The sequence below is a fragment of the Hordeum vulgare genome, chromosome 3H (genome assembly GCF_904849725.1).
Source record: "Hordeum vulgare subsp. vulgare chromosome 3H, MorexV3_pseudomolecules_assembly, whole genome shotgun sequence".
Classification (NCBI taxonomy): Eukaryota; Viridiplantae; Streptophyta; class Magnoliopsida; order Poales; family Poaceae; genus Hordeum; species Hordeum vulgare.
This window is the reverse complement of record NC_058520.1, coordinates 241,993,628-242,570,343: the sequence shown is the minus strand read 5'-3', so window position 1 is coordinate 242,570,343 and position 576,716 is coordinate 241,993,628.

Sequence of the window (576,716 nt, the reverse complement as noted above, 5' to 3'; positions counted from 1 at the left end):
TCATAGGGTTTGGCAATTTCTTATTTACAAAGGTCTTCGGAAACCTTGGTATATCTTCTCTCTTCTCATAAGGGCAGTCATTGGAGAAGTGGTTGGTTTCCTCACAGTTATAGCATTTTCTCACTTTCTTCTTTGGGAATCTTCCCTTGAATTTTCCTGCACTGAACTTCTTTACAAAGAGAGCAATGTCCTCATAAGATGGGCTTTCATCAGAGTCAGCATCATCGCCATCTTCGCAGTCTTCATCACCCTCTTCTTCTTCACTTTCTTCTTCGTCACATTCATGCTTGGCTTTCAAAGCAAGATTGATCTTTGATGTTGAAGTACCATGCATGGCAAGGTGCTTTGTTGCATTTGCCTTTGACTCTTCAAATAATTGGAAAGTGGATATGATGTCATCTGGGGTCATTTCTTTGAACCCATGGTGCTGCCTTATGTCCCATACCATTTGATGGTGGTACGGAGCAAGGGCATGAAGTAACTTGTCCACGAGAAATCTCTTGGTCAGGTTGAAACCATCTTGCGTCTTGTCACAGTCACATGACTCAATGTCTGCGGTGAGAGTCATGAGCCGTTCTAGCAGTTGCTTGGGAGATTCACCCTTTTCCATACAGAAGTTCTGCAATTGCCCCTTGGAAATTTCATATTGAGCAAGCCGACGAGTGGAGGTACCGGTCTTGGTCCTTATAATGCTATCCCACAGTTCCTTGGCGCTTGTGATGTGTATGTAAGGTCTCCGTTGCTTGTCATTCATTCCTTTTCTTATGCACATGATCACAGTGTCGTTGAGATGCTTGTCATAAGTTTCTCTGGGAGTGAGGCACCTTGGATCTACAGGGTAGTAGCCATGCTCGAGGATGTCCAACATCTCATCATTGGCGTACCTAAGATGATCCTGCATACCAACTCTCCATAAAGCAAAATCGGAATTGTCATCAAGCAAAGGAGGTTTTCCTCCAGGATTGTACTTAGGTTTCTCAACTTGAGATCTAGCATAAAGCCATGGAACACTGGTTTGGTTATTGCCTGGAGGTTGTTGGCAAAATTAAGAACCGGGCACATTTTGCCCTGAGGCCCTCGAAGACGTGGCTGTCCCCGTGGTTAATGAGGCCGGTCTCATTTGGACCAAGGCCTCAAGAGAAGCATCATGCTCCTCTTTTTGCTTGGCAAGGGCCCGTTCCAGGTCCTCAGAGATGAAGGACCTGACTTCCGTGGAAGTCCCGTCCTTCTCCACTGGAGCTACAGTAATGGGAGTCCCGTCCATCTTGCTCTAGGGCGGTTAAGCCACAAGAATAGATCACGAGGCTCTGATACCAATTGAAAAGGATCGAGATGGACCTAGAGGGGGGGGGTGAATAGGTACAGTTCCAAATTTTAATAGTTACTTAGCAATTTTAGGCAATGGTGCGGAATATGAGAGTGAGCCTAATAATTGCAAAGACAAAGAGTAAGCTATTTAGAGTAAAGTAAGGCAACCGGTAAACTATAATCAAATGCAAGTACGTAATAAGAATTAACACAAGTAGAGAGTTAGGGTTAGGGATAACCAAAACTCCAAGAGAGACGAGGATGTATCCCGGTGTTCACTTCCTTGGAGGGAAGCTACGTCACCGTTAGAGGGGCGGATGTTACCACGAAGGCACACCAATGCCACAAAGGCTCACCCTATTCTCCCTTTGAGACAACACCACGAAGGCGTTTCTCAACCACTAGTGGTAAGCCTTGAGGTGGCTTCCAAACCCTCACAAAATTTTCGGGGGGGGGGGGGGGGTAATCACAAAGGTTTGATTCCTCTCCGAAGACTCCTACCGCCTAGGAGTCTCCAACCTCCAAGAGTAACAAGATCACGGGGATTGCTCAAAACTTTCTCAAATCACAAATCGCTTTGGTGGAGAGGAGGAGAAGGGGACGATCTATCTTTTGATTGGAACAACACTCAAAGGGGCTCACAAATGCTCTTGGGATCTAAGATTGGGTGTAGGCAAGAGTGAGTGAGGAAGAAGGTGTTCTTGTAAGTGTTCTTGCTGTTTTGAACACCCTCTCACGAAGTGGGAGGGGGTATATATAATGGGGAGACTAAACTAACCGTTGGGGTCACTTAAGTTTGACAGTGGTCGGACGTCCGACGGTTTCCGGACGTCCGACGGTTTCCGGACGTCCGACAAGCGTCGAACGACCGAAGGAGTGTTCATATCAGTTTGCCACTGTGTAGTCAAACAGGGACCGGACGTCCGGAGAGAAGGCCGGATGTCCGAGAGTTCATCTCTGTTCAAGGGCACCGAATTTTTGAAAGTGGTCGGACGTCCGGCCCTCAGACGACAGGGGAAGGCCGGAAGTCTGAGGTATTTGACTCTGGTGCAAGGTTCCGGTTTTCCTAAGTGGTTGGGCGTACGGTCCTCGGACGTCCGGAGGGAGCCGGATGTCCGAGACTTTGGCTCTGGTATAGGGTTCCAGATTTCCGAAGTGCTCGGGCGTCCGGCCCTGGGACGTTCGGGGGAAGCTGGATGTCCGAGGCATTGGTTCTGTTTTGATATCAAAGCAGAGCAGTGGAGATGTGGTATGAGGAGAAAAGTAGAGATGTAGTTTGAGCAAGTTCATCGCAAAACCCGTGATCCCCTCTTAATAGTGCGGGATCCCTATACTCAAGAATAGTAGATTAAAGGATAGGCTACATCATCTTTTCTCCATCCCGAGCCTTCTTGACATATAAGTCCCGATCTTCTCAAGCCACCTTGGCACATAATTCTTGATCTACTAAGAGTACTTTGAAAGCCATCCTGAGATACACTCAACAAATAAGATTAGTTTCCTATGTATGTGTTGTCATTAACACCAAAACTCGATTAAGGGCATGGCTGCACTTTCACACAGAACCCTAGCCATTTCCACCAAATCGGTGCAACCAAAAGTGCATCGGTGCTACCGAGTTCAGTGTGACCAACATTCTGTCACCAAGATACACAAGATCAGAATTTTCGAGTTTGAGTATCGGTGCCATCGAGTTTTGTAATCTGACCGTTAGTCACCTTTTCGGTGCCACCGAGTTCTATATATCGGTCTCACCAAGATTCAAAAGTTCACACCTTTATTACTAGTTGTACCACCGAGTTGTCCACTTCGGTGTCACCGAGTTTGCAGTTTTGTGTGTAACGGTTGGATTTTGGCTGCTACCTATATATACCCCCTCACCCACCTATCATTCATGGGAGAAGCACTCAGAACACACACTTAATTTCCAGATCCATTTTCAGAGAGAGAACCGCCTACTCATGTGTTTAGACCAAGATATTCCAATCCAATCATTTGAAACTTGATCTCTAGACTTGATCTATGGCCTCCCCAAACAGCTTTCCACCAAATCAACCTCTCCTACCCATTGATATTCTGTGAGAGAGTGATTTGTGTTGAGGAGACTATCTTTAGAAGCACAAGAGAAAGGAGTTCATTGATCTACCCCATCTATTACCTTTTGGAGGGTGGTGCCTCCTAGATTGGTTATGTGTCGCTTGGGAGCCTCCTACTTCGTGTTGTGGAGTTGAACCAGGATGTTTGTAAGGGGAAGGAGATCGCCTACTTCGTGAAGATCTACCATGAGTAAGGTTAGTCCCGTGTGGACGCAAGCCGTGGTGGAATAGACAAGGCCACTTCTTTGTGGACCCCTTGTGGGTGGAGCCCTCCATGGACTCTCGCAGCCGTTATCCTGTCTGGGTTGAAGTCTCCACTAACATGGATGTACGATAGTGCCACCTATCGGAACCATGCGAAAAATCATTGTGTCAACCTTATGCGTTTGATCTCCCTACCTTACTCCTATATTTACGCTTGCATGTTTACTTTCTGCTTCTATACTATTAGAACCGCATGTGTAGGGTGTACTTGACTTGTTATAACTGTCGTAGTTGCCTCTCTAGTAAAATTGGGAAAAGGCAAAAAATTGATCTTGTCAAGTAGTCTAATCACCCCCTCTAGACATACTTTCGATCCTACATGGTGCCTCCTAGATTGGTTAGGTGTTGCTTGGGAGCCTCCTACTTTGTGTTGTGGAGTTGAACCAAGAAGTTTGTAAGGGCAAGGAGATCGCCTACTTCATGAAGATCTACCCCGAGTGAGGCTAGTCCTTCGTGGACGTAAGCCATTATGGAATAGACAATGTTGCTTCTCCGTGGACCCTTCGTGCGTTGAGCCCCATGGTCTCGCACGGCTGTTACCCTCTGTGGTTTGAAGTCTCCATCAACGTGGACGTACGATAGCACCACTTATCGGAAGCACGCCAAAAATCATCGTGTCAACCTTTGTGTTTGATCTTCCTTTCCCTACCCTTTATTTACATGTGCATGTCATTACTTTCCCCTGCTATACTCTTAGACCTGCATGTGTAGGGTGTGCTTGACTTACAACAATCGCTAAAACTTGCCCACAACTAAAATTGGGAAAAGGCTAAGTTTTTTATTTTGTCATGTAGTCTAATCACCCCCCTAGACATACTTCGGATCCTACAATTGGTATCAGAGCTTTGGTATCCATGGCATTGGCTTCACAACCTAGGATAGTATGGCGTCTAGTGAAGGAAATTACCACCCTAGAGGTCCATATTTGATGGTACAAACTTTGCTAGTTGGAAGCATAAGATAAAAATGTATATTCTTGGTCATAACCACGTCGTTTGCGCTATTGTTTTGTTGGTTTGCAAGGTGAATTATTTGGTGATGGAAAGGAACCGGATCGTGAAGTCACATCAAAAGAATTGAAGATGTTGCAATACAACACTCAAGCATGCGACATTCTATTCAACTGCATATGCCCTGAAGAGTTAAACAAGATTAGCCATCTTGAGAATGCCAAGGAAATTTGGGACACTTTGCTTGATATGCACGAAGGTATCAAATCCTTCAGGGAACCTAAGTTGGATGTGCTACAAAATCAGCTTGACAAGTTCAAGATGAATGATGGTTAAGGAGTCGCTAAGATGTACTCTTGGCTTGCTCTCATCACAAATGGGATCGCCGGCTTAGGAAGCAAAGAGATGACCAACAAATTCATCATCAAGAAGATACTTAGAGCCTTGGATAGAAATTACAACACCGCGTGCACATTGATCCAAATGATGCCAAACTAGAAGGATCTCAAGCCAACGGAAGTCACTGGAAGGATTGTCACTCATGAACTGTCACTCAAGGACAAAGAAGAGCTGCACAACAAGTCAAGCGGTGCTTACAAAGCTTCAAGTGATGCTCCTGCTACTTGAAATGACAACCTTGTCACCAATGAAGAGATAAGCCTCATGGTCAAGAAATTCAACAAGTTCTATAAGAGTAAAGGCAAAGAGAGAAGCTCCAACTCAAGATATGAAGAGAAGCGTTCATCTAGTCGTGACCGAAACTGCTACAATTGTGGAAGGCCGGGACACTACTCCAGTGAGTGCTAGATCCCCCACAAAAGAAGATAAGAGTCAACTAGAAGATGAAGCTCAAGAGAAGAGTCACCTCAAAGAGAGAGAATGAGTAGAGAAGACCATTATGAACGAAGACACTCCCAAGGAAGTAAGGAATCAGAGAAGAAGGACAAGTACACCAAGAGCCACTCAATAAGAAGATATCAAGCGCATGTTGGTGAATGGGTATCCGGCTCCGGGTCCGACAACCAATCTGAGAGAAGCTACCACTCCCACTCCGACCACAGTCAAGATGAAGGTGTTGCCGGTCTTGCACTTGTATCCTCCAACTCCTATGGCATATTTGATTCACCAAATGCAGGTATTGGAAATTGCTTCATGGCTAAAGTCCCCAAGGTATCACACCGCGAGTACCCTGACTTTAATAGTGATGAGGATGACATACTAGGATGTTAGAATAAAACGCTAATGCAAGATCATAGACGACACACCGAGTTACGATATTTGTTAACGAGGTTCACCGATATGGCTACATCTCCGGGGCATGACTGCGGCGCTCCTCCCCAAGATACCGCAACATCGGCCGCCCGGGCGCCGACACAAGTCGCCGGCTCCCCCACGTACCTATTGTTATCCGATCGTCATGGGTTACAACGTGTGGTGCCGCTCGATATATAAGAGGCCTAGGATACAACGTGTCCGACTCCTACATGACTCATGCCTATCAACACCAATTACAACTTCAAGTCCACGTAACCCCTTGCGTACATAATATTCGACACAAAATATAACAAACTCCACCTTGGCGAATATTCGCCACCACCTAGAAGTCGTCCATGCGTCGAGCCTCCATGTACTCCGGACTTGAGTTGTCTTCTTTGTAGCTTACTTAGAGCTACCCGACAGGTCTAACCCGCCGCCACCCTCAGAGTTCACTGCTACTCCTGCAGCTCCACTCTTCATGACTCCACCTGCAATAGTGCTCCCTTGCAACTTGTAAAGATGCGAAGCCGTCCTCTCTCCTATCATCACGGTCATCCCATCTTCTATGATTTCTATTGTCTTCTTATCCCGATCACAACGGAATTCCATACCACCATCATGAAGAACACCAAGCAAAACTAGATTCCTCCTTAGCCCTAGCACATACCTGACTCCCCGAAGCATCCGCTCAACTCCGTCAAACATCTTGATTTTGATGTCACCTATTCCAGCAACATGATAACCAGTGTTATCTCCCACATAGGCAAAGCCAAACTCACCAGACTTTTACGAAGATAACCACTCCCTGTTGGGCGTCGCATGAAAAGAGCAAGTTGAATCCAACATCCACGCTTCAGTTTTAGTTGACCGTCTGTTTGATACTATGAGAGCATCACTACTGCTGTCTGAGTCGCCACCATTAGTAGACAGGTTAGCACTAGCCTCATTCTTCAGTTCTGGCACATTCCCTCTTTATATGTCCCCATTCCTTGCACTTGTAGCACTGCACCTTTTTCTTCTTTTTCTTCTCCGCCTCTTGTCCCTTCCTGAGCTGATAAATTTTAACTGCCAACCCCAAACCTTGAGTACTATCCCTTTCAGCAACATTCTTTTGCTTCCTCAACTCATGTCCAAGCAATGCTGCCGTGATTTCCTCATTATTGACGGGTGTCTTTCCATGTGTCAACGTAATGACCAAATGCTCATAGGACGGCGACAACGAAACAAGAAGAAGTAGTGCCTTGTCCTCGTCCTCAATCTTCACATCCAGCCGTGCTAGATCCGTGACCAACTGATTAAAGGCATTCACATGCTCCACAAGATCCGACCCCTCCTGCATCTTTAGCCCATAGAATTTTTTGCTTCAAATAAAACTTATTGGTCGCTGACTTGGACATATAACGACTTGCCAACTTGTCCCAAATTCCCTTAGTATAATCTTTGTCCATGACATGATACATGACCTGGTCCGCAAGACACAACCGTATGTTGGCGGCTGCCCACACCTGCATATCCTCCCACGTATCATCGTCAACCTTAGCCGGCTTCGTCTCCTGCAAACCCTTCAAGATTCCCTGCTGCGCCAGAAGATCCTTGACTCTTGTCTGCCATAGACCGAAGTTACCCGTGCCATCGAATTTATCCACCTCAAATTTGGTGAACCCCGGCGCCATGCCGAGCCGCGATCTAACCGGCCTGTTGCCGCCCGTTTGACCGCCCTTACTTGCCTCTACGACTTCCTCACGAAAAAGATCTCCGATCCCAAATTCTTCATCTGAAGCCACACCGCAATACGCGATCTACCAAGAACCTTGACTCGCACCGTATCCTGTCCGCCCTTCAGGAATTGCCATGAAGCCTCTTGCTGCAACGTGCAGAATAAAATGCTAATTCTGGTCACAGCAACTCGTCCGCTCCACCTTTTTTCCGAATCTGCAAACTATGTTTGGTGCCTTCGCTGTCTCCGTCGCCAACCTTTTATTATCGCTGGGTCGATCACGACCTAGCCTTTTCCTTCTCCCACACAGAAACCGAGTCCAAGTATTCCACAACTTGCGAGTCCCTGATCGGGGTCCAACTTTTTCACGGATCGAACATGCACGCACATAGGATCTCCTGAACCGTACATGCATCCAGCAATGCACCTACCATGTCCAGACTAGACACTAGTCCACACACGTGCAGGATTCCTTGTAAATCCAAACCGCCATGCATGAGTGTTAATCTTCTGGACTCTTACCCGCGTGTGCCTGTCTTGCATATCCTGCACGGAGACCAACTGCCGCACGCTACCGAGCGGCTGTCCCACGTATGACCCCAACACGACTTTCCTTCTTGCGCGATGTGTGTTCCTCGAAAAAAACACCGTTACTAATTTCGACGATAGCTCGCCTTCTGTTCTTGATTCTTCGTGGGCGATCTATAACAACCTAGTCGCACGTACTCACCGCACATCAACCCTGCCACAACAGTCGCCACCTCGCGCAACATCTGTGCACGAGCCGTGTCGTACCCTGGCCACCTGCGTCGCCGACACAATTCGTCAGCAGTGCCGCGCCGCCGCCTTTGTACAACACCGAGCGCATTATCTCGATGCTCTCACACTCCTATCTATCCGACCATCCCCACATTTGGTCGCCGGTCTGATCGCAAGCCGAATCCGTCGCCTCCGCAACGTCTTCAACAGCCACTACGCCGGTCCGATCGCCATGTCTAGCCGATCCTTACCGACCGCAACCCATCGAACGGTCGAGGCCTACTGCCCGAAGTGTCCGACACCACCGTCCACATCCACGACCGCCACCATGCTCCACGTTGCGCCAATCGGACATTCCCTGGCACCCGTCGAGCATGATCCTCGTATCTCCAAATGATCTTCTGCATAGCCTTTTCGTAACCTTGCTCATGATACCACTTGTTACGCAATCCCGGGTCCGCTAACACTAGCGTTTCTGACCCACATGCGTCAACAGGCCCAACCGGAGAGCAACACCGACTTATGACAGGCCTTGGGCCCTCTCCCCCCAAAAGCTAGCCTGTTAGGAGGGGACACCCTCACCCTTATAAGTCATGTTAGTTCTCCTCCCACAACCGATGTGGGACTAAACCCAACAATCTCCCCCTCACACATCGGTCACCATGGGCCCGCTAATACCAGCGTCTCCAGCCCACCAACCATGACCGATCACGTGTGAGTCCACCGAGATTTATTCCAGGAACCTGGGCTCTGATACCACTTGTTAGAATGAAACGCTAATGCAAGATCATTGACGTCACACCGAGGCACGATATTTGTTAACGAGGTTCACTGATATGGCTACATCCCCGGGGCATGACTATGGGCGCTCCTCCCCAAGATACCGCAACACCGGCCGCCCGGGCGCCGGCACAAGTTGCCGGCTCCCCCGCGCACCTATTGTTATCCGATCGTCATGGGTTACAACGTGTGGTGCCCCTCAATATATAAGAGGCCTAGGATACAACGTGTCCGACTCCTACACGAATCGTACCTATCCACACCATACAACTTCAAGTCCACGTAACCCCTTGCGTACATAATATTCGACACAAAATATAACAAAGATGATGACTTGTTCTTTGATAAAACTAGTGATAGCAATGAAAATGAACTTGATGATAGCCATGCTAGTCAAGATAAGTCATGTGATCATGATAAGAAGGAGATTGAGCATCTAACTAAACAATTAAACACTCTTAAGTTAGCCCATGAATCTACTCGAGAAGATCATAGAGAGCTTGCAAGAACTCATGAGAAGCTACGCTTCGAGAAGCTAAATTTAGAGCAAGAGCATGAGTTTCTAAAAGCAATCAATGATGATCTTGAAAATAAGAGTTCTTATTATGTGGCCAAATGGTTACACTTGTCTACTTTTGTTCCACAAGTTAAACCTAAGTATACTAGTAACAAAGGCAAGAAAGTTTCTTCATCTAGTAACAACATCACTAATGCTAAATCAAATGATGTTGTTACTGGCAGCTCCCTTGATTCCACTAATGGTTCTCTTAGCCAAGCTACACTTGAGCAAGAAAACGATTTATTGAAAGGAATTATAGGGAGAGGTGTCTTCAAGAGTCTTGCCAAAAGTAAGCAATTCGAGGAATTTGTACGCAAGCAAGGTGGGCATCAGAAGCAACAAGGCATTGGCTGCTTCAATGCCAATGGAGTTGAATGGGAAGAAGGTCAATACCCCAACCCGAAGTTTGTTCCCCAAAAGGAGAAGTATGATCCTACTCTCCCCAAGGGAACAAATTCTCAAGATGACCTTCCACCACAAGACCACAAGGGCAATGACAAGCTTCAAGAGGACATTGACTCATTTGAGGAAGAATCCCAAGCCATAGTCAAGTGGATTCCCAAGGCCACCACTAGCTCTACTTCATCAAGCGCTACCTCAACTCCAAGGATCCCCATCAAGTTGACGTGGGTCCCTAAGAAGAAGAACTAGAGAAGTTCGTGAGGGGTGATTCCGCCAATGAAATTCACTCTTATTCATTTTGGCAAGAACTATTTGCAATCAACTCCAACCTTATGCATTAGTTCAAGGAGTCACACATTCCCTCAAAGGTAAGCAAGGGACAAGGTGATTAATGTATCAATGGACATCATGTCATATGTAATTCATTCCATGTCCATAGATATCCTTATAGTTGTTCCTTGTGTATGGGAATAATCCATGTAGGTGAGAAGAGTAAGAAACAACAAGGATTTCTCCCAACTCAATATGATCTTCATCAACAATGAGCATTCACCAGTACTACACCTACATGAAGTCTTCTACGACAAAACCCAAGGTTAGTTTATCCCTCTTAGGGTGGATGTCACATAAAGGGGGAGCTTTACTCTAAGACTTGAGTTAAAGCATCTCTTAAGGTGTGGACACATTGAAAGCTTTATGTAAAAGTGGCAAGCCCACTTGTGCTTGAACGATGAGTATGACCTATGATCAAGTATTGTTGCTTGGCTCCTAAGTCAATATACTCATATATAGATGTCTTCCTCATCGCCAAAGTGCTTGGTAGATACTAGAGTGGTTGTGCATGCTTGCCATGTTTTATTTGACATCTTATTGTGTGAGCATGTCGGTATGCATATTCTTGCTCATTCGAGGATGTCCAATTGTTGTTATTTGGATTTTCATTTTATTTGACCAATTGGATATACAAGAATGCCCAAGTACCTCTATCTAGCTATCTATGCTTTTTCATCTCAAACTCTATTCATGCTACATCACAAAATTGGAGCAAGCACTTTAGGGACACTCTGTGTGAGGAGCACTCATAGTTCCATCTCAACAAGAGAAAACTTCCAAAACCTCCCATGTGCCACTCGGTGTGACCAACTCAACAAACTCAGTCTAACTGAAGCACTATGGTTGATCTGGTTTTTGAACCTTGGTACCGCCGATTCGTAAATCTCGGCCTCACCGAGTTTCTTCGTCACCTAACAGTTATGAAAGTCGGTGGCACCAATATTTTTGAACTGGTGTCACCGACATCATGGGGATATATATACCCAGCAGACCTGACCTTTGAAATTTCCCTTCAATCCTTGCCTCTCACAAACCTATATTTTCATGCTCATGTCTCCATGACATCGCCCTTCATATCCCATGCGCCCTCGCCACAGGAGTCCTCACCGTTGACCACAATCTCACCTGCCATCGCCGTTGTAGGATATGTTCACTGAGTTAGGGTAAAGATCTCACCCCTCTTGCCCTCCCTTATCCGCTTCCTGCACATTAGGTTTTGTTCTTCATTGTGACATAGTTTGAGATTGATAAAACCACAAAACAAATCCAGTAGCATAGTCGAACAATGAATTTTAGGGTTAGGTCTGCGCTTTTTGTGTCTTGGAGTCACCGAGTAAACTGGATCGGTGCCACCGATTCATGAACTTGGGTTTCTAAGAACCATCTCGGTGAGACCGAGTCTCACTTTTTGGTGCTAACGAAAAGTGTGGCCAAGTCTTTGTTCAGCAGATGGTCAGTCTCAGAGGCTCCGAGTTTTTCATCTCGGTGGAACCAAAACACACAAAGCTGATACTTAAGACTAAAATTTTGAGTTCAAAATTTTGAAAATGTCTGTGTTTTGTGATGCTCATCTATTCCTACTCTTCTATAACTATTCGTAGGGTCAGCTTGTTTGCTTGTCAGCTTGTCAACATGTCAGGTTATGAAGATAGCTAGAATGATTTGAGAGAGCAAAGCATGGATGTGGACTCAGGCACTAGTCCTGAGAAGACTGCTTCTGATCCAGTAACTCCAAGCTCTCATGATATGCCCAAGGCAGCTATCGAGTCCACGAAGAAACTGAACTCAGATGAGGTGGATGTTGATTTCAATCCTGAAGAATGCATTTCTCACAAGAAGAAGGAGAGAGTAACAGTCAAAAAATATCCCAGAGTTTGTTGCATCCAAGAGAGGGGTGTCTTAATTTTCTGAGCAACCTAGTGAGACTGGAAGGACAAAGACTATAGACAAGAATCTAGGCCAGAAAAGAGCGAGAAAGATAGTTGTACATGTTGTTGGAAGGCCAACATCTATGTATGAAGATCCAGCAGAAGCTACTGATGAAGAAAAGGAAGAGGTACCTGCAAATCCACCTCCTTCCAAGAAGAAAAAGCTAATGGCAGATGCTATGCCCAGCAAGTCTACAGCAAAGACAAAGTCTTCATCTCCTAAGGCCAAAAATCCTATAGCTCCTAGGCCCAAGAGGACTACAAGGGATATTCCTGCAATAGATAAGGAGAAAGGTTGTGCATCCAGAGATGTTGCTGAAGAAGAAGAAGAAGAACATGCTACTTTGAGAAAGATGAGAGCTCACCTGCCAGAGCATAATGATGTTCATCCTGTTGTAGAGGACATGAAGAAGAGGAGAGATCAAGGACTGAGATTGTGGACAGCAGCAGATCCATATGCTGTCAAGAGGAGGATAGCTGTCGATGGTCGCTTTCACACCAAGGAACATCAATACTTTTATGAGACTGTGCTATTGGACAAGAGTCCAGCTGTGAGCGACATGAGATATGTAGATTGGGACTACATCAAGAAACATGAGGACTACTTCCCTCATGTGAGAGAAAACTTTAGGGCCATTGACATGGAGGATTTTGTTGGGAGAGAGATGATTGCTTGGAATGATGAGATGATCATCCAGTTCTACTCCACTGCACATTTCTATCCTGATGGTAGAATTGTGTGGATGGCTGAAGGTCACATGTATGAATCAACTATTGAGGAGTGGGCAACCATCATAGGTGCTCCAAGGGGACTTGAGAGTGACTTGGATGTTTACTCTAAGCCAAAAATGAATCACAACTTTATGGCTCAAATGTACAATCCAGTGCCCCATAATGATTGCTTGGATAGTTGATATGATCAACATGGAGATGTTCACCACTTAAACTATACTCAACTCACGTGATGATCGGACTTGAGTTAGTGAATTTGGATCATGCGACACTTGAATGACTAGAGGGATGTCTATTTGAGTGGGAGTTTATTAGTAATGTGATTAGCTAAACTCAATTGTCTTGAACATAGTCTAAGTAATCTTTGCAAAATTTTATGTTGTAGATCAATGGCTCGCGCAATAGCAACCCTGAATTTTAATACGTTCCTAGAGAAAGCTAAGCTGAAATATGATGGAAGCAACTTTATTGTCTGGGCTCGAAATCTGAGGCTTATCCTCCAAGCTGGCCAAAAGAAATATGTGCTTGATGCTTCGCTTGTCAATGCACCACCCGCTACAACAAACCAAGATATTTTGAACGCTTGGCAAGCACATAAGGGTGACTACTCACTAGTTCAATGTGCAGTTTTGTATGGCTTAGAACTGGGACTTCAAAGACGCTTTAAACGTCATGGAGCATATGAGATGTTCCAGGAGTTGAAATTTATCTTTGAGAAGAATGCCCGTATAGAGAGGTATGAGACCTCCGATAAGTTCTATGCTTCAAAATGGAGGAGAATTCGTCTGTTAGTGAACACTTGCTCAGAATGTCTGGATACTCTAACTGTCTAGCTGAGCTAGGGATTGAACTCCCGCAAGAAGCTATCACTGACATAATTCTTCAGTCACTGCCACCTAGCTATAAGAGTTTCGTGTTGAACTATAACATGCAAGGTATGAATAAGTCACGCGGCGAGTTATTTGCAATGCTGAAAGTCATTGAGTCAGAAATCCAAAAAGAACATAAAATGTTGTTGGTCAATAAGACCAGTAGTTTCAGGAAAAACGGCATAGCCAAGAAGGGTAACTCCAATAAGAGTGGCAAAGTTGTTTCCCTTCCGACGAAGAAATCCAAGGCTGGACCTAAGACGAAAACTGAGTGCTATTATTGCAAGGGGACTGGTCATTGGAAACGCAACTGCCCCAAGTTTTTGGCCGATAAGAAGGCGGCCAATGCCAAACAAGGTATATATGATATACATGTTATTTATGTGTACCCCACGAGCTCTCGTAGTAGTGCCTGGGTATTTGATATCGGTTATGTTGCTCACATTTGCAACTCGAAACAGAAACTGCGGAATAAACGAAGGATGGCGAAGGATGAAGGGACGATGCGCATGGGAAATGGTTCTAAGGTTGATGCGATCGCCGTCGGCATGGTCTCACTTCAGTTACCATTGGGTTTGTGATGAACTTAAATAATTGTTATTTAGTGCCTGCGTTGAGCATGAACATTATATCTGGATCTTGTTTATTGCAAGATGGTTACTCATTTAAGTCAGAGAATAATGGTTGTTCCATTTATATGAGTAATATCTTTTATGGTCATGCACCCAATGTGAGGGGTTTGTTCATATTGAATCTCGATTGTGATGACACTCATATCCATAACATTGAGACCAAAAGATGTAGAGTTAACAATGATAGTGCCACTTTCTTGTGGCACTACCGCTTACGTCATATTGGTGTTAAGTGCATGAAGAAACTCCATGCTGATGGACTTTTGGAGTCACTTGATTTTGAATCACTTGGCACATGAGAACCCTGTCTCATGGGCAAGATGACTAAGTCTCCGTTCTCTGGAACAATGGAGCGTGCAGGTGACTTGTTGGAGATCATACATACTGATGTGTTCGGACCAATGAGCATAGAGGCGCGTGGCGGATATCGTTATTTTCCCACCTTCACTCACGATTTGAGTAGGTTTGGCTATATCTACTTGATGAAGCACAAGTCTGAAACGTTTGAAAAGTTCAAACAATTTCAGAGTGAAGTTGGAAATCATCGTAGCAAGAAGATCAAGTTCCTACGATCTGATCGAGGAGGTGAATATCTGAGTTACGAGTTTGGTGCTCACTTAAGACAATGTGGAATTGTTTCTCAGTTGACACCGCCTGGAACATCACAACGTCGTGGTGTGTTCGAACGTCGTAATCATACTTTATTAGATATGGTGCCTTCTGTGATGTCTCTTACCGATTTGGTATTATCATTTTGGGCTATGCATTGGAGACAACTGCATTCACTTTAAATAGGGCACCATCAAAGTCCGTTGAGACGACACCATATGTGCTACGGTATGGCAAGAAGCCAAAGTTGTTGTTTCTTAAAGTTTGGGGATGTGATGCTTATGTCAAAAAGCTTCAGCCTAAAAAGCTGGAACCCAAATTGGAAAAGTGCGTCTTCATAGGTTACCCAAAAGAGACAGTTGGGCATACCTTCTATCTCAGATCTGAGGGCAAAGTGTTTGTTTCTAAGAACGAAGCTTTTTTGGAGAAAGAGTTTCTCTCGAAAAAATTGAGTGGGAGGAAGATAGAACTTGACGAGGTTGCAGAACCTGTGCTTCAACAAGATGGTGGCGCAGGGCAGAAAGAAATTTATGTCGAGGCAACACAAGTTGAAGAGGAAGCTAATGATGATGATCATGAAGCTTCAGATCAAGTCACCATCAGACCTCGCAGGTCGACAAGAGCACGTACTGCTCCTGAGTGGTACGGGAATCATGTCTTGTCAATCATGTTGTTGGACAACAATGAGCATGGGAGTTATGGAGAAGCAATGGTGGGCCCAAATTCCAACAGATGGTTAGAAGCCATGAAATTCGAGATAGGATCTATGTATGAAAACAAAGTATGGACTTTGGAAGTATTACCTGAAGGTCGCAAGGCTATTCAGAACAAATGGATCTTTAAGAAGAAGATGAATGTCGACGGTAATGTGACCGTTTATAAAGCTCGACTTGTGGCAAAGGGTTTTTCACAAGTTCAAGGAGTTGACTACGATGAGACATTCTCACCCGTAGCGATGCTTAAGTCCGTCCGAATCATGTTGGCAATAGCTGCATTTTTCGATTATGAAATCTGGCACATGGAAGTCAAAAACGGCGTTCCTTAACGGGTTTCTTAAGGAAGAGTTGTATATGATGCAACCCGAAGGTTTTGTTGATCCAGAGAATGCTGACAAAGTGTGCAAGCTCCGGCGATCCATTTATGGACTCGTGCAATCATCTCGGAGTTGGAATCAACGCTTTGATTAGGTGATCAAGGTGTTTGGGTTTATACATGTTTTTGGAGAAGCTCGTATTTACATGAAAGTGGGTGGGAGCTCTATAGCATTTCCAATATTATATGTGGATGACATATTGCTGATTGGAAACAATGTAGAGTTTTTGGAAAGCGAAAAGGATTACTTGAATAAAAGTTTTTCAATGAAGGACCTAGGAGAAGGTGCTTACATATTGGGCATAAATATCTATAGAGATAGGTCAAGGCGCCTAATAGCTCTTTCACAAAGCACATACCTTGATAAAGTTTTGAAGAAGTTCAAAATGGAACAATCCAAGAAGGGGTTCTTGCCTGTGTTACAAGGTATAAAGTTGAGTAAGACTCAATGTCCACTAACTGCAGAAGATAGAGAAAAGATGAGTGTCGTCCCCTATGCTTCAGCCATAAGGTCTATCATGTATGCAATTGTGATAGCGTGGCTTATTAAGGATGATAGATTACTCATATCAATAAGGAATTCCTTCTTTTCCTAGAGCCCATTCGAACAGAACTCCAAGGTTAAGCATGCTCGGCTTGGAGTAGTTCTAGGATGGGTGACCGACCGAGAAGTTGTTCCCGGGTGCGCATGAGTGAGGACAAAGTGCGCAGAAAAGACTAGTATTGATATGTGGGGCCAGTCTAGATCCCGCCAGGAGTAACAACTGCCGGCGGGTGTGTCCGGGGCGTTACAAGTTGGTATTAGAGCCGACCCTCGCGGTTACACGGATGTTTGCGGACAGGTGTGCTGTCATGTTGTTCCTGACGTTTGTGACCCGTCGTGGCACACGGCATGGTGCATGTACTGGGCTGGATGCATAAACGTTTGTGCCAAGAGGGAACACTCCTGTGGCCCTACGAGGACGTCGGTTCCTCTGAGTGGTGGTGTATGTGATATCCTGTCTTATTAAGGATGATAGACTACTCATATCAATAAGGAACTCCTTCTTTCCCGGGAGCCCATTCGAACAGAACTCCTAGATTAAGCGTGCTCGGCTTGGAGTAGTTCTAGGATGGGTGACCGACCGGAAAGTTGTTCCCGGGTGTGCATTAGTGAGGACAAAGTGCGCAAAAAAGACTAGTATTGATATGTGGGGCCAGTCTAGATCCCTCCAGGAGTAACGACTGCCAGCGGGTGTGTCCGAGGCGTTACAACAATGATGTGCACAATATCAGATGTCAGCCTGGCCATAGTATGGCAGGCAGGTTGCAAAGTGATCCAGGAGAGGAATACTGGGCGGCGGTCAAGAATTTTCTAATGTACCTGAAAAGGACTAAGGAAATGTTTCTCGTTTATGGAGGTGACGAAGAGCTCGTCGTAAAGGGTTACGTCGATGCAAGCTTTGACACTCGTCCGGATGACTCTAAGTCACAAACTGGATACATATTTATTCTTAATGGGGGTGCAGTAAGCTGGTGCAGTTCCAAGCAAAGCGTCGTAGCTGATTCTACATGCGAAGCGGAGTACATAGCTGGCTCACAGGCAGCTAAGGAGGATGTATGGATGAAGCAGTTCATGTCAGATCTTGGAGTAGTGCCAAGTGCACTGGATGCAATCAATCTGTTCTGTGACAACACTGGTGCCATTGCTCTAGCCAAGGAACCAAAGTTTCACAAGAGGACCAGACACATAAAGTGACGCTTCAATGCCATCCGCGATTACATCAAGGAGGAATACATAAATATTTGCAAAGTGCACACAGATCTGAATGTTGCAGATCTGCTGACTAAACTCTTCCATGAGCAAAGCATGATCAACACCAGAACTGTATGGGTGTTAGATTCATTACATTGTAAATCACATAGAGATGTGAAGCTAGATTATTGACTCTAGTGCAAGCGGGAGACAGTTGGAAATATGCCCTAGAGGCAATAATAAAATAGTTATTATTATATTTCCTGTTCCAAGATAATCGTTTATTATCCATGCTATAATTATATTGAATGGAAACATAAATGCATGTGTGGATATATAGAAAAAACAATGTCCCTAGTGAGCCTCTAGTTGACTAGCCTATTGGTCAAGGATGGTTAAGGTTTCCTAGCCATAGACAAGTGTTGTCACTTGATGACGGGATCACATCATTAGGAGAATGATGTGATGGACAAGACCCAAACTATGAACGTAGCATATGATCGTGTCATTTTGTTGCTATTGTTTTTTGCATGTCAAGTATACATTCCTATGACCATGAGATCATGTAACTCACTGACACCGGAGGAATGCCTTGTGTGTGTCAAACGTCGCAACGTTACTGGGTGACTATAAAGGTACTCTACATGCATCTCCGAGGGTGTCCGTTGAGTTAGCATGGATCAAGACTGGAATTTGTCACTCCGTGTGACGGAGAGGTATCCCGGGCCCACTTGGTAATACTGTTGGGGAACGTCGCATGGGAAACAAAAATTTTCCTACGCGCACGAAGACCTATCATGGTGATGTCCATCTACGAGAGGGGATGTTCGATCTACGTACCCTTGTAGACCGCACAGCAGAAGCGTTAGTGAACGCGGTTGATGTAGTGGAACGTCCTCACGTCCCTCGATCCTCCCCGCGAACCGTCCCGCGATCAGTCCCACGATCTAGTGCCGAACGGACGGCACCTCCGCGTTCAGCACACGTACAGCTCGACGATGATCTCGGCCTTCTTGATCCAGCAAGAGAGACGGAGAGGTAGATGAGTTCTCCGGTAGCGTGACAGCGCTCCGGAGGTTGGTGGTGATCTTATCTCAGCAGGGCTCCGCCCGAGCTCCGCAGAAACATGATCTAGAGGTGAAACCGTGGAGATATGTGGTCGGGCTGCCGTGGCAAAGTTGTCTCAAATCAGCCCTAAAACATCCGTATATATAGGGGGAAGAGGGGGAGCCTTGCCTTGGGGCTCAAGAGGCCCCAAGGGGGTCGGCCGAGCCAAGGGGGGAAGGTCTCCCCTTCCAAACCGAATCCAACTTGGTTTGGAAGGTGGAGTCCTTCTTCCCTTTCCCACCTCCTCCTTTTTTTTTCTCTCTGATTTTCTTCCTATGGCACATAGGGCCTTCTTGTGCTGTCCCACCAGCCCACTAAGGGCTGGTGCGCCACCCCCAAGGCCTATGGGCTTCCCCGGGGTGGGTTGCCCCCCCGGTGAACACCCGGAACCCATTCGTCATTCCCGGTAACTCGGAAAACCTTCCGGTAATCAAATGAGGTCATCCTATATATCAATCTTTGTTTCCGGACCATTTCGGAAACCCTCCTGACGTCCGTGATCTCATGCGGGACTCCGAACAACATTCGGTAACCAACCATATAACTCAAATACGCATAAAACAACGCCGAACCTTAAGTGTGCAGGCCCTGCGGGTTCGAGAACTATGTAGACATGACCCGGGAGACTCCTCGGTCAATATCCAATAGCGGGACCTAGATGCCCATATTGGATCCTACATATTCTATGAAGATCTTGTCGTTTGAGCCTCAGTGCCAAGGATTCATATAATCCCGTATGTCATTCCCTTTGTCCTTCGGTATGTTACTTGCCCGAGATTCGATCGTCAGTATCCGCATACCTATTTCAATCTCGTTTACCGGCAAGTCTCTTTACTCGTTCCGTAATACAAGATCCCGCAACTTACACTAAGTTACATTGCTTGCAAGGCTTGTGTGTGATGTTGTATTACCGAGTGGGCCCCGAGATACCTCTCCGTCACACGGAGTGACAAATCCCAGTCTCGATCCATACTAACTCAACTAACACCTTCGGAGATACCTGTAGAGCATCTTTATAGTCACCCAGTTACGTTGCGACGTTTGATACACACAAAGCATTCCTCCGGTGTCAGTGAGTTATATGATCTCATGGTCATAGGAACAAATACTTGACACGCAGAAAACAGTAGCAACAAAATGACACGATCAACATGCTACGTCTATTAGTTTGGGTCTTAGTCCATCACATGATTCTCCTAATGATGTGATCCCGTTATCAAGTGACAACACTTGCCCATGGTCAGGAAACCTTGACCATCTTTGATCAACGAGCTAGTCAACTAGAGGCTTACTAGGGACAGTGTTTTGTCTATGTATCCACACATGCACTGTGTTTCCAATCAATACAATTATAGCATGGATAATAAACAATTATCATGAACAAAGAAATATAATAATAACTAATTTATTATTGCCTCTAGGGCATATTTCCATCAGTCTCCCACTTGCACTAGAGTCAATAATCTAGTTCACATCACCATGTGATTCCAACGAATCCAACACCCATATAGTTATGGGGTCTGATCATGTCTTGCTCATGAGAGAGGTTTTAGTCAACGGTTCTGAAATTTTCAGATCCATGTGTTCTTTACAAATCTTTATGTCATCTTATAGATGCTGCTACTATGTGCTATTCGGAAATACTCCAAATATCTACTCTACTATATGAATCCGTTTCACTACTCATAGTTATTCGGATTAGTGTCAAAGCTTACATCGACGTAACCCTTTACGACGAACTCTTTAACCACCTCCATAATCGAGAAAAATTCCTTAGTCCATCATTTACTAAGGATAAATTTTGACCGCTGCTAGTGATTCAATCATGGATCACTCTCTGTACCTCTCAACAGACTTGCTGCAAGGCACACATCAGGTGCGGTACTCAGCATGGCATACTTCAGAGTCTACGGCTAAGGCATAGAAGATGACCTTCGTCTATTCTCTTTATTCTGCCGTGGTCGGGTTTTGAGTCTTACTCAAATTCACACCTTACAACGCAACCAAGAACTCCTTCTTTGCTAATCTATTTTGAACTCCTTCAAAACTTGTCAAGGCATGCATCTTGTTGAAACTTCCATTAAGCGCTTTCGATCTATCTCCATAGATCTTTGATGCTCAACGTTCAAGTAGCTCAATCCAGGTATTCCTTTGAAAACTCCTTTCAAACAACCTTGTATGCTTTACAGAAATTCTACATTACTTCTGATCCACAATATGTCAATCACATATACTTATCAGAAATTCTATAGTGCTCCCACTCACTTCTTTGGAAATACAAGTTTCTCATAAACCTTGTACAAACCCAAAATCCTTGATCATCTCATCAAAGTGTATATTCCAACTCCGAGATGCTTGCACCAGTCCATTTAAGGATCGCTGGAGCTTGCATACTTGCTAGTATCTTTAGGATCGAAAAAACCTCATGGTTGTATCTCATACAATGTTTGCTCAAGGAAACCGTCGAGGAAAAAATGTTTTGACATCCTACATGCAATATTTCATAAATAATGCAGCAACTACTAACATAATTCTAACAGACTTTTAGCATCGCTATGAGTGAGAAAGTCTCATCATAGTCAACTGTTTGATCTTGTGGGAAACATCTTTGCGACAAGTCGAGCTTTTCTTAATAGTGACTTATCACTATCATCGCCTATCTTCCTTTTAAAGATCCATCTTTACTCAATAGTCCTATGACCATCAAGTAGTTCTTCCAAAGTCTACACTTTGTTTTCATACATGGATCCTCTCTCGGATTTCATGGCTTCCAGCCATTTGTCGGAATCTGGGCCCACCATTGCTTTCTCCATAACTCGTAGGTTCACTGTTGCTCAACAACATGACCTCGAAGACAGGGTTACCGTACCACTCTGTAGTAGTACGCGACCTTGTCAACCTACGAGGCTTGTAGTAACTTGATCCGATGCTCGATGATCACCATCATCAGCTTTCACTACAATTGGTGTAGGCGCCACAGGAACAACTTCCTGCGCCCTGCTACACACTGGTCGAAGTGATGGTTCAATAACCTCATCAAGTTCTACCACCCTCCCACTCAATTCTTTCGAGAGAAACCTTTCCTCGAGAAAGGATTCGTTTCTAGAAACAAACACTTTGTTTTCAGATCTGAGGTAGGAGATGTACCCAACTGTTTTGGATATCCTATGAAGATGCATTTATCCGCTTTGGGTTCGATCTTATCAGACTGAAACTTTTTCACATAAGTGTTGAAACCCCAAACTTTCAAGAAACGACAGTTTAGATTTCTCTAAACCTCAATCTATACTGTGTCATCTCAACGGAAATACGTGGTGCCCTATTTAAAGTGAATGCGGTTGTCTCTAATGCTTAACCCATAAACGATAGTGGTAATTCGATAAGAGACATCATAGCATGCACCGTACCAAATAGTGTGTGGCTATGACGTTCAGACACATCATCACACTATGATGTTCTAGGTGGCATGAACCGCGAAACAATTTCCATATTGTCTTAACTGCGTACCAAAACTCGTTACTCAGATATTCATTTCTATGATCATATCGTAGATAGTTTATCCTCTTGTTACGACGAACTTCACTCCAAAACAGAATTGAACTTTTCAATATTTCAGACTTGTGATTCATTAAGCAAATACTCTAGTATCTACTCAAATCGTCATTGAAGTAAGAACATAATGATATCCACTGCGTGCCTCAGCACCCATTGGACTGCATACATCAAAATGTATCACTTCCAACAAGTTACTATCTTATTTCATCTCAATGAAAACAAGCCCTTGCTCATGTGGTATGATTTGCATGTCACTAGTGATTCAAAATCAAGTGAGTATAAAGATCCATCAACATGGAGCCTCTTCATGCAATTTATACCAACATGACTCAAGCGGCAGTGCCACAAGTAAGTGGTACTATCATCATTACCTCGTATCTTTTGGCACCAATATCATGAACATGTGTAACACTACAATCGAGATTCAATAAACCATTGAAGGTGATTATTCAAGAAAATAGAGTAACCACTATTCTCTTTAAATGAATAATCGTACTGCAATAAACACGATCCAATCATGTTCATGCTTAACGCAAGCACCAAATAACAATTATTTAGGTTTAACACCAATCCCGATGGTAGAGGGAGCGTGCGACGTTTGATCATATCAACCTTGGAAACATTTCCAACACGTATCGTCACCTCGCCTTTAGCTAGTCTCCGTTTATGCCGTAGCTTTCATTTCGTGTTACTAATCACTTAGCAACCGAACCGGTATCCAATACCCTCATGCTACTAGGAGTACTAGTAAAGTATACATCAACATCATGTATATCAAATATACCTCTTTCGACTTTTGCCAGCCTTCTTATCTACCAAGTATCTAGAGTTGCTCCGCCTCAGTGACTGTTCCCCTCATTACAGAAACACTCAGTCTCGGGTTTGGGTTTAATCTTGGGTTTCTTCATTAGTGCAACAACTGTTTTGCCGTTTCACGAAGTATCCCTTCTAGCCCTTGCCTTTCTTGAAACTTAGTGGTTTTACAAACCATCAACTATAGATGCTCCTTCTTGATTTCTACTTTCGCAGTGTCAAACATCGCGAATCGCTCAAGGATCATTGTATCTATCCTTGATATGTTATAGTTCATCACGAAGCTCTCACAGCTTGGTGGCAGTGACTTTGGAGAACCATCACTATCTCATCTGGAAGATTAACTCCCACTTGATTCAAGTGATTGTCGTACTCAGACAATCTGAGCACACGCTCAACGATTGAGCTTTTCTCCTTTACTTTGTGGACAAAGAATCTTGTCGGAGGTCTCATACCTCTCAACAAGGGCATGAGCATGAAATCACAATTTCATCTCTTTAGAACATCACTTATGTTCCGTGACGTTTCAAAACGTCTTCGGTGCCTTGCTTCTAAGCCATTAAGTATTTTGCACTGAACTATTTGTAGTCATCAGAAACGTGTATGTCGGATGTTCACAGCATCCACAGACGACGCTCGAGGTGCAGCACACCGAGTGGTGCATTAAGGACATAAGCCTTCTGCGCAGCAACGAGGATAATCCTATTCAAAGTTTGCTACTATCAACTTTCAACTAAATTTTCTCTAGGAACATATAAAAACAGTAGAGCTATAACGCAAGCTACATCGTAATTCGCAAAGACCATTAGACTATGTTCATGACAATTAGTTCAATTAATCATATTACTTAAGAACTCCCACTCAAAAAGTACATCTCTCTAGTCATTTGAGTGGTACATGATCCATATCCACTATCTCAAGTCCGATCATCACGTGAGTCGAGAATAGTTTCAGTGGTAAGCATCTCTATGCTAATCATATCAACTATATGATTCATGCTCGACCTTTCGGTCTCATGTGTTTCGAGGCCATGTCTGCACATGCTAGGCTCGTCAAGCTTAACCCGAGTGTTCCGCGTGTGCAACTGTTTTGCACCCGTTGTATGTGAACGTTGAGTCTATCACACGCGATCATCACGTGGTGTCTCGAAACGAAGAACTGTAGCAACGGTGCACAGTCGGGGAGAACACAATTTCGTCTTGAAATTTTAGTGAGAGATCACCTCATAATGCTACCGTCGTTCTAAGCAAGATAAGGTGCATAAAAGGATTAACATCACATGCAATTCAAAAGTGACATGATATGGCCATCATCACGTGCTCCTTGATCTCCATCACCAAAGCACCGGCACGATCTTCTTGTCACCGGCGTCACACCATGATCTCCATCATCATGATTTCCATCAACGTGTCGCCATCGGGGTTGTCGTGCTACTCATGCCATTACTACTAAAGCTACTTCCTAGCAATATAGTAAACGCATCTGCAAGCACAAACATTAGTTTAAAGACAACCCTATGGCTCCTGCCAGTTGCCGTACCATCGACGTGCAAGTCGATATTAACTATTACAACATGATCATCTCATACATCCAATATATCACATCACATCGTTGGCCATATCACATCATAAGCATACCCTGCAAAAACAAGTTAGACGTCCTCTAATTTTGTTGTTGCATGTTTTACGTGGTGACCATGGGTATCTAGTAGGATCGCATCTTACTTACGCAAACACCACAACGGAGATATATGAATTGCTATTTAACCTCATCCAAGGACCTCCTCGGTCAAATCCGACTCAACTAAAGTTGGAGAAACTGACACTTGCCAGTCATCTTTGAGCAACGGGGTTACTCGTAGCGATGAAACCAGTCTCTCGTAAGCGTACGAGTAATGTCGGTCCAAGCCGCTTCAATCCAACAATACCGCGGAATCAAGAAAAGAATAAGGAGGATAGCAAAAGGCACATCACCGCCCACAAAAACTTTTGTGTTCTACTCGATAAGACATCTACGCATGAACCTAGCTCTGATCCCACTGTTGGGGAACGTCGCATGGGAAACAAAAATTTTCCTACGCGCACGAAGACCTATCATGGTGATGTCCATCTACGAGAGGGGATGTTCGATCTACGTACCCTTGTAGACCGCACAGCAGAAGCGTTAGTGAACGCGGTTGATGTAGTGGAACGTCCTCACGTCCCTCGATCCTCCCCGCGAACCGTCCCGCGATCAGTCCCACGATCTAGTGCCGAACGGACGGCACCTCCGCGTTCAGCACACGTACAGCTCGACGATGATCTCGGCCATCTTGATCCAGCAAGAGAGACGGAGAGGTAGATGAGTTCTCCGGTAGCGTGACAGCGCTCCGGAGGTTGGTGGTGATCTTATCTCAGCAGGGCTCCGCCCGAGCTCCGCAGAAACATGATCTAGAGGTGAAACCGTGGAGATATGTGGTCGGGCTGCCGTGGCAAAGTTGTCTCAAATCAGCCCTAAAACATCCGTATATATAGGGGGAAGAGGGGGAGCCTTGCCTTGGGGCTCAAGAGGCCCCAAGGGGGTCGGCCGAGCCAAGGGGGGAAGGTCTCCCCTTCCAAACCGAATCCAACTTGGTTTGGAAGGTGGAGTCCTTCTTCCCTTTCCCACCTCCTCCTTTTTTTTCTTTTCTCTTTGATTTTCTTCCTATGGCGCATAGGGCCTTCTTGGGCTGTCCCACCAGCCCACTAAGGGCTGGTGCGCCACCCCCAAGGCCTATGGCCTTCCCCGGGGTGGGTTGCCCCCCGGTGAACACCCGGAACCCATTCGTCATTCCCGGTACATTCCCGGTAACTCGGAAAACCTTCCGGTAATCAAATGAGGTCATCCTATATATCAATCTTTGTTTCCGCACCATTCCGGAAACCCTCGTGACGTCCGTGATCTCATCCGGGACTCCGAACAACATTCGGTAAGCAACCATATAACTCAAATACGCATAAAACAACGCCGAACTGTAAGTGTGCAGACCCTGCGGGTTCGAGAACTATGTAGACATGACCCGAGAGACTCCTCGGTCAATATCCAATAGCGGGACCTGGATGCCTATATTGGATCCTACATATTCTACGAAGATCTTATCGTTTGAGCCTCAGTGCCAAGGATTCATATAATCCCGTATGTCATTCCCTTTGTCCTTCGGTTTGTTACTTGCCCGAGATTCGATCGTCAGTATCCGCATACCTATTTCAATCTCGTTTATCGGCAAGTCTCTTTACTCATTCCGTAATACAAGATCCCGCAACTTACACTAAGTTACATTGCTTGCAAGGCTTGTGTGTGATGTTGTATTACCGAGTGGGCCCCGAGATACCTCTCCGTCACACGGAGTGACAAATCCCAGTCTCGATCCATACTAACTCAACTAACACCTTCGGAGATACCTGTAGAGCATCTTTATAGTCACCCAGTTACGTTGCGACGTTTGATACACACAAAGCATTCCTCCGGTGTCAGTGAGTTATATGATCTCATGGTCATAGGAACAAATACTTGACACGCAGAAAACAGTAGCAACAAAATGACACGATCAACATGCTACGTCTATTAGTTTGGGTCTTAGTCCATCACATGATTCTCCTAATGATGTGATCCCGTTATCAAGTGACAACACTTGCCCATGGTCAGGAAACCTTGACCATCTTTGATCAACGAGCTAGTCAACTAGAGGCTTACTAGGGACAGTGTTTTGTCTATGTATCCACACATGCACTGTGTTTCCAATCAATACAATTATAGCATGGATAATAAACAATTATCATGAACAAAGAAATATAATAATAACTAATTTATTATTGCCTCTAGGGCATATTTCCAACAAATACAACATCACAAACAAGCCTTGCAAGCAATGTGACTAAAGAGTTAGCCACATGATCTTGTATTACGGAATGAGTTTATAGACTTGCCGGTAACGAGGTTGAAATAGGTATGGTGATACCGACGATCGAATCTCGAGAAGTAACATACTGAAGGAGAAAGGGAATGATATACGGGATTGTGTGAATCCTTGACATAGAGGTTCAACCGATAAGATCTTCGTAGAATATGTAGGATCCAATATGGACGTCCAGGTCCCGCTATTGGATATCGGCTGGAGAGTGTCTCGGTCATGTCTGAATAGTTCACACACTTAAGGTTCGGTGACGTTTTCGATATAGTTGAATTATTGATGTTGGTAACCGAATGTTGTTCGAAGTCCCGGATGAGATCATGGATGTCACGAGTGTCTCTAGAATGGTCCGGAAACAAAGATTGATATATAGGATCGTTGCATTTGGCTTCCGGAAAGATTTCGGGCATTACCGATAAAGTACTGGGAGTGACGACTCGGTTCCGGGGTTTTACCGGGAGGGGCCACCCACCCGGGAGAGGACCTAATAGGCCCATGGGTGGCGCACCAGCCCTTAGTGGGCTGGTAAGGCCAACCCAATAATCCTATTTCGGCAATGGCAAAAAAGGAAAAATAAAGAAAAAAGGGAAGGATGTGGACAAGAAGAAAAGGACTCCTCCACCAAACCGAATTGGAGGAGGAGACCTTCCTCCTTGGCTCGGCTGAACCCTCCTACTTGGAGTAGGAGGCAATGCAGCCTCGATCTTGTTCCTCCTATATATAGTGGAGATTTGAGAGGGTTTTTGCACCTCAAGCCTTTGTGCAAACCTCTCTCCCTCCACTACTTCGTGACACCTCGTAGCTAGATCGATACGGCACGTCGTAGCCCTGCTGGAGTAGCTCCACCACCATCACCGCCACACCGTCGTGCTACCGGAGAATTCAGCTACCTCTTCGTCTCTCTTGTTGTATCAAGAAGGCGGAGATCGTCATCGAGCTGTACGCATGCTGAACGCGGAGGTGCCATCCGTTCGGTGCTAGATCGATACGGATCGTGGGACGGCGGCGATTTGGATCGCGAAGACGTTCCACTACATCAACTGCGTTTCTTAACGCTTCCCGTTTAGGGATCTACAAGGGTATGTGGATCGGATCTCCCTCTCATAGATGATCATCACCATGATAGGTCTTCGTGTGCATAGGAATTTTTGTTTCCCATGCAACGTTCTCCAAGAGAAGCGAGTGGAGGATTCTGTCAATGACCATGTCATCCGGAAGTTCAACTCCCAGCTGAGTCAATCGGTTGTGCAACCCAGACATTCTGAGTATGTGCTCACTGACAGAACTATTCTCCTCCATCTTACAACTAAAGAACTTGTCGGAGACTTCATATCTCTTGACCCGGGCATGAGCTTGAAAAACTAGTTTCAGCTCATCGAACATCTCATATGCTCCATGTTGCTCAAGACACCTTTGGAAGACCCGGTTCTAAACTGTAAAGCATGTCGCACTCAACCAGAGAGTAGTCATTACTCTGCGACTGCCAGGCGTTCCGAACGTCCTGGGTTGCCGTGGGAATGGGAGGGTCACCTAGTGGTGCATCAAGGACACACGCCTTCTTGGAAGCCATGAGGATGAGATTTAAATTACGAGCCGAGTCCGCATAGTTGCTCCCATCGTCTTTCAGCTTGGTTTTCTCTAGGAATGCGTTGAAGTTGAATGGGACATTTGCGTTGGCCATTGGATCTACAATATTTGTAAAGTCAATTTTAGACTAAGTTCATGATAATTAACTTCATCTAGTCAAATTATTTAATGAACTCTCACTTAGATCCACATCCATCCAGTTATCTAAGTGACATATGATCCATGTCGACTAGCCCGTGTCCGATCATCACGTGAGACAAACTAGTCATCAATGGTGAGCATCTCCATGCTGATTGTATCATCCATACGACTCATGTTCGACTTTTCGGTCTCCCATATTCCGAGGCCATGTCTGTACATGCTAGGCTCGTCGAGTCAACCTAAGTGTTTTGCATGTGTAAATCTGGCTTACACCCGTCGTATGCGAACGTTAGAATCTATCACACCCGATCATCACGTGGTGCTTTGAGACAACGATCCTTCACAACAGTGCACACTTAGGGGAATACCTATCTCGAAATTTGATGAGGGATCATCTTATCTTTGCTACCGTCATTCTAAGCAATAAGATGAAAAACATGATAAACATCACATGCAATCATATAGTGACATGATATGGCCAATATCATCTTGCTCCTTTGATCTCCATCTTCAAGGAACCATGCCCATCATTGTCACCGGCATGACACCATGATCTCCATCATCATGATCTCCATCATTGTGTCTTTGCGAAGTTGTCTTGCCAACTATTACTTCTACTACTATAGCTAACAGTTTAGCAATAAAGTAAAGTAATCACATGGCGTTGCATCTCATACAATAAATTAAGACAACTCCTATGGATCCTGCCGGTTGTCATACTCATCGACATGCAAGTCGTGAATCCTATTACAAGAACATGATCAATCTCATACATCACATCCTTTTGGCCATATCACATCACATAGCATACCCTGCAAAAACAAGTTAGATGTCCTCTAATTGTTGTTGCAAGTTTTACATGGCTGATTTGGGTTTCTAGCAAGAACGTTTCTTACCTACGTGACAGCCACAACGTTGATATGCCAATGCTATTTACCCTTCATAAGGACCCTCTTCATCGAATCCGATCTGACTAAAGTGGGAGAGATAGACACCCGCTAGCCACCTTATGCAACAAGTGCATGTCGGTCGGTGGAACCAGTCTCACGTAAGAGTATGTGTAAATTCGGTACGGGCTGCTTCATCTCATGATGCCATCGAATCAAGACAAGACTAGTAACGACAAGCGATTGACCAAATCATCACCCACAACTTTTGTGTTCTACTCGTGCATAGAATCTACGCATAAAACCTCGCTCGGATGCAACTATTGGGGAACGTAGTAGTAATTCAAAAAAATTCTTACGTCATCCAAGGACCTATCTAGGAGAAACCAGCAACGAGCAAAGGGGTAGAGCATCTTCATACCTTTGAAGATCGCTAAGGGGAAGCTTTACTAGAACGCGGTTGATGGAGTCGTACTCGCAGCGATTCAGATCTCGGTGGATTCCGATCTAAGCGCCGAACAACGGTGCCTCCGCGTTCAACACAAGTGCAACCCGGTGATGTTTCCTACGCCTTGATCCAGCAAGGAGAGAGGAGAGGTTGAAGGAGAGCTTCGCTAGCACGACGACGTGGTGACGGTGGACCTACGTGGTACTCCTATAGAGCTTGACCAAGCACTACGGAGGATGAGCAGGAGGAGAGGTAGGGCTGCGCCGAGGGAGGAAGAACTTGTGTGTTTGCAGCCCCAAACTCCTTGGGTTTATATAGGAGGAGAGGGAGGAGGGTGTGTCTGTTGGAAATATGCCCTAGAGGCAATTATAAAGTGATTATTATTATATTTCCTAGTTGATGATAATTGTCTATTATTCATGCTATAATTGTATTAACCGGAAACAATAATACACGTGTGAATATATAGGTCACAATGTGTCCCTAGTGAGCCTCTAGTTGGCTAGCTCGTTGATCAATAGATGGTCATGGTTTGTTGATCATGGACATTGGATGTCATTGATAACAGGATCACATCATTGGGGAATGATGTGATTGACAAGACCCAATCCTAAGCATAGCACTAGATCGTGTTGTTTGTCTGCTAAAGCTTTTCTAATGTCAAGTATCATTTCGTTAGACCATGAGATTGTGAAACTCCCGAATACCCTAGGAGTGCTTTGGGTGTATCAAACGTCACAACGTAACTGGGTGATTATAAAGGTGCACTACGGGTATCTTCGAAAGTGTCGTTTGGGATGCATGAATCAAGACTGGGATTTGTCACTTCGTGTGACGGAGAGGTATTTCTGGGCTCACTCGGTAATCCATCATCATATTGAGCTCAGTGTGACTAAGGAGTTAGCCACGGGATGATGTGTTATGGAACGAGTAAAGAGGCTTACCGGTAACGAGATTGAACAAGGTATGAGGATACTGACGATTGAATCTCGGGCAAGTATCATACTGATAGACAAAGGGAATTGCATACGAGATTGATTGAATCCTTGACATCGTGGTTCATCCGATGAGATCATAGTGGAACATGTGGGAACCAACATGGATATCTAGACCCCGTTGTTGGTTATTTGCCAGAGAGATGTCTCTGTCATGTCTGCATGTCTCCCGAACCCGTAGGGTCTACACACTTAAGGTTCGATGACGCTAGAGTTGTAAAGGGAATAGTATGTGTTTACCGAAGGTTGTCCAGAGACCCGGATGAGACCCCATATGTTACGAGGAGCTCCGGAATGGTCCGGAGGTAAAGATTGATATATAGGAAGTCCTATTTTGGTCACCGGAAAAGTTTCGGGCTCATCAGTAGTGTACCGGGAGTGCCGGGAGGGTGCCGAAGGAACCCCGGGAGGGGTGTGACGACCAAAGGAGCTCATGGGCTGTTAGAGGAGGTGGACCTGCCCTTATTGGGCTGTCCAAGGCCTTCCCTAAAGGCCCATGCGCATAGGGATAAAGGGATAAGGCAAAAAGGCTTAAAAGGAAAGGGAAAAGAGTCCTTCCAAGGGAGTCCACCTCCCTTGTGGGAGGAGGACTCCTCCCTAGCTTCGGCTGAACCCCTCCTCCTCGGAGGAGGGGCCAAGGCAGCCCTTCCTCTCCCTCGTCCTATATATACTTGATGTTTTGGCCTTTTTGGTACACACAATTAATCTCTCCCAAGGCGCAACCCTCTCTCCCTCTTCTTCCTCCTCCGCAGCGCTTGGCGAAGCCCTGCCGGAGAACCACATAGCTCCACTGCCACCACACCGCCGTGCTACCAGAGTTCTCCCTCAACTTATTGTCTCCCCCTGCTGGATCAATAAGGAGGAGACGTCACCGGGTTGTACGTGTGTTAAACGCCGAGGTGTCGTGATTCGGCACATTGATCGGAATCCACCGCTATCTGAATCGCTGCGAGTATGACTTCACCAACCGCGTTCATAGTAACGCTTCCGCTTAGTGATCTTCAAAGGTATGAAGATGCTATACAACCTCTCTTGTTGCTGGTTTCTCCGTAGATTGATCCTTGTATGGCATAGGTAATTTTTTGAAATTACTACGATACACAACAGTGGCGTCCGAGCCAAGGTTCTATGCGTAGATTCTATGCACGAGTAGAACACAAAAGTTGTGGGCATTGATTTGTCAGTTTGCTTGCCGTTACTAGTCTTATCTTGATTCGGCGGCATCGTGGGATGAAGCGGTCTGGACCGACTTTACACGTAGTCTTACGTGAGACTGGTTCCACTGACCGACATGCACTAGTTTCATAAGGTGGCTAGCGGGTGTCTGTCTCTCCCACTTTAGTCAGATCGGATTTGATGAAAAGGGTCCTTATGAGTGGTAAATAGCATTGGCATATCAACGTTGTGGTTGTCACGTAGGTAAGAAATGTTCTTGCTAGAAACCCTAACCAGCCACGTAAAACTTGCAACAACAATTAGAGGACGTCTAACTTGTTTTTGCAGGGTATGATATGTGATGTGATATGGCCAAAAGGATGTGATGTATGAGATTGATCATGTTCTTGTAATAGGATTCATGACTTGCATGTCGATGAGTATGACAACCTATAGGAGCCATAGGCGTTGTCTTAATTTATTGTATGAGATGCTACACCATGTTGATTACTTTAATTTATCCCTAACGATTAGCTATAGTAGTAGAAGTAATAGTTGGCGTGACGACTCCAGGCAGACACAATGATGGATATCATGATGATAGAGATCATGGTGTCATGCGGGTGACGATGATGATCATGTTGCCCCGAAGATGGTGATGAAAGGAGCAAGATGATATTGGCCATGCCATGTCACTATATGATTGCATGTGATGTTTATCATGTTTTACATCTTATTGCTTAGAACGAGGTAGCAAAGATAAGATGATCCCTCATTAAAATTTTGAGATATGTATTCCCCTAAGTGCGCACCGTCGTGAAGGTTCGTTGTTTCGAAGCACCACGTGTTGATCGGGTGTGATAGATTCCGACGTTCGCATACAACGGGTGTAGGCCAGTTTACACACGCAGAACACTTAGGTTGACTCGACGAGCCTAGCATGTATAGACATGGCCTCGAATAGAGGAGATCGAAAGGTCGAACATGAGTCCTATGGTTGATACGATCAGCATAGAGATGCTCAGCATTGATGACTAGTTTGTCTCACGTGATGATCGGACACGGGCTAGTCAACGTGGATCATGTGTCACTTGGATGACTAGAGGGATGTCGGTCTAAGTGGGAGTTCATTAGTAATTTGATTAGACGAACTTAATTATCATAAACTTAGTCTAAATTTTATTTACAAATATTGTAGATCCAATGGCCAGCGCAAATGTCCCATTCAACTTCAACGCGTTTTTAGAGAAAACCAAGCTCAAAGACGATGGGAGCAACTATGCATACTGGGCTCGTAACTTAAAGCTCATCGTCATGGCTTCCAAGAAGGCATATGTGCTTACTTCACCGCTAGGTGATCCTCCTGTTCCCGCGGCAGACTAGGACACTGATGACCCACAAGTATAGGGGATCAATCATAGTCCTTTTGATAAGTAAGAGTGTCGAACCCAACGAGGAGCAGAAGGATCTGACAAGTGGTTTTCAGCAAGGTAAAATCAGCACACACTAAAATTGTCGGTAACAAGTGATTTTGTGGTGAGATGATTCATAGCAAGCAATAAGTAACAAAAGTAGCAATGGTGCAGCAAAGTGGCCCAATCCCTTTTGTAGCAAGGGACAAGCCTGGACAAAGTCTTATAGGAGGAAAAACGCTCCCGAGGACACACGGGAATTTCTGTCATGCTAGTTTCATCATGTTCATATGATTCACGTTCGTTACTTTGATAGTTTGATATGTGGGTGGACCAGCGCTTGGGTACTTCCCTTACTTGGACAAGCATCACACTTATGATTAACCCCTCTCGCAAGCATCCGCAACTACGAAAGAAGAATTAAGACAAAGTCTAACCATACATTAAACTAGAGGATCCAAATCAGCCCCTTTCGAAGTAAGGCATAAACTAGGGTTTAAGCTTCTGTCACTCTAGCAACCCATCATCTACTTAATACTTCCCAATGCCTTCCTATAGGCCCAAATAATTGTGAAGTGTTATGTAGTCGACGTTCACATAACACCACTAGAGGAAAAACAACATGCAACACATCAAAATATCGAACAAATACCAAATTCACATGACTACTATTAGCATGAGTTACCCCATGTCCTCAGGAACAAAAGTAACTACTCACAAAGAATAATCATATTCATGACCAGAGAGGTAATGAGTAGCATCAAGGGTCTGAACATAAGCTCTTCCACCAAGTAACAACTAGCATAAACTACAAAGAGTAATCAACACTACTAGCAACCTTACAAGTACCAATCGGAGTCGCGAGATGGAGATTGGTTACAAGTGATGAACTAGGGTTTGGAGATGAGATGGTGCTGATGAAGATGTTGATGGTGATGAGTCCCCTCTGATGAGAGGAGTGTTGGTGATGACGATGACGATGATTTCCCCCTCCGGGAGGGATGTTTCCCCGGCAGGATCGTCCTACCGGAGCTCTAGATTGGTTCTGCTCAAGTTCCGCCTCGTGGCGGCGGCGAATTCACAAAAAAGCTCCTCCTTGATTTTTTTCCAGACGAAACCCTTCATATAGCAGAAGAGGGGGGGGGGCAGTGGTCTAGCAGGCTGCCCACAAGCCCTCATGGCGAGGCCTGGGGGGGTGGCCGCGCCGTACAGGCTTGTGGCCACCTGCACGGCCCCTCTGGCACTTCTTCGGCCCAGTATTTTTTATAAATCCAGAAAAAAAATCCTTGTTGATTTTTACGACATATGGAGTTGCGCAGAATAGGTATCTCAACTTTGCTCCACTTTGAGGCCAGAATTCCAGTTGCCGACATTCTCCCTCTTCATGTAAACCTTCCAAAATAAGAGAGAAAGGCATAAGAATTGTACTTTGAAGTGAAATAACAGCCAAAGAAGCGATAAATATCAACATGAAAACATGATGCAAAATGGTCGTATCAACTCCCCCAAGCTTAGACCTCGCTTGTTCTCAAGCGAAAGCCTAGCTCAATAAATATGTCCACATGTTTAGGGAGAGAGGTGTCGACAAAACAAGATACGAACATACATGCATCATGATCAAGATCAGAACAACAATACCAACATATAATCTCTCATGCTAAAGTGATAATTCATTCACAAAGTAAAGCATGGATCAAGAAGCTTATCGAGAAGTAACAACCGATAGCCTTTAGTCATTGAAGCAATTGCAATTTATCACAACATCAGAAAGAGTCAAATAAGAGCTTGTAAAGCAAATCCACATACTCAATCATTCTTTCGTTCTCTACAATTGCTACAACTCACGTGGTACTCATGAGATCAAAATTTCAGCTGGACACAGAGAAAGATAGGGGCTTACAATTTTGCCTCCCAACTGCTCGCCTCAAGGCAATGTCAACAATAATAATTCATGAATGCCTACCTCCAAGTTGACATATGAATATAGATCTTTCCCAAGCATATGACGTTAGCCAAGATAAAGGCGAAATAAGGAATTGGTGAAGATCACCATGACTCTTTCAAGGGCAAAAAGTAAAGGTACAAGATAGGCCCTTCGCAGAGGGAAGAAGAGGTTGTCATGCGCTTTTGAGGTTTGGATGCGTGTCCTCTTAGTGCGGAGGAACGTCACTTTATATTGCCTCCTGTGATAAAGAACTTTATTATGCAGTCTGTCGCTTTTATGTCTTCCTCATCATAGGTTCGTATAAAGCTTATTTTCCACACACTAATATATCATACATATTAGAGAGCAATTTTTATTGCTTGCACCGATGACAACTTACTTGAGGGATCTTATTCAATCCATAGGTAGGTATGGTGGACACTCATGGCAAAACTAGGTTGAAGGTTTATGGATGCACAAGTAGTATCTCTACTTGGTGCGGGAGTTTTGGCTAATATGAGGTGGAAGCAATCATCACATGCTAAGGGATCTCTAATCATTTAACATTGTTCAAAGCCAAGCAAACACAATTCATTACGTTGTCTTCCTTGTCCATCATCTACTTCTAGGCATGCAATAGTTTAGTGAGTGTTCACAATCATAGATGGTGTCAGATATGATATATTTATATGTGAACCTCTCCTTCTTTATCACTTCCTATTAATTGCAACCATGACCAAGGTCTACGTTTGTCTACCCTCAAAAAGTTTCAATCATCATCCCTTTTATATGTGAAGGCATCACTTCCCATAAGATCATTACATGATCTTTCATGCTTTTGTTCTTTTCTCACTCTATTGATCATGGCAAGAGGCAAAGCCCTTCAACTAAGACACTCTTTATTATATGGCTCACGAGCTCGAATACATCGGGGGTGAAACAAAGCAAAACTCAAGACTAAAACACTAAGACTTTTAAACTACTAGAGAAAAAGAAAGTTGAAAAGGAAAACTAAAACAAAGGTAAAGGCAAAAGATGTGATGGAGTTGATCAATCCTGTCATAGAGCCTGGAGAGATGCTTCCCAATGTCATTGGCATCAATCCTGTGCTTGTTGGTGAACTCCGTGATCATCATGTGGTTGGCGTTGAGTCCATGCTCCACCATTCCTTGGCACTTGAAGACTTGTTGCTCCATTGCTTCGAGCCTCGTCCCCACGCTTCCGGTCTTCTTAGGCCCCTCAACATCTCAGATGTGCAACATCCCCTCACGCACCTCGATAGATTGAGGGTGAGGTAGGGATTGATGACCTTCTCGAAGATCTTGTCCTTCGGAGCTTTTGGGGAAGTCATAGCGATCTAGATCTGCAACAGAAACAGGCTCGAAACGAAAAACAGAGGAAATCTGCGTGATGGAGGGGTCAGACCAAACGGGAGTATATATAATGATTTTTTCAGACCAGAAGGAGTACCCTAGACGAAAACGGAGTACGGGAGGCGCACGAGGTGGCCACAAGCCCTCACGGTGCGGCCAGGGGGTGGGCCCGCGCCATGCAGGCTTGTCGCCTCCTCGTGCACTTTCCGGACTACTTCCAATTTTTGTATTTTTTTTCAAATATTCCAAAATGGAGAAAATTTCCTACTGGAAAAGTTTTGGACTCTGTTTTCTTACCGAATCACATACCTCTTTGTTTTTGGAGTCTGAAATAGGCTGATAAATATCCCTTAGGTATTCTTCCGGAGTTATGGTATTGATAATATTGCTTCCAACATTTATGGGAGTACCTGAGATATAATGCTTGATTCTCTACCCATTAACCACTCTCGGACAATTACCTTCCGTGTTGTTGATCTTGATAGCACCGGAACAATATACTTCCTCAACAACATAGGGACCTTCCCATATAGAGAGAAGCTTGCCTGCAAAGAATCTTAGACGAGAGTTATATAGAAGACATAATCACCTACATTGAACTCATGCTTTTGTATCCTTTTATCATGCCACCTCTTAACCTTCTCTTTGAATAGCTTGGCATTCTCATATGCCTGAGTTCTTGATACATCTCCATCGTATCTACTTTTCCAAACTCTTTTGCCCTTGTTTTGGACTCTAATTTGCATGATTTGAATGGAACTAACCCGGACTGACGTTGTTTTCAGCAGAATTGCTATGGTGTTGTTTTTGTGCAGAAATGAAAGTTCTCGGAACATCCTGAAAATTTACGGAGAATATTTCTGGAAAATATGAAAAATACCTGCGCAAAGATCCACCGGAGGGGGTGAGCCAGTGGGCACAAGCCGTGTGGCCACGGCCACCCCCACGTCGCGACGTTAGGGCTTGTGGGGCCCACGTGGCTCTGCCGCCGCCAAACTCAGCGCTATTTATTCCCTTTCGTCCCGGAAAAAATCAAGAGAGAAGATTTCATCGCGTTTTCGATCCAGAGGCGCCGCCACATCCCATTCTTCATGTGGAGGGCAGATCTGGAGTCCGTTTTGGGCTCCGGATCAAGGAGATCGTCGCCATCGTCATCATCAACCTTCTTCCCTCTCCAATTCCATGAAGCTCTTCATCGTTCGTGAGTAATCTATTCGTAGGCTCGGTGGGAGGTGATGAGTAGGATGAGATCTATCATGTAATCGAGTTAGTTTTGACGGGGATTGATCCCTAGTATCCACTATGTTCTGAGATTGATGTTGCTACTACTTTGCCATGCTTAATGCTTGTCACTAGGGCCCGAGTGCCATGATTTCACATCTGAAATTATTATGTCGTCACCAATATATGTGTGTTTTAGATCCGATCTTGCAAGTTGGAGTTACCTACTATGTGTTATGATCCGGCAACCCCGGAGTGACAATAACCGAAACCACTCCCGGTGATGACCATAGTTTGAGGAGTTCATGTGTTCACCAAGTGCTAATGCATTGGTCCGGTTCTTTATTAAAAGGAGAACCTTAATATCCCGTAGTATCCATTTGGACCCCGCTGCCACGGGAGGGATGGACAATAGATGTCATGCAAGTTCTTTTCCCTAAGCACGTATGACAACACACGGAATGCATGCCTACATCACATTGACGAACGGGAGCTAGCCACATATCTCTCCGTGTTATAACTGTTGCATGATGAATGTCATCTGACAAATCTCCGATCCATTGCCTACGAGTTTGTCCCACTACTGCTGTTACTTGTTTTGCTGTGCTGCTGTTACTACTGTTGCTGCTACTATTACTTGCTGCTACTGTTACTTGCTTTGTCCTGCTGCTGTTACTACTGTTGCTGCTACTGTTACTTGCTTTGTCCTCCTGCTGTTGCCACTACTGTTGCTATTTCTGTTACTTGCTGCTGCTGTTACTCGCTACTGCTGGTATCTGCTACAATACTTTTTCTGGCACCGTTGCCGGGAAAGCATATTTCCCGTCCGCGGGCAACTTACTGGCGCCATTGATACAACCGTTAGGAATAGTCTGCCTTGTCACCGGATTGTTTCTGGAACCGTTGCTATCATACTACTTTGCTACTGATACCTTGCTTGCAGACACTAATCTTTCAGGTGTGGTTGAGTCTGACACATTCAGCTGCTAATACTTGAGAATATTCTTTCACTTCCCGTCATGCGAACCAACAAATTTGGGTTTAATACTCTACCCTCGAAAACTGCCGCGATCCCACGCGCTGGTGGGCTATTGCAAGACTATTTCTAATTCTTGAGCAACTAGAAGCAACTCTTTTCTGGCTCCGTTGCCGTGGAGGCATCAAGTCAGGAATAGTTGCACGTCAACAACATTTTTCTGGCACTATTGCCGGGGAAGGGATAGCTATATTCTCTGAGTCACTTGGGATTTATATCTACTGATCACTATGAAGAATCTGAAAGATCCAAAAACCAAAGTCTTGCCCTCAACTACGAGGGGAGGTAAGGAATTGCCATCTAGCTATTCACTTGATTCACCTTCAGTTATGAGTAAGTTTGCGACACCACCTCCTGCTAGAAATCTTGATATGTCGCCCGTGCTTAATGATTCTTATGATGCTACTATGCCTGATACTGCTAGAGATGCTATGCCTGATACTACTAGAGATGCTATTCCTCATACTACTAGAGATGCTATGCCTGATACTGCTAGAGATGCTATGTTTGATACTGCTTTGCCTGATGATGCTAGAGATGCTATTTTGCCTGATGATGCTATGCTTGATACTGCTAGAGATACTACTTTGCCTGATATGCCACTAGGGGTATTCCTTGATGCTCATATTGCTAGAGTTACTGCCAATGCTCGTGATGCTTCTGAAACTGCCGATACTATTGAGATAGAACCTGCTTTTGCTCCTGCTAGATCTAGCTCTCCTAGATATGAATTGCCTGATATACTTGAGTGTTATGTTATGGAGGGAGAGATAGCTGAGGATTTTCTTGCGTGTAAGGATGCCTATGACGCTGAGAAATTACTTCTCAAGTGGAAGGAAAAATCTCTGAAAGCTAGGACGAAATACGACCCGAAGTTTGCCACTTCACCTACCTTTATCACCGATGAGGATTATGAATTCTCTATCGACCCTGAGATAATCTCTCTAGTCGAATCTGATCCTTTCCATGGTTATGAGTCTGAGACGGTCGTAGACCATCTTACCAAACTACACGATATAGCCACCCTTTTCACTAGTGAGGAGAAGGTTCACTACTACTATAGCCTTAAGTTGTTTCCTTTCTCTCTAAAGGATGACGCTAAAGCCTGGTTCACTTCTCTTGCTCCTGGATGTGCGAGTAGTCCCCAGGATATGGTCTATTACTTCTGTGAGAAATATTTCCCTGCGCATAAGAAGCAAGCTGCCTTGCAGGAAATATACAACTTTGCTCAACACAAAGAAGAGAGTCTCCCACAAGCTTGGGGGAGGCTCATCCAGCTACAGAATGCTTTGTTTGATCACCCTCTTAAGAAGAACGAGATACTTGATATCTTCTATAACGGACTTACCGATGCTTCTAGAGACCACCTAGATAGTTGTGTCGGTTGTGTTTTTAGGGAACGAACTGTAGAACAAGCTCAGATTCTACTGAATAATATCTTGATCAACGATAATGCTTGGACTATTCCCGAACCACCTCCTGAGCCAAGTCCTAAGAAAAGAGGTATTCTATTCCTCAGTCCCGAAGATATGCAAGAAGCTAAGAAATCTATGCAAGAGAAAGGCATTAGATCTGAAGATGTCAAAAATCTACCACCTATCGAAGAGATCCATGGTCTCGATAACGTGATACAAGTAGTAGAGGTGAATTCTCTACGTAGGTTTGATGAGAGTGATATTCTTTTTGACAAACCTGCTAGCCCATGCTTTGATGAATTTGACAACTTTATTGCCAAACAACAGAGTTTCAATGATTATGTTAGCAGACAATTGGAACAAAGTACTTGTATGCTTAGTCATTTAAGTGCTTGTGTAGACAGAAATGTCAATGATCTGAAGCTTCTGAGTAAACATGCCTCTATGATTACTACTCAGGTAGAACAAGTACTTAAAGCTCATAATGACTTGCTCAATGAATTAAATGACAACTCTGTTAGAGTCATTACTAGAGGAGGCAAAATGACTCAGGAACCTTTGTATCCTGAAGGCCATCCTAAGAGAATTGATCAAGATTCTCAAGGAATTAATGCTGATACACCCAGTCATCCTAAGAAGAAGAAGAAGGATGATAGAAACCTACATGTCAGTTCACCAAATACCGTCACACCTGAAGAACCAAATGATATTCCCGCGTCTGATGCAGAAACACAATCTGGTGATGAACATGAACGTGGTGACAATATGGACAGTGATGTTCATAATGATGCTCAACCTAGCAATGATAAGGATGTGGAGATTGAACCTACGGTTAATCCTGATAACCCACACCCTAAGAGATACGGTAAGAATGACTCCACTGCTAGGAAGCATGGTAAAGAAAGGGAGCCATGGGTTCAGAGACCTATGCCCTTTCCTCCTAAGCCATCCAAGAAAAAGGATGATGATGATTTTGAGCGCTTTACTGAAATGATAAGACCCGTCTTTCTGCAGATGCGGTTAATTGATATGCTCAAAATGTCTCCATATGCCAAGTACATGAAAGATATCGTGACTAATAAACGGAAGATACCAGATCTTGAGATCTCCACCATGCTTGCCCATTACACTTCCAAAGGTGGAACTCCTAAGAAACTTGGTGATCCTGGAGTGCCCACTATACCTTGCTCCAGTAAAGGAAACTATGTAAGAACTGCCTTATGCGACCTTGGAGCCGGTGTTAGTGTTATGCCTCTCTCTCTTTATCGTAGACTTGAACTCGATAAGTTGACACCCACTGAAATTTCTGTGCAAATGGCCGACAAATCAACTGCTTTCCCTATCGGCATTTGCGAGGATGTGCCTGTTGTGGTTGCTAACACCACTATCTTAACAGACTTTGTTATCTTGGATATTCCCGAGGACGATGCCATGGCTGTCATCCTCGGAAGACCCTTTTTAAACACTGCAGGGGCTGTTATAGATTGCAACAAAGGCAATGTCACTTTCCATGTCAACGGTAATGAGCATACAGTGCACTTTTCGAAGAAACGATATCAAGTACATTGCATCAATGCTATCAAAAAAACTTCATTGATTCTTATTGGGAGCTTTGAATGCCCTATTCCTCGTGTCAAGATGAAGTATAATTTGCTTGCTGGGGAGATTAATATCCCCATTGAGGTGACTTAGTGGCTATTCGATAATTCTCCGTTTCCTTTTGCGATTTGAAAAGGTTTTGTCCTGAGGATTTGATCAACCCCATTGACGGATTTCTTTCGATGACCATGAAATGGATGAATCAAAGTGTCACATACCTCTGTTTTAAGCTTTCACTTTCTGTTGCTTAGAAGAAAAATGATAGGTTTAGTTTAGTTTTCCTTGTTTCCTGTTTTAGCATCCCGGAGAAAAGTACCCCGAAAATAAAATTTCTCCGATGGTCGTGAAAATCAAATATGATTTTTTTGGATTTTTTGAAAAATACTGGGACTGAGAGCTGGCCTGGGGGCCACACCAGTGGGCCACAAGCCCTGACGCCGCGGGCTCCCCCTGGCCGCGGCCACCAAGCTTGTGGGGCCCACAGGGACCCCCTCCACTCATTCCAGCTCCCATCCTCTTCTTCTACCTCCAAGAAAAATCGTTTCGCAGCTCAAACTCGTGTTCTTGCTTATTTGGCTGTGATTTTCGATCTCCTTACTCAAAGCACCATTCTCCGAACCGTTTTGGGGAAATTACTCCTTGGTAAGTGACTCCTCCATTGGTCCAATTAGTTTCTACTCTAGTGCTTTATCCTTCGCGTATTCTTGCTACCTTGGTGACCCTGTTCTTGAGCTTGAAATGTTGATTTTAGCTGGTCCCAAGTAGTTTTAGCGTGTGATACAGTCTCTAGGCACTAGTAGGAGTAGTTGCTACAAGGTGTGGTTGGTCTTTATTCACTTTTCTCTTGAACTTCGAAAATTTCAACAAAAAGAAATTATGTTCAGGAGGAAGTTTCATGGTGGTTCCTCAAGTAAGAAGGGTCCCCATCTTTCTATTCGGGAGCCCGATCCTTATTAACTAAGGGACGCACCTGTACAACCATGTGAATGGCCTTCCGATGAGTTCATGATCGAAGCAGGCTTCAAGGATGAGTTTGATACACTGGTCCACAATGCCGGGTTAGAAGAATTCCTATCAGATAAATGTGAACAGTATGCTATGCTCACTACCTCTTTCATGCGTAGATTTAAATTTTCAGTTGGCCGTGACTCGTCCATACTGTTTGATCTGGATGATAAATCCTACACCATGGATTTGGAGGATTTCAGTAGGATTTGCAAGATACCTGATGGGGGTAGTCTTAATGATCATGCTAAGTCTTCGGTTAGAGATTTTGTCTCTAGTATAACTGTTGGAGAAACTCGAGACATCAAGCAAGCTACCATAGGAAGCATTCATTTCCCTGCCTTGCACTACTTTGCCCTCTTCATAGGTAGATGCATTAACGGCAAGGTTGAACATTATCACCTATGCGCATCCGACCTTAGTATCCTTAAGAGCGCAGTGACGGGTGAGAAAAGCTTCAACATGGAGGATATTATAGCAAGGAGGCTGAATAAGAATGCCATTGATGGGGATTTCTTTGGCGGGATCTATGCCACCCGCATAGCAAATTTTCTCGGAGTACCCATCCGCGCAGGAGATCCCCCTCTCCATACAGTTTTCCTTGGCCGCGTCACTATGACACGCTACCAGTTCCTTGAGAGGGATGATGAATCCCTCCTATACCCGTTGATATTTAACCGGCAATGTGTTTTCCATATTACCCTTCCTGCTCCTGCTTTCTTTGACTTTGAGGTAAAACGGAGATACTACATAACCAGAGGAGAGGCAGAGGAGTATGAGAGGGAGCCGAAGGCTACTCGTCTCGGTGAGGCAGCTATTCAGGCAGTGGCTGCAACGCTCCCATATAACCCCGATTATGATTTTGGGTTTCGCGAGGACCATCCTTGGGAGTAGACCAAGCTAGGCCAATATCCTAAGCTTGGGGGAGTACATGTTTGCATCAACTTTACATTCATGCTTATGCTTTCACTTTGTTAGCCGGTGTTTACAGTTTGCCACTGTATTATCCATGCTAGTTTATTTTTGTTTTCTTGTTTTCTTGTTTTGTGTCCTTTTGAGTAAACCCAAAAAGATTTTCCTTTCTTCTTTTGCTTGTTGGGAGCTTTCCCGTGTAAATAGTTTTCTTTTTCTTTGGGTCAAGGTAGAAGATATTGGTTACAATGTTTAGTGGCTCTTGCATGCATACCTGTTTAGCTTTCAAAGAGCCATATTACTTTGTCTTCTCCTTTGTGTTTGCCTGCAGATTCCAGCTTTTGTCCAATGCACGAGCACTCTTATTATTGTTCACATCGTTCGATCGTGCAAGTGAAAGGCAATAATGACGATATATGATGAAGTGACTGAGACTGGAAAAGCTGGTATGAACTCTATCTATTTTGTTTTTGTAAATATGACTAGCTTGTCGTCCCAGATTCAGCTTTGTTGAGAGAGAACCATGTTTGCAATGACAACTTAGAGATCATAGTTTCTGATGCCATGCTTAATTAGCTAGGAGCTTATAATGGTTTTTCTTAAATACCAACATAGATTTTGAGATGACTATGATGTAGTATGATAGGATGGTATTCTCCTTTGAATGATTCAAGTGGCTTGACTTGGCGCATGTTCATGCATGTAGTTGAAACAAAATCAACATAGCCTCTATGATGTTCGTGTTCATGGTGATTTATATCCTGCTCATGCTTGCACTCAATGTTAGTCAAACTCATTGCATCTTGATGACTGTTGTCGCTCTCTAGTTGGTCGCTTCCCAGTCTTTTGCTAGCCTTCACTTGTACTAAGCGGAATACTGCTTGTGCATCCACTTCCATAAACCCAAAAGTTTTTCCATGAGAGTCCACCATACCTACCTATTTGCGGTATCTACCTGCCGTTCCAAGTAAATTTGCATGTGCCATTCTCTAAACTTTCAAGAAATAATCTGTTTTGCATGCCCGAACCGCTCATGTGGTGACAGGGGGCTATTGGTATCTTCCATGTTAGGCGTGTTATCCTCGACATGTGTTTATTGACTGTCATTCACGAGAAAGGGGCCGGTAATTGGAATGCCCAGTTCCACTCTTAAATCGAAAACATAACTGTAAAACAACCCCGGATTGATGTTAGTATGGACGGTACCCGAGGATTCGGCTAGCCGTGGAGTGTGATTGATTGGTGGTGGGGGAGTTAAAACTTTACTTTTCTGTTTGGGAACTGCCTATAGCATGAATAGCATGGTAGATATTGAGAACTCTTGGTCATTGCGTTGACAATAAAGCATGCCATCCAAAATTATTATCTCTGTTTTCAAAGCTTGAGCTCTGGCACCTCTGGAAATCAATGCTTCCCTCTGCGAAGGGCCTGTCTATTTATTTTCCTGTTGAGTCAGCCTCTTCTTATATAAGCACCAATTAGAGAGAACCTCTGTCATTTTTATGCTTTGCTTTTGATTGATATTGAGTATGACTATGACTGGATCTTCGTTGCTATGAATTACAATGTTTAATCAGCCCTTGATCTTTGAAAGTGCTCTGCATTTATCTCAGAAAGAGCTAGCGAGATACCACCTATTCATATTGCTTCATGCTTGTTTTGATTGAATTGTTGGTATCTTAAACTCATTATTATTTGCTCACTAGCTGATTATGCCATAGATATTAGTTTACCGTGAGACCTTTGTGTCACTTGCTTATGTGGTTAACTTGTGATCTTGCTGAAATTCTGGTTATGAGTTAGACATAGTTGCAACAACAAGATCAAACAGAGTTTGTCAAAGTTTTTCTTTCTCTTTCAGTTTGTCAACTGAGTTGCTTGAGGACAAGCAAGGTTTTAAGCTTGGGGGAGTTTGATATGTCTCCATCGTATCTACTTTTCGAAACTCTTTTGCCCTTGTTTTGGACTCTAATTTGCATGATTTGAATGGAACTAACCCGGAGTGACGCTGTTTTCAGCAGAATTGCCATGGTGCTGTTTTTGTGCGGAAATGAAAGTTCTCGGAACGTCCTGAAAATTTACGGAGAATATTTCTGGAAAATATGAAAAATACCTGCGCAAAGATCCACCAGAGGGGGTGAGCCAGTGGGCCACAAGCCCTGTGGCCGCGGCCACCCCCAGGCCGCGGCGTCAGGGCTTGTGGGGCCCACGTGGCTCTGCCGCCCCAAACTCAGCGCTATTTATTGCCTTTCGTCCCGAAAAAAAATCAAGAGAGAAGATTTCATCACGTTTTCGATCCAGAGGTGCCGACATATCCCGTTCTTCATCTGGAGGGCAGATCTGGAGTCCATTTTGGGCTCCGGATCAAGGAGATCGTCTCCATCGTCCTCATCAACCTTCTTCCCTCTACAATTCCATGAAGCTCTTCATCGTTCGTGAGTAATCTATTCGTAGGCTCGCTGGGCGGTGATGAGTAGGATGAGATCTATCATGTAATCGAGTTAGTTTTGACGGGGATTGATCCCTAGTATCCACTATGTTCTGAGATTGATGTTGCTACTACTTTGCCATGCTTAATGCATGTCACTAGGGCCCGAGTGTCATGATTTCAGACCTGAAATTATTATGTTGTCACCAATATATGTGTGTTTTAGATCCGATCTTGAAAGTTGTAGTTACCTACTATGTGTTATGATCCGGCAACCCTGGAGTGACAATAACCGGAACCACTCCCGGTGATGACCATAGTTTGAGGAGTTCATGTGTTCACCAAGTGCTAATGCGTTTGTCCGGTTCTTTATTAAAAGTAGAACCTTAATATCCCGTAGTATCCATTTGGACCCTGTTGCCACAGGAGGGATGGACAATAGATGTCATGCAAGTTCTTTTCCCTAAGCACGTATGACGACACACAGAATGCATGCCTACATCACATTGACGAACGGGAGCTAGCCACATATCTCTCTGTGTTATAACCATTGCATGATGAATGTCATCCGACAAATCACCGATCCATTGCCTATGAGTTTCTCCCACTGCTGCTGTTACTTGTTTTGCTCTTCTACTGTTACTACTGTTGCTGCTACCGTTACTTGCTGCTACTGTTACTTGCTTTGTCCTGCTGCTGCTGTTACTACTGTTGCTGCTACTGTTACTTGCTGCTACTATTACTTGCTTTGTCCTCCTGCTGCTGCCACTACTGTTGCTATTACTGTTACTTGCTGCTGCTGTTACTCGCTACTGCTGCTACCTGCTACAATATTTTTTCTGGCATCGTTGCCGGGAAAGCATATTTCCCGTCCACGGGCAACTTACTGGCGCCATTGATACAACCGTTAGGAATAGTCTGCCTTGTCACCATATCATTTCTAGCACCGTTGCTATCATACTACTTTGCTACTGATACCTTGCTTGCAAACACTAATCTTTCAGGTGTGGTTGAATCTGACACATTCAGCTCCTAATACTTGAGAATATTCTTTCACTTCCCATCGTGCGAACCAACAAATTTGGGTTGAATACTCTACCCTCGAAAACTGCCGCGATCCCACGCGTTGGTGGGCTATTGCAAGACAATTTCTAATTGTTGAGCAACTGGAAGCAACTCTTTTCTGGCTCTGTTGCCATGGAAGCATCAAGTCAGGAATTGTTGCACGTCAACAATTCTCCACTCATCAAGCGAGCTAATATCAAATAACCTCTTCTCACCGGCAAGTTTGAAATCAAAGTTGAGCTCTTTGATTGCCCAATAAGCTTTATGCTCTAGCTCAAGAGGTAAATGACATGCTTTACCGTACACCATTTTGTACGGAGACATGCCCATGGGATTCTTATAGGCAGTTCTATAAGCCCACAGTGCATCATCGAGCTTCTTAGACCAATTCTTTCTAGAACTGTTGACAGTCTTTTGTAGAATCAGTTTAATCTCTCTATTACTGAGCTCTACTTGACCACTAGACTAAGGGTGATAGGGAGACGCAATTCTATGGTTGACATTGTACTTAGCAAGCGTTTTACGGAAAGCACCATGAATGAAGCGTGAACCACCGTCGGTCATTAGATATCTAGGGACTCCAAATCTAGGGAAGATAACTTCTTTCAGCATCCTGATAGAGGTGTTGTGATCAACACTACTAGTGGGGATAGCTTCTACCCACTTAGTGACATAATCAACAGCAACTAGGATATGAGTATACCCGTTGGATTTTGGAAAAGGTCCCATATAATCAAAGTCCCAGACATCAAATGGTTCAATGACAAGTGAATAATTCATAGGGATTTCCTGACGTTTACTGATATTACCTATTCTTTGACATTCGTCACAAGACAAGACAAACTTACGGGCATCCTTGAAGAGAGTGGGCCAATAGAATCCTGATTGCAATACCTTGTGTGCAGTTCTATCTCCTGCATGGTGTCCTCCGTAGGCCTCAGAGTGACACTTCTGTAGGATCTGTCCCTGTTCATGTTCAGGTACACAATGTCTAATAACACCATCTACTCCTTCCTTATAAAGGTGAGGATCCTCCCAGAAGTAATGTATCAAGTCAAAGAAGAATTTCTTCTTTTGCTGGTACGTGAAACTAGGTGGTATATATTTGGCAACGATATAGTTTGCATAATCAGCATACCACGATGCACTACGTGAAGCATTGATGACATTCAGTTTCTCATTGGGAAAGCTATCATCAATAGGTTGCAGGTCATCAAGAACATTCTCCAACCTACACAAGTTATCTGCTACCGGGTTATCAACACCCTTTCTGTCGACAACATGCAAATCAAACTCTTGTAGCAAGAGAACCCATCTGATAAGTCTAGGTTTTGCGTATTTCTTCTCTATGAGGTACTTAATAGCAGCATGACCAGTGTGAATAGTGACTTTGGAATCAACTATGTAAGACCTGAACTTTTCACATGCAAACACGACTGCTAAAAATTCCTTCTCCGTAGTAGCATAGTTTCTCTGGGCACTGTCTAGAGTTTTACTAGCATAGTGAATAACATTCAACTTCTTATCAACTCTTTTCCCTAGGACAGCACCAACAGCATAATCACTAGCATCACACATGATCTCAAAAGGCAAGTTCCAATCAGGTGGTTGAACAATAGGTGTAGTTACCAAAGCCCTCTTAAGTATTTCGAAGGCTTCCTCACAATCATCGTCAAAGACAAAAGGAATATCCTTTTGCAAGAGATTGGTAAGAGGCCTAGAAATCTTAGAGAAGTCTTTAATGAACCTTCTATAGAAACCAGCATGACCAAGGAGAATTCTTATACCTTTGATATCTGTGGGGGTATGGCATTTTCTCGATTGCATCAACCTTAGCCTTATCAACTTCAATACCTCTTTCAGAAATTTTATGTCCTAAGACGATGCCTTCATTAACCATAAAGTGGCACTTCTCCCAATTCAAGACAAGATTGGTATCTTTCCATCTCTGCAAGACTCGATCAAGGTTGCTGAGGCAATCGTCAAAGGAAGACCCGTAAACTGAGAAGTCATCCATGAAAACCTCAACAATATTTTCACAGAAGTCAGAGAATATAGCCATCATGCATATTTGAAAGGTGGCAGGTGCATTACATAAGCCAAAAGGCATACGTCTATAAGCAAAGGTACCGAAAGGACAAGTGAAAGTGGTTTTCTCCTGATCAGATTGTGCAACTGGTATTTGGGAGAAACCAGAATAACCGTCTAGAAAGCAGAAGTGTGTGTGTTTGGACAGCCTTTCTAGCATTTGGTCGATAAAAGGCAAAGAGTAATGATCTTTCCTAGTGGCTTTATTGAGTTTCCTAAAATTGATCACCATCCTATAGCCAGTAATAATCCTCTGTGGGATCAATTCATCCTTATCATTAGGGACAACGGTAATGCCTCCCTTCTTAGGGATGCAATGCACCGGACTCACCCAATCGATGTGAGCAACAGGATAAATGATACCTGCTTCCAGGAGCTTTAGTATTTCTTTTCTTACTACTTCTTTCATCTTAGGATTCAATCTCCTTTGATGATCACCAACTGGTTTGAAGTCAGGATCAGTTTTAATCTTTTGCTGGCATAGAGTGGGACTAATGCCCTTAAGATCATCAAGAGTATATCCAATAGCAGCACGGTGCTTCCTCAAAGTTTTTAGTAACTTCTTTTCTTCATGCTCTGAGAGGCTAGCACTAATTATAATAGGATATATCTCTTTTTCATCAAGATAGGCATACTTAAGAGCATCAGGCAACTATTTCAGCTTGAACATAGGATCACCCTTTGGTGGGGGTGGATCCCCCAGCAGTTCAACATGCAAGTTATTCTTAAGGATAGGATATTGTTCTAAGACAACTCTATCTATCTCATCCCTTTCATCCATATGCATATCATTTTCATGCTCAAGCAAGTATTGCTCTAAGGGATCAGTAGGAGGCACAACAATAGAAGCTAAGGAAATAGTTTCATCCCTACTAGGCAACTCCTTTTCATGAGGTTGTCTACCAAACTTAGAGAAATTGAACTCATGTGACACACCTTCAAAGCCAACAGTGACAGTTTGCTTCTCACAATCAATATGAGCATTGACGATATTGAGAAAAGGTTTGCCAAATATGATGGGACAAAAGCTATCTTGTGCGGTAGCAAGAACAAGGAAATCAGCATGATACTTTGTTTTATCACACAAGACTTCAACATCCCTAACAATTCCCACATGGCAGATAGTATCTCTATTGGCAAGCTGAATAGTGACATCAATAGGCTCTATCTCAACAGGTGCAATCTCATCTTTGATTTCATCGTATAAGGATTGAGGTATTGCACTAACACTAGCACCCACGTCACATAAACCATGATAACAATGATATCCTATCTTAACAGAAAGCACAGGCATGCCAACAACAGGCCTATGTTTGTCTCTAACGTGAGGTTTAGCAAATCTAGCAGCATCTTCACAGAAGTGAATATTATATCCCTCAACATCGTCGGACAGAAGATCTTTGATAATAGCAATGCTAGGTTAAACTCTAATTTGCTCAGGGGGTGCAAGTGTTCTAATATAGCCTCTACGTATCACAGTTGAAGCTTTAGAATGATCCTTTATCCTAACAGGGAAAGGTGGTTTCTCAATGTAAGCACTGGGAACAACAGGATCATTATAGGCAATGACTTTCTCTTCAACTGGAGTGGGTTTAACTACATTGACTTCTAATGGAGGATGATATTTAAACCACTTCTCTTTGGGGAGATCAATATGAGCAGCAAAAGATTCACGCAATGAAGCTACTATCTCAGAGTCAAGTCCATACGTAGCGCTAAAATCACTAAAGGTATTTGTCTCAACAAAGGATTTAACGCAATCAAACATGAAATTCATACCTGACTCCTTACCTTCTTCAAGCTCCCAATCTTCAGAGTTGCGTTTAATTCTCTCCAATAAATTCTATTTGAAGTCAATATCTCTCTTCATAAAAGAACCGGTACAAGAAGTGTCAAGCATGGTGCGATCATCATGAGAAAGCCGAGCATATAAGTTCTGAATGATAATTTCTCTCGAGTGCTCATGATTGGGGCATGAATATAACATTGATTTAAGCCTCCCCCAAGCTTGAGTGATGCTTTATCTCTCACGAGGCAAAAAATTGTAAATATAATTCCGATCACGATGTACTAAAATGCATAGTATAAAACTTTTGATGAAATTCCAATTTCAACCGATTGTAGTCCCATGATCCAGTGTCATCACATAGCCTATACCATGTCAACGCCTTAACCTTCAAAGATAAAGGAAATACCCTCTTCTTGACCTCATCCTCGGGCAAACCTGCAAGCTTAAATAAACCACAAACTTCATCTACATAGATTAGATACAAGTCTCGATGTGATGTTCCATCTCCTATAAAAGGATCAGCCAGCAGTTTCTCAAGCATACCCGAAGGAAATTCAAAGAAAATATTTTCAGTAGGTGCATCAGGTTGAGGAGCAACTATTTGTGCTTCCGTTCGAGGTGAAGATACCCCGAACAAGCCCCTCAAAGGATTAGTATCCATATTGACAAGTGACAATAAATTTCAGCACACTATATGAATGTTTCCTTACCAAGTTCCACTTACCAAAGGCGCTTCACTCCCCGGCAACGGTGCCAGAAAAGAGTCTTGATGACCCACAAGTATAGGGGATCAATCTTAGTACTTTCTATAAGTAAGAGTGTCGAACCCAACGAGGAGCAGAAGGATGTGACAAGTGGTTTTCAGTAAGGTAAAATCTGTAGGCACTGAAATTGTCGGTAACAAGTGATTGTGTCGTGAGATGATTCGTAGCAAGCAACAAGTAACAAAAGTAGCAACGGTGCAGCAAAGTGGCCCAATCCCTTTTGTAGCAAGGGACAAGCCTGGACAAAGTCTTATAGGAGGAAAAACGCTCCCGAGGACACACGGGAATTTCTGTCATGCTAGTTTCATCATGTTCATATGATTCGCGTTTGTTACTTTCATAGTTTGATACGTGGGTGGACCAGCGCTTGGGTACTTCCCTTACTTGGACAAGCATCCCACTTATGATTAACCCCTCTCGCAATCATCCGCAACTACGAAAGGAGAATTAAGACAAAGTCTAACCATAGCATTAAACTAGTGGATCCAAATCAGCCCCTTATGAAGTAACACACAAACTAGGGTTTAAGCTTCTGTCACTCTAGCAACCCATCATCTACTTACTACTTCCGAATGCCTTCCTCTAGGCCCAAATAATGGTGAAGTGTTATGTAGTCGACGTTCACATAACACCACTAGAGGAAAAACAACATACAATACATCAAAATATCGAACGAATACCAAATTCACATGACTACTATTAGCATGATTTATCCCATGTCCTCAGGAACAAAAGTAACTACTCACAAAGCATAATCATATTCATGACCAGAGAGGTAATGAGTAGCATCAAGGATCTGAACATAAACTCTTCCACCAAGTAATCCAACTAGCATCAACTAGAAAGAGTAATCAACACTACTAGCAACCTTACAAGTACCAATCCGAGTCGCGAGACGGAGATTGGTTACAAGTGATGAACTAGGGTTTGGAGATAAGATGGTGCTGATGGAGATGTTGATGGTGATGAGTCCCCTCTGATGAGAGGAGTGTTGGTGATGACGATGACGACGATTTCCCCCTCTGGGAGGGAAGTTTCCCCGGCAGGATCATCTTGCGGGAGCTCTAGATTGGTTCTGCTCAAGTTCCGCCTCGTGGCAGCGACGAATCCACGAAAAAGCTCCCCCTTGATTTCTTTCCAGACGAAACCCTTCATATAGTAGAAGAGGGGGGCCAGTGGGCCAGCAGGCTGCCCACAAGCCCTCATGGCGCGACCTGGGGGGGGGGGTGGCCGTGCCGTGCAGGCTTGTGGCCACCTGCACGTGCCCCTCTGGCACTTCTTCGGCCCAGTATTTTTTATAAATCCGGAAAAAAATCCTCATTGATTTTTACGGCGTTTGGAGTTGTGCAGAATAGATATCTCAACTTTGCTCCACTTTCGGGCCAGAATTCTAGTTGCCGGCATTCTCCCTCTTCATGTAAACCTTGCAAAATAAGAGAGAAAAGGCATAAGAATTGTACCGTGAAGTGAAATAACAGCCAAAGAAGCAATAAATATCAACATGAAAACATGATGCAAAATGGACGTATCAGACGCTAGGAACGCCTGACAGTCACAGAGTGATGACTACTCTTTGGTTCAGTGCAGCATGCTTTACAGTTTAGAACCGGGGCTGCAAAGGCGTTTTGAGCAACACAGAGCATATGAGATGTTCGAGGGGCTGAAACTTGTTTTTCAAGATCCTGCCCGGGTTGAGAGATATGAAGTCTCCGACAAGTTCTTTAGCTGTAAGATGGAGGAGAACAATTCTGTCAGTGAGCACATACTCAGAATGTCTGGGTTGCACAACCGCTTGACTCAACTGGGAGTTAAACTTCCGGATGATGCGGTCATTGACAGAATCCTCCAGTCGCTTCCACCTAGCTATAAAGGCTTTGTGATGAATTACAACATGCAAGGGATGGAAAAGACTATTCCCGAGTTCTATTCAATGCTGAAATCTGCGGAGGTAGAAATCAAGAAAGACAATCAAGTGTTAATGGACAATAAGGCCACCAGTTTCAAGAAGGACAAGGGTAAGAAAAGCTTCAATAAAGACGACAAAGCAGTTGCCGCGCCCGGTAATCCAGTTGCCGGGAGGAAGTAAAAGAAAGGACCCAAGCCTGAGACTCAGTTCTATTACTGCAAGGGAACCGATCACTGGAAGCGGAATTGCCCCAAGTACTTAGCGGACAAGAAGGCTGACAACGTCAAAGGTATATGTGATATACTTGTTATTGATGTGTACCTTACCAGCGCTCGTAGTAGCTCCTGGGTATTTGATACCGATGCTATTTCTCACATTTGCAACTCTAAGTAGGAACTGCAGAACAAGCATAGGCTTGCTAAGGACAAGGTGACGATGCGCATCGGGAATGGTTCCAAGGTCGATGTGATTGCCGTCGGCATGATACCTCTACATCTACCTTCGGGATTAGTTATAAACCTTGATAATTGTTATTTAGTACCAGCTTTAAGCATGAATACTGTATCCGGATCTCGCTTGATGCAAGATGGCTACTCATTTAAATATGAGAATAATGGTTGTTCTATTTATATGAGTGGTATGTGTTACGGAACGATAAAGAGGCTTGACGGTAACGAGATTGAACAAGGTATGGGGATACCGACGATCGAATCACGGGCAAGTATCATACCGATAGACAAAGGGAATTGCATACGGGATTGATTGAATCCTTGACATCGTGGTTCATCCGATGAGATCATCGTGGAACATGTGGTAACCAACATGGATATCCAGACCCCGCTATTGGTTATTGGCCGGAGAGATGTCTCGGTCATGTCTGCATGTCTCCCGAACCCGTAGGGTCTACACACTTAAGGTTCGATGACGCTAGATTGTAAAGGGAATAGTATGTGTTTATCGAAGGTTGTTCGGAGTCCCATATGAGATCTCGGACGTCACGAGGAGCTACGGAATGGTCCGTAGGTAAAGATTGATATATAGGAAGTCATGTTTTGGTCATCGGGAAAGTTTTGGGCTCATAGGTAGTGTACCGGGAGTGCCGGGAGGGTGCCGGAGGACCCCCGGGAGGGGTGTGACGACCAAAGGAGCTCATGGGATGTTAGAGGAGGTGGACCAGCCCTTATTGGGCTGTCCAAGGCCTTCCTTAAAGGCCCATGCGCATAGAGATAAAGGGATAAGGCAAAAAGGCTTAAAAGGAAAGGGAAAAGAGTCCTTCCAAGGGAGTCCACCTCCCTTGTGGGAGGAGGACTCCTTCCTAGCTTCGGCCGAACCCCTCCTCCTTGGAGGAGGGGACAAGGTAGACCTCCCTCTCCCTCCTCCTATATATACTTGAGGTTTTGGCCTTATGGGAACACACAATTAATCTCTCCCAAGGCACAACCCTCTCTCCCTCTTCTTCCTCCTCCGCAGCGCTTGGCAAAGCCCTGCCGGAGAACCACATAGCTCCACCGCCACCACACCGTCGTGCTGTCGGAGCTCTCCCTCAACTTCTCCTCTCTCCTTGCTGGATCAAGAAGGAGGAGACGTCGTCGGACTGTACGTGTGTTGAATCCGGAGGTGCCATGATTCGGCACATAGATCGGAATCCACCACGATCTGAATCGCTGCGAGTACGACTCCATCAACCGCGTTCGTACTAACGCTTCTGCTTAGTGATCTTCAAAGGTATGAAGATGCTCTACAACCTCTCTCGTTGCTGGTTTCTCCATAGTTAGATCCTTGCATGGTGTAGGAATTTTTTTGAAATTACTACGATACCCAACAATGGCATCCCTAGGGTTTCCCCTAGGTGGTGCGGCAGCCCTAGATGGGAGAGGGGCGGTGGCCAAGTGGAGGAGGAGGTGACGCCCTAGGGTGGCTTGCCACCCAAGGCAGCCCCATGCCTAGGGTTTGCCCTCCCTATCCTCTTGTGCGCCTTGGGCCCAAGGTGGGTGGCGCACCAGCCCACCTAGGGGTTGGTCCCCATCCACTCTTCACCCATGTGGCTCTTTGGGGCTGGTGGCCCTTCCCGATGGACCCCGGGAACCCTTTCGGTGGTCCCGGCATATTACCGGTGATTCCCGAAACACTTCCAACGATCAAATCCTCACTTCGTATAAATGAATCTTTACCTCCATACCATTTCGGAGCTCCTCGTGACGTTCGAGATCTCATCCGGTTCTCCGAATTACCTTCGGCAACCACATACTATTCCCATTACAACCCTAGCATCATCGAACCTTAAGTGTGTAGACCCTACGGGTTCGGGAACCATGCAGACATGACCGAGACACCTCTCCGATGAATAACCAACAATGGGATCTGGATATCCATGTTGGCTCCCACATGTTCCACGATGGGAGGCCGGAGGAGCAGGCCCACGCGGGATGATGGCAGGCCGGATCGAGGCGTCGTCCTCCCGTGCTCTCCAAGAGCACGAGGTCATGGCGCTGACGGGGTTTTGCCAGCGATGGACAGAGGCAAGGAGGCACCGGCAAGGTCTGGTGTGGTCGGGAACGGGAGGATCTGCGCAGCTCCTCCGCGGATCTAGTTTGAGATGGGATCGGGCGAGGCAGACGCAAGCAACCCCGCGGGACGACGACTATCAACAGTTGGCCCGGTGGAGCTCGGCTGCGGCAGCAGCTCCGTCCGGTGAGGCTACAACGTCCCTTGGTGGCCGGTCGACGAGCTAGAGGCTATGGGTGTGGGCGCTCGGGGCGAGCTGCTTGGGCACCGGGGCACGAGCGGAGGCACGGGGTGCGCGGGTTGGCTGCGGGCGAGCGGCAGCCGCTCGGGCCCGAGAGAGCCCGATCTTGGGCCTTGCGGCGGGCTAGATCGGAGAGAGGTGGGAGGTGGAGGTTGTAGAGAGTGGCGGCTAGGGTTAGGGTTTGGTGCACGGATCCCGAGGAGAGGAGGTTGCGTGTCTATTTATAGAAAAAAGGCTAGGGTTTGCATATTTCATCCGAATTTGGACCACAAGATCACGATCAAACGACTCCAGCGATGGGTAGGGGCTAGGTTAGATTATTGGGCTGTGTAGAGTGGTGGTGGGCTAAGAATAGAGGGAAGTTTGCGGCCCGACACAATATTTTAAAACACCAAAAAACGTTTGAGGATAAACCGAAGATGGTGCCGCTACGGTAAACCGTTCGGGTATCAAACTGACTCCGATTGCGACGAAATTTGGCAGGCGGCCTACCTACACTATATTAAGACCGCACACAAAATTTCGACCCAGTTCGAGAATATTTTTCATGCACTTTTAAAAACAAGATTTAATGATGCGGCGTGCACGTGCGAGTGTGGTTGGTCCCAAAATGGTCAACGTCGAAACATAGAGAACCGACAACTACTAACGGATGCAAGTTCTGAAAACTGGCGGCAACGGAGTGCCGATGCAATGCAGATGATGAGTGTGAAAAACAAACTAATCACACGGCGGAAACTGAATAAAAGGGGAATCTTCTAGAGCGTCAGTCTCGGGCTGTCACAGGATGCCTTGGGCATCCGCAAGCTTAGGCTTTTCCTGCTCCTCGTTCCTTTGTCTATCGGGATAATACCCAAAACTTGAAGACTCCAATCACCTAAAACTCAACAAAACTTTGTGAGATTCGTTAGTATAAGCAACTTATCACATACTTTCAAGTATTGTTGTAAGTTGATTCTTCTTTTATTTTAGCATAAGTTACTATATTCTAACTTCTCCCTGGCTTATACCCCCGATAAATCCATAGCATCATCAAAACAAGCAAACTATGCAAGCAAAAATAGAATCTGATTAAAATAGAACGGTCTATAGTAACCTGTAATGAACATATACTTCTGTAACTCCAAAAATTATAAAACATTAGGATGACCTAAGGAATTTGTATAGAAATAGTGTGTAAAATTTCAGCTTGAAAAGACATTCTAATAAAATTAGAGAAATTCTGCAATGGACGTGAAAGTTTTTGTTTTTGCACCGTATCAATTCTAATCATCATACAAATCATCCCAATGGCTTTACTTGGCACAAACACTAACTCAAACATAAAAACACAATAATTACAAAGAAAATAATCATGTTATCACAAATAAATATAAAGTAAAATACAAAAATAAAGATAACTATTGGGTTGCCTCCTAACAAGCACTATCGTTTTACGCCCCTAGCTAGGCATATTGCATAGTTTCAAGTCTTGTAATCTTTGACGTCAACCTCCTTAATAACACAACCATGGAGGAACAATAGGAGGCTTGAGAATATGATCTTTTATCAGGTTTATAAAGCTGGGGTGAACACTAATTATTTTGAGATTTTCATTTCTTTTGGTAGAAGGTGTAATAATGCTCTTAGGAATGTATATGAACCTGTGACTTTTGTTTCGGGAAGTACTAGCATTACTTTTAGATGTTGTGAAGGCGGAACCCACTTTGTCAATCACCTCCTCCATTTTATCAATTCTACTCAAACCTTGTTCTACCCTCTCATCAATAATAGTATCCTTTTCCTTTTAGGTTTTCAAAGGCATTCCTACACGTGACCCAATTTGAGTGATATGGTTATTTGGTTTTTCTCTAACTCCTCAATTGGTTTATTAGTAATCATCTTCCTTTCAATAGCATCAAGCCTATGCATAACATGTTCCAATGTTAAATTTGTTTCATTAATGATAATGGGTGGCGTTCCAACAAGATTTTCAATGGCATTATAGGCATCCAAAGTGTGACACATTAAGAAGTTCCTACCGGTTATGGTGTCAATGACGAACCTATACAAAGTTGTCACACCAACATAAAATATACGAAGCAAGATAATGGTGGATAGATTATTATTTGCTTTATTTTGAGCATAGAAAATCCTTTACCATGCATCTTTCAAACTTTCTCCTTCCCTTTGTTTAAAATTGACAACATCATTATTGGGAGTAACGCGAAAAATGGAAGAACTAGCCATGACTTCATACAAGAAAACTAGTAACAAGCAAAGATAAATATTTTTGCACTTTTTTAATGAAAAAAACTAAATATACTAGCAAATAAAAAGGAGCACAAGTGAATGAAAATTTGTGCGGAGTTACTTGGTAGTTGGTGACGATATTCCCCGGTAACGGCGCGAGAAATCCTTCCTCATACTTGTGATCTACGTTGGATTTTCTGTGAAGAGGAACGGGTTATCGCATCATGATGTGGGTAAGTATTTCCCCCAGTTATGAAACCAAGGTTTATCGAACTAATAGGAATATCAACCACACCCATCTTCAGCGGCTGCACACAAAAGAACAAACAACTTGCACGCAACACAGGGCAAGAGGGTTGTCAATCCCCTTGAACTTGTTATTTGCAAGCGAGCGAAATGTGTAGATAATTTCAAATTGAAAAATAAAATAAAAAGAAGTAAATGACAGCAAGGTATTGATGGTTTTGTAAATATATTGTGAATAGACCCAGGGTCCATAATTTTCCCTAATGGCATCTCACATGAAAAATAACATACGATGGGTAACCAAATTACCGTTGGGCAATTGACAGAAAAGCGGATAGTTATGCGATAGTCACAACAATGATCATGTGTATATAGAGATCATGTCCATAAACAAATAGGTCGACTCCTACCTTCATGTGTTACTATTACCCCACTCATCGACCGCTATCCAACATGCATCTAGAGTATTAAGTAAAACAAAGTAATGCATGGAGAACAATGACATGATGTAGACAAAGTAAACTCAAGAAATATGAATAAATCCCATCATGTTACCTTAGTAGCAACAACACAAAGTTGCATCTTGTCCCCTTATATCACTGGGATACATAAATTTGCCACGTTGAACCTACCACACATCTCTCTCACTGAAAAAATATCAATCTAGCTGGCCAAACTATTTCAGTACATTGGAGAGAATTACGAAGCTATCGTAATCATGCACGTAAGAATCATATTAATATTCATAGAAGACTCAAATATTTATCATGAATAATATGAACATAAACCCACAATTCATGGGATCCCAACAAACGAACGCACAAAAGGATTACATCATATGGATCAAAGGGAAGATGCGATGATCATTGAATTGAAGATCAAGAGAGAGAGATATTGCCATCTAGGTACTAGCTATGGACCCATAGGTCTATGGTGAACTACTCACACATCATCATGAGGGAAACAAGGTTGATGAAGAGGCCCTCCGTGATCGATCGCCGCCGAGAGGGTGCCGAAACGAAGCTCTAGATGGCCTCCCATCGAAACAGAGACTTGTAGCAGTGTAAAAAGTGTTTCAGGACTGACTCTGGGGTTTTTAGGTTATTTGAGAATTCATAAGCCAGAGAATAGAGTTGGGAGGGCCTCAAGGGGCCCACAAGAAAACAGGGCGCCCCAAGTCGCATCAGGTTGGCTTGTGGGGCCCTCGTGTGGCCTCCAGCCTTCTTCCGATGCTCGTTGGTGCTCTTTTGGTCTAAATAAAATCTCTAAAAAGTTTCAGGTCATTTGGACTTTTTTTGGTATGGTAAACCTAAAAAGTGAAAACATGCAAAAAATAACAAGTGGCACTGGGCACTCGGTCAATAGGTTAGTGCTAAAAAATAATGTAAATTGGTAAATAAATACCTAAAAGTATTCTAGAAGGATAATATATCAGCATGGAACAATCAAAAATTATATATACATTGGAGACTTATCAATGCCAAAGTTAGGTGATGACAAGATGATCACAGGGTATTCCATCGACATGCTGCACCACATTGACACTCACACCAGGATTAGAGTGATGGATGTGATTGTTGAGACAACGAGGAGGTTAGCTGCTGATGAAAAGAGATCTTGTGGATATGCTTCGTACATTAAAATGTTTATCAATTCCAAGATTGGGAAGAATGCATATCTACTTGACCGTCCACACCTGCCACTACAACTAGAGTTTGAAGACGATGATGTAGTGATGGACCCCAGCCATCCTAGTTCAGCTACACCTCATGTTCAGGTAGAGGCAACAAGAGAGGCAGAGACACACAGAGCAGCTCCAGCTCCGTAGTTCAGGACAAGAGAGGAACAAATGACTTATCTTATCAACACCATCCAAGGTATGGAGAAGAATATCACTGACATCTTACTGAACCAAAATAGTCTTGAGAGGACCATGGAGACAAAATTCCATGGCGTGGATATCAAGGTGACAGAGATTACAATTGTTGATCAACTGAAGCATGAAGTTGATGCAGTGCACACACCTTGCTCCAGCAGTGATGATGAGGATGATAAGTCTCTTCCTACTACCACTCAGTTCAGGACTCATGCCAGATCTGCAACTGTGTCAGTTCTGGAAGCCACACCATCTTCATCAGCCCACGCGTCATCTCAATCAGCTCCCGCACCTCCATTGTCTACACCTTCACCTCAGAAGACATATGCCGAAGCCTTCTCAGATGCTCTCCTAGCGACTCCATCAACTGCCACTCGAGGAGATCCAACCCCAAACGAAGCTTAGTTCTAGACCTTTGAACTTTTTGGCAACTTGTTGCCAAAGGGGGAGAGATGTATAGATCAATAGGGCTTCGAGAGAGAGAGAGTGTGTTCCTTTTTATTAATCTCTTTGTTTTTTCAAAACATTTGCTCTTTTGTATGTCTTAAACTTCATTTTGTTTGATCATACGGTTTGATTGTTGATGCTACTATGTCATACCTTTTGAGCTATCTACATGTTGATCATTCACTCATTTGTTTGGTGTAATGTGCATTACTATTCATTCATATCATTTATGTGCACCTCCAAGATGTATGTGACATGGAAGAGTAACCCATGATCATAATCGATTGTGCATTTGAATTCAAATGCAAATTTGAAATAATGCACAAATTTAGGGGGAGCTCTTGCTTTTCAGATACTTCTCAAAGCGAAGATTCTAATCATTGATTATATCTTCTGTCGAAGCTTTGATATATATGTTGTCATTAATTACCAAAATGGGGAGATTGAAAGCACAACTTCTTCCTAAAGTGGTTTTGGTAATTAATAACAATATATGTGTCATTGAACTAATGATTTTATCTAAGTATATTTCGAAAAAGTTCAAAGATGCATTGGCTAAGGATTGTGAGGAGAACCCCTTGTTACAAGGAAAGGAATAGGATTGGCCAACCTTCAAGCTACAAGACTCTACACTTTATATTTTTGAGAAATAACATTTGAGTCCATAGGAAAGCCAATACTATTAAAAGGGGGTGAGGTATCTATGATGAATTGCTTGCTCAAGTTCTTAGAGATAGCCACCAAAAATACTCATCCATTCTCCCACAAAAATATATGTCTAAATCCTAAACATCAAAATCGGTGCCACCACATATTTCCATTCGGCCGTACCGATTTTCCACCTGATAGAACCTTTGCCAAATCCTAGAGTCTCGGTACCACCAACATTCCTTTCAGTGCCACCGAAAACAGTGACCAAGTTTCTGGTATATCGTCTTCAAGAATTGGAAATTCCAAGTTTTGGAATCGGTCCAACCAAGATTTGGAAACTACCCTAGGTCACCCATACCGATACCGCCGAGATTACTATATCACCGAGAATACAAAAGTTGCCACATTTTGTGCAAGTCAGTGCCATCGAGTTTTACTTTGGTTTCACCGAGTTGGCCAATAATGTTGTAACAGTTGGATTTTCAAAGATGCCTATATATACCCATCCACCACCTCTCGTCCGCAGAGGAAGCACTCAGAAACAACATACACTTCCTATATCCATTTTTCTGAGAGAGAGCCTCCTACTCATGTGTTGAGATCAAGATATTCCAATCCATCCATTTGAAACTTGATATCTAGCCTCCCCAAGTTGCTTTCCACCCAATAAATCTCTTCTAACCATGCCAAATTTGTTAGAGAGTGACTAAGAGTTGAGGATACTATCTTTTGAAGCACGAGAGCAAGGAGTTCATCGTACTACTGCATCTATTACCTTTTGGAGGGTGGTACCTCCTAGATTGGTTAGGTGTCACTTGGGAGCCTCCTACTTCATGTTGTGGAGTTGAACCAAGAAGTTTGTAAGGGCAAGGAGATCGCCAACTTCATGAAGATCTACCCCGAGTCAGGCTAGTCCTTCGTGGACGTAATCCATGATGGAATAGACAAGGTTGCTTCTCCGTGGACCCTTCGGGGTTGAGCCCTCCGTGGACTCACGCGTCCGTTACCCTCCGTGGGTTGAAGTCTCCATTAATGTCGACGTACAATAGCACCACCTATAGGAACCACACCAAAAATCGCCATGTCAACCTTTGCGTTTGATCTTCCTTTCCCTACCCCATATTTACATGTGCATGTCATTACTTTCCGCTGATAAACTCTTTGACTTGCATGTGTAGGGTGTGCTTGACTTACAACAATTGCCAAAACTTGCCCACAACTAAAATTGGGAAAAGGCTAATTTTTATTTGGTCAAGTAGTCTAATAACCCCTAGACATACTTTGAATCCTAGAGAAGGTTATGAATGCGGTGGTTTGTTCCACCTTCCCCGCATAGATTTTTGTAATAAAGTAGTAAACAGTATGTATTCGATTGTTAATGTCTCTGAAGTTTGGCATTCACGTCTTTGTCAAATTAGTTTTGGTTTGATGACGCGACTAGTAAAACTCTATATAATTTCAAGTTTCACTTTAGTCAAAGGTTCTATGTGTCATTGTGTCTGCAATCTAAGCAACTTTGCAAGCCACATAAGGATGTGGAGGAGATACAATTGACTCCATTAGAACGCATACATTCCGATGTGTGTGAGATGAATGGTGTGTTGAATAAAGGTGAAAAGAAATACTTCATGGCATTGATAGATGATTCCGCTCGATATTTATATGTGTATATATGTTAAATACCAAAGATGAGTGATGACCCACAAGTATATGGGATCTATCGTAGTCCTTTCGATAAGTAAGAGTGTCGTACCCAACAAGGAGCGGAAGGAGATGACAAGTGGTTTTCAGCAAGGTAGTTTCTGCAAGCATTGAAACAAGCGGTAACAGATAGTTTGGTAGCAAGATAATTTGTAGCGAGTAACTGGGGAGAAATGTAAATAAAGTGCAGCAAGATAGCCCAATCCTTTTGAGTGCAAAGGACAGACCGAAACAAGTAATTATAGCGATGAAAACGTTCTTGAGGACACACGGGAATTTCATCTAGTCACTTTCACCATGTTCATTTGATCCGCATTCGCTACTTTGATGATTTGATATGTGGGTGGGCCGGTGCTTGGGTGTGGTTCTTACTTGAACAAGCGTCCCACTTATGATTACCCCCTCTCTCAAGCATCCGCAACTAGGAAAAGAGAATTAATACAAAGTCTAACCATAACAATAAACGTTTGGATCCAAATCAGCCCCTTACGGAAGAGCGCATAAACTAGGGTTTAAGCTTCTGTCACTCTAGCAACCCATCATCTAACTACTGCTCCACAATGAGTTCCCTTAGGCCCATGAATCATGAAGTGTCATGTAGTCGATGTTCACATGATACCACTAAGAGAATCACAACATACATATCATCAAAATATTGAACGAATACAAAATTCACATGATTACTTATGACAAGACTTTTCCCATGTCCTCAAGAACAAAAGTGACTACTCACTCATCATCATGGTGTGCAAGATCATAGGGGTATTGAATAACATATAGGATCTGAACATTTAATAGCTCAAGAGGCAAACCAGCTAGCATCAACTACAATAAGTAATCAACACTACAAGCCAATAACAGGTACCAATCTGACACAAAGATTGAATATAAGAAATGAACAAGGGTTTGAGATGAGATGGTGCTGTTGATGGTGATGATGAAGATTGGTCCTCCGATGATGATAGGGTTGTTGGTGATGACAAATGCTTCGATTTCCCCCTCCCGGAGGGAAGTGTCCCCGACGGAATCTGCCTGTAGGAGAGCAAAAGTGCTCCTGCTCTAGTTCCACCTCGTGGAAGCGGCGCCTCATCCCGAAAGTCTCCTCCTAAAAGTTTTAGGGTAAAATGACTTATATATCATAAGGAGGAGGCCAGACGTGGGCCAGGGGCTCCACACAACATGAGGGCACACCCTAGGGGGGGCGCCCTCATGCCGTGTGGGCACCTGGCTTGCCTCCTCAAGTGGATCTTTGTCCCAGTATTTTTTATATATTCCAAAATAATTCTCCGTGAAATTTCAACCCATTTGGAGATGTGCAGAATAGGTATCTCTGCTGTAGCTTTTTCAGGCCCTGAAATCCAGTTGTCGGCATTCTCCCTCCTTGTGTAAATCTTGCATATTAAGAGAGAAAAGGTATTAGAAATACTCCATGAAATGTTATATTGATCAAAAAATTTATAAATAGCAAAAATAAAAAATGATTCAAAATGGACGTATCAACTCCCCCAAGCTTAGATCTCGCTTGTCCTCAAGCGAAAGCCAAAAGTGAAAAACATGCCCACATGCTTAGAGAGAGAGAGAGGTGTCAATAAAAATAAAATACAAACATGGAAGCATCATGAACAATAACATAACAACAATAAATATCATCATATACTTCTCATGTGAAAGTAACAATTCACCACAATATTGAAGTATGAAGCATAAAATTTCTTGAAAACTAACAAACTATGTTCTTAGTGAACAATTCAATTGCAATTCATTGTACTTTCAGTAAGGGTCACATGTAGGAGCTTTTTGGCAAGTCCACATACTCAACTATCAGCTAGTCTTTCATGATTGCTAGCACTCACCCCGTACATACAGAGCATCAAGTTTAAGCCGGACAGAGAGGAAGATAGGAATCCCAACTTATTCACCTCAAGGGTGATGTGAACAATAATAACTCATGCTCACCCATATTTAGCTGGATATATGTGCCTAGATCTTTCCCCACCACAAGATGCTTGCCAAAGGATAAAATAAAAAGGAATAGAGGGAAAACTTTGACTCTTTGCATAAAATAAATGATAGGCCTTTCGCACAGGGAAGCAGAGTCGTCATGCGCTTTTAATTTTGGATGCACTCACTCTTAGTGCCAAGGAACATCACGTGATATTCCCCTTATTATAGTAACCTTTATTATGTAGTCTGTCGCTTTTATTCTTTGCCATCACAAGTTTGTACCATGCTTATTTTCCCTTACAATAAAATACCGTACATATTTAGGAGCAATTTTTATTGCTTTATTGCACCGATGACAACTTACTTGAAGGATCTTGCTCAATCCATAGGTTGGTATGGTGGACTCTTATGGCATGTCTTTGGTTAAAGGGTTTTGGATGCACAAGTAGTATTTCTACTTAGTGCGGAGCTTTGGGCTAGCAAAGGTATTGGCCAAACACCCCATGTTGGAGGATCCATGACAATACAACTTCTATGTGAATATGAACAAACACAACTCAATACGCTGTCTACCTTGTCCAACGCCAACCGTTTGGCATATAATATTTAATGGGTGCTCTCAATCGTACAAGATGTCCAAGATAGTATATTCGCATGTGAATCTTATCTTCCTTATTAACGTTTTCATGAATTGCATCATTGACCAATTCTATGTTGGTCAACCTTCAATAAATTTTACCACTTATACTCTTCCTTATGTGCTGTCATTACTCACCATAAGATTAGCATATGATCTTTTTCTTTACATTATTTCATTGCTTTTGATTAGATCACAAGAGTAAAGAGGCAAAACTCTAACTACTCTTTATTATATAACTCACACACGAGGCCCCTGAGGCTCCCCTGCCTTGGCTCTCAAGCTTCCCGATCTTCTTCCGTTCCGGAAAAAATCTTTTCGGGGATTTTCTTCCGTCTGGACTCTGTTTCAAAATCTCCTCTGAAAGGGGTCAAAAACATGGAAAAAACAGGAACTGACACTTGGCACTGAGTTAATAAGTTATTCCCAAAAAATATATAAAAGGCATGCAAAACATCCAAAGTTTGACAAGATAATAGCATGAAACCATAAAAAATTATAGATACGTTGGAGACATATCAAGCGTCCCCAAGCTTAACTCCTGCTCGTCCTCGAGCAGGGAAGTGATAAAGAACGAATTTTTGATGTGGAATGCTACCTAGCATAGTTGTCCTTTGCAACTTTTTTCATGTGACATGAATGTTCAGATCCGTAAGATTCGAAACAATAGTTTGCTATTGACATGAAAATAGTAATACTTCAAGTAAACTAGCAAAGTAATCATGAAGTTTCAAAATAACAAGGCCAAAGAAAGTTATCCCTACAAAATCATATAGTCTGGCTATGCTCCATCATCCTCACACAACTAATGTAAATCATGCACAACCCCGGTATTGGCCAAGTAATTGTTTTCACACTCTTACTTTCTCAAACTTTTTATAACTATCACGCAATACACGAGCACGAGCCATGGATATAGCACTATGGGTGGAATAGAGTATGGTGGTGGTTGTGAGACAAAAAGGGAGGAGATAGTCACATTGACTCGGCGTATCAATAGGCTATGGAGATGCCCATTAATAGATATTAATGTGAATGAGTAGGGATTGCCATACAAGAGATGGACTAGAGCTATAAGTATGTGAAAGCTCAAAAGGAGAACTAGTGGGTGTGCATCCAACTTGCTTGCTCACGATAACCGAGGGCAATTTTGAGGAAGCCCATCATTGGAATATACAAGCCAAGTTATATAATGAATATTCCCACTAGCATATGGTAGTGACAAAGCAAGAACATGGTGCTATCATGAAGCACAAGTGTGGAAAAAGATAGTAGCATTGTCCCTTATCTCTTTTTTTTTTTCATTTCGGCTCTTAGGCCTCTTTTTTTGGGATCTTTGGCCTCTTTTTTTTTATTTCCTCACATGGTACAATGCTCTAATAATGATGATCATCACACTTTTATTTACTCACAGCTCAAAGATCACAAGGATGAGGACTCCATAGGAAATGCCTCCGGCAGTGTACCGAGATGTGCAACGATCTAGCATGTCGTATGACGTTGAAACATCTCGCTAGCTATCTTACGATCATGCAATGGCAATATGAGAGTGACGGAACAATTCATGAGACGGAACGGTGGGAGTTGCATGGCAATATATCTCGAAATGGCTATGAAAATGCCATAGCAGGTAGATATGGTGGCTGTTTTGAGGAAGGAATTTGGTGGGTTTGTGCACCGACGAGAATTGCGCGGCACTAGAGAGGCTAGCAATGGTGGAAGGTGAAAGTGCTTCTATACCATGGGCTCACATTAGTCATGAAGAACTCACATACTTGTTGCGAAAGTTTTTATTAGTAATCGAAACAAAGTGCTAGACGCATACTCCGAGGGGAAGGGTTGGTAGGTGTAAACAATCGCGCGATCCCGACCTCAACACAAAGGATGACAATCAATATATCAATTATGCTCCGACTTCCTAACATAGCGGTTCACCATACGTGCATGCTACGGGAATCACTAACTTCAACACAAGTATTTCTAGATTCACAACACCCTACTAACATAACTCTTAATATTACCAAATCCATGTCTCAAAACTATTTGAGAGGAATCAAAACTTCTCTTTCTACTCAATGCACATGAAGATGGAGGTTTTTGCATGCTATTTGGGTATCTATCACTTTTGGGACTACTTTCATAGCATAAACCAACTACCAAATCATGCACCGCCGTGCTCTAAAAGATATAAGTGAAGCACAATGAGCATTCATAACAAAATCACGATGAGTGCATGTCTCCCTCTCTCAAAAAAGGTGTGCAACAAGGATGATTGTGACACAACAAAAGGAAAAGCTTCCAAAGATACAAGACGCTCCAAGCAAAAACACATATCATGTGGTGAATAAAAATATAGCTCCAAGTAATGTTACCGATGGATTGAAGACGAAAGAGGGGATGCCTTCCCGGGGCATCCCCAAGCTTAGGATTTTTGGTGTCCTTGAATTTGGCTTGGGATTCCTTGGGCATCCCCAAGCTTGAGCTCTTTCCACTCCTTATCTCTTTGTCCATGAGAACATCACCCAAAACTTGAAAACTTCACAACACAAAACTTAAACAGAAACTCGTGATAACATTAGCACAAGAAAACAAACTACCACTTATTTTGGTACTGTAGCAAACTTGAATTCTATCTATATTGATGATGGGCTACTATATTCTCACTTTTCCATGGCTAGTACCCCCCGATACTAACCATAGTTTCATCAAAACAAGCAACCAACTCAACAAAAAACAGAATCTGTCAAAAACAGACCAGTCTATAGCAATTTGTATACTTCGTATACTTGTGGTACCTCAAAAAATCTGAAACATTACTACGGCCTGGGAAAAAAGCATATCAACCGGCAGCAAAAATAATCAACTCAAACCTCACTCTGGATAAAAATTAAAAACCATATCGTGAGTGAAAAGTTTCTGTCTTTTTCCAGCAGGATCAAACAACCATTAGCAAGACTAGTCATAAAGGCTTTGCTTGGCTCAAACACAAAAAACACAATCACAACAGAATTATTAAAGTGTGGACGCAACAAAACATAAAGAAAAATATAAATTCATTGGGTTGCCTCCCAACAAGCGCTATTGTTTAACGCCCTTAGCTAGGCATAAAAGCGATACAATCACGTATCGTCGTCTTTGGTGCTCAAACCATAAGTAGTGTGTGTTGGGGAACGTCGCATGGGAAACAAAAAATTTCCTACGCGCACGAAGACCTATCATGGTGATGTCCATCTACGAGAGGGGATGAGTGATCTACGTACCCTTGTAGATCGTACAGCAGAAGCGTTAGTGAACGCGGTTGATGTAGTGGAACGTCCTCACGTCCCTCGATCCGCCCCGCGAACAATCCCGCGATCAGTCCCACGATCTAGTACCGAACGAACGACACCTCCGCGTTCAGCACACGTACAACTCGACGATGATCTCGGCCTTCTTGATCCAGCAAGAGAGACGGAGAGGTAGAAGAGTTCTCCGGCAGCGTGACGGCGCTCCGGAGGTTGGTGATGACCTTGTCTCAGCAGGGCTCCGCCCGAGCTCTGCAGAAACGCGATCTAGAGGAAAAACCGTGGAGGTATGTGGTCGGGCTGCCCAGGAAAAGTCATCTCAAATCAGCCCCAATACCTCCGTATATATAGGTGGGAGGGAGGGGACCTTGCCTTGGGGCTCAAGGGGGTCGGCCGAGTCCAAGGGGGGAAGGCTCCCCCCCAAACCGAGTTGGACTTGGTTTGGTGGGTGGGAGTCCTTCCCTTCCTTCCCACCTCCCTTTTTTTTTTCTTTCTCTTTGATTTTTCTTTGTATGGCGCATAGGGCCCTTTTGGGCTGTCCCACCAGCCCACTAAGGGCTGGTGCGCCACCCTTATGGCCTATGGGCTTCCCCGGGGTGGGTTGCCCCCCCGGCGAACTCCCGGAACCCATTCGTCATTCCCGGTAACTCCGAAAACCTTCCGGTAATCAAATGAGGTCATCCTATATATCAATCTTCGTTTCCGGACCATTCCGGAAACCCTCGTGACGTTCGTGATCTCATCCGGGACTCCGAACAACATTCGGGAACCAACCATATAAGTCAAATACGCATAAAACAACGTCGAACCTTAAGTGTGCAGACCCTGCGGGTTCGAGAACTATGTAGACATGACCCGAGAGACTCCTCGGTCAATATCCAATAGCGGGACCTGGATGCCCATATTGGATCCTACATATTCTATGAAGATCTTATCGTTTGAACCTCAGTGCCAAGGATTCATATAATCCCGTATGTCATTCCCTTTGTCCTTCGGTATGTTACTTGCCCGAGATTCGATCGTCAGTATCTGCATACCTATTTCAATCTCGTTTACCGGCAAGTCTCTTTACTCGTTCCGTAATACAAGATCCCACAACTTACACTAAGTCACATTGCTTGCAAGGCTTGTGTGTGATGTTGTATTACCGAGTGGGCCCCGAGATACCTCTCCGTCACACGGAGTGACAAATCCCAGTCTCGATCCATACTAACTCAACGAACACCTTCGGAGATACCTGTAGAGCATCTTTATAGTCACCCAGTTACGTTGCGACGTTTGATACACACAAAGCATTCCTCCGGTGTCCGTGAGTTATATGATCTCATGGTCATAGGAACAAATACTTGACACGCAGAAAACAGTAGCAACAAAATGACACGATCAACATGCTACGTCTATTAGTTTGGGTCTAGTCCATCACATGATTCTCCTAATGATGTGATCCCGTTATCAAGTGACAACACTTGCCTATGGCCAGGAAACCTTGACCATCTTTGATCAACGAGCTAGTCAACTAGAGGCTTACTAGGGACAATGTTTTGTCTATGTATCCACACAAGTATTGTGTTTCCAATCAATACAATTATAGCATGGATAATAAACGATTATCATGAACTAAGAAATATAATTATAACTAATTTATTATTGCCTATAGGGCATATTTCCAACAGTCTCCCACTTGCACTAGAGTCAATAATCTAGTTCACATTACCATGTGATTCCATGGAATCCAACACCCATATAGTTATGGGGTCTGATCACATCTTGCTCGTGAGAGAGGTTTTAGTCAACGGTTCTGAAACTTTCAGATCCGTGCGTTCTTTACAAATATTTATGTCATCTTATAGATGCTGCTACTACGTGCTATTCGGAAATGCTCCAAATATCTACTCTACTATACGAATCCGTTTCACTACTCATAGTTATTCGGATTAGTGTCAAAGCTTGCATCGACGTAACCCTTTACGACGAATTCTTTAACCACCTCCATAATTGAGAAAAATTCCTTAGTCCATTAGTTACTAAGGATAAATTTTGACCGTTGCTAGTGATTCAATCATGGATCACTCTCTGTACCTCTCAACATACTTTGAGTCAAGGCACACATCAGGTGCGGTACACAGCATGGCATACTTTAGATTCTACGGCTAAGGCATAGAAGACGACCTTCGTCTATTCTATTTATTCTGCCGTGGTCGGGTTTTGAGTCTTACTCAAATTCACACCTTACAACGCAACCAAGAACTCCTTCTTTACTGATCTATTTTGAACTCCTTCAAAAACTTTGTCAAGGCATGCATCTTGTTGAAACTTCTATTAAGAGCTTTCGATCTATCTCCATAGATCTTTGATGCTCAACGTTCAAGTAGCGCAATCTAGGTATTCCTTTGAAAAACTCCTTTCAAACAACCTTGTATGATTTACAGAAATTCTACATTACTTCTGATCCACAATATGTCAAGCACATATACTTATCAGAAATTCTATAGTGCTCCCACTCACTTCTTTGGAAATACAAGTTTCTTATAAACCTTGTACACACCCAAAATCTTTGATCATCTTATCAAAGTGTATATTCCAACTCCAAGATGCTTGCACCAGTCCATTGAAGGATCACTGGAGCTTGTATACTTGCTAGTATCTTTAGGATCGACAAAACCTTCTGGTTGTATCACATACAATGTTTGCTCAAGAAAACCGTCGAGAAAACAATGTTTTGACATCCTACGTGCAATATTTCATAAATAATGCATCAACAACTAACATAATTCTAACAGACCTTTAGCATCGCTACGAGTGAGAAAGTCTCATCATAGTCAACTGTTTGATCTTGTCGAAAACATCTTCGCGACAAGTCGAGCTTTTCTTAATAGTGACTTATCACCATCATCGTCTGTCTTTTTTTTAAAGATCCATCTTTACTCAATAGTCTTATGACCATCAAGTAGTTCTTTCAAAGTCTACACTTTGTTTTCATACATGGATCCTCTCTTGGATTTCATGGCTTCCAGCCATTTGTCGGAATCTGGGCCCACCATCGCTTTCTCCATAACTCGTAGGTTCACTATTGCTCAACAACATGACCTCCAAGACAGGGTTACCGTACCACTCTGTAGTAGTATGCGACCTTGTCAACCTACGAGGCTTGTAGTAACTTGATCCGATGCTTGATGATCACCATCATCAGCTTCCATTTCAATTGGTGTAGGCGCCACAGGAACAACTTCCTGCGCCCTGCTACACACTGGTCGAAGTGATGGTTCAATAACCTCATCAAGTTCTACTACCCTCCCACTCAATTCTTTCGAGAGAAACCTTTCCTCGAGAAAGGATCCGTTTCTAGAAACAAACACTTTGCTTTCGGATCTGAGATAGGAGATGTACCCAACTGTTTTGGATATCCTATGAAGATGCATTTATCCGCTTTGGGTTCGAGCTTATCAGACTGAAACTTTTTCACATAAGTGTCGAAGCCCCAAACTTTCAAGAAACGACAGTTTAGATTTCTCTAAAGCTCAGTCTATACTGTGTCATCTCAACGGAAATACACGGTGCCCTATTTAAAGTGAGTGCGGTTGTCTCTAATGCATAACCCATAAACGATAGTGGTAATTCAATAAGAGATATCATAGTATGCACCATACCAAATAGTGCGTGGCTATGACGTTCAGACACATCATCACACTATGATGTTCCAGGTGGCATGAACTGCGAAACAATTTCCACATTGTCTTAACTGCGTACCAAAACTCGTAACTCAGATATTCATTTCCATGATCATATCGTAGACAGTTTATCCTCTTGTTACGACGAACTTCACTCTGAAATGGAATTGAACTTTTCAACATTTCAGTCTTGTGATTCATTAAGTAAATACTCCTGTATCTACTCAAATCGTCAGTGAAGTAAGAACATAATGATATCCACTACGTGCCTCAGCACCCATTGGACTGCATACATCAAAATGTATCACTTCCAACAAGTTACTATCTTATTTCATCTCAATGAAAACAAGGCCTTGCTCATGTGGTATGATTTGCATGTCACTAGTGATTCGAAATCAGGTGAGTACAAAGATCCATCAGCATGGAGCCTCTTCATGCAATTTATACTAACATGACTCAAGTGGCAGTGCCACAAGTAAGTGGTACTATCATCATTAACTCGTATCTTTTGGCACCAATATCATGAACATGTGTAACACTACGATCGAGATTCAATAAACCATTGAAGGTGAGTATTCAAGAAAATAGAGTAACCATTATTCTCCTTAAATGAATAATCGTATTGCAATAAACATGATCCAATCATGTTCATGCTTAACGCAAGCACCAAATAACAATTATTTAGGTTTAACACCAATCCCGATGGTAGAGGGAGCGTGCGACGTTTGATCATATCAACCTTGGAAACACTTCCAACACGTATCGTCACCTCTCCTTTAGCTAGTCTCCGTTTATGCCGTAGCTTTCATTTCGTGTTATTAATCACTTAGCAACCGAATCGGTATCCAATACCCTCATGCTACTAGGAGTACTAGTAAAGTACACATCAACATCATGTATATCAAATACACTTCTTTCGACTTTCGCCAGCCTTCTTATCTACCAAGTATCTAGAGTTGCTCCGCCTCAGTGACTGTTCCCCTCATTACAGAAGCACTTAGTCTCGGGTTTGGGTTTAATCTTGGGTCTCTTCATTAGTGCAACAACTGTTTTGCCGTTTCACGAAGTATCCCTTCTAGCCCTTGCCTTTCTTGAAACTTAGTGGTTTTACAAACCATCAACTATTGACGCTCCTTCTTGATTTCTACTTTCGCAGTGTCAAACATCGCGAATCGCTCAAGGATCATTGTATCTATCCTTGATATGTTATAGTTCATCACGAAGCTCTCACAGCTTGGTGGCAGTGACTTTGGAGAACCATCACTATCTCATCTGGAAGATTAACTCCCACTTGATTCAAGTGATTGTCGTACTCAGACAATCTGAGCACACGCTCAACGGTTGAGCTTTTCTCCTTTACTTTGTGGACAAAGAATCTTGTTGGAGGTCTCGTACCTCTTAACAAGGGCACAAGCATGAAATCACAATTTCATCTCTTTAGAACATCACTTATGTTCCGTGACGTTTTACAACGTTTTCGGCGCCTTGCTTCTAAGCCATTAAGTATTTTGCACTGAACTATCGTGTAGTCATCAGAAACGTGTATGTCGGATGTTCATAGCATCCACAGACGACGCTCGAGGTGCAGCACACCGAGTGGTGTATTAAGGACATAAGCCTTCTGCGTAGCAACGGGGACAATCCTCGGTTTTACAGACTCAGTCTGCAAAGTTTGCTACTATCAATTTTCAACTAAATTTTCTCTAGGAACATATAAAAACAGTAGAGCTATAGCGCAAGCTACATCGTAATTTGCAAAGACCATTAGACTATGTTCATGACAATTAGTTCAATTAATCATATTACTTAAGAACTCCCACTCAAAAAAGTACATCTCTCTAGTCATTTGAGTGGTACATGATCCAAATCCACTATCTCAAGTCCGATCATCACGTGAGTCGAGAATAGTTTCAGTGGTAAGCATCTCTATGCTAATCATATCAACTATACGATTCATGCTCGACCTTTCGGTCTCATGTGTTCCGAGGCCATGTCTGCACATGCTAGGCTCGTCAAGCTTAACCCGAGTGTTCTGCGTGCGCAACTGTTTTGCACCCGTTGTATGTGAACGTTGAGTCTATCACACGCGATCATCACGTGGTGTCTCGAAACGACGAACTGTAGCAACAGTGCACAGTCGGGGAGAACACAATTTTGTCTTGAAATTTTAGTGAGAGATCACCTCATAATGCTACCGTCGTTCTAAGCAAAATAAGGTGCATAAAAGGATTAACATCACATGCAATTCATAAGTGACATGATATGGCCATCATCACGTGCTTCTTGATCTCCATCACCAAAGCACCAGCACGATCTTCTTGTCACCGGCGTGACACCATGATCTCCATCAACGTGTCGCCATCGGGGTTGTCGTGCTACTCATGCTATTACTACTAAAGCTACATCCTAGCAAAATAGTAAACGCATCTGCAAGCACAAACGTTAGTTATAAAAACAACCCTATGGCTCCTGCCGGTTGCCGTACCATCGACGTGCAAGTCGATATTAACTATTACAACATGATCATCTCATACATCCAATATATCACATCACATCGTTGGCCATATCACATCACAAGCATACCCTGCAAAAACAAGTTAGACGTCCTCTAATTTTGTTGTTGCAAGTTTTACGTGGTGACCATGGGTATCTAGTAGGATCGCATCTTACTTACGCAAACACCACAACGGAGATATATGAGTTGCTATTTAACCTCATCCAAGGACCTCCTCGGTCAATTTCGATGTAAAGTTGGAGAAACTGACACCCGCCAGTCATCTTTGAGCAACTGAGTTACTCGTAGCGATGAAACCAGTCTCTCGTAAGCGTACGAGTAATGTCGGTCCGAGCCGCTTCGATTCAACAATACCGCGGAATCAAGAAAAGACTAAGGAGGGCAGAAAAACGCACATCACCGCCCACAAAAACTTTTGTGTTCTACTCGAGAAGACATCTACGCATGAACCTAGCTCATGATGCCACTGTTGGGGAACGTCACATGGGAAACAAAAATTTTCCTACGCGCACGAAGACCTATCATGGTGATGTCCATCTACGAGAGGGGATGAGTGATATACGTACCCTTGTAGATCGTACAGCAGAAGCGTTAGTGAACGCGGTTGATGTAGTGGAACATCCTCACGTCCCTTGATCCGCCCCGCGAACAATCCCGCGATCAGTCCCACGATCTAGTACCGAACGGACGGCACCTCCGCGTTCAGCACACGTACAGCTCGACGATGATCTCGGCCTTCTTGATCCAGCAAGAGAGACGGAGAGGTAGAAGAGTTCTCCGGCAGCGTGACGACGCTCCGGAGGTTGGTGATGACCTTGTCTCAGCAGGGCTCCGCCCGAGCTCTGCAGAAGCGCGATCTAGAGGAAAAACCGTGGAGGTATGTGGTCGGGCTGCCGTGGAAAAGTCGTCCCAAATCAGCCCCAATACCTCCGTATATATAGGTGGGAGGGAGGGGACCTTGCCTTGGGGCTCAAGGAGCCCCAAGGGGGTCGGCCGAGTCCAAGGGGGGAAGGCTCCCCCCCCAAACCGAGTTGGACTTGGTTTGGTGGGTGGGAGTCCTTCCCTTCCTTCCCACCTCCCCCTTTTTTTTCTTTCTCTTTGATTTTTCTTTGTATGGCGCATAGGGCCCTTTTGGGCTGTCCCACCAGCCCACTAAGGGCTGGTGCGCCACCCTTATGGCCTATGGGCTTCCCCGGGGTGGGTTGCCCCCCCGGCGAACTCCCGGAACCCATTCGTCATTCCCGGTACATTCCCGGTAACTCCGAAAACCTTCCGGTAATCAAATGAGGTCATCCTATATATCAATCTTCGTTTCCGGACCATTCCGAAAACCCTCGTGACGTCCGTGATCTCATCCGGGACTCCGAACAACATTCGGTAACCAACCATATAACTCAAATACGCATAAAACAACGTCGAACCTTAAGTGTGCAGACCTTGTGGGTTCGAGAACTATGTAGACATGACCCGAGAGACTCCTCGGTCAATATCCAATAGCGGGACCTAGATGCCCATATTGGATCCTACATATTCTACGAAGATCTTATCGTTTGAACCTCAGTGCCAAGGATTCATATAATCCCGTATGTCATTCCCTTTGTCCTTCGGTATGTTACTTGCCCGAGATTCGATCGTCAGTATCCGCATACCTATTTCAATCTCGTTTACCGGCAAGTCTCTTTACTCGTTCCGTAATACAAGATCCCATAACTTACACTAAGTCACATTGCTTGCAAGGCTTGTGTGTGATGTTGTATTACCGAGTGGGCCCCGAGATACCTCTCCGTCACACGGAGTGACAAATCCCAGTCTCGATCCATACTAACTCAACGAACACCTTCGGAGATACCTGTAGAGCATCTTTATAGTCACCCAGTTACGTTGCGACGTTTGATACACACAAAGCATTCCTCCGGTGTCCGTGAGTTATATGATCTCATGGTCATAGGAACAAATACTTGACACGCAGAAAACAGTAGCAACAAAATGACACGATCAACATGCTACGTCTATTAGTTTGGGTCTAGTCCATCACATGATTCTCCTAATGATGTGATCCCGTTATCAAGTGACAACACTTGCCTATGGCCAGGAAACCTTGACCATCTTTGATCAACGAGCTAGTCAACTAGAGGCTTACTAGGGACAATGTTTTGTCTATGTATCCACACAAGTATTGTGTTTCCAATCAATACAATTATAGCATGGATAATAAACGATTATCATGAACTAAGAAATATAATAATAACTAATTTATTATTGCCTCTAGGGCATATTTCCAACAGTGTGATCACTTATCATCTTAAGGTTTTCATCTTTCTTGCTAGAAGATTCACCACTACTTTGAGGAACAAAAATAGACTTGGTGATTTTATTGTGGGCAAAATTTGGAGTATTCTGTACTACGGCAAAAGCGGAACCCAAGTTGGTTATAACATCCTCTAGTTTGCCAATCCTAGCAGAATCATGACCTAGCTTTTCATTAACTATGGGTTCCTTCTTCTTTAAAATTTTCAAAACCATTCCCACCTTGGATCCTACTGAGTGATTTGATTGTGGATCTTTTTATCCAAACTCTCAGTGAGTTCAATCGTAGCAACTTTATTTTCAATAACGTCCAGCCTACGCATCACATGTTCTAGAGTTAAGGTAGTTCCATTAACCATGAGTGGGGGTGAGCCTACCAAATTTATCACAGCTCCGTAAGAATTAACGGTATGGCTACCCAAGAAATTTCCACCTACGATGGTGTCAAGAATATACCTATTCCGAGGAGAAACACCCACATAAAAACTGCGAAGCAAGACGGTGGTGGATTGCTTATGAGTAGATCTACTCTGAGCATTGCAAATCCTATACCAAGCGTCCTTTAAGTTTTCTTCCTCAATTTGTTTGAAATTGAGAACTTATCTCTTGGGAGTATCGTTTGAAGTGGTGGATCTAGACATGAAAACAGGTAAACTATCCCACACAGACGAACATAGAATAAGCGAGAGAAAAGGGCGAACGAAAAGGCGAACGAAAAAGGCAAACGAAAAAAAGGAAAATTGGTGAAGTGGGGGAGAGGAAAACGAGAGGCAACTGGCAAACAAAGTAAATGCAAGAGATGAGTTTGGGACACCTACTTGTATGATTCCTTGACTTGATGTTCTTCCCCGGCAACGGTGCCAGAAATTCTTCTGCTGTGGCAACAAAAGTCCTTCCTTGGCGCTAGATATTCTTCTTGTTACTTCTCTGGTTTGCGTTGGTTTTTACCTTGAAGAGGAAAGGGTGATGCAGCACAGGAGCAGTAAGTATTTCCCTCAGTTTGAGAACCAAGGTATCGATCCAGAAGGAGGGCCTCATCAAGTCCAGAGTACGTGCGCAAACAAAAACAAGCTTGCACCCAACATTTCAAAGGGGTTGTCAATCCCTTCAAGATTGTTTGCAAAGTGAGATCTGAAGGCGGAAAGTGCAACGAAGTGAAAACTATAAGGCTGAAAATATGGTGTGGGTAGACCCTGGGGGCCATAGTGTTCACCAGAGGCTTCTCTCATAATAGCAAATATCACGGTGGGTGAACAAATTACCGTCGAGCAATTGATAGAACCGCACAAAGTCATGACGATATCTAAGGCAATGATCATACATATAGGCATCCTGTCCGAGACAAGTAGACCGATACTTTCTGCATCTACTACTATTACTCCACACATCGACCGCTATCCAGCATGCATCTAGTGTATTGAGTTCATGACGAACAGACTAATGCCTTAAGCAAGATGACATGATGTAGAGGGATAATCTCAAACCAATGATGAAAACCCCATCTTTTTACCCTTGATGGCAACAACACGATGCGTGCCTCGCTACCCCTTATGTCACTATGCGAGGTCACCACACGGTATGAACCCAAAACCAAGCACTTCTCCCATTGCAAGAATCATAGATCTAGTTGGCCAGACAAAACCCACAACTTGAAGAGAATTACAAGGATATGAAATCATGCATAATAGAGATAAGAAGAAACTCAAATAAGATTCATAGATAATTTGATCATAAATCCACAATTCATTGGATCTCGACAAACACACCGCAAAAGAAGATTACATCGGATAGATCTCCATGAAGATCATGGAGAACTTTGTATTGAAGATCCAAGAGAGAGAAGAAGCCATCTAGCTACTTGCTATGGACCCGTAGGTCTATGGTGAACTACTCACGCATCATCGAAGAGGTCATGGTGTTGATGAAGAAGCCCTCCGTGTCCGAATCCCCCCTCCGGCAGGGCACCAGAACGTGCCTCAGATGGGATCTTGCGGAGACAGAAGCTTGCGGCGGCGAAAAAGTAATTTCGATGATCTGCTGATTTTTTTGGGATTTTTACGGAATTTATAGGCACAACCCCTAGGTTAGGGGGCGCTCAGGGGGCCCACAAGCCTGTGGGCCGCGGCCTACCCCCCTGGCCGCGGGGTGGGGGCTTGTGGGGCCCGTGAGGCTCCCCTGCCTTGCCTCTCAAGCTTCACAATCTTCTTCCGTTCCAAAAAAAATCTTTTTTGGGATTTTCTTCCGTTTGGACTCCGTTTCAAAATCTCCTCTGAAAGGGGTCAAAAACATGGAAAAACAAGAATTGGCACTTGGCACCAAGTTAATAAGTTAGTCCCAAAAAATATATAAAAGGCATGCAAAACATCCAAAGTTTGACAAGATAATAGCATGAAACCATAAAAAATTATAGATACGTTGGAGACGTATCAGTGGTCGCAACACGTACCCACGTGAATCGACACCTGGGTCTTGTGCTGGCACATGAGGGATGTGCTGGAGCGGTCAGATTGTGGTAGAAACGGGGGAGGTCACCTGGCGAGCGAAAGGGGCTTGCTGGCTTGGAGCCTCTGTCAGACGACTTGGTCACCTTCCCGGCAAGGAGGGCTTGCCGGGGGGGGGGGGCTTGAACACTTTCTCGAAAAGGAGGGTTTGTCGGGGGCTCACCAGTCTGTGCGAGCCTTCCCGGGAAGGGAGGCTTGTCGTGGTCTTGCTAATCTTTGGGAGTCTTCCCGGTGAAGTGGGCTTGTCGGGGCCTTGGGAATCTTCCCGGCAAGGAGGGCTTGCTAGGGCCTTGCATCTGGAGCCCTTGTACTCCACGCCCCACAAAGAGAGGGAAGGGCGTGGCCTTGGTGGGTCTTGGATTGCCTTTCTACTATACTTCCCGGCGCACTACCGCCAGGGGCGTCGCCGATGCCCGTGCACAAATCTGGGGCACAAGGGACCCGAGTCTCTAGTGCACCAACCGGAGCCCCCGGGCCTAGGCCAAGCACGCGCGCGGGGCATTGCTGGGCTAGGCTCAAAGTAGTGCATGGGTTTCCTTGGAAGGGGACCCTGTAGCTTTGTAGCCTTTGCAGACGGCCCTTCCCCACGTCGCGCATTGAACGTAGGAAGTGAGGACCGTGCACACAGTGGCCAAGGTGGCCACACACGCGCTTAGCCGTTGGTTGGGTACGCAAGGGTCGGTTGGTACGCCCACCTTTCTCCTCATAAGAAAGGAAAACACAGCCGCACAAGCCCTTCGTTCCTTCCCAGTTCTTCTCAATCTCGAAAAAGCCGCTGCCTCCCTCCTCCAGCTGAAGTTCCCTCCCCACCTTCACCTTTTCCCCCGAGGCCGCGCTCCGGATGGCTGCAGCTTCCGCCGTTGCCATGGCGCCTAAGGGAACAAAAGGCAAGAAGGGGAAGCCTCTCATCACGGAGAAGGAGTTGGTGAAGGTACAGAAGGAGCTCGCCTATTTCCCCCTGGGGCTCGACGCGTTCTTCTTGAAGGAGCGTTATTAGCAGATGTGGGCGGCCGAGACGAAGGCGCATCCGGCCACCCAAGTGACCCCGAGAGAAGCTGGTGGTGCTCTAGAAAAGTATCCCTTCTTCGTCGATTACTTTTATTGTGGGCTCTGTCCGCCTTCCTCCGAGTTCTTCATCGACACCATGCACACCTACGGCTTCCACCTTCTGGATTTCATGCCGAATGCGGTGACATGCATGTCCATATTCGCGCATCTCTACGAGAATTTTGTTGGGATCACCCCCAACACCGCCCTCTTCCGCCACTACTTAATTCCCCGTATCCAGGGAGGGGATGCCCTTTCAGGCTCCATCACTTGGATTTCGAGGACCGGATGCAAGGAGATGTATCTGGACAAGGCCCTTCGGGAGAAGTGAGAAGAATGGTGCGGGAGGTGGTGCTGGATCCGCGAGGAGAAGTATCTGCCCTTGTGTGAGCCTAGGACCGCCAAGATCGACTCCCGCAACAAGCATTGGAGTGACCTCGACCCTGATGATAAGAAACTAACTGTCGCCGTCAACAGGACCCTGCGTCTCAGGGCCGCAGGGCTCAAGATAGAGATGGTGGGAGCCGACTTTATCCGCAGGCGCATCACCCCCCTCCAGAATAGGAGAGGAGGGCTAGCCTCAACCTTTGTGAACGCCGCAGACATCATGCGACTGCACACTGGTTACAACAACAATTTGATGGTGATGGGGCATGCCTTTATTTGCCAGAAGCTGTTCAAGTCGGACATGAGGCCTCGGCTGCCGCATGGCGTTGTACCCTTGTGCAACAGTTGTGCCTTGAGTTCACTCGTGGCAATGATGCGAGAGTGTAATGCTCATGGCATGGTTGCGACTTGGATCGAGCCTAGGGAGGAGGATGTCTTGTCCTTCTTTGACTGCTTGTCGGAGAAGCTCATCACAGAGGAGACCGACCTCGTCCGCGAGACCACCGACGAGGAGGTGGCGTACATCGCCAGCCGGGCCGAGGAGCGAGCCCTTTCCAAGGCGGTGATGATCATTGGCTTTTAGGGCGAGGGAGCGCCAGATGAGGAGGCACTGTAGGGGGGGGGAGCTCGCCGGAGAGCCCATCAGCTTGGCGACTGGGGGCCCTCCGAAGGAACGGGAGCCCGACGCAGAGGAGGAGGAGGAGGAGGAAGAGGAGGACCCTCTAGCTCGCCGGATGCCCAGGCGAGTGCTTCGACACGCCGACTCCAACATCCCGTTCCGACAAACTTCGCCTTCCGCGCCCGCCAAGCGTCCCAGATCCACATCTCCCCCATCAGATGTCGAGGAGGACATTGACTTTTATTTCTTGGCCTTTTGCTCGGGGGAGGAGGAGGAGTAAGTGTTTGACTTTTACCCCCGTCGAACCCCTCGCCTTGTGATCTTATTCATCAGGTGCCGGTTCTTCTTCTCAGGGACACGGAGACGTTGGCCCAGAGGATGGAGAAGAAGGCCAAGGTGTCGACAGGCGCTGGTCCTTCGACGAGCGCGTTAGAGGTGCCACCGGCAGCCTCCATCGCTCCGTGTCTAGCCCCCGATAGAGCACTCAACATGAGTCGCCGAGGCATGCGATGCCCGAGGATGAGCCCCAGGCAACTGATGTTGTCAGAGAGGGGACAACTGCCCCTCACCAGCTTGACGAGGGTGAGTGTCCTGGCAAAGGATGTCCGAAAGTTCCTCCACCCGTTTTCTCGAATGTTTGCCTCGTTCTAATCGTCTTTTTCTTTATCTTGTACCCCAGGATTTTCCTTGGCGAAGGAGATGAATGTCGACTTCGTCATCGAGGAGACCACTCGGGATGCGGCTACTGAGGCCGATGAGGTTGCCGCGAGCGAGTCTGCTGCGGAGGCACGGGATCGGGCCACCTAGGAACCAATAGAGGAGGTGATCCTCGTGCCGTTGAAGGTTTGGGGGCTGTGATGGATGAGGATCCCCCTCTTGCCGGCGAGGATGTTGGTGGCGACCAGCCTCCCGCGCCAGGGCCTCCGCCAGCTAGTGAGGATGCTGGTGGCGACCAACCTCGTACGTTTGGGCCCCCGCCAGCCAGCGAGTATGTTCGCGCCGGCGAGGGTCGGTACATCAATCCGCCAGGGGTGTGCTGTAACAGGATAGCCATGGAGGGGAAGAGTTTTGACGCCGAAGTCTCCACCAGTGCCGGGCTTGAGATTGTGGACGGATCTGGGGCCCGTGGTGGGAAGCTCAGCGAAGAGTACCTCTTCCAGTCCATGAGGGACAACGTCAGTCAGCTCCAGGCCCTTTATCAGGCCTGGAAGGAGAAACTAGACTCCCGGATGGCGTTCGTTGAGGCAGTAGAGGAGGCCTTCGAGAAGCGCTTCGAGGAGACGCGGGCCCACTTCACCGAGGCTCACCAGAAGCTGAAGGTGGATCACGAGAAGCTAAGGGCCGAGCAGGACGAGCTCCTCCTGAAGTCGTCTGACATCTGGAAGGAGGAGGAAGAGGCTCGGTGCTGTTTATGTGATGAAGACACTCGCCTTAACATGCTCGGGATCAGCGTCGAGTCCCATGAGGTCGAACTTGCTGATCGCAAGAAGGCGCTCAACGGCAGGCTCCGCGTCAAGGACGAGGAAGTTGAGAAGCTCGTGGCGCGACGTACCCAAGAGCTTGTGGATCAGCATAAGGGCGCCCTTGCTGCCCAGGCCTTGGAGCACGCCGGCAAGTTGCAGGAGGTCGTCGACAAGGCTCCCAGTGCTGAGGCTGCCAGGGAGGAGCTTGCCGCCAAATTGAAGAAGCTGGAAGAGGATCTTGAAGGCCTCAGCAAGAATATCTCCGCCCTCGGAGTAGAGAGAGAACATGCTCTCTCTAACTTGAAAGAGACCCAAGCTGCCGTTTTCGAAAAGAGTGCTCAACTCCGCTCCGCCAACGCCTCCCTTGCCGCCTTGCAGGATAAACTGGCTCCTCTAGAGCGGGCTGTCGAAGAAAGCAGGGCCCGCGAGGCGGTCTTGGCTCAAAAGCTCCTTGGCGTGATGAAGCAGCTCAAGGCCGCCTCTGTCGCCCGCGAGGATTATACGCGTGGTGTGGAGTTGTGGACTGAGTGTCTTGTCAACGCCGTGGAAGGGATCATTGTGCAGCTGTCTTCTATGGATCTCCAGGGTTTCGGTTACTCCCCGGACCTGGAGGTGTCTTCAAGAGCCAAGCTGACCCTGTTCTTCGAAAGCGTGATCGACGCTTTGAGGCATATTCAGGCCAGCTAGGCGGTGCGCCTGGCGAACGAGTCCCGGAGGTTATGCCGGGGATCCCTCCTCAAGGTCCTCACCCTGGGGCATCTGCCAAAAGAGGCGATCCTCAAGGAACTCGAGAATCTGGTCCTGCATAATGTCGACAAGGTGGACCAGATCAGGAGGGTGCAGGGCCCATGCCGTGATTAGTTCTCCTGCTGCTGCGATTCTCAATCGAGAGCTGCTATACCTTGTTTAATACTGTTAGTATTGTAATATACATTTTTCAGTGAGTACTACTTTCCTCCCTTACTCTTTGTCAATGGTTCGTTCTTGTGTTGTGCCGAGGGGGTCGCTAGCTCAATTGGCTTTGCCACAAGCGCTCTTCAGGGGTGGCCTTTGCCAGAGTTGCCACTGCCGGCAAGGTGCCCTGCTTCCCTCTGGATTTACTTATAGGTTGTCGAGCATGCTTCCTAAGCGGAAAGGGCACGCGAGGTGGGCCGCTTAAGCTGTCGGGCGCGCTATGAGACAACGTTTAGGAGGCTTGCGGTGGAGTTCCCTCGCACACAAGTTTTCCATACAAAAATGTGTTGGTGACATGTAAAGGGGAGGGCCGTGTCTGCCCGAAGACTTACTTGAAGTTTTCGCGAATTATCTTTAGGCCACGGTTATTCTTTCTGCCTTGGGTAGACCATCCTTGTTCTTTCTATTGCCATGGGTGTCCCCACTATCTCCCCGTGGCAAATTTGTGCGCGGGATTGCATCTGTATTTTAAGAAAAAGAAAGAAGAGAAAATATGTGTCGGGACCTCGACAGTCCATTAGCTCAGACGTTTCACAAAATCTTAGATTATGCATGTATATGATCTAACATGGAAATCTAAATGACGTTGCGAAACGCTATGTTTTATTCAACTGCGCACAGGGTCTTCGCCTGGCTTTGTACAAAGGATCACATGCAACTTCGGCAAGACTTGTACAAAAAGGTGGTCGCCGGGAGGCCCGACAACCTTTCCCTATAGGTAGAAATTTCGAAGATACTCAATGTTCCATGAGTTGCTCACCGGTGTGCCATCTTCGGTCTCCAAGCGGACAGCTCCGAGCCTGGTGACTCGTACTACCCGATATGGGCCTTCCCACTTTGGCGTCAAATTGTTTGAATTCTTGGCCGACTAAACGTGTCGAAGAACATGGTCGCCTTCGTCAAGACTTCTAGCTTGGACCTTGGGGCTATGATAGCGATGCAAGGCTTGCTGATAGCGAGTAGCTCGAACATCTGCCTGAATCTGGGTCTCCTCGAGGAGCACTGCTTCGTCTTGGCACAATTTCTCTTGCTCAAGCTCATCATAAGTGAAAGTGCGTTATATCGACTAGAGGGGGGGGGGGGGGTGAATAGGCGATTTTTAGAATTTCATCACTGAGGAAATTCCTTTTGAGGAAATTCCTCACTGATGAATAACTTGCAGCGGAAACAGCAAAGGATCAGAAGTGCAAAGACGACAACAACAGTTTTCTCGATGAGGATTATGAAAAACAGTTTGCACAGTACGCAGGCACAGAGTAAACTGGTGAGGATTAACTGGTGTGAAGAATTTGGGTTGAGGAAGTTTAGAGAAAATCTTCAGCACATTCTTCAAATAGAAACAATGAAAGTCTTCAACATACAATATTGAGGAATTGAAAGAGTTGAAGAAATAGAACCCATATCACAGTGAAGACAGTTGTTGATGACCCAGTTCCAACTGATGTGATAGTCGTACGTCTGGTTTGGAGCGGCTTGGTATTGAAACCAAAGGACACACAGTCCCGGAACACACATTCCCTACTGTATTCTCCTTGAGCTAAGGACACACAGTCCTCGCCCAACACTCGTGGTAAGTCTTCATGGCAGACTTCCAAACCCTCACAAACTCGGTCACCTCGCGATCCACAATTGACTGCAGGATTGATCTAGACCATGACGCCTAACTGTCTGGAGGATGCACAGTCCTCAAAGGTAAAAGGCTTCAGTTCCACACAGGAACAAATTCTTCATTAATGCTCAATCACTTGGTTTTTGGTTTGTGGTTTGGTGTTTGGGGGTATTTCCTCACTGATGATTTACTCTCGAAGACTCTGAGGAATTTGGGTTGCTCTAAACGACAAGTGTCAGTTTCTCGTGGAGCAGCCAACTAGCTAATGGTTGTGGGGGCTGCTATTTATAGCCTGGGAGCATCCCGACATGATTTTACATAAATGCCCTTAAATATTATGACCGTTGGTGTGGATAAGATCGGTGAGGTGGCGTGAATCGCGGCAACGGTCGGGACCCTCAACTCTGAGAGTCCTCATGTCTCTCATATTCCTCACTTGAGGCTTTTGTAGGATTAGGCTTGGGTTGAGCATCATGAGGAAATTCATTCCATAGTATTACCTCGACCGCCTTTAACAGTACGGTGTTCCTATGACTCAAGAGTGAAGAAAATGAAACAAAAAGAATAAATCTTCACGCTTCAAAGTCTTCAGATTGTTTTTCTTCAGGACTCATCGAATTCCTCATCTTCAATATCTTCATGAGGAATATCAATTTCATCGCAATTTCTTTGCAATCAAAGTCTTCAGCAGAAGACCAATTTCTTCAGCCGAAGATATTCATTTTTAGGGTCGATATTCATCATATAACTCAAACTCCTCAAGGAATTAGATCCTGTGTACACTTATAAACACATTAGATACTTAACCTATAAGTCCTCAAACCACCAAAATCACTAAGGGCACTAGATGCACTTACAATCTCCCCCTTTTTGGTGGTTGATGACAATTAGGTTAAGTTTTCAACGGGGATAAAAATATGAAGTGTAAATACTCAGCTTGAGGAATATGAAATCAAGATACTGAGAGACTCCCCTTAAAGATGTGCACATTTTGAGGAAATTGCTTTTCACAAGAGATGCACATTGATGATTTATATCATGGTGATCTCCCCCTGTATCTTGCAAATCATGCATACATTTGACATATAAAATGAGGAATTTGAGAATGTATGATGAGAAATGGTATCTGACGAATTTCAGCATGCGTGCATTAATATTTTGAGGAATAAGCATGCGAAGAAAAACGTTCAAAAGCGTCAGAGTACCATCGGGCTTAAGTTACAATTCATTACATAAAATACTTCAAAAGAACCAAGAGTTTGTAACTTAATAAAGTTTATAAGCCCCAAAATATATCTCGCGTGAAGACTTAACTCAGATTCCTACCCCTTTGTCATCTAGTGACGAAAAAGGACACAACTGAGGACTAACGCCTGATACGTCTCAAACGTATCTATAATTTTTGATGGTTTCATGCTGTTATCTTGTCATATTTGGATGTTTTATGTACCTTTTATATCTTTTTTGGGACTAACTTATTAATTCAGTGCCAAGTGTCAGTTCCTGTTTTTTGTATGTTTTTGGCTCTTTTCTGATCTGATGTTGGAACGGAGTCCAAACGGAATAAAATCCCCGAAATGATATTTTCCCGAACGGAAGAAGATCAGGGGGCCTGTGGGCCAAGCCAGGAGGGCTACAGTGAGACCACAAGCCCCCACTCCGCCACCAGGGGGGAGGCGGCGGTGGGCAGGCTTGTGGCCTCCCTCGCGCACCCCTAACCTAGATCCTTGGCCTATATATTCCCTAAAATACAACAAAAAATCAGGGGATCCACGAAAATACTTTTCCGCCGCCGCAAGCTTCCGTTTCCGCGAGATCTCATTTGGAGACCCTTCCTGGTGCCCTGCCGGAGGGGACTTTGGAGTTGGAGGGCTTCTTCATCATCATCATCGCCCCTCCAACGACTCGTGAGTAGTTCACTTCAGACCTACGAGTCCGTAGTTAGTAGCTAGATGGCTTCTTCTCTCTCTTGGATCTTCAATACAAAGTTCTCCATGATCTTCATGGAGATCTATCCGATGTAATCTTCTTTGGCGGTGTGTTTGTCGAGATCCGATGAATTGTGGATTTGTGATCAGATTATCTATGATATATATTTGATTCTTTGCTGATTTCTTATATGCATGATTTGATATCCTTGTAAGTCTCTCCGAGTCTTGGGTTTTGTTTGGCCAACTAGATCTATGATTCTTGCAATGGGAGAAGTGCTTGGTTTTGGGTTCTCACCGTGTGGTGACCTTTCCCAGTGACAGTAGGGGCAGCAAGGCACACATTAAGTAGTTGCCATCAAGGGTAACAAGGTGGGTCTGTCGTTGATATGAGATTGTCCATCTACATCATGTCATCTTGCTTAAGGCGTTACTCTGTTCTTTTGGACTTAATACACTAGATGCATGCTGGATAGCGGTCGACGCGTGGAGTAATAGTAGTAGATGCAGAAAGTATCGGTCTATTTGTTTTGGACGTGATGCCTATAGATATAATCATTGCCATAGATGACGACACGACTTTGCGCGCTTCTATCAATTGCTCGACAGTAATTTGTTCACCCACCTTCTACTTGCTTTCATGAGAGAAGCCACTAGTCAACACTACGGCCCCCGGGTCTATTCACATCTATCGTTTCCACTTTTTCTTTTACTTTGCTTTGTTACTTTGTTGCTTTCAGTTCTCACTTGGCAAACAATCTATAAGGGATTGACAACCCCGTTATAGCGTTGGGAGCAAGTTTTTGTGTTTGTGCAGGCACTTGTGATACTCCTTCACTGGATCGATACCTTGGTTCTCAAACTGAGGGAAATACTTACCACCGCTGTGCTACATCACCCTTTCCGCTTTGAGGGAACACCAACGCAAGTCTCCAAGGCCACGGGGGAAATCCTTTGCATATTTTCCTAGGAAGTCCCTTAAGGCGTAGCCGTTGCAGAAGGATTCCTGGTGCCGTTGCTGAGGAGTATCAAGCAACACTCCTATTTCTGGCACCGTTGGAAGGTCTTTTGCTGTAGTAGCAACACCCCATGAAGACTTTCACTTCTTGGTTGATGAAGAGGCGTGAGGATTTTGGCGACGGGATTCTTCCTTGGGCCAGTAGTAGTGTCTTCTGGTTCTTCATCAGATTCTGCAGTGCGGAATGAAGAAAAAGAACTGTCCTCAAGGTCAGGAACTGGAATTGGCTTGAATTTCTTCTTGGGAGGCCACGACCTGTCAAAGTCCTGAGTGAAATCCAATTCATCAAGTTCCTCTTGAGTCTTCAGATGAGCCAAGGTGGCCCAGGTATGATTAAACACCTCATGAAGATAATAGTGATTTTTCTTCACTGCATTCTGAGTCTCGTTGAGGGTTTTCACAATGGCACTGAATTGAGGTTTTTCCCATTTGTGATTGCCATCGACCTTCGGATGAAGACTGAGGAGTAGCTCTCTGTTATTCATCACTCTTGGGGCAACAAGGCTTGGTGGATCTTGGGTAGCAGTGTCATCATATGAAGAATATGACTCTGCTTCACGAAACCGGCCAACTAGGGGCCTTTTTCCTTCATCAATGACATATTTTCCTTTGCCTTTAACTGGATCAAATGTCTTCTTGATGACTCTGACAGGCGACAGATACCCAATGTGGTTAGGAAAATCAGCAAGGTAGTTGATGCCTGACCTGCTTCTGATGAATCTCATGATCGAAGGAGCATAAATCTTCATGTCGTAGGGCGACAGAGCATTATGAGCGAGAGTCCTCAGGAAGAAGTCGTGAAGGTTTATTGGTATGCCATGGATGATGTTGAAGAGGATATTCTTCATGATGCCTACGACATCTTCTTCATCATCATGGCCTTTGATTGGAGCGATGACATTGCACAGGATCCTGTAGACAGTTCGTGGTTCATACTTCAAGTCTTGAACCAGAAAGGTAGTTCTTGGAGGTTGATCCTTGGCCAAAGGCTTCATGAGGACTTCCATCAGTCTGTTGGGCAAGTCCCGTTCATCATACATCAGCACGACATTTTCCGAGGGAATTGAGACAGGAAGCGCACGAAGCAATTCAGTGGTTGGTGCTTTGTAAAGCGTGTGTTGAGTCATCTAGTCCAACACCCAAGTGTTTACATCCTTCAGGTCTCCAGAGATATGCAAAGTAGCGTAAAACTGAAGAATTATGTCACTGATCCAGTCACCTATGTAAATGCAGAGAGACAGCAGTCCAACTTCATGAAGAACATTGAGGATTGGAATGAAGCAAGGCATTTATTCCATGTAAACATGAGAATGTGCTTGTGCTGAAATATTTGGTTACTCCCAAGAGCACATAGGCATAATAGTTGAGCTGAGTCCTCGACCAGAATTTTCTGTGCCTGATGCGAAGCTTATCATATGGATTTTCACCAGTGAAGTACATCCATTCTTCATAGAGTGCTTCCTTTTGAAACTTTGGCCTCCTTGACAAAGGCTGATTTTGCTGCGGTTGAAGATTATGTTGCTGTTCTTGAAGAGGAGCTACTATCATTGTTGTTTCTGTGTTGACCACAACAATAACAGTTTCGGTGTTAGGTGCAGGAGCATTTTCTTCATTTTGACCTTTTTCCTCAGGTTGAGCATTTTCCTCAGCTTGAGGAATTTGCTTGGTGGAGTAGGCAAAATCTTCAGTTGATGCAGCTGATCCTTGAGCAGATTCATCACAGACGGTCTTCCCTTCAGATCCTGTGAGGATTTCTGTTGCAGCACGAGTAGGAGGGACTTGGGTTGTATCTTCCCAGAAGTCATCACGGAAAACAGGAGTGGTGCAATCAATATCATCAGATCTCTTTTGAGGAATGGAGGACTGAGGAATATCATCAATTTGTATTTGCTCATCCATGATTTCTTCAGATTCATCATCTTTCATTTCCTCATCTTCTTCAGGAATGACATTGTAAATTCCGAAGGGAACAAGTGCAGAGGATGGAGCTACATTCAGAGGCGTAGCATCCACTGGGGCAGTTGAAGACTTTGTCTGAGTAACCTTTGGGCACTTGGCCTCTCATGATTCTGAGGTCATTGAAGCTTTTCGTTTCTTTGCTTCTTTCTAAGCAGCCTTGGTCTTCTTCACGTCTGATGCACACGGAACCATCTTCTTCACTTTTTAGGGTTGAGGTGAAGGAATTCTTTCTTCATGAGCTGGTGTAGGCTCAGTCCTGGCAGTTTCCTCAGCTGAAGCATTTTCTTCAGTTGGAGCATTTTCATCAGCTCGAGCAGATTCATCAGCTGGAGTATCTCGAGGCATTTCCTCGACAACAGGTTCATCAGCTTCATCTTCTTCGGTCAGCTGAACCGAATAGGTGGACTCATGTACCTTTTGCTTCACAGGAGGAGCAGCCTTCTTATTGTATTCATCTACTGCATCAGTTGCAAACTTGATGAAATTTACCTTGAGACGTTGACGATCAGATAGATTCGTGTACTTGTCAGTCAAAGTCTTCAGTTCAGCCTGGGTGGACACACGAGCTTCACGCGTCAGATTGAGGAGATTCTGCCTGAGGAATTTCTCCTTCTTCAGTTTCGCAGCCTTTGCTTGCTTGGCTTGCTGCTCTTTCCATTTTGCCTCATTGATGAATGTGGCAACCATGTGGCTGAGACCAGGGGGAAGCTTCAAATCATCAATGGTAGTGTTTGGCTCTTCATACCAGACATCGATGAAATCCAGCAGAACCTTGGGGTCCATGACAAGAGGAATAGAGCTGCCTGAGGCTTGTGCAACTTGTTGCTGCTTGTTTCTGATGATTGCTTGAAGAGTTTCATCATCGAATTCCTCACTCCCTTCTAATGCACACGGGATGTTGATGACTTTGCTTGGGCTGGGCCTGATGCCTCTTCCAGCAGTCATTTTAGTCTTCAGAAGTGTTGGTGAAGGCTTTGTCGCAGAGCTCGTGGCAGATGGCACAAAAGAGCTAGAATGAGTAGGCTGATGCTTGACAATCTGCTTTTATTCAGGCTTTGAGGCCTGTGTTGCTGTTGAAGGTTTTGGCGCTTGTGCAGCCTTCTGAGGCAATTGCCCTTTAGGCACTGAAGCCTTTGGTTTCTTTGGCACAGTCTTCATTTGAGCAATGGCTGTACCAGATGCTTCAGCAGCAGAAGAGGTGGCTGCAGTGGCAACAACAAATTCCTCATTGAATTTCTTCACTCCAGCTTCTGCTTTCCTCTGAAGTTTAGACAAGTGTTTGTCTTTCTCCTCAGGGTAATCCTCAACTGTTTTGACCCTTGAGGGATGTGCAACCTGTTGATTACCAAGAGGAGGCCTCTTGCAAGGTGGCTGGAGGGCGAATTTCTTCGCATACTTTGAAGTGACATAGCGATATTCCTTCCACTCCTTAGTCCACCTGCGTTCTATTTTCTGAAGCCTTATTTTCCGCTTCGGCATGGGTTATTTTCCATGTATTCCCTCATCTGGCGTGCAGTAATCAACGTATATGTCCTCAGGAATATCAATTGCAGTGTTCTATTCAAGTTTCTTTCCACCCTTTTGCTTTCTGTCGTCTTCCATTTTATTCAACCGATGCTTTTGCTGAGGAATTTGCACTCTTGAAGATTCTGACGACCCTGGCAAAGTTTCTTCAAGGAATGCTGCAAATGAGTTAAGTTGATGAGAACCTAGAGATTCATCAACTGGCATTTTGTACCTGTGAACAGATTATGGGTGCGAGGAATTTGGAGAGGTCATATGCGTTCTCAGATTTGAAGAAATTGGAATTTTTAGAAGTTGAGGAATTTGAACAGTGGGTAGAGGAATTTGACTAAGCATTCTGATATCGGGTTCGAGAGTTGTGTAGATTCGAGAATTTACACAATTGACGAATCTCATGAAGAATTTTAGTGGCTTAGTGAAATTCATCAAGTGCTTGAGGAATTGAGTGTGCGAAGCTGACAGACACTTAGGAAAACATATTTTTCGAATCTAAGGTGAAATAGTAGATCAACAGGGGCAGTAAAATAAAATTTTAATTACCATGAGCGACGAACACGAAGAACAGAAGCAGTAACAGTGAGAAGCTCTTCGGTTCAGGTCTGCTGCGCCCTAACTTGGCGGTAGAAGACAGCTACGGTGGCGGCGGATGAAGATATTCCGCTTCCGGCGTGAGTTTGGCGACGACGAGGTCGAGGCAGTGAAGCTATTCCTCACCGGCGACGAGATTGCTAGCGATGGCGCTAGGTTTGAGCTCGAGCGGAGAGATGAAGAGAGGTGGAAGGGTTTTAACTGAGGGTCTAAGGACCTATTTATAGCTCAGGTGGAAAACAGTTCGAGCGAATCTTTAGGACCGAACTGCCCTTGCTTGTTTATCTCCGCACGACACATGTAGCCCACGATAGAAGTGGTGGAGATCGTGCTTATCCTAGCGTGGGAAGTGGGTTCAGTTACTGTGTAACGTCATAAAATTCATTTTTGAAGATTTGAGGATTTCATTGCAAAATCCTCAGCTGACAAGGACACAATGAGGATTTTGAACAAAGTTTCAAGTAGAACTCATATGAAGAATTGAATAGACTGGGTTGAGTATAGCATAGAGGGGAGTAGGGTCCGATCACATTCACTTATATGAAATATCAAATTGAAGAAATAACTATAAGTGAATGTTGTTGAGGACTTTGAAATCACAGTCTCTCTCTCTCCCTCTCTCTCTCTCTCTATATATATATATATATATATATATATAGGCAAATGAAAATCATCAAGTGTTTTTGAATATTTTGAAAAACTTGAGGATTTTGTGATAAAGTGTCAGGTTGATGAATTTCAACTTTGAAGAAAAACAACTTGAAGGTTTTCAAAGTTGGGTGGTGGCGTGACCCACCGTATAAGAATGATGATTTCAGGCGCATCGTACAATTGTCGTAGGGCCCTGAGAACCAAATTCTTTATTAATTTCCTCACACTAAGAGTGATATTCTTCATTGATTGAAGAAAATTGATTCTTCGTGTGTTGCACATCTAAGTCATCAATTTTGCATAAGTGTTAGGATGTGTGCATGTTTTGACAAAACATTTGAAGACTCTAAGCTATATAGGCAAATGAAAATCATCAAGTGTTTTTGAATATTTTGAAAAACTTGAGGATTTTGTGATAAAGTGCCAGGTTGATGAATTTCAACTTTGAAGAAAAACAACTTGAAGGTTTTCAAAGTTGGGTGGTGGCGTGACCCACCGTATAAGAATGATGATTTCAGGCGCATCGTACAAATGTCGTAGGGCCCTGAGAACCAAATTCTTTATTAATTTCCTCACACTAAGAGTGATATTCTTCATTGATTGAAGAAAATTGATTCTTCGTGTGTTGCACATCTAAGTCATCAATTTCGCATAAGTGTTAGGATGTGTGCATGTTTTCACAAAACATTTGAAGACTCTAAGATATTTAGCTCACACCTCAACTTGCAAAACCTTTTCTCATGTAAGGGCTTAGTGAAAATATCTGCTAGTTGATCATCAGTCTTCACATGGTCGATGATGATATTGCCCTTGAGGACATGGTCCCGAAGAAAATGATGACGAATCTGGATGTGCTTAGTCTTCGAGTGTTGTACTGGGTTATATGCAATCTTGATTGCACTCTCATTGTCGCAGTCGACACACACATTCTTCATGTTGATGCCGTAGTCCTTGAGGGTTTGCTTCATCCATAACAATTGAGCACAACAGGATCCAGCAACAATGTACTCAGCTTCGACAGTGGAGAGAGAAACACAATTCTGCTTCTTTGAGGACCAGCAGACTAATGATCTTCTGAGGAAATGACAAGTGCCATAAGTTGACTTGCAATCCACACGGTCACCAGCATAGTCAGAATCAGAATATCCCACGAGATGAAGATTTGAGCCCTTGGGGTACCATAATCCTAGTGTTGGTGTGTGAGCTAAGTATCGAAGAATATGCTTCACAACCTTATGGTGTGATTCCTTTGGTTTTGCTTGAAAACGAGCACACATACAAACACTAAGCATTATATCTGGCCTAGATTCACACAGATACAATAAAGAGCCAATCATTGAGCGATATACCTGCTGATCGAAATCTTTACCATTTTCGTGAGTGCAGATGTGGCCGTTGGTAGGCATGGGAGTCTTGGCGCCTTTGCATTCATGCATGTCGAATTTCCTCAGAACATCCTTGAGGTATTTCTCCTGTGATATGAATATGCCACTGCGTTGTTGACGAATTTGAAGACCTAAGAAGAATTTCAGCTCCCCCATCATAGACATATGATATTCTTCACTCATCATGTAAGCAAATTCATCACTGTAACGTTTGTCTGTACAACCAAATATGATGTCATCGATATATATTTGGCACACAAATAGTTCATTGTCATAGGATTTTGTGAAAAGAGTTGGATCGAGTGAACCAGGTTTGAAGCCTTTCTTGATGAGGAATTCCTTCAATGTATCATACCACGCCCGAGGGGCTTGCTTGAGGCCATAGAGTGCCTTTTTGAGTCTGAAGACTTTGTCTAGATTCTTTGGATCCTCAAAACCTGGGGGCTGAGCAACATATACTTCTTCCTCAAGCTTACCATTGAGGAATGCACTTTTCACATCCATTTGATATAACGTAATGTTATGGTGATTAGCATAAGCAAGTAGAATTCGAATAGCTTCAAGTCTAGCAACAAGTGCAAAAGTTTCATCGATATCAATTCCTTCAACCTGTGTGTAGCCTTGGGCTACAAGTCGTGCCTTATTCCTCACCACTTGACATCCTCATCTTGCTTGTTTCAGAAAATCCACTTGGTGCCGATGATATTGTTCTTGCGAGGATCTGGTCGTTTGACGAGCTCCCACACGTCATTCAGCTTGAATTGAAGAAGTTCATCTTGCATGGCTTGAATCCACTCAGGTTCCATGAAAGCCTGAGCAACTTTTGAAGGTTCTGTAATAGACACAAAGGAAGAATGCCCACAAAAGTTAACTAAGTGTGAAGCTTTTGAGCGAGTGAGATGACCTGACGCATTGATGTCATCGAGCATTTTGTCAAGTTCTACTTCATTTGCAATCCTCGGATGAGCTGGTTGAGGATTTCGTTTGGGCTGAGGAATTTGTTCTCGAGCAATATACTTAGGAGCATCTTCTTGATTTTCATCAGTGCTGGGAATGTTTTCTTCAGCAATTTCCTCAGTAGGAACAATGTCTTCAGTAGCTTTGAACTTGATTGCTTCCTCACGAGACACTTTATCTGGTTCACGAGGCAATTGCTCTCTTTGCGAGCCATTATTTTGATCAAACCGCACATCTACAGTTTCAACAACCTTGTTGTGATAGTTGTTGAAGACTCTGTAGGTGTGCGAGTACTTTCCATAACCGAGCATAAAACCTTCATGTGCTTTAGCTGCAAATTTTGAGCTATGGTGAGGATCTCTAATCCAACATTTTGCACCGAAGACTTTGAAATAACTTACATTGGGTTTCTTGTCACTGAGGAGTTCATATGATGTTTTCTTGAGGAATTTGTGAAGATATACCCTGTTGATGATATGGAAAGCAGTGTTGATTGCTTCAGGCCAAAAACGACGAGGAGTCTGATATTCTTCAAGCATGATCCATGCCATCTCAACCAGAGTCCTGTTCTTTCTTTTGACGATGCCATTCCGTTGAGGAGTATAAGGAGCAGACAATTCATGAGTAATACCAAGTTCATCAATATAATCATCAAGACCAGTGTTTTTGAATTCTGTCCCATTATCACTCCTGATGTGTTTGATCTTGACGCCGAAGTTCGTCGAGGCCCTTGAGGAAAATCGTGTGAAGACTTCCTGCACTTCAGTTTTATATAGAATAATATGTACCCAAGTATATCTAGAATAATCATAAACTATGACAAAGCCATATAAACATGCTGCATTTGTTAGAGTGGCATAATGAGTAGGTGCAAATAGATCCAAGTGAAGCAGTTCAAATGGTCGAGTAGTAGTCATGATGGTCTTTGAGGGGTGTTTGGATCTGGTCATTTTTCCAGACTCACAAGCACCGCAAAGGTGGTCCTTGATGAATTTGACAGATTCGATGCCAATGACATGCTTCTTCTTCGCGAGCGTGTGCAAATTCCTCATGCCTGCATGACCAAGTCTTCGATGCCATAGCCAGCCTTCTGAGGTTTTTGCTAGTAGGCATGTGGCTGGTTGAGGACTGATACGTCCATTTTGCATCATGATTTCATGTTGATATTTATTGCTTCTTGGGCTGTTATATTACTTGTGGTACCATATTTATGCCTTTTCTCTCTTATTTTGCAAGGATTATTTGAAGAGGGAGAATTCAGGCAGCTGGAATTCTAGACTGGAAAAGGAGCAAATCCTAGTCCACTATTCTGCACATCTCCAAATGCCCTGAAAATTTACGTGGATTTTTTCTGGAATATATTAAAAATACCGGGCGAAAGAACTACCGGAGGGGGGCCACCAGGGCCCCACAAGCTTGCCCACCGCCACCACCCCCTGGTGGCGCAGGACAGGCCTGTGGACAGCCCACTGGCCCACTAGCCCCCCTCTTTTTCTATATGATGCGTCCTGACCTGGAAAAAATCACACGGGAGCTTTTTCGTGGTTTCGCCGCCGCCACGGGGAGGAACTTGAGCAGATCCAATCTAGAGCTCCGGCAGGACGATCCTGCCGGGGAAATTTCCCTCCCGGAGGGGGGAATCATCGCCATCGTCATCACCAACACTCCTCTCGTCGGAGGGGAGGCATCTTCATCAACATCTTCATCAGCACCATCTCCTCTCCAATCCCTAGTTCATCTCTTGTAACCAATCTTCGTCTCGCAACTCAGATTGGTACTTGTAAGGTTCTAGTAGTGTTGATTACTCTTTGTAGTTGATGCTTGTTGGATTACTTGGTGGAAGAGTTTATGTTCAGATCCTTGATGCTATTCATTACACCTATGGTCATGATTATGATTATGTCTTGTGAGTAGTTACTTTTGTTCCTGAGGACATGGGATAAGTCATGCTGATAATAGTCATGTGAATTTGATATTCGTTCGGTATTTTGATATGATGTATGTTGTTTTTCCTCTAGTGGTGTTATGTGAACGTCGACTACATAACACTTCACCATATTTGGGCACAGAGGAAGGCATTGGGAAGTAGTAAGTAGATGATGGGTTGCTGGAGTGACAGAAGCTTAAACCCCAGTTTATGCGCTGCTTCGTGAGGGGCTGATTTGGATCCACTAGCTTAATGCTATGGTTAGACTTTGTCTTAATTCTTCTTTTGTAGTTGCGGATGCTTGCAAGAGAGGTTAATCATAAGTGGGATGCTTGTCCAATTAAGGGCAGTACCCAAGCGCCGGTCCACCCACATATCAAACTATCAAAGTAACTCACGCGAATCATATGAACATGATGAAACTAGCATGACAGAAATTCCCGTGTGTCCTCGGGAGCGTTTTTCCTCCTATAAGACTTTGTTCAGGCTTGTCCCTTGCTACAAAAGGGATTGGGCCACTTGTTGCACCATTGCTACTACTTTTTACTTGTTACTCTTTGCTTGCTACGTTTCACCTCGCTACACAATCACTTGTTACCACTACTTTCAGTGCTTGCATTTATTACCTTGCTGAAATCCGTTTATCAGAGCCTTCTGCTCCTCGTTGGGTTCGATACTCTTACTTATCGAAAGGACTACGATTGATCCCCTATACTTGTGGGTCATCAAGACTCTTTTCTGGCGCCGTTGCCGGGGAGTGAAGCGCCTTTGGTAAGTGGAAATTGGTAAGAAAACACTTTTGTACTGTGCTGAAATTTATTGTCACTTGTCACTATGGAAACTCTTTCTGTGAGGAGTTTATTCGGGGTATCTTCACCACGAACGGAAGCACGAGGAGTTGCTCCTCAACCTGAGGTACCTACTGAAAATATCTTTTATGAAATTCCTTTTGGTATGCTTGAGAAACTGCTGGCTAATCCTTTTACAGGAGATGGATCTTCACATCCAGACTTTCATCTAATCGATGTAGATGAAGTTTGTGGTTTATTTAAGCTTGCAGGTTTGCCCGAGGATGAGGTAAATAAGAAATTCTTTCCTTTATCTTTGAAGGATAAGGCGTTGACATGGTATAGGCTATGTGATGATACTGGATCATGGAGCTACAATCGGTTGAAATTGGAATTTCATCAAAAGTTCTATCCCATGCATTTAGTACATCGTGATCGGAACTTTATTTATAACTTTTGGCCTCGTGACAGGGAAAGCATAGCTAAATCTTGGGGGAGGCTTAAATCAATTCTATATTCATGCCCCAATCATGAGCTCTCGAGAGAAATCATCACTCAAAACTTTTATGCTCGGCTTTCTCATGAAGATCGTACCATGCTTGACACTTCTTGTGCCGGTTCTTTTATGAAGAAGGATATTGATCACAAGTGGAATTTATTGGAGAGAATCAAATGCAACTCTGAAGATTGGGAGCTGGACGAAGGTAAGGACTCATGTATGAATTTCCAGTTTGATTGCGTTAAATCTTTTGTTGAGACAAACACTTCTAGAGATTTTAGCGCTAAGTATGGACTTGACTCTGAGATAGTAGGTTCTCTATGTGAATCTTTTGCTGCTCATGCTGATCTTCCCAAAGAGAAGTGGTTTAAATATCATCCTCCTGTAGAAAGCAACATAGCCAAAACCAATCTAGTTGAGGAGAAAATCATAGCTTTTAGTGATCCTGTTGTTCCTTGTGCTTACACTGAGAAACCACCATACCCTGCTAGAATGAAGGATTATTCTAAAGCTCCAACTGTGATACGTAGGGGTTACATTAGACCACTTGCACCCCCTGAGGAGATTAGAGTTGAACCTAGTGTTGCTATTATCAAAGATCTCTTAGCCGAAGACATAGATGGGGATGTTATCAAATTCCGTGAGGACTCTGCTAGAATTGCTAAACCTCACGCGAAAGACAAGCACGGACCTGTAGTTGGCCTGTCCGTTGTTTCTGTTAAGATAGGAGATCACTGTTACCATGGTTTATGTCATATGGGAGCTAGTTTTAGTGCAATACCCCGTTCTCTATATGATGAAATCAAAGATGAGATTGCACCTACTGAGATAGAACCCATTGATGTCACTATCACGCTAGCTAATAGAGACACTATCTGCCCTTTGGGAATTGTGAGAGACGTAGAAGTCCTGTGTGGTAAGACGAAGTATCCTACTAATTTCCTCGTCCTTGGTACTGCACAAGAAAGCTTTTGTCCCATCATATTCGGTAGACCCTTTCTCAACAGTGTCAATGCTCACATTGATTGCATTAAGCAGACTGTCACAGTAAGTTTCGAGGGTGTGTCTCATGAATTTAACTTCTCCAAGTTTGGAAGACAACCCCATGAAAGAGAGTCGTCTGGTAGAGATGAAATCATTGCTCTTGCCTCTATTGCCGTACCTCCTACGGATCCTTTAGAGCAATATCTGCTTGAGCATGAAAATGATATGCATATGGACGAGAGAGATGAGATAGATAGAATTGTCTTAGAACAATGTCCTATTCTCAAGAATAATCTGCGTGTTGAACTGCTTGGGGATCCTCCCCACCAAAGGGTGATCCTGTGTTCGAGCTTAAACAGTTGCCTGATACTCTTAAGTATGCCTATCTTGATGAGAAGGAGATATATCCTGTCATTATTAGTGCTCTCCTCTGAGAGCGTGAAGAGAAGAAGTTACTAAAAACTCTGAGGAAGGACCGCACTGCTATTGGATATACTCTTGATGATCTTAAGGGTATTAGTCCTACTCTATGTCAGCACAAGATTAAAACCGATCCTGACTTCAAACCATTTGCTGATCATGAAAGGAGATTAAATCCTAAGATGAAAGATGTCGTTAGAAAAGAAATATTAAAGCTTCTGGAAGAAGGAATCATTTATCCCGTTGCTCATAGTGATTGGGTAAGTCCAGTACATTGCGTACCTAAGAAGGGAGGTATCACCGTCGTTCCTAATGATAAGGATGAACTAATCCCACAAAAGATTATTACCGGCTATAGAATGGTGATAGACTTCCAGAAACTGAACAAGGCAACCAGGAAAGATCATTATCCTTTGCCGTTCATCGACCAAATGCTAGAAAGGCTATCAAAGCACACACACTTTTTCTTTCTAGACGGTTATTCAGGTTTCTCGCAAATACCCGTTGCACAATCTGATCAAGAGAAAACCACCTTCACCTGCCCTTTCGGTACCTTTTCCTATAGACGTATGCCTTTTGGCTTATGTAATGTACCTGCCACCTTCCAAAGATGTATGATGGCTATATTCTCTGACTTTTGTGAAAAGATTGTCGATGTTTTCATGGATGACTTCTCTGTTTACGGGTCTTCCTTTGATGATTGCCTCAACAACCTTGGTCGAGTCTTACAGAGATGCGAAGAAACCAACCTCGTCTTGAATTGGGAGAAGTGCCACTTTATGGTTAATGAAGGTATCGTCTTAGGACACAAAATCTCTAAGAGAGGCATTGAAGTTGATAAGGCTAAGGTTGATGCAATTGAGAAAATGCCTTGCCCCACAGATATCAGAGGTATACGAAGTTTCCTAGGTCATGCTGGTTTCTATAGAAGGTTCATTAAAGACTTCTCTAAGATTTCTAGGCCTCTTACCAACCTCTTGCGGAAGGATGTTCCTTTTGTTTTTGTTGAGGATTGTGCGGAAGCCTTTGAAATACTTAAGAAGGCTTTGATAACCGCACCTATTGTTCAACCACCTGACTGGAACTTGCCCTTTGAAATCATGTGACGCTAGTGATTATGCTGTTGGTGCTGTTCTAGGACAAAGAGTTGACAAGAAGTTGAATGTCATTCACTACGCTAGTAAAACTCTAGACAGTGCCCAAAGAAACTATGCCACTATGGAGAATGAATTTTTAGCAGTCGTGTTTGCATGTGAAAAGTTCAGATCTTACATAGTTGACTCCAAAGTCACTATTCACTCTGATCATGCTGCTATTAAGTACCTCTTGGAGAAGAATGACGCTAAGCCTAGGCTGATCAGATGGGTTCTCCTGCTACAGGAATTTGATTTGCACGTCGTTGACCGAAAGGGTGCTGATAACCCTGTAGCAGATAACTTGTCTAGGCTAGAGAATGTCCTTGGTGACCCACTACCAATTGATGACAACTTTCCTGGTAAGTAATTAAATGTCATCCGCACTTCACTTAGTGCACCGTGGTATGCTGATTATGCAAACTATATCGTAGCCAAATACATACCACCCAGTTTCACCTATCAACAAAAGAAGAAATTCTTCTTTGATTTGAGACACTACTTTTGGGATGATCCTCACCTTTATAAGGAAGGAGTAGATGGTGTTATTAGACGTTGTGTGCCTGAACATGAACTGGGACAGATCCTGCAGAAGTGTCATTCCGAAGCCTATGGAGGACACCACGCTGGAGATAGAACTGCCCATAAGGTATTGCAATCAGGTTTCTATTGGCCCACTCTCTTCAAGGGTGCTAGTAAGTTTGTCTTGTCTTGTGACGAATGCCAAAGGATAGGGAACATCAGTAAGCGTCAAGAGATACCTATGAACTATTCACTTGTCATTGAACCATTTGATGTCTGGGGCTTTGATTATATGGGACCCTTCCCGAGTTCCAATGGGTACACTCACATCTTAGTTGTTGTGGATTACGTTACTAAGTGGGTAGAAGCTATCCCCACTAAAAATGTTGATCACCACACCTCTATTAAGATGCTTAAAGAAGTCATATTCCCAAGATTTGGAGTCCCTAGATACTTGATGACTGATGGCGGTTCACACTTCATTCATGGTGTTTTCCGCAAGATGCTAGCTAAGTATGATGTCAAACATAGAGTTGCATCTCCTTATCATCCTCACTCTAGTGGTCAAGTTGAGTTGAGTAATAGGGAGATCAAGTTGATCCTACAAAAGACCGTCAATAGATCTTGAAAGAACTGGTCTAGCAAACTTGACGATGCACTATGGGCTTATAGGACTGCTTATAAGAATCCCATGGGCATGTCACCGTATAAAATGGTTTACGGTAAGGCCTGTCATTTACCTCTTGAGCTGGAACACAAAGCTTATTGGGCAATCAAAGAGCTCAACTTTGATTTCAAACTTGCCGGTGAGAAGCGGTTGTTTGATATCAACTCGTTAGATGAATGGAGAGCCCAGGCATATGAGAATGCCAGGTTGTTCAAGGAAAAGGTTAAGAGATGGCACGACAAACGAATACAGAAACGGGAGTTCAATGTAGGTGATTTTGTCTTGCTATACAATTCTCCTTTGAGATTCTTTGCAGGCAAGCTTCTCTCTAAATGGGAAGGTCCCTATGTTGTCGAGGAAGTATATCGTTCCGGTGCCATCAAAATCAATAACACAGAAAGAAAATTTCCTAGAGTGGTAAATGGGCAAAGAATCAAGCATTACATCTTTGGTACTCCCATAAATGTTGAGACCAATATCATCAATGTCATAACTCCAGAGGAGTACATAAGGGATGTTTATCAGCCTGTTTCAGACCTTGAAAACGAAGATGTATCTGTTTCGGCAAGAAATTGGACTCCGATACTTTTCCAACAGGAAATTTCCTCAGTTTTGGAATTTTTGGAAAATTAGAAAAATAAAAAGTAGTCCAGAGAGCAAACGAGGAAGCCACAAGGCCCACACCGCCACCACCCCCTGGTGGCGGCGGGCAAGCTTGTGGGCACCTTGTGTGCCTCCCGGACTCCGTTTTCTTGTGGAGGACTCCTTCTGGCCTAGAAAAAATCAGTATATAGTCGTCCGAAGGTTTTGACCTCCGTATCGCGCAGTTTTCCTCTGTTTTCGTTTCGAGCTTGTTTCTGCTACAGATCTAGACCGTCATGATTTCCCCAAACGCTCCTAAGGACAAGATCTTCGAGAAGGTCATCAATCCCTACCTCACGGAAGTGCTGAAACACCCTCAATCTATCAAGATGAGCGAGGGGATGTTGCACATCGTGATGTTGAGGGGCCTAAGAAGACCGGAAGCATGGAGACGAGGCTCGAAGCAATGGAGCAACAAGTCTTCAAGTGCCAAGGGATGGTTGAGCATGGACTCAACGCCAACCACACGATGATCACGGAGTTCACTAGCAATCACAAGATGGATTCCATTGATATTGGGAAACACCTCTCCAGGCTTTACGATAGGGTTGACCAACTTTAGGGCCAGATCTATGACCTGCAGAATTGAAACTGTGAGTATGAGTACATATTTAAATTAATAAGGTTGGCTGCAGATTTGAGGATTCCGACGACTCGTTCATCCTGCCATGATGGAGCACCTATGCCTTGGAAGACGGAGGATCAGACTACGACAACAACACCACCATCACCACCAAAGGAAGACAACTAAGCATTGGTGTGGGCAATCCCCTTGGCTTCTGCCAAGCTTGGGGGAGTTGCCCTGGTATCGTATCACCTTTATATCTTTTGCTTTTACCTTTGTTTTAGTTCTTTCCTTTTCAGTTTTTATTTCTTCTTTTAGAGGAATAAGTGTTTAGTTTTTAGTTTGAGTCTTTTGTTTTTGTCTCTCCCCCGATGTATTCGAGTTTACGAGCTACATAATAAAGAGTGTCTTAGTCAAGGGCTCTGCTTTGTGACATGATCAAAAGTATGAAAAGAATGATAGCATGAAAGATCGTGAGACGATCTTATGGGAAGTGATAACTTCACATATGACAAGTATGATGATTGAAACTTGTTGAGAATAAATTAACATAGACCTCAATCATTGTTGCAATTCATAAGAAGTAATAAGGAAAGAGAGGTTCACATATAGATATATCATCTTAGACACTTTTTGCAATTGTGAGCACTCACCAAACTATTACATGCCTAGGATAAGATGTTCGACAAGGAAGACAACATAATGAATTGTGTTTGCTTGGTTCCAAACAATGTTATATGATTAGAGATCCCTTAGCATGTGACGATTGCTTCCACCTCATATTAGCCAAAACTCCCGCACCAAGTAGAGATACTACTCGTGCATCCATAAACCTCCAAACCAGTTTTGCCATGAGAGTCCACCATCCCTACCTATGGATTGAATAAGATCCTTCAAGTAAGTTGTCATCGGTGCAAGCAATAAAAATTGCTCTCTAATATGTATGATCTATTAGTGTGTGGAAAATAAGCTTTGTACGAACCTATGATGAGGAAGACAATAAAAGCGACAGACTGCATAAAAATTTCTTTGTCACAGGGGGCAATATAAACTGACGTTCATCCGCACTAAGAGGACACGCATTCAAACCTCAAAAGCGCATGACAACCTCTGCTTCCCTCAGCGAAGAGCCTATCTTGTACCTTTACTTTTTACCCTTGTAAGAGTCATGGTGATCATCACCAATTCCCTTTTTGCCTTTGTCTTGGCTACCGTCAGATGCTTGGGAAAGATCTATATTCATATATCAACTTGGAGTTGAGTACTCATGCTTTATTGTTGTTGACTTTACCCTTGAGGTAAACCGTTGGGAGGCAAAACTATAAGCCCCTATCTTCCTCTGTGTTCAGCTGAAACTTTGACACCATGAGTACCACGTGAGTTGTAACAATTGTGGAAAACAAAAGAGATGATTGAGTATGTGAGTTTGCCTTACAAGCTCTTATTTGACTCTTTCTGATGTTGTGATAAATTGCAATTGCTTCAATGACTATGGACTATTGTTGGTTACTTCTCGGTAAGGTTTTTGCTTCATGCTTTGCTTTGTGAAGGAATTGTTACTTTCCCATAAGAATCTTTATGATGTATTGCTGTCCTATGTGTGATCATGATGCCCTCATGTCCGTATTATGTTTTATCGACACCTTCGTCCCCAAACATGTGGACATGTTTATGGAACTTGGTTTTCCCTTGAGGACAAGCGAGGTCTAAGCTTGGGGGAGTTGATACGTCCATTTTGCATCATGCTTTCATGTTGATATTTATTGCTTCTTGGGCTGTTATATTACTTGTGGTCCCATATTTATGCCTTTTCTCTCTTATTTTGCAAGGATTATTTGAGGAGGGAGAATTCAGACAGCTGGAATTCTGGACTAGAAAAGGAGCAAATCCTAGTCCACTATTCTGCACATCTCCAAATGCCCTGAAAATTTACATGGATTTTTTCTGGAATATATTAAAAATACTGGGCGAGAGAGGTTAATCATAAGTGGGATGCTTGTCCGAGTAAGGGCAGTACCCAAGCACCGGTCCACCCACATATCAAACTATCAAAGTAACGAACGTGAATCATATGAACATGATGAAACTAGCATGACAGAAATTCCCGTGTGTCCTCGGGAGCGTTTTTCCTCCTATAAGACTTTGTTCAGGCTTGTCCCTTGCTACAAAAGGGATTGGGCCACTTGCTGCACCGTTGCTACTACTTGTTACTTTTTACTCTTTGCTTGCTACGTTTCACCTCGCTACTATATCACTTGTTACCGCTACTTTCAGTGCATGCAATTATTACCTTGCTGAAATCCGTTTATCAGAGCCTTCTACTCCTCGTTGGGTTTGACACTCTTACTTATCGAAAGGACTACGATTGATCCCCTATACTTGTGGGTCATCATGGACCTGTGAAAAAAATCATCAATGTACAAATTTTCTCTCCTAAGACCTTCAAAGACTTTGGATCTGTCAGATTCCATGATGACAACACATCTATATTTTCCAAAGATAACAACCATATCAAGATCACAAAGCATTGAGACTGACATGAGGTTAAACCCAAGGGATTCAACAAGCATCACTTTGTCCATGTGCCTGTCCTTGGAGATAGCCACTTTGCCAAGTCCCAATACCTTGCTTTTACCTTTGTCAGCATAAGTGATTTGCTTCAGTGGTGATGGAGTAAGTGGCATATTCATCAGCAAGCTTTTCTCACCAGTCATGTGGTGTGTGCAGCCACTATCAAGAACCCACTTAGTACTCTTGGGTTTATCATCCTGTAGATGAATTAGTACAACTTACCATCTCATATGCTTCAGACTTGAAGAATATGATATCAATTTCATCAGATAGGAATTTCACCATAAATAGTAAATTTTAGGACGTGTGAAATGTTATCATTTCATCAGTGTTAGCTTGCCTCCAATCAAGCATTTTCCTCAAGTCTCCAGCATATTCTTGAGATGATGATTTTCATCTGAAGACCTAACCTGCAGAAGTGATTAGTTCAATTTATTCACCACCCACATCTGAAGGAGTGGCAAAGAGTTCATCATCCTACGAGCACCATATGAGAAAGGGGGCATTGAAGCTAATGCACTTCTCTTCACAGTAGGGGGGTTAGAGTACTCAAATGAATAGGCAAAGAAGTTCTTTGAGGATTTATGAACATAATGATTTGAGGAGTAATTGGAAGTGCGTTATATCGACTAGAGGGGGGGGGGTGAATAGGAGATTTTTAGAATTTCATCACTGAGGAAATTCCTTTTGGGGAAATTCCTCACTGATGACTAACTTACAGCGGAAACAGAAAAGGATCAGACGTGCAAACATTCACACCAGCAGTATTTCAGAGTGAAGAATGTGAAAACAGATTGTACAATAAGCAGGCACACAGAATACAGATGATGATTAACTATTGTGAAGAATTTGGGGTTGAGGAAATTCAGAGAAAGTCTTCAGCAAATTCTTCAAACAGTCACAGTGAAAGTCATCAACACAGAATACAGAGAAAGTAAAGAGTTGAGGAATTAGAACCCGTTTCTCAGTGAAGACAGTTGTTGATGACCCAGTTCCAACTGCTGTGACAGTTGTACATCTGGTTTGGAGCGGCTTGGTATTGAAACCAAAGGACACCCAGTCCCGGGACACACAGTCCCTACCGTATTCTCCTTGAGCTAAGGACACACAGTCCTCGCCCAACACTCGTGGTAAGTCTTCAGGGCAGACTTCCAAACCCTCACAAACTTGGTCACTCGACGATCCACAATTAACTGCTGGAACGTTCTAGATCATGACGCCTAACCGTCTGGAGGATGCACAGTCCTCAAAGGTAAAAGGGTTCAGTCCCACACAGGAACAACTTCTTCAGTGATGCTCAATAACTAGGTTTGGTTTGCTGTTTCGGTGGGTGGTGTATTTCCTCACTGATGAATTACTCTCGAAGACTCTGAGGAATTTGGGTTGCTCTTATGACAAGTGTCAGTTTCTAACGGAGCAGCCAACCAACTAGTGGTTGTGGGGGGTGGCTATTTATAGCCTGGGAGCATCCCTACATGATTTGACACTAATGCCCTTAAATAATATGACCGTTGGAGTGGATAAGACCAGTGACTTGGCGTGGTTATCGAAACGGTCAGAACCCTCAACTGTGAGAGTCCTCATGTCACTCATATTCCTCACTTGAGGCTTTTGGTAGGATTAGGCTTGGGTTGAGCATCATGAGGAAATCCATTCCATAGTGTAACTTCGACCCCCTTTAACAGTACGGTGTTCCTATTACTCAAATGCGAAGAAAGTAAAACAGAAAGTGTAAATCTTCACGCTTTAAATTCTCCAGAATGAATTTCTTCAGGAACCACCGGACTTCTCAATATTAGTATCTTCATGAGGAATATCAATTTCATCGCAGATTCCTCGCGATTCATTTCTTCAGCTTCAGACCAATTTCTTCAACTGAAGACATACATTTTTAGGGGTCGATATTCTTCAAATATCTCAAACTCCTCAATGACTTATAGATCCCGTGTACACTTATAAACACATTAGATACTTAACCTATAAGTCTTCAAACCACCAAAATCACTAAGAGGCACTAGATGCACTTACAATCTCCCCCTTTTTGGTGGTTGATGACAATTAGGTTAAGTCTTCAATAGGGATAAAAGATATGAAGTGTAAATACTCATTTGAGGAATTTGAAAACAAGATTCAGAGAGACTCCCCCTGAAGATGTGCATACCTTGAGGATTTTGCTTTTATAGCAGATGCACATTGATGATTTATATCATGGAGATCTCCCCCCGAGTCTTGTAAATCATGCATACATATAACATATCATATGAAGAAAATGAAGATGCATGATGGCAAATGGTATCTGACGAATTCCAGCATGCATGCATTAAAACTTGAGGAATAAGCATGCGAAGAAAAACGTTCAAAAGCGTCAGAGTACATAAAAACTTAAGTTACAACTCATTACATAAAAACTTCAGAAGAGCCAAGAGTTTGTAACTTAAATATAGTTTATAAGCCCAAAAAATATCCCGCTTGAAGACTAACTCTCAAGTTTCTCCCCCTTTGTCATCAAGTGACAAAAAGGGACAAACTGAGGACTAACGCCCGTGAAGACTTCATTTCTTGGCGGTTGAGGAAGAGTCGCGATGCTTCTTGGGAGTAGTCTTCTTCCTTGGGCCGGTTGCTGTGTCGAGTTGTTCGTCATCAGATTCAGCAGTGCGGAATGAAGAAAAGGAGCTGTCTTGAAGGTCTGGCACTGGAATGGGCCTGAACTTCCTCTTGGGAGGCCACGACCAGTCAAAGTCTCGCTCAAAGTCCATTTCTTCAAGCTCAGTCTGAGTCTTCAAATGTGCAAGTGTAGCCCAGGTGCGATCGAAAACCTCGTGCAGATAGTGATGGTTAATCTTCATAGAGTTCTGTGTTTCAGTGAGGGTTTTCACAATGGCACCAAACTGGCGTTTGACCCATTTGTGGTTGCGATCCACCTTCTGGTGAAGACTGAGGAGGAGCTCTATGGTGTTCAGCACGCGAGGAGGAACTGGGCTTGCTGGACGAGTCTCAGTATCGTCCCATGAAGAATATGCTTCTGGCTCTCTGAACTAGCCATCAAGGGGCCTGCTGCCTTCTTCAATCACAGATTTTGCTTTTCCTTCAATGGGTTCAAAAGTCTTCTTGTTGACCCGAATAGGAGGCATATAACCAACATGGTTTTGACAATCTGCGTGAAAGTTGATGCGTGTCCTTGTCCTGATGAATCTCATGATCCACGGGGCATATATCTTGTGATCATAGGGGCACATGGCATTGTCGGCCAAAGTCCTCAAGAAGAAATCATGGATATTGATAGGAATACCGTGAATGATGTTGAAGAGGATATTCTTCATGAGGCCTACAACATCTTCTTCATCGTCATGGCCTTTGATTGGCGCGAGCACACTGCAGAGGATTCTATAGACAGACCGGGGTGTGTACTTGAGCTCATGGACGAGGAAGGTTGTTCTTGAGGGTTTGCCAGCAACCAAAGGCTTCATGAGAACTTCCATCATACCATTGGGCAGCTCACGCTCACCATAAAGCTTCACAGCCCCATCTGAGGGAATTGGTACGGGCACTTCTCTGAGGAGTTCAGAAGCAGGAGCCTTGTAGTGAGTGTTTTGTGACATCCAGTCAAACACCCAAGTGCTGATGTCGTCAGGGTTGCCCGATATATGAAGAGTGGCATAGAACTGAAGAATAAGCTCGCTGTTCCAGTCTGATATGTCCGAGCACATTGGGAGCAAACCTGCATCGTGGAGTACACTAAGGACTGGCTCCAGGCAAGGTATTGCTTCAAGCTCAACATGAGGAATGTGCCTGTGCTGGAATATCTTGTTGCGTCCACAAAGCACAGAGGAATAGTAGTTCATCTGAGTCCTTGTCCAAAACTTCAGATGCCTCATTTGAGGCTTGTCATAAGGGTTCTCTCCGATGAAGTACATGCGTTCTTCAAAGAAATTTTCTTTTTGAAACTTTGGACGCTTGGAGAAGGGCTGACGCTGAACTGGCTGAAGATTTTGCTAAGGAATAGGGGAGGAGACAACAATAGCAGTCTCTGGGTTGAGCACAATGAAGTCATTGTCTTGGGCGGGTACATTTTCTTCAGCATTTTCCTCAAGGTGAGGAATTTCATCAGCTGGTACTTCATGCTGAGGAGATGATGCTTGCTCTGGCTGAGCTTTAGGCTGAGGAATTTCTGCTTCTTTCTCATTTGGAGGAGTTGGGTCAGCCTGTTCCTCATCTTGAGGAGTCTTCTCAGAATGTACAATTTCATCAGCATGAGGATTTTCAGCTTGTTTTTCCTCAGCTGGCTTTGTGGCAGAAGCAGTTTCATCAGCTGGTGCAGCTGATGCTTGAGCAGTCTCTGTCTGAGGAATAAGAGGTTGAGGACTGTCGTCAATCTGAATTTCCTCATCAGTGTGTTCTTCAGAGGCGACATCCTTCATTTCCTCATCTGCCCTTGTAGCTGGGTCATCAATGACGACCATCTCATAGGAAGGGGCGACATTGAGAGGCACCGGGTCCAGAGGAGCAGTTTCTTCAATTTCTTTGAGGCGCTTTGCTTCTGTCTCTTCTACTGCTGAGGAGGCTTTTCTCTTCTTGGCTTCCTTTTCAGCAGCCCTTGTTTTCTTCACGTTTGATGCAGACGGAATTATCTTCCTCACCTTTGAAGCTTTTGGTGAAGGTGTTCTTTCTTCAGATTCTTCAGCTGGTAGTGAGGAACCAGCTGGAACAGAGTCATCAGCCTGCTTTGATAAAGCAGCTGGATCAGGAGCAGTCTCCTCAGTGGCAGCAATTTCATCAGTTGCAGTTTCCGTGATGATTTCTTCAATGGCCGGTTCATCAACACAGCTCTCTTGGTGTTCTTCCTCGGCTTGAGGAGTTTCCTCCTCATGAGGAGATGCATCTGCTGGCTGCTCAACCAAGGGCTGAGGAGTTGGTGCTCGGGTGCGGTTCTCTTGTTGTAGTCATCAACAGCACTAGTGGCTAGCTTGATGAAATTGCTCTTTATGCTTTTGCGATCTGACAGCTTGGTGTACTTGTCAGTCAATATTTGCAGCTCTGCCTGGGTTGACACCAGTGCATCAGGAGTCAGTTTAAGGAGATTCTGCCTGAGAAATTTCTCCTTTTTGATCTTTGCAACTTTAGCCTGCCTGGCGTGCTGTTCTTTCCACTTGGCTTCATTTATGAAGGTGGCCACCATGTGGCTGATGCCAGGAGGAAGTTTCAAATCATCAATGGGAGTGTTTGGGTCCTCATACCAGATATTGATGTAGTCAAGGAGGACCTTGGGGTCCATGGCCAGAGGAATAGCACTGCCTGATGCTTGAGCTACCCTTTCTTGCTTGTTTCTGATGATGGCTTGCAGGGTTTCATCATCATATTCATCACTTCCCTCTGATGCAGATGGGACTGCGATGATTTTGCTGGGGCTGGGCAGAGGTGCACGTTCAGCAGTTGCCAAAGTCTTCACAAGAGGTGTTGAAGACTTTGTCTCCGAGCTAGTTGCAGCTGGGAGTGAGGAGCTGGAGCTGGCGGTCGTAGGTTTCACTACATGCTTTTGTACTGGTTTTTCTTGAGGCTTTGGAGGTGGAGCTGAGGATTTTGGTGCTGAGGAGATTGGTACTGAGGGTTTTGGCGCTCATGGTTTTGGAGTTGAAGGTTTTGGTAATGAGGGTTTTGGTGCTGAGGGTTTTGTGATAGAAGCCTCAGCAGACTTCTCTTGAGACTTTGGAGCCCTTTGCTTTGATGGCACAGACTGCATGTGAGGAATTTCTGAGCCTGAGGTTTCTGCAGCTGAGGAATTAGCAGCACCGGAGGCAGCAGGTGAGGATTCATTAAATTTCCTCACTGCAGCTTCTGCTTGCTTCTTGAGCTTGGCCAGATGTTTTTCTTTCTCATCTGGGTAGTCATCAATTGTCATGAGACTTGAGGGATGTGCTACTTGATGATCCTCAAGTGGGGCCCTTCTGCCGGGAGGCTTCAAAGCGAATTTCTTCGCATATTTGGCAGTCAGAAACCTGTACTCCTTCCATTCCTTTGCCCATCGGCGTTCAATCTTCTGCAGCCGTATCTTTCTCTTGGCCATTGTCTCATGTTCATCAGGCGTACAATAGTCCAAGTAAATGTCCTCAGGGATATCAGCAGCTGTGTTTTGCTCAAGTTTCTTTCCTCCCTTCTGTTTTCTCTCTTCCTCCATTTTCTTCAGTTGAGGACTTTGCTGATGATTTTGAACTCTTGAGGATTCTGATGAGCCTTGAAGAGTTTCTTCCAGAAACACTGCAAATGAGTTAATGTGATGAGAACCGAGAGATTCATCAGCTGACATGTGTGTACCTGTGAACAGAGTATAGTTGCGAAGAATTTGGAGAGGTCATATGCGTTCTCAAATTTGAATAAAATGAAAAAGTTTGACAGTTTGAGGAATATAACCAGTGGTTGAGGAATTTGCCTAAGCATACTGTTCTTGGGTTCCAGAGTTGTACAGATCCGAAAATTCGCACAATTGAGGAATCTCGTGAAAATCTTAGATGCTTAGCATAGTTCATCAATGATTGCGGTGATATGTAGTGTTTGAGGAATCATGTGCGCATCGTATCTTGAGGAAAAACAGATTTCACATAGAAGATGTAAAATTTCAGATCTAATCTGCTGTAAAAATGGGATATATTTACCCTGGAAGGTGCGTATGAAGAACACAGAAAGTAGTGTTGGAGAGGCTCTTCGTTCGAGTGTCCAATGCACCCTAACTCGGCGATAGAGGACGACTACGGCGGCGGCGGACGAAGATGGTCCGACTCCGGCGTGGTTCTGGCGACGGAGAAGCCGAGGCAGTGAAACTCTTCCTCACAGGCGACAAGACTACCAGCGGTGGCGCTAGGGTTCGGTGGAGTGTGCTGTGGAGGAGAGCGATGAGGCGAAGAAGAGGATACCGAGGGGGATAAGGACATATTTATAGCCAAAAGTTAATGTTGGTGCGAAAATGTCGGACCAAATAGCCCCTGCCTCTACGTCTCCGCAGGACACGTGTAGCTCCCGTACGATGCGGTGGAGATAGTGGAGATCGTCGCTATCCGATCGTGGGAAGTGGGGTTCAGTTACTGTGTCTTTAAGGAAACAATTTTTGAAGATTTGAGGATTTTCGTTACAAAATCATCAGCTGACAAGGATGCAGTGAGGATTTTGAACAAAGTTTCAATTAGAACGCATATGAAGAATTGAATAGACTGGATAAGTATAGCATAGAGGGAAAGTGGGGTCCGATCACATTCACTTAGCAGAAACATCAACTTGAAGAAATAGCAATAAGTGAATGCTGTTGAGGATTAGAAATCACAGTCTATCTAGTCAAATGAAAGTCATCAAGTGTTTTTGAAGATTTTGTAATAAATCATCACAATGAAGAACAACTGTTTTGAAGAAAAATGCATTGTGAGAAAATTGATCATTTGAAGAAAAACAGCTTGAAGAATTTCACATTGGGCGGTGGCGTTACCCACCATATAAGAATGTTGATTACAGACTCTGCGTACAATTGTCGTAGGGCCCTGAGAATCAATTTCTTCGTTAATTTCTTCACATTCAGAGTGACATTCTTCATCAGTTGAAGAAAATCGTTTCATCATGTGTTGCACATCTAAGTCATCAACTTTGCATAAGTGTTAGGATGTGTGCATGTGTTTACAAAACATTTGAAGACTCTAAGATATTTAGCTCACACCGCAACTTGCAAAACCTTTTCTCATCCAAGGGCTTAGTGAAGATATCTGCCAGTTGATCATCAGTCTTCACATGGTCGATGATGATATTCCTCTTGAGGACATAGTCCCGAAGAAAATGATGATGAATTTGGATGTGCTTGGTCTTCAAGTGCTGTACTGGGTTGTATGCAATCTTGATAGCACTCTCATTCTCACAGTAGAGAGGTACATTCTTCATGTTGATGCCGTAGTCCTTGAGGGTTTTCTTTATCCACAGCAATTGAGCACAGCAAGAACCAGCAGCAATGTACTCAGCTTCGGCAGTGGAGAGTGATACGCAGTTCTGCTTCTTTGAGGACCAGCAAACTAGTGATCTTCCGAGGAAATGGCATGTTCCAGAAGTTGACTTGCGATCCACACGGTCACCAGCATAGTCTGAATCAGAATACCCTACCAGATGAAGATTGGAGCCCTTGGGATACCATAATCCTAGTGTTGGTGTGTGAGCTAAGTATCGAAGAATATGTTTCACAGCCTTATGGTGTGATTCCTTAGGTTTTGCTTGAAAACATGCACACATGCAAACACTAAGCATTATATCTGGCCTAGATGCACATAGATACAATAAAGAGCCAATCATAGAACGGTATGCCTGCTGATCGAAATCTTTACCATTTTCATCAGTGCCGAGGTGGCTGTTGGTAGGCATCGGAGTCTTGGCACCTTTGCATTCATGCATGTCGAATTTCCTCAGAACATCCTTGAGGTATTTCTCCTGTGATATGAAGATTCCATTGCTTTGTTGATGAATTTGAATACCTAAGAAGAATTTCAGCTCCCCCATCATGGACATCTGATATTCTTCACTCATCATGTAGGCAAATTCATCATTGTATCTTTTGTCAATACAGCCAAATATGATATCATCAACATATATTTGACATACAAACAGCTCATTATCATAGGATTTTGTGAAAAAAGTTGGATCGAGTGAACCAAGTTTGAAACCTTTCTTCATGAGGAATTCCTTCAATGTATCATACCATGCCTGAGGGGCTTGCTTGAGGCCATACAGAGCCTTTTTGAGTCTGAAGACTTTGTCTGGATTCTTTGGATCCTCAAAACCTGGAGGCTGAGCAACATATACTTCTTCCTCAATCTTACCATTGAGGAATGCACTTTTCACATCCATTTGATATAAGGTGATGTTATGATGATTAGCATAAGCAAGTAGTATTCGAATAGCTTCAAGTCTAGCAACAGGTGCAAAAGTTTCATCGAAATCTATTCCTTCAACCTGGGTGTAGCCTTGGGCTACAAGTCGTGCCTTGTTCCTCACCACTTGACCGTCCTCATCTTGCTTGTTTCGGAAAATCCACTTGGTGCCGATGATGTTGTGCTTGCGAGGATCTGGTCGTTTGACGAGCTCCCATACGTCATTCAGCTTGAATTGAAGAAGTTCGTCTTGCATAGCTTGGATCCACTCCGGTTCCAGAAATGCCTCAGCAACTTTTGAGGGTTCTGTGATGGATACAAAGGAAAAGTGCCCACAAAAGTTAACTAAATGTGAAGCTTTTGAGCGAGTGAGAGGACCTGGCGCGTTGATGTCGTTGAGGATTTTGTCAAGTTCTACTTCGTTTGCAATCCTCGGATGAGCTGGTTGAGGATTTTGTCTGGGCTGAGGAAGTGGTGCTGTTGCAATTTCCTCAGGAGCATCTTCTTGTTTTTTATCAGCGATGGGGATCGTTTCTTCACCAATTTCCTCAGTGGGAACAATGCCTTCAGTAGGCTTAAGCTTTATTGCTTCCTCAGGAGACAACTTATCTGGATCAGAAGGCAATTGCTCTCTTTGCGAGCCATTCGTTTCATCGGACCGCACATCTATAGTCTCAACAACTTTGTTGTGATAGTTGTTGAAGACTCTGTAAGTGTGCGAGTCCTTTCCATAACCGAGCATAAAACCTTCATGTGCCTTAGGTGCAAATTTTGAGCTATGGTGAGGATCTCTAATCCAGCATTTTGCACCGAAGACTTTGAAATAACTTACATTGGGTTTCTTGTCAGTGAGGAGTTCATATGAGGTTTTCTTGAGGAATTTGTGAAGATATACCCTGTTGATGATATGACATGCAGTGTTGATTGCTTCAGGCCAAAAGCGACGAGGAGTCTGATATTCTTCAAGCATAGTTCTAGCCATTTCAACCAGAGTCCCGTTCTTCCTTTCGACGCCACCATTCTGCTGAGGAGTATAAGGAGCAGACAATTCGTGAGTAATACCAAGTTCATCAAGATAATCATCAAGACCAGTGTTTTTGAACTCGGTTCCATTATCACTCCTGATGTGTTTGATATTGATGCCAAAGTTCGTCGAGGCCCTTGAATAAAATCGTTTGAAGATTTCCTGCACTTCAGTTTTATACACTATGATATGCACCCAAGTATATCTGGAATAATCATCAACTATGACGAAGCCATATAAAGATGCTGCATTGGTTAGTGTGGCATAGTGAGTAGGTCCAAATAAATCCATATGGAGCAATTCGAATGGACGTGTGGTAGTCATGATGGTTTTAGAGGGATGCTTGGATCTGGTCATTTTCCCAGATTCACAAGCACCGCAGAGATGATCCTTGAGGAATTTGACTGATTCGATGCCGATGACATGCTTCTTCTTTGCAAGCGTGTGCAAATTCCTCATGCCTGCATGACCTAGTCTTCAGTGCCACAGCCATCCTTCTGAGGTTTTGGCTAGTACGCAAGTGGCTGGTTGAGGACCTGTAGAGAAATCAACAATGTACAGATCCCCTCTTCTTACACCTTCGAAGACTTTGGATCTGTCAGATTCCATGATGACTACACATCTATATCTACCAAAGATAACAATCATATCAAGATCACAAAGCATCGAGACTGACATGAGGTTAAAACCAAGGGATTCAACAAGCATCACATTGTCCATATGCCTATCCTTGGAAATAGCTACTTTGCCAAGTCCCAATAACTTGCTTTTACCTTTGTCAGCATATGTGATTTCTTCAGAGGTGATGGAGTTAGTGGCATATTCATTAGTAAGCTTTTATCACCAGTCATGTGATGTGTGCAGCCACTATCGAGAACCCACTCAGTATTTTTGGGTTTGTCATCCTGCAGATGAATTAGTACAGCTTACCATCTCATATGCTTCAGATTTGAAGAATATGATACTAATTTCATCAGTTCAGTAATTTCATCATAACAGAAATGTAAGGACGTGTGAAATATTTCTATTTCATCAATCATTAGCTTGTGTCCTATCAAGCATTTCCTCAGGTCTCCAGCAAATTCTTCAGATGATGATTTTCATCTGGAGACCTGACCTGCAGAAGTGATTAGTTTGATTTCTTCACCACCCACATCTGAAGGGGTGGCAAAGCGTTCATCATCCTGCGAGCACCATATGAGAAAGGTGGCATTGAAGCTAATGCACTTCTCTTAACAGTAGGGGGATTAAAGTACTCATATGAATATGCAGAGAACTGGTTTGAGGATTTATGAACATAATGATTTGAGGAGTAACGCTCATATTCATATTCCTTGTAGTTTCCCTGCATGTTAGACGCATAAGCACGGGTACGAGCATAGTTTTGACCAGTTGAGGATTTTGAGCCTCTTGAAGACTTTGGTCCTCCCGAGGAATTTGATCTGGGGTTCAGATTCTTCAGTGGTGGTGTCATGAGGACATTCACCTGAAGATTTTCAAGACAACTTTTGGGAACCCAGATTTTCCTCAGAGGAGGGCCATTCCTGCAGTTAGTTCCAACATATCGAGCAAATACTTCACCAGATTGATTTTTGAACACTTTATAGTTGGAATCAAATGACTCATCCGAGGAATAGGATAATACACATGAAAAGCCAGTTAGATTAGATGGATCAAAAGGAGGCCCAGTAGCAGCAACCCATGAGGTTTTGGGATACTGCTCAAGTTTCCAGTAAGATCCATCACCATTTAATTTCCTCTGAAATGCAATTCCTTCTTTCCTCGGGTTCCTGTTCAAGATCTGCTTTTCAAGCACATCACAAAGGGTTTGATGTACTTTGAGGCTTTTGTACATGCCTGTCACGTACAATTCCTTCAACCCTGCATTTTCATCAGTAACATTTTTGTTTTCCTCAAGTGAGGAAATAGACACAACAGGTGCAGTTGAAGAATTTCTAGAAATGGTGGCATTTGATGATTCTGGTGAGGAATTATCAGTTTCACGTTCAATGCATTTAAGACATGGAGGAATAAATTCAACTTGACTAGCGCTGATCTGTTGAGCTAGTAATGAATCATTTTCCATACGAAGATCATCATGAGACATCCTCAGCTTTTCAAGATCAAGCTTCCATTGAAGAAATTCATAGGAAAGCTTCTCATGATCAGTGAGGAGTGTATCATAAAGATCCTGAAGATTATCAAATCTAGACTGAAGACTTTTCATGTCATCAGTGAGGATTTGGGTAAGGTTCATTTCATCATTCAACAGATCATCACTTTTGTCTAGCAGTTTCTGAAGCTTTTCCAGAGAAGTTTGTTGTTTAGTGGCAATGATAGCAAGTTTACTGTAACTGGGTTTCTTATAATCATTAGGTTCACAATCACTTGAATCAGAGGAGGAGGCATTATTTGATACCTTTGAACCTTTTGCCATGAAGCAATAGGTTGGAGCGAAGTCATCAGCATAGTCATCAGTCTGGATGGTGCAATCATTTTCTTCAAGATCGAAGATTGACTTGCTGACGAAAGTGGTTGCTAGTGCAAGACTAGCCTGTCCAGATTCCGAGTCTTCTCCAGAACCCTCTTCTTCATCACATTCCTTTGATTCTGCCTCGGAGTCCATTTCCTTGCCAATAAGTTCCCGAGACTTTCTGAAACTAGTCTTCTTGTGTGATGAGGGCTTTGAAGACGAGGATTTTGAAGATTTCTTCTTCTTCTTCGAGTCATCAGAACTGTCATCCTTGTATTTCTTCTTCTTTGATTCCTTTCCCCAACGGGGACAATCAGCAATGTAATGACCTGATTTCTTGCACTTGTGACAGGTTCGTTTCTTGTAGTCCTCAGATGCAGATTCTGATTTCCTCATGTCTCTTCTTGAAGATTTACCGAATTGACCACGTCGTGTAAATCTCTGGAATTTACTCACAAGCATTGCAAGCTCCTATCCAAATTCTTCAGGGTCACAAATGCTGTCATCTCTGTCTTCTTCTTCAGATGAGGAAATTGCTCTATCCTTCAGTGCACGTGGTCTGGAATAGCTTTGTCCATATAGATCTCTCTTTTATTCTAGCTGGAATGCATGAGTATTTAACCTTTCAAGTATATCAGCTGGATCCAGCATCTTGTAGTCTGGTCTTTCTTGAATCATCAGAACTAAAGTATCAAATGAAGAATCCAAAGATCTCAGCAGTTTCTTCACAACTTCGTGATCAGTGATGTCTCGAGCTCCCAGTGCTTGCAGTTCATTTGATATGTCAGTGAGGCGATCAAAGGTGTCTTGGCAGCTTTCATTGTCATGTCTCTTGAAGCGATTGAAGAGATTGCGAAGAATATCAACACGAGAGTCATGTTGGGTTGATACTCCTTCATTTACCTTGCACAGTCTCTCCCAGATCAGTGTTGCAGAGCCCAAAGCACTTACTCTTCCAAACTGGCCAGGGTTTCAGATGGCCAAAGATGATGTTCTTCGCTTGAGAATCAAGTTGCTTGAATTTCTTCACATCAGCCGCAGTGACACTGGCAGAAATGATGAGGACGCCATTTTCCACAATATACCAGAGATCATTATCAATAGCTTGTAGATGCATTTGCATTTTGTTCTTCCAGAAGGGAAAGTTCTTCCCTTCGTAGGTAGGACATGCTGCAGTCACCTTAAACATGCCTGCAGTCGACATAACTAAAACTCCAGGTGGTTAAACCAAAATCACACAGAACAAGGGAGTACCTTGCTCTGATACCAATTGAAAGTGTGTTATATCGACTAGAGGGGGGTGAATAGGAGATTTTTCGAATTTCATCACTGAGGAAATTCCTTTTGAGGAAATTCCTCACTAATGACTAACTTACAGCGGAAACAGAAAAGGATCAGACGTGAAAACGTTCACACGAGCAGTATTTCAGAGTGAAGAATGTGAAAACAGATTGCACAGTAAGCAGGCACGCAGAATACAGATGATGATTAACTATTGTGAAGAATTTGGGATTGAGGAAATTCAGAGAAAGTCTTCAGCAAATTCTTCAAACAGTCACAGTGAAAATCATCAACACATAATACAGATAAAGTAAAGAGTTGAGGAATTAGAACCCATTTCTCGGTGAAGACAGTCGTTGATGACCCAGTTCCAACTGCTGTGACAGTTGTACATCTGGTTTGGAGCGGCTTGGTATTGAAACTAAAGGACACCCAGTCCCGGGACACACAGTCCCTACCGTATTCTCCTTGAGCTAAGGACACACAGTCCTCGCCCAACACTCGTGGTAAGTCTTCAGGGCAGACTTCCAAACCCTCACAAACTTGGTCACTCGACGATCCACAATTAACTGCTGGAACGTTCTAGACCATGACGCCTAACCGTCTGGAGGATGCACAGTCCTCAAAGGTAAAAGGCTTCAGTCCCACACAGGAACAACTTCTTCAGTGATGCTCAATCACTAGGTTTGGTATGTGGTTTCGGTGGGTGGTGTATTTCCTCAGTGATGAATTACTCTCGAAGATTCTGAGGAATTTGGGTTGCTCTTATGACAAGTGTCCGTTTCTAACGGAGCAGCCAACCAGCTAGTGGTTGTGGGGGGTGGCTATTTATAGCCTGGGAGCATCCCGACATGATTTGACACTAATGCCCTTAAATAATATGACCGTTGGAGTGGATAAGACCAGTGACTTGGCGTGGTTATCGAAACGGTCGGAACCCTCAACTTTGAGAGTCCTCATGTCACTCATATTCCTCACTTGAGGCTTTTGGTAGGATTAGGCTTGGGTTGAGCATCATGAGGAAATCCATTCCATAGTGTAACTTCGACCCACTTTAACAGTACTGTGTTCCTATTACTCAAATGCGAAGAAAGTAAAACACAAAGTGTAAATCTTCACGCTTCAAATTCTTCAGAATGAATTTCTTCAGGAACCACCGGACTTCTCAATATTAGTATCTTCATGAGGAATATCAATTTCATCGCAGATTCCTCGCGATTCATTTCTTCAGCTTCAGACCAATTTCTTCAACTGAAGACATACATTTTTAGGGGTCGATATTCTTCAAATATCTCAAACTCCTCAATGACTTATAGATCCTGTGTACACTTATAAACACATTAGATACTTAACATATAAGTCTTCAAACTACCAAAATCACTAAGGGGCACTAGATGCACTTATAGTAATGCTCATATTCATATCCCTTGTAATCTCCCTGCATATCAGAAGCATTAGCACGACTACGAGCATAGTTTTGACCAGTTGAGGATTTTGATCCTCTTGAAGACTTTGGTCCACCTGAGGAATTTGATCTGGGTTTCAGATTCTTCACGGGTGGTGTCATGAGGACATTCACCTGAAGATTTTCGAAGCAACTTTTGGGGAACCAGTTTTTCCTGAGGGGTGGTCCATTCGTGTAGTTAGTTCCAACATATCGAGCAAATACTTCACCAGGTTGATTTTTGAACAGTGTATAGTTGGAGTCAAATGACTCATGTGAGGAATAGGATAATTCACATGCAAAGCCTATTAGATTGGATGGATCAACATGAGGTCGTTTAGCAGCAACCCATGAGGTTTTGGGATACTTCTCAGGTTTCCAGTATGATCCATCAACATTCAATTTCCTCTCAAAGGCAATTCCTTCTCTCCTCGGGTTCCTGTTCAATATCTGTTTTTTTAGCACATCACAAAGGGTTTGATGCCCTTTGAGACTTTTGTAAATGCATGTCACATACAATTCCTTCAATCCTGCATTTTCGTCAGTAACATTTGTGGTTTCCTCAAGTGAGGAATTTGATACCACATGAGCAGTTGAAGAATTTGTAGCAATAGAAGCAATTGATGATTCTGGTGAAGAATTGGCAGTTTCATGTTCGATGCATTTGAGACATGGTGGAATGAATTCAACCTGAGCGGCACTGATCTGTTGAGCAAGTAATGAATCATTTTCCATTCGAAGATCATCATGAGACATCCTTAACTTCTCAAGATCAAGTTTCCTTTAAAGAAATTCATAGGAACGTTTCTAATGATCAGCCAAGAGCGTGCCATGAAGATCTTGAAGATTATCAAATCTGGACTGAAGACTTTTCATATCTTCAGTGAGGATTTGGGTAAGATTCATTTCATCATTCAACACGTCATCGCTTCTGTCTAGCAGTTTTTGAAGCTTTTCAAGGGCAGTTTGTTATTTAGTTGCAATGTTGGCAAGTTTACTGTTACTGGGTTTTTTGTAATCATCAGTTTCACACTCACTTGAATCAGAGGAGGAAGTGTCATTCGATACCTTTGAACCTTTTGCCATGAAGCAATAGGTTGGAGCGAAGTCATCAGCATAGTCATCAGTGTAGGTGGCTTTGTCGTTTTCTTCAAGGTTGAAGATTGACTTGCTGAGGAATGTGGTAGCCAGTTGAAGACATGCCACATCAGACTCCGAGTCTTCTTCAGAACCTTCCTCTTCATCACATTCCTCGGATTCTTCCTCTGAATGCATTTCCTTGCCAATGAGTGCCCGAGCCTTTCTGAAACTAGTCTTCTTGTGCGATGAGGACTTTGAGGATGAGGATTTTGAAGATTTCTTCTTTTTCTTCGAGTCATCAGAACTTTCATCCTTGTATTTCTTCTTCTTTGATTCCTTCACCTAGCAAGGACAATCAGCAATATAGTGACCTGATTTCTTGCATTTGTAGCACGTTCTTTTCTTGTAGTCCTCAGATGAAGATTCTGATTTCCTCATATCTCTTCTTGAAGATTTACCAAACTGCCCACGTCTTGTAAACTTCTGGAATTGCCTCACGAGCATTGCAAGCTCCTGTCCAAGTTCTTCAGGATCACCAATGCTGCAATCTGAGTCTTCTTCTTCAGATGAGGAAATTGCTTTGGCCTTCGGTGCACGAGGTCTAGAGAAGCTTGGTCCATACATATCTCTCTTTTCTTCCTGTTGGAATTCGTGAGTATTGAGTCTTTCGAGTATATCAGCCGGATCAAGCATCTTGTAGTCTGATCTTTCTTGAATCATCAGAACCAGTGTATCAAATGATGAATCCAAAGATCTTAGCAGTTTCTTCACAACTTCATGGTCAGTATTGTATCGAGCTCCTAGTGCTTGCAGTTCATTTGAGATGTCAGTGAGGCGATCAAAGGTATCTTGGCATCATTCATTGTCAAGCCTCTTGAAGCAATTGAAGAGATTGCGAAGAACATCAACACGAGAGTCACGCTGAGTTGATATTCCTTCATTGACTTTGGACAACCTATCCTAGATTTGTTTTGCTGAGCCCAAAGCACTCACTCTGCCATATTGACCTTTGCTCAGATGACCATAGATGATATTCTTCGCTTGAGAATCAAGTTGCTTGAATTTCTTCACATTAGCGGCACATACAGTAGCAGCGATGGAGGGAATGCCATGTTCCACAATATACCAGAGATCATTGTCAATAGCTTGAAGATGCATCTGCATCTTGGTCTTCCAGTAGGGAAAGTCCTTTCCTTCGACGGTAGGACATCCTGCAGTAACCTTGATCATGCCTGCAGTCGACATAACTAAAACTAAAGGTGGTTAAACCAAAATCACACAGAACAAGGTAGTACCTTTCTCTCATACCAATTGAAAGTGCGTTATATCGAATACAGGGGGGGTGAACAGGCGATTTTTAGAATTTCATCGCCGAGGAAATTTCTTTTGAGGAAATTCCTCACTGATGAGTAACTGGCTGCGGAAACAACAAAGCATCAAAAGTGCAAAGACGACAACAACAGTTTTCTTGATGAGGATTATGAAAAACAGTTTGCACAGTACTCAGGCACAGAGTAAACATGTGAGGATTCACTGGTGTGAAGAATCTGGGTTGAGGAAGTTCGGAGAAAATCTTCAGCAAACTCTTCAAATAGAGACAATGAAAGTCTTCAACATAGAATATTGAGGAATTGATAGAGTTGAAGAAATAGAACCCGTATCATAGTGAAGACAGTTGTTGATGACCCAGTTCCAACTGCTGTGACAGTCGTACGTCTGGTTTGGAGCGGCTTGGTATTGAAACCAAAGGACACACAGTCCCGGGACACACAGGCCCTACCGTATTCTTCTTGAGCTAAGGACACATAGTCCTCACCCAACAATCATGGTAAGTCTTCATGAGAGACTTCCAAACCCTCACAAACTCGGTCACCTGGCGATCCACAATTGACTGCTCGATTGCTCTAGACCATGATGCCTAACCGTCTGGAGGATGCACAGTCCTCAAAGGTAAAAGGCTTCAGTTCCACACAGGAACAAATTCTTAAGTGATGCTCAATCACTTGGTTTTTGGTTTTTGGTTTGGTGTTTGGGGTATTTCCTCACTGATGATTTACTCTCGAAGACTGTGAGGAATTTGGGTTGCTCTAAATGACAAGTGTCAGTTTCTCACGGAGCAGCCAACCAGCTAATGGTTGTGGGGGGCGGCTATTTATAGCCTGGGAGCATCCCGACATGATTTGACATAAATGCCCTCAAATATTATGACCGTTGGTGTGGATAAGATCGGTGAGGTGGCGTGAATCGCGGCAATGGTCGGGACCCTCAACTGTGAGAGTCCTCATGTCTCTCATATTTATCACTTGAGGCTTTTGTAGGATTAGGCTTGGGTTGAGCATCATGAGGAAATTAATTTTGTAATATTACTTTGACCCCCTTTAATAGTACGGTGTTCCTATGACTCAAGAGTGAAGAAATTGAAACAGAAAGAATGAATCTTCACGCTTCAAAGTCTTTGAATTGTTTTTCTTCAGGACACACGGAATTCCTCATCTTCAATATCTTCATGAGGAATATCAATTTTGTTGCAATTTCTTCGCGATCAAAGTCTTCAACAGAAGACCAATTTCTTCAGCCGAAGATATACATTTTTAGGGTTCGATATGCATCGTATAACTCAAAGTCCTCAGCGACTTATAGATCCCATGTACACTTACAAACACATTAGATACTTAACCTATAAGTTCTCAAACCACCAAAATCACTAAGGGCACTAGATGCACTTACAATAAGCGAGCACTCGGGGTGACCCAAAAATGAGTTCTGTGGGAAGAACTACCTCCGCCCCGTAGATCAGGGAGAAGGGTGTGTGGCCGGTGGCTCGATTTGGCGTCGTTCTTATTGACCAAAGAACCGCAGGCAGTTCATCAATCCATTGCTTTCCATGCCACCTCAGCTTGTCAAATGTTCTATTCTTGAGCCCCCGGAGTACCTCGGCATTTGCTCTTTCAGCTTGGCCATTGCTCTTTGGATGGGCAACAAAAGCGAAGCATATTTTGCTGCCGAGGTCTTGGGCATAGTGCATGAAGGCGTGGCTCGTGAACTGGGTGCTATTGTCCGTGATGACCCTGTTCGGGACCCCGAAACGGCATACAATTCCTTTGAAGAACTTGACAGCTGACTAGTCGGTCACCTTTCTCACCGGCTCCACCTTGGGCCACTTTGTGAACTTGTCGATTGCGACATACATGTACTCAAAGCCCCCGACAATGCGGGGAAGGGGGTCAAGAATATCGAGCCCCATACCGAGAATGGCCAGGAGAGAGGGATCATCTAGAGAGCTTGAGCTGGCTGATGAAGCTTCCTTGAGTGAAACTGGCACACTTCACACTTGGTTACTAGTGCAGTCGCGTCCTGGAGGGCCGTGGGCCAGAAGAAGCCTTGCCGGAATGCCTTGCCGACAAGGGCTTTTGACCCTATGTGGGAGCCACATATCTCTCCATGTATCTCGGCCAACAGGTTCATCCCTTTCTCTTGGGGAATGCACTTTAGTTACACATCGTTCTGTCGCCTTCTATATACTGCATCATCCACGAATTGGTACATGCTGGACTGACGGGCTACTCTTTCTGCTTCTTCCTGTCCTTCGGGCAGGTCCCCAGTCTGGAGGTACTGGACTATGTGCTGCGCCCATACCGAAGCCTGAGGTTCGACGACAAGGACTAAAGGCATCTCCTGTGTCGGGATTGTGTCTTTCCCGGCAGGCTCTATATCTCCCCTGACAACTTCCTCTCCGGCAAGGTCCTTGCCGGGGTCCCTTGGCAGGTCCGCCGGAAAGTACTTGCCAGAGTTTAGCCTTCTCCTCTTTTCTCGCTTGGTGGATGGTGATACGGAAGGTTGAGTTAGTTGTAGCATGAAAGTTCCTGGTTTCACTTAAGGGTTGCGCACTTTGACAGGTTGTCGGCGATGGTGTTTTTGGCACGGGGGACGTGCTCCGCGTGTAGACCATCAAACCGCTCTTCCAACTTCCTCACTTCCTTGACGTAAGCTTCCATCAACGGGCTTTGGTATTCCTTGTTGACCTGTCGGGCTACTAGTTGAGAGTCTCCCCTGATGATGAGCTTCCTGATCCCCAGATCTGCCGTGATCCTGAGGCTGGCAAGCTACCCTTCATACTCACGGGTGTTGTTGGTGGACTTCTCCCGGGGAAAGTACATCTGGATTACATACTTGAGGTGTTCTCAAGTAGGTGCAACTAGTAGCACGCCGACTCCACCACCTTGCAGTGAAAATTCTCCATCAAAGTACATGATCCATTCTTGGTTGGATTCGTTGCCCGGGAGGGTTGATTCTGGTATTTCCCCGTCTGACATTGGGGTCTATTCGGCAATGAACTCTGCCAAAGCCCTGCATTGGATGGTTGACGTGATTTCAAATTTGAGGCCGAAACTGGACAATTCCAAAGCCCACTCCACGATCCTGCCTGTTGCGTCAGGGTTCTGCAAAACCCTTTGCAGCGGAAAGCGGTAGACGACAGTGATCTCATGTGCTTGGAAGTAGTGGCGCAACTTCATCGAGTCCTTGAGAAGGCTGAAACGCAGTTTTTGCACCCCAGAGTATCTCGATCTGGTGCCGTGGAGCTGGGAACTGACGAAATAGACCGGGCACTGCACCATCTTCTTGTTCTGCACTAGATCGCCTATTGGCGGGGGTTCCTTCTGAGTACCCCTGGATTCTGTCCGGGCTCCTTCGTTGCCGGTGTGCGCTTCCTCATCCGGTGGTGTCGCCTTAGCTGGAGTACCTTTATCGTCTTCCCTCTGCGCCACGTGGGCGACGCTAACCACCTGGTTGGTTGCCGCTAGGTACAGGAGCAGCGGTTCTTTTGGTTTGGGTGCTACCAGGATTGGGGCAGAGGAAAGGTATCACTTCAGGTCTTGTAGCGCTGTTTCCGCCTCGGCGGTCCACTCCATTGGTCCTGCCTTCTTCAAGATTTTGAAGAAAGGCATGACGTGTTCGGCGGACTTGGTGATGAACCTGCTTAGGGTGGCTACACAGCCGACAAGGCGTCGCACATCCTTGAAGCGCTTCGGTGCCTCGATTTGTTCAATGGCCTTGGTCTTGTCGGGGTTAGCTTCGATCCCGTGTTGAGACACGAAGAACTCGAGAAGCTTCCCGGGTGGAACACCGAACACACACTTTTTAGGGTTGAGCTTGAGGTTAATCTTGCGCAGGTTGGCAAATGTCTCCTCGAGATCTTGCAGGAGCGTTGACCTCTCTTTGGTTTTGACCACTATATCATCCATGTAGGCTTCCAGGGTCCTGTGGAGTTGGGGCTCAAAACCAATCTGGATCACTCTTGCAAAGGTGGAGCCGACATTCTTCAGCCCGAAGGGCATGCATACAAAGCAGTACGTGCCACACGAGGTGATGAAAGCGGTTTTATCTTCATCTTCCCCGACCATGTAAATTTGGTGATACCCTGAATTGGCATTGAGGAAGGACAGCAGGTCACATCTATCGATGGAGTCGACAATCTTGTCGATGCGTGGCAAGGGAAAAGGGTCTTTTGGGCAAGCTTTATTGACATCGGTGAAATCGATACAGAACCGCCACTTCCCGTTTGCCTTGCGCACTACAATCGGACTGGCCAAGCAGGTGGGATGGATGACTCCCGTGACGAGTCCTGCTGCTTCTAACTTCTCGATTTCCTCGGCGGTGAACTCCTACCGCTCCAAGGCTTACTTCCTCACTTTCTACTTGACCGGCCACGCGTGGGGGCAGACAGCGAGGTGGTTCTCAATCACCTTCCAGGGAACACCGGGGATATTTGATGGTTGCCATGCAAAAACATCGAGATTTGCCCGCAGGAAGGCGATGAGCGCGCTTTCCTATTTGCTGTCACGGGCGGAACTTATGGTGAAAGTTCCACCCGTGCCATCCTCTTGGGCGGGTACCTTCTTGGTTTCTGGTGGCGCAACCTTGGACTTCTTGTTCCAGACAATAGACCTTTTCGGGGCGTCTTCAGCGGCAGCAAGGTACTCCGGAGAAACGTGCTTGCGGGAATCAATGCGGGAAGCCCTCTTGCCGGGATTCTTCTCTCCGAGGGACAGTGTCTTGGCGGCAGGCGCTGCCACTACCTCCGGGTAGAGGCAGTTGGTGCACATGAGCACGTCTTTCTTGTCGGTGTTGATGACGATGACGCCGACCGGCCCGGGCATCTTCATGGTGTTGTAGGCGTAGTGGGAAGCCGCCATGAACTTAGCCAGTGCAGGGCGCCTGAGGATCCCATTGTATGCGAATGGATTGTCAACAACATCGAAGACGATCTTCTCCGTTCGCTAGTTCTGGTCGCTGCCGAAAGTCATCGACAACATGATCTTACCCTTCGGTTGAATCTTCCCTGGCTTGATCCCTTGGAACGCTCCCGTTTCCTCGAGATCTTCGTTGGAGATCTGTAACCTCCGGATCACATCAGGGGAGATGAGGTTTATAGCCGACCCGCCATCTACTAACATCTTCGTCACCTTGAGGTTGCGGATCGTTGGGAGACCAACAACGGCAAACATCCGACCGCTGTAATGCGGTCTGGGTGATTCTCTGAATCGAAGATGGTCGGTGTGTGTGACCACTTCAAGGGCCTATGAGTGCAGATGGAGGGCTCCGCTGCGCTCACCTCATGCGCCCACTTCTTCAGTTAGCGATGGGAAGAGTGAAGCGATGCCCCTCCATCGAGGCACATCATGTCTGTGGCCTTCTAGAACTCGTGGTCACTGGGGTCGCCGTCTGGGCAGTCTTCATCCTCATTTGCCTCTTTATTTTTACCGTGCTGGCGCGGGCTTCACCTTCATGTTCTTGAACTTGCCGGGGGGACCCCCTTGGCCTCCCTTCTTCATGCATGATACTTCGTCACCATCTCAGGCCTTTTATTTGTCGCGTCTCTAGTTCTCCGCCCTCTGCTTCTCGGCAACTTGTTCGACTTGCCGACAGTGTTGGAGGTTGTGACCCTTGGTGCGGTGGATCTTGCAATACTGGGCGTCGGAGCCCTCCGGCTTGTCAACGGCCGCCATGGCTTTGCAAGAGCCGCATCAATCAGCACATTTTCCGGAAGCCTCGGCCTTCGTCTTCTTGGAGGCGTCGTCGCTGTCGGATGTTTCGACGCCGAACACGGCTTTCCCCTTCCGTTTCTTGTTGTGCCGCTTCCCCCTCTTTGTGGGGGCGTCGACGTCTTCATCTTTGGAGTCGGCCTCTGCACCGGCGTCTTCGTTGGGAAGCCTTCTCCCCTCTTCTGCTCGAGCACACTTGTCCACCAAGGCATAAAGATCGGCGACACTGCGGACCTTGTTCATCGCTAGCTCCTCACGCATCTTCCGGTTCCGCATGTTCTGATGGAACGCGCTGATGACCGCGGCTGGGTGAACATCCGGGATGTTGTTCTGTATGCGGCTGAATCTCTGGATGTACTTGCGCAGAGTCTCACCCTCCTTCTGGGGGATGATGTGCAAGTCGCTCTCCTTGCTAGGGGACCGATGACTGCCTGTGAAGGTGCCAACGAAGTCCTGACACAACTCCTTCCACGAGGAAATGGAGTTCTTGGGTAGGTGCATCAACCACGACCTTACGTTGGGCTTGAGCACCAACGGGAAGTAGTTGGCCAGTATCTTGTCATCTCGACCACCAGCAACATGCACCGCAATGGTGTATATGCTTAGGAACTCGGACGGGTGGGTCTTGCCATCGTACTTCTCCGGGATTTCTGGCTTGAAGGTACGGGAGCTAGGCCACTGGACCTGCCGCAACTCGCGGGTGAATGCTGGGCAACCCACCTCGTAAGGTAGGTCGCCAGGATACCCTGTTGCGAGAGTGTCTGCAGCAGCTCTTGCTTGTCCGTCTGACTGACGTCGCGTCTCTCGCAGTCGCTCGATGAGAGTACGCACATCCTCCTTGCGCCGCTCGTGACAGACATAACGTTGATCGCGGTGGTCCGCGGGTCGGAAGACCCGGTCGAATCATCACAGACGATAACCCTTTGCTGCCGCCGTGGGGGAGAGTGCACCGTGGCGGTGGCAGCTCTAGTCTTCTCGGTGCGGTCGTGGGTGCGTTTTCTGGAGGACCATTTTGACGTCCCCGCCTGCTGGGGCCTGTCCCCATCGGCGAGGGCGACGAGACTCTGGATGGTAGCCCTCCACTCCTCGAGCCTGTCCGCTGTCGCTGATAAGTCCAAGAGTAGTTGAGCTCGCTTCTAGGGTTACGCCAGCATGGGTGGCGGCGATATGTGCGAAGACCGCGAGGGGCTCTTACTTCTAACTACGTGAAAAGGAGCACCCCTTGGTCCCGTAGTAGCACGCCGCCCTGGCCGGTCGTGGAGTGTGAGTGTCGGCCCTGTGAATCTTAGGAGCGAGGTCCCGGAGTCCTTCGCGGGGCGGCGACCCGCTGCCACTCCCACGTGGTCTGCCGTGTGCGCCTTGGGAAGGCCGTGGCGGGTCCGTCCGCGTCATTGTCCTTGAGGATGTCCTCACATCCTTTGGGGTAGCGGCGCCACCAGTGGGCTGCGCAGCTGCGTCTTTCGACGTCATGGCGCGCGGATGGTCGCCATGGTCGCAGACGATACCACTCGCCCGGGTCTGCTCTCCAGAATGTTGTGGAAGTTCGGGACCTCCGCCTCCTTGTCCTGTGCCCACACCCTCGCCTGTCCGTGCCGGGGCAGGAGCGTTGGGCGCGGGTGTGTCTATCGCCGGTGCACCCCTCCTCTTGGGGGGCCATGGCGGTGAAGAAAAACTAGTGTGCTGACGGCTAGGTCGGATCAACGCAGCCTTGCCCCCTACCTGGCGTGCCAAAGATGTCAGGGGAAACCGACACCTATGGGAAACTGGAGGAGTCCCTTGATCGTTCAGCGGGGAGAGAGAGGTACGACATCGAGAGCAGAGCTAGCGATCAACACCAGCAAGGTTTTTTTACCCAGGTTCGGGCTGCTTGGCGCGTAAAACCCTACTCCTGCTTACTTTGTATTATGTGCTTACTGTAGGGTGATATGGTACAGTAACTTAGTAGGTGATTAGGGAGTCTCCGATCCCCAAAAGTCCAACCCTTAAGAATGAGCCTTTGACCTCATTTTATAGGCAAAGCGGTCACCTACAGTGTTCCCACGAGGTGAATAGTGGATAGTATTCACCGCTCTTCTTCTTCGGTGGTGTAAGGGGCAGTAAATGCCTTGTCTGGCTCCTGACCTGCCGCAAGGTGGTCGCGACACGTACCCAGGTGAATCGACACCTGGGTCTTGTGCTGGCACATGAGGGATGTGCTGGAGCAGTCGGATTATGGTAGAAACTCGGGAGGACACCTAGAGAGCGAAAGGGTCTTGCTGGCCTGGAGCCTCTCTCGGACGACTTGGTCACCTTCCCGGCAAGGAGGGCTTGCCGGGGAGGGGGGGGGCTTGAACACTTTCCCGGCAAGGAGGGTTTGCCGGGGGCCTCGCCAGTCTGTGTAAGCCTTCCCGGCAAGGGAGGCTTGCCGTGGTCTTGCTAATCTTCGGGAGTCTTCCCGGTGAAGTGGGCTTGCCGGGGCCTTGGGAATCTTCCAAGCAAGGAGGGCTTCCGGGGCCTTGCATCTGGAGCCCTTGGACTCCACGCCCCAAGAAGAGAGGGAAGGGCATGGCCTTGGTGGGTCTTGGATTGCCTTTCTGTTGTTCTTCCCGGTGCACTGCCGTTAGGGGCATCGCCGGTGCCTGTGCACAAGTCTGGGGCACAAGGGACCCCAGTCACTAGTGCACCGACACTAGGCAACTCTATATCATGTGGTTGTCTATGAAACTTAGAGAAATTAAATTCATGAGACACACCACCAAAGTTGACATTAACAATCACCTTGGCATAATCAATTTGAGCATTAACAATATTCAATAAAGGTCTACCAAATATGATTGGACAAAAGCTATCTTGTGGAGAACCAAGAACAAGAAAATCAGTAGGGTATTTGATCTTACCACATAAGACTTCAACATCTCTGACAATACCAAGTGGTGAAATTGTACTTCTGTCAGCAAGCTTAATAGTGACATCAATATCCTCAATCTCAGCAGGTGCAATATCATTCATGACTTCTTGATATAAAGTAAAAGTAATAACACTTATGCTAGCACCCACATCACATAAACCATAATAGCAATGATCTCCAATTTTAACAGAAATAACAGGCAGGCCAACTACGAGTCTATTTTTATTCTTAAGATCAGGACTAGCAATTCTAGAAGCATTATCACAGAAGGAAATATCATGTTCATCCAATTCATCAACTAAAAGATCTTTAACTAAAGCAATGCTAGGTTCAACCTTAATTTTCTTAGAGGGTGTAGGTATTCTAACATAACTTTTCCTAACTATAGAAGAAACATTAGAGTGCTCTTTAATTCTAACAGGAAAAGGTGGTTTCTCAAAATAAGTAGTAGGAACAACTAGATCAACATTGTAGACAATAGTTTTCTCTTCTTTAATCTTAGGATATTTTTCCTTAATTGCTATAGGAGTATGGTATCTAAACCACTTCTCCTTAGGAAGATCAACATGAGTAGCAAAAGATTCACAAAAATAGGCTACTATTTTAGAGTCAAGTCCATACTTGGTGCTGAATTTGTGAAAGAATCTGTTTCCATAAAAGACTTAACACAATCAAACTCAAGATTTATACCTGACACATTACCTTTGTAGATCTCCCAATCCTCATGGTTGCGCTTAATATTTTCAAGAAGATCCCATTTAAATTCGATAGTCTTCTTCATGAAAGAACTAGTTGAAAAAGAATCAAGCATATTTCGATCATTATGAGAAAGTCGAGCATACAATTTTTGAAGAATTATTTCTCCCGAGAGCTCATGATTGGGGAATGTATGAAGCATACACTTGAGCCTCCCCAAAGCTTGAGAAATACTTTCTCCTTCACGAGGCCAGAAGTTATAAATATAATTCCGATCATGATGGACCAAATGCATAGGATAAAATTTCTGGTGGAACTCTAGTTTCAAATGATTCCAATCCCATGTGTCAGTATTATCACATAGCGTATACCATGTCAATGCCTTTCCCTCCAAATATAAAGGGAACACTTTATTCTTAGCCCTGTCTACAGATAAACCTGCAAGCTTAAACAATCCACAAATTTCATCCACATAAATTAAGTGCATATGAGGATGTTTAGTTTCATCACCTGCATAAGGATTAGCTAAAAGTCTCAATAAGACCGGCATGAGTTTCATAAGCAATATGTTAAGTAGCTCCAGTAGGTGGTGGAGACGAAACTCTTGTGGTTTCTGGTCGAGGTGAAGATACCCCGAACAAGCCTGTCAAAGGATTACTTTCCGTAGTGACAAGTAGCAATAAATTTCAGCACGTAACAAAAATATTTCCTTACCAATTTCCGCTCACCAAAGGCGTATCCCTCCCTGTCAATGATGCCAGAAAAGAGTCTTGATGACCCACAAGTATAGGGGATCAATTTTAGTCCTTTCGATAAGTAAGAGTGTCGAACCCAACGAGGAGCAGAAGGAAATGACAAGTGGTTCTCAACAAGGTAGTTTCTGCAAGCACTGAAACAAGCGGTAACAGATAGTTTGGTAGCAAGATAATTTGTAGCGAGTAACTAGGGAGATAAGTAAATAAAGTGCAGCAAGATAGCCCAATCCTTTTGAGTGCAAAGGACAGGCCAAAACAAGTACTTATAGTGATGCAAACGTTCTTGAGGACACATGCGAATTTCATCTAGTCACTTTCACCATGTTCATTTGATCCGCGTTCCCTACTTTGATGATTTGTGATGTGGGTGGACCGGTGCTTGGGTGTTGTTATTACTTGAACAAGCCTCCCACTTATGATTACCCCCTCTCTCAAGTATCCGCAACTATTAGAAGAGAATTAAGACAAAGTCTAACCATAGCAATAAACGTTTGGACCCAAATCAGCCCCTTACGTAAATAGCGCATAAACTGGGGTTTAAGCTTCTGTCACTCTAGCAACCCATCATCTAATTACTACTCCACAATGAGTTTCCTTAGGACCATGAATGGTGAAGTGTCATGTAGTCGATGTTAACATGACACAACATACATATCATCAAAATATCGAACAAATACCAAATTCACACGATTACTTATGACAAGACTTCTCCCATGTCCTCAAGAACAAAAGTAACTACTCACTCATAATCATGGTGTTTAAGATCAGAGGGTATTGAATAACATAAAGGATCTGAACATTCAAAACCTCAAGAGGCAAACAAACTAGCATAAAATACGGTGAGGAATCAACACTACAAGCCAATCACATGTACCAATCTGAAGTTCTGACACAAAGATTGTATACAAGAGATGAACAAGGGTTTGAGATGAGATGGTGCTGTTGATGGTGATGATGAAGATTGGTCCTCCCACGATGAGAGGGTTGTTGGTGATGACGAAGGCTTCGATTTCCCCCTCCTAGAGGGAAGTGTCCCCAGCGGAATCTGCCCGCCAGAGAGAAAAAGTGCTCCTGCTCTAGTTTTGCCTCGTGGCAGTGCCGCCTCACCTCGGAATTCTCCACCTAAAAGTTTTAGGGTAAAATGACTTATATAACAGAAGGAGGAGGCCAGACGTTGGCCAGGGGCTCCACGCAACATCAGGGCGTGCCCTAAGGGGGGCCCTGGTGTTGTGTTGGTACGTGGCTTGCCTCCTCCAGTTGATATTTGACCTAGTATTTTTTTATATTTCCAAATAATTCTTCATGAAATTTCAGCCCATTTGGAGATGTCAGAATAGGTATCTCTGTTGTAGTTTTTTCAGGCCGTGAAATCCAGCTGTCGGCATTCTCCCTCCTTGTGTAAATCTTGCATCTTAAGAGAGGGAAGGCATTAGAAATACTCCATGAAGTGTTATATTGATCAAAAACTTTATAAATAGAAGCAATAAAACATGATGCAAAATGGACGTATAAATGAGGCTCTACACTACTTTAAAATCTATAACGCAGAAGTTGAGAGTCAACTTGAAAAGAAGATTAAACGTGTCTGGTGAGATCGTGGTGGAGCTTACTTCTTGAATAAGTTTGATTCCTTTCGTGCGGAAGATATTATTATTCATGAGAGGATGTCTCGCGATTCACGGAGTCAAACAGGGTTACCAAATGCCATGTTAGATACATCGGGTTTATCCGAGGCATGGTGGGGGATGCTATATTGATGTCATGTCATGTAGTGGGTAAAGTTCTGACGAAGGACAATGAGGACACTCCCTATTAGCAATGGGAGAACAGAAGGACGACACTCTCGTACTTGCATACTTGGTGTTGTGTCGTGGTTTTGTCGCGGCAGATGTCCTCACAAAAGAACTATGTTGTCATCCCATTGCTGCTAGGTGAAGGCTTGGACTGTGTTGACCGTAAGCGAGAAATGCGTGTTTACCCACGTTCGGCCCCTCATGATGGAGGTAAAAGCCTACTCCTTCTAGATTGCTATTGATGATGATCGTCTTGATTACAAGGGTTCTCTTTTGCTAACTAGCTCTCGAGAGGTTCTAACCTAATCTATTTGGATAACCCAGGACACCCCCTTATATAATAGGTTGGATCCCTAGTTTATGAAATAATTCGGGTTCTACCCATAATAGGAATTGTGTGTTAGCTCCTCCAGGCTTCCCAAATCAAAGAAACACTGGCTCACACCCGACCACCATGAGTCGGGACTAGTCGCAGCTATCCGGGTCTCGCCTGTTCATGATAGTCACGACAGACTGGCCCATTAGTTATTCATCTTGACCATGTCCTAGGACTAGAATAAAGGGAAAAAGAACAGAGACAACTTCCAAGCAAAGCAGGCTTGATAACTAGGCAAAGTCCACAATGTCAAAACTCCGTCTTGTGGAACTTGTAAAAACTAGCTTAATACTCCCTAAGGCAGAAATTGGATGGCGTGCTCCCGAGGAGGAGACCCGACCTCACCAAGATCAGGGCAAGGACATTGTTTTTGGTGACCATCTCATCAAAGGATTTAGGCCGTAGGGTTCGAGATTTTCCTGCAGTGTGCTTCAACAAACTGAGTATGATAACGAGGTGGCTTTAGAATGCGGTGGGGTGACGATCCAAAAGCAATAGAACTTCATATTTCCTAATATGAAATTGGTGAGTCACTCCAAAGGATGGAAAAAGACTTTCTTCTATTGCAAGGGCACTTCTCTAGAGGGTGAGATCCCCTTGTCAGGTTACCGTGTAAGCCGACTTGAGTATAACAACCAAATAAACTCTTATGAGCCACCATAAGAGCAAGAGAAGGTGATACCCGTTTATCAAAAGATCAATGTTTTGATAGCTCATGGACTCAAGGCTACATACCTAATCTGGTGCTGGCTTGTGTCGGTGCACTAAAGACTAGGGTCTCCAGTGCCCCACACTAGTGCGCGGACACCGGCAGCCCCTCTGCAGCGGCATGGTGCGTCGCTGGAGCTTAGGGTGGAAGCAAGACACAGAAGCCGCCAAGTGCAGATTGCAAGCCCCCGACAAGCATTCGCTTGTCGGGAAAGAAGAAGAGACCCCGGCAGGAGCTCCCTGCCGGGGAGATAGACAATGCCACGGCAAGACCCTCCCTCCAAGGAAGAAGGACTGAGCCCAGGCAAGCCATCCTTGCCGGGAAGATTGAAAAGGCCTCGACAGGGCATCACCTCCCTGCCGAGAGGAACAAGAAGAGCCCCCGGCAAGGTAACCCTGGCGGGAATGAAGAGAAGGCACGAGTAGAGGCGCGAGCCCAGGGCACCTTCACGACATGTGAACGCCTCCACCGACGAACACGCCATCGCCGATGCATGGACCACGCGTCCACCCGCACGCCAACGCAACACCCCGAAGTTGCCTCGTGTGGATACGTGTCCAAACCCCCCTAACGAGGTCACAGAAGTCTGTCGAAGCATTTAATGCACTGCAGTAACACTGTAACTGCCGGTCGGCAATGTTCCACTCATGAACCCACCGTTCACCCGCTGAGCCACTCTGGTGACCCCTTCTCCTATAAAAGGAGGCTCGAGGCTCAGTAGTAAGGACTTTTTGGATTTTTCACCAATCCAAAGGCTGTAAAAGGGACAAATCTATAGTAACCCAAAATGAATAATTAAACACATGCATGAGTAGGGTTTTACGCACCACGCGGCCCGAACCTGGCTAAAAAAGATCTTGCCGGGGCCTGACTATTGGTTCTGCTCTTGCTGCGACCCCTCTCCCCGCTAAACTAGCAAAAAGGCACCCTTGAGGACCCCATAGGTGTCGATCCTTTACCGATATCTTTGGCGCGCCAGGTACGGGGATCGCCGGAAGCAGGGCGGTGTGAGTGCCACCCCGATCCGATGAGCTGTTCGACGACTCCACGGATCTCAGTCCGCCACAACATCTTCCCTGAGTGGGAGGAGGCAGTGGCTTCTCTGCCCGCGCGAGAGCTCATAGCGCATCCATAGGTGCTATGCGAGCGCGGGTGGATGGAGCGAAAGCCCCGAGCTCTACATCGCCCCGTCGACACATCTCCTTGGAACGCTCGCTCTGCTGTCGAGGGCGTGATAGGGGGCTTCGGCAGGTCTCCGACGTTTACTTCGGCCATCGCACATCTCCGGAGTGTTGCATAGTCGTAGAGGACGCGTCCGAGGCCCTGAACCGCCCCTTTACACGCCCTGTGGCTCACATTTCTCATTGGAGCGCTGTGACGCCAGAAAGATGCGCTCGGGGGCTCCACCAGCAAATCTCTTGCAAAAGAGATTAGAAAGCGATACGCCCCGGTGTGCCTGTTTCCTTCAGAGTGATCAAAGGCCACCGGCGAGAACCTCGTTGGCAAGGAGGCCACTGGAGGCAACATCAGCTTGTCGGGGCACGAACATTCCTCCCCGGCAGCACCTTCAGACGCCGCGGCAAGGAATGTCGCGACGCGCGGGATAAGTAGAGAGGCCAACTTCTTGCCAGACTCTTGGTAGAATAGTTGTATCCTTTTGAAGCATCGACTTTTGTATGAGAATCCCACGCGCAGATGGACCTTGCTAGGATCAGTGCACTCGGACTTCGTTTCAAGCCTGTTCAATGACTTGAGCGTCCAAAGAGCGCCCTCATCCCGTTTCAAACTTGTTCAACATTTCGTACGGCTACGTAGCACCTTATTTCGCCTCGAGCCACGCTCGATGATTTACATGGTTGCACTGAGTGCGGCAAGGAGTCTTTCCAATGAAGACCTCCTCTGCCGAGTTTTCTGAGGATCCGCTCCTCTAAGTACTCGCGGCAGGATAAGTCAAGCCGACAAGCATCCTGAAAGTGCAAGAGAATAATCATACAAAATGAGAGTCGAATAAAGGATGCATCTATTCATTTATTTGTCTGGATACATTTGATACAACTTACAAAGCTTTGTTGTCCTAAATTAAAGACTCTGTCTTTTGACGAGGAACGACCTATGCGGAGGAGTGAAGTTCAAGAAGACGAAAAGAGTGGCAGGGCCCGCTGCGCAACCCAGACTGGTTCCTCCTGGACCAGCATTGCGCAGAGGAGAACGGGGCGAGGGGAAGACGGAGCCGAACTCTAGAAGCTGCTGAGAAGACGAGGCAGCGTTGGTTCTTTCGGCGCGCAGGTCTCGGCTCACGCTAAGGTGGGCCGCGTGTTGACGGTGATGGTGCAACCGGCGGTCAGTCCGAGGTCAGATCCTCATACGCAGGCTTAACCCAGTCCGCGTGTTGAGGATCTGACCCGTCCCCGCTGTCACTGCCGTCCGACCCTTCCTCGTCACCCCCAGACGAGGAAGTACTGTCAGTCCCGCTCGAGATCTCTTCGCAAGAGCCGAGACGCGCACCTGAGCTCCCATATAGTTTGACGGAGAGCAGGTTGTCCGCCGTCATCTTGAAGCAGAGAACATGCCCATCCTAGATATTGTGGGCACGAGCGAAGCTGTTCCACCCATGACCAAGGAACAGGAGCCGGGGCCCTGGATGCTCTACGACCACTGGTACGACACCATTGCTGCAGCCGTGTACCTGTAGCCATAGCATCGGGGGCTTCTCCTCCTCCATCGCCTTGGCAAAGGCGTAGGGGAGCTGTAGCCGGGTCCTGATGCGTCCTCGCAATTGGACAAGGAACTCCAATGGGGTCCTTTCGACATGCGTCCCCGCCGGAACAAGTCGAGGAGAAGGCGGAGATGCTGGAGTAGCACTCTGCCTCCCTCGGCAACGTCCCCGGCGTCCTCGGCCCCTCGAGCCTCTCCTGCCATGGTCGACGGGGCTGCGGCTGGCTGCGGCCCCTGAAGCCGTGGTATGATCCAAGCGGGATCCCCTTGCCTCCCTGGCAACTGATGGAGCCCGGCCCCGTCCCTAACCATGGTTAGGGGTGGGCGCCACCGGCAAAGCTGAAAGAAACAAGAGAAGACAAGGCGATAGACGTGAAAGGCTTAGAGAGTGAGATGGGTGGGCAAAACCTCCGCGCAAACACCCTAATTTATAGGACAAAACTCGGAGGCCACCCTCCTCGCTCCAGATGCCACTGCCCCTCTCGCCCAATTGCCCTCAAGTCATGGGTGGAACATGGAACCGCCCTGATGCACCAATGCATGCAGGGGCGGGTCCATCCGCGCCCGTGGCTTTTGAGGCCACGATCGCCACTTGCCCGATTGCCGCTGCGCATGTCCTACACGTGACAGAGGCGTTTTCAGGGAATAAAGAGGCCATCATGCGCACGCTGCGCACCCTCCCACTTCGCGCATTCAATGCGCAACGTGGGGAAAGAGAGCCTGTAACGGCTCGATTCCAATGAGCCCGGCGCCTTTGAGTCCACGCACCACTTTGGGCCAGGCCCAAGAACTCCTCGCATGCGTGTGTGGCCCAAGCCCGGGGGCTCCTGTAGGTGTGCGAAAGACTGGGGTCTCAAGTGCCCTAGACTAGTGCGTTTACACCGACAGCCCCTCTGCAGCGGTAAGGTGTGTCACTGGAGCTTAGGGCGGAAGCAAGACTCAGAAGCCGCCAAGTCCAGATTGCAAGCTCCCGACAAGCACTCGCTTGTCGGGAAAGAAGAAGGGACCCCGAAAGGAGCTCCCTGCCAGGGAGATAGACAATGCCACGACAAGACCCTCCCGCCAAGGAAGAAGGACTGAGCCCCGGCAAGCCATCCTTGCGAGGAAGATTGACAAGGCCTCGGCAGGCCATCACTTTCCCACCGAGAGGAACAAGAAGAGCCCCCGGCAAGGTAACCTTACCGGGAAGGAAGAGAAGACCCAAGGAGAGGCGCGGGCCCAGGGCGCCTTCGCGACCTGTGAACGCCTCCACTGACGAACACGCCACCGCCGATGCATGGACCATGCGTCCACCCGCACGCCAGCGCAACACCCCGAAGTTGCCATGTGTGGGTACGTGTCCAAACCCCGCTGACGAGGTCAGGGAAGTCTGTCGAAGCATTTAATGCACCGCAGTAACACTATAACTGCCGATCGGCGCTGTTCCACTCGTGAACCCACCGTTCACCCGCTGAGCCACTATGGTGACCCCTTCGCCTATAAAAGGAGGCCCGAGGCTCAGTAGTAAGGACTTTTTGGCTTTTTCACCAATCGAAAGGCTGTAAAAGGGAAGATCTATAGTAACCCAAAACGAATAATTAAACACATGCAGGAGTAGGGTTTTACGCACCACGCGGCCCGAACCTGGGTAAAATAGACCTTGTCGGGCCCTGGCTATTGGTTCTGCTCTTGCTGCGACCCCTCTCCCCGTCAAACCAGCAAAAGGGGACCCTTGAGGCCCCATAGGTGTCGATCCTTTACCGATAGATTGGTTGGCATATCCAACCCATGAGTGTACGAACTCGGTTAGTTTGCCAATACTCAAGTCGGGGAAATGATGATATGTGTTATTCTCGCAAGGAATTGGACAAGGCGAAGCTTACCCGAGTTGTCAAAAATATCATGGGAGACACCCCTGAAGAGATATCAATCGTGGGTTTGGCTCACTTTGAGGTCAATAATCCGGCTCTCGTGGTATGTATATTTCAACTTGCTTTATCATTTTCGTATATATTTCTTCCTTTACTTGTTTATAGAAATTTTGGGTTTTACTCTTTCAGCATGAAGTCGATTGGTGGAAAACTAACTATCAGGCTCCTACTACTTGTAAAGAAGAAACGACAAAAAATGAAGAGGAAGAAGAATAGGAGGAGGCTGATGAGGTACATGAAGTTGACTCTGTTGGCCAATCCATAATCAAATTGTTGATGCCAACTCTTAGGAGGATAATAATGTTCGAAATATGCCCTATAGGCAATAATAAATTGGTTATTATCATATTTCCTTGTTCATGATAATCGTTTATTATCCGTGCTATAATTTGACTTGAAACTCAGATACATATGTGGATACATAAACAACACCATCTCCCTAGTAAGTCTCTACTAGACTAGCATGTTGATCAAATATTGTTAAGGTTTCCTAACAATATACATGAGTTATCATTTCATAAGGGGATCACATCATTAGGAGAATGATGTGATGGACAAGACCCAACCCTAAGCATAGCATTTGATCATATCACTTAGTTTATTGCTATTGCTTTCTTCATGTCAAGTATCTGTTCCTAAGACCATGAGATCATGCAACTTCCTGACACTGTAGGAATGCCTTGTGTTCTATCAAACGTCACTTCATAACTCGGTGATTATAAAGCTACTCTATAGGTATCTCCAAGGGTGTTTGTTGGGTTGGCATGGATCGAGACAAGAATTTGTCATTCCATATGACGGAGATGTATCTATGGTCCCTCTCGATAATACAAGAAGCTTACAAGCAATGTGAATAAGGAGTTAGTCACAGGATCTTGTATTATAGAACGAGTAAAGAGACTTGTTGGTAACGAGATTGAACTAGGTATGGAGATACAGACGTTTGAATTCCAGGCAAGTAACATACATATCTTGGTTTTTTCATGGTAGATATCCTCGTGAATGGACTTAGGTGTGAGGCCGTCGCAACTAGGTGACGACCTGCACACGGTTGATCGAAATTGAGAGATGCGAGTTTACCCTAGTTTGGTGATGTCTACTACACAAATTTATTCTTGTAGACTATGTTGGATCTCCAAGCGCAGAGTTCTATAGGAGAGTAGAAATTTTCCCTCAAGTGGATGACCTAAGGTTTATCAATCCGTGAGAGGTGTAGGATGAATATGGTCTCTCTCAAACAACCGTGCAATCAAATACAAAAAATTTCTTGTGTCCACAACACACCCAATATAATGGAAAATTGTATAGGTGCACTAGTTCGGGGAAGAGATGGTGATACAAGTGTAGTATGGATCGTAGATATAGGTTTTTGAATCTTAAAATATAAAAATAACAAGGTAGCAAGTGTAAAAAAGCGAGCAATACATTGTATAAATGCTTGGTAATAAGGCTTAGGGTCCGTACTTTTGCTAGTGCAATCTCTCAACAATGCTAATATAATTGGGTAACATAACAATCCCTCAACATGCGATAAAGAATCACTCCAAAGTCCTTTTCTAGCAGAGAACATCAGAAGAAATTGTTTGTAGTGTATGAAACCACCTCAAATTTATTCTTTCCGATCAATCTTTCCAATAGTTCATACTAAAAAGACAAGTTATCCTTTCCGATCGATCTATCCAAGAGTTTATACTAAAATAATACCAAAAAAAATTCATATTCATAATACTCAATCCAACACAAATAATCTCAAAGACTGCCCCAAGATTTCTATGAGAGAAACAAAGACGAGAACATGCATCAACCCCTATGTATAGATTACCCCAATTTCACCTCGTGAATCAGTGAGTTGAGTGCCAAAACAACTATAATAATTTTCAAACATTAGGTACTATATACTATCATTTTCACAATTTATATCTACAAATATAATCTATGGAAACTATAGGATAAGTAGATAACAAAACTATGGCAGCAATTTGTCCAAACAGAACAATTTGTAGAAATCTATGTAAAAAGTGTACTTTTGTATGTCCAATTTTTTTTTAAATATAGGACATGATAAATAATTTGTATGGAAGTATTGTGTAAATATTTCAGAGATTTTCCACATTCCAGTAAAATATGATAATTCAAATACTACAACACAAGTTTTATTTTTGTACAACACACATCGCATATGCAATTCAAGCATCCTAAAGGCAATTGTTGGAACTTTTTATTGAAAAAAAAGATGATGGATGACATTTAACAGAGAGAAATAAATAAAATGACGCTCCAAGCGAAACACTTGTGTGATGAATAAAGATATAGCTTCAAGTAAGATATACTAATAATGTTGGAGATGAAAGAGGGGATGCCTGCCGGGGCATCCCCAAGCTTACACGCTTGAGTCTTCCTTGGATATTACCTTGGGGGTGACTTGGTCATCCCCATCTTTAGGTTCTTGCTGCTCCTTATGCACCTCATATCGATATCTCACCCAACACTTGAAAACTTCAATCACACAAAACTTAGTGGAACTTCGTGGGACGGGTTAGTGTGATAAATATAGATCATTCACTTAGGTACTATCATGACAAGATTCATAATTGTTCTCACATAATACATACTGTATTCTATTTTTCCCACAATTTATATCACACAATATAAGCTCTGGAAACACTAAAACGAACAAACTATGCATGCAAAACAGAATCTTTCAAAAACAAAACAGTTTGCGAAGATCTGAATGAAAACGATACTTTCTTAACTCAAAATTCTGAAAAATTAGGACAACGCAGAAAATTTGCATAGAAAAACTATGTACAAATTTCAGAAGTTTTTGATGCTCTAGTAAAATAAGAGAAATTCTGCACTAAATGTAAAAGTTTCTTCTTTTGCACAGAATCAAACAAGCAAGTGTCCACACTATCCCAAAGGCTTTACTTGGTACTTTATTGAAATAAAAGCTATAAAACATGATTAATAAATTAGATTAATCATGTTAACACTCAAAAACAGTAAGTATAATTATTGGGTTGTCTCCGAACAATCGCTTTTCTTTAATGCCTTTTAGCTAGGCATGATGATTTCAATGATGCTCGTATAGGAATAATAGTTGAAACATGCAAGAGAGCATCATGAATAACATGGCAAGCACATTTAAGTCAAACCCACTTCCTATGCATAGGGATTTTGCAAGAAAACAATTTATTGTAGCAAGGATCAACTTGCATAGGAAGGCTAAACAAGCATAACTTCAAAACCTTGAACACATAGTGAGGAAACTTGATATTATTGCAATTCCAACAAGCATATGTTCCCCCTTCATAATAATTTTCAGTAGCATAATGAAGGAATTCAACAATATAAATATCACATAAAGCATTCTTTTCATGATGCACAAGCATATAATTTTTATTACCCTCCACATAAGCAAAATTATCATTCATAGAAGTGGGAGCAAACTCAACAAAATAACTATCATGTGATACTTGAGTGGAATAATCCAATTAAAAATTAAAATCATGATGATAAGTTTCATGGTTTTCATTACTGTTTAAAACATACATTTCATCACCATAATCATCATAGATAGCCACTTTGTTGTCATAGACAATTGAAGCCTCTTCCAAAATAGTGGGTTCATCACTAAATAAAGGCATGACCTCTCCAAATCCACTTTTATCATAATGACAATAAGATTTAACACCCTCCAAATTAGTGGGATCATTAATAGCTAGAGTCCACACTCTTCCAAACCCACTTTCATGAATATAATTATCATAAATAGGAGGCATGCTTTCAACATAATAAATTTGCTCATCAAAACTTGGGGGCTAAAAATATCATCTTCATCCAACATAGCATCCCCAAGCTTGTGGATTTGCATATCTGATGGCGTAATGGCCCCTCGGTATGCCAAAGAGGAGCTAACCCATCTCCAAGACATTTGGGGCCGGCTGGCGGCAACCAGCCTGTCTGGTCGTCATACTTCCGGCCAACTAGCTGCATTCGTCTCGGCCGGCTGGCCCGATGGCATCCGTTCGGTCAGCCCCCATCCCATCCTTCCGTACCAACATACGACGACAAGACCCAACGCATGATGGAGAGGTGCTTGTGGCCACAGTGCACGCTGACAAGCTTGGTGTGTCCACGGGCATAATTATGTAAGGGCACTAAGGCTACAGGGCCCCCATCACCTCCGGGGCTGACCGGGCAAGATGACCCTATAGCCATGCTTACAACTACCTACTCACCGACGGCTAGTGAGCCGATTATTGTCCCATTCGGCCGGCGGGTCCCACGACGGACAAGACTCGACAGCTGACGGACCTTCGGCCAGCCAGAGAGGTTGCTAGCCGGGTTCTGCCCCCTCTTTTCCCCTACTATTGTACATCCCCAGCTAGACTATAAAGCCACCTCTCAGCCCCCATATAGGGGGCAGGCAACACTCGATCCATAGTACCCCTAGATTGAACACGAAAGAGGCAGTAAGGCCGGCAGCGAGAGCTCCGTCTTGTCCCGCACGAACAGCTCAAGGAGCACCATTGTACTTTTATTACATATAGTCACACAGGTAGGACTAGGGGTTTTACCTCACCGGAGGGCCCTGAACCTGGGTAGATCGGCGTCATGTGTCTTGCGCCTACACCCATTCGTAGATGCCGATGGTGCCCGTCGGCCCCAAACCACGATCTGAGCCACCCCGTGGCATCTACTGCGGAAATACCACGACAGCTGGCGCCCACGATGGGGCCAGCAGCGACACCGACCAAAGGAACGTTCTGGGAGGGACCCTTCACCCCTTCTAGCAAGCGCGTGGAACACGGCTTTTTCATGCGCTACGTCGTGCTCGATTGTGTCAACGACAACACACGTTGTCTCGAAGACGCATAATTCCCCATCAACGGCTCCAATGTCTCCTTTGGCTCGCACCACATCTACATCACGGTCGTCGCCGACAAGTACCCCACCAAGGTGCTCAGCTGGGACGAGCTGTCACTGACCGTCTACAACGACCTCTCCGGCGTCCTCGACAACCTATGCAACCGCGTGGAGGTGCAGACTGACATCTCGCTGGGTGGTGCGCCAGGTACCGGACCCTGCTTCATGCCGCGATGGACACGCTGCGCTCGCCCATCCGTGTTGTGGCCGACGGCATGGTCGCGAGCGAGAAGCTTGATAGCCATCGCGAGCAGCTGCTCCATGAGGTGGAAGCACTGGAGGCTACCCAACGGGAGGTAAAGGCCACTCAGCGCGAGTTCAATGCGGCCCATGACCTCACACCGGCTACCCCAGGCCTAGCCGGCTGGCTGACATGCGGTGTCGTGGCGGCGCCATCGGCCAGGAGCTGACCGATGGTCGTCCCGTCTACGACACCCCCGTCAAGAACATGCGAGTTGCATAGGCCGCCCTCAGCGAGCTGGCAGGGCTCGAGGGGTAGGCCCGCGAGGCACAATAAGAGCGCATCCACATCCTCGTGGAGGCCTGCTACCTCTTGAGCTTGTGTTGGTTTTTCCCTTGAAGAGGAAAGGGTGATGCAACACAGTAGCAGTAAGTATTTCCCTTAGTTTGAGAACCAAGGTATCAATCCAGTAGGAGTATCAAGGCAAGTCTCCAAAGTACCTACGCAAAAACAGCAAACTTGCACCCAACGCTACAAAGGGGTTGTCAATCCCTTCACGATTGATTGCAAGGTGAGATCTGAAGGCGGAAAGTGCAACAAAGTAAAAGTGTAGGGATGAAAATATGATGTGAAGTAGACCCGGGGGCTATAGTGTTCACTAGAGGCTTCTCTCATGATAGCAAATATTACGGTGGGTGAACGAATTACCGTCGAGCAATTGATAGAACCACGCAAAGTCATGAAGATATCTAAGGCAATGATCATGCATATAGGCATCATGTCCGAGACAAGTAGACCGATACTTTCTGCATCTACTACTATTACTCCACACATCGACCGCTATCCAGCATGCATCTAGTGTATTGAGTTCATAACAAACAGAGTAACGCCTTAAGCAAGATAACGTAATGTAGAGGGATAAATTCATGCAATAGATACAAAGCCCATCTTTTTACCCTTGATGGCAACAACATGATGCATGCCTCGCTACCCCTTCTGTCACTGGGTGAGGACACAACACAGTATGAACCCAAAACCAAGCACTTTTCCCATTGCAAGAATTATAGATCAAGTTGTCCAAACGAAACCCACAACTCGAAGAGAATTACAAGGATATGAAATCATGCATATAAGAGATCAGAGGAAACTCAAATAAGATTCATAGATAATCTGATCATAAATCCACAATTCATCAGATCTCGACCAACACACCGCAAAAGAGGATTACATCGGATAGATCTCCATGAAGATCATGGAGAACTTTGTATTGAAGATACAAGAGAGAGAATAAGCCATCTAGCTACTAGCTATGGACCCGAAGGTTTGTGGTGAACTACTCACGCATCATCGGAGAGGCAATGGTGTTGATGAAGAAGCCCTCCGTGTCCGAATCCCCCCTCCGTCAGGGCACCAGAACGTGCCCCAGATGGGATCTTGCGGAGACAGAAGCTTACCGCAGCGGAAAAGTATTTTTGTGTCACTCTCCCATGGTTTCAGATTTTTCGGGGATTTATAGGGAGAAGAAGTAGGGTAAAGGACCCACGGGGGCCCACAAGCCTGCCAGGCACCCCCCAGGCCACGGCTACGGTGCTTGTGGCCTCCCTCGGGACCCTTTGCCTTGGTTCTGAAGCTCCCTGCGTATCTTCTGTTCCGGAAAAAATCTTTTCAGAGATTTTATTCCGTTTGGACTCCGTTTGATATTCTCCTCTGAAAAAGGTCAAAAACACAAAAAAAAACAGGAACTAGCACTTGGCACTGAGTTAGTAAGTTAGTCCCAAAAAAGATATAAAATGCATACGAAACATCCAAAGTTAGACAAGATAATATCATGGAACCATCAGAAAGCAAAAAGCAAAGATAAATTCATTGGGTTGCCTCCCAACAAGCGCTATTGTTTAACGCCCTTAGCTAGGCATAAGGCGATAGAATCACGTATCGTCGTCTTTGGTACTCAAACCATAAGTAGCCCTCATCATGGATTCATAAGGCAATCTTATTTTATCTCTAGTAAAATGTTCCATGCCCTTCTTTAATGGAAATTGAAATCTAATATTCCCTTCCTTCATATCGATGACAGCACCAATAGTTCTTAGGAAAGGTCTACCAAGAATGATAGGACATGTTGGATTGCAATCAATATCAAGCACAATGAAATCTACGGGTACATAGTTCCTATTTGCAATAATAAGAGCATCATTGATCCTTCCCATAGGTTTCTTAACAGTAGAATCCGCAAGATTTAAATTAAGAGAGCACTCATCAATCTCATTGAAGCCTAGAACATCACATAAAGACTTTGGAATCGCGGAAACACTAGCACCCAAATCACACAAAGCATTCCATTCATAGTTTTTGATCTTGATTTTGATAGTAGGTTCCACTCATCATGAAGTTTTCTAGGAATAGAAACTTCCAATTCAAGTTTCTCTTCAACAGATTTCATCATAGCATCGACGATATGATCGGTAAAGGCCTTGTTTTGGCTATAAGTGTGTGGAGAGTTTAGCATGGATTGCATCAAGGAAATACATTCAATCAAAGAGCAACTATCATAATTGAATTCCTTGAAATCCAAAGTATTAGTTTCATTACTACTCAAAGTTTTGATATTCTCTACTCCACTTTCAATGATTTTAGCATGAAGATAGATAGACTCCGAATCATTGGGGCGTTTTTCAACTAAAGTGGATTCATATCCAGCCCCATTATCATTAGGTTTGACATTAGAAAACAAGGATTCAATGGGAGTCACACCAATCACTTTAAGATCTTCGTGATTCTCATCACGAGAACACGCCTTTTTAAGCCATTCATGTCCAGCACGAATTTGGGCGGTTCTTTCTTTACTCTCACTCATGGAAACACGCATAGCTTTCAAAGTTTCATCCATATTGATCTTGGGAGGAGCACATCTCAATTTCAAAGCATCGATATCAAGAGACATTCTATCAACGCTCCTAGCCAAATCATCAACTTTAAGCAGTTTTTCTTCTATGGACGCATTGAAAATATTTTGCGAGTTGATAAACTCTTTAATATTACTCTCTAGATCAGAGGGTAATTTATTGTAATTTCCATGAGCATTGTTGTAGGAATTGCCAAAGTTATGAGAGGGATTACTAGGAAAAGGCCTAGGAATATAGTTCCCTCTAAAAGCATTGTTGTTGCCAAAATTATTCCTACCAACAAAATTAACATCCAAGCTCTTATTGCTACTCTCAATCAAGTAAGACAAGGGCATATCATTTGGATATAAAGGAGCACCTTTACTAGCAAACAATTTCATGAACTCATACATCTTAGCACTCAAAGAGTTAATTTCTTTTATAACGTGCACTTTTTTACTAGTAGGTGACCTTTCAGTGTGCCATTGAGAATAGTTTGTCATGATATTGTCTAGGAGTTTGGTGGCTTCTCCTAATGTGATTTCCATGAAAGTTCCACCGGAGGCGGAGTCCAAGATATTTCTAGAAGCAAAATTCAAACCAGGATAGAAGATTTGTATAATCATCCAAAGACTCAAGCCATGAGCGGGACAATTTCTAATCATCAATTTCATTCCCTCCCAAGATTGTGCAACATGTTCATGTTCTAGTTGCTTAAATTTCATGATATCATTACGGAGAGAGATAACCTTAGCCGGTGGAAAATACTTGGATATATAAGCATCTTTGCACTTGTTCCAAGAATCAATACTATTTTTGGGCAAAGATGAAAACCAAGTTTTTGCTCGATCTCGCAATGAGAACAGAAATAGCTTCAATTTAATCACATCATTATCCACATCTTTCTTCTTTTGCATATCACATAAATCAATGAAGGTATTAAGATGGGATGTGGCATCTTCATTAGGAAGGCCGGAGAATTGCTCTTTCACAACAAGATTCAGCAAAGCAGCATTGATTTCATATGATTCCGCACTAGTGGAGGGACCAATCAGAGTACTAATAAAATCATTATTATTAATATTCGAGAAGTCACAAAGTTTGGTGTTTTCAGTCATGGTGACTTCAGCAAGCAGACAAGCACACAAGCGAACATAAAGCAATCGAAAGAAAAGGGCAAACGAAAAAGCAAATATTTTTTTTTGTAATTTTTGTTTTTCAGAAGTGGGGGAGAGGAAAAAGAGAGGAAAAAAAGTAAATGCAAGAGATGAGTTTGCGATAGTTACTTTGATAAGCTTCACTTAGAATAATCCCCAGTGCCAGATATTGACACGTTGGATGAAGACTATTCTTGACTTGATGCTCCCCGGAAACGGCGCCAGAAATTCCTCTTGCCACCTCTTGAGCTTGCGTTGGTTTTTCCCTTGAAGAGGAAAGGGTGATGTAGCACGGTAGCAGTAAATATTTCCCTCAGTTTTAGAACCAAGGTATCAATCCAGTAGGAGTATCAAGGCAACTCTCCAAACTACCTGCGCAAAAACAGCAAACTTGCACCCAACGCTACAAAGGGGTTGTCAATCCCTTCACGATTGATTGCAAGGTGAGATCTGAAGGCGGAAAGTGCAACAAAGTAAAAGTGTAGGGCTGAAAATGTGATGTGAAGTAGACCCCGGGGCCATAGTGTTCACTAGAGGCTTCTCTCATGATAGCAAATATTACAGTGGGTGAACGAATTACTGTCGAGCAATTGATAGAACCGCGCAAAGTCATGACGATATCTAAGGCAATGATCATGCATATAGGCATCACATCTGAGACAAGTAGACCGATACTTTCTGCATCTACTACTTTTACTCCACACATCAACCGCTATCCAGCATGCATCTAGTGTATTGAGTTCATAACAATCAGAGTAACGCCTTAAGCAAGATGACATGATGTAGAGGGATAAATTCATGCAATAGATATAAATCCCATTTTTTATCCTTGATGGCAACAACACGATGCGTGCCTCGCTACCCCTTCTGTCACTGGGTGAGGACACTGCACGGTATGAACCCAAAACCAAGCACTTTTCCCATTGCAAGAATTATAGATCAAGTTGTCCAAACGAAACCCACAACTCAAGGAGAATTACAAGGATATGAAATCATGCATATAAGAGATCAGAGGAAACTCAAATAAGATTCATAGATAATCTGATCATAAATCCACAATTCATCAGATCTCGACCAACACACCGCAAAAGAGGATTACATCGGATAGATCTCCATGAAGATCATGGAGAACTTTGTATTGAAGATACAAGAGAGAGAATAAGCCATCTAGCTACTAGCTATGGACCCGAAGGTCTGTGGTGAACTACTCACGCATCATCGGAGAGGCAATGGTGTTGATGAAGAAGCCCTCCGTGTCCGAATCCCCCCTCCGTCAGGGCACCAGAACGTGCCCCAGATGGGATCTTGCGATGACAGAAGCTTACCGCAGCGAAAAAGTATTTTTGTGTCTCTCTCCCATGGTTTCAGATTTTTCGGGGATTTATAGGCAGAAGAAGTAGGGTAAAGGACCCACGGGGGGCCCACAAGCCTGCTAGGCGCCCCCCAGGCCACGGCTACGGTGCTTGTGGCCTCCCCCGGGACCCTTTGCCTTGGTTCTGAAGCTCCCTGCGTATCTTCTGTTCTGAAAAAAAAATCTTTTCAGATGTTTTATTCCGTTTGGAGTCCGTTTGATATTCTCCTCTGAAAAAGGTCAAAAACACGGAAAAAACAGGAACTAGCACTTGGCACTGAGTTAGTAAGTTAGTCCCCAAAAGATATAAAATGCATACAAAACTTCCAAAGTTTGACAAGATAATAGCATGGAACCATCAAAAATTATAGATACGTTGGAGACATATCAGGCTCCTTGCCGCGTTCGCTGCAACCATGGAAATCGCCAAGCGCAACTTGAGACGAAATCGGGTGGTACGTAGCCGCTTGCTCTGTTGATCAGGTTCGCAACTGTTTGAAGGCGCTCTGTGGCCATTCAGGTCGTTTAAACGAGTTTGAAATAAAGACAAGGTACACCGAGCTTTGGGAAGGTCCCAGTATGTGCAAACTCCTCACACAAAGATTGGAAACTTTCGAAGGGAAAAACAAAGGATCTATCTACTTTAAATCTGAATCTCAAACTTAAAAACTTATCTGTCCGCGCCGTGGTTGCGAGGCGCTTGAATCTTTCACCGGGGCGTAGGAGCCCTCAGCGAGCAGGAAATTACCACTCATGGCAGTCTGTTCTCCGGCAAGGAAGGGCATGGAATACTTTCCTAGAAATAAAATAAGATTGCCTTATGAATCCATTATGAGGGCCACTTATGGTTTGAGCACCAAAGACGACGATACGTGATTCCATCGTTTTTATGCCTAGCTAAGGGCGTTAAACAATAGCTCTTGTTGGGAGTCAACCCAATGAATTTATCCTTTTCTTTTTGTTTTGTTGTGTCCACACCATCATAATTCTGTTGTGATTGTGTTTTTGTGTTTCTTTTTGTGTTTGGGCCAAGCAAAACCTTTATGACTAGTCTGGGTGATGGTTGTTTGATCCTGCTGGAAAAAGACAAAAACTTTTCGCTCACGATATGATTTTTCATTTTTATTCAGAAAGAGCTTTTGAGTTGATTCTTTTTGCTGCTGGTTGATATGCCTTTTTCCCAGGCAGTTGTAATTTGTCAGATTTGTTGAGGTAACAGAAGTATACGAAGTATACATATTTCTACAGACTGGTCTGTTTTTGACAGATTCTGTTTTTGTTGAGTCGGTTTCTTGTTTTGATGAAACTATGGTTAGTATCGGGCGGTACTAGCCATGGAAAAGTGAGAATACAGTATCCCAACACCAATATAGATAGAATTCAAGTTTGCTACAGTACCAAAAGAAGTGGTAGTTTGTTTTCTTGTGCTAATGTTATCACGAGTTTCTGTTTAAGTTTTGTGTTGTGAAGTTTTCAAGTTTTGGGTGATGTTCTCATGGACAAAGAGATACGTAGTGGAAAGTGCTCAAGCTTGGGGATGCCCAAGGCATCCCAAGCCAAATTCAAGGACACCAAAAAGCCTAAGCTTGGGGATGCCCCGGGAAGGCATCCCCTCTTTCGTCATCAATCCATCGATAACATTATTGGAGCTATATTTTTATTCACCACATGATATGTGTTTTCGTTGGAGCGTCTTGTATCTTAGGAGTCTTTTATTTTTGTTGTGTCACAATCATCCTTGCTGCTCACCTTTTTGAGAGAGAGAGACATGCACTCATCGTGATTTCGATAGATACTTTTGCTCTATGTGCTTCACTTATATCTTTTAGAGCACGACGGTGCGTGACTTGGTAGTTGGCTTATGCTATGAAAGTAGTCCCAAAGGTGATAGGTACCCAAAGAGGATGCAAAAACCTCCATATTCATGTGCATTGAGTAGAAAGAGAAGTCTTGATTCCTCTCAATTAGTTTTGAGACGTGGATTTGGTAATATTAAGAGCTATGTTAGTAGGGTGTTGTGAATCTAGAAATACTTGTGTTGCAGTTAGTGATTCCCGTAGCATGCACGTATGGTGAACCGCTATGTTAGGAAGTCGGAGCATAATTGATCTATTGATTGTCATCCTTTGTGTTGAGGTCGGGATCGCGTGATGGTTAACACCTACCAACCCTTCCCCTAGGAGTATGCGTTTAGCACTTTGTTTCGATTACTAATAAAAACTTTCGCAACAAGTATGTGAGTTCTTCATGACTAATGTGAGTCCATGGTATAGATGCACTTTCACCTTCCACCATTGCTAGCCTCTCTAGTGCCGTGCAATTCTCGCCGGTGCACAAACCCACCATATGCCTTCCTCAAAACAGCCAGCATACCTACCTACTATGGCATTTTCATAGCCATTCCGAGATATATTGCCATGCAACTCCCACCGTTCTGTCTCATGACTTGTGCCGTCACTCTCATATTGCCATTGCATGATCATAAGATAGCTAGCGAGATGTTTCAACATCATACGCCATGCTATATCATTGCACATCCCGGTACACTGTCGGAGGCATTTCCTATAGAGTCATCATCATTTTGAGCTTTGAGCTGTGAGTAAATAAAAGTGTAATGATCATCATTATTAGAGCATTGTCCCATGTGAGGAAATAAAAAAAGGGAGGCCAGAGAGCCCAAAAATAAAAAAGAAAAAAAGAGGCCCAAGAGCCCCAAAAAGAGAGAGAGATAAAAAAGAGAGAAGGGACAATGCTACTATCCTTTTCCACACTTGTGCTTCATAATAGCACCATGTTCTTCATGACTGAGAGCTTCTTGCTTTGTCACTACCATATGCTAGTGGGAATCTTCATTATATAACTTGTCTTGTAAATTCCAATGATGGGTCCTCAAAATTTCCCTAGGTCTTCGTGAGCAAGCAAGTTGGATGCACACCCACTAGTTCTCCTTTTGATATTTCACATACTTATAGCTCTAGTGCATATCTTGTATGGCAATCCCTACTCATTCACATTGATATCTATTAATGGGCATCTCCATAGCCCTTTGATTCGCCGAGTCAATGTGACCATCTCCTCCTTTTTGTGTCACAACCACCACCACACTCTATTCCACTTATAGTGCAATATCCATGGCTCACGCTAATGTATTGCGTCATCGTTGCAAAAAGTTTGAGAAAGTAAGAGTGCGAAAACAATTACTTGGCCAATACCGGGGTTGTGCATGATTTACATTAGTTGTGTGAGGATGATGGAGCATAGCCAGGCTATATGATTTTGTAGGGATAAATTTCCTTGGCCTTGTTATTTTGAAAGTTCATGATTACCTTGCTAGTTTGCTTGAAGTATTATTGTTTTCATGTCAATAGCAAACTATTGTTTCGAATCTTACGGATCTGAACATTCATGTCACGTGAAAGAAGTTGCAAAGGACAACTATTCTAGGTAGCATTCCACATCCAAAATTCATTCTTTATCACTTCCCTACTCGAGGACGAGCAGGAGTTAAGCTTGGGGATGCTTGATATGTCTCCAATGTATCTATAATTTTTGATGGTTTCATGCTATTATCTTGTCAAACTTTGGATGTTTTGCATGCCTTTTATATATTTTTTGGGACTAACTTATTAACTCAGTGCCAAGTGCCAGTTCCTGTTTTTTCCATGTTTTTGACCCCTTTCAGAGGAGGATTTTGAACGGAGTCCAAACGGAATAAAACTTCCGAAAAGATTTTTTACGGAACGGAAGAAGATCGGGATACTTGAGAACCAAGGCAGGGGGTCCTTAGGGACCCCACAAGCCCTCATGGCGCGGCCAGGGGGGCCCTCGCCGTCCAGGATTGTCGGCTCCCTGGGCACCTCTGCCTTAGGTTTTGCGCCTATATATTCCCAAAAATTCCACAAAAAATCAGGAGATCATCGAAAGTACTTTTCCGCAGCCGCAAGCTTGTGTCTCCGCAAGATCCCATCTGGGGCACGTTCTGGTGCCCTGCCGGAGCGGGGATTCGGATACGGAGGGCTTCTTCATCAACATAATGACCTCTCCGATGATGCGTGAGTAGTTCACCATAGACCTATGGGTCCATATCTACTAACTAGATGGCTTCTTCTCTCTCTTGGATCTTCAATACAAAGTTCTCCATGATCTTCTCGGAGATCTATCCGATGTAATCTTCTTTTGCGGTGTGTTTGTCGAGATCCGATGAATTGTGGATTTATGATCAGATTATCTATGAATATTATTTGAGTTTCTTCTGATCTCTCTTATGCATGATTTCATATCCTTGTAATTCTCTTCGAGTTGTGGCTTTTGCCTTGCCAACTAGATCTATGATTCTTGCAATGGGAGAAGTGCTTGGTTTTGGGTTCATACCATGCGGTGACCTCACCCAGTGATAGAAGGGGTAGCAAGGCATGCATCGTGTTGTTGCCATCAAGGGTTAAAAGATGGGGTTTTCATCGTTGGTTTGAGATTATCTCTCTACATCATGTCATCTTGCTTAAGGCGTTACTCTGTTCGTCATGAACTCAATACACTAGATGCATGCTAGATAGCGGTCGATGTGTGGAGTAATAGTAGTAGATGCAGAAAGTATCGGTCTACTTGTCTCGGATGTGATGCCTATATGTCTGATCATTGCCGTAGATATTGTCATGACTTTGCGCGGTTCTATCAATCGCTCGACAGTAATTTGTTCACCCACCGTGATATTTGCTATTTTGAGAGAAGCCTCTAGTGAACACTATGGCCCCGGGGTCTACTCCACACCATATTTTCAGCCTTACGCTTTTTACTTCGTTGCACTTTCTGCCTTCAGATTTCACTTTGCAAACAATCTTGAAGGGATTGACAACCCCTTTGAAGCGTTGGGTGCAAGCTCGTTTGTGTTTGCGCAGGTACTCTGGACATGACGAGACCCTCCTACTGGATCGATACCTTGGTTCTCAGACTAAGGGAAATATTTACTGCTCCTTTGCTGCATCACCCTTTCCTCTTCAAGGGAAAAACCAACGCAAGCAAGTCTTCGTCAATGTGTCAATCTCTGGCGCTGTTGTTTGAGAAGTAGTAGAGCCTTGCCGGTAGTCTCCGGCAAGCTCCCAGATATGCAAGAACAAATCCTACAAAGAACGGAATCGAAAAAGGGAAAAACAGTCTTTTTCATTCTTATGAATAGATACATTCAGCTTCACTTATAAAGCATGGTGGTCCTAACCTAAAGACCGTGTCTTTTGACGAGGGCCGACCCGCGCGGAGGAGTGAAGTTCAAAAAGACAAAAAGGAGGAGCCCGCGGCACGGTCAGGACCGTCCCCCGAGGGTCGGCATAGAGCCAGCAAGAACGAGACCGCCCCCAACGGGCGTCGTCTCGCCCCCTCCAGCCGAGGTGGGGAGGGTGGGGCACAGGAAGGGGCGAAGGATCCGGAGCCGGTGGACGTGCCTCATCCTAGAGCCGGGGGACCAATACCCGCTCCGATGAGGTGGCCCAAGCAGAGGACATGGAGATGTCAAAGCTGGTGGAGGTGCCTCCTCCTCGAACACGAGGCACCGACGCCAGCTCCGGCAAGGTGCCCCCGCCGGGCGGGGGCGAGCCGTGGGCTAGCCACGACGGTGCGGTCTATGTCCCGTCGGGGCCCGGGGAGTCAACGCCCAGTTTGACACCCCATGGCCCTAGCCCAACACAGACCTCGCCGCCAGCACTGTCTTCCTCGTCGCTACCGCTCGAGGCAGGACAGTCGGCATCGCTTGGGCTCCCTTCGCAGCAGTCGAGAAGCACACGTGGGGCCCCCAAAAGCAACATGGAGGGCCAGCATAGGAGCAAGCCCCGGGGAAGGCGAAGGTGTTGGAGTAGCGCTCCGACTCCCCGGCCTCGATCTCCGTGGCAACCTCGGCCCCTCGCCCTTCCTCGACCACGGGCGTTCGGGCCGCCTTCCGCCATGGCACCCTCAGAAGCTGTGGCATGATCCGAACGGGATCCCCCGCTGCCCTCACGGAAGACGGTGGCCGACCCCGTCCCCTAACCATGATTAAGGGCAAGCGCCACCGGCAGACAGAAGAATATTCAGAAGGCGAGGATCGGGGAGTTGGTGGATTCAAAGGGAGTTGAGTGAGCAAAACCCCTCGCAAACCCTCCGAATTTATAGGATGGGGTGCGAGGGCTACCCTCCCTTACCCCAGAAGCCATGACCCTCTACGACCAATCGCTCGAGCTCACGGGCGAACAGAGAACCGCCCTCATGCACCAACGCATGCACGGGCGGGCCCAGCCACTACTGCGCCTTTCAAGGCCTCGACTGCCACCTGTCCATCAATGACTGTGCATGCCACGTGCGTGGCAGAGGCGTTTCAGGAGGCGGAGAGGCCACTCTACGCAGGACCTCCCACTTTGCGCATCCGATGCCCGGTGTGGGGAAAGGCAACCGCCAGCAGATCCAGCCGCGAAGGCCCGTACACCTCTTTGGGCGTGGCCCAACAACGCTCGACGTGCGTGTGTGGCCCAGGCCTGGGGGCTCCTGTCAGTGCACTAAATATTGGGTCTCTAGTGCCCTAGACTTGTGCACGGGCGGAAAGAACCCCTGACGTCATGGCGTGGCAGGGTCCAGACGAGACGCACCCCCAAGATATCCAAGGCCCCCGCAAGCCCGCCTTGCCGGGAAGACACCCAAGGCCACGTTCATTTAATGGACGTGATGAACACACCAAGCACAAGACCCCGACGAGCCTCCCTCGTCGGGAACACAGCCAAAGCCCCCGACAAGCTTCCTTGTTGGGATGAAGCACCAAGGCTCCGACAAACACGCTTGCCGGGATGACGTGGCAAGGAACTAGAGGGTGACCGCCCTTACCACACTGCCACCGCCCCTCGAGTTCCAACGCATTCCGCATGCACGAGCGGGGCGTCCAGGTGTCGAAACACCTGGACACATGTCTTCACCAGCACATAGCTGACATGGACAAAACGTGCATTTAATGCACCTGATAGCGGTAGATGGATAAGTGCCACTCTAGGTTCACTCTAACATCTCGTGAACCTACCATCGAGAACTGTAGGTGACCCCTTTGCCCATAAAAGGAGGCCCTTAGCTCATTCACAAGGGGTTATAATTTTCGGAGATTGACCAAGAAGACGGTTATGATCACTGTAAACGAACAACAAAAGAACGCTTACTACGATCAAACGAGCAGGACATAGGGTTTTACGCGTAAGCAGCCCGCACCTGGGTAAAAAGGCTTGCCGGGTGTTGATCGTTAGGCCTGGTCTTGACGTTGTTTTCCCCGCCCTACAATCACAAGGTTATCACATGGATCCCCATAGGTGTCGACCTAGCATCGCCGACACTGACCAAGGAGCTGCTGCGTCGGGGCTGTGTCGATCTCGGGACATAAGCCCGCTCTAGCCTCTATTCCACCTCCTTCGTGACCGTAGAAGGCTCTAGCTTCACCTCTGCCACTTTTACACTTATTTCCCATCGCCGAGCATCCGCACCAACCACCTCCCTCCGCCTACCGTCGCGGCCTCCTCATCACCGGTGACTCCAGCCACTTCAGCCACTCCCTCAACCCTCAACCAAAGGGTGGGAGTGCCATGAGTCCATTCCTCTGCTCATCTCCCCTCACCATTGACGGAGCTGACATCGGTGAGATAATCCTCCTTCTGTCATGAGGTTGAACCCCTGACAGGGTGGCCCCACCTGTTAGTGTCAGTTTTTCTTGCTCTCTCCCTCTCTTAGTCACTAGCCATTGGGCCCCGCGGGTGAGGTTCAAACACGACGGTCCGCGTGCGCCTCTGCTGGCTAGGCCGTCCCAGCTCCAAGCCGCGTTTGGCCCAGGGTGTTAGGCCTTTTTCTTTTCCATTTTTCTGGATTTTGCCAGAAATTCCACACGGAAAAAGAGTCCCCCAGATTTAATTGCTTTTCCACCATAAATCTTGTAAAAATACGTAGAATTTAATAAAAATACTTGTGTAATTTTTACAAAAAACTTTTATAGATAGTTTTACTTTAAAACCTAGTTTTAAATGTATTTGGCCTTTGTTAAAATAGATTAAAAAACCTTTTTCACTCCAAAACCAGGAATAAACATTTTTAGATGAAAAGTTGGTATTTCACGAAATAACTTCACATTTTAGGAGATTGTTTTGTGCTCTGTTTTTGTTGTGGTTCTTATTATTGTTATTACTATTGCGGCTATAGATCACATGGTTGATGAAGGAGTTGGACCCGAAGACTTTGAAGACCCTGGAACTTTCCTGACCAAGGAAAGCAACCCTTTGACCATGCCTAGGAAACTTTTACTTGCATGACATATGATGCCTTACTTATGCATATATTCCAGTTGGATCGTAAACCCCCCTTGTTGGGTTGTCCCCGAAGAACACTTTGTTTAAACCTGCATTTGGGCATGACCCTACCACCTATGAGAGTTGTGCATGTGGGATGTAGTTAGTTGCTAGTAGATGCTATGCAAGAATGGATGGGTATATGCATGATGACGATGAAGGGTGTGTTACGATGGCTTTTCAGAAACCCCGTTGGGTGCCACTAATACCCGAGGGTAATGGTGTTGAGATGGATGACCACTTGATAAAGAAGTGGTGTACCAAGAAAGGTTTGTGTGTGTGGTTTCGGAAATGGGATTAGATTTAAGATGTGTCGACCGTCCCAACCATACATGTGCGACCATGATACCCCTTACGGGACGGGGCTTTGTTGATTACTTTGGTAGATGCTAGCAGAGAGCCCACATTGTCAGTGACGGGAGTGACATGGTCACTCTCAGGACGGGGTCATGCCAGGAAGGACGACTATGCTATTTTTACAGGTTCCGGGCACACCGTTGGTCCCTGCATGGATGATACGATCTAGAGCGAGGCTCGTAGGATGTACATCACGTGGGTTGTGTACCAAACGATTGGACTCTTTGTTTAGTGTTTCCATGGGAAAGGCATTGTTCGGATGCTTACCTCAGGTATGTTATATACCGCGAGTCGTGGATGATAGGGAAGTTTCCCGGGCCTTGTGGGTATAACGCACAACCTCTGCAGAGTGTAGAACTATTCGAATAGCCATGTCCACGGTCAAGGATAGTTTGGTAATCCTGCTTAAACTACGTACAGTTGTTTCCGCATAAACCAAGTTTGTGTGTGTGGAGTATGAGGAAAACATGGAGACATGGGAAACATGATGCTCGAGCTAAGTCATGTGACTTGCCATGATGGGTGGACAAGGCATGTCCAACCCGCAGTTGATATTGATATCTATAACCTGTTAACTGGGTTACCCTATGCCTTGTGATGCATGTCACACGAGAATTTGATCATGTTGTTGCACTAGGGAAAAACCAGCTTTCCGAAAAAAACCAGTATACTAGTATTATGTCATACTTCGTATTGCCTTGTTCCATATCATGGATTGTTTGTGACTACATTCAAAGTTCTCATTGGCTTGCCACTGGTTATTTAATTGGCCAAGCACGGAAGAACCGGAGTTCGGAGAAGAGTTCGTTGGGGACGAACATGCGATCTAGGATACTTCCTAGTCAAAATGCATGTAGGTTAAGGCAGATGGCATGGGTTCACGTTGTCAACCAAGTTATCCACTTCTAGTAGTATGAGTTGATGTGTCGGCTTTCGAAGCCGTATTTATGTAATGACTTGTCCATAATGGCCCTATTTCTATTTATTTGTCATGTATGGATGTAAGACTCTTGTTATTCAACGTCTGTGTGTTCAATGAGCATTGATCTGTAGGATCACTGTACACGTGCATTCGGTGATATCGACTTACAAGTCGGGGTCCCCACATCGCTAGTATCAGAGCCATACTAACTGTAGGAAGCCTTAGGTAGCATGGATGTCAGATGAGACGAAGCCTCTCTCAAAAACCACACCAAGATTTTATACTTAGGGTTTTATACATCCCTCACCTCTTCCCTATACCATTCAAATCCCTTTTTACTAACACCTCTCCCTAAACCTTGTAGATGGTCGTCGTACCCGAGAACCTCCTAGAGTCTGGCTTTCCCCTACTCCTGGAGGGCAGCCTGGAGAAGTGTCGAGTACGCCGATCACCAGTCTTTCTCTACCACAAGGACTGTTTCAATGCCACCACGAAGGAGTACCACGTTGCTGTGGTCATGAAGGCAAATGACACTCCGACTAGTTAGTTCTTTGAAGGACCACAGATGGAGACTCTGGTATTAGTAGTTGAGACAACGGCGCGGAAGGCATTCATCCACCTTTGCGACATCCTTCCTGAGATGGCCAACAAACTGGCTACCCATCATTTGCATTTTGTTAAGGATGAGGTTGGCGGGAGTTGTACGTTGACCCCATCCCGAGAAGAAGGAACACCACTTAGGTTCCATACCTAATTCAACCTCTCCGCCGACAGTCTGGCTCACAACCTGATCAAGGAGTGAGTGAAGCTTCACCAGGAACTTCACCACGTCCGCGAGCTACTCTGTCAAGCGAAGTTGAAGTCAGGCAAGATCAAGAAGGATGTATCACCATAGGGACAACCTACCGTCGCATACAGAGGAGGAATGCCACCGCTTAAGGTCACCCCAATTCGGAGTCGTCGCATGAGTGCCAAGGAGTATCGAGACCTCTTCGTAGCTCCCTCGATGAAGCGCCGTCGGGATGGACCTCCTCGTCCCCCGACACCCTCGACAGAAGATGATGCCCCACGGATGAGGACCAGGAGGAAGACCCACAGGAGCGTGAGTACGAGACCGGGCACTCCACTACTTGAGTCCAAGAACCCCTAGGGTAGGGCAAGCTAGGAACCCCTCATGCGATGTCAAGTCCGTGTAATAGTTCAAATGATACCATGTGTGCTTGTTATTGCTTTTCTGTTTGTGTCTTGATGCAAGCTCCACTTCCGCCTTAGGAAGCATGTAAACGGCTGTACCACGTGTCTCACTTAATGATTATTGTTGGGTCTTTCGGCCCCTTTGTTTGACACACTTGCACCATACCAACCCCTCTCCCTTATTTAGGCATGTTTCCCTCTTGTGTTGTTCGTTCGTCTATTCCAGTTGTTGACTTGGGTGCTTCAAATAGGATGGTGACTGCTACCACGCTAGTACCTTTGACCACCCCAATAGCAGCGACTAGCTAGCAGTCAGGAGCCGGTGGGTCTGCTCAAGCTAGAGCTCACCAAGAGCAGCCACAAGGCGACATTCCCCCGCCACCGCCCCCTCCGGAGAACCTAACCATGGCTCAGTTTCCTCAAGCCCTCTGAGAGGAATGCCAAGACAACATTGCCTCCATCTAGCAGATGGCTCAGGTCCTGGTGAACAACCCGCAATAGGGCTAGAATGACAATGGTCGCTCTACTCTATTGGAATTAATGAGGACTTCACCCCGACCTTCACTGATACAGCCGAGCCTTTGGATGCCTATGACTGGATCCGCACCGTCACGACTGCACTGACTATCGTGAGAAGGTTCTGTGTGACTCACTATCTCAAAGGTACCGCCAGGGCTTGGTGGGACGAATTCAAGGTCATGCAAGGCAAGCATGTTGTCACCTGGGCTAAGTTTAAGGTAGGAATCCGTACTACCCACACTCCCTCTGGTATGATGGCTATCAAGAAGCGGGAGCTTCGTGCGCTGAAGCAAGGAAGCAGTTTATTTAAGGAGTACGTGCAAAAATTCAACCTCTTATCAAGGTACGTACCAAATGATGCCAGCGCTGAGTCCGCCAAGATAGAACTCTTCATGGAAGGGCTTCAGCAGTCGCTGCAGTACCAACTAGTTTTCTGTGACTGCCGAACCTTCTGCGATCTGGTTAATAAGGACCTCAGGTCTGGGTACTACCAACTAAAGATCCGACCCGAAGATATTCTGAAGACGACATTCGTAACTAGATATGGCATGTACGAGTGCACGGTCATGTCGTTTGGGTTAACCAATGCCCCAACCTACTTCATGTACCTCATGAACAAAGTCTTCATGGAGTATCTAGAAAATTTTGTCGTCGTCTTCATCGACGGCATACTCATCTTTCCCAAGTCTAAAGAAGAGCATGAGAAGCACTTGAGGATGGCGTTAGAAAAACTTCGGGAGCACCTACTATATGCCAAGTTCAGCAAATGCGAGTTTTGGCTGCATGAAGTTGGATTCTTGGGTCATGTAATGACGACAGATGTTTTGGCAGTCGATCCCACCAAGATTAGGTCGGTAACAAAGAGGAGATCACCGATAAATGTGAAGGAAGTCAGAGGCTTCCTCAGACTCGCGGGATACTACCGCAAGTTCGTTGAAGGATTCTCTAGCATTGCCCGACCTATGACTCAACTCTCGAAGAAGGGGAAAAGTTTGAGTGGACTCCAAAGTGCAAAGAAAGCCTCGAGGAGCTCAAGAAAAGATTGACGACAGCCCCAATTCTGTCCACTCCTAATATTCACAAGGAGTTTGTGATATACTGCGATGTATCAAGGACCGGGCTCGGTGGTGTCTTCATGCAAGAAGGCAGACTCGTGGCATATCTGTCTCGACAGGCGCGTCCCCATGAGGAGAACTATGCCACTCACGATCTTGAGTCCGCAGCAGTGGTTCATGCCTTGAAAACATGGCGTTATTGTTGGAATTATGCCCTAGAAGCAATAATAAATGTATAGTTATTATTATAATTCCTGTATCAAGATAATGGTTTATTATCCATGCTATAATTGTATTGAATGAAGACTCTTTTACATGTGTGGATACATAGACAAAACACCGTCCCTAGCATGCCTCTAGTTGGCTAGCCAGTTGATCGATGATAGTCAGTGTCTTCTGATTATGAACAAAGTGTTGTTGCTTGATAACTGGATCACGTCATTAGGAGAATCACGTGATGGACTAGACCCAAACTAATAGACGTAGCATGTTGATCGTGTCATTTTGTTGCTACTGTTTTCTGCGTGTCAAGTATTTATTCCTATGACCATGAGATCATATAACTCACTGACACCGGAGGAATACTTTATGTGTATCAAACGTCCCAACGTAACTGGGTGACTATAAAGATGCTCTACAGGTATCTCCGAAGGTGTTAGTTGACTTAGTATGGATCAAGACTGGGATTTGTCACTCCGTGTGACGGATAGGTATCTCGGGGCCCACTCGGTAATACAACATCACACACAAGCCTTGCAAGCAATGTGACTTAGTGTAAGTTACGGGATCTTGTATTACGGAACGAGTAAAGAGACTTGCCGGTAAACGAGATTGAAATAGGTATGCGGATACCGACGATCGAATCTCGGGCAAGTAACATACCGAAGGACAAAGGGAATGACATACGGGATTATACGAATCCTTGGCACTGAGGTTCAAACGATAAGGATCTTCGTAGAATATGTAGGATCCAATATGGGCATCCAGGTCCCGCTGTTGGATATTGACCGAGGAGTCTCTCGGGTCATGTCTACATAGTTCTCGAACCCGCAGGGTCTGCACACTTAAGGTTTGACGTTGTTTTATGCGTATTTGAGTTATATGGTTGGTTACCGAATGTTGTTCGGAGTCCCGGATGAGATCACGGACGTCACGAGGGTTTCCGGAATGGTCCGGAAACGAAGATTGATATATAGGATGACCTCATTTGATTACCGGAAGGTTTTCGGAGTTACCGGGAATGTACCGGGAATGACGAATGGGTTCCGGGAGTTCACCGGAGGGGGGCAACCCACTCCGGGGAAGCCCATAGGCTTTTGGGGGACACACCAGCCCTTAGTGGGCTGGTGAGACAGCCCCAAGGAGGCCTATGCGCCAAGATAAGAAAATCAAAGGAAAAGAAAAAAAAAGAGGGAAGAAGTGGGAAGGGAGGGGGACTCCTCCCACCAAACCAAGTCCAACTCGGTTTGGGGGGGAGTCCTCCCCCCCTTGGCTCGGCCGACCCCTTGGGAGTCCCTTGGACCCCAAGGCAAGGTCCCCCTCCCTCCTCCTATATATATGGGGCTTTTAGGGCAGATTTGAGACGACTTTCTCACGGCTGCCCGACCACATACCTCCATAGTTTTTCCTCTAGATCGTGTTTCTGCGGAGCTCGGGCGGAGCCCTGCTGAGACAAGATCATCACCAACCTCCGGAGCGCCGTCACGCTGCCGGAGAACTCTTCTACCTCTCCATCTCTCTTGCTGGATCAAGAAGGCCGAGATCATCGTCGAGCTATACGTGTGCTGAACGCGGAGGTGCCGTCCGTTCGGTACTAGATCGTGGGACTGATCGCGGGATTGTTCGCGGGGCGGATCGAGGGACGTGAGGACGTTCCACTACATCAACCACGTTCTCTAACGCTTCTGCTGTACGATCTACAAGGGTACGTAGATCACTCATCCCCTCTCGTAGATGGACATCACCATGATAGGTCTTCGTGCGCGTAGGAAATTTTTTGTTTCCCATGCGACGTTCCCCAACAGTGGCATCATGAGCTAGGTTCATGCGTAGATGTCTTCTCGAGTAGAACACAAAAGGTTTTGTGGGCGGTGATGTGCGTTTTGCTGCCCTCCTTAGTCTTTTCTTGATTCCGCGGTATTGTTGGATTGAAGCGGCTTGGACCGACATTACTCGTACGCTTATGAGAGACTGGTTTCATCGTTACGAGTAACCCCCTTTGCTCAAAGATGACTGGCAAGTGACGGTTTCTCCAACTTTAGTTGAATCGGATTTGACCGAGGAGGTCCTTGGATGAGGTTAAATAGCAACTCATATATCTCTGTTGTGGTGTTTGCGTAAGTAAGATGCGATCCTACTAGATACCCTTGGTCACCACGTAAAACTTGCAACAACAAAATTAGAGGACGTCTAACTTGTTTTTGCAGGGTATGATTGTGATGTGATATGGCCAATGATGTGATGTGATATATTGGATGTATGAGATGATCATGTTGTAATAGAAATATCGACTTGCACGTCGATGGTACGGCAACCGGCAGGAGCCATAGGGTTGTCTTTATACTAACATATTTGTGCTTGCAGATGCGTTTACTATTTTGCTAGGATGTAGCTTTAGTAGTAATAGCATAGGTAGCACGACAACCCCGATGGCAACACGTTGATGGATGATCATGGTGTGGCCCCGGTGACAAGAAGATCGTGCCGGTGCTTTGGTGATGGAGATCAAGAAGCACGTGATGATGGCCATATCATGTCACTTATGAATTGCATGTGATGTTAATCCTTTTATGCACCTTATTTTTCTTAGAACGACGGTAGCATTATGAGGTGATCTCTCACTAAAATTTCAAGACGAAATTGTGTTCTCCCCGACTGTGCACCATTGCTACAGTTCGTCATTTCGAGACACCACGTGATGATCGGGTGTGATAGACTCAACGTTCACATACAACGGGTGCAAAACAGTTGCGCACGCGGAACACTCGGGTTAAGCTTGACGAGCCTAGCATGTGCAGACATGGCCTCGGAACACATGAGACCGAAAGGTCGATCATGAATCATATAGTTGATATGATTAGCATAGGGATGCTTACCACTGAAACTACTCTCGACTCATGTGATGATCGGACTTGGGATAGTGTAAGTGGATCATGAACCACTCAAATGACTAGAGAGATGTACTTTTTGAGTGGGAGTTTAGCATATAATCTGATTAAGTTGAACTCTAATTATCTTGAACATAGTCTAAGTCCACTTTGAATATATTTGTGTTGTAGATCATGGCTCACGCAAGTGTCATCCTGAATTTTAATACGTTCCTAGAGAAAGCTAAGTTGAAAGATGATGGAAGCAACTTTGTAGACTGGGCTCGTAATCTTAAGCTAATCTTACAAGCTAGAAAGAAGGATTATGTCCTGAATGCTGCGCTAGGAGATGAACCACCCGCTACGGCTGATCAGGATGTTAAGAACGCTTGGTTAGCACGTAAGGAGGACTACTCAATAGTTCAATGTGCAGTCTTGTATGGCTTAGAGCCGGGACTTCAACGTCGCTTTGAGCGTCATGGAGCATTTGAGATGTTCCAGGAGTTGAAGTTTATCTTTCAGAAGAACGCCCGGATCGAGAGGTATGAGACCTCCGATAAATTCTATGCTTGCAAGATGGAGGAAAACTCGTCTGTCAGTGAACATGTGCTCAAAATGTCTCGGTACTCAAACCGTCTAGCTGAACTGGGGATTGAACTCCCGCAAGAAGCTATCACTGACAGAATCCTCCAATCACTGCCACCAAGCTATAAAGGCTTTGTGTTGAACTACAACATGCAAGGGATGAACAAGTCTCCCGGCGAGTTGTTTGCGATGCTGAAAGTCGCAGAGTCTGAACTCCGTAAAGAGCATCAAGTGTTGATGGTGAGCAAGACCACTAGTTTCAAGAGAAACGGCAAAGGAAAGAAGGGCAATTCGAAGAAGAGCGGCAAGCCTGTTGCTAATCCACCGAAGAAACCCAAGGCTGGACCTAAGCCTGAAACAGAGTGCTTCTATTGCAAGGGTATGGGTCACTGGAAGCGCAATTGCCCCAAGTATCTCGCAGATAAGAAGGCGGGCAAAGAAAAATCAGGTATATTTGATATACATGTTATTGATGTGTACTTAACCGGCTCTCGTAGTAGTGCCTGGGTATTCGATACCGGCTCTGTTGCTCACATTTGCAACTCGAAGCAGGAACTGCGGAATAGACGAAGGCTGGCGAAAGACGAAGTGACGATGCGCGTAGGAAACGGTTCCAAGGTTGATGCAATCGCCGTCGGCACCGTGTCACTTCAACTACCATCGGGATTAGTGATGAACTTAAATCATTGTTATTTAGTGCCTGCGTTGAGCATGAACATTATATCTGGATCTTGTTTATTGCGAGACGGTTACTCTTTTAAGTCTGAGAATAATGGTTGTTCTATTTCTATGAGTAATATCTTTTATGGTCATGCACCGAATGTGAGAGGATTGTTCATATTGAATCTCGATAGCGATACGCATATACATAACATTGAGACCAAAAGAGTTAGAGTAGACAATGATAGCGCCATGTTTTTGTGGCACTGCCGCTTGGGTCATATTGGTGTAAAGCGCATGAAGAAACTCCATGCTGATGGACTTTTGGAGTCACTTGACTTTGATTCACTTGACACGTGCGAACCATGCCTCATGGGCAAGATGACTAAAACTCCGTTCTCCGGAACAATGGAGCGTGCAAGTGACTTGTTGGAAATCATACATACCGATGTGTGTGGTCCGATGAGCGTGGAGGCACGCGACAGATATCGTTATTTTCTCACCTTCACTGACGATTTAAGTAGATATGGTTATGTCTACTTGATGAAGCACAAGTCTGAAACATTTGAAAAGTTCAAGCAATTTCAGAGTGAAGTAGAAAATCATCGTAACAAGAAGATCAAGTTCCTACGGTCTGATCGTGGGGGTGAATATCTGAGTTTCGAGTTTGGTGCTCACTTAAGACAATGTGGAATTGTTTCGCAGTTAACACCGCCTGGAACACCACAGCGTAATGGTGTGTCCGAACGTCGTAATCATACTTTGTTAGAGATGGTGCGATCTATGATGTCTCTTACTGATTTGCCGTTATCATTTTGGGGTTATGCATTAGAAACAGCTGCATTCACTTTAAATAGGGCACCATCAAAATCCGTTGAGATGACACCATACGAACTGTGGTATGGCAAAAGACCAAAGTTGTCGTTTCTTAAAGTTTGGGGATGTGATGCTTATGTCAAAAAGCTTCAGCCTGAAAAGCTGGAATCCAAAGCGGAAAAGTGCGTCTTCATAGGTTACCCAAAGGAGACAGTTGGGTACACCTTCTATCTCAAATCCGAGGGCAAAGTGTTTGTGGCTAAAAACGGAACTTTTCTCGAGAAGGAGTTTCTCCCGAGAGAATTGAGTGGGAGGAAGATAGTACTTGACGAGGTTGTCGAACCTCTCATCCCTCTGGATGGTGGTGCAGGGCAAGGGGAAACCTCTGTCGTTGCGACGCCGGTTGAGGAGGAAGTTAATGATGATGATCATGAAACTCCAGTTCAAGTTTCTGTTGAACCACGCAGGTCGACGAGATCACGCGCTGCTCCAGAGTGGTACGGTAATCCCGTCTTGTCAATCATGTTGTTAGACAACAATGAACCTGCAAATTATGAAGAAGCAATGGTGGGCCCAGATTCCAACAAATGGCTAGAAGCCATGAAATCCGAGATCGGATCCATGTATGAGAACAAAGTGTGGACTTTGGAGATACTACCTGAAGGCCGCAAGGCTATTCAGAACAAATGGATCTTTAAGAAGAAGACGGACGCTGACGGTAATGTGACCGTTTACAAAGCTCGACTTGTGGCAAAGGGTTTTTCACAAGTTCCAGGAGTTGACTACGATGAGACCTTCTCACCCGTAGCGATGCTTAAGTCCGTCAGAATCATGTTAGCAATAGCTGCATTTTTCGATTATGAAATCTGGCAGATGGATGTCAAAACGGCGTTCCTTAACGGTTTCCTTAAGGAAGAGTTGTATATGATGCAACCCGAAGGTTTTGTCGATCCTAAAAATGCTGACAAGGTGTGCAAGCTCTAGTGATCCATTTATGGACTGGTGCAAGCATCTCGGAGTTGGAACAAGCGCTTTGATGAGGTGATCAAAGCATTTGGGTTTATACAAGTGGTTGGAGAATCTTGTATTTACAAGAAAGTGAGTGGGAGCTCTGTGGCGTTTCTAATATTATATGTGGATGACATATTACTGATTGGGAACAACGTAGAGCTTTTGGAGAGCATAAAAGGTTACTTGAATAAAAGTTTCTCTATGAAGGACCTAGGAGAAGCTGCTTACATTCTAGGCATTAAGATCTATAGGGATAGATCAAAACGCCTGATAGGACTTTCACAAAGCACATACCTTGATAAAGTTTTGAAGAGGTTCAAAATGGAACAGTCCAAGAAAGGGTTCTTGCCAGTGTTACAAGGTACGAGATTGAGTAAGACTCAGTGCCCAGCAACTGATGAAGATAGAGAGCATATGCGCTCCGTCCCCTATGCTTCAGCCATAGGCTCTATCATGTATGCGATGCTGTGCACTAGACCGGATGTTAGCCTGGCCATAAGTAAGGCAGGTAGGTTCCAGAGTAATCCAGGAGTGGATCACTGGACGGCGGTCAAGAATATCCTGAAGTACCTGAAAAGGACTAAGGAGATGTTTCTCATGTATGGAGGTGACGAAGAGCTCGCCGTAAAAGGTTACGTCGATGCAAGCTTTAACACAGATCCGGACGACTCTAAGTCGCAAACCGGATACGTATTTATTCTTAATGGGGGTGCAGTAAGCTGGTGCAGTTCCAAGCAAAGCGTCGTAGCAGATTCTACATGTGAAGCGGAGTACATGGCTGCCTCGGAGGCGGCTAAGGAGGGTGTCTGGATGAAGCAGTTCATGACGGATCTTGGAGTAGTGCCAAGTGCACTGGATCCAATAACCTTGTTCTGTGACAACACTGGTGCCATTGCCTTAGCAAAGGAACCAAGGTTTCACAAGAAGACCAGACACATCAAACGACGCTTCAACCTCATCCGCGACTACGTCGAGGAGGAGGACGTAAATATATGCAAAGTGCACACGGATCTGAATGTAGCAGACCCGCTGACTAAACCTCTTCCACGGCCAAAACATGATCGACACCAGAACTGTATGGGTGTTAGATTTATTACAATGTAATTCACATGGTGATGTGAGGGCTAGATTATTGACTCTAGTGCAAGTGGGAGACTGTTGGAATTATGCCCTAGAGGCAATAATAAATGTATAGTTATTATTATAATTCCTGTATCAAGATAATGGTTTATTATCCATGCTATAATTGTATTGAATGAATACTCTTTTACATGTGTGGATACATAGACAAAACACCGTCCCTAGCATGCCTCTAGTTGGCTAGCCAGTTGATCGATGATAGTCAGTGTCTTCTGATTATGAACAAAGTGTTGTTGCTTGATAACTGGATCACGTCATTAGGAGAATCACGTGATGGACTAGACCCAAACTAATAGACGTAGCATGTTGATCGTGTCATTTTGTTGCTACTCTTTTCTGGGTGTCAAGTATTTATTCCTATGACCATGAGATCATATAACTCACTGACACCGGAGGAATACTTTGTGTGTATCAAACGTCGCAACGTAACTGGGTGACTATAAAGATGCTCTACAGGTATCTCCGAAGGTGTTAGTTGAGTTAGTATGGATCAAGACTGGGATTTGTCACTCCGTGTGACGGAGAGGTATCTCGGGGCCCACTCGGTAATACAACATCACACACAAGCCTTGCAAGCAATGTGACTTAGTGTAAGTTACGGGATCTTGTATTACGGAACGAGTAAAGAGACTTGCCGGTAAACGAGATTGAAATAGGTATGCGGATACCGACGATCGAATCTCGGGCAAGTAACATACCGAAGGACAAAGGGAATGACATACGGGATTATACGAATCCTTGGCACTGAGGTTCAAACGATAAGGATCTTCGTAGAATATGTAGGATCCAATATGGGCATCCAGGTCCCGCTGTTGGATATTGACCGAGGAGTCTCTCGGGTCATGTCTACATAGTTCTCGAACCCGCAGGGTCTGCACACTTAAGGTTTGACGTTGTTTTATGCGTATTTGAGTTATATGGTTGGTTACCGAATGTTGTTCGGAGTCCCGGATGAGATCACGGACGTCACGAGGGTTTCCGGAATGGTCCGGAAACGAAGATTGATATATAGGATGACCTCATTTGATTACCGGAAGGTTTTCGGAGTTACCGGGAATGTACCGGGAATGACGAATGGGTTTCGGGAGTTCACCGGAGGGGGGCAACCCACTCCGGGGAAGCCCATAGGCTTTTGGGGGACACACCAGCCCTTAGTGGGCTGGTGAGACAGCCCCAAGGAGGCCTATGCGCCAAGATAAGAAAATCAAAGGAAAAGAAAAAAAAAAGAGGGAAGAAGTGGGAAGGGAGGGGGACTCCTCCCACCAAACCAAGTCCAACTCGGTTTGGGGGGGGGGGAGTCCTCCCCCCCTTGGCTCGGCCGACCCCTTGGGAGTCCCTTGGACCCCAAGGCAAGGTCCCCCTCCCTCCTCCTATATATATGGGGCTTTTAGGGCAGATTTGAGACGACTTTCTCACGGCTGCCCGACCACATACCTCCATAGTTTTTCCTCTAGATCGTGTTTCTGCGGAGCTCAGGCGGAGCCCTGCTGAGACAAGATCATCACCAACCTCCGGAGCGCTGTCACGCTGCCGGAGAACTCTTCTACCTCTCCGTCTCTCTTGCTGGATCAAGAAGGCCGAGATCATCGTCGAGCTGTACGTGTGCTGAACGCGGAGGTGCCGTCCGCTCGGTACTAGATCGTGGGACTGATCGCGGGATTGTTCGCAGGGCGGATCGAGGGACGTGAGGACGTTCCACTACATCAACCGCGTTCTCTAACGCTTCTGCTGTACGATCTACAAGGGTACGTAGATCACTCATCCCCTCTCGTAGATGGACATCACCATGATAGGTCTTCGTGCGCGTAGGAAATTTTTTGTTTCCCATGCGACGTTCCCCAACAGTTATTACCTTCTGGGGAAGTGATGTGAGATATACACTGATCACAAGAGTTTGAAGTATATTTTTACTCAAAAGGAATTGAATATGAGGCAACAAAGATGGTTTGAATTAATTAAAGATTGTGACCTCAGTATTCAATACCACCCCGGAAAGGCGAACATAGTAGCGGATGCCTTGATCCGAAAGGCTTGCACCTTGAATGCTGTAATCAAGGAAACGCTACCCACCCTATATGAACAGCTTGAGAGCTTTGGGTTGGATCTAGTTGCACCAGGGTACCTGGCCAACCTTGAGGCAAAGCCTATGTTGATGGAGGATATTAAGGATGCCGAGAAGGGACATGAGAGCATCGAAGGTATCAAGAAGAAGATCAAGGAAGGCAAGGCCCCATGATTCTCCATAGATGAGCAAGGCGTCGTGTGGTTTGGGAGCCGCATTTGCGTACCCAACAAAGCTGACGTCAAGAACTTGATCTTGCAAGAAGCACACGACGCCCATATTCCATTCACCCTGGAGGAACCAAGATGTACCAAGACCTCAAGGCAAGGTTCTAGTGTCATGTCACGAAGAGGGAAATAGTTACGTATGTCGCTAAGTGCGACGTATGCGAGAGGGTCAAAACTGAGCACCAACGAGCCACTGGACTACTCCAACATCTCAAGGTGCCAAAATGGAAGTGGGACAAAGTCGAGATGGACTTATTCACCGGTCTTCCCCGATCAAGCAAGAAACATGACTCCATTTGGGTCATTGTCGATCACCTGACCAAGGTTGCCCAGCTCATCCCCGTCCACATCTACTATGATGGGCACAAGTTAGCCAGTCTCTATATCGAATGTATCGTGAGTGTGCGCGGAGTTTCGAAGGGGATCGTGTCCGACCGGGGCACACATTTCACCTCAAGATTCTGGAAGAAGTTTCAAGAAGTCATGGGAACCAAACTCTCCATCAGCACTGCCTTCCACCCTCAGACAGGCGGACAAAGAGAATGAGTAAATCAGATACTCGAGGATATGCTCCGCGCTTGCGTTTTGGCATATGGAGCCAAGTGGGAGGACTATTTGCCCTTCGCTGAATTCTCCTACAACAACAATTATCAGTCCAGCCTCTAGATGGCACCATTTGAGGTGTTGTATGGATGCAAGTAGCGCACACCCCTCAACTGGTTTGAGACTCGAGAGGGACTGATCTTTGGGCCAGACATACTCCAGGAGGCCGAAGAACAAGTCCAACTTGTTAAGGAACGTCTGGAAACCTCCAAGTCATGACAAAAGAGCTACTCCAACTCACACCGTCGTGAAGTTGAACTCAACACCGAGGACTACATGTACCTCCGCATCACACCTCTCAAGGGAACAAAGTGTTTCCACGTCAAGGGGAAGCTCGTAGCAAGATACATTGGCCCCTTCAAGATCACCGCAAGGCGAGGAGAAGTTGCTTACCAGATGGAGCTACCTTCCGAGCTTTCGGGTGTGCACAACATTTTCCACATGTCACAACTCGGAAAGTGCCACCAGGTTCCCAATCGTATGGACCTCTACAAGGACATCACTCATCACTCCATCAATCTTTAGCTAGACCTTACGTATCACGAGAGACCGACCTGCATCCTAGATGAAGCCGAATGTCGCACTCAAAGCCGCACCATCAAGTACTTCAAGGTCCAGTGGAGCGACCTCATCGACAAAGAAGCAACATGGGAGCGTGAAGACCACCTCATATCCGAGTTCTCTTATCTTTTTAGCGCTTAGCCTAGGAATCTCGGGGACGAGATTCTTGTAAGGGGGGTAGGTCTGTCACATCCTGTGTTTGTATCACTTTATCACTTTTTTAAAAAAAAAATTGGTACCAATTAAAACTTTTTGAGTGATTGAGATGGCTGATTTTATTGCAACTTGCTTGTGTGCTTGATTGTATTTTAGTTCACCAAAACAACTTTCTTTCTAAAAGCTTCCATCCTTGACCCGAAACCCTTGCACAGTGATCATGCCATATATATAGGACCAGGAACTATTTTAATAAAATATTATTTCATCAAAAATCCTTTTATTTATTTAAAAGCTTCAAAACCCCTCAATTGGGATTTGCACTACAAGTCCCCAATTTAGGAGAGATGTTTTACGCCAAAGTTTTTTCCTGGATTCTATTATTAAAATGACTTCCCCAAATCACAAAATAATTATTTTAAAACTTAATTTCCTATTTTATTTAAATACTCTTTTCAGAGGCTAGAAATGGTATTTCATAGGGAAAAATATTTTCCTACCTTAAAAATATTTGAGAAAATTCAGGGAAACTCACAGGACATATATTTTCCATATATGTGAGTTTCAGCACATGTTCATGTACAAAGTAATGGGGAAAACCCCTTAAAACTCTTTGTTCCTATTCTAAGCTTTTGAAATATTTCCAATGGAAATAATCTCCATAAATCCCAGGAAAATTCTAGCAAGTCCCACTTGTTATATGAAATGACTGTGCAATGTTTCATCCTCACCCAAGTTGACTTGGTTCACCCAATAAACCCAAAACCCTACCTGTTGAGAACCAAGTAGGAACAACTCTACATTGCCAAGTTTCCCCAATTGCTCTCAAACTTTACGTGAGTCATCCAACCCCAAATAAGGATGCCACACCAATTTGTGCATTTGTAGGAGCTGGTTTACTCACCTTGGTTCACAAAAATGTGATTCTGACAATATCTAGGGTTTTCCATGTCTACATTGCCAAACTTGCTCAAATGAGCTCAAACTTGGTAAATCCTACGATTTTTACCCCTTATTCAATCATGTTACTTTTCACTGCATTTGGTGGAGTTTGTCTTGCTCAAAATTGCATCAAACACCTTCTGGTGATTTACCAAAAGAGCTAATTTCATCCCTTCTACTTCTTTCACTCCAAACTTTAATCACAGGTTTGTGGGTTAGCCACGCATGTGCAGTTGAAAGCCCCATCTCTAATTCATTGTGGAGAAAGAAAAAATCCCCAATTTCCTTTCTGGTTCATCACTGGCAGAGACTGCCTCTCACTTTTGCTTTGACCTCCACATCCCCCATCGGCCCCAAAGTATCCTAGGACCTCTCCAAAGCAACCAGGCACTACTAGACATGGTGGGGGCGCACCAAAGCGCTCCAGCATGCCATGGCATGCCAAAACTGCACTCCGGACGCGGCATAGTGCATGCCCGAGCCACAGGAGGCCAGCCCCGGCTAGGCCTCGTGCCCATAGGCTGTCTCGCTTTGATTGCCTCGACGATCGGAGCTAGCGCCGTGTCGGGCCCATCCTCGCTCCCTTTCTCCTGCCTTTGGTGACGCGTGCCCATGCACGCCCGAATCGGTCAGGTGATGCTTGCCACCGTGATGCACTTCAGAGCTGGACCCGCTCCTCCCGAGTCCATCATTCGGGCGTAGACCTCACCCATGATGGCCATGGGCTCATTCGCGAGCCTTCTCCCCTCCTCTAGCCGTTGCCACGACCTCACTGGTGCACCAACCTTTAGTGGTTTGTGCACCACCTATATAAAGACCACCCCGGCCTCTCTCCCCCTCTGGAACGTCGCTCCCACCTTCAACCGACGACCCATTGACCCCACTTGAGCTCCCCGAGCACCAGTGCTCGAGATCAACCGAGGCACCGCCGCATCGGGGTTCCATCAATCTCGGGACACAGGCCCGCTCCAGCCTCCGTTCCACCTCCTTCGTGACCGTAGCAATCTCTAGCATCACCTCCGCCACTTTTCCACTCATTTCCCATTGTTGAGCATCGGTACCAACCACCTCCCGACGCCCTCCGCCGCGACCTTCTCGTCACCAGCGACTCGAGCCACTTTAGACACTCCCTCAACCCTCATCCGAATGGCAGGAGTGCGAGGAGTCCAATCTGTGCTCATTTCCTCTCGCCAACGACGGAGCTGACGCCGGTGACCTCCTCCTTCTGTTGTGAGGTTTAATACGACCCTGGCGGGGTGGGACCACCTGTTGGCATTAGTCTCTCTCAGTCTCTCCCTCTCTTAGTCACTGCCACTTGGCCTCGCGCGTCAGGTTCAAACCTGACGGCGCCGCGTGCGCCTGGGCTTGCTAGCTGGCTAGCTGGACCGGCCCAACTACTAGCCGCGTCTGGACGAGGGTGTTAAGCCCTTTTCCTTTTGCATTTTTCTGGCTTTTGCCAAAAACTCCCAAGGAGAAAAATTTCCCCAATTTTAATTATTTTTCCACGATAAATCTTGTAAAAAATGTAGAATTTAATAAAACTACTTGTATATTTTTTACAAAAACTTTAATACATAGTTTTATTTTAAACCTAGTTTTGAATATATTTAGCCTTTGTTAAAATAGATTTAAAACCCTTTTCACTCCAAAACCAGGAATAAACATTTTCACATGAAAAGTTAGTATTTTACAGAATAAGTTAACATTTTAGGAGTGAGATCACATGGTTGACGAAGGAGTTGGATCCGAAGACTTCGAACACTCCAGAGACTTTGCTAACCAAGGCAAGCAACCCTTGGACCATTCCTAAGAAAATTTTACTTGCATGACATATGATGCCTTACTTATGCATATATTCCAGTTGGATCAGAGGCCCCCCTTGTTGGGTTGTCCCCCAAGAACACTTCGTTGAAACCTGCATTTGGGCATGACCCTACCACCTATGAGGGTTGTGCATGTGGGATGTAGTTGGTTGCTAGTAGATGCTACGCAAGAAGGGATGGGTATATGCATGATAATGATGAAGGGTGTGTTACAATGGATTTTGAGAAACCCCGTCGGGTGCCACTAATGCCAAAGGGTGATGGTGTTGAGATGGATGACCACTTGAGAAAGAACTGGTGTACTAAGAAAGGTTTGTGTGTGTGGATTAGGAAATGGAATTGGATTGAAGATGTGTCGACCGTCCCAATTATACATGTGCGACCATGACTCCCCCTATGAGATGGGGCTCTGGTGATTACATTGGTCGATGCTAGCAGAGAGCCCGCATTACTAGTGATGGGAGTGACATGGTCACTCTCTAGACGGAGTCGTGCCCGGAAGGACGACTATGATGTTTTTACAGGTTTCGATCACACCGTTGGTCCCTGCATGGATGATACGACCTAGAGTGAGGGTCGTAGGATGCATATCATGTGGATTGTGTGCCAAATGAGTGGACTCTTTGTTTAGTGTCACCATGGGAAAGGCATTGTTCGGATGCTTACCTCAGGTATGTTGTATACCACGAGTCGTGGATGATAGGGAAGTTTCCCGAGCCTTGTGGGTATAACGCACAACCTCTGCAGAGTGTAGAACTATTCGAATAGCCATGTCCACGGTCAAGGAGAGTTTGGTAATCCTGCTTAAACTACGTCCAGTTGTTTCCGCATAAACCAAGTGTGTGTGTATGTGTGTGTGGAGTATGAGGAAATCATGGTGACATGGGAAACATGATGCTCGAGCTAAGTCAGGTGACTTGGCATGATGGGTGGACAAGGCATGTCCAACCCATAGTTGAAATTGATGTTTGTAACCTGTTCACTGGGTTACCCTATGCCTTGTGATGCATGTCTCACAAGAATTTGATCATGTTGTTGCACTAGGGAAAAACTAGCTTTCCGCAAAAAACCAGTATACTTGTATTATGTCATACTTCGTATTGCCTTGTTCCATATCATGGATTGCTTGTGAGTATAATCAAAGTACTCATCGGCTTGCCACTTGTTATTTAATTGGCCAGGCATGGAAGAAACGGAGTTCGGAGAAGAGTTCGTCAGGGACGAACATGCAATGTAAGATGCTTCCCAGTCAGAATGCCTGTAGGGTAAGGCAGATGGCTTCGGTTCACATTATTAACCAAGTTATCTGCTTCTAGTAGTATGGGTTCGTTATTTATGTAATGATTTGGCCATAATGGTCTTATTTTTATTCAGACATTATGTATGGATGTAAGACTCTTGTTATTCAGTATCTATGTGTTCAGTGAGCATTGATCTCTATGATCAATGTACACGTGCATTCGGCGATCTCGACTTACAAGTCGGGGTCCCCACAGAACCAGGCATCTTTGCCAGCCGGCGCCAATCGTCGCCGTGACAGCCGGCACGCGGGCAGACGCGGCCTGCAAGACTGTAGCCCGTAGGTTGTCAACAACCGAGTGAAGGAGCCAGCTGGACAAGGCAATCACCAGCTGGCACGGACCAGCCAACGCGTCGAGCGCGACTGGACGACTGCACAACCGTCGCCTTGTCTACCAGTGTCCGAGCGCGTCGGCCTGCATGAGCTGGTCGACCAGGACACACTTTTCTGTATGGAGAACCTCGCGGAATCCCAAGAGTCCAAGGAGGAGAGCACTTCAGGCCCGCCATGCTTCGGGCCACGCATCCTCAAGCAGCCATTCCCCAAGGGCTTCACCTTGGAACGCGACACCCCCAAATACAATGGCTCGACCAAACCCAAGGATTGGTTGACCGACTACAACAGCGCCATCGGCATCACCGGCGGCAACCATTGCGTAGCAGTACTCTACGCGCCCCTCATGCTGCTCGGCTCGTCGTGGACATGGCTTAACAGCCTATCGGGTGGCATCGTCTGTGGATGGATGGACTTCCAGGAGGCGTTCGTGCGCAACTTCACCGACATGTACAAGCGCCCTGGCCGGCCCCGCAAGCTTGCCCTGTGTGTACATGGCCCGACCAAGCTACTCCGCGACTACCTCACGCGGTGGACCGAGCTCCACAACTCATGCCAGGGCGTCCATGAAATGCAGGCAATCTAGTACTTCACCGACGGCTGCCTAGACGGCACTCTCCTCAAGCACAAGCTCATGCGCCGGGAACCAGCAACCCTGGTGTAGCTGATGGCTGTCGTCGACGAGTATGCCATCGGCTAGTCTTCCATGAAGCTCCCAGTGCTCGTCGACCTGGCCGACAAGCCAACCGTGGCCAAGCCGGCTGCAGCCCCGGCGGTTGGTCGTTCCCAGCCGGATCAGGGCAAGTGTAAGACCGACTAGCGGGACACGTGCTAGAGCACCCTGCAGGTCACGACCGTCGAGGACGACCGGATGGCCGACAACGAAGGCTCCAGCCGACGCCAACGCACCAATGAAGGCAAGCAGCCGTGGTAGGCAAAGTACACCTTCGAGGCCATGCTCAATGGACCCTGCAAGTTCCACAACGGGGCCAAGCCGGCGACCCACACGACCCGCCAATGTAGCTAGGTCACCAAGGATCGCGTGGGACGACGCTCTCTCACCCGCGCCACAGCCGCCGCCGCCGCCTCCCATGCTGGGAGCCGAAGGTGCCCGCGACGACTACCCCCAACAGGACGCAACCTACGACATCTTCACCACCGAGGACGATCACAAGCATAGCCAGCACAACCGTGCGCTGGAGGTCAACGTCGTCGTCCCGCTGGTCCCCCATTACATGCACTGGTCATGGGGGCGCAAGGATCACCCGGTCGTGATGCTGACAGCAGGTGGCTACGCGCTGGTTCTTGACCCCACCTTTGTCTCCCGACATCCTATACCGCGACACCATGGAGAAGCTTGGCATCTTGGAGTCCGAGCTCCAGCTGACTTGGACATTGTTCCACGATATTGTTCCCAACCACTCTTGCTCCCTGATCGGCAAGGTACGGCTGGACGTGTTGTTCGGCTTGCCGAAAAACTTCCACCGCGAGCCAATTTGGTTCGAGGACGTCAACCTCTGCAGCACCTACCAGGCCATCTTGGACCGACTCGCCCTGGCCAAGTCCACACATACCTAAAAATGAAGCTGTCGGGCCGGCAAAGAATCATCACCGTCGCTGGCGACTACAAGAAATTGACCGAGTGCGCTCTGGCCGGCTCCAAGTTGGCCGAGTCCCTCGTCATCGCCGAGGAGCAATGACAGATCGCCCGGCTAGTGTCCCTCGCCCACGAGCCGGTGAGTGTGACCGAGCCGAAACTGAAGCAACCAGCTAGGGAGTCCCAGTTCCAGCCGGCCACCGGCAAGGACACTAAGAGGGTCCCCGTGGACTCGGCTGACCCCACCGGCAGTCACGTCATAGTGGGGGCCAACCTCAGCGACAAATAGGAAAGCGAGCTCGTTGTCCGTGAGAATCAGGATATCTTCGCATGGACCACAAAGGACATGCGAGGAGTCCCGAGGAAGTTCGCCGAGCACTTCCTACACGTCTGACCGGATGCAAAGCCAGTCAAGCAACTGCTGTGCCACTTCTCTGAGGAGAAGCGGAAGACCATCGGCGAAGAAATCGCCCGGCTGCTAGCAGCCATCTTCATCAAGGAAGTCTTCCACGCGGACTGGTTGGCGAACCCGGTCCTGGTGCTGAAGAAGAATAAGACTTGGCGCATGTGTATCAAATACACGAGCCTAAACATGGCATGCCCCATGGATCCATGTGCTCTGCCCCCGTATCAATCAAGTGAATGACTCGACGACTGGTCGTGAGCTATTGTCCTTCTTCGACGCCTATTTAGGCTATCACCAAATCAAGTTTAATCCGGCCGATCGGATCAAAACAGATTTCATAACACCCTTCGGGGCGTTTTACTATATCACGATGGTGTTCGGGTTGTAAAACACCGGCGCCACATTCCAGCGCTGCATGCAGCGATGCCTCTACAAGCAGCTTGGCCGCAACGTACACGTCTACATGGACGACGTGGTGGCCAAGAGCTAAGAAAGCCTCACCCTCGTGGACGATATCAAAGTGACGTTCGCGAGCCTGTGCGAGTTCGAGATCTAGCTGAACCCGGAGAAGTGCGTGTTCGGCGTCCCAGCCAGCCAACTCATGAGTTTAGTCATTTTGAGTGAGGAATCGAGGCCAATCCGGAGAAGATTCGGACCATCGAGCGGATGGCTTGACTAAGCAACCTGGCCAACATCCAGAAAATCACCGGCTGCCTGGCCTCGCTCAACTGCTTCATCAGCTAGTTGCGAGAAAAGGCCCTTCCCCTCTACCGGTTGCTCAAGAAGGCAAACTAATTTGTCTGGAGCGACCAGGCGGACGAGGCCCTGCGTGACCTCAAGTGCGCGCTGACAACCGTGCCCGTGCTGGCTGTGCCGTTGGATAAAGATCTAATGTTGCTCTACATCAACGACCAGCCGCGTGGTCAACATCGTCATCGCCGTTGAGCGCTAGAGCCAAGCCGAGCCTAGCCGGTACAATGACCGGTCTACTATCTGAGCGAGGCATTGTCCTCCTCCAAGAAAAAACAACCCGCACTACCAGAAGATGTGGTACGGTGTGTTCCCAGCGGCTCGGAAGCTCAAGCCCTGCTTCCAGGAGCACCCGATCACGGCTCCCCTCAGAGAGATCATGGGCTAAAGGGACGCGGCCGGCCGGATCGCCAAGTTGGCCATCCGGGTGGCCGACCACCACATCGCCTACGAGTCGTGCAAAGCCATCAAGTCCCAGGCCTGGGCGGATTTCCTCGTCGACTTGGCGGAGACGAAGTACTTGCCACCGCCTCCCGACTCCACCCATTGGTGCATGCACTTCGATGCATCAAAGATGCGCACCGGCATCGGAGCCGGCATCGTCCTCTGCTCACCAAAGGGCTGCAATACGTCCCGCATATTCACACTGCCGCGTTGAACAACATGGCGAAGTATGAAGCGCTCACCCATGGCCTCCGGCTAGCCAGGGAGATCTGCGTGCGACACATCCTTTGCTTTGATGACTCCGACCTGGTGGTGCATCAAGTCACTGGCGAGTGGGATGCCACGGATGCAAACCTAGCCAACTACCGCTTCCTAGTCCAACAGCTGACCAGTGGTTTCGAAAGCTGCGAGTTCCAGCACATCCTTTGAGCCGACAATGAGGCAGCCAACACACTCGCAAAGATCGGCTCCATCCGATAGTCGATCCCAGCCAGCGTCTGCCTGGAGCATCTGCGCAAGCCCTCCATCATGCCATCACCAGAGTCCGAGTCCATCTTCCGACGGACCGGGGGGCTGCCTCGCCGGCGCCGAGGGCTGCTGTCATTGACTCGGGGGCTGCACCACCAGCCCCGTGGACCGCCATCGTCGAGTCATGGACTGTCCCATCCGACTCAGGGGCTGCCCCAGCCGGACCCCCTGCTTTGACCCTCGCCAAACCGCCGACCACTCCAGCTGGCCCGGGAACTACTTTCATCGGCCCGAGGGCTGCGTGCCCTCCAACACGGCCACTCCCGCCCGACCCCCGAACCACGGTCACCGGCCAGCCGACCGCCGTCCCCGTCCCAACAAGCCTAGTCTCGGTGCCCGTGCTAACAGTGGTCATGGCCCCGTCCTAGGTATAACCCTTCCTCGACTACATAAAAAATAACAAGCTGCGTGCCGACGAAGTTGAGGCCCTCACAAATCCTACGACGTTCGACGACCTACACCATCATAAAAAACGAGCTCGTCAAGCGCAGCGTGTCTGAAGTATTCCAGCGTCGCGTCGAGGCCGACAAGGGACATGAGATCCTCCTCGACATCCGCCATGGCGAGGGTGGACACCACTCCGCGTCGCGCTCCATGGTCTCCACGGCATTCCTCCATGGTTTCTACTGGCCATCTACCCTGAAAGATGCCAAAGAGTTGTTCGACAAGTGGAACGGCTGCCAGCACTTCAAACCACGCAGCCACCAGCCAGTTGCAGCCCTGCAAACCATTCCGCTCACATGGCCTTTTGCCGTCAGTGGCCTGGACATGGTGGGCCCATTCAAAACCACCCGAGGCGGCATAACACACCTCTTGGTCGCCGTTGACAAATTCACAAAGTGGATCGAGGTCAGTCCGATCAAGAAACTTGACGGCCCGACGACCGTCACGTTCATCAAGGACATTAATGTCACCTATGGCCTCCCCAACAGCATCATCACCAACAACGGCACCAACTTCGCCAAGGGCGCACTCGCTCACTACTGCAACGAGCAAGGAATCCGCTTGCGTTCATGGCCCACCTGCAGTCAAATGGCCAGGCAAAGCGGGCGAACGGCCTCATCCTGGACGTCCTCAAGCCCAGGCTGGTCAATCCACTCGAGCACTCGGATGGCACCTGGATAGAAAAACTGCTGGCTGTGCTATGGAGCCTGCGAACCACACCCAATCCATCGACTGGTTTCACCCACTTCTTCCTCGTTTATGGTGCCGAAGCAATCATCCCCACCGACGTCGAGTTTGACTCATCGCGAGTCACCCTCTACATAGTGGCTGACACCAAAGAATCCAGAGAAGACGTCGTCGACCTCCTCGAGGAGGCACGCGAGCTGGTGCTGTCAAGAACAACAATCTACCAGCACAGCCTGCACCGCTATCACAGCCGTCGCGTCAAGCCCCTCTCATTTCGAGAGGGCAATTTGGTGTCGTGGCTAATCCAATGGACAACCGACCAGCACACGCTCACCGCCCCATGGGAGGGCCACTTCATCATCAGCAAAGCATTATGCAACAACACTTACTACCTGATCGATGCCCAAAAACCAAGAAAGAACAAGAAGGACGCCTCCAGCTCCGAGACGGAGCGCCCGTGGAACGCAAAGCTCCTCCACCTGTTTTACAGTTGAAGTGTATGTATGTATCTTCCCGTCAAATCAATGAATAACCGAGACCCTCTAGCACGACTCGGGGACTGCTTTTTCATTCCTATTTATGGCCGAGTTACTTTTCTCTCGTCGTCCGCCCCCGAACCGGCTCAGCCGACACGGGGACTCTCGGTCCACCCAATCCCTCCCCGGCTCGGCAGAGTATTATACCTCCTCCCCGGCGGCCTAACCCTAGCCGGCTAAAGACCACAACCTGGTTGTCCGGCCGAAGGGCGCACAAGCAAAGGGGCAAAGTGCATAGGAAAAAAATGAATGGGCGGGCCGGGTCTGACCAAGCTACTCGGAGAGGTTGAAAACCCAACTTGCAAATTCAAAATACCAACAGCCCGCCTCCGCCAGTCCACTCCTCGCCCGGTCACAGTCCGCAAGCCGACTGGCTGGTAGGAAAAAAGGCAAAGGAGCGGGGCACATGGGAAAAACGACTAAGGAAAGAGAAAGTATCGAACGAACAAGCAGAAGGCAACCAAGTTGAAATAAACTACAAGTGCATAAATATGATAGCGGGACCAGGCAGAGAGTGCATAACATCAACACTACACCCCTAGTGGGTGGACTTGTCATTACCAAACTACATGATCAAAGAAAAACAGGAAGATAAAAAACTAGGTTGCAGGTGCCTACGACGCCATCTCGACATCCCAAGTCGGCGGGGTCTTTCGTCTCTCCTCAGCATCGTTGGCCGGCGGAACCTGCCGGCTGGCCTCCGCGCCACCAGTCAGCGGAGTCTCGCGCTCGGGCATCTCCACGTCCCTAGCCGGCGAGGTCTTCTAGCTTGCCTCAGCTGCGACTGCAGGCTCCTCCGCCCCTTCAGCCTCCACCTCGCCGACTTCGTCGATGGCGGCACGCTCATTCGAGCTGGACCCGACCTCCTCCTCGCTCACGACGATCGGGTTGCCGAACTCATCCTCCAGGACGGGCGCGCCATCCTCACCCAGCTCGGGGTAGTATGTGTCCAACAAGTCATAACTCGCGAGCTTGTTGGACTTATGGCTGATGACTGTGTCATGCTGCATCAGATCCACGTGCGACTCTGCCCAGATGGTGGCCAAGCGGTCCAGGTTGATACCTGAGTACCAGGAGAGGACAAAGGTCTGCGCCATCCTGGCGCCGCCCCTCGCCGCCGACACCCTCCACACATTGAAGCGGTCCACGGCATGCTCAAGCCACCCTGCTACCCGGCTGACAGGAATCCCCACCGCCAGATCGGGCCAAAGGTACCCGGCAACGTTCCCGCCAGCCGGTTGGAGCCGGTCATAGAGAACCCGCAAGAAGTCCAACCGGGTTTCACAGACATGGACCACCTCCTCCATCGCCCAACCGACATCAGCATCCGGCCCGCTCCCCTCCTGACGCAGCTCCTCCAGGTGAGCCTCCACGGCCCGCTTCGCCCACGCTTGGGTCTCCCGAAAGCGGGCTGGCTCGAAGAAAAATGATAAGAGAACAAGCCGGCGAAACGCAACAAAAGAAGGCTAGGCACTCACCAGAAAAGAGCTCATCCACTTCATGGAAAAGCTGGAGTGCAACAGACCCCTCGTGTTTCGCATTTAACTTGGCCGATGGCGCCAGGCGAGCTTCCTCCCTGAGCCGAGCCACCTCGGCGTAGATAGCCACCACGTCCTCCCTGCTGGCAATCACCGCCTGAGACGACACCTCCTTGGCCGCTGTATCCTGCTGGAGCACCTTGCCGAGCCACTCCATCTCCGCCCTCAGCTCCCCGGCAGCCGCCCGTGCGGCGTCCAGATCCCCACAGTAGGTCGCGGATGCCGGTGACCTCGTCACGCTTGCCAGAGACACCAGTAAGGGAGCGATGCAGGTCCACCACCTTGTCCTCAGAAGCAGCCGCCTCTGCGAGAAAGGTTCATGGTCAGTAGCCGGCTCCATGCGAGACATCAGAAGATAAAGATTTGGCCCGACTGCCGCGCAGCCGCGCAGCCGACTGAAATCGCGGGGACTACACCGAGTGGGTGCGTTCGCGCGCACCCACGAGTTCAAGTTCGTACCTCGGAGCTTCTAGACCTTGGCCTCCTGCAGCTTGAGCTCCTCCCGTACCTTGAAGTACGAGTTCTTACTGAAGTAGTACATCACAGTTGCCTCCTTAAAGAGGGCGTCATGCTTCGCCATGTCAGTGTGAGGAAGAACACTAGGAAAAGATCACAAGACAAAACTTTGGCCCGGTTGCCGCGCAGCCGGCCCGAATCTCGGGGACTACACCAAGTGGGTGCGCTCGCGCGCCCCCACTAGGAAACAAGCAAAAAGAACAATCTCACGTGGCTTACCTGAACCGCCTTCTCCACTAGTGCGAGGTTGTTCACCTCCGACTGGGCAAAGTTAGTTATGCCATGCAGGTACCACAAGATCACGTTGCTTGCATCTATCGATGCCAGAACCTGCGTGACGGCACAAGAACTAGCCCTGGCCGACCCCGGGGCATGGATCAGCTTGGCCCACGCCACCGTGATGGAGAACATTGACCTCAATCGACCAACCCCACCAGTCACGGCCACCGCCGGCGCCCGTGGATTCGGCTGCACTGACGAGACTACGAGGGCCCTACCGTCACTGCTCCTGGCCTTGGACTCGGCCCAACGCCCCTAGTCGGATGATGGGCTCATCACCACCTCGCCAGTTGGATTCACAGGCTGTGCCACCACCACCTCCGGGGTCAGTTCCTGGTGCGTACTGACGCGCGCCGGCGAGGCCTCCTGGGCACGAGCTTCGGTTGTCGTCGGTGTCGTCGCGCCGCTCATCTGCATAGCTGAAGGGCCACCCGAGCCGGCCGCCTTGGCCGCGCGAAGCTGCTGGGCGTGCTCCCACTCGAGCCACAGCATCTCCACGTGATCCACGGCCAGCAACGCAATGCCATCGGCCCCAAGGACTAACAAGGCCGGCTGTGAAAGCTCAATGACCTTGCTACCAAAAAGAAAAGGGCACAAGCTCAGCGCCGCGTAGCGAAGGCAAACATAAAGAAAGGGGCACGAGCTCCAAAAAAGAGAACTTACCCCGAAGCAAGGGGAATTTGGCGGCCACCACACCTCGGCGGCCTTCGCAATTGTGGACTAGCACCCAACTGAAGAACAACCGACCAAACCTTCTTCACGGTAGGGGTGACGATCGGGCCCTCGACCAGCTGCTTCTCCCTGCACCGTTCGTCAGCCGTTTGACGGCAGGCTGACTGGTTCCTAGCCGGCTGGACCACGGCCGGCAGCCCCCCAGCCGGGAGCTCCGCACTCCCACCTCGCCGGCGGTGTCGGGGCGGCACCATCGTTTCAGGCCGTGCCTCCACTATGCGAAAATCATCATCATCGTCATTGGTCTAGTCCCGCACGGACACCACGGGGTTTGGACCGTTCGACATCTCAACCCCGCCGGCTGCCACATCAGTCGGTGCCTCCTCGTCGTCGTCATCATCCTCTTCCACCTCCCACGTGTCGGGGTCCTCGTGGCCGGCTAGATCGCCCCCGTCCGACTCATAGTCCTCGGCGTTGGAATCCTCGCAATCCGGCGCAAAGTGTTGCGAGTTCGGACCGTCAATCGTTATCTGCCGAGAGAAAAGATGAAGAAAAAGCGTGACCATGCGTCAGTGGATGCAAGGATGGCTCTAGCTAGACGAAGCTTACCTGCGGTGCGCGGTTCCAGTGATAGAAAGGCTCCATACCATGTCTGCACGTCCAGCCAGAAGCGAGTGCTAGCATTCACCTTGGCCGCAGTCTTGTTCGCCGGAAGCTGCACGGTCAACAACTGGCAGGGGTCCTTGCGCACATTCATGTGGCAAATCCAATGCGGTCGCTCTTGGAGTGGCAGCACCCGACACGAGATGAAGGCCGCCACCAGGTCCGAAGGTACCAGGTTGTGGGAAGCCTGGAGCTCGATCAGCCAGCCTGCGATCGCCGTCATCTCGTTGTTGCACACCTCGAGGTTCCAGTTCGCATTTGTCGACGACATGTAGGTGAACAACAAGGGGTTCACCAGTCACGCCCTCCCCAATGCTACGAACATAGAAGAAGGAGCGCTGCGAGTTTTTGATGGAATCAATCATCCTTATCTTCAGAAAGAACCCGCCACACCGTGCGTATATCACCACGCCACCACAGGAGTACGAAACATTGTCGTTCTTCTCTCCGCAGAAGTGGAAGAAGAGATCAAAGAGGGCAAGGAAAGGCCAGAACCCCAGGTTCCCCCCGCACAGGGTGGCGAGGCATGCAGTGTACATCACGAAGTTCGGGCCAAGACGGTGCATCTGGAGCCTGAAGAAGTCCACGAACTGCCGCATGAAGCGGCTTGCCGGCAGGCCGAAGCGAACGACGAAGTGCATACCGAAGACCATGCGCTTGCCATCACAGGGCTCCAGCACGAGATCATGACCAGGCGCACGCGCCTCGACATGCTCCGCGGATGGGAGTTTCCTCGTCTTCCTAAAGTACGCGATGTGGGCATCCATCACGATGGACCCCTCCCACGACCCAGGAGGCAGCACCGCCATCTCGGTGCTCGTCGACACCGAAGCGGAAGAGAAGAGGTGCGAGAAGCGACTCCCCAGCGTATCGGCCACGGGATGGCGCTGCGCATGCAAGGAGGGAGGAGCGGCGGCGGTGAGCGCTGCGGGCACGAGGAGGAATGGCGGTGGCGGTGAGCTCCGAGGCACTCGCAAGGAAGAACATGGGGAGTGAAGAAGTATTGGCTGCTTCGGCCTCCCCCTCCTCCTTTTAAAGGCACGAGGAGATGTGGGGGCGTGGGATACGTTACACCCTTGTCCCCCCACCTCCCCATGACTCCACGCGCATTAACCACGTCGGGAGGCCAACCGGCGGGCGGCGGTCGCAGTAAATCCCACGCACGGGCCGAGGCTTGCCAAGCCAGTCATTTGGTAATGTCCCGTTCCGTGGGTATTGGCGGGCCCTCCACACGCCAATGGGCCACACGTGGAACTCCCCGATTGACCCTGTGACTGGAGCATCGACACAGGACCCGAGGCGCCACGGCGTACAAGTGGGCTGCACCAGGCGGTCGCCCTGCGCGCCACGACACGCGGCAAACTGCGAGCCGGCTGCCGCCCCAACCGATCGGCCGGCAATCGGTCACCTCGCCTGCCCGCTTCGGAGGCGCCCCTACTTCAACAAGTCTTGCCCTCCGGGTACGGGGGAAATCGCTGCCCCCCCCGCCCCCGCGCTTGGAGGCCTCCAGAACCCAATGATTTTGGGGGCTACTGATGGGTTAATGGTCCCTGGGTATGCCAAAACGGAGGGAACCCATCTCCAAGACATTTGGGGCTGAATGGCGGAACCCGACCCGTCTAATCGTCGTACTTCAGGCCGACTTGCGGCATTCGACTCGGCCGGCTGGCCCGATGACAGCCGCCGGTCAACCCCCATCCCATCCTTCCGTATCGGCGTACGACAACAAGACCCGACGCATGATGGAGATGTGCTCGTGACCATAGTGCATGATTACAAGCTCGGCGTGGCCACAGGCGTAATGATGTAAGGGCCAGCAAGGGTACACGGCCCCCGTTGTCCCCGAGGCTGATCGGGTGAGATGACCGTGTAGCCATGCTTACCCCTACCTACTCACCAATGGCCCATGATCCGACCGTTATCCCATTCGACCGGCGGGCCCCACGAAGGACAAGGTTCGACAGCCGGCGGGCCCCTCGGCCAACCGGAGAGGCTGGCAACCGGGCCCGCCACCTCTTTTCCCCTACAATTGTACATCCCCGACTAGACTATAAAGCCACATCTCAGCCCTCATAGAGGGGGCAAGTAACACTCGATCCACAGAGCCCCCAACATAGAACACGAAAGAGGCAGTAAAGCGGGCAACGAGAGCTCTGTTTTATCCCTCACGAACACCTCAAGGAGCACCATTGTAATGTCATTACATATAGTCACATAGGCATGACTAGGGGTTTTACCTCACTGGAGGGCCCTTAACATGGGTAGATCAGCGTCATGTGTGTTGCGCCTACACCAATTCACAGATCCTAACAGCGCCCGTCGTCCCCAAGCTATGATCTAAGCCACCCCTAGCATCTGCCGCCGAAATACCACGACAATATCATTAGCATCATGGATATTCAGAGAATTCATACTAACAATATTACTATCATGCTCATCATTCATGGAATTCACATTAAGCATTTTTATAAATTCTTCCTCTAACAATTGGGCACAATTTTCTTTTCCATCATTTTCAAGAAAGACATTATAAAGATGAACAATATGAGACCACCTCAAGTCCTTTTTTTGTAACTTTATTTTTATAAACCAAACTAGTGATAATACAAGAAACTAAAAGATTCAATTGCAAGATCTAAAGATATACCTTCAAGCACTCACCTCCATGGCAACGAGACAAAGAGCTTGATGTCTACTAGCAAACTTTAGTCTTGTAGACTATGTTGGGCCTCCAAGCGCACAGCTTTGTAGGATAGTAGAAATTTTCCCTCAAGTAGATGACCTAAGGTTTATCAATCTGTGAGAGGTGTAGGAGGAAGATGTGATCTCTCAGCAACCCTCCAATCAAATACAAAAAATATTTTGTGTCCCCAACACACCTAATACAATGGAAAATTGTATAGGTGCACTAGTTCGGCAAAGAAATGGTGATCTATGTGTAGTATGGATAGTATATATAGGTTTTGTAATCTAAAAATATAAAATCAGCAAGGTAGCAAGTGTAAAACAACGTGCGAAACATTGTCTAAATGCTTGGTAATAAGACTTAGGGTCCGTACTTTCACTAGTGCAATCTCTCAACAATGCTAATATTATTGGATTACATAACAATCCCTCATCGTGTGATAAAGAATCACTCCAAAGTTCGTATCTAGCGTAGAACATAAGAAGAAATTGTTTGTAGGGTATGAAACCACCTCAAAGTTATTCTTTTTTGGATCAATCTTTCCAAGAGTTCGTACTAAAATAACAAGTTATCCTTTGTGATTGATCTATCCAAGAGTTTGTATTAAAATAACACCACAAGCAAATTCAGATTCATAATACTCAATCCAACACAAAGAACCTCAAAGAGTACCCCAAGATTTCGACCGAATAAACAATGACGAGAACGTGCTCTCATCATTAATATGTTACCCCATTATCACCACGAGTATTCATAGCAAGACATAAATCAAGTGTTCTCAAATCCATAAAAGTATTCAATCCGATAAAACGAAATTTCAAAGGGAATACTCAATTCATCACAACAAGATAGAGAGGGAGAAACACCATATGATCTAACTATATTAACAAAGCCCATGATACATCAAGATCGTGCTATCTCAAGAACACGAGGGAGAGAGAGATTAAACATGTAGCTACTGGTACAAACACTCAGCCCCGAGGGTGGACTACTCCCTCCTCATCATGGTGGCCATAGGGATGATGAAGATGGCCACAAGAGATGATCTCCCTTCTCCGGCAGGGTACTGGAACATCTCCAGACTGATTTTTCATCGATACAGAGATTTGCGGCGGTGAAACTTCTCATCAAGGCTTATTTCTAGGGGTTTCTGTATTTATCAGAATTTTTGGCACCGGTCTTACGTCAAGATGGGCCTCGAAGGGCCCACTAGGTAGCAGGGTGTGGCTTGGGGGGGGGGGGGGAGGGCTCGTGCGCCCTAGTGCAAGGGCCCACCTCTGGTGATACTTTGCTCTAGTATTTCTCTTTTCTTCCAAAAAAGTCGTCAAAAAGTTTCGTCCAATTCCGAGAACTTTTATTTCTGCACAAAAAACGACACCACAGTTGTTCTGCTGAAAACAACGTCAGTCTAGGTTAGTTCCATGCAAATCATACCAAAACCATATAAAATTGTTGTAAACATGGCATGAATACTTCATAAATTATAGATACGTTAGAGACATATCAACAAACCCAAGCTTAATTCCTAGTCGTCCTTGAGTAGGTAAATGATAAAAGAAATAATGTATGAAGTGTGAATGCTAGCATAGTGCATAAGTTTGATTAATGATAGTTTCAGTCAATTTTCCTTGCATCATAACAACAACTATTTCTTATAAAACTCATCATGATAAAGTAGAAATTAAAAATGGAATATTTGATGTGGAATGCTACCTATCATATTCATCATATACTCTTTTCTTTTGTTGCATGGACATTTGGATTTGAATGATTCAAAGCAATAGTCTATAATTTGACATGAAAACTTTAATACTCAAGCATATCAACTAGAAACAATGTCTTTCAAAATATCAATGCTAAAGAACGCTATCCCTAGCACATCATGCTCAATCATTGATCCATTCTTGCAACACAGCCAAATATTAGCTACATCCAATGCTCAAGTATGATAAAAGTGTCCATAGTTGGTGATTTATAAGAGAAGATGGAGACTCAAATAAAAATAAAATTTGCACAAAAGTAAATAGATAGGCCCTTCCCACAGGGGAGCACAAATTTGTAGAGGTGCTAGAGCTCAACGCGAAAAAATTGAGAGATAAAATATTTTGGGTGGCATGCTTTTCGTGTCAATGAAAACGACTAAGAGTTCCCAATACCTTCGATGCTAAAGAAATCATAGGCGGTTCACAAACTAAAAATAAAGTTTATTCCTTTTCCACCATTCTTTCACACTCGAGGCTAGCCGCATCCACAGGTACCGTCCATACCAACACTTTCCAAGGAATTTATTATTTGACAACATAAAATAAATTTTCTTTGTATTTCGGAACTGCGCATCCCTATTACCGCCACACTCTCGTGCAATGACAAGTAAATAAACACTCATCTTGAGAATAACCTATTTAACATTGAAGATAATGGCCACCCCTTGCTGCTTCATGAGCGGTACGGGCACACAAAATAGAAGTTTCTTTTGAATATTAGAGTTGGCACACACAAATTTACTTGGAATGACAATTAAATGACACATATATGTAGGTATGGTGGACTCATTTGACACAACTTTGGGTTTAGGATTTGGATGCACAAGTAGGATTACCGCTTAGTACAAGTGAAGGCTAGCAAATAGATTGAGAAGCGCCCAACCATGGAACAAAAACCATCATAAACGAACATTAAACATAACTAACACTGAATAATGCAACATAAGTAGGATGTAATTTCATAGCATAACTATTGACTTCGTGTGCATGCATAGGTAATCACAAACCTTAACACCGATATTCTTACTACATCATAGTTACTCGTCAACACAACTCACATATCTCGATCTTCATATCGCAAAACTATTGCATAGAATCAAGTTTAACATCCAATGATCTATAGGAAAGTATTTATTATATCCTTTTTGGATATTCATCATACTAGGTTCAATTTATTTTAAAGCAAATTGCCATTGCTAATAACAATCTCTCAATTAAATATAAGTGAAGAATGAGAGCACAAGTTTCTTTCAAATTCTCAACTCTCAAAAAATAAAAGAGAGGATTTCTTCAAAGTTTGTACTAACTCTAAAAATAATCTAAGTGAAGCATGAGAGCATATTTCTTCAAAATAATAGCACCACTGTGCTCAAGAAGATATAAGTGAATTACTAGAGCAATTCAATCAAACTACTCTCAAAAGGATAAGTGAAGATCAATGAGTAGTGAAACAATTAAGTAGCTATGTGAGGACTATCTCTTAATAAAGATTTTTAGATCTTATATTTTATTTCAAAAAGAAAATAAAACAAAAGACACTCCAAGAATAGCACATATCATGTGGACAAATAAAAATTTAGGCTCAACATAGGCTAACCGATAGTTGTTAATGAAGAAAGGTGGGACGCGTAGCATCCCCAAGCTTAGATACTTGAGACTTCTTCAAATATTTACTTGGGGTGCCTTGGGCATCCCCAAGCTTGATATTTTGTATCTCGTTAAATACTCTCATATCCCGGTTTCACCTAAGTCTCGAAAACTTCATCAACACAATACTTGAAAAGAACTCGCGAGATAGTTTAGTGCACATAAGCATAAATCAACTCTTTATGTACTTCCAAGACAGGTTTAATAATAATATTCAAATATTAGGTACTATATACTATCATCTCAACAATTTATATCTACCAATATAAGCTAAGGAAACTATAGGATAAATAGATAACAAAACTATGGCAACGATCTGTCCAAACAGAACAGTTTGAAGGAATCTATGTAAAAAGTGTACTTATGTATAACCGAAAATTCTGAACATTTAGGAAATGATAAATAATTTGTATGAAATTACTGTGTAAACTTTAAGAAACTTTCCATGTTCCAGTAAAATATGATAATGCAAATACCACAACATAAGTTTTTGTTTTTGTACAACACACATCGCACATGCAATTCAAGCATCCTTAAGGAAACTCTTGGAACTTTTTATTGAAAAAAAGATTATAGATGACATATAACAGAGAAAAAAATGATGCTCCAAGAAAAACACATATCACGTGATGAATAAAAATATAGCTCCAAGTAAGATATATCTATAATGTTGGAGATGAAAGAGGAGATGCCTTGTGGGGCATCCCCAAGCTTAGCTGCTTGAGTATTCCTTGGAAATTACCTTGGGGATGCCTTGGGCATCCCCAATATTAGGTTATTTCTTATCCTTATTCACCTCACATTGATATCTCACACAAAACTTCAAAACTTCAATCACACAAAACTTAGCGGAACTTCGTGAGACGAGTTAGTGTGATAGATATAGATCATTCACTTAGGTACTATCATGACTAGATTAAAAATTCTTCTCACATAATACCTACTTTATTCTATCATTCCCATAATTTGTATCACTCAATATAAGCGATGGAAACACTAAAACAAGCAAACTATTCACGTAAAACAGAATCTTACAAAAAACAGAACTGTCTGTGAAGATCTGAATGAAAAACATAATTCCCTAACTCAAAAAAGTCTGAAACATTAGGATAACACATAAATTTTTCATACAAAAACTATGTTAAAAGTTCAGATTTTTTTATTCTCCATTGAAATCAAAGAAATTCTGCACTGGATGTAAAAGTTTATGTTTTTGCACAGAATCAAACAAGCAAGTAGCCACACTATCACAAAGGCTTTACTTGGCACTTTATTGAAATAAAAGCTATAAAACATGATTAATAAAGTATATTAATCATGGTAACACTCAAAAACAGTAAGGATAATTATTGGGTTGTCTCCCAACAAGCGCTTTTCTGTAATGCCTTTTAGTTAGGCATGATGATTTCAATGATGCTCGTATAGGAATAATACTTGAAACATGCAAGAGAGCATCATGAATCACATGGAAAGAACATTTAAGTCTAACCCACTTCTTATTCATAGGGATTTTGCAAGCATACAATTTATTGTAGCAAGGATCAACTTGCACAATAAGGGTAAACAAGCATAAGTTCAAAACCTTGAACACATTGGGAGGAAACTTGATATTATTGTAATTCCTACAAGCATATGCCACCCTCATAATAATTTTCAGTAGAATAATGAAGGAATTGAACAATATATCTATCACATAATGCATTATTTTCATGACGCACAAGCATAATTGTTTTATTATTCCCCACATAAGCAAAATTATTCTCATTCATAGTAGAGGGAGCAAACTCAACAAAATAACTATCATGTGATACTTGAGTGGAATAATCCAATTGAAAATTAAAATCATGACGACAAGTTTCATGGTTTTTATTACAATTTATAACATACATGTCATCACCATAACCATCATAGATAGCAACTTTGTTGTTATAGTCAATTGAAGCCTCTTCCAAAATAGTGGGTTCATCACTAAAAGAAGTCACGACCTCTCCAAATCCACTTTTATCATTATGAAAATAAGATTTAACACCCTCCAAATTAGTGGGGTCATTAGTAACTAGATTCGAAACTCTTCCAAACCCACTTATATCAATATAATTATCATAAATAGGAGGCATGCTTTAATCATAATAAATTTGCTCATCAAAACTTGGGGGCTAAAAATATCATCTTCATCACACATAGCATCCCCAAGCTTCTGGCTTTGCATATCATTAGCATCATGGATATTCAGAGAATTCATACTAACAATATTACTATCATGCTCATCATTCAAGGAATTCACATTAAGCATTTTCATAAATTCTTCCTCTAACAATTGAGCACAATTTTCCTTTCCATCATTTTCAAGAAAGACATTATAAAAATGAACAATATGAGACCACCCCAATTCCATTTTGTTGTAACTTTATTTTTATAAAACAAACTAGCGGTAAAACAAGAAACTAAAAGATTAAATTGCAAGAGCTAAAGATATACCTTCAAGCACTCACCTCCACGGCAATGGCGCGAGAAAAGAGCTTGATGTCTACTACACAACTTTATTCTTGTAGACTATGTTGGGCCTCCAAGCACAGAGTTTTGTCGGACAGTAGCAATTTTCCCTCAAGTGGATGACCTAAAGTTTGTCAATCCATGAGAGGTGTAGGATGAATATGTGCTCTCTCCAACAACCCTGTAATCAAATACAAAAAATCTCTTTTGTCCCCAACACACCCAATACAATGGTGAATTGTATAGGCGCACTAGTTCTTCAAAGAGATGGTGATACAAGTGTAGTATGGATAGTAGATATAGGTTTTTGTAATATGAAAATATAAAAACAACAAGGTATAAAGTGTAAAATAGGGAGCAAAAATTGTATAAATGCTTGGTAATAAGGTTCAGGGTCCGTACTTTCGCTAGTGCAATCTCTCAACAATACTAATATAATTGGATCACATAACAATCCCTCAACATGCGATAAAGAATCACTCCATAGTCCTTATCTAGTATAGAACATAAGAAGAAATTGTTTGTAGGGTACAAAAGCATCTCAAAGTTATTCTTTCCAATCAATCTCTCCAAGAGTTCATACGAAAATAAAAAGTTATCATTTCCGATCGACCTATACAAGATTTCATACTAAAATAACACCATAACAAATTCAGATTCATAATACTCAATCCAACACAAAGAACCTCAAAGAGTGCCCCAAGATTTCTACCAGAGAAACAAAGACGAGAACATGCATCAACCCATATGCATAGATTACCCTAATGTCACCTCGGGAATCTGCAAGTTGAGTGCCAAAACATATATCAAGTGAATCAATATGATACCCCATTACCACCACGAGTATTCATAACAAGACATAAATTAAGTGCTCTCGAATACATAAAAGCATTCATCCAATAAAATGAAATCTCAAAGGGAAAACTCAATTCATCACAACAAGGTAGAGAGGGAGAAATGCCATATGATGGGACTATATTAACAAAGCCCGCGATACATCAAGATCCTTCCATCTCAAGAACACGAGAGAGAGAGAGAGGTTAAACACATTGCTATTGGTACAAACCCTCAGCCCCGAGGGTGGACTACTCCCTCCTCATCATGGTGGCCATAGGGATGATGAAGATGGCCACCAAAGATGATTTCCCCTCTCCATTAGTGTACTGGAACGTCTCCAGATTAATTTTTCATTGATACAAAGAGTTGCGATGGCGGAGCTTCTGATCTAGTGTTATTTCTGGTGGGTTATGTATCTATAGGAATTTGTGCCGTCGGTCTGATGTCAAGATGGGCCTCGAGGGGCCCACTAGGTACGAGGGCATTCTTGGGGGGGGGGGGCTCGCACACCTTGGTGCCTAGTGGGGACTAGGCCCCCCTGTGGTGGTTCTTTGCTTCAGTATTTATCTTTTCTTCCAACAAAATCATCAAAAAGCTTCGTCCGATTATAATAACTTTTATTTCTGCACAAAAGAACACCACAGTAGTTCTGCTGAAAATAGCGTCACTCCGGGTAGTTCCATGCAAATCATACGAAAACCATATAAATTCTTGTAAACATGGCATGAATAATTCATAATTTTAGATACGTTGGGGACATTGTCAGCGTTCTCGGAATGAGGGTACCCAGACCTTCCTGCCTACGGCCCAGGGCTGGCCCACTTCATCAAGCAAACTAACAGACCCGACATCACTCAAGGCAAGGCCCTCATGAGGGGCCAAGCCTCACGAGGAGGAACGACATCAAGACCCACAGGGGGCCTCCTCAGGAACCCTCTAGAGCGGCGGATATTCCGAGGCGAGGCCCGGCCTCTGGAGTCAACGATGATGCAAGGGAAGGATAGGCGAGTAGTAGACAGCGGGGCGGAGCAGTTTCCCCTTTAGTGCAAAGAAGGCAAGGACGTACCAGAGGTTCCCAAGGCATCTCCAAAAGAATTCCATTATGGTGCAACAAGACCATGGCCACCCTCCTACAGGACGGATGCATCCCTGAACCCGCCCCTACAGCGATGGCAGCCACTTTGCAGGCGAAGACCACTTTTGGACAGGGGAAGTATGTTCCCGTGTCTCCATTCGAAATTGGTCGTTGTGGGATCCCTTCCCGCCGAAATGATAAGGGAAGAGGATCGGGGCCGCCACTATATATATAGAGGGTAGGTTACTTCGTAGAGGGGGCCCGACTCATTCATCCTCCCACGGGCACAACACCAAGCCTCCGAAGGACCCTCAGGAACACTGTACTAGTTCATCCACCCACCTCCAAGAGAGGCAATCCACCAAAGCAGGAGTAGGGTATTACGCTTCTCAGCGGCCCGGACCTGGGTAAATTGCCATGTTCTATGTCTTCCTCGCCATCGAGTGAGTTCCTCGCCCCGTCCATCGAGTAGCAAGCTAGGATAATTTAGGTCGTGAGAGATCTTCATACACGCCCCTGAGTTCGAATCTTTAGGGTTTTGCGGAGCCAGAAATTTGACAGACGTATCATTCAGCCCCTCACATGGTGGTAAAAGCCTACGTCCTGATTTTGGTGTTATTGATGACGATCTTGATTACAATGGTGCACAGTCGCTTACCTAGCTCTCGAGAGTTTTTCTAACTTGTCCTCTCTACGTGAGGGGCTCCCCTTTATATATAGGTTGAGAACCTGAGGTTATAACAGAGTCCGGGTCATATTACAACCCATGACTTATTCCCCTTCTATCTTAGGCACGGGAGAGTTTTTCCACGTCTTCCTTCCTGGGCCGGCACACCAGGTGGTGGGCTATGAGCTGACCTCCTCATCGTGGATCCGCCTCCTTGGCCTTTGTGTCTAAGGGCCTCCAACCCTAGTGATAGTCCAGCCGGGTTGTTCCCTGGGCAGGTCAACCCATGGGGTATATCCCCGACATAAGCCCCGAGTATAATTTGGATTCGTCCATGTTAAACTCCATCCTGAAAAATAAAGAAAGCACCTAAATGTGAAGGTTAAATCCAACTTTGCCCTTGAACCATCATTTCTCTTCTCAAGAGAGCTTCGCCCGGGTCAATATTTTGCCGGATTATCTTCCTTGTCTAGGACTTGATGTTTTATCAACCACTTTTATCACAACGTCACCTTGCTGACCACTGATGTCCTTGAGTCATCATTACAAATCTTTTTGAATAGTAGTTAAATCCAGTCATGCGTGAAAATCGAGGCGACGCGTCCATTGCTAATCACAATAATTCCACCTTTTTTGTCGCGCCCCTTCGGATTGACCACTTGCCTTATAGATGGACCGCCTTGAGTCATTCTCTTACTTTCCTCGTCTTCTTCCTCTCGCCAGCTCTGTCCGCTCGAGCATCACCGGAGTTAAAGGACAAGGGGTCATCAGTCATGCCGCCACCGTAGACCGTGGTCATCTACATCATCTGCGGCCTCCTCCTAAGTTGAGATTTTTCAAAACTTCTTCCTCTTCAGATCCGGTAAGTACTTGTTCTTCCCACTAGATTTCTTTCAGTTGTTCTTCATAGTTCTTCATAGTGATTGTCAATCATAGTAGGGTAGATTCGAAAATCTCTAGTGTTTCTAGCCCATTGTAGTTTTGACCTAGTGTCCTTTGTTTTGCCATAAGGTAGATCCCAAATGCACTATAGAATCTTCAGTTTCTATTGCCTTTGAAATCTCCATTGTCGTAGAAACATTTTTGTTTCTTTTTCTACAATTTATTAGATCCATCCATCTTGTCATCTTGGTAGAAAGTTGTTTTTTCTTATGAACTGCGCTAAGTCCCGTGGAGATCATGCTTCACTCATTTAGCTGGCTTTAGCTGATAGCTTGTCATATGACCGGCTCAACTCACATTTCACCCTTCTGACTGGCTTGACTTATAATTGTTTCTACCGGTTTATCTGGTCGTAAACCATTCTCTTGTATGCCAACTTACCTTACTTTACCGGCTCATTGTGCCTTTCCGACTTGTTTTTCTATTTCCTCGTAGTACTGCTATAAGAGTTGCAATTGCTCCCAAGACCATTAGAACTGTCGCTTGGGTCAGATCCAGGGTATCATCGCTCACTCTAGAGGAACTCGTGGTCCAAGGGATTCTGCCAGCTTAGTCCGAGATTGAATGGCCAGTTCCTAAAGAAGAAGCTTCTCATCAACCCAGACATGGAGAAGTACTCATCTTTGGTGATCATTTGCTTAGGGGTTTTCGGCCACCCGATTCGAAATTCTTTAGAGGTTTACTCCATATCTTCCAGCTCAAGCCCCAAGACATTGGTCCGAACTCCATGACCAATATGCGTGAGTTCCAAGTACTTTGCATGGTCTATCTCCACAATGAGGCCACTCTCACTATCTTTAGGCAGTTTATCTACATCAACCATCAGACTGAGGTGAAGAATGGCCCAAGTGTGGAGCTTGGCGGGATCACAATCCAGAAAACAAATAATAATGTTTTTCCTAAAATGAACTTGGCGAGTCATCCTAATTGTTGGAATGCCACTTGGTTTTACTGCAAGGACACTTCTCCAACTGGTTATCATCCTTTGTCGGGTTATAGACCTGGCTAGCATAACACCTTGAGGGAATTTTTGGGTTGGCCAAGCGATGAAGAGCAAAAACTGATGGCACCCACAATCTTAAGTCCAAAAGCTTTAACAACTCACACTCTTACCACAATTAATCCGGTCCAGTGTTCCTCCTTCAAGTGTCCTTTGAAAGCTCGTCTACATTCTTTACCACAACTTTTTCAACATTTGCACTTATTTAGCCAGCTTATGCTTTTTTACACGCAAATTATGATTTTTGGAGAGCTAGGGCGAGAACCCCTATTCCTCCCCCTCCTGGTGAAGTGGATGACCCGTCAAGTGAAGCAGCCTCGGAGGGAGAATCTCAGGTAGAATGATGACCCACAAGTATAGGGATCAATCGTAGTCCTCTCAATAAGTAAGAGTGTCGAACCGAATGAGGAGCAGAAGGAAATGATAAGCAATTTTCAGCAAGGTATTCTCTCCAAGTGCTATAAGTAACAGTGATAGATTGTTTTGTAGCAAGATAATTCATAAGAAGTGGCAAGTAACAAAGGTGCAACACGGTAGCTGAATCATTTCTATAGCAAAGGACATGCCTGAATTTCTCTTACATAAAGCAAGCGCTCCCGAGGACACATGGTAATTTTTGTCTAGTCATGTTCATCATATTGATTTGATTCATGTTCGTTACTTTGATAATTTGATATGTGGGTGGACCAATGCTAAGGTGTCGTTCTTACTTGAACTAACAACCTTCTAATGATTACCCCCTCTCGCAAGCATCCACAACTATGAAAGAAGAATTAAGATAAATCTAACCATAACATGAAACATGTGGATCCAAATCATCCCCTTATTGTTACTCTAGAATGACTTTCCTTAGGCCCATATAATGGTGAAGTGTCATCTAGTCGACGTTTACATGACACCTCTAAGAGAAGTAACAACATCCATATCATCAAAATATCGAACAAATACCAACTTTATATGATTACTTATAACAAGAATTCTCCCATGTACTTAGGAACAATAGTTACTACTCACACATCATCAACATATTCAAGATCAGAGGGGTAATAGTAATAATTAAGGATCTGAACATAATATCTTCTACCAAGTAATCCAACAAGCATCAACTACAAGATGTAATCAACACAACTAGTAACCCACATGTACCAATCTGAGGTTTTGAGACAAATATTGAATACACGAGATGAACTAGTGTTCGAGATAAGATGGCGCTGGTGAATATTTTGATGAAGATTGGTGCACTCACGAAGGAGAAAGTATTGGTGATGCGATGGCTTCGATTTTCCTCCTCCCGGAGGGAAGTTTCCGAGCAGAATCTCTCTACGGGAGAGCAAAAGGGCCTCTGCCCATGTTTCTGCCTCGATACGGCGTCGCTTCTTCTCGAAAGATAACTTATGATTTTTTCTAGGGTAAAACACACCATATGGGAGAATATGGTCGCCAGAGGGCCAGCAGGGGCCCCACAAGCCATCAGGGCGCTACTTGGGGGAGGGGGGGGGGGTTGCCCTGTTTTCTTTTGGCCAACAGGTGGCCCCTCTCTGGTATATTTTTAGCCCAGAAATTCTTAAATATTCCACAAAAATTATCCATAAATTTTTAGGTCATTTGGAGAAACTTGATTTTTCTGCTCTTTTCTTGGTTTCTCGGTCTAGAATTGAGTTTCCAGATATTTCCCTCTTAGTGATGTACCTTTCATATTCAGAGTGAAAGAACATGAGAATTGTATAATAATAAGAGATAATGGGCAAGATTAACCCAAATATCAATATTAATTTATGATGCAAAATGGAAGTCTCAACTCCCCCAAGCTTAGACCTCGCTTGTCCTCACGTGAAAGCCGAGCTCGAAAATAATGACTGCATGATTTGCGAGAGAGGTGTCGATAAAAACAGATTACGAGCATGAGAGAATCATGAATATTAGCATAAAAACAAGTATTTTATCATATAACTTCTCATAAACAAGTAACAATCCATTCACAACTATTGGAGTATGAAGCATAAACCTTATTGACAATCAACAAACTATGTTCTCAGTCATTGGGACAATCATAATTCATCATAATTCAGAGGAGAGTCTATGTAAGAGCTTTATATTTGGCAAGTTCACATACTCAACAATCATTTAATCTTCTATGATTGCTCATGCTCAAGGCATATTTTTGGAGCTCATGTTTCCATAGGACACATAGGAAGATAGGGGCTTAAATGAATTGCCACCCAACTTATTTATCTCAAGGATAATGTCAACAAGAATAAATAATGATCGTCTACATCCACTAGGATATATAAATCTGAATCTTTCCTCAACTCGTGGTGCTTGCCACTATAGAATTAATAGGTAGGGAGAGGAATGCACTTTATTGACTCAAGCACATGGTTGAAGTCATGAAGATAAAAGATAGCCCCTTCCCAGAGGGAAGCATAGGTTGTCATGCACTTTTAAGTTTTTGGATGTGCGAAATCTTAATGCAAAGGAACATCACTTTATATTGCCCCTTATGATAGCAATCTTTATTATGCACTCTGTCGCTTTTATTTCTTTGCCATCACAAGATCATACAAAGCTTATTTTCCCTTGCAATAAAATATCATACAGATTTAGGAGAAATTTTTATTGCTTTATGCACTGATGACAACTTACTTGAAGGATCTTACTCAATCCATAGGTAGGTATGGTGGACTCGCATGGCAAGAAACTAGGTTTTAGGGTTATGGATGCACAAGTAGTATCTCTACTTAGAGCGGAATTTTTGGGCTAGCAACGGATCTAAAGCAAACATCACACGTTGAACGATCCAAGACCATATAACTTATGTGTGAATATAAACTACCATGATCATTACGTTGTCTTCCATCTCCAACATCAACAATTGATCATTATATAATATTTAATGAAGGCTCACAATCATAAAAGATGTCCAAGATAGTGTATTTATATGTGAGTCTCCTATCCTCTATCTTAATCTTTCTTAGATTGCGAGAATGACTAAATACTATGTTTGTTTACTATCAACAACTTTTATTACTTATACCCTTTTTGTGTGAAGTCATTACTTCTCATTATATGAGCATCTGATCTTTAATTTTTATATTGCCATGCTATGATGATAGGTGCATACAAGTAAATCACGAATACTCAACCAATCTTTATTATATAACTCACATACTCGATTACAAGGATAGAAACTCAAAGAAAATCAAATCTGAAATTTATTTCTATAAATCACGAAACAACTAAGGATCAAACTAAGATAGATAGTAATGATGGAAGCGATGGTGATACTTTACCGGGGCACCTCCCACAAGCTTGGGACAAGACAAGGGTGGTCCCCATACCCCTGTACTCAGGCGTCCTCCTCAGGTGATGATGGTGGTGTAGTAGTGGTGTCCTCTGACTCCAGGGCATGGACTCATCATCATAGTAAGAAAATTTTGTCTCGGGAGTCCTGAAACCGGCAGCGAAGCTCATCCTTTGAAACCTAGACTCATACTCACAGTTTTGGCCTTCAAGTTCGTAGATTTTATCTTTGAGGTGATCGGTCCGATCTTGGAGCTTAGAAAGAATCTCCCTCACATTCTTTGTGTCCAGCTTGCTTTCCGAGATGAAATCCGTGATCATAGAGTGGTTGGCACTCAGGCCATGCTCAAGCATCTCTTGGCACTTGAAGATCTCCTTCTCCACCACTACAAGCCTGGCCTTCTCACATCCCTCCTTCTTGGGACCTTGAACATCCGGGATGTGAAGTGCCCCCTCATGCATATCAATGGCTTGAGGGTGCTTCATCACCTCCGACAGGTAGGGGTTGATGACCTTCTGAAAGAACTTGTCTTTGGATGGGCTTGGTGAATCATGCAATCTAAATCTATCAGAAAAATAGCTCGAAACAAGAACACAGGAAAATCTCGCGATGCGGTGGTCAAAACACACAAGAGTACATATAATGTTTTTTAGGTCAGAATACATGCTCGACAAGAATTTGGAGTCCGGTAGGCACACGAGGGGCCCACAATCCATTAGGGCACGACCTAAGGGGAATCCCGTGGAATCCTTTTTATTTTTATAAGTTTTCTAAAACACCAAAACCTGTAGAAATTATTATTTTTCGAATTTTTGGGGTTGGTTTACTTACCGTACCACGTACCTCCCCTTTTTCAGGTTTCTCGAGTGTTGTGGAAGGCTTCCTTTATGTGTTCCTCTTGTATTATGACTTGGATGACATTAGTTTCCTCATTAATGGGTGTACCTAAAATATAATTCTTGATTCTTTGCCCATTCACCACTCTTGGGTTGTTGCCTTCGAAGTTTTTAGTTTTTATATGACCGGAGTGATAGACCTCCTCGACAACATATGGTAATTCCCATTTGGAGAGGAGTTTCCCTATAAAAAAAATCTAAAATGAGAATTGTACAAAAGCACTAGGTCTCCTACATTGAATTCTCATTTTTAATTCGTTTGTCATGCCATATTTTAACCTTTTCTTTAAAAAGCTTAGCATTTTCATAAGCTTGTGTCCTCCATTCATCAAGTGAGCTAATATCAAATAACAACTTTTCATGTGCGAGTTTAACATCATAATTAAGTTCTTTAATTGCGCAATAAGCTTTATGTTCTAACTCAAGAGGTAAATGACAAGTTTTTTCTGGGACCATTTTAATGGGGACATCCCCATTGGATTCTTACAAGCAGTTCTATAAGCCCATAAAGCATCATTAAGTTTCTTAGACCAATTCTGTATGGACCTATTGACAATCTTGTGAAAGATTAATTTTATTTCGTGATTGTTCAATTCAACTTGATCACTAGATTGATGATGATAAGGTGATGCAATTCCATGATTAACATCATATTTAGCTAAAGGTTTACAAAAAGAACCATGCATAAAATGTGAACCACTATCACTCATTATATATCTAGGGACTCCGAACCTCAGAAAAATAATGTCCTTAAGCATTTTAATAGTAGTGTTATGATCAATGCTACTAGTTGGAATAGCTTCTACCCACATAGTAACGTAATCAACATCAACTAAAATATGAGTATATCCATTAGAGGAAGGAAAAGGTCCCATAAAGTCAAAGCCCCAAACATCAAATGGTTCAATAGCAAGTGAATACTTCATAGGCATTTTCGGACGTTTACCAATATTACCAACTTTTTGGCATTCATCATAAGAAAGGACATACTTACGAGCATCTTTAAGAAGAGTAGGCCAATAGAAAACGGATTGTAATACCTTGTGTGCAGTTCTGTCACCGACATGGCGTCCTCCGTAGGCCTCATGATGACACTTCCTTTGATTTTCTTCCTGCTCATGCTCAGGTATACAACGTCTAAACACCATCTACTCCTTCTTTATAAAGATGTGGGTTATCATACGTGAAGTTAGCATAATCCGCATACCAAGGAGTACTATGTGAAGTGTTTATTACATCAAGTTGCTCATCAGAAAAATTATCATCAATAGGCAGTGGGTCATCAATAACATTTTCCATCCTAGACAAGTTATCTGCTATAGGGTTGTTACCTCCCTTTCTATCAATGATATGTAGATCAAATTCTTGGAGAAATAACACCCATCTAATGAGTCTAGGTTTAGCATCTTTCTTTTCCATAAGGTATTTAATTACAACATGATCAGTGTGAATATTTACTTTAGAATCAACAATATAAAGTCTAAACTTATCACATGTGGAAACAACTACTAAAAATTCCTTTTCACTAGTAGCATAATTTCTTTGAGCCGTGTCTAAGGTCTTACTAACATAATGAGTAACATTCAATTTCTTGTCAACTATCTGCCCTAGAACAGTTCCAACAGCATAATCATTAGCATCACACATAATTTCAAATGCGAGGTTACATTCAGGTGGTTGGACAATAGGTGCAAAAATTAAGGCTTTCTTCAGTATTTCAAAGGCTTCTACACAATCATCATCAAAAACAAGAGGAACATCTTTCTGGACAAGATTAGTTAATGTCCTAGAGATCTTTGAGAAATATTCAATGAAACGCCTATAGAAACCAGCATGACCAAGGAAACTTCTTATACCTTTGATATCTTTTGGGCAAGGCATTTTCTCTATTGCATCAAATTTGGCCTTATCCACCTCAATACCTCGTTCAAATTTTTTATTCCCAAGCACTATACCTTCGTTCACCATAAAGTGACAATTCTCCCAGTTCAAGACGAGATTAGTTTCTCCACATCTTTGGAAAAACTCGATCAAGGTTGCTCAAGAAATCATCAAAGGAAGTCCCGTTAATGGAAAAACCATCCATGAAAACCTCAACTATCTTTTCACAAAAGTTAGAGAATATAACAGTCATACATCTTCGAAAGGTAGTAGGAGCATTGCATAGACCAAATAGCATACACCTATAAGCATAAGTTCTAAAAGGGCAAGTAAAGGTAGTTTTATCTTGGTCCTCTTTTGACACATGTATTGGAGACAATCCATAATATCCATCAAGGAAGCAAAAGTGTGTCTGCTTAGATAATCTTTCTAACATTTTATCAATAAAAGGCAAGCGGTAGTGATCTTGTCTAGTAGACTTATTCAATTTCCTGAAATCAATTACCATCCTATAAGCAGTCAATAACCTTTGTGGAATAAGTTCAATTTTACATCGGGAACAACAATTATACCACCTTTCTTAGGAACACAATGAACATGACTTACCCATCTACTATGAGCAATAGGATAAATTATACCTGCTTCCAGAAGTTTTAGTATTTCAGTTTTTACCACTTCTTTCATCTTAGGGTTGAGATGATATTGATGATCAATGACTGGTTTAGCATCCGGTTGCATATTAATCTTGTGCTGACAGGGAGTGGGTCTTATGTCATTAAGATCACCAAGAGTGTATACAATAGCACCCGTGTGCTTCTTTAAAGTTTTGAGTAATCTATTTTCTTCATCCTCTGAAAGGTTAGCACTGATAATAACAAGATATATCTTCTTGTCATCAAGATAAGCGTATTTCAAAGTATGAGAAAAAACCTTAAGCTCAAATACGAGATCTCCCTTGGGTGAAGGAGGATCACCTAAAATTTCAACTCGTAAGTTGTGCTTAAGGATAGGTTAGTATCCTATCTATTTCATTCCTTTCATTAAAATGCATATCATTCTCATGGTCCAGCAAATATTGTTCTAGTGGATCAGTAGGAGTTATAGTAATAGAAGCAAGACCAATTATTTCATCCTTATTAGGCAACTCTTTTTTATGTGGCTGTTTTTTAAACATGGAGAAAATAAAATCAAGAGAAATATCAGCAAAGCTCACTTTGAGGTTCTTAGTAGCACAATTGATTTCAGCATTAACCGTATTCAAAAAAGGCCTATCGAATATGATGGGACAAAAGTTATCTTGTTCCGAACCAAGTACTAGGAAATGAGTGAGGTACTTGAATTTTCCGCACAAGACTTCAACATCACGGCTTGCAAGATTAATAGTGATATCAATATCTTCAATTTCAAAGTGTGATATATCATGCATAATTTCTTGATATAATGTAAAAGGTATATCACTAATACTAGCACCAATATCACACATGCCATGATAGCAATGATCTCCAATTTTAACTGAGATAACAGGCGTGCCTAGCACTAATTTACTCTGATCTAGTTCATCTTGTTTGTTTCTAACAGGTTTTGCAATTCTAGCAGCTTCATCATAGAGATAAATAACCTGCCCATCAATATTATCAACTAGTAGATCTTTAACTATAGCAACATTAGGCTCAACATTTATTTGTTCATAAAGTGTAGGTGTCCTAACATAACTCTTATTAACCGCTCTTGTAGCCTTAGCACGTTCTGTAATCCTAACAGGATAAGGAGGTTTCTCAATGTAAGAAGTAGGAACAATTGGATCAACATGGTTAACAATTATTTCTTCCTTCTTAATTTTAACAGGTTCCTTCGGTAATTTTTCAATGGGAGGATGATATTAAACCACTTATCCTTTGGAAGATCAACATAGGTAGCAAAAGATTCGTAGAAGGTAGCTACTATCTCAGAGTTAAGGCCATATTTATTGCTAAACTCATGAAAGGGAGAAGTTTCCATGAAAGATTTAATGCAATCAAAATCAAGCTTTATACCTGACTCTTTACCTTCATAAAGTTCCCAATCTTCACAGTTGCATTTAATACTTTCCAAAAGATCCCATCATAATTCAATAGTCTTCTTCATATATGAACCAAGAGCACAAGAATCAAGTAACGTTCGATCATCATGAGAAAGCCGATCATAAATATTTTGTATAATCAATTCTCTTGGGAGCTCATTGTTGGGTCAAGTGTGCATCATATATTTAAGCCTCCCCCAAGATCGAGCAACACTTTATCCTTCACGAGGCCAACAATTATAAACAAAGTTCTGATCATAATGGATTAGATGCATAGGATAAAACTTTTGATGAAATTCCAGCTTCAAGCAAGTCTAGTTCCATGATCCAATATCATCCAATAGCCTCTAACCCATTAATGCTTTTCCCTCCAAATATAAAGGGAAAACTTTGTTCTTAACTTTTTCTCCGGGTAGACGTAAAATCTTAAACAATCCACAAATCTCATCGACAAATATCAAATGGTAATTAGGATGAGTCGTACCATCATATGGATTAGATAACAATTTTTCAAGCATATCCGAAGGAATTCCGTAATAAATATTTTTGGTATGTTAAGTGGGGTGAGGAAAAATTTCCTCATCTTAAGTTCGAGGGGAAGATGCCCAGGAAAAACCACTCAATGGGTGGTCATTCATAGTGACAAACATCAATAAATTCCAACACGTGTAGAAAATGTGTCCTTACCAACTCCCACTTACCACAGGCACTTCACTCCATGTAAACGACGCTAGAAAAGAGTCATGATGACCCACAAGTATAGGGGATCAATCATAGTCCTTTCAATAAGTAAGAGTCTCGAACCCAACGAGGAGCGGAAGGAAATGATAAGCAGTTTTCAACAAGTTATTCTCTGCAAGTGCTATAAGTAACAGCGGTAGATTGATTTATAGCAAGATAATTCGTAACAAGTGGCAAGTAACAATATTAACAAAGGTGCAGTAAGGTAGCCCAATCCTTTTTATAGCAAAGGACATGCCTGAAAGTTCTCTTATATAAAGCAAGCACCCCCGAGGACTCATGGGAATTTCTGTCTAGCCATGTTCATCATATTGAGTTTATTCACGTTTGCTACTTTGATAATTTGATATGTGTGTGGACCGATGCTAAGGTGACATTCTTTCTTGAACTAACAACCTACTTCGATTACCCCCCTCTCGCAAGCATCTGCAACTACGAAAGAACAATTAAGATAAATATAACCATAGCATGAAACATGTGGATCCAAATGAGGCCCTTATGAAGCAACACATAAACTATGGTTTAAGCTTGTGTAACTCCCGCAACCCATCATCTACTTGTTACTACATAATGAGGTCCCTTAGGCCCATAACATGGTGAAGTGTCATGTACTCAACATTCACATGACACCATATTAATAGTAATTCATGATGCAAAATGAACATATCTTAGAACTTGACTCGCTTGGCCATCTCTTTGTTGAACTTGCTAATGCTTCTTTTCCCCAGGACGATACTAAAAATAGTCAAGGCGGCGATGTTGAGGTGATTTCAATCTCTTCGAGTTCTTCTGAATCATATGTTATGAAGAGGACGAGATGAGCCGTCGGAAAGGTTAGGTTTTCACACCCAACCGCTTACGTAGATCCAAACTTTCTTTTGAAGCGAGATCTGTATGCCGCCTAGTTGAAACGCAAGACCTGGAGTATCTTTGGGGAATTATGTGTTAGCTTATCCCTTGAGCTGCAATACAGTCCAACCATTTCTCATCCTCAAGCAGGTCTCTTTAAACAACCTATTAGTCCATCTGTTTCACTTTATTATCAGAAGTCACCACCTTCATCTGGCGACTCAACCACAACACAACTTCCGGCTTTCACTGTCAACCGTGGGTAAGCTTTTATTTAAGTTGTTTTTAATTGGCCATGCCATCACCTGTGATTCCTTTGATTTGATAAACTATTTTTATGACTTGCAGAGCCAAAGCTTTTGTCAGGAAGAAGGCGGGCGAGTCTTCTTCTGCCGTTGGGGATTATAGCGTTCTAGATCCTCCTTCACCTGAAGTGGTGACTCAAATTGAACCGTCTGTTCAGGTTGAGCCATATTTGGATAGTGAGCTGGCTCATGGTATGGAAATGACCCATGCCGAGGAGCCAGCTGTTATAGGGACAACTGCTGATAATCAAGGTGCATCTAATGAGTTGGATGCTCATCCTCCAAGTCCTGTCGCTCCTTCAAGCCATCTACCCCATATGGATAACGTTACTCCGCCAGCCGCCATGGATGAAACAGAAGTGGTTGTTGTTGGAGGGTCTTTCCAAGCTCCTGGCCCTTCAACCATTTTGACAAAGGTTGTATCCAAAGATGAGTCCGCTCATTTGAAGAAAGGAAATGCCAATCTGGAGCTTCCAGGACTTGCCAATCTTGATATCCAAGGATTATATCCGCAATACATGACCCGTCTGTGTGAGAGATGGGATTTTAAGATGAATTTGGTCAACACCATGAGGACCAAATATGACATAAAAAAATCCTTAGTCCTTCTTGTGTATACCATTGTAGCCCACAAGAGCCAACTTAATACAATAGGTAGTGAACTGGGTCTTGTAAATATCCGAAGAACCATCTTTAGCCCTCAAGGACCAAGTCATTGTAATAACAATGGGACGATACTTTTTTGATTCCTTAAGGTGAAAAAGCTGCTAACCATAGCCCTCAAGGGACGACTTATCTCTTTGAGATAGGCAGGTCTTTTCATGAAAAATGCTAACTATAGCCCCCAAGGGTCGGCTCATCTTGTTGAGATAGCCCGGTCTTTCTTCTATACGTCCTTGTTTCCAAAGAGATAAAAAGAACAAACCTAGTAGCCCCCAAGGGCCGACTCATCTCATTGAAATAAGCGGGTCTTGTTCAGGGTTTAGAAAGAAGCGACTTCCATTAGCCCCCAAGTGCCATGTAAAATGCTTGCATCTTCTTGGGACTTTAGATGAATTTTGTGTGATGTAGCCCCCAAGGGCCAGGTCGTCTGCTTGCAATGGATCGGGGATTTATAAACCGTATCCTCATACTGATGCTTTTTGCAGGTGTTGTTGAATGAGGTTGAGTCTGTGCCAGCCGACTTGAGCACTCATCTCAAGAAAGAGAAAAATTAAGAACTAATGGAGAGCTTGTGTCGGCTCGTCTCCAGGATGCTCTAATCAAGTTTACACTCAACTAGAGCAAGATAAAGCCAAGTTCAAGGAAGAAAAGGCTGGCTTAATAACACGAACATAAGAGGCCGAAGAGAAACTCGGCGTAGTCACCACTGAGTTCTCCAAGTTAAGAAGCATATTGGTGAAATGACTACCAATCTTTGGTATGATTGTTGATTTAATTTTTTTGCTGGGTCATTAAATATTTGGCAACTCATTTCCATATTTGCTTGCTATGTAGGGCGAAGGAGCCACATTCTTATGCAAGGGCTGATAGAAAAACTGTTGGGGATATTATCCCGTGATGAGACCCGCCCTGAGAGGCCAGGTCAGGATGATGGCGGGTCAAACATTTCTTGTTCAAGATGGGCCATGAAAAATAGAGCAGAAGGCGTAAGGTGAAGTCAGAAGAGCCGGCCATGGCCCAAGACATAAAGATGGCGACTTGTGGCCCATATAGGAGAGGGGCTTCGAGAAGTTCCTTGCGATAAAGGTAAGGCAAGTTTGAGATATGTCAGGTCACGAATAATATGTGACCCGGACTCTTGTAACCCTAGGGCCTCGACCTGTATGTAAAGGAGATTCTCTAGGGCTAATAGACTTAAGTTACCACTAATCGAGAGGTAGGTCAGGCGAATCCGCACCCCTGTAATCGATTTCCATATCAATATACACAGAGGAGGACGTAGCCTTTTACCTCGATCCGAGGGGCCGAACCTGGGTAAAATCGCCTCTTGCTCCCTGCTAACCCCTTTGAGTCGCCACATGGTTGTGATGCCCTCATCTCTAAGTCCTCTCAAGTGGACATATGCCGTCCCAAAACCACGACAGTTGGTGCCCACTATGGGGCCTATGCACGATGGAGTTGAGTTCTCAAAGGGAGCCCTTCCAGGGTTCGGGAGCTTCAAAGTGGGACTCATGACTAAGAGCCACCGCGGAAGGTACTACATCGACAATTCAAGCTGGGATTCCGAGGCCAGTCGATCGAATCAGGATACCGAGGCCCCTTCGGTAAGATTCATGTCTTCATCGGCAAGATCGGAACATCGGTCCCTAAGCTGGACATCTGGACCGTCAAGACGGCTCGGCTCGCTCAACCCGCCCAGCCTCGGATCGGGCAGCATCACGTTTTCATCGGCTTCACACAGGGGGTTAGCCTTCTGGATGAGCCGGAAGCTGGTGCAGATACCCCAGTCGACTCTGACGGCAAGTCATCAATTGTAGATACTTATTCAATCTGCCCCCTCTACGAGGGAAGGCTTGGGTTTTTTCCTAAGGCGGCAATCTCTGAAGGGCCACAGGAACCGCCACACCAAATCGCCATCTACATGGTGGGGGCAACGGCTCAAGACCAACGGAACGAAGCGATCGCTAACGGGGCCAAAGGATCTGGAAAGACGGTGGCCCAGGTCATGACAGATCTGATGGCTGGGATGTCAAAACTCATGGCAGTAGTCGTGATGGATGATAACCCAGAGGAAGTCAATGCAGAACTGGCCAAGCTTCGGGAGGAGATGGCGCAGATACAATATGAAATCGATGCTGAAAAGACCCGGATGGCGGATCAACGAGCTCAGATTGATGAAGAGGTAGAGCGCTTGAAGTTGGAAGCATGGCGACTTGAGCGGCAGCGAGTTGCATCGGATGCCGTTCATCAGCACAGGCATCAGAGTCATGTCCCGGCCAACCTTAACCCTACCCGTCTATTTAGCAGCCCACATACGCCTGGCACGGAGCATAACCCGCCTCATCGGAATGATCCACAGGTCGAGATCGTCCAGCAGCCAATGCAACCCCACCGACCCCGCACACAGTTCAACACTTCCAAACACCTCAAGTTCACTTATCCAATCCGGTGGACAACGTGTTTGCTGCGACCTGCCACTTGGAGTCTCTCCCTATTCGTGGGAACACCGTGCTTGAGGTGGAAGCTAGGAACACCATCGAGAAGTTAAAAACAGCGGTGGTCCAGCAGGCGCAGTTTTCATATAGTCATGATCGACTACACTCCATGCCACAGGCAAGCCATACTAAGAGTCGCGCATATGATTCCCCAGCGGTTTCTAGTGGAGGCCATTGACAGCAACCTCAAATCAACCTGCCCGAGTCACCAACATTAAATGTTCAGGCGCTTGTCAATCCCGCACGAGCCGCCCAACAGGCAGAAGCAGAGGAGGCGACGACATTGGCGGGCCATGGAGTTCCACCATATGCCCAGTGGCCCCTGGGTAAAGTGGACCGGGAGGAAGGAATGTAGGGGTCCCCCGTCTATCATTTTCTATGCGCAACGAGCGCATGCCGAGAGACTTCAAGGGCCCTCGTAAGGTGCCCAATTATACACCTGATCTTGAGCCGGGGGCATAGGTTGAGAGCTACGAGGTGGCTATGGATATGCTTGAAGCTACTGACGCGATCTACGCCAAGTATTTCACCATGATGTTAGAAGGGCCGGCTCGCACGTGGTTGAAAAAGTGACCACCCACTTCCAGTAACACATGGGAAGAACTCAAGGAGCATTTCGTAAAGAACTTTTGAGGGACTTGCAAGTGTCCAATGATTATCGTAGACCTTCAACATTGTGTTCAGCGGGCGGATGAGTGAGCTCATCACTGGACGAGGAGAGTCATGGAGATTATCCATTCTTCGGACGACATCACGGCGGCTCAGGCCATGCTGATCTTGGAAAAGAACTGTCATTTTCAGCCTTTGGTATTGAAGCTCGGCCGTCTTAAGCGAAAGGTGCAGGATATGGGCGAGTTGATGGACACCCTCACCAGGTACGCCGAGTCAGAAGGGACAAAGGATGCCAGCTCTGATGATGAGAAGGCCAGTGAAGTTAAAAGGGGAGATGGGGCTAAGGTTCACTTCCAGACTCACGGGCGCAACAATAACACAGAGGTCAAGGAAAAAAGAGGCAGCAAGATGGCGCATCTGATTTTGTTGCTAACACTAGTGCCGGGCCCAAAAACCTGCGCCGGAACCTCGGTCAGGATCGGGGTTTCAGTGGAAGAAAATCGCGCAATTATGAAGAGCTTCTTAAGGGATCTTGCTGTAAACATAGTACCCCAGGTGCCCCATCTGCTCACTCTTGGGAAAACTGTTTTGTAATGCAGGAATTCCGTCTTCAAGCGTCCACAGAGCACCAAGGGGGTAATGAAGGCGCCGAGCAGAGTTAATTTGGACCGGGCGGGTCACGAGGTGGCTCGTTTGGCGATTTTCCTAACACGGGTCCACACGTGCAAGGCGGCTCACATAACAATGGCGGACAATCGTCTCGCCAAGGTAGTCAACAATATAATGACCAAGGTGGGTTAAAACATCCAAACAACCAGGGTGGTTTCCAGAGCAATCCTAAGTAGTTGAACGGCGGTCAATATCATGTCTTCACCACTGGCACATGTAAAAGGGATAAGAAAGAAAAGTAGAGGGCAATCACCATGGCTGAGCCGGCGGTTCCCAGATACCTAAACTGGTCTGAACAACCTGTCACGTGGAGTAGAGATGATCACCCTCCCTAGATTGACAATCCTGGCGACTTGGCGTTAGTGGTGGCGCCTTAGGTTGGGGATACACACTTTCTAAGGTCCTTATGGATGGAGGTAGCAGTATCAACATCCTGTACTATGACACCTTCCGGCGAATGAACTTTGCTGAGAAGGACTTGATGCCTTCAACCGCAGTTTTGCATGGCATTGTGCCGGGCAAGTCGGCATATCCTTTTGGGCGGATCAAGTTGAATGTGGGGTTTGGCGATGAGTCCAATTACAGGAGTGTAGCGTTGATGTTTGAGGTGGTCAAAATTAAGTGTCTTTACCATGCTCTTTTCGGGCGACCGGGTTATGCTCGTTTCATGGCCCGACCTTGCTATGTATACCTTAAGCTTAAGATGCCTGGCCATAAGAGCACCTTCACAGTCAATGGAGATCGAAAGATAACACAAGAGTGCGAAGAAGGAGACACCACATAAGCTGACTCGGCTGCGCTGCTGAAGAGTTGAAGTTCCACAAGGCCAACGTGGACCCAGCTAACATGAGACCGCTTAAAAAACCAACAGTTGATTCTAGACCGACCCTTAAGTTCAAGCCAGCAGATGATACCAAACAAGTTTATTTGACACCAGGCGGTTCTTCTTAGCAGTTTACTATTGGGACCAGTCTGGATCCAAAATAGGAAAGCTCACTAATCAAATTCATCCGTGAGAATCGAGACACATGGAAACCTTCTAACATGCCAGGAGTACCGAGAGAATTTGTTGAGCACCATCCCAATGTAGATCCCAAGATGAAGTCGGTTCATCAGTACCTCCGTCATTTCAATGAGGTGAGGCGTAAAGCAATTGGGGGGAAGAAGTCGCCCGGCTCCTGTCTGCCGGGTTCATCGTCGAGGTTTTTCATCCTGAGTAGTTGGCTAACCCGATCTTAGTTCTCAAGAAGAACGACACTTTTCGCATGTGCATCGACTATACAAACCTCAACAAAGCGTGTCCGAAGGATCCTTTCGCCCTCCCCTGTATTGATCGAATCATTGACTCTACAGCGGGTTGTGAGCGTTTGTGCTTTCGGGATGCGTACTCTGGTTATCACCAGATCAAGATGGCTAAGGAGGACCAAGAGAAAACGGCCTTTATTACTCCTTTTGGTGCTTTTTTCCATGTCTCAATGCCTTTTGGACTCAAGAGCGCGGGGGCGACTTATCAATGTTGCATTGAGAATTGTTTGCATAGTCAGATTGGACGTAACGTTCATGCATACGTCGATGATATCGTGGTGAAGTCCTAGAAGAAGGATACACTTCTAGGCGATCTCAAGGAGACATTTGACAACATCCGGGTGTATCGGATGAAGCTTAACCCGACCAAGTGCGTGTTTGGGGTTCTTGCAGAAAAATTATTGGGATTTGTAGTTTACGAGCGTGGCATTGAAGCTAACCCGGACAAGATCAAGGTGATAACTTCGCTTGGTAAGCTGGCTAACATTAATCAGGTCCAACGTATGGCGGTTCGTATTGCGGCACCGAGTCATTTCATAAGTCGCCTTGGTGAGAAGGCCATCCCTCTTTATCAGTTGCTCAGAAAAACGGATCAATTCATTTGGACTCATGCGGCTAATGAGGCTTTCGACGCCCTTAAGAAGAAACTTGTTGAGCCGCCCGTGTTGGCAGCCCCAGCCGACAAGGGACCAATGCTCTTGTACATTGCTGCTAACTCTGAAGGAGTGAGTGTTCCGTTGGTTGTTGAACACAAGGAAGAAGGCAAGGATTATCCGGTTCAGCGGCCAGTATATTTTGTTGGTGAGGTATTGACTCTGTCCAAACAACGATTTCCACATTGGCAGAAGCTGGTCTTTGGGATTTTTATGGCAAGCCGGGAATTGAAACACTACTTCCTGGAGCATCCGATCACCGTGGTCCCTTCTGTGCCATTTGGGAACATTATACAGAACCGTGAAGCCACTAGGTGGATTTCTAAATAGGCAATAGAGCTTGGTCCTCACCATGTGAAGTATATGCCTAGCACAACTATCAAGTCTCAAGTTCTAGTGGACTTTATCAACGATTGGACCGAGTTGCAGATTCCAGAAGATAGGCCTAATAGCACATACTGGACTATTCATTTTGATGGTTCTAGGCAATTGGAAGGCCCAGGAGCCGGAGTGATGGTGTCTTCCCCACGAGGCGACAAGTTTTGCTATGTTTTGCAACTTATGTTTACTTGTATGAACAATGCGGCTGAGTATGAATCTTTGCTCCATGGGCTCAGGATAGCTAAGGAGATGAACCTTAGCCAGGTCAGATGCTTAGGCGACTTAGATTTGGTGGCTCGGCAAGTATCAGGAACATGGGATTCGAAAGACCCATTGATGGCGGCTTATCGGCGTGCAGTAACCGAAGGGGCGGGTCACTTTCACGGCTACGATGTTGATCATATTGGTCATCAACAGAACGAGGCGGCTGATGCTTTATCGTGACTTGGATGACAACATAAGCCCGTCCCCCCCCAATGTGTTCTTGGATGTCTTACATAGGCCTTCTGTGAAGTTGCTTTGTGAAGAAGACATAGCAATTCCTGACCCGGAATCACATTTGGTGACGGCTCTCCGGGAAATTCTAGACTGGATAGTACCTTACATGGCTTATCTAGCCCGAGGCGAGTTGACGACTGGTGAATTTTTTTTTAGAAAAATTGTGCGGCGGTGCAAGTCCATGGTTATACATAAAGGCAAGTTACATAAACAGAGCACCTATGGGGTTTTTCAGCGTTGTGTGTCGCCAGAAGAAGGGCGAGATATTCTCAATGAGATACATGCGCGCGACTATGGACGTCATGCCGGTTCATGATCTTTGATGTGAAAAGCTTTTCTCCATGGTTTCTACTGGCTGACGGCTCACGCCGATGCAGAGGATATAGTGCGCTGGTGTGATGGGTGTCAGAAGTTTGGACGTCAGGTACATGTGCCGGCTCAGGAGTTGCGCATGATCCCAATCACATGGCCTTTTGCAGTTTGGGGGCTTAATATGGTTGGCCAGTTTAAATGTCTTCCAACAAAAAGACCCATCTATTGGTGGCGGTTGATAAATTTACCAAGTGGGTTGAAGCAAATCTGGTCAACAATTGTGAGGCAGAGACGACAGTCAAGTTCCTCAAGAAGCTGATTTTCCATTTTGGTTATCCCCACGACATCATTACTGATAATGGTACTGATTTGTTTAAGGGGGCAATGAAGGAGTTTTGTCAACGATAGCACATCTCACTTGATGTATCCGTAGTGGGTCATCCACAATGCAATGGTCAAGCCGAGCGGGCTAATTAGGAAATCTTGCATGGAATCAAGCCACGGCTCATGGTTCCTTTGCAGCGCACTCTGAGTTGTTGGGTCGAAGAGATTCCTTTTGTACTTTGGAGCATCAGAACAACACCAAACAGAACCACTGATTAGACTCATTTTTTCCTCGTCTATGGGGCTGAGGCGGTTCTTCTAAGCGATATAAGGCATGATTCTCCCAGAGTCGCCGCATACGTAGAAGCAGATAATGATCAAGCACGTAAGTATTCCTTGGATGCTCTGGAGGAGGAGAGTGATTTAGCTGCAGCATGATCGGCTATCTACCAACAAGATCTGCGTCGTTATCACGGTCGACGGGTCCAGAGTCGGGTCTTCCAGGAGGGCAACTTAGTGCTTCGACCGATTCAAGATCACAAGGGCATGCACAAGCTCTCACCTCCATGGGAAAGACCTTTCGCCATCAGCAATAGCCTTTGCATGGGCTCTTATTACTTGATTGATCTTTGCCGTGACAAGCCAACCTCGCAGGAAGAGACGACCAGCCCGTGGAACATTGCTCATCCGCAGCCTTACTACATTTAGAGCCATTGGCTCCTTATCCATGTACATAGTTCAATATTTGTGTACTCTTCATATCATATAAATAAAGCCGGGGCCCACGAAATTCGGGGTCTCTGCCGTTTCGGCCTATCTGTTGAGCATGACTCTTCATTGATTAAATAAGCCGCCCAAGAGGATGAGTCGCCTCCAAGGAGGCCATTCAAACATGGACGCTATTAGTATCAAAGAGATCGAGTCGCCCTGTTGAGATCGTTCAAACATAGATACTAGTAATCCAAAGAAGACCAAGTGCCAAGATGCACGGTTCAAACATTGGCGCCAATGTATGGTCATGAACGATAAAAACCGGCTTACTTGGGGCCACTAGTCCCCGGGTTGTTTAGTAGTAATAGCATTGTCTTCTGCAATCCTATGCCCATTTTTCGTTGATCATAGGTCAGTTGGGCGCTTCTCACTCATTTTAGTCCCGTCTTAATACCCTCTTGGCTAGAGAAAAATTAACGCATTACAATGGTTATACTGGAATGTATGTTTTGCGACTCGCCCCATAAGCCGTGTGTACTCTTGTTGAGTCAATCCAATCTTGGACCCTGAACTTCCAAAGTTAAAACATTGAGGTGCTTGTGAGAGCCAGCATATGGAAAATAGATAAACCATGGGTTCACAGAACCTGCTTCACTGAAGCTTGACTTGAGCCTGATCCGCTAGTCTAAAAACATAAACGTTTTTGCAAAAAGCTCTTAGGGTATGATTAGAGCCTTGCAAGCCCGTCTACCCGCGTGACTCACTAAGCCGACTTATTTTTTACATTATGTGGTGTTATATTTTCAGGCACAAATCCAACAGCTCTGCTGACTCATCCTAATTGGGTGATTCTAAGGGTTTTCCCTTCCAAAGAGGGGAAGAAAACATACTTCATAACCGATGACCGCTCAAATAGGCGACTTATATTACAAGGTAGCGCCAGAAAGGTTTTGGCATCCATACTCATGCAAATATATAGCAGTTTAAGTATACTTAAAAACAAATTACATGGCTCACGAAGGCCAAAGGTTTTCCCATATTAACCCGGTGGCACGTTTCCTCTGGGTTCAGTTTTTTCTTCAGGTTGAAGCTTCAAGAGTCACCTTGTTTAAGCAGCCTCCGGGTCACCCTATGCCGAGCTTTCGGGGTCTTGGATCTGGAAGTTGTCCACATCCCAGGTGCAATTGATTAAAGCATGAAATTCAACTTCCTCTGTCAAGATGGTTGACGAGTCAGCATGAGGGGCAAAAAGATGCTTACGGCAATGAGGAGTCAAATCCATTGGTGCAAAACTGGGAGGCGCCACACGTTTACGGTTATCATCATAAGCCGACTTATACTTGGACAGGTCAAGACTATCGGCAAGCCGGCTTGCTGCAAGACGGACATCCCTTACGCACTTGGCATAGTCTTCTTGCTTAAATTTTGAGCCGTCATCCTTATACTCAGGGAACCCGCCACTACTGGAATCTGCTGGTTTGCCTACAGCCAGAGCTGACGGCAATGGCCTGTTTAACAGACGGCAAAGGCTTTGCTGTCAGGGTGCGGTCGGCAAAGGAGCCGGCCACGATTTTATCGGCAATCACCTTCTTTTTTGTCAGCTGAAAATTGACCGACGGCAAAGCCTTTGCCATCAGCTTTGTGGCACGGGCTGACGGCACAGAGCAATGACGGCAACGGCGCAAGCCGAGCCCCGTTAGAGGGTTAACGGCAGGCTTTGCCGTCAGCTGGACGGTGGCAGACGGCAAAGTGTACTTCTGGTGGGCCATACGTGTTAGGGATGCTAGCAGCACTGACACGTGGGTCTCCTCTTTGCCCACAGCCGGAGCACAGCTGACGGCAAAGCTAAAAACCTGGGTCCCCTCTTTGCCCACACCCGGAGCACAGCTGATGGCAAAGCCGAAAATCTGGGAAAATTTGGTGTTCTCACAGTTGCCAGGTTACACAGGCTGTCGCCACATGTCCTCCTTTGCCGTCAGCCCACCGGCGGCATAGGCTTTGCCGTCAGTAAGATGTAGGCAAAGACCCTCTCTGCTTTTTTTATATTTGTTTTCTGTTAATTCCCTGCATTTGCAAAACATAAATACAAACAACAATATATATATATTTGCCCAGGCCCTAAACAACACCACAAGTGCATCACAAAGTGCAAACAACACCAATATATGTAATTAAAGTGCAAACAAGATCACAAAGTATTACAAAGCATCACAAGTGCATCCGCAAATACAAGTGCATTACAAAGTTCATCTAAGACTACATGAGTACAGTCCCTGGAGCAGCCATCCATATGCCATGCTGCTTTATCAAAATCTGCATAATGAGAAAGAAGTTAGAAGAAGAATACAATAAGAAAGAATTTATCTAAATTAAGCTAAGTAATTAGAAGAAGAAGTGGAAGAAGAAGAAGAAGAAGAAGAAGATGGAGAAAAAGAAAGAAGAGAAAAAGGAAGAATTAGAAGATTTGTTCTTCTTATTCTATCTTTTTCTCCTCTTTCTTCTTCTCTTATTTCTTGATCTCTTCTTTGTTCTTCTCTTCTGGTTTCTTTTTGAACTTTCTAAACTAATTATGGCATTTCTGAGCTCTAATATCAACTAATTATGCTATTTTTTGTGTTATCAAGTAATTATGTCATTTTTAGGTAAGTAAGCTAAATATGTAATATTTTTAGGTAAGTAAGGTAATTATCAACTAGAATTTACTAAGCTAAATAAAGCATGGCTAATATCAACTAGAATTTACTAAGCTATCTAAAGCATGGCATAATCTAAGTTGATCTAAACAATAAGAAGAATAAGAAGGAGAGGAATAACTTACCGAATGCCAAGTCACGGAGGAGAAGCACCATCTCGGTTGGTCGCTGGGTTGCTAGGGCTCTCACCAGGAGAAGTAACGGGATCGTGGGATTCAACTCTGGAATGATGCTGCAACAAGGCAAGAGTTAAAGTATGTGGTTAGCACGGCGACAAAAAATGGTATAAGACCGTGCAAGGTTGGTCATTGAATGGGAACTCACCGTTCCCACCGGAGAAGGCATCGGCGGAGGGGGCGGCAAACCTTGCTTGTCACACATAGCCTGCAAAATAGTTTTCGAGGAGTCCAAGAAATAGCCTTGTTGCTTCTCACACATAGCCTTGCTTATCACACAACTGACTTACCGCAACGAAAGTCGTGCATGGCCTTCGCATGGGAATTATTGCGTGCCCTCTCCTCCTCAAGCAATCTCTGCGTATTTCGGTCCCTCTCCTCCAACAAGAGCCTGGTGACCTCCCTCTCCTTCTCAAGTGCGGCCTGCAACCACCCCTCAAAAGGAATTTTCATCATCCATCCAGGGACAAAGGAACGAAAGAAGTAATGAAGAAAACTAACCTCGATGGCAAGATCAACTGGCCTCGCGCGTTGCCGTATTACAGGAGCGGAGCTCGTTTGCCTCGCCTTGATCTGAGATAGAGTCTCAGTGATAGGGACGAAGCTATCACACATGGCCAGCGTGCCATGACTCTTACCGCCATTAGAGATCATCAACGCCTCCGGATCGATAGGATTCTGGCTCGGGTCAAAGTCAGGCCCGGGCAGCTGTTTGACCACCTCAGAATAAGACGTCATCTTGCTGTAGGCGGACATGCTTGTGTACGCCGACGGCCCGTCCCCCTCAGAATATGCCTTCGCCGTCTTGTACGAGCAATTATGGGCCAAGCTAAACGCGACGTATCCCTGAGACTCGGGCTGGTTATTGTGTTTGGCCTACAAGAAAAGACAAAGAATTAGTACAACAAAAATCATGAACAAATGAATTATTGATGAAACAAAACAAGGCACACATACCCATTTTTTGGCATATTGCTTGATGCTGGCATTGCCATGGCGGTGTGGTACACCAACCAATTGGGCACGACGGTCCTTGGCCACAGTGTGGGTGCTCAACCAAGCCTCTGTGCACCACCTGTCCACTATCATCTCCCAACAATCCATCTTAGCGACAACCATCTCAGGGGCACCTATGAATGTAAGTTAATGAAGAATGAAACTAAGTATTATAACTAAATAGACCTAACTAGCCCTAGCAAAACTAATAAAGAATTGATCTTTGGAATGTACATACCTCCATGTATTCGGTCTTATCAAGGTAAATCTTTCGACATTCAGCCTTTGTCTTTGGCTCCCCTAGCTTGGCGTACCAATCTCGAACAGCCTGAACACGCAGCTCGTGCCTCGTGTTATTCAATAAACTCTTGCACTCTTTCACGAGGTTCTTCTTGGCCACCTCCTCCATCCACTCCTCGACCCTAAAGTAACTCTGCAATTATGCCATATAGATGCATAGATGAATAGTGAAATGATTTGGAAGGAAATAACAATATATAACATTGTATACTTTTTATTGGGTAAAATAATAGTTACCCAAAAATCAGCCAACACTTTGCCGGCCATGCTCAGGCAAACAACACCATTCACATGTGTGTTTTCCGGGAGCAGAGAGGCTTGGTAGTGCTCCCACTTGAGTCCTCGCTCGGGAACCATACCCTCATCGGGCAAATGCACTATCCCGGGGAAGTGCTCCCTAAGTAAAGCACCAAGGAGGCAGTTTGGATTCCGGGTATTCTCCGGGTAATTCCACCCCCTATATAATGATAAGGCAAAGACATAAGCTACTTGGTGAAATATAATTATATAAGGTACACAATATATATCAACTTACTTCTCGCCATCTGGCTCAATGAACGACTATGCTGCATGTCGGGACCCCGATCCTAAGCCATAGGAATCCACCCTATAACACATCGCATCCCTTTGCGGTCTCACGCACGGTTAACTCCACGGGTGCATCCTTACCTTAGCCGGGACCGTTTGCGTCTTTTGACTCACGTACGCAATAGTGTCGCTAGCATTCCAATGTCAAAGAACCCGGATCGACATGTCTAGTCATAAACCAAAGTGGTAGTACCGCACAAGGACAGGCATACATGACCCAGCAAAGCAGGTGTCGGTCACCAGCGAGTGTAGACGAGTCGTAGCAAGCTACAAGGACGCCATTACATCGCGTGACATTTCCCCAAAGGGGACAGACACAGCAGCTAAGAAGGACACATGCCGGTCAACCAATGTGTCCGGAGCAGTAGCGAACTACCAAGGCTCGTTGGATCACAAAGGGGCATTTCCTTGTAAGGAGTGCTACTAAAGTTCACGACTAGGTAATCGAACCCCATACATATCAAGTACGACACACGTACGCATGGCATACCGATATGTATAGATACATCGATGGCATCACAACATAACCATAAACATACAAGCTTTATTTAAGAGGCTCGGAAGAGCCACGCACATAATATTACACATTAAGGGTCTCACGACCCATAATAGCAGTCATTCAGTTACAAGCTAGCGGAAGAGTTTAAAAATGTCTGAGTACAGACACGTGCAACTAGAAGGCACATGGCCTGACTATACTACAGATCCAACGTAGGGCCAGATCGTAGCTGGGACACCAGCTACTCGTCGTCGTCGATGTCTACGAAGAACTCTCCATTAGGGTCATTAGGAACCTCTGCAACAATTATTAAGCAAACATGAGTACGAAGGTACTCAGCAAGATTTTAGGATAACTAACTACTCATGCAAGGTATCAATAAGGTATTGTGGGGTTTCATGCGGAAAGCCAGCATTTGACTCGTGGCTAGACAACTTGCATTTTTAAATAATTTTGACAACTTGACTTCTCGCACACGAGTCCATTAACACTACAACAATACACCATCGTGGAATCATTCCGTCTCCATACGGAATTGCCGTCCATGACACTCACGCTTATCTTGACAATTTTATGAGTAGCCGTTGAAGTTATCTATGAACAACATATGTCTCCAAGGAGTCCATATCCGCGGACGCGGCTATTCGAATAGTTCATAACCCTGCAGGGGGTACTTCGTCACACACGCTCTCGCCACTTATCGCCATGTGCACGTTATGCACCTCGGCAACCTTCAAGCGGAAGCCCAGCGAGGGAGTCGGCCACGACCGTTAACCACACCAGTACCTAGTCCAAGTTTATCGCCTATCTGAGGGTAACCCGCACGGAAGTCCGGCCGAGGTTTCCGCCACGGCCCCAAACGATGTGCGCAGGGTTCCCAAGCCCACCATCCGGGTGCCACTTGGTACACCGTGCCACTCCTACCGCATCACAGCCCACCTCTCAGGTCAGCACCATGCACGGCCTCCAGCATGACTATAAACACCGGAAACTACTTGAAACTCCTGGACCGAGTACTAAGCGATTAATAAGTCGAGAGGGTGAATTAAGTATCCCAACGTGTGGTAGTATCTAGTCTTGGATTACATACACGGAACTCAGTTCCTAAGGACGGTTCCAATGAAACAACCCGCCATGTACTCTTACACAGCCTTTCACCGGTACCTTTACCAAATCAGATTCAACACACAACCTTTGCTTACCGAACACATTCTCACAATTCTGTTCATCTCCCAGATGACAGACCATACACAACTCTAAGCATAGCATGCATAGCAGGATAAGACACATCATGGCTCAAGCAACTACCAGGTATGCTAGGTTGCAAGGTTCGGCTATTTACTGTGACAAGGATAGGTCATGCAAAGGAAGTGGGTTCAACTAACGTGGCAAAAGCAATTGAAGCATTTGATCCTAATGCAATAAATAAGTGCAGGAGAAAGAACATGGGATTTATCGGGATGATCAAAAATGGTTGCTTTACTTGTTGCTCAGAGGAGTGACAATATCCATCAGACGGATATTCGGTGGAATCCGGGGGTGCGGAGCCTACCGAAAGAAATGACAACAATCAATATCAAGCATATGCAATCAAGATGATGCATGAGCATGGCATGAGAATGCAAAGTGATATACTATTATAATCAACATGTATTAGGTTTGAAGTTGATTTGAATTAAATTCAATATCAATTCAAACGAGGTATTCTCGGATACCGATTTAATTGATTCGACCTGATGCTCAGATCAACTTGATGTTAGCATGCATGAGATGTCATGTTAAGGTACTGGTTTGTTATTAGAACAATGTTTGATCATGTCAAACAAAAAGAAATTTAAATACTTATCATATTCCATTTATAAAGTATTTATAAGAATTGACTTATTCATTAATCTATATGTTTGGATTCTGTAACATTTTCAAACATGTTTGAAAAGAGCATATTCAGATTCCTTGAATTTTTTTGGTACTTTTTCATATATAAATTATTTTCATTGGAGTTACAGATTAATTTCTATGAATTTTTGAAGTTTTAAACATTTCTGGAATTATTTTTATACTGGAAAATACTTTTACAGCATCAGCATGACATCAGCAGGTCCAACTGGCCGTTGAAAGTCAAACCTGACTAGTGGGACCCACTGGTCAGTGTCTCTGGTCAATTTTAGATTAGGATTAATCTTATTTAGTTAATTAAACTCACTGGACCCACATGTCAGTGTCTTATTAATTTATCTGATTTGGTTTTATTATTTCTAAACTAACCAGAGGCTGGCCCCACTCGTCAGTGGCTCAGGCCAGCTGAGATCCACCGGCGGCGAGGTCGTCCTCGCCGGCGGGGAGCCTCCGGAGACCACCAGCACGGTGGAGGGCATCGGAAACTCACCTCCGACGGCCAAACTCGCGGCAGAGACCACGGGAGGAACGACCACTCGAGGGCGCGCACGATGGGACAAGCCTCAGGGGCTGGGGTGGCCGGAATCAACGCCGGCGACGAGCTTGGCGGCGACCAAGTTCGGCCATCGTCGAAGCCATCGAATACGGGGTCAAAACGCTCGGGGTTGGGCACCTAACGCATCTACATGACGTCCTGAGGCTGTTGGTAGCCTCAGACGGACCAACACTTCACCGGAGGGCCGCCGGCGACGAGCTGCAGCGGCGGTCCTCGTCGGGCTCCGATGGAACTAAGCCTAGAGGAGGGGATCGACGGGGAGAGCTTAGGGGAAATTACCGCATGCGCACGGGGAGTGCAGAGCAGGGCTTAGACGGCTCGAGGAAGGGCTGAGGGCGACGAATCGAGCAGAGCTCGCCGGCGGCCGAAGGTTGAAGATGACGGTGCCGTGGGCGTTGCAGGGCTCGAGGAAGCTTCGGCTTCTGCACAGAGGATAGATCGACGAGGCGGAGCTAACGGCATGCTCAGCAAGAGGATCCTATGGCTAGGGGCACGGGCAGCTCGAGCTCGAGCTCCTGTCCATGGCGGCAGAGAGAGGGACGAGAGATCCGAGAGGAGGGGGAAACTGGCGCTGGGATGGGATAGGGTCGGCCACGGGGAGCTTATCCCGTGCTTGCCAGCGCGAGACGGCGGCCAGGTAGGCGCACAGGTGCGTGGCTGCGCCGGAGTACGCGGCGGCCACCTCCTGCTCCTACTGGCGAATTGGGAGACGACTCGAGGAGAATGGGCTGGGCCGGCTAGGCGACAGGTAACTTATTTTCTCTTTTTTTCTGTTTTTGTTTCTGTTTTAGCTATTTCAATAACTTGCTATTTATTTCAGCTCCCAAATAGTTTGTAAAAATTATTTTAAGCACCCTAGAATATTTGTTGGAATATTTCCCACCATTTCCAGAGTTTTCAACATTTTTGAGAATTTAAAGTTTCTGATTTCAAATTTAAAACTTGAAACCAGTAGCTTTTTGCATTTATTTAAAATGCTTAAAGTGTCAATAAAATGGTTTTCTTCATTTCTCATTTACTTTCATGATTTATCAGAAAGTTTGAACTTTTCTTGAGGCCATTTTGGGTTCATTGATTTTAACTAGTTTTGAGATTTCCTTTATTTGAAGAAGTGGCTAGGGTTTGAGTTTTTCCTTCACCTCTTTCTTTGTTATTGTTGAAAATTTCTAAGATGCAATGCAAAGAAGACATGAGCACAAGACTAACTTGCTTAAGGTGTCAGGGATGTGACACTGCAACTCCAATCGGTCTGGAACTCGTGTCATACCACGTTGGTAGACCAACTTGCTGGCTGACGGGCTCCGTCTCTCTCCCTCCGCCTCCGCCTCAGCCCCCTCAGCCTCCGCCTCAGCCTCCTCCTCAGCCTCCACCTCAGCCCCCTGTATCGGTGTCTGCTCCTGGACGGGAGGATCCCGCACCGGTGACACCCTCGTCTGCAAGGGTGAAGTGGCTGAGACAGAAGTAGCCGAGGGTGGTGGCGACTAGCTCCTATCAGGCAGCCTCCCTCTCCCACGACCACGTCCTCTGCCTCTCTACTTTCCTCCGCCTCTCCCACGGGGCTCCTCGGCAAAGCTTTGCAACAATGTTCTCCGTAGCTGCCCAGGTGCTATCCTCAACTTATCCCCGCCTGCCATATCTCACCACCTGGAACGATAAATAGTTAAACAATTAGTACAAATTCAAGGACAATAATTAAATGAACAATAATAAATACATGAATAATTCAACTAATAATTGAATAATTAAACAACAATGTTTGGATGCATACAAAGTACTAATAGTCGGGATCATCTGTCTCTTCTCCATGGCCAATTGAAGCAAAATCATCATGAGTATCACACGTGTCATCATGAGTAATATCGTCATCAGGTTCAGGGACATCATGTGGAAGGCCTTTTTGTAACCGATCAAGCATTGATAGCTCATCCTCATTGGTAACCTCTTCTACTTCCACTTCTTCCTCATCATCACGTGATTCTTGTTCCTCTGTGTTCAGGGTGGACGTGGAGCAGTTTCGGGTATGACATCTCACACCAAGTGATTCTTGGAAGAATTCTCCATCATATGTTATTGGGTCAATTTGAGGTTCATAATCGTCTTCATTTGGGGGAGGTGGTATAAGATGTGGCGGCACATCGAACACGACATACCAACCTTCTAGGTTCTTAACACTTTGACGACAGTATGGCAGATAGAAAACTTGGGTGGCCTGTTGAGCCACAATATAGACATCGGCACCGCTTAACAGCCTGTCTTGTTGAATTTCGACTAGCCCAAGATGTTCATGAGTCTGTCTTGTCTTAGTAGGATCGAACCAATGACATTTGAACACAACAACGTTCGGAGGATTTTCACCATAATAATGAAGTTCGTAGACTTCTTCGAGTCTTCCATAATACTCGACACCTCCCTCGCCTATAGCAGAGACACCGGAATTGGTTGTTTTTTCACCGGCCATTGAAAGCTCTTGGCTAGCAGTACGAAAGCAATACCCGTTGATGTCGTACTTCTGAAATGTACGGACCTTAAAGTCAAAACCATTAGCTATTTGTCTCAATTCATCGTCGACTTGCTCATGTGAATTAGCCTAGAAGTTAAGAAAAGATAGAATTTGGTGTGTTACTCATGAGTAATAGCAACAAAGGAAATCACCTATTATATATAAGGGAGGTACCGTTTTTTTGAACAAAGAGATGAAACCGGGATAGCCGCCACCTGTCTTTTCAAGAAGTTCATACTCGAGAATGAATTCTTTTTCGATTGCAACACCATTTGAGAATTTTTCGACGTATCGACTGTATCAATTAATAATAGTTGTTCTACACAAAACTTGTTAAAAGTTGCGAAACAATGTACAGAGCACTTACTCGATGTATGGCCGAACATCTATTAAGTTGTTCAATATATACATTATTAGTGCGCGACACTCCTCGACGCACAGAAACTTTGGTTTTCCCACACCAGAAGGTGCGAGCTTCCCTTTGAAGAGGCTGAGATTGGATTCACGTCGTTTGGGGTCGCCCACCTTGTACCGAGGCTTTGGATTATGCAAGTTGTGCATAGTGGCATCATAGTGTGCTGTTACGAAGTTTGCCGCCTCCTCGGTAATGAACGCCTCGGCCATCGATGCTTCAATTCTACGTTTATTTTTACATTTTCCTCGAAGTGTCTTCTGCATTCTTTCAGTTGCGTAGCACCAACGATTTTGCACAAGGCCACCCAATCTTGCCTCGGTTGGGAGATGCAAAATCATGTGTTGCATCGAATTAAAGAAGCCCGGTGGAAAAATCTTCTCTAACTTGCAGAACAACTCAGGCGCCCACTCTTCCATGTCATCTATCACGGCACGCGACAACTCTTTAGCACAAAGAACATGGAAGAAATAGCTCAACTCGGCCAATACTAGCCATTAAGCCTCGGGGATATAGCCGCGCAACATCACATGCATTATCCGCTCAAGCCATATGTGCCAATCATTACTCTTGAGCCCAAAAATTTTGATTTTTTCAATGCTCGCTCCCCTCGCTAGATTCGCAGCATACCCATCGGGGAACAACAACTTTTTTTCACCCACAAGAGAATTTCCCTTATTGCTCCCTTCTCATGATTGTACCAGGCAGGTGGTTTGGACCAATTTTTTCTTCCTTTCGGTTCTCGCATGTTTAGTGATGGCCTATCACACAGAGTCTCCTGGTCAACTCTAGCCTTTGTATTATCTTTGCCCTTATCAGTGCCGAAAAATGTGCCAAGAAGGGCCTCGGCGATATTCTTTTCAGTGTGCATCATGTCAATGTTGTGTGGAAGTAAGAGGTCTTCGAAGTAGGGGAGATCCCACATGCATGGCTTGTGGGTCTAGGCGTGTTCCTCATTATAACCCAAGAAATACCCTGGACGGTTTGGATCAGGCTTCATAGATTTTAACTGTTCATTAATTTGTGCCCTCGTCAACGCAGGTGGTGCCGAGTGTATGACAACTTTACCTTTCATGAAATTCTTCTTGTCTTTTCTGAATGGATGGTCCATAGGCAAGAACTGGCTATGCAAGTCAAAGCAGGAATACTTCCCACCCGACGGCAGCCAATGAAACTTAAGAGCTGCCTTGCATTGTGGGCATGGGAACCTTCCATGCCCACACTAGGCAACGAAAAGCGCAAATGGCGGCAGATCATGCAACGAGTATTGGTACCAAACATACATTTGAAAGTTCTCTTTCTTAGCTGCGTCGTATGTGTTGACCCCATTCACCCAAGCTTCTTTCAAGTCATCCATCGGCGGTTGCATGTACACACTCATATTCTTCCCCGGGTAGTTTGGCCCTGGAACTATCAACGTCAGAAATATGTGCTTTCTTTGCATAATGCATGATGGTGGAAGATTGAGGGGAATGAAAAATACAGGCCAGCAACTATATTGGGTAGCCGTCATACCAAAAGGATTGAACCCATCGAGGCTGACGGCGATTCGACAATTCCTTGGTTCTTCAGCTTTTTCCTTATGTATACTATCGAATGACTTCCATGCGTCACCATCTGAAGGGTGTACCAACATCGGAACTCCGTGTTCATCTAATTCTTTCCTAATTCCATGTTTGTGCCATGTCATCTGTTTTGCTGTTTCTTCGAGCATGTAAAGTCATTGAAGTCTTGGTAGGATCGGCACATATCGTAGGACACTCACGGGGATTTTTCTCTACTTCTTCTCACCTTCACCATTTTGTACCTCAACATATCTGGAGGACTTCCAAAATGGACAATATGTTTCGTCCGCATACTCTTTCCTAAATAAGGCACATCCTTTCTCACAAGCATGTATCTGCTCATACGACATCTTGAGTGCACTAAGGATTTTGTCTGACTCATATAGGTTTGAAGGCATAATATGACCTTCGGGTAGAAAGCACCCAAATAGGGTCATCATTGAGTCAAACAGGTCTCTTCCAATGTTGAATTGGGCTTTCAGAGCCATTACTTGTGCGATGGCATCTAGCTGAGAAATCATAGTGTGCTTGTGAAGAGGACGTTTTGAAGACTCCAACATGGCATAGAAGGCTTTTGCGGATTCCTCCATCTCTTCGTCCTTGTTTCGAGCATCATCAAAATCATTCACCATGTCTTCAATCCATGTACCATAATCATCAGTGCACCGACGCAACACCTCGTCTCTGTTACGTTGGGCCGACTAACCATGAAATGTCCACAAGGTATAGCTGGGAGTAAAACCACGCATCTGCAAGTGTTTACCCATTACATCCTTTGTCTATCGCGAATAATTCTTGCACTTAGTGCAGGGGCACCATGTTTCTGGCTGGCCTTTAGAAAATGCCGTTTGCACGAATTCATAGGTTTTGCTCAACCATTCATCGGTTATCTCTCTCTGACTATGGTGATCGGTGTACATCCATTCACGATCAGTCATTCTGGCAAGCTAGCTATAGAGTATCCACATATAAACAATATAAATTATCAGTTCATCAAGTATGTTAAATTAACTATGGCCATTTTTTAATCATGGTTAATACATTGGGATGCACGGCATGCACACCTACCAGCTACTAGGTAAAGATGGGTCCTAATCCCACCCGAGTATGTGTAGATTCGGTCATTTTCCCATGCTATGCTCTCGATCCAACGCAAAATTTCGGCAGAACTTCCCCGCTGTTCTCCTGATACACGTCTCGGCAACTAACTGAGAGGATGTGTACCCGGAGAACAACAAGGAGGCGCTGTCGAAACTCTGCATGGGATCCAGAGAAAAACATGGGAAACGACCCAATCTACACATACCCGGGCTGTCCATGGATAACGTTGGACAATTCGAAAGAATCACCGTTATAAATATGCAAATGCATGCATATTTATAACAGGAACCCTTTCGAACGGGTGACGCATATTGGTTAAACAACAACTTTGCATTTTAATACTAAAAATACCTAGCTAGATAGTGTCATCAGCACAAAGGCCGGAACAGAGAAAAATAAAGGGGGTGGAGGAGGAGTTAACAAATGTGCTCACTTTCGAATGCAGGGGAGGTCATCGAAAACCAAACCCTCGCGGAGAAGCTACAACACATTTAAATGCACTCAATCAACACAAATACGCACTCGCGGTAATTAAGCTAACTAATACTAACATCTATTATTAATAATTTATTATTCAAGTGTTGTTACTCTTCACTTCTTCTATTTCTTTCTTCTTATTCTTTTCTTTTCTTCATTTTTCGCTCCTTCTCCCCCTTCTTCTTCCTCTTTTTCCTTTTCTTCTTCTTCTTCTTCTTCTCTTAATCTCCTTCTCCTCCTTCCGTTTCCTTTTCTTCTTCTTCTCTTCATCTCCTTCTCCTCCTTCTTCTATTATTGTTAGTATTTTCATCTCCTTATCTTCTAAGTATTAAAAATCTACCACTAAAAATTCCTATTGTCTAAATACTAACAACTAAGTAATTGCTAAATAAATTTAACTAAAAATCTACCACTAAAAATCTAGCACTACTAATTGCTAACTAAATTTAACTACTAATTGCTAACTAAATCTATTATCTACTACTAACATATCTAACTAAGATAGAAAAATAAACTAAAAATAATGAAAAAAAGGGGAGGAGGAGCTCACCGGCGAGTCGGGGTGGGGCTGACGCGGGGCTGCGGCGGGTGGTCGGGGTGGGCCTGGTGCGGGGCCGGCGCAGGACTAGCGCAGGACGGAGGCAGGGCTAGCGCGGGGCGGCACAGGGCGGGGCTGGCGCGGGGCGGGGCAGGGCAGGTGCGGGGCGGCGCCGGCGAGTCGGGGCGGGGCTGGCGCGGGGCGACGACGACGGCGGGTCGGGAGCATGCAGATCGGATCGAGGTGATGAGAGAGGCGGCGGGTCGGGAGAGGGTCCTGCGACTGAGGGATAAGGCACGTTAGGATTTGCCCTCAGCTGGCTGTCAGCAAAGACAAAGCTAAAAGCTAAAAGCTGTCGGCAAATTATGTTTTTCTAGTAGTGCGCTTGCTATTTCGTCTGGCTTGAGTTCTGGAGCATAGGCTAAAGACCGGCTCATAGCTTTGATTAGTCCTGTCCGTGCAGATGATTTCTTTGTTTCCTCTATATGCTGGGGTATGGTTGAGAGCCGCCTTAGCATGTCCCTGAGGTATTTTACCGGGTGTTTGTCACCCCACAGAGCCTTGATGGTGAGTAAGCCCCCATCGTAGAGTTGTTCTGTCAGGGTATATAGCGCGTTTAGCTTCAGCGCACAGTCATCCTGAAGATTGGCAGATCGAGGGCATGTAAGGAAAAAATGAAACATAAGTGACCTGGCAACTTGTGTCCTTTACAATGGTGACAATGGACACTATCTCAAAATCTTACCAAAGACAACACTGGTCATCTTGGAGATGTGTTGCCAAAGACCAGTCAATTCTTCTGTGACTACTTTCAGCTGACCCTCGGCGTTTTCAGCATGTTTCAACAAGGCGGCTTTGTTAGCTTCAGCTAACTCTTTGTATCGTATGTACTCACCCTAGACTTTTTCAAGTTCTACCAAAGAGACTCGAAGTTTTTCTTTAGTTGCAGCCCTGGCGTCTTGTAGACGTCCCAAACTTTTTTTCATACCACTCAAGGATGAGTCAGCCTGACTTATAGTTTCCTACATAAGCAAGCAGAATGTATAAGTTACCTCGGTACTGCCTGGTCGGATTGATCATTTGACGTCAAGTCTCAAGCAGATTGCAAGCAATACACTTGTCACTTGGGCGCTAACGCACTAGATTTTTCAAGATTTCTAAACAAGACCCAACTCATCTTCAAGAAGATGACCCGGCTCTTGGGGGCTACAGGTTAAAGTTTTCAAGATTATTAAACAAGACCCGACTCATCTTCAAGAAGATGACCCAACCCTTGGGAGCTACATGTTGAAGTTTTCAAGATTATTAAACAAGACCCTTCTCATCTTCAAGAAGATGACCCGTCCCTTGGGGGCTACAAGTTGAAGTTTTCCAAGATTATTAAACAAGACCCAACTCATCTTCAAGAAGATAAGCAGGCCCTTGGGGGCTACATGTTGAAGTTTTCAAGATTATTAAACAAGACCGGAATCATCTTCACGAAATTGACCCGGCCCTTGGGGGCTACAGAGGGATATATGGGGTAATTAATTACACCACACCATACCTCGTATCTTTTCTTCATCATATTTACCAAGCCAGCTTCCAGGTCCCGACTCATGGAGAGGCGGTTTAGATACCCCGCATGCAATTCTTCAAAGTTCAGCTTCTCAATATTGCGTAGCTCAAGTTTAGCTTTCCATTTCTCTATTTCGGTTGAGACATTGATACGTCCATTTTGCATCATGCTTTCATGTTGATATTTATTGCTTCTTGGGATGTTATTTCACTTCACTGTACAATACTTATGCCTTTTCTCTCTTATTTTGCAAGGTTTACATGAAGAGGGAGAATGCTGGCAGCTGGAATTCTGGCCTGGAAAAGGAGCAAGTTTGAGATGCCTATTCTGCGCAACTCCAAAAGCCGTGAAAATCAACGTGGATTTTTTTGGGAATATATAAAAAATAATTGGCCTAAGAAGTGCCAGAGGGGCGCGAGCAGGTGGTCACAAGCCTGCTAGGCGCAGCCACCCCCTAGTCGCGCCTAGGGGGCTTGTGGGCTCCCTGTTGGCCCACTGGCTCCCGTCTTCTTCTATATGAAGGGTTTCATTCCGAAAAAATTCAGGAGGAAGCTTTTTGGATGATTCGCCACTGCCACGAGGCGGAACTTGAGCAGAACCAATCTAGAGCTCCGGCAGGACAATCCTACCGGGGAAACGTCCCTCCCGGACGGGTAAATCGTCACCATCGTCATCACCAACACTCCTCTCACCGGAGGGGACTCGTCACCATCAACATCTTCATCAACACCATCTCATCTCCAAATCCTAGTTCATCTCTTGTAACCAATCTCCATCTCGCGACTCCATTGGTACTTGTAAGGTTGCTAGTAGTGTTAATTACTCTTTGTAGTTGATGCTAGTTGGATTACTTGGTGGAAGAGTTTATGTTCAGATCCTTGATGCTATTCATTACCTCTCTGGTCATGAATATGATTATGCTTTGTGATTAGTTACTTTTGTTCCTGAGGACATGGGATAAGTCTTGCTATAAGTAGTCATGTGAATTTGGTATTCGTTCGATATTTTGATGTGTTGTATGTTGCTTTTCCTCTAGTGGTGTTATGTGAATGTTGACTACATAAAACTTCACCATTATTTGGGCCTAGAGGAAGGCATTGGGAAGTAGTAAGTAGATGATGGGTTGCTACAGTGACAGAAGCTTAAACCCTAGTTTATGCGTTGCTTCGTAAGGGGCTGATTTGGATCCACTAGTTTGATGCTATGGTTAGACTTTGTCTTAATTCTTCTTTCGTAGTTGCGGATGCTTGCGAGAGGGGTTAATCATAAGTGGGATGCTTGTCCAAGTAAGGGCAGTACCCAAGCGCCGGTCCATCCACTTGTCAAACTATCAAAGTAACGAACGCGAATCATATGAACATGATGAAAACTAGCATGACAGAAATTCCGTGTGTCCTCGGGAGCGTTTTTCCTCCTATAAGACTTTGTCCAGGCTTTTCCCTTCCTACAAAAGGGATTGGGCCAATTTTCTGCACCGTTGCTACTTTTGATACTTGCTACTTGCTACGAATCATCTTGCCACACAACTACTTGTTACCGATAATTTTAGTGCCTGCAGATATTACCTTGCTGAAAACCACTTGTCAGATCCTTCTGCTCCTCGTTGGGTTCGACACTCTTACTTATCAGAAAGACTACGATAGATCCACTATACTTGTGGGTCATCAAGACTCTTTTCTGGTGCCGTTGCCGGGGAGTGAAGCGCCTTTGGTATGTGGAACTTGGTAAGGAAACATTCATATAGTGTGCTGAAATTTATTGTCACTTGTCACTATGGAAACTAATCCTTTGAGGGGCTTGTTCAGGGTATCTTCACCTCGAATGGAAGCACAAATAGTTTCTCCTCAACCTTCTGCAGCTACTGAAAATATTTTCTTTGAATTTCCTTCTGGTATGCTTGAGAAACTGCTGGCTAATCCTTTTACAGGAGATGGAACATCACATCCAGACTTGCATCTAATCTATGTAGATGAAGTTTGTGGTTTATTCAAGCTTGCAGGTTTGCCCGAGGATGAGGTCAAGAAGAAGGTCTTTCCCTTATCTTTGGGGGATAAGGCGTTGACGTGGTGTAGGCTATGTAATGATACTGGATCATGGAACAACAATCGGTTGAAATTGGAATTTCATCAAAAGTTTTATCCTATGCATCTAGTACATCGTGATCAGAATTATATTTATAATTTTTGGCCTAGTGACAGAGAAAGCATCGATCAAGCTTGGGGAGGCTTAAATCAATGTTATATTCATGCCCCAACCATGAGCTCTCGAGAGAAATTATCATTCAGAACTTCTATCCTCGGCTTTCTCATGATGATCGCACCATGCTTGACACTTCTTGTACCGGTTCTTTTATGAAGAGAGATATTGACTTCAAATGGAATTTATTGGAGAGAATTAAACGCAACTCTGAAGGTTGGGAGCTTGATGAAGGTAAGGAGTCATGTATGAATTTCAAGTTTGATTGCATTAAATCCTTTGTCGAAACAAATATTTTTTGTGATTTTAGCGCTAAGTATGGACTTGACTCTGAGATAGTAGCTTCATTGTGTGAATCATTTGCTACTCATATTGATCTCCCAAAGAGAAGTGTTTTAAATATCATCCTCCTTTAGAAGTCAATGTAGTTAAACGCAATCCAGTTGAAGAGAAAGTCATTGCCTATAATGCTCCTATTGATCCCAGTGCTTACATTGAGAAACCACCTTTCCCTGTTAGGATAAAGGATCATTCTAAAGCTTCAACTGTGATACGTAGAGGCTACATTAGAGCACCTACACCCCCTGAGCAAATTAGAGTTGAACCTAGCATTTCTATTATCAAAGATCTCCTGTCTGATGATGTTGAGGGACACAATATTCACTTCTGTGAAGATGTTGCTAGAATTGCTAAACATCACACTAGAGATAAACATAGGTCTGTTGTTGGCACGCCTGTTGTTTCTGTTAAGATAGGAGATCATTGCTATCATGGTTTATGTGATGTGGGTGCTACTGTTAGTGCAATACCTCAATTCTTATATGATGAAATTAAAGACGAGATTGCACCTGTTGAGATAGAACCTATTGATGTCACTATTCAGGTTGCCAATAGAGATACTATCTGCCTTGTGGGAATTGTTAGGGATGCTGAAGTCTTGTGTGGTAAAATGAAGTATCCCGCTGACTTCCTCGTTCCTTCTACCACTCAAGCTAGCTTTTGTCCCATCACATTTGGCAGACCTCTTCTCAATACTATCAATGCTCAAATTGACTATGAGAAGCAAACTGTCACTGTTGGCTTTGAAGGTGTGTCACATGAGTTCAATTTCTCCAAGTTTGGTAGACAATCTCATGAAAAAGATTTGCCCAGTAAGGATGAAACTATTGCCTTGGATTCTATTGCCGTGCCTCCTACTGATCCCTTAGAGCAATACTTGCTTGAGCATGAAAATGATATGCATATGGAAGAAAGGGATGAGATAGATAGAGTTGTCTTATAACAATATCATATCCTTAAGAATAACTTGCCTGTTGAACTGCTTGGAGATCCACCCCCACCAAAGGGTGATCCCATGTTCGAGCTTAAACAGTTGTCTGATACTCTTAAGTATGCTTAACTTGATGAAAAAGAGATATATCCTGTTATTATTAGTGCTAGCCTCTCAGAGCATGAAGAAAAGAAGTTACTAAAAACTCTGAGAAAGCACAGTGCTGCTATCGGATATACTCTTGATGATCTTAAGGGCATTAGTCCCACTCTATGCCAGCACACGATTAAAACTGATCCTGATTCCAAACCAGCTGCTGATCATGAAAGGAGATTAAATCCTAAGATGAAAGAACTAGTGAGAAAAGAAATATTAAAGCTCCTCAAAGCGGGTATCATCTATCATGTTGCTCATAGTGATTGGGTGAGTCCGGTGCATTGCGTCCCTAAGAAGGGAGGCATTACCGTTGTCCCTAATGATAAGGATGAATTGATCCCACAGAGGATTATTACTCGCTATAGGATGGTGATCGATTTTAGGAAATTGAATAAATCCACTAGGAAAGATCATTACCCTTTGCCTTTTATCGACCAAATGCTAGAAAGACTGTCTAAACACACACACTTCTGCTTTCTAGACGGTTATTCTGGTTTCTCCCAAATACCAGTTGCACAATCTGATTAGGAGAAAACCACTTCCACCTGCCCTTTCGGTACCTTTGCTTATAGATGTATGCCTTTTGGCTTATGTAACGCACCTTCCACCTTTCAAAGATGTATGATGGCTAATTCTATGACTTTTGTGAAAAGATTGTTGAGGTTTTCATGGATGACTTCTCCGTTTACGGGTCTTCCTTTGATGATTGCCTCAGCAACCTTGATCGAGTCTTGCAGAGATGTAAAGACACCAATCTTGTCTTGAATTGGGAGAAGTGCCACTTTATGGTAAATGAAGGCATCGTCTTAGGACATCAAATTTCTGAAAGAGGTATTGAAGTCGATAAGGCTAAAGTTGATGCGATCGAGAATATGCCATACCCCATAGATGTCAAAGGTATAAGAAGTTTCCTTGGTCATGCTGGTTTCTATAGAAGGTTCATTAAAGACTTCTCTAAGATTTCTAGGCCTATTACCAATCTCTTGCAAAAGGATATTCTTTTTATTTTTGACGATGATTGTGAGGAAGCCTTCGAAATACTTAAGAAGGCCTTGATAACGGCACCTATTGTTCAACCACCTGATTGGAACTTACCTTTTGAAATCATGTGAGATGCTAGTGATTATGCTATTGGTGCTGTCCTAGGGCAAAGAGTTGATAAGAAGTTGAATGTTATTCACTATGCTAGTAAAACTCTAGACAGTGTCCAAAGAAACTATGCTACTACGGAAAAGGTGTTTTCAGCAGTCGTGTTTGCATGTGAAACGTTCAGGTCTTACATAGTTGATTCCAAAGTCACTATTCACACTGATCACGCTTCTATTAAGTACCTCATGGAGAAGAAGGATGCTAAACCTAGACTTATCAGATGGGTTCTCTTGCTACAAGAATTTGATTTGCACGTTGTTGACACGAAGGGTGCTGATAACCCAGTAGCAGATAACTTGTCTAGGTTGGAGAATGTTCTTGATGACCCACAACCTATTGTTCCCGATGAGCAATTGAGTGTCATCAATACTTCACGTAGTGCACCGTGGTATGCTGATTATGCAAACTATATCGTTGCCAAATATATACCACCTAGTTTCACATACCAGCAAAAGAAGAAATTCTTCTTTGACTTGAGACATTACTTTTGGGATGATCCTCACCTTTACAAGGAAGGAGTAGATGGTGGTATTAGACGTTGTGTACCTGAACATGAACAGGGATAGATCCTACAGAAGTGTCACTCCGAGGCCTACGGAGGACACCATGCGGGAGCTAGAACTACACATAAGGTATTGCAATCAGGTTTCTATTGGCCCACTCTCTTCAAGGATGCCCGTAAGTTTGTCTTGTCTTGTGACGAATGTCAAAGAATAGGTAATATCAGTAAACATCAGGAAATGCATATGAACTATTCACTTGTCATTGAACCATTTGATGTTTGTGGCTTTGATTATATGGGACCTTTTCCAAAATCCAACGGGTATACTCATATCCTAGTTGCTATTGATTACGTCACTAAGTGGGTAGAAGCTATCCCCACTAGTAGTGTTGATCACAACACTTCTATCATGCTTTCATGTTGATATTTATTCCTTTTTGGGCTGTTATTTCACTTCACGGTACAATACTTATGCCTTTTCTCTCTTATTTTGCAAGGTTTACATGAAGAGGGAGAATGCCGGCAGTTCGAATTCTGGCCTGAAAAAGGAGCAAGTTTGAGATGCCTATTCTGGGCAACTCCAAAAGCCGTGAAAATCAACATGGATTTTTTTGGGAATATATAAAAATACTTGGCCGAAGAAGTGCCACAGGGGTGCCAGCAGGTGGCCACAATCCTGCTAGGCGCGACCACCCTCCCTGGCCGCGCCTAGGGGGCTGGTGGGGTCCCTGTTGGCCCACTGGATCCCCTCTTCTACTATATGAAGGGTTTTGTTCCGAAAAAATTCAGGAGGAGGCTTTTCGGAGGATTCGCCACAGCCACGAGGCGGAACTTGTGCAGAACCAATCTAGAGCTCCGGCAGAACGATCCTGCTCGGGGAACTTCCCTCTCGGAGGGGGAAATCATCGCCATCATCATCACCAACACTCCTCTCATCGGAGGGGACTCATCACCATCATCTTCATCAACACCATCTCATCTCCAAATCCTAGTTCATCTCTTGTAACCAATCTCCGTCTCGCAACTCCGATTGGTACTTGTAAGGTTGCTAGTAGTGTTAATTACTCTTTGTAGTTGATGCTAGTTGGATTACTTGGTGGAAGAGTTTATGTTCAGATCCTTGATTCTATTCATTACCTCTCCGGTGAATATGATTATGCTTTGTGAGTAGTTACTTTTGTTCGTGAGGACATGGGATAAGTCTTGCTATAAGTAGTCATGTGAATTTGGTATTCGTTCGATATTTTGATGTGTTGTATGTTGTTTTTCCTCTAGTGGTGTTATGTGAGCGTCGACTACATAACACTTCACCATTATTTGGGCCTATAGGAAAGCATTGGTAAGTAGTAAGTAGGTGATGGGTTGCTAGAGTGACAGAAGCTTAAATCCTAGTTTTTGCGTTGCTTCGTAAGGGGCTGATTTGGATCCACTAGTTTAATGCTATGGTTAGACTTTTTCTTAATTCTTCTTTCGTAGTTGCGGATGCTTTCGAGAGGGAGTAATCATAAGTGGGATGATTGTCCAAGTAAGGGCAGTACCCAAGTGCCGGTCCACCCACATATCAAACTATCAAAGTAACGAACGCGAATCATATGAACATGATGAAAACTAGCATGACAGAAATTCCCGTGTGTCCTCGAGAGCGTTTTTCCTCCTATAAGATTTTGTCCAGGCTTGTCCCTTGCTACAAAAGGGATTGGGCTACTTTGCTGCACCGTTTCTACTTTTGTTACTTGCTACTTCCTACAAATCATCTTGCCACACAACTACTTGTTACCGATAATTTCAGTGCCTGCAGATATTACCTTGCTGAAAACCACTTGTGAGATCCTTCTGCTCCTCGTTTGGTTCGACACTCTTACTTATCAAAAGGACTACGATAGACCCCCTATACTTGTGGGTCATCAGACATCCTTGACAGTATGCTTAGCCAACACATTAAGGACAGACGTCGTGTGACCCTCCCAGTAATGATGACATCCTGTTCTTCAAGCATGGCCTCTTTGGATGACTTCAGCGGGCTTGGTGGGTTGAGATTTTATTTCTGACTCGGGTCCATGGTCGTATTATCAGTTTCTGCTGGGTCGACTTGAGTGTCAGGGATATTATCCATAGCATTACTCTTAGGAGGTTCATCATAAGGTTCAGCTAGTTCAACAGGGGCATCACGGATAGAGGTGTCTATTTCCTCCACTTCAGGTGTTTCACTATTTGGGATGGACCTGCCGATTTTCCTTTTCTTTGCTTGAGCCCTAAAAATGAAAGGTTAATGTATGTATAATGACATGTAAAGTATTGAAGCAAGCACTGATAAAACAAGAGGTGATGTACCCTGGGAGACGAACAAGGAGTGGCAATTTTGAAGATGCTAAGTCGCCAGATGAAGGAGGAGACACCTATTACAGTGGAAAATCTTGTGAGCTTGAGAAAATTGACAAACAGGGTACATATGGTAAAGAAAGAGAGCGCACCTCAGTACGGCATTTATGACCGGATGTTTTTTCATGCAGACCCGCCATAAGATCACCTGAGGAGCTGCAGGAGTGGCGTTTTGGAGTATACAAAGCCTTCTTCAAAAGGAATTTAGGATCCAAATGAGCATCTGGATGAATCATAGGAACTTCCCTACAAACCCGCCTTCGAGTTCTTTCCAAGGAAATATTTGAGTCAGAAGATATTGAAATTACCTCAGCATCTTCAGCGACACTTTCAACGTCATCCCCCTGAGAATAACTTGAGTGATTAGAACAGCATGTGGCACAATAATGGGCCAGTCTAGACATTTAGCTCAGATAGTTCTTCAATGTTCTGTGACTCGCTGTAACACCCAAGATGCGATCCTATCCTCAATTTGGCACGTGGGCCTCGTCAGGGATAGAAGCGCATCTCGTCGTTTCGTAAGAATGGATATCATTACAAGTACATGTACTGAAAAGATGAGATATATGGAATTGGCTTACACCCGCCACAAGCTACATTAGAGTCACATCAATACAATGCATAAACATCATGGAGAAGACCAGGGTCCGACTACGGACGAAAACAAACAAGAAAAGAGAAACGACGTCCATCCTTGCCATCCCAGGCTGCCGGCCTGGAACCCATCCTAGATCGATGATGAAGAAGAAGAAGCAACTCCAAATGAAGAATCAACGCGCTCGCATCAAGTAACCTTTACCTGTACCTGCAACTGGTGTTGTAGTAACCTGTGAGCCACAGGGGACTCAGCAATCTCATTTCCAAAGGTATCAAGACTAGCAAAGCTTAATAGGTGAGATATGGTTAAGTGGTGAGGTTCCAGCAGCGGCTAAGCATATATTTGGTGGCTAAACTTACGAGTACAAGAATAAAGAGGGGGATGATCTACGCATAACGAACGTGAACTACTAATGATCAAATGAATGATCCTGAACACCTACCTACGTCAGACATAACCCCACCGTGTCCTCGATTGCAGAAGGAACTCACGAAAGAGACAGTCACGGTTACGCACTCAGTTGGCAAGTTTTAATTAAGTTAACTTCAAGTTATCTATAACCAGTGTTAAACAAAGTTGCCACGTTGCCACATAACCGCGGGCACGACTTTCGAAAGATTTAACCCTGCAGGGGTGCTCCAACTAATCCATCACAAATTACCACAATCCGCATAGAAATCCTCGATCACGAAACTCGCGATCTCGTCGGACTCCTTAGTGGAAAAAACCTCAACTCTGAGATTACCCAAAGCAACACCGGAATCCCGATGCACAAGACATTTGTCAAAGGTAAAACTAATCCAGCAAGGCCGCCTGACGTGTCGACGAACCCGATAGGAGCCGTGTATCTCGGTCTCAGGACACGACGGATGGAACTAGCTACAAGTGCCAAACCTCGAGTTTCCTCGCGGTGGCCCCGCAGGCAGACCGTTTGGGACCAAGACCATCAGCACTGCCCCCCTGTTTTATGTAGAATTACTCCTCGGGTTCATGACGCCCTGTGCATTTCAGTATTGACAGAATTATTATGTTGGGCAAATGTAGAACCAATGTTGGGCCTTGTTAGACCAGCTTTAATGTAAAATGAATTATCAAGGGGGTCCCAATAACAACCCCGATCGTGTTAGGAGCGCTCAATTATGGAACATAACACCGATAGACGAAACTAAGGGGCAAAGGTGGAACAAAACACCAGGCTAGAAAGGCCAAGCCTTCCACCTTTTACCAAGTATATAGGTGCATTAATTTAAATAGCATTTGATAGGGTGATATGACAAGGGACCCATGTTATCACATGGAAGCAACTGCACCTGCAACTAGCAATGCTAACTCGTGGTTAAGCAAGCAGTAACATAGCCAATCAGTGGTTTGCTAGGTTGTGAATAGGTTGAAGGTTTTCATGGCAATGTTGGGAGGCTAATAATTAACAAGAGGTAGGCAATGAGACATAAGGATAGAAACGGTAAAACTAGCATGGCAATGATAGTAATGGTATCTCGGGAAATGATCGTCTTGCCTGAGATCCCGCTTGGAAGAAGAATAACTCCGTGAAGCAGACGAACCGATGTAGTCGAACGGGTCCTCACAATTTGACACGCTTGCGGAACTCTATCGAGACGAAGCAAACGAGAAACAAGCATTAACACACGATATTCACCACACGATGCACAACACATATGATGCATGAGCGGTAACATATATGCAAGACATAGCATGACAATTCGCAACAACCAAAGAGTACACATTAAGTGAAGTTCAATATGCAACGAGTTGCATGTTGACGAAACCCCACATACGAATTATTTAGTTCTATCCCGATTATTTACTTGACAATATTAAATGTGATTAAACATGGCAAGAGGTGAAGCGTAATTATTCTACCTATCTAGGTATTTTAAATGAGGTCGGTAATGACATATAGCATCTCCGGGATGACCTCACATGTTAATTTACAATTCTGTCCAGATCTGAACTAACATATTTAAATGGTTGTTAAACAGAAAAATAAATAGGTTCACGTGATTCTATGCATCGTTACAATCAATCTACACATAGAGAACATCTCCAACGGAGCTGCGGTTCAAAAGATACGGACACCGCAATATATGATGGCATGAATGCAAAATGTGTGCAACGACAGTGAAAAGCACTTCAAAACATACAACCAACACGATAATATGAATCTACACGAGATTCTAAGCAAGTTTCATATAGGACACGATCAAAACGGAGCAACGGTTCAACAACTACGAGCTATACAAGAAATCACTACAATCTGCCAAATTCAGCCACATAGCATTTTCTACGTCCCACAACTACGAGCTACACAAATCCAATATGCTCAGCCAAGGCATGAGGCGGTAGAGGGAAAGATGCACTACCAAATACAACTAATAACACCTAGCATGGAAGCATGGATCACAAGGAAAAGAAGTCACAAAATGGCACCTCACACACTGTTTCAGACTTAGTGAAAAACACAGTTTATGACACTGCAGTTTTCGATCTAGGCATATTGACAGCAGCAAAACCATAAGCTACATGACTCCAAATGGCATGAAAATTCACAGCATTCTAGAGAATCCTAAATTCTACAACTAACTCCATTGCACCAACCTCAAAACAGCTACAGATCACCGGATAAACTCATGCAAAGAGAGCAACAAAATATAACAGATCTCAGACTTAGAAATATTTCAGCAACTCCAAATCAGCACTATTTCCTAGCAAGTTGAGGACAAGCAAACCACACCTAAACATGGATTTCTATTGCAACCAAAATTACCAGGGTCTAGTCTACCCATCCAAGGGCATATCTCTAGTTGACAACTCCTTCAAATCACGCACGGATTAAATCCCCCAAAATAAACAAAAGGGCATCATCGCAACATATCAAGCGAACTAACTTCATCAAAAGATAAAACTAAATGCACAGTCAAACCCTATGGACTTTTCTACCCTGAAAACATATATAACATGAGGGGTTGCAAAATAAAAACAACGCCACCCGTATATGCTGGAATATGTCCTAAACACGGTATAACAAACTAGCGATGGAATCCTACATGCTAAAATACCAACAACTACTCTAAAATACATGGCAAGAGGTCCCTAAAAACATGAACATTTATCTACGGGGTTTGAGCAATCCGGACATGAACGGAAAATAAATACGGGATAATCCCCTATTGGGACAACACGCAAAACTAGGCATTCGGCAGATCAAACTACTCCAAACATGCATGCAAGTTGCAAATTACGGATCTATGCGCAAAACTACACAAGTTCCATATATAGATCATCTCGATCCGACGCTCGGTTAATAAACTACGGGCGTTTGAAATATAGCCTATTTTTCTGAAAAAGAATTAAATCACAGGAATTATAAAAACCCTACACGGGCCGACTTCGCATTGGGGCCCAAACAAAGCATGAGCGCACAATAGAAAAATAGCACTGGTGCGGGGGATACAGGCTCGGGGGAGGCTCAGCATGGGCTTCGGCCAACGCCTCAGCTGGGCCTTGGCGCTGAGAGAGGCCGGTCGGGGCGCTGCTGCTGCTTGGCCTCGGGGCCTGGCGCGCTGCGGTGGGCGCGGCCCAAGCGAGGGACAACGGGGACGGGATCGGGGCTGGCTCGCCCTCCCGATCCGATCTGATCGGCGGTGGCGGCTAGATCGAGTCCGCCGAAGGCGTCGCCGTAGGTGGCCGGGGACGGGCGCGAGGACGGCGCGGGGCGAAGCTGGGATCTAGCGAGGGCGATTGGATCTAGCAGCTCGCCGGCGATGACGACCGGCACCGGTGGGAGGCGGCGGCGAGAAAGGTGCTCGGGGTGGTGGCTCGAGCTTGGAAGCTCTCGGGAAGGAGCTGCTCGAGGCTCAGCGGGGCGATGACCAGCGGGGTTGGGGCACCGGGGGTCCGGCCAGCTACAGCTCTGGCAGGGAGGGCGCGCTGCTTGCCGTCGACGGCCGAAGATGTTGTCATGGCGAGGCGAAAAGGGAGCTCGAGAGGTGCTGCGGCGGCGGCGGGGCGATCCGGGCTCGGGCGGGCCTGATCTAGGCTCGCGGGCCCACAGTGGCTGCGTTGAGGAGAGAGGAGAGAGAGAGCGGTGGCTGGTGGTAGGTGGCGTGGATTTTGAGGCAGGGGCTAGGATTTATGTTAGGGGCAGGTTAGGGGAACTTAAATAGGGAAAGGGGGGCTAGGTTTAGTAGTTTTTCGCGCCGGTTTTAACCGCGCGATCTAAATCAGATGGTTTCGCATGCGGGGACGGGGAAGTGGCCGTGTAGAGTAGGTTAGCCGGGGAAGAGAGGGAAAACGGGAGACCCGGCAACGAAATTTAAAATACCTAAAGACGCCCGACGATAGACCTAATACGGTGCCGCTAGGGTCGACAGTTCGGGTACCAGACGGACTCCGATTGCGACGAAATTTGGTAGTCGGTCTACCTATAATATATTAAGACCGCACGCCAAGTTTCAAATCAATCAGACAAAATTTTATACACGCCTTTACAGCAGGGTTTAATCGATGCCGCAGGCGCGTACGCGCGCGGTCGGGCTCAGAGCGGACAACGACGAGAACCGGCAACTAACAACGGATGCAAGTTTCGAAAACTGGCGGCAACGGGACGTCGATGCAATGCGGATGATGCGAATGATGCGACGATGATGCGACAAATAAAAATAATCACACGACAGAAACGTAATAGATGGGAGTCTTCTGGAACGTTGGTCTCGGGCTATCACACTCGCCCAGAACAGATGACTCACCTGCACCTGTTTTGGTTTTCTTCTTGTTCTTTGCGATAGTCTTGACCCTTTTAACATGCAGATTTACTGGTCTACGTTTCCAGAAGGGCGCGTTTTTCTATAGCAGGGGAAGTTAGGTCTAGAAAGAACAAAGGGAATACCAAATAAGGCGGGTGATGGTTGGATATATTTACCTCGGGAGCCGGATTCAATGTGCAGAATTGTTTCAAACCAATTTTGCAACATGCTTCTTTGGGCTCACCACATAATTTCTCACAAGGCTATTAACTTCTCTAGAGTCGAGGATTACATTGGTGAAGCATTGAGCATTGTTTAAGTCGCCATTATAATGTCACATCAGTCCATCCTGGAGGCTTAAGGGCATAATGCGTGATTCCACCCAGTATCGGATCAAGTCAACTCCGGTCAAGCCTGGCATTCAAAGCTCTTAGTTTTGCCGAGACAAAGGTGTGGGAGGTTTGTTCTTCTGGGGTTAGTGTACCGGGATGCTGGAAATCCATTGGAAGACGCTGTGCTGTGAAACCCGGCAGAGGATTTTCCTGAGCCGGGGCGGTATTCTTGCAATAAAACCAAGTTTTTCCCCAGCCCTTGGGGTGACTGTGTAAGGTGACAACAGGAAAACCGCACTCACGCCACCTCTCAATTGTGACTCTGCCAAGTTCTAAGCTAGGGCCATCAGCCCATTCTATTTGGCGGTTTAAGTAGAAGAACTCCCTAAATAAGGGAACGGTGGGTTCTATACCTAGGTACGCCTCACAGAAGACTTGAAACTGACATAAAGTACTGATTGATTTGGGACCTAGATCTTGGGGGTGAAGGTTGTAGAAGCTAAGAGCGTCCCGAAAGAATTTTGAACCAGGGGAGAGAAACCTCGTTCTAAATAATCAATGAGAACCACAAGCTCTCCTTCGGTGGGTTGAGGCCGCACTTCTCTAGCAGCGGCTCTCCATCAAATTATACCCTTAGAAGACAGAGTCCTTAATGACTCACATCACTGCAGGGCGGCGTCACCAATTTCAGAGGGCAACCAGTCACATTTTGTTGTTTTCGACATGTCGATACGCCCATGAAGGAAATATGTTGCATAAGTATGATTGGCGGGTTATTCTAACGAACAAAAATTGTTTGGAGAAACAAGCAATGAGGAAGTTCATAATATTTGAGTCGCCTTAATAAAAAAGGAGTTTCACGGAGATAGCGAGTTGCAAGATGTCTAACAAATCGGCGTGAGAATGACAATGACTTACAGGGGAACTATAATATCAGATTTCGCAAGTACTGGACAAACAATTTTCTACCAAAGTATATAGACAGACGGATCTACCAATGGTGTGGAAAAAAGGAATTTAATAGTCCTAGGCAGCGGCAAAACGTGGGGCAGCAACATCCAGTGTTCATGAGTTTCTTGCATCATGTCCAAGATGTTTATGCGAGATTCAGATTGATACTCTTTCGCGACCTATCGTTGGGGAAGATTTTCATCAAGAAGTCAAATGGATCTCTAATGGCCATAGCTACAGATGAACTCTATGAACTCCGTTAAACTATGGTGAGCGACCTAGGAAGATCCATTACAAGAAACGAAGACATACCTGATGGCGTTGACGGAGGTGGAAGACGCTCGCGTTTCGGTGCAGGAAACGCGTGGCGGCGGAGCCCTCGTACCGAAGTTCTCAATGATGCGAGGAGAAGCGGCGGCGCGATGTAGGCTTGATCCCGAGGTAGAATACAGAGAAGAGGAGCAGGGTAAAGGTGAAAGAGACACCCTTGTCGCTATTTAAAGGGCGGAGCGGAAATGGAGATGAGACGCACGAGAATCTAGGAGGCGCAGTAAATTACAGAGTTGATGGCGCCTCGATTGTCGGGCCAAACAGATAAGCCAAAGGAGCCGTTTGAGTGACGTCATAAAGATCCCTGGAATCACGGGATAGCCGATATCATTAATAAATGGAACAGAAAACCAGAGGAATATTACAAGCCGATATTTTTTCCATTGAGAGACAAGTTGGGGTTATGTGTGAGACGCCAAGAGTGTGAGGAAGGTTTATTGACGTGAATGAGTTCAAGTCAATCTGGGGCCTAATGTTGGGTATATTATCCCACCATGAGACCCGCCCTGAGAGGCCGGATCAAGATGATGGCGGCTCAAACATTTCCTATTCAAGATGGGCCATGACTTATAGAGCAGACGGCGTAAGGTGAAGTTAGAAGATCTGGTCGTGGCCCAATACATAAAGATGACGACTTGTGGCCCATATAGGAGATGGGCTTCGAGAAGTTTCCTTGCGATAAAGGTCAGGCGAATTAGAGATATGTCAGGTCATGAATAATATGTGACCCAGACTCTTGTAACCCTAGGGCCTCAACCAGTATATAAAGGCGAGTCTCTAGGGCTGATAGACTTAAGTTACTACCAATCGAGAGCTAGGTCAGGCGAATCCGCACCCGTGTAATCGATGTCCACAACAATATACACAGAGAAGGACATAGGCTTTTACCTCGATCCGAGGGTCCGAACCTGGGTAAAATCGCCTCTTGCTCCCTGCTAACTCCTTTGAGTCACCACATGGTTGCGATGCCCTCATCTCTAAGTCCTCTCAGGAGGACATCTGCCGTGACAAAACCATGACACAAACCGCATGCGATATTCACCTATGTGGATCAGTTATTCAGAAGCTCTGTCTATGCCATCATGGAAGTGAAAAATCTCAAAGAGTCGTTGAAAAGAGTCTAGGATATGTTGAACAAACTATCAACAATACCACAATGGGTGGAAGAATTCAGAAAATCGGCGACTCGTCTTGGAGCTATTATGGTGCTTGCTCGCACGAAGGCATATTTTCCTAAATTGGATTTGGCGGCTGTATAAGGTGGGTTCCTTGAGTACAAGATTGATGGCTCAGAGTTTTCTGATGCAGATTTCGCCCATGTTGTGAAGGAGACCCGTCCAGTATATGATACCCTACAAGTGTAGGGATCGTTTGTAGCCGTCCTCGATAAGTAAGAGTGTTGACCCCAACAAGGAGCTAAAGGTTGAATTAATATTCTCTCTAGTTCTATCGACCACCGATACAACTCTATGCACGCTAACACTTACTTTACCTAGAACAAGTATGAAACTACTTTGTGGCAAGTAAACTAGAAGTACTTAGTAGGTGTAATAGATACTTTTTCAAGGTAATAAACAACACGAAAATAAAAGTTAGGTACTGTTTTAGATAAATATTAATTTAGTTAGTTGTTTATTAGAAAGCTTTTTGTGTAATGCATGACAAAGATTGTCCATAGGAAATTGAATATAACATGATAGATACTTGTTATATGCTATGAGGGAGAGGCATGCGCTAACACACGTTCCTTACCTGGATCATATGCACTAATGATCGGAACTCTAGCAAGCATCCACAACTATTAAAGATCATTAAGGTAAACCCATCCATAACATTAAATATCAAGTCATCTTTACTTCCATACACAAACAACTCCCTTACTCGAGTGTAAACTTATGTCACTCTAGCCACCCACTATAAGCGAATCATGAACATATTGCAAAACCTTCACCGGTATTACCTCACGTGTGCGCCTCATGGAGGGAACCTTAGGACAACACCATATCAACATACAACTCATATCAATAAAATCATACCACAATTAACCCATAGGACAAAAGAAATCTACTCAAACATCATAGGATAGCGACACGTCATTGGGTAATAATATATAGCATTAAGTACCATGTTTAAGTAGAGATTACAATATGGAGAAGATGGTTTACACCGTTGCAGAGAGGGGGGGAGTTGGTGGTGACAGCGGCAAATTTGTTGGTGAAGATTGTCGTCATGATGGTTGCCCCGACGGCGCTCCGGCTCCACCAGGAGAGAGGGGGAGAGATCCCCCTGCTCCTTCTTCTTCCCTGGCATCCTCCCTAGATGGGAGGAGGGTTTCCTCTCTGATCCTTGCCCTCCTCCCTAGGTGTATTGGATATCTCTCTCTCTCTCTCTCTCTCTCTCTGTTTCGCTTCTGTTTTTGCTCCTATTTTCTTCCCTTCACCATTTCTTAAATATGCAGAGATCCATAACTCCGATCGGGCTGAAATTTTGAGGGGATTTTTAATATGTTTGTTGCACCTATACTAGAGATCCATCCGACTTAAAGGGTGGCCACAAGGCATCAGGGCGTGGCCACCCCCAAACCGTGCCCTGTTGCCTTGTGGGAACCTCGGGCGTCGTGTGACGTTGATTCTCCTTCCCAAGGTTCACATATATTCCAGAAAAAATCCCCATAAATTTTTATCGCATTTGGACTCCATTTGATATAGAATTTGTGGGAAATAGAAAACACACAAAAACAGGAACTCACAGTGGGCACTAAATAAGTAAGTTTGTCCCAAAACAAATATAAAATGTTGCCAAAAATGTATGAAATTTGTAGAACATTGGCATGAAACAATCAAAATTATAGATACAACGGAGACGTATCAGCAACCCCAAGCTTAATTCCTACTCGTCCTCGAGTAGGTAAATAATAAAAAGATAACTTTTGATGTGGAATGCTACCTAACATAGTCTTGAAAAAATGTCTAATGGTGGCATGAATATTAAGATACAAGTGATTCAAGGCAATGGTCTATAATTTGACAAAAAGACATCCATACTCAGGTTTACTAGCAAATAATTATGTCATTTCAAAATAACTATGCTACAGAATGTTGTTCCTACAAAATCATATAGCCTGTCATGCTTGGTCTTCCTAGCATAAAGTATAAATCATGGGCACCCTGGTGTCAAATCAGGCAATTGGATCATACTTTTTAACGCACTTCAACTTTTTATTACTCACTCAATACACACTAGTACATCGAACTGATATACAAACGGTATTTAACCCCTTTGGCGATGACATTTTATACCATTATCTAGTGAGTGTGGGTGATAGGGGGGTCCTTCCCACACGACCCAGAAACCGTCAGCGATAGGCCCTCCGGTCACACACGCTGTGCAAAATGCGCTCATGTGCGATCGGGCTAGCCATCACATATAATTATACAGGCCCAATCGTTTCCATTCGTAAGTATATCCCACATAGTGAAATGCAGAGTGACGTTTCCCTTTGTATGTACACCTCACACAGTCAATCGACATAATATGTTTTCATTTGTGTGTACATACAACACGGTCAATCCAAGTAGAATGTATCCGTTCATATGTATATCCCACACGATGAATCCCAGACAAATGTTTCTGTTCGCACGTACATCACACACAATTTTCCCTCTCAAATCATGTGTGACAGCGTTCCCATTGCAGATGATATTAACAATTTTATCGTTTGCATTCTTGAATGCATCACGCATGGTGCCTAGAAGAAACCGTGTGGCATAGGCTATCTATCACACACACTTTTTATGTGTAAAATATTTGTGTAGGGTGGCCTAACACAAATATTTTTCAAGAGCAAGTCATGTGTTATTGTTCATTGATCCAACACGTTTTCTTCCTGCAAACTGTCTGCATTGTCTTAGGTCATCACCCAATGTGTTATCTCAATAACTATTTGCAATAGAAAACCCCAATTAGCAGGCTAATTGGTCGATTATTAATAATCCATTTATTAATCAAATTGACATTTCATATTAAGCGCACAATATATTTCATCGTATTATGGAACCAGGATAAAATAATTCAAATACATCAGAGTACATCATCATATAGCTTCAACACTTAGTTATACCATATAGGCATATAGCTCGCTACCCCATTACACAACTCCAGCAACACCACGTTCCACATGCAACATCTATAACATTTGGAAATTAGCATCATAGACGGTCGATAGACATATGAATCTCATGTAGAGAAGCATTGAAGCGGAAGGCGAATATTGAGCCTTCATTGATGTTGAAGGTCTTTGCAACTTTATGCCAGCGGCTGTGGATGATTGACCATCCGTACTTCATCCACTTCGCGGAGACTTCAGTATTGTATCATGGGTGTTGTATGAATACCTTCCTCACCTCCTAGCCATATAGGTGGTTTGAGAGGTAATCATCAGTGAACTGCTTTGGAAAGTCTTGAAAACAAGGATATGCATAAATATCTTCTCTTGATTTGGAATGGCGCAAAGGAATAAAAAAGCCAAGGTATAATAGTTAGTACCATCCTGTCGTGCCCTGATGTCTTATTCATTGTGCCGACAAAGATCTTGTTGTTTTTTGTCGCTAATTTCTTTATCCTAAAAATCTTTTTGAGTTTCTTGACTTGAACGATATTCATGGATAACTCATTTCCCAATATGCAAAAAGGGCCGAACAGTGGGTCAAAACCTCTCATAGCAGGACCTATATGTGCAAGACCAAATTATTAAGAACCTAAATATTAGAATGGTTCCTGGAATTGCACAATAATGTGCTACTCCATCCGTTCCTAAATATAAGTCTTTTTAGGGATTCCACTACAAACTACATACGGATGTATATAGACATACTTTATACTGTTGATTCGCTCATTCTACTCAGTATGTAGTCCATAGTGAAATCTCTAGACATACTTATATTTAGGAACAAAGGGAGTGTTAGACAAAGGACCTTGCATGTGCAAACCTTGATTGTAAACCTAAGTGCTTCCCATTGTTTCCTTGCAACCCATATAAGGTAGTTATTGATCAGGTTAAGTGAGGGTTGACATGCTATCAGTAAAATATGTTTATGAAAAATAAACAGATTGCAGATTCAACAGATTAGTTCGAGCCACATGGAAAAGCCATTTATCCAAACCAAGCATCTTTAATAACTAGGAAATATAGCAACTGTATGTGTTTCTTATGTAGTAAGTGCAGCCAAATTTGATTTATTCCTCACATGCATAACAATAAAAATTTGTACCCAAAACAATTGGACATCGCATTGTCGAATTGAACCAAGCAGTTAACGAAGCACCACAACAAATGAACCAAACATTAATTGAGCACCACATTGCACAATATAAGATACTCCTAATAGAAGATCAGACAGTTAACCAAACCAATCATGCTTAACAACTTGTAAATATATCAATTGTTTTTGTTTTCCATGTATTTAGTACAACCAAATTTGATTTATTTCTCACATGGTAGAAAATAAAAAAAATGCACCCACAATAATTGAACATCACATTGTAGAATTGAACCAAATAGTTAACTAAACACCGCAACAAATGAACCAAACATTAACTGAGCACCACATTGCACAATAGATAACATACTAGAATACCAAATAGTGAACTGAACAAATCATGCTTCTCATGTATTTTGTACAACCAAATTCGATTTATTTATCACGTGGAAGACAATACAAAATTGCACCGAGAAGAATTGAAGATCACATTGTAGAATTCAACCAAACAATTAATTAAAGACAACAACAAATTAACTAAACAGTTTATAAGTGAGCACCACATTGCACGTCATATAGAACATATACACTAGAGGATCATATTTCATGGTAAAAATACATAGGACAATTCACTAAAATTTGTTAAGGAAATGCAGGAGAAGAACATGCAATGGGTAAACCGAACATGCTTAACCAGCATAGCTATCTAACCGAACATAGGTCCCTATAGTGAGGTAATAAGACAAGCTACTCCTCATCGTCGGAGATATCAATGATGGTTGGCTCCTTGGACATGGAAGAGGATGAGGCCTCCACATCCTTGGTACCCTCCTCATAGTGATGAGTTGAGTAAGCCGGTCCAGGCACTAACCTGCTGGCTCTCGAGTTGAGGTAAGCACGGGCACGCCGAGAAAACACCTTGTAGTCTTCATCGAAGGCACCGATGATGGCCTCGAGAAAACGCCATGAGCTATAGTTTAAAGCAACCAACCTCGTCAAGGCGTCGGCGTGTGAGGCAACGATGGTGGCCTCGATGACGAGGTGCTCCTCCAAGATCTTGGGGTCGACACGAATGGCAGCCATTGCAACCTCATCTGTGCGTGCAGTCGCTACTTACTTCTCTGCTGCCAAATGCTCCTTGAGCTTCTGGCTATACTGCATGCACCATTGCTTAGGACGCCGCTTATTTGGAGTAGGGCTTGGTGATTTGGGTGGAAGCCGTCACGCCGGCGGTCGGGGCATGTGGATGTAGAAGGAGTAGGATGATGGGGGGTCGGGTGTGGATTACCTGCGTGTATCAACAAGACCGAGCAACGTGAAGGAGTGTTGCTGCAAAGTAGGTAGCGCTGCAAGCAACGAGTGAAAGTTTGAACATGGAAATGAAGGCGAAAATAGGGGAAATGTGGCTTTGGTAAGGGGGAAGGTGCGGGAAGATAGATATTTTCGCGGAAGCTGGAAATTTTGGCTTGGTGCAGTGAAATACTAGCGCTCAAAGTGTCATGAGACACGGTCCCTTATTCAGCAGTATGTACAATATGTGAACATCACAAACGATTCATATATCTGACCCCGTGAGTTTGAATGTGCAAATTTCGGTCCGAATTTCCGTGCTTACAATGGTCATCCACGTCATTGCATAATTTGGGTGCACAAAAGAGCCTACAACACACCCAAACTTCATGTCCTAAAAAATACTCTAAAAAAAAGACTGACGCTCTAAATTAAACAAATAGTACTACTCCGGTTGGCGCTCATCAATCTCCGCCGCCACCTCCATGTCCAGCTCGCGCGTGACGATCTCCTAGGGAAGGGGCTCCATGGCATCCACCACACCATACTCAGCAAGCATCTCGCCATCCACATCCGCCATATCTTTGGAAAAGGCCGCCATGATTTGGGCATAGGCGGCCGCAATCTAGGCTTGGATGGGCTCCGTCGTGGCAAGGTATGTCGTAAAGGAACGAACAGTTGCTCGAACGCTCCCGGCGATTTCCAACTCTTCGGCCGTGGGATGTCGACCGTTGTTGGAGCAGCTTTGTTTGATTTGTGCGGTGACCGCCAAGAGCTGGGTGTGGGCAGCCTTGACATGGTGGTGGGTCACGTCCAGCATGGCTAAGGCCGCCACTGTGGAACGAACAGCTGTTGTGCAGTTCTCTCTAGTTGTTATCCCGGTCGCAAATGTTGCTACCGTTTGGGATGCCTTGGCCGCGTGGTCTCATATTGCGGCCGCACTCACACAACTTGTTTGCACGTGCATGGTGGCTACCGTTGCTGTCTTGCCGGAGTGGGCCACCAAAATTTCCCTCATGACGCGGGTCCACGTCCCCATCTTTCATCGGTTAGGATTTAATAGTGAAATGATATTTGGGGAGCGAGCTAGTGTGCTTGATGTGCCGGCTCTGGACTATAGCAGACGCACCTTCTTGCGTAAGCCATATACATAATACTCCGACAGTACGGTGCTCCAAGATATTTTGTACTCCATCTCACACGGTTGGTGATAATAAATTGTGTGCGATCTACTTGATTTTTCGTCTTGATTTGAAATACATAATGGGGTCACAGTGGAAAAGGATGGTGTTTGAATTACTAGAACTATTATCTGCAGTGAACATTCAACTATAGGTGTGCCGTAAAAAAAATTGGAATTATTCACGGTTTGTTTGGACATTTTTATACATTAACTTGGTTTTCTAGGCATTTCAGGTGCACAATTCAAAATTAAACTACATGGACATGCTCCGGTGCACCAAAATGGGTTGTAAAATCATATATGTGTCCATGGGTTAATGCTTATGTCCCATGCAAGAAATGGGGATGAATTTCAAACACCTCGACACCATGGTTGGCCGGCAAACATTGAGATACTTGGTTTTGAAATTCCAGTAAATCCAAAACTCCTCTGAAATTCCTGAACATTGGCATGCCATCATGACCATGTCGTGGTAAAAAAATTGTCCCATTTGGGGCAGGTTTTGGTATAAACTTCTCAGAAACCAAAGCTTCTCATAAGAAGACTAATGGTTCGAGTAAGGAATTTGTCACCTTTGCGGACGAAATGATATTCGTGGCCTCTTCTTGCTTTCAATTTTTTTTTTGGTGTCGACATAGAACAACATGACTGTCGTGTTAAATTTTGGAATTTTTCAGGGTTCATTTTTACATTTTTGTAGTATAACTGAGTTTTCTAGTCATGTATGTGCATAATTCAAATTTGAACAACATGCACATGCTCCAATGCATAAAAATGGGTTGAAAAATCAAATGTGTGTCCTCGGTTGCATGCTTAGGTCCCATAAAAGAAATGGGAATGAATTTCAAACACCTAGGCACCGTCGCATGGCCAGAAACATTGAGATACATGGTTTTAAAATTCGAGTAAATGCAAAACTTTCTGAAATTGAGAAAGCTTGGCAGGCTATCATGGAATGGCATCAACATGTCATGGTAAAAAATTATCCCATTTGGGGCAGGTTTGGGTATAAGCTTCTCACGAACTAGAGCTTGTCACAAAAAACCTCATTGCTTTGGTAGGGAACATTTCACTTTTGTGGATGAAACGATATTCGTTGCCTCTTCTAGCTTTCAATTTTTTTCTACTATCAACATAGAACAATAGGAGTGTTGTGTTAAATTTTGGATTTTTTCGGGCTTCATTTTGACATTTTTATACATTAACTGAGTTTTTATGCATTTATGTGCATAGTTCAAACTTGAACTACACGCGCATGCTCCAGTGCATATAAATGGGTTGAAAAACCATATGTGTGTCCTTGGTTGGATGCTTATTAGGTCCCATGCAAGAAATGGGAATGAATGTCAAACACCTCGGCACCGTCGCTTGGCTGCAAACATTGAGATACATGGTTTTAAAATTCAAGTAAATACAAAACTTGTCTGAAATTCATGAAACTTGGCATGCTATCATGGAACAACATCAACATGTTGTGGTAATAAAATTGTCCCATTTGAGGGAAGTTTGGGTGTAAGCTTCTCAGAAACCCGAGCTTCTCACAACAAGCCTCATGGTTCATGTAAGGAACATGTCACCTTTGTGGCCGAAAAGATATTCGTTGCCTCTTCTTGCTTTCAAATTTTTTCTAGTGTTAACAAAGAACAACATGAGTGTTGTGTTTTGGAATTTTTTGGGGCTTGTTTGGTCACTTTTATACATTAACTAAGTTATCTATGCATTTATATGCATAATTCAAATATGAACTACAGACACATGCTCCAGTGCATATAAATGGGTTAAAAAATCAAATGTGTGTCCTTGGTTGGATGCTTATTAGGTCCCATGCAAGAAATGGAAATGACTGCCAAACAACTCAACACCGTCGCTTGGCCGCAAACATTGAGATACATGGTTTTAAACTTCAAGTAAATACAAAACATATTTGGGGCAGGTTTCGGTATAAGCTATCATGGAACGACATGAACATGGTGTGGTAAAAAATTGTCCTATTTGGTGCTGGTTTCGGTATAAGCTTCTCACAAACCAGTGCTTCACACAACAAGCCTCATGGTTCCGGTAGGGAACGTGTAACCTTCGTGGTCGAAACAATATTTGTTGCCTCTTATTTCTAGTGTCAACATAGAACAACATGAGTGTTGTGTTAAATTTTGGAAATTTTCTGGGTTCGTTTGGACATTTTTATAAATTAACTGAATTTTCTATGAATTTATGTGCATAATTCAAATTTGAACTAGAAGACATGCTCTAATGCATACAAATGGGTTAAAAATTCAAATGTGTGTCCTTGGGTGCATGCTTAGGTCCCATGCAAGAAATGGGAATGAACTTCAAACACCTCGGCATCGTGCCTCAGCCGCAAACATTGAGATACTTGTTTTTAAAATTCTAGTAAATCCAAAACTCGTGTGAAATTCATGAAAAGTGGCATGCTATCACGGAATGGCATCCGACATGTTGTGGTATTTTCCGTGTGCAATTTGAGGGAAGATGCACTCGAATCAACAACCAACAAAAGCATTTTGAAACAAATAGATGCCACCTTATCATCTCAAACGTTTGTATAATTTTAATCGTGGGTGTTCTGTTAACCATTAACGTGACACCACACGTCACTCTTTTAGTGGTTATGAGGTGTCGTGCGGGCAACTGCTTGAGTAGACGGGAGGTGTGCGAGGGAAAATTTGCCACACAGGATTTGTGCAGCTCTTCATCACAAACATTTTAGATAGAACACCCGTATGCAAAGCGAGAGCTATGGTCCTTCCCGACTAAGACAAGGGAAAATTTGCCACGTAGGATTGGTGCATATCTTCATCGTAAATAGTTTAGATTGAAGACAGTATGCAAAGCAAGAGCTATGGTTCCTTCGCCACTAAGCCAAGAGAAAATCTGGCATGCTGGATTTGTATATCCCTTGAAGGCTTGAACGCAAATGATTTGTTCGGATGATCCGTGTGCAACCACGTACAGACAATTTGGTAAGATCTGCATCTGTCATATTGGGTATATTGCCATTTGTGAAACTGGAAAGATTGACATTTATCGATCTAGTAATGTTGCCCTTTGTCAACCTTGTAACACTGCTATTTGTGAAAATTTGCAGCTAAAAATCAGTAGCACTATCTAATTTTTGCAACTAAAATTTTGTAAGCATAGATTTCATTCATAGATTAAGCAATCGTGCTATATACAAACAACTCAACTCGACCCCTGAACCGACCAAACTTTCCCCAATTGTTACCAACCACGTACCGAAATAGCTAGTTCAACTATATATACTAGCTAATTTTAAGTACATTTTACAGTTCAACCACATCTATAGTCAGATGAACTGAACAAAATAGCCCCTAAATACTACTACTACACATGGGATTTGTACTACTTCCAGCAGCCTCTCCTCTCTCGAGAGTGCTCAGTAAGAGGCAGAGGAGGAGGAGGAGCCTACCGACGAGCTGGACTAGAATACGGTGCCTGCCATTGCTGCACCTTTAGCGGCGTTCATCTCGAATGGCCTCTACCACTCTAGACAACCCATATCGAACTGGCAAGACTCCTCGTAGATCTCCACATTCCAAGCTTCTGCGGCGGCGGGTGCTGCATCCACGACGGCAATAATACTCTTTGCAAGCCCAACCAGACGCTCCTTCTCCTCCCATAGGAACTCAATGTAGCACGCAAGGTCGTTGATACACAGGCCGGGCTCTACCTCGACCTTCCTCCTTTGGGCGGTGGTGGTGGAGCGCGTGATGACCCCGATGGTCGACGGTGGGCTAGCTCCACGACAACCAATGGTGGGGTCGTGGCCACGACCTCCACCTCCCACTTTTGGGACGCGATGGCAGAGCGGGTGATGGCCATGGGTGGCCGACAATGGTGTGCCGTCCACGAGGGCAACCTCCCGTCTTCGGGCCGTGGTGGCGGAGCGAGTGATGGCCCTGGCTATCTATGGTGGTGTCTAGGGAAACGACCAATGACGATCTATGGGACCTAGCAGGCCCCTTTATGGTTCTGCAAGGGGGCTCCGGCATATGAAGAGCATCAATCGGCAAGATCGCACGCAAGGGTTTATACAGGTTCGGTCCGTGCGGGAGCGTAAAACCCTATGTCCTGTTTGTGGTGGTAGTTAATTAGGTGGGTTCAAGTATAGCAGCGCAACCGCTTGACAAAGATGCTCGAGAAGTGTAGCTATGCATGCAATTGAATAGAGTGTTGACCCTTCTTTGGGTAGCCATGGACCTCCTTTTATAGGGTAAAGGGGTTAGCGCAGTGGCTATAACGGTCTTTTTACAGGGTGTATACTGCGTACTGCAGTGACGGGACTACTTGCCAGAATAGGTAGTGGGAAATGCCTAACTCTGATCAAATGGAAAATGCACATTGAATGCGCCACGAGGTGGCATGCGGGCGGCGTCTCCTGGCAAGGATTGCCCCTCTCTTTGTGTCGTCCGCCCAACAACCTCTTATTTTGCCGCCACGCTGCAGGACGGGTGTTATAGCGGTTGGAACACGCCTGCTGCCACGACCACATGCCCCTACCAGCTCTGCCTTCACGTGTGCCCACTCGACACCTCGGCTAATCTAGACAATCAGCCCCTTAGGGAGGTGGAGCGGCAGCTTGGCGGGCTGGGATCTTGCTGGGCGCTGCGAGCGAAAGTCTCCGTAGGCCTGTGGGAGTCTTGCCACCCTATCGTGGTCTTGGTCTTGGTTTGCCTCCGGGCTTCTGAGTGAGCCCGTCAAGGAGTTGCCACCCTAGGGGTCGTAGCTGCCCGTGCCTAAGTAAGGGGAACTAAGGACCCCGTTTCGTAGGACACCGACAATAACCCCCGGACCTGGGCCATACAGGCATGAGCATAGCGTTTTTGGGTTAGGCTCAAAACACTGCACGGACATGCATGGCCATGCTTCTGTAATAATGATTTTCCTGGCCGTTCCCATGGAGCGTAATCGTGCAAGGACGACATTGGTGGAGCGGCGCGGTCGCCCAAGCAGCACGCTCCGCAGCGATCGATCACGTCGGTACATGGGTGACCAGCTCATGGCCTTCCTCGGGGTGTGTAACGGGGACACGACATGGCGTCTGCCCGTGTTCCAATATTAAATGGTGTTGTTGCCCCTCCTTCCTTGACTACACCTTGGGTGACGTGCAGTTTGACATTGGTCGAAGAGGCCGGGCGCTGGGGTCGCGTGCGCGTGCGGATGTACGTCCGCCCTAGATCACGGGGAACCAGCCCCCTCCCCCCTCATCCATTTCTCCTTGTCCTCGGCCCTATAAATAGGGGGAGGACCGGAGGGAGGGAGAAGCTCACTCCAGGTCTCTTATTGCTCTCCACTGGCGAGCGTCTTCATCTTCTTCCTCCGTCGTATCCCCAGCATGCCCCTCCGTGATGGTGAGGGGTCACGGACGAGCCCGAAGCTCCAGGGGTGCTGGAAGGGGTAGCTCCTAGAGTCTGATGCACATCATGGTGACGGCGGCGGGGGCCGGCTTCAGCTCCTATGGACTGGTGGTATACAAGGGTCGTGCGAGGGCGGCCGCCTCGATCCGCGGTGGCCACGGTGGCGTTCCTCCCCTGCAGCCTCATGCAGGGATTCATGCGGGGGAAGAGGCGCATGAGTTCTTTGTGGTGAACCCCCCGGGGCACCGGAGCTTGCTATGATTCCCAGACCTTTTTTCGAGGGCCATGGAGGGCAGTCGACCCCGCGGCTTGTGGCTCTGGGCGGGCAATTGCTGCAATGGACCCGTGTGGGCGGCGGTCGACCTCACCCCCAGAAGCGCCATTTTATTGACGCGGGGGTGGAAGTCATTCACCCTTTCCCGAGGGATTGGCCCCGGGCATGTCCTCCACTTCGGTTCGATGGCTCCGCCACCCTCTTCGTGAAGTTCTTCGGAGGGAGTGGCGTCCGCCTAGAGTGTTTTACCGAAAGTTCAAGCGATAGCAACTCGACACCTCCAGCAAGAGTTGAGACGACAACAACGTCTTCGATGTCAAGCCGGAGGGTGACGACTCCGAGTAGCATGGCCGATGCCATGGAGGGATCTAGAAAATGAGGCCCTGCCCATGGGGCCGTTTCGAATTGATCGGCACATCGTAGTGGCAGATCTCCTCCTAGGGGCCGGTGGCAGCATTATAGGAAGTCGTACTCTGACTTATCCTCGTCACCACCGCCGCTGACCCCGGAGTAGATCCTTTTAACTTTAAATAGCACCCAATGTTATCCTAAAATAAAATCGAAGAAAAACATTGCATACTACTACTGTGTCAATGACCTGGCTTGCTTCTCTCTTCTTTTTTGTCTATGGATGTTAAGTTCCTTCCGAACGCAAAGGTTGCGCCAGGTGCCCTTCTCACTTTGACACGCAACGGGAACGCTGTCCGGTGAGTTTTATCTTGCCACGGGGCGCTTCTAAGATTAGATCATGAGCACCCCCTTGGCGCCACCATGCCCGTCAAGTCTGACTTGTCATCCTCGCCACGGTCACCCGGGGGCTGGGTATGCTCCTAGCCTCCCCGGCACACAAATATTCTGGCAAGGGCCCAACCACGCGCAAGTCTTCTCATACAGGCGGTGATTTAAATAGAAGGGAAGGGTTTACCTATATTTTCCTTCCTCTATTGACTTTCTAGCCGTGAGGTGGTCGCCTTGGACGCATCCGCTCACCCCACTCTTTCTTCCTCTCGGATGACTTGTGTGCGGGGAGCACTTTTTCGAGAGACCCCTGCTTTCTTTTGAGAAAAATAAATAAGAGAAAATAGGAAGAATTTGCGGTCCTTAGAGGTTCGGCAGCGTCTCTGTGTCGGCTTATAATCTACCGCAATGATCTACATGATGGGCATAATGTAAGTATGCAATTAGGCAGAAAAGACTTACAGGATTTCTAGTATTATTAACTGCGCACAAGGTCATCACGTGGCTTTGTACAAAGGATTACACACATTGCTGCGAGACTGGCACAAAAATGGTCTCCGGGGGGACTGAGAACTTCCGCAGATGCTCTATATTCCATGAGTTTTTCACCGGATTGCCATCCTCGGTCTCCGGGCAGACTGCACCAGGCCTGGTGACTTGTACCACCCGGTAAAGGCCTTCCAACTTTGGCGTCAACTTGTTTGATCCCTTCGGGAAGTGAATCCATCGGAGGACACGGTCACCTTCGTCAACAATCCTGACACACACTTTGCGGCTATGGTAGCACTACATGCCCCGCGGATACCTAGCAGCGCGCAACACGGTCTGGAGACGATCTTCCTCGAGGAGAGTGGCATCATCGCGTCGTAACCGCTCTTGCTGGTCCTCGTCAAAGGCCTGCAATCTCGGTGACCCGCATGTGAGTTCCGAGGGGAGAATTTCCTCCGACCCATAGAACAGGGCGAAGGGTGTCTCACCACTGGCTCAATTTGGTGTCGTTCTGATCGACCAAAGAACCACCGGGAGTTCATCAATCCAACACCTTTTGTTCTTGCATAGCTTGTCTAAAGTCCTTGTCTTGAGGCCCCGCAACACTTCAACATTTGCCCTCTCTCTTTCTAGTTTCTCCTGGAGTGAGAAAAAGAGGCAAAGCAGACCTTGGTGCCAATATCTTGATAGTATTGCATGATAGTGCTGCTGGTAAATTCCGTACCGATATTGGTGATGATCCTATTTGGGACCCCGAAATGACAAACAATCCCCCTAAGGAACTTGACTACCGCCAGCGCAGTCACCTTTCTCACCGGCTCCACCTTGGTTCCCGGTGTGAACTTGTCGATGGGAATGAACAAGAACTCAAAGCCCCCATAGCATGGGGGAGGGGCCCTACAATGTCGATCCCCCAGACCGAGAATGGCAAGGAGAGTGGTACATCCTGAAGGGCTTGTGCTGGTTGGTGTATCTACTTGGCATGATATTGGCATGCCTCACACGTTGTCACCACCGCCAAGGCGTCTTGAAAGGCCGTGAGCCAATAGAAGCCTTATTGAAACGCCTTCCCAACAAGGGCTCGTGATCATACATGGGAGCCACAAATCCCTTTGTGTATCTCCACCAACAGCCGATGTCTTTCCTCCCAAGCGATGCACCTCAATTTCACCCCGTTGGGTCTCCGCCTGTACAGATTGTCGGTGATGCTAGGTCGACACCTATGGGGATCAACGTGATACCCTTGTAATCGTAGGGAAGGTAAAAGCAACGTCAAGAGAAGACCTAACGATCAACACCCGAGAAGCCTTTTTACCCAGGTTCGGGCCTCTTACGCATAAAACCCTACGACCTGCTCGTCTGATCGTGTTAAGCATTCTTTCGTTGTTCGTTACAGTGATGATAACATTCTTCTGGGCCAATCTCCTGAGAGTCTAACCCCTTGTGAATGAGCTAAGGGCCTCCTTTTATAGGCAAAGGAGTCACCTATAGTGCTCGATGGTAGGTTCACCAGATGTTACACTGAACCTAGAGTGGCGCTTATCTATCTACCGCTGTCAGGTGCATTAAATGCACGTCTTGTCCATGTCAGCTAAGTGCTGGTGTCGACTATGATGTGGTGCGCTTAGAAGTAGTAACACAACTTGAGTTAGGCCGTTAGGAGGCCAAAGAGCAGTTTCCGGATCCTAGAATATCTCGTCTGAGCCCCGTGCAGCAGGGAGCTGACAATATACACTAGCTGCTACACCACCTTCTTCTTCTGTGGTGCCCGCTGTTCCGCTTCTCCTATTGCTTATGTGTCGGTCTCTTGTCCCATTGGGGTTGACTTGGGGCTCCCGGCTGCTGGGCCAGAGGTCACCGTTTTGGTGTCTTGGCCTCCCTTTCTGCAACTAGTGCGGTGTTGACCACCTGATTTGTTGCTGCCAAATACAAAAACAACGGTTCCTCAGGCCTGGGCGCGACTAGGACCGGGGCTGAGGATAGGTACTTCTTCAAGTCTTGCAACACTGCTTCTGCTTCTAGAGTCCATGCCATTGGTCCTGCTTTCTGCAAGATCTTGAAAAATGGCAGGGCCCGCTCTACATATTTTGAAATGAACCTGCTAAGAGGAGCGACACAATCCGCCAGTCGACGGATGTCCTTGACCCGCTTTGGTGCCTCCAGTTGCTCGATCGCTTCAACCTTGACGGGTTGGCCTATATCCCACACTAAGATATGAAGAAACTGACGAGCTTACCAGATAGGACCCTGAATACACACTTCTCAGGGTTGAGCTTCAAGTTGATATTGTGCAAGTACGCAAAGGTCTCCTCCAGTTCTTGGACCAACGTCACCTTATCATTTTTCTTGACTATGATGTCATCCACGTAGGCTTCCACATTTCTGTGCAGCTGCGGTCCAAGGCGAATCTGGACGGCACTCGCGAACATGGAGCCTCCACTCTTCAAGCCAAATGGCATGCGCCTGAAATAGTACGTGCCACAACGGGTGATGAAGGTTGTTTTCTCTTCATCCTCCTTGGCCATGAAGATCTAATCATAACCAGAGTAGTTGTCGAGGAAGGACAACAAGTTGCAGCCGGAAGTTGAATCCATGATCTAGTCATTGTGCGGCAAGGGGAAGGGGTCCTTCGGGCAAGCTTTGTTGATATCTGTGAAGTCGCTGCAAAGCCCCCACTACTCTCTTTCCTTGTGCACCACCACGAAATTCACCAACCATGTTGGGTGTAGTACACCCCCCACTAGCCCTACCGCTTCCAATATCTTGATTTATTCGGCAATAAATTCTTGCCGCTCCAGTGCTTCTTTTCGGAAACTCTGCTTAACGGGGCATGCGTGAGGACACACGGAAAGGTGGTGCTCGATCACCTCCCTAGAAACACCGGGGATGCCGGACGGTTGCCAGGCAAACACGTCGACATTCGCCCACATAAAGGAGACAAAGTGCGCTTTCCTATTTGCTATCATGGGTGGCACTTCTAGTGAAAGTACCTCCTTCACCATCCTCCCATGCCGCCACTTGCTTCGTCTTGGTGATGATCACTCTGTTTCTCTTGCCCTCGGTGGCGGAAGTCTCGGGCGAGTCATCAACGGGAGCGCTTTGCTTAGCGGTGCACTACTCGGAGTCATCACGAGACTTGCTGGAGGTCTTGGGCTTGCTTTTGGCAAGAGCGGGTGCCTTGTCGATGGACGATGTGATTGCCTTGAAGTAGATCATGTCAATGCAAAGGACTATGTATTTCTTGTCTGTATGGATAGTGGTGATGCTCATCGACCGTGGAATCTTGAGTGTGTTGTAGGCGTGGTGGGATGGCGCCATGAACTTTGCCAGTGCAGGATGACACAAGATTCAGTTGTACGACAACGACATCTTGGGGACGTCGAAGTTGACCCTCTGTGTCTTGAAATTGAGCTCGCTAGCAAATTTGATCAGAAGGGTTATCTTGCCCTTCGGACGAAATCCCCCCCGGCCCCGTCCACTGCTTGGAAGGATCCCGTGGGTTTGAGATCTGAACTAGGGATTTGCAGCTGCTTGATCATGTCGAGCGGTATCAAGTTCAGCCCGATCCCACTATCGACCAACATCTTCGTGACCCAGAGGTTGCGGAACATTGCCAAAACAAACAACGGCACGCACCCAACCACGATGATGCGATCAGGGTGGTCCTCAGCGTCGTAAATGATGGGAGTGTTGGACTACTTGAGAGGTTTCCTTTCTTCTACCACTGGCTCCACCATGTTGACTTCGCGGACCCATTTCTTAACTTGCCTATGGCAGGGATGCAAGGATGCGCCTCCGTCGACACACATAGCATACATAGCATTTTTGAATTCCTACATGTCGGATTCCTCTCCATCCTTGTCATCCTCAGTGTCAAATCGATCGTCTCGCCCTCTGGTAGGCTTCTTCTTCTGCTGCTTGGCCTTGCCATGGTGAACACCTCGGCCGTCGTAGTCTTTCTTGTCAGACCCACCAACACCATCTTGGCCCTTCTCCTTGTCGCAACTTTCGTACTCTTGACTCGGCTTGTCAGCAAGCTGTTCTACCGGGCCGCACTTGTTGAAGTCGTGGCCTTTGGTGAGGTGGATCTTGCAGTATGGCTTGCCGGTCTTCTCGCCTGCCATGGCCCTATCATCTCTAGAGCACACCGAAATATCCTTGTCGGGCTCCTCTAGTTTGGCCTTCTTGTCGGTGTTAGGCTTGCCGGAGCTCTCGACAACCATCATTGCTTTTCCCTTGCCCTTCTTGTTATGTTTGCACCACTTGTTGGAGGAAGCACGCACATTCTCATTGTCATTGGAGTCAACTTCTGCACCAGCGTCCTCCCACGGGATCCTTCGTCCCTCTTCATCCCGTAGACACTTGTTGGCCAGAGCGTAAAGCTCGGCGACATCCCACACCTTGTTGATGCTTATCTTTTCACGCATGTAGCTATTGCGTACGTTCGTGTGGAATGCAGCAATGACCGTAGTAGGGTGGATTTCTGGGATGTTGTGTTGCACGCGGCTAGATCTCTGGATATACTTGCGGAGGGTCTCGCCGTCTCGCTAGGGGAGGACGTGGAGATCGGTGGGCTGCCACAGGAGCTTGTGGTCGACATGGTAGGTCCAACGAACTGGTAGCACAGATACGCCCATGAGGAGATGGACCCTTCCTACAAGTTCACCAGCCAACTCCTCTTATTGGGCTTAAGCACCAACGGGAAGTAGTTGGTGCGCACCTTCTCGTCTCGTCCCCCGACATCCTACACCTCAATGGTGTAGATTCCTAGGAACTCCGATAGACTAATGTTGTCGCTGTAGTTGTCCAACAACTCTGGCTTGAAGGCCCTGCTGAAGGCTAGCGGACTTGCCGCAACTCACGGGTGAACGTCGAGCAACTTACCTTGTAAGGTAGACTACCGGGCACCCCGGGCGTGGGCTCATCTACGACCGGATCTGCACGACTATCGGACTGGCGGCATGGCTCATGATGCCTCTCGATTGTGGTATGTGTGTCCTCCTCATGCCGTGTCACATCCCTGGTATTCCCTGTTAGGGTTTAGTAACTTGTGCTCATTTATTATTTCATTGCATCCAAGAAATGGAAATGAACCCAAAGGAAGTGATGAAAACCAAAGCAAAAACCCTAGCCACCTTTTTTTCAAAAGATTTCCAACAAGTGCCAAATCAATTAACCCAAAACGGCCATTAGAAAAGTTCATCTGTTCTAATAAATATAGAAAACAAGATATGAGAAATGAAACTTATTTTCAAACAACTTTTGGAATTTTAAATTTAAGTTAAAAGCTACTGAAATCAAATGTATATTTGATTTCAAATAATTTAAAGTTTCCAAAAATGTTGAAAACTTTACGAGTGGTCGGAAGTATTCCAACTAACACTCTAGTATTTTTTAAACTATTTTAGGAATAGTTTGGAGCCAAAAATAAAACAAAACAAATAACAGAAAGAATAAACAGAAAACAAAAAAGAAGAAAAATGGAAAACGCTTACGTGTCGCTCACCTGGCCTGGCCCAGCTGCTCCTCGTCGTCTTCCTTGCCAGCGAGCAGCAGGAGGTGGCCGCCGCTCTTTCCGGTGCGGCCACGCACTTGTGCATCTGCCTGGCCGCCACGTCGCGCTGACGCAATGGGGATAAGCTTCCCGAACGCCTCCCCGAGCTCATCCCCTCCCCATTCGCCCTCTTCTCTCCACCTCCGGGCCGCCATGACCGCAAGCTCAAGCTTGAGCTCGCCGTCGCTCCTGCCCCTCTTCCTCTCTCCCAAGCCGCGCAATAGCTTCGCCGTGATCCCCTGAAGCTCTCCAGCTAGTCGCGTGATGCCGGGATGCTCTGAAACGTCGTGAAGCCATCGTCTTCTTCCTCGGGTCACGAAGCTCGCCGCCGTTGTTCTCCCTCCTCAGGACGTCCCCGCATTCACTCTCGACGCCTCTGCACTCCCCGTGAGCTCAGGGTCCTTTCCCCTAAGTTTCCCCCCTCGATCCCTTCCTCTAGGCCTCGATTCCACTAGAGCCCGACGGGATCCGTCGCAGGACCTCGTCGCCGGTAGCTCTCCGGTGATCGGCTGGTCCATCTAAGGCCACCAATGGCTCCAGTGTGGCGCGTAGATGTTGTAGGAGCCCAGCCCCGTGCGTGATGCCCTCTGTTTCGATGACCCCAATGATGTCCCAGCTTCGGCCGCCGCCAAGCTCGTCGCCGGCGTCATCTCCGGGTCTTTGCAGAAATGGAATCGCGGTTGTGCGCTAGTTCGTTTGGTGCCCTCCGCCGTGCATTTCGTCGTCGGAGAAACACTCCTGAGCCCCTCCGTTGTTCTGGTGGTCGCCGGTGTATCTGACCCCCGTGAGCCAATGACAGATGAGGCCAGCCCCTGGCTAATTAAGTTTAGTAATAATTAAAAATAACTTATTTAATTAACTTAAACAAACACTGACAGGTGGGTCCTCCTTTGTTAATTAACTAATTAAGTTAAATCTAAATTAAAACTTACCAAAGACCCACTCGTCAGGTTTGACTTTCAACGGCCAGTTGGACCTGCTGATGTCATGCTGATGCAATAAAGCTTTTCTGTTTAAAAATAATTCCAGAGTAATTTCAAAACTTTGGAAATTCATAGAAAATTGAATATAACTCCGAATTTGAGAAATAATATATGTAAATGGATCAGAAAAATCCAAGGAATCCAATGGTGCTATTCTCATGCATGAAAAGCAGAATTATGAAACAACATCAGGTCAAATCAATTAAAAGAATGTAATAAATTATAATTCAAATGATATACGAATTATGATTTCAAATCAAGATCACCCCAAAGGGTTCTGCTACTCTTCTCAAACCATGCTACATTGCATTTCATGCATCATTTTGTTGCATATGTTTGATATTGGTTGATTGTTGTTATTCCGGTAGGCTCCGCCCCTCCGGATACGTCTGATTATCCGACTGACGGATATGACCCCTCTGCTGAGCAACAAGGCAAGCAACCATTTTGATCATCCCGATAAATCCCATGTTCTCGTTCCTGCTCTTATTTATTGCATTAGGTCAAAATGCTTTCAATGCTTTTACCACGTTAGTTGAACCCACTTCCTTTGCATGACCAGTGCTTGTCACAGTAAATAGCTGAACCTTGCAACCTAGCATAACTGGTAGATGCTTGAGCCATGATGTGCCGTATCGTTCTATGCGTACCATGCTTAGAGTTGTGTATGGTCTGTCATCTCGGTGATGAACATGATCGTGAGAATGTGTTCAGTTTATAAAGGTCATGTGTTGGACCTGATTTGGTAAAGGTACCTGTCAAAGGCTATGTAGGAGTACATGGCAGGTTGTTTCATTGGAACCGTCCTTAGGAACTGAGTTCCGTGTATGTAATCCAAGACCAGATACTACCACATGTTGGGCCCTGAAATATGACCCCGCTCGACTTATTAATCGCTTAGTACTCGTTTCAGGAGTTGCAAGTAGTTTCTGGTGTTTATAGTCATGCAAGAGGCCGTGCGTAGCGCTGACCTTAGAGGTGAGCTATGATGCGGTAGGAAGTGGCACGGTGTACCAAGTGGCACCCGGATGGTGGGCTTGGGAACCCTGCGCACATCATTTGGGGCCATGGTGAAAACCTTAGACGGACTTCCGTGCGGGTTACCCTCAGATAGGCGATAGACCTGGACTAAGTATTAGCATGGGTAACGGTCGTGGCCGACGCCCTCAATGAGCTTCCGCTTGAAGGTTGCCGAGGTGCATGACGTGCACATGGCGATAAGTGGCGAGAGCGTGTGTGAAGAAGTACACCCCTGTAGGGTTATGATCTATTCGAATAGCCGCGTGCGCGGATATGGACTACTTGGAAGCATATGTTGTTCATACATAACTATAATGGCTACTCATAAAATTGTCAAGATAAGCGTGAGTGTCATGGACGGCATTTCCATAGGCAGACCGAATGATTCCACGATGGAGTATTGTTGTGGTGTTAGTGGACTCGTGTGCGAGAAATCAAAGTTGTCTAAACTATTTAAAAATGCCAATTGTCTAGTCAAGACTCACATGCTGGCTTTCTGCATGAAACCCCACAACTCCTTCATGATACATTGCATGAGTAGATAGATTTCCTAAAGTCTTGCTGAGTACTTTTGTACTCACGTTTGCTTCATAATTGTTGCAGAGGTTGTTAATGACCCTAATGGAGGGTTCTACCTAGACATCGACGATGACGAGTAGCTGGTATCCCAGGTACGATCTGTCCCTAGGATGGGTCTGTAGATAGTGAGGCCATGTGCCTTTATCTTTCCATCTGTCTGTAATTAGATAGTTTTAATTCTTCCACTGGCTTGTAAGAATTGTGTGTATGACTTGTCATGATGGGTCGTGAGACCCCTACCTTGTAATATTATGTGTGAGGCTCTTCCGAGCCTTCTAAATAAAAGTTGTATGTTTATGGTTATGTTGTGATGCCATAGATGTATCCCGTCGTGATTTGCGCCTCCATGAATGTACAAGCTTTCAATCTCTTGTCAACAAGGCGATCAGTGCCGAGACTGGTCATACCGACTATGAAGCCACAAAGAAGTATTCCCGTGACTCTGGCTCGTCATCTGGTTCTGCGTTCCCAAAACGCAGGCTGTGGGTTCCAAATAGTTCTCTGCCGCCAAGATATACTCCGAGGCCATCCTATGGAGCGCCTCAGACGAATCAGACCAACCCTCGAGCAAAAACCTATGGTGGTCCAGCTAGCAATGCTACACCACGTGCCAATCAGGTGATCTGTTACAAGTGTGGAGAACCATGGCACTATTCCCGAGAGTGTCCTCCGAATATGGGTGCCAAGCAACCCGGAAACTCGGTTGGGCAAGGCAAGGCGGGCAAAGCTTACTATGTGAAGCCAACTCCTGCACGTGGCTGTGTGAACTATGTTTCAGCAGAAGAAGCTGCAGAGGATCCCGACGTCATTTTGGGTACGCTCCTTGTTAATCATCACACAGCGTCTCTTCTTTTTGACACTGGGTCATCTCATTCCTTCATTTCAGAAATTTATGCACAGTTGCATAACATGTCTTTCTGTGATATGCCAATCCCATTGGTTGTCCAAACCCCTGGTAGTAAATGGCAAACCTCCAGGATAACCTATGACAATGAAATTCTAGTAGACAGGCTAGTTTTTCTAGCATCCTTGATAGCCCTGAAATCTTCGGATATCAATATCATCTTGGGTATGGACTGGATGTCAGCACTTTATACCAAGATTGATATTCATTCTAGAAATGTTCATCTTACCCATCCCTCGGGTGAGATAGTCAATGTCTCTACTCAAGTTGCCAAATGCCAACTCTATTCCCTCAATGCCAACCCTCTTCCAGAACTTGAAGACATTCCGGTAGTCCTTGACTTCCCGGATGTTTTTCCAGAGGAACTGCCAGGAATTCCACCTGACGGAGATGTAGAGTTTGTGATAGACCTTGTTCCGGGAACCGTTCTAATAGCCACAAGACCTTATAAGATGGCACCCCTGGAGCTAGCCGAACCTAAGAAGCAACTAGATGAGGCCTGGAATAAATGTTCCATTCGTCCTAGCTCTTCTCATTGGGCTTGTCCCGTGCTCTTCATCAATAAGAAAGACGAAACGGATCGGATGGTTGTAGATTATCGACCAGTTAATCTGGTCACCATAAAGAACAAGTATCCGCTCCCCAGGATCATCGACCTGTATGATCAGCTTGCTGGATCCTCACTCTTCTCAAAAATGGATTTGAGGTTGGGATACCATCAAATCAGGATCAAGATCAGGGACATTCCAAAAACGGCCTTTGTTACTCGTTATGGCCAATACAAGTACACCGTCATGTCCTTCGGTTTAACCAATGCCCCAACCACTTTTTCTCGCTTGATGAATTCAATCTTCATGGAGTATTTGGATAAATTCCTCGTAGTATACCTCGATGATATTCTCATCTACTCGAAGAACGAACAAGAACATGCCGAGCATTTAAGGCTGGTATTGATGAAACTTCGAGAGCATCGCCTTTATTCCAAGTTTTCAAAATGTAAATTTTGGTTACCAGAAGTGACCTATCTAGGCCACGTAATCTCTGGTAAGGGTATTGCTGTCAATCCCGAGAGAGTTCAAGCTATCCTTGATTGGACTCAACCTGAATCGGTTAAGCAAGTTAGGAGTTTTCTTGGTCTAGCGAGCTATTGTCGCTGCTTTGTCGAGAATTTCTCCATGGTTGCAAAGCCTCTAACTGAACTCCTCAAGAAAGATAAAAAGTTCGAGTGGACACCACAGTGTGAGCATAGTTTTCAGGAACTGAAAAGACGCGTGACTTCCGCACCTGTGTTGCTACCACCAGATTTTTCTAAGGACTTTGTTATCTACTGCGACGCATCGCGACAAGGATTAGGTTGCATTCTCATGCAGGATCGTCATGTGATTGCATACGCATCTCGACAGTTGCGTCCACATAAGGGTATATCCTAGATCAAGGGGAATATTATTAGCGGAAACGCTAAGGAATTCTCCATGAATGATCAAGATGTTGTGTTCTTTAAGAATCGTCTAGTGGTTCCTAAGAATCCACATATAAGGCAGTTAATCCTTAAGGAGGCTCATGATTCTCCTCTGACCATTCATCCTAGTAGTACTAAGATGTATCAGGACCTACGCCAGAGGTTTTGGTGGACTAGGATGAAGAGAGAAACTGCTGAGTTCGTTGCTAACTGTGACGTTTGTCGTCGAGTTAAGGCAGAACATCAAAGGCCTGGTGGCACCCTTCAACCTTTAGCTATTCCTCAATGGAAATGGGATAAAGTCAGTATCGATTTCATCACCGGATTTCCCAAGACCAAGAAAGGAAATAATGCTATCTTTGTGGTCATTGACCGTCTTTACAAAGTAGCTCATTTTCTTCCAGTTCACGAGAGTATAACAGCTAGCCAGCTAGCAGAGTTATATATCTCTCGAATAGTGTCTCTTCATGGTGTTCCTCTGGAGATTAACTCAGACCGTGGGAGTATCTTTACTTCTCGCTTCTGGGAAAGTTTTCAGAATGCCATGGGGACTCACTTATCTTTTAGCACTGCTTTCCATCCTCAATCAAGTGGTCAAGTAGAAAGAGTGAATCAAGTTCTAGAAGATATGCTCCGAGATTGTGTTATATCGTTCGGTATGAATTGGGAGAAGTGCCTTCCATTCGCCGAGTTCGCTTATAACAATAGTTATCAATCAAGCTTGGGAAAAGCTCCTTTTCAAGTTCTCTATGGACAAAGATGTCAAACACCTCTTAATTGGTCAGAAACCGGAGAGAGGCAACTCTTTGGTCCGTACATGATCCAGGAAGCAGAAGAGCAAGTTCGCATTATTCATGAAAAGTTGAAAACAGCCCAATCTCGTCAAAAGAGCCAATATGATTGTCATCATAAGGCTGTGACCTTTGAAATTGACGAGAAGGCTTACCTTCGGGTTACACCTTTGAAGGGAACCCATCGATTCGGTATCAAGGGCATGGCTCCTCGTTATATTGGTCCTTTTCGCATTCTTCCCAAACGACGATAAGTTGCCTACCAATTGGAACTTCCTCCGCATCTTTCCAAGGTTCATGATGTATTCCACGTCTAGCAACTCAGGCATTGCTTTTCGGATCCTATCCGTGAAGTGGACCACGAAACGCTTGATCTCCAAGATAACCTTTCATACCGAGAATACCCTGTGCGTATTCTTGATCAAGCTGAGCGTACCACTCGACGTCGAAACCTCAAGTTTCTTAAAGTTTAATGGTCAAATCATTCTGAAAAGGAGGCAACATGGGAAAGAGAGGATCGTCTCCGACTTGAGTATCCCGCGCTATTCCCGACGACTTCCAAATCTCGGGACGAGATTCTTTTGAGTGGGGGTGAGTTGTCACATCCCTGGTATTCCCTGTTAGGTTTTAGTAACTTGTCCTCATATCTTCTTTCATTGCATCCAAGAAATGGAAATGAACCCAGAGGAAGTGATGAAAACCAAAGCAAAAACCCAAGCCACCTTTTATTCAAAAGATTTCCAACAAGTGCCAAATCAATGAACCCAAAATGGCCATTAGAAAAGTTCATCTTTTGTGATAAATATAGAAAACAAGATATTAGAGATGAAACTTATTTTCAAACTACTTTTGGCATTTTAAATTTAAGTTAAAAGGTACTCAAATCAACTATATAATTAATTTCAAATAATGTAAAGTTTCCAAAAATGTTGAAAACTTTATGAGTGGTTGGAAATATTCCAACTAACACTCTAGTATTTTTCAAACTATTTTAGGAATAGTTTGGAGCCAAAAATAAAACAAAACAAATAACACAAAGAATAAACAGAAAACAGAAAAGAAGAAAAATGGAAAACCCTTACCTGTCGCTCACCTGGCCCAGGCCCAGCTGCTCCCCGTCGTCTTCCTTGTCAGCTAGCAGCAGGAGGTGGCCACGAACCTGTGTGTTTGCCTGGCCGCCGCGTCGCGCTGGCGCAACGGGGATAAGCTCCCCGAAGGCCTCCCCGAGCTCATCCCCTCCCCATTCGCCCTGTGCTCTCTCCCCCTCTCGGCCGCCATGACCGCAAGCTCAAGCTTGAGCTCACCATCGCTCCTGCTCCTCTTCCTCTCTCCTGAGCCACGCAACAGCTTCGTCGTGATCCCCCAAAGCTCTCCAGCTAGTCGCGCGACGCCGAGAAGCTCTGAAACACCGTGAAGCCATCGTCTTCTTCCTCGGGTTACCAGAGCTCGCCACCGTCGTTCAACCTCCTCGGGCCATCCCCGCGCCCACTCTCGGCGCCTCTGCACTCCCCGTGAGCTCAGGGTCCTTTCCCCTAAGTTTCCCCCTCGATCCCTTCCTCTAGGCCTCGATTCCACCAGAGTCCGACGAGATCCGCCGCAGGACCTCGTCACCGGTAGCTCTCCGGTGATCGGCTGGTCCATCTGAGGCCACCAATGGCTCCAGTGCGTCGCGTAGATGCTGTAGGAGCCCAGCCCCGCGCGTGATGCCCTCTGTTTCAATGACCCCGATGATGCCCGAGCTTCGGCCGCCGCCAAGCTCGTCGCCGACGTCATCTCCGACCATCTTAGCTTCGGGTCTTTGCAAAAATGGAATTGCGGCTGTGCGCTGGTTCGTTTGGTGCCCTCCGCCGTGCATTTTGTCGTCGGAGATGCATTAGCGAGCCCCTCCGTCGTTCTGGTGGTCGCCGGTGGCTCACCGCCGGCGAGATCGACCTCGCCGCCGGTGGATCTGACCCCCCTAAGCCTATGACCGGTGGGACCAGCCGCTGGCTAATTAAGTTTAGTAATAATTAAAAATAACTTATTTAATTAACTTAAACATACACTTACAGGTGGGTCCTTCTCTGTTAATTAACTAATTAATTTAAATCTAAATTAAAACTCACCAGAGACACTGACCAGTGGGTCCCACTGCTCAGGTTTGACTTTCAACGGCCAGTTGGACCTGCTCATGTCATGGTGATGCAATAAAGCTTTTCTATTTAAAAATAATTCCAGAATAAGTTCAGAACTTTGGAAATTCATAGAAAATTGAATATAACTCCAAGTTTGACAAATAATATATGTAAATGGATTTGAAAAACCCAAGGAATCCAATGGTGCTATTCTCATGCATGAAAAAAAAAATTATGAAACAGCATCCGGTCAAATCAATTAAAAGAATGTAATAAATTATAATTCAAATGATATTTGAATTATGATTTCAAATCAAGATCACCCCAAAGGGTTCTCCTAGTCATCTCAAACCATGCTACATTGCATTTCATGCATCATTTTGTTGCATATGTTTGATATTGATTGATTGTTGTTATTCCTGTAAGCTCCGCCCCTCCGGATATGTCTGATTATCCGACTGACGGATATCACCCCTCTACTAAGAAACAAGGCAAGCAACCATTTTGATCATCCCGATAAATCCCATGTTCTCGCTCCTACTCTTATTTATTGCATTAGGTCAAAATGCTTTCAATGCTTTTACCACATTAGTTGAACCCACTTCCTTTGCATGACCTGTCCTTGTCATAGTAAATAGCTGAACCTTGCAACCTAGCATACCTGGTAGATGCTTGAGCCATGATGTGCCTTATCCTGCTATGCATGCTATGCTTAGAGTTGTGTATGGTCTGTCATCTGGGTGATGAACATGATCGTGAGAATGTGTTCAGTTGATAAAGGTCGTGTGTTGAACTTGATTTGGTAAAGGTACCGGTGAAAGGCTATATAGGAGTACATGGAGGGTTGTTCCATTGGAACCGTCCTTAGGAACTAAGTTCCATGTATGTAATCCAAGACGAGATACTACCACATGCTGGGCCCTGAAAGATGACCCCGCTCGACTTATTAATCGCTTAGTACTCGGTCCAGGAGTTGCAAGTAGTTTCTGGTGTTTATAGTCATGCTGGAGGCCGTGCGTAGCGCTGACCTTAGAGGTGGGCTATGATGCGGTAGGCAGTGGCACGGTGTACCAAGTGGCACCCGGATGGTGGGCTTGAGAACCCTGCGCACATCGTTTGGGGCCGTGGCGGAAACCTCGGCCGGACTTCCGTGCGGGTTACCCTCAGATAGACGATAGACCTGGACTAAGTATTAGCGTGGTTAAATGTCGTGGCCGACTCCCTCGCTGGGCTTCCGCTTGAAGGTTGTCGAGGTGCATGACGCGCACATGGCGATAAGTGGGGAGAGCGTGTGTGAAGAAGTACACCCCTGTAGGGTTATGATCTATTCAAATAGCCGCGTCCGCGGATATGGACTACTTGGAAGCATATGTTGTTCATAGATAACTATAATGGCTACTCATAAAATTGTCAAGATAAGCGTGAGCGTCATGGACGGTATTTCCGTAGGGAGACAGAATGATTCCACGATGGAGTATTATTGTGGTGTTAGTGGACTCGTGTGCAAGAAATCCAAGTTGTCGAAACTATTTAAAAATGCCAATTGTCTAGCCAAGAGTCAAATGCTGGCTTTCCGCATGAAACCCCACAACTCATTGATGATACATTACATGAGTATTGCTGAGTACTTTTGTACTCACATTTGCTTAATAATTGTTGCAGAGGTTGTTAATGACCCTAATGGAGGGTTCTACCTAGACATCGACGACGACGAGTAGCTGGTATCCCAGCTATGATCTGGCCCTTGGATGGGTCTGTAGATAGTCAGGCCATGTGCAATTATCTTTCCATCTGTCTGTACTGAGACCGTTTTAATTCTTCCGCTGGCTTGTAAGAATTGTGTGTATGACTTGTGATGATGGGTCGTGAGACCCCTACCTTGTAATATTATGTGTGAGGCTCTTCCGAGCCTTCTAAATAAAAGTTGTATGTTTATGGTTATGTTGTGATGCCATCGATGTATCTATACATATCGGTATGCCATGCGTACGTGTGTTGTACTTGATATGTATGGGGTTCGAATACCTATTCGTATGACTTAGTAGCACTCCTTACGGGGAAATGCCCCTTTGTGATTCCATCGAGCCATGGCAGTTCGCTACTGCTCCGGACACATCGGTTGACCGGTATGTGTCCTTCTTAGGTGTTGTGTCTGTCCCTTTGGGAAATGTCACACGTATGTAATGGAGTTCTTGTAGCTTGCTACGACTCGCCTACATTCGTTGATGACCGACACCTGCTTTGCTGGGTCATGTATGCCTGTCCCTGTACGGAACTGTCGCTTTAGCTTATGACTAGACATGTCGATCCGGGTTCTTTGACATTGGATTGCTAGTGACACAATTGCATATGCGAGTCAAAAGGCACAAACAGTCGCGGCTAAGGTAAGGATGCAGCCGTGGGGATAACCGTGCGTGAGACCGCAAAGAGATGCGATGTGTTACAGGCTAGATTCCTATGGCTTAGGATCGGGGTCCCGACATGCTGGTCCTTGAAGACTTGATATTGATCTTGTTTGAAGCGCGGGTCCGTCGAGGCTTGAGGCACTTCATCTTGCACGTCGATCCGGAGGGTAACTTGCTGCTATCGTGGAGGAGACTGCATTGTGTGTGCTCCACCGGTGTCGAGCCCTACGGTGCGCCCCGCAGGTGCTGCACGCCACACACGCAAGGAGCGTATCGCGTCTGGCTTGCCCTTATTGGAAAATCTCAACATGCTCTGTATGGTCGCCCTTCACTCCTCCATAATCTCCGGTGCATGCGGAAAGTTCAGTAGCAGTTGAGCCTGCGATAAAGCTTCCCCCGCCATTTTAGGGACCGTACAGGGCGATGTGTGGGTAGTTATCTTACTCCTTGAAATGCCAGAAGGAGCACTCTCCCGCGCCGTCGCCGCCGTTGGTCTCCACCAGAGAAAGGTTGTTGAGCCTCGCCTTGCATCTCCCATGCAACGTATCCGCAAGCCGCCTTGCATCATCATCCCGCGGGCACGATGGAAGTCTGGCTGCAGCTGCCCCTTCCGCAACCGCGGCTGTGGTAGCGACGTCACCTCTGGCCGCCGCCGGCGCGTACTGCTCTAGCACAACGACAGCGTTCAGTCTGTGATTCGTGGAGCTTCACACAGTGTGGTGGCTATGTTAGCCGATGGCATGGGTGTGCTGCCCGCCATCGTCTTCGTCGCCTGTAGCGGTCGACATGGGCAGCTTGGACGACGAAGGCCTTAGTCTTCTTGGGCTCCATGGGCATCGAGGAAGGCACACAAAAATTCTAGTGAATATACGTGCATAGAAGATCCCCCTACCTGACGCGCCAAAGATGTTGGGGGAAAGGACCAACGACGATCTATGGGACCTAGGAGGCCCCTTTAAGGTTTTGCACGGGGGCTCCGGCGAATCAAGAGCATCAATCGGCCAGATCAGACGTGAGGGTTTATGCAGGTTCAGGCCGCTCGGGAGCGTAAAGGAAAGCACATATGCTCCCTTGGTGGTTTTGATAATTCATGACAACATACATTGTCTCTTGGACTAACACTTTTACCTAGTATAATTCTGGTATAGTCCATATAGAGCATTGGCTATAGGATTGTGAGGAGAAGCTATTGGAAATATGCCCTAGAGGCAATAATAAATTGGTCATTATTATATTTCCTTGTTCATGATAATCGTTTATTATCCATGCTAGAATTGCATTGATTGGAAACTCAAATACATGTGTCGATACATAGACAACACACTATCCCTAGCGAGCCTCCAGTTGACTAGCTCGTTGATCAAAGATGGTCAAGGTTTCCTAGCCATAGACAAGTGTTGTCACTTGATAAAGGGATCACATCATTAGGAGAATAATGTGATGGATAAGACCCAAACTATGAACGCAGCTTATGATCATGTCAGTTTATTGCTACTCTTTTCTGCATGTCAATCTATCTGTTCCTATGACCATGAGATCATGCAACTCCCGGACACTGGAGGAATACCTTGTGTGTATCAAACATCTCAACATAACTGGGTGACTGTAAAGGTGCTCTACAGGTATCTCCGAAGGTGTCTGTTGGGTTGGCATTGATCAAGACTGGGATTTGTCACTCCGTGTGAGGGAGAGGTATCTCGGGGCCAACTCGGTAATACAACATCACAAACAAGCCTTGCAAGCAATGTGACTAAAGAGTTAGCCACGGGATCTTGTATTATGGAATGAGTAAAGAGACCTGTCGGTAATGAGATTGAACTTGGTATGGAAATACCGACGATATAATCTCGGGCAAATAGCATACCGAAGGACAAAGGGGACAACATACGAGATTAACTGAATCCTTGACATAGTGGTTCAACCGATAGAGATCTTCGTAGAATATGTGGGAGACAATATGGGCATCCAGGGCCCACTATTGGTTATTGACCGGGGAGTGTCTCAGGTCATGTCTACATAGTTCTTGAACCCGCAGGGTGTGCACACTTAAGGTTTGGTGACGTTTCGGTATAGTTGAGTTATAGGTGTTGGTGACCGAAGCTTGTTCGGAGTCCCGGATGAGATCTTGGATGTCACAAGGAGCTCCAGAATGTTCCGGAGGTAAATAAAGATATATAGAAGTACTGTTTCGGTCATCGGAAAAATTCCAGGCTTATCGGTAGTGTACCGGGAGTGTCGGGAGGGTACCGAGGGACCACTGGGAGGGGTGTCATGATGCAAAGGCTTCATGGCGTGTGAGAGGAGGTACACCAGCCCCTAGTGGTGTGGCCAAAGCCTCCCCTAAGGGCCCATGCGGCTAGGAGAAGAGATAAAAGGCAAAAGCCCTTTAAAAGGAAGGGAAGGAGGAGTCCTCCAAAAGTAGTCCACCTTCCCACAAGGGAAGGTGGACTCTTCCTTAGGGTTCGTCCGGACCTCTCCTTGGAGGAGGGGCCAAGGCATCCTCCTCTCCTCTCCTCCTATATATACTAGAGGTTTTGAGGGTTTTGGATAGAACAATTGCCATGTGCTCCCTCTACTTCTCTCTAGATCTGTTTCTCCTCTAGTCTAGTTCGGAGGTGCTTAGGCGAAGCCCTGCTGGATTAGTTCACCACCACCACCACCACACCTCCATGTTGGAGAACACATCTAGCTCTCCGCCCCGTCTTGCTGGTTCAAGAAGGCGGTGATCGTCATCGAGTTGTACGTGTGCTGAACGCTGAGGTGACGTCCGTTAGGCACTAGATCGAGATGGATTGTTATAGGATCGTGGGACAGGCTGCAATTTGGATCGCGAAGATGTTCCACTACATCAACCACATTATATACGCTCCAGCCTAGCGATCTACAAGGGTATGTTGATCCGATCTCCCTCTCGTAGATGATCATTACTATGATAGGTCTTCGTGCTCGTAGGAATTTTTTTTGTTTCCCATGCAACTTTCCCCAACAGAAGCCCCTTGGTGCAAGGAAAGGAATAGGATGGGCTCAAGCATCAAGCAAGAAGATTTTACATTTTGCATTTGTGAGAAATCACTTTGAGTCCATAGGAAAGCCAATACTATTAAAAGGGGGTGAGGTGTTATGATGAATTGGTTACTCAAGTGCTTAGAGGTAGCCACCAGAACTACTCAGCCATTCTCCCACAAAATATCTCTTTCCAAAGCCAAACCAGCAAAATCGGTGCTAGCAACTATTTCCATTCGGCCATACACATTTTACACTTGAAAGATCCTATACCAGTCCCTACCATCTCGGTACCACCAACTTCCACATCGGTGCCATTGATATTCAGTGACCAACTTTCGGTTGACAAGATTTCAAGAATCAGAATTTTCGAGTTTGAAATCGGTCTCACCGAGATTTGGAAACTGGTCTAGGTCATCATATCAGTACCACTGAGATTCCTATACCAGTCTCACTAAGAATTCAAAAGTAGCCACATTTAGTGCAACTCGGTACAACCGAGGTTCATTTCGGCGTCACCGAGTTGGGCAATAATGTTGTAACGGTCGAATTTTGCGAGATGCCTATGTATACCCTGGTACGTCCATTTTGCATCATGCTTTCATGTTGATATTTATTGCTTCTTGGGCTGTTATTTCACTTCACGGTACAATACTTATGCCTTTTCTCTCTTATTTTGCAAGGTTTACTTCAAGAGGGAGAATGCCGGCAGCTGGAATTTTGGCCTCAAATTGGACCAAGTTTGAGATACCTATTCTGCGCAACTCCAAACGCCGTAAAAATCAATGAGGATTTTTTTCGGGACTCATAAAAAAAACTGGGACGAAGAAGTGCGAGAGGGGCGCCCGCAGGTGGCCACAAGCCTGCTAGGCGCGGCCACCCCTCCTGACCGCGCCTAGGGGGCTTGTGGGCACCCAGCTGGACCTCTAGCTCCGCCCCTTTTGCTATATGAAGGGTTTCGTCCGAAAAAAATCAAGACGAGGCTTTTTCGAGGATTCGCCGCCGCCACGAGGTGGAACTTGAGCAGAACCAATCTAGAGCTCCGGCAGGACGATCTTGCCGGGGAAACTTCCCTCCCAGAGGGGGAATTCGTCGCCGTCGTCATCATCAACACTCCTCTCATCGGAGGGGACTCATCACCATCAACATCTTCATCATCACCATCTCATCTCCAAACCCTAGTTCATCTCTTGTAACCAATCTCCGTCTCGCGACTCCGATTGGTACTTGTAAGGTTGCTAGTAGTGTTAATTACTCTTTGTAGTTGATGCTAGTTGGATTACTTGGTGGAAGAGTTTATGTTCAGATCCTTGATGCTACTCATTACCTCTCTGTTCATGAATACGATCATGCTTTGTGAGTAGTTACTTTTGTTCCTGAGGACATGGGATAAGTCATGCTAATAGTAGTCATGTGAATTTGGTATTCGTTCGATATTTTGATGTGTTGTATGTTGTTTTTCCTCTAGTGGTGTTATGTGAACGTCGACTACATAACACTTCACCATTATTTGGGCCTAGAGGAAGGCATTGGGAAGTAGTAAGTAGATGATGGCTTGCTAGAGTGACAGAAGCTTAAACCCGAGTTTATGCGTTGCTTCGTAAGGGGCTGATTTGGATCCACTAGTTTAATGCTATGGTTAGACTTTGTCTTAATTCTTCTTTCGTAGTTGTGGATGCTTGCGAGAGGGGTTAATCATAAGTGGGATGCTTGTCCAATTAAGGGCAGTACCCAAGCGCTGGTCCACCCACATATCAAACTATCAAAGTAATGAACGTGAATCATATGAACATGATGAAAACTAGCATGACAGAAATTCCCGTGTGTCCTCGGGAGCGTTTTTTTGCCTACAAGACTTTGTGCAGGCTTGTCCCTTGCTACAAAAGGGATTGGGCCACTTTGCTGCATCGTTCCTACTTTTGTTACTTGTTGCTTGCTATGAATCTTCTCACCACACAATCAGTTGTTACCGATAATTTCAGTGCTTGCAGATATTTCCTTGCTGAAAACCACTTGTCAGATCCTTCTGCTCCTCGTTGGGTTCAACACTCTTACTTATCGAAAGGACTATGATAGATACCCTATACTTGTGGGTCATCATACCCCTCCACCTACCTCTCATTCGTAGATGAATCACTCACAATACACTTGCAAGATTCATTTTTCTGAGAGAGAGCCACCTACTCATTTGTTGATATCAAGAGATTCCGTTCAAACCATTTGAACCTTGATTTGTAGCCTCCCCAAGTTGCTTTCCACAATATCAATCACTCCTACCCATTCCAAATTTGTGAGAGAGTGATTGAGTGTTGAGGAGACTATCTTTTGAAGAACAAGAGCAAGAAGTTCATCGTTCTACCGCATCTATTACCTTTTGGAGGGTGGTCACTCCTATATTGGTTAGGTGTGGCTTGGAAGCCACCTACTTCCTATTGTGGAGTCTAACCAAGTATTTTGTACGGGCAAGGAGAACGCCTACTTCGTGAAGATCTATAGTGAGTGAGGCTAGTCCTGTGTGGACGGAAGCCGTGGTGGAATAGACAAGGTCGCTCCTTCGTGGACCCCTTGTGGGTGGAGCCCTCATGGAATCTTGCAGCCGTTACCCTCCATGGGTTGAAGTCTCCACTAACATGGACGTACAATAGCACCACCTATCGGAACCATGCCAAAAATTGTCGTGTCAACTTCTTTGCGTTTGATCTTCCTAAACTCTACTCCTTACTACATGTGCAAAGTCTTTACTTTCCGTTGCCATATTTGTTGACTAGCATGTGTAGGTTGCACTAGACATGTTAGATTCGCTAAAATTTACCAACCATTAAAATTGGGAAAAGGCTAGGATTTTAATTTATAGTCCATTCATGCCCCTCTAGACACCTCTTCTATCGATCCTCAATTGATATTAGAGCTTGGTCTCCATAACCTTGGTTTAATCACCATTGGAGGAAGATGGATGTGCCTAGTTTGGGGAAAAATAGTTGTAGAGTGACTGTTCTTGATGGGGAATATTATAGACAATGGAAAGATGAAATGCTTGATATATTTGATAAATTCCATTTGCGCAAGTATGTTGAATGTCTGTATGAGCCTCCCATTGATACCTTGCATCCTTATCACGATGAAGAACTTGATATGCTAGGTAATCTTATAACTCTAAATCTAATCATTAGAGGACTGCCAAGAAATGTGCTTAATCAATTGCAAAATTTCGAGTGTGCTCACACTTTGTGGAAAAACTTAGAGAAAAGATATCCCGACTATTCCCTGAAAAATCTTGAGATCATTTTCCATAAGTGCATTGCCTTTCGCAAAATGAATTCAACTGATCCTAATTTTGATAAATGTCTATTTGAGATTTATGACCTCATGCATGCTGAAGGAGATGTCATTACCATTAACAATGTAATTGTTGAAGCCATTCACATGCATAAACATGAACATTGTCATAGTCAAAATTCTGATGAAATTCGTGTTTCTTATGGTGAAGAAATTTCGTCCAACAAGGACAATATGGAGCATGGATACTACGATGAAGATGAAGTGTTTGACATCGACTATGAGAAGACCATGAGGAACCATAGTCTTATGGTGATCCTTAGAGGCTACATGGACGGAGGAAATGAGTGGATACTTCAAAGTGGAAGCACTGATCACATGACTAGAGATAAAGACATGTTCCATGAGATCACACCAACCATGGACCTCGAATGTATGTGACCTTTGGAAACAACTCCAAGGGTAAGGTACTTGGTCTTGGTAAGGAGTCCATATCTCAAGATAGTTCCATTCAAAATTTCAAACTTGTTGAATCCCTTGGCTATAATCTTCTTTCCGTATCTAGACTAGCAGACTTCAGTTTCAATGTGCTATTTACGGAGGTTGATTACTAAGTGAAAGGATCGATATGGTTGACTAGAGGGGGAGGTGAATAGGAAACACCCAAATATTAAGATTTTATTTAAATACTAAGGATTAGCAACAAATAGGTTGACTAGATATGCAACTAGATGATCAACCTATATGATGCTAGTAACAATAATAACAACAAATAACTGTGCACAAAGTAAAGGTTAGAAATAACCACTAGTGGAACCGTTGGAGACGAGGATGTGTTACCAAAGTTCCTTCCCTTTGAGGTAAAGTACGTCTCCGTTGGAGCGATGTGGAGCCACAATGCTCCCCGAGATGCCACTAAGTCCACCGTGTTCTCCTCATGCCCTCACACGATGCTAGGTCCCATGATTCCACTATTGGTGCCCTTGAAGGCGGCAACCGAACCTTTACACACAAGGTTGGGGCAACCTCCACAACTTAATTGGAGGATCCTAATGACAAGGTTGTCAGAATCGCGATTCTGAATCGGATCGGAGCTCCGTTGGTAGGATCGTGAATCGTAGAATCATAACTACTATGGTCGTAGAAACTTAGATTCTATTTACAAAATCGTAGAATCGGAGGGGCTAGATTGGATCGTAAAGTCGTAAGATTCTAAGACTTGAATCACGATTATGACAAATTTCCAACGAGACAACGAAGCCTCACCATAATGGAATATTGCTTCGAGGTGACATATTCCGTCTAGGGTGCTCAAATACCCAAGACTAACAAGATCTGCCAGAGATTAGTGGGGGGACTCAAATATCTCTTGGTGGAAGTTTAGATTGAGGCATTCTCCTCCAAAGCCTAGAAAATCAACAAGAATAATTGGCTAGGGAAGGAGATCGGGAAAAAATGAGCTTAGGGGCAACAATGGAGCTTTTGGAGCACAAGAGGTAAGTCTCCACGGGGAAGAATCCCCACTTATATAGTGGTGGAGAAATCTGACCGTTTTCTGCCTACAAACTGTGCATAAGAGGTAGTACCTCTCGAGGGAGCGGTACTTCCGCTTCCACGGAAGTACCAGGTAGTACAGTCATTATGACACGCGTCAGGGGGGCGGTTGTTCCAACGGAGCGGTACTACCTCTCCTGCAAGAGGTACTTATGCTTAGAGATGACCGACAGCGGAGACGAATAAGATAGACGGGAGGAGTCCAGTAGTCCCGCCCAGTGCGGTACAGCCGCTAAGTACTGCCGCCCAAAAATCTATTCGAATCAGAATCAAAAAAATGAAAACCTAAGCGAAAGTTGGGCAGGTAGTAGACAGCGGCAATACCGCGCAAGCGGTACTTCCGCTTACTAGGAGGCAAAGGCCCGAAGAAACCGGATGCACAACCACAAGAGGTACATGTCCCGGTACTGCAGGGTGGCACTACCGCCCATGGTAGCGGTACTACCGCTTATGAAGGTGCACCTGATCCTAAGGATAGAAAAACAGCTCCAAAGTGCCGGGGAGGAAAGAGGGAGAAGAATGTGTACGTGAGAGATTGTCCCAACAATTCCAATTGCGGAACCTCTTGATAGTACGGATTATCTTATGACTCAAGTCCACCAACACTAAATCATATGAAGTACTCCGTCTTCTCGTTTAACACGTGAGAGGTAGAATAACCATCTCGTGCCACATGATAACCTGTGAATGCTCAAAGCACACGATTAGTCCGCAAAGTTATTGTCATCAACCTGGAAAACTACTTAGGTAAGATTATGTTCTTACAATGTCCCCCTTTCTTGTGGTTTGATGACAACACCAGATTTGCCACTAGGATATAACAGTAAGATTGGGCAAACCCAATACCTACAAAATGTATATGCCCCCCTAGATGTGTGCTCTATTTGAATATGTTTTTGGAATGCAAAGAGCACACACTATGGTCAACATTCCCCCTATATTTTATAGACACATCCATATACTTGCCTGAACAGAAGATGGGTAAAGAAAGTAAGCAAGCATATGAGACATGGGATCTCACAACATAAAGATAGTAGACATAATAGGATAGACGGGGTAGCATATGTATTACACCATACATAAGTTGACATGAGTCTTGGACAAACATAAACCAAAGCAAGCAATAAACAAGTTCATAAGAGAGAGGAAACACATGAAGATAAAAACACTCGTGACTCAGCAAGCATATGAAGGAAAATCCCTAACTCTCTACCCCTTTGGCATCGAGACACCAAAAGGGGCAAAGAGAACTAAAAACGAGACAAGGTGATGTTAAGCTGAGAGAGATCCGTCCTCCTCATCATCATCCTCTTCACAAGTGGCAGCAGGAACATCCTCATCCGACTCAGCCCATTGACAATTCTTTTTGACCCATTCCTCCTCACACCCTCTATCAACAGGCACACCCAGCTTCCTCATGATGATCTTGTCATGGCTGCGAGGTTTCTGGGACTCCACATTGGCCTTGTACTGCCCTTTGACCTAAAAGCATAGAAGGTTCTACAACTTTATGTTGAGATTGGCTGCCCAAGATGGAGCATGCTTAGAAGTAGGAACATAAGTCTCATTAGTGTAGTGTGGCTCATGCTCATCGTTAGAGTCGTGGCAGCAATTTCTGGACCCGAAGGTGCAATACCATGAGACACCATATGATTAGGTACCATGTGCTCACCAGGAAACGTAGCAACCCAGGTATCCTCAATGAGTTTGAATAGACATGTCCCATGGATGGGTACCTTCTTCTCATGAACCGCAAACCGAAGCTCTTTCCACATGACGTGTGAAACATCCAAAGTAGACTCATTGCTTTTATCCTTGATGCACAGAAGCAGAATATTCACAAGATAGGAGTGAACCTGATCCTTTTTTCCAAGCCGAGGAAATAGGGTGTTATGAAATATGTGATGCATAATGTCCAGAAAAGGAACAAGCTTAGTGCGAGTACCCTTGGCATTTTGGACAACCTTGGAGTAGCGAATAAGCTTTTTCTTGTGAATAGGCCTCAACTCAGTGTGTGGCCTCAGTCCAATAGACTCATTCAGTCCACGATCTTCATAGCCCAAAGTGTTCATGAAAGTTTTCCAGTCGGAGTGCAAAACTTTGTCACCGGTCATCCAAGTCAAGCGGCTCTGATCATCCACGTGAAAGTGAACTATGGCATAAAATTGAGACACAACCTCGCAATTGAAATCCTTGTTGAAATTGATGATGGGAACCAGTCCCCACTGAACACAAAGAGCAAGGGCTTCAACAAAGTAGGCAGTGTGGGGGATTGCTGTCCATGTGCCCCGTGTCGATGGACTTGGCATCAAGCACAAACAAATTGGTTTTGTTCTTCAAGATTCCTGTAAGAATGATAGATTGGTCCTTCGTCCAGAAGGGGCGACCAACCATATACTCGTCCTAAGGTTGACGATAAGGGTTATGCTTGTATAACTCCACAATCTCAGCATTGCTCATCTCATCACGTCCTTTGCGAGCCTTCTTCTTGCGAACAACCTGCTTCCCCCATTGCCGAGGTTGCTTGGAATTTGCATTGGCTTCGACAACTTCAGACGTGCAGAACCGCTTAGAACCACCAGCGCTGTCAGGATTCATGCGACGAGGACGGGCAGAGGCACCATCCCCTGGAACTAAACAAAATGGCAGAAAAAGGGACAAGACACAAGTGAATACCAAGCAACAAACAAGACTGCAAGAAACAGAACGACCTCCGAAAAATAAAAACACGAAAGTGAGGTTCTGGAGTACCAACTATAGTACAGTGCTTTGGGAGCTGTACTTCCGCTTGCGCGGTAGTACCGGTCACTTAGCAGTGGTACTACCACCCGGGCGGCGAAACTGCTTCCGCGGCATGGGAACGGAAGAACCGGTGCAAAAATTCTCACAAAAATGAAGACAAATGAGAGAATACTTACACAAGGAGACAAAAGCCAACCTACTTACGCCTAGAATCCGCTAACAAATCAGGAAAGCAGCTCGTGCAACAGCGTAGAACAAGATGGGAAAAACAGAAAAGCGAAGGGAAAACAAGATGGGCAATATCGGAGTCCATGGCGCAAGGAGGAGAGGGGGGAGGAGCCCCTCTGGTCGAAAGAGCAAGAACGACCTAGAGGAGGAGATTTGGAGCCTTCCTCCGGGGGCGTTGCGGCCGCCTATGAGAAGGAGAATGAGAGGCATGAGAAGAGAATGGGTATGGGGGAAGTTAGAACCCCTGCCCATCTCATAACCCCCACGCATTTCCCGAAGCGGTAGTACGGCGGATATGAGCGGTAGTACCGCTTGCACGGTAGTACCGGACATGCCCGAGCTGTAGTACCGCTTGTGTCATAGGAACAACCCAGCCCCAAACATCGAAAACAAAATGGCAAAAATCCAGATAATTGAACAAAGACAAAAGAAGAGAATATACTCCAAGGGAGTAAGGGTACACACAAGGAAGAGAGAACAAGACTGAGAATCACCCCTCAAACGGGAAAGCTCTTAAAAAGTAAATGTCTCGTGAAGAAGGAGTAGTGGCCAAGGCCACCTATGTTTGAGTCAATTGGTATGGCACCGCGAAGATTTGAACCTTGGGCCCATGACCAAAACTCGTCTTTGAAGCACTAGTACCATTTAACATGGTCAAACTGAAAGATTTGATCAATTTATGCATAATAGGGGGAGGGAGAGTTCATTGAGATAACAACACTGCCCCTAAATCCATGCCTACACCTAAACAAGATGGTATGATGAGAGTGGAGGGATGTGCCTAGTTTCAATCCACATTCCTCAAATCAATGATTTTTAGCTCATGCCTTCACTCGCGAAATCTTGCTTCGTTCAATGGCTTCGTGAAGATATCTGCAAGCTCATCATTAGTGCTGAGGTAAATGAGGTCAATTTACCCATGCTTGTTATGATCCTAGATTAAGTGGTGACGAATACTAATGTGGTTCGTCCTGCAGTGTTGAACCGGGTTATTGGAGATCGAGATAGCACTTATATTATAACAATAAAGAGGCACTTTGTCACATGTGACACCGTAATCCTTTAAAGTTTGCCTCATCCAAAGCAACTAAGCACAAGAACTTGTAGAAGTGACATACTTAGCCTCGGTGGACGAGAGAAACACCGTTTTACTTTTTGGAAGACGAACTTACTAGAGAGCGACCAATAAATTGGCAAGCTCCGAAAGTTGACTTCCTCTCCACACAATCTCCCACCAAATCCGAATCTGAGTAACCTATAAGATCAAATTAAGCACCTTTGGGATACCATAGGCCAAAGTTTGGGGTTGGAGCCAAATATCGGAAGATTCGCTTGCCAGCTACATAGTGACTTTCCTCATGTGCAGATTGAAATCATGCACAAATTCCCACACTCAACATAATATCTGGTCTAGATGCACAAAGGTAAAGCAAGGAGACAATCATCGAGCGATATACCTTTTGATCCACAGTTTTACCATTGGGATCGAGGTCAAGATGGAAGTTAAGAGGCATAGGAGTGTTTTCCTTGGCTGACATGAAGTCATCCATATTGATAATTTTGAGCATGGCTTGAGCATATTTTTCTTGATTGATGAAGGTTCCTTGACTTCGAATCCAAGGAAAAACTTCAACTCTCCCATCATAGACATCTCAAACTCTTTGGTCATTAGCGGGGCAAACTCTTCATTAAAAGCTTTGTTGGGAGAACCAACGATAATATCATCAACATATAGTTGGCATATGAACAAACTCTCTTTAACCTTCTTAGTAAAAAGAGTGGGGTCAATTTTCCCAACATCAAACACACGATCATGTAATATCTCGGTAAGGCGCTCATACCATGCACGCGAGGCTTGTTTAAGGCCACATAGTGCCTTATCGAGAACATATACATGATTTGGGAATTTGGGATCCTCGAACCTCGGGGTCTTCTTGAAATAAACCAACTATTTAAGGGGACCGTTGAGAAATGCAATCTTCACATCCATTTCATATAATTTAAAGTTGTGATGCGAAGAAAATGCAAGCGACATGCGAATAGATTCAAGACGTGAAATAATAGCTAAGGTTTCACTGTAGTCAACACCCTCGACTTGGGAGTAGACTTGCACTACCAATCTTGCCTTGTTTGCTTGTTCGTAAAGATCCACTTTGTTCCATTGACATTGTGGTTCTCCTTTGGCCTTGGCACCAATCACCACACTTTCTTGTGATCAAAGTTGTTGAGTTCTTCATGCATGGCTTCAACCCAGTCCATGTCTTCGAGAGCCTCTTGTACCTTTAGGGGTTCAATGCAAGAAACAAACGCATGATGGGCACTAAAGTTTGTTAATTGACGACGAGTGGTTACCCCTCTCATAAAATTGTCGTAGACATTCTCCAATACATGAGAATTCTTTATGAGCTTTTCGACATTCCTAGCTGCACGTCTTTCTCGAATCTCCTCAAGGGTAAGCCGAGGAGGAGCCTTTTTTAGACCTTTATTACCTTGGTGAGCTTGATCTTGATCTTGAGCTTGGTCTTCATCATGAGCTTGGTATTGATTGGGGGCTTGCTATTGGTCTTGAGCGATCTGTGGGTGAGCTTGATCAAGGACATCACTTTGTGCAGCACCATCATGAGGTTGATCTTCTCCTTGATCTCGATCACACGGTTGAGGGCCTTTAGTTTTTTCTACGGTAGCGTGCGGGTCTTGCATTGGTGATGGTTCCACTTGAGTGGAACATTTTTCTTCTACTTCTTCCACAAGGGGTTCCTCAACGGGCAGGAAGTGTCCCACACCCATTCTTCTTATGGCTTGGGTAAGAATTTCATCACCTACATCAGAAAGACCACTTTGCTCCACTTGGAAGCCATTATTCTCATCAAACTCCACATTACACGTCTCCTCAATGAGTCCAATAGACTTTTTGAGAACACGGTAAGAACGAGAGTTTGAAGCATAACAAACAAATATGCCCTCTTGAGCTCTAGGTTCAAATTTAGACAAACGAGCACCGTTCTTAAGAATGAAACATTTACAAGCGATCACCCGGAAGTACTTGAGGTTGGTCTTGTTACCGGTAAGAATTTCATACAGAGTCTTGTTCAAGCCTTTGCATAGGTAGAGACGATTAGATGCATGACATGCGGTGTTGATGGCTTTGACTAAAAAGTTATCTGAAGATTTAAACTCAGCCATCATGGTTCTTTCCGCGGCCATCAATGTCTGATTCTTCCTTTCGGCCACACCATTTTGTTGAGGAGTATAAGGTGCAAAGTACTGATGCTTGATTCCTTCATCACTCAAAAATTTATTTAAGGTGTAATTATTGAAATCAATGCCATTGTCACTTCTAATCATTAATATCTTTGAATCATGTTGTCCAATGTGTAGCTCTTGAACTCGGAGCCGTTGTCACTTGAAATCATTAAAAATTTGCTCCATATTGGCGCTGAGCTTTATTGGCAAAGTCGATGATGGATTGTTGAGCCTCACTCTTCCTCTTGAAGACATATACCCAAGTATATCTTGAGTAATCATCCACTATCACCAAGCAATACTTTCTTCCCCCAAGACTATCGAAAGACGGAGCACCAAAGAGATACATGTGAAGGAGCTCCAAAGGCCTCTTTGAGTATACGGTAGTCATGGGGTGGTGAGCTAGCTCATGTAGCTTTTCTTCAATGCACGCACTGCAAGCACGATCTTTAGCAAAACTTACATATGTTAGTCCAAGAATGTGATCCCCTTTAAGGAGACTTTGCAAAGAACTCATATTGACATGGGCTATTAGATGATGCCACACCCAACCAGTATCAACTTTAGCCATTAGGCAAGTCACGGTCTTAGTGGGTCACTCTAAAGAGTTAACCACATAGAGAACATTCTTGACATGCCCAACAAAAGCTACTTTAAGAGTCTTGCTCCACAAAAGGGCCACAGAGTCGATGCCAACGAAAGCACTAAAACTATAAGTGCAAATTGATGAACAGAAAGTAAATTGTATGCGAGGGTCTCAACAAGCATGACCTTTTCAATGGTAAGTTCCGGAGAAATTACCACCTTGTTGAGACCCAATACCTTTGAAATTGCATCATCACCAAAGGAGACTTGGGTGGCAACGGATGGGTCAGGATGAACGTCCACCACCAAGTCCTTGCTTCCAGTCATATGATTTGTTGCCCCGCTATCAAGCAACCATGAGACCCCATCGGAAGCAAACTCGGCATAAGATTAATGCTTGGATTTAGGTACCCATTCTTTAATGGGTCCTTTTAGGTTAGTAACAAGGGTCTTAGGAACCCAAATATACCATTCAATGAATTCATAAGGGGAACCAACAAATTTAGCAAAGACGTTTGCATCACTAACACGACATAAAACATGATCGGTTGAAGTCGCCAGCATTGTTAGGAGGGAGGGTTTTGCCCTTCTTGGAATTATTTGTCACACCTTATGTTTGGCCCTCCTCACTAAATTAACATCTCTAAAAAATTAGGACCGATTAAAAATTTTGTGAGTGCTTGTGATGCTTGATATGGTTGTTGCTTGCTTGCTTGCTTGTTTGATTGTGGTTGGATCACAATGTTCCTGCTACTCTCTAGACTCACCTCCTTGACCCAAACACTTTCCTAATGTACATGCCATGTGTATAGGACCAGAAAACTATTTTTACCAAATATTATTTTGACCAAAAGGCTTTTATTTAATTTAAGCTTTCAAAAACCCCTTAGATGGGATTTGTACAACAAGTCCTGAAATTAGGGGAGTTCTTTTGCACGAAATATTTTATTTAAACCCCATTAACAAAACGCCTTCCCTAAAACCACAATTTCATTATTTTAAAAGTTATTTTTTATTTTATTTACATACCTTTTTCTGAGGCCAGAAATAGTCCCTTATGAAGGAAAGTTATTTTTATTGCTTTCAAAATATTTTAGAAAATTTAAGGACACTCAGCGGACATATATATTCCATATATAATAGTTTCAACACATGGTCATGTTGAAAATATTGGGAAAAACCCTTCAAAACCCTTCCTGCCTATTTCAAGCTTTTCAAATATTTCTATAGGAAATATTCTCAATAAATTCCAGTAAAATTCTAGCATGTCACACACTATATATGTGATGATCTTGCAAAGTTTCATCTCAGTCCAAGTTAAATTGATCCAGCTAAATATTCCAAAAGCCTATCTTCCTAGATACAAATTTGAGAAACTCTACATTGCCAAGTTTCTTCATTTGTGCTCATATTTTATGGACATGTTCTGGTACCCTAATAATGCATCCACACCAAGTGGTGCATCAAGGAGAATAGATGAACTTGTCCCAACCCCCTCAAAACCTTCTTTGTTGATTTTTAGCTTTGGGAAACTTCACATTATAAAGTTTATCCAATTGTTCCCAAACTTTTTGGCCATACTCTAATGCTCAAATAATGCTACCAAACCAAGTAGTGGATTAGTGAGAATTGATTTGCATGGTTTTATATCCAAAAAGCCATTTCTGCCCATTTCTTGGATTTTTTAAGTCTACATTGGAAACTTTCTCTACCAAATCCCAAATTTGGTGTACAAGCTCATTTTTACCTATCATGTGATCCTGTTAAGGTTCATAGCAGTTGGAATCCAGATGTTAGCCCTATCATCCATCAAACACCTTGTATCCATTTACCAAAGTTGTTGCTTTGGCCCCTTCTATTTCCCTTGAGCTCAATTTTTTACCACAGCTCTCTCTAGTCCCCTTTTACCTCCAATAACCTTGCCATGGCCTCTGGTCAATTATTGGAGGGTGACACCATCTCCCCAGTTCGCCTTTTTACCTTGGCAACAATATTTTACCCCTCCTGCTATACTTCTGCTCAAGCCATTGCCCTCACATCCTTCCATAGCACCTCTAGTATGCTAGTGCATCATTTCAAACCAAAATATGGCATGCTTATGTGGGAAAAATGAGCGGTCATTCTGAAACTTGTTTTTGGCTGAAATTTGACCTTGAAGTGCAACTGCTAGCTACACAGCTCTCCTTGGTGTGAAACTTTGCAGTCTTGTAGTCCTTCTGTACCTAAAACTACTAGACATGGTTTCATCCCAAGATACCCCCTTTGAAATCCACTTTTTCTAGCCCCAAGTTTCCTGTTGCAAACTAAAGGGGGCTAAACCCGAGCCTGCATTCCCCCACAAGAGGCCAAACTTCTCCATTAACCCCCTGCATGTAGGAGTCACGCGTCAGACATGGTTGGCTGGCCAGTAGAGCACTGTAGACATGGGTGGCCATGGTGACCACGCTCGCATCATGCAATAATGGCGCTCTGCGCCTTGTTCCCTTTGTACAACTCTGTTCTGGCCTCGATAGAGCACCAGCGTGCGCTAGGGATTCTCCTTTGACCGTCCAAGCCCCTCCCCAACGCCAAGAAGCAACCAAGGAGGCTCTGCCACACGTGCCCTCCGTGCCCAGAGCATGCCCGAGGCTCTACCGAGCTTCTCCTCTGTGCACCCTCCATTTAGGGCCTCCCTCGATGCCCTGCTATCTTCTTCCTATTCCTCTCTCTTCCCTGCACCTGCCAGGCCGGACCGTGGAGCTCCCGCACCCTATTCCCCTCATGTGGCCACCATGGCTTCGCCTCGGTCATGCTCACGTTTCGAGCTCTCCCAACTCCCTCCTCTCCTTCTAGCGCTTCTCGAAGAACCCCAGATCATGCGCGGACTGCTCCTTCTCTTTCCTTGCTCCTCCCGGTGGCCGGAGTTCCCCAACTGTGGCCGACCCCTTGCAGCCTCTTCCACGGTCGTGGCTCCTCTTCTCAGGCGCTTCCCCTGCGGAGCTAGCATCCCAGGGGGTGCGGACCTTTGCCTCGCGGCCGTAGGTGGTCGGGCGGTCACTGGAAGTGGACGGAGCCCCGCGGGCAGGCGTCGACCATGCAGGGTCGGACTCCCTTGCCTCTCCCATATATGCTGGCGGGAGGTAGCGGGTGAACTTGACGGGTGGGGCCTTATCACGACCGGTTTCCAAATAAAATAATTTATTGGAGATCAGCCATGAGCGTCACCAGTGTAGAAGAATATTTCCCACTGATAGACTCATCTTGATACATAAAACAAGTAGTACATAATATTAAAGAGAGTAGACCAGAGGTCGCTCTACAAATTACTACAACATGTCCAAGTCTCACACAGACGGATATGTTACAGTGGTAATGGTATAACTCTACTACTCATAATAAAAGAGGCACGGCACATCAGAGTAATGTGACATGACAAGTAATACTATGCGCCAAGCGTCAGGGTGAGGCTCAACGATTTATTCGTGGTGGCGGAAGCGGTGAAATAATACAACGGCAGACTCCAGGATCGCAAGTATGACTGGAAATCCTCTAGACATCAGACTTGCTATCGAACTCTTCATCCATGAGGTCCCTCATCCATATCTGGCCACAACAACAAGTTAGTGAGTACTTCAAAAAGTACTTGCAAACAATTTGCACAAAACATGAGATGCATGCAGTTAATTATTAATATGCTTGGTTTAGATCATAATTTATCAAATAAAGGTGTCAAAAATAAATTAATTTAGTGGATAAATCGGGTGGTAATCCTCCTGAGGTATCCCAACAGGAAAATAAAGTGCACCGATCGGGTGTCTGGAGCGATGCCTCGAAAGGTCAACATGTGTTAGTTTAACATCGTCGGGCGTCTAAGAGACACCTCATATAGGGCATAAAAATAACAAGCCATAGTCGGGTGTCTTAGCGACACCACACAAAGGGCATAAAAATAAATAACAAGCCGCAGTCCGGCGTCTTAGCGACACCACAAAAAGGGCATAGAAATAAATAACAAGCCGTAGTCGAGCGTCTTAGCGACACCACACAAAGGGCATAAAAAAGAGTTATCCTGGTGGTACGACCAACCGTCAGGATAATTTTAGAACCAAGATGTTAATAAATTATTCCACAATACCGATAGATATCCACATCCATTATTGTTGAGCCAACTTGTACCCCAAGGACCGACTCTTAGACCGACGCTTGACCTGCCAAACGTCTGTCCTTAACCATGGACACGACTACTCGAATAGTTTTGACTATGTATACGGTGTACTCTTTACCCATAGCCCACGGGTTCCGATAGTCCATATGACTAATCCCACGTATGGTATTTTATAAGCGGACAATCAAAATCAGCAACCACGCATTTTGCCCCCGTGAAGCCTGACTTCACCTGGACTACGCTACCAGGGCAAAACCATAAGATGGGAAGGCTCCGACCTCGACTAGCATGGGATCAAATTTATATACCGCGCTACAAGGGAGTGCCCTCCCTCTTGGTCCCAGACCGAAAACACACATACCCCCTGACCGGATTACTGGATTTAGTCCAGGGCCATCGATACCTTCATCCTGGCCCCTCTACTTGGTCTGCGACTGATAATAGGCCTATGAACAACTATATCGAATCCTCATTCAGGAAACTATGGTAGCACGATAGTGAAAGTAAGACATTAACGAGACTCGATCTAGGTCGATACTCGAGTTATTACTTTCTTCTCATCACCATTATGCACTTTTCATGACCAGACCATAACCCATCACGTTCCGCATGACTAGGTTATCCACGACCTCACACAACCATCACTTGCCATAGTCATGTTTTAACTTTGTTTATGCGATGTGCAATATGCTTGGATAATGAAATGGATGAATGTTACATTTTTTTTGTTAGTGATCAAATAATACATCAAAGTTCAAACATGCTTGCCTGGTTCCACGTAGTCGGGATCGAGCTCGGTGAAGTTAATGTCGGCGTTCCCTTTGTCTGAATCTACGTCATACAACACATACCGTCGTAAGAGTTGAGGCCTAGCTAATATATCCAAAAATATCAAATAAATATGAAAATAAACTAGACCCTCATAGCAAGAATTTGCAAAAAGAATCAATTCAAAATCTGTTATAGATTAATAGTTATAAGAAAAACAAGTTCAGGGACAATTTTGTAATAAAACAGAAGCTGTCCACACGCTAGTCTGAGAAAACTCAAAACGCCCGAAAGAAAATACGTTAACCTCCCTCGAAGACGGCTTCTCGTGAAAACGCCTTCGGGAAAAACGTTTCAAGAAGAAGAGAACCCTGACAAGGGGGTCCCACCCTGTCAGGTTCGAACTCGCCGGTGCCACAGGCGTGCGGTGGTCGCCGGCGGCAACAGACGAAGGGGGAGAGCCAATCGAGGGCACCTATGCACTCACCGAGTTCTGGCGCGTCGGTGAGAGGTGGATTGGGTCGAGGGGGAGGCCCTACGTCAACAGCGACCTTGCTCCAGCCGATGGTAGCTTAGGGCACCACCGGATCTCACCGAGGGACTCGCGTGTGATCAAATAGGAGGGGAGCTCAGGAGGAGGGAACCACTAGGAAGCTACTGAACGTATCACAGGCTCACATCTCCGCTCACATTGCTCGAAAGCTTTCGAGATCAGTGTTGGATCAGACTGGCCGGAGTCGGAGAAGAAGGCCTCTCTGAGGACCTTCTCAGGCTTGGGCACGACTTCGGAGTGGGGAGGAGATGTGGTGGAGTGGGTGATGGATTTGGCAGCTCGGAAGGGGCTCTATTTATAGAGGCCCGAGAGAGGTGCCGCGGGTCTTAACTCCAGCAAGCGATTCCAGTGATCGAGGGGGTTAGTCAGATGGTTAGGTGGTGGGGTCAGTACCTACTCAGCACGGGGGTTCCATTTTTGGTCAAAGATGGACCAGCCATTGGCGCAAGATGTGGCTCGATGGTGCGGGACTCGCTGTGCATGGAGGCACCACAGTTCGTGCTGCACGCTTCCCGGGGCGTGGCGACGGGAAACACATAACGCACTGAGGCCAGGGACACCCGGAGACTTTAGGTGCAAGGGGCGGTGCCAAGCGGCGCAGGGCTGCAGCAAGGGAGGCTCTGATGGCCACGGCAGCCGCTGCAAATGCTGCTGCCGGAGCTGACTCGGTAGGCCAGCTCACCATCGATGCCAGCAAGCGTCCAAGGTGATGTGCAGTGCATGGATAAGCTCGGGCACAGGATGGAGACGCTCTCGTTGATACTTTGGTGATTGATGCTGCGCAACGTCTGAAGCACTGAACTCTGAATGTTTGACTAAATCAAATTCACAGATAGGGCCTACAGTGCATCCTTGGTGTTCGACCAAATGAAAGTGGCACGTGGCCAAAATATTTTGAGCTAATTTTTTGGGGTGGTCTCTTATTGAGTGGAGAGACACCTAAGATTTTTGAGAATTTTTTGGAAATGTTTTATTCAGGTTTTTATTAAAACAGAGTATTTTGGTCAAACATTGAGTCAAATGAAATTTGAAATTTACAATTTTTTTAGTGAGATGGGTTGAGGGTACTAAGGCCTTCTAAGGGTAGGAGTTTGGGTTTCAAATTCCAAAGGAATAACTTATTTCCTTTGTAAATTTTCTAGGGTCAAAACCGATTACAGAAAATACTTTCATTTGAAATAAAATACAAAAGGTGGTTAAACCCTTCTAAGACTTTGGGAAAACAATGAAAATGTAGACCTAGAAGTTAGAGAAGTGCCAATGGGTATAAATCAGAATGAAAGGATGAAAAAGAAATCTTGAAGGAGATTGACAAGTGAACCTATGGAAATTAATTCCAAGATTTTGCAAAAGAATAAAAAAGTTCTCCCAAACCAATTTATTTTTGGTAAGAGGCTAAAAGAATCCTTTTCAAACCAGGGATGTTTGAGAAAATAAAGCTCCAAAGATTTTCTTAAAGAGGTTTTCAAAAAACTTCAAGAGATTTTTATCAAAGCCAAAATTTAAATCCATTTTGAAAACAATTCAATAGTCAAGAAATCCAAATTAAAAATTGTGGGTGTTACACGACCCTATAAGCCTCTCACCGGTCGGGCCCGCCCTGTTAAGTGGAGGCACCTTCCGCAGGGTGCGCCTCCCCGCGCACGAAGTGTACTCTCGGAAGTGCGCCTTTTGCGTGGCCGGCCTGCGTGTCTGCTTAGCAACTCGGCCGACCTGAGGCCTATCTTGCACCCAGAGCGATTACAGCCCCCTCGAGTATAACTTCCTTCCCTTTTTCCTTTTTACCAGGAACTTAAAAATTCATAACTAATTCAAATCAACTCCAAAATTGCTTATTCAAATTTCCGTGGATTCCTAAAATCGAGACCTATGCAAATATGTGTGTTGCACATTTTTTCAAAGATGTGTTCTCTAGTCTATTTATTCAGATTCAAATTTTAATGATTGAATCTCCACCTTTGTAAATTTTTGCAGCACTCAAATCAACTCCAAATGAAGTGATCCCAATTTCCATAGACATATAAAATCATGTCCTGATTTTCTGACCTTAGTCAACATTTTTATTTGCTATATTTCTGTTGCATCAAATAAATGGCCCCTTTTTGCTATTTATTTGGTATTAGCAAATACCTAGAATATGCATACCATTCCAAATCCAAGGGAACCACTTCCTAAATATTTATAAAATCATGCTCTATTAAATGAGTGCCTCCACCCATTTTTGTCAGAATATTTTGTGTACACTTCTTGTGGGAACTAGTATGCATGCAATTCCACCTTTGAGAAATCATCTTTGATCCAACCCCATTAGAGACATCTTAAATATTTTTCTTATGACTGGAGATGTCCAAGAAAAATAAAACTCCTATTTATAGAGCACTTTTTCTGCTTGTTGTGTGGCTTACTGTGGTTGTTTCCGACGATAGTTGGCGAAATAGACGGAGTATTCGGAGTTGGACCAGAAGACCTCGAAGACCCCAGAGTCCTATTTGAGCAAGGCAAGCGGCCCTTTGACTATGTTTCAGAAAATATTTCTTGCATGCCATGTTTATTATTCAGTCCTATGCATGTGGTCATGATTGTATCGATAAACACCTCCGCGTGGTATTTCTGATAGTTCCTTGTTAACTCTTGCACTTGTGCATGATCTTACCACCTATGAGGATTATGCAATGAAAGTAGTTAAGTTGCTAGTATGCTACGCATGGGATGAGCATATGCATGGTTATAAAAAAACGAAAGACGATGATGGTGAAAAGTCAACATTAAGAGAGCTCATGGCGAATCCCACCTCCCACCGCCCACCTCGGCGACCCCATGGCGATCTGGACTTCTAGCCGGTGTTTGATCCTCATCCTCCGCTCATCAACTCAGGTGAACCCCAACGTTCTTTTACGTGGTTGTGCATGGCTCGCATGGGTGGCTCCACGTTGGATCTGGATTTTTCTCATGGTTTGGCCTTTGCAGATGAGGTTTATCGCATCTCTGGCTTTCCGGTGCATCCAATGAAGCATCATCTCTCTTTCACAATGGTCGCCTCCTTTGGACGCCATGCTTTCCACCTTTTTGAGGAATCTGTCACTGCCGCGATTGAATCAGCTATTAGAGGTTCCGCCATTGAACTGAGGGTTTCACAAGTCGTGGACTCGGTTTTCTCTTTCAAGGTTTCTTGCCAGCAAGTTGGTTTTTACATTCTGGATTTATGTTCTTACAAATGTTCAAGCTTTAAGTGCTATTTTCATCTATGGGGTTATGGTGGCCCTAATTGGCGTTGAGAACTCAAGTTATGGACGAAGCAATGTGATGCAGAATGGATCATTATTAGCTCGACCAAACGAAGAGCAACACTAGGTCTGATGGCAATGCATTCTAGACCTCTTAAGTCCTCTCTCAAGTCGGGATCTTCTGCTCGCATGAAATTAACTTTTGCAACACTACAGCAATATGACGTTTGCAAAGGTTACCGATGCCCTGTTTCTCAAGATGAGCTTATTACTCTGTCCAAGGCAGGTTATTCGATCCCTCCACAAGAGCGTGTTATTATTAGTGCTCCACCGCCGGCAGAGCTCCGGTGGACGTCAGCCTCGCCACACATCACCTTTGGTTCAGTTCATCGGCATGTATCTCATCCCGGATCATCCGGTAACCTAATGGAAAGTGGCGAGATTAATGGGATGTCCTCCTCAGCCGACACAGTTTCGGCTAATCTCACCGCGCTAGGCGGGGTTTCAAAACAATTTGAATCTGTTTCATTGGATTGCCCTGACAGTGGGCCTCTCTCTGAACCCATTAATGGGTCTTCGGTGACGACATCTAGTGCCGGGCCAGAATCTTGTTCTCAGCCCGATATTCCATCTTCGCAGGAGGCCCACCAGCTCTTCGATGAGTTGATTAATGGCATGGTTAAAGAGATTTATTTTGCAAGATTTGTTTGTCTCAAGGGCACCTCGCCTCCAACTGCACCGCCACACTAATTTGATCTACCTGCGGCAATGTGGGCCATGCCAAATCTGACTGCACTTCCTTTATGCGCGATAATTGTCTTGCTTGGAAACGCAAGAGCCCCACCACCTCCCCTGTTGCAGATATCTCGGGAACCTCTGCTATTCTTGGGGAAACCGCAAAGCCTACCGAGCAGTTCCTCCTCCCTGTCTTGTCAAGCCCATCGTCTCCCCGGGCTCCCTCTGAAACGACGCCATTGACGCCGCCTCCTCCTGCTTCTTCGACTACAATGTCCAACTTCGAGCTTGATCCCCTGCGCTTCGTTCCACAGGGTCATAACATCATCGACGGAGGCCCTGATCGCCTCCCAAGGACGTTCATCACGCCGACCATCCCCTTCACCTGCAGGCATGAACAGTTCATCATCGCCAAAGTAATGCCAGCCCCTCCTGCCGAGTTGGTGGCCCAGGTACGACAAGAAGTTACCGCCCTACTACTCAATAGGGGTTTTCATGTTCGCTCAGCCCATCCGTGGATTGAGGGGGTTGGTCTGTTTGAGCTTAGAGATGTTGCGGAAAGTTTGGCTACAGTTGAGATGGTCCCCCAAGCACTAGGGAACGACACCTTTGTTTGTTTCATGCGACATAGCGATGGTGCAGGATTTCGGGGACAAACAGGTTTTCGTCAGGGCCGCTTGATGCTGCTTGGAGTTCCTTTAGACTTCCACAATACCAATGATCTTCGAGCTGCTGTTAACACTTTTGGGGAGTTCCATCATTGGGTCAGCGATGACCCATATTTGGTTCGATCCATTGTCTTTGCATCTTTCCCTGAGAATAATCTGGTGCCAAGGAGCGTCACCTTCTCTGAATATGCTACCTGGGGAGGGGCCAAGGTCTCATGGTCTGCGCCAGTCTACATCTTGGGTGCAACTTTTGGTGAACAGATGCCCAACAACGAAGATCCCATGCCCCTCAATGGCAACCCACTCCCCCTTCCTGGTCAACTGGTCAATGATAATTTGTTATTTGCACCGCCACCATACCCTGCTCTGGGATGGAAGGCGGTGCCACCACCTCCCCCAGAACCAGAGCCACAAGCCCTAGTCGTTGGAGGATGGGGTTGGGAACCTGAAGCCTCGGAGCCAGAGCCACAACCTGATGCACCTGCACAATATCAAGAATCGATGGTCATTGATCAACCAACCTCCTCTGATTCTGTTCAGGAGCTGGTGGTTCTTGACCCTCATCCTGCTGTTGCTGACGCTGATGCTATGGACATGCCTGTTGTCCAACCTGCTGCTGACGAGGCGACTGCTCCTGATCCTGCCCCTCCCAATGGTGGTGCTGCAGCGACATCCGACAATGCCGAAGACGAAGAGCCTGAGGAAGCAGATCATGCTGAGGGGGCGCCTGTGTTTAACCCCTTGGCGATCATCCCATACTAGCGACCTGTGATGCAGCAAACAAACCTGGTTGTTTGCGCGGCAAGGGTTTTCTATGGTGCACCGCTGCCACCTGTGATTTCCTGGGCCAGGTCTTTTGAATCTCTTATGGGCTCGGCATGTACTATGCATGTCCCTCGCCATATTCAGATGCCACCAGTGCTGCCGATCATGATCCCCAAGCGATCATTGTCGTATGCTTTTGATGACGAGGCTGCAGGATCAAGCTTGGCGCCCATCGAGATCCCCCCTGCTCCTTCCACTAAGGTAACATATGACATCTCTCTTCCAACAACACGGGAGTTCACTTTTAATTCACCTGCTGTCAAGAAGAAATGGTCCCGCAAGCAGGCCACTCCCATCGTCGACTCCTCGGTTTTCTACTGCACGACGGGTTCGATCAAGCGAGACGACTTCAAACCAGTGTTGCAGGAACTCCCAATGCACGTTCCCAAGAAGAGGAAGCCCAAGGCCAAGCCTATGGACAACCCGGAGGGTGAACAAGCTCCAGAGGAGGTACCACCAGCAACGCCAATCCCTGTACTGCAAGCAACTGGTCAGAAGCATGGGATTGCTGCTGAGAAGCTCTCTGTGGATCGTGTGATGGGGGATCCTGCTGAATCCAAGACCCCATATTATGATGTTTAAAACAATGTTGTTATTGCTCTGTTTTGCTGGTTGTTCGGTTTGTCATACTACTGCTTGTCCTTTGTTACAGTGTTCTGAACCTTGGTTGTGTGAGTTATTATGTAACTCCACTTTTTCTATATATATTAGTTCTTATGGATAGTAGATCTACGCAAAGTTGGCGTGTCCTCTACTGGAATGTGTGTGGCCTCAATTCTGATCATATAACACATAGTTGTTCGTAACAAAATTGATGATAGCTTGGCCTTTGTAGTATGTTTACAGGAAACAAAAATGCAACACATTGACTTTCGATCAGCAAGAAGCTTTTGTCCTAAAAGATTTGACCAGTTTGCATACTCACCCTCTCGTGGTGCCTCTGGTGGGCTGATCACTCTGTGGAACTCCTCTGTTCTTACTGGAACCTTAGTTGAGTGTCAACCTTTTGGTCTTATTATCTCTTTTACATCCAATCAGTCTACAGAATCTTGGACCCTGGTAAATGTTTATGGACCTTGTCAGGGTGAGGCTAGAGATCTTTTTGTCATCTGGTTATATAATCTCAACATCCCTGCTGATGAAAACTGGTTACTACTTGGAGATTTTAATTTTATTAGATCACCATCTAATAGAAACCTTCCTGAGGCTGATGTAAATGACATGTTCATCTTTAATGAGATCATTGGTCACCTAGGTCTACTTGAATTGCCTATTAAGGGCAGATCTTTCACCTAGTCCAATATGCAAGATTCACCTCTGCTAGAACAATTGGATTGGTTTTTTACATCTGCTACTTGGATCTCATCATATCCTCTGACACAAGTACTCCCTTTAGCTAAAACTGCATCTGACCAAGTCCCCTGTGTAGTTACAGTCAACACTTCCATCCCAAAATGCAATCTCTTTCAATTTGAAAACTACTGGGTTGAAATGGATGGCTTCATGGATTGTGTCAAGGACTCCTGGAAGATTCCATCCAGGAAAGGGCATATCACTACCATCATCATGGACAAGTTCAAGCACCTACGGCAGGCCCTAAAGAAATGGCAAACTAACCTCTCTCAGCTCAAGCTTCTTATTGATAGGTGCAACCAGGTAGTGCTTTGCCTTGATGATTTGGAAGAGCTAAGACCCCTATACAGACCTGAAGCTAATTTCAGGGTGATTGTAAAGTTGCATTTGTATCATCTCTTGCACCTGCAGTTCCTTTACTGGAAAAAAGAGCTACAATTCGTTTCATCAAAGTTGGAGAAGAGAACACTAAATTTTTCCATGCCATGGCAACTGAAAGTCATAGGAAAAATTCCATTTCATCTCTTAAGGTGAATGATGGCTCTATCATCTCTTATCATGAGCAAATTGCTGGATGTTTCTAGACTTCTTTCAAGGATAGGATGGGCTCCTCTCAATGGCTTTTGACCTACAGTCCCTAATTCAGAAGGTGGATGGGCTGGATGTGCTAACACAACCTTTTACCAAGTCTGAAATGGATCAAACAGTGAAAGAAATGCCCACTGACAAGGCCCTTGGTCCTAATGGTTTCAATGGCCTTTTTTCAAGAAATGTTGGTCAGTTATCTGCCCTGAATTTTATAAACTTGCAGCTGATTTCCATGCTGGCATTGCCAAGCTTGAAAACATGAACTCATCCTATATAACATTGATACCCAAAAAGAGCTCCCCTGAGCAGGTTGTTGACTTTAAGCCTATCTCTCTCACAGGGATGGGACTTAAGTTTATGTCTAAAATAGTGGCCAACAGACTGCAACTGCAAGTTATGAAATGCATACACAAAAATCAGTATGGCTTTATCAAATCCAGAACCATCCAAGATTGTGTGGGCTGGACACTAGAGTATTTGCACCAATGTCATCAGTCCAAGAAACCTATTGCCATCCTCAAACTAGATTTTAAAAAGGCTTTTAGTTTTGTGGAACATGAGTTCATTTTTAAGATTCTCAATTATAAGGGTTTTAATGATAGATGGCTCCTATGAGTGCAACAGTTGCTCACTTCTGGCTCCTCCTCTGTACTTCTAATGGAGTTCCTGGAAGAAAGTTTATGTGTAGGAAAGGGGTAAGACAGGGAGACCCCATGTCCCCTCTTATTTTTGCAATTGCTGCACATTTTTTGCGAACTTTGGTCAATAAGCTCTTGGAGGATGGCCTCATTCAATTGCCAATTCCTTGTCATGACAGAGACTTCCTCATAGTACAGTATGCTGATGATACTCTCATCATTCTACCTTAGATGTTCCTCATAGTACAGTGGCTCATGGGGGGCGTTTGCAATATTTGAACTCAGCTCTATCTTCGGTCCCTATCTTCTTTCTCTGCAGCTTAGATGTTCCTCCAGGGATCCTTAACAGCTAGAACGAATCCAACGACAATGTTTACGGAGAAAGAATGGTCAAGATCATGCCCCCTCTCTTGCTGCCTGGGACCTTGTATGCAGACCTAAGATGAAGGGTGGGTTGGGGATCATGAACCTTGCTGTCCAGAATGAGACCCTGCTACTCAAACATGTAGACAAGTTTTTGAACAAAGCTGATATTCCCTGAGTCAAGCTGATTTGGAACACATACTACCATAGCACAGTTCCCCAAGGTACCTCACTTTGTGGTTCCTTTTGGTGGAAGGACATCTGCAAACGTCTGGATAATTTCAGAACTGTGACTTATGTTAAACCAAATAGAGGTGATGCATTCTTGTTTTGGTCTGATTCCTGGTTGATTGGAGACTCTATCAGACCACTGGCTTCTAGGTTCCAGAGACTGTTCTCTTTTGTTATTGATTCTTTTTGCACCGGTGAGGAAGTTTTCCATGCTTTCCAAGAGAACAATATGCTCTCCAAGTTCAACTTACCTCTCTCTGAATAAGCCTACCAAGAGCTAGATACTGTAAACACTCAGCTTCAGGACATTGATATAAACCAGAATGCTAATGATGTATGGCTCTGGAGTAAAGATTCTGAAGCATACACTGCCAAGAAGTATTATCTCCATATCCACCAACCCATCACACCAAACCCCTTGCTTAGCTGGATCTGGAAGAGCTGTTGTACTATGAAAATTAAGATGTTTGCCTGGTTGCTGATCATGGACAGACTCAACACTCAAGATATGCTGGAGAGGCGTCACTGGAATGTGTCTGATTCAAATCTATATGTTCTATGCCATGCCAGGACCAAGGAAGACAGAGATCATTTGTTTTTCAACTGTCTTTTAGTACCCGGATTTGGAATTATCTTCACATATCATGGCAGGCAAATTCCATGTGGACTACTTCTTTAGCTACAAGAAGAGACTTTCATCACCCCTTCTTCCCTGAAGTTGTCTTCATTGCTTGCTGGAACATCTGGACTGTGAGAAATGCCAAAGTTTTCCATCATCAGCATCCCAGGTTCAGAAAATGGAGGTCTAGCTTTATTCATGATATTTCTCTCCTAGCTCACATGATTAAACCTAGTTTTAGGGATGATCTCCTTAGATGGATAGCATTTTTACCTCCTTGAGGTCTGTATCTCCCCTCACCTCTATCTTTTGTATATTCTTTCCCTCCTTTGTACATACAAACTCTTTACATAATTAATAGAAAAAACTATGGGGTGATTCCCTACAGTAGCCGGTCAAAAAAAACAAAGGTGGTTTCAAAGGCTTTCGAAAACCCCGTCGGGTGCCACTAATGCTCGAGGGTGATGATGTTGAGATGGTGACCACTTGAGAAAGAAGTGGTGTACCGGAAAAGGTTTTGTGTGTGTAGTTTCAGAAATGGGATTAGATTTAAGATTTATTGACCATCCCGACCTTACATGTGCGACCACGATACCTTAATTTTGGAACGGGGCTTTGTTAACTACTCTGGTCGATTCTAGTAGAGAGACCGCATTACTAGTGGCAGGAGGGGCGTTGTCACTCTCGTGACGGGGTCGTGCCACGAAGGACGACTATGCTATTTTTATAGGTGCTGGGCACACCGTTGGTCCATGCATGGATGATAGGATCTAGAGTTGGTGCTCGTAAGATGTACATCATGTGGGCTGGGTAGCAATCGAGTGGACTCTTTGTTTAGTGTCGCCAAGGGAAAAGCAATGTTCGGCTACTAACCTCAGGTATGTTATTTACTATGAGTCGTGGATGACACGGAAGTTTCCTAAATCTTGTGTGTACAACGTGCAACCTCTGCACAGTGTAAAACTATTCGAATAGTCGTGTCCACGATCAAGGACAGTTGGGTAATCCTTCTTAAACTACGTCTAGTCGTTTTCGCATAAACCAAGTGGGAGTGTGTGTGTATGAGGAAGATGGTACTGGGTCAGGTTGGATGACTTGGCATGAAGGGTGAACATATGATGTTCAGTCCTCGGATGGTATTGATATCTATAACTTGTTCACATGGTTATCGCTTACCTTATGATGCATATCCGTACGCGCATTTGATTATCTTAGTGCATTCAGGGAAAACTTGCTTTCTACAAAGGCTGCATACTTGTGATATATCATGTTTCATTATTGCCTTGTCCCACATCATGGGTTGCTTGCGAGTACATTCAAAGTACTCATTGGATTGCCACTTGTTATTTTATTGACCAGGTAAGGGAGAACAGGAGATGGTGAAGAGTATCTGGTGACGTTCCTGCGAGCTAGGACGCTTGCGAGCTAGAATGCATGTAGGTTAAGGTGGATGGCATGGGTTCACGCTTTCGACCAATATTTCCGCTATTGGTCAAGTTAGTTGTGTTGGCCTTCAAGGCCCTATCTATGTAAGACCTGACCGCAAGGGTCACTATTTGTATGAGACAATATGTATGGATGTAAGACTCTTGTTATTAAGATTATGTGTGTTTGGTGAGCATTGATCTCAAGGATCACTGAGCACGTTCATTCAGTGATCTCGACTCGTAAGTCGGGGTCTCCACATTACCACCCTTAGCTTTTCTCTTCTTGTCTTCATGAGTACCTTCCCTAGCCTAGACAAAGTATTCTTTAAGAAAGGGAGGCTCCTTGGTCTTGGTCTTCTTGTTCTTCTTGGCCTTAGGAGGAAACCCAACTCCTTCCTTAGCAACCACTTCCTTTTGATTGCTTAGGAGATAATTGAGATTCTTTTCACCTTGAATGCATGTCACAAGGCCTTTCTCAAGCTGCTCTTTTATCTTGGCATTCTCATCCACAAGATATACATGCTCACAACATGGGTTAGTAGCATGTGCATTATCAATTAAAACAAAAGGAGAACATGTGGCTATCTCCTTAGTAAGTCTTACTTGGAGATGATCATGAGACTCTTTCAACAAAGCATGAGCACTCTTCAAGTCCTTGTGAGCCTTGTCAAGCATGTCCAGCTCTCTCTTGAGTCTAGCATGGTCAGCCGCAAGTGCAACCTTTTCAATCACACGAGCAAGAACAAGAGCATGATTATGATCTTTTTTTAATTTAGCAAGGTCATGGTTGTGTGACTCCTCAAGAGTCCAACGAAGCCCTTGCTGTTCCCCAAGAGAAATGGAGAGATCAGCTATCTCATCGGCATAATCACGACTATGTCCTTGCAAAGTAGAGATAATTTCTTCACGAGTTTCGATGAGGTCATTAGACTCTCCGAGTTCTTCCAAGACAACAACAAAGTGCTTCTTGGTTTTACCCTTGATTTTTCTCATGAAACTATCAAACGAGTTTCCTTCATCATTAACCTCCTCTTGTTCGTCTCCACTAACCATTGGAGAGGGGGTAGTGGAAATGATAATTTTGATGTTGGAGGTTACCTTGTTGGATGCCTTGTCCATAAGGCACTTGTCAATGTGGTTCTCGTTGGGGGAATTGAAGTGGGACACCTAGCTTAGGGAAGAAGATGTAATGGCCAGTATGGCCATTCCCAATACTTCACCACTTGCATCATCGTCACCATCCTCATCGGATAGATGCTCTTCTTGATCCACCAACACCTTTTGGGGCTTCTTCTTGAAGAAGTTATTCTTGTTGGGGAAGGTCTTGGCCTTGTCTTTGCGAATAAGTTTGCAACCATTGTCTTCCCTCTTCTCATAAGGACAGTCAGCCACAAAGTGACTCACATTGCCACAGTTGTTGCAAATCCTCACACTTTGCTTGCCTTTTTTCCCATTTGAGTTTCTCTTGGAGAAATTGGGCTTTGAGTTTCTCTTGTTGCCCCAAAATTGTGTTGACGCAAGAGCCATATGCTCGTGATAAGCGTACTTGGTGTGTTTGGGGCACAATTCCTCTTCTTCTTTGTCTTCTTCCCCCAAAACAGCCTTGGCCTTCAAAGCAAGGTTGGGAGAGTCTTTTCTTGACTGTTGAAGACATGCTAGAGCATTGTCACTAGTCTTGTTCAATATTTTCATGGCAATGAACTCATCCAACACATCACTTCAGGACATGGACTGAAAGTCTGACCTGTGATGGATAACCGAGGACATGGATTTGTTGAAAGGCATAATGGCCTTGAGAAACTTACGCTTCATCCAATTTTCATCCACATCTTTGCTTCCATGATATTGAGAGAAAAAACAAGAGTTGTCACACTTCGATAGGGCTCACGAGGATTGTCATCCTCAATCATAACAAATTCATCATCATCATCAAGTATCACTTCATAGATCGACCGTTGAATACTAGAACTTCCCTTGTACATGGAAATGATGTGCTCCCAAAAATCTTTAGCACGAGTGAAAGGACGCAAATGACCAAGATCTTAAATAGGAACAATTGCTTGAAGGATGAACAAGGCGGAGTGATTCAGCTGATTGTCAACCTCTTTTCTTGGAGTGAGGTTTCTTAGATTATGTGGGTAATAAGCTTGCTCAATGATTCTCCAAAGTTGTGTTAATAATATGCAGTGGGTGAATCGGTCCTCCATATACCATGGGAGGAGGAACCAAGGCAAAGGTATATGCCCCACCCGTTCCTTGAGGAAATTTACCTCTATCACCACTTGCATTTTCCTTTTTGGAATTGGTCCCCGTATCCGAAGTTGTGGGATTAAACACATGCAATGGGTTGGTAGACAATTTGAAACTATCAAGGAAATCTTTGAGCATGTTCTTGACCTCGATAGCCACTAAGGATCTAAAGGTGGACATGGCCTCATTTATGTGGTCTCGGGAGACCGAATTCGCAACAAATGCCTCGGGCAACTCCATCGCCCTAAATTTATCGTTAGCCATACTCTTTGGGTGGTGAAACCCTTAACAAAGAGACGAGGCTCTGATAGCAATTGAAAGAATATATATGGTTGACTAGAGGGGGGCGTAAATAGGGAACACCCAAATTTCAAGATTTTCTTTAAATACTATTGATTAGCAACAAATATGTTGACTAGATATGCAACTAGATGAGCAACCTATATGATGCTAGTAACAACAATAACTTTGCACAAAGTAAAGGTTAGTAATAACCACTAGTGGAACCGTTGGAGACGAGGATGTCTTACCGAAGTTCCTTCCCTTTGAGGTGAAGTACCTCTCCATTGGAGCGGTGTGGAGCCACAATGCTCCCCAAGATGCCACTAAGGCCACCGTGTTCTCCTCACACCGTCACACAATGCGAGGTGTCTTGATTCCACTATTGGTTCCCTTGAAGGCGGCAACCAAACCTTTACAAGCAAGGTTGGGGAAATCTCCCCAACTTAATTGGAGGCTCCCAACAAGACCACGTAGCCTCACCACAACGGAATATTGCTTCGAGGTGACCTCTTCCGTCTAGGGTGCTCAAACACCAAAGAGTAAGAATATCCTCAAGGGGTTAGTGGGGGGAATCAAATATTTCTTGGTGGAAGTGTAGATTGAGGCCTTCTCCCCCAAACCCTAGAAAATCAACAAGAATTGTTGTCTAGGGAAGGAGATCGGACATGAATGAGCTTAGGGGCAACAATGGAGATTTTGGAGGATAAGAGGTAAGTCTCCACGGGGAAGAAGACTCACTTATATAGTGGTGGAGAAATCTGACCATTTTTGCCTACAGACCGTGCATAAGTGGTAGTACCGTTCGGGGGAGTGGTACTTTCGCTTGGATGGAAGTACGAGGTAGTACAGTCATTCTGACACACGTGAAGGAGGCGGTAGTTCCACCGAAGCGGTACTACCGCTCCTGCAAGCGGTACTTCCGCTTAGCGATGACCGACAACCCACAAGAATAAGAGACATGGGAGCAGTATAGTAGTGCCACCTAGAGCGGTACTACCACCAAGTATTGTCGCCCAAAAATATATTTGAAACAAAATCGAAAAACGAAAACCTTAGCGGAAGTAGGTCTGGTAGTAGAGAGAGGCAGTACCGCCCACGCGGTACTACCACGCGACCCCAAGCGGTATCTCGGCTTACCAGGAGGCAAAGGCCCGAAGCCATGAGATGCACAAACAAAAGCGGTACACGTCCTGGTGCTACAGGGCGGTACTATCGCTTGAGCGGTACTATCTCCCATGGTAGCGCTACTACCACTTATGAAACAGCACGTGGTCCTAAGGACAGAAAAATAGCTCCAAAGTGCCGGGGAGGAAAGAGGGAGAAGAATGTGTGCGTGAGAGATTCTCCCAACAATTCCAATTGCGGATCCCCTCTTGATAGTATGGATTATCCTATCAGTCAAGTTCGTCAACACTAAATCATACGAAGTACTCCATCTTCTCGTTTAAAACCTGAGGGGGCAAAATAACCATCTCATGCCACCTTATAACGTGTGAAAGCTCAAAGCACACGATTAGTCCATGAAGGTATTGTCATCAACCAGCAAAACTACTTAGGGAAGATTATGCTCTTTCACCAAGTGTTTCGCCGTTATAATGAAATCATGGGCTTTACTAGTTTTCACAAAGGTGATCTATACATTGTCAATTTCACTAAAAATCCAAACCCCGTACACGTCTTATTGCAAAATCTTCTAAATGTTGGTTATGGCATAGAAGGCTAGGACTTGTTGGTATGCGTAATCTTGAAAGGCTTATCAAAGGTGGTCATATTCTTGGAGTTAAAGAAGTTATGTTTGACAAAGATAGACTTTGTAGTGCTTGTCAAGCAGGAAAGCAAGTCATTGGAAGTCATCCCATGAAGAACATCATGACTACAAGAAGGCTACTCGAGCTGCTACATATGGATCTTTTTGGTCCCAAGGCTTACAAGAGTCTCGGTGGAAATTCTTATGGTTTAGTCATTGTTGATGATTTTTCTAGATTTATGTGGGTATTATTTCTTGATGATAAGTCACACGTACAAAAGATCTTCAAGAACTTCACTCGGAAAGATCAAAATTAGTTCGAAGTGAAGATCAAGAAAGTTCGGAACGATAACGGAATGGAGTTCAAGAACACTAATGTGGGTGCTTTTCTTGACGAAGAAAGTATCTCACATGAGTTCTCAGTAATGTACACACCTCAACCAAATGGAGTTGTAAAGAGGAAGAACAGGACTCTCATAGAGAAGGCCAAAACAATGCTTCGCGAATACAAGACGCCAAGACACTTTTGGGTAGAAGCCGTGGAAATAGTTTGTCACGCCATAAACTGACTCTACTTAAACAAGCTTCAATGTAAAACGGCATACGAGCTACTCACCAGTAGCAAACACCAAGTTGGATACTCTCGAGTATTCGGCTCTATGTGCTACATTCTTGATAAGCATCGTCACACTAAATTTGCTCCTAAATCTCATGAAGGTTTCCTACTTGGTTACCGATCAAACTCTCACACTTACCATGTCTACAACAGCTTCACTTGAAAAGTTGAAGAGACGGTATGTAACGGCATGGGCACACCCGCTGGCGGTCGTTACTCCTGACGGGATCTAGATTGGCCCACATATCAATACTAGTATTTTTTGCGCACTTTGTCCTCACTCATGCGCACCTGGCATCAACTTCCCAGTTGGACACCCATCCTAGAACTACTCCAAGCCGAGCACACTTAACATGTGAGTTATGTTCGAATGAGCTCCCGGAAAAGAAGGAATTCCTTATTGATATGAGTAGTCTATCATCCCTAATATGCGAGGCTATCACATACACCACCACTCAGAGGAACCGACGTCCTCGTTGGGCCACAAGAACATTCCCTCTTTTCAAAAAACGTCTGTGCTTCCAGTCCAGTACATGTGCCATGTCGTGTGCCACGATGGGTCACAAACATCATAAACAATATGACCGCACAACTGTCCGCAAACATTCGTGTAACCGCGAGGGTCAGCTCTGATACAAAACTTCTAACGCCTCAGACAGACCCGCCGGCGGTCGTTACTCCTAGCAGAATCTAGACTGGCCCCACATACCAATACTAGTCTTTTTTGCACACTTTGTCCTCACTCATGCGCACCCAGTATCAACTTCCCGGTCGATCACCCATCCTAGAACTACTGCAAGCCGAGCACGCTTAAACTGTGAGTTATGTTTGAATGGGCTCCCGGAAAAGAAGTATTCCTTATTGATATGAGTAGTTTATCATCCCTAATATGTCAGGCTATCACACGGTAGATGTGAAGTTTGATGAATCTAATGGTTCACAAGTTGAAAAATTGCCAAATGATGTAGGAGATAAGGAAGCTTCGGAAGCCATCCTAGATCTACCTATCGGCAAGATTCGTCCCATGGAGGTGAAGGAAAGTACTTCATAAACCCAAGTGGAAGATCCTCCTTCGCGTCCAGGAGAACCACAAAAGGACATGGAGGCAACCGTAAGTGGTACATGACATGATGAAGAAGAGGAAGAAATACATTGTGATGATCCACCTCAACGTTCCTCGCCAACACCTCAAGCAGTTGACACCATCAACGACAACGAGCAAGATGACGATGACAAAGATGATCCACCAACCAATGAGACGAAGTTGTCACGAGTTCAAGCAAGAGTGGACAAACATCATCCCTTGTATCAAATCTTTGGTGAAATACAAACCGGGAGAATCACTCGCTTTACACCTTGTTTAGATAACTTTTGTGAGCATTATTCATTTCTCTCTAGCATTGATACTTTGAAGGTAGAAGAAGCCCTTCAAGACCCAGATTGGGTGAATGCCACGCATGAAGAGCTACACAACTTCGAGACAACTCAAGTGCGAACACTTGTTGAAAAGCCCGAAGACGAGCACAACATCATCATTACAAAATGGGTGTTTCGGAACAAGCAAGATGAAAATGGTCAAGTTGTACACAACAAGGCAGGTCTCGTAGCCAAGGGATACACGCAAGTCAAAGATATGGACTACGGTGAGAGCTATGCCCTTGTTTCTAGAATTCAAACCATTCACATTCTTCTCGCTTATGCCAATCACCCATGATATTACTCTTTACCAAATGCATATCAAAAGTGCTTTTCTGAATGGTGAAATTAAAGAGGAGGTTTATGTCAAACAACGTCCCGGCTGTGTGAACCCCAAGAAACCTAATCATGTTTACAAACTTCGTAAAGCTTTATCTGTTCTTAAACAAGCGCCTAGAGCTTGGTACAAATGCTTAACGAAGTTTCTCATTGAAAAGTCTTATGAGATTGGTAAAATTGACGCAACCTTATTCACTAAAAGAGTTAATGGTGAACTATTTGTGTGCCAAATTTATGTTGATGATATTATCTTTGGTTCTACTAACCCGCATTTTAGAGACAAATTTGGAAGGTTGATGTGATAGAAGTATGAGATGTCTATGACGTGCGAGCTGAAATTCTTCCTTGGATTGAAAATTAAACAATTGAGAGAAGGTACGTTTATCTCTTAAACCAAGTACACCAAGGACTTAATCAGGAAATTCAACATGCAAGAATGCAAAGGTATGAGAACCCTCATGCCTACTAGTAGACATGTTCATCTTACTAAGGAGGACAAACCAATTGATCAAAGAGTTTATCGATCAATGATTGGTTCATTGCTATATCTTTGTTCCTCCTGACCCAATATCATGTTGAGTGTTTGTATGTGTGCTTGATATCAAGCGGCACCTAAAGAGTGTCATCTATTGGGTGTGAAAAGAATCATGAGATGCCTGGTACAGACACCAAACTTTTGCATATGGTATCCCAAGGGATCTTCTTTTAATATTGTTTGCTATTCCGACTCAGACTATGGCGGAGACAAGGTTGATAGAAAATCCACCTCGGGTAAATGTCAATTTCTTGGGAGATATCTTGTGTATTCGCCATCCAAGAAATAAAACTCGATATCTTTATCCACTGCCGGAGCTGAATAAATAGCCGTCAGATCATGTTGTGTGCAATTACTATGGATGACCCAAACTCTTAAGGATTGTGGCATTCATGTTAAAAATGTTCCATTATTGTGTGACAATGAAGGTGCTATTAAAATTGCCTATAATCGTGTGCAACATTCTCCCATAAAACATATTCAAGTGCGACATCATTTCATTTGTGATCATGTTGGTAAACGATATATAGATCTTAAGCATGTTCATACTGACAAATAATTAGCAGATATCTTTACGAAACCACTTGATGAGAAAGTGTTTTTTCATTCAAGGAGTTAGTAGAACATCATTGATGCTTCAAACTTGAGCTAGACTCACTAGGATGCATGCAAGGGCATGAGCTTGATTATCTATTCCTTGATCCCATTCATCTGACACTATCTTATATCTTGGAAAAATATGCTCCCTTGTATTGCATCTAACCTATTGTAGGTACTTGGAAGAACTACACTCCACAAGATTGCCATCAACTCACATCAAAAGCAATCTTGTCATAACGAAGTATCAACAATACCCTTCTTCGTACATGGAGGAAGAAGACAACAAAATCATATCATTGACAATTATATGATGATGAATTTACTCATGTCATTTGGATATATTATGTTCTTACTTGCTTGACTAACCATTGTAGGTGAAAAGTGAACCAAAACGACAAGGATAGCTCCCAACTCAAGATTATCATCATAAACCTTGAGCATCCACAATAAGTTCACCTACATACCATGTCATCAACATCATTCGAAGGTATGTACTCATATCCTTGAAAAATCTTTGCACCAAGTCATGAGGTAAAGCAACTCAAGTGATATGAAGACATTAAAAGCTTAATCGAAAAATGGTAACCCCATTTGCACTTAACGATGACTATGACCTTTGATCAAGTATTCTTGCTTGACTCCTCAAGTCAATATACTCTAGTATAGGTGACCTAGTCACCGCCCCACATCTAGATGGAGAATCTTGTATGGTTCACATTTTTCATTACATGCTTTCTTGGAACCATACAACTCTTATCTATACTCTAGTATGTATATATTTTAAAAAATAGTTTCTCTTATTTCCTTTTTAATCTTTGGATATTTCCTTTTCAAGGTTTGTGGATATTTTCTGTCTATTTGAAGTTAAGGAGTTGATTTTCAATGCAACTTGGTCTCACCGATCTAGGAAACTCGGTCTAACCGATTTCTCCCCGAAACCTGCTATAATTCTCGGTTCTACCAAATCATGATGCCTCGGTGACTCCAAATTTCACCACTTCCTATGATTTTTAGATATTTCTGAACTTTTGCCTTAGGGGGAGAAAGATTGTCAATGACCCTAAGTTGTATTACCTCCTAAGCTCTTAAAGATCATTTTCATTTTTTGCCAAAGGAGGATATAATCTTGTTTCCCATTATTTTTGAGTGGGATAAATCCTTAGTGATCCCACAATATAAGAGGGATAAACATCTAGGATCCCTAACATAGGGTAAGATAGTTCAAGGAGCTCTTATCTATTCTTAAGGGGAGAAAAGTCAAATTCAAGGAACCTTTATCAAAGAGAGAAGAATCAAAGATCCCTTGCTCTCAGTGACCCCTTACACTCTGACTTTTTTGTAAATTAATTGCAAAGGGGGAGAAATATCAAAGCTTCCAATAAGATTACAAAAGGTGGAGAAATATCAAAAGGGGAAGATATATGTTCCTAAGGGAAGGTCTGCCTAAGGGGAGATCTACCAAAAGGGGATATATCAAACTTTACATACTCAGGAGGAGTAACACCATTAAGGGGGAGAGGTAAAATTGTTTCAGATATAATTGTTTTACGACTATATTTGGCTTCAACTTGTCTCACCCTACCTACTCCCAATATCAACATGCTATGATTCAGGGGGGTAGGTAATTCTTACATATTTATTCTTAGGGGAGAAAGTTCTAAATTCTCTTGGAGACATATCTATCATCAAATCCTATTTTCAATATGTCTTCAATATCTTGGTACTTTTGAAGCTCTTTGCATCTTTACAATAGAGTACTCTTGTGTTATCTAACATTTATTTTCCCAAGTGTACTCCTACTTCTAAGACGCTCAGGAACCTCAAGGTAAGTATATGCATCATATCCTTGTTCATGATGATCTCTTGTCTCTTGCACATATTGTTTGCAAGAGTGAGTCTTGAACATGGAAGTTCTTATTTCACATATGTTTGATGTATATAGCCAGGTTCTACATGACTTTTCTTGTCCTTCTACCATGTGTGTGCCCATGCAGCCCAAAGCAACTATCCTTTAAAATGGACTGCACACATTTATGGGGGCCTTGTACTAGTCATGTATCTTTCAAGGCTATCATCTTCTAACGTTTATCTTTATTTGAGTCTTTGATTGTATGTTGTCATCAATTACCAAAAAGGGGGAGATTGAAAGCACATATGCTCCATTGGTGGCTTTTATTCATGACAACATACATTGTCTCCTGGACTAACACTCCTACCTAGTGTATTTCACGTATAGTCCACAGAGAGCATTGGCTATAGAATTGTGAGGAGAAGCCCCTTCATGCAAGGAAAAGAATAGGATTGGAACAAGCATCAAGCAAGAAGTCTCTACATTTTACATTTTCGAGAAATCACATTGAGTCATTGGAAAGACAATACTATTATAAGGGGGTGAGGTATTATGATGAATTAGTTTCTCAAGTCTTACTACTTGTCCTTACTACTTGTGCAAAGTCTTTTCTACCACCAATCGACCACCCGAGTGCCCCATTTTAACTAAGAGAGCCCAGGTACTCGAGATCGACCGAGGCGCTGCCGCGTCGGGGCTCCATCGATATCGGGCTACACGCATGCTCCCGAGCTCGTTTCTCCCTCCCCGTGACCTTAGAGACCTCCTGATCCTTCTCCACCACTCCCCCGTCCTTCTCCCTGCTTGTAGCACTGGTTCCGACACCTTCTGGAAGGGTCTTTGTCATGGCTCCATTGTTGCCGGCAACTCAGACCACCTCAGTCGTCCCATCGACCGTCATCAGGTAGGCGGAGGAGCCACGAGTCCGTTCCCGCACTCGCCTCACCTAGAGAGCCCCGGAGTTGCCATTGACGAGTTCTCCCTCCTCCCTATCTAGACGTGGAAGACGACCCCGACGGGGGGACCCACCTGTCGGTGGCCGTCTCGTCTCTCTCTCTCTCCTCGCAATCGGTGGCCACAGGGCCCCGCGCGCCAGGTTCGAACTTGACGGCACGAACACCTGGGCTGGATGGCTGGCTAGCTAGTTGGCCAGCTAGGCCGGCCCAGCCTCTGATCGAGCCAGACTAGTGAGCTGGATTTTCTCTTCTATTTTAATCCCGATTTTAAAATAAATCCATAGGACTAATTATTTATCCGAACTTAAACATTTTTCCATCATAATTCTTGTAAAAATGTATAACATTTAACAGTGTTGTTATTGAAATTTTTATGAAAACTTTTATGCATATGTTTATTTTAAAACCTAGTTAAATAAATTTTTTTAACTTCGGTTAAAAAGACTTTAGAAATACTTTTTGAGTCCAAAATTAGAAACAAACATTTTGATAAACAATAATATGATTTTACAAAGTATGTTAACATTTTTGTTGAATGTTTTTAGTCTGTTTTTGGTTGTGGTCCTTATTATTATTATTACTATTTGATTACGTGTTTGACGAAGGACTTGGACCCGAAGACCTCAAAGACCCCGGATACCTAGCTAATCAAGGCAAGGAGACCTTTGACCATGTCTAGGAAAATGTTTTATGCATGACTTGTTGATTACTTTATTCCTATGCATGTAGTTATGATTAATCGGTACCCCCCGACATGGTGTTACCGATGGCTCCTCCAGAGCACTTGCATTGAGGGTCACGTTGATGTGAAGTTGACAAGTAGATAGTAGTGTTACGCATAGGATGAGCATATGCATGGTGATGGTATCACAGAGGTGATTACAAAGGTTTTTCGAAAACCCTATCGGGTGCCACTAATGCCCGAGGGTGATGGTGTTCAGCTAGATGACCACTTGAGAAAGAAGTGGTGTACCAGAAAGATTTTGTGTGAGTGGTTTCGGAAATGGGATTAAATTTTAGATTTGTCGACCGTCCCAACCTTACATGTGCGACCACAATACCCCTTTATGGGACAGGGCTGTGTTGATTTCTCTGGTCGTGCTAACAAGGAGCCCGCATTACTAGTGGCGGGAGTGATATGGTCACTCTGGTGACGGGGTCGTGCCAGGTAGGACGACTATGCCGTTTTTACGTGTTCCGGGCACACCGTTGGTCCATGCATGGATGATACGGTCTAGAGTTAGTGGTCGTAAGACGTAAATCATGTGGGCTGGGTACCAACCAAGTGGTCACTTTGTCTAGTGTCGTCAGGGAAAGGCATTGATCGGGTACTTACCTCGGGTATGTTATATACCGTGAGTCGTGGATGACACGGAAGTTTCCCGGATCTCGTGGGTACATCGTAGAACCTCTAGAGAGTGTCAAATTATTCGAATAGTCGTGACCACAGTCAAGGACACTTAGGTGGTGGTGCTGCTTAAACTACGTCTAGTATTTTCCGCATAAACATGTGTGCGTGTGTATAAAGGTGTCACCTGAGAAAGTGATTACTTGGCCAAGTTTTGTGAATTGAAATGAAGTACGAATATGAGTTATTCAATGCTCGGTGTATTTAAGTTGATATATGTAACCTGTTCCTATGGTTACTATATACTTATTGATGCATGACCAATACATGACCATGTTTATAAATTTATAAAACTTGCTTTCCGCAAAGGCTGCATTATACTTCATTTTGCACTCATTTACATAATCCGCATCATGGGTTGTTTGTGAGTACAATCAAAGTACTCATTGGCTTGCCACTGGTCCTCATATTGGCCAGACATGGAGGAACCAGATTATGGAGAAGAATTCATCGTCGGAGACGGACAAGCGAACTAGGACACTACCCTGTTAGAATGCGTGTTGGTTAGGCTAATGGCATGGGTTCACGTTTACTACCAAGATTTCCGCTAGTAGATGAGTTGGTGTGATTGGCCTTCAGGGCCCTATCTATGTAAGACTTGACCATAATCGTCCTTATTTGTATCAGACGTTAATCAGGGATGTAAGACTCTTATTATTCAGTATCTGTGTGTTCAGTGATCATTGATCTCTTGGATCACTGTGCACGATCAGTCGGTGATCTCGACTCGTAAGTCGGGGTCCCCACATGCCCTAAAACAAATCATGTTTGCCTCGAGGAGGTGTTAGGCATTACCCTTCATTGTATGAAACAATTTGAATTCTGTAATAGTCGCTTGTGACTTGTTCGTCTTTGTCCTCTGTGTCGGTAGAGCCCAACCCCGCGCGTATCCCACACATCACTAGATTACCAAGAGGTGAGAGGCCACGGGGCCAGTGAAGCCCCTGAGTCGTGATGCTCAGGCATCCCCCTTCACGCGCAAGCTTCTTGCTTGAGGACAACCACGTTCCTCCTCGGGAGCTTTGATGCTCTACGTCGGGAGGGCCCAACCCTGCACGTATCTCAGCACCACTAGATTACCCTGGGGTGAGAGGCTACAGGGCCACTGAAGGCGCTGAGTCATGATGCTCAGGCAGCCCCCTTATGGCGCAAGTGACTCCCTTGAAAACCCTATGTTCTCCTCCGGAAGCCTTGGCGCTCTACATCGGCAGGGCCCAAGCCTGCGTGCATCTGAGACACCGCTGGATGACCAGGGGGTGAGAGGCTACAGGGATAGTGAAGCCCCCGAGTCGCGATGTTGAGGCGATCCCATTTGATGCGTTAGCAACTTCCCTGAGGATCCTAATACTCATCGTGTGGATCCTTTGCACTCTGCGTCGGTGGGGCCCAACCCGGTGCGTATCTCAGCTGTCGTTGGATTACGAGGGGCGAGAGGCTACACGGCCAGTGAAGGTCCTGAGTCGTGATGCTCAGGAAGCCCCCTTTATGCGCAAGCAACTCCCGCTCCATGATGGGGTCCTTGAACTTTGCGTCAGCACGGCCCAACCTTCATGTATCTCAGCTGCCACTACATTACTAGGGGTGAGAGTCTATAGGGCTAGTGAAGACCCTAAGTCGTGATGCTCAGGCACCACCCCCCCTTGATGTGCAAGTAGCTCCCATATGGGAGAATTAGTGAGAGCTTCGAGTGCCCACCCACTTGCCCTTGGGTGTCGCACGGGGACTAGACACCAAGGAACTCAGGAGGTGATGTGCACGGGGGTTAGCGCGCAAGGCAGAGCTCAATCGTTTGGATTTTTCGGAGCTGCAGGGATGAACCCGAGCACGCGCACCGTGTGTAGGTCCCGCCCGTTCATGGTACAAGGGGGAGCTGGCGGGCATGGATCTTGAACGATCCACCCCAGCGCGGTGCATGGGTCTTCCACTTGGATGTGGGCATAGTCGAGGGTCTACAGTAATTATGCTTACGCGGAGCTTGGGGACTTCCACCTAGGCGTGGGCGGAGCCCCCTCCCGAGGGCACGACGCGGCCTGTCGTTGGCTTCCACTTTGGGACGCTCTAGGGGTGTACAACCCAAACTCGTTATTACGTGAGAGGGTCACGGGCGGCGATTTACTAAGGGGTCGGATACTCCTGGCACAAGGCTCAGGAGTTCCAATCCTCACGCTTCTCGTGAGTTGCGCCTCATTCTTTGCGCATCGACCTGCTCATGGGACCTGAAACACAAAAGGGGGGCAGCACGCCCCAGGTGACTATAGCTAGGTAACTGCATGAAGATGTTAGGCATCGAGGACTCCATGAGGTGACGTCTCTAGGCGCACGCTGATAAGTCTCCAACGTATCTATAATTTATGAAGTATTCATGCCATGTTTACAATAATTCTATATGATTTTGGTATGATTTTATTATAACTAACACAGACTGACGCTGTTTTCAGCAGAGCTACCGTGGTGTTTTTTTTGTGCAAAAATAAAAGTTCTTGGAATGGGCTAAAAAATTTATGGAAATATTTTTGGAAAATATGAAAAATAATGGAGCAAAAAGATACCGGAGAGGAGTACCGAGGCAGCCACAAGCCACCAGGGCGCGCATCCTTGCTTGTGGGCCCCTCAAGCACTTCCCTAACGTGATTCCAACGCCAAATATTCTTATAAATACATAAACCCACGAAAAGAAACATAGATCGGGAGTTCCTCCACCACAAGCCTCCAAAGCCACAAAAAACAAACCTTGGCCCTCTCCGGCACCCTGCCAGAGGGGGTCACCATCACCGGAGACCACGGAGGAGGAAGACAGAGGGTCCATCATCACCATGGAGGCCATGGACCAGAGGGAGAACCTCTCCCCACCTTGGGGGAGGCCATGGAGGAGGAGGCAGAAGGGGGAGACCCTCCCCCCTCTCTCTCGGTGATGCCGGAGTGCCACCGGGGGAACCATCGCCGTGGTGATCGTCTTCATCAACATCACCTTCTTCATCACCATCCTCATCTTCTTTTAGCAGTTCACTCTCCCGCACCCTGCTGAAATCCCCTACTTGAACATGGTGCTTTATGCCACATATTATGATCCAGTGATGTGTTTCCATCCTATGATGTTTTGAGTAGATTCCCTTTGTCTTATGGGGTTATTGATGATCTAGATTGGTTTGAGTTGCATGATTTATTATTGGTGCTGTCCTATGGTGCTATTTGTGTCATGCAGGCGTGAGGGATTCCCTCTGTAGGGCGTTGCAATACGTTCATGATTCGCTTATAGTGGGTTGCTTGAGTGACAGAAGCATAAACCCGAGTAGGGTGGGTTGTTGCGTATGGAATAAAGGGGACTTGATGCTTTAATGCTATGGTTGGGTTTTATCATAATGATCTTTAGTAGTTGCGGATTCTTGCTAGAGTTCCAATCATAAGTGCATATGATCCAAGTAGAGAATGTATGTTAGCTTATGCCTCTCCCTCATATAAAATTGCAATAATGATTACCGATCTTGTTAACAATTGCCTAGGACAATTCTGCACACCGACCCATCATTATTCCACACTTGCTATTTGTAATATATTGTAATATATTCTAAATTTAAGGTAATAGAACTTATTTTTATATTTAAGTTCTCCGATGTCATGCAAAGCTATTCTCTTCATACCCACAACGTAGTTTTATTTCTCGTTCCTAGCTGGAAGCAAACGTTCAACGTACATAGAGTTGTATCAGTGGTCGACACTCCATACTTATCACTTCCACCTTTGGAAATTGCTACGATGATTCCTTGCACTTGGGGATTATGAAGCTCTTTTTTGGTGTCGTTGCCGGGGAGCAATAGCGCGGGGTTGATATTCTCGTGTGTGCTTGTTTTATTTCTTCATTAAGTAGATTTTGTTTTCCCTTTTTTATTTATTTAGTTGTGGGTGAAACAAATATAAAAATTAAATAATGAAAAATACAAAAATAATTACTTTCCTCTGATGCCTAAGAAGTTCTCAAAAAGAGAAGTGATTGGAAGGTTGTGCATTGGGGACGTGAGGGTCAACCTTGAACACTTGTGTTCATGCTCATTGAAGCAATGTAGAATATTTCATTGAAGTTTCTCAAAAATAATTATCACCTTGTATATATCCATTGTATTATAAAAATAATGTGCCAAGATTTGCCTTTAGGGTGATTAGATTGCTTGTTTGGTGTGTGTAGTGCAAAAACAGAAACTTTGTGTGTAGTGCGTGAATTTACACTTTTTACTAGAATGTCAAAAGTTTCTCAAATTTTTACACAGTACTGCTATGCAATTTTTTTATTTCTTCCTAATGTTTAAGAAGTTTTTGAGTTAAATAAGTATACAAAGTTTCTGGATTGCTACAAAAATGTCCTGTTTTTGACAGATTCTGTTTTCTATGCATTGTTCTCTTATTTTCATGAATCTATGGGTAGTACCGGGGGGTATGAACCATGGTGAAGTTGGATTACAATATATATAATGATAATATGAATTTGGAATGAGTTCACAATAGTTCTTAAAGTTGTATTTTCCTTTATTATACTAATGGATCTCACGAGGGTTTTGTTAACTTTTGTGTGAATGAAGTGATCGAAGATCGAGGAGGTACCGATAAAAGAAGAATAGAGAGAGACAAGAGTTCAAGCTTGGGGATGCCCAAGGTACCCCAAGTAAATATTTCAAGGAGTCTCAAGCATCTAAGCTTGGGGATGCCCCGGAAGGCATCCCATCTTTATTCTTCAACAATTATCGGTATACCTTGGTTTTTGTTTTGTTCACATGATATGCATCTTCAATGTTTTTCTTCTCCTTTTATTCGCTCTTCTAGTATGAGATAGTCCTTCATTGATTTATAGAATGCTTCATGCGCTTCACTTAAATCTTTTGAGTATGTCCTTATAGAATGCTTCGTGTGCTTCACTTATATATCTTGATCTTGGATATTGGTTGATATATATTAGTTTTATAATGCTCTATGAACTTCACTTATATCTTTTTGAGTATAACTAAAATCATCATCAGAATTAGGCATGGAAGAGCATCATTGAGATAACCATGCCTAGCTAAAAGGCATTAAAGAAAAGCACTTGTTGGGAGACAAGCCAATAATTTTACCTTCTGTTTTTATGAGTTTACATGATTAAGCTACTGTAGTAATCATGTTCTGTGTCTTTTATTTCAATAATGTGCCAAGTAAAGCCTTTGGGATGACCCACAAGATGAGTAGAATTGGTGCTGAACCAAAACAGAAACTTTTGACTCCAGTACAGTAATTTTCATTATTTACTGGAGCGTAAATGATCTGAAATTTTTGCACAGTCTTGATATACAAATTCTTCTGGTTGTCCTAATGTTGATGAATTTTTAGAGACACGTAAGTATGGCTATACTACAGATCTTCACAGACTGTTCTGTTTTTTATAGATTCTTATTTGCATGCATAGTTTGCTTATTTTAGTGTTCCCATAGCTTATATTCAGTAATATAAATTATGGGAACGATAGAATACAATAGGTATCATGTGGGAACAATTATGAATCTTGTCTTGATAGTACCTAAGTGAATGATTTATCTTCATTACAATTACCCTTCTCACGAAGTTCCGTTATGTTTTGTGTGATTGAAGTTTTCCAGTTTTGGGTGAGATACTGATATAAGGAGAACAAGGAGTGACAAGAACCTAAGCTTGGGTATGCCCAAGGAAGCCCCAAGGTAATATCCATGGAAGACTCAAGTGCCTAAGCTTGTGTATGCCCGGAAGCATCCCCTCTTTCGTCTCCAACGCTGTCGGTAATCCTACTTAGGGCTATATTTTTATTCATCACATAATATGATTTTTTTCTTGGAGCGTCATTTTATTTTTTCGATTTCTGTTAGGTGTTATTTATACTTTTGTTTTCAATAAAAAAAAGTTTCAATAATTGCATTACGATGATTGCATTGCATGGTTTGATGTGTGCTTTGTAAAAACAGAAACTCTTGTTGTAGTGTTTGAATTTTCATATTTTACAGGAATGCGGAAAGTTTCTGAAATTTTGACACAGTGTTGTAATATGAAATTTATAGTATGTACTAAATTTTCAGAATTTTTGGAGTTACATAATTACACTATTTTCATAAATTTGTACAGACTGTTCTGTTTGGACAAATTGTTGTCATAGTTTTGTTATCTACTTATCCTATAGTTTTCATAGCCTATGTTGGTAGATATAAATTATGGAAACGATAGTAAACAGTAGATGATGTTTGATAATTATTATACAACTTGTCTTGGGAGTACATGAAGAATTGATTTATTATTGTGTGTAAGGATGATGTTTTTGAGAATAGGTGAACCCATGAAATGAGCGAATTGAACGTGATACAAAAGCTAAATCTTGGGGGTGCCCAAGGCACCCCAAGTAAATATTTCAAGAACTCTCAAGCATCTAAGCTTGTGGATGCTACGCATCCCACCTCTCTTCGTCAACTATCGGTTAGCCTATGTTGAGCCTAAATTTTTATTTGTTCACATGACGCGTCCTATTCTTGGAGTGCTATTTTTCTTTTGCTTGCTGTTTAAATAAAATAATCAGATCTGAAAATATTAATTGAGAGAGAGGGAGAAAGTCCTCACATATCTACTTAATTGGTTGACTACTCATCGATCTTCACTTATAAGTTTTTGAGTAGTTTTCTCATTTACTCTCGTGCTTCACTTATATCCTACGAGTAAATAGTTGAATGAATTGAATATCATAAATATGAAATGATATATGTTTTAAATGCTTATCCCATGGGGAGTCATGACTCACATATAAGAAGTATAGGTGGTAAAATTTATTGAAAGTTAGCAAACACCGCATTGGTCACTTGAACAACTCATGAAAGAATATTGAAGGAAGAGAGATTCCACATATAAATATATTATGTTCGCCATCTTCTATGATTGTGAGCCCCATTAATTATTTCCAAACTTGAGAAAATTAGTTGAAGTTGGACAAGGAAGACAACTTAATGAGTTATGTTTGGGTATATTTGCATAGAAGTTATATTGTTATGGATCCTCCAACATGTGGTGCTTGTTTATAACCTTTTGCTAGCCAACACTTCATACTAAGTAAAGATACTACTTGTGCATCCAAAAACCCTTAAACCCAGTTTATTGCTATGAGAGTCCACTATATCTACCTATATGCGGTATTTACCTGCTGTTCCAAGTAAATTTGCTTGTGCCAAACTCTGAACCTTCAAAAAATGTTTTGTTTTGTATGCCTGAATCGCTCATGCACTGACTAGGGACTGTCAGTATCTTCCATGCTAGGTGGGTTATTCTCACGATATGTGTTGATTCACTATCATTCATGAGAAAGTGGTTGGTATTCGGGATGCCCAGTGCCATGCTCAAAAATCAAATCAAAATATAATGAAACAAAACTCCCCCAAGATTGTTGTTTGTATGGACGGCACCTGTGGATTTGGCTCGCCATGGGGTGTGATTGATTGGTAGAGGGGAGTAAAAAATGTACGATTCTGTTTGGGAACCACATATAATGTATCTAGCATGGAAGATACCGAGATCGCTCGGTTGTTATGTTGACAATGAAAGCATACCGCTCAAAATTATTATTCATCTCTATTTTAAAAGCTCGAGCTCTAGCACTATGCAAATCACTTCTTCCCTCTGCGAAGGGCCAATCTATTTACTTTCATGTTATTTACTATTCTTGTTGAGTTAACTTATTATTCGAACATCAAAGTATTAGTTCGCAAGCATCATGTGGTGGGGAAAGATCCAAACATATATATCCATACAAATATATTTGATCATGAATTATTATTGTTGACAATTATCTATATGATAAATAAGTTGGGAGGTGAAACTTTAAGCCCCTATCTTTCTCTGTGTTCCAAAAATATGCTTTGAGTGTCAATAACCATGGAAGATTATATGATAGTTGAGTATGTGGAATTTGTTAAAAAATAGCTGTCGGCGAAATAATTGACACCTATGGGGGCTTCAACGGTCCCCTTTTGCTGCTTTGGCGGGGAGAGGAGTCGTGGCAAGAACAAAACCAACAGTCAGGGCCCGACAAGTTCATCTTTACCCAGGTTCGGGCCATGTTGTGCGTAAAAGACTACTCCTGCATGTGTTTAGTTATTTGTTTTAGTTTACTGTAGATCTGTCCCTCTTACAACCCTTTGATTGGTCAAAAAGCCAAAAAGTCCTTTCTATTGAGCCTCGGGCCTCCTTTTATAGGTGAAGGGGTCACCACAGTGGCTCAGTGGGTGAACGGTGGGTTCACAAGTGGAACAGTACCGACCGACCGCCACAGTGTTACTATGGTGCATTAAATGCTTCGACAAACTTACTGGCCTTGTCGGGGGGGTGGGGGGGGGGGGTTGGACACGTACCCACACGTGGCAACTTTGGGTCTTGCGTTGGCGTGTGGGCGGATGCATGGTCCATGCATCGGCGATGGCGTGTGATACGTCTCCAATGTATCTATAATTTTTTATGGTTTCAGGCTATTATCTTGTCAAACTTTGGATGTTTTGCATGCCTTTTATTTATTTTTTGAGACTAACTTATTAACTCAGTGCCAAGTTCCCGTTCCTGTTTTTTCCATGTTTTTTACCCCTTTCAGAGGAGATTTTGAAACGGAGTCCAAACGGAAGAAAATCCCCGAAAAGACTTTTTCTGGAACGGAAGAAGATCGGAGAACTTGGGAGCCAAAGCAGGTGAGCCCGAGGGGGCCCACAAGCCCCCACCCCGCGGCTAGGGGGGAGGTCGCGCCATCTAGGCTTGTGGGCCCCCTGAGCGTCCCCTAACCTAGGGGTTGCGCCTATATATTCACAAAAATTCCCAAAAAAAATAAGGAGATCATCGAATGTACTTTTCTGCCGCTGCAAGCTTCTGTCTATGCAAGATCCCATCTGGGGCACATTATGGTGTCCTGTCGGATGGGGGATTCGGACACGGAGGGATTCTTCATCAACACCATGACCTCTCCGATGATGCGTGAGTAGTTCACCATAGACCTACGGGTCCATAGCTAGTAACTAGATGGCTTCTTCTCTCTCTAGGATCTTCAATACAAAGTTCTCCATGATCTTCATGGAGATCTATTCGATGTAATCTTCTTTTGCAATGTGTTTGTCGAGATCCGATGAATTGTGGATTTATGATCAGATTATCTATGAATCTTATTTGAGTTTCTTCTGATCTCGCTTATGCATGATTTCATATCCTTGTAATTCTCTTCGAGTTGTGGGTTTTGTCTGGCCAACTAGATCTATGATTCTTGCAATGGGAGAAGTGCTTGGTTTTGGGTTCATACCGTGCGGTGACCTCACCCAGTGACAGAAGGGGTAGCAAGGCACACATCGTGTTGTTTCCATCAAGGGTAAAAAGATGGGGTTTTCATCATTGGTTTGAGATTATCCCTCTACATCATGTCATCTTTCTTAAAGCGTTACTCTGTTCGTCATGAAATCAATACACTAGATGCATGCCGAATAGCGATCAATGTGTGGAGTAATAGTAGTAGATGCAGAAAGTATCGGTCTACTTGTCTCGGACGTGATGCCTATATGCATGATCGTTGCGTTAGATATCGTCATGACTTTGCGCGGTTCTATCAATTGCTTGACAGTAATTTGTTAATCCACCGTAATACTTGCTATTTTGAGAGAAGCCTCTAGTGAACACTATGGCCCCCAGGCTCTACTCCACACCATATTTTCAGCCTTACACTTTTTACTTTGTTGCACTTTCCTCCTTCAGATCTCACTTTGCAAACAATCTTGAAGGGATTGACAACCCCTTTGAAGCGTTGGGTGCAAGCTTGTTTGTGTTCGCGCGGGTACTATGGACTTGACGAGACCCTCCTTCTGGATCGATACCTTGGTTCTCAAACTGAGGGAAATACTTACTGCTCCTGTGCTGCATCACCCTTTCCTCTTCAAGGGAAAAACCAACGCAAGCCCAGCCTCTGTCAACATGTCAATTTATGGCGTTGTTGTCTGTGGGATAGCAGAAGAATTTCTGGCGCCGTTGCCGGGGAGGAAGATCAAGTCAAGAACTCATCCAAGTAGGTGTCGCAAACTCATCTCTTGCATTTACTTTGTTTGCCAGTTGCCTCTCGTTTTCCTCTCCCCCACTTCACCAATTTGCCTTTTTCGTTTGCCTTTTCGTTCGCCCTTTTTCTCGCTTGCTTTCTGTTCGCTTGTGTGCCATGTGCCTTCAATATGCTTGCATCTTCGCTTGCTGAAAATCTAGTGATATGGATCCTCATCCACTTGCTAATCTCTTTCAGAGATCCAATTATGTTGATCCAATTGCTAGTGAGTAGAGTGCACTTGACTATCTTTATGGAGTTTTGCTTGTGATGCGTGAATCTGAAAATTGTGAGGAAGAAATTTATGAAGTGATTCACGAGGGCTCCTTGGATCAAAAGCATGATTGCAATTGTTTCACTATAAATTCTATTAGTGACAATCATGCTAAAAATATGCAAAACCCTAAGCTTGGGGATGCTACTTTTGCCATGTCCACTACTTGTTGCAATGATCATGAGTGGGGCGATGATTTTTCTTATGATCTTGAAATTTTGTTTAAGCCTCATGATGAATATGATATTTGCAATATTATTGAAAGTGGGTTTGGAGAAGTCATGACTTTAGTTGATGATAATCCCACTATTTTTGAAGAGCGTCAACTTTGCATGCATGTGGATCATGAAAAGAATATCCTATGTGATAGTTACATTGTTGAATTCGAATATGATCCCACATGTAATTACTATGAGAGAGGAAAATATTGTGGTAAAAACTTCCATGTTACCAAATTACCTCTCGTTATGTTGAGATTGCTATTGTCTCTTTCTTCTTCCTTGCATTTCGTAACTATTGGTTGTCTTGCCAATTTGATTTCCTATAAAATGCCTATGCATAGGAAGTATGTTAGACTTAGATATGTTTGCCTTATGCCTAGCTAAGGGCGTTAAACAATAGCCCTTGTTGGGAGGCAACCCAATGAATTTATCTTTTTCTTTCTGTTTTGTTACGTCCACACTTCCATAATTATGTTGTGATTGTGTTTTTTGTGTTTCTTTTTGTGTTTGAGCCAAGCAAGGCCTTTATGACTAGTCTTGGTAATGGTTGTTTGATCCTGCTGGAAAAAGACAGAAACTTTTCGCTCACGAGATGATTTTTCATTTTTATTCGGAAAGAGGTTTTGAGTTGATTATTTTTGCTGCTGATTGATATGCGTTTTTCCCAGGACGTCGTAATTTTTCACAGTTTTTGAGGTAACATAAGTATACGAAGTATACAGATTGCTATAGACTGGTCTATTTTTGACAGATTCTGTTTTTGTTGAGTTGGTTGCTTGTTTTGATGAAACTATGGTTAGTATCGGGGGGTACTAGCCATGGAAAAGTGAGAATACAGTAGCCCATCATCAATATAGATGGAATTCAAGTTTGCTACAGTACCAGAAGAAGTGGTAGTTTGTTTTCTTGTACTAATGTTATCACAAGTTTCTGTTTAAGTTTTGTGTTGTGAAGTTTTCATGTTTTGGGTGATGTTCTCATGGACAAAGAGATAAGGAGTGGAAAGAGAACAAGCTTGGGGATGCCCAAGGCATCCCAAGCCAAATTCAAGGACACCAAAAAGCCTAAGCTTGTTGATGCCCCGGGAAGGCATCCCCTCTTTCGTCTTCAATCCATCGGTAACATTACTTGGTGCTATATTTTTATTCACCACATGATATGTGTTTTTCTTGGAGCGTCTTGTATCATAGGAGTATTTTCTTTTTGTTGTGTCACAATCATCCTTGCTGCACACCTTTTTGAGAGAGTGAGACATGCACTCATCGTGATTTTGCTAGAATGCTCATAGTGCTTCACTTATATCTTCTGAGCTAGATACTTTTGCTCTAGTTCTTCACTTATATCTTTTGAGCTAGATACTTTTGCTCTTGTGCTTCACTTATATATTTTAGAGAACTGCGGTGCGAGATTTGGTAGTTGTCTTATGCTATGAAAGTAGTCCCAAATGTGCTAGGTACCCAAAGAGGATGCAAAAACCTCCATCTTCATGTGCATTCAGTTGAAAGAGAAGTTTCGATTCCTCTCAATTAATTTTGAGACATGAATTCGGTAATATTGAGAGTTATGTTAGCAGGGTGTTGTGAATCTAGAGATACTTGTGTTCGAGTTAGTGATTCCCGTAGCATGCACGTATGGTGAACCGCTATGTTAGGAAGTCGGAGCATAATTGATCTATTGATTGTCATCCTTTGTGTTGATGTCGGGATCGCACGATGGTTTATACCTACCAACCCTTCCCCTCGGAGTATGCGTTTAGCACGTTGTTTCGATTTCTAATAAAAACTTTCGCAATAAGTATGTGAGTTCTTCATGACTAATGTGAGCCCATGGTATAGATGCACTTTCACCATCCACCATTGCTAGCCTCTCTAGTACCGCGCAATTCTCGTCGGTGCACAAACCAACCAAATTTCTTCCTCAAAACAGCCACCATATCTACCTACTATGGCATTTTCATAGCCATTCCGAGTTATATTGCCATGCAACTCCCACCGTTCCGTCTCATGACTTGTGCCGTCACTCTCTTATTTCCATTGCAGGATCATAAGCTAGATCGTTGCACATCCCGGTACACTGCCGGAGGTATTCCCTATGGAGTCATCATCATTGTGATCTTTGAGCTGTGAATAAATAAAAGTGTGATGATCATCATTATTAGAGTATTGTCCCATGTGAGAAAAAAGAGAGGCCAAACAGCCCAAAAACAAAAAAAAAAGAGAAAAGAAAAAATAGAGGCCTAAGAACCCAAATGAAAAAAAGAAAAGAGAGAAAAATAGAGAAGGGACAATGCTACTATCTTTTCCCACACTTGTGCTTCATGTTAGGACCATGTTCTTCATGATTGAGAGATTCTTGCTTTGTCACTACCATTTGCTAGTGGGAATCTTCGTTTTACAACTTGGCTTGTATATTCCAATGATGGGCTTCCTCAAAATTGTCCTAGTTCTTCGTGAGCAAGCAAGTTGGATGCACACCCACTAGTTTTCCTTTTGAGCTTTCATATACTTATAGCTCTAGTGCATCTCTTGTATGGCAATCCCTACTCATTCACATTGATATCTGTTAATGGGCATCTCCATAGCCTATTGATATGCTGAGTCAGTGTAACCGTCTCCTCCTTTTTGTCTCACAACCACCACCACACTCTATTCCACCTATAGTGTTATATACATGGCTCGCGCTCATATATTGTGTGATAGTTATAAAAAGTTTGAGAAAGTAAGAGTGTGAAAACAATTACTTGGCCAATTCTGGAGTTGTGCATGATTTACATTAGTTGTGTGATGATGATGGAGCATAGCTAGACTATATGATTTTGTAGGGGTAACTTTATTTGGCCTTGTTATTTTGAAAGTTCATGATTACTTTGCTAGTTTGCTTGAAGTATTATTGTTCTCATGTCAATAGCAAACTATTGCTTTGAATCTTACGGATCTGAACATTCATGTCACGTGAAAGAGGTTGCAAAGGACAACTATGCTAGGTAGCATTCCACATCAAAAATTCAGTCTTTATCACTTCCCTACTCGATTACGAGCAGGAGTTAATCTTGGGGATGCTTGATATGTCTCCAACGTATCTATAATTTTTTATGGTTTCATGCTATTATCTTGTCAAACTTTGGATGTTTTGCATGCCTTTTATTTATTTTTTGAGACTAACTTATTAACTCAGTGCAAAGTGCCAGTTCCTGTTTTTCCATGTTTTTGACCCCTTTGAGAGGAGATTTTGAAACGGGGTCCAAAGGGAAGAAAATCCCCGAAAATATTTTTTCTGGAACGGAAGAAGATCGGAGAGCTTGGGAGCCAAGCCTGGGGAGCCCCAGGGGCCCCACAAGCCCCCACCCCGCGGCCAGGGGGAGTCCGCGCAATCCATGCTTGTGGGCCCCCTGAGCGTCCCCTGACCTAGGGGTTGCGCCTATATATTCCCAAAAATTCCCAAAAAAATCAGGAGATCATTGAAAGTACTTTTCCGCCGCCGCAAGCTTCTTACTCCGCAAGATCCCATCTGGGGCATGTTCTGGTGCCCTGCCGGAGGGGGATTCGGACACGGAGGGCTTCTTCATCAACACCATGACCTCTCCGATGATGTGTGAGTAGTTCACCATAGACCTACGGGTCCATAGCTAGTAACTAGATGGCTTCTTCTCTCTCTTGGATCTTCAATACAAAGTTCTCCATGATCTTCATGGAGATCTATTCGATGTAATCTTCTTTTGCGGTGTGTTTGTCGAGATCCGATGAATTGTGGATTTATGATCAGATTATCTATGAATCTTATTTGAGTTTTTTCTGATCTCTCTTATGCATGATTTCATGTCCTTGTAATTCTCTTCGAGTTGTTGGTTTTGTCTGGCCAACTAGATCTATGATTCTTGCAATGGGAGAAGTGCTTGGTTTTGTGTTCATACCGTGCGGTGACCTCACCCAGTGACAGAAGGGGTAGCGAGGCACGCATCGTGTTGTTGCCATCAAGGGTAAAAAGATGGGGTTTTCATCATTGGTTTGAGATTATCCCTCTACATCATGTCATCTTGCTTAAAGCATTACTCTGTTCGTCATGAACTCAATACACTAGATGCATGCTGTATAGCGGTCGATGTGTGGAGTAATAGTAGTAGATGCAGAAAGTATCGGTCTACTTGTTTCGGACGTGATGCCTATATGCATGATCATTGCCTTAGATATCGTCATGACTTTACGCTATTCTATCAATTGCTCGACAGTAATTTGTTCACCCACCGTAATACTTGCTATTTTGAGAGAATCCTCTAGTGAACACTATGGCCCCCAGGGTCTAGTCCACACCATATTTTCAGCCTTACACTTTTTACTTCGTTGCACTTTCCACCTTCAGATCTCACTTTGCAAACAATCTTGAAGGGATTAACAACCCCTTTGAAGCGTTGGGTGCAAGCTTGTTTGTGTTTGTGCACGTAATCTGGACTTGACGAGATCCTCCTTCCGGATCGTTACCTTGGTTCTCAAACTGAGGGAAATACTTACTGCTCCTGTGCTACATCATCCTCTCCTCTTCAAGGGAAAAACCAACGCAAGCCCAGCCTCTGTCAACGTGTCAATTTCTGGCGCTGTTGTCTGTGGGATAGTAGCGTGTTCGTCGGTGGATATGTCCGCAGGACACGAAGGCGCCCTAGGCCCGCAGCTCTCTTTGGGCCTTCTTTTCTTACCCGACAGGGTTACCTTGCCGAGGGCTCTTCTCGTTCCCCTCGGTAGGGAGGTGATTGCCTGCCGAGGCCTTGTCAATCTTCCCGGCAAGGATGGCTTGCCGTGGCTCATTCCTTCTTCCTTGGCGGGAGGCTCTCGCCTTGTCATTGTCTATCTTCCCGGCGAGGAGCTCCTGCCGGGGTCTCTTCTTCATTCCAAACAAGTGGGCGCTTGCCGGGGGGCTTGTGGTCTGCGCTTGGTGGGCTTCCAAGCCTTGTTTTCGCCCTATGCTCCAGCGATGCGCCTTGCCACTGTGGAAGGGGCAGCCGGTGTCCGCGCACTAGATCGAGGCACTCGAGACCCCGGTCTTTAGTACACCGACAGGAGCCCCCGGGCTTGGGCCACACACGCATGCGGGGCGTTGTTGGGCCAGGCCCAAAGCGGTGCGCGGACTTGCGAGTGTCGGTCTTATTGGAATCGATCTATTGTAGTATTTCTTTCGCCACGTCGCGCATTGAAAGTGTGAAGTGGGAGGGTGCATGGTGTGCGTGTGATGGACGAGGCAGGCGTGTGCGCGTGGAGCCGTTAGCTCGGCAACGAAGGGCCGGCCCGCGTTCCTCATAAAAGAAAAAACGAGGGGCACGGTTGCTTCTCCACTTTCTTGTTCCTCCAATCTTGCCGTCGTCATCATCTTCTTCCTTGAGACCGAGCCTCTGTTCACCCCTCTCGTTCCTGAAACCGCTTCCCCCAATAACAGCCCCTCTCGCTATCGACATGCCGTCGAAAGGGGGAGAGCCAAGAAAGGGAAGCCAGCCCACACGGAGAAGGAGATGGCGAGGAAGCGGAAGGAGCTAACCTTCTTCCCCTAGGGGTTGAGGCGCGCGCCTTGTCAAACCGCTACCGCTTCATGTGGGCGGTGAAGACGGCGGCGCATCCGGTCACCATTGTGAACGCCTTGGAATCGGGCCGACAACCCGATAAGTACCCGTTCTTTGCCGATTTCTTCAATTGCGGGCTTTGCCCGCCCTTCTCGGAGTTCTTCATTGATATCATGCATACCTACGGCTTTCGGCTTCTGGATTTTACACCGAATGCCGTGACGTGCATGTAGATATTTGCACGTCTCTGTGAAAACTTCAGCGGTATCGTCCCCAACAACACCATATTCCGCCACTATTTCATCCCCCGAATCGAAAGAGAGGACGCCCTTTTCGGCTCCATCGCCTGGATCCCGAGGACCGGGTGTAAGGAGGCGTACTTGGAAGGGACTATTCCGGAGAAGTGGGAGGAGTGGCGAGGGAAGTGGTGTTGGATTCAGGAAAAGGGGTTTCTGCCCTTCTGCGAGCCTAGGACCACCTAGATCGAGGCACGAGGCGATGATTGGAGCAGCCTCGACCCAGACGATAGGAATTTGACCAGTCCTGTCACAAGGATCCTGCGCCTGAGGGCCGCAGGGCTAACGATGGAAATGGTGGCTTCCGACTACATCCGGATGCGGATCGCCCCCACCAGCATAGAGGGGGAGGCTGGCGTCGGTGTATTCGAATGCGGCCGACATAATGCGGCTGTGGTCAGGGTTGAACAGCAACCTGACCGTCCGGCAGTGCTCTTTCATCTGCAGCAAACTTTTCAAGTTTGACCCCAGGCTTCGGCTCCACGTGGGCGTTATTCCCTTGTTCATCAACTCGGCCTTGAGTGCGCTCTCGACAATGATGTCTGAGTGCAATGCCCACGGAATCCTTCCGACCTCGGACCAGCCGTTGGACGAGGTCATCTTGTCCTTTTTCGACCTCCTGTCAGAGAAGGTTGCTAGGGTGGAGGAGGTCGAGCTCATCTGCCCCAGCACCGAAGGGGAGGTGGCACATGTAGCCTGCCACCTTCAGGAGAGAGCCCTCGCCGAGGCGGTGGGGAAGGACGGGTCTTTCGATGAAGGAGAATACACCAGGGAGTTGATGGTGGGGGCGGATGCGCTTGCCGGGTAGGCTTGCAGCTCCTCTTCCTAGGGTCCCTTCGTCATCCATTTGCCTGAAGAGGCAGAGGGGGAGGAGGACGAGGAGGACGAGGAGCCCTTGGCCCACCGGAGGTGCAAACGGGTTCTTCGACGTGCCAACACCGGGGTCCCAGTGCGGCAAACTCCCGTCTCCGTCCCCGCCAAGCGCCCGAGAGGCCCGTCTCCTCCCGCCGGCGGCGAGGTGGACCTGGACTTTGACTTCTCGACCTTCAGCTCGGAGGAGGAATAAGACTACACATATGTGCCTTCATTCTTCCATTCTCGTCATCTCTAGTGAGATTTGTCTTGGCCATGGTCTCTTGCAGGGAAACGAAGACGCTGGCGCAAAGGAAGGCCAAGAGGGCAAAGGTGTCAGCGAGCGATAGACCCTCGGCTAGCATCCCCAGGATGCCGGTGTCGACCTCAGTCAGCCCCAAGCAGAGCCCCCAGCGTGGATTCACCGCTTGTTTCCCCTTGTCGAGTACCAGGGACGCGGTATTCACCGCTGATATTACTCATCGTGCAGGGAAGGTCCGGCAGCACGCGGAATCTCCGAGGGCCTTGCTGGACGGGGACGACTCCCCTGCTGGGGCCAGTCCCGCCAAGGAGGACCCGGCAGGATCGGAGGCTGAGGACCTCGTGCCGGCTGCCGACGTTGCCGGGGAGAGGGCAGATACCCCGCCGTTGCTGGACGAAGCTGAGTATCCCATCGGGGACATCCGAGCTTCCCTTGCCTTTCTTTCTTTCTAATTTTTCCCGGGCCTCGGACTTTTTTTATCTTCTCTTTTTGTTTGGGCGAGGCAGATGTTGACCTCGTCATTGAGAAGATAGCTCTGCACGCCGCGGACAAGGCTGACAAGGTTGCTGCCAGGATGACCGAGCAGAGGAGTGGGTCTCTACCGCTCAGAGCCCGATGGAGGAGAGTACCAAAGAGACTGAAGGGCGTGATGGCAGTTTTTCTACTGCCGCTGTGGAGGAGGCCACGCCAGACGTGGAGCCCCCCTCTCATCGACGAGGGAGTCGGAGGAGACCATCCTTCTTCCTCGGCGCCCCCTCCTTCCGGCAAGTATATCCACGCAGGCAAAGGGAAATTTATTAGCCCACCGGGGAAGACTCGCGTTAGCGAGATCATGGCGGGAGTGGCCCTTGATGGAGAGGTCTCCACTACCGACGGGCTCGAGGCTGTCAACGGGTCGGAGGCCGGTGGCAGTAAGCTTGGTGAGGAGCAGCTCTTTTTTTCCATGGAAAACATCTTGAGCCGGCTCGAGGCCCTCTATCGCGCCCGAAAGGAGAAACTGGACTCCCGGGCGGCGGTTGTCGAAGCGAGGGAGGAGGCATTTCAGCGGTGCGTCGATCAGGCGGAATAATAGCTCGCCAAAGCATTCCAGGAGCTGCGGGAGGAGCGTGCCCGTTTGAAGACCAAGAGGGAGGAGCTCCTCCTAAAATCTTATGACATCCAGAAAAAGGAGGAGGAGGCAAAAATTCGCCAGGCCGCCGAAGACGTCCGCCTCAACTCCCTCCGTATCAGCCTTGACGTAGAGGAGGAGGACATTGATGGCCGCGAGGAGGCTCTCAAGGGCCGCTTTCGTGCAAAAGGCGAAGAGGTTGATCGTCTCATGGTGGAGCGTACCCAAGAGTTGGTAGAGCAGCACAAGAATGCCCTTACCACCCAGGCCTCCGACTTTCCCGCGGAGCTGAGGAAGATGGCGGACCGGGTCGTCACCGTCGAAGGGGCCAAGGAGGAGCTCGCCACACGGGCGAGGGAGCTATAAGCAAACCTCACAGAGCTCAAAAAGGAGGCCTCGGGGGTCAGGACCGAGAGGGACGATAACCTCTCTAGTCTGAAGGAGGCTCAAGCTGCAGCCTCTGACGCACCCGCCAAGCTTCTTTCCACCAACAATGTTGCCGCCGCGATGCAAGGGAAACTGGCCTCAGTGGAGCAAGCTCTTGAAGACAGTCGAGCTCATGAGGAGGCCTTGGCTGACGAGCTGAAGTCCGTCTCCGCAGCTCGCACAGCTTATGCGCGCGACGTCGAGCTGTGGACTGAGCGCCTTGTCGATGTGGACGAAAGGGTTGACGCGTAGATGTCCGCCATGGTCATCCAGTGCTTCGGACCCGACGGTGTCTCATTGCGCCCGGTTGACCTTGTTCTTCGAAGGCGCGGTGGGCGCTTTCAAGCACCACCAAGTCGGTGAGTCGGCGCGCCTCACGGACGAGTCCCGCTAGCTTTGCCGAGGTGCTCTCTTGAAGGTGCTCACTAAGCTGGCGTACCGAAACCCTGGCATGAGTTTCACCCCTGGGCGCATACCAGAGGGCGTGGACCTCAAGGCACTCGAAGAGCTCATCATGCCCATTGTTAGCAAGGTGGACCGAGTTAAGAGGGTACAAGGCTCCCACCGGGATTAATGGCTTCGCGTGTCCCTGTCCCTCCGATCTTAGACTCACATATACTTTTAAGCTTAGAATGTGCTTATCAGTGCTTGTAATATACTTGTTCTTTTTCTCGATCTGGTGTGATCTCCTTTCAGTCGCCTTTTCTTTGTATGGTTTATCCTTGTGTTGTATTTCCGCCGGCACATCTTTCCAGGGATGCCATGTGAGATAGGCCATGGCTTCCTTGCCGGGGTCGTCACCACCGGCGAGGTGCCTTCCCGCCTTCGCGTTTTGCCTTCGCAGTATCAACCATGCCCCTTCTCAACGAGGCGGACATTAGGGGCTGCTAGTCGACAGGCGCGCTTCTAGATATTATTCAGGGCTTTCACGGCTAGTCTCTTTGGCGCACAAGTTTTCCATATAAGAGTTTCGAAGGAGCTGGTAAGGAGCTATACCTTGAGCTAGGAGTTTATTCGAAGCCTTTGTCACGTATCACTTGGACCGCGACTCTTCTTTTGACTCCGGGCTTGTTCTTGTTCTGCATGTTGTATGCTACCTCCTCTTCTCCTTCCCCCGGCAAACTTGTGCACGAAGGAAGACCTGTTCTTTGCCGTAAAAAAGAAGAGGAAAATAGATATAGATATCTTGGTGTTTGTCAGTTTGTGCGCTACATCGAACCCTAGATTATATGCATGCATGATCTTAATCATGAGTAATCTAGATGGTGCATGACGCTAAGCTTTATTTGACTGCGCTCAGGGTCTTCGTCTGGCTTTGTACAAAGGATTACATGCAACATCGTCAAGACTTGTACAAAAGGTGGTCGCCGGTGTACCCGACGGCCTCTCCCTATGGGTAGAACTTGTCAAGATGTTCGATGTTCCTTGAGTTTCTCACCGGAATTCCATCCTCTGTCTCCAGCCGGACCGCGCCAGGCCTGGTGACTCGCACTACCCAATATGGGCCTTCCCACTTTGGCGTCAACTTGTTTGAGTTCTTGGCCGACTGAACGTGCCTTAAGACGGTTTCCCTCAAGACTACGGGATCACACCTTGCGGCTATGGTAGCGGCGCATCGATTGCTGGTAGTGAGAGGCTCGCACAGCTACCTGAAGACGGTGTTCCTCGAGGAGCACAACGTCGTCTTGGCGTTGTTGCTCTTGCTTGTGCTCGTCGTGAGCGAGCAGCCGAGTTGATCCATAAATGAGTTATGTGGGAAGAACTGCCTCCGCCCCATAGACCAGCGAGAAGGGTGTCTCGCGGGTTACTCGATTTGGCGTCATTCTGATCGACCAAAGAACCGCTGGAAGCTCGTCAATCCAGCTCCTTCCATGTTTGCGCTGCTTGTCAAAAGTTCTTGTTTTCAGTCCTCACAGCACTTCAGCGTTTGCCCTTTCGGCTTGGCCGTTGCTCCTTGGGTGGGCAACGGAAGCAAAGCATATTCGGCTTCCGAGGTCTTGGGCGTACTGCATGAAGGCGCGGCTTGTGAATTGGGTACCGTTGTCCGTGATGGTTCTGTTTGGGACACCAAAACGAGAAACTATCCCTTTGAAGAACTTAATGGCTGACTGCGCAGTCACCTTCCTCAGTGGCTCCACTTCCGGCCACTTTGTGAACTTGTCGATTGCTACGTACAAGTACTGAAAGCCCCCAGCAGCGCGGGGAAAGGGGCCGAGTATATCGATCCCCAGACCAAAAAGGCCAGGAGAGAGGGATTGTCTGGAGGGCTTGAGCTGGTTGATGAGCTTTCTTCGAATGGAACTCACACGCTTCACACTTGGTTACTAGTGTCGTTGCATCCTGGAGAGTTGTGGGCCAATAGAAACCTTGCCGGAATGCTTTCCAGACAAGCGCTCTTGACCCTATGTGGGAGCCACATATGCCTCCATGTATCTCGGCCAACAGCTCCACGCCTTCGTCTTGGGGAATGCACTTCAATTTCACTCCGTTCAGTCGTCTTCTATAAGGAGTGTCGTCGATGAACTGATACATGTTGGACTGATGGGCTACTCTTTCTGCTTCTTCCTGCTTTTAGGGCAGGTCCCCATTCTGAAGGTACCATACGGTTTGATGTCCCCTGCCGGAGCGCATGGCTCGACGTCAAGCACCAAAGGCATGTATTCCACCGGGGTGGTATCCCCCCCGGCATGTTGGAGGTCTTCCCCGACAATCTCTCCCCCGGCAGATTCCTTACCAGAATTATCTGGCAGGTCTGCTGGGAAGTATTCGACGGAGTTCAACTTCCTTCTCTTCTCTTGCCGGGCTGATGTCGTCACGGATGGTTGGGTGAGCCGTAGCACGAAAGTCCCTGGTTCCACAGGTAACTTAAGGGCTGCACGCTTCGACACGTCATCGGCAACGGTATTTTCAGCACGGGGGGTGTTCTCTGCCTGTAGACCATCGAAGCGCTCTTCCAGCTTCCTCACTTCTTCGACGTACGCCTCCATCAGCGGGCTCTGGTAGTCCTTGTTGACTTGCCGGACGACCAGCTGCGAGCCACTTCTGATTCCGAGGTCTTCCGCGATCGTGAGACCGACGAGAAGCCCCTCATATTCGGCAGTATTGTTGGTCGACTGCTCCCGGGGGAAGTACATCTGGACCACGTACTTGAGGTGTTCTCTAGTGGGGGCAACAAGCAACACGCCTACCCCTGCCCCTTGGAGGGAGAACACGCCGTCAAAGTACCTGGTCCATTCTTGGCTTGCTTCTTTGCCTGGCAGGGCTGATTCTTGAATCTCGTTGTCCGGTGTTGGAGTCCACTTAGCAATGAACTCTGCCTGGGCCTGCTCTAGATGGTTGATGTGCTCTCAAACTTCAGGCTGAAACTGGATGACTCCAATGCCCATTCCACTATCCTTCGAGTGGCATCAGGATTCCGCAGAACCCTCTGTAGTGGGAAACGGGTGACGACGGTGACCTCATGTGCTTGGAAGTAATTGTGCAACTTCCTCGAGGCCATGAAAAGGACGAAGAGAAATTTTTGCACCGCCGAGTATCTTGATCGAGCTCCCTGTAGGAGCAAGCTGACAAAATAGACGGGGCGCCGCACCACTTTCTTCTTCCGCATTGGCTTGTTGGCTGGCGGTGATCTGGCATCGTCGGTCCCCTCCTCTGTTGGGGATATTGTCTCGCAGGTTGGCTATGTTTCTCCTGACGGTGTAGCCTCTGCCGGTGTAGCTTCAGCCTCTTCCCTCTGCGCCACCAAAGCGGCGCTAACCACTTGGTTGGTTGCAGCCAGGTATAGGAGCACTGGCTCCTGTGGCCTAGGCGCGACCAAGGTTGGTGAAGTGGAAAGATACTTCTTCCGATCTTGCAACACCGCTTCTGCCTCCGGGGTCCACTGCATAGGCCCTGCCTTCTTCAAGATTTTGAAGAAGGGCAAGGCACGCTCAGCGGACTTGGAGATGAATCTGCTCAAAGTGGTGACGCAGCCGGCTAGGCACCGTACATCTTTCACGCATTTCGGTGCCTTGATCTGTTCGATGGCCTTGATCTTGTCGGGATTAGCTTCAATACCTCGCTGGGACACGAAGAACCCGAGAAGCTTGCCAGATGGGACACCGAAAACACACTTTTCGAGGTTGAGCTTTAGGTTGATCTTGCGTAGGTTGGCCAACGTTTCCTCCAGATCTTGTATGAGCGTCGCCCTGTCTTTGGTTTTGACCACTATGTCATCCATATAGGCCTCCAAGTTTTTGTGGAGCTGGGGCTCAAAACCGATCTGGATCACCCTTGAGAACGTGGATCCAGATTTCTTCAACCCGAAAGGCATTCGTACGAAGCAGTACCAGTCGCACGGGGTAATGAATGTGGTCTTCTCTTCTTGTTCCTCGACCATGAAAATCTGGTGATATCCCGAATAGGCGTCGAGGAAGGACATCACATCATAGCCAGCAGTGGATTCCATGATCTGGTCGATACGCGGCAAGGGGAAAGGGCCCTTTGGGCAAGGTTTATTGACATCGGTGAAATCGATACATTGCCGCCACTTCCCGTTCGCCTTGCGCACCACGACTGGATTGGCCAACCACATATTATGGATGAACCCCCCTAACTAGGCCTGGTGCTTCTAGCTTCTTGATTTCCTCGACAATCAACTCTTGCCGCTCCAGAGCTTGTTTCCTCACCTTCCGCTTCACCGGCCGCGCGTGAGGGCACACAGCTAGGTGGTGCTTAATCACCTTCCTAGGAATGTCGGGGATATGTGATGGTTGCCCGGCAAACACATCGATATTCGCCCGCAGGAAGGCGATGAGCGCGTTTTCCTATTTTCTCTCCAGGGTGGAACTTATGGTGAAAGTCCCACCCGTACCATCCTCCTTGGCGGGCACCTTCTTAGTCTCAGGCGGGGCAGCCATCCACTGGCACTTTGGCTCCAGCAGCGCAGTACTCTGAGAAGGTGTGATTGCCGGGGCTGGCTTGACGGGACTCCTTGCCTGTCCTCTTCTTTCTACTGCCCGGGGCCGAGGTGGCGGGAGTGGGCCCTTTATCGACAGACTCTGCGACGGCCTCCAGGTAGAGGCGGTTGATGCAAACAAGCGCGTCCTTCTTGTCGGCGTCGACATTGATGACGTTGATGGGACCGGGCATCTTTAATGTATTGTAGGCATAGTGCAGTGCCGCCATGAACTTGGCAAACGCGGGGCTCCCGGGGATCCCATTGTAGGCGAATGGGTTGTCGGCAATGTCGAAGACGACCTTCTCGGTCCGGTAGTTCTGGTCGGTGCCGAAGGTTACCGGCAGCGTGATCTTTCCCTTTGGATGGATCTTCCCAGGGTTGATCCCCTGAAACGCTCCCGTTTCCTCGAGATCCTCGTCCGGGATTTGCAGCCTCCAGATGACGTCGGGGGAGGTCAGGTTCAGGCGGGACCCGCCATCCACCAACATCTTCGTCACCTTGAGGTTGCGGATAGTCGGTGAAACCAACAATGGCAGGCACCCGACCGCGGTAACTCGATCAAGGTGATCCTCAGTGTCGAAGATGATGGGTGTGCTCAACCATTTCAGGGTCTTATAGACCCCGACAAAGGGCTCGGCCGTGCTCACTTCTCTCGCCCACTTTTTAAATTGGCGGTGTGAGGAGTGCAGCGACGCGCCTCTGTCGAGGCACATCATATCGGTGGCCCTCTAAAACTCATGGTCGCTGGAGTCGTCTTCTGGGACGCCTTCGTCCTCATCCTCCTCCTTGTCTCGCCGTCGTGCACGCGCCTCCCGCTTGTTTCGAGCCTTCCCGGGGTATCCTCCGCAGCCACCCTTCTTCAAATAGGACCCCTCCACACTGTCCTGGGCCTCCTCCTTGTCACTCCGCTCGTGCTCATCCTTCTCCTTTTCGGCGAACTCCTCGACTTGGCGGCAGTCCTAGAGGTCGTGGCCCTTAGTGCGGTGGATCTTGCTGTACTGTTCGCCAGAGCCATCCGGCTTGTCAGCGGCCGCCAAGGCGTGGCTGGAGTCACACCCAGCGGCACTATCGGGGTTCTCCGCCTTAGCCTTCTTGGCGGTGTCGACGTTGCCGAAACTCTCGACGGAAACACGACCTAGCTCTTTCTCTTCTTGTTGCGCTTCCTCCCCTTCCTCGACGGGAGGTCAGCGTCATCTTCTTCGTAGTCGGCTTCCGCATTGGCGCCTTTGCCATGAAGCCTCCCTTCCTCAGCCCGTGCGCATTTGTTAGCCAGAGCGTAGAGCTCAGCGACATTGTGGACCTTGTTCATTGCAAGTTCCTCTCGCAGCTTCCTGTTGCGCACATTCTGGTGAAACATGCTGGTGACGGTGGCTGGGTGAACATCTGGGATGTTGTGCTGAATGCGACTAAATCTTTGGATGTACTTGCACAGAGTTTCTCCCTCCTTCTGGGGGATGATGTGAAAGTCGCTCTCCTGGCCAGGGGCTCGGTGGCCGCCAGTAAAGGCGCTGACGAAATCCTGGCACAGGTCCTTCCAAGAACATATGGAGTTCTTGGGCATATGCATCAACCACAACCTCACGTTGGGCTTAAGCACCAACGAGAAGTAATTGGCGAGTATCTTGTCGTCCCGGCCGCCGGTACCCTGCACCGCGATGGTGTAGATGCTGAGGAACTCGGGCGGGTGTGTCTTGCCGTCGTACTTCTCGGGGATCTCTGGCTTGAAAGTACGGGAGCTGCGCCACTCGACTCATCGGAGCTCCTGGGTAAAGGTCGGGCAGCCCACTTCGTAGGGAAGGGTGCAGGGGTACCCCAAGGACGGCGCGTCCGACAAAGTTTTAGCTCGCTTGTCGGACTAGCGGTGCGTTTCCCGCCACTGCTCGATGAGAGTCCTACATCTTCCTTGCATCTCTCTCGCATGACGTGACGCTGATCGCGGCGGGTGTGTGAGTCAGAGGATCCGGTGGAGTCGTCGGAGACGACGACCTGTTGCCTTCACCTCTGCGGGGAATGCACTGTGGCGGCAGCATCCCCACCCGCCTCCGCGTGGTCGTGGGTAGGCCTGTTGGAGGTTCGTTTCGATGTCTCCGGCTGCTTTGGGCCGTCTCCGTTGGGGAAGGCGATGAGGCTCTGAATGGTGGCCCTCCATTCCTTGTGCTTGTCCGCCGTCGGAGGAATATCTAGGAGTATTTGCACGCGCTTCAGCGCTTCCGCCCACGAGGGGGAGGCGACACGTGGGTGTAAAGCGAGAGGCTCTTTCTCCTAGCAGTGCTAGAAGGGGCTCCTCCGTGGCCACGCGAGCGCGCGCCGCCCTCCCCCGCTGCGGCGCGCGTTTGTCTCCCTTGAGTGTCCTGGGTTTGAGGACCAGGGGTTCGTCGTCGCGGTGGCGAAGGATCGCCATCCCGGGGCCGTCCATCATGCGTGGCCTGGGAAGGCCGTGGCATAGGCGTCGCCGCAGGCCCTCGAGTGTCCTTAGAGGAAGCCGCACCGCCTCTTGGCTGCGCAACTCCGTCCTTGGACGTTCCGGCGCGCGTGGGGTCGCCGGAACCGTGGACCATCCCGCTCGCCCGCGTCTGATATCCGGAATGTTCTGGGTATTCCGAGGCTCCACCTTCCTCTCCCACGCCCGTGTCCCCTCCTGCCTGCTCCGTGGCAGGTGCACTGGGCGCGGGTGTCTCGGCTACCGTCGCGCTCCTTCTCTTGGGAGCCATGGAGGTGGTGCCGATGAAGAAATCCGGCCGCTGACCACTAGATGAGGTCGACGTGACACTCTGCTCCCCTACCTGGCACGCGAAAGATGTCGGTGAAAGGATCGACACCTATCGAGGCCTCAACGGTCTCTTTTTGCTGGTTTGGCGGGGAGAGGAGTCACGGCAAGAGCAGAACCAACATTCAGGGCCCGGCAAGGTCGTTTCTACCCAGGTTCGGGCCGTGTTGTGCGTAAAACCCAACTGCTGCATGTGTTTAGTTATTTTTTTAGTTTACTATAGATCTGTCCCTCTTACAACCCTTTGATTGGTCAAAAAGTCAAAAAATCCTTTCTAATGTGCCTCGGGCCTCCTTTTATAGGCGAAGGGGTCACCACAGTGGCTCAGTGGCTGAACGGTGGGTTCATGAGTGGAACAGTGCCGCCCGCCTGCCATAGCGTTACTCCGGTGCATTAAATGCTTCGATAGACTTCCTCACCTTGTCAAGGGGGGTTGGACACGTACCCACACGTGGTAACTTCGGGGTGTTGTGCTGGCGTGTGGGAGGACGCGTGGTCCATGCATCGGCGGTGGCGCGTTCGTCGGTGGAGGCGTCCGCAAGACGCGAAGGCGCCCTGGGCCCGCGCCTCTCTTCGGGCCTTCTTTTCTTCCCCGACAGGGTTACCTTGTCGGAGGCTCTTCTCCTTCCCCTCGACAGGGAGGCGATGCCCTGCCGAGGCCTTATCAATCTTCCCGACAAGGATGGCTTGCCGAGGCTCAGTCTTTCTTCCTTGGCGGGAGGGTCTCGCCTTGTCAGTGTCTATCTTCCCGGTGGGGAGCTCTTGCATGCATCTCTTCTTCATTCCCAACAAGCGGGCGCTTGCCGGGGAGCTTGGTGGGCTTCCGAGCCTTGCTTTCGCCCTATGCTCCAATGACGTGCCTTGCCACTGTGGAGGGGGCTGCCAGTGTCCCCGCACTAGTCCGGGGCACTAGAGACCCCGGTCTTTAGTGCACCGACAATAGTTCTTACATACCCTTCCTGAAAATAAGATGAATTGCAATTGTTTGGTGACTGAAAGCATAGTTTGTTAGTTTTCAAGAAACTTAATGGTCTACACTTTAACACGTGAATAGCTTGTTACTTCATCATGAGAAGTTTCATGAGATGAGCTACTGTTTATGATATATAATGATGCTTGAAAAAGTGTTTGGGACTATCATTGATCAAATTTGTGCACTATGCTAGCATTCACACTTCAGAAATTATTTCTTTTATCATTTACCTACTCGAGGACGAACAGGAATTAAGCTTCGGGATGCTGATATGTCTCCAACGTATCTGTAATTTATGAAATATTCATGCCATATTTACAATAATTCTATATGATTTTGGTATGATTTTACTAGAACTAACCCAAACTGACGTTGTTTTCAGCAGAGCTATCGTGGTGTTGTTTTTGTGTACAAATAGAAGTTCTCAGAATGGACTGAAAATTTATGGAAAATATTTTTGGAAAATATGAAAAATAATGTAGCAAAAAGATACCGGAGAGGAGTCTCGAGGCAGCCACAAGCCACCAGGGCGCACCCCGCCGAGGGTGCACCCCCTGGCTTGTGGGCCCCTCGAGCACTCCCCTGACATGATTCCAACACCAAATATTCCTATAAATCCATAAACCCCCGAAAAGAACCCTAGATCAGGAGTTCTTCCGCCGCAAGCCTCCAGAGCCATGAAAAAGCAATCTTGGCCCTCTCTGGCACCCTGCTGAAGGGAGTCACCAACACCGGAGACCATGGCGGAGGAAGATGGAGGGGCCATCATCATCATGCAGGCCAAGGACCAGAGGGAGAATCTCTCCCCATCTTGGGAGGAGGCCATGGATGATGAGGCACAAGGGGGAGACCCTCTCCCCCTCTCTCCAAGTGGTGTCGGAGTGCCACAGGGGGAACCATCGCCGTGGTGATCGTCTTCATCAACATCACCTACTTGATAACCATCCTCATCTTCTTTTAGCGGTCCACTCTCCCGCACCCCGTTGTAATCCCCTACTTCAACATGGTGCTCTATGCCACATATTATGATCCAATGATGTGTTGCCATCCTATGATGTTTTAAGTAGATTCCCTTTGTCTTATGGGTTGATTGATGATCTAGATTGGTTTGAGTTGCATGCTTTCTTATTGGTGCTGTCCTATGGTGTTATCCGTGTCGTGCAAGCGCGAGGAATTCCCGCTATAGGGTGTTGAAATACATTCATGATTCGCTTATAGTGGATTGCTTGAGTGAAAGAAGCCTAAACCCGGGTAGGTGGGTTGTTGTGTATGAGATAAAGGGGACTTGATGCTTTAATTCTATGGTTGGGTTTTGTTGGGGAACGTAGTAATTTCACAAAAATTCCTACGCCAAACAAGGATCTATGTATGGAGAAGCCAGCAACGGGTTTTGGGGTAGAGCATCTTCATACCTTAAAAGATCGCTAAGCAGTCGATGGAGTCGTACTCGCAGTGATTTAGATCGCGATGTGATTCCGATCTACGTGTCGAACCACAACACCTCCGCGTTCAACACACGTATAGCCCGGCGACGTCTCCTGCACCTTGATCCAACAAGGAGGACGGAGAGGTTGAGGGAGAGATCCGGCAGCGCGACGACGCGGTGGCGGTGGAGCTACGAGGGATTCTGGTGGAGCTTCTCCAAGCTGCGCGGAAGTGGAGGAAGAACTGGGCTGCCTGGAGAGGGAGGAAACGATTTTTGTCTCCTCCAAAGGCCAAACCTTCCACTATATATAGGGGGAGAGGGAGGTGGATGCCCCCTTTAGGGTTCCCACCCCCAAGGGGTGCGGCAGCCTTAACAAACTAGGGAGGTGGCGGCCAGGGAAGGAGAGGTGGAGGTGGCGCTCCCAGATAGGCCTTGGGCCCATCTGCGCTAGGGTTTGCCCCCCTTTCCTCATATGATGTGCCTTGGGCCTAGGTGGGAGGCGCACTAGCCCACTCTGGGCTGGATCCCTTCCAACTTTTGGCCCATGCTAGCCTTTGGGCCTGGTGGCCCCTCTCGGTGGTCCCGGTACGTTACCGGTGACGCCCGAAATATTTCCGGCGTCCAAACGCCCTCATCCTATATATCAATCTTTACCTCCGGACCATTCCAGAGCTCCTCGTGACGTACGAGATCTCATCCGGGACTCCAAACAACCTTCGGTAACCTCGTACACTATTCCCATATAACCCTAGCATCATCGAACCTTAAGTGTCTAGACCCTATGGGTTCGGGAAGCATGCAGACATGACTGAGACACTCTCAGGTCAATAACCAATAGCAGGGTCTGGATATCTGTGTTGGTTCCCACATGTTCCACGATGATCTCATCGGATGAACCACGATGTCAAGGATTCACTTAATCCCGCATGCAATTCCCCTTGTCTACCGGCATAATACTTGCCCGAGATTCGATCGTCAGTATGCCCATACCTTGTTCAATCTTGTTACTGGCAAGTCTCTTTACTCGTTCCGGAGCACATCATCCCGTGGCTAACTCCTTAGTCACACGGAGTTCATTATGATGATGTTCTATCGAGTAGGCCCAGAGATACCTCCCGGTTCACACGGAGTGACAAATCCTGGTCTCAATTCGTACCAACCCAACACACACTTTTGGAGATACCCGTAGTGCACCTTTATAGTCACCCAATTATGTTGTGACGTTTGATACACCCAAAGCACTTTTATGGTATCCAGGAGTTGCATAATCTCATGGTCTAAGGAAAATATACTTGACATTAGAAAAGCTTTAGCATACGAACAACACAATCTATTGCTATGCTTAGGATTGGGTCTTGTCCATCACATCATTCTCCTAATGATGTGATCCCTTTTTCAATGACATCCAATTTCCATGATAAGGAAACCATGAACATCCATTGATCAACGAGCTAGCCAACTAGAGGCTCACTAGGGACACATTGTGATCTATGTATTCACACGTGTATTACGGTTTTCGGTTAATACACTTATAACATGAATAATAGACAATTATCTTGAAGTGGAAATGTAATAATAACCACTTTATTATTGCCTCTAGGGCACATTTTCAATAGTCTCCCACTTGCACTAGAGTCAATAATCTAGTTCACATCACTATGTGATTACAATGAATCCAACACCTATACAGTTCTAGGGTTCGATCATGTCTTGCTTGTGAGAGAGGTTTATTAGTCAACGGTATGAACCTTTCAGATCCGTGTGTGCTTTACAAATCTCTATGTCTTTCTATAGATACTACTACCATGCCCCTTTTGGAACTATTCCAAATTACTGCTCCACTATACGAATTCGGTTTACTACTCAGAGTCATGCGGATTGGTGACAAAGCATGCATCGACGTAACCCCTTTATGACGAACTCTTTAATCACCTCCATAATCGAGAAAAATTCCTTAGTCCACTTGTTACTAAGGATAACTTTGACCATTGTCGAGTGATCCATTCCTGGATCACTCTTGTATCCCATGACTGACTCATGGTAAGGCACACTGTAGGTGCGGTACACAGCATAGCATACTTATAGAGCCTCAGCCTGGGCGTTCGGGTATTTTGGTTATTTAAGTTTGAGTAGTTCGGTTTATGGGTAATTCGGGTATTCAAAAATGGGAACCAAAATTGTTTCTGTCAAAAAAATACCGGAACCCAAATTACCCAAAATTCCTGTTATGGTAATTCGGGTACCCAAAATTCGGAGCATACATCAACTTTTGATATGAATAACTCGGATAGTATGGATATTTTTGGTAATATGGGTATTTTAGTTAATATGGGTAACAAGTTAGTGTAATGATAGCATGCAAATTTTGGATAGTATGAATAATTTGGGTAGTATGGGTATTTCGGGTTATCTAGATTGGAACCCAAACCCTAACCCCAAAACCGAATAGTCAGGAAATGAGAACCGAACCCTTACCCGATACCCGAATTACCCGACCATTCGGGTAATTTGGTTAGGTTCGGGTTCAGGTAGCGGGTTTGGGTACCCAAACACCCAGGGTGAATAGGGCCTACGGTTGATGCATAGGGCACGCCATTCGTCCTTTCTATTTCTTTTGTCGTGGTCGGGCTTTTGAGCCTTACTCAATTCACACCTTACGACACAGCCAAGAACTCCTTCTTTTGCCGATCTATTTTGAAATCCTTCAAAAACTTGTAAAGGCATGTATTTCATTGAATGTTCTATTAAGCACTTTGATCTATCTCCATAGATCTTTATACTCAATGTTCAAGTAGCTTCATCCAGGTTTTCCTTTGAAAAACTCCTTTCAAACAACCCTTTATGCTTTCCAAAAATTCTACATTATTTCCGATCAGCAATATGTGAACCACATATATCCATCAGAAATTCTATAGTGCTTCCACTCACTTCCTTGGAAATACAAGTTTCTCATAAACTTTGTATAAAACCAAAAACTTTGATCATCCCATCAAAGTGTATATTCCAACTCCGAGATGCTTGCTCCAGTCCATAGAAGGATTGTTGGATCCTTGCATACTTCTTAGCACCCTTTAGGATTGACAAAATCTTCTGGTTGTATCACATACAACCTTTCCTCAAGGAAACCATCGAGGAAACAATATTTTGATATCCTACTGCAAGATTTCATAAATGATCCAACAACTGCTAACATAATTTCAACAGACTATGAGCATCACTACGAGTGAGAAAGTCTCATCATAGTCAACTCTTTGAACGTGTTGGAAACATCTTGGCGACAAGTCGAGCTTTCTCAATGGTGACTTTTCACCAACATCGTATGTCTTCCTTTTAAAGATCCATACGTAGTTAATAGTCTTACGACCATCAAGTGGCTTTTCCAAAGTCTACACTTTGTTTTCATACATGGATCCTCCTCTCGGATTTCATGGCCTCCAGCCATTTGTCAGAATCCGGGCCTACCATCGCTTCTCGATAGCTCGTAGGTTCATTGTTACCCAACAACATGACCTCTAAGACAGGGTTACTGTACCACTCTGTAGCAGCAGTACGTGACCTTGTCGCCTATGAGGTTTGTACTAACTTGATCCGAAATTTCATGATCATATCATTAGCTTCCACTTCAATTGGTGTAGGCGCCAGAGGAACAACTTCCTGCGCCCTGCTACACACACTGGTTGAAGTGATGGTTCAATAACCTCATCAAGTCTCCACCATACTCCCACTCAATTCTTTGATGAGAAACTTTTCCTCAAGAAAGGATTCGTATCTAGAAACAAACACTTTGTTTCCGGATCTGAGATAGGAGGTATACCCAACTATTTTGGGCGTCCTATGAAGATGCATTTATCTTCTTTGGGTTCGAGCTTATCAGGCTGAAACTCTTTCACATAAACATCACATCCCCAAACTTTTAAGAAACAACAACTTAGGTTTCTCTAAACCATAGTTCATACGGTGTCATCTCAACGGATTTACGTGGTGCCCTGTTTTAAAGTGAATGTGGTTGTCTCTAATGCCTAACCCATAAACGATAGTGGTAATTTGGTAAGAGATATCATAGTATGCACCATATCTAATAGGGCATGACTACGACATACAGACACACCATCATACTATGGTTTTCCAGGTGGCACGAGTTGTGAAACAATTTTCACGTGAAACAATTTTCACATTGTCTTCAATGTTTACCAAACTCGTAACTCAGATATATATGTTTACCTCCATGATCACATCATAGACATATTATCCTCTTGTCACGATGATCTTCAACTTCACTCTGAAATTACTTGAACTTTTCAATAATTCAGACTTGTGTTTCATCAAGTAAATATACTAGTATCTACTCAAATCTTCTGTGAAGTAAGAATACAATGATATCCACTGCGTGCCTCAGCACTCATTGGACTGCATACATCAAAACTTATTACTTCCAATAAGTTACTTTCTTGTTCCATCTCACTAGAAAATGAGGTCTTTAGTCATCTTGCCCATGTGGTATGATTTGCATGTCTCAAGTGATTCAAAAATCAAGTGAGTCCAAACGATCCATCCGCATGGAGTTTCTTCATGCGTCTATACCAACAGGCATGGTTTGCATGTCTCAAACGTTTGAAAAATGAGTGAGTACAAAGATCCATCAGCATGGAACTTCTTCATGCATTTTATACCAGTATGACTCAAGCAGCAGTGCCACAAGTAAGTGGTACTATAATTTCTACTTTGTATCTTTTGACAACAATATTATGAAGATGTGTATCACTACGATCGAGATTCAATAACCCGTTCATTTTAGGTGCAAGACCATTGAAGCTATTATTCAAGTAAACAGAATGACCATTAAATGAAAAGCCGTATTGCAATAAACATAATCCAATCATGTATATGCTCAACGCAAACACCAAATAACAATTATTTAGGTTTAACACTAATCCCGATGGTAGAGGGAGCGTGCGATGTTTGATCACATCAACCTTGGAAACACTTCCAAACCACAGCATCACCTTGCTTTCAGCTAGTCTCCATTTATTCCGTAGCTTTTATTTCGAGTTACTAACACTTAGCAATCAAACCAGTATCTTATACCCTGGTGCAACTAGGATTACTAGTAAAGTACACATCAATATCATGTATATCCAATATACTTTTGTCGACTTTGCCAGCCTTCTCATCTACCAAGCATCTAGGGTAGTTCCCCTTCAGTGACTGTTCCCCTCATTACAGAAGCGCTTAGTCTCTGGTTTGGGTTCAACCTTGGATCTCTTCATAGAGCAAGAACTGGTTTGCCGTTCAATGAAGTATCCCTTCATGCCCTTGCCCTTCTTGAAACTAACGGTTTTACAAACCATCAACAATTGATGCTCCTTTTCGATTTCTACTTTCGAGGTGTCAAACATCGCGAATAGCTCAAGGATCATCATATCCATCCCTGATATGTTATAGTTCATCACAAAGCTCTAGTAGCTTGGTGGCAGTGACTTTGGAGAACCATCACTATCTCATCTCGAAGACTAACTCCAGCTTGATTCAAGTGACTTGTAGTACTCAGACAATCTGAGCACATGCTCAATGATTGAGTTTCTTTTTCTCCTTACTTTGTGGACAAAGAATCTTGTCGGAGGTCTCATACCTCTCAATAAGGGCACGAGCATGAAATCCCAGTTTCATCTCTCGGAACGTCTCGTATGTCCCGCGATGTTTGAAGCATCTTTAGCGCCTCAATTCTAAGCCAGTTAAGCAATGTGCACTGAAATATCATGTAGTTATCAAAAACGTGCATGTCGGATGTTTACAGTATCCACAGATCACACTTGGGGTTCAGCACACCGAGCGGTGCATTAAGGACATAAGACTTCTGCTTGGCAATGAGGACAATCCTCAGCTAACGGACCCAGTCCACACAATTGCTACTTCTATCTTTCAACTAAGTTTTCTCTAGGAACGTATCAAAAACCCATAGAGCTATAGCGCAAGTTATAACATAATTTGCAAAAGACCTTTTGACTATGTTCGTAATAATTAAGTTAATCTAATCAAATTATTTAATAAACTCCCACTCAGATCAACATCCCTCTAGTCATCCAAGTGATACATGATCCACGTCGACTAGCCCGTGTCCGATCATCACGAGAGACGAATTAGTCATCAATCGCGAGCATCTCCATGCTGATCGTATCAACCATACGACTCATGTTCGACCTTTCAGTCTCCCGTATTCGAGGCCATGTTTGGACATGCTAGGCTTGTCGAGTCAACCTAAGTGTTCTGTGTGTGTAAACTGGCTTACACCCGTTGTATGCGTACATTAGAATCTATCACACTCGATCATCACGTGGTGCTTCGAGACAACGATCCTTCACAATGGTGCACACTTAGGGGAATACTTTCTTGAAATTTTCATGAGGGCTCATCTTATCTTTGCTACTATCATTCTAAGCAATAAGATGTAAAACATGATAAACATCGCATGCAATCATATAGTGACATGATATGGCCATTATCATCTTGCTCCTTGGATCTCTATCTTCGGGGCACCATGATCATCATTGTCACCGGCATGACACCATGATCTCCATCATCATGATCTCCGTCATTGTGTATACATGAAGTTGTCACACCAACTATTACTTCTACTACTATATCTAACCGCTAGCGATAAAGTAAAGTAATCAACATGGCGTTGCATCTCATACAATAAATGAAGACAACTCCTATGGCTCCTGCTTGTTGTCATACTCATCGACATGAAAGTCGTGAATCCTATTAAAAGAACATGATCAATCTCATACATCACATCCTTTTGACCATATCACATCACATAGCATACCCTGCAAAACAAGTTAGATGTTCTCTAATTCTTGTTGCAAGTTTTACGTGGCTGGTTAGGGTTTCTAGCAAGAACGCTTCTCACCTACGTGATAGCCACAACGTTGATATGCCAATGCTATTTACCCTTCATAAGGACCCTCGTCATTGAATCCGATCCGACTAAAGTGGGAGAGACAGACACCCGCTAGCCACCTTATGCAACAAGTGCATGTTAGTCAGTGGAACCTGTCTCACGTAAGCGTACGTGTAAGGTCTGTCCGGGCCGCTTCATCCCATGATGCCGCCGAATCAAGATAAGACTAGTAAAGGAAATCCACTGACATATTCAGCGCCCACAACTTTTGTGTTCTATTCGTGCATAGAATCTACGCATAGAACCTTCTCTCGGATGCCAGTGTTGGGGAACATAGTAATTTCAAAAAAAAATCCTACACCAAACAAGGATCTATCTATGGAGAAACTAGCAACGTGTAATGTGGTAGAGCATCTTCATACCTTTGAAGATCGCTAAGCGGAAGCGTTACTCGAACACGGTCAATGGAGTCGCACTCGCAGCGATTCAGATCGTGTTGTGATTCAGATCTAGGAGCCGAACCACGGCACCTCCGCGTTCAACGCACGTACAGCCCGGCAACGTCTCCCGCACCTTGATCCAACATGGAGGAGGGAGAGTTTGCGGGAGATCTTCGGCAGCGCGACGGCGCGGTTTCGGTGGAGCTACGAGGGATTCCGATGGAGCTTCTCCAAGCTGTGCGGAAGAGGAGGAAGAACTGGGCTGCCTGGAGAGGGAGGAAACGATTTCTGTCTCCTCCAAAGTCTAAACCTTCCACTATATATATGGGGAGAGGGAGAGGGCACCCCCTTTAGGGTTCCCACCCCCAAGGGGTGCGGCAGCCCCAACAGATCATGGAGATGGCGGCCAGGGCAGGAGAGCTGGAAGTGGCTATCGGGACCCCGATCCTAAGCCATAGAAATCCAGCCTGTAACACATCGCATCCCTTTGCGGTCTCATGCACGGTTAACCCCACGGCTGCCACCTTACCTCAGCCGGGACCGTTTGCGCCTTTTGACTCACGTATGCAATTGTGTCGCTAGCATTCCAATGTCAAAGAACCCGGGTCGACATGACTAGTCATAAACTCAGGTGGCTCAACTGTACACAGACATGCATACATAACCCAGCAAAGCAGGTGTCGGTCATCAGCGAGTGTAGACGAGTCATAGCAAGCTACAAGGACTCCATTACACCGCGTGCCATTTCCCTGTAGGGACAGACACATCAACTAAGAAGGATACATGCCGGTCAACCAATGTGTCCTAAGCAGTAGCGAACTACCAAGGCTCGGGGGAAACACAAAGGGGAATTTCTCTGTATAGAGAGCTACTAAGGGCATACGACTAGGTGTCGAATCCCATACATATCGCAGTGCATCACACGTACGCATGACTTACTCGATATGCATAGATACAACAATGGCATCACAAGATAACCATACAACATCACAACATTAATTTAGAAGACTCGGAAGAGTCTTGCATATTATGTTCATACAGGTAGGGGTCACATGACCCGACTCTCAAGTCATACAAGCAGAGTCATACAAACCAAGCGGAAGCATTAAAGCTGTCTGAGTACAGACAGTTGAAAGGAAAAGGCATAAAGCCTGACTATCTACAGATCCCTTTTGAAAGGGGCCAGGTCGTAGTTGGGACACCAGCTACTCGTCATCATCGAGGTCTAGATAGAACCCACCTGTTGGCTCATGGGTATCCTCCGCAACATTTATTAAACAAACATGAGTACAAAAGTACTCAGCAAGACTTTAGAATGGATCTATCTACTCATGCACATGTATCAATAAAGGGGTTGTGGGGTTTCATGCAGCAAGCCAACTTTGACTCTTGGCTAGACTAACCTACAATTTTAAATAGTTTTAAACAACTTTGATAAGTCATACACGAGTCCACTACCACCACAATAATACACTATCATGGATTCCTTTCCGTCTCCCTACGGAAAGGCCATACATGATACTCACACTTGTATTGATACTTTTATGAGTAGCCATTCAAGTTATCTATGAACAACATATGTCTCCAGGTAGTCGATATCGGCGGACGCGGCTATTCAAATAGATCATAACCCTGCATGGGTGTACTTCTTCACACACGCTCTCGCCACTTATCGCCATGTGCACGTCATGCACCCCGGCAACCTTCAAGCGGAAGCCCAGTGAGGGAGTCGGCCACGACCGTTAACCACGCTAATACCTAGTCCAGGTTTATCGCCTATTTGAGAGTGAACCCGCACAGAAGTCTGGCCGAGGTATCCGCCACGGCCCCAAACGATGTGCGTAGGGTTCCCAAGCCCACCATCCGAGTGCCACTTGGTACACCATGCCACTGCCAACCACATCATAGTTGTCACACCCTGTTTTTGGCTTCCCTAACTAATTAACTTATTTCAAAATTTAGGACCAATTAATTTTTTTGTGAATGCTTGTGATGCTTGGAGTGACTATTGTCTGCCTTTTTGTTTAATTGCATGTGATTGATCCCCATTAATTCTTGCCATCCTCCTAATCACCTTCTAACTCCATGATCTCCTGCCTAATGATCCTACCATGTGTTCAGGACAAATATCTATTTTTACCAAATATTATTTTCACCAAAAACTTTTCTTTGAATTAAACTTTCAAACCCCTGAGATGAGGTTTGTACTACAAGTCCTCAAATTAGGGAGTTTCTTTTTCACCAATTGTTTTATTTAAAACCATTATCAAAATGACTTTCAAAAACCACCATATTATTATTTTAAAATTTATTTTATTATTTTATTTAAAAGCCCTTCTGTGAGGCGAGAAATGGTCTCCTATGAAGGAAAGCTATTTTTATTGCCTTCAAAATATTTCAGAAAATTTAGGGAAACTGAGTGGATATATTTATTCCATATTTATGAGTTTCAACACATGGTCATGTTCAAAATATTGGGCAAACCCCTCCAAAACCATTCCTGCCTATTTCAAGCTTTTGGAATATTTCTATAAGAAATATTATCAATAAATTCCAGTAAAATTCTAGCATGTCATCTATGATATTATTGATGATCTTGCCAAGTTCCATTTCAATCCAAGTTGATTTGACTCCCCTAATCACTCTAAAACCCTATCTCTCCAGAATCAAATTTGAGTAACTCTACATTGTGAAGTGTCTCCAATTGTGCTCAAATTTGGTGGACATGTTCCAGTACTCCAATGAGGCATCCACACCAAGTGGTACACCAAGGAGAATAGAGTAACATGTCCTAAGACCCTCAAAACCCGCTCTGTTGATTTCTGACTTTGGTAAACTTTACATTATAAAGTTTCTCCAATTATCCTCAAACTTTTTGTGCATGCCTTAATGCTCAAATAATGCCCCTACGCCAAATATTGGATTTGTGGGAATTCATTTGAATAGGGTTCTAAGCAGAAACCCATTTCTGCCCATTTCTAGGGGTTTTCAAGTCTACATTGGAAAACTCCTCCAGCAAATCCCAAATTTGGTGTCCAAGCCTATTTTCATCTATTATTTGATCCTGTTAAGTTTCATAGCCATTGGAATCCATCTGGTGGCCTAACCACAGATCAAACACCTTGTGTGCACTCACTAATTTGGCTTCTTTTGCCCCTTCCACTTTTACCCTTGAGCTGAACTTTCTACCACAGCCTCACATAGTTACATTTCACCTTCAATAACTTTCCCATGGCCATTGGTCAATTATTGGAGAAGGACCCTTGTAACTTCTCTCATTTTCACCCATGGAATCACTGTTTTTTACCCTCTTGTTTCACTTCTTCTTAATCCAAGACCCCCAATTCTTTCCAGAGCCTCCCTTGTGTGCCAAGGCTTCAGTTAGAGCAAAGATATGGCATGCTTATGTGGGAAAATGAGGAGCACTTCTTCAAATGGATTTCTGGCTGAATCATGGCTTTGAACAGAAAGTAGTAGCTATCCTCCCTTGTTTGGGCTGAAACCTTGCAGTAATGTAGTCCTTCCATGCCTAAGATTGCCAGACATAATTTCTCCCCAAGGCTCCCCTCCTAAGACCCACTTTTATCAGCTCCAAGTTTGCTGTTAGAAACTTTGCGGCAGTCAAGAGCCACTCAAATCAAGTCCACTAGCCACCAAATTCCAGAGTCCCCTTCCTCATAGCATGCCCCACCTCCCGGACAGCTTCGGCTGGTTATTGCAAACCTGTGGGTGTGAGTGGGCGTGGTGACCACCACCCTGACCTGCAAACCGGGTGCTCGGCACCTAGTTTCTCTCCTCCCGACCGTTTCTTGGCAAAGCAGCTTGTCTCAGTATGTCTCAGCCCTTGCTTTTGACCATTCAAACCGCTCCCCACCAGCAGCTAGCCTCCAAGATCTTGCTAGGGTGCGTGGCGGCCATGCATCGAAAGCTCCAGGGAGCATCCGAGCTTTTCTTCTCTCCCCCTCTCCATTTTGGCTCCGTCCGAGCGCCCTAAGCCTCCAGACCATCTCTCCTCTCCTCCTGGGATCCGTCCCGAGCTCCCCCTGTTCCTCCCGAGCCTTCTCTTCCTCCCCTCTCTCTTCGGCAGCCATGGCCGAAGCCACCAGAGGCCGCGCGCGAGCACGGCTAACCAGGGGTCTTCCCTCGCCCCTGGGCCCCCTCCGGAGGACCACCTCATTGCCGGGCCTCCTCCCAAGCTCGTCCATCTCCCTCCCTTCGCTCCTAGTTCCGAGACCAGGGGTAGACGGCCTCCCCGTATATCTCGTCAGCGGCACCCATGCAACCCTCCCCTGCAGGTGCTGAGCAGGGGAACGGGTACGGCTAACCGCCCCGAGCGCGCCGACGTCCGGCACATCGCCGGGGGGTGGCCACCGCCGCCTGGGGAAGCTCCTCCCGCGACGGTCTACCCTCCTACATCTCCTCTCTGCGCGTGCTCGAGGTAGGAGAAGCTCCTGCACGCGGGGCCCTCTCGTTAGTCAGCCAGGGCTGGGCCCAGCCGTCTTAAGTGGAGGCGGGTTCCCCTGGAGCCGTCTTCCTCGCGCCGAAGGCGTAAACCCCGGAATACGCCTCCTGCGTGGCCCTGCGCGCCAAGCCGAGCCAACAGGCTGTCCCATTTGCTCATCTGCCGCCCCTGGAGCTAGATAGCTCGAGGGATAAGTGTCCCCTCTTCCTTTTCCTTTCATTCCTATCTTACAAATTCCACCATAAATTCATGCTAACTCCAATTTCATTGATTCAAATTTCTGCAGGATCCTAAAAATGAGGCCTATCTAAATAAGTGCTTTGCACATTTTTCCCTCCCAACTTTCTGTGGTGTTTTATTTAAAATCCCAATCTGGATATAAAATATCCCACCTTTCAAAATTCCTAGCAGATTCAAATCAACTCCAAATGGAGTGATTCAAACTCCGAGAGCCTTCTAAAATCTTTCTCTATTTTTATAACCCTGGTCAACATTTTTGTGTGACTTACTTCTGTTGCAATAAATAAATAGCTCCTATTGCTATTTATTCCTCACTGTAAAATCTCTAGAATATTCATACCACCTCCAAATCCAGTGAAACCACTTCCTAAATATTTCTAAAATCATTCTCTATTAAATGGGTGCCTCCACTTATTTTTAACAGAATGATTTCTATTGGCTTATTCAATGGCTACCTATTGCTCCTTTCACCTATTCGAAAATTCTTGATGATTCAAATCTCTTGTAGAAGCTTCAGGTATTTTTCTTATGACCAGAGAGGTCCAAGAAAAATAAAACTTCTATTTATAGAACACTTTTATTCTGCTTGCTATATGGCTTACTATAGTTGATTCCGACGATAGTTGACGGTAGACGGAGTATTCGGAGTTGGAGCGGAAGACCTCGAAGACCCCGAGGACTTACGTGAGCAAGGCAAGCGGCCCTTTGACCATGACTTGAGCATATGAATTGATGCATGCTAGAATAGCAAGTACTTTTCCGTTGCATGTGATCACAGTGCCGGTTCATCATTGGTGTGATGGTACCGAAGGCTTCATCGAAGCACTTGCATGATAGTGATGTTATACATATGGCTCCTCGGAGCACAAACATGATGAGCTTGACCCTACCATCTACGAGGATCAGGCTACTGTCATGTTGACTAGTAAGTTATAGGACCATTGCATTGAGCTTGACCCTACCCCTTGAGGGTCATGTTAATACCATGTTGACAAGTAAAGATAGAGCAAATTATCGTGAGCATGACGATCAGTTAAATAAAGAGTTTATGAAAACCCCGTCGGGTGCCACTAATGCCCGAGGGTGATGATGAGATGGTGATCACTTTTGGTGAAGCGATGCACCGGTGTTTTGTGTGAGTATGGTTTCGGAAAGGGGATTAGATTTATGATGTGTCGACCGTCCCAACCTTACCAGTACGTCCACGATACCCCTTTATGGGACGGGGCTTTGTTGATTACTCTGGTCGGTACTAGCAAAGAGCCACATTACTAGTGGCGGGAGTGATTGTCGTCACTCTCGTGATGGGGTCGTGCCAGGTAGGACGACTATGCCATTATTATGAGTTCCAGGCACACCGTTGGTCCCCGCATGGTTGATACTGTCCAGAGTCGGTGCTCGTAATACATACAACATGTGGGCTCGGTACCAATCGAGTGGACCTCTTTTTTCTAGTATCGTCAGGGGAAATATGATGATCGGGTACTTACCTGGGGTATACGTGATATACCGCGAGTCGTGGATGACACGGAAGTTTCCCGTTTCTCGTGGGTCCAGCGTACTACCTCTGCAGAGTTTAAACTATTCGAATAGCCGTGTCCACGGTCAAGGACAGTTGGGTAATCCTGCTTAAACTACGTCCTGATATTTCCGCATAAACCAAGTGTGTGTGTGTGTGGTGTTAAAAAGGTGTTGTTATGATAATCACAATAATGTGACCAAGTTCGGTGACTTGGCATATAGGGTAAACCCGGAGGGTTTAGCCCTCAGCTGATACATTGAGGTTATGACAAGTCCGATGACTTGGCATATAGGGTGAACCCGGATGGTTCAATCCTTAGCAGATATGTTGATATTTGTAACCTGTTTTTCAAAATTAATTCTTTAGCTTGATGCATATACATGATCATTCCACCCAGATGAGTTACATTAAAATGCATGATACTGTTATCCTTCACTTTCATTGTTCGTATCATGGGCTGTTTGCGAGTACATTCAAAGTACTCATTGGCTTGCCACTGGTTATTTCATTGACCAGGTGTGAAAGATAGGATATGGTGAAGATTAAGTCGGTGATGTTCTTGCGAGCTAGGACGCTTCCCAGTCAGAATGCCTGTAGGTTAAGGCTGACGGCATGGGTTCACGCTTTCAACCAATAATTCCGCTATTGGTCTAGTTTGGTGCTTTGGCCTTTAAGGCCCTATGTATGTAAGACTCGACCGAAGTGGTCATTTATTGTATCAAACGGTATGTATGGATGTAAGACTCTATTATTCAGTATTTGTGTTCAGTGAGCATTGATCCTTGGGATCACTGGGCTCGGCGATCTCGACTTACCAGTCGGGGTCCCCACAGAGCTCGTATCAGAGCCATCCTGACTGTAGGAAGCCCTTAGTTAACACGGACGTTAGTTAGGATAAAACTTCTTTCCACATCCTTCAAAAATACTTACAAAACCCATATAGTTTCTCGACTCTCCTAAATCTACAAAGAAAATTAAGGTTATGCTCTAGCCTTCCACTCTTATTTTCCTAACACTCCTCGTCTACTTTTTCAAAACTTGCTAATGGTCGCTAGAACCTTATGCCCTTTTACCACGGTATAAATTGAAATCCTCGTGGGTAGCCCGGAAGGAAGTAACCTTTCCAGGGAAACACATGTGCTGAAGGACAGAGAAGACCACTCCGCGACCAGACGACACCAATAGAAGTACCTCTAAGAGGAACGAGGACATCGAGGCTTGGAAGATGGTGAAACCCTGGGCACTGTTCCAAAGTGATGCCACTTTCGCCTACGATAATATGGACATAATATATGCAAACCTTGAGCTGCATCACTAGTAGAGCGAACCTGTCAGTTATAAGTAATTGTGTCGACCACCACCGGTGGATGAGAACCTTGCCATTTGGTCCGCCTCACCTTAGTGAGCAGGAAAACGGTTCTCTTCATCCCCCGCTCTAGGTGTCGATATCGCAATTAGTATGATTGACAGATCAGAACTCTATCATGTCTTGCAAATATTGGTGCATGAAGGTGTCCACTTGAGACCCTCGAAGCCTCTGAAGACAAGAAGACGATGACAAGATCACAAAGACAAGGAAGACCCTGTCAGTGACAGCTATGAAGAACCACCTTTGTCAGCAACTTCCCAGACGAGAAGACAACGAGAGTTCCTTACAACTCAAGCGAATTGCTTCAGCAAGCAACAACAAGACGCGTGACAACACCCTGAGAAGGTCCAGAAGAATTAGCGGATTCATCTCCGGAGAAAGAAGCAAGCACGACTGTCGATTCCCAGAACCTAGGATAGGATGAGTCGTGAATCCCCTATGCGAAGTCGAGTCCGTGAAATGGTTCGGATGGACCATGTTGTGTGTTGTTTGTTTTTGTTGTTTGTGCTTTGATATGAGTCGCGCTTTTGCTTAGGCAACAAGCATGCGGTTATATCACTTGTCTTATTTTGATGGTCAAAATAATTTTAGCACTTGTTTGAGTTGAATTTTCAACGCTTGTTTGATTGCGCTGAGACCCTTAGACACTCCCCTCTGTGCTCTCTCTCTTTCTCTCACACTCTCTCGACAACTGAAGACAGCAAGACAAGACGCACCAAGGATCCACTTCGAAGGACGACTGACACTGAAGACACTGACTGTGCTATGCTTAACCACACGCAACCGTAGGAGTGTGTTTTCCCTCAAGATTGGAAAAACCACACTAGACCAGACTAACCTCCACAAGCCTTTCCGGCTCAAATTTTCTGGTCACGTGTGTAGTACACGGACTTGTCAGAACTCGTGTAGGTCCCGGATAAACCTTGCTAAGCACCGGGTTCTCAATGGAACAAGTGATCACCGTGAACAAGTATCCTTCCATCTCAAGCTAGCACTATAACCTTGATGCCATAAGAGGACCGATCTCCGATATGAGAGCATTAGACTAAGATTTTTGTGATGATAATAGATGTCTTGAGGATATAGTTAGACTATTTTGGTGGATCATGAGACCCTTATAAAGGTAGGTGGATTTGGTGGATCGAGTTGGTATAGTAGCACAACTTATATAATCTGGAGTAAGATTGGATTTAGTAGGACGATTATGATCGTGAACATTATTCTTGGTGGTATACATGACTTTAGCCAGTAGTTGGCATGGTTTGCAGATAATTACCATAATGACTTGGAGTATCAAGTATACTTCTTATTGGATTTCAGTCTTGGATTTAAATAGGCAATATTAATAGAGTATTGAGGATGACAAAGACCACATGGTTCGGAGTAAATTGGATTTAGCTCGTTAATCTCGATCATGATACCATGTTTCTCGGTGGATATAGAGTGCGTATACTTGGAGTTGTCAAATAAATTTACAACCGGCCTTGGAGATTAGATGGCCATGATTATTGAAGTTGGTGGATATACTATGACGTAATTCTTGCAGTAATATGTGAGTTTTGAGGACTCTAAGAGATTATGTAGAACCCCATCCGTGTTGGATTTGTAAGAGTGATAGGTCTAGTAATGATTGATCAGATTGATGGATCACTTGATCGGATTCATAGGAAGGAAACAAAATGTTGGATTGTTCTACTACGTGTTTCCTTAATATAGTAGTGTAGTACCCTGTCCATTGGATGACTTAGGTGGACAAATGGATTTGTTGTGCCTCAGATTCAATCGTGGTAGGTGTATGTCTCCCCAAGGTCCTTGCATAGTAATGCATGTACAGTTGGGGCTACGGCATACTTGTAAGTGTTTGGGTTTAGTTCTTCCCTCAACCCGGAGTTGACTAGCTTGAGCGGTGTGGAGTTGACCCACGTAGGATGATATCCTTGATGAGATGAGGTGATGTTGTCTCAAGTTAGCGTTCCAACTATTGGCATCTAAGGAATGTGCTTAGAGATAAGATGCTAACTGTTCGCCCACATCCTAAGTTCCTTAAGACCCTAAAGCTTCGCTGAGCCACAACATGGACGGACTACGACCATAGAAGACGACTCTAAGTCGTTGAAAGGTGGCCAGTCCCGCCCATAGCAAGTCCCGTTCTCCTCACCTGACTTTTGAGCACTGTGCTTATGTCGTGTTTGGGAAGGTAGGTTATCATCCTCACTCATGACATACTTACTCACCAAGTAAGAGGAAGAACACCTTAGTCGTGTTTGGTCGAGCCCAGGAATGCTGATTGTTATGCCTCTCGAAGGTACGGTGATATCTCGAGAAGGTGGACTTCTTGAAGCAGTCCCAAGACGACGGACGTCGGTCCTCGCGAATAAAGAGGAAGGACCGCCGTGACGAGGAAGCCCCGACAACGACAATGAAGCATTTAGAAGTCAACCACCAACCACGCACCGACCACATCAACAACGTCAAGAAGCCTCGACGATTCAAGATGACGAAGCCCTTGGACAAGCGAAAGAATGAGACGACCTCTCGTTGGTCCAAATCAAGGACAAGAGTACTAGTGAGTCATGGTGGAAACCTGCTAAAGGTGATTCCCGCTTGCCGAGTCGCAGACCTTGGGAATGGATGACTGGTCTATACTCTTGGGTAGCCAGCTTATCCAGAAACCCTCGCAAACTCCCAAGATGGCAGGACATGTTCGGGACCTGAGCCTCTGAGCTTAGACTCATAGGTGAGACCCAGCCCGGACCCTTTCAAGAGAAGCCTTCGAAGACTAATTGCAACCATAGCTTGACTGCCGAAAGGAAGTCAATGACTTCCTCGTAAGCAGGAAGCCATGCGAAGACTTGACAGTGCGTTCTAACACGAGACATCTTGATGTCACTAACCGGCATGCGAAACCCCAGGACCAGATCCCACACACACCATTTTGCCACGTATTCTGACTTTGGAATACACTCGCACGCCAGAACCTTGCACAGACTTAGCTCACCAAGCCCTTGACCTCCGTCAAGCATAACTTATTGCCAGATTCCGCTCATGATTAGTCGAGGACTTGTGAACATTCGAAGTTGTACCATCAAGCACCTCAAGACCATGACAACAACATGGGGACATGAAGACTACCTCCAACTCAAGATTCTGTATCTCACCAACCCCTAGCCTAGAAATCTCGGGGACGAGATTTTCTTAAGAGGGTAAGGTCTGTCACACCCTGTTTTTGGCTTCCCTGACTAATTAACTTATTTCAAAATTTAGGACCAATTAATTTTTTTGTGAATGCTTGTGATGCTTGGAGTGACTATTGTCTGCCTTTTTGTTTAATTGCATGTGATTGATCCCCATTAATTCTTGCCATCCTCCTAATCACCTCCTCACTCCATGATCTCCTGCCTAATGAGCATACCATGTGTTTAGGACAAATATCTATTTTTACCAAATATTATTTTCACCAAAAAGCTTTTCTTTGAATTAAACTTTCAAACCCCTGAGATGAGGTTTGTACTACAAGTCCTCAAATTAGGGAGTTTCTTTTTCACCAATTGTTTTATTTAAAACCATTATCAAAATGACTTTCAAAAACCACCATATTATTATTTTAAAATTTATTTTATTATTTTATTTAAAAGCCCTTTTGTGAGGGCAAAAATGGTCTCCTATGAAGGAAAGTTATTTTTATTGCCTTCGAAATATTTCAGAAAATTTAGGGAAACTCAGTGGATATATTTATTCCATATTTATGAGTTTCAACACATGGTCATGTTCAAAATATTGGGCAAACCCCTCAAAAACCATTCCTGTCTATTTCAAGCTTTTGGAATATTTCTATAAGAAATATTCTCAATAAATTCCAGTAAAATTCTAGAATGTCATCTATGCTATTATTGATGATCTTGCCATGTTTCATTTCAATCCAAGTTGATTTGACTCCCCGAATCACTATAAAACCCTATCTGTACAGAATCAAATTTGAGCAACTCTACATTGTGAAGTGTCTCCAATTGTGCTCAAATTTGGTGGACATGTTCCAGTACTCCAATGAGGCATCCACACCAAGTGGTACACCAAGGAGAATAGAGGAACTTGTCCTAAGACCCTCAAAACCCTCTCTGTTGATTTGTGACTTTGGTAAACTTTACGTTATAAAGTTTCTCCAATTATCCTCATACTTTTTGTGCATGCCTTAATGCTCAAATAATGCCCCTACACCAAATATTGGATTTGTGGGAATTCATTTGAATAGGGTTCTAAGCAGAAACCCATTTCTGCCCATTTCTAGGGTTTTTCAAGTCTACATTGGAAAACTCCTCCAGCAAATCCCAAATTTGGTGTGCAAGCCTACTTTCATCTATTATTTGATCCCGTTAAGTTTCATAGCCATTGGAATCCATCTGGTAGCCTAACCACAGATCAAACACCTTGTGTGCACTAACTAATTTGGCTTCTTTTGCCCCTTCCAATTTTACCCTTGAGATCAACTTTCTACCACAGCCTCACATGGTTACATTTCACCTCCAATAACTTTCCCATGGCCATTGGTCAATTATTGGAGAAGGACCCTTTGTAACTTCTCTCATTTTCACCCATGGAATCACTGTTTTTACCCTCTTGTTTCACTTCTGCTTAACCCAAGACCCCCAATTCTTTCTAGAGCCTCCCTTGTGTGCCAAGGCTTCAGTTACAGTAAAGATATGGAATGCTTACGTGGGAAAAATGAGGAGCACTTCTTCAAATGGATTTCTGGCTGAATCATGGCTTTGAACAGAAAGTAGTAGCTATCCTCCCTTGTTTGGGCTGAAACCTTGCAGTAATGTACTCCTTCCATGCTTAATATTGCCAGACATAATTTCTCCCCAAGGCTCCCCTCCTAAGACTCACTTTTATCAGCTCCAAGTTTGCTGTTAGAAACTTTGCGGTAGTCAAGAGCCATTCAAATCAACTCCACTGACCACCAAATTCTAGAGTCCCCTTCCTCATAGCATGCCACACCTCCCGGACAGCTTTGGCTCGTTATTCCAAACCTGTGGGCGTGAGTGGGCATGGTGACCACCACCCTGACCTGCAACCCGGGTGCTCTGCACCTAGTTTCTCTCCCCCCGACTGTTTCTTGGCGAAGCAGCTTGTCCCAGTATGTCTCAGCCCTTGCTTTTGACCATTCAAATCGCTGCCCACTAGCTGCTAGCCTCCAAGCTCCTCCTAGGGTGCGTGGCGGCCATGCACCGAAAGCTCCAGGGAGCATCCGAGCTTTTCTTCTCTCCCCTCTCCATTTTGGCTCCCTCCCAAGCGCCCTAAGCCTCCAGACCATCTCGCCTCTCCTCCTGGGATCCGTCTCGACCTCCCCCTCTTCCTCCCGAGCCTTCTCTTCCTCCCCTCTCTCTTCGGCAGCCATGGCCGAAGCAACCAGAGGCCGCCGCGCGAGCATGGCTAACCAGGGGTCTTCCCTCGCCCCTGGGCTCCCTCCGGAGGACCACCTCATCGCCGGGCCTCCTCCCAAGCTCCTCCATCTCCCTCCCTTCGCTCCTGGTGCCGATAACAGGGGTAGACGGCCTCCCGTATATCTCGTCGCCGGCACCCATGCAGCCCTCCCCTGCAGGTGCTGAGCAGGGGAACGGGTTCGGCTAACCGCCCCGAGCGCGCCGACGGCCGGCACATCGTCGGGGGGTGGCCACAGCCGCCTGGGGAAGCTCCTCCCGCGACGGTCTACCCTCCTGCATCTCCTCTCTGCGAGTGCTGGAGGTAGGAGAAGCTCCTGCACGCGGGGCCCTCTCGTTAGTGAGCTAGGGCTGGGCCCAGCCGTCTTAAGTGGAGGCGGGTTCCCCTGGAGCCGTCTTCCTCGCGTCGAAGGCGTAAACCCAGGAATACGCCTCCTGCGTGGCCCTGCGCGTCAGGCCGAGCCAACAGGGCGGCCCATTTGCTCATCTGCCGCCCCTGGCGCTAGATAGCTCGAGGGATAAGTGCCCCCTCTTCCTTTTCCTTTCATCCCTATCTTACAAATTCCACCATAAATTCAAGCTAACTCCAATTTCATTGATTCAAATTTCTGCAGGATCCTAAAAATGAGGCCTATCCAAATAAGTGCTTTGCACATTTTTCCCTCCCAACTTTCTGTGGTGTTTTATATAAATTCCCAATCTGGATATAAAATATCCCACCTTTCAAAATTCCTAGCAGATTCAAATCAACTCCAAATGGAGTGATTCAAACTCCGAGAGCCTTCTAAAATCTTTCTCTATTTTTAGAACCCTGGTCAACATTTTTGTGTGACTTACTTGTGTTGCAATAAATAAATAGCTCCTATTGCTATTTATTCCTCATTGTAAAATCTCTAGAATATTCATGCCATCTCCAATCCAGTGAAACCACTTCCTAAATATTGCTAAAATCATTCTCTGTTAAATTGGTGCCTCCACTTATTTTTAACAGAATGATTTCTGTTGGCTCATTCAATGGCCACCTATTGCTCCTTTCACCTATTCAAAAATCCTTGATGATTCAAATATCTTGTGAGAAGCTTCAGGTATTTTTCTTATGACCAGAGAGGTCCAAGAAAAATAAAACTTCTATTTATAGAATACTTTTATTCTGCTAGCTATATGGCTTACCATAGTTGTTTCCGACGATAGTTGATGGTAGACGGAGTATTAGGAGTTGGAGCGGAAGACCTCGAAGACGCCGAGGACTTACGTGAGCAAGGCAAGCAACCCTTTGACCATAACTTGAGCATATGAATTGATGCATGCTAGAATAGCAAGTACTTTTCCGTTGCATGTGATCATAGTGTCGGTTCATCATTGGTGTGATGGTACCGAAGGCTTCATCGAAGCACTTGCATGATAGTGATGTTATACATATGGCTCCTCGGAGCACAAACATGATGAGCTTGACCCTACCATCTATGAGGATCATGCTACTGTCATGTTGACTAGTAAGTTATAGGACCATTGCATTGAGTTTGACCCTACCGCTTGAGGGTCATGTTAATACCATGTTGACAAGTAAAGATAGAGCATATTATCATGAGCATGATGATCAGTTAAATAAAGAGTTTATGAAAACCCCGTCGGGTGCCACTAATGCCCGAAGGTGATGATGAGATGGTGATCACTTTTGGTGAAGCGATGCACCGGTGTTTTGTGTGAGTATGGTTTCGGAAAGGGGATTAGATTTATGATGTGTCGACTGTCCCAACCTTACCAGTACAACCACGATACCCCTTTATGGGACGGGGCTTTGTTGATTACTCTGGTCGGTACTAGCAAAGAGCCACATTACTAGTGGCGGGAGTGATTGTCATCACTCTCGTGATGGGGTCGTGCCAGGTAGGACGACTATGCCATTATTATGAGTTCCAAGAACACTGTTGGTCCCCGCATGGTTGATACTATCCAGAGTCGGTGCTCGTAAGACGTACAACATGTGGGCTGGGTACCAATCGACTGGACCTCCTTGTCTAGTATCGTTAGGGGAAAGATGATGATCGGGTACTTACCTCAGGTATACGTGATATACCGCGAGTCGTGGATGACACGGAAGTTTCCCGTTTCTCGTCGGTCCAGCGTACTACCTCTGCATAGTTTAAACTATTCGAATAGCCGTGTCCACGGTCAAGGACAGTTGGGTAATCCTGCTTAAACTACGTCCTGATATTTCCGCATAAACCAAGTGTGTGTGTGTCTGTGTGGTGTTAAAAAGGTGTTGTTATGATAATCACAATAATGTGACCAAGTTCGGTGACTTGGCATATAGGGTAAACCCGGATGGTGTAGCCCTCAGCTGATACATTGAGGTTATGACAAGTCTGATGACTTGGCATATAGGGTGAACCCGGATGGTTCAACCCTTAGCAGATGTGTTGATATCTGTAACCTGTTTTTCAAAAGTAATTCTTTAGCTTGGTGCATATACATGATCATTCCACCCAGATGAGTTACACTAAAGATGCATGATACTGTTATCCTTCACTTTGATTGTTCGTATCATGGGCTGTTTGCGAGTACATTCAAAGTACTCATTGGCTTGCCACTGGTTATTTCATTGACCAGGTGTGAAAGACAGGATATGGTGAAGATTAAGTCGGTGACGTTCTTGCGAGCTAGGACGCTTCCCAGTCAGAATGCCTGTAGGTTAAGGCTGATGGCATGGGTTCACGCTTTCAACCAATAATTCCGCTATTGGTCTAGTTTGGTGCTTTGGCCTTTAAGGCCCTATGTATGTAAGACTCGACCGAAGTGGTCATTTATTGTATCAAACGGTATGTATGGATGTAAGACTCTATTATTCAGTATCTGTGTTAAGTGAGCATTGATCCTTGGGATCACTGGGCACGGCGATCTCGACATACCAGTCGGGGTCCCCACAATAGCCCACCTCTATGGTCAGCACTATGCACGGTCTCCAGCATGACTATAAACACTAGAAACTACTTGCAACTCCTGGACCAAGTACTAGGCGATTAATAAGTTGAGCGGTCATATTTCAGGGCCCAACATGTGGTAGTAACTAGTCTTGGATTACATACATGGAACTCAGTTCCTAAGGACGGTTCCAATGAAACAACCTGCCATGTACTCCTACATAACCTTTCATCGGTACCTTTACCAAATCAGGTTCCACACTTATTCTTTGTCACTAGAACACATTCATCCATTCTTGTTCATCACCCATATAAAACAGACCTGACACAACTCTAGGCATAGCAAGCATAGCAGGATAAGACACATCATGGCTCAAGCAACTACCAGGTATGCTAGGTTGCAAGGATTGGCTATTTACTGTGACAATGACAGGTCATGCAAAGGAATAGGTTTAGCTATCGAAGTAAAGCATTTGAAATATTTGGTCCTAATGCAATAAGTGGGAGCAGGAGCAGGAACGTGGGATTATATCGGGATGATCAAAATGGTGCTTGCCTTGTTGTTCAGCAGAGAGATTAAATCTGTCGGTCGGATATTCGGACGTATCCGGAAGGGCAGAGCCTACCGAAATAATAACGACAATCAATATCATTCATATGCAACAATATGATGCATGATCATGGCATGAAATGAAATGTAGCATGGTTTAAGGTGACTAACAGAACCGTAGTATGAATTTGATTTGAATTCAAAATTCAAATATTATTTGAAATAATATATTTATGAAATTCATTTAATTGATTTGACCTGATGCTGTTTCATAACTTTGTTTGTCATGCATGAAAATAGCACCATTGTGTTGATTGAATTTTTCTAATCATTTTACATGTATTATTTGTCAAATTTGGAGTTATATTTAATTTTGTATGAATTTCCAAAGTTTTGCACTTATTCTAGAATTATTATAAAACAGAAATAGTATTACTGCATCAGCATGACATCAGCAGGGTCAACAAGGGCTGGTGAGGTCAAACCTAACCAGTAGGGCCCACTGGTTGGTGGCTCAGGGGCTAATACCGCGCTGACCAGAGGCTAAGTGGGGTTTGACCCACTATGGGGCCCACTATCAGTGGATCTAGGGGGTGGATTAGGCTCTAATGAGCTGTCCACGTCGGCCCCCACTCGAGTCTCGCCGGCGGCGACCAAACCCGCGGCGGATCCTCGCCGGAGTTTCTCTAAAACGTGTTGTCGCCGGAGTCGCCGGAGTTGATCTAAAATGAGCTCGAGCTCAGCTCGGATTTGAGTGCCGGGAGTACTGGGAGGAAGCCCAGGCTCGGCCTCCTCCAACAGGGGCAGCGAGAGGGGCTAGGGTTGGCCGAAGAGCACCGGCAATGAGCCATGGCTGCGGCCGGAGATCGGGTTCGACGGCCACGGGGCTAGAGAGCAGGAGAGACAGGGGTAGATGGGGGATACACTCGGGAGCTCACGGCGATGTCGATGAGAGGCTCAGGCTGCTCGGGAAGGCACTGGATCTGATGAATCGACGATGACTTGCCAGCGCCTGAAGGTGGAAGACGACATTGATGAGGGTGATGCAGGGCTCGGGGGCTCATCTCCTTTGGCGTGGATGACGTTCTCGTCGAGGCGGAGAAGATGGCGTGCTCGAGGAAGCTTGCGGTGGCTGGAGGCGAATGCTAGCTCGAGCTCGAGCTCGGCTCTATTGGCGGCCGAGAGGAGGGGGCGCAGGAGAGCGAATTAGGAGAGGGAGAGGATTGGGATGGACTCGGGAGGCTTATCCCTCTGCGGCCAGTGCGACGGAGAGGCCAGGCAGGCACTCAGGTGCGTGGCTGCGCCGGAGGAAGCGGCGGCCACCTCCTGCTGCCGACTGGCAAGGGGAAGACGACAGGAGAAGACGGGCTGGGCCAAGGTGAGCGTTAGGTATGTTTTTCCTATTTTTCTTTCTTTTCCGATTTTTGTAAATCATTTCTGGGATTTGTTTGATTTTATTTTGGCTCCAAACTATTCCCATAATTAGTGAATAAAACTCTGGGGTGTTATTTGTATTATATCCAACCCATATAAAAGATTCAACATTTTATGATATTATGAAATATTTCAAATCACATATTTGGGTGATTTCACTAGTTTTTATGATTTAGATAAAATGCCAAATGTATTTCAAAAATAAGTTCCACCCCTGAAATATTGCTTCCAATATTTATCAAAAATGGTGGGTTTCTATGAAGGCCATTTTGGGTTCATTGATTTATCACAAGTTTTGAATTGGGTTGAATATGAAAGTGCTAGGGTTTTTCTTTGATTTCTATTTTCATTTTTAATGCAAGAATAAAACATGATTCTTTCTAAACATCAATTGGAAACTAGGGATGTGATAACTTACCCCCACTCAAAAGAATCTCGTCCCGAGATTTGAAAATCGTCGGGAAGAGCGCGGGACACTCAAGTCGGAGACGGTCCTCTTTTTCCCATGTAGCCTCTTTTTCAGAATGATTTGACCATTGAACTTTAAGAAACTTGAGGTATCGACGTCGAGTGGTATGCTCAGCTTCATCAAGAATACGAACAGGGTATTGTCGGTATGAATGGTTATCTTGGAGATCAAGCGTTTCGTGGTCCACTTCACGGATAGGATCCGAGAAGCAACGTCTGAGTTGCGAGACGTGGAAAACATAATGAACCTTTGAAAGATGCGGATGAAGTTCCAGTTGGTAGGCAACTTCTCCTCGTTTGGCAAGAATGCGAAAAGGACCAATGTAATGAGGAGCCAATTTGCCTTTGATACCGAAGCGATGGGTACCCTTCAAAGGTGTAACCCGAAGGTAATCCTTCTCGTCAACTTCAAAGGTCACAGCCTTATGATGACGATCATATTGGCTCTTTTGACGAGATTGGGTTGTTTCAACTTTTCACGAATAATGCAAACTTGCTCTTCTGCTTCCTGGATCATATCCGGACCAAAGCATTGCCTCTCTCCGGTTTCTGACCAATTAAGAGGTGTTCGACATCTTCGTCCATAGAGAACTTCAAAAGGGGCTTTGCCCAAGCTTGATTGATAACTATTGTTATAAGCAAATTCGGCGAATGGAAGGCACTTCTCCCAATTCATACCGAACAATATAACACAAGCTCGAAGCATATCCTCTAGGATTTGATTGACTCTTTCTACTTGACCACTTGATTGAGGATGGAAAGAAGTGCTAAAAGATAGGTGAGTCCCCATGGCATTCTGAAAACATTCCCACAAATGAGAAGTAAAAATACTTCCACGATCTGAGTTAATCTCCAGAGGGACACCATGAAGCGACACTGTTTGAGAGATATATAACTCTGCTAGCTGGCTAGCTGTTATACTCTCACGAACTAGAAGAAAATGAGCTACTTAGGAAATACGGTCAATGACCAGAAAGATAACATTATTTCTTTTCTTGGTCCTGGGAAATCCGGTGCTGAAATCCATACTAAGTTTATCCCATTTCCATTCAGGAATAGCTAAAGGTTGAAGGGTGCCAACAGGCCTTTGATGTTCTGCCTTAACTCGATAACGAACGTCGCAGTTAGCAATGAACTCATCAATTTCTGTCTTCATCCTAGTCCACCAAAACCTCTGGCATAGGTCCTGATACATCTTAGTACTACCAGGATGAATGGTGAGAGGAGAATCATGAGCCTCCTTAAGGATCAACTGCCTCAGATGTGGATTGTTAGGAACCACTAAACGGTTCTGGAAAATAACAACATCTTGATCATTTATAGAAAATTCCTTAGCGCTTCCGCTAATAATATTTTCCTTGATCCGTGATATACACTTATCACGCTTTTGGCCAGCTATGATTTGATCCCTAAGAGTAGGTTTCGCCACCAGGTTAGAAAGGAATCCTTGAGGAACAATGTGGAGGTTTAACTTCCAAAATTCCTCATAGAGACGTGGTTGACCTTGTTGTAACATCAGATTGTTACAATAAGACTTATGACTTAGTGCATCAGCCATGACATTGGCCTTCCCCGGGATGTAAGCTATCCCTAAGTCGTAATCTGTGATCAACTCGACCCACCGTCTTTGCCTGAGATTCAAATCCGGCTGGGTGAAGATATATTTCAGACTTTGGTGATTAGTGAATATTTCACAACGATTACCAAGAAGGTAATGTCGCCAGTTTTTTAGTGCATGGACTACAGCTGCAAGCTCAAGATCTTGTGTGGGATAATTATCCTCATGTGGACGCAACTGTCGAGATGCATATGCAATCACATGACGACCCTGCATGAGAATGCAACCTAATCCTTATCACGAGGCATTGCAATAGATAACAAAGTCCTTCGAAAAATCTGGTAGTACCAACACTGGTGCGGAAGTTAGGCATCTTTTCAGTTCCTGAAAACTTTGCTCACACTGTGGTGTACACTCAAACTTTTTATCTTTCTTGAGGAGTTTAGTTAGAGCCTTTGCAACCTTGGAGAAGTTCTCTACAAAGCGGCGACAATAGCTCGCTAGACCAAGAAAACTCCTAACTTGCTTAACTGATTCAGGTTGAGTCCAATCAAGGACGGCTTGAACTCTCTCGTGATTGACAGCAATGCCCTTACCAGAGATTACATGGCCTAGATAGGTCATTTCTGGTAACCAAAATTCACATTTTGAAAACTTGGCATAAAGGCGATGCTCTCGAAGTTTCATCAACACCAGCCTTAGATGCTCGACATGTTCTTGTTCGTTCTTCGAGTAGATGAGAATATCATCGAGGTATACCACGACGAATTTGTCCAAATACTCCATGAAGATTGAATTCATCAAGCGAGAGAAGGTGGCTGGGGCATTGGTTAAACCGAAGGACATGACGGTGTACTCGTATTGGCCATAACGAGTGACAAAGGCCGTTTTTGGAATGTCCCCGTTCTTCATCTTGATTTGATGGTAACCCAACCTCAAATCCATTTTGGAGAAGACTGAGGATCCAGTGAGCTGATCATACAGATCGTTGATCCTGGGGAGCGGATACTTGTTCTTCATGGTGACCAGATTAACTGGTCGATAATGTAAAACCATCCGGTCCGTTCCATCCTTCTTCTTAACGAAGAGGACGGGACAAGCCCAAGGAGAAGAGCTAGGTCGAATGAAACCTTTATTCAAGGCCTCATTTAGTTGATTCTTAAGTTCGGCTAGCTCTAAATGTGCCATCTTATAGGGTCTTCTGGCTATTGGGACAGTTCCTGGAACAAGATCTATCACAAACTCTACATCCCTGTGAGGTGGAATTCCTGACAGTTCTTCTAGAAAACATCCGGGAAGTCACAGACTACCAGAATGTATTCAATTTCTGGAAGAGGACTAGCATTGAGGGAATAGAGTTGGCATTTGGCAACTCGAGATGAGACATTAACTATCTCACCCGAGGGATGGGTAAGCTGAACATTCCTAGTATGGGTATCAATCTTGGCATAATGAGCTGACATCCAGTCCATACCCAAGATGATATTGATATCTGAGGAATTAAGGGCTATCAATGAGGCTAGAAAAACTAGCCTGTCTACTAGGATTTCATTGTCAAAACTTATCCTAGAAGTTTGACATTTACTACCAGGGGTTTGGACAACTAATTGGATTGGCGGATCACAAAAGGACATGTTATTCAACTGCGCATAACTTTCGGAAATGAAGGAATGAGATGACCAAGTGTCAAAAAGAACAGACGCTGGGTGATGATTGACAAGGAGCGTACCCAAAATGACGTCGGGATCCTCTGCAGCTTCTTCTACTGAAGCATAATTCACGCGACCACGCGCATGAGTTGGCTTCACATAATATGCTTTGCCCGACTTGCCTTGCCCAACAGACTTCCTAGGTTGCTTGGCAGCTATATTCTGAGGACACTCTCATGAATAGTGTCCTGGTCCTCCACACTTGTGACATGTCACCTGATTGGCACGTGGTGCAGCATTACTAGCTGGACCACCGTAGGTCTTTGCTGGGGGATTGGTCTGGTTTGCCTAAGGCGCCACATAGGATGATCTCGGGGTATATCTTGGCGGCAAGGATCTATTCAGGACCCACAACCGGCGCTTTGGAAATGCTGAACCGGATGAGGAACCAGAGTCGCGAGAGTGTTTCTTCATGGCTTCGTAGTCGGCATGTCCAATCTCGGCACTGATCTCCTTGTTGACAAGATCTTGAAAACTTGTACATTCCTGAAGGCGCGGGTCACGATGAAGTTCAAGGCTCAAACCCTTGCGGAACCTTGCCTGCTTCTTGGCATCAGTTGACACCTCTTCAGTTGCATAGTGAACGAGATTACCGAACTCACGGCTATAAGCATCCACGGTCAACTTTCCCTGAGTGAAGGCACATAATTCCTCTCTCTTACGGTCCATCAGACCCTCTAGTATGTGGTGCAGACGGAAGGTTGCATTGAAATCTGCCCATGTGGCTGCTGGTCCGGCACGACGCATAGCTTCAAAATTCTCCGACCACAGATTGGCAGGGCCTTCTAGAAAGTACGCAGCGAAGGTCACCTTGTCATCCTCAGAAATATTGGTAGAGCGTATCTTGCGCGATATCCTGCACAACCAGTCATCAGCGTCTAGAGGATCGACGGAGTGATGGAACCTCGGGGGATTCAGCTTAACAAAGTCATTGAGGGACACTCCGTCATTTCGTGGCTGACGAGCCATATTTTGCTCAATACGCTCTAGCAGACGGTTGATCTCTCTTTTGTTTCTTTCTGCCTTGAGCATAACCTCCGCCAGAGAAGGTGGGTGGGGCAGTTCCTCATGTGATGCCTGACTACCTTCTCCCCGCTCATGGCTAGGGGCACGGTTATGCCTGGTAAACACCATCCTGGCAAACAAACTCACAGCTTATACTAGATCAACATCAATACTATCTATGGATTAATAATGCACTGAACACATGGAATGCGGAAATGAACATCCTAACAACATGGTAACAAGAAACTGCTATATATACACCATGGTTCATACACACCATTACATAGTTCAGTACAACCTCAAACTGAAGAGAAAACTACTGAAAAGATGATACTACTCATCAGAGGCTTTCCAAGCTTCCTATGCATTATTTATATATGCCTCCGGAACTCATCTCACGACATAGTCATACTCCACAAGATACACGGGACTATGGAAACATAACTACTTACAATACTACTCTTCCACTCACGGGCTCAGGCACCCGCATAAAACCTCTTATACAGATTGCCTCCATGACCTGGGAGCTAAACCTACAGATCAGGAAATACTCTAGCCTGAGACCCCTGGGAACCGCAAGGACACGGGTGTGGCCTTGGTCCCCTGACTGGTGGAAGTAGAGGTCCCCGAGGATTTGATTCAGCGGAATGTCTTTGTCCTGTCTTGCTCGAACTCAAGATGTATTCTTCTTGTTAGATGGTGGATCTTCTTCATCATCTTATTTTTGCACGTTGTCATTTATAGTGTCAACTCCTTGAGGCGGTGGCGAGGAAGGTTGAGGTGGATCATCACGATGTACTTCTTCATCTTCTTCATCATGTTGAGTACCGGTTGTGGATGCCTCCGTGTTGTTTTGTGGTTCGCCTTGATGCAAAGTAGGAGCTTCCACTTGGTTCGATGAAGTACTTTCCTTCACCTCCATGGGACGAATCTTGCTGATAGGTAGATCTTGGATGGCTTCCGAAGGTTCCTTATCTCCAACATCATTTGGCAATTGTTTGATTGCGAACCATTCGATTCATAAAACTTCACATATACCGTCTCTTCCACTTTTCAAGTGAAGCTGTGGCAGACACGGTAAGTGTGAGAGTTAGATCTGTAATCGAGTTGTAAACCTTCATGAGATTTAGGAGCAAATTTAGTGCGACGATGCTTATCAAGAATGTAGTACTTTGAGACGATTACTCAAAAGTATCCAACTTGGGGTTTGTTATAGGTGAGTTGTTGGAAATATGCCCTAGAGGCAATGATAAAATAGTTATTATTATATTTCATGTTTCAAGATAATCGTTTATTCTCCATGCTATAATTGTATTGAATGAAAGCATAGATACATGTGTGGATATATAGACAAAACAATGTACCTAGTAAGCCTCTAGTTGACAAGCCAGTTGATCAAGGATGGTTAAGGTTTCCTGACCATATGCAAGTGTTGTCACTTGATAACTGGATCACATCATTAGGAGAATGATGTGATGGACAAGACCCAAACTATGAACGTAGCATGTGATCGTGTCATTTTGTTGCTATTGTTTTCTACGTGTCAAGTATTCATTCCTATGACCATGAGATCATGTAACTCACTCACACCGGAGGCATACCTTGTGCGTATCAAACGTCACAACGTTACTGGGTGACTATAAAGGTGCTCTACAGGTATCTCCGAAGGTGTATGTTGAGTTCGCATGGATCAAGGATTTGTCACTCCGTGTGAGGGAGAGGTATCTCGGGGCCCACTCGGTAATACAACATCACATATAAGCCTTGCAAGCAATGTCACTCAATTGTTAGTGACGGGATCTTGTATTACGGAATGAGTAGAAGAGACTTGCCGGTAACGAGATTGAAATAGGTATAGGGATACCAACGATCAAATCTCGGGCAAGTAACATACCGAAGGACAAAGGGAATGTTATACGGGATTATATGAATCCTTGGCACATAGATTCAACCGATAAGATCTTCGTAGAATATGTAGGATCCAATATGGACATCCAGGTCCCGTTGTTGGATATTGACCGGGGAGAGTCTCAGGTCATGTCTACATAGTTCTCGAACCCGCAGGGTCTGCACACTTAAGGTTCGGTGGCGTTTCAGTATAGTTGAGTTATATGTGTTGGTGACCGAAGGTTGTTCATAGTCCCGGATGAGATCACAGACATCACAAGGGTTTCCGTAATGGTCCAGAAACGAAGATTGATATATAGGATGGTTTCATTTGGTCTCCGGAAATATTTCGGGCATTACCGATAGTGTACCGGGAGTGACGAATGGGTTCTCGGTTTTCACCGGGAGGGGCCCACCCACCTGGGAGAGAGCCTAATAGCCCAAGGTTGGCACACCAGCCCTTAGTGGGCTGGTGAGGCCAGCCCAAGTGGGCTATGTCGGCTAAGGAGAAAAAACCAAAGAGAAAGAAAAAAAGGGAGGTGGGAAGGAAGGAGGGGACTCCTCCTCCTCCAAACCAAATTGGAGTTGGAGTCCTCCTCCTCCTCTCTCGGGCGGTGCCCTTGGGGATCCCTTGAGCCCCAAAGCTAGCCCCTCCCCTCCTCCTATATATACTAGAGGTTTTAGGGTTTTTGAGACACAACTTTGCCACGTGCAACTCAAACCTCTAATTCGTAGTTCTTCCTCTAGATCGGTTTTTTGTGGAGCTCGGGCGGAGCCCTGTAGGAATAGATCATCACCATCACCGGCGCATCGTCACGCTGTCGGAGAACTCATCTACTTCCCCGTCTCTCTTGCTGGATCAAGAAGGTGGAGATTTTCATCGAGTTGTACGTGTGCTGAATGCGGAGGTGTCGTCCGTTTGGCACTAGATCGGAACGGATCGTGGGACGACGGTGATTTAAATCACGAAGCTGTACCACTACATCAACCGCGTTTCTTATCGCTTCCCGCTTAGCAATCTACAAGGGTATGTGGATCTGATCTCCCTCTCGTAGATGAACATCACCATGATAGCTCTTCGTGTGCGTAGGAATTTTTTTGTTTCCCATGCAACGTTCCCCAACATGAGTATCTCGTATGTCGTTTTACAGAGAATCTTGTGTAAGTAGAGTAGGTTTACGGCGTGAGAAGTTGTTTCCATGACTTCTGCCCAAAAGGGTCTTAGCGTCTTGTATTCGTCAAGCATTGTTCTGGCCATCTGTATGAGAGTCCAGTTCTTCCTCTCAACAACTCCATTTTCTTGAGGTGTGTACGTTGCCGAGAACTCATGTGAGATACCTTCTTCATGAAGAAAACTATTCACATTTGTGTTCTTGAACTCCATTCTGTTATCTCTCCGAACTTTCTTGATCTTCACTTCGAACAGATTCTGATCATTCTGAGCGGAGTACTTGAAGATCTTTTGTACATGTGACTTATCACCAAGAAAGTATACCCACATAAATCTGGAAAAATCATCAACAATGACTAGACCATAAGAATATCCATTGAGGCTCTTGTAAGCATTGGGACCAAAAAGATCCATATGTAGCAGCTCGAGTGTCCTTCTTGTAGTCATGATGTTCTTCACGAGATGACTTCCACCGACTTGCTTTCCTTCTTGACAAGCACTACAAAGTCTATCTTTGTCAAACATAACATCTTTAACACCAAGAATATGATCACCTTTGATAAGCCTGTCATGGTTACGCATACCTACATGTCCTAACCATCTATACCATAACCAACCATTAGAAGATTTTGCAATAAGACATGCATGGGGTTTGGATTTTGAAGTGAAATCGACAATGTATAGATCACCTTTGCGAAAACTAGCAAAGACCATGTTATGATTATCATGGCGAAACACTTGGCAATCAACCTCCGTAAATAGCACATTGAAACCGAAGTCTGCTAGTCTACATACTGAAAGAAGATTGTTGCCAAGGGATTCAACAAGCATGACATTTTGAATGGAACTATTATCAGATATGGACATCTTACCAAGACCAAGTACCTTACCCTTGGAGTTGTCTCCAAAAGTCACATACGTTCGAGGTCCATGGTTTGGTGTGATCTCATGGAACATGTCTTTATCTCCAGTCATGTGATCGGTGCATCCACTGTCAAGTACTCACTCCTTTCCTCCGGCCATGTTGTCTCTAAAGTTCGCCATTAGACCAAGGTTCCTCATGGTCTTCTCATACTAGATGTCAAAATCCTCATCTTCATCATAGTAGCCATGCTCCACATTGTCATCGTTGGACGTAATATCCTCGTCATAAGAAACAAGAATTTCATTAGAATTTTGACTAAGACAATGTTCATGTTTATGCATGCGAATGGATTCAACAATGACATTGTTAATGGTAATGACATCTCCTTTAGCAGGCATGAAGTCACGATGCTCAAATAGACATTTATCAAAATTACGATCAGTTGGCTTCATTTTGTGAAAGGCAATGCATTTATGGAAAATGATCTCAAGATTTTCCAGGGAATAGTCGGGATATCTTTTCTCTAAGTTTTTCCACAAAGTGTAAGATCACTAGAAATTTTTCAATTGATTAAGCACATTTCTTGGAAGTCCTCTAACGATTATATTTACGGTTTTAAGATTACCAAGCATATCAAGTTCTTCATCACGAGAAGGATGCAAGGGATCAATGGGAGGCTCGTAGGGATATTCAATGTACTTTCCCAAATGGAAATTATCAAATATATGAAGCATTTCATCTTTCCATTCTCTATAATATTCCCCATCAAGAACTGGTACACTACAACTAATATTCCCTAAACTAGGCACATCCATCTTCCTCCAATGGTGTATAACCAAGGTTATGGAGACCTTGCTCTGATACCAATTGTAGGATCGATAGAAGAGGTGTCTAGAGGGGGGGGGTAATAGAGTGCTTGCATAAATTAAAGGGACAATTAAATTTGAGCCCCTAGTTGTGTCACGCCCGTTTGATTTGTCCCTAAATTCAAAAAACTCTTGTTTCTCTCCAAGCTCGTTTGCTCCTCTTATGTTTTTTCCCTATGACCGTTTGATTGTCACTTTGAAAACTTCATAATGAATTCATACTAACTCATAAAAATTCAACAAAGATAACAAAATATTTGAAAAAACTTCACCTATATCTTCATGTCATTTCTATTCATGACAAAAGTGCTGGAAAGTCCCCATCTCAATTTCAGCTCATATGATGTCACAATAATAGTAAAATCCCAAAAAATGAAAACAAATTCGAAAACTTCTGTAATTTTTCAGTGGAAAACATGGAAAGGTGTGTTGAGTGATGGAAAAGTTTCATCTGGGAATGACATTCATGGAAGTCATGGCAAAAAAAACAAAAATGATGCTCCAAAACAAAAGCATATATGAGTGATAATTTTGTTTTTTTGCCACGACTTCCACAAATTTCATTCCTTGATGAAACTTTGCAATCACTCCAAACATTTGTCAATGTTTGCTACCAAATTTTTTCATAATTGTTTGAATTTGTTTTCAATTTTTATGGATTTTACTATTCGTGCTGACATCATATGAGATCAAATTGAGATGTGGACTTTCGAGCACGTTTGTCATGAATGTAAATGACATCCACATGTAGGTGATGTTTTTTAGAACATTTTGATATCTTATTTGAATTTTTATGAGTTAGCATGAATTCCTTATGAAGTTTTTGAAGTGACGGTCAAATGGTCAAAGGGAAAAATCTTAAGTGGAGCAAACGAGCTTGGACAAAAATGAGGGTTTTTGGAATCTAGGGGCAAATCAAACGGATGTGACACAACTAGGGGCTCAAATGTAATTGTCCCTAAATTAAAATCCTAGCCTTTTCCGAATTTTAATGCTTGGCAGGTTTTAGCGATTTTAACAAGTCTAGTGCACCCTACACACGCTAGTCAGCAAATATGGCAGCGGAAAGTAAAGATTTAAACATGTAGTAAGGAGTAGAGTTTAGGAAGATCAAACGCAAAGAAGTTAACACGACGATTTTTGGCATGGTTCCCATAGGTGGAGCTATTGTACATCCATGTTAGTGGGGACTTTAACCCACAGAGGGTACCGACTGCGAGAGTCCACGGTGGGTCCACCCACAAGGGGTCCACGAAGAAGCGGCCTTGTCTATTCCACCATGGGTTCCGTCCACACAGCACTAGCCCCGCTCACGATAGACCTTCATGAACTAGGCGATCTCCTTGCCCGTAAAAATTTCTTGGTTCAACTCCACAACACGAAGTAGGACACTCCCAAGCGACACCTAACCAATCTAGGAGGCAGCACCCTCCAAAAGGTAATAGATGAGGTAGAACGATGAACTCCTTCCTCTTGTGCTTCAAAGATAGTATCCTCAACACTCAATCACTCTCTCTCAGATTTTACATGGGTAGGAGAGATTGATCTTGTGGAAATAAACTTGTGGAGGCTACAGATTAAGTTTCAAACGGATGGATTGGAATCTCTTGATCTCAACACATGAGTAGGTGGCTCTCTCTCAAAAAAATGAATCTAGGAAGTGTAAGTGTGTTCTGAGTCCTTCCTCTTTGAATGAGAGGTAGGTGGAGGGGTATATATAGGCATCGCCCAAAATCCAAAAGTTACAACATTATTTCCCAACTCGGAGACACCGAAATGAATCTCGATGGTACCGAGTTGCACAAAATGTGAAAAAATTTGAATTCTCGGTGAGACCGATATAGGAATCTTAGTGGTACCGATACGATGACCTAGACCAGTTTCCAAATCTCGATGAGACCAATTTCAAACTCGGAAAGTAAAATTCTTGAAATCTTTGTCACCAGAAAGTTGGTCACTGAATCCCGTTGGCACCAATGTGGATGTTGGTGGTACCGAGATGGTAGGGTTTGCATAGGATCTATAAAGTGTAAAAATGGTAGGGCCGAAAGCAAATAGTTGGTGGCACCGATTTTGCTGGTTTGGCTTTGGACAGAGATATTTTGTGGGAGAATGGCTCAGTATTTTGGTGGCTACCTCTAAGCACTTGAGAATCCAATTCATCATAATACTTCACCCCTTTTAATAGTATTGGATTTCCTATGGACACAAGTCATTTAGCACAAATGTAAAATGTAGAGTCTTCTTCTTTGAAGCTTGAGCCAATCCTATTCCTTTCCTTGCATTAAGGGGCTTCTCCTCCCAATCCTTTGGCCAATGCTCTTTGTGGACTATACTGGAAATATACTAGGTAAAAGTGTTAGTACAAGAGACAATATATGTTGTCATGAATTATCAAAACCTCCAAGGGAGCATATGTGTTTTCTGTGCGCTCTCACGCCGGAGGGTAGTGTAGCTGGATGGGCGCCCTTGGTCTCAGATTAGATGGAAATTCACCAATCGGCATTGTCATGGGTGAGCCAGGTCACCGGATGAAGCGCGTCGTGATGGTCGATCTTCTTAAGTGTCCGTTGACTCACGGGGCTCTAGGGGCTCGCGGGGCCCCGACGCCGCGCAGGGTACGAGCATGAGCCGAGCCTGCTCTTAGAAGAAGGTCGGGGTGTTCCCGAGACTGAAATGCATGTGAACATGGCCTGCGTGGATGTTTCGGCCTAGACCCGCTCTCACAGGCCAGAAGGAACTCCGGGAAGAGACCCCATTGAGGCCCGTAACATCGATGAAGACGTGCGTCACTACGGTCCCCTCGAGAGTGATGAGCCTCCTGAGGCAGCGCTCCCTACGGCGCCCGTCGCGCATGGCATACACTCACCGTAACTTGTCGATCTCCCGGGAAATGAACTCCTGAACCGCCAATCTGTGACATTGTACTCCTTGCTCACGAGGGTGCGTGCCGAGGCGCCTCTCTAGGTGGTGCCCTAGATACTCCCTTGGTGCAAAGGCCAAATCGGATGCCTTCCATAGGAAGCCCTCATGCCCGAACCGAGGGGGGTGCCGGGCGCACCTCCCTATGCCTGAGGAGGGAAAGCACCCACGGCACGCGCGGGGCTCGTGGCCTTAGCCTCGGCCACTATGCCTCTTGCCTTGGCAGAACTAATGGTGGGCAGTGACTGGCTCTTCCTTGGAGTTGCGGCCCTGCGAGCCCATCTCCTTTGGCATCATCTTAGTGCTCCACGACAGCGGCCTTGTAAGCATGCTCCAGGGAGCAGACCGCTTCCTTCTCCTCGCACGTGACTGTGATGATGCTGCTACAGCCTGGCATCGTTAAGACGCTGTAGACATGGTGTGTCCCAGCCATGAACTTGGCTAGTGCGGGGTAGCCCGGGATGGTGTTGTATGGCAGCCTGATGTGCGCCAAATTGAAGTCGATGTGTTCGGTGTGATAGTTGTCGCGCGTGCCGAAAATGACCGGTAGGCAAACCTGCCCCAGCGGGATGGTGGAGCCACCGGTCACCCCCGAGAACAGCCTGGTCGGCATCAGCTGGTGATAAGACACCTAGAGCATGTCGAAGGTTTCGACAAAGAGCATGTCGAGGACCGCACCCGCGTCGATGATGGTCTTGGTGACAACCACATTGCTCATCATGGGGAGCGTGCTTGCGACATCATGGGGAGCGTGCCTGCGACAGACGTAGACTTCAGGCTGTCCTAGGCGTCATAACTGATGGAGTATTGGGACCACTTGAGGGGCATCACAGACTCCGGCTTCAGGAGGATGGCGTTCGCGTCGCGGCAGAGCTCCTTGAAGTGCCGATTGGACGAGGAGGTGTGGGCCCCAGCGAGGATGCAGGCCACCATGCGAGGCTCCTGGTAGGACCGACCTCCTCATTGCATTAGTCGCCCTCATTACTTCGAGGAGGAGGCGGAGGCAGTGGAGGGATATGTGCATTGTCCGGAGGGTGCATCTCACGAGGCTGGTTGCGCCAACCGTTGTCACGATGCTGGTCGTACCAGCCCCGGCGAGAGTTGCCATTGCCGCCATCCCATGTGCCGCCACCGCGCCCGCTGTCGTGCTAGCGCCACGATCGTTGTGCTCAGGTCACCAGACGACTCACTCGTCTTAGAGGACCCTGAGCTCCTGGAAATCTTTACTTTCGTGGTTGTGCACGTCGTGGTAGATGTAGTATGGACGACGCTCCTTCTCGGGAACGCTTCGCTTTCATCCATGCTTCTGTTCGGGCTCGGCTGCGAGCACGGTAGGCCCCTTGTGCTTGGCCTTGGTGTCCTCGGGCGCGTCGTTAGGGTTGTCTCTGGCAAATAGGCGGTCCTCTTCGGCCTTGGCGCACTTATCGGCCAAGCTGAACAATTCCATGCTCGTTCTCAGGGTGTCGTTGATGGCGAGCTTTTCACACATCTTGAGGTCCTAGACGAAGTTACTGAATCCCATGAGGACTGATACGTCCATTTTTCATCATGTTTTATTGCTTCTATTTATAAAATCTTTGAACAATTTAACACTTCATGGAGTATTTCTAATGCCTTATCTCTCTTAATATCCAAGATTTACACAAGGAGCGAGAATGTCGGTAGCTGGATATCAGGGCCTGAAAAAGATACAACACAGATACCTATTCGGCACATCTCAAAATGGGTTGAAATTTCACGCAAAATTATTTTGGAATATGTAAAAAATACTGGGCCAAAGATCCACTGGAGGAGGCAAGCAGGTGCCCACATAGCACCAGGGTGCCACCCTTGGGAAGCGACCTGATGTTGTGTGGAGCCCCTGGCCCACGTCTGGACTCCTCCTTCTGGTATATAAGTCATTTTACCCTAAAAGTTTTATGGCGCGACTTTCGGGATGAGGCGCCACCGCCACGAGGCGGAACTAGAGCAGGAGCACTTTTTCTCTCAGGCAGGCAGATTCCGCCGGGGACACTTCCCTCCGAGAGGGGGAAATCGAAGACTTCATCATCACCAACAACCCTCTCATCATGGGAGGACCACTCTTCATCATCACCATCAACATCACCATCTCATCTCAAACCCTTGTTTATCTCTTGTATTATATCTTTGTGTCTGAACTTCAGATTGGTACCTATGATTGGTTTGTAGTGTTGATTACTTATCGTAGTTGATGCTAGTTGGTTTGCCTCTGCAGATATTAAATGGTCAGATCTTTTATGTTATTCAATACCCCTCTGATCTTGAACACCATGATGATGAGTGAGTAGTAACTTTTGTTCTTGAGGACATGGGAGAAGTATTGTCACAAGTAATCATGTGAATTTGGTATTCGTTCGATATTTCGATAATATGTATGTTGTGATTCTCTTAGTGGTGTCATGTGAAAGTCGACTACCTAAGACTTCGCCATTCATGGGCTTAAGGGAACTCATTGTGGAGTAGTAATTAGATGATGGGTTGCTAGAGTGACAGAAGCTTAAACCCCAGTTTTTGCGCTATTCCGTAAGGGGCTGATTTGGATCCAAACATTTATTGCTATGGTTAGACTTTGTCTTAATTCTATTTTCGTATTTGTGAATGCTTGCGAGAGGGGATAATCATAAGTGGGAGGCTTTTTCAAGTAAGAACAACACCCAAGCACCGGTCCACCCACATATCAAATCATCAAAGTAGCGAACGCGAATCAAAAGAACATGGTGAAACTAACTAGATGAAATTCCCGTGTGTCCTCAAGAATGTTTGCATCACTATAAGTACTTGTTCGAGGCTGTCCTTTGCAGTCAAAAGGATTGGGCTATCTTGCTGCACTTTATTTACATTTTTCCCTAGTTACTTAATACAAATTATCGTGTTATCAAACTATCTGTTACCGCTTCTTTTCAGTGCTTGCAGAAACTACCTTGTTGAAAACCACTTGTCATTTCCTTCTGCTCCTTGTTGGGTTCTACACGCTTACTTATCGAAAGGACTAAGATTGATCCCCTATACTTGTGGGTCATCAAGAATATTTTCTGGCGCCATTGCCAGGGAGTGAAGCGCCTTTGGTGTGTGGATATTGGTACAGAAATATTTTTGTTACGTGCTGAAATTTATTGTTACTTGTCCCTATGGAAAGTAATCCTTTAAGAGGCTTGTTTGGGGGATCTTCACCTTAACTAGAAACCACTATAGTTGCCTCTCTACCACATACTGAAGATACTATTTATGAAATTCCTATCGATCTTATTGAGAAACTTTTACATAATCCTTATGTAGGTGATGGAAATAAACATCCTGATTTGCACTTAATTTATGTGGATAAAATTTGTGGATTGTTTAAGCTTGCAGGTTTATCTGGAGAAGGGGATAAGAAGAAAGTGTTCCCTTTATCATTGGAGGGAAAGACATTGACATGGTATAGGCTATGTGATGGTACTCACACATGGGTTCGGAATCGTTTGAAACTAGAGTTTCACCAGAAATTTATCCTATGCATTTGGTTCATCCTGATCGGAATTATATTTATAACTTTTGGCCTCCTGAGGGATAATGTATCGCTCAAGATTGGGGGAGGCTCAAGTATATGCCTCACACATGCCCCAATCATGAGCTCTCAAGAGAAATAATTCTGCCAAAAATTTATGCTCGACTTTCTCATAATTATCGAAATTTGCTTGATTCTTCTTCAAGTGGTTCTTTTATGAAGAAGACTATTGAGTTTAAATTGGGTCTTCTTGGAAAGATTAAGCGCAACCATGAGGATTGTCATATCGACAAAGGTAATGAGTTAGGTATAAATCTTGAGTTTGATTGTGTTAAATCATTTATGGAAACAGATGCCTTTCAGAAATTTAGCACCAAGTATGAACTTGACTCTGAAATAGTAGACTCTTTTTGTGAATCTTTTGCTAGTCATGTTGATCTTCCTAAGGAGAAGTGCTTTCAATACCATCCTCCTATAGCAATTAGGGAAAAACCTCCTGACATTAAACAAGAGAAAACTATTGTCAATGTTGATCTAGTTGTTCCTACTACTTATTTTGAGAAACCACCTTTTCCTTTTAGAATTAAAGAGCACACTAAGGTTTCTTCTATAGTTAGAAAAGTTATGTTAGAACACCTACACCTTCTGAGAAAATTAAGATTGAACCTAGCATTGCATTAGTTAAATATCTTTTAGTTGATGAATTGGATGAACATGTTATTTTCTTATGTGATAATGCTTCTAGAATTGCTAGTCCTGGTCTTAAGAATAAAAATAAACCCGTAGTTGGCATGCCTGTTATTTTTGTTAAAATTGGAGATCATTGTTATCATGGTTTATGTGATGTGGGTGCTAGCATAAGTGTCATTCCTTTTACTTTATATCAAGAAGTCATGAATGATATTGCACCTGCTGAAATTGAGGATACATATGTCACAATTAAGCTTGCCGATAGAAATATTATTTCACCATTTGGTATTATCAGAGATGTTGAAGTCTTATGTGGTAAAATCAAATACCCTACTGATTTTCTTGTTCTTGGTTCTCCACAAGATAGCTTTTGTCCAATCATATTTTGTAGACCTTTCTTGAGTATTGTTAATGCTCAAATTGATTGTGCTAAGGAGATTGTTAGTGTCAACTTTGCTGGTATGTCTCATGAATTGAATTTCTCTAAGTTTCATAGACAACCATATGATATAGAGTGTCGTAGTAAAGATAATTTTTTAGTCTAGCTGCTATTGTTCTGCCTCCTAATGATCCTCTGGAATAGTATTTGCTTGAGCATGAGAATGATTTGAATATGAATGAAAGGAATAAAATAGATGAGGTTTTCTTTATGCAGCCACCTATCATTAAGCATAATTTGTCTATTGAAACTTTGGGAGGTCCTCCTCCACCTAAGAGTGATCCTGCGTTTGAATTGAAGTAATTGCTTGATACTGTAAAATATGCTTATCTTGATGAAAGAAAACATATCCTGTTATTATTAGTGCTAACCTTTTAGAGCACGAGGAAAAGAGATTATTCAAAGTTCTAATGAAGCACCATGCCGCTATCGGATATACTCTCGATGATATTAAGGGCATTAGTCCCACTCTATGTCAGCACAAGATTAATATGGAACCAGATTCTAAACCCACTGTTGATCACCAACGATGTTTGAATCTGAAGATGAAGGATGTGGTAAAAACTGAAATATTAAATCTTCTGGAAGCAGGTATTATCTACCCCATAGCTGATAGTAGATGGGTGGGTCCAGTTCATTGTGTTGCTAAAAAGGGTGGTATTACTGTTGTTCCTAATGATAAGAATGAACTTATACCTCAGAGGATAGTAACTGGTTATAGGATGGTGATAGATTTTATAAATTGAATAAAGCTACTAGGAAAGATCACTACCCTTTACCTTTTATTGATCAAATGTTAGGAAGGTTGTCTAAACACACACACTTTTGTTTCTTGGATAGTTATTCTGTTTTTTATCAAATACATTTTGCACAATATGATCAAGAGAAAACTACCTTTACCTGCCCTTTTGGAACTATTGCTTAGATATGTATAGATTTTGGTTTATGCAATGCACGTGCTACTTTTCAAAGATGTATGACTGTTGTCTTCTCTGATTTTCGTGAAAATACAATTGAGGTTTTCATGGATGATTTCTCTATATACAAAACTTCTTTTGATGATTTCTTAGGCAACCTTGACTAAGTTTCGCAGAGATGTGAACAAACAAATCTTGTCTTGAATTGGGAGAAAGTGGCACTTTATGGTTAATGAAGGTATTGTCTTGGGCCATAAATTTTTTGAAAGAGGTATTGAGGTTGATAAAGCAAAAGTGGATGCTATTGAGAAGATTCCATGCCCGAAGGTTATTAAAGGTATAAGAAGTTTTCTTGGTCAAGCTGGTTTGTATAGGAGATTTATTAAAGACTTCTTTAAAATTTCTAGGCCTATTACCAATATTTTGCAAAAATATGTTCCTTTTGTTTTTTATGATGATTATGTAGAAGCCTTTGAAACTCTTAAGTCAGCTTTAATTTCTGCACCTACTGTTCATCCACCTGATTGGAATTTACCTTTTGAAATTATGTGGGATGCTAGTGATTATGCTGTTGGGGCTGTTCTAGGACAGATAGTTAATAAGAAGGTGAATGTTATTCATTATGCTAGTAAGACTTTGGACACTGCCCAATGGAATTATGCTACCACTGAAAAGGAGTTTCTAGCTGTTGTGTTTGCTTGTGATAAGTTTAGACCTTATATTGTTGATTCCAAAATTACTATTCACACTGATCATGCTGCTATTAAGTTTATTATGGCAAAGAAAGATGCTAAGCCTAGGCTTATTAGGTGGGTTCTTTTGTTGCAAGAGTTTGATATTCATATTGTTGATGGGAAAGGGGCTGAGAATCACGTGGCTGATAACTTATCTAGATTGGAAAATGTTCTTGATGACCCACAACCTATTAATGATAGTTTTCCTGATGAGCAATTAGCTGTTATTAATGTTTCTCATAATACTCCTTGGTATGCAAACTATGCTAATTATATTGTTGCTAAGTTTATACCTCCTAGTTTTACTCACCAGCAAAAGAAAAGGTTCTTTTATGATTCGAGACATTATTTCTGGGATGACCCACACCTTTATGAAGAAGGAGTGGATGGTATTGTTAGACATTGTGTACATGAGCATGAACAAGAACAAATTCTTCAGAAGTGTCACTCCGGAGCTTGTGGAGGACACCATAAAGTAGATAGAACCACACATAAGGTATTACAATCCGATTTTTATTGGCATAATCTCTTGAAGGACGCTCATAAGTTTGTCTTATCTTGTGATGACTGTCACAGGATTGGTAATATCAGTAGACGTCAGGAAATGCCTATGAATTGTTCTCTTGTTATTGAACCATTTGATGTTTGGGGTTTTGATTATATGGGACCTTCTCCTAAGTCCAATGTGTATACTCATATTCTTGTTGTTGTTGACTATGTCACTAGGTGGCTTGAGGCTATCCCCACTAGAAGTGCTGATCACAACACTTCTATTACAATACTTAAGGAAGTAATCTTTCCAAGTATGATTGATGGTGGTTCACATTTTATTGATGGTGCTTTTCGTAAGATGGTGGCTAAATATGATGTTAATCATAGAATTGTCCCTCCGCATCATCCTCAATCTAGTTGTCAAGTTGAATTGAGCAATAGGGAGATAAAATTGATTTTGCAACTATCAATAGATCTTGAAAGAATTTGTCTAAGAAATTAGATGATGCTTCTTGGGCTTATAGAACTGCTTATAAGAATCCTATGGGTATGTCTCCTTATAAAATGGTTTATGGAAAAGCATGTCATTTGCCTCTTGAATTGGAACATAAATATTTTTGGGCTGTTAAAGAACTTAACTATGACTTCAAGGTTGCAAGTGAAAAGAGGTTATTTGACATGACCTCACTTGATGAATGGAGAACCTAGGCCTATGATAATGCCAAGTTGTTTAAAGAAAAAGTCAAACTATGGCATGACAAGAGGATCCATATGGGGACCCCGACTTCCGAGTCGAGATCGCCGAATGAACGTGCTCAGTGATCCCAGAGATCAATGCTCACTGAACACACAGAAACTGGATAACAAGATTCTTACATCCATACATACCGATTGATACAATAAATGACACTTGCGGTCATGTATTACATATATAGGGCCTTGAGGGCCAACACACCCAACTTGACCAATAGTGGAAATATTGGTTGAAAGCATGAACCCATGCCATCAGCCTTAACCTACAGGCATTCTGACTAGGAAGCGTCCTAGCTCGTAGGAATGTCAGCAAGTTACTCTTCACCATATCATGTTCTCTCATACCTGTTCAATGAAATACCAATGGAAATCCGATGAGTACTTTGAACGTACTCGCAAACAGCCCATGATATGGATAATGCAGTTGGTATGGGAACAAGTAATATGTAGTATTGGCGGATAGCAGCTTAACTGTAATAAACATGATCATAGGTGGATGTGCAACATAAGCTAGATGCTATTTATAAGAACATGTTACAGACATCAACATATTTGATGTAGGATGAACACTCCCGGTTCACCCGATATGCCAAGTCGCCAAACTTGGTTGTATCAACTCTTTCTCCGATATCACCATTAAACACACACACACACACACACACACTCACTCTTGGTTTATGCGGAAACGACTGGACGTAGTTTAACCAGCATCACCCAACTGTCCTTGACCGCGGACACGGTTATTCGAATAGTTTTACACTCTATAGAGGTTGTACGTTGTACCCACGAGATCCAAGAAACTTCCGTGTCATCCACTACTCGCGGTATATAACTTACCCAAGGTAAGTACCGGATCAATGCCTTCCCCCTGACGATACTAGACAAAGAGGTCCACTCGATTGGTACCCAGCCCACATGATGTACGTCTTACGAGAGTATCATCCATGCAGGGACTAACAGTGTGCCCGGAACACATAAAAACGGCATAGTCGCCCTACCTGGCACGACCCCGTCACGGGAGTGACCACAAATAAGTCACGCCACTAAAAACGTGGCTCTTTGCTAGCACCGACCAGAGTAATCAACAAAGCCCCGTGCCATAAAGGGGTAATGTGGTCGCACATGTAAGGTTGGGACGGTCGACACATCATAAATCTAATCCCATTTCCGAAACCACTCACACCAAAATATACCCTGTGCACCACTTCTCCAAAAGTGGCCACCTATCTCATCATCACCCTCGGGTATTAGGGGCATCCGATGGGGTTTTCATAAACCTTTGATACTTACCATCATCATGCTCATGCTTCTACTATGCTTAGCTCTACTTGTCAACAAGATATTAGCGTGACCCTCATATGTGGTAGGATCATGCTCAAAATGCAAGTGCTCCGGAGGAGCCATCGGTAACATCATATCGATGATTTACCGAATATTCATGATCATATGCAATGGGAGTAATTGCTCTACTAGCATGCAATATAATATTTGCTCAAACATGGTAAAAGGGCTCCTTGCCTTTGCTCTCATAAGTTCTTGGGATCTTCGAGGTCTTCCGGTCCGACACCGAGTACTCCATCTACTCCCTCAACTATCGTCGGAACAATCACAGTCAGCCATTCAGCAAGCAGAAAAAAAGTGCTATATAAATAGAACTTTTATTTTTCTTGGAACTCTCTGGTCATAAGAAAAATACCTGAAGCTTGCTATAGGGATTTGGACCATCAGGGATTTTTGAATGGATGAAAGGAAGAATAGGTGATCCTAAAAGAAGTCTACGGAAAATATTATGATAAAAATGAGTGGAGACACTCATTTAACAGAATATAAATTTAGAAATATTTAGAAACTGTTTCACTAGATTTGGAGTTGAGGTGAATATTCTATGGATTTTCTAATATTGGATAAATAGCAAAAGGGGGCTATTTATTTATTGCAACAGAAATATGCCATATAAAAATGTTGGCTATGGCTCCAAAAATAGGGCATGATATTAGAAGGCTATGGAATTTGGAATCACTCCATTTGGAGTGGATTTGAATCCACTAGAATTTTTCAAAGGGGGGTTAGAAGCACCCCAAATCTGTATTTAAATATAAATACAGTATAAAAAGTTGTTTGGAAAAATGTGCAAAGCACACCTGTCGATAGATCTTGATTTTTGGGACCTGCATAATTTTGAATCAACCAAATTGGAGTTAAAATGAATTTTCTATAGAATTTTGAAGTTTCTAGAAAAAGAAAAAAAAGCAGAGAAGGGGGCCACCAGGGAGGCTATTGGGCGCTCAGGGTGACCGATAGGCAGGTGGGTCAGCCCAGCTACGCTAGCTGCCAACGGTGTGGCCACGCCGAAGGCGCACGGCTCCCTTTAACCACGGCGCGGGGAGGTGCACGTGGAGGAACCCACCTCCACTTAACCACCTGGGCCTGGCTCGGGGAGTCTTACACAGGGGCCCGCTTGTCGGGTCTTTCCTCTTCCTACGCCCGATCTGGGAGCACGCAGGGAGGCGGGGTCGGTCGTTGCAGGGGCCGGCTTCGGCGGCTCCAGCCTTCCTTCAGCGGCGCACCGACCAGCAAGTGATCGGGGCAAGGCCTCCCGCACCCGAGGGGGGCCAGCTCCGAAGGGGAGCCTTGGGGCGAGGGAGCTTTCGGCCATGGCGGAGACCGACGACGGCGGTCGGGGTGAGGGCGCTCCGGCCGCTACGAGGTGGAATCGAGGAGCAGGGAGGCTTTGTGGTGCTCTGAGGGTTCTCTTGGAGGTGCTAGGGATAGAGGCGGCTGGAGAGCACGAGCGCGAGCATGGCCGAAGCTGGCCATGGCGGCCAGGGAAGGAGAGGAGGAAGCTTGGGAGGATAGGGGGCTCAAGAGGGAGCTCTGCAGGTGAACTATGAAGAGGGGGAGAGATGCAGGAGCAGCAGTGGCTCGAGGGAGAAAAGATAAGGGAGGGGGAGGGAGAGATAGAGCTCGGGAGCTCTCGACAGCTCCCTGTGCACGGATGCCACACGCCCAGATGGAGCTTGGAAGCTAGCTGGTGATGGGGAGTGCTTGCAACGGGCAAAAGGAGATGTTGTGACATACTGAGACAAGTTGAATCGGCTAGAAACGGCCTAGAGGAAAGAAACAAGGTGCGGAGCACCCATATTGTTTTGAAGGAAAACTGTAACGGAAACCCCCCACAACGAGTTTTTTTAAATAATAAGAACCCAAATTCGCGCCCGTGGGGACTTGAACCTGGGTGGCTGGGTTGTACATCCACTCCACTAGCCAAGTGAGCTAGGCTCACTTCCGTCAGAGCACCCATATTGCAGGCCAGGGTGGTGGTCACCACCCCTTCTACGTGTCCAAAGCCACCCCTGGCCAGAGCAAGGTGTCAAATATGCAAGGCAAGTGTGCCACGATGCACTAGTGGAGTTTGGACCAAATTGGAGCTGGTTTGAATTGGCTTTGACTGCAATTTAGCTTGCAGCAACAAATTTAGGGATAGAAATGAGGGTGCTCAATGGAGTAATCTCAGGATGGGACCTTGTCTTGCATGCTTGGCTATGCAAGGACTACAACACTACCAAGTTTGACCTCAAGCAGTGGAGGGTAGCTAGTACTTGTTGTACAAGGCTACATTTCAACCAGAATTCAACTTGTAGATGTGCTGCTCATTTTTCCCACATGAGCATGGCATAACTTCGTTTTAAATGATTCCTTGGGATGCTAGGGACCCTCTGGAAAGAGTTGGGGGCATTAACTTAAGCAGAGGTGGTGCAAGAGGGGGTAAAAATGGTGATCCAAGGGTAAAATGAGAAGTAGTTACATGGAGCCTGTCTCCCATAATTTACCAGAGGTCATGGCAAAGCTACTCGAGATAAAATGTAACTATATAGAGGTGTGGTAGAAATTCAAGTTCAAGGGTAAAAGTGGAAGGGGCCAGAGTAGCCACTTTGGTGAGTGCACACAAAGTGTTTGATGAGTGTTAGGGATACCAGATATACTTCACTTGATATGAAACTTAACAGGATCAAATAATAGATGAAAATAAGCTTGGACACCAAATTTGGGATTTGGTGGAGAAGGTTTCCAATGTAGACTTGGAAAACCCATGAAATGGGCAGAAATGGCCTTCTGCTTACAAATCTATTCAAATCAATTCCCACAAATCCAATATTTGGTGTAGGGGAATTATTTGGGCATTAAGGCATGCCCAAAAATTTTGGGGTCAATTGGAGAAACTTTATAATGTAAAGTTTCCGAAAGTCAGAAATAAACAGAGAGGGATTTGAGGCGCTTGGGACAAGTTATTCTATTCTCCTTGATGCACCACTTGGTGTGGATGCATTATTAGAGTATAAGAACCTGTCTACCAAATTTGAGCACAAATGGAGACACTTGACAATATAGAGTTGCTCAAATTTGGATCTGGACAGATAGGGTTTTAGAATAATTAGGGGAATCAAATCAACTTGAATTGAGATGAAACTTGGCAAGATCATCAAATATATCATATGTGACATGCTAGAATTTTACAGGAATTTATGGAGAATATTTCTTATAGAAATATTCCAAAAGCTTGAAATAGGCAGGAAGGGTTTTGAAGGGGTTTGCCCAATATTTTGAACATGACCATGTGTTTAAACTCATATATATGGAATATATATGTCCATTGAGTTTCCCTAAATTTTACGAAATATTTTGAAAGCTATAAAAATAACTTTCCTTCATAAGAGACCTTTTCTGACCTCTCGGGAAGGCATTTAAATAGAATAGTAAAATAAACTTTAAAATAATAATATTGTGGTTTTGGAAAGCCATTTTCATAATGGGTTTTAAATAAAATAATTGGTGCAAAATAAATTATCTAATTTGAGGACTTGTAGTACAAATCCCATCTCACGGGTTTTGAAAGCTTAATTCAAAGAAATGTTTTTTGGTGATAATAATATTTGGTAAAAATAGTTTCTGGTCCTAAACACATGGCATGATCATTAGGCAGGAGTTTTGGGCTAAGGAGGTGAGTCTGGAGAGTAACAGAAATTATTGAGAATCAAACACAAGCATACAAGCAAGCAAGCAAACAATAGTCACTTCAAGCATCACAAGCATTCACAAAAAAGAATTAATTGATCCTAATTTTGAAGAAAAGTCAAATCAGTTAGGAGAGTTAAAAATAGGGTGTTACAAACCAAAATAGATAATTCAAAGTGGGTCAATATGTTTTATTATATAATTCTCGTCTTAGTTTGTTTGCAGGTAAACTTCTCTCAAAATAGGAAGGACCATATATTATCGAAGAAGTTTATTGTTCTGGAGCCATAAAGATCAATCATGTCGAGGGTACTAACCCGAAGGTGGTAAATGGACAAAGGATCAAGCACTACATTACAGGTACACCCATTAATGTTGAAACTAATGTTTTTTAGACTACTACACCACAGGAAATATCAAGGAGTCCTTCCGGAACACTCCAGAATACTGAAAAAGGAATAGGTACGTGATACGGTAAGTAAACGGACTCCACAAATTTCGCAAAACTATATTCTGTGAGTTTCGGAATATTTAGAAAAATATAAAAATAAAAGGAAGCCGAGAGAGTCCAATAGGTGCCCACACAGCACCCGGGGCCCCCTGGGGCGCGCCCTGATGTTGTGTGGGTCCCTGGTGCACCTTCCGGACTCCGTTTTCCTATCGTTTTACTTGTTATGCAAGATAAAAAAAATCTGTATATACTCCCCATATTGATTTGACCAGAGATATCTTCTATTCTTCTTTCTTGTTGTTTTCTGTCACATCTAAAATCTCCATGGGCTTCTCAAGCTCCTCCGAGTACAAGTTCTACAAGAATGTCATCAACCCTTACCTTCCGGAGGTGATGAAGCACCCTTAGGAGTTTGTGACCCGTGGGGGGTGCTCCACATCCTGGATGTTCAAGGACCCAAGAGGATTGGGAGCATGGAGCAAAGGCTCAAAGCGGTGGAGCAAGAGATCTTCATGTGCAAGGGGATGGTGGAGCGTGGACTCAGCGCAAATCACTCTATGATCACGGCGTTCACCCGTGAGAATAGGCTATGTGGCAAACCTTCGGAGAACATCGTCCTCAAGCTTAACGACTGCATCGACTACCTTGAAGATCACATCTATGATCTCTAGCGCCAAAACTATGAATATGAAGAAAAAATCAGAGGTATGAGTTTGGCTGCAAGTTACAGGGCTCCGGAGCCTCGCTCCTCTTATTATGGTGGAGAAACCACCCCATGGAAGTAAGAGGATGGTCTTTCTTCTTCATCACCACCATCACCTAAGGAGGAAGCTTGATCATATGGGTATGGGCACTCCCCTTGGCTTGTGCCAAGCTTGGGGGAGGTGCCCCGGTATCGTATCACCATCACTCTTATTATCTGTACCTATTTTCAATTTGATCCTTAGTTATTTCGTGATCTAGTAGAATGAAAGTTTAGTATGATCTATCTTTGAGTGCTAGTTTCTTTCCATCTATCTATGTAATCGTGTGTGAGTTATATAATCGAGAGTAGATTGCGTTTTGCTTCTTTGCTCTTGTGCTCTAATCAAAAGCAATGAAATAATGAAAAGAAAAAGATCATATGCTCATCTTGTGGTGATTAATGACATCACATAAGGAAGAGTATAAGTTGTAAAATTTATTGAAGGTTGAAAAACATAGCATTGGTCAATGATGCAATTCATGAAAAAGTTAATACGGAAGAGAAGATTCACATGCAAGTATACTATCTTGGACATCTTTTATGATTGAGAGAACCCATTAAATATTATATGCCAAACGGTTGATGTTGGACAAGGAAGACAACGTAATGAGTGATGTTTGGTCATATTCACACAAAAGTTCTATTGTCATGGATTCTCGAACATGGGGTGCTTGCCCGATACCTTTGCTAGCAAAAAACTCCGCACTAAGTAGAAATACTACTTGTGCATCCAAAACCCTTTAAGCAAATACATGCCATAAGAGTCCACCATACCTACCTATGGATTGAGTAAGATCCTTCAAGTAAGTTGTCATCGGTGCAATAAAGCAATAAAAATTGCTCCTAAATATGTACGATCTGTATTGTAAGGGGAAATAAGCGTGGTACGAACTTGTGATGGCAAAGAATAAAAGCGAGAGACTGCATAATAAAGGTTGCTATCATAAGGGCCAATATCACGTGACATTCCTTTACACTAAGAGTGAGTGCATCCTAAATTAAAATCACATGACAACCTCTGCTTCCCTCCACGAAGGGCCTATCATTTATTTTATGCAAAGAGTCAAAGTTTTCCCTCTATTCGTTTTTATTTTATCCTTTGGCAAGCATCATGTGGTGGGGAAAGATCTACGCACATATATCCAGTTGAATGTTGGTGAGCATGAGTTATTATTGTTGACATCACCCTTGAGGTGAATAAGTTTGGATTCCTCTCTTCCTCTATGTCCATCTTAAACTTGATGCTCCATATGTATGGAGTGTGTGTTAGCAATCATGAAAGACTAGATGATAGTTGAGTATGTTTTCTTCCCAAAATGATCATACATGTGACCCTTCCTGAAAGTACAATGAATTGCAATTGCATTCCTGACTGAGAACATAGTTTCTTAGTTTTCAAGAAAGATTATGCTTCATACTTCAATATTGTGGTGAATTGTTACTTGCTCATGAGAAGTCTATGATGATATTTTTTTATTTTATTGTTCATGATGCTTCCATGTCCTAATTTGATTTTTATCGACACCTCTCTCTCTAAGCATGTGGGCATGTTTTTCGATTTCGGCTTTCGCTTGAGGACAAGAAAGGTCTAAGCTTGGGGGAGTTGATACGTCCATTTTGCATAATCTTTTATTGCTGCTATTTATACAGTTTCTGATCAATATAACACTTCATGGAGTATTCCTAATGCCTTTTCTATCTTAATATGCAAGATTTACAATAGGAGGGAGAATGCCGGCGGCTGGATTTAAGGGCCTGAAAAAGCTACAGCAGAGATACCTATTCTGCACATCTCCAAATGGGCTGAAATTTCACGGAGGATTATTTTGGAATATATAAAAAATACTGGGACCAAGATCCACTGGACGAGGCAAGCCATGTGCCCATACAGCAGCACGGCGCGCCACCCCACTAGGGCGTGTCTTGATGTTGGGTGGAGCCCCTAGCCCACGTCTGGGCTCCTTCTTCTGGTATATAAGTCATTTTACCCTAAAACTTTTATGGGGAGACTTTCCAGACGGGGCACCGCCTCCACGAGGCGGCACTAGAGCAGGAAAACTCTTCCTCTCAAGTGGGTAGATACCGCTGGGGACACTTCCCTCCAGGATGGGATAATTGAAGCCTTCGTCATCACCAACAAACCTCTCTTCACGGGAGGACCAACAATCGTCATCACCATCAACATCACCATCTCATCTCAAACCCTTGTTTATCTCTTGTATTCAATCTTTGTGTGAGAACTTCAGATTGATACATGTGATTGGCTTGTAGTGTTTTTTACTTATCGTAGTTGATGCTACTTGGTTTGCCTCTTGAGATATTAAATTTTCAGATCATTTATGTTATTCAATACCCCTCTAATCTTGAACACCATGATGATGAGTGAGTAGTTAATTTTGTTCTTGAGGACATGGGAGAAGTCTTGTCATAAGTAATCGTGTGAATTTTGTATTCGTTCGATATTTTGATGATATGTATGTTGTGATTCTCTTAGTGATGTCATGTGAACGTCGACTACATGACACTTCACCATTCCTGGGCCTAAGGGAACTTATTGTGGAGTAGTAATTAGATGATGGGTTGCCAGAGTGACAGAACCTTAAACCCCACTTTTTGCGCTATTTCGTAAGGGCCTGATTTGGATCCAAACTTTTATTGCTATGGTTAGACTTTGTCTTAATTATCTTTTCGTAGTTGCGGATGCTTGCGAGAGGGGGTAATCATAAGTGGTAGGCTTCTTCAAGTAAGAACAGCACCCAAGCACCGGTCCACCCACATATCAAATCATCAAAGTAGCGAACGCGAATCAAAAGAACATGGTGAAAGTGACTAGATGAAATTCCCGTGTGTCCTCAAGAATGTTTGCATCACTATAAGTACTTGTTCCAGACTGTCCTTTGCACTCAAAAGGATTGCGCTAGCTTGCTGCACTTTATTTACATCTCTCCCTAGTTACTCGCTACAAATTATCTTGTACCAAACTATCTGTTACCGCTTGTTTCAGTGCTTGCAGAAACTACCTTGCTGAAAACAACTTGTCATTTCCTTCTGCTGCTCGTTGGATTTGACACTCTTACTTATCGAAATGACTATGATTAATCCCCTATATTTGTGGGCAATCAATGACTGCCTCTTCGGTGGCACGTTGGATCTTGTTGCGCGCGTCACTGAACCTATGGACGTGCTTGCGAAGGGTCTTCCCTGGGTGCTGCTTCACGCAACGCAGGTCGTTGACGGAAAGGGGGCAGTCCTGCGTGCCCTTAAAGTTTGCGACGAACGTCTCGCATTGGCCACTCCATGAAGAGACCGAGCCCTTGGGCAGGTTCAAGAGCGAGGACCGCGCCTAGTCCTTGAACACCATCGGGATCCAGTTCACCATGACCTTGTCGTCATCGCCCGCCACTTCGACGCTTAGGGCATAGAGCTGTAGGAACTCCGCGGAGTCCAGGGAGCCATTATAGCGTGGGGGCAGGTTGGGCTTGAACTTGGCCGGCCAAGCCACCCCGCGTAGCTCGTGGGTGAAGGCCCGACAATCCATGGTGCTTGCGTGGACGCCATGCGCGAGTGCAGCCCGGTTCTGACGCCCGGTGGTGGCGATGTCCCGGATGACCCTGTCAAGGCGCTTGCACTGCTGCTCGAGGTCCGCGCGCTCATCCATCGGCACCTCGCGCTGGACAATCTGACACCCGTCTTCATCCCCTGGGCCCATGGTGGCGGCTCGCAGGGCGGGTTTCCTGGGTGCGCGCTGGACCCGGGCTCGACATGGCCATCATGCACGGGAGGGGCGGCAGCGGTGCCCCCTGGTCCTCCTCGTCATGGCGGGATCGAGGGGGCGGAGCGAACGAGACGGCATCGGGCTTCTTTTGCGGCGGTGATGAGTTGGTTGATGCGGGCCAGCCATGCGTCATAGCTGACGTCCGCCGGACGGTAACAGAGTAGCTCGCAGGTCATGAGCAACGCTGCCTGCGTGTTCACCCACTCCATCGGGCGTGGGAGGAGGAAACCGTGGCGGTGCGGCCTTCCCTCTACATTGAAGGGTGCATGGACGAAGCTTGCTGCTCGCAGGCTAGACGGTCATTGGCCGCGCCCTTGGCCCTAGCAGAGTGACGGCGGACGTCACGGCCTGCCGGCGTGGTGACCATGACCCGCGCAACCCTGCGCTCGGGGCGCACATGGCGAGCGTCAGCCATGGGACTGGTGAAGCTGGAGAAAAATCGGATTAGAAGAGGGTCTGTGCTCCCCTACATGGCATGCCAATTGTCGGAATTGCGGCTCCACACACCCAAGTAAAGGTCCGTACACTAGGGTGCGCTCGCTCTCCAACCATGTTTAGCCTTTCAGCCTTACGGCGACTCTACGGTGGCGCCAGCTTGGGCGGTGAGCTAGAACGCACGGCAGTTTACCAAGGTTCGGGCCACCTTGTGGTTTAAAACTCTACTTCTTCTTGGATAGATCGCTCAAGGTGGAGGAAGAGTACAAAGGTGGGTTCTTGCCCCAATAAAAATGCTGGACCTCAGATCCCCCTCTACGGAGGCCGGGCCTCTCTTTTATACCAGCCTTGGTGAGGGAGTCCTGGACTAAGGGGTCCTGGGGCAGCTGGCCTATCTCTACGGGTTAGACTCCTGGGCTACTTCGGGCAACCGATGACATGTACGAGGAATATTCCACAAGACTTGGTGATCAAGACAAGGACTCCTCTACACCGACGTAGCCAACTAGGACTATTGTTATCCTAGGCCTCTGGTGTGTTATATAAATCGATGCTAGGCTGGTCGATAGATAATCTCATATTCATTATACACAACGTATACATTATTAGGTTTTTATACCACAAAATGTGATCTTGAGGTAGATCAACTCTGTACTCGATACTTCATCATCAATATAAACAAGAGCAGGATGTAGGATTTTACCTCCATCAAGAGGACTCGAACCTGGGTAAAACATCGTCTCCTTCGTCCCTTGTTACTCATCAATCCAAGATCCATAGTTTGGGACCCCCTACCCGAGCTGTGGCGGTTTTGACGTCGACATTGGTGCTTTCATTCAGAGTTCCGTTGTGTGATCGGCAGAAGGATTGATGGCTCCTCTGCAGATTGATTTTAGTTTTTTTAGACAGCGAATTCGTATTTGTTGTCCCCATTTCCTCAAGCGTCGCTTTGAAGATTGCGTTGGTAAAATTGTGGAATTGTATCTACAACATTCCTCAAAATTTCATCGCGTTCCAATGGAAGAATCTCCGGCGATCTCTGATACACCAAAGCCCTATCGAATCTGGACTAGAATCTGGATGAGTTTAGGGCGAGCGGTCCAATATCCAGCTCATACATCCATTGAATAATCCCACCTTTCATCGTTTGGAAACATTCGATGAGTACAACGAATTTTGGATCTATTTTCTTTGCAAAAACGAATCCGACCCGAGTTCATCTTCCTTCATGAACGGGATTTTGGACATCCTTTTTTAAGGAAATTTGTTTAAGGTGTTATGTGTTGTTTTAAAACACATGCTCAAAAATTGTAAGCCTTTTCCAAGGCAATTTTCACCATCACGCGGTGTCAAATGGCCTCCGAGCTACGCCACCATCAATTGTGTCATCGCTCCATCAAGCCAACGACAACCAACTTGGATCATCTCCTCGACGAGCCGATCAATATTTCGGCATCACGAGGGGGGGGCGAATAATCATTAAGAGAACCTCGTCACCCACAGGTTACTCGGGTCATGCGCCATCCAAGCCAGCATTGATCGCGTCAGGAACTCCGATCGCCATCGTCGGACCATCACTTTTTCAAGCCGACATCCATGACGCCGACCTGCTGGACTCATCGGCTGGCATGGGCGCTCTAGAGCCACCTTACCGATGTACAACGTCACCTCGGCTAAACTGGGGGCTTCGCCATCTCTTCATCAACCTGCTCTGAGGACATCGACGTCACCAGCCGACCGGCTTCATCACCTCGGCTCGACTAGAGGGCTTCGCCTCGCCACATCGATCGTGCTGCATTGCAACTTCATCAAGCCGAGCTGGACTGGAGGGATATATTTTTCTAAATATTTACTTCACTTAAGTTAATTGAGTAGAGGATTTTTATTATTATTTGATATTATTTTTGGCTTGCACTATTTTATGTGCACACGTGATCAGCTCCGACCGTTTTAGACAGTCACCTCGGTGCGTGGACATCATCGTCACGCTTCCATCAGCCGAATTGCATCGTCGACATGGTGGAACGACATGGGGGTTTCTCCGTTACAATGTCGAACTACTCTGTGTCCTCAACTGGATCAGGTGTTTCGCCTCGGCCCTTCCTAAGTTTTGTGTTGTCACTTCATCAAGTTGACCTCTTCATCGGCTACCTCGTTATAGGCTCGGGGGTAGGGACCTTGTCCTACCATAGCTCGACCCACGTCACACCGAGCACATTGACCAGCTAAGTCGCTTTCATGCTTAACTTTTTTTCAATTTTTAATTTCACTGCGGTTCAGCCAGGTGATATATTTGTGTTAAACACAAAAGTTGTTTGTTAAAAACTTAGCTTGTTAAAAGTATTGTTTGTTAAAAACACTTCCTTTACCCATGTTAACCAGGGGCTCTTAAATTTATATGATCCATTTTTTAATAAATGTGTTTTCTTCTTGGTCATTGAAAAGTCTCTTTCTACTACTCCTTTTTCCGACAGGAGTGTTTGGTCAATAGACGGGTAGTCTTGTTTCTCTCTAAAGGCGCTTGAGTTTAGTTCGCTAAACAGGCCTTGGAGAAACACTCCGCCCTCACGATATGGAGGTTGAAGCCAAAGGTTGACCCGCTTGAAGTCTGAGAGATCGGAGGTATCATGTTAAAGCACGTTCAAGGCACATATTAATTTTAGGGATTTTTTTATGTGCCCCTTGTTCGTTAGTTCAACTCATTCATCCCCACTCTTAACTTTTGCTCACTTTTCCCACTCCCTTGCTTGAAACCCTCAGAACAGGCTACAACGGACGTTGCCGTTGGGGCAGTGCTTTGACCGTTAACTTTGACGAGTGGGGCCGCATAGGGCCGAGTCCACCTTTGACCGTTTACCCGTATAGTGGTTTCGTATGCTGACCGTACAGTGGTATTCATATACGTGGTCGCATGCAACTGACCGCGGTCGTGGGGTTGCACATGTCGACGGGACATGCCCAAAACGTCCCATCGTATAAAGAGGGGGAACCACCTCCCAGTGCATCGCCCCTACCATTTCCCCCAAATCCCCTCCCTGCCGCATCGTCTTCCTCTCCCCAACCGACATAATCTCGATCTCCTCCACTGCCGTCTCGTTGTCTCCCACCGCATCCTGTTCCTCACCTTCATCTCCTCCATCTATCAGATGGCGGAAGCTCATGGCGACGCCGGCGCAGCGGCCGGAGATGTAGTGGAGTTGCAGGGTGCGGTGATCGCGGATGAAGTGAAGGATGTTGGTGGCTGATACGTCTCAAACGTATCTATAATTTTTGATGGTTTCACGATGTTATCTTGTATTCTTTGGTTGTTTTATGTACCTTTTATACCTTTTTTGGGACTAACTTATTAATTCAGTGCCAACTGCCGGTTCCTGTTTTTTCCATGTTTTTGACACTTTTCAGATCTGATTTTGGAACGGTGTCCAAACGGAAGAAAAACCCCAAAATGATTTTTTCCCGAACGGAAGAAGACATGTGGGCCTTTGGGCCACGCCACCAGGGGGGAGGCGGCGGTGGGCAGGCTTGTGGCCTCCCTGGCCACCCCCTAACCTAGGTCTTTGGCCTATAAATTCCCAAATATTCCGCAAAAAATCAGGGGAGCCTCGAAAGTACTTTTCCGCCGCCGCAAGCTTTCGTTTCTACGAGATCTCATCTAGAGACCCTTCCCGGCGCCCTGCCGGAGGGGACTTTGGAGTTGGAGGGTTTCTTCATCATCATCATCGCCCCTCCAATGACTCGTGAGTAGTTCACTTCACACCTGCGGGTCCGTAGTTAGTAGCTAGATGGATTCTTCTCTCTCTTGGATCTTCAATACAAAGTTCTGCATGATCTTCATGGAGATCTATACGATGTAATCTTCTTTGGCGGTGTGTTTGTCGAGATCCGATGAATTGTGGATCTGTGATCAGATTATCTATGATATATATTTGAGTCTTTGCTGATTTCTTATATGCATGATTTGATATCCTTGTAAGTCTCTCCAAGTCTTGGGTTTTGTTTGGCCAACTAGATCTATGATCCTTGCCATGGGAGAAGTGCTTGGTTTTGGGTTCTACCATGTGGTGACCTTTCCCAGTGACAGTAGGGGCAGCAAGGCACACATCAAGTAGTTGCCATCAAGGGTAAAAAGATGGGGTTTTTATCATTGGTTTATGATTATCCCTCTGCATCATGTCATCTTGCTTAAGGCGTTACTCTGTTCTTATGGACTTAATACACTAGATGCATGCTGGATAGCGGTCGACGTGTGGAGTAATAGTAGTAGATGCAGAAAGTATCGGTCGACTTGTTTTGGACATGATGCCTATAGATATAATCATTGCATAGATATCGTCACGACTTTGCGCGGTTCTGTCAATTGGTCGACAGTAATTTCTTCACCCACCGTCTACTTGCTTTCATGAGAGAAGCCACTAGTAAACACTACGGATCCCGGGTCTATTCACATCCATCATTTACATCTCCCCTTTTACTTTGCTTTGTTACTTTGTTGCTTTCAGTTCTCACTTGGCAAACAATCTATAAGGGATTGGCAACCCCTTCATAGCGTTGGGAGCAAGTTTTGTGTTTGTCCAGGATCTTGAGATACTCCTCCACTGGATTGATACCTTGGTTCTCAAACTGAAGGAAATACTTCCCACCGCTACGCTACATCACCCTTTCCGCTTCGAGGGAACACCAACGCAAGGCTCCAAGGCCATGAGGGAAATCCTTTGCATACTTGCCTAGGAAGTCCCTTAAGGCGTAGTCGCAGCAGAAAGATCAAGCCAAGTATTCTTCGGTCGACGTGCCTATTTCTGGCGCCGTTGGAAGGTCTTTTGTTGCAGTAGCATAAGTATTTCTGGCGCATTTGCCAAGGATACACAGTAAACATCAGAAGTATTTCTGGCGCCGTTGCCAGGGAGGATAAATCAAGATCTATCCAAGTAGGTCTCACAAACTCATCTCTTGCATTTACTTTTTTGCCACTTGCCTCTCGCTTTCCTCTCCCCCACTTCACATTTTCCGTTTTCATTTGCCTTTTTCCGTTCGCCCTTCTTCCGCTGCTTTCTATTTTCTTGTGTTACCATGTGCCTTCTTTTAGCTTGCATCTTTGCTTGCTAAAAATCCTTTGATATGGATCCTCATCCACTAGCTAATCTCTTTAAGAGACCCACTTATGTGGAACGAATTGCTAGTGAGTTGAGGGCACTTGACTATTTCTATGGAGTTTTGCTTAAGATGCGTGAATCTGAAAATTGTGAGGAAGAAATTCATGAAGTGATTCACGAGGGCTCCTTGGATGAAAAGCATGATTGCAATGGTTTCACTATAAATTCTATTAGTGACAATCATGCTAAAATTATGCAAAACCCTAAGCTTGGGGATGCTAGTCTTGCTATGACCACTACTTGTTGCAAGGATCATGATTGGGGTGCTGATTTTTCTTTTGATCTTGAAAATTTGTTCAAGCCTCAAGATGAATATGATATTTGCAATATCATTGAAAGTGGGTTTGGAGAAGTCATGACTTTAGATGATAATCCCACTATTTTTGAAGAGCGTCAACTTTGCATGCATGTGGATCATGAAAAGAATATCCTATGTGATAGTTACATTGTTGAATTCGAATATGATCCCACATGTAATTTCTATAAGAGAGGAAAATATTTTGGTAGAAACTTTCATGTTACCAAATTACCTCTCGTTATGTGGAGATTGCTATTGTCTCTTTCTTCTTCCTTGCATTTGGCAACTATTGGTTGTCTTGACAATCTGTTTTCCTATAAAATGCCTATGCATAGGAAGTATGTTAGACTTAGATGTGGTTTCCACATGCTTGAGGATGCTCTCGTTGTGCTTCAATTCTTGTCTTTTGTGAGAGCATCATTGGATGCCTAGCTAAGGGCGTTAAACAATAGCGCTTGTTGGGAGGCAACCCAACAAATATATCATTTTTCTTTCTGTTTTGTGTTTTCCATACTTTCATAATTCTGTTATGATTGCGTTTTTTGTGTTCCTTTTTTGCGTTTGTGCCAAGCAAAACCGTTATGATTAGTCTTGAGGATGATCGTTTGGTCATGCTGGAAAAGACAGAAACTTTCTGCTCACGAAAAGATCTTTTTTTCTGTAAGAGCTTTTGAGTTGATTCTTTTTGCTGCTGATTACTACGCAAATTCTTGAGACTGTCGTAATTTTTCAGAATTTTTTAAGTACCAGAGGTATACGAAATATACAGATTGCTATAGACTGGTCTGCTATTAACAGATTCTGTTTTTGTTGTGTTGGTTGCTTATTTTGATGAAACTATGGATAGTATCAGGGGGTATTAGCCATGGAAGATTGAAAGTACAGTAACCCAACATCAGCACAAGTAGAATTTAAGTTTTCTACAGTACCTAAGGAAGTGGTGGTTTGCTTTCTTGTACTAATGTTATCACGAGTTTCTGTTTAAGTTTCGTGATGTGAAGTTTTCAAGTTTTGGGTGAATTTCTTATGGACAAAGAGATAAAGAGTGGCAAGATCTCAAGCTTGGGGATGCCCAAGGCACCCCAGGAGATTCAAGGATGCCGTAAAATCCTAAACTTGGGGATGCCCCGGGAAGGCATCCCCTCTCTCGTCTTCAATTCATCGGTAACGTTACTTGGGGCTATATTTTTATTCACCACATGTTATGTGTTTTTGCTTGGAGCATCTTGTATCATAGGAGTCTTTTATTTTTGTTGTGTCACAATCATCCTTGCTGCACACCTAGAGAGAGAGAGACATGCACACACCATGATTTTGTCGAGCTTCGCTTTTATCCTTTGGTAGACAATTCAGCTCACATGTGTTTCACTTATATCTTTTGAGCTAGATACTTTTGCTTTGTGTGCTTCACTTATATATTTTAGAGCACAGCGGTGCGTGGCTTGGTAGATGATCTATGCTTTGAAAGTATTCTCAAAAGGGGTAGTTATCCAAAGGGATAAGAAAACTTCAACCTTCATGTGCATTGAATAGTTAGAAAAGTTTGATTCATCTCAATTAGTTTTGAGTTGTGGTTATGGTAATATTAAAGTCATGCTAGTAAGGTGTTGTGGATCTAGAAATACTCGTGTTGAAGTTAGTGATTCCCATAGCATGCACATATGGTGAACCGCTATGTGATGAAATCTGAGCATGATTAGTCTATTGATTGTCATCCTTTGCGTGGCGGTCGGGATCGCACGATGGTTTATACCTACCAACCCTTCCCCTAGGAGTATGCGTTGAATGCTTTGTTTCGATTACTAATAAAACTTTCGCAACAAGTATATGAGTTCTTCACGACTAATGTTGAGTGCATGGTTTAGATGCACTTTCACCTTCCACCATCACTATCTTCTTAGTGTCGTGCAACTTTCGCCGGTGCACAAAACCCACCATTAGCCTCCCTCAAAACAGCCACCATACCTACCTATTATGGCTTTTTCAAAGTCATTCCGAGATATATTGCCATGCAACTACCACCATGACATGTGCCACCACGTCTACATTGCCATTGCATGATCGTAAGATAGCTAGCATGATGTTTCCATTGATGTCTATGCCATGCTAGATCATTGCCACGGTACACTACCGAAGGCATTCCATATAGAGTCATAGTTGCTCTAAGTTTTGAGTTGAATGTGTGATGATCATCATTAATGGAGAATTGGCCCATGTTAGGAAATAAAAGAGGCCAAAGAATCCCACCAAAATAAAAAAAATATAAAAAAGAGGCCAAAGAGCCCCCCAAAAAAATAAAAAAAATGAGAGAAAAAGAGAGAAGGGACAATGCTACCACTTTTTCCACACTTGTGCATATTAAGCACCATGATATTCATGATTGAGAGTCTCTCATTTTGTCACCACCATATAGCTAGTGGGAAATTTTCATTATATAACTTGGCTTGTATATTCCAATGATAGGCTTCCTCAAAATTGTCTTAGGTCTTCGTGAGCAAGCAAGTTGGATGCACACCCACTAGTTTTCTTTAAGAGCTTTCACATACTCATAGCTCTAGTGCATCAATTGCATGGCAATCCCTACTCATGATATGTATTGATGAGCATCTCCACAGCTCATTGATATGCCTAGTTAATGTGACTATCTTCTCCTTTTTGTCTTGCAACCTCCACTACATTCCACACCATCTATAGTGCTATAACCATGGCTCACGCTCATGTATTGCATGAGAGTTGAAAAGGTTTGATAAAGTAAAGGTGTGAAACAATTACTTGGCCAATACCGGGGTTGTGCAAGATTTAAATTTGTTGTGCAATGATGATAGAGCATAGCCAGACTATATGCTTTTGTAGGGATAACTTTCTTTTGGCCTTGTTATTTTGAAAGTTCTTGATTACTTTGCTAGTTTGCTTGAATTATTATTGTTTCCACGTCAATAGCAAACTATTGTTTTGAATCTAATGGATCTGAACATTCACGTCACATAAGAGGAATTACAAAGGACACCTATGCTAGGTAGCATGAAAACATCAAAAATTCATTCTTATCACTTCCCTACTCGAGGACGAGCAGGAGTTAAGCTTGGGGATGCTTGATACGTCTCAAACGTATCTATAATTTTTTATGGTTTCACGCTCTTATCTTGTCTTCTTTGGTTATTTTATGTACCTTTTATATATTTTTTGGGACAAACTTATTAATTCAGTGCCAAGTGCCAGTTCCTGTTTTTTCCGTGTTTTTGACTCTTTTCAGATCTGATTTTGGAACGATGTCCAAACGAAAGAAAAACCCCAAAATGATTTGTTCCCGAACGGAAGAAGACCAGGGGGATTTGGGCCAGTCCATGTGGGCTCCAAGGAGCCCACAAGCCCCCACTCCTCCACCAGGGGGGAGACGGCGGTGGGCAGGCTTATGGCCTCCCTGGCCGCCCCCTGACCTAGGTCTTAGGCCTATAAATTCCCAAATATTCCGCAAAAAATCAGGGGAGCCTCGAAAATACTTTTCCGCCGCCGCAAGCTTCCGTTTCCGTGAGATCTCATCCGGAGACCCTTCCCAACGCCCTGCCGGAGGGGACTTTGGAGTTGGAGGGCTTCTTCATCATCATCATCGCCCCTCCAATGACCCATGAGTAGTTCACTTCAGACCTACGGGTCCGTAGTTAGTACCTAGATGGCTTCTTCTCTCTCTTGGATCTTCAATACAAAGTTCTCCATGATCTTCATGGAGATCTATCCGATGTAATCTTCTTTGGCAGTGTGTTTGTCGAGATCCGATGAATTGTGGATTTGTGATCAGATTATCTATGATATATATTTGAGTCTTTGCTGATTTCTTATATGCATGATTTGATATCCTTGTAAGTTTCTCCGAGTCTTGGGTTTTGTTTGGCCACCTAGGTCTATGATTCTTGCAATGGGAGAAGTGCTTGGTTTGGGGTTCTACCATGTGGTGACCTTTCCCAGTGACAGTAGGGGCAGCAAGGCACACATCTAGTAGTTGCCATCAAGGGTAAAAAGATGGGGGTTTTATCATTGGTTTGAGATTATCCCTCTACATCATGTCATCTTGCTTAAGGCGTTACTCTGTTCTTATGGACTTAATACACTAGATGCATGCTGGATAGCGGTCGACGTGTGGAGTAATAGTAGTAGATGCAGAAAGTATCGGTCTACTTGTTTTGGATGTGATGCCTATAGATATAATCATTGCATAGATATCGTCTTGACTTTGCGCGGTTCTATCGATTGCTCGACAGTAATTTCTTCACCCACCGTCTACTTGCTTTCATGAGAGAAGCCACTAGTAAACACTACAGCACCCTGGTCTATTCACATCCATCATTTACATCTCCGCTTTTACTTTGCTTTGTTACTTTGTTGCTTTCAGTTCTCACTTGGCAAACAATCTATAAGGGATTGACAAACCCTTCATAGCGTTGGGAGCAAGTTTTGTGTTTGTGCAGGATCTTGAGATACTCCTCCACTGGATTAATACCTTGGTTCTCAAACTGAGGGAAATACTTCCCACCGCTACGCTACATCACCCTTTCCGCTTCGACGGAACACCAACGCAAGGCTCCAAGGCCACGGGGGAAATCCTTTGCATACTTGCCTAGGAAGTCCCTTAAGGCGTAGACGCAACAGAAAGATCAAGCCAAGTATTCTCCCGTCGACGTGCCTATTTCTGGCACCATTGGAAGGTCTTTTGTTGCAGTAGCAGAAGTATTTCTGGCGCATTTGCCAGGGATACACAGCAAACATCAGTGGCGTCCACGGCGGTGCTGGGAAACTCACAACCGCTGCGGATGTGGAGAAGGAGGTGGCGGTCTCCGCCTCAGTGCTGCCGGAGCAGAAGGTGACAGCTGATACGTCTCCGTCGTATCTACTTTTCCAAACTCTTTTTCCCTTGTTTAGGAATCTAATTTGCATGATTTGAATGGAACTAACCCGGACTAACGCTGTTTTCAGCAAAATTGCCATGGTGTTGTTTTTGTGCAGAAATAAAAGTTCTCGGAATGAACTGGAAATTTACGAGGATTTTTTGTGGAATATATAAAAAATACTGGCGCAAGAATCAACCGGAGGAGTGGAGCGAGGAGCCCACAACCCCACCAGGCGCCCCCTAGCCGCGCCTAGGAGGCTTGTGGGGCCCTCGGAGCTCCGCAGCCTCCAACTCCAGCTCTATTTAGTCCCTTTCGTCCAGAAAAAACTCAAGGAGAAGAGTTCATTCCTCTGGAGGGTAGATCTGAAGTCCGTTCTGGGCTCCGGAGAGGGGAGATCGTCGCCATCGTCATCACCAACCTTCCTTCATCTCCAATTCCATGATGCTCTTCACCGTTCGTGAGTAATCTCATCATAGGCTTGCTGGACGGTGATGGGTTGGATGAGATCTATCATGTAATCGAGTTAGTTTTGACGGGGATTGATCCCTAGTATCCACTATGTTCTGAGATTGATGTTGCTACTACTTTGCCATGCTTAATGCTTGTCACTAGGGTCCGAGTGCCATGATTTCAGATCTGAACCTATTATGTTCTCGTCAATATATGTGTGTTCCTGATCCTATCTTGCAAGTTGTAGTCACCTACTATGTGTTATGACCCGGCAACCCCAGAGTGACAACAGTCGGAACCACTCCCGGAGATGACCATAGTATGAGGATTTCATCTATTCACTAAGTGCTAATGTGTTGTTCCGGTTCTCTATTAAAAGGAGAACCTTAATATCCCGTAGTTTCCACTAGGACCCCGCTGCCACGGGAGGGATGGACAATAGATGTCATGCAAGTTCTTTTCCCTAAGCACGTATGACTATATACGGAATGCAGGCCTACATTACATTGACGAACTGGAGCTAGTTACATATCTCTCCGTGTTATAACTGTTGCATGATGAATATCATCCGGCATAATTATCCATCACCGATCCAATGCCTATGAGTTTTTCCTACTGGTCCTTGCTACATTACATTGCCGCTACTGCTGACACGGCTGCTACTGTTACTCTATCGCTACTGCTGTCACTGCTGCTACTGTTACTCTGTCTCTACTGCTGTCACTGCTGCTACTATTACTGTTGCTATTGTTGCTATCACACCACCTTGCTACTGATACTTTGCTACAGATACTAAGTCTTTTAGGTGTGGTTGAATTGTCAACTCAACTGCTAATACTCGAGAATATTCTTTGGCTTCCCCTTGTGTCGAATCAACAAATTTGGGTTGAATACTTTACCCTCGAAAATTGTTGCGATCCCCTATACTTCTGGGTTATCAAGACTATTTTCTCGTGCCGTTGCTAGGGAGGCATAACACTATTCTCTAAGTCACTTGGGATTTACGTCTAATGATCACTATGAGGAATCCGAGAGATCCAAAAATTAAAGTCTTGCCCTCAACTACGAGGACAGGTAAGGAACTACCATCTAGCTCTGCACTTGATTCACCTTCAGTTATGAGTCAGTTTGCGACACCACCTCCTGCTAGAAATTTTGATGTGTCACCTGTGCTTGATGATGCTACTTCTGCTGTCCATGATGCTTGTGATGAGGCTTTGCTTGATACTGCTTTGCCACTAGGTGCATTCCTAGATGCACAAACTGCTAGAGGTGCTGCTAGATGTGATGATACTTTTTAAACTGCTGAGATTATTGAAGTAGAACCTGCTATTTCACCTCTTAGAACTAGCTCTCCTAGATATGAATTGCCTGATATGCCTGAGGGTTATGTTATGGAGGGAGAGATAGCTGAGGACTTTCTTGCTCGTAAGGATAGCTATGATCTTGAGAAATTACTACGCAAGTGGAAAGAAAAATCTTTGAACGCTAGGATGAAATACGACCTGAAGTTTGCTAGTTTGCCTATCTTTGTGACCGATAAGGATTATGAATTCTCTGTGGATCCTGAGTTAATCACTTTGGTCGAATCTGATCCTTTTCACGGTTATGAGTCTGAAACGGTTGTAGCACATCTTACTAAGCTACACGATATAGCCACCCTATTCACGAGTGAGGAAAAGATTCACCACTACTATATCCTTAAGTTGTTTCCTTTCTCGCTAAAGGATGATGCTAAGACTTGGTTCACTTCTCTTGCTCCTGGTTGTGTGAGTAGTCCCCAGGATATGATCTACTACTTCTCTGAAAAATATTTCCCTGCCCATAAGAAGCAAGTTGCCTTGCAGGAAATATGTAACTTTGCGCAAGTTGAAGAAGAGAGTCTCCCACAAGCTTGGGGGAGGCTCGTCCAGCTACTGAATACTTTGCCCGATCACCCTCTTGAGAAGAACGAAATACTTGATATCTTCTATAGTGGACTAACATATGATTCTAAAGACCACCTAGATAGTTGTGTCAGTTGTGTTTTTAGGGAACAAACTGTGGAACAAGCTGAGATCCTATTGAATAATATCTTGTGCAATGAGAATGCTTGGACTATTCCCGAAACACCTCCGAAGCCAACTCCAAAGAAAAGAGATATTCTATTCCTCAGTCCTGAAGATATGCAAGAAGCTAAGAAATCTATGAAAGAGAAAGGCATTAAATCTGAAGATGTCAAAAATCTACCACCTATCGAAGAGATCCATGGTCTTGATAACCCAATACAGGTAGTAGAGGTAAATTCTCTTCGTAGATTCAATGAGAGTGACATTCCTTTTGATAAACCTGCTAGCTTATGTCTGGATGCATTTGACAACTTTGTTGCCAAACAACAAAATTTCAATGATTATGTGAGCAGACAATTGGAACGGAATGCTCGCATGCTTAGTCATTTAAGTGCTTGTGTGGACAGAAACGTCAATGATCTTAAGCTTCTGAGTAAACATGCCTCTATGGTCACCACTCAGGTAGAACAAGTACTTAAGGCTTAGAATGACTTGCTCAATGAGTTGAATGACAATTATGTCAGAGTCGTCACTAGAGGCGGTAGAATGACCTAGGAACCTTTGTATCCTGAGGGTCATCCTAAGAGAATTGAACAAGATTCTCAAGGAGTCAACACCGATGCACCTAGTCATCCTAGGAAGAACAGGAAAGATGATAGGAATTTGCACGCTAGCAACCCTGTTGCTGCTACACCTGAGAATCCAAGTGATATCTCTGTTTCCGATGCCGAAACACAATTTGGTGATGAACATGAGCCTAATGATAATATCGATAGTGATGCTCATGAAGATGCTCAACCTAGCAATGATAAGGATGTGGTGATTGAACCTAGTGTTGATCTTGATAACCCACAGCCTGAGAATAAGAGATACGATAAGAACGACTTCGCTGCTAGGAAGCATGGTAAACAAAGGGAACCATGGGTTCAGAAACCCATGCCCTTTCCTCCCAAACCATCCAAGAAAAAGGATGATGAGGATTTTGAGCGATTTGTTGAAATGATTAGACATGTCTTCCCGCAAATTCATTTGACAGATATGCTCAAAATGTCTCCGTATGCTAAGTACATGAAAGATATTGTGACTAATAAGAGGAGGATACCTGAGGTTGGGATTTCCACCATGCTCGCTAATTATACCTTCAAGGGTGGAAATCCTAAGAACCTAGGTGATCCCGGAGTGCCCACTATACCTTGCTCCATTAAAGGCAACCACGTTAGAACTGCTTCATGCGATCTTGGAGCCGGTGTTAGTGTTATGCGTCTCTCTCTTTATCATAGACTTGAACTGGATAAGTTGACACCCACTGAAATCTCTCTGCAAATGGCTGACAAATCAACTCCTTTCCCTATCGGCATTTGCGAAGATGTGCCTGTTGTGGTTGCTAACGTTACTATCTTAACGGACTTTGTTATTCTGGATATTCCCGAGGATGATGCAATGGCAGTCATCCTTGGAAGACCCTTCCTAAACACTGCAGGGGCTGTTATTGATTGCAACAAAGGCAATGTCACTTTCCATGTCAACGGTAATGAGCATACGGTGCACTTTCCCAAGAAACAATATTGAGTACATTGCATCAATGCTATTGAAAAAACTTCATCGATTCTTATTAGGAGCTTTGAATGCCCTATACCTACTGTTAAGATGAAGTATGATTTGCTTGTTGGGGATACGCACATCCCCATTGAGGTAACCTAGTGACTATTCGAAAATTCTTCGTTCTTTTTTATGAGATTCGAAAAAGTTTGTCAAGGAGACTTGATCAACCTCATTGACGGATTTCTTTCGATGACCATGGGATGGATCAATCAAGGAGTCACAACCCTCTGTTCCAAGATTTCATTTTTTGTTGCTTAGAAGAAAAATGATAGATTTAGCTTTAGTTTTTCCTGTTTTCTCCTTTTTGCATCCCGTAGAAAAGTGTCCCAAATATAAAAGTTCTCCGGATGCCGTGAAAATGAAGTATGTTTTTTTCCGGAATTTTTGAAAAATTCTGAGACGGAGAGCTAGTCAGGGGGATGCACCAGTGGGCCACAAGCCCTGGAGGCACGGGCACCCCCTGGTCACGCCTACCAGGCTTGTGGGGCCCACGTGTCCCCCTTCCACTTATTCCAGCACCCATCACCTTCTCCTTCCTCTAGAAAAAATCATTTCGCAGCTCAAACCCGTGTTCTTGCTCTTCTTGCTGCGATTTTCGATCTCCTTGTGCAAAGCCCCATTCACCAAACTGTTTTGGGAAAATTGCTCCTTGGTATGTGACTCCTCCATTTGTCCAATTAGTTTTTGCTCAAGTGCCTTACACGTCGCGTATTTTTGCTGCCTTGGTGACCCTGTTCTTGAGATTCGCATGCTAATTTTAGCTGGTCCCAAGTAGTTTTAATGCATGATATGGCCTCGAGGCACTTGTAGGAGTAGTTGCTATGAGTTTAGTTAAGCCTTGTTCACTTTTCCTTTAAGTCACTGAAAATTTCAGAAAAGGAAGATGTTCAGGAGAAACTATCATGGTGGTTCCTCAAGCAAGAGGGGTCCCCGTCTCGCAATTCGGGAACCCGATCCTTACCAACCGAGGAACGCACAGGTACAACCATGTGAATGGCCTTCTGATGAATTCATGATTGATGCAGGTTTCTAATACGAGTTTGATACACTTGTTCACAATGTTGGACTTGAAGAATTCATCTCCGATAAATATGAACAGTATACTTCTCTCACTGCCTCTTTTGTTCGTAGATTCAAATTTTTGGCTGGCCATGACACATCCGTACTGTTTCATCTCTATGACAAATCGTATACCATGGATTTAGAGGACTTCAATAGAATTTGCAAGATACCTGATTGGGGTAGTCTCAATGATCCTCCTAAATCTTTGGTTAGAGATTTTTTCTCTAGTTTAACTGTTGGAGAAACTATAGATATTACGCAGGTTACCATGGGGAGCATTCATTTTCCTGCCTTGCATTACTTTGCCCTCTTCATAGGTACATGCATTAACGGCAAGATTGAGCATTATCACCTCTGTGCACCTGACCTTAGTATCCTTAAGAGCGCAGTAACGGGTGATAGAAGTTTCAACATGGGAGCTATAATAGCAAGGAGGCTGACTAATAATGCTAATGAAGGGGATTTATTTGGTGGGATCTATGCCATTCGCATAGCAAATTTTCTTGGAGTACCCATCCGCGAAGGAGATCCCCCGCTCCATACAACTTTCCTTGATCGCGCCGCTATGACACGCTATCAGTTCCTTGAGAGGGATAATGAATCCCTCCTATACCAGTTAATATTTAACCGACATCGTGTTTTCCATATTACCCTTCATGCTCCTGCCTTCTTTGACTTTCACGTAAAACGGAGATATTACATAACCAGAGGAGAGGCAGAGGAGTATGAGAGGGAGGCAAAGGTTGCTCGCCTTCGTGAGGCATCTATTTAGGCGGTAGCTGCAGCGCTCCCGTACAACTCCCATTATGATTTTGGGTATCGCCGGGACCATCCATGGGAGTAGACCAACTTAGGCCAAAAGCCTAAGCTTGAGGGAGTACGTGTTTCTCACCGACTTTATATTAATGCTTACACTTTCACTTTGTTAATCGGTGTTCACACTTTGCCACTGTATCATCCATGCTAGTTTATTTCTTTTTCACGTTTTCTTCTCGTGTGTTTGTCTAGTTTGAGAAAATCCAAAAATATTTCTCGTTCTTCTTTTGCTTGTTGGGAGCTTTCCCATGTAAATAGTTTTCTTTTTCTTTGGGTCAAGGTAGAAGACCATGGTTACAATGTTTAGTGGCTCTCGCATGCATATCTATTTATCTGTCAAAGAGCCATATTACTTTGTCTTCTCCTTTGTATTTGCTTGCAGATTTCAGCTTAGTCCAATGGACGAGCACTTTTATTATTGTTCACATCATTCGGTCGTGCAAGTGAAAGGAAATAATGACGATATATGATGAAGTGACTGAGCCCGGAAAAGCTGGTATGAACTCGATCTATTTTGTTTTTGTAAATATGACTAGCTCATCGTTCCTGATTCAGCTTTGTTGTGAGAGAAACATGTTTGCAATGACAACTTAGAGATCATAGTTTCTGATGCCATGCTTAATTAGCTAGGAGCTTATAATGGTTTGTCTTGGATGCCAACATGAATTTTGAGATGATTATGATGTAGTATGATAGGATGGTATCCTCCTTTGAATGATTCAAGTGGCTTGACTCGGCGCATGTTTACGCATGTAGTTGAAACAAAATCAACATAGCCTCTATGATATTCATGTTCATGATTATTTATGTCCTACTCATGCTTGCACTCAATGTTGGTTAATTCCAATGCATCTTGATGACTGTTGTCGCTCTCTAGTTGGTCGCTTCCCAGTCTTTTGCTAGCCTTCACTTGTACTAAGTGGGAATACTGCTTGTGCGTCCACTTCCATAAACCCAAAGTTGTTCCATATGAGTCCACCATACCTACCTATATGGGGTATCTATCTGCCGTTCCAAGTAAATTTGCATGTGCCACTCCCAAAACCTTCAAGAAATAATCTGTATTGCATGCCCGAACCGCTCATGTAGTGACAAGGGGCGATCTGTATCTTCCATGCTAGGCGTGTTATCCTCGATATGTGTTTATTCACTATCACTCACAAGAAAGGGGACGGTAATTGGAATGCCCAGTTCCATGCTCAAATCGAAAAGATAATTGCAAACAAAACTCCCCCTGGATTGTTGTTGGTATGGACGGCACCCGAGGATTCGGCTAGCCGTGGAGTGTGATTGATCGGTGGTGGGGGAGTCAAAACTTTACTCTTCTGTTCGGGACGCGCCTATAGTATGTGTAGCATGGAAGATGGTGAAAACTCTTGGTCATTGCATTGACAATGAAAGCATGCCACCCAAAATTATTTGTCTCTGTCTTCAAAGCTTGAGCTCTCGCACCTCTGCAAATCAATGCTTCCCTCTATGAAGGGCCTATCTGTTTATGTTTCTGTTGAGTCATCCTCTTCTTTCAAAAAGCACCAATTAGAGAGCACCTCCGTCATTTTTATGTTTTTCTTTTAATTGTTATTGAGTATGACTGTGACTGGATCTTCTTTGCCATGAATTACAATGTTTAGTCAGCCCTTGGTCTTTGAAGGTGCTCTGCATTTTTGTTTTGCGGTCTCAGAAAGAGCTAGTGAGATACCATCTGTTCATATTGCTTCATGATTCTTTTGATTGAAGTGTTGACTTTTGAGACTTATTATTATTGCTTTCTAGTTGATTATGCCATTGATATGAGTTTATCATGAGACCTAGATGTCATTTTTTATGTGGTTTGCTTATGATCTTGCTGAAAATCGGAATATGAGTTAGACATAATTGCAACAACAAGATCAAACAGAGTTCGTAAAAGTTTTTCTTTTGTCTCTTTCAGTTTGTCAACTGAATTGCTTGAGGCCAAGCAAGGCTTTAAGCTTGGGGGAGTTGATACGTCTCCGTCGTATCTACTTTTCCAAACACTTTTGCCCTTGTTTTGGACTCTAATTTGCATGATTTGAAACGAACTAACCCGGACGAACATTGTTTTCAGCAGAATTGCCATGCTGTTGTTTTTACGCAGAAATAAAAGTTCTCGGAATGACCTTGAAATTTACGAAGATTTTTTGTGGAATGTATAAAAAATACTGGCGCAAGAATCAACCGGAGGAGTGGAGCGAGGAGCCCACAAGCCCACCAGGTGCCCCCTGGCCGCACTTAGCAGGCTTGTGGGGCCCTCGGAGTTCCGCCGCCTCCAACTCCAGCTCTATTTAGTTCCTTTCATCCAGAAAAAAGTCAAGGAGAAGAGTTCATCGCGTTTTATGATATGGAGGCGCCGCCACCACCTGTTCTTCCTCTGGAGGGCAGATCTGGAGTCTGTTCTGGGCTCCGGAGAGGGGAGATCATCGCCATTGTCATCACCAACCTTCCTTCATCGCCAATTCCATGATGCTCTTCACTGTTCGTGAGTAATATCATCGTAGGCTTGCTGGACGGTGATGGGTTGGATGAGATCTATCATGTAATCGAGTTAGTTTTGACGGGGATTGATCCCTAGTATCCACTATGTTCTGAGATTGATGTTGCTACTACTTTGCCATTTAAAAGGAGAACCTTAATATCCCGTAGTTTCCATTAGGACCCCGCTGCCACGGGAGGGATGGACAATAGATGGCATGCAAGTTCTTTTCCCTAAGCACGTATGACTATATACGGAATGCATGCCTACATTACATTGACGAACTGGAGCTAGTTACATATCTCTCCGTGTTATAACTGTTGCACGATGAATATCATCCGGCATAATTATCTATCACTGATCGAATGCCTACGAGTTTTTCCTACTGATCCTGGCTACGTTACTTTGTCGCTACTGCTGTCACTGCTGCTACTGTTACTCTATCGCTACTGCTGTCACTACTGCTACTGTTACTCTGTCGCTACTGTTGTCACTGCTGCTACTATTACTATTGCTATTGTTGCTATCACACCAAGTTGCTATTGATACTTTGCTGCAGATACTAAGTCTTTCATGTGTGGTTGAATTGAGAACTCAACTGCTAATACTCAAGAATATTCTTTGGCTTCCCCTTGTGTCGAATCAACAAATTTGGGTTGAATACTCTACCCTCGAAAACGGTTGCGATCACCTATACTTGTGGGTTATCAACAGCGTCGAGCGGCGCAGACCATCCCGATACCCGTGATGCGCAACCTGGCGAGGAGCGGGAGGTATTTGCACTTGCTTGTTAGATGCAATATTTAGGATATTAGCTTGTAGAGTTAGTTGCATTGGTTAGATTGTGATTCATACGGTAGTACAGATGGTTAGAGTAGTTGGTTTGACGGATGGGCCGGGGTTTTCTATATGGGGGGATGGGGGTTTTTTCGTTGCAAAAATGCTAGATATATCTGTATGAGAGATAGGGATCTCTGTGCTTCAATGCTACACATATGTATGCTTATTACATTTTTTAATGCTACACAAATTGCTTTTTTAATGCTACAGACATGTATGCCTATTAGATTGGGTCCCTATTAGATTTGTTTTTGAATGCTACGCATATTGGGGTTTTGAATATCATATGCCCAAATGGAATCCACTGATTAAGAAGTTATTTGATTCATTAGTATATAAATTTGTCCTAAATATGTAGTTATATTAGCTCTGTTGTTCAATGTGTGTGCATGACAATGGAAAATGCAAATATGATCATAGTATATTAGCCCTATGATCAATGTGTCATGTTTGCATCTATAAATTTTCAATTGACTTCTATATTTACTAGTGATGGATGTAATTGTATATTCGGGAGGATGATGGTTGGGGGAAAAAGAGGAAGCTGGCCTTTACTGGGTTCGACCCGTACGATCCAGAGTATAGTGACAACGAAGAATATGAGGTAAGCCTACTTGAAATTTAGATTGTTCATTTAGTTCCTTCGACATGGTGTATATGAATCTATAATGTATTAATGCAATTCATTCATGTGTCCAGTATGATTCTGGAGAAGATGTGTACAAGGGCAACTTTGCGTCCTTCACAGCGAAGGAGGTGGAGAAGATCAAGGCCAAGGGAGTTGCTTCCTTCTTCAACTGCAAGATCAAGAAGTGGCGCTGCCCCTACTGCACAACCAAGCCAAACCCAAAGGATGGCCGCTGCAATCACCTTGTGTCTCATGCAGAGACCGTAGCGATTCACGGGGAGGACTACATGATCAGGGGGCAGCATGCTGCCCTCGCGAAGGCACTGACTCCGGTGTGATGTGATGATGTGATGAACTCAATGTGGCAGCATGTTTTATCTTTATCTTTTTGGTTACTTTTGGTAAACTGAATGTGGTTGTTTATGATGTGATGAACAGAATCTATGGTAGTAATGTATTAGGGAACCCAATGTATTATGGGAACCCATGTATTATGCTATCTATATTTGTCTGTCCTTAAATTTGCATGTGGTGTATGGTTACTTATGTTTAGATAATTTTTAAATTAATATTCATATTTTTTAAATTTTCTTTTGAAAAATATTATTTAATATAAAAACTATTAAAACATGTTTAAAATATTAAAATGTAAAACTAAGTTCAGATCCTTCTTATTCACTTAGAAATAAATCTTTGGTGATTTTTTTGATTTTTTAAAAATTTTCAAAAACAGAAGGTAACCCTACCTCATCTCCTTGAACTCTAAAATCTTGTAGGTGATAGCTCATATGTGTGAAGGTTTTCTCATGAAAATGACCATAGATGTTGTGTCCTTAAATTTTCCTGTGGTGTATGGTTACTTCTGTTTAGATGTTGTGACCTATGAGTTTAGGTGTTGCAATGATCACACATGTTGTTTCAGTATTGCTTCACTGATTAGACATGCTGCAAAAAAAACCTTGGTAAACTATCTAGGGTAACTATCTATGTTTGTATAGAAGATCATGTGTGCAAAATTTGAGGTGATTTAGAGGATGTCAAAGAAATTTCAATTTGAGAAATTTGCTCCAAATGAGCTCACAGGCTAGGGTAAACAGCCACATTTGTAATCAAGTTTTTCTGCACCTACTCTCAGTGAGCCAAATGTTTTTATTAACACATATTCAATCTATATAGTATAGATTCGAATTCTCACTATTTTTTGAATTAATCTTCATATTTTTACATTTTCTTTTGAAAAATATGCTTTAATATAAAAACTATTAAAAACACGTTTTAAATATGAAAATGTAAAACTAAATTCAGATCCTTCTTATTCACTTTGAAATGAAGCTTTGGTGGTTTTTTTGATTTTTAAAAAAAATTCAAAAACAGAAGGTAACTCTACCTCATCTCCTTAAACTCTATGAAATCTTGTAGGTGATAGCTCATATATGTGATGGTCTTCTCATGAAAATGACCATAGACTAAGTTTATGATTTTTGGTTGGTAACATGTCAGATAAGACAACATTGTGCACATGTTTCATATTTTTTTGATTTTTTTAAATTAATGGTGCTCATTTGACCTCGATCGTCCCAGATAGGGTTTTTTCATGAGAATGACCATAGACCAAGTTTAGTATTTTTCCTCATTAGTGTGTCTTATAAAACAACGAACGACGAAGGTTTCATATTTTTCAAAAAAATTAAATTAGTTATGCTCAGTCAAAGCTTTCATAACCCCGTTGACCCGCTCAAAACCCATCTAAGCCCCGCGGGGTTTCGCCTAACCCTAGCTCCCAACGTCAGCCGTCCGATCACACCCTGGCGCCAAGCGACAACCCTCGGATGTGGTCTTCTAGAAGGAATTTGGTGAGCAGGCTACGTGCAGGCTCCGGGCCGTTGGATCACAAGGACGGCTCCGCATCGTTGGATCGTGGGGCAATCCGCGAGAGGCGATGCCGGATGTTGTGCTCGGCTGCTCGCCCACTACTGACTCCGCATAGTTTTTTTGCATCGTTTTTTGGCATCGCTGTTTTGCATCGTTTTTTTGCATCGTTTTTTGCGTCGTTTTTTTTTGCATCGTTTTTTGCCTCGTTTTCTGCATCATTTTTTGCATCGTGTGTGAATGTGCTGGCTCTTTCACATTTGACCCCGGTCTCAGTCCACTCATCAAACCAACCACAGTTTCCAACGCGTATACACTCCTGATGTCGCGGTGGGTGTGAAAATAGGGCGGTTTAGGGTTTAGGTTACAATGTCTATGTAAGCCGGACGGACACTCCCCTCCCCAGTCGTAGCTCTTCGCTTGCTCCGTTTTCCCGCCGGGACCCGAGCACTCCCCTCTCCCAGCACATCAGCTATGCCACCACACCGCTAGTACTACACGATCGAAGAACATCTCTACCTCCTTCAGCAGGCCCAAATCTGTAGGCAAGCGAGGCTACCTCTAGAGGATTTCGGGGAGCCGGAGGAGGAGGTGCCGCCGCGGCAGCCGAAGGTGGAGGCATCGTCGGAGGAGGAGGCGGTGCCGCAGGAGCTGGAGGTGGAGGCTCCACCGCAAGAGCTGGAGGTGGAGGCGCCGCCGCAGGAGCCGGACGTGGAGGCGCCACCGCAGGAGATGGAAGTGGAGGCACCGCCGGTCTACTATCTGTGGCCCGACCAAACGGTGATACTCAACTCCATCCGCTCGGAAGCAGCTGCGCGGGCCCGACGTCTTCGTCAACAGCAGATGCAGGCAGCGCGGGCAGCGCGGGAGGAGGCACAGGTGGTGGCCCAGGAGGACCTGGCTCCAGCGCAGGCGGATCAAGCCATCTTCGACTACGAAGACGCATAGTGCACTAGGTAGTACGTAGGATATATATCGTAGGCTTCCCTATATTATATGCTTTCGTTATTATGCTCTCTAAGCTATGTTTGTTGATGCTTCAACATGTACGCTTTCGTTATTATGCTCTGTGAGCTATGTTTGTTGATGCTTCAAAAAATACATTACATGCTTTTTGTTGATGCTTCAAAGCCCTAAACCCTAAAATACCTAAACCCTAACCCTAAACGTAGCACTGCACCCTAACCTTGGTCTGTGGCACTTGGAAGGTGGAGACACGTGCGAGAAAAGAGGAACCAGTGGCAGCGACTGTCGCTGCGTCCGTGACGGCGCGCATGCATGCAGCCTAGCTCAATCACATGGCATACACAGCAGGTATCATGGCGGCGCACGTCGATCGGTATGCCCTAGAGTTTAATTGCCATGCTGAATTGATGTTGCGGTGGTCAAAGGTTGAGACGGTGTGAACTGTGAATCGATCGAGGAGGCGACACACGCTGCATCCCGTGGCGGCTCACGGGAAGGCTGCTTCCGTGGCGGGGCGCATCGGCGCATGCTGGTAGGCAGGCAGGCGGTTCATGTCGCGCATGCATAGCTTTAATTGCCACGTTGAATAGATGCGAGTGGATCGGGGAGACAAGCATGTGACATGAGACGAACCAGCACCAGTGACCGTCTCTACGTCCGTGGAGGCTAGCATGTAGAAAGAGGCCGGTCAGCGTACGTGGCGGCTCATGTGCAGAAAGAGGGGAGGTCAGCGCATCGTGGCGGCGGGCATCAGCGCATGGAGGCAGGCTAGCTACGTGCATGCCTAGCAGGCTCATGTCGTTACGGCACGCGCAGGGCCCGGCAACGACTGATGGAGGCACGCTAGCTACGTGCATGCATAGCAGGCTCATGCCTTTACGGCGCGTGCAGGGCCCAACAATCTAACCACGGCCCAACGAGGGAATAGAGGCATTGTTCGACGTGGCCCCAATTGTCACGTCCAACAGGCGACACAGTCCAGCGTGGCCCCACTTGTCAGAGTTAACGGTCAAAGCATTGACCCGATGGCAACGTCCACTGTGACCAGTTCTGAGGGTTTCGGGCAAAGGTGTGGGAAAAGTGAGCAAAAGTTAAGAGTGTGGGGATGAATGAATAGAGCTAACGAACCAGGGGCACAGAAATAAAAAAAACCTTAATTTTAAGACCAATTTTTGGATTGGCACCAAGAAACTTGACTTAGTTCGGAACGTAATGTTTTTGCTAAAGTTTTTTGGTTTTGCGTGCTATATACACCATTAACCTATTTTTATGTTTTTCTTTCAGGAGGCAGGACATCCTGTTGTTCGAGGTGTTCTGCATGGTGGTTTTGCTTGGAAAATCTTTTCCGACCCACAATTCGACATCTTCCCTGTCGAGCTCCACGTCGGTGTTGTCAAAACACACTTAATGGATGAAATAATTCCCGAGGAGATACGATCCTAGGGTCGTCCATGTTTCTCAACCCAAGTCTCGGGGGCTACTGGTTACACAGCTCGTCAGAGAATAAATTACACCAACCGGAAAATATTTTCCAACCGGAGTTCGACATCTTTCCTGTCGATCTGCACCTTGGCATTGTTAAAACATACACAATAAGTGCAATATGGTTTTCGAGGAGATTCGGTCCTCAGGTTGGTCGGTCACACCCAATGTGAGTTTCAGGGGCTACTACACACCACCTTTTAATTCCTAAAGTATGATCCTGAGTAAGGAATTGATCCTAAGGCCGATTTCAGGAATTGACCTGAGTCTCGGGAGCTACTAGAATTAGTCGTTTTATTTTTGTCCTTCGGGTGCATCTTGGGTTTTAGACCGATGCACACCTTGAGGGCTACTAGCCATACATCTCGGTAGTAAATATATTACACCAATCCGAAATAAATTCCGCAAAAAACAACCCGAGACCGAGGTGGTGCACCACCTCGGAAGCAGCCTGGCATATAGTTCAAATGTGAATGGCTGGCTCCATACAAGACTATTCTAGCATTTAAGTCATACGAATTACTACCAATTTTCACAGACCAATGTAATATATGACACTTTGGATGTCGACCAGTGTTTGAGCTCATCTAGAAAAATACACCTCAAATGCAGTCCCGCGTTGGAGCTGAGATGGAAGAGGGAACCCCCACATGGGAAACACTTCAAACCCGATGTGTGGCGTGAAAATTACGAGGCTTTAATAAAGGCCGATAACTTAAAGGGGATCCTCGGATGCCCGACGTGTGAAATCTTTGGATTCCCCATCGAAATCATCAAGATCAGTGATGGGAAGATTTGTTTAACCTGTATTCAAGAGTGAAGACCGAAGATGAAGAACAATTTGGAAGAACCAAGGAACGTCCCCAACTTGAAGACCTATGCTCGAAAATGAGGAAGTCATCGCCCACTGAACTGGTGTTGGTCAAACATAAATGGAGAGAAGAACTCGCGCCGCAAGCCGAAGACTTTGGACATGTGACACTAAGGATAAATGCTATACGATTGGTGGCCAGTTCGATTGCTACTGAGGGAGTCCTGGACTAAGGGGTCCTCGGGCCGCCGGCCTATCACTACGGGCCGGACTCCTAGGCTACTTCAGGCAACTGATGACACGTACGAGGAAGATTCCACAAGACTTGGTGATCAAGACAAGGACTCCTCTACACTGACATAACCGACTAGGACTCTTGTTATCCTAGGCCTCTCGTGTGTTAATATAAACCGAGGCCAGGCTAGTCGATAGACAATCTCATATTCATTAGACACAACGACTACATCATTAGGATTTTAGACCACAACATATGATCTCGAGGTAGATCAACTCTGTACTCGATTCTTCACCATCAATATAAATAAGAGCAGGACGCACGGTTTTACCTCCATCAAGAGGGCCCGGACTTGGGTAAAAACATGGTCTCGTTCGTCCCTTGTTACTCATCGATCCAAAATCCAAAGTTCGGGACACCCTACCCGAGAAACACCGATTTTGACGCTGACACTTGGTCCTCTTCCCGTGAAGACACATCTGTCGGGAAGGGCATCCAGAACGGCCATTCTGAAAGGGCATAAGACTGCAGCCCGCCCTGACAAAGGCAGTCTTCGCATGCAAACGCTTCCCTTATTGATGCGCAGGTGGGCTCGGGGGTGACCTACGTCCTGCCGAGCCCCCAGCCTTGGTCCCCTTGCACCGTTTGGGAAACCTTTTGGTCGTTGCTTAGGGAACCCACAGCTGGCCTTGGTTCCCTTAACGACAAAGGGAAAGCCTCTCTGTCTGTGCCCTCTGGTACCAACCCTGGTGTCGTCCAACATGGCTCACATCACGCACATGAGGAGGTTGGACCGTGCGAGCCCCGCAAGACGCCCTTGGCAGATCCGCCACTTGGGAGGAGGGAATCGGGAGGTGCTTCCTTCTTGCGAGCCTCGCAAGAAGCCTTCTCGAGAGAGGGCTCCATGCACGGACCCTCACGAGGAGGGGACCTTAGGACCGCCGCGTCCCCGGGCCTCTATAGGGAGCTCCCTAAGGCCCACAAAGTGCAGCGGGCCCTAGACCGCAGGCTAGCAGGCCTATGTACCCCCGGTTCCAGGGCCCCGACAGCTACCAGTGTCTGGGGCTGGCACACGATCACGTACGTTCCTGCTGCCATTATGCATGCGGTTGCTCCAGGCGTAGCGCCACGATGCACTTACCCGCTGCAAAAACTGTCGCACGGACGTGCTGAGAATCCAGGCCGCCCGACCCCCATTTATTCCTGCAGCCATTTACCTTCATCTCTCGTGCCACACGACACAATAAGCACACCCACGATGACACATACTGAGAGAATATCCATCAGTTTCAATGGCGCTCCCCATGGCTCCTATGGCACTCCCAGCGGCCGGCGAGGACAACGGGGGGCAGTTCACCACGCATCACGTAGAGGACACCCGCGTGAGGGTGAAGGGACTCTCGGTGGTGTACATGACCGAGTCGGTCTTGGTGGAGAGCTCCACCCAAACTATGGAGAAGTTTCTTGTTGAGGACAAGTACCAAGTTATTGGCTTCGACATTGAGTTCACCAGCGGTCATGCCGGGCAAGATCAGAAGGTTGACGTCGCCTAGTTGTGCATGCGACATGACGTCCTCATCTATGAGTACCACCGGGCCACAAGGCCTTACGAGTCATTCGCCAGGTTTATCAATAGCTCTGACTAAAGTTTTGCTATTTTGGATACCACCAATGATCTAAATTGCTCGATGTTTCGGGCTTGACCTGCCACAATCTTTTCAACATCCCTGACCACTACAAGGTCTGGGGTAACACCAATAACAAACAGAATTCCCTGGTTTACCTTGCCTCGGCCATCATCGACCCCTATTACATGAAGATGAAGGATGGGAGCTACGAGCTATGAGATGAAGAACACGTCAAGTACACAACCAAGGATGCATACACAAGCTACGAGAAGTACAGATGGCTCATTGACATGATGAAGTGTGTTCGTCCTGCCCCAGACGAGGGATCGAGCCATAGAGAAGCGGCGGGAGTGTCAGAAGAAGTAGATGACTACATGATCATTTCTCCTATTTTAGAATGGACGCAATTGTTTATTGAGGTGTGTGCGAATGATTTGTATAGTCAATTATGCAATTGGATGTTAATTTCAGTTATATATACATTCTTCTTATGTAGACACAACAAATCACACGGCTTATTAGCAGTGATCCTTTATGTTGTTATCGGTCTTCCCACACATTATTAATTACGGACCTGTTTGTCGCGTATGACACACATCTTGTTTAGTTGAACTATTTTTGTTGTCTTGGCTCATCGCAAATAGTTCATCCGAGTGAACTCTATGCCCACCATTGCACACACCTTGATCCGGCTGACTGTTTCTGTTGTTCTGCCTAATCACAGGCAGATCATCCCAGTGAACTATATGTCGTATATCGCACACACCCACATCTGGCTGACCATTTCTGTTGTTTTGTGTCATCACGAATAATTCTTATGGATTAATTGTATGCCATGCATCACACACACAACTCTATTCTGAATCGTGTTTGATGTCTACACCATCGCAAATAGTTCGTATCGGTTTTGATGGTTTTCTTATAACATTGTTTGCGATTAATGTATCACACACAGTTTCATTGAAGGGTCTCTGATTGTGGTGTCACGTTTTGACCATCCTGCAGTAGTGACATGAGCGTGAACCATGGATATAGCATAAAGGTGGAATAGAATATGGTGGTAGGTTTCAAAGGGCTAAAAGTGGAGAAGAATGTCTCACATCAACTAGGCGTATCTGAAAGCACAATTGCTCCCTAGGGTGGTTTTGATAATTGATCACAACATATGAATCATTGGACTAATATGTTTATCCAAGTACATTTCAGAAAAGTTCAGAAGATGCTTTGGCTAAAGTCTTATGTGGAGATGCCCCTTGATGCAATAAAGGAATAGGATTGGCCCAAGCTTCAAGCTAGAAGACTCCTCATTTTATATTTTTGATAAATCACGTTCGAGTCCATAGGAAAGCCAATACTATTAAAATGGGATGAGGTATTAAAATGAACTAGTTGCTCAAGTGCTCAAAATTAGCCACCAAAATACATAGTCATTTTCCCACATAACCATTCTGTCCAATTCCACACACTCAAATTTCGTGCCACCAACTTTCCCATTTCGGCCCCACTAAGTTTCATTTAAGACAAAACCCTAGCCATTCCCACCAAATCGGTGCAACCGAAACCATATCGGTGCTACGGAGTTCAAGGTGACCAACTTTCTGGTGCCTCGGTACACAAAATCAGAATTTCCGAATTTGGATATCGGTGTCACCGAGTTGGGTCATCTGACTGTTAGCCACGTTTTTGGTGCCACCCAGTAGTGTATATCGGTCCCACCGAGATTCAAAACTTGTTGCCTTCAGTGAAAGTCGGTACCACCGAGTTTATGACTTTGGTGTCACCATGTTTGCCACTTTAGGTGTAACGGTTGGATTTTGTGTGCTGCCTATATATACCCCTTCACCCACCTCTTATTCATGGTAGAAGCACTCTGAACACACACTACATTCCCAGATCCATTTTTCTGAGAGAGAGGCACCTACTCATGTGTTGAGACCAAGATATTCTAATCCAATCATTTGAAACTTGATCTCTAGCCTCTCCAAGTTGCTTTCCACCAAATCAATCTCTCCTACCCATACCTATTATGTGAGAGAGTAATTTTATGTTGAGGAGACTATCTTTAGAAGCACAACAACAAGGAGTTCATCGTTCTCACACATATATTACCTTTTGGAGGGTGATGCCTCCTAGATTGCTTAGGTGTCGCATGGGAGCCTCCTACTTCGTGTTGTGGAGTTGAACCAAGATGTTTGTAAGGGCAAGGCGATCGCCTATGTGATATCCTGGCTTATTAGGGATGATAGACTACTCATATCAATAAGGAATTACTTCTTTTCCGGGATCCCATTCAAATAGAACTCCCACGTTAAGCGTGCTCGGCTTGGAGTAGTTCTAGGATGGGTGACTGACCGGGAAGTTGATCCCGGGTGCGCTGAGTGAGGACAAAGTGCGCAGAAAAGACTAGAATTGATATGTGGGGACAGTCTAGATCCCTCCAGGAGTAACGACCTTCGGCAGGTGTGTCCGGGGCGTTACAGCCTACTTCGTGAAGATCTGCCGTGAGTAAGGCTAGTTCTTTGTGGGCGGAAGCCGTGGTGGAATGGACAAGACTGCTTTTTCGTGGACCCCTTGTGGGTGGGGCCCTCCGTGGACTCTCGTGGCTCTTACCCTCCGTGGGTTGAAGTCTCCACTAAGATGGACATACGATAGCGCCACCTATCAGATGAATGCCAAAAATCACTTTGTCAACCTCATGCGTTTGATCTCCCTACCTTACTCCTTACTTTACACTTGCATTTTTTACATTCCGCTGCTACACTCTTAGAACTGCATGTGTAGGGTTACTTGACTTGCCATAACTGCCAAATCTGCCCCTCAACTAAAATTGGGAAAATGCTAAATTTTTATCTTTTCAAGCAGTCTAATCACCCTCCTCTAGACATACTTTCGATCCTACAGTATCAACGGGCTATGGAGATGCCCATCAATAGATATAAATGCAAGGAGTAGGGATTACCAGCATATGAAAGCTGAGCTGAAGCTCAGTGGGTGTGCATCGAACTTGCTTGCTCATGAAGACCTCAGGCCTTTGAGGCTACTTCGTGAAGATCTACCGTCAGTAAGGCTAGTCCTTTGTGGGCGGAAGCCGTGGTGGAATGGCCAAGACTGCTTTTTCGTGGACCCCTTGTGGGTGGGGCCCTCCGTGGACTCTCGCGGCTCCTACCCTCCGTGGATTGAAGTCTCCACTAAGATGGACATACGATAGCGCCACCTATCAGATGAATGCCAAAAATCACTTTGTCAACCTCATGCGTTTGATCTCCCTACCTTACTCCTTACTTTACACTTGCATTTTTTACATTCCGCTTCTAAACTCTTAGAACTGCATGTGTAGGGTTACTTGACTTGCCATAACTGCCAAATCTGCCCCTCAACTAAAATTGGGAAAATGCTAAATTTTTATCTTTTCAAGCAGTCTAATCAACCTCCTCTAGACATACTTTCGATCCTACAGTATCAACGGGCTATGCAGATGCCCATCAATAGATATAAATGCAAGGAGTAGGGATTACCAGCATATGAAAGCTGAGCTGAAGCTAAGTGGGTGTGCACCGAACTTGCTTGCTCATGAAGACCTCGGGCCTTTGAGGCTACTTCGTGAAGATCTACCGTGAGTAAGGCTAGTCCTTTGTGGGCGGAAGCCGTGGTGGAATGGACAAGACTGCTTTTTCGTGGACCCCTTGTGGGTGGGGCCCTCCGTGGACTCTCGTGGCTCTGACCCTCCGTGGGTTGAAGTCTCCACTAAGATGGACATACGATAGCGCCACCTATCAGATGAATGCCAAAAATCACTTTGTCAACCTCATGCGTTTGTTCTCCCTACCTTACTCCTTACTTTACACTTGCATTTTTTACATTCCGCTGCTACACTCTTAGAACTGCATGTCTAGGGTTACTTGACTTGCCATAACTGCCAAATCTGCCCCTCAACTAAAATTGGGAAAATGCTAAATTTTTATCTTTTCAAGCAGTCTAATCACCCTCCTCTAGACATACTTTCGATCCTACAGTATCAACGGGCTATGGAGATGCCCATGAATAGATATAAATGCAAGGAGTAGGGATTACCAGCATATGAAAGCTGAGCTCAAGCTAAGTGGGTGTGCATCGAACTTGCTTGCTCATGAAGACCTCGGGCCTTTGAGGAAGCCCATCATCAGAATATATAAGTCAAGTTCTGTAATGAAAAAATGTAACGCCCAAGACGCGATCCTATCCTTATTTTTGGCACGAGTGCCTCTACATGGATAGAAGCGCATCTTGTTGTTTTGCAAGAATGGATGTCATTACAAGTACATGTATAGAAGAGAAGAGTATATGGAATTGGCTTACACTAGCCACAAGCTACATCATGAACATCTCAATACAACAATATAATCAAGCATCAAGAGGAAGAGCAGGGTCCGACTACGAACGAAAACAAACGATAAAAGAACGATGTCCATCTTTGCTATCCCAGGCGGTCGGCCTCGAACCCCTCCTAGATCAATGAAGAAGAAGTAGAAACTCCAACTAGCACAATCATCACGCTCACGTCAAAGTATCACTTTACCTATACCTGCAACTGTTGTTGTAGTAATCTATGAGCCACAAGAACTCAGCAATCTCATTTCCAAAGGTATCAAGACTAGCAAAGCATAATAGGTGAGGTATGGTTATGGGGTGAGGCTGCAGCAAGCAACTGAGCATTTATTTGAATGGCTAACGTACGAGTACAAGAATAAAAGGGGAGATGATCTACGCATAAACGAATGTGAACTTGAATGATCACGAAGTGATCCTAAACACCTGCTTACATCAAACATAACACCACCGTGTCCTCTCTTGGATTAGAGACTCACGAGAAGAGACAATCACAGTTACACACATAGTTGGCATATTTTAATTAAGTTTACTTCAAGTTATCTAGAACCGAATGTTAAACAAAGTTTCCAAGTTCAGCACATAACCGCGGGCACGGCTTTCAGAAAGATTTAACCCTCCACGGGTGCTCCAACTAGTCCAAAAAAACTACCATACGCTGCATGGGGAACCTCGACCGCGAAAAACCCATGTTCTCCTCGGATTCCTAGTGGAAAACCTCAACCTCAATATTACCCAAAGTATCCTCGGAATCCCTCACACAAGACGTTTGTGAAGGGTAAAACAAATCCAGCATGGCCGCCTAACGTGTCGACAATCCTGATAGGAGCCACGTATCTTGTTCCCAAGACACGATGAATGAGCACTACATACGGTTGCGAGATAGAAATCCCCCGAGTTACCCCGGGTGATCCGCAAGTGGCTCTATTTTGGACCAACACTCATAATGAGCACCGGCCTGGTGGTTGATTAATTATCCACGGGGTCCGGAAAGTCCCTATGTAATTTTATTAGGTTATTAGGCAAGTGTAGTACCAATGTTGGGCCTTCCTAGATGAGTTTTATCCCAAAACAAAAAATCAAGGGGGTCACCATAACAACCCCAAGCATGTTAGGAGCGCTTAGTATGGAACTTAACGCCGGTAGCCGAAACTAAGACGAGAAAAGCGGAACAAAACACCCATCCAAAAGGCCAAGCCTTCCGCCTTTTACCAAGTATATAGGGTAATTAAATTAAATAAATAATATGGTGATATAACAAGGAACCCATGTTTTCATATAGAAACAACTGCACCTACAACTAGCAACACTATAAGAAGGTGAGCAAGCGGTAACATAGCCAAATAGTTGTTTGTTGGGTTGTGGAATGGTTATAGGCTTTCCATGGCAATGTTGGGAGGCTTATTAAACAGGTGGTAGGCAGTGAGACATAGCAAAGAAATGATACAACTAGCATGGCAATGATAGTAATGGTATCTAGGGGAATAGTCATATTTCCTATGATCCGCTGGGAAGAAGAACGAATCACCGAAGCAGATGAACCAACGTAGTCGAACGGATACTCGCTCCAAAATGCTTTCGGAACTCTATCAAGTAACAACAATCCAGAAACAAACAATCAACACACGATAAACTTCACACATATGCATAATATGATGCACAATCATATATTATCCATGTCCAATTATTATGCACGACACGACAAACACAACAATTAATTACTACACATTAAATGATGCTCAATATGCAACTCATTGCATATTGACAAAACTCCATATTTGAATTACTTAGTTTAGTCCCGTGTAGTTCCACGGCAATAATAAATGTTGTTAAACATGGCAAGAGGTGAAGCATAAGTAATCTACACTATCTAGGCATTTTAAATGAGGTCAGAAACAACTTATAGTATTTCTGAAATGACCCCATATGTTAATTTGGAAATCTGTCCAGATCTGATCTACACATATTTTATATTTATTAAACAGCAAAATAAAGTGGAGCATGTGATTCTACACGTCATTCTAGTTGATTTACATATATAGGTCATCTAAAACGGAGCTACCGTTTAAAAGATATGAGCAACACAAGAGGATATGCCATGAATGAAAAATATACGCCAATGACAACCACACCATGTTAAATTATGGATGCAACGAGATATTATGAAACTATATGAAATTCTATGCAAGTTTAAATGAGGCTGGAATAACGAATGATAATTCCGGAAATTCCCCATATGCAAATTAAGGTTTCGGTACTGTTCTGCCTTTACACAATTTTAGATTTGTTAAAGATCAAAATGACTGCTACCATGTTATTCTACACATTATTCTAGCCAACTTACATACGTGGAACATTTGAAACGGAGCTATGGTTAACTAGTTATGAAATAAATCATTTTGACATGGCATTTATGCAAACTATGTGAAAAGAGCTCGAGATACTAAGCATTTTTCATGTATGATATTTTTATTGCTTCGCACGCCGGCTCTCGCAAGGGGATGGCCTGCCGGCTCCCCCAGGTGCGCACGCGGCGCCTCGCACACCGGCTCATGGTACTGCTCCGGCTCCACCACCGTCGCCTCACCACGACGGCCACCTCCATGACGACTACCCTCATCAAGATGGAGCATTCGTCGTCTTCACCAGCGAAGGCGACGACAAGCACAGCCTACGCCAGAGACGGCGCGAGGTGAATGCAGAGGTTCCCCCGGTTCGCCAGCACATGCATTGGTCTGACAAACCAATCACATGGAGCTGGGTGGACCATCCTGCGGTCATGCCCAACCCGGGGTCATATGCGCTCGTCCTCGACCCCACATTCGCCTGCTGGTTCTCCTGCATGTTGGTCGATGGCGGCAGCAGCATCAACGTACTCTATCTCGACACTCTCCTCAAGCTTGGGCTCAAGGAGACGGACGTCCTGCCGACCAGTACTGTCTTCCACGGCATTGTGCCTGGGCAGTCCTGCTCGCCCATTGGTAAAATCCAATTGGACGTCCTCTTCGGCGACAAAGCTCACTTCCGCCGAGAATCCATATGGTTCGAAGTAGTGGACCTCAGCAGCCCGTATCACGCACTGCTGGGCAGACCGGCTCTCGCCAAATTCATGGCTATTCCACAATACGCCTACCTGAAGATGAAGATGTCGGGTCCCAAGGGCATCATCAATGTTGCTGGCGACTACAAGAAGTCGCTCGAGTGTGCCGAAGATACCAACCGCCTCGCCGACGCCCTGGTGATCGCTGAGGAGAAGCGGCAGATCGACCGGCTCATGGCCCAGGCTACCGAGCAGCCGGTGATTCCTTCTCCTCCGTCCCAGTCGTCCGGCGAGGGCTCTTTTAAGCCGGCCAAAGAGACCAAGCAGTTCCCACTTGACCCTGCCAACCCAAAGCAGCGCGTCACCATCGGGGCTGGCCTCAGCCCCAAATAGGAAGGCGAGCTCGTTGACTTCCTCTGTGAGAATCGGGACATCTTTGCATGGTCCCCCAAGGACATGTCGGGTGTTCCAAGGAGGGTGCGCGGAAGCAGGCCATGCTTGCGCCTTGGAGGCTGGCGGGCCTAGAGGGTGATGCGACATGAGGCGGAGGGAGCTAGTTGGGCCGGCTTCGGAGCTTTGCGGACTTGGGTCTCGCGTGTCCTACGGGGCTTGCACGTGGTTGGGCCAGGGCACTCTTGGTGGCCCAGTGAGGCACTGGATCGGGGTTTCGTCTTCCACCTTGCAAGTAGGAGGTCGCGTGGGGCCCAAGTTCGGCGAGTGGCGGGATGGAGGGATCTCGCTGGACGACGCTCGACGTACAGTGCGTGCTCGGCGTCAACCTTACGCGAGAGCTTCATCGGCCAGCCGGCGGGTCCCACAGCTAATCGAGACCATGCAGCCGGCGGGCCCCTCAAGCGACAAGACAAGACTCTCGTGGGCCCCTGGTCAGCCGGCGAGGCTGCCAACCGGGTCCCACTCTTGTACCCTTTATCCATATTGTAGGCCGGCGGGTTCATCTATAAAACCCCCCGGTCACCCTCCATGCAGGAGGACGGTCGAACACTTTGCACCCACCAACCACATAGAGAGAGGTAGAGACGAGCCGGCTGCTCCCCTCTTCCTCCTCCCACACAGGTCCAGGAGCGACATTGTAATCCATTCATATGCATCAAACAATCCGGCAGGACTAGGGGTCTTATCTATACGGAGCACCCTGATCCTGGGTACATCATGCGTTCCATGCTTGTACCAACCTCGTTCCCAGCGCCCTCCGTTGTCCCTTCGGTTCTCACCGACTTTAGCCTACCCATGGCATATGTTGTGAGTATTCACCGACATTTGGCGCCCACCGTGGGGCCGATCACGTCTTCGGCTGGCTTTACGCGCTGGGCGGGGCCCCGCACCTACGCCACCGGATGCATCGCGTCCGGATCGGTCTACATGCCCGTGGAGCCCGCTTTCGACGAAGCAACACCGATGATGATCGACGTCCCCGTCCGCCATGCGGATTCGGATGAAGATTCTTATGACGAGGCGCTTCCTAGCTCTGTCGTCGCTGTTATGGAGAACCTCAGCGTTCTCTTTAGCGACTTACGTCTCAACGATGGTCCTCGTTACTTCGGCGAGGACTTCGACATTGAGGCGCTCTGCGCCAGCTTCAGCAGGCTCTCTATCACTGAGACGCCTGCCCATGACGTGTACCCCAACAATGTCCTCGTCTTCGACGGCCCTCCGCCATCGGTGGGGTTCTTCACCCCATACCATGTCGCCGCCGTCTCCAACGTCGTGGAGGTGATGGTTATCGGTGCTGGCACCAGCGCGGCTCATGGCAAGGAGTCAGCAGACGCTGGTGAGCCCGTTGTTGCCACCGCTCATACTATTCAGGACGACATCGCCGGCCTAAAGACACCCGTCGTTGCTTTTGCGAACCCTAGCGACGCCCGGGCCTCACCGGAGGAGGCTCGCAAGCGTATCTTGGAGGAGGGCATTTCTGTCGCCCCGGCAAAACGTCGGATGGAGTCCACGCAGCGCTAGTATAACTCCGCATGCGGCCTCACTCCAATTTCCGAGGCCCCTAGTCGGCTTGGATCGGTCCGCAGCCGCGGCCGGTTCATTGCCGAGGTCCTAGGCGGCGATCAGCCCACCTACGAGACCCTTGCAGCCAACATCTGGGCGGCGCAGGCAGCCATGGAGGAGATGGCGAACCTGGATGGCGAGGATTTCCCTTTCTAGGAGAAGCGGGTCAAGGATCTCCTTGACGCCGCCAACAAACAACAGACTCTGCTTGACCCCGGTCAGAGTCTCCGGGACCCAACTCCGGAGCACGCCGCAACCCTAGCGGTCAGCAGCATGCAGAAGGATCTTCCTCGCATCGCACCTCCGGCCGGAGGGCCGAAGGAAGCCAAAACCGGCGTTCCCAGCGCCAGAGCGAGCACACTTCGAGCAAGCGTCGCGGAGGCGGCGAGGGCGATTCAGAGTGTGAGATTCTTCACCTGGGAAGAACTCATGTCTCTGGTTCGCGAGGCGCCTCCCCTCTCGCTACTCGGATTGGTGCTCGCACTCCCCAGGACGATCGGGACGCCCGCAGGCGTCTCATCGTCCTGTCCCAGTCAGCCCTCCTCGAGGAAGACGGCCCCATCGGTCCGGCTTGCTTCGGCCCACGGATCTGAGGGGAGCCGTTCCCCCGAGGTTTCACCTTACCGCGGGACACACCTAAGTACAACGGCACGGCCAAGCCAAAGGACTGGTTGATCGACTACACCACGGCCGTCGGCATCGCCAGGGGCAACAAGCGCGTAGCAGTCCGCTACGTGCCACTCATGTTGGCCGGCTCGGCTCGGACTTGGCTTAACAGCCTTCCGGCCGGCAGCGTCAACTCCTGGGTGGACTTTGAGGAGGCGTTCGTCCGCAACTTCACTGGCACCTACAAGCGCCCTGGCCGGCCTCGCGAGCTGGCCATGTGCGTCTAGAGGCCCCATGAACCCCTTCGCGACTACGTCACCCGGTGGACAGAGCTCCGCAACTCCTGCGAGGGGGTGCATGAGGTACAAGCCATCCAGTACTTCATCGAATGTTGCCGAGACGGCACCCTCCTCAAGCACAAGCTTATGTGCTCCGAGCCCACCTCTCTGGCGGTGCTCATGGCCAAGGCGGACAAGTACGCCACGGCCGACTCAGCGATGAGCGTCAAGGTGACCGCCTCGGACAAGGCTGTCCCTACGCCAGCTACTCCCAAGCCGGCTGGAGACAATCGAGGCGGCCAGAGCAACAACAAGCGCAAGGCGGATCAGATGATTTCACGGTCCAACAGCAAGTTGGTAGCCAGCATGGAGGGCGAGACGTCGGCTCCTCAAGCCGGCCCTCCGCGGAAGCGTTCCAACAGGAACAACGCCAACTGGCTGCCCAAGCAGTCCTTCGAGCAACTGCTCGATGCCCCTGCAAGATACATTCTGGGGTGCAGCCGTCCAACCACACCCTTCGACAGTGCAGCTTCACACGCCGGCTCTCGCAAGGGGATGGCCTCCCGGCTCCCCCAGGTGCGCAGGCGGCGCCTCGCACACCGGCTCGTGGTACTGCTCCGGCTCCACCATCGCCGCCTCACGACGACGGCCACCTCCATGACGACTTCCCTCATGAAGACGGAGCATTCGTCGTCTTCACCAGTGAAGGCGACGACAAGCACAGCCTACGCCAGAGACGGTGTGAGGTGAATGCCAAGGTTCCCCCAGTTCCCCAGCACATGCATTGGTCTGACAAACCAATCACATGGAGCCGGGTGGACCATCCTGCGGTCATGCCCAACCCGGGGTCATATGCGCTCGTCCTCGACCCCACCTTCGCCGCCAAGAGGCTCACCTGCTGGTTCTCACGCATGTTGGTCGATGGCGGCAGCAGCATCGACATCCTCTATCTCGACACTCTCCTCAAGCTCGCGCTCAAGGAGACGGACGTCCTGCCGACTAGTACTGTCTTCCACGGCATTATGCCTGGGCAGTCCTGCTCGCCCATTGGTAAAATCCAGTTGGACATCCTCTTCGGCGACCAAGCTCACTTCCGCCGAGAATCCATATGGTTCGAGGTAGTGGACCTCAGCAGCCCGTATCACGCGCTGTTGGGCAGACCGGCTCTGGCCAAATTCATGGCTATTCCTCAATACGCCTACCTGAAGATGAAGATGCCGGGTCCCAAGGGCATCATCACTGTTGCTGGCGACTACAAGAAGTCGCTCGAGTGTGCCGAAGATAGCAGGTGCCTCGCCGACGCCCTGGTGATCGCTGAGGAGAAGCGGCAAATCGACTGGCTCGTGGCCTAGGCTACCGAGCAGCCGACGATTCCTTCTCCTCCGTTCCAGTCGGCCGGCGAGGGCTCTTTCAAGCCGGCCAAAGAGGCCAAGCAGTTCCCACTCGACCCCGCCAACCCAAAGCAGTGCATCACCATCGGGGCTGGCCTCAGCCCAAAATAGGAAGGCGAGCTCGTTGACTTCCTCGGTGAGAATCGGGACATCTTTGCATGGTCCCCCAAGGACATGCCGGGTGTTCCGAGGAAGTATGCAGAGCACAAACTTCACGTGCGACCGGATGCAAAGCCGGTGAAACAACCTTTGCGCCGCTTCGCCGAGGGGAAGCGGCGCACCATCGGAGAAGAGATCACCCGGCTCCTTGCAGCCGGCTTCATCATGGAGGTTTTCCACCCGGACTGGTTGGCTAATCCAGTCCTGGTGCTTAAGAAGAACAACACCTGGCGAATGTGTATCGACTACACTAGCCTGAATAAGGCATGTCCGAAAGACCCTTTCGCGTTGCCTAGGATAGATCAAGTGATCGACTCCACTGCAGGCTGTGAATTTTTGTCGTTTCTGGATGGTTATTCAGGCTACCATCAAATCAAGTTGGATCCAGCTGATCGCCTAAAGACCTCCTTCATCACGCCCTTCGGGGCCTACTGCTACTACACCATGACGTTCGGTCTGAAGAACGCTGGTGCGACGTTCCAATGCTGCATGCAGCAGTGCCTACTGCCATAGATCGGCAGAAACATCCACATCTATGTGGATGACATCATCGTTAAGACGAAGCAGCACTTCAGCCTCCTCGACGACCTGCGGGAGACGTTCGCCAACCTACGTGAGTACAACATCCGGCTCAACCCGGAGAACTGTGTCATTGGGGTTCCAGGCGGCAAACTCTTGGGCTTCTTCGTGTCCGCTCACAGCATCGAGGTGAACCCCGAGAAGATCGGCACCATCTAGAGGATGGTGCGGCCGGCTCGAATCCTAGACGTCCAGAAGTTCGCCGGCTGCCTGGCGTCCCTTAGCCGGTTTGTTAGCCGGCTTGGCGAGAAGGCCCTTCCACTCTACCAGCTCATGAAGAAGACGACGAAATTCGAGTGGAACGACCAGGCGGACGAAGCCTTCCGCGACCTCAAGCGGGTCATCTCGAGCCTGCCAATCTTGGCAGCGCCGGCTGAAAGGGAACCCATACTCATATACATTGTCGCGACCACTCGTGTGGTTAGTGTAGTGTTGGTAGTTCAGCGCAAGGAGGAGGGCAAGGCACTGTCAGTACAACGCCGTGTCTACTACCTGAGCAAGGTCTTGTCCGCCTCCAAGCAGAACTACCCACATTACCAAAAAATGTGTTATGGTGTTTACCTTGCTGCAAAGAAGTTGAAGCAATTCTTCCAAGAGCATGCCATCACTGTCGTGAGCACTGCTCCACTTTCATAGATCATGGGCAACCGTGATGCAATGGGCAGGATTGCCAAATGGTCCATCGCCATGGCGGACCATGATATTCGGTACGAGCCTCGCACCGCCATCAAATCTCAGGTGGTGGCCGACTTCTCAGTCGACCGGGCCGAGACCCAGTTCGAGCCGCCGCCTCCAGACTCTACGCATTGGCGGATGCACTTCGACAGCTCGAAGATGCGGACGGGTCTGGGAGCTGGCATCGTCTTGACGTATCTGAAAGGAGACCAGCTCAAGTATGCTCTCCAGATCCACTTCGCCGCCTCCAACAACGTCGCCGAGTACGAAGCACTGGCTCACGGCCTCCGGCTCGCCAAGGAGATTGGCATCCGGCGGCTCATATGCTTTGGCGACTCAGACTTGGTGGTACAGCAAGTTTCTGGCGAATGGGACGCCAGTGACGCCAACATGGAAAGCTACCGCTTCCTCATCCAATAGCTCTACCGCTTCCTCATCCAGCAGCTCAGCGGCCCCTTCGAGGGTTGTGAGTTCCACCACGATCCCAGAGCAGACAATGAGGCGGCTGATACACTGGCAAAAATTGGCTCCATGAGACAAGCTATCCCAGCCGACGTCTCCCTCTAGAAACTCCACAAGCCGTCCATCAGGCCGTCTCCTGAGTCGGCATCGATCTTCATGCCGGCTGATTCTACGGTGCAAGCGCCATCGGCTCCACCAGCTACGCCGGCTACAGCTCCTATGCCGGCTACGCTGGCCATGCCGACTCCAATAGCGGCACCGGCTGAGTCCATGGTGCAAGCGCCGTCGGCTCCACCAGCTACGCCATCTACAGCTCCTATGCCGGCTACGCTGGCCATGCCGACTCCAATAGCGACACCGACTGAGTTCACGGTGCAAGCGCCGTCGGCTCCACCAGCTACGCCGGCTACAGCTCCTATGTCGACTAGGCTGGCCATGCCGACTCCAATAGAGGCACCGGCTAAGTCCACGGTGCAAGCGCCATCGGCTCCACCAGCTATGCCGGCTACCTCTCCTGTGTCGGCTACGCTGGCCATGCCGACTCCAATAGCGGCACCAGCTACAACAACGTCTCTGGCTCCGCCCTGCCTCGGTTCCTATCGTCTCGACACCCAGTGGGTGGACGTCATGGAGGTAGACGGCGAGCCAGCTGCCTCAACAGCACCAGAGGCACTTCGTCTCATGTCCACGTCCGCCGCTCCACCAAGCACGGGGGCTGCAGAAGCGCCTAATAGTCAGGTCGAGGCGGAACCAGCCCTTGTGTGGGCTCCGTCATGAGCTCAAACTATCCTGGCCTTCCTCCTTCATGGCGAGCTTCCTCCAAACGAGGCGGAGGCAAGGTAGATCCAGCGCAGGTCTGTAGCCTACGCCATCATCAATCGTGAGCTGGTGCGGCGCAGCGTGACCGGCGTGTTCCAACGCTGCGTCGAATCAGAAAAGGGACACGAGATCCTGAGAGACATTCACCAGGGGGATTGCGGGCATCATGCCGCCTCTAGAACCTTGGTGGCCAAGGCGTTCCACCATGGATTCTACTGGCCCACGGCCCTCGAGGAGGCCGTGGATCTGGTCGACAAATGCGAAGGCTGCTAGTTCTTCAGCGTAAAGAGCCACATGCCACCTTCGGCCCTCAAAACCATCCCCTTGTCATGGCCGTTTGTCGTCTGGGGACTGGACATGGTAGGGCCCTGCAAGACGGCTCGTGGTGGAATGACCGATCTCTTGGTAACCGTCGACAAATTCACCAAGTGGATTGAAGCCAGACCTATCAAGAAGCTTGATGGCCCCACGGCCGTCAAGTTCATCACGGACATCTCTGTTCGATATGGCGTCCCCCACAACATCATCACAGACAACGGCACCCACTTCTCCAAAGGCGCTCTGGTGCTCTACTGTTCCAAGGTAGGCATCCGGCTCGATTTGGCATCAGTGGCACAGCGGAGAGGGCGAACAGCCTGATTCTGGCCGGCATCAACCCAAGACTGGTGGCACCACTTGTCATATCGGCCCGCTGCTGGATCAAAGAACTGTCGGTTGTGTTATGGAGCCTCCGCACCACGCCCAACCGGTCGACGGGCTTCACTCCTTTCTTCCTCGTATACGGGTCCGAGGCTATTATTCCCACGGATATCGAGTTCGAGTCACCTCGGGTCAACCTATACACGCAAACGGAGGCGAAGGAGGCAAGAGAAGACGGTGCGGATCTCCTCGAAGAAGCAAGGGACTTGGCCTTGAGCCGGACGGCTATCTATCAACAGAAGCTGAGAGACTACCACAACAAAAAGATCAAGCCTCTCTCTTTCTGGGAGGGAGACTTGGCTCTCCGAAGAATCGAGCGCACTGCCAGCCAGCAAAAGCTCTCATCCCCATGGGAGGGACCCTTCATCATCAGTAGGGCGTTGCACAACAACGCTTACTACTTGATCGATGCCCAAAAGCCAAGGAAGCGCAAGAGGGACGACTCCGGCCAGGAGACGGAACGTCCATGGAATGGGGCATTGCTTCGCCCATTCTATTGCTAGAAGGCAAGTATCAAACAATGGAAAGAGCATGCATACGTATCTTTCTCCCTCTTCAGGGATCCTCAATGAATGCAATAGAAAGAGCATGCCTCATGCTTCTTTTTAGAATTCATATCTAGAGTGCTCACTCTGCATACGCCCCTTGCTGGCTCTAATAAGCTCAGGGGCTCGCTAGCCGCCCGGACGCCTTTCCTATGTTGTAGAAGAACACATAGTGTAAGCCGGACCGATCCCTGGTCACCTCGTATCAGCTTGCAGACCGGCTCCGGCCGTCCGGCTTGCGAGGCGACGCCAGGTAAGGCCGGATGCATGCAAAGTTCGACTACAAAAGGGTCGCCGGCTCGGGTTGGCCCGATCAAATTTACGATCTCATTCAGGCCGGCCTTTGCTGGTCTATGTCTTAATCTATAAGTCTTGATGGCTTCGAAAAATCTAAGTCTTGTGTTCTAAGGCCAGAAACCTCGGCCCAGTCATAGACCGGCTCCCTGCTGTCGGGCTGGCGGGGTGGAAACTTGGGAATACATGCATTGGAGAAAAAGAAGTCAACCAGGAATCAAAATATGAAGATATAAAATGGCACGCATGGCAATACGAATATAATGTTGAATACATACATTCAAAATGCATGGGCCCATGGCCGAGGTTCATTACACCCCCAGTGGGTGGAACTGTTGGACTGACAAGAAAATTGCAGTCAATAAAGGACACCCGCTACGGGGTTACGGCCTCATTGGTCGCCCCGGCTGTAGCTCCTGAAGTGGTGGCTTCACCATCCCCGGCTGCTCCCGAGGCGGTTGCGTCGTCTCCTTCGCGAGGGCTCCCGGCTCCATCCGCACCGGAGTCGGCGTACGCCGCACCGCTGGAGCCGGCAGCAGAGTCCACACCGTGGGCCGCCTCGCTGGAGCTGCCATCGGGGTCATAGGGCTGAAGGCCGTGCAGATCTTCAGGGATTACCGCCATCTTCACCGCGCTCCAAAACGAGCTCGTCCCAAGCGGCGTACTCGGCAATGCCGCTGGCCCTCACGTGCAGCGCCTCCTCTACAACCTGCAGCTCCGCCTCCGAGCCGTCGTGCTGGGCGACGAGCTTGCCCAAGTCCAGGTTTCGATACCAGGACTTGGCCAAGCACAGGGCCATGTAGGCTCCAGCGCGCGCGGCAGAGGCGTGCCAGGAATCCAGGCATTCCTCGCAAGCTGCAAGCCAGCGGGCGAGTCGGCTCATCGATGTCGGGTCCACGCCATCCAACCACAAGGCCGCCACCATCGACGAGCCTGCAACCAGGAGTTGAGCCACAGACTCGCCCAGGGCATGCAAGCGGGCCCGGAGGCCCACCCCGATCTCCTCCACGCTCCAGTCGGAGGTAGTATCTACCTCGTGCCCAGCCGCGCGGCGCTCCTCACGGCTCACCTCGATAGCCGTGTCGGCTGCGACCTCGGTCGCAGGGAAGAGACCTGAGACACGAAAACAAGGGCGCAAAAGCGAGTATGAAGAGGAGACGTCCAAGAAATCTCAAGACAAAACAAAAAAGAGAGACTCGCAATGGAAGGCGCCATCGGTCTCATGGGCGCTCTCCAGGACCTCGAGCTCCTGCACCTTGCTCGCATGAGTAAGGCGGGCAACCTCCTCCTGGAGAGTCGCCGCAGACTCCAGAGCCTTGGCCAGCTGCGACTGCCTCTGGACAAGGGCCCCCTCCTTCTCCCTCAAGGCGGCGTCCTTGAGCTCCATCTCCTTGAGATGAACCGACGCAAGGCGATCCACATCGGCAGAATAGGAGGCTTCCTTCTCCTGCACCGTACCGCGCAGCTGCTCCATCTCGATCCGGCTGGCTGCCTCGAGCTCATTCTTCTCCGTCTGGAGAAGAGCCAGCTGCTCCTAGAGCTGGTCGCCAGCACCTCGCAGAGCGTCCCGCTCCATGGCGGTCTCGCCCAGCCGAACTTTGAGCTCGGCGATCTGGCCATCAGGTGCCTGGTGCTCAGTCCGCAGCTCATTGTAAGCCTGCGCCTGAGCATCATAAAGCTCTTGCCAAAAAGCAAAGAAGAAGCAGGAATAAGATTTGACTCGATTCTTGGGGGCTACATCCAGTGGGTGTGTTGGCGCGCCCCCACTAGAGAAGCAAAACAAGAAAAGAGGCTCAAAGAGATTCGACCCGACCGAAGATCGGCCGGCCCGATTCTCGGGGGGCTACACTTAATGGGTGCGCTGGCGCGCCCCCACTGAAGCGAAAGGAAAAAAATTCAAACGCAAGATGAGGCACTTACCCTAGTGCGGGTCTCGAGGCGCTCCAAGTCGCCGCACACCACGCGGGCCGACTACTCCACCTTGGACCGGCTGCTGGAAAATAGCGACAACAGCTCCGTGACTCCGGTGAGCGCAGTGCCGGAGGGCAGTCGCGCGAGCGCCGAGTTGGCCGCCCGCCACGACTTCATGGGCTGGCTCCCGGCCCGGCCTCCAGCTCCCGGTGCAGCTGGACCGTGGCGGGGGACGACGGTGGCGCCGTCTCCAGGTGCCGGCTCGGTGGCCGGCTCTGCCATTATCCCGGTCGGCGCTGTCTCCTCAATGGGAGGTGGATGTGCCACATCGGGCACATCCATGGCCACCCCTGGCACATCAGGGGTCGTGTCCGGCACGTCCAGGATCAGTTCCTGCGCGTCGGGCGCCGCCTCGTCCCTGGGGGAGTCCAGGATCGTCTCCAAGGTCACCGGCGCCGAAGCATACGGCTCGGAGGGCTGGGCCCCCTCAGCCCTCGGGGCGTGCCTCGGAGCCGCCTCGCTAGCTGGTTCCTTCGTGCGAGCATGCGCGGAGGGGTCATGTCTAGCCTTCGCACGCTTCTCCATTGGCTTCTCGGCCTGGCTGGGGCGAGACTGGCCCTCGGCCTTCTTCCCCGCGGCCGCGTCCCACCGGTGCTTGGACTGCTCCTCAAGCTCCGTCTGGGCAGCATCGGCTGCTGCCCAGCCAACCCGCTCGGCTGCGGAGGCGGTGTCTTCCTCCACGTCCTCCGCCTCCCTATCGAGCGACATCCTTAGGAAACAAAGCTTCCCAGAGGATAAACGAAGAAAAGGGGGAGGAAATTTTACCCCGCGACCATGGGCACCTGCCTCCTGCCGGCACCACGACGCTTCTTGGCTCCTCTTGCCCGTGCTCCGGTTGTAGGACCCGGCGCCGACCGCTTAGGATCCGGCCGGGATGCTGTGGCACCCTTGCCCTTCCTCTCGGCCGCCTCATCAGCGGCGGTTGCCCCGGCCCTTTGACGCCAACCACGCGTCAGTGGCGGGCTGGTAACCTCCTCTACCCCGTCAGAGTCCTCCTCGAAGGCTGCATCAGAGAGGAATGAGGGAGTCTTGTCGTCATCCGTCCAGTCTGCGACGGAGGGCCGCGGGTACTCACCAGGCGACTGTTTCCCTTCCGACACTAGGGCGTTCTCCGAGCCGGCGGAGGAGTCCGAGCGGGACTCAATCACACCCTCGTCCTCAATCTCCGAGGCGTCAGACACATCCACATCGGGAGAGGGCGGACGGAGGGATCCCTGCAGCTTCTCGAATAGCTGCGAAAAAAGGATTCGACCGCCGGCTCAGCGAGACTATTAGTTGCAAGACGAACATCGAAGAACAAATAAACCACTTAGCATTGGAGGCGGACGGGACCTGTTGAAGGGGGTCATCCCCCATGACCAGTTCCCGCTGTCGTCCATGCGGTTGGTGGAGATCAGGTTCACCCTTCACGCTACCGCGTCGGGGGTGAACCTCTTGGTGGACATCCTGCAGGGATCATGCCGGCCGCTCATCTGGCAGACCAGATGTGGCCGCCGATGCGGCGGCAGGATCCGGCGGGTCACCATGGTGGTGAGCAGGTCGAGGCCGCTCTTCTCCAGGATCTCAAGGTGGGCACAGATCAGCGCCACGTCGAGAATCGGCTTGGGGGTCCTCGCCGCCCAGTTCAACTTCGTCGGCGGGTCGATGTTGAACAGGGGCATGTTGAGGGCGTCCCGGGCGGGCTCGGCGTTCTTCACGTAGAAGAAGCCCTTCTGCCACTCCTTGATCGACTCGTGCAGCGGCATCTGGGGGAAGCCCGACTTCGAGCGGTGATGCACTAGCGCAGCTCCGCACTGCGTCATTGGGCGCGGTCCGGCGAGCTTCTCCACCTCGGATTTCTCCATGGCGATGGATTGCTTCTTGAAGAAGAACAAGCTGCGCCAGAGATCGATGCGGGTCTCGATCCCCATAAAGCCCTCACACGGGATCACAAAGGCCGACAGCTGCAGTATGTCGTTCGGCGCCAGGTGATGCGGTTGTAGGCCAAAGAAGTGAAGCCACTCCGAGAAGAAGGCGCTGGCCGGAAGCCCGAAGCCCCGGTAGAAGTTCTCGTTGAAGACCACGACCTCTCCCACAGTGGGTGTGGGAGCGGTCTCGGCGCCAGGGATTCACACCAGCACCAGGGAGGCTGGGGGCAGCAGCCGCTGATGGCGGAGCTCCTCGATGTGGTCGTCGCAGATCTCGCTGCCCAGCCAGGCTCCCTGCGACGAGGCCTTCTGCGACAAGGACTTTCTTGAGGTGGAGCCGTCGGCCATGGCTGCGGGCAGCTAAAGCTCGAAGGGGCTGGTGGCTCTGCGGCGATAAAGGCGAGCTCTTTCTCTCTGGGCTTAGGGAGGAAGAGAGCGTCGATGCGGGGCGAGAACGGGGGCGAATGGCCTCCTCGGAACCCCCGCATCCCATTTAAACCCCCACGAAGCGTCGTGGGGAGGGGATCCGGTGCGGACGGAACCCCCACTAACCCCGTGTATTACGGGCGGTAACGCTTCCCTAAGCCCAACTGTCGTGGAGGAAATCCACACAGGATCTCTCGCGCGGAGGCCCAGGGGGCGTCGTGGCGGGAGCTGATACGTGTCCATCGTATCTACTTTTCCAAACTCTTTTGCCCTTGTTTTGGACTATAATTTGCATGATTTAAATGGAACTAACCTGACTAACACTGTTTTCAGCAGAATTGCCTTGGTGTTATTTTTGCGCAGAAATCAAAGTTCTCCAAACGTCCTGAAAATTTACGGGCAGCAGTTTTGGAAAATATCAAAAATATCTACGCCAAGTTCCACTTCACGGGGTGGGCCAGTGGGCCACAAGCCCCTCTCCGGCACCACCCCCCTGGTGGCGGTGGGCAGGCTTGTGGGGCCCACAGGCACCTGCCGCCCCCAACTCCAGCTCTATAAGTTGCCTTTTGTCCCAGAAAAAATAAAAAGAGAAGTTTTCGTCGCGTTTTCGATACGGAGGCGCCGCCACCTCCTATTCTTCATCTAGAGGGCATATCTGAAGTCCGTCTTGGGCTCCGGAGAGGGGAAATCGTTGCCATCGTCATCATCAACCTTTTCCCTCTACAATTCCATGAAGCTCTTCGTCGTTCGTGAGTAATCTATTCGTAGGCTCGCTGGGCGGTGATGAGTAGCATGAGATCTATCATGTAATCTTGTTAGTTTTGATGGGGATTGATCCCTAGTATCCACTATGTTCTGAGATTGATGTTGCTACTACTTTGCCATGCTTAATGATTGTCACTAGGGCCCGAGTGCCATGATTTCAGATCTCAAATTATTATGTTCTCACCAATATATGTGTGTTTTAGATCCGATGTTGCTAGTTGTAGTTACCTACTATGTGTTATGATCCGGCAACACCGGAGTGACAATAACCGGAACCACTCCCGGTGATGACCATAGTTTGAGGAGTTCAAGTGTTCACGAAGTGCTAATGCGTTGGTTCGGTTCTTTATTAAAAGGAGAACCTTAATATCCCGTAGTTTCCTTTTGGACCCCACTACCACGGGAGGGATGGACAATAGATGTCATGCAAGTTCTTTTCCCTAAGCACGTATGACGACACACGGAATGCATGCCTACATCACATTGATGAACGGGAGTTAGCCACATATCTCTCCATGTTATAGTTGTTGCATGATGAATATCATCCAAACAAATCACCGATCCATTGCCTATGAGTTTGTCCTACTGCTGCTGTTACTTGTCTTGCTCTGCTGCTGCTACTACTGTTGCTAGCGCTGTTCCTTGTCTTGCTCTGCTGCTGCTGCTACTACTGTTGCTACTGCTGTTACTTGTCTTGCTCTGCTGCTGCTACTACTGTTCCTACTGCCGTTACTTGTTTTGCTCTGCTTCTGCTACCACTGTTGCTATTCCTGTCGCTTGCTACTGTTGCTACTTGCTACTGCTGTCACTACTAATGTTCCTTGTCGCTGCTATTGCTCGTTACACTACTGCTACCTGCTACAATCTTGGTTCACTGGCCGTTGACAGAAACTGACAACTTCCGTCAACACGGCAACTTGGCGCCATTGATACAATCGTTAGGAATAGTCTGCCGTCAACAGATCGTTTCTGACACCGTTGTTATCATACTACTTTGATGTTACTACTATACTTGCAGATACTAATCTTTCAGGTGTGTTTGAATCTAACAAATTCAGCTGCTAATACTCGAGAGTATTCTCTCACCTCCTATAGGCGATCAACAAATTTGGGCCGAATACTTTACCCTCGAAAACTGTTGCGAACCCACGCGCTGGTGGGCCTTCAACAACATTCTTCTAGTCTCATTACCGGGGAGTGCAAGCAACATTCTTCTGGTGCCATTGCAGGAGAAGGTTTGTTGTCATAAGCATTCGTCTAGCTAACGCCAGAGATTGCAGATCAACATTTTTCTGGCGCCGTTGCCGAGGAGGTATTGCTATATTCTTTGAGTTACTTGGGATTTATATCTGCTGATCACTATGAAGAATCTAAAGTATCCGAAGACCAAAGTCTTGCCCTCAACTACGAGGGGAGGTAAGGAATTGCCATCTAGCTCTACACTTGATTCACCTTCAGTTATGACTAAGTTTCCGACATTACCTCCTGCTAGAAATCTTGATATGTTACCTGTGCTTGATGATGCTTGTGATACTACTGCTAGAGATGCTATGCTTGATACTATGCCTGATACTGCTTTGCCTGATACTGCTAGAGATGCTATGCTTGATACTGCTTTCCCTCATCATGCTAGAGATGCTATTTTACCTGATGATGCTATGCTTGATACTGCTAGAGATACTCCTTTGCCTGATGTTCCACCAGGAGTGTTCCTTGATGCTCATATTGCTAGAGTTACTCCCAATGCTCGTGATACTTCTGATACTGCCGATACTATTGAGATAGAACCTGCTTTTGCTCCTATTAGACCTAACTCTCCTAGATATGAATTGCCTGATATACCTGAGGGTTACGTTATGGAGGGAGAGATAGCTGAGGATTTTCTTGCGTGTAAGGATGCCTATGATGCTGAGAAATTACTTCTCAAGTGGTAGGAAAAATCTCGGGAAGCTAGGATGAAAAATGACCCGAAGTTTGCCACTTCGCCTATCTTTGTCACCGATAAGGATTATGAATTCTCTGTCGATCCTGAGATAATCTCTCTAGTCGAATCTGATCCTTTTCATGGTTATGAGTCTGAGACGGTCATAGCCCATCTTGCCAAACTATCCGAAATAGCCAACCTTTTCACTAATGAGGAGAAGATCCGCCACTACTATATCCTTAAGTTGTTTCCTTTCTCTCTAAAGGATGACGCTAAAGTCTGGTTCACCTCTCTTGCTCCTGGATGTGTGCATAGTCCCTAGGAGATGGTCTATTACTTCTGTGAGAAATATTTCCCTGCCCATAAGAAGCAAGTTGTCTTGCAGGAAATATACAACTTTGCTCAACTCCAAGAAGAGAGTCTTCTACAAGCTTGGGGGAGGCTCGTCCAGCTACAGAATGCTTTGCCTGATCACCCTCTTAAGAAGAATGAGATACTTGATATCCTCTATAACGGACTTACCGATGCCTCTAGAGACCACCTAGATAGTTGTGTTGGTTGTGTTTTTAGGGAACGAACTGTAGAACAACCTGAGACCCTACTGAATAACCTCTTGATCAACGATAATGCTTGGACTATTCCCGAACCACCTCCTAAGCCAACTCCTAAGAAAAGAGGTATTCTATTCCTCAGTCCCGAAGATATGCAAGAAGCCAAGAAATCTATGCAAGAGAAAGGCATTAGATCTGAAGATGTCAAAAATCTACCACCTATCGAAGAGATCCACAGTCTCGATAACCCGATACAGGTAGTAGAAGTGAATTCTCTGCGTAAGTTTGATGAGAGTGATATTCCTTTTGATAAACCTGCTAGCCTATGCTTTGATGAATTTGACAACTGTGTTGCCAAACAACAGAGTTTCAATGATTATGTTAGCAGACATTTGGAACAAAGTACATGTATGCTTAGCCATTTAAGTGCTTGTGTAGACAGAAATGTGAATGATCTGAAGCTTCTGAGTAAACATGCCTCTACGATTACTACTCAGGTAGAACATGTACTTAAAGCTCAGAATGACCTGCTCAATGAACTAATGACAAATATGTCAGAGTCATTACTAGAGGAGGCAAAATGACTCAGGAACCTTTGTATCCTGAAGGTCATCCTAAGAGAATTGATCAAGATTCTCAAGGAATCAATGCTGATACACCTAGTCATCCTAAGGAGAAGAAGAAGGATGATAGAAACCTGCACGCCAGTTCACCAAACACTATCACACCTGAAGAACCTAATGATATTTCTGCGTTTAATGCAGAAACACAATCAGGTGATGAACATGAACCTGGTGACAATATGGACAGTGATGTTCACAATAATGATCAACCTAACCATGACGAGGATGTGGAGATTGAACCTACGGTTAATCCTGATAATCCACAACCTAAGAGATACAACAAGAATAACTTCACTGCTAGGAAGCATGGTAAAGAAAGAGAGCCATGGGTTCAGAGACCTATGCCCTTTCCTCCTAAGCCATCCAAGAAAAAGGATGATGAGGATTTTGAGCGCTTCGTTGAGATGATAAGACCCGTCTTTCTGCAGATGTGGTTAACTGATATGCTCAAGATGTCTCCGTATGCCAAGTACACTAATAAAGGTGGAACTCCACCATGCTTGCCAACTACACTTTTAAAGGTGGAACTCCTAAGAAACTTCGTGATCCCGGAGTGCCCACTATACCTTGCTCTATTAAAGGAAACTACGTAAGAACTGCCTTATGTGACCTTGGAGCCGGTGTTAGTGTTATGCCACTCTCTCTTTATCGTAGACTTGAGTTGGATAAGTTGACACCCACTGAAATTTATCAACAAATGGCCGACAAATCAACTGCTTTCCCTATCGGCGTATGCGAGCATGTGCCTGTTGTGGTTGCTAATACCACTATCTTAACAGACTTTGTTATCTTGGATATTCCCGAGGACGATGCCATGGCTACCATCCTCGGAAGACCCTTTTTAAACACTGCAGGGGCTGTTATAGATTGCAACAAAGGCAATGTCACTTTCCATGTCAACGGTAATGAGCACATAGTGGACTTTCCGAAGAAACGATATCAAGTTCATTGCATCAATGCTATCGAAAAGACTTCATCGATTCTCATTCGGAGCTTTGAATGCCCTATTCCTCGTGTCAAGATGAAGTACGATTTGCTTGTTGGGGAGATACATATCCCCATTGAGGTGACTTAGTGGCTATTCGAAAATTCTCCATTCTCTCTTGCGATTCGAGAAAGTATTGTCATAAGGACTTGATCAATCCCATTGATGGATTTCTTTCGATGACCATGAAACGGATGAATCAAAGAGTCACATACCTCTGTTTTGAGTTTTGCTTTTATTTTGCTTAGAAGAAAAATGATAGAATTAGTTTAGTTTTTTCTGTTTTCTATTTTAGCGTCCCGGAGAAAAATACCTCGAAAATAAAAGTTCTCTGTTGATCCTAAAATTTTAGTATGATTTTTTCTGGAATTTTTGAAATTTTCTGGGCCTAAGAGCTAGCCTGGGGGCCTGACCAGTGGGCCACAAGACCTCCCACCGCCACCTACCCCGTGGTGGTGGGGTGCAAGCTTGTGGGGCCCACAGGCACCCCCTCCACTCATTCCAGCTCTCAGCCTCTTCTTGCACCTCCAGAAAAAAATGTTTCGCAGCTCAAACCCGTGTTCTTGCTCATTTGGATGTGATTTTCGATCTCTTTGCTCAAAGCACCATTCTCCGAACCGTTTTGGGGAAATTACTCCTTGGTAAGTGACTCGTCCATTGTTCCAATTAGTTTTTTCTCAAGTGCTCTATCCTTCGCGTATTCTTGCTACCTTGGTGACCCTGTTCTTGAGCTACAAATGTTGATTTTTAGTTGGTCCCAAGTAGTTTTAGCGCGTGATACGATCTCTAGGCACTAATAGGAGTAGTTGCTACAAATTGGGTTAATCCTTATTCACTTTTCTTCCGAAGTCTCTAAAAATTTCAGAATTTTTCAGATCTAGAAAAAGGAAAAGATGAGGAGGTTCTTGAGAGGCTCTTCAAGCCGTAACAACAAGGAGGATGAGAAGAACCACCCCAAGTACGTAGTCCCTCGTGTCATAGAAGTTCGAGCATGCGAGTGGCCAAGTGATGAATTTTTGTGCGCCGCCGGACTTTATGAAGACTTTTATTACTTGGTGGAGAACACAGGTCTTACTGCGTTCGTTGAAGATAAGTGCCCACAATATCTCCTCCTCACCAATATTTTCGTTCAAAGCTTCAACTTTTATCCGAGGAAGAATCCTCCCATGGTTGAGTTCATGATGTACGATGTCCCCCAGTGCATGACGCTGCAGGATTTTTGCAATGTATTCAAATTACCTTATGTTGGGGATATCTGTGACCCTCGTCCACGGGACATGTAGGATTTCATTGGGTCTATTGCTGTTGGAGAGGAGAGAGGAGTGTCTCGTGCTAGAATTGCTAGCATACATTTTCCTGTGCTTCGGTACTTCTCACTATTTGTGGGAAAATGGATGATAGTCCGTGGGGAGGCTGGATCACTTAGTTCTCCAAACCTTGCGGTTTTGCGCGAAGGCCTTTATAACGATAAGACTTATAGCCTGGGTGCTATAGTAGCTCAACGGTTGAACCTGAACCATTCTAAAGGTGTCGTCTATGGAGGTATCTATGCTACCCATCTTGCCAGACACTTTGAGATACCCATTAGACTGGGAGAGGAAGGAGAGATGCTTCTCCCTGAGAGATATCTGGATTATGACAGCATGGTTCGCCATGATTTTGTGGATAGAGATGCTAGTAGACGGTTGATTTATAACCTGGTGTTTAGTCAGGGTACTGGAGAGACTATTAGTTTGCCTGCTCCTTCTTTGTTTGATCTTCATGCAGGCAGGTACATTATTATGCCCACGGACATCTACGCATATTAGGGCTTGGCCCAACCACAGGCGCCCGTGCCCGAGCCGCCAGTCGAGTACCAGATGCCAGTTTATTAGTGGGAGCCAAAGCAGCTCACACAGCAGTGGCATCCACAGTCTGCCCCATAGTATCCCGGAGCTGGTTATTTCCCACCTTGGGAGTAGACCAAGCTAGGCCAAAAGCCTAAGCTTGGGGGAGTACGTGTTCTCACCGACTTTACATTCATGCTTATGCTTTCACTCTGTTAGCCGGTGTTTACACTTTGCCATTGTATTATCCATGCTAGTTTATTTTTGTTTCCTTGTTTTCTTGTTTTGTGTCGTTTTGAGAAAACCCAAAAATATTTTTTCTTCTTCTTTTGCTTGTTGGGAGTTTTCCCGTGTAAATAGTTTTCTTTTTATTTGTGTCAAGGTAGAAGATATTGGTTACAATGTTTAGTGGTTCTTACATGCTTACCTGTTTAGCTTTCAAAGAGCCATATTATTTTGTCTTCCCCTTTGTGTTTGCCTGCAGATTCAACTTAGTCCAATGCGCTTATTATTGTTCAAATCGTTGGATCGTGCAAATGAAAGGCAACAATGATGATATATGATGAAGTTGTTGGAATTATGCCCTAGAGGCAATAATAAATGTATAGTTATTATTATAATTCCTGTATCAAGATAATAGTTTATTATCCATGCTATAATTGTATTGAATGAAGACTCATTTACATGTGTGGATACATAGACAAAATACCGTCCCTAGCATGCCTCTAGTTGGCTAGCCAGTTGATCGATGATAGTCAATGTCTTCTGATTATGAACAAGGTGTTGTTGCTTGATAACTGGATCACGTCATTGGGAGAATCACGTGATGGACTAGACCCAAACTAATAGACGTAGCATGTTGATCGTGTCATTTTGTTGCTACTATTTTCTGCGTGTCAAGTATTTATTCCTATGACCATGAGATCATATAACTCACTAACACCGGAGGAATGCTTTATGTGTATCAAACGTCGCAACGTAACTGGGTGACTATAAAGATGCTCTACAGGTATCTCCGAAGGTGTTAGTTGAGTTAGTATGGATCAAGACTGGGATTTGTCACTCCGTATGACGGAGAGGTATCTCGGGGCCCACTCGGTAATACAACATCACACACAAGCCTTGCAAGCAATGTAACTTAGTGTAAGTTGCGGGATCTTGTATTACGGAACGAGTAAAGAGACTTGCCGGTAAACGAGATTGAAATAGGTATGCGGATACTGACGATCGAATCTCGGGCAAGTAACATACCGAAGGACAAAGGGAATGACATACGGGATTATACGAATCCTTGGCACTGAGGTTCAAACGATAAGATCTTCGTAGAATATGTAGGATCCAATATGGGCATCCAGGTCCCGCTATTGGATATTGACCGAGGAGTCTCTCGGGTCATGTCTACATAGTTCTCGAACCCGTAGGGTCTGCACACTTAAGGTTCGACGTTGTTTTATGCGTATTTGAGTTATATGGTTGGTTACCGAATGTTGTTCGGAGTCCCGGATGAGATCACGGACGTCATGAGGGTTTCCGGAATGGTCCGGAAACGAAGATTGATATATAGGATGACCTCATTTGATTACCGGAAGGTTTTCGGAGTTACCGGGAATGTACCGGGAATGACGAATGGGTTCCGGGAGTTCACCGGGGGGGACCCACCCCGGGGAAGCCCATAGGCTTTGGGGAGACACACCAGCCCTTAGTGGGCTGGTGGGACAGCCCCAAGGGGGCCTATGCGCCAAGAATAAGAAATCAAAGGAAAATAAAAAAAAAGAGGGAGGAAGTGGGAAGGGAGGGGGACTCCTCCCACCAAACCAAGTCCAACTCGGTTTGGGGGGGGGAGTCCTCCCCCCTTGGCTCGGCCGACTCCTTGGGGGTCCTTGGACCCCAAGGCAAGCCCCCCCTCCCTCCTCCTATATATATGGAGCAATTAGGGCTGATTTGAGACGACTTTCTCACGGCTGCCCGACCACATACCTCCATAGTTTTTCCTCTAGATCGCGTTTCCGCGGAGCTCGGGCGGAGCCCTGCTGAGACAAGATCATCACCAACCTCCGGAGCGCCGTCACGCTGCCGGAGAACTCTTCTACCTCTCCGTCTCTCTTGCTGGATCAAGAAGGCCGAGATCATCGTCGAGCTGTACGTGTGCTGAACGCGGAGGTGCCGTCCGTTTGGTACTAGATCGTGGGACTGATCGCGGGATTGTTCGCGGGGCGGATCGAGGGGCGTGAGGACGTTCCACTACATCAACCGCGTTCTCTAACGCTTCTGCTGTACGATCTACAAGGGTACGTAGATCACTCATCCCCTCTCGTAGATGGACATCACCATGATAGGTCTTCGTGCGCGTAGGAAAATTTTTGTTTCCCATGCGACATTCCCCAACAGTGGCATCATGAGCTAGGTTCATGCGTAGATGTCTTCTCGAGTAGAACACAAAAGTTTTTGTGGGCGGTGATGTGCGTTTTGCTGCCCTCCTTAGTCTTTTCTTGATTCCGCGGTATTGTTGGATTGAAGCGGCTTGGACCGACATTACTCGTACGCTTACGAGAGACTGGTTTCATCGTTACGAGTAACCCCCTTTGCTCAAAGATGACTGGCAAGTGACGGTTTCTCCAACTTTAGTTGAATCGGATTTGACCGAGGAGGTCCTTGGATGAAGTTAAATAGCAACTCATAGATCTCCGTTGTGGTGTTTGCGTAAGTAAGATGCGATCCTACTAGATACCCTTGGTCACCACGTAAAACATGCAACAACAAAATTAGAGGACGTCTAACTTGTTTTTGCAGGGTATGATTGTGATGTGATATGGCCAACGATGTGATGTGATATATTGGATGTATGAGATGATCATGTTGTAATAGAAATATCGACTTGCACGTCGATGGTACGGCAACCGGCAAGAGCCATAGGGTTGTCTTTATACTAACACATGTGCTTGCAGATGCGTTTACTATTTTGCTAGGATGTAGCTTTAGTAGTGATAGCATGAGTAGCACGACAACCCCGATGGCAACACGTTGATAGATGATCATGGTGTGGCGCCGGTGACAAGAAGATCGTGCCGGTGCTTTGGTGATGGATATCAAGAAGCACGTGATCATGGCCATATCATGTCACTTATGAATTGCATGTGATGTTAATCCTTTTATGCACCTTATTTTGCTTAGAACGACGGTAGCATTATGAGGTGATCTCTCACTAAAATTTCAAGACGAAATTGTGTTCTCCCCGACTGTGCACCGTTGCTACAGTTCGTCGTTTCGAGACACCACGTGATGATCGAGTGTGATAGACTCAACGTTCACATACAACGGGTGCAAAACAGTTGCGCACGCAGAACACTCGGGTTAAGCTTGACGAGCCTAGCATGTGCAGACATGGCCTCGGAACACATGAGACCGAAAGGTCGATCATGAATCATATAGTTGATATGATTAGCATAGGGATGCTTACCACTGAAACTATACTCAACTCACGTGATGATCTGACTTGGGATAGTGTTAGTGGATCATGAACCACTCAAATGACTAGAGAGATGTACTTTTTGAGTGGGAGTTTAGCATATAATTTGATTAAGTTGAACTCTAATTATCTTGAACATAGTCTAAGTCCACTTTGAATATATTTGTGTTGTAGATCATGGCTCACGCGAGTGTCATCCTGAATTTTTAATACGTTCCTAGAGAAAGCTAAGTTGAAAGATGATGGAAGCAACTTTGTAGACTGGGCTCGTAATCTTAAGCTAATCTTACAAGCTGAGAAGAAGGATTATGTCCTTAATGCTGCGCTAGGAGATGAACCACCCGCTACGGCTGATCAGGATGTTAAGAACGCTTGGTTAGCACGTAAGGAGGACTACTCAATAGTTCAATGTGCAGTCTTGTATGGCTTAGAACCGGGACTTCAACATCGCTTTGAGCGTCATGGAGCATTTGAGATGTTCCAGGAGTTGAAGTTTATCTTTCAGAAGAACGCCCGGATCGAGAGGTATGAGACCTCCAATAAATTCTATGCTTGCAAGATGGAGGAAAACTCGTCTGTCAGTGAACATGTACTCAAGATGTCTGGGTACTCAAACCGTCTAGCTGAGCTGGGGATTGAACTCCCGCAAGAAGCTATCACTGACAGAATCCTTCAATCACTGCCGCCAAGCTATAAAGGCTTTGTGTTGTACTACAACATGCAAGGGATGAACAAGTCTCCCGGCGAGTTGTTTGCGATGCTGAAAGTCGCAGAGTCTGAACTCCGTAAAGAGCATCAAGTGTTGATGGTGAGCAAGACCACTAGTTTCAAGAGAAACGGCAAAGGCAAGAAGGGCAATTCGAAGAAGAGCGGCAAGCCTGTTGCCAATCCGCCGAAGAAACCCAAGGCTGGACCTAAGCCTGAAACAGAGTGCTTCTATTGCAAGGGTATGGGTCACTGGAAGCGCAATTGCCCCAAGTATCTGGCAGATAAGAAGGCGGGCAAAGAAAAATCAGGTATATTTGATATACATGTTATTGATGTGTACTTAACCGGCTCTCGTAGTAGTGCCTGGGTATTCGATACCGGTTCTGTTGCTCACATCTACAACTCGAAACAGGAACTGCGGAATAGACGAAGGCTGGCGAAAGACGAAGTGACGATGCGCGTAGGAAATGGTTCCAAGGTTGATGCAATCGCCGTCGGCACAGTGTCACTTTAGCTACCATCGGGATTAGTGATGAACTTAAATCATTGTTATTTAGTGCCTGCATTGAGCATGAACATTATATCTGGATCTTGTTTATTGCGAGACGGTTACTCTTTTAAGTATAAGAATAATGGTTGTTCTATTTCTTTGAGTAACATCTTTTATGGTCATGCACCGAATGTGAGAGGATTGTTCATATTGAATCTTGATAGCGATACGCATATACATAACATTGAGACCAAAAGAGTTAGAGTAAACAATGATAGCGCCATATTTTTGTGGCACTGCCGCTTGGGTCATATTGGTGTAAAGCGCATGAAGAAACTCCATGCTGATGGACTTTTGGAGTCACTTGACTTTGATTCACTTGACACGTGCGAACCATGCCTCATGGGCAAGATGACTAAGACTCCGTTCTCCGGAACAATGGAGCGTGCAAGTGACTTGTTGGAAATCATACATACCGATGTATGTGGTCCAATGAGCGTGGAGGCACGCGGCGGATATCGTTATTTCCTCACCTTCACTGACGATTTAAGTAGATATGGTTATGTCTACTTGATGAAGCACAAGTCTGAAACATTTGAAAAGTTCAAGCAATTTCAGAGTGAAGTGGAAAATCATCGTAACAAGAACGTCAAGTTCCTACGGTCTGATCGTGGGGGTGAATATCTGAGTTTCGAGTTTGGTGCTCACTTAAGACAATGTGGAATTGTTTCGCAGTTAACACCGCCTGGAACACCACAACGTAATGGTGTGTCCGAACGTCGTAATCGTACTTTGTTAGAGATGGTGCGATCTATGATGTCTCTTACTGATTTGCCGTTATCATTTTGGGGTTATGCATTAGAAACAGCTGCATTCACTTTACATAGGGCACCATCAAAATCCGTTGAGACGACACCATACGAACTGTGGTATGGCAAAAGGCCAAAGTTGTCGTTTCTTAAAGTTTGGGGATGTGATGCTTATGTCAAAAAGCTTCAGCCTGAAAAGCTGGAACCCAAAGCGGAAAAATGCGTCTTCATAGGTTACCCAAAAGAGACACTTGGGTACACCTTCTATCTCAAATCCGAGGGCAAAGTGTTTGTTGCTAAGAACAGAACTTTTCTCGAGAAGGAGTTTCTCTCGAGAGAATTGAGTGGGAGGAAGATAGAACTTGACGAGGTTGTCGAACCTCTCATCCCTCTGGATGGTGGCGCAGGGCAAGGGGAAACCTCTGTCGTTGCGACGCCGATTGAGGAGGAAGTTAATGATGATGATCATGGAACTCCAGTTCAAGTTTCTGTTGAACCACGCAGGTCGACGAGATCACGCGCTGCTCTAGAGTGGTACGGTAATCCCGTCTTATCAATCATGTTGTTAAACAACAATGAACCTGCAAATTATGAAGAAGCAATGGTGGGCCCAGATTCCAACAAATGGCTAGAAGCCATGAAATCCGAGATAGGATCCATGTATGAGAACAAAGTGTGGACTTTGGAGATACTACCTGAGGGCCTCATGGCTATTCAGAACAAATGGATCTTTAAGAAGAAGACGGACGCTGACGGTAATGTGACCGTTTATAAAGCTTGACTTGTGGCAAAGGGTTTTTCACAAGTTCCAGGAGTTGACTATGATGAGACCTTCTCACCCGTAGCGATGCTTAAGTCCGTCAGAATCATGTTAGCAATAGCTGCATTTTTCGATTATGAAATTTGGCAGATGGATGTCAAAACGGCGTTCCTTAACGGTTTCCTTAAGGAAGAGTTGTATATGATGCAACCCGAAGGTTTTGTCGATTCTAAAAATGCTGACAAGGTGTGCAAGCTCCAGCGATCCATTTATGGACTGGTGCAAGCATCTCGGAGTTGGAACAAACGCTTTGATGAGGTGATCAAAGCATTTGGGTTTATACAAGTGGTTGGAGAATCTTGTATTTACAAGAAAGTGAGTGGGAGCTCTGTGGCGTTTCTAATATTATATGTGGATGACATATTACTGATTGGAAACAACGTAGAGCTTTTGGAGAGCATAAAAGGTTACTTAAATAAAAGTTTCTCTATGAAGGACCTAGGAGAAGCTGCTTACATTCTAGGCATTAAGATCTACAGGGATAGATCAAAACGCCTGATAGGACTTTCACAAAGCACATACCTTGATAAAGTTTTGAAGAGGTTCAAAATGGAACAGTCCAAGAAAGGGTTCTTGCCAGTTTTACAAGGTACGAGATTGAGTAAGACTCAGTGCCCAGCAACTGATGAAGATAGAGAGCATATGCGCTCCGTCCCCTATGCTTCAGCCATAGGTTCTATCATGTATGCGATGCTGTGCACTAGACCGGATGTTAGCCTGGCCATAAGTATGGCAGGTAGGTTCTAGAGTAATCAAGGAGTGGATCACTGGACAGCGGTCAAGAATATCCTGAAGTACCTGAAAAGGACTAAGGAGATGTTTCTCGTGTATGGAAGTGACGAAGAGCTCGCCGTAAAAGGTTACGTCGATGCAAGCTTTGACACAGATCCGAACGACTCTAAGTCGCAAACCGGATACGTATTTATTCTTAATGGGGGTGCAGTAAGCTGGTGCAGTTCCAAGCAAAGCGTCGTAGCAGATTCTACATGTGAAGCAGAGTACATGGCTGCCTCGGAGGCGGCTAAGGAGGGTGTCTGGATGAAGCAGTTCATGACGGATCTTGGAGTCGTGCCAAGTGCACTGGATCCAATAACCTTGTTCTGTGACAACACTGGTGCCATTGCCCTGGCAAAGGAACCAAGGTTTCACAAGAAGACCAGACACATCAAACGACGCTTCAACCTCATCCGCGACTACGTCGAGGAGGAGGACGTAAATATATTCAAGGTGCACACGGATCTGAATGTAGCAGACCCGCTGACTAAACCTCTTCCACAGCCAAAACATGATCGACACCAGAACTGTATGGGTGTTAGATTTATTACAATGTAATTCACATGGTGATGTGAAGGCTAGATTATAGACACTAGTGCAAGTGGGAGACTGTTGGAATTATGCCCTAGAGGCAATAATAAATGTATAGTTATTATTATAATTCCTGTATCAAGATAATAGTTTATTATCCATGCTATAATTGTATTGAATGAAGACTCATTTACATGTGTGGATACATAGACAAAACACCGTCCCTAGCATGCCTCTAGTTGGCTAGCCAGTTGATCAGTGATAGTCAGTGTCTTCTGATTATGAACAAGGTTTTGTTGCTTGATAACTGGATCACGTCATTGGGAGAATCACATGATGGACTAGACCCAAACTAATAGACGTAGCATGTTGATCGTGTCATTTTGTTGCTACTATTTTCTGCGTGTCAAGTATTTATTCCTATGACCATGAGATCATATAACTCACTGACACCGGAGGAATGCTTTCTGTGTATCAAACGTCGCAACGTAACAGGGTGACTATAAAGATGCTCTACAGGTATCTCCGAAGGTGTTAGTTGAGTTAGTATGGATCAAGACTGGGATTTGTCACTCCGTATGACGGAGAGGTATCTCGGGGCCCACTCGGTAATACAACATCACACACAAGCCTTGCAAGCAATGTAACTTAGTGTAAGTTGCGGGATCTTGTATTACGGAACGAGTAAAGAGACTTGCCGGTAAACGAGATTGAAATAGGTATGCGGATACTGACGATCGAATCTCGGGCAAGTAACATACCGAAGGACAAAGGGAATGACATACGGGATTATACGAATCCTTGGCACTGAGGTTCAAACGATAAGATCTTCGTAGAATATGTAGGATCCAATATGGGCATCCAGGCCCCGCTATTGGATATTGACCGAGGAGTCTCTCGGGTCATGTCTACATAGTTCTCGAACCCGCATGGTCTGCACACTTAAGGTTCGACGTTGTTTTATGCGTATTTGAGTTATATGGTTGGTTACCGAATGTTGTTCGGAGTCCCGGATGAGATCACGGACGTCACGAGGGTTTCCGGATTGGTCCGGAAATGAAGGGTGATATATAGGATGACCTCATTTGATTACCGGAAGGTTTTCAGAGTTACCGGGAATGTACCGGGAATGACGAATGGGTTCCGGGAGTTCACCAGGGGGGCAACCCACCCCGGGGAAGCCCATAGGCTTTGGGGAGACACACCAGCCCTTAGTGGGCTGATGGGACAGCCCCAAGGGGGCCTATGCGCCAAGAATAAGAAATCAAAGGAAAATAAAAAAAAGAGGGAGGAAGTGGGAAGGGAGGGGGACTCCTCCCACCAAACCAAGTCCAACTCGGTTTGGGGGGGGGAGTCCTCCCCCCTTGGCTCGGCCGACTCCTTGGGGGTCCTTGGACCCCAAGGCAAGCCCCCCCCCCCTCCCTCCTCCTATATATATGGAGCAATTAGGGCTGATTTGAGACGACTTTCTCACGGCTGCCCGACCACATACCTCCATAGTTTTTCCTCTAGATCGCGTTTCCGCGGAGCTCGGGCGGAGCCCTGCTGAGACAAGATCATCAGCAACCTCCGGAGCGCCGTCACACTGCCGGAGAACTCTTCTACCTCTCCGTCTCTCTTGTTGGATCAAGAAGGCCGAGATCATCGTCGAGCTGTACGTGTGCTGAACGCGGAGGTGCCGTCCGTTTGGTACTAGATCGTGGGACTGATCGCGGGATTGTTCGCGGGGCGGATCGAGGGACGTGAGGACGTTCCACTACATCAACCGCATTCTCTAACGCTTCTGCTGTACGATCTACAAGGGTACGTAGATCACTCATCCCCTCTCGTAGATGGACATCACCATGATAGGTCTTCGTGCGCGTAGGAAATTTTTTGTTTCCCATGCGACGTTCCCCAACAGAAATGACAGAGACTGAAAAGCTGGTATAAACTCTATCTATTTTGTTTTTGTAAATATGACTAGCTTGTCGACCCAGATTTAGCTTTGTTGTGAGACAACCATGTTTGCAATGACAACTTAGAGATCATAGTTTCTGATGCCATGCTTATTTAGCTGAGAGCTTATAATGGTTTGTCTTGGATGCCCACATAGATTTTGAGATGACTAGGATGTAGTATGATAGGATTGTATTCTCCTTTGAATGTTCCAAGTGGCTTGACTTGGCGCATGTTCATGCATGTAGTTGAAAAAAAAATCAACATAGCCTCTATGATGTTCGTGTTCATGGTGATTTATATCCTGTTCATGCTTGCATTCAATGTTAGTCAAACTCATTGCATCTTGATGACTGTTGTCGCTCTCTAGTTGGTCGCTTCCCAGTCTTTTGCTAGCCTTCACTTGTACTAAGCGGAGTACTGCTTGTGCATCCACCTCCATAAACCCAAAAGTTTTTCCATGAGAGTCCACCATACCTACCTATTTGCGGTATCTACCTGCCGTTCCAAGTAAATTTGCATGTGCCATTCTCTAAACCTTCAAGAAATAATCTGTTTTGCATGCCCGAACCGCTCATGTGGTGACAGAGGGCTATTGGTATCTTCCATGCTAGGAGTGTTATCCTCGACATGTGTTTATTCACAGTCATTCACGAGAAAGGGGCCGGTATTTGGGATGCCCAGTTCCACGCTTAAATCGAAAACATAACTGTAAAACAAGACTCCCCCCGGATTGATGTTAGTATGGACGGTACCCGAGGATTCGGCTAGCCATGGAGTGTGATTGATTGGTGGTGGGGGAGTTAAAACTTTACTTTTCTGTTTGGGAACCGCCTATAGCATGAGTTAAAACTTTACTTTTGTGTTTTCAAAGCTTGAGCTCTGGCACCTTTGCAAATCAATGCTTCCCCCTGCGAAGGGCCTGTCTATTTATTTTCCTGTTGAGTCATCCTCCTCTTTTATAAGCACCAATTAGAGAGCACCTCTGTCATTTTTATGCTTTGCTTTTGATTGATATTGGGTATGACTATGATTGGATCTTCGTTGCTATGAATTACAATGTGTAGTCAGCCCTTGATCTTTGAAAGTGCTCTGCATTTATGTTTTGCGGTCTCAGAAAGAGCTAGCGAGATACCACCTATTCATATTGCTTCATGCTTGTATTGATTGAAGTGTTGGTATTTAAACTCATTATTATTTGCTCGTTAGCTGATTATGCCATTGATATTAGTTTACCGTGAGACCTTTGTGTCATTTGCTTATGTGGTTAACTTGTGATCTTGCTGAAATTCAGGTTATGAGTTAGATATAGTTGCAACAACAAGATCAAACAGAGTTTGTCAAAGTTTTTCTTTCTCTCTCAGTTTGTCAACTGAGTTGCTTCAGGACAAGCAAGGTTTTATGCTTGGGGGAGTTGATACGTATCCATCGTATCTACTTTTCCAAACTCTTTTGCCCTTGTTTTGGACTCTAGTTTGCATGATTTGAATGGAACTAACCTGGAGAGACACTGTTTTCAGCAGAATTGCCTTGGTGTTATTTTTGTGCAGAAATCAAAGTTCTCCAAACGTCCTGAAAATTTACGGGGATCAGTTTTGTAAAATATCAAAATTATCTACGCCAAGTTCCACCTCAGGGGATGGGCCAGTGGGCCACAAGCCCCTGCTCTGCCACCACCCCCCTGGTGGCGGTGGGCAGGCTTGTGGGGCCCACAGGCACCTGCCGCCCCCAACTCCAGCTCTATAAGTTGCCTTTCGTCCCAGAAAAAATAAAAAGAGAAGTTTTCGTCGCGTTTTCGATACGGAGGCGCGGCCACCTCCTGTTCTTCATCTCGAGGGCAGATCTCTAGTCCGCCTTGGGCTCCGGAGAGGGAAATCGTCGCCATCGTCATCATCAACCTTCTTCCCTCTCCAATTCCATGAATCTCTTCGTCGTTCGTGAGTAATCTATTCGTAGGCTCGTTGGGCGGTGATGAGTAGGATGAGATCTATCATGTAATCGAGTTAATTTTGATGGGGATTGATCCCTTGTATCCACTATGTTCTGAGATTCATGTTGCTACTACTTTGCCATGCTTAGTGCTTGTCAATAGGGCCCGAGTGCCATGATTTCAGATCTGAAATTATTATGTTGTCATTGATATATGTGTGTTTTAGATCCGATCTTGCAAGTTGCAGTTACCTACTATGTGTTATGATCCGGCAACCCCAGAGTGAAAATAACCGGAACCACTCCCGGTGATGACCATAGTTTGAGGAGTTAATGTGTTCACCAAGTGCTAATGCGTTGGTCCTGTTCTTTATTAAAAGGACAACCTTAATATCTCGTAGTTTCCTTTTGGACCCCGCTGCCACGGGAGGGATGGACAATAGATGTCATGCATGTTCTTTTCCCTAAGCACGTATGACGACACACGGAATGCATGCCTACATCACATTGACGAACGGGAGCTAGCCACATATCTCTCCGTGTTATAGCTGTTTCATGATGAATATCATCCAAACAAATCACCGACCCATTGCCTACGAGTTTGTCCTAATGCTGTTGTTACTTGTCTTGCTCTGCTGCTGCTACTACTACTGTTGCTACTGCTGTTACTTGTCTTGCTCTGCTGCTACTACTACTGTTGCTACTGCCGTTACTTGTTTTGCTCTGCTGCTGCTATTATTGTCGCTTGCCACTGTTGCTGCTTGCTACTGCTGTCACTACTACTATTCCTTGCCGCTGGTATTGCTCGTTACAATGCTGCTACCAGCTACAATCTTGGTTCACTGGCCGTTGACGGAAACTGACAACTTCCATCAACGCGGCAACTTGGCGCCATTGATACAATCGTTAGGAATAGTCTGCCGTTAACAGATCGTTTCTGACACCGTTGTTATCATACTACTTTGATGTTACTACTGTGCTTATAGATACTAATCTTTCATGTGTGGTTGAATCTGACAAACTCAGCTCCTAATACTCGAGAGTATTCTCTCATCTCCTATAGGCGATCAACAAATTTGGGTCGAATACCTTACCCTCGAAAACTGCTGCGAAACCACGCGCTGGTGGGCCGTCAACAACATTCTTCTAGTCTCATTACCGGGGAGTGCAAGAAGCATTCTTCTAGTGCCGTTGCAGGAGAAGGTTTGTTGTCATAAGCATTCGTCTAGCTAACGCCAGAGATTGCAGATCAGGAGCCATGGCCCAGGCCCGGTCCCGTCACCCGTAATCACCATCATTACGTCAAGCGGGGCCTGGCACGTGGCTCCTTCCGGGCGACCTATGACAAAGCCGAGGCGTCGCCTCGAAGCCAACCGGTTTTGGATCCGGCGCTCCCCGTCACGAATGGCGGCAGAAATACCAAGACAAATCATCAAGCCGGTGAGGCCGCCTGCCCGCAGACAACAGGCCTCTCCAGCTTCGGGGACTACTGTCGGGGGGATAACCCCGGGGTAGGCTCATCAAGCCTGCTCCTTCATTTCCTGCCCAAAGGATATGAACAAACATAGTTTCCCAAGGCCCAAGTCTTCTGGCCGGCTAGGCCACGCCTACTGGCTGGAGGACGAGGCGGCCATCTCTCTGGCCGGCCACGCAACCCCTGCCGGCTAGAGTCAAGACGGTTACCTCTTCCTGACCGGCTTGGTCAGGCCAGCCGGCTGGAACGAGGCGGCCGTGCCCAAGCCGGCTAGCCAAGCAGGCTAGCCGGCCGAGGATCACAAGTCACATCAGATCGTTGGTCAGGATGAGACCTTACGATTAAAGGTAGCTACGCGTCAGCAAAGGTACTGGATCGGAGTGTCCGACAGGTACGAGCGTCGGCGGCCACGCCGCTGACCTACCCCGGCTCTGATCCGTCACCTAGCATAGTGTCGGACCGTCACACTCCCACTCCATTAGTGCACTCGGCGTGGGGAACAGTGGAGGCGGTCATACTACCTACGCATGACGAATCTCGCTGGACAACGCTCGATGTACAGTGCGTGCTCGGCGTCAACCTTATGCGAGAGCTTCATCGGCCAGCTGGCGGGTCCCACAGCTAATCGAGTCTATGCAGCCGGCAGGCCCCTCAAGTGACAAGGCAAGACTCTCGTGGGCCCCTGGTCAGCCGGCGAGGCTGCTAGCCGAGTCCCACTCTTGTACCCTTTATCCATATTATAGGCCGGTGGGTTCGTCCATAAAACCCCCCGGTCACCCTCCATGCAGGAGGACGGTCGAACACTTCACACCCACAAACCACATAGAGAGAGGTAGAGACGAGCCGGCTGCTCCCCTCTTCCTCCTCCCACACAGCTCCAGGAGCGACATTGTAATCCATTCATACGCATCGAACACTCTGGCAGGACTAGGGGTCTTATCTCTACAGAGAGCCTTGAACCTGGGTACATCGTGTGTTCCATGCTTGTACCAACCTTGTTCCCAGCGCCCTCCCTTGTCCCTTCGGTTCTCACCGACTTTAGCCTACCCATGGCATATGTTGTGAGTATTCACCGACACCTAAGGAAAAGATTTAGGTGAAATCCAATCCAAGATAACTCAATGGAAGAAAAGATGGGTTGAAAAAAATCTCAGTGATCAAAGAATTAGCGGGTTTAAATATCTCACTCTTGAATTTTTTTCTCTTCGAGACTCCTTGTGAGTCAAGAATGGTATAACACCACCCCAAAGGATAATGAAGGAAGAATTGCAATTTGAAATGCAAGATAAAGAATACTTGAGGTTCTCCGACAAGAATATTGAAGAACACCTCGAGAATGGATTACATCCTTAACGAACTACCATGAAGAACCACTTGAAGAACACTTGAATGAAAGGATGACATGAAGAATTGAAGGTTGCAAAAGAATAAGATTAAGGCCTTGCAAAGACTTAGATAAAGCTTCACAAAGAGATACTTGAGAAAACTTAGGACTCCAGAAAAAAAGAAGATGAAACACTTGGGATAAGAATTTGATATCATGAACAACTCCGAAAGAAAGATTGAAATCACCTAGATGAAACAAGAATAAGAATTATGTTATGCTTATCCTTCACCAAGTTAACTTGCTGACAAGCAACAGATTTATCATACCACTTATTCTTCCTGAAGTTATTGGAGAGAGAGATAGGGAACAAACTTGAAGAAGTCTTGAAAGGAACACCAATAAGAACTTGGAATGAAAGAGGATAATACAATGAACTGGGATACATGAGGAGAAAGAGAACATGACTCTATTAGAGAATGCTTGAACAAGCCACCGATAAGAATAGAAAATGAATGAGAATGCCATGAATGAATGGAGATACATGAGAACAAAGAGATCATGATCCACCTGAAGAATTCAAAACATATGGGGATATTAAAAATGAATGGAATACATGAGATCAAAGATACCATGATCCGCTTAACAGAAAACTTGAATGAGGCACCAGAATAATTGAGATACGACCGAAGAGACAACAATTGAGAAGAAGTTGAGAATGAAAGATGAAAGCTGAGAACGAAGAAATCTTCTGAAATGATGGCCTTCGGAGGATCAAGAAGTGAATACAACACTAAAATGCAACGGTTAGATATCAAAGGGGTTACTTAAGATTGAAACAATTTGAGAGGATAGCACGAAGTTGAAACCAAATCTTCCAAAGAATTGACAAGGATTTAACAGAAACACTTCTTTGGTCTTCCAAGCTGAGAATGATGACGAGAACACCACCATGAATTACAGAGACAATCTAGAATCATGAATAAAGAAAGGTTCAGCCCACGAAGAAATAATCTGAAACAATCTTGGAGAAAGAATATGACTAACGGAATCCATACTTACATCACACTTATAAATAATTAGACATTTCCAAAAAGATTAAAAGATCCACGAAAGATCATGGGAAAACCTATGGGTTATGGCCCCACTAAAATAAAAACACTGTTGAAATTATTGCTTAGAAGAGATATTGCACCGATAAAGATGGAAAAACTTGAAAAGATTGAGGACCTCAAAATAATATAAAAGGATTTTGAATGAGAAAAAGAATCTTCTCAGATTTCTTCACCACTCCGGATAGAATAGAGAGGGACGAATAAAGAAGAGAGGCTTGAATAAGAATGTCCAACATGACAAGCATTTAAATGATGAAAAGTACACGAGGAACATCGATATCTTGAATAAAATTTAACGAAGAAAAAAAATCAAGAATGAAGAATGATGAACTCAAAACTGCTGAGAATATTCACAATGGATCACCAAATACAATAAAGAAGAAAAGAAAGCGGAAACATCAATGAAAGAAGGCACTTGGATGATAATTTAATTGTTGAAGAAACAAGGGAGGGGTGGGGAAAAACAAAGACAACATGGGGCAGATGAGACGAACTCCGGAAAGAAATGAGGGATTGATCTTGCAAATATTGGAGAAGATTGATTTATCTTGAATAGAAGCATTGTGGTTGAACATAATTGATAAGACATCTTGATTGAGCAAAATATTAGCACTGACATAGAAATATGATAACACCACTTAGAAAACATATGATATAACCACTTGACATCAAACCAACTCAAATTACCATACTGCAACAAAACAAAGGATGAGGCTTTCAAATTAAGCCAGAAACTGATTTATGATACAGATTTTGCTCGATATTTTCGTGGTAAGGTTCGCACGGGCTCTATCTGATAGTGGCCATCATGTACAAGGTAGTGCACACGACAAACGAAGCATCCCCTAGTCAGAGCTAGCTACAAGGACTATTTAAGACACAGCCAGAACCGTTGTAAGAAGACCGTGAACAAACAAATCCACTAGATATCGAACCCCAACCTCACATCTTGCATCTGTTGGAGATAATCCTAGGTAAATACTTGAACTCCCACCTAAGAACTTCCAAAATTTTAGGGTTATGCAATGGGTCCACGGATACAGGGAGTAAAATTCATCACTCAACTCCTAGGAATAACACTACTCGTCCAGTGTATCACATCCATTAACACATAACTAGAGATCTAGGAAACTCGTCTACCTCAGATCGTCATAATCACAACTATACGAAGTATGGCAATACATCCGAAATCTCTCCACCAATACTGGGGATGCCTGACTCCTCTCACCACTACTCGTATTGAAGCAATTTCGGACGTCCTCCGTCTTGAGATACTAAGGAAACTGAACGGTAGAGAGTGTGACAAGAATCTCCTAGAGCTCAACTCCTCGATAACAAGGGGCACCGAGAAAAATAATCCTGGTTACAACGACATCGTAGAGGTTCAAAATACATGTGTGATCCTAAATTGTTTTGAGGGAGAAGAGGAGTAGGATTAAAATTCTTACTTCAGGATTCCTCACCACATCATAGAAGAGGAGTAAAAAGAATCATACTCTCCGATATATAACTAGACTCAAAGTAGTTTTTCCCTAGACTCGACTCGGCCAAGTTCGATCAATCAAGGGGGTCCTAGTTCGGTACTGCTCTGATACCAACTTCTAACACTCAAGAGGCGATCCTATCCTTATTTTTTGCATGAGGGCCTCGACAGGTATAGAAGCGCATCTCGTCGTTATGCAAGAATTGATATTGTTACAAGTACATGTACAGAAGAGATTAATATATGGATTGGCTTACATTCGCCCCAAGCTACATCATGAACATCTAAATACAACAATATAATCAATCATCATGAAGAAGAGAAGGGTCCAACTACAAACGAAAACAGACAATAAAAGAACGACGTCCATCCTTGCTATCCCAGGCTGCCGGCGTGGAACCTATCCTAGATCGATGAAGAAGAAGGAAGAAGTAGAAACTCCAAATAAGCCAATCATCGCGCTCACATCAAAGTATTGCTTTACCTGTACCCGCAACTGTTGTTGTAGTAATCTATGAGCCACACAGACTCAACAATCTCATTTCCAAAAGTATCAAGACTAGCAAAGCTTAATGGGTGAGGTATGGTTAAGAGGTGAGGGTGCAACAAGAAACTAAACATTTATTTGAGTGGCTAACTTACGAGTACAAGAATAAAAGGGGGGATGATCTACACATAAACGAACGCGAACTTGAATGATCAGGAAGTGATCCTGAACACCTACTTACGTCAAACATAACCCCACCGTGTCCTCTTTCGAATTAAAGACTCACTAGAAGAGACAGTCACGGTTATGCGCACAGTTCGCATATTTTTATTAAGTTTACTTCAAGTTATCTAGAACCGGATGTTAAACAAAGTTTCCAAGTTTTCCACATAACCGCGGACATGGTTTTCTGAAAGATTTAACCCTACACGGGTGCTCGAACTAGTCCATCACAAACTACCATAGGCTGCGTTAGAAACCTCTACTACGAAGAACTCATGATCTCCTCGGATTCCTGGTGGAAAACCTCAACTTCAAGATAGCCCAAAGTATCCTCGGAATCCTTTGCACATTACATTTGAGAAAGGTAAAACAAATCCAGCAAGTCGCCCGACATAATGATGATCCTGATAGGAGCCACGTATCTTGTTCTCAAGACACGATGGATGAGTAGTATATACGTGACCGGATAGAAATCCCCTGAGTTACCCTGGGTTGCCCCGCAAGTGGATCTGTTTTGGACCAACACTGATGAGCAGCAGTGGTCCGGGGGGTGATTAATTATCCACTGGGTCCAGAAAGTCCCTATGCAATTTTATTAGGTTATTAGGCAAATGTAGTACTAACATTGGGCCTTGCGAGACGAGTTTTATCCCAAAACAAAAGTCAAGGGGATCCCCATAACAACCCCAAGCATGTTAGGAGTGCTCAATATGGAACTTAATACGGGTAGCCTAAACTATGGCGGCAAGAGTGGAACACAACACCCGGCCATGTCACACCCTGTTTTCACTTTGTCTCAATTGTAGTCTTTCAAATTGGAGTTTATTAAAACTTTTCAAGCAAATGCTATGAGTGCCATGACTATCATCGATTGTGTGTATGCTTGAGTGTGTGGATCTAAAAATATTTTTTATAACATAATATTTCCATTAAAAATCATTTTCTCATTTTTGTTATATCAAAACCTTGCTTTGGGATTTGCACTACAAGTCCCTGATATCAAGGGGTTGCCTTCACCCAAACATTGTATTCTGATTTCAGCACTACTATAACCTTCCAAAATCATAAAATAATTATTTTCAAAAATATTTTCCTATATTATTTTCATGTACTTTCCTCATGCCGGAAATGATATTTCTGGGTGGAAAATTATTTTTCTACTTTCGAAACATCTGAGAAATTTAGGAGATACTCAAAGGAAATATATTTTCCATACATAAGATTTTCAACCACTATTTATGTTCAAAATATTTGAGAAAACCTTTGAAAACCTATTTTGTCTGTTTTGACCTGTTGAAATGTTTCCAAAGGGAATAATCTCAATAAATTCCCAGAAAATTTTAGCACGTTTCCCAAGATATATTTGGTGACCATCTCGAGCTTCACCTCATTCCAAGGTTGTTTGGTTCACCAAATAATCCTAAAACTTTTCTTGTCTAGAATCAAGTTGAAGCAACTCTACATAGCAAAGTTTGTCCAAATGGCCCAGAACTTTGCAAGAGTGCTCAATACCAGAAATATGGAGGCCCTTCCAAGAATTGGATTTGTGGGGATTTATTTACTCACATTTTATTTTAAAAAGGAAGAACTGTCCATTTGGGGGTGTTTTTAGATTTACACTGTCAAACTTATCCAATGGAGCTCAAATTTGGTAGACCATCCTAATCTTGCCTAAAACACAATCCTGTTAACTTTCAGCATCGTTGGTGAAGGTTAGCTGCCCCAAACCCAGATCAAACACCTTCAGCCTGATTGGCCAAACAAATCTAGCACTCTCTACACCCACTCCCTTCTCTCCAAACTCCCAGCACAAGCTGCCAGCACCACTCTTGAACTGCAGTCGAGTGGCCCTCTTTGGTTCCAAGTGAGTAAGCCAAAAACTCTAGTTTAGCTTTTGATTCAAAGCTGGCAGAACCTCTTTAAGCCTCTCCATTTGACCAACAATGCTTCTCTCGGCTCCTAGCAGCCGAGGGGCATCTAAGCCAACCCTCAAACAAGCCAGACAGGGCCAAAGCACACCAGAGCATGCCAACATGCCATGGCATGCCAAAGCTACGCTCTGGGCATGCTAAAGGGCGCACCCGAGGCAAAGGAGGCCAGCCCCGGCCAGTTCTCACCTCCCCTCGGTGTATCTCCACATCCCCGACAAACACCCGACTGAGGGCAGCCTCAGGGCCCCCTTCTTCCCCTCTTTATTAACTCAGGCGACGCGTGCCCTATTCGGTCAGTAGGGCGCGGGCCCGCATCACACGCGCACAGAGGCCCGGTCCTCCCGTTGAGTCTCTAGAGTCTCAAACCACGACCGCAAAACCGTGGTTACGGCGCCGAGCTCTCTCCCTCTCCTGCAGCCATGGTGAAACCACTCACGCTCCCCCGCTCGGTGCACCATTGCTGGCCTATAAATAGGCCCTCCCCCTTCACTCCAGCACCTCACCCCTCCTCTCGAGACCCTTAATCGAGACATAGCCACTCCAATGATCAAGGAGAGCCCCGGTGCTCGAGATCGACCGAGGCGCCGCCGCTTCGGAGCTCCGTTGATCTCGAGCTACAAGCCAGCTCTTGCACTCATCTCACCACCTTCTTGACCGTAGTGAGCTCAGGAAGCTTCTCCACCTCTCCCTTGAGCTTTACCCTGCCCGTAGCACCCATCTCCACCACCACCCCAAACATAATTTCCACGACCACGTCGTCGCCGGTGACTCACGTCCTCCCCGTCGGTCTTTCGACTCCACCAGGTAGGCAGTGATGCGATGGTTTCGTTTTTGCATTCACTTGGCCACGAGGGCGTTGGAGCCGCCGTCGGTGTAACTCCCCTCCCCTCTGTCCAGAGCTGGAAGGCGACCCCAACAGGCAGACCCCACCTGTCGGCGGCCTGTCTCACCCCCCTCTATTCCCTCTTTGTTGCTGACCGCAGGGGCCCACACGTGAGGTTTAAACGTGTCGGCGCGTGCGCCTGAGTTCACGGGTTGGCTAGCTGGTCAGTTGGCCAGTTGGGCCGGCCCAGCTGCTAGCTGATCCAGGCCAGGGGATGAGCTCTTTTCTTTATTCTTTAAACTGAGTTTTCAAATAATTTCTACAGGATTAAATATTTAGTTAAATTCAAATCTTTTTCCACCATAATTTCTCTAAAAATGTGTAGAATTTATTAGTGTTGTTGTGCAAATTTTTGCATAGACTTTTAGGCACACGTTTAATTAAATACATAGTTTGAGTATTTTTAGCTTCTGTTAAATAGACTTTAAAAATATATTTTTACTCAAAAAGAGAAACAAACATTTTTAAAACTAAAGATAGGATTTCTAAGGATAGGTTAACATTTTTAAATGAGTTTGTGCTCTGGTTTTGAGTGTGCTTCTTCTTATTATTATTATAATTACGACGATAGATCATGCGTTTGACGAAGGATTTCGACCCAAAGACCCCGAAGACCCCGGATACCTAGATGATCAAGGGAAGCAACCCTTTGACCATATATGATAGAATGTTTTATGTGTGCCATGATGATTTCTTTATTACGATGCATATAGTCAAGATCAATCGGTACACCCCGACATGGTGTTACCAATGGCTCCTCCGGAGCACTTGCATTGAGCATGACCCTACCATCTATGAGATTCACGCTGATAAAATGTTGACAAGTACACAGTAGTGCTACGAATAGGATGAGCAGTTGCATGATGATGGTAACACAAAGTTGATATTAAAGGTTTTATGAAAACCCCATCGGGTGCCACTAATGCCCGAGGGTGATGGTGTTGAGGTAGATGACCACTTGAGAAAGAAGTGGTGTATCGGAAATGATTTGTGTGAGTGGTTTCAGAAATTGGATTAGATTTATGATGTGTCGACCATCCGAACCTTACATGTGCGACCATGATACCCCTTTATGGGACAGGGTTTTGTTGATTACTTTGGTCGGTGCTAGCAGAGAGCCCGCATTACTAGTGGCGGGAGTGATGTGGTCACTCTCGTGACGGGGTCGTACCAGGTAGGTCGACTATGCCCTTTTTATGTGTTCCGGGCACACCGTTGGTCCCCGCATGGATGATACGGTCTAGAGTTGGTGCTCGTAAGACGCACATCATGTGGGCTAGGTACCAATCGAGTGGACTCTTTGTTTAGTATGGTCAGGGTAAATGCAATGATCGGGTACTTACTTCGGGTATGTTATATAACACGAGTCGTGGATGACACGGAAGTTTCCCGGATCTCGTGGTTACAGCGTACAACCTCTGCAGAGTGTTAAACTATTCAAAAAGCCGTGTCCACGGTCAAGGACAGTTAGGTAATCCTACTTAAACTACTTCTAGTCGTTTCCGCATAAACCAAGTGTGTGTGTGTGTGGTTGAGAAAGATGATATAGTCAAGTCTGGTGACTTGGCATATAGGATGAACCTGAGGTGTTCAGCCCTCAGCAGATATGTTGATATCTATAACCTGTTCTTATGATTACCATCTAGTTTATGATGCATATCCATACAAGTAAATGACCATGCACATGTTTCAATTAAAACTTGCTTTCAACAAAGACTGTATATTACTTTATTATCGTACTAATTGCATTATTCATATCATGTGCTCTTTGCGAGTATATTCAAAGTACTCATTGGCTTGCCACTGGTTATATTATTGACCAGACATGGAGGAACTAGAGTATGGAGAAGAATTCGTCGTCAGAGACGAACACGCGAACTAGGATGCTTCCCAGTCAGAATGCTTGTTGTTTAAGGCTGATGGCATGGGTTCCCATTTACTACCAAGTATTCCGCTAGTAGTTGTGATGGTGTGGTTGGCCTTCTAGGCCCTATCAATGTAAGACTTGACCATGATGGTCCTTTATTCTATCAGATGTTAATTATGGATGTAAGACTCTTGTTATTCAGTATCTGTGTGTTCAGTGAGCATTGATATGTGGGATCACTGTACACGTGCATTCGGCGATCTCGACACATAAGTCGGGGTCCCCACAGAGCTAGTATCAGAGCCATCCTAACTGTAGGAAGCCTTAGGTAGCATGGATGATAGCTGAGACGAATGATACACTCAGCCCTTACATTTGAGATTTTCTACACCCTAGTACCTTTTCATACCACCCACAAATATCTAACCCTCTCCTAAAAACCTTGCAGATGGCCGTTGTACCTGAGACGCTTCTGAAAACTGGCTTTCCCCTACTCTTGGGAGGCGGCTTGGAGAAGTGTCAAGTACGCCGCACGCCCATTTTTCTCTACCACGAGCACTGGGTCAATGCCAACACAAAGGAATATGGAGACTCTGGTATTGGCAGTGGAGACAGCAACGCGATCCGTGATTTCCTTCCCGAGATAGCCAACGAGTCGGCTACCCGTCACCCGCCTTTTGTTAAGGACGGACTTGATGGGAGCTGGACACTCAACCCATCCCCAAAGGAGGGAACACCACTCAGGTTTCAGAGCTACTGCGGCCTCTCCGCCGACACTCTAGCTCACCTTCTGATCAAGGAATCCATGACACTCCGCCAAGAACTTCACCAAGTCAAGGACCTACTCCGCCTACAGAAGATGAAGATACGAAATGTTAAGAAAGAAGGAGCACCCAGAGGGCAAACTGCCAACGCCTTCCGAGGAGGAATACCACCACTTAAGGCGACTCCTATACAAAGTCGACGCATGACCGCAGAGGAATACACTGAGCTCCTCACCGCTTCACTAACAAAACGTCATCGTGATGGACCTCTTCCTTCCCCCACACCCTTGAAGGAAGAAGATACCCGCACAGATGAGGATGAAGAGGAAAACCCTGAAGAACATGTGTACGAGACCTAGCAATCCATCGCTTAGATGGATGTCATACGACAAGTTAGGAGTCCCCCATGCAAAGTCAAGTCCGTGTAATGCTTCATATGAAACTATGAACGTTTGTTGTATCTGTGATTTCTGTTTGTGTCTCGATGCAAGCCGCGCTTTTGCCTTAGGGAACATATAAGCGACTGCATCACCTATCTTAATTAATGTATTGCATGGATTCTTCGACCCTTCTTGTTTGAAACACTTGCACTATACCAAACCCCCTTATATAGGCATGTCATCCCTTTATGCTTTCCTCTTGACCACTTCGGAGTACTGACCTATCTGCTCCAAACAGGATGGTGATTTCTACTCGCTCCAGTACCTTCGGCAACCCCAACACTGGGACTTCTATCCAGCAGCCAGGAACCGGTGGGTCTGCCCAAGCTGGAGATCACCCCGAGCAGTAGCAAGGCGACATTCCCCCACCACCGCCTCCTCCGGAGAACATGACTGTGGCTCAGTTCCTTTAAGCTCTCCGAGAGGAATGCCAAGCCAACAACCCCGCCATCTAGCAGATAGCTCAGGCCCTAGTGAACAACCCGCCACAGGGCGGAAATGGCAATGGTCGTTCCACTCTGTGTGAGTTCTTGAGGACCATGCCCCCAATATTCACTGAGACAACTGAGCTCCTGGATGCCGATGACTGGATCCACACCATTGAAGACCTCCTCGCGTTGGTTAAGTGCACCGACGATCGCGAGAAAGTCCTTTATGCTTCTCACTGTCTCGGAGGCATAGCCAGGGCTTGGTGGGACGGGTTCCAGATTATGCGAGACGTGCAAGCTATCACTTGGGCTGTCTACAAGGACGGATTCCGCACTGCTCACATTCCCCTGGAATGATGACTATCAAGAAGCGAGAGTTTCGTGCTCTGAAGCAAGGCAGCGTAACAGTCAAGGAATACCTGCATAAGTTCAACCTCTTGTCGAGGTATGTGCGAGAAGATGTCAGCACCGAAGACGCTAAGGTGGAACGCTTCATGGAAGGGCTTCAGCAGTTGGTACAATATCAGCTTGTTGTCTGTGACTGTCGGAAGACAAGCATCGTGCAATGGATGATACTTGCAAGCGTAAGCTTATGGGCAAATGGCAGTACATACCCCAGGAGCAGTGCTAAGGACCAACCTAGGATGTAGAGGAGTTGGGATCAGGAATAATGGGATAAACTTCATAGAAGATCTCATCGTCCTTAAGTCGCAAGGCTTGGACGTGATCCTTGGTATGGATTGGATCGCCACACACCAAAGCATACAGAACTGCGCCAAGAGGGCTATTACCAGGACAAGTGACCAAGGGGTCAAAGTCAAATACGTCCCTGCGCCTACCTCCACTCAAGTCCCTCAGGTTAATTGCCTTTTGGAAAAAGAGTTGGACCGAGTACCAGTGGTATGTGAATACCAGGATGTCATTCTTGATGAGCTGCCTGGATGCCTCCTGACCGAGACATCGAGTTCATCATTGAGATCATGTCGGTTAAGGCCTATCTATAAGAAGCCCTATAGGATGGGATCCGAGGAGCTGGCAGAATTGAAGAAGCAGTTGGATGAGCAACTCAGGAAGGGATTCATCCTTCCAAGTGCATCACCTTGGGGATCACCTGTTCTATTCGTGTCCAAGAAGGATGGGACTATCAGGCTCTGCATCGATTATCGTTCCCTCAATGAAGTCATGATAAAGAACAAGTATCCACTCCCCAAGATCCAAGAGCTATTCGACCAGTTAAATGGTGCCAAGGTATTCTCCAAGATCGACCTCAGGTCTGGGTATTACCAACTAAAGATTCGGCCCGAGGACATACCCAAGACGGCATTTGTGACCATGTACGGTCTGTACGAGTGCACGATCATGTCGTTTGGGTTGACCAATGCCCCAACATACTTCATGTACCTCATGAACACAGTCTTCATGGAATACCTGGATAAGTTTGTTGTTGTCTTCATCGATGACATATTAATCTTCTCCAAATCCGAAGAAGAACATGAGCAACACTTGAGACTGGTGCTGGAAAAACTTCGAAAGCACCAACTTTATGCCAAGTTTAGCAAATTTGAGTTTTGGCTACACGAAGTTGGATTCTTGAGTCATACCATGACGACAGATGGATTGGCAGTCGATCCCACCAAGATTACTACGGTAACCAACTGGGAGTCGCCAATCGACGTGAAGGAAGTTCTAAGCTTCCTCGGGCTCGCGAGATACTACCGCAAGTTCATGGAAGGGTTCTCTCCCATCGCCGGAGCAATGACTCGGCCCTTGAAGAAGGGGAAAAAGTTCAAATGGACGCCAGAGCGCGAAGAAAGCTTCCAGGAACTAAAGAAGAGACTGGCCACCGCCCTGGTACTGGCCACTCCAGATATTAACAAGGAGTTGGTGATATACTCTAATGCCTCAAGAATTGGGCTCGGTGGCGTCCTGATGCAAGACGGCAGGGTCGTGGCTTATCTGTCTCGGCAACTGCGCTCGCATGAAGAGAACTACGCCACTCATGATCTCGAGTTGGCAGCTGTAGTGCATGCCTTGAAGACATGGCGACATTACCTTCTCGGGAAGAGATGTGTAATATACACTGACCACAAGAGTCTGAAGTATATTTTTTCCAAAAGGGAGTTGAATATGAGGTAGCGAAGATGGTTGGAACTGATCAAAGACTATGACCTCAACATTCATTACCACCCCGGTAAGGCCAATTTAGTGGCCAATGCCTTGAGCCGGAAGGCTTGCACCTTGAATGCCACGATCAAGGAAAGGCTACCCACCCTGTATGAAGAGCTGGAGACCTTCGGGTTAGAGCTAGTTGAACCAGGATTCCTGGCTAACCTCGAAGTTAAACCCACTCTAGCTGACGACATTAAAGAGGCCTAGAAGTGACACGAGAGCATTGAAGGCATCCAGAAGAAGATCAAGGAAGGCAAGGCCCCAGGGTTCTCAGTGGATGAACAAGGAGTTGTGTGGTTTGGGAACCGTTTATGTGTACCAAACAAGGCTAAACTCAAGAAATTAATCTTGCAAGAGGCCCATGACACACCCTACTCAATCCACCCTGGTGGAACCAAGATGTATCAAGACCTCAGAGAAAGATTTAGGTGGCACGGCATGAGCGGGAAATAGCCTCCTATGTCGCCAAGTGTGACGTATGCCAACGGGTCAAGGCTGAGTACCAGCAACTTGCATGGCTGCTACAACCTCTCCAAGTGCCCGAATGGAAGTGGGATAAAGTCAGTATGGACTTCGTCACAGGTCTACCCAGATCCAGCAGAGGCCGTGACTCCATATGGGTCATTGTCAATCACCATATCAAAGTATCACACTTCATTCCTGTCAGCACCACTTATGGAGGCGACAAGCTGGCCAGTCTCTACATTGAGCGTATTTTGAGCATCCATGGAGTTCCCAAGGAAATTTTGTCCGACCGAGGCACGTAATTCACCTCAAGATTCTGGAAGAAGTTCCAAGAAGCTCTGGGAATCAAGCCCTCCTTCAGCACCGCCTTCCACCGGCAGACGGGCAGACAAACGGAGTGAGTGAATCAAATACTTGAGGATATGCTCTGCGCTTATGTCTTGGCACATGGGACCAAATGGGAAGACTGTCTGCCATTCGCTGAGTTCTCTTACAACAATAGCTATCAGTCCAGTCTCCAAATGGCCCCATTCAAAGTGCTATATGGACGTAAGTGCCGCACTCTGCTCAACTAGTCCGAAATTAGTGAAGGATTGATTTACGGGCCAGACATTCTCCGTGACGCTGAAGATAAGGTGCAACTTGTCGGGGAGCACCTAAAGGCTGCCAAGTCGTGGAAAAAGAGCTATGCGGATTCCCACCACAGAGAAGTGGTGTTCAACCTCTGAGACCGGGTGTACCTTCGTGTCACACCTCTCAAGGGGACTAAGCATTTCCACGTCAAGGGGAAACATGCCCCAAGGTTCATTGGACCTTTTAAGATCACGACAAGGCATGGAGAAGTTGCTTACCAGTTGGAGCTACCTCCAGAACTTCTGGGTGTGCACAATGTTTTCCACATGTCACAACTTCGGAACTTCCTTCAAACGCCAAACCATCCAGATCTTTATAAGGACATCGACCATCAAGCCATTAACCTTCAACCTAACCTCACTTATCGTGAGAGACCAATCCGCATCGTGGACGAAGTCGAGCGTTGTACCAGAAGACGCACCATCAAGTACTTCAAGGTTCAGTGGAGCAACCACACCGAAGCAGAAGCAACATGGGAGCGTGAAGACTATCTCTGCTCTGAATTTTCGTACCTTTTTAGAACCTAGCTTAGGAATCTCAGGGACGAGATTCTTGTAAGGGGGATAGGTCTATCACACCATGTTTTCGCTTGGTCTCAACTGTAGTCTTTTCAAATTGGAGTTTATTAAAAAAATTAAGCAAATGCTATGAGTGCCATGATTGTCATTGATTGTGTGTATGCTTGAGTGTGTGGATCTAAAAATAACATAATATTTCCATAAAAAATCATTTTTCTCATTTTTGTTAATTCAAAACCTTGGTTTGGGGTTTGCACTACAAGTCCCTGATTTCAAGGGGGTGCCTTGAACCAAAGATTTTATTCTGATTTTAGCACTATTATAACCTTTGAAAATCATAAAATAATTATTCTATAAAATATTTTTCTATTTTATTTGCATGTTCTTTCCTAAGGCCAGAAAAAATATTTCTGGGTGGAAAATTATTTTTCTATCTTAGCGAAATCCGAGAAAATTTGGAGATACTCACACGACATATATTTTCCATACATAAGATTTTCAACCCCTATTTTATTCGAAATATTTGAGCAAACCTTTGAAAACCTATTCTGTCTGTTTTGACCTTTTCAAATATTTCCAAAGGGAATATGCTCAATAAATTCCCACAAAATTTTAGCATGTTTGCCAAGCTATATTTGGTGACCATGCCAAGTTTAACCTCATTCCAACGTGGTTTGGTTCACCAAATAATCCTAAAAGCTTTCCTGTCCAGAATCAAGTTGAAGCAACTTTACATAGCAAAGTTTGTCCAAATGGCCTAAAACATTGGAGGAGCGCTTAATACCCCCATTGTGGAGGCCCTGCCAATAATTGGATTTGTGGAGATTTATTTACTCAAATTTTATTTTAATAAGGCAGAACTGCCCATTTGGGGGTGCTTTCAAGTTTACAGTGTCAAACTTGTCCAATGGAGCTAAAATTTGGTAGAACATCCTAATCTTGCCTAAAACAAAATCATGTTAACTTTCGCCATCATTGGTGAAGGTTAGCCGCCCCAAACCCAATCAAACACCTTCAGCCAGATTGGCCAAATAACATCTAGCACTCTCTACACCCATTGCCTTCTCTGCAAACTCCCAGCACAGGCTGCCAGCATCACTCCTCAACTACAGACGAGTGGCCCCTCTTTTGTTCCAAGTGAGTAAGCCAAAAACCCCAGTTTAACTTCTGATTCAAAGCTGGCAGAACCTCTTTCAGCCTCTCCCTTTGACCAGCAATGCTTTTCTCGGTTCCTAGCAGTCGAGGGGCATATAAGCCAACCTCAAACAAGCCAGAGAGGGCCAAAGCACGCTAGAGCGCGCCAACATGTCGTGGCATGCCAAAGCTGCGCTCTGGGCGTGCTACAGGGTGCACCCGAGGCAAAGGAGGCCAACCCCGGCCGATTCTGACCTCCCCTCGGTGTCTCTCCACGTCCCAGACAACCACCCGACTCAGGGCAGCCTCATGGCCCCCTTCTCCGCCTCTCTACTGATTCAGGAAACACGTGCCCGCGCGCGCCCGTTTTGTTCAGTAGGGCGTGGCCCCGCAACACGTGCACACAGAGGCCCCGGTCCTCCAGATGAGTCTTTGGAGTGTCAAACCACATCCGCAAAACCGTGGTTTTGGCCCCGAGCTCTCTCTCCCTCTCCTGCAACTGTGGTGAAACCTCCGGCGCTCCCCGCTCGGTGTACCGTTGCTCGCCTATAAATAGGCCCTCCCCCTTCACTCCAACACCTCACCCTCCTCTCTAGACCCCCAGTCATGCCCTAACCACTCCGCTTGAGCAAGGAGAGCCCCGGTGCTCAAGATCGACCGACGCGCCGCCGCTTCAGAGCTTTGTCGATCTCAGGCTATAGGCCAGCTCTCATGCTTCTCTCACCTCCTCCGTGACCGTAGTGAGATCAGGAAGCTTCTCCACCTCTCCCCTGAGCTTTTCCCTGCCCGTAGCACCCATCTCCACCACCATGCAAAACATCTCCGCCGAGGCCACATCATTGCTGGTAACTTAGGTCCTCCCCGTCGGTCCCTCGACCCCCATCAGGTAGGCGGTGATGCCACGATGCCGTTTCTGCATTCACGTAGCCACAAGGGCATCGGAGCCGCCGTCGGCGTGCCTCCTCTCCCCTCTGTCTAGAGGTGGAAGACGACCCTGATAGGCAGGCCCCACCTGTTGATGGCCTGTCTCACCCCCTCTCTCCCCTCTTTGCCGCAGACCGCAGGGGGGCGCGCGTCAGGTTTAAACTTGACAGCACATGCGCGTGGGCTGGCGGGTTGGCTAGATGGCCGGTTGGCCAGTTGGGCCGGCCGAGCTGCTGGCCGACCCAGGTGAGGGGCTGAGCCCTTTTCTTTATTCTTTAAACTGAGTTTTTAAATAATTTCTAAAGGATTAAATATTTACTTAAATTCAAATATTTTCCACCATAATTTCTCTAAAAATGTGTAGAATTTATTACTACTGTTGTGCAAATTTTTGCAAAGGCTTTTATGCACATGTTTAATTAAATACCTTGTTTGAGTATTTTTAGCTTATGTTAAATAGACTTTAAAAATATATTTTTACTCAAAAACAGAAACAAACATTTTTAAAAATAAAGACAGGATTTCTAAGGATAGGTTAACATTTTTAAAATGAGTTTAGGCTCTGGTTTGAGTGTGCTTATTCTTATTATTATTATTACGACGATAGATCACGCGTTTGACGAAGGATTTGGACCCGAAGACCCCGAAGACCCCGGATACCTAGCTGATCAAGGCAAGCAACCCTTTGACCATGTGTGGTAGAATGTTTCATCATGATTACTTTATTTTGATGCATATGGTCAAGATAAATCGGTACACCCCGACATGGTGTTATCGATGGCTCCTCCGGAGCACTTGCATTGAGCATGACCCTACCATCTATGAGGGTCACGCTGATAAAATGTTGACAAATAGATAGTAGTTCTACGCATAGGATGAGCAATTGCATGATGATGGTAACACGAGTTGATATTCAAGGATTTATGAAAACCCCGTCGGGTGCCACTAATGCCCGAGGGTGATGGTGTTGAGCTGGATGGCCACTTGAGAAAGAAGTGGTGTACTGGAAAGGTTTTGTACAAGTGATTTCGGAAATGGGATTAGATTTATGATGTGTCGACCGTCCCAACCTTGCATGTGCGACCACAATACCCCTTTATGGGATGGGGCTTTGTTGATTACTTTAGTCGGTGCTAGCAAAGAGCTCGCATTACTAGTGCTGGGAGTGATGTGGTCACTCTCGTGACGGGGTCGTACCAGGTAGGTCGACTATGTCGTTTTTACGTGTCCCGGGCACACCGTTGGTCCCCTCACGGATGATACGGTCTAGAGTTGGTTCTCGTAAGATGTAGATCATGTGGGCTGGGTACTAATCGAGTGGACTCTTTGTCTAGTGTCGTCCCGGGAAAGGAAATGATGGGTTACTTACCTCGGGTAAGTTTTATACCGCGATTCGTGGATGACACGGAAGTTTCCCGAATGTCGTGGGTACAACATACAACCTCTGCAGTGTTAAACTATTCGAATAGCCGTGTCCATGGTCAAGGACAGTTAGGTAATCCTGCTTAAACTACGTCCAGTCGTTTCCGCATAAACCAAGTGTGTGTGTGTGGTTGAGAAAGATGATATATTCAAGTCCGGTGACTTGGCATATATGGTGAACCTGAGGTGTTCAGCCCTCAGCAGATATGTTGATATCCGTAACCTGTTCTTATGATTACCATCTAGCTTATGATGCATATCCATACAAGTAATTGATCATGCACATGTTTCAAATAAAACTTGCTTTCCGCAAAGTCTGCATCTTACTTTATTATCGTACAAATTGCATTATCCATATCATGGGCTGTTTGCGAGTACACTCAAATTACTGATTGGCTTGCCACTGGTTATTTTATTGACCAAACATGGAGGAACAAGAGTATGGAGAAGAATTCGTCGTCGGAGATGTACATGGCAACTAGGACACTTCCGAGTCAGAATGCATGTTGGTTAAGGCTGATTGCATGGGTTCCCGTTTACTACCCAGTATTCCGCTAATAGTTGTGATGGTGTGATTGACCTTCTAGGCCCTATCTTTGTAAGACTTGACCATGATGGTCCTTTATTGTATCAGACATTAATTACAGATGTAAGACTCTTGTTATTCAGCCTATGTGTGTTTATTAGTGAGCATTGATCTCTGGGATCACTGTACACGTGCATTCAGTGATCTCGACGCGTAAGTCGGGGTCCCAACAAGCCAAAAGGCCAAGCCTTCCGCCTTTTACCAGGTATATAGGTGCATTAAGTTAAATAGCAATAATATGGTTATATAACAAGGAACCCATGTTTTCATATGGAAGCAACTGCACCTGCAACTAGCAATGCTATAAGAAGGTTGAGCAAGCGGTAACATAGCCAAACATTGGTTTGCTGGGTTGTGGACATGTTAGAGGCTTTTCAGGACAATGTCGGGAGGCTTATTAAACAGGTGGTAGGCAGCAAAACATAGCAAAGAAACGAGACAACTACCATGGCAATGATAGTAATGGTATATAAGGAAATGGTCATCTTGCGTGTGATCCCGCTCGGAAAAATAACGAATCTGTGAAGTAGACGAACTAACATAGCCGAACGGACCCTCACTCCAAAACGATTTCGGAACTCTATCCAGAAAGAACAATCCAGAAACAAACAATCAACACACGATAAACATCACACATATGGATAACATGATGCACAATCATATATGATGCATGTCCAATTATTATGCACGACACGACAAGCACAACAGTTTATTACTACACATTAAATGAAGCTCAATATGCAACTCGTTGCATATTGACAAAACTCCATATTTGAATTACTTAGTTCGGTCACATTTAGGTACACATCATATTAAATGTTGTTAAACAAGGCAAGAGGTCAAGCATAAATAATCTACACTATCAAGGCATTTTAAATGAGGTCGGAAACAACTTATAGTATTTCCGAAATGACCCCATATGTTAATTTAAAAATCTATCCCGATCTGATCTAAACAGATTTTATATTTATTAAATAGCAAAAGAAAGGTGAGCATGTGATTCTACATGTCAATATAGTCGATTTACATATATACGTCATCTAAAACGGAGCTATGGTTTAAAAGATACGAGCAACACAAGAGGATATGCCATGAATGCAAAATGTATGCAAATGACAGCCACAACATGTTAAAGCACGGATGCAACGAGATATTATGTACTTACATGAAATTCTATGCAAGTTTCAATGAGGCTGGAACAACAAATGACAATTCCGGAAATACCGCATATGTAAATTAAGGTTTCGGTCCTGACCTCCCTATACACAATTTCAGTATTGTTAAACAAAAAAATGAATGCTACCATGTTATTCTACACATTTTTCTAGCCAAGTTACATATGTGGAACATTTGAATCGGAGTTACGGTTAATTAGTTATGAAATAGATCATTTTGACATGGCATTTATACAAACTACGTGAAAACAACAAGTTAGATATTTTTAGCATGGTTAAAAGTTGGATATTGTGAAACTATCCGAGATTCTAAATAATTAGCATGTATGAATTTTTTAAATCCGATGCATGGGTAATTGGCTATGAATTAATTTGTTTTAGTATGGCATTTATGCAAATTCATTAAAACAACAAGTTAAACAACTTTAAACATTCACAAAAGTTGGAAATTATTAATTTACACAAAATTCTACACATTTTACATATCTATATTATTTTAATCCGGTGCACGGTTAATTAACTATGAGGATTTTAATAAATACACATTTTTCTGTAATTTAAAATATCCCCGAGAATTAGCTAAAACCACAGAGAAGAAAAAAATATATGCATGGGCCGAATCTGCTGCTTGGTCGAAATCGGGCATGGGCACAACTTAACACTAACACGCACTAGGCGGAGCATAGGTCAAAAGGAGGGGACTGGGCTGGATGATGCTCACCATGGGTCACCACTCCAGTTTCGAGGAGGGTGCGCGGGCAGTTCGCGCTTGGGCCTTGGAGGCTGGCGGGCATGGAGGACGATGCGACATGAGGTGGAGGGAGCGAGCTGGGCCGACCTTGGAGCTTGGCGGACGTGTGGCGTGGCGCGACCTATGGGGCTTGCACGCGGCTGGGCCAGGGCACTCCTGGTGGCCCAGCGAAGCACTGGATCGGGGCTTTGTCATCCTCCGCACGAGTAGGAGGTCGCCTGGGCACTGCCAGATCCGACCGGCGAGGGTGAACGCGGGCGGCAAGGGCTCCAACAAGCGGCATGATGGAGGGATCCGGTCTGCCCACACTAGATCCAACCTACGGCACCGTAGTTCGGGCACTAGCCGGCCGATCCCAAGGGTGATGGCGGAGCTCCTGCGGGAGGAAGACAGAGAGAGGATGAGAGAAAGACGGAAGGGGAGAATGGAGGGACACGACGATGTTCCGCCTAGGGAGGGCCCGACAATCAGCGACAGCTTCCTCGGTTATCGGCACCACGGTTTCGGCGAGCTCTGGCGGCTCGAGGGAGGCCAGGCGCGAGGTTGGGCGCTCGAGGGCGAGTGTTGCGACGGGAGGCTGCACACGCTGCGGGCGGGCGGTGGCTCCCCTCGGGCCCGGTTCGGCCAGGGGAGGGCCTGGCTTGGGCCCCGTGGGCTGTGGTGGAGGGAGAGCAAGGGGCGCATGTGGCACCCACTGGTAGGCTGCAGGCTGTGGCGCAGGTGGTTGGCTAGCGGTGGCGATGCACCTAGTGCTTGCAAAGGACTTGGCCGCCGCAGAAAAGGAAGGCGGGTGGCAGCTGGCTGCTTGGAATTTGAGGTGGGAGGCTAGGGAGGCTAAAATTGGACGGTTCGGGTGTCTATAAATAGCAAATGGTGCTAGGGTTTGGGTCTAGGGGTGGTTTTTTGATCCTCCGACTGCGATCGGACGGTTCAATCGGAGAGGTTGTTTTGGTGGTGTCGTGGTTTTATCACAGCAGGTATCCTCGTGAAAGAACTTAGGTGTGAGGCCCTCGCAAGCATGTGGCGGCTTGAGAGGGGTTGGTCGGAATCGAGAGACGCGGGTTTACCCAGGTTCGGCCCCTCCGATGGAGGTTAAAGCCTATGTCCTGCTTGTGTTTCATTGATGAAGATGATGATCTCGATTACAAGGGTGCAGACTCGGCACCTCTAATCTCGTGGGTGTCTAATCTGTCTATCTCATGATTTGTCTTGTCTAGACCTAACTTGTGAACCTTGTCCCTCTTGGGGCGCCTTGCCCTCCTTATATAGGTGGAAGTGGTAAGCTTACATGTAGAGTCCTACTAGGAGTCCGAATAGGACTAGTCTCTTTTGAATCCTAATCCGGATCTTGTTTCGTTTGTGTGGGAGTCTTTCCTCTTCTTGGGCCTTCTCTTGTGAGTCGTCTCTCCTGGCCTCTCTATGAGTCACCTTATGCCAGGGTGTACGCTAGGCCTTGGGCCTTCGTAATTTGTTTGGGTTGCCTGTGGGGTCAATAATGAGTCGCCTGCCAGGTCAGTGCTGAGTCGCTGGTGAGTCGCCAAGTCCTTGGCGGGTCATACTTCAAGCCGGGTTACACTGCGGGGTATATCCCCGACAGGTGGGTTGTAGTGGGTTGTGTAGAGAGGGTTGGGATGATATGAGGGGCAGTTTGGCAGCATGTGACAAATTTGTTTTGAACCAAAAAACATCCGATGAATAAACTGATGATGGTGCCACTACAGTCGATCATTTGGGTATCAAACGGACTCCGATTGCGATGGAATTTAGGAGTCGGCCTACTTACACTACAATAAGAACGCACACCAACTTTCAATCCAATCCAAGAATGTTTTATACACACTTTTAAAAACAACATTTTAACAATGCTGCGGGCGCGTGCGGGTGTGGTTGCTCTCGAAACAGTCAATGATAGAAACTGAGAGAACAGACTAATAACGAGTGCAAGTTAAAAAAATGGCGGCAACAAAGTGTCGATGCTATGCAGATTTTGCGCATGATGCAATGATGAATGCAACAACCAAATAAATCACACGACGACAGCGGAATAAAAGGGGAATCTTTTAGAGCGTCAGTTCCGGGATGTTAAAAAAAATTCCCACTATCATATGGAAGTGACAAAACAAGAGACTCTCTATATGAAGAACATGGTGCTGCTGTGAGGCACAAGCGTGGTAAAGGATAGTAGCAAATCCCTTCTCTCTTTTTGTCTCATTTTTTTCTTGGTGGACTCTTTTTTTACCTCCCCCTATCTCTTTTTTTGTGTGGGCTCATTTGGCCTCCCCTATTTTTCATTTTTCGTCTGGAGTCTCATCCCGACTTGTGGGGGAATCATAGTATCCATCATCCTTTCTGCACTGGGACAATGCTCTAATAGTGATGATCATCACACTTCTATTTAATTACAACTCAATATGAAAACCTATGAAACAATATGACTCAATATGGATACCTTTGGCAGTGTACCAGGATGTTCAATGATCTAGCATAGCAAAGATATCAAAAAAAGGACAAGCCATGGAAATATCATGCTAGCTATCTCACGATCATGCAAAGCCAAATGACAATGAGTGCCAAAGTCATGTATATGATGATAATGGAAGTTACATGGCAACATATCTCAGAATGGCTATGAAAATGCCATGATAGGTAGGTATGGTGGCTGTTTTGAGGAAGATATAATGAGGCTTATGTGCAACGGAGCATATCATGTCACGGGTTTTGGATGTACAGACGAAACTTGCCCCGATCCTCGAGGTGAGAATGGGCAATGCACGATACTGAAGAGGCTAGCAAATATGTGGAAGTGAGAGAACGTATATCCATGGATTCACATTAGTCATAAAGAACTCACATACTTATTGCAAGATTTTATTAGCTCTCTCGAAGCAAAGCACTACTAGCATGCCCCAAGGGAGGAGGTTGGTAGGAGTTAACCATCGCGCGCCATCGACTATAACAACACAAATGATTTCAATCAAGGATAAATTATGCTCCAAATTAATAGCATAACTAGAGACCATACGTGCATGCTTCAGGAATCACAAACCTTAACATCAATATTTCTTACTAATCCACAAGCATCCACTAGTGCACCCACATATTACTATCTTAATATCGCAAAACTATTGCAGGGAATCATACATATCATATTCTGTGATCTACAAGTTTTATGTAGGATTTTAAGACTAACCCTGTAAATGACCAATTCCTATTGACTCTCGAAATAGGTATAAGTGAAGCATGAGAGTTTAGTTCTTTCTACAAAAGACCACGCTCTAATACATATAAGTGAAACAAAAGAGCATTCTATAAATAACGGTTTTCTGTATGTAGAGAAACAGGCATCCAACTTAAAATGATATAATGAAGCACATGACGCATTCAATAAATCAACCATGCACTTTCCCATACCATCTTGGTGCATAGCTAAAAGGAAAATAAAAGGCAAAGGTGGTCCAAGAATTTACACATATCATGTGAACAAAATAAAAAACTGAGACATACCGATAATTGTTGAAGAAGAAAGATGGGATGTCTTCTGGGGCATCCCCAAGATTAGACGCTTGAGTTTCCTTGAATATTTACTTGGGGTGACTTGGGCATCCCCAATATTGAACTCTCGTCTCTCCTTATTCTTCTCATATCAATACCTCCTTGATCTTCAAACACTTCATCCACACAAAACTTAACACAACTTTCATTAGAGAGGTTAGTTCATATAACATCAAATCTCATCATGTCGTGTCATAACATTATTCTATAATAATAATCCAAAAATACCTACTATATTCTATCACAATTATATGGCTCCCAGGTTAATGGGGCTCTACAAGAATTCAAACATAAGCACATAAAGCAACTATAATAGCAATCTATGAAAAACAGGACAGTCTAGAAAGATGCACATGACACGTATAGTTGTGTAACTCAGAAAATTCTCAAACATTAGGACATAGCGAACAAATTATATAACATTACCATGTAATAAATTAAGAAACTTTTGATGTTCCACTAAAATATGAAAAATTAAACACTACACCCAAAGTTTCTATTTTTACACAACACATATCAAACAAGCAATTTAAACATCCTAAAGGTAAATATTGGCACATTATTCTTATAATATGATGGACTTGTACAAGGGGGTAATTATTTTTGTTGAAAAGTTTGTGTAATCAAGATTCATAAAGTTCCCATGGGCATGAACAATGTTCAAGGCTAGCCCCCACTTCAATGATGCTCGTCCTTCTCACTTTCACTTTTCTTTTTGAAAAAGGTTTAGGTTCCCCATTTTATTAAATTTTTTTAAAATTATTTTAAAATCACACAATAGATAAAATGACTCCCTAAAACTTCCGAGTTGTCTCCCTAGCAGAGCTTTCTTTAAATCTTTTAAGCTAGGAATATAGTGCTCAAGTAACAACAAAGTCTAATTCTTTTCCTATGCATTAGCATGTCATAAAAGAATTACTCATGCCCATCAAGTAAAGTCCAATACGTAGCATAAGTAGTTTCTTGCAATTTTATCGTATTGGAAACATAGAGAGGTGAAGATTTGGTTCCTGTCTCATAATGATTGCAAGTAGCAGAAGCAAGCGCATCCATATTATATTCATCAAAATCATCATGTGTAATAGCAAAATGCAACCCATCAATATAATACTTAATAAGTGCAAAATTTATCCGCTATGGTGTAGTTTGGAGAATCCAAAAAGTTAATAGGACTATCTTGTGTGGGTGTAATAGCAACAATTTCATGCTTAACATAAGGAACTATAGCAAGTTCATCTTCATAAGCATATTTCATATTGGCATCATGGCCACAAGCATAGCAAGCATCAAGTTCATCAAAAAGGGATATTTCAAATGAATCCAAGGAATCATAGCAATTATAATAACATTCATCCTTCGGTATGCATGAAGGGAAATTAAAAAATGTATGAGTTGAAGAGTTATTATCATTAGAAGGTGGGAACGAGTAGCTAATCCGTTGTTCCTCCTTTTGTTCTTCACTCTCCTCCTCGTCTTTTTCATCCAATGAGCTCACAATTTCAGCAATTTATTCTTCCATAAATTCCTGTGAAATATTATTCTCTTCTAGGGCAGCAAACATTATTTCAATAAATTATTTAACATAAGCATTAGAAACATAGTTTTCATAGTAATATTTAAGTACAACAAAAGTTTCAGATTTGTAAAGAGTAGCATCATACTTTTCAATCAAAGTAGCAATTTCATAAGCACCCTTAAAAGCAACAAATTCTTCAATTTGTTCAACATCATCATAATAATAGGCCTCCTTGGCATAAAAATATAGTATTTCATTATCATTAAACACACATTGGTAGTGAAGGTGTTTTTTAGTTTCTTCAGAACAACAAGTAAAATTATGGATTTCATATAAATTCCAAGCATAGCAACACAAAGTATAATTTGATGCCGCAAGAGTTTCCCTTGTTGATATAAGCGGTATCACACATAATAAGCATGGTCATTTAATGATTTGCCCTGAACTAAGCTAGTTGGGTTTTCAGCACGAGCACAAAGGGATCAAAGATGATACAAGTGATAAGCTTCAATAGTGTGATACATTTTGGGTGGTTTCTCAACCACGGGGTTAGCAAGTACACCTATTTTTTTTAGTATTTAGTGTTTCCTACCCATAACTGAAGATAGAAAAGAACTTATAACAGAAAATAAAATTACTTAGTGATAAAGCAAACAAATACACACGAGAATATCAATTTCTACGCTATTGCTCCCTGGCAAAGGCGCTAGAAAAAGGTCTTGATAACCCACAAGTGTAGGGGAAAGTTTGTAGCCTTTTCAATGAGAAAGAGTGTCTAACCCAAAAAGGAGCTAAAGGCAGAGTTAATATTCTCTGAAGTTCTATCAACCACGGGTACAAATCTACGCACACTAACACTCACTTTACCTAGAACAAGTATGAAACTACTTTGCGGGAATGAAACTAGAAGTACTTAGTAGCTGTAAAAGATAGTTTTGCAAGGTAATAAAGAATAGGGAAATAAAAGTTAGGTATTGTATTAGACAAGTATTAATTTAGTTAGTTGTTTAGTTGAAATTGTTTTGTGTAACACAAGAGAAAGATTGTCAATAGGCAATTGATTATAACATGATAGGTACTTGTCATATGCAATGAGGGAGAGGCATAGGCTAACGCACTTTCCGTACTTGGATCATATGCACTTATGATTGGAACTCTAGCAAGTAGCTACATCTAGTAAAGTTCATTTAGGTAAACCCAACCACAACATTAAGCATCAAGTCCTCTTTACTCCCATACGCAAACAACTCCCTTACTCGGGTGTAAGTTTCTGTCACTCTAGCCACCCACTATAAGAGAATCATGAACATATTGAAAAACCTCTAGCAGGATTCCCTCACATGTGTACCTCATGGAGGACACCTTAGGACAACACCATATTAACATACAAGTCATATCAATAACATCATACCACAATTAACCCATAGGACAAAATAAATGTACTCAAACATCATAGGATAGCCACACATCATTGGATAATAATATATAACATCAAGAACCATGTTTAAGTAGAGATTACAGTGGGGTGAAGAGGGTTTACACCGCTTCATAGAAGGGGAGAGTGTTGGTGGTGACGGAGGCGAAGTTTTTGGTGTAGACCCTCGTCACTATGGTTGCCCTGACAGCGCTTCGGCGCCACTGGGAGAGAGCCCCCTCCTTATTTTTCTTCCTTGGCCTCCTCCCTAGGTGGGAGGAGGGTTTTCCCTCTGGTCCATGGCCACCATGGCTCCCGGAGGGCAGGAGCCCCACCGAGATTGGATCTCTCTCTATGTTTCTCTTCTATTTTCGCTCGTTTTTTCTGGCCCTTCACCGTCTCTTAAATATTCGGAGACTCGTAAATGTAGTCGGGCTGAAATTTTGAGTGGACTTTTATCACAAAAATATCTTTCTTGCGGCCAAAGTAGAGCTCCAATCGACTTAAGGGGTGGCCACAAGGCATCAGGGCATGCTCACCACTTGACCGCACCCTGTTGCTTTGTGGGTTCCTCGCTCATCATGTGGTTTTGATTCTTCTTTACAAAATTCACATATATTCCAAAAAACTCACCGTATTTTTTATGGCGTTTGGACTCCATTTAATATGGAATTTTTGGGAAACAAAACACACACAAAAAACAGGTACTGGCACTGGGCACTGGATAAGTTAGTTAGTCCCAAAAATAAATTAAAATGTTTCCAAAAGTGTATGAAAGTTGTAGAACATTGCCATGAAATAATCAAAAAAATTATATACGACACAGACATATCAGTATCAGCTGTGATTGCAGATGAAATTGATGTCAACCTATATCAACACACCTATTTGATGGAGAACAAGCGGATTGACCCACCAAGGGATAAACCCTTTGAGTCTGTGCCACTTCGTCGTAAGCAACCCTTCGTCCCTGATGTTCACTATTCTGTTATTGTTCCTGAGGAGACAAATTTGCATGCTCTAACCACGATCAAGTGGGTCCAAATGGACCTACGGATCTAGGAGGGTGTGCAGTCTCACGCTGGTCAAGAAGATCCCGGTGTAGCTGATCTAGTGGAGCAAGTGAAGCGGAGGACGCGCAAGCCGGCCAACAGTAGTACTGTTTAGAGCTTGGAAATAAATTTGATATTTTTTGGTGGATTCTAAGCGAAGTCTATAATATGAATAGCAAACTGTGATATGTCTCCCGCATCATCATGCACGTAGTACTTTGTTTGACCTTTGTTTCTACTGTAGCATTGTTGTCAATATGTTTGCTCTTGACTTCTTGTTTGTGTGATAAGCCATCTCTTTTCTATGCGGGATAAGTCGTCATTTTTTTGCAAGCTAAGCCGCCAAAGTAAGATCATGCTTTCAACATAATGACCCCCCTGTTATGGTGATCAAGCAAATAACTGGTGATCATGTGATCCAGTATAATAACCCAACAATCTATGTATGACCCAGTAAATATGAAGCTGAAATTGGGATATGCAATTAAGTTCACAATAATGCATAATAAAATAAATTATAAGCTCACTTTTAAGCTCGATATTTAAGGCTGGCTCTCGAGGCTCAAGTCTTTGCTTCAATGAAGCTGGCATGATAGCCTATGGTTTATCCTCGCTGTTTGTAAGTTGGCTGTCACGTGACTTAAGCCGGTGTTTTAACCTGTATAAGTTCAGGGTCTAGATGGATTGACTTATCAGAGTACACCGGGTCACATTTTTAGATTAGCATCTTGCAAACATGCAGGTTTAACCAAGATTGCCTTTAGCCGGGTCAAGTGAGATATTAAAGGCCAACTCATTGAATCGGGAGCCCCCAAGTGACTTATGCTCAAATAATAAAGGATCATGCACAATTTTGAGATGAAATGATAGGGACCCCGAGTTTAGAGGGTGCCAAATTTATTATATTGAAAACACAGGTATATACATAGGTATGTAAAATGATGTGGAGCCAGTGCCTCTAAGTAAAATAAGGTCAAAGATGAGAAATGTTCTGAGGCTTGTGGTTCTCATGTTCACAGGTATGTGACTTCTGGTGTTCCCATATGACAACAAGCTAATATGAACCGTTCTTGAGATTTTTGCTGATGAAAAAAGGCCCTTCCTATGGTGGTGAAAGCTTGTGCATGCCTGTTTGCTATTAAATCAAAGGGATAACTAAGCCACCTTCCTAGAAAGTTCGGTTGTGAACCATATGACTATGATAGCAACGTAGGTCTTGTTGATATATAACAGATGTGGATGCTGCGAGATCATGTTCCTCTTCTAGTGTGTCCAAGGAATCTTGACGAGCTTGTTCATTATCAACCTCGACATGAGCTGTGACCCTAGGGGAATCATGCCTGATATCACTTGGTAAAACAATTTATGCAACATATACCAAGAAAGAACAGCGTATAGCTTGTGGATATGTTCGGAGTTGTCCTTATGCTCCCTAGTACTACAAGGAGTTCTGCCATCCAACAACCAAGAGTTCTCTCAAGGGGCACAAGAAGCCGAAGTTGCCATCAAGGGTAACAAGATGGGCTTTTATCGTACATATGAGATTGTCCATCTACATCATGTCATCTTGCTTAAGGCGTTACTCTGTTCTCATGAACTTAATACACTAGATGCATGCTGGATAGCGGTCGACGTGTGGAGTAATAGTAGTAGATGCAGAAAGTATCGGTCTACTTGTTTTGGACGTGATGCCTATAGATATAATCATTCCCATAGATATCGTCACGACTTTGCGTGGTTCTATCAATTGCTCGATAGTAATTCGTTCACCCATCGTCTACTTGCTTTCATGAGAGAAGCCACTAGTGAACACTACGCCCCCCGGGTCTATTCACACCTACCGTTTCCACTTTCGCTTTTACTTTGCTTTGTTTCTTTGTATCTTTCAGTTCTCACTTGGCAAACAATCTATAAGGGATTGACAACCCCTTCATAGCGTTGGGTGCAAGCTCTTTGTGTTTGTGCAGGTACTTGTGATAATCCTTCACTGGATCGATACCTTGGTTCTCAAAACTGAGGGAAATACTTACCGCCGCTGTGCTACATCACCCTTTCCGCTTCAAGGGGATACCAACTCAAGGCTCCAAGGCCACGGGGGAATCCTTTGCATATTTGCCACTAGTGGGGACGGGGCCTTTAGCCCCGGCCCAGAAGGGGCTTTAGTCCCGGTTTTCCAACCGGGACTAAAGGGGCTGGACTAAAGGCCTAACCTTTAGTCCCGGCCCTGTTACAAGCCGAGACTAAAGGTGCTCCACGTGGGCGCCTCGTAGCGCCCCAGGGGCAGGACCTTTAGTCCCGATTCGTTACACGGGCCGGGACTAAAGATTTCAGATTTTGCTTATTTTTGGGTTTTTTTTGAATGAAATTATTTTTGGGTTTTAGGGTTTTAGGGTTTAGGTGTTCGGGAGATTAACGTGATGCCTCGTTTGGTGTTCGGGATTTAGTTTTCATATAATTTAAATAGAAATAATTATGCATATATATATAAGATTAACTTATCTTACAAGCGAGCATATACATACAATTATATGGAGATCTGAATTATCGGGACTAGAGCCCGTCTATTCGATTACATGGACGAACATCAGTAATGGCCCCTAGCTACACTAAATCGTCCCTTGTCATCAATAGCTTCCGTCCTCAGAAAGGTCGCAAGCTCCACTGCAACAGCAATCACGCGTTGCTTTGGTAGGACCTTCGTCCTCATGGCCGTGTACTATATAAGAAGAGGAGATGAATATGAATATCAATCATGGTAACAAAGAATGACGGGTAATAATAGAGGTGTGAATGTTCATTGCTTACGTCGAATCTGTGATCCTTTTGCTCAGAGGTAAACGTGTGAATGGTCTCGCAAACATAGTATCCGCATAGATGCGTTCCCCGTGGCTGCTGGTCGCACTTTACGAGAATAGAATATATATAATCAAAATAATAATCTAGCATCATAAATGTATTGAAAATAGAAGTATATCATACTACTACTTACCTGAACCGCTCTAAAGGTCAGCTTCTCAGGAAAGTTACCGGGAGTCACGCACTTGAACCGCTTCCAAACCCTGCCCGACAAGGATAATGATTTGCTAAGTTTTTCATTAATTGATATATCAGAAAATCATCGAAAGAGACCGATAGAGCGAAAGAATGATTGAAATTACCCTTGGAGCATGTCCTGCAGGCTTTGGAACTGTTCCAAGGGTCTCGATAATGGGTCGAAAGCATCAACTCTTCCCTTATCAATTTGAATGTCCAACAGAATCCAATGGAAGCTGCACATGTATATATATATATATGTGTGTGTGTGTGTGTGTCAGTAACTTATCAATTACACTTATAAGTGAATGGACACAACAGAGTAAAGACCCTCACGTGAAGTTGTATGGAAATAGTATGTGGTCACAGAAATTTTGATGTGTTAGAAACCTTAGAAGGTTTTCCTCCGTCACCTTGGGTTTATCAGTTAGCGTCACTATATGTATTTTATCTGGGTCAATAAACCCAATATTTAGGATGTTCTTACTTTTACAATATAGAATCTTCATTCTGCATAATAGAGTACAAGTTATATATAGACAATGAATTGAAATAACTAAACAAGTTATATGTAGACAAAGAATTGAAAAACTTACAGACAATAGCAACTCATAAGCAATTTGTCGAGGGCGTCGCCATTGTACATCTGGAAGAGTTCATCAAAGTCGATATGGATTTCTTCGGGGCGGCCGTAGTACTCCCGTGGGACACTCACCACGATCATTGTTCTCCCATTCTTTGATTCACTTAAGTACCATGTATGCAAGTAACGCATATTTGTTGGGAGATCATCTTTGCTGACCAAAGGCTCTCCCATGACAAACTGTGGCTTAGGGGCTACCACAGCCTTGGGTAACATGTCGTCTTGGGAAGCCAGAACATCTTCAACCGAGACACCCCATTCAGCCGCCCACTTCTTTGCTATTTCAAAAGCTTGCCCCTGCACCGGAGGGGGAACATTCTCGGTTAACACCTTGAGGGGTGGGATCGATTGTTTGGCCTGTTGTCCAAGCTGAGGAACATCTGATTTTTTCTTGCTTGTAGTTGAACTTGATTTGCTCCCACTTCCACTTGCACGTGATCTGCTCTTTTTCACTTCCTTCTGCAATGTGCGTGTATAGTCATCAGGCTTATGGTGTAAGTCATACTGTGATGGAAGGGTCGTGAAGTATTTTGCAAATGCTATTTTCTTCTCGGTGTATTTCGGGCGGGGCTCGGGTTCCTTCTTTTTCATCGGCGCATCTTGATGTTCCTTTGCTATCCTGGCGTTTTCCTTGGGGGTACGATCATAAGGTCTGATAGGAAGATTAGCATGAGGTACCTTTGGGAGGGGCGACCGTTTGCGCTTTGGGGGGGCTCCGTCGCTTAGAAATCGTCGGCGAAGCGTTCTTGGTGGCACGCTCCCGCTTAGTATCCGGAGCGGGCGGAGGCGGAGACGGACGACCCAAGTCCGGCGGCGGTGATCGATATGGACTCGTGTTGTGCTGGCCGACGTCATGTGGAGGGCTTGGAGGTAATGGAGGTGTAGGTGACCTGCGACGACTCGGAGGCGGTGTTGTCCTTGGGGCCGAGCCTGGAAGCTTGATGTAGTTCTTGTCCCATAGGATGACTCCACCCAGTACTTCTCCGAGTGTCCTCTCATCTTCGGGTCCAGCTATGTCGAGCTCCATATGATGAAACCCCGCCATGATTTCATCCACCCCGACTTTAGCAAAGCCAGCTGGAATCTCACGGCCATGCGAGCGTGCATCAGGGCCAGAAGGTAAAGCTTGTCCGACGGCCACCTTCATGGATATGTTCTTGAATTTCTGATGGAGTTCACATCATGTTGACTCCTTGATTCCATCCACGGGGTAGCCGGGACCGCCCTCTATCATTCTTCGTGCATCGTCGGGCGGGGCCTCAGATTCAGCCACACTGCTTTTCCGCTTAGATGGGGCGCCGGTAATATCAAATGCAGGATCTTTCTGGCGCGCTACTCCTCTAAGCTCATCAATCTGCTTCTGTTGCTCATTAATCCTGGGAAGCAACTGGTTGAACTTGTCATTATCCTCATCCTGCTGCCGCATCTTTGCTCTCTCTCGGCTTCTTTAAGTGTCTTGGTCTCTGGCAAACCCAAGCCACCACGGGTAAGAAGGACCGAAGCCTCGCATTCGTCCTCCATGTTCGTCATTGCCGAGGACCAGTGTGAGCAAATCGTTCTCTCTATCTGAAGTGAACTTTCTTTTTCCCTCCTTAATTTCTTTCACTATCCTTTTCCAATTCTCCCTGGGTATCCTAAGACCGTCACTGCACATGAGGTCCCCTGTTTTTTCATCGTACGAACCACCATGCGCAAGGAACCAACTTCTTGCTCTCAATTCCCACTCATCACGGAGTGGTTCAGGTACGATGCCTTTATCTAGCAGATCTTGCTCTTTCTTATCCCACTTTGCGATGGCAGTCTCATAGCCCCCTGGCCCCAGCTTGTGGTGATATTTCTTCTTGTCGGCATTTATCTTGTTCTTTTCTGATAATGCCTGGGCATCTTCTGACTCCTTGTACTCTTGAAATGCCTTCCAGTGATTCGCCTGCTTGGCTAGATACCCCTCGAATACTCGCACTTTCTTTGTCTTCAGATAGTTTTTCCATAGCTTCTTCTTCCAGCTACGGAACAGTTCGGCCATCTTCTTTAGAGTCCACAGCTTGAATTTGGCCCTCAGTTTGTCTGCGGCGTCTTCATTCTCACATTCTGGCAGGTTGAAATGTGACATGAGATCATTCCAAAGATTATCTTTGTACCTTTCGGCGACATAGTCACTATCGGCTGCCCCTTTTTGCGTGTTCCACTCCCAAACGTTGATCGGGACGTGATCCCTAACGAGAACTCCACATTGCTTCTTGAATGTGTCAGCAGCATTCTTTGGAAGCTTGGGTTCGCCCGTAGGCAATATCACCTCAAAGGTGTAAGCGTCCGTGCATCCAACTTTCTAGTCGGGCCTCGTTTCGTAGCTTTGCACGATGTGGAGGCCTAAGAGGGAGAAACATTCGTCAAATGAATGTATATGTATACAATATAGATCTATCTCCAATGTTTTTCACATATTACAAGTGATTGTCGAACTTCATATGTATACCTCGCCGGACTTCATTATTTCTTCACCGGCTTCTCCATCAGTGGAGCTATCACCTTCTCCGTCATTGGACCTATCTCCTGCCCCATCGGCTTCATCTTCATGTCGCTCGACCTCCATTCCATATTCGGAGGGGTTTAGATATGACGACGGAGATTCAGCTGGTTCAACGTCGGGGCCGTCTATATCTTCGAGAAGTTCTTCCTCTTCGAGGTTCCTGATATGTGGATCCATAGTTCTGCAAAAAACGGACATTTGATTAACTAATAAACTAACAAACTATATAAGAGGGGTTGGAAACTTCGAAGTGACGTTTTATATAGGAGGAACTTTAGTCCCGGGTCTTGGCTAAAACCTAAACTCTAAAATACCAGCCGGGCGGAGCCCAGTCCCGGACAGTTAAGCATATACAATAGCAAAATGAAACTAGTTCTATTAATTTTCTTGCTAAAAATAGACTATTAACACTTAAGCATATACAATAGCAAAATTAAACTATTAACACTTAAGCATATACAATAGCAAAATTAAGCAATAATCTAAGAAACACTATTAACACTTAAGCATATACACTATACAATAGCAAAATTAAATGACAAAAAAATATATTTCTTCTTCTTGTAACCCTGAACTAATTTTTCCTCTTCTTCTATTTCTCCTCTTCTTCTACTTCTTCTTCTACTTCTACTTCTCCTCTTCTTCTACTCCTTCTCCTCTTCTCTTCTTCTACTTCTCCTCTCCTCCTCTTCTAATTTTTTCTCTTCTTCTACTTCTCCTCTTCTTCTATTTTTCCTCTTATTCTCCTCTCCTCCTCTTCTTATTCTCCTTTTTCTTCTTTTCTTCTCCTCCTCTTCTTATTTTCCTTTTTCCTAATTATACATATTACTAACCCCAATAATCTAGCACAAACCTAATAAAAATAGGAATTAAATGACAAAAAAAATATTTTTCTTATTTTCTTCCCTTTTTCTTCCTTTCTTCTCCTTTTTCTTCCTTTCTTCTCCTTTTTGTTCCTTTCTTCCCTTTTTCTTCTTTTCTTCTCCTTTTTCTTCTTTTCTTCTCCTTTTTCTTCTTTGCTTCTCCCTCCCTTTTTCTTCCTTTCTTCTCCTTTTTCTTCCTTTCTTATCCTTTTTCTTCCTTTCTTCTCCTTTTTCTTCCATTCTTCTCCTTTTTCTTCTTTTCTTCTCCTTTTTATTCCTTTCTTCTCCTTTTTCTTCTTTTCTTCTCCTTTTTCTTCTTTTCTTCTACTGGCCGGAGTGTTGGGGAGGAGGGGGCGGGGGGCTTACCGGCCGAAGGTGTCGACGACGCGCGGCGAGGAGGACGGCGGCGCGCAGCGAGGAGGAGGGCGACGCGCGACGAGGAGAGCGGCGCGCGGCGAGGAGGACGACGGCGACGACGAGGAGGACGGCAGGCGGCGGCGAGCAGGATGGCGGGCAGCATGACGGCGTCGTCGAGTTCGTCGCTGTGCCGCGTCGGGCAGGAGAACGAGGAAGAAGGAGAGAAGGAAATGCGATTTGGGTTGGCAATTTTCTAACTCCCGCTTATATAGGTGGATCTTTAGTCCCAGTTCGGGGTTCGATCCGGGACTAAAGACCCCCTTTAGTCCCGGGTGGAGCCACGACCCGGGACTAAAGGCCCTTTTTCGGCAGACCAGAAGGCGGGAAGCAGGGCCCTTTAGTCCCGGTGCGGAGCTCCAACCGGGACTAAAGGTTAGGCTATTAGTCCCGGTTTTAGACAAAAGCCGGGACTAAAGTGTTGCCTATATAAACCCTCGCCCCTGCTGTTACATCCCTAACCCTTAAGCAAGTTAGTCTTGTGCTCATGTCTTCTTTGCATTTGCATCTAAGAATTTTCAACAAGAACAAGAAAGTGGAAAAGGAAAAACTCAAAACCCTAGCCACTACTTTAAATAAAGAAATTCTCAAACTAGCTAAAATCAATGAACCCAAAATGGCCTCAAGAAATGTTCAAACTTTCTCATAAATCATGAAAGTAAATGAGCATTGGAGAAAATTATTTTCTAGACATTTTAAGCATTTTAAATTAATGCAAAACCACTGGTTTCAAACTTTAAATTTGAAATCAGAAACTATAAATTTTCAAAAATGTTGAAAACTTTGGAAATGGATGGGAATATTATAACAATATTTCAGGAGGTCCAAAATAGTTTTTACGTTTTGTTTTGGAGCTGAAATAAATAGCAAAGCAATAGTTAGCAAAACAGAAAAACAAAAACAGAAAAAAAATGGGAAACCCTTACCTGTCGCCTAGCCTGGCCCGGCCCATCTCCCTCGCTCGTCCCCTCCCTCGCGCCAGTAGGAGCAGGAGGTGGCCGCCGCCTCCTCCGGCGCGGCCACGCACCTGTGCGCGTGCCTGGCCGCTGCCTCGCGCTGGCAAGGCCAGGAATAAGCTCCCCAGGGCCTCCTCTATCCATTCCCCAGCACCGTTCTTCCTCTCCTCTCGGATCTAGCCCCCCTCCTGCTGCCGCCATTGGAGCCGAGCTCGAGCTCGAGCCGCAGCACCTCTAGCCATGGGAACCCTCCTCCGAGTAGCCTGTTAGCTCCGCCTCGTCGCCCTGGTCATCTCTGCAGAAGCCGAAGCTTCCCCGAGCTCTGCATCGCCCCCAACGCCGTCGTCTTCCACCTCCGGCCGCCGGACCTCTCCCGTTGATTCGCTCCTTCCGGCGCATCCCCGAGCCCCTCAACAGCACCATCGGAACCGCCGTGAGCTCGTCGTCGTTTCCCCTCTCGCCCCACGCTCTCCCGTGCATCGTAGCCTAGTTCCCCGCCAAGGCCGAGAGCTTCTCGCCGCCGGCCATGTCGTCGCTGTCGCTGTGGTGTCCGATCCACGCGCTCGAGCTAGGATTCGAGCTCCTGGAGCCTCCAGGAGCGTGATTAGCCCCTCAGCTGCCCTCCCTGTGCCCTAGAGCCGCCTCTCTTAGAAGGCCGAGCTTCGGCCGCCGCTCCGGCTCGTCGCCGGCGCCTCTCCCGGCGACCCTAGCCTCCCCTGATGGCCCTGCCAGATCGGCCACTTCGCCAGCGTGCCGTAGCTGCAAACCGCGTTCGTTTTGGTGCTATGCAGCGCCGTTTAGGTCACCTCCGGCGAGCCCTCCGCCGCGGGCCTGGTCGCCGGTGACCACCCTCCGGTGGGGATCGACGTGGCAAAGCTAACCCAGCAGCTCAGGACATAATCACTCGCTGACAAGTGGGCCCAAGGCCAAGTCAAACCTCAATTAGGACTGGTCAGCGCGGGATTAGTCCCAGAGAGGCTGACCAGTGGGTCCCCCCTGTCAGGTTTGACCTGAACAGGTCGGCTGACCTGCTGACGTCAGTCTGATGCAATAAATAGAATTTCCAGTATAGAAATAATTCCAGTAAATTGCTAAAACTTGTAAAAATCATAGAAATTAATCTGTAACTCCAATGAAAATAATTTATATATGAAAAAGTATCAGAAAAATTCAAGCATTCTGATTATGCTATTTTCAACTATGTTTGATAAAGTTACAGAACCCTAAATTGTGGAATAAGGAATAATTCAATTCTCATAATTACTTTTAAAATGGAATTTGGAAAAATATCCAAATTTCATCATGATTGCCATGATCACACACTGTTCTAGATACAATTCAGTACCATAACATGACATCTCATGCAAGCTAACATCAAGTTGATCTGAGCATCAGGTCGAATCAATTAAACCGGTATCCAAGAATACCCCGTTTGAATTGATATTCGAACGTGATTCAAATCAACTCTAAACCTAAGACATGTTGAAAATAATAACTTATCACCTTGCATTCTCATGCCATGCTCATGCATCATTTTGATTGCATATGATTGTTACTGAATGTTGCCATTCATTTCGGTAGGCTCCGCACCCTCGGATTCCATCGAATATCCGTCTGACGGATATCGTTCCTCCTCTGAGCAACAAGGCAAGCAACCCTTTTGATCATACCGATAAATCCCCTGTTCTTGCTCCTGCACTTATTTATTGTATTAGGATCAAATGCTTCAACTGCTTTTGCCACGTTAGTTGAACCCACTTCCTTTGCATGACCTAACCTTGTCACAGTAAATAGCCGAACCTTGCAACCTAGCATACCTGATAGTTGCTTGAGCTATGATGTGCCTTATCCTGCTATGCATGCTATGCTTAGAGTTGTGTATGGTCTGTCATCTGGGAGATGAACAGAAATGTGGAATGTGTTCGGTGAGCAAAGGTTGTGTGTTGAACTTGATTTGGTAAAGGTACCGGTGAAAGGCTGTGTAGGAGTACATGGCGGGTTGTTTCATTGGAACCGTCCTTAGGAACTGAGTTCCGTGTATGTAATCCAAGACTAGATACTACCACATGCTGGGCCCTGAAATATGACCCCGCTCGGCCTATTAATCGCGTAGTACTCGGTCCAGGAGTTGCAAGTAGTTTCTGGTGTTTATAGTAATGCTGGAGGTCGTGCATGGTGCTGACCTGAGAGGTGGACCGTGATGCGGTAGGCAGTGGCACGGTGTACCAAGTGGCACCCGGATGGTGGGCTTGGGAACCCTGCGCACATCGTTTGAGGCCGTGACGGAAACCTTGGCCGGACTTCCGTACGGGTTACTCTCAGATAGGCGATAAACCTGGACTAGGTACTAGTGTGGTTAACGGTCGTGGCCGACTCCCTCGCTGGGCTTCCGCTTGAAGGTTGCCGAGGTGCATGACATGCACATGGCGATAAGTGGCGAGAGCGTGTGTGACGAAGTACACCCCTGCAGGGTTATGATCTATTCGAATAGCCGCGTCCGCGGATATGGACTACTTGGAGACATATGTTGTTCATAGATAACTTAAATGGCTACTCATAAAATTGCCAAGATAAGCGTGAGTGTCATGGACGGCATTTCCGTACAGAGACGGAATGATTCCATGATAGTGTATTGTTGTGGTGTTAGTGGACTCGTGTGCGAGAAATCAAGTTGTCAAAATTATTTAAAAAAATGCAAGTTGTCTAGCCACGAGTCAAATGCTGGCTTTCCGCATGAAACCCCACAATACCCTTTTGATACCTTGCATGAGTAGTTAGTTATCCTAAAGTCTTGCTGAGTACCTTCGTACTCATGTTTGCTTAATAAATGTTGCAGAGGTTGCTAATGACCCTAATGGAGGGTTCTTCGTAGACATCGACGATGACGAGTAGCTGGTGTCCCAGCTACGATCTGGCCCTACGTCGGCTCTGTAGTATAGTCAGGCCATGTGCCTTCTAGTTGCCCTGTCTGTACTCAGACAGTTTAAAACTCTTCCGCTGGCTTGTAATTGTATGACTGCTATTATGGGTCGTGAGACCCTTAATGTGTAATATTATGAGTGTGGCTCTTCCGAGCCTCTTAAATAAAGGTTGTATGTTTATGGTTATGTTGTGATGCCATCGATGTATCTATACATATCGGTATGCCATGCGTACGTGTGTCCTACTTGATATGTATGGGGTTCGATTACCTAGTCATGAACTTTAGTAGCACTCCTTACAAGGAAACGCCCCTTTGTGATCCAATGAGCCTTGGTAGTTTGCTACTGCTCCGGACACATTGGTTGACCGGCATGTGTCCTTCTTAGCTGTTGTGTCTGTCCTCTCTGGGGAAATGTCACGCGATGTAATGGAGTCCTTGTAGCTTGCTACGACTCGTCTACATTCGCTGGTGACCGACACCTGCTTTGTTGGGTCATGTATGCCTGTCCTTGTGCGGAACTGCCACTTTGGTTTATGACTAGACATGTCGATCCGGGTTCTTTGACATTGGAATGCTAGCGACATTATTGCATACGTGAGTCAAAAGACGCAAACGGTCCCGGCTAAGGTAAGGCTGCAGCCGGGGAGTTAACCGTGCGTGAGACCGCAAAGGGATGCAATGTGTTACAGGATACATCCCTATGGCTTAGGATCGGGGTCCCGAGACCTGCCCACCCTCTCCCCTGTTTTTTGGTTGTTGAAGTGTGACCATGCCATGCTCTTGCCACTCTAGTTCATGCACATGACGTGTTCGATGAAATGCCCGAGCCACTCTACTTAAGCTTTCTCCTCTCCAAGCTCGACCTCCAAGCTCCATTTTCCTTAATATTTGTCTAGGTTTGGCTGTGCACCAACTGCACAAGTGTTTTAAAAGGTTAGCTACTTCATCCTTTCATTTGTCACTGCTAGTGTAGCTCATTTCAAATGCTCAAATTAACTTCTTAGAGTCTGCACATGCGTAGGGTGTCGTCCCGTGCCCGTCCTCACCATTGTCGATCGCCCCGCGCCGATCTCGTCGCGAGCACCACCGTGGTGAGCCTCTTGTTCTTATCTTCTTTTTAAAAGAAATAAAATCTTACTTGTATGATTTAGATACATACTTGTATAAATTACTCACTTTCATTATTTTTTGTTATTATATAGTGCGATGGTTTTGGTATCCGCCTCCGTCGGCCCTCGTCCTGTCTATGATTCAGATGTGGTATATATTATCTTTTATAACTATTTGTTTTATTTAGTGTTTATGACAATTATGACGACCAACGTGACGTATATTTTCTAATCTAGGAGGTATGTGAACCGGAAATTCCAACCAACATAGAAATTCTTGTGGAGAAGTTAAATTTGGTTGAAAAAGAAAACAAATACTTGAAGAAAAAATTGAAAATAATTGAGGATAAGAATATGGAACTAGAGTTGCATGTCGCCGATGTCATCGATGATCGCAAGATGAAGATTGATGCGATGCGGTTGAAGATGGATGCAATGCGCTTGAAGATGGATGAAATGCGCTTGAAGATTAGGAATATTAGAAAATATGCCATTGATAAAGAGGCTTGGTATCATTATGTTGTTGGGTCAATTGTTACCTTAGTTGCGATTTTGATCGCATTTTTTGTTTTATTTAAATGTTTTACACAGTTGTATGTTGTTTTATGAGAGAACTTTATGTATTTATTTTTTGCAATAATAAAATTTGATCACTACTGTTCTTTGGCTTTAATGTGATGATGAACTTGTATTAATTTGGTCATATGTTCTGCAATAATAACATTTGATCACTACTGTTCTTTCAACAATTTCTGACTTCATTTGGTATATTTCGTGCATTTACTATTTTTTTTGAGCTAGTTGACCCTGAAATTGAATAGCACTACAAATGAACTCTGAAAATGTTGAAAGTTGGCATGCTATCATCATTTCACCCACATAGCATGTGTTAAAAAGTTGAGAGGGCTACGACAAAAACTGGATGCACTTCGTGTACAAAACGGACAATCTCTCTCGAAGTATCAGGGTTTCGAACGAGAACTCATCTCTTACAAAGGGATTTCATTTTTTTGAACTTATTTGAACTCCATACTTTTTGTGTGTTCAAAATGCACCATTCAAAGGCACATCACAAAATTTCAACAATTTTTGACTTCATTTGGTATTCTTCGTGCATTTACTTATTTTTTTTGAGCTAGTTGACCCTGAAATTGAAAAGCACTAAAAATGAACTATGAAAATGTTGAAAGTTGGCATGCTATCATCATTTCGCCCACATAGCATGTGTTAAAAAGTTGAGAGGGCTACGACAAAAACTGGATGCACTTCGTGTACAAAACGGACAATCTCTCTCGAAGTATCAGGGTTTCGAACGAGAGCTCATCTCTTACAAAGGTTTATTAAAATTCTTTTTGCGTATTTGAGAATTTGACAAAACTATGAAAATGAGAAGTGTTTGAAATTTAGTACATTCCATACAGCCATTACATAAAAGGTTTAATACATTATTACATTATTGCACCAATATTCCTATCTATTATTTTTGTTTTCTTCTGGGTCGTAGCCATGGAGAATCTTCATCATTCAGTAGGATGCTTGGGTCAGTTTTCACTTTGAAGGGCGGAATTTCATGAAACTTATTATAATCTTCTAACATGTCTGTCTTGTCATCTACTCCCACGATGTTTCTTTTCCTTGAAAGTACTTTGTGGCGTTTTGGCTCATCGGACGATATCTTCTTTTGCTGATTTCTTTTTCTCGTTTTTGTAGACATGTCCTTCACATAGAAAACCTGAGCGACATCATTGGCTAGGACAAATGGTTCGTCCATGTATGCAGGATTGTTGAGATCCACTGTTGTCATGCCTTACTTTTGGTCTACAACTACCCCGCCTCCTGTCAGCTTCACCCATTTGCACCGAAACAAAGGGATCTTAAAAGTAGGTCCATAGTCAAGTTCCCATATCTCCTCTATGTACCCGTAATATGTTTCCAAACAGTGCCCATTCTCGTCTGTTGCATCAAAGCGGACACCACTATTTTGGTTGGTGCTCTTTTTATCTTGGGCAACCGTGTAAAATGTATTCCCATTTATCTCATACCCTTGGAAAGTACATATAGTCGAAGATGGTGGCCTGGCCAAACAGTACAGCTCATCTCCAACGGTGTCGTCATTCATGAGATGTGTCTGCAACCAACTGCCAAAAGTCTTCTCGTGTTCCCCTTTAATCCAAGAGTCAGCCTTCCCCGGGTTTTCGGAGCGTAGAATATTCTTGTGTCTCACGATCTACGGAGCCACCACGGTGGAATTGTGTAGAACTGTGTAGTGTGCTTGAGAGAAAGAATGCCCATCCATACATACTTTTGCTTTCCTTCCTAGTGTGCCTTTTCCTGTCAGCCTACCCTCATACCGAGATTCAGGAACACCAATCGGCTTAAGGTCAGGAAGAAAGTCCACACAAAACTCAATGACCTCCTCTGTTCCATAGCCCTCGGAGATGCTTCCTTCTGGCCTAGCACGGTTACGAACATAGTTCTTTAAGACTCCCATGAACCTCTCGAAGGGGAACATATTGTGTAGAAACACAGGACCGAGAATTCTAATCTCTTCGACTAGGTGAACTAGGAGGTGTGTCATTATATTGAAGAAGGATGGCGGGAACAACAACTCAAAGCTGACCAGACATTGGACCACATCAATCTGTAACCCTGATAGACTTTCTCGATCGATTACCTTCTGAGAAATTGCATTGAGGAATGCACATACCTTCACAATTGCCAGGCAAACATTTTCCGGTAGAATCCCCCTCAATGCAACCGGAAGCAATTGCGTCATAAGCACGTGGCAGTCATGAGACTTTAGGTTTTGGAATTTTTTGTCTTTCATATTTACGTTTCCCTTTATATTCGACGCGAAGCCAGTCGGGACCTTGATACCGAAAAGGACTTCAAAGAAGATTTCCTTCTCTTCCTTAGTAAGAGCGTAGCTGGCACGCCCTTGAAACTGCCCTGGATGCATGCCATCTCTTCCTTTATGACGTTCCTGGTCCTCCCGTGCTTCCGGTGTATCTTTTGACTTCCCATACAAGCCCGGGAAGCCTAGAATATTCACGCAGAGATTCTTCGTCAGGTGCATCACGTCGGTTGCCGAGCGGACCTCATGGACTTCCCAGTAGGGTAGCTCCCAAAATATAGATTTCTTCTTCCACATGGGTACGCGCTTATCAGGGCCGTTAGGAACAGGTTGGCTGCCAGGACCCTTTCCAAAGATTACTTTTAAATCTTTGACCATATCAAATACTTCAGCACCAGTACGGATGACAGGCTTCCCCCGGGGTTCTGCCTTGCCATTGAAATGCTTGCCTTTTTTCTTTAAGGGATGCTTGGGCGGAAGAAAACGACGATTGTACGGGTACACATTCTTCCTACATTTCTCCAGATATATACTTTCTGTCTGATCCAAACAGTGCGTGCATGCATTGTATCCCTTGTTTGACTGTCCTGAAATGTTACTAAGAGCAGGCCAATCATTGAAGGTTACGAAAAGCAACGCTCGAAGGTCAAATTCCTCTTGTTTGTGCTCGTCCCACACACGTACACCTGGTTCGGCCCACAGCTGTAAAAGTTCATCAACTAATGGCCTTAGGTACACATCAATATGTTGCCGGGTTGCTTTGGACCTTGGATAAGCACTGGCATCATAATGAACTTCCACTTCATGCACAACCAAGGAGGAAGGTTGTAGATACATAGAGTAACGGGCCAGGTGCTGTGACTGCAACTCTGCTCCCCAAAAGGATTCATGCAATCTGTACTCAGACCTAACCATAAGTTCATTGCGTCAGCTGCAAATCTCGGGAACTCTCTCTCGATTTTTCTCCACTGCCGACCATCAGCGGTGTGCCTCAAGTTATCGTCTTTCATACGATCTTCCATGTGCCATCGCAACAACTTCGCATGATCTTTATTTCTGAACAGACGTTTCAACCGTGGTATTATAGGAGCATACCACATCACCTTGGCAGGAACCCTCTTCCTGGGTGGCTCGCCCTCAATATCACCGGGGTCATCTTTTATGATCTTATACCGCAATGCAGTGCATACCGGGCATTTATCCATATTCTCGTACTTCTCACCGCGGTAGAGGATGCAGTCATTAGGGCATGCATGTATCTTCTACACGTCTAATCCTAGAGGGCACGCAAGCTTCTTTGCTTCGTACGTGCTGGCTGGCAATTCGTTCTTTCTTGGAAGAATCTTCTTCATCAGTACCAGCAACTTCTCCAACGACGAGTCAGTCACACCGGTCTCTGCCTTCCACTTCAGCAATTCTAGTGTGCTACCCAGCTTCTTCTGGCCATCTTCACAAGTTGGGTACAACAATTTGTTGTGGTCCTGTAACATCTGCTCGAACTGCAACCTCTCCTTTTCTGTGTCGCAACCTCGCCGTGCATCAGAAATGACCCGGCCAAGATCATCAGCGGGCTCATCTGGTTCTCGTTCTTCATCCTGATCTTCTTCTTCATTGTCTTCCATTGCGGTATCAGCATACTCAGGGAACATAGATCGGTAGTTATCATCATCGTTCTCTTCTTCTTCATCGTCGTCTTCCATCATAACCCCTCTTTCTCCGTGCTTGGTCCAAACATTATAGCCCGACATAAAACCGGACCGAAGCAGGTGGCTCTGAATGACTCTTGAGGAAGTGCAATCCTTCTCATTCCGACATTCAACACATGGACAAAACATATAGCCACCACCATGTTTGTTCGCATCGGCTGCATCTCGAAAAGAATGCACGCCTTCTCTGTAAGCGGCTGTGCGTCGATCACCGTACATCCATGGATGGCTCATCTGTGTTATACGACAGTATATCAAATACAATCACGATCCTAAAAATATAGTTGGTAACCTTTTAGAATAAGTAGAAATAAAGAGGAAGAGGTTTAAGCGTGGCTCAAGCATCTCATATCGCAGTTGTGTTCGGTGAACTGAAGCGGCATCGCTCTAACACACATTTCAACAAACACCTCTAGTGCATCAAAAAAAGTCGAGAGCTAGCACACACCCACAATCCTCCATCCAAGAAAAATGCAAGGAAGAGGGGAGAGGGGGGCTATGCTATAGATAGGCAGAGGACTTTAGTCCCGGTTTGTGACACAAACCGGGACTAAAGGTGGCGCACATGCGGGCTGCCCACCGCGTAGCCCTTTAGTCCCGGTTTGGGACACGAACCGGGTCTAAAGGCTCCTTACGGGCCGGGACTAAAGCCTCGAGGGAGGCATTGAGAATTGGGGCGACGTGGCCGGGCCTTTAGTCCCGGCCCAGAGGCAGGCCGGGACTAAAGGGTCACGGCCAAAGGCCCATTTTCCACTAGTGTGCCAAGGAAGTCCCTAAAGGCATAGCCCTAGCAGAAGGATTCCTGGTGCCGTTGCCGAGGAGTATCAAGACAAGAATAGTCTCCCGTCAGCACGTTTGTTTCTAGCACCGTTGGAAAGTCTTTTGTTGTAGTAGCAGGAAGCGACCGATCAACGGGTACAGGAAGGAACTTTCAAATCATGGAAAATCATGCTTGGGAGGTTTGTGGTGGTCCCTGTTGGTGTAGAACACGGTAGTTGTTCCCCAACCGGACCTGTAGTGCTACTGGGCGCGTCTGATCCGGCAGGTAGCACGGAGACAAGGGCGGTGACGGTGGTGGTGGTGGCTTTGGGTCATGATGGATCAGAGTGGTGACCGAGCCAGCGGAGGCCGAGCACCGCTCCACGGACTTGCGCGTCATGTCGACATCCGCCTGTGTCAGATCGATTTTCTTGGCTAGGCGACGGAGCTCCTAGGAAAACCGGTTGTTGAAGGCGGCCTGGATCTCGATTTGCTTGTCCTGGAGGACGCGCTGCTCGTCGACCTTGGTGAAGAGTGACTCGAGCAGCTTGGTGATTTTGGTGTTTCCCTCATCCATGGCCGTCAAGATTTTCCACGTTGCCGCCAATTCTTTCTGGGGCGCTGTCGTCGGAGCCTGAGAGATATCGAACCCCGCGATGGATTTCGGGGGGAGCCGATCGGAGTGGCTCCCACCGGTGCGGTGGATGTTACCGATCTTCTCAACAGGGGAGAAAATTTTGGGGCGCAGCGGGACGAGGCTCTGAATGCCAAGTGTAAGAACCCAACGGTGAGGATCGAGATCGAGGGGGGTGAGGACGAGAGGGGAGTAGCGGGATGGGGATTTAGAGAGAAAAGTAGGTGGGGAAGTAGAGGAATCTTAGGTAGGTTGAGATAGTTCAACTACAACATGCCCATCCATGCCACAAGCGGCGGGTTATATAACCATGGACACACACCACCTAACTAATGTCCAACTGGAATGCGAGGTCACACCTGCCAGGTGTGGCCTGGTGTGACAACTCACTCATCTTGTCCATTAGATAGTGGATGTGCAACACAGGCTAAATCAAGTCTGATTTGCTCTTGCTCACAAAACTCTTCCATAGCTCCTTCGGACAGATTGGTGCCATTATGTGTGATGATGTTGTGTGGATATCCAAAACAGTAACTCAACCTTTTCAAGAATTTTACCGCAGTCTCAGCATCACAACTTCTAATTGGCTCTGCTTCAACCGACTTGGTAAATTTGTCCACTTCAACGAAGAGGTGCGTCTTTTTATCTGATGATATTTTGAACGGACCCGCCATGTGAAGCCCCGAGACTGCAAATGACCAAGTAATTGGAATCACCCATAAGTCTTGAGCCGGCACATGAGCTTATCTTGCAAACTTTTGGCAATGATCGCACTTTCACATGATGTCTTCTACATCAGCATGGGCGGTAAGCCAAAAAAACCATGAGGATAAGCCTTGGTAACCAATGACCTTGAGCGGGCATGATGACCACAATCTCCAGCGTGGATCTCATTAAGGACTTCTCGGCCTTCCGCGGGAGAAACATAACGTTGAAATACACCAGCGACGCTTTGATGGTGTAACTCGCCATTGACTATAATCATGGACTTGCAGCGCCTGATAATTTTTTGGGTGATGATTTCCTCATCGGGGAGCTCACCACGGGTCAAATAAGCCAAATAAGGAATTGTCCAATCAGGGATTGCATGGAGAGACGCCACGAGCTCTGCCTCAGGATATAGAATAGCTATATCCTCCTCTGACTGTAATTTACCGAAGCATTGTGGAGCACATCAAGGAAAACATGTGGTGGGACAGGCTTACATTGAGATCCAATCCGGACAAGGCATCAACAACCTCGTTGAGCTGGAGATAAATGTGATCAACCTAGTAACTTTGAAAATGACCTGCAATAACCATGACCAGATCTTGATAAGCCGCCATGAGGGCGTCTTTGGAATCCCAAGTCCCCGATGCTTGTTGGGCCACCAAATTTAAGTCGCCCAAACATCGGACCCGACATTGTTCGTGCATGGAAACATGAGTTGTCAGACGTAAAAAAATTTGTCACCTCTCAGGGAAGATAAAATAACTCCGACCCCCGATCCTTACAACTGTCTTGACCGATCAAAATGTATTGTCGAGTATGTGTTATCTGGCTTTTCTTCGGGGACTTGTAATTCAGTCCAATAGTTAATAAAGTCCGCCAAAGCTTGAGATATGATGGCAGTCTAAGGCACATACTCCACCTGGTGTGGTCCAAGCTCGATTGCCCATTTAGCAACCCGGCATGTGGCCTCTCTATTTTGTACGATATCTCCAAGAGGAGATGAACTGACCATGGTGATTGGATGTTCCTGGAAATACTGTTTGATCTTTTGGCTAGCCATGAAGACGCCAAAAACCCAGCTTCTGCCAATGTCGGTATCTTTGTTTTAGTAAGGTCAAAACTTCGTTGACATAATAGACACGCCTTTGCACTCGATACACTTTTCCTTCCTCCTTGCTCTCAACAACAACTTCTACACTCACCGTTTTATTATTTGCAGCAATGTACATGAGCATAGGCTCTTTGCCAATTGGGGCGGCTAAAATGGGCGGCTCAAACATTTGTTTCTTAAGTGCTTCGAACGCGTCGTTGGGAGCATATGTCCAAACAAAGTCATCACTCTTTTTCAACAACTGGTAGAGGGATCGCCTTCTCACCAAGATGGCTTATAAACCGGTTCAAGGATGCAATGCGACCCGCCATACGCTGTACATCATTGATGGTTGTCGGCTTAGAAAGGGAAGTCACTACTTCGATTTTTTTTCTGGGCGAGCCTCAATGCCACGTTGTGAGACCAAGAAATCCAACAACTTGCTTGCACGTACTCCAAAAACACACTTAGCCGGGTTAAGCTTCATTCTATACACATGAAGGTTGTCAAATGTTTAGTTGAGGTCATCCAATAGAGTTTCCTTATTGTGGGATTTTACCACAATATCATTGACATAAGCATGAATATGGCACCCAATCTGGCAGTGTAGGTAGTCCTGAATAGAACGTTGATATGTAGCCCCCGTACTCTTAAGCCCAAAGGGCATCGAGACTTAGAGAAACCACCAAAGGGGGTGATGAAAGCCATCTTCTCTTAATCCTCCAGAGCCATCTTGATCTAATGATAACCAGACTAAGCATCCAAGAGGCTGAGACACTCACAATCGGCTCTAGAGTCGATGATCTCGTCAATGCTAGGAAGAGCCTTATTAAGATCTGTGTAACCAACACACATACGCCAAGTGCCATTTTTCTTCAGAACAAGTATTGGATTAGCCAACCATTGAGGGTGAAATACTTCAATGATGAACACGACAGCTAGGAGCTGGGCTACCGCTTCACCAATAGCCTTTCGTCTCTCCTTATTAAAACGACAGAGGAATTGTCAAACATGTTTCATTTTAGGACGAACATTAAGGTGGTTCTCAACAAGTTCTCTCGGTACCCCAAGCATGTCAGAAGGTTTCCATGCAAAGATGTCCCGATTCTCACGGATGAACTCGATGAGCGTGCTTTCCTATTTGGGATACATTCCTGTGCCAATAGTTAACTACTGGGAAGAATCACTAGGAGTAAAATAAACATGCTTAGTATCCTCGACCAGCTTAAACTTTAGGGCGGGTTTAGACTCTATGGTGGGCTTCTTGAGGGAAGTCGTATCGGCCGGGTCAAGTTGGCTATGTAAAACTTCAACTCTTCTACTGCATAAGCTGACTTGGCGTAAGCTGCGTTTCTTTCCTCACACTCTTGAGAAATTTTCCGATTCCCATCCACGGTAATCGTTTTGCATGGCCGAGGCATCTTGATCTTGAGATATACATAGCAGGGCCATGCCATAAAATGTGCATAAGCCAACTGTCCAAAGAGGTCATACTAAGGGCTCTTAATAATGACCACCTCAAAAGTCAGGGACTCACACCAATAGTTAAACTTTGTGCTGACTTGCCGGGCACTGAGCGTGATCCATGTAATTGAATATGCTGACTTGCCGGGCACAATTCTGTGAAAACCGTGGTTGAAGAATGTAGCTTACTCTGAGGAAGATCCATCCGCCGGAATGTGTCGCAATATAAGATTTTGATGTTAGTACCCCCATCCATGAGTACCTTGTTAAGTGTATAACCCCCAAGTTGAGGTGCCACTACGAGGGCAAGGCCACCTGGATTCTCAACCCGGGGAGGGTAATCCTCTTTGATCCAAGTGATTGGGTACTCAGACTAATTTAGGTACGTTGGGACAGCCGGTTCCACTACATTGATGGCTGTATGTTGATGTTTTCGATCACATCTTTATGTACTAGAGGTAAACACATGATATTGACCCTCATTCAATTGCTTTGGAGTGCTCCAAAATACGACTTGGTCGATCGGTTGGTGGATGCTCTGCCCCGAGCGTTTATGACTGCTATTATTGTTGTCGTGATGATGGAAATTTCCACCCGAGCCTTCTAAAAATTGAAAGCCTTGACCTGCAAAACCACCCAATGAGCCGCCTCCTCACCCGCCGGCACCAGGATGGCCTCGATTTCCGCCATTTGCATCTCCATGGTGACTCCTGAATGCTTGGTTGCGGAACTCCTGCATGATATAACACTTCTCCCACGAGTGAGTATCCAGCTTATCTAGAAGCTATGTTTTGGGCAAGGAGCCTTGAGTGCTTCCTCATAATTATGGGGCGTGTTCTCATTGTAACCCTTGCCAAAGTTATTGTTCTGCTGCTGATTCTTGAAACTAGTATTCGTGTTAGGAACAAAATCTTACCCTCCAACGGATGCTTGCTACTACTTCTCAAACAACAACGCCAGAATTTGACATGTTGATGGAGACTTGCTTGCGTTGGTTTTTCCCTTGAAGACGAAAGGGTGATGCAGCACAGGAGCAGTAAGTATTTCCCTCAGTTTGACAACCAAGGTATCAATCCAGTAGGACAATCTCGTCAAGTCCAGAGTACCTGCACAAACACAAAAGATCTTGCACCCAACGCTATAAAGGGGTTGTCAATCCCTTCAAGATTGATTACAAAGTGAGATCTGAAGGCGGAAAGTGCAACGAAGAAAAAATAGTAAGGCTGAAAATATAGTGTGGAGTAGACCCGGGGGCCATAGTTTTCACTAGAGGATTCTCTCAAAATAGCAAATATTACGGTGGGTGAACAAATTACTGTCGAGCAATTGATAGAACCGCGCAAAGTCATGACGATATCTAAGGCAATGATCATACATATATGCATCACGTCCGAGACAAGTAGACCGATACTTTCTGCATCTTCTACTATTACTCCACACATCGACCGCTATCCAGCATGCATCTAGTTTATTGAGTTCATGACGTACAGAGTAACGCCTTAAGCGAGATGATATGATGTAGAGGGATAATCTCAAAACAATGATGAAAACCCCATCTTTTTACCCTTGATGGCAATAACACGATGCGTGCCTCGCTACCCCTTCTGTCACTGGGTGAGGTCACCGCACGGTATGAACCCAAAACCAAGCACTTCTCCCATTGCAAGAATCATAGATCTAGTTGGCCAAACAAAAGCCACAACTCGAAGAGAATTACAAGGATATGAAATCATGCATAAGAGAGATCAGAAGAAACTCAAATAAGATTCATAGATAATATGATCATAAATCCACAATTCATCGGATCTCGACAAACACATCGCAAAAGAAGATTACATCGGATAGATATCCATGAAGATCATGGAGAACTTTGTATTGAAGATCCAAGAGAGAGAAGAAGCCATCTAGCTACTAGCTATGGACCCGTAGGTCTATGGTGAACTACTCATGCATCATCGGAGAGTTCTTGATGTTGATGAAGAATCCCTCCGTATCCAAATTCCCCCTCCGGCAGGGCACCAGAACGTGCCCCAGATGGGATCTTGCGGAGACAGAAGCTTGCGGCGGCGGAAAAGTACTTTCGATGATCTCCTGATTTTTTCTGGGATTTTAGGGAATATATAGGCGAAATACCTAGGGCAGAGGTGGCCCAGGGAGCCCACAAGCCTGGGAGGCGCGCCCCCTGGCCGCGGCTAGGGGGCTTGTGGGGTCCCTGCTGGCCCCCTGCCGTGATTCTCAAGCTTCCCGATCTTCTTCTATTTCGGAAAAAATATTTTTGGAAGTTTCCTTCCGTTTAAAATCCTCCTTTGAAAGGGGTCAAAAACAAGGAAAAAATAGGAACTGACACTTGGCACTGAGTTAATAAGTTAGTCCCAAAAAAGATATAAAAGGCATACAAAACATCCGAAGTTTGACAAGATAATAGCATGAAACCATCAAAAATTATAGATACGTTGGAGACGTATCACTTGCGTTTTCCACCATTGCCCTGATTGTTATGATTTCCATCGTGCCCAGAATTGTGTTGTTGATGAACCTTACTATTGTCATGTTTCTTTCCTTTGCAAGACTTATCATCATCTGAACTAGGATCATTTATGTTGTCTGAGTCAACATATCTAGTAAGGACATTGATGAGGTCTCCCATATTTTGAACCTTTCGCTTGAGGCACCCAAGTTTCTAAACCAGTGGTTGGAAGTGGCAATTTTTCTCCAAAATCAGAATGTCTAGGGCAGCCGTGATACTGTCTGAAGAGTGAATGATCTCCGTGACCCGATGAGTCCAATGATGGGCAGATTCATCCATCCGTTGAATACAATGTTGTAAATCAACAATCGTCATCGGGCACTTTCATGTACCTTGAAATTTTTTCATGAACCGTTCCTTCAATTCTGCCCAAGTGTTTATTGAGTTTGGGGGTAGGTTTTCCAACCACATGTGAGACGGCCCTTCAAACATCATGGTTAGGTATTTGGCACGAAGCGCATCGCTGAAATAGAGCATCTACATGGCTATCTCATAACTCTTAATCGAAGTGACCATCTCAAGATCTGCCGTGTAGTTTGGAACCGTACAAGGGCCTTTAAAATCCTTGGGCATATGTTCATTACCTAAAGCCGATGTGAGACAAGTTATGCCAATGGTCCTGCTGCTCACACCCACCCCTGAAGAGATAGGCTGGGTGGGGGAAGGCGACACCTGACCCGCCGTCGTTGCTGTTTCTGCTTCCCGTAAAGCTTGAGATAGATCAATATTTTCTTGGGCACCTAACACCACATGCCGGGTTGGAGAACTCTAGGGCTGTTGTCTGTGACCATTGCTAGACACCGCTCATGAATCATGCTGGCTTTTATTACAACATGTGTAAGGAGTAGAGTGAACCCGGTCTCGGCTATAAGAATATTACGCCTATTGGGTGCTCGCATTTTTAGCATCTCGACAGCGTTCCTAGCTTCAACTTCAATCGGGGTGTTTCCTGTGATCGGGACTGCGTTGAGATGGCAAATCACCTCCATCATGTTATCCACTCGTTTGAAAAGTGACCCGACGGCATATGAAAAATTCGAGGCAATGATTGAGCAACTGACGGCTGATCTGTATGGCGCTGCTGAGTTGGGTGACAAGGTTTATTCTCACGAGGTTGTCAAGTCCCTACGGTGTGTTGAGGAGTGTCGAAAAGACATGCCTTCTCATGACTAGGGGATTTGCAGCCCTCGCGCCTCCTCTGATGAACTGCCTCCAAGGCATCTCGACAAAGACCCACCAGGATTCTGCATGCAATCGCTGAGCCTCACTTTGGATATGAGCCTATAACTCTGCCATACGAGCATTCTCAGCAACAATCTCCTACTGAATCTTGGTCATTTGCGCACAAAGTTTAGTCAACTTCGTATTAAGTTCCTCCTGATTTTCTGGGGTCACTTGTGACTCCGGGAGTTTGGAAATATCTGACATTAAGTCATCCCTAGCCTGAGCCAACGTCTTGCTTGACCCGGCGGCATCTGAAGCTGGTGTCGACCTGCCAGGGCCATTGGCTACTTCCGTTGTGGTAGAATTGTGAGCCGTCGTGGTCCCTGCCATGTAAATGGCAGCTTGATGCGTTGGCTCGAGGAACTCTAGATTGCTTGGACATCCCCCTAGTCTGCCATCAAGAAGCTTGCAGATTGACCCGGTGTCTCCAACCAATGATTCGCCATCAGAGTTAACAAGAGTATCCCCGTTGGTTATGGAGTTATCTGCGAGCTCAACCCCATGAGTAAAACCAACGAAGACGTGCTTCCGGCTGGCTTGAACACGCCCGGATTGCTTGCGTCGAGCCGGCTCGACGATGTCGGTGTAGATGTCCGGCTCCGGTCCTAATGCACTGATATAGCTGATGAACACGTGGATCTCACCGAAGGGGACCCGATACCCTTAATCGATTGAGCCAGCCTTGGGGCCCCAGTTTGAGTCGACGATGTAAAGCAGATCACGACGACTCTTGGTCATCTTCCCGATCGCGTATACCTCGATCCCTGGAAGTTCTCCCTTCAAGAATTCAATACCATCGTGCACTAGCCCCACAGTGGGTGCCAACTGCAGTGGTTTTGTCAAGGTAGATGTCCTCGTGAAAGGACATAGGTGTGATGCCATCACAAGTAGGTGGTGGCTTGAACAGGGTTGATCAGAATCGAGAGACGCGAGTTTACCCAGGTTCAGCCCCTCCGATGGAGGTAAAAGCCTACATCCCACTTTTGGTGTTATTGATGATGATATCGATTACAAGGGTGCACAATCGCTAACCTAGTTCTCGAGGGTTTTTCTGACATGTCTCCTCTACCTGATGGGATCCCTTTATATATAGGTTGAGGCCCTGAGGTTACAACAGAGTCCGGGTTGTATTACAACCCGTGACTGAAACGTCTTCAACGTATCAATAATTTAGGAAGTATTCATGCCATGTTTTCCAATCTTCACAACACTTTTATATGGTTTTGATGCACTTTATATAATTTATTTAGAACTAACTTGCACTAACGCTCTTTCAGCAGAATTACCATGATGTTGTTTTTCTACAAAAATGAAAGTTCTCGGAATCGCCTAAAACTTTTTTATATTTTTTGAAAGGAAATAAGCAATATTGGAGCGAAGAACCACAGGAGGGGAGCCACCTATGGGGCAAAACCCAATAGGGAGTGCACCCTAGGCTGCGCCCTGATGGCTTGCAGGGCCCACGTGGCTCTATTTGGCGTGATTCCAATGCTGCAAAAATCCTATATATACTAGAAACCCCGGAAATAAAGAGACAACTTCTGCTTTGCTGCCGCATATCTGTGTATCGACGAAAAACCCCTCTAGAGGCTTTCGAGTACCCTGACGAAAAGGGGAAATCATCTCCGGTAGCCATCTTCATCATCCCAGCGGAGGCCATGACGAGGAAAGAGTAGTCCACCCTCGAGGCTGAGGGTATGTACCAGTAGCTATCTGTTCAATCTCTCTCTCTCTCTCTCCTGTTCTTGAGATGGCGTGATCTTAATGTATCACGGGCCTTGTTAATCTAGTTGGATCATATGATGATATTCCCTTGCTACCTTGTTGTGATGAATTGAATCTTTCCCTTTAAACTCTCGCTATGTTGGATTAAATATTTTGGTTTGAGAACACTTGATGTATGTCTTGCATGCAGATTCCCATAGTGACATTGGGGTATTCAAGTGATTCACTTGATATATGTTATACCATCAACTTGCGGATTCCAGTGACCTTAGGGATCTATGCATAGGGGTTGAGTGCATGTTTTCATACTATGTTTTTCGATAGAAATCTTGGGGTTATCCTTGAAGTTCTTTGTGTTGGATTGTACATGATCGATATGAATTTTTTTTATGCATGTCGCATAATTTACCCACGGATAATTGAGGTGACATTGGAGAATCTAGGTGCCATTAGGGTAGATTGATATGTATCATGGGTGTTGTTCTAGTACGAACTGTAGGGTTGTTCGTGACACTTATAGGAATAGCTTAAAAGATGGATCAAAAAGAATAACTTGGAGGTGGTACTACTACCTAAACCAATTTCATCTTATTGTTCTTCGCGAGATAGGGTCTTTAAAGTGATTCATTGTTGCACGCTGAGGGATAATCATATGATTCTATTATGTTAGAATTGTTGAGAGATTGCACTAGTGAAAGTATGAACCCTAGGAATTATAACCAAGCATTTATACATTGTTTTGCTCATTGTTTTACAATTGCTACTTTTCTGTTTTTATATTTCAAGATTACAAAAACATATATCTACTTATCCATACTACAATTTTATCACCATCTCTTCGACGAGCTACTTTACCTATACAATTTGCCATTGTATTGGGTGTATTCGGACAGAAAATATTTTTTGTATTTTCTTGCACGATTGTTTGAGAGAGACCATCTTCGTCCTACACCTACCACGGATTGATAAACCTTAGGTCATCCACTTGGGGGAAATTTGCCGTTGTCCTACAAAACTGTTTGCTTGGAGGCTCAACCACGTCTACAAGAATAAAGTTGTATAGTAGAAATCATGCTCTTTTGTGGCAATGTTGCGGGGGAGGTGAGTGCTTTAAGGAATATCTTTAGATCTTTCAATTGAATCTTTTGGTTTCTTTTTTTTCACTAGTTTAGTTCTATAAAAAACTACAAAAATTGAATTTAGGTTGCCTCACTTGCTTCGTCTCTATAATGTCTTTCTCAAAAATGATGGTTCGAAAAAGATTGCTCATTGCTAGAGGAAGAATTTAATAAAATGCTTAATGTGAAATCCTTGAATGATGAGCATGATAGCAATATTGTTGGTATGAATTCTCTCAATACCCATGATGCTAATGATATGCAAAGCCACAAGCTCGGGCATGCTACGTTTCATGAAGATGTTATTTTTAGTCCCCCAATTTTGATGAGAAAATTTGTTATGATGAAATAATGCCTTCTATCTATGATGATTATTGTGATGACATTTATTCTATAATTAATTAGGCTAACCATGAAACTTGTTATCATGATTTCAATTTTCACATGGATTATATCAATCAAGTATCTCATGATAGTTATTTTGTTGACTTTGCTCCCACTACTATGAATGATAATACTTTTTCTTATGTGGGTAGTAATAAAAATCAATCCTTGTGCATCATGATAATATTGCTTTATGTGATAGTCATATTGTTGAATTCCTTCCTGATTATACTCAAAATTATTAAGAGGGAGGAACATATGGTTCTAGGAATTGCAATAATATCAAGTTTCCTCCATATGTGTTCAAAGATTTGAAGTCATGCTTGTTTTGCCTTCCTTTGCATCTTGTTTATTGCTACAATAAATTGTTTGATTGCAAAATCTCTATGCATAGGAAGTGGGTTAGACTTAAATATTCTTGTCATGTGATTCATGATGCTCTCTTGCAAGCCTCAGTTACTACTTTTTATACGAGCATCATTGAAATCATCATGCCTAGCTAAAAGGCATTAAAGAAAAGTGCTTGTTGGGAGACAACCCAACACTTTTACTTTATGTTTTTTTGTGTTCACATGAATAAGCTACTATAGTAATCATGATTTGTGTCATTTATTTCAATAAGGTGCCAAGTAAAGCCTTTGGGATATTGTGAATACTTGTTTGTTTGATTCTGTGCAAAAACTGAAAATTTTATGTCAAGTGCGGAATTTCTCTCAGCTTACTAGAGCATCTAGAAATTATGAATTTTTTACACCATTTGGTATGGAAATTATCTGTGTTGTCCTAATTTTTCAAAATTTTGAGATCCAGTGAAGTATGGTGTTCATTGAGATCTTCACAGACTACTTTGTTTTTGACAGATTCTGTTTTGCATGCGTAGTTTGCTTGTTTTAGTGTTTGCAAAACTTATATTGAGAGATATCAATTATGGTAATGACAGAATACAGTAGTTATCATGTGATAAAAAAAATATGAGTCTTGTCTTGACAGTACCTAGGATAATGATCTATATTTATCATACCAACCCATCTCACGAAGTTCTGTTAAGTTTTGTGTGATTGAAGTTTCAAGTTTTGAGTGAATACCAATATGAGGAGAATAAGGAGAAACAAGAACCTATGATTGGGGATTCCCAAGGCACTCCCAAGGTAATATCCAAGGGATACTCAAGCGTCTAAGCTTAGGGATGCTCCCGAAGGCATCCCCTCTTTCCTCTCCAACATTATCGGCATATCTTACTTGGAGCTATATTTTTATTCGTCACATGATATGTGTTCTTGTTGGCACATCATTTTATTTTGTTGTTATATCTTAGATGGTATTTATAATCTTGTTTTTAAATAAAAAGTATGAAGAATTGCATGTGTTGTGTGATGTACAAAAACAAAAACTTTTGTTGTAGTATTTTAATTATCAAATTTGACTGGAACGTGGACAATTTCTGCATTTTTTTACACAATACTGTAATACAAAATATGCATCATTTCCCAAATTTCCATAATTGTTTGGTTTACAAAGATACACTTTACGAATTAATTCCTACAGGCTGTCATGTTTAGACAGATTGCTGTCATAGTTTTGTTATCTACTTATCCTATAGTTTCCATAGCCTATATTGGTAGATATAAATTGTGGAAATGATATTAAATAGTAGATAATGTTTGAAACTTACCATGCAACTTGTATTGGCAGTACGTAAATAGGTGATTTATTCTTATGTGCACTAACCTATTTCACGAGTTCTTTTCGATTTTTGTGTGGATGAAGATTTTGAGATTTAGGTGAAATTGGGATACGAGAGGATTAAACGAGATAAAAAACTCAAGCTCAGGGATTCCCAAGGTCCCCAAGAAAAAATTACAAGACATATCAAGCATCTAAGCTTGGGGATACCATGCATCCCACGACTCTTTGTCAACAAATATCAATTAACCTATGTTGAGCCTAAATTTTTATTTGTCCACACGATATATGCTATTCTTGGAGTGTATTTTTGTTTTATTTGTTGTTTGAAATAACATATCATATATGAAAATCTTTATTGAGAGAGAGTACTCACATTGCTACTTAATTGTTTGACACCCATTGATCTTCACTTATATCTTTTGAGAGTAGTTTGATGTTTACTCTTGAGCTTCACTTATACCATAAGAGTAAATTGTGAATGAATTGAGTATCCTAAATATGTAATTATTAGTGTGCATTATGCATTGTAGTAGTTTCACATTTGGTTTAGAAAGTAAAATCTATTGAAGTATGACAATCACAATATTGGTCATACAAGCAATTCATGAATGATTAGTATAAGAGAGAGAACTTCCACATACAAATATATTACGTTGGACATCATTTATTACAGTGAATACCCATTAATTATTTTCAACCTTGGTTAAATAGTTGAGGTTGGAAAAGGAACACAACGTAATGGTTATTTTTGGGTATATTTGCATAGAAGTTATATTTGCATATAAGTTATGTGGTGCTTGTTTAGAACCTTTTGCTAGCCAAACCATCGTACTAAGTAGAGATACTACTTGTGCATCCAAATCCTTGAACCAAGTTTCTTCCATGAGAGTCCACCATACCTACCTCGATATGGTATTTCACTTCCATTCCAAGTAAATTTGCATGTGCCACCTCTAAACATTCAAATCAACATATGTTTTGTGTGCCCATACCGCTTATGGAGCGACGGGACAGTCATTATCTTCCATGTTCAGCGTTTTATTCTCAAGATGAGTGTCTATTCACTTGCCATTGCATGATAGAGGATGGTAAAAAGGATTCCCAGTACTTCATAATATTAAAATAAATAAATAGGAACTCCCCCTAGAAAGTTGATTGTTTGGGAGGCACTCGTGGATACGGCTAGCCATGGAATGTGTTTGAATGGTGGAGGGGGTGTAAAATTTCAATTCTATGTGGGAACCGCCAACAATATGATTAGCATGGAATATATTGAAATATCTTGGCAAAATGTTGACATGAAAGACACACCACCCAAAATTACATATTCATCTTTTTTTAAAAACAATGAGCTCCGACACCTCTTCAAACCCCCCTTCCCTCTATGAAGGGACCATCTATTTACTTTCATGTTACTTACTTCTCATGTTGAGTAAACCTCTTAGTCCAACCTCAGTATAGTACTTGGTAAGCACTGTGTGGTGGGGGAAGATCCAAACATATATATCCAGTAAAATATATTTGATTATGATTCATTATTGTTGACAATTATCTTTATGATAAATATGTTGGGAGGCGAAACTTTAAGCACATATCTTTGTTTGTGTTTGATGGATGTTATTTGTTCTAAAAATATGGTTTGAGTATTAGAAATCATAGAAGGCTATATGATAATTCATTATGTGGAGCTCTTACTTAGACTTGATGATGCATTGAAATTGTTTGATGACTACGAACATATGATGTTGAGTTTCAAGCGAATGTATTGTTTGAAGCATGACATGTGAATTTAGTGCTACTCAAGCATGATGATTTTTATGAAAAAGTTTTTGCTTGTGATGCTACAAAAGTGATTGAAATTACCATTATTAAATTTTTTATACAATGCTAGCATTCACACTTCATAAATTATTTCTTTTATGATATGTCTACTCCAGGACGAGTAGGAATTAAGCTTGGGGATGCTGATAAGTCTCCAACATATTGATGATTAATCAAGTATTCATGCCATTTTTCCATATGTTTACAACACTTTTATATGGTTTGATTCACTTTATATGATTTATTTAGAACTAACCCGAACTAACGTTGTTTTCAGCAAAATTACCATGGTGTTGTTTTTGTGTAGAAAATGAAAGTTCTTGGAATCGCGTGAAACTTCTTTATATTTTTTTGGAGGAAATAATCAATATATTGGACAAAGAACCACCGAAGGGGAGCCACCTATAGGTCACAAGCGAACAGGGAACACCCCCTAGGACACGCCCTGATGGCATGTGGGGCCCATGTGGCTCTGTTTGGCATGATTCCTACGCTGAAAAATCCTATATATACCAGAAACCCCAAAAATAAGGAGAGAAGTTCCGCCTCGCCACCGCAACTCTCTGTATCTATGGAAAACACATCTGGAGCCTTTCCAGTACTCTATCGAAGAGGGGAAATCATATTTGGTGGCCATCTTCATCATCCTGATGGAGGCTATGACGAGGAGGGTGTACTTCACCCCGAGGGCTAAGGGTATGTACCAATAGCTATGTGTTCAGTCTCTCTCTCTTGTTTGTGAGATAGAACTATATTGATGTATCACACGCCTTGTTAATCTAGTTGGATCATATGATTTTATTCCCTTGCTACCTTGTTGTGATGAATTGGATATTTCCCTTTAAGATCGCGTTATGTTGGATTGCATATTTTTGTTTGAGAACACTTGATGTATGTATTTCACGTGGGTACCCATAGTCATATTGGGGTACTCAAGTGATTCACTTGATATATTTTATGGCATCAACTTGCGGATTCCGGTGGCCTTGGGGATCTATGCATAGGGGTTCATTGCATGTTTTCATACTATGTTCTCTGATAGAAATATTGGGGTCCTCCTTGAAGTTCTTTGTGTTGGATTGAATATGATAGATCTGAAATTGTTTGATGCATGTTGCATAATTTATCCACGAACACTTGAGTTGACATTGGAATATCTAGGTGACATTTCGGTTGATTGATATGTATCATTGGTGTTATTCTAGTATGAACTCTATGGTTGTTTGTGACACTTATAGGAATAGCTCAAAAGATTGATCAGAAAGAATAACTTTGAGGTGGTTCTACTACCTACACCAATTTCATCTTACTGTTCTCTGTTAGATAGTAACTTTGGAGTGATTCTTTGTTCCATGTGGAGGGATGATCATATGATTCTATTATGTTAGAATTGTTGAGAGATTGGACTAGTGAAAGTATGAACCCTAGGCCTTATTATCAAGCATTTGTACAACATTTTGTTCCCTTTTTTACACTTGCTACCTTGCTGTTTTTATATTTTCAGATTACAAAAACCTATATCTACTTTCGGTACTACACCTGTACAACCATCTCTTCGCTGAACTGGTGTACCTATACAATTTTCCATTGTATTGGGTGTGTTGGGGACACAAGAGATTTTTTGCATTTGATTGGAGGGTTGTTTGAGAGAGACCATCTTCATCCCACAACTCCCACGGATTGATAAACCATAGGTCATCCACTTGAGGAAAATTTGTTGCTGTCCTAAAAAACTGTGCACTTGGAGGACCAACAACGTCTACAAGAATAAAGTTGCGTAGTAGACATTAATGACTTATTCCACTTATATCTTAGGTATGTGATAATTTTTCCACGTCTTCTGTCTTCAGTCAGCCCACCAAGTGGTCGCTATTATCCAGCCTCCTCATCATAGAGACGCCTCCTAGTCCTTTGTGTATAAGGGCCTCCAACCCAAGTGATTTTCCAGTCAGGCTGGTCCCTGGGCAGGTCAACCCATGGGATATATCCCCGGCAATATCGATGGGCAAAGGGAACTACATACATGATTGACTAAATCACTGACATAGTGGTTCGAGCGATAATGATCTTCATGGAATATGTGGGAATCAATATGGGCATCCAAGTCCTGCTATTGGTCATTAATCAGAGAGGTATCTTCATCATGTATACATGATTCTCGAACCCGTAGGGTCCCCACGCTTAACATACGATGTCGCTAGAGTGGTATTAGGATAAATAAGTTGGTAACAGAATATTGTTCAGGGTCCCGGATGAGATCCCGGGCATAAAAAGGAGCACCATAATTGTTTGGATGTAAATAATTATATATGGGAAAGTGATAGTCGGATTCCGGATAGGTTCTGGGATATTTTGGTAGTGTACTGAGAGTGCCGAGGGGTCGTTGGGGGTCCATCGGGAGGGTCCCACCTGCCCCCTCCCCAAAGCCAATGCGCCTAGGGTTAAGGGGGAATCCTGAAGGGCGCACCCCCTTCCCTTGGGGGTCAAGCCACCCCCTAAACCGCCACCCCTCCATTGGAGGAGGGGCTAGGGCTGAGACCCCTGCCCCTTCCCCATATATAGTAGATGAGAGGGAGGGAGGCCGCACCCCAAGCCTTGGCCCGCCCCTCCCTCTCTCCCTAGTTTGTTTTCTTCCTAGTTTACGGCTCTGGTAGTGCTCGGCGAAGCCCTACCGGGATAGTACTGATACGTCACGAACGTATCTATAATTTATGAAGTATTCATGCCATGTTTACAATAATTTTAAATGATTTGATTAGAACTAACCCGGACTAACGCTGTTTTCAACAGAAATACTGTGATGTTGTTTTTGTGCAGAAATAGAAGTACTTGGAATGGCCTGAAAATTTACGGAGAATATTTTTTGAAAATATAAAATACCGGCGAAAGAATCAACTGAAGGGGGTCCACCACCTGGCCACAAGCCAAGGGGCGCTCCCTGTTTTTGGGCCCCTCGGGCACCGCCTTGACGTGAGACCGATGCCAAAAATTACTATAAATCAAGAAACCTCTAGAAAGAAACCTAGATAGGGAGTTCCGCTGCTGCAAGCCTCCAGAACGAAAAACCAATCGGGAGTCCGTTCTGGCAACCTGTTGGAGGGGGAAACCATCACCGGAGGGCATCTTCATCATCCCGGCGGTCTCCATGACGAGGAGGGAGTAGTTCACCCTTGGGGCCGAGGGTATGTACCAGTAGTTGTTTGATCTCTCTCTCGCTCTCTCTCGTGTTCTTGATATGGCACGATCTTGATGTATCGCGATCTTTATTAATATAGATGAATCATATGGAGTTTTCCCCTCTCTATCTTCTTGTGATGAATTGAGTTTTCCCTTTGAAGTTTTCTTGTGAGATTGAGTCTTTAAGGATTTCAGAACACTTGATGTATGTCTTATGATGGGATATCCATGGTGACAATGGGTTGTTCTATTGATCTACTTGATGTATGTTTTGGTGGTCAACTTGCGGGTTCCATGACCTTGGGAATCTATGAATAGGGGTTGGCACATGTTGTCATCTTGACTCTCTGGTAGAATCTTTGGGGCACTCTTTGAATTTTTTTGTGTTAGATTGAACATGATGAATCTGAAATTGTGTGATGCATATCGTATAATCAAGCCCATGGGTACTTGTGGTGACATTGAAGTATCTAGGTGACATTAGTGTTTTGGTTGATGTGTATCTTAAGGTGTTATTTTTGTATGAACTCTAGGGCTGTTTGTGACACTTATAGGGATAGCTCATAAGATTGATCGGGAGAAATAACTTTGGGGTGGTTTCGTACCCTACAATAATTTCTTCGTTTGTTCTCCGCTATTTGTGACTTTGGAGTGAACTCTTTGTCGCACGTGAGGGATTTATATATAATTCAACTATGTTTGTATTGTTGGGAGAACTTGCACTAGTGAAAGTATGGACCCTATGCCTTGTTTCCAAGCATTTATACAATGTTTTGCTCACTGTTTACTATTTTTTATCTTGCTGTTTTTATATTTTCAGAATACAAAAACCTATATCTACCATCCATATTACACTTGTATCACCATCTCTTTGCCGAACTGGTGCACCTATACAATTTACCATTGTATTGGGTGTGTTGGGGACACAAGAGACTCTTTGTTATCTGATTGCAGGGTTGACTGAGAGAGACCATCTTCATCTTACGCCTCCCACAGATTGATAAACGTTAGGTCATCCACTTGAGGAAACTCGCTATTGTCCTAAAAAACTTTGTGCTTGGAGGACCAAGCTGGAACATCCTTAGTTTTATGTTTCATTTCTTCATACCACAAAAATACACTAAGTTCATTATGATGCTCAAGGGTAATGAGGTTATCACAATTTTTGGTCACAATTCGATCGTGAAATAATCCACGTTGTAAATTAAAATGACCACTTTAATTGCAAAGTTCACAAGGACGGCGAGAAATATTAAGTCTTTCAGCACAATCATATAGCCTCTCTTGCAACCATTTAGTTTCTAAATACTTATGCCTCTTACAAAATCTATCTTCCCTTTTAGACATGTATTCACAAACTCTATGCACTCCACAAAAATTGACATGCTTATAAGAAATCTTTTTATCATGACTAGTGCAATCATCATTAGTACTATGGATATTCAAATAATTCATACTAAGAACATTGCAATCATGCTCATCACTCAAAGATTTAGTGCCAAATATTTTAATAACTTCTTCTTCTAACACTTGAGCACAATTTTCCTTTCCATCATTTTCACGAAAGATATTGAAAAGATGAAGCATATGCGGCAACCTCAATTCCATTTTTTTGTAGTTTTATTTTATAAAACCAAACTAGTGAAAAACAAGAAACTAAAAGATTTACTTGCAATATCTAAAGATATACCTTCAAGCACTCGCCTCCCTAGCAACGCTGGCAGAAAAGAGTTTGATGTCTACTACACAACCTTCTTCGTGTAGACTCGTGTTGAGCCTCCAAGGGCAGAGTTTTGTAGGAGAATAGAAAGATTCCCTCAAGTGGATGACCTATGGTTTATCTATTCGTGGGAGGCGTAGTATGAATATGGTCTCTCTAAAGCAACCCTACAATCAAATAACAAAGAGTCTCTTGTGTCCCCAACACACCCAATACAATGGTATATTGTATAGGTGCACTAGTTCAGCGAAGAGATGGTGATACAAGTGTAATATGGTTGGTACGTATAGGTTTTTGTAATCTGAAAATATAAAACAGCAAGGTAACAAATAGTAAACAGCAAGAAAAACATTGTATAAATGCTTGGAAACAAGGCCTAGGGTCCAGACTTTCACTAGCTAGTGCAAGTTCTCCCAACAATACTAACATAGTTGAATCATATATAAATCCCTCACGTGCGACAAAGAGTTCACTCCAAAGTCAAAAATAGCGGAGAACAAACGAAGAAATTATTGTAGGGTACGAAACCACCTCAAAGTAATATTTTCCGATCAATCTTATGAGCTATCCCTATAAGTGTCATGGACAACCCTAGAGTTCGTACTAAAATACCACCTTAAGATACACATCAACCAAAACCCTAATGTCACCTAGATACTACATGTCACCACAAGTACCCATGGGCTTGATTATACGATATGCATCACACAATTTCAGATTCTTCATGTTCAATCCAACACAAAGAACTTCAAAGAGTGCCCCAAAGTTTCTACCGGAGAGTCAAGACGACAACATGTGTCAACCCCTATGCATAGATTCCCAAGGTCACGGAACCAACAAGTTGACCACCAAAACATACATCAAGTGGGTCAATAGAACATCCCATTGTCACCACGGCTATCCCATCGCAAGACATACATCAAGTGTTCTCAAATCCTTAAAGACTCAATCTGATAAGAAAACTTCAAATGGAAACTCAATTCATCACAAGAAGATAGAGAGGGGGAAAATCATATGATTCATCTATATTAATAAAGCTCGTGATACATCAAGATCGTGCCATCTCAATAACACGAGAGAGAGAGAGAGAGAGAGATAAAACACATAGCTAATGGTACATACCCTCAGCCCCGAGGGTGGACTACTGCCTCCTCGTCATGGAGACCAGCAGGATGATGAATATGGTCTCCGGTGATGGTTTCCCCCTCCGGCAGGGTGCTGGAACGGGCTCCCAATTGTTTTTCGTGGCTATGGAGGCTTGCGGTGATGGAACTCCCGATCTAGGTTTCTTTCTGGAGGTATCTTTATTTATAGGAATTTTTGGCGTCGGTCTCACGTCAAGGCGTTGCCTGAGGGGTCCACAAGACACGGGGCGCGCCCTAGGGGGGCGCCCCTGTGGCTTGTGTCCAGCTGGTGGACCCCCTCCGGTTGATTCTTTCGCCGGTATTTTTTATATTTGCAAAAAAAATTCCATAAATTTTCAGCCCATTCCGAGAACTTTTATTTCTGCACAAAAACAACACCATGATAGTTCTGCTGAAAGCAACATCAGTCCGGGTTAATTCTAATCAAATCATACCAAAATTGTATAAAAATATTGTAAACATGGCATGAATACTTTATAAATTATAGATACGTTGGAGACGTATTTGCATCCCCAAGCTTAATTCCTGCTCATCCTCGAGTAGGTAAATGATAAAAGAAATAATTTATGAAGTGTGAATGCTAGAAAGTGGACACGTTTGATCAATGATACTCCCAATCACTTTTTCTAGCATCAATATAAACCATAAACAGTACCTCATCTCATAGAACTTCTCATGATCAAGTAACAAGCTATTCACATGTTAAAATGTAGACCAAAAAGTTTCTTTAAAACTAATAAACCGTAATCCTAGTCATCGAACAATTGCAATTCATCTTATTTTCAGGAAGGGTCTATGTAAGAGCTTTGATTTAGCAAATTCCACATACTCAACTATCATATAGTCTTCCATGATTATTGACACTCAAAGCACATTTTAAGAACGAATAGCACCATCGAACACAGAGAAAGATAGGGTCATAATGTTTCGCCTCCCAACTTATTTATCATATAGATAATTGTCAACAATAATAATTCATGATCAAGTATATTTTGTGGATATATATGTCTAGATCATTCCCCAACACATGACGCTTGCCAAGAGAAAAAGGCGAAGTGGTGAAGATCACCATGACTCTTGCATGAAGGTAAGTACTAGAAAGTAAAAAGATAGGCCCTTCGCAGAGGGAAGCAGAGGTTTTCATGCACTTTTTGTTTTTGGATGTGCAACCCCTTAATGCAAAGGAACGTCATGTTGTATTGCCCTTTGTGATAGCAACCTTTATTATGCAGTCCATTGCTTTTATTTCTTTACCATCACAAATTCATACAACTCTTATTTTCCCTTACAATAAAAGATCATACATATTTAGGAGCAATTTTTATTACTTTTTGCACCGATCACAACTTACTTGAAGGATCTTACTCAATCCATAGGTAGGTATAGTGGACTCTCATGGCAAAACTGGTTTAAGGGTGTTTGGATGCACGAGTATTATTTCTACGTGATGCGGAAGTTTTGGCTCGTATGAGGTGGAAGTAAGCACCACATGTTGGAGGATCCATAACAATATAACTTCTATTCAAATATATGTTGGAAATATGCCCTAGAGGCGATAATAAAATGGTTATTATCATATTTCCTTGTTCATGATAATCATCTATTGTTCATGCTATAATTGTATTAACAGGAAACAGTAATACATGTGTGAATAAATAGATCACAATGTGTCCCTAGCAAGCCTCTAGTTGGCTAGCTCGTTGATCAATAGATGATCATAGTTTCCTCATCATGGACATTGGATGCCATTGATAAGGGGATCACATCATTAGGAGAATGATGTGATGGACAAGACCTAATCCTAAGCATAGAACTAGATCGTGTTGTTCGTATGCTAAATATTTTCTAATGTCAAGTGTCTTTTCCTTCGACCATGAGATTGTGCAACTCCCGGATACCGTAGGAGTGCTTTGGGTGTATCAAACGTCACAACGTAACTGGGTGACTATAACGGTGCACTATGGGTATCTCCGAAAGTGTTTGCTGGGTTGGCACGAATCGAGATTGGGATTTGTCACTCCGTGTGACGGAGAGGTAACTCTGGGCCCACTCGGTAGAACATCATCATAATTATCTCAATGTGACTAAGGAGTTAGTCATGAGATGACGTGCTACGGAACGAGTAAAGAGACTTACCAGTAATGAGATTGAACAAGGTATAGGTATACCGACAGTCAAATCTCGGCAAGTTCTATACCGACAAACAAAGGGAATTGCATACGTGATTGATTGAATCCTTGACATCGTCGTTCATCCAATGATATCATCGTGTAATCCACCATGGGTATCCAGACCCTGCTGATGGTTATTGGCCGAAGAGGTGTCCCGGTCATGTCTGCATGCCTCCCGAACCCGTAGGGTCTACACACTTCAGTTTCGATGACGCTAGGATTATAGGGAATTGTTATACGAGGTTACCGAAGGTTGTTCGGAGTCCCGGTTGAGATCCCGGACATCACGAGGAGCTCCGGAATGGTCCAGAGGTAAATATTTACATATAGGACCACCGGCAACGTTTCCGGAATGGGTTTGGATGCCGGAAATGTTTCGGGCACCACCGGCAACGTGCCGGGACCACCGGAAGGGTTCCGGAGGCCCACCGGGAGGGGCCACCATCCCCCGAAGGCTACATGGGCCAAGTGTGAGAGGGAACCAGCCCCTCGGTGGGCTAGTTCACCCCCCACACCCAGCCCAAGGCTCCAAGAGAGGTAAGGGGGAAAAACCCTAAGTCAGGTGGGCCTTAGGCCCACCAGGGGGTGCACCACCCCCTCGTCCCCTCCTGGCCGCCGCCCTGGCCTCCCATCTAGGGCTGCCGCACCCCTTGGGGGTGGGAACCCTAAGGGGGGCACCACCCTCCCCTTCCCCCTATATATAGTGGGGGTTTCGGCCATTGGAGACACGCAATTTCATCTCTCTCTCGGCGCAGCCCTCCTTCTCTTCTTCCTCGTCTCCCATGGTGCTTGGTGAAGCCCTGCTGGGAGACCTCGTTGCTCCATCGCCACCATGCTGTCATGCTGCCGGAGCTCTTCCCCAACCTCTCCCTCCTCCTTGCTAGATCAAGGTACGGGAGACGTTACCGTCCTGCACGTGTGTTGAACGCGGAGGTGCCGTGGTTCGTCACTAGATCGGAATCACACCGCGATTTGAATCGTAGCGAGTACGACTGCATCAACCTCGTTCTAGCAACGCTTCCGCTTAGCGATCTTCAAGGGTATGAAGATGCTCTCACCCCTCTCTCGTTGCTGCTCTCTCCATAGGAAGATCTGAATATGGCGTAGGAAAATTTTGAATTTTTGCTACGTTACCCAACTGTGGCATCCGAGCCAGGTTTTCTATGCGTAGATTATTTGCACGAGTAGAACACAAAAAGGTTGTGGGCGCTGATTTTGTCAATTGCTGGCCGCTACTAGTCTTATTCTTTTCCTGCTGTATAGTGGGATGAAGCGGCCCGGACCGACCTTACACGCACGCTTACGTGAGGCAGGTTCCACCGGCTAACATGCACTAGGTGCATAAGGTGGCTAGCGGGTGTCTGTCTCTCCCACTATAGTCGGATTGGATTTGATGAAAAGGGTCCTTATGGAGGGTAAATAGCTTTGGCATATCATCGTGGTGGCTGTCGCGTAGGTAAGAAGGCATTCTTGCTAGAAACCCAAATCATCCACGTAAAACTTGCAACAACAATTAGAGGACGTCTAACTTGTTTTTGCAGGGTTTGACATGTGATGTGATATGGCCAAAGGATGTTATGTTACATGTGTGATGTATGAGATGGTCATGTTCTTTTAATAGGATTCGTGACTTGCATGTCGATGAGTATGACAACCCGCAGGAGCCATAGGAGTTGTCTTAATTTATTGTATGAGATGCAATGCCATGTGTTTACTACCTTTACTTCATTGCTAACGGTTAGCTGTAGTAGTAGTAGTAGTAGTAGTAGTAGTAGTAGTTGGTGTGATGACTTCACGGAGACACGATGATGGAGATCATGATGATGGAGATCATGGTGTCACGCTGGTGACGATGATGATCATGCGATGCCCGAAGATGGAGATCGAAGGAGAAAAGATGATAATGGCCATATCATGTCACTATATGATTGCATGTGATGTTTATCATGTTTTTCATCTTATTTCTTAGAACGACGGTAGCATAATAAGATGATCCCTCATAAAATTTCGAGAACGTATTCCCCTAAGTGTGCACCATTGAGAAGGATCGTTGTCTCGAAGCACCACGTGATGATCGGGTGTGATAGATTCTAACGTTCGCATACAACGGGTGTAAGCCAGATTTACACACGCGAAACACTTAGGTTGAGTCGACGAGCTTAGCATGTACACACATGACCTTGAATACGAGAGAACGAAAGGTCGAACATGAGTTGTATGGTTGAATACGATCAGCATGAAGTTGCTCACCATCGACGACTAGTTCGTCTCACGTGATGATCGGACACAAGTTAGTCGACATGGATCATGTATCACTTAGATGACTAGAGGGATGTTGATTTAAGTGGGAGTTCATACTTAATTTGATTTGATGAACTTAATTATCATGAACTTAGTCTAAAAGTTGTCTTTACAAATATTGTAGATCCAATGGCCAACGCACCTGTCAACCTCAATTTCAAGGCGTTACTAGAGAAAAATAAGCTGAAAGATGATGGTAGCAACTATGCAGACTGGGTCCGCAACTTGAAGCTCATCCTCATTACATCCAAGAAGGCTTATGTCCTTGATGCGCCGCTAGGTGACCCCCTGTTCCCGCGATAGCCCAAGATGTTCAGAACGTCTGGCAAGTGCGTAGTGATGACTACTCTCTGGTTAGGTGTGGCATGCTATGTGGCATGCTATACAGTTTTGAACCGGGGCTCCAAAGGCGTTTTGAGCAACACGGAGCATATGAGATGTTCCAGGAGCTGAAACTAGTTTTTCAAGCTCATGCCCGGGTCGAGAGATATGAAGTCTCCGATAAGTTCTTTAGCTGCAAGATGGAGCAGAACAGTTAGGTTAGTGAGGATATACTCAGAATGGCTGGGTTGCACGGTCGTCTGACTCAGCTTGGAGTCGAACTTCCGGATGACGCTGTAATTGACAGAATCCTCTAGTCTCTCTCACCAACCTACAAGGGTTTTGTGTTGAACTACAACATGCAAGGGATGGAGAAGAACATTCCCGAGTTGTACTCGATGCTGAAATATACAGAAGTAGAAATCAAGAAAGAGCATCAAGTGTTGATGGTCAATAAGACCACCAGTTTCAAAAAGGGCAAGGGTGAGTAGAACTTCAAGAAAGACGGCAAAGCTGTTGCCGCGCCCGGTAAGCCAGCTGCCAGGAAGAAGAAAAATAATGGACCCAAGCCTGAGACTGAGTGCTTCTATTGCAAGGGAAATGGTCACTGGAAGCGGAACTGCCCCAAGTACTTAGCGGACAAGAGGGCCGGCAACGTCAAAGGTATATATGATATACATGTTATTGATGTGTAACTTACCAACGCTCGTAGTAGCTCCTGGGTATTTGATACCGGTGTTGTTGCTCACATTTGCAACTCAAAGCAGGAACTGCGGAATAAATGGAGGCTGGCTAAGGACGAGGTGACAATGCGCGTCGGGAATGGCTCCAAGGTCGATGTGATCGCCGTCGGCACGTTGCCTCTACATCTACCTTCGGGATTAGTTTTAAACATTAATGATTGTTATTTAGTACCAGCTTTAAGCATGAACATTGTAACAGGGTCTTTCTTAATGCGAGACGGCTACTCATTTAAGTCAAAGAATAATGGTTGTTCTATTTAAATGAGCGATATGTTCTATGGTGATGCTCCGCTGGTGAATGGTTTATTCTTGATGAATCTCGATCGTGATGGTACACATATTCATAGTGTGAATACCAAAAGATGTAAAGTTGATAATGATAGTCCCACATACTTGTGGCACTGCCGCCTTGGTCACATCGGTGTAAGCGCATGAAGAAACTCCATACAGATGGACCGTTAGAGTCTCTTGACTTTGAATCATTTGACACATGCGAGTCGAGCCTCATGGGCAAGATGACTAAGACTCCATTCTCAGGAATAATGGAGAGAGCAACCGACTTATTCGAAATAATACATACTGATGTGTGTGGTCCAATGAATGTTGAAGCTCGCAGTGGCTATCGTTATGTTCTCACTCTCACCGATGATTTGAGTAGGTATGGGTATATCTACTTGATGAAGCACAAATCTGAAACATTTGAAAAGTGCAAGGAATTTCAGAGTGCGGTTGAGAATCAACGTGACAGAAAAATAAAGTGTCTACGATCTGATCGTGGAGGAGAATATTTGAGTCACAAGTTTGGCACACACCTAAGGAAATGTGGAATTGTTTCACAACTCACCCCGTCTGGCACACCGCAATGTAACGGAGTGTCTGAACATCGTAATCACACTTTATTAGATATGGTATGATCTATGATGTCTCTTACCGACTTACCGCTATCATTTTGGGGATACACATTGGAAACTGCAGCATTCACTTTAAATAGGGCACTGTCTAAATCCGTTGAGACGACACCGTATGAATTATGGTTTGGCAAGAAAACTATTGGGTATACCTAAGCTTGAACCCAAAGCAGAGAAATGCATATTCATAGGATACCCTAAGGAAACTATTGGGTATACCTTCTATCTTAGATCCGAAGGTAAAATATTTCTTGCCAAGAACGGATCCTTTCTAGAGAAAGAGTTTCTCTCGAAAGAAGTAAGTGGGAGGAAAGTAGAACTTGATGAGGTAATTGTACCCCCTCTCGAGCCGGAGAGCAGCGCAGTGCGGGAAAATGTTCCTATGGCGCCTACACCAACTGATAAAGAAGTTAATGATAATGATCATGAAGCTTCAGATCAAGTTGCTACTGAACCATGAAGGTCCACAAGGGTACGTTTCGCACCAGAGTGGTACGGCAACCCTGTGATGGAAATCATGTTGTTAGACAACGGTGAACCTTCGAACCATGAAGAAGCAATGGTGGGCCCGATTCCAACAAATGGCTTGAGGCCATGAAATCCGAGATAGGATCCATGTATGAGAACAAAGTATGGACTTTGGTGGAATTGCCCAATGATCGGCGAGCCATAGAAAATAAATGGATCTTCAAGAAGAAGACTGACGCAAACGGTAGTGTGACCATTTATAAAGCTCGACTTCTCGCAAACTGTTTTCCACAAATTCAAGGAGATGACTACGATGAGACTTTCTCACCCGTAGCGAAGCTGAAGTTAGTCCGAATCATGTTAGCAATTGCCACTTTCATGATTATGAAATTTGGCAAATGGACCTCAAAACAGCGTTCCTTAATGGGTATCTTAAGGAAGAGTTGTATATGATGCAACCAGAAGGTTTTGTCGATCCTAAGAGTGCTAACAAGGTATGCAAGCTCCACCGCTCCATCTATGGGCTGGTGCAAGCATCTCGGAGTTGGAACATTCGCTTTAATGAGGTGATTAAAGCTTTTGGGTTCATACAGGTTTATGGAGAAGCCTGTCTGTACAAGAAAGTGAGTGGGAGCTCTGTAGCTTTTCTCATACTATATGTGGATGACATATTATTGATGGGAAATAATATAGAGTTATTGGAGAGCATAAAGGCCTACATGAACAAGAGTTTTTCAATGAAGGACCTTGGAGAAGCTGCATACATATTAGGCATCAAGATCTATAGAGATAGATCGCGACGCCTCATAGGTCTTTCGCAAAGTACATACCTTGACAAGATATTGAAGAAGTTCAATATGGAAAACTCGAAGAAGGGGTTCTTGCCAGTTTTGCAAGGTAAGAGATTGAGTAAGACTCAGTCACCGACCATGGCAGCAGATAGAGAGAAGATGAGTACTGTCCCCTACGCTTCAGCCGTGGGCTCTCTAATGTATGCCATGATGTGTACCAGACCTGATATAAACCTTGCCATAAGTTTGGTAGGGAGGTACCAAAGTGATCCCGGTAACACTGGACAGCGGTCAAGAATATCCTTAAGTATCTGAAAAGGACTAAGGAGATGTTTCTCGTTTATGAAGGTGACGAAGAGCTCGTCGTAAAGGGTTACGCTGATGCTAGCTTCGACACAGATCTGGATGACTCTAAGTCATAGACCGTATACGTGTATGTTTTGAATGGCAGGGCAGTGATCTGGTGAAGCAGCAAGCAAGACGTCGTGGCAGCATCTACATGTGAAGCAGAGTACATAGCTGCTTCAGAAGTGGCTCATGAAGGGATTTGGATGAAGGTGTTCATCACCGACCTTGGAATGGTTCCAAGCGCGTCAGGTCCGATGACACTCTTCTGTGATAACACTGGAGCCATTGCCATAGCCAAGGAGCCCAGATTTCACCGGAAGACCAAGCACATCCAACGCCGCTACAACTCCATCCAGGACCAGTTCCACAGAGGAGTCATAGATATTTGTGAAGTACACCCGGATCTGAATATTGCAGACCCGTTGACTAAACCTCTTCCACGAGCAAAACATTATCAACACCACAATGCTATGGGTGTTCGATTCATCACAATGTAACTAGATTATTAATTCTAGTGCAAGTGGGAGACTGTTGGAAATATGCCCTAGAGTTAATACTAAAATGATTATTATCATATTTCCTTGTTCATGATAATCATCTATTGTTCATGCTATAATTGTATTAACAGGAAACAGTAATACATGTGTGAATAAATAGATCACAATGTGTCCCTAGCAAGCCTTGGCTAGCTCGTTGATCAATAGATGATCATAGTTTCCTGATCATGGACATCGGATGTCATTGATAACGGGATCACATCATTAGGAGAATGATGTGATGGACAAGACCCAATCCTAAGCATAGCACTAGATCGTGTTGTTCCTATGCTAAAGCTTTTATAATGTCAAGTGTCTTTTCCTTCGACCGTGAGATTGTGCCACTCCCGGATACCATAGGAGTGCTTTGGGTGTATCAAACGTCACAATGTAACTGGTTGACTATAAAGGTGCACTACGGGTATCTCTGAAAGTGTCTGTCGGGTTGGCACGAATCGAGATCGGGATTTGTCACACCGTGTGACGGAGAGGTATCTCTGGCGCACTCGGTAGAACATCATCATAATGAGCTCTATTTGACTAAGGAGTTATTCACGAGATGACGTGCTACGGAACGAGTAAAGAGACTTACCGGTAACGAGATTGAACAAGGTATAGGTATACCGACGATCGAATCTCGGGCAAGTTCTATACCGACAGACAAAGGGAATTGCATACGGGATTGATTGAATCCTTGACATCGTGGTTCATCCGATGAGATCATCGTGGAACATGTAGGAGCCACCATGGGTATCCAGACCCCGCTGATGGTTATTGGCTAGACAGGTGTCTCGGTCATGTCTGCATGCCTCCCGTGCCATAGGGTCTACACACTTAAGGATCGATGACGCTAGGGTTATAGGGAATTGTTATACAAGGTTACCGAAGGGTGTTCGGAGTCCCGGATGAGATCCCGGACGTGATGAGGAGCTCCGGAATGGTCTGGAGGTAAAGATTAATATATATGATGGATGGGTTTGGACCCCGAAAATGTTTCGGGCACCACCGACAACGTGTCGGGACCACCGGAAGGGTTCCGGAGGCCCACCGGGAGGGGCCTCTGATACGTCTCCAACGTATCTATAATTTTTTATGGTTCCATGCTATTATATAGTCAACTTTGGATGTTTTTATGCATGAATATGCTATTTTATATCTTTTTTGGGACTAACCTATTAACTTAGTGCCAAGTGCCAGTTTCTGTTTTTTCCGTGTTTTTGACCCTTTTTCAGACGGAGTCCAAATGGAATGAAACTTTACGATGATTTTTTTGGACCAAAAGAGACCCCCGAAGCTTTGGAAGAAGGCCAGAAGAGCCACGAAGGAGTCACAAGCCCTGACGCCGCGGCCACCCACAAGGCCGCACCGTGCAGGCTTGTGACCTCCTCGTTGGCCCAACTGACGCAATTCCACCGCCATAAATTCCTATAAGTTCAGAAACCCCCAGAAAGAAACCTAGATCGGGAGTTCCGTCGCCACAAGCCTATGTAGCCACCAAAAACCAATCTGGAGCCCGTTCTGGCACCCTGCCGGAGGGGGAATCCATCTCCGGTGGCCATCTTCATCATCCCGGCGATCTCCATGACGAGGAGGGAGTAGTTCTCCCTCGGGGCTGAGGGTATATACCAGTAGCTATGTGTTTGATCTCTCTCTCTCTCGTGTTCTTGAGATGTCTTGATCTCGATGTACCGCGGGCTTTGCTACTATAGTTGGATCTTATGATGTTCTTCTCCCTCTCCCACTTGTAATGAATTGAGTTTCCCCTTTGGAGTTATCTTATCAGATTGAGTCTTTGAGAACACTTGATGTATGTCTTGCACGTGTCTATCTGCTGTGATCAACTTGCGGGTTTGTGACATTGGGAACCTATGCATATGGGTTGGCACACGTTTCATTCATGTGAGTACTCGATGTATGTTTTGGTGATCAACTTGCGGGTTCGTGACATTGGGAACCTATGCATAGGGGTTGGCACACGTTTTGACTCTCCGGTAGAAACTTTGGGGCACTCTTTTAAGTTCTATGTGTTGGTTCAATAGATGATTCTGAGATTATGTGATGCATGTCGTATAATCATGCCCACGGATACTTGAGGTGACAATGGAGTATCTAGGTGACATTAGGGTCTTGGTTGATATGTATCTTAAGGTGTTATTCTAGTACGAACTCTATGGTGGATCGAACGGAAAGAACAGCTTCGTGTTATTTTACTACGGACTCTTGAATAGATCGATCAGAAAGAATAACTTTGTGGTGGTTTCGTTCGTGACAGTAATCTGTTCGTTTGTTCCGCGCTATTAGTGACTTTGAAGTGACTCTTTGTTGCATGTTGAGGGCTAGTTATATGATCCAATTATGTTATCTTTGTTGAGAGAACTTCCACTAGTGAAAGTATGAACCCTAGGCCTTGTTTCCACACATTGCAATACCGTTCGTGCTCACTTTTACCATTTGTTACTTTGATGTTATTGTAATTTAAGATTACAAAAACCTTTATCTACCATCCATATTGCACTTGTATCACCATCTCTTCGCCGAACTAGTGCACCTATACAACTTACCATTGTATTAGGTGTGTTGGGGACACAAGAGACTCTTTGTTATTTGGTTGCAGGGTTGCTTGAGAGAGACCATCTTCATCCTACGCCTCCCGCGGATTGATAAACCTTAGGTCACCCACTTGAGGGAAAATTGCTACTGTCCTACAACCCTCTGCACTTGGAGGCCCAACAACGTCTACAAGGAGAAGGTTGCGTAGTAGACATCAAGCTCTTTTCTGGCACCGTTGATGGGGAGGTTAGCACTTGAAGGTATATCTTTAGATCTTGCAATCGAATCTTTTTGTTTCTTGTTCTTTCGCTAGAAAACTACAAAAAAATGGAATTGAGGATGCCTCACATGCTCCATCTTTTCAATGTCTTTCGTGAGCATGATGGGAAGGAATATTGTGCTCAAATGCTGAAAGAAGAATTACATAGAATGCTTGGCATAGGATATGTGAATGATGAGCATGATTGCAATGTTCTTAGCATGAATTCTTTGAATACCCATGATGCTAATGATATGCAAAGCCACAAGCTTGGGGATGTTGATGAAGATGATCTTTTTAGTTCTTCCACTTTGAATGATCAAAATCATTTTGATGAAAGCATGCCCCCTATCTATGATGATTATTGTGAGGATACTTATGCTTTGGAGAAGAGGGATGATAAAACTTGTCATACTTTCGAAAACCCCTTTGCTAAACCTTGCTTTTTCATTGTGGACACAATTTGTAGTGCTGAAGTCTTTTACGATACTACCACTACTATTCTTAAGAATAGATTTCCTTATGTGGAGAGTAGTAAAATTCCTATGCTTGTAGATCATGAAAAGAAAGCCTTAGGTGCTGGTTATATTTTTGAATTCATTCATGATGCTACTGAAAATTACTATGAGAGAGGATCATCTGCTTCTACTTATTGCAATAGTATCAAGCTTCCTCTCCATATGTTGAAATTTTTGAAGCTATGCTTGTTTTGCCTTCCTATGCTAGTTGATTCTTGCTCCAATAAATTGTTTGATCAAAAACTACCTATGCATAGGAAGTGGGTTAGACTTAAATGTGCTAGCCATTTGCTCCATGATGCTCTCATTGTGTTTCAATCCTTACCTTTTATGTGAGCATCATTGAAATCAATGCCTAGCTAAGGGCGTTAAACGATAGCGCTTGTTGGGAGGCAACCCAATGAATAATTTTTTATTTGATTTTTGCTTCCTGTTTTGTTTTCTCCACACCATCATAATTTTGTTATGATTGTGTCTTTTGTGTTTATTTTTGTGTTTGTGCCAAGCAAAACCGTTATGATTAGTCTTGGTGATGATTGTTTGATCATGCTGGAAAAAGACAGAAACTTTCTGCTCACGAAAAGAATTTTCATTTTTATTATGTAAGACCTTTTGAGTTGATTCTTTTTGCTACTGATTTCTATGCAATTTCGTGAGACTTTCGTAATGTTTCAGATTTTTTTAAGTATAGAAGTATACGAAGTATACACATTGCTACAGACTGGTGTGCTGTTAACAGATTCTCTTTTTGTTGAGTTGGTTGCTTATTTTGATGAAACTATGGATAGTATCGGAGGGTACTAGCCATGGAAAAGTGAAAATACAGCAACCCAACACCAAAATAAGTAGAATTTAAGTTGCTACAGTACCTAAGGAAGTGGTGATTTGCTTTGTTATGCTAATGATATCACGAGTTTCTGTTTAAGTTTTGTGTTGTGAAGTTTTCAAGTTCTGGGTGAAGTTCTTATGGTCAAAGAGATAAAGAGTGGCAAGAGCACAAGCTTGGGGATTCCCAAGGCACACAAGTTGATTCAAGTATGCTGAAAAATCCTAAGCTTGGGGATGCCCCGGGAAGGCATCCCCTCTTTCGTCTTCAATCCATCGGTAATGTTACTTGGAGCTATATTTTTATTCACCACATGATATGTGTTTTGCTTGGAGCGTCTTGTATCGTAGGAGTCTTTTATTTTTGTTGTGTCACAATCTTCCTTGCTGCACACCTTTTTGAGAGAGAGACATGCACTCATCGTGATTTTGCTAGAATGCTCATTGTGCTTCACTTATATCTTTTGAGCTAGATACTTTTGCTCTTGTGCTTCACTTATATCTTTAGAGCTAGTTGATTTTGCTCTATGTGCTTCATTTATATCTTTTAGAGCACAGCGGTGCATGGCTTGGTAGTTGGCTTATGCTATGAAAGTAGTCCCAAAAGTGGTAGTTATCCAAAGGGTTACGAAAACTTCCATCTTCATGTGCATTGAGTAGAAAGAGAAGCTTGATTCCTCTCAGTTAGTTTTGAGATGTGGTTGTGGTAATATTTAAGTTATGTTAGTATGGTGTTCTGAATCTAGAGATACTTGCGTTGAAGCTAGTGATTCACGTAGCATGCACGTATGGTGAACCGCTATGTGATGAAGTTTGAGCATGATTAGTTTATTGATTGTCATCCTTTGTGTAGCGGTCGGGATCGCGCGATGGTTTATACCTACCAACCCTTCCCCTAGGAGTATGCGCTGAATGCTTTGTTTCAATTACTAACAAAACTTTTGCACCAAGTATATGAGTTCTTCCTGACTAATGTTGAGTCCATGGTTTAGATGCACTTTCACCTTCCACCATCACTATCTTCTTTAGTACCGTGCAACTTTCGCCGGTGCATAAACCTACCATATAGCCTCCCTCAAAACAGCCACCATACGTATCTACTATGGCATTTTCAAAGCCATTCCGAGATATATTGCCATGCAACTACCACCATTACATGTGCCACCACTTATACATTGCCATTGCATGATCATAAGATAGCTAGCATTATGTTTCCATTGATGTCTATGCCATGCTAGATTGTCACGGTACACTACCGAAGGAATTTCATATAGAGTCATCATTGCTCTAAGTTTTGAGTTGTAAGTGTGATGATCATCATTGATGGAGCATTATCCCATGTGAGAAAAAAGAGAGGCCAAAGATACCCACCAAAGAAGAGGCCAAAGAGCCCACCAAAAAATGAGAGAAAAAGAGAGAAGGGACAATGCTACTATCTCCTTTCCACACTTGTGCTTCATATTAAGCACCATGATCTTCATGATTGAGAGTCTCTCGTTTTGTCACCACCATATAGCTAGTGGGGAATTTTCATTATATAACTTGGCTTGTATATTCCTATGATGGGCTTCCTCAAAATTGCCCTCGGTCTTCGTGAGCAAGCAAGTTGGATGCACACCCACTAGTTTTCCTTAAGAGCTTTCACATACTCATAGCTCTAGTGCGTCTCTTGCATGGCAATGCCTAATCATTCACATTGATATCTATTAATAAGCATCTCCATAGCTCATTGATATGCCTAGTCTATGTGACCATCTTCTCCTTTTTTGTCTCACAACCTCCACCACTCCATTCCACCTATAGTGCTATAACCATGGCTCACGCTCATGTATTGCGTGAGAGTTGAAAAAGTTTGAGAAAGTAAAGGTGTGAAAACAATTACTTGGCCAATACCGAGGTTGTGCATGATTTAAATTCATTGTGCAAGGATGATAGAGCATAGCCAAACTATATGATTTTGTAGGGATAACATTCTTTTGGCCTTGTTATTTTGAAAGTTCATGATTACCTTGCTAGTTTGCTTGAAGTATTATTGTCTCCACATTAATAGAAAACTATTGTTTTGAATCTAACGGATATGAACATTCATGTCATGTGAGAGAAGTTACAAAGGACAACTATGCTAGGTAGCATGCAACATCAAAAATTTATTCTTTATCACTTCCCTACTCGAGGACGAGCAGGAGTTAAGCTTGGGGATGCTTGATATCTATAATTTTTTATGGTTCCATGCTATTATCTTGTCAACTTTGGATGTTTTTATGCATGAATATGCTATTTTATATCTTTTTTGGGACTAACCTATTAACTTAGTGCCAATTGCTAGTTTCTGTTTTTTCCATGTTTTTAACCCTTTTTCAGATGGAGTCCAAATGGAATGAAACTATACGATGATTTTTTTGGACCAAAAGAGACCCCCGAAGCTTTGGAAGAAGGCCAGAAGAGCCATGAGGGAGTCACAAGCCCTGACGCCGCGGCCACCCCCAAGGCCGCACCGTGCAGGCTTGTGACCTCCTCGTTGGCCCAACTGACGCAATTCCACCGCCATAAATTCCTATAAGTTCAGAAACCCCCAGAAAGAAACCTAGATCGGGAGTTCCGCTGCCACAAGCCTATGTAGCCACCAAAAACCAATCTGGAGCCCGTTCCGGCACCCTGCCAGAGGGGGAATCCATCTCCGGTGGTCATCTTCATCATCCCGGCGATCTCCATGACGAGGAGGGAGTAGTTCTCCCTCGGGGCTGAGGGTATGTACCAGTAGCTATGTGTTTGATCTCTCTCTCTCGTGTTCTTGAGATGTCTTGATCTCGATGTACCACGGGCTTTGCTACTATAGTTGGATCTTATGATGTTCTTCCCCCTCTCCCTCTTGTAATGAATTGAGTTTCCCCTTTGCAGTTATCTTATCGGATTGAGTCTTTGAGAACACTTGATGTATGTCTGGCATGTGTCTATCTGCTGTGATCAACTTGCGGGTTTGTGACATTGGGAACCTATGCATATGGGTTGGCGCATGTTTGATTCATGTGAGTACTCGATGTATGTTTTGGTGATCAACTTGCGGGTTCGTGACATTGGGAACCTATGCATAGTGGTTGGCACACGTTTTGACTCTCCGGTAGAAACTTTGGGGCACTCTTTGAAGTTCTATGTGTTGGTTGAATAGATGATTCTGAGATTATGTGATGCATATCGTATAATCATGCCCACAGATACTTGAGGTGACAATGGAGTATTGATACGTCTCAAACGTATCTATAATTTTTGATGGTTTCACGCTGTTATCTTTTTAACTTTGGATGTTTCGTTTAACTTTTATATCTTTTGGGACTAACTTATTAATTCAGTGCCAAGCGCCAGTTCTTGTTTTTTCTGTGTTTTTGACTCTTTTCAGATCTGATTTTGGAATGGAGTCCAAACAGAATAAAATCCCCAAAATAAATTTTTCTAGAACGGAAGAAGATCGGGAGGCTTGAGGGCCAAGGCAGTGGGCCCACAGGGGGCCCACAAGCCCTGTTGCCGTGGCCAGGGGGAGGCCGCAGCAACCAAGCTTGTGGTCCCCCTGGCACTCCCCTGCCCGAGGTCTTTGGCCTATAAATTCACTAAAAATCCATAAAAAATCAGGGAATCCATGAAAACTCTTTTCTGCCGCCGCAAGCTTCCGTTTCCGCGAGATCTCATCTCGAGACCCTTCCCAGTGCCCTGCCGGAGGGGACTTTGGAGTTGGAGGGCTTCTTCATCAACATCATCGCCCCTCCAATGACTCGTGAGTAGTTCACTTCAGACCTACGGGCCCGTAGTTAGTAGCTAGATGGCTTCTTCTCTCTCTTGGATCTTCAATACAAAGTTCTCCATGATCTTCATGGAGATCTATCCGATGTAATCCTCTTTGGCGGTGTGTTTGTCGAGATCCGATGAATTGTGGATTTGTGATCATATTATCTATGATATATATTTGAGTCTTTGCTGATTTCGCTTATGCATGATTTGATATCCTTGTAAGTCTCTCCGAGTCTTGGGTTTTGTTTGGCCAACTAGATCTATGATTCTTGCAATGGGAGAAGTGCTTGGTTTTGGGTTCATACCGTGTGCTGACCTTTCCGATGGACAGAAGGGGAAGCAGGGCACGCATCATGTTCTGGCCATCAAGGGTAACAAGATGGGCTTTTATGGTAGACATGAGATTGTCCATCTACATCATGTCATCTTGCTTAAGGCGTTACTCTGTTCTTTTGGACTTAGTACACTAGATGCATGCTAGATAGCGGTCGACGTGTGGAGTAATAGTAGTAGATGCAGAAAGTATCGGTCTACTTGTTTTGGACGTGATGCCTATAGATATAATCATTGCCATAGATAACGTCACGACTTTGCGCGGTTCTATCAATTGCTCGACAGTAATTCGTTCACCCACCGTCTACTTGCTTTCATGAGAGAAGCCACTAGTGAACACTACGGCCCCCGGGTCTATTCACACCTATCGTTTCCACTTTCGCGTTTACTTTGCTTTGTTTCTTTTTTGCTTTCAGTTCTCACTTGGCAAACAATCTATAAGGGATTGACAACCCCTTCATAGCGTTGGGTGCAAGCTCTTTATGTTTGTGCATGTACTTGTGATAATCCTTCACTGGATCGATACCTTGGTTCTCAAAACTGAGGGAAAAACTTACCGCCGCTATGCTACATCACCCTTTCCGCTTCGAGGGAACACCAACGCAAGGCTGCAAGGCCACGGGGGAATCCTTTGCATATTTGCCAATGAAGTCCCTAAAGGCGTAGCCGTAGCACAAGGATTCCTGGTGTCGTTGCTGAGGAGTATCAAGACAAGAATAGTCTCCCATCAGCACGCTTGTTTCTGGCGCCGTTGGATGGTCTTTTGTTGTAGTAGCAAGTATCTAGGTGACATTAGGGTCTTGGTTGATATGTATCTTAAGGTGTTATTCTAGTACGAACTCTATGATGGATCGAACGGAAAGAATACCTTCGTGTTATTTTACTACGGACTCTTGAATAGATCGATCAGAAAGAATAACTTTGTGGTGGTTTCGTACCCCACAGTAATCTCTTCGTTTGTTCCGCGCTATTAGTGACTTTGGAGTGACTCTTTGTTGCATGTTGAGGGCTAGTTATATGATCCAATTATGTTATCTTTGTTGAGAGAACTTCCACTAGTGAAAGTATGAACCCTAGGCCTTGTTTCCACACATTGCAATACCGTTCGTGCTCACTTTTACCATTTGTTACTTTGATGTTATTGTAATTTAAGATTACAAAAACCTTTATCTACCATCCATATTGCACTTGTATCACCATCTCTTCGCCGAACGAGTGCACCTATACAACTTACCATTGTATTAGGTGTGTTGGGGACACAAGAGACTCTTTGTTATTTGGTTGCAGGGTTGCTTGAGAGAGACCATCTTCATCCTACGCCTCCTGCGGAATGATAAACCTTAGGTCACCCACTTGAGGGAAAATTGCTACTGTCCTACAACCCTCTGCACTTGGAGGCCCAAGAACGTCTACAAGGAGAAGGTTGCGTAGTAGACATCAGCCACCAGCCCTGAAAGGCTACATGGGCCTAGTATGAGAGGGAACCAGCCCCTGGGTAGGCTGGTGCGCCACCCACACCCAGCCCAAGGCGCCAAGAGAGGGAAGGGGGGGACCCTAAGTTAGGTGGGCCTTAGGCCACTAGGGGGTGCACCACCCCCTCCTCCACTCTTGGTCTCCGCCCTAGCCTCCCATCTAGGGTTGCCGCACCCCTTGGGGGTGGAACCCTAAGGGGGCGCCAGCCTCCCCTTACCCCTATATATAGTGGGGGGTTTGGCCATTGGAGACACGCAATTTCATCTCTCTCTCGGCACAACCCAACTTGTCCTCTTCCTCGTCTCCGACGGTGCTTGGAGAAGCTCTACCGTGAGACCTCATCGCTCCATCACCACCACGTCGTCGTGCTGCCGGAGCTCTTCCCCAACCTCTCCCTCCTCCTTGCTGAATCAAGGTGCAAGAGACGTCACCGGGCTCCAAGTGTGTTGAACGCGGAGGTGCTGTGGTTCGGCACTAGATTGGAATCACACCACGATCTGAATCGCAATGAGTACGACTCCATCAACCGTGTTCAAGCAACGCTTCCGCTTAGCGATCTTCAAAGGTATGAAGATGCTCTCACCCCTCTCTCGTTGCTGGTCTCTCCATAGGAAGATCTGAATATGGTGTAGGAAAATTTTGAATTTTTGCTATGTTACCCAACAATATACCCAAACATAATTAATTAAGTTGTCTTCCTTGTCCAATTTTAACTAATTTAATTGAGTTTGAAAATAATTAATGATCTCACAATCATAGAAGATGTCCAAGATAGTATATTTATATGTGGAATCTCTCTTCCTTCAATATTCTTTCATGAATTGTTCAAGTGACCAATGCGGTGTTTGCTAAATGTCAATAAATTTTACCACCTATACTTATTATGTCTGAAGTCATTACTCCCCATGGGATAAGTATATGAAGCATATTTAATTTCAGATTTATGATATTCAATTCATTCAACCATTTACTCATAGTATATAAGTGAAGCACGAAATTAAATGACAAAACTACTCCAAAACATATAAGTGAAGATCAATCAGTAGTGAAACAATTAAGTAGCTATGTGAGGACTTTCTATCTCTCTCTTAATAAATATATTCAGATCTGAGTATTTATTTAAACATCAAGCAAAAGGAATATAGCACTCCAAGAGTAGTACACATCATGTGAACGAATAAAAATTTAGGCTCAACATAGGCTAACCGATAATTGACGAAGAGAGATGTGATGCGTAGCATCCCCAAGCTTAGATGCTTGATAGTTCTTGAAATATTTACTTGTGGTGCCTTGGGCTTCCCCAATCTTGAGCTTTTGTATCTTGTTCAATCCTCTCGTATCCCGGTTTCACCTATTCTCAAATTCATCCACACAAAACTTGAAAAGAACTCGTGTGATAGGTTAGTGCATATAATAATAAATCAACTCTTTATGTACTGCCAAGATAAGTTGCATAATAATTTCAAACATCATCTACTGTTTACTATCATTTCCACAACTTATATCTATCAATATAGGCCATGTAAACTATAGGATAATTGGATAACAAAACTATGACAACAATCTGTCCAAACACAACAGTCTGTAGCAATTTATGAAAACAGTATACTTCTGTAACTCAAAAAATTATTACAATTTAGGACGTGCTATAAAATTTATATTACAACACTGTGGAAAAATTTCAAAAACTTTTCACGTACCAGTAAAATATGAAAATTCAAACACTACGGCACCGGTTTCTGTTTTTACACAACGCCCAATAAAGCATGCAATGCAAGCATACTAATGCAATTCTTGGAACTTTTTATTTAAAAACTATATTATAAATAACACCTAACAGGAAAAACAAAAAGGAATGACGCTCCAAGAAAAACTCATATTATGTCAAGAATAAAATATAGCTCCAAGTAAGATATACCGATAATTTTAAACACGAAAGAGGGGATGCCTTCCGAGGCATCCCCAAGCTTAGGCTCTTGAGTTTTCCTTGGATATTACCTTGGGGGTGCCTTGAACATCCCCAATCTTGGTTCCTGTCACTCCTTATGCTCCTCATATCGGTGTCTCACCCAAAACTTGAAAACTTCAATCACACAAAACTTAATGGAACATCGTGAAATGGGTTAGTATAGTAAATAATGATCATTCACTTAGGTACTGTCAAGAAAAGATTCATAATTGTCCCCCCATGATACATACTATATTCTACTACTCCCATAATTTATATCACTGAATATAAGCTATGGGAACCCTAAAACAAGCAAACTATGCATGCAAAACAGAATCTGTCAAAAACAGAACATTGTGTGAAGATGTGTAGTGTAACCATACTTCTGTGTATCTAAAAATTCTGAAAAATTAAGAAAATATAGAAATTTGTACATCAATCATGTGTAAAATTTTAAGATCAAAAGCACGTTCCAGTTAATTTACAAAATTCCAGTACTGAGAGCAAACTTTCTGTTTTTGCACAGAATCAAGTAATCTATAATCCACACTACGCCAAAGGTTTTACTTGGCACTTTATTGAAATAAAAAAACATAAAACATGATTACTACAGTAGCTTAATCATGTGAACACCAAAAAACAGAAAGTAAAAGTGTTGGGTTGTCTCCCAACAAGCGCTTTTTTTAAAGCCTTTTAGCTAGGCATGATGATTTCAATGGTGCTCACATAGGAATAATAATTATAACATGCAAAAGAGCATGATGAATGTCATGACAAACACATTTAACTATAACCCACTTACTATGCATAGCGATTTTGTGAACAAACAATTTATGGTGGCAAGAATCAACTATCACAGGAAGGCAAAACAAGCAAAACTTCAAAACTTTGAACACATAGAGAGGTAACTTGATATTATTGCAATTCCTACAAGCATATGTTCCTCCCTCATAATAATTTTCAGTAGCATCATGAAGGAATTTCACAATATAACCAGCACATAAAGCATTTTGTTCATGATCTACAAGCATAGAAATTTTACTAATCTCCACACAAGAAACTTTCTTCTCATGACTAATAGTGGGAGTATCATAAAAGAATTGAATACTACAAATTGGTTCCACATTAAAAGAGAAATATTAAGTAAAAGGATATTCGTAATTATGACAAGTATCATAATAGTAATCATCACTCATTTTCACCTCATGTGTATCGTCACAATAGTCATCATAAGTAGGTGGCATGCAATCATTATAACAATTTTGATCATTCAAAGTAGGGGGAATAAAAAGATCATCTTCATTAAGCATAGCATCCCCAAGCTTGGGAAAAACATTAATTGCAGTAAATAAATTCTCAAACATGTCATTTTCATCAAACATAGTATCCCCAAGCTTGTGGATTTGTATATCATAAACATAATCACTCTCATCATTAAGAGTATGAATAGCACCAATAGTATAGCAATTGTTATCATTATCCTCCAAGTTGGTGCCATAAATATTTTCAAGATTATAAGAAGTATTATTATCTTCCCAATTATAATTATCACAACGAGCAATAGGCATAACAAAATCATCCTCAAGTGTATCATCTTCCACAACTATTTTTGATTCATTCTCATGAAGCCTACCAATAATGGGAGCAACATTATTTGGGAGAGATACCTCTTTACCTTTACTTTTCCTTATTTTCTTATTCTTAACCACATTATGTGTGGGTTTATTTGATTCCTCCAAGCTTATTTTTGAAGAGGTTGGTTGAATAAAAAGCTCCTCCTTGTTACGTGATTCATCATAAGAAAAAATAGGAGGATATTGGGAAACCTCTTCCCCTTTATTAGTATTATCTTCATAATCTATTATTTTTCTAGTCTTTAAGTAATTGGTAACATAAGGATTCTCAATGCAATTTACCACGCAATACATATATATTTCATTTAGATCAAAATCAATCATTTTTCATGAGAACCCAAGCTGGAACATCCTTAGTTTTATGTTTCATTTCTTCATACCCCATAAATAGACTATGTTCATTATGATGCTCAAGGGTAATGAGGTTATCACAATTTTTGTACACAACTCGATCATGAAATAATCCACATTGGAAATCAAAATTACCACTTTCATTGCAAAGTTCACAAGGACGGTGAGAAATATTAAGTCTTTCAGCACAAATATATAGCATCTCTATCAGACCTTGTGTTTGACTCTCCTAACTAAATTAATTTATCTCAAAAATTAGGACCAATTAATTTTTTTGTGAATGCTTGTGATGCTTTATGTGATTGTTGCGTGCTTGCTTGTCGCTTGTACTTGAATCAATGTTCCTTCTACTCTCCAAACTCACCTCCTTTACCGAAAACCTTGCCTAATGACCATGCCATGTGTTTAGGACCAAAAACTATTTTTACGAAACATTACTTTGACCAAAAAGCATTCCCTTGATTTAAGCTTTCAAAACCCCTCAGTTGGGATTTGTACTACAAGTCCTCAAATTAGGGAGGTTATTTTGCATCAAGTATTTTATTTAAATCCCGTTATCAAAATGTCTTCCAAAAACCAGTATATTATTATTTAAAAAATATTATTTTTCTATTTTATTTAAATACCTTTTTCTGATGCTAGAAATGGTCCATTATGAAGGAAAGTTATTTTTGTTGCTTTCAAAATATTTGAGAAAATTTAGAGAAACACAGTCGACATATATATTATATAGGAGTTTCAACTCATGGTCATGTTCAAAATATTGGGCAAAACCCTTCAAAACCATTCCTACCTATTTCAAGCTTTTGTAATATTTCTATAAGAAATGTTCTCAATAAATTCGTATAAAATTGTAGCATGTCACATATGATCTATGTGATGATCTTGCCAAGTTTCATCTCAATCCAAGTTGAGTTGATTCACTTAATTATTCTAAAACCTTATCTGTCCAGATCCAAATTTGAGCAACTCTACATTGCATGGATGAACTCTGCCAAGTGTCTCCAATTGTGCTCAAATTTGGTGGACATGTTGTGATACTCCAATAATGCATCCACACCAAGTGGTCCATCAAGGAGAATAGATGAACTTGTCCCAAAACCCTCAAAACCTTCTTTGTTGATTTCTGACCTTGGGAAACTTTACATTATAAAGCTTCTCTAATTGATCCCAAATTTTTGCGCATGTTTTAATGCTCAAATAATGCCCCCACACCAAGTTGTGGATTTGTGGGAATTAATTTGCATGGTTTCATAAGCAGAAAGGCATTTCTTCCCATTTCATGGGTTTTTCAAGTCTACATTGGAAACCTTCTCCACCAACTCCAAAATTTGGTGTCAAGCTTATTTTCATCTATTATGTGATCCTGTTAAGTTTCATATCAACTGGAATCCATCTGGGATCCCTAACATCCATCAAACACCTTGTGTGCATTTACAAAAGTTACTGCTTTGGCCCCTTCCACTATTTCCCTTGAGCTTAAATTTGTACCACATCTCTCTATAGTTACCCTTCACCTCCAGTAACCTTGCCATGGCCACTGGTCAATTATTGGAGGGTGACTCCATGTAGTTACCTCTCATTTTAACCTTGGCAACACCATTTTTACCCCTCTTGCTATACCTCTGCTTAAGCTAATGCCCCCACATCCTTCGAGAGCAACTCTGTTATGCCACTGCATCATTTCTAATCGAAATGTAGCATGTTCATATGGGAAAAATGAGCAGCACATCTGAAACTTGATTTTTGGCAGAATTGTAGCCTTGCACTACAACTACTAGCTAAACTCATCCCCCTGAGCTGAAACTTTGCAGACCAGTCGTCCTTCCATGCCTAAGTCTACTAGACATGGTATCACCCCATTATCTGTGCAGTTAGTGCCCACATTGTTAGCCTTAAGTTTGGTGCTGCAAACTAAAATGCAGTCAAAACCTACTCAAATCAGCCCCATATGCAACCAAATTCCAGAGTCATCGTTTTGCATGCATGCCTTGCACTAGGGATATCTTTGACTGGTCATAAGGGTCGTGTAGACGCAGGTGGCCGTGGTGACCACCTCCCTGGCATGCAGAAACGGTGCTCTCCACCTTGGCCTCTTGCTGCAGCTCGGGTCCATCAACGCCCTCGTGACACAGCACGCCGTTGGGCCTCCTTTGACCAGTCCCCCCTCCCCAACGCCAGCTTGCCTCCAAACTCCCCCTGGCACGCGTGCTCTCCCATGCCCAGAGCATCCAAAGCACTCTCGAGCTCGCCCCATCTCTCCCCTTGCCTTACTCCTTCCCCCGAGCCTCTGCTGCCTCCTACATATCTCCCTCTCTCCTTGGAACACCACGGAGCTCCCATGCACCCTCTCCTTCTCTGCATTCACAGCAATGGCCAAAACCATGCCACCAGCCTCGGTGAAAAACATGCGCCTTCCGGGGACCTTCCCTATCTTTGAGCGTCTCTGGCGCACTCTGGCCTCTCCAGGGTCCTCTCCGCTCTCCCTCTTCCCCCTCCAGGTGGTTGGAATGCTGCTCCCACGGCCACCGCCGCCATGCTTTGCCTCGGACACAAGTGCACCTCCTCTCGGCCTCCCCAGCGCACATCCTCTGCCGGAGGTGGCCGAAGCCACCGGAGCGGGCGCAAGCACCGGCTCGGTCGGCCACCCCTATCTCCCGTGCGCGCGAGCAGGAGGTTGGAGAAGGACCTCACCTGCAGGCCCCCTGTCAACGAAATGGCGGTCGAACCCAGCCAATAAGTGGAGGCACCCCGCCGGACGCCGCCTCCGCGCCCGTGAGAAAATACGCCTTCGGTGTGGCTGTCCCTTGGCCAGCCCGTGCCACTGGGCCAGCCCAGGAGTTATCTTGCGGTCGTGCGCACTATAAGCCCCTGGTATTAACCCCTTTTCATTACTTTTCTTTTATGAGAAACTTCAAAAATCCAATGGAAATTCATTTGAGCCCCAAATTTGGTGATACAAATTTCTACACGTTCCAAAATCAAGACCTATCCATATATGTGCATTGTACATTTTTCAAAAAGACTTTTGTGTGGGGTTAATATTCAAATGCCCATTTGAATATTTTAAAGACCACCTTTCAAAAATCCTTGAGGATTGAAATCAACTCCAAATGTTGTGATTCCAATTTCCAGAGTCTCCTAATACCTTGCACTATTTGTGAAGCCTTAGTCAACATTTTAATCTGGCATGTCTCTGTTGCATTAAATAAATAGCTCCTTTTGCTATTTATCCAATGTTAGAAAATCCCTAGAATATTCATACCAGCTCCAAATCTAGTGAAACAACTTCCTAAATGTTTCTAAAATCATTCTCTGTCAAATGAGTGCCTCCACTCATTTTAGCATAACAGTTTCTGTAGGCTTCATAATGGATCACCTATTCCTCCTTTCATCCATTCAAAAATCCCAGATGGACCAAATCTCCTATAGCAATATTCAGGTATTTTTCATATGACGAGAGAGGTCCAAGAAAAATAAAACTCCTACTTATGTAACACTTTTGTTTTTGCCTGCTTTATGGCTTACTGTGTTTGTTTCTGATGATAGTTGACGGAGTAGACGGAGTACTCGGAGTTGGACCGGAAGACCTCGACGACCCCGAGGACTTATGTGAGCAAGGCAAGCAACCCTTTGACCATGTCTCAGAAAATGTTTTATGCATAACATGTTGATTGTTTTATTCCGATGCATATAGTTAAGATTAATTGGTACACCGTGACATGCTGTTTCCCATAGCTTCCGTGGAGCACTTGCATTGAGCATGACCCTACCACCTATGAGGGTCACGGTGAAAAGATGTTGACAAGTAGACAATAATGCTACACATAGAATGAGTATATGCATGATGATGGAAAAGCAAAGATGATATCAAAGGTTTTACAAAAATCCCGTCGGGTGCCACTAATGCCAGAGGGTGACAGTGTTGAGCTCGAGGACCACTTGAGAAAGAAGTGTTGTACCGGAAAGGTTTTGTGTGAGTGGTTTCAGAAATGGGATTAGATTTATGATGTGTCGACCGTCCCAACCTTACATGTGCGACCACGATAACCCTTTATGGGACGGTGCTTTGTTGATTACTTTGGTCGGTGCTAGCAAAGAGCCCACATTACTAGTGGAGGGAGTGATAAAATCATGATCCAAATCACAGCCCGTCCGGCGATCTCATCATGATCCGTCCCGCGATAAAATCATGATCCATCTCGAACTAGTGCCGAACGGACGGCACCACCGCGTCCAACGCATGTGCAGCTCGATGACGATCCCCACCTTCTTGATCCAGCAAGAGGGGCGGAGCGGTAGATGATTTCTCCAGCACGGCGGCATGGTGGTGGTGGTGGTGACCTAATCCAGCAGGGCTTCGGCTAAGCACCGCCGAACTAGACTAGAGGAGAAACAGATCTAGAGAGAAGTAAAGGGAGCACGTGGCAATTAGGGTTAGCCCTCACCTCTAAAACCTCTAGTATATATAGGAGGGAGGGAGGGGAGGAGGCAGCCTCAAACCCTCAAGGTTTGGCCGAAATTGGAGGTGGAGGAGTCCTACTCCAATCCTACTAGGAGTAGGATCCCTCCTCTCCACTTGGAAACCCTTTCCACCTTTTCCACCTTTGGGTTTCTTTCCTTCCCACCTCCAATCCGCCTTATGCTTTAGCCGAGGTTTCGGCCAGCCCACTAAGGTCTGGTCCACGTCCTTCCACAGCACATGAGACCCTTTGGGGTGGGTGGGCCCACCTGGTGGACCTCCGGAACCGATTCGTCACTCCTCGTACACTACCAGAAATGGACGGAGCTTTTCCGGAGTTCAAAACCCACTTTCCTATATATCAATATTTTCCTTCGGACCATTCTGGAGCTCCTTGTGATGTCCGGGATCTCATCCGGGACTACGAACAACTTTCGGTTATCAAACATGCATAACTTAATAATACCGAAACGCCACCTAACCTTAAGTGTGAAACCCTATGGATTCGAGAACTATCAGACATGACATGAGACACTCCCCGGTCAATAACTAATAGCTGGACCTGGATGTCCATATTGTCTCCTACATATTCTACAGAGATATCTATCGGTTGAACCTCTATGTCAAGGATTCAGTTAATCCCGTATGTTGTTCCCTTTGTCCTTTAGTATGTTACTTGCCTGAGATTCGATCGTCGGTATCTCCATACCTAGTTCAATCTAACTCCTTAGTCACATTGCTTGGAAGGCTTGTTGTGATGTTGTATTATCGAGTGGGCCCCAAGATACCTCTCCGTCACACGAATTGACAAATCCCAGTCTTGATCCATGCCAACCCAACAAACACCATTGGAGATACCTGTAGAGCACCTTTATAGTCACCCAGTAACGTTGCGACGTTTGATACACACAAGGTATTCCTCCGGTGTCCGGGAGGTGCATGATCTCATGGTCATAGGAACAGATACATGGACATGCGGAAAACAGTAGCAATAAACTGACACGATCATATGCTATGTTTATATTTTGGGTCTTGTCCATCACATCATTCCCCTAATGATGTGATCCCGTTATCAAGTGAAAACACTTTCCTATGGCCAGGAAACCTTGACCATCTTTGATCAATGAGATAGTCAACTAGAGGCTCACCAGGGACCGTGTGTTGTCTATGTATCCACACGTGTATTTGAGTTTCCAATCAATACAATTCTAGCATGGATAATAAACGTTTATCATGAACAAGGAAATATAATAATAACCAATTTATTATTGCCTCTAGGGCATATTTCCAACAGTTTACCACTTGCACTAGAGTCAGTAATCTAGTTCACATCACTGTGTGATTGTAATGAATCTAACACCCATACAATTATGTGGTTTGATCATGTCTTCCTTGTGAGAGAGGTTTTTAGTCAACGGATCTGAACCTTTCAGATCTGTGTGTGCTTTACAAATCTCTATGTTACCCTATAGATGCTGCTACTACGTGCCATTTGGAACTATTCCACATGACTGCTCCACTATACAAATCCGGTTCACTACTCAGAGTCATCCGGATTAGTGTCAAAGCTTGCATCGACGTAACTCTTTACGACGATCTCTTCAATCACCTCCATAATCGATAAAATTCCTTAGTCCACTAGTTACTAAGGATAACTTCTGACCATTGTCCAGTAATCCATTCCTGGATCACTTCTGTACCCCTTGACAGATTCATGGCAAGGCACACATCAGGTGCGGTACACATCATAGCATACTATAGAGCCTATGGATAATGCATAGGGGATGACCTTTGTCCTTTCCCTTTCTTCTGGCGTGGTCGAGCTTTAAGTCTTAATCAAATTGACACCATACAACACGGCCAAGAAATCCTTCTTTGTTGATCTATTTTGAACTCCTTCAAAAACTTGTCAAGGCATGCATTTCGTTGAAAGTTCTATTAAGCGCTTTGATCTATCTTCATAGATCTTGATGCTCAATGTTCAAGTAGCTTAATCGAGGCTTTCCTTTGAAAAACTCCTTTCAAACAACCCTTTATGCTTTCCAGAAATTCTACATTATTTTTGATCAACAATATGTCAACCACATATACTCATCAGAAATTCTATAGTGCTCCCACTCACTTCTTTGGAAATACAAGCTTCTCACAAACCTTGTATAAACCCAAAACTTTGATCATCTCATCAAAGCGTATATTCCGACTCCGAGATGCTTGCTCCAGTCCATAAAAGGATTGTTGGAGTTTGCATACATGTTAGAATCCTTAGGATTGACAAAACCTTCTGGTTGAATCACATACAATCTTTCCTCAAGGAAACCGTCGAGGAAACAATGTTTTGACATCCTATCTACAAGATTTCATAAATAGTGCAGCAACTGCTAACATAATTCCAACAGACTTTTAGCATCGCTATGAGTGAGGAAGTCTCATCATAGTCAACTCTTTGATCTTGTCGGGAACATCTTTGTGACAGGTCGAGCTTTTTTAATGGTGACTTTTCACCATCATCGTGTGTCTTCCTTTTAAAGATCCATCTGTACTTAATAGTCTTACGACCATCAAGTAGTTCTTCTAAAGTCTACACTTTGTTTTCATACATGGATCCTCTCACGGATTTCATGGCCTCTAGCCATTTGCTGGAATCGGAGGCCATTTGCCGGAATCCGGTACCACCATCGCTTCTCCATAGCTCGTAGGTTCATTGTTGTCCAACAACATGACCTCCAAGACAGGGTTACCGTACCACTCTATAGCAGTACGTGACCTTGTCGACCTATGAGGTTTGTAGTAACTTGATCCGAAGTTTCATGATCACTATCATTAGCTTCCACTTCAATTGGTGTAGGCGCCACATAAACAAATTCCTGCGATGTGCTACACACTGGTAGAAGTGACGGTTCAATAACCTCATCAAGTTTCCACCATCCTCCGACCTAATTCTTTTGAGAGAAACTTTTCCTCAAGAAAGGACCCGCTTCTAGAAACAAACACTTTGCTTCCGGATCTGAGATAGGAGGTATACCCAACTATTTTGGGTGTCCTATGAAGATGCATTTATCCGCTTTGGGTTCGAGCTTATCCGCGTGAAACTTTTTCACATAAGCGTCGCAGCCCCAAACTTTTAAGAAACGACAGCTTAGGTTTCTCCAAACAATAGTTCATACGGTGTCATCTCAACGGAATTACGTGGTGCCCTATTTAAAGTGAACATGGTTGTCTCTAATGCCTAACCCAAAATTAATAGTGGTAATTTGATCAGAAACATCATAGTATCTACCATATCAAATAGGGCGTGGTTACGACATTCGGGCACACCATCGCTATAGTGTTCCAGGTGGCATTAGTATTGAAGCAATTTCCACAATATATTAATTGTGTACCAAACTGGCAACTCAGATATTCATCTCTATGTCGTAGACATTTTATCCTCTTGTCATGATGATTTTCTACTTCACTCTGAAATCACTTGAACCTTTCAATAATTCAGACATGTGTTTCATCAAGTAAATATACTAGTATCTACTCAAATCATCTGTGAAGTAAGAACATAATGATATCCACTGCGTGCCTCAGCGCTCATTGGACTACACGCATCAAAATGTATTACTTCCAACAAGTTACTTTCTTGTTCCATCTCACTTGAAAACGAGGCCTTCAGTCATCTTGCCCATGTGGTATGATCTGCATGTCTCATGTGATCCAAAATCAAGTGAGTCCAAACGACCATCTGCATGGAGTTTCTTCATGCGTTTATACCAATAGGCATAGTTCGCATGTCTCAAACGTTTCAAAAACGAGTGAGTCCAAAGATCCATCAACATGGAGCTTCTTCATGCGTTTTATACCAATATGACTCAAGCGGCGGTGCCACAAGTAAGTGGTACTATTATTACTACTTTGTATCTTTTGGCATCAATATTATGAACATGTGTATCACTACGATCGAGATTCAATAAACCATTCATTTTAGGTGCATCACCATTGAAGGTATTATTAAAATAAACAGAGTAACCATTATTCTCTTTAAATGAATAATCGTATTGCGATCAACATAATCTAATCATGTCTATGCTCAATGCAAACACCAAATAACAATTATTTAGGTTTAACACTAATCCCGATGGTAGAGGGAGCGTGCGAGGTTGATCACATCAACCTTGGAATTACTTCCAACACACATTGTCACCTCACCCTTGCTAGTATCCGTTTAATATGTAGTTATAATTTTGAGTTACTAACACTTACCAACTGAACCGGTATCTAATACCCTGGTCCTACTAGGAGTACTAGTAAGGTACACATCAATATCACATATATCCAATATACTTTTGTCGACTTTGCCAACCTTCTCATCTACCAAGTATCTAGGGTAGTTCCGCTTAAGTGACCGTTCCTCTTACAATAGAAGCACTTAGTCTCGGGTTTGGGTCAACCTTGTGTTTCTTCACTAGAGCAGCAACTGGTTTGTCGTTTCATGAAGTATACCTTCTTGCCCTTGCCCTTCTTGAAACTAGTGGTTTTACTAGCCATCAACAATTGATGCTCCTACTTGATTTCTACTTTCGCGGTGTCAAACATCACGAATAGCTCAAGTATCATCATATATATCCTTGATATGTTATAGTTCATCACGAAGCTCTAGTAGCTTGGTGGCAGTGACTTTGGAGAATCATCACTATCTCATCTGGAAGATCAACTCCCACTCAATTCAAGCGATTGTAGTGCTAAGACAATCTGAGCACATGCTCAATGGTTGAGCTTTTCTCCCTTACTTTGTAGACAAAGAATCTTGTCGGAGGTCTCATACCTCTTGATGAGGGTATGTGCCTGAAATCCCAATTTCAGCTCTTGGAACATCTTATATGTTCTGTGACATTCAAAACGTCTTCGGCGCCTCAATTCTAAGCCGTTTAAGCATTATGCACTGAACTATCATGTAGTCATCAAAAGTGTGTATGTCAGATGTTCACAACATCTACAGACGACGCTCAGGGTTCAGTACACCGAGCGGTGCATTAAGGACATAAGCCTTCTGCGCAACAATGAGGATAATCCTCGGTTTACGGACCCAATCCGCATAATTGCTACTATCATCTTTCAACTAAGTTTTCTCTAGGAACATATCAAAAACAGTAGATCTAGAGCGCAAGCTACAACATAATTTGCAAATACCTTTTGACTATGTTCATGATAATGAGTTATATTAATCATATTACTTAAGAACTCCCACTCAAATTGACATCCTTCTAGTCATTCGAGTGTCGCATGATCCAAATTCAGTAACTCAAGTCCGATCATCACGTGAGTTGAGTTTAGCTTCAACGGTGAACATCTCCATGTTGATCATATCAACTATATGATTCATGCCCGACCTTTTGGTCCCTTGTGTTCTCAGGCCATGTATGTACATGCTAGGCTTTTGAAGTTTAACCCGAGTGTTCCACGTGTGCAACTATTTTGCACCCGTTGTATGTGAACGTCGAGTCTATCACACCCGATCATCACGTGGTGTCTCGAAACGACAAACTACCGCAACGGTGCACTGTCGGGGAGAACACAATTTTATCTTAAAATTCTAGTGAGGGATCACCTTATAATGCTACCATCGTCCTAAGCAAAATAAGGTGCATAAAAGGATTAACATCACATGCAAATCAAAAGTGACATGAT